General features: G+C 35.1%; 2 protein-coding genes and 1 long non-coding RNA gene across 25 annotated transcripts; 2 read left to right on the top strand and 1 right to left on the bottom strand.

The window, feature by feature from the left end:
* The first annotated feature begins 86859 nt into the window (after positions 1–86859).
* On the top strand, positions 86860–168312 carry ACVR2A (activin A receptor type 2A). Of its 2 annotated transcripts, XM_059166786.1 has the most exons (12): positions 86860–87183; positions 136159–136366; positions 139889–139998; positions 140196–140350; positions 150894–150917; positions 154944–155087; positions 156947–157090; positions 158271–158416; positions 160299–160413; positions 162934–163072; positions 166187–166317; positions 167441–168312. In XM_059166786.1, exons 1-12 carry the CDS (start codon positions 87129–87131, stop codon positions 167633–167635), a joined length of 1566 nt encoding a protein of 521 aa, XP_059022769.1. In that variant the 5' UTR covers positions 86860–87128; the 3' UTR covers positions 167636–168312. The 2 variants fall into 2 exon arrangements, with proteins under 2 accessions (XP_059022769.1, XP_059022770.1); XM_059166787.1 differs by lacking the exon at positions 150894–150917 and having other exon boundaries at positions 86861–87183.
* Positions 151454–259024, bottom strand: ORC4 (origin recognition complex subunit 4). Of its 21 annotated transcripts, none has more exons than XR_009351842.1 (17): positions 258128–258216; positions 223626–223709; positions 215054–215127; positions 212231–212307; positions 211418–211508; positions 201267–201342; positions 200724–200809; positions 197842–197890; positions 196203–196354; positions 193787–193960; positions 186456–186542; positions 177563–177671; positions 176588–176683; positions 176438–176505; positions 174051–174104; positions 172477–172550; positions 151454–151660 (listed from the first exon to the last, which is right to left on the bottom strand). XR_009351842.1 is itself a non-coding variant. In XM_059166792.1 (17 exons), exons 5-17 carry the CDS (start codon positions 215108–215110, stop codon positions 173916–173918), a joined length of 1311 nt encoding a protein of 436 aa, XP_059022775.1. In that variant the 5' UTR covers positions 215111–215127; positions 219932–219987; positions 223626–223709; positions 258246–258286; positions 258898–259024; the 3' UTR covers positions 173653–173915. The 21 variants fall into 21 exon arrangements, 19 of the variants coding, with proteins under 19 accessions (XP_059022784.1, XP_059022775.1, XP_059022776.1 ...); XR_009351841.1 differs by lacking the exon at positions 151454–151660 and adding an exon at positions 164015–166285; XM_059166792.1 differs by lacking the exons at positions 151454–151660; positions 172477–172550; positions 258128–258216 and adding exons at positions 219932–219987; positions 258246–258286; positions 258898–259024 and having other exon boundaries at positions 173653–174104.
* Positions 258981–472219, top strand: LOC131826993 (uncharacterized). 2 transcript variants are annotated; one of them, XR_009351843.1, is made up of 4 exons: positions 258983–259120; positions 378486–378611; positions 436311–436404; positions 472072–472219. It is a non-coding gene; the product is annotated as an uncharacterized LOC131826993 (long non-coding RNA). The 2 variants fall into 2 exon arrangements; XR_009351844.1 differs by lacking the exon at positions 378486–378611 and having other exon boundaries at positions 258981–259120.
* Positions 472220–529752: the final 57533 nt, after the last annotated feature.

A 529752-nucleotide genomic window follows, 5' to 3' on the forward strand; every position in this document is an offset into this window, starting at 1 on the left:
CACATGCCCTTCTAGGAACAGTTTTTTGCTTGGAGTTTTTGTTTGTTTCCAAACATCTGAATCGGAGAAACATCCATTAGCTCTGGGAAGGAGGAAGAGCATTGATGAGGAAAGTGGCAAAGATGATGGTGAAGGCAACCTTGGTGAAGGCAAGCAGAAAAAGTCCTAGGTCGTCAGCAAAAAGGGAGACCTATCAGTGATTCTAGGAGCAGCACCTCTGACTGAGACCATGAAGGGAAAGCCAGAATAACATAAGTGGTTGTACCAACGAATTATTCCTTTCAGCAAGCAATAGCAGGTATTTGAGCAGGTGAGAGGCTCCTGAAAGACCAAAGGAACCACACAATAACATAGAAAGTAGAGTTCGCAAAAGGAAACAATGATGCAAAAACTGACCCTGTAAAGAATATGACTTTCACCATTGACAGGATTGAATGGCTCAACTAACTTTCAAGGAGTTATCCATGTGAGACTGAGACTCACCTGAATGCTTTGTGCATAAACAGAAGGGAACAGGGGACTTTCATTTGTCATGTGCATCAAAATTCCTCAGATATTCATTGCATGACCACTAACACAGGACATTGTTCTAGACATTGGATATAAACAGTAGTAAGCAAAAAAGATAAAATCTCTTGCCATCGTGGAGCTTTCTTTTTATGTGGAGAATAGATCAGTAAGTAAAATAGATAATACACAAGAATAGTGATCATTGCAATGGAACAAATCTATCAGGGAAGGGGGATAAGGAATGTTGGTAAAGCAGAGGTTGCAGTTATAAATAAGGTTTCCAGGGAATGTCTCTGTGAGAAAGTGATGTTTGCAACTAACATTTTTTTAACACGAAAATTTGTTATCTCTAAATGAACACTGAGGACAATCTAGAAAGATAAAAGAAGAGGAAGAGATGTCACATAGAGGTAAGACGCTTCTTGAGAAGCATATGAGGAAATGGGGGAGAAGATGTGTAGAAGCAACCAGCAGCAGGTCAAGAACTAAAGTATTTATAAGGAATCCAGGAGTTCCCTGGAGTTGCTACCTCCTCCTCAGGAAAATGGTGGTGTCTGTCCTGTGGCTGTAATCACAGCCTGATTTTACTACCGTGTCCTCCCCAAGAGCTGCTCCTTCCCTGGTGGCTTCTCTGTGGGATACCCTTCAGTGCTAGACCTCCATCTGCAACACAGAGTAATCTTGAGAAGAAGAAGAGATAAAACGATCTCCCTTCCTTTTGCCACACTAACCTTTCCATGTCCACAAGAATAACTAACGAGGCTGCATAGACTTCAGCAAATTTCCTAAAGAATTAGCAGAATTTAAGAAGGGAATAAAAACAAAGGCAGAACCAATATTAAAATTCCAGCAAACTGGGGTGCTTGTGGGGCTCAGTGAGTTAAGCATCTGCCTTTGGTTCGGGTTATGATCTCAGGGTCCTAGGATAGAGCCCTGCTCCGTGGGGAGCCTGTTTCTCCCTCTCCCTCTGTTCCTTGGCTTGTGCTCTCTCTATCCTAAATAAATAAATAAAGTCTTTTTAAAAAATAAAATAAGACTTCCTCCTTGAGTGTTCAATGCACCTCACAAACACCTTAAGATTAGAACTCTTTCTTCAGCTCTTACCTTGGTTTTCTTACACATGCACACACATACACACACACAAACACACATACACACACACCTTCAGACTCACACACCTTCCTTCCACCATCAACTTCAAACAGATGCCTGTTGGTGCTAGAGAAGAAGGCAAAAGAATAGAAACCAACAATCTCTAGTTTTTTATTGACTCCCAAATATTACCTGGCTGGGGATACAGGGGTTAATTCCTCACTAATGGCTCTTCTGAGTCCTTCTTTATTTCTTTATTTTTTAGTATTAGCAGATAGAACCATCTCCTTATTTATACTGTCTCTAACCCATAACCAGTCATTTAGTTCTTAAAACTCTGGGGGTTCATCTTTTCCCAAATTGACTATATATATTTGAGGAAAAAAAAAAAAAACAACTCCAAGCACAGAAGAAGCATAGAAATCCAGACACATGAAGTAAAATAATTTGAAATAAGAAAATTAACTTAAAATTTCCTCAGTAGTTAGAAAATATAGTTTGAAATTTATCTCTGAAATTCCTTCTTTGAATGGACACCCAGTGAATAAAGAAATTAAAGTTACCAATATATCAGGCGTTGAATAGTTCTTGAATACTCAGAAGAGTGAAGACAGATTGATTTGGTATTTTTTTTTATATTTTATTTATTTATTTGACAGAGAGAGATCACAGTAGGAGAGAGAAAGGGAAGAGATCACAGAGAGAGAGGAAGGGAAGCAGGCCCCCTGCTGAGCAGAGAGCCTGATGTGGGACTCGATCCCAGGACCCTGAGATCATGACCTGAGCCAAAGGCAGCAGCTTAACCCACTGAGCCACCCAGGTGCCCTGATTTGACCCAATAATCTATTACAGAGTAAAAAGGCCAGTTTAAACAGAACTCTCAGTGGACCATGTCTCAGCATGGGAAAACTAATCAGGTGGCCACTCACATTTGTCAAGAATCATTTTAATATTTAGTAGAGGAAAATTTGAAAATCATTCTGACATTTAATGAGAGGAATACCACATCTGAGAGTTCAGGGCACTCATATATTCAGCTCTGATTTGATGAGACTGTCCCTTTTTCTTCCTACAGATTGTTTTCCTATAAGTTTTTTCTGATAAGTTTGCATTTTCATCTAACTAATATTTTCTTTATGCAAATGAATGTCATTTACACATATAAAACTGGTTAAAAAATCAAAATGACATCCAATTGATATTTACAGGCAATTTCATCTGCTTATTTTTCAGTTTCACAGAATTTAAATTTAGCATTTTCTGACTTGGATTCCATTAGATTAGTACACTTAAGAGTTAAGCTGATTTTCTTCATTAAAGTTCAGTTTCTATGGTTTAATCAGTGAACATGTAATTGCTTAAAGTATTCATTTTATAAGATTTTTCAATAAATTATCAAGGATGTTTAAATCTAAAAACTTGTGCTATTTCTGTACTTGTGGTCATAGATACACAGTACAATTTTTACAGCTAGTCAGCTTGCTCTACTTTAATCTAATAAACCAGCTGGAAAAAAGAAATGGTTCTGTTTTCTCCCTGCTGAATTTTTTTCTTTGTTTTTTGTTTTCTATATGAATATGCCCTTTTCGTACCATATCTTTGTGTCTCAAAGGCCACAAGCTTGTTTTTGAATCACTCCTTGATTCATCAGGTAATAGTTAATACTGATTGAGTGCTTACTATGTGCTAGGCATATAGGAATGGATTAATTCACTTAATCTTTATAATTATCCTAAGAGATCCTTACCATTACTATCCTTACGAAGATAAGGAAAGTAATACACAAAGAGGCCAACCTTGGGAAATAACACCCACTTCCAGGTTCACCATATTCTCATGAAGTGAAGAGTATATACATAAAGCATGTATCCACCAAGGTCTGCTTTATTCTTGTTAAATGCAGTGTGATATGTGAAGCATGCTGCACTGTGTCCAGCATATTCTTTGTACTGTCTCCCAATTATTTATTAAACTAAATAGCTTTGAGCAAAGTGCTTAACAGTTAGTAAACAGCTTGGCAGAATTCTTATTCCCAGGCAGTTCTTGCCTAGTGCCCTAGTTCTTAATATAATACACTGCTAGATAAATTATATAGCATTGATAACTTCAAAAAACCACCACATATTCCACCTTATTACACTAGTAAAACACACAAGAGATACTTCTCTTACAACATTGATTTGAGAATATCATCCACAGTCAAATCTAGAGGATAATATAGATAATAAATGTGGAAAGAAGATATGAAATGGAATAAGTGCACACAGGAAAGGGTGTAGGTCTGCAGCAGGCACTCTCATAAAAGCTGGGGACCTAGACTCAAGACTGGTTAGGACCAGTGCATGAATCAGCCACCCCTGGGAAAAAGGGAAAGTACAGAATCAAAGTCCCCAAAAGAGAGAGCGATGATGAAGCATCTTGTTCATAACCTTCATCTTGGTGATGCTTGCAAGTCAAGAAAGAAGCAGCATAGTTGTAATTTATACACCTTTTTAAAGATATAATCATTCTTAACTGCTATCAGTCTGCTCTTTCTGAAAAGCAAATCTGATGTTCTTCTGCCAAAATCTTCCAATGGTTTCTCACCACCCACAAGCTTTAGCCTGATCTGGCCTTCTCTTCTGCAGTTCCCTCTCGTCCACTAACCTTGCACAGACCATTCAATGTGGTGATAAAAACTTGGGTTTTGAAGCCAGAAAAAATGCAGATTCAAATTTCTTTACTCCACTACTACAAACAGTGATCTAGAGGTTTCTGCTTGACCTTTCTGAGTCTTATGCTCCTTCTTTGTAACTTAAGGATAATAATACATACATTTGGGGAAATACCATATAGATTAAATGCAATATTTACAAATTATAGAGCAAAATGCCCAGCATACCCAGACATTGCAGGCATTCCATTGGCTTTAATCACATTGTCTTTTATTTACATATTTTTTCTATAGTAGAATGTGAAATACTTTCAAGTTTCTTAACTTCTATAGGCCCCATATTCTTCCCCTTCAAAATGGGCCTAGGAATAAGTATCTAATAGAGTTTTTATGAGGAATAAAGAAAATAATGAATGCAAGCAACACCGTGGTCACTCAACGAATGTTCTATTTTTCACCGCTGCTTCTATTAGCTCATGGACTCCTTGAGGACAGCAACTCTTCCTTCCTTCCTTTCATTTCTCTATTTCTTTATTTTTAGTAATCTCTACATCCAAAATAAAGCTTGAAGTCATGACCCCAAGATCAGAAGTTGCATGCTCTTCTGGCCTGAGGCTGCCAGGCCCTCTGCCTTCTTTTTTTGTCCCCAGTGTCTCACACAGCATCTGCTTACGCAGTAGGTACACAACAAAATTTCAAAATATGAACAAAGTAGTTGTCTCTGCTGTGCTCTTGAGGAAGGATTTCTTGGGACCCACCAACAGCACTGGACTTAACAGCAGTTCCAAATCTTATATTCTTAATCCTACTAGAGAGTTCAAAACCCAACTTTACTTTTTAAGGTAAATAACTATAATTGCTATAACAGAAAAGCTCCAAACCTCAAGTAGTTCAACACAAAGAGTTCATTTCTTACTCATGGTACAATCTAAAGCATTTTGGATTCCCAATAGTTTGTGATAGGATAAAATTTCCAAAAATGAATAAGTTCCTGTACAGCAGGATCAGTGTTGTATATTTATTTAGGTGTGTGACTTCCTTAATTACCACTACCTCTTTGCCTTCCATAAGAATTGAAAAATTATTTATCATTTACTAATTGAACTACACAAGTTAGGCTTTTATCCATATGTTTTAGGAAAAAAACTTTTATTAAAGAAAAACTGGACATAAAAGACTATATTTGGTAGTACTCTTTAAATTAGTTAACCTTGTAAACAAATTGCTTAAATCATATCCACATTGAAAAAAGTCTTTTTGTACTAATTTCAAGGATTTTAACATTAAAAAAAAAATTCTCAGCCAGCTTACTACGTGTATGACTTTTTAGGCACAGAAGTCTGAATCCTCCTGAATTCAATGTAGAGAGCATATCAGAGTATAATAAATACTGAATGCTTTCTATTTGTAGGCACTGAGCTAAGTGCTTTGCATGTATTGACTCATTTACTCCTGTCAACAAACCCCATGAAAGAAGTGTCATTACTATTCCCTTTTACAGTTGAAAGAACTGAGATACAGAGAGGTTGCAAAACCTGCCCAGGGACTTAAAACTGTGGAGTGAGAGAGCCAAAATATGAATTCAGGGAATCTAACCTAGAGCCTATGTTCACAACTACTTCCTCTCCTATCTCTGTAACAGAACATAGACTGAAGAAAACATATTTTTGGTTTCCAAGTAAAGTTTAATGCCACACAAGCAAATTGTCATTATAAACAATATAGGTACAACTGTCTTTTTTTTTTTTTTATTTTAAAAAAGCTAAAGCTTTAATATAGCCTAAACTGACAGCACTTGAGCTATGAATTAGCTTGTTGCTGCTTTCTTTGATGCCAAAAAGGCATTTGATTTGAGGTGGCAAAATAATACAATCCAGTTTTAAGGGTAACATTTGAGCTGAACTCAAGATTTGCTTTTTAAAAAACAATCTGTAATTTTCAGTTACCAATGGCTGATTTCCAGGTTCTATTTTGAAAGCGATAATTAGGCCTAGAAATTTTTTGCTAACTTTGTTATGTAAATCACACCTTTGGGGGAAAAATTGGGCAAAATAACACAATAGCAATAGAAAACCATTTTACCCTGAATGATTTTTTTTTAAATCTATTCAATCAGATGAGATATGTGCCAGGCTTTTGCCATACTCAATGATTCCTAGACCATTTAAAAATTCAGTGCCAAACGGAAAAAAAAGAATGGTTCTTGCTTTTGTCTATTCCAACCTCAGATAAAATCTTGAGCTCCTCAGATCTTGGGTCCAGACCTCTTGACAAGTTGGAGGCTCATTATAGAATCGTGAACTGCCAGAATTTTCAATACTTTTCTTCATCACAGTCCCCTCATCCCCCATCATTGTCAACAGCTCTTCTCTGGAAAGAATATAAATTAAACTCCAAATAATGCTTTTTAAATCCTATTTCTATACTTTTTCAAAACTTTGGAAGTGATTAAATTACACGGTTCCTGAAGACTTCTTAGTTACGGCAATCCCCAAACAAAATTCGGTTACCTGTATTGCACGACAATTGGAAGCAGCTTCTTTGGGCCAGACAGAAAGAGAAAAACGGTATCAGCCTTTTTCTTTTTTAGATTTTATTTATTTATTTGACAGAAAGACAGAGCACAAGCAGGAGGAGCAGCAGACAGAGGGAGAGGGAGAAACAGACTCCCTGTTGAGCACAGAGCCCCACATGGGGCTCGATCCCAGGACCCTGGGATCATTACCTAAGTCAAAGACAGACCCTTAACCGACTGAGCCACCCAGGTGCTCCCATGTCAGCTCTTTCATTGCCATCCTACTTCACACAGTGAAGGGCAAAATGAAAACGATGCTACCAAATTGCAGAGTACCCTATTCTGGCTCCTCAAGAAGCAGTGTCTGGTTTTGATGGGAAAGTCCAATTCCGATGATAGACTCAAGACATTCACACAACAAAATACATCTCTAACTAAATACAGCACAACTTAAAAAACAGATCAGATCTGATTTCAAAACACTATTTCGTTAATCCTTTTCAAGTTGCAGAATTCCTTGAAATGATTATCCTCAAAGTTAAAGAGAAAAAATATCACAGAAAATCATTTTGTATCCAAATATTTGCTTGTATCTCAACATAAGACATTCGTGCATGGGTGGTGGCATTCTACCTTAAATTACTTACTGTGTGGCATCCAGTGGTTTACAGATTGCTAAAGCCAAGAACAAAAGCAATGGGTATAATTCTCCTATTCATACAACGAGGTCAAAATAGAGGCTGACTCATCACAGAGTCCTTACTTAGCAAGTCAGAGTCCTTTATGCCATGTGTCTGTTCATTTGTTATTAGCTATTCAACTGCTGCTTTTCTTTCTTCATTCAGGACAGAAACATAGGGCTAAGCCAGCAAGAGCAGAGTCCTTAATGGCTCTTTCTCTCTCACTTTCCCTCTTGACAGGATAGCCAGTTGGACACAAATAATGTTGTCATCTCACTGCCTCATGCCTTACCCCTTTACCCACTTGTCAGTGTGCTTTTGTTTCTTGTCTGCTGAGAGGGTAGGCTTCCCGAGCATATATGCCTTCTTTGTTGCTAGCTATGGCATTTATCATGATGCAGTCAGAGTTTAATGTATATTTTCACAATTTACCTACTTTAAGGAAGTCACATTCCCTTTATTCCTATTCTTCCCAATAATGAAGATCCTATAAGAGTAAGGGGGCCCTTTTCAAAGTCCAGATCCCAGCATATCTAGTTTTTGTAAACATGATGACTCAAATAAATCTTCCCTGATTTCGTAATGATATTTCCTTTTTTTTTTTTTTTTTTTTTTTTTTTTTTTGGCCCTTCGCAGTTATTTGGAGTATATATTTAATGCCTGATTCAATTCGTTCTTAGTTCCAGCTTGCCTATCAGTGCTTCCTAAGCCTGCATATCAGAAATGCTTGGGGAAATACTATCCCTGTAGATTGATTCAGTAGTCCCTGGAACACCCAAAAAACTGTACTGTTTTTAAAGTTGCTACAATTTTTTCTTATTCTTATTCCCATCTCCAAAAAGAGATTGTTTGCATTGCACAGTCAATGTAAAACAGATTAAGAGGACCACAATATCTATACGGGTGTCACATGAGAATATAATTTTTTAAGGCTACCTAGTGATTCTGAGGTAGACCATCATTGAGAGTAATTAAGAATCTTTATTAGCTATGCTACAATAAAGACAGACATGCAGAGCAATACAGAGAACATGGATATGGTTGGAAAATTCAAATAAGGACTAAAATGTTAGGTTGGGACAAATGAATAAAGACTCTCAAATGGCAAGTTAAGGAATGTAGATTTATTTTGTAAATAATGAAATGCTACCAGAGCTTCTTAGAAAAGGAGTCATGATTTTTAAAATATAATTCTTAAAGCATTAGAAAGATGGAGTTGATGAGGAAGAGACTAGAGTCAGGTAAAGCCATTAACAAGCCAGAAATAAGATTGGGAGGTCCTGATTACTGAAGGAATGAAAAGAAAGAAAAGATGTATGGGACAGCAAAAGAAAACTATCCAGTGTCAGAGTAGAGATGGAGGGTCAGATGGACGGAGGGGTTGAAAATGACTCACAAACCTCAAGCTGGATTTCAGGAGGACTTGTGATCATTGACTGAAAAGGAGGCCCAGATTTTGAGAAAGACAATGACTATAGTGATATATTTCTTACTTGAAAATCAGATTCAATTTGATTTAGAAAGATGCTCAGTAGCCAGTTGGAAATTTAGGTCTAGAATTCAGAAGAGAAATAAAAATTGGAGAGGTAGCTGTGAGGTCATCTATACAGAGGTACTACTTAAAATAGTACAGGGAATTTGGCTGTATAGAGAGTGAAGGCTTGGGACCAATTGGGCCCTTAAATATGATAGGCTAGCTGAATTTTCTGCCCCTCCATTGTATGTATCAGCTGTGCAAAGACATCATTGTGGGCAACCTGAGAATACACTGGGAAGAAGTAAAAGGATCATCTAGCAACATCAGTGGCTATATCAGTCAGACTATATCAACTGCTGTAACAAATGGCCCTCAAATCTCAGTGGCTTAACACAGTAACAGTGCATCCCTTGCTGAGGTCACAGTTCAATGAGAGTTAATGATGTTCAGAGGAAACGAAGGGTTAGGGTAGGTGAGGGGCTTGAATCTGCTCCCTGTACCCATTCAGGGGCCCCAATTTCTTCATTCTTCAAGTGTGCAGTCAACACCACTCTAGAGTCATCCAACAAGAGAATGAGGAAAGAGAGATTGTGGAGAATTTATAAGACATTTTAGAGGTCAGGACCAGAAAAAGTATATAGTATTTCTATATACATTCTACTGGTCAGATCTCAGTTATATGGCTTCATCTAACTGCAGAAAATACTGTGAAAAGTAATTTTGTTGCAGGACAGTTGGAAAAAAAAAAAGAGAGAGAGAGAGAGAGAGAGAGAGAGAGAATAGATTTGGTGAGAATATGAAAATGTTTCCGTCACACTCTACCCACCTGGTCATCACATATTTATTTCATCCTCTCCTCCCAAACACAGAACAAAATCACCACCTCCCCATAAGAGGTAGTCTAAATTCCCAATCAATCTCTGCATCCAGCCCAAAGACCAGGATCTCTCAACAATGATCAAGGTCTCCATCAATTCCAGGTGGGATTTCTCAAGTTCTTATAAACTATGAACTAAAAAGAAGGCACAAGTTATGTCCCTCTTAACTCACATACTCCCCAAACTCAGTGGTGGAATGGGCACAGAATTACCACCAAAAACAGTCCCATTTGGGAAACAGTAGCTGACTTGAGTTAAAATAATTCTAAAATCCTACTGGTCAAATACTAGGAGGGTCTACTATCATAGGGTGGGGGATAGAGGAAGATTTTCTTGTGAAGGCCCTGAGTCTCCACTTTAGGAGGAGTTCTTTGACCACCTAGGAGCTTCTTCCTTATGCAGCATCTTTGGCCATGTCTAAAATGGGTACTTGGGAGTATTGCCTTCTTACAGACTATACAGTTTTTATAGGCTGTGTCCTGTTATAACAACTTGGGAGTCCAAGAGTGGTCTTACTCCTTAAACAGTGAAGATCTTTTTTGTTTTTAATCCAAGCTTGAAGTCTACAGTTTCTTTGATAATGAAGTTCACTCAAAAGTATAGAATTTTCTAATCTACTTTACTCATCCTATTAGCTAAGTAAGCATCCCAAAATTATCTTCTAGATATAATTCTCAAATGTGTTTTTTTTCTCACTCTGTACCTGTTGTCTCAATTTAATGGCAGTTACCTCAGTGCTCAAGCTCAGTTGGAAAACCACATTTTTAATCTGATCTTTGCCAAACGCTTGGTTATTAGTGGGTTTTTAATTTTTTCAATCTTATTTGATAGGCACTTAGAAATGGTCACCTTTCTCCATCCTTTAGGACTCCAAATTTCTAGACTCTATTTATCTCATTTCTGCTCACTAAGTGGTCAGCTTTTTCCTGACCTTACCTATTTTTGAAATATTTTTCAAAAGTTAGCCAACAATAGTCAATACACATTGATAGTTTGATTCCTTTTACTATTTCCTTTACAGCTATTTCTCAATGTAGGCATATCTGCTGCCTGAAATATAAGAGGTGACAATTCTTATCACTAATCAATTTACCAGTATATTACATGGAGTGCCATTTTTTTAGTTTGTAACACTAGTGTCTTTTGCTTCCTGCACCCCACCCATTGGTAAGCCAATGCAATATATTTTAGGTTTTTATTATATATTACCCAATATCTGTATTAGTCAAGATATCCTACCTTTTACAATAGACCAAATCTCAATAGACCAAACTTTTCTAGCTCATGTCACTATCGGTGCATGTTAGAAACAAGGGGTATCTAGGCTCCCCCTAACTTTGACACTAGCTTCTGTTGCAGCCTTATTTGTATCTCCCCCAAAGTTCATATATTTGAGAACTTGCTTCTCATTATCTAAGAATGTGACCATCTTTGGAGATAGGGTCTCTATGGAGCCAATTAAGTGAAAATGACATTTTAGGGGGCCTTCATCCAATATGACTGGCGTCCTTAGAAGAGGAGGAAACTCAGACACAGACACATACAGAGGAAAAATGTGAACATAAAAGGTTAATATGGCCATCTATACACAGTACAAGCCAAGGAGAGAGTCCTGGGACAGATTCTTCCCTTACACCCTTTAGAAGGAACCAACCCTGCCAATACCTTGGTCTTAGATTTTTAGCCTCCAAAACTGTGTGAAAATAAAATCCATTGTTTGAGTCACCCAATCCATGAGACTTTGTTATGGCAATCCTAGAAAACTAACAAGGCTTTCTAGTTCCCAGGTGTCATCCAACCAGCAGATGAGGAAAGAGAGGATGTCGAGAATCTTGCAGGAGAGTTGAGGGTCAATGCCTGGAGATCTGAGGGGCTATGGTTGTATATCATATCCGTAACATTAGCTATAACTCAGTCACTTTACTGCAGGAAAGGTAAGAAGATGTTGTTGAGCTGTCTGACAGGAATAAAAAGAAAAGGGTTTGGTGAGTCCATGAAACTGTCCTTGCTATGGCTACCTAGCTCAAGTTGGGTAGTCTGAATTTGACGTGGAAATGAATCTCTACTCAGACCAGGAATTAGTAGAATTTTTGGAGAGACCTTGGACAGAAGCAGAAGGAAGAAATTTTTCCTTTATTTATGTATTACTCTGCTGTTTATAAAATACTTTTCTCAGTTAGTACCCAAGTCACTTACTCCTCTAAAAACCACTTCAAGTATCCACTGAACAAATATTTGTTGAGTTGATTATACATGCTAATTACAAAGGAGACTCTCTCTTAAAAATTTCCCAATTTATTAGATGTATGAGTGGACAGGTAGGTACATAGTTGTAGGGATATTATTATCCTTACTTTATATACAAGTAAATAGAGTCACAGAAAAATTGACTTGCATAAGTCATACAGTTAATAACTAATAGTCAGTATCTTTTAATACATATGTAGTGCCTGGCAGGCATATAATAAATGCTAGTCACCTCACTCCACCCTTCACTTTTATAACCAGTGTAGTTTTCATAGATTACACAGGGTAATCAAGTATATTAAAACCGTAAGTGAAAGGTGCATTACGAGAAGAATGATTTTTTTTAAATGACTCTAACTATACATATATCACCTGTTCTGTGGCACCACCATCAAGTGTAGACTCCTCAACTGGGTGATCAGACAGGACTGCTGCACACTGGCCCATCCCACCTGAGCTGCCCAACTGAGAAGACTGTTGTGTTCACCATTCTATCCACAAAACATGCTATGGAAAACCCATCCTCTTGTGTTTGCTCATGCTTTTCTTGCCTTCTGGAATATCAGCTCCTTTCTTCTCTGCTGATCTATTTAAATCCTACCAATTCGTCAGATCTCTTATGTGGCCTCCTCATAACTTCTCCTGCATATTACAGCATACCTCAAGCCTCCACTATCTGATCTCACTATTTATATTATTTTGGCATACCATCCTTAGACTTACCTTATATAACTTTTTTATGCTCAATGAACTCAGAATAAAGCATATATTTATATTTCTAAACTTCTGGGGCTTTCGAAATTCATTTTGTGGTTGGAATAAATTTGCATGAATCATCTGCTCATTTACTTCTTACAAAGTCATAAGTTGGCAGATCTTTTTTCAGTGTGGTGTCTAGATATGGCCTTCTCTGGTCAAAAATGTGAAATAGATAACCTTGTGTACCCTTTCAAATCTCTTTTTCTGCACTTTTTGCCTTTTTTTTTTAAATGAATCATATAGCACCTTCTTCCATTATCAGGGTAGCAGGGCTTCCTAGACCCCATAAGAGAAACCCTGTGGTCACAAACATTCTCATTTTTCCTCCGCTTTTTCCCAACAAAATGCACCTGTCGTCTCTCCAATTTCCACATATCTAAATTTAATCAGAGAAGTTTATAATAAGATATATATGCTGAGTGGTGCCTGGTTGGCTCAGTTGGTTAAGCAACCAACTCTTGGTTTTGGCTCAGGTCATGATCTTAGAGTTGTGAGATCGAACCCAGTGTCAGTCTCAACACTCAGCATAGAGGCTGCTTGAGATTCTTTTCCCTCCCTCTCTCTCCCCTTCTGCTCCTCCCCCTGTACACATTCTTTCTCTCTCTAAAATAAATAAATAAACAAAATCTTAAAAAGGGGGGGGCACCTGGGTGGTTCCGTGGGGTAAAGCCTCTGCCTTCGGCTCAGGTCATAATCTCAGGGTCCTGGGATCGAGGTCCGCATTGGGCTCTCTGCTCAGCAGGGAGCCTGCTTCCCCCTCTGTCTCTGCCTGCCTCTCTGCCTACTTGTGATCTCTGTCAAATAAATAAATAAATAAAATCTTTAAAAAAAAAAGATACACATGCTGAATACAGCAGTTTCATGGTTGCAATTTTATGACATATAGGGTTGTTTGTGCAAATTGTAGTCAGTGAAGTAACACTAGAAGTAAGGAGGCAGGATGTGAAGAACTTTTGATGTCCTTCAAATGATTAAACTATATGAATATAAGCAAAAATCTGTGTCCAATAGAATATCATCAGTGTTGGGGAGGAAAAGCCTCCTTCATATTGATTTGAGTAGTAAAACATCATAAAACATGGAATCTATAGAGATAATTTTAGTTTTGAGGTCTTGTATCCCTATCATAGATTTTCACAGGTCTTTTTTGGTTTTGATTTTTTTATTTTTGTGCTTTTTATGGTTATACAACATAATTATATAGAAGCTGGCCAGCTGCTTGATATAAAAAGTTCATTCTTCCAACAACAACAATAAAAGAAAACTGTTTTTTGACTTAATATTTCACAAGAAAGACAACAACAGGCAAGGCTTTAGAGGATAACTTTCTGCTCAACAGGAATTAAGTCTATTAAAAATTAATGAATAGATTTAAACATGAAGAACATCTACTTTCTCTGCAAGTCTGCTGGCTGGCAGGGCCATAAGCATAGTGGTTGAAACCTTAGAAGTAATTTGGGCAGGCTTGGACCACTTCTAAGAGAAAACTGGAACTGGGCAAGTTGTATTTTTTTACTATGAGCCTCAGGTAGTTGGAGATCATGTCTTGTTGACTCTCTTGGCATACTCTTGAAAGTACCATGTGCATTTTTGATACTCAAATGTCCTTCAATGCTGATATTAGAAACCCTTCCAGATTTGTTCATGAGCCTCAATAATAGAAGACAAAACTTCATCAATACTCAAATATTCCTATTGCTACTTATAGCCCAGACGCTGAGAAGTCTTCTCCAACTTCATCATGAAATATGTTATTATGCCAATTATGCGAAACCCAGTCACCCAAGTAATCCATGGTGAGACGGAACAAAGTACCTGGAGAATCATTGAGAAGAATCATAAAACTGGCCATGGTGGTGAATACAATGACATACATCTCAATAATTGCTTATTACTGAAAATAAAGGAAATTCATCATTCATTTGCCCTTTTAAATACAAATACAGTTATAAAGGCATTTAGAGGAGTTAGTTTATGCATTATAATCACCAACTTTCATCATGGATGAGGCCAACTCAAAGAAAGAGGAAAAGCATTCTAGCATTCTAGTATTCTCTTCATCTCTCTCCCATAGTATAATAATTTACTATAAATAAAAAGTAAACCAAACTTCACAAACTTTTATTTAATTTTTAAATCAAATAACTTATGTGTCCTCATTATGAAATGTTATTAAACATCAAGATGAGAAAGTTGAGTTGAGTAAGTAGAGTAAGCCTATTTATTTATTTATAGAACATGCCTCCCCATTTATAGGTTATTTCAAAGCACATCAAAGGGTAGTTTGTTAAATACAGAACTAAAGCTCACACTGATTACCTGCAAAGTTGCTTAGTTCTATTTTCTTCTATCACACAAAAATGGAGAAAACTCTTCTTTTGGTTATTATTATTCCCTTTGTTTTTCATTTTAACAACTTTACCACCAACTGAATTAATATTAACATTTGTGAGTCTTAGAAACAAACAAAACCTTGTAGTCTGCTTTAAAAAAAAGAAAGTCTGCTTAATACCTTTTTGTTAGAAATTCTTTTCCTCATCTTTGCTGCGTTATAAAAAAGGCAATCTCAAATCTTATTATAAATTACAAAAAATATTTTTTAAAAAGCTCGTTTCAATGATCTCTTTCTAATCTGTTGTGATAAAACTTCTCTGATACAGCAATGGCAATGCACAATTTCTCTGATATACCAATGGGAATGCACAATTTCTTGTCAGCACTTTCATCTTTGCATTATCTAATGGCTAGCTCTCCAGCCCAATATGCTAAAAGATGCAAAATTGCAAAGAAGCACCTGGGCCTTTTAGGACAGGAGGAAAGAAGTTCTGGGGCTCCATCTCTGAATGGGGGGTTAGTTTTGTCTTCCTTGTTTTTTCCCCTCAGCCCTGCGTATGTCCCCAAATGGTGGTGGTAAAACAGGTATGGGGCTGTCACAGGACCATCCACATCTACTCATGGCTGAGTAAATAGGATCTGTTTATGGCTCCATACATGTGTGTGAGGGCAGGAGAAAGAAATACAAAAAAAGGACATCTCTAATCCTGGTTATTTGAACAGTTAGAAATGCCTTAAACTCACCTTTGACAATTTACTTACTGTACATTCCTACAGATCTCTGTGCCAATGAAAACATTAAGTTCCAAAGAATGGCTTTGCTAATGCTTCAAATAGACAACCCACATCCTCACAAGGAAAATAAATTCTCGTTTATTTAAAAAATGTCTTATGTGCTTGGAACCAAAACACTACTCTAAACAATATCATGTAGTGGAAATGAAAGACACAAAGGATGTTTTAGTAACTGGGTCTTGTTGTGTTAAATAAATGCAGCATGAAGTTTACATATCTATGTGGGCGTAATGATGTAATTCAATCTCAGAAAACTCATACATTTACAAGATGATGTTGGGATATATGCATTCTTGAGAACTAAGATTAACCATACATTTATATAAAACTATACATGTCTATAAATAAAAATATTGCCACCTTTTTGGAAAAAATGACAAAGACAATCATTCATGTATTTTGGTCAATTCTCTGTTGGATTAAAATTGAATTACTCCTTTTTTTCTTTCCAGTTTAAGAAAGGCCAAAAAATTCTCTCCAAATCTTATTAACCCAGGTCAAATCTTATTTTCCTATTCTTATTTCTTTTATTTTACCCTAAAATTTCCTCTACTTTTTGTCCTATTGTGTTGTGTACAAGCTATTGCAAATGTTTTTGAACAATGAGCGAAGTATATCCACTCACATCCTTTCCCCAGTCCTAACAAGCAGGTGGACTTGACTCTGCCTTGTTCAAAGGGTCTGTGTCCAAAGCTTACCATCCAGCTGCTTTAGGAAAATTATTCAGTCCTGTGTCAGCACCTTTAGTTTCACATTTGCAGCAAAGGATTTTGGGGTGGTATATGTGTGCATGAGTATCAAAAACCACAGACTTAAAACAATCTTGAAAAAGAAAAACAAAGTTGGAGGTATCACAATTCCAGATTTCAAGTTATACTGCAAAGCTGTAGTAATCAAAACAGTACGGTACTGGCACAAAATTAGACACACAGATCAATGCAACAGGATATAAAGCCAGAAATAAACCCACAATTATATAATCAATTAATCATTGAAAAAAGAAACAAGCATATGCAATGGAAAAAAGATGGTCTCTACAATAAACGGTGTTGGGAAAACTGGACAATCACATGCAAAAGAAAGAAACTGGACCACTTTCTTACACCACACACAAAAATAAACTCAAAATTGATTAATGTGAAACCATAAAAATCCTAGAAGAGAGCAGAGGCAGTAATTTCTCTGACAGTGGCCATAGCAACATTTTTCTAGATATGTTTCTGAAGGCAAGAGAAATAAAAGTATAAATCAACTATTGAGACTACATTAAAATAAAAAGCTTCTGCACAGCAAAGGAAGCAATCAACAAAACTAAAAACAACTGAGAGAGAGAAAAAAAAGACAAGACATAGAGTCTAAACTATTGAGAACAAACTGATGGTTACCAGAGGAGAGATGGGTAGAGGTATGGGTGAAATAGGTGATGGGGTTTAAGGAGTGTACTTGTCAGGATGAGCACTGAGTGCTGTATGGAATTGTTGAATGACTATGTTGTACACCTGAAACTAATATAATACTATATATTAACTATATTGGAATTAAAATTAAATTCAAATAACTAAAAGACAACCTACTGAATAGGAGAAGATATTTGTAAATGACATATCTGATACCCAAAATACATAAAGAACTTATATAACTCAACACCCAAAAAACAAATAACCCAATTTAAAAATGGGCAGAAGACAGGAATAGAAATTTCTCTAAAGAAGACATGCAAGTGGCTAACAAGCACACAGGAAAAGATGCTCAACATCACTTATCATCAGGAAATGCAAATCAAAAGTACCATGAGATATCACCTCACATCTGCCAGAATGGCTAAAATCAAACACGTGAGAAACAAGTGGTGGTGAGGACACGGAGAAAAAGGACACCTCGTACACTGATGAAGGAAATATAAACTGGTGAAGCCACTTTGGAAAATAGTATGGAGGTTCCTCAAAAAATTAAAAATAGGACTACTCTACAACCCAGCTATTGCATTACTGGATATTTACACAAAGAATACAAAAATGCTAATTCAAAAGGATATATGCACCCCATGTTTATTGCAGTGTTATTTACAATAGCTAAATTATGGAATTAGCCCAACTGTCCTTTGATTGATGAATGTATAAAGATATAATACACACACACACACACACACACACACACACACACACACACAGGAATATTATTCAGCCATAAAAAATGAAACCTTGCCATTTACAACAACATAGATGTAGTTAAAGAGTATAATGTTATGCAAATAAGTCAGCTAAAGAAAGACAAATGCTGTATGATTTCACCCATGGGTGGAATTTAAGAAGCAAATGAGCAAATGGAAAAAAGAGAGAGAGAGAAACCGAGAAACAGACTCTTAACTATAGAGCACAAACTGATGGTCACCACAGAAGAGGTGGGAGGGGAGATGGGTGAAATAGGTGATGGGGATTAGAGGGTACATTTATCATGATGAGCACTGAGTAATGTCTAGAATTTCTGAATCACTACATTGTACAACTAAAACTAATAAAGCACTGTATGTTAAGTATCCTGGAATTAAAATAAAACAAAAAAATCACCAGGCTTGAGGTACATACACAAAACCTAATGGAAGTCCATACAGAACCAGAGAGTGGTTAGTGCTACAGTCAAGGATTACCTCAGTTCTGCCCCTTCCTCCAAGTATCTTTTTTTTTTTTTTAAGATTTTATTTTATTTATTTTTTTTTAATTTTTTATTTTTTATAAACATATATTTTTATCCCCAGGGGTACAGGTCTGTGAATCACCAGGTTTACACACTTCACAGCACTCACCAAATCACATACCCTCCCCAATGTCCATAATCCCACCCCCTTCTCCCAAACCCCCTCCCCCCGGCAACCCTCAGTTTGTTTTGTGAGATTAAGAGTCACTTATGGTTTGTCTCCCTCCCAATCCCATCTTGTTTCATTTATTCTTCTTCTACCCACTTAAGCCTCCATGTTGCATCACCACTTCCTCATATCAGGGAGATCATATGATAGTTGTCTTTCTCTGCTTGACTTATTTCACTAAGCATGATACGCTCTAGTTCCATCCATGTTGTTGCAAATGGCAAGATTTCATTTCTTTTGATGGCTGCATAGTACTCCATTGTGTATATATACCACATCTTCTTGATCCATTCATCTGTTGATGGACATCTAGGTTCTTTCCATAGTTTGGCTATTGTGGACATTGCTGCTATAAACATTCGGGTGCATGTGTCCCTTTGGATCACTACATTTGTATCTTTAGGGTAAATACCCAATAGTGCAATTGCTGGGTCATAGGGCAGTTCTATTTTCAACATTTTGAGGAACCTCCATGCTGTTTTCCAGAGTGGCTGCACCAGCTTGCATTCCCACCAACAGTGTAGGAGGGTTCCCCTTTCTCCGCATCCTCGCCAGCATCTGTCATTTCCTGACTTGTTGATTTTAGCCATTCTGACTGGTGTGAGGTGATATCTCATTGTGGTTTTGATTTGTATTTCCCTGATGCCGAGTGATATGGAGCACTTTTTCATGTGTCTGTTCGCCATCTGGATGTCTTCTTTGCAGAAATGTCTGTTCATGTCTTCTGCCCATTTCTTGATTGGATTATTTGTTCTTATGGGAGAAGATATTTGCAAACGACATATCAGATAAAGGACTAGTGTCCAGAATCTATAAAGAACTTAGCAACCTCCAAGTATCTTTAACAAACTGAATTGCCCCCTTCATATTCCTTCCCCCATAGCACTAAACCCCTAAGTGATAGGCTTATAGCCCTAACATTCTTTGTATCCCTCTTTGCATTCCCCGTCATTTCATTCAATGCTATATACATAATGGTTAATATTTATTAATATTTATTAAGTACTTACTATATGCCAGGCACTATTCTATACGTTTAACATACATTATCACATTTAATCATTTTGACAGTGATTTAAAGTAGTGTTATTTTTATCCCCACTTTACAGAGGATAGAACTAAGGCACAGTTCAGTAACTAGCCTAAGTACAAATCCACATTTTTAAGTAGCAGAGCTAGAATTCAAAGCCAGGGTATACACTCCTGACCCCTAAGCAACATTTCCACTAAGCATACCATAGATGCTTAATCAAACTTTGATATAAGAATAGATGATTTCAGTGAATGGTGGTGCACTGAAACAGTGGTGCTCATGAAAATGTGGGAAAGCAGTTGAAAGGCCAGTTGTTCAAGTAAAAAGGGGAATATCTTTGATAACTCAGAAGCTCTGCCTTATGTCATATTTGGCCACTGAACAATGGCATCTCTTGAGTGAGATTGTAGTGTAGACACTGTCCTTGTCTAAATGATAGCAACAACTTCCTCTTTGGCATCTCTGCCTCCAATATCCCCACCTCCAGACCACCGCTTTCCAGATCAATGATATTAAGGGTTTTAATATAGAATGAATTTTAATATAGAATGAATCAGAATGATTCAGTAAAATCATTTGTCTTTCTTGTCTCAAAATTCAAGCTCACTGAGGTAGGGGACTATATCTTACTCATTTTTATTGTGGCTATATTGCCTTTCAAGTACTAGACTCTCAATAAAGGCTGAAATTAGTTCAGTGAGGGCCTTGTCAAGTTTGGCTACTCTTGAGAGCACAGAGTAGGTTGATCCTGATTGACAGAATATTCTGGGAAGATGAAGACATAGACTCAGACCTACGGAAAATTATTCTTACCTAGGCAATTTTCCTTTGATTCTATATTGTTAGCATTGTAGCAATGTTCAGCTAGAAGTAATAGAAAACTCAACTGTCGCAAATCAATAAGGAGTTTCTTTTTCTCGCATAACAAGATCAAGGGTAGTTGTTGCCAGGATTAGTTTGGCTGCTCCAGGATGAACTGAAGTTCAGACTTGTTCTGTTACTCTTTATCATATTCAATGTACTGGTTTTTCTTTGGCATGATTTTTATCTTATATTGAAGGATGGCTTTGAACATCACATCTATACTCAGGGTAGGTAAAAGGGGATGGGACAACACCATGACTTTTTCCAGGAGAGCAATATTTTACCAGAATCCTCCTCCCACCCAGGGCAGACTTTCATTCATGTCTTATGGGTTATCATTTTGTCACGTGGTCACTCCTCTATGAGGAAACCTGAGGAAGTCAATCATTTTCTTTCAACCTCATTAGTGAAAGGAGACAAAAAGGAAGGGGATTGGAGATTGGTGTGGGGCAGCTAACCAACAGTACCTATCACACATAGATTCTTCCCTTCTCATCTTCTCTGCTCCCATGAGAACATTATTTCCAGTAAACTCATTTACATGTGCTCTTCCCACCAGCTCTTACCATTCTGTTCACCAAAACTAGTTCCAAGGAAAGAATATGGCATTTACAATAAGTTCTGAGAGACAATTCTAGTTATCTCTAGAACTTATTCCATAGGGAATATGTTCTTTTTTTTTTTAAAGATTTTATTTATTTATTTGACAGAGAGAAATCACAAGTAGATGGAGAGGCAGGCAGAGAGAGAGAGTGAAGCAGGCTCTCCGCTGAGCAGAGAGCCCGATGCGGGACTCGATCCCAGGACTCTGAGATCATGACCTGAGCCGAAGGCAGCGGCTTAACCCACTGAGCCACCCAGGCGCCCCGGGAATATGTTCTAAGAACCCTAATGGATGCCTGAAACTGCAGATGGTGCTGAACACTACATATACCAGTTTTTCCTGTACATAACATGCCGAAGATAGTTTAATTTATAAATTAGGTATAGTAAAAGATTAACATCAATAATTAATAATAACATGGAACACATAACAATATACAGTACTATAATAAAAGTTATGTGACTGTGGTTTTTCTCAAAATATCTTACTGTACTCTACTCACCTTTCTTCTTGAGATGATGTGAGATGACAAAATGCCTACTTGATGAGATGACATGAGGTGAAAGATGTAGGCATTGTGACATGGCGTTAGGCTACTGATTGACCTTCTGATGATTTATCAAAAGGAGGATTGTCTGCCTCCAGATTACAGGTGATCAGAGGTAACAAAAACCATGGAAAGTAAAACTGCAAATAAGGGGAGATTGCTATATTTACAAGTTAAAAGGAACCAAAGTTTCAAGCTAGACTCCGTCAGTGTCTCTCACTACATGCACTGTTAGCATTTGGGTAGGATGATTTGTTGTTCTATATGACTGAGTGCTCATGAAAGACAATTTATTTTCATCCCTGTCCCCTGCTCCAATGAATTGTAATAATCCAAAAGGTCTCCTCTCAACACCAGACGCCTCATAAGGAACTCCTGGTTGAGAACCATTGAACTAAAGGAATAGAGCTCCCAGATGAAATGGCAGAAACCAACAGCTAGGGACTGGATAAAAAAAAATGAGTTCAGCAAGAGTGTAAAAAGGAAAGTTTTATAGGTTAGCAAGACCTCCTCAGAACTCCTGAAAAGTCAATGCCATCTGATAAAGAGAAAAGCCTAAGTAACTTTTCTTCATTGCTTGCCTTTAGCTCTTAAGAAAGAAGAGATCATCTAGGGTTCTTGTCTGAGCAACATTACTGCATTCCACAATACATCAAAGACCACAAATGAATGAGAACAAGGTCAGTGAAGTAGGCTTGCAATGCAGTTTAGAGATGGTCAAAACGGCAGACATTTATACACATCACACCAACATACTTGCTCATGCGAGTGTTTTTTAAAAAAGTTTTATTGCTATCATCCATATACCATAGAGTTCACCCATTTTTTTTTAAGATTTTATTTATATACTTGAGAGAGAGTAAGAGAGAAAGAGAACAAGTGGGGACAGGAAGGAAGAGAGGGAGAAGCAGACTTCCACTGAGCACAGAGCCCAAGACACGGGGCTCGATCCCAGGACTCCAGGACGGTGAAGGCAGGCATTTAACCAACTGAGTCACCCAAGTGACCCTATAGATTACCCATTTAAGGTGTACAATCACTGTTTGCTGTTCAAAGTGGGTTTCGCTTGTGTCTGTGGAATCGGGAATAAAAACATTGGATTAGGTGGTCTCAAGGCATTTGCAGGTCAGGGATTCTCCCTCTTGCTGTGCTATTCCACCTACTCTCTTGATGAGGTGATAAAAGGCAATGGACAGGAGACTACCTGGTTCTGCAATCAGGGCTGTAGGCAAAGACCCTTCAGCTGCTTCAACACCGTTGCACCAAATACATGATGAATGCAGTGTCACTGAACACTAATCACAACAATGATAAATTGCACTGTCCTGCAAAGAACTCACAGCTAATGGTAGCTGAAGCTTCCAGGAGTCTTTTTTTTCATGTCTGCATTAAGTAGGTAGGGGTTAAGTATGATTATCTTCACTTCAGTAATAATGAAAGTAAAAGACATTGGTTTGGGGTGACTTAGTCAAAGTTCCACCATTATCACTGGGTTAACTGAGCTGAGCTCTTCAGTGGGAGTGCTCTGCTTTTATCTCTTACAAGAATAAACTTTAATGGCAGTTTTGTACAAAGTTGAAAAGCAAAAATTACAATAAAACACAATTCCTTTGTAAAATATGCTTGATGTGTTCTTTCAAATTTGGTCTTTTGTTACTAACAATAAAGATTTAGCACTTATGTAGCAGTTTTAATCCACAAAGCACTTTTCAAATGTTAACTAATTAAACATCAAAAGTACCCTGGGAATGAGAAAGTGATTATATTAGACTTATATCCTTCCTGTAACACGTATATTAAATACTTTGTTTTTTAGTTCCTCAGAATGTTAGTGACATAGATGAAGAAAATACCATTTTCACTAATTGTCTTCTTTCCATAATTCAATAGAAAGTATTATTGAAAGTATCAATTCGATGTTCTTAAATTTCTTTTAAATAGAACAATATAGGGCTTGAGACTCACTGTATATTTGGTGTGACATACTGTGATTTGAAAACATACTAAAGTAATATTAATTGTGTTATTTTAAATAAAACATTTTTATTTATTATTATTTTTTATTTTAAATTAAATAGGAGGGCAAAAAAAAAATCAAAATTGCTAACATTTATTGAACTTCCTCTATACCAGCCACAATTCTAAGTGGTTTATGTTTATCAGCTCATTTAATCCTGGCAACAGCCCTGTAATGAAGTATTATTATGTCCATATCACAGATGAGGAAACTGTGAGAAAGGAGGTTAAATAATATGAACTCAGTTAGATAGCTAGCAGGAAGCTCTGCCAGGCAACCTAGTTCCAGACATCTTGCTCTTACTATGGTATACTATTAAATTCACAACTGAGAATAAATTATTTTTTAAAAGATTTTATGTCAAATGTCCATGGACAATTATTAGAATACAATCTGTTCATGCCTCTTCAAAGTCTTAAACATAATTATGAATATGGAAAATGAGCTAAGGTTCTGGCACCATTTCAGATTTAGGGAAAATAATGATAGATTTCATATTTTCAAGATGGATTTTAATGCTCAATAATTATTTTAAATGCACATATATTAAAAATATTCTCTGATACTAACCAGAGTTAATTTTTTGAATTTTTAATGTGTCAATTTGTTAATAACTTCTAAAACAACTGTTAAACTTAACACTGAGTGGGAAAAAATGCCATATGTAAAATTTTTTCTTTAGATATGCAAAGTAACCTAAAGATTTGTGTGTGTATTTGTTATATAGTATAAGCTAAGAACAAGTAGACTAGAACTCTCACATCAGGAAAGAATGAAATCTAACTAACCTTGGTTAACATTTATGGTTTCAAATTTTACAGTAAATTCAGGGGATATTTGATAAGCCTCCTCCATGCACACAGCATCTTTTGAATTTCTGTTATGAATCTTTGGCAAAGAAGAAGAAAATTGCTTAAAATTTTGCCCATCATCTTATCTAAAATTGAGTATATTACTACAAATATCTTGGTAGAAAAGGAAATGCTCATTTACCACAATTTAATGTGCCAAGATACATGACTTAACATCTAGGCAGAATCAAAGTATAATATCATCCTGCAATGATTTCATTTTACTGTGGATCAGATTTATACTTTAGTTCAAATAATGACCTTGAGTACCTTTCTCATTAAAATGCAGAAAAAACCTGAATGATGAATGTAAATTTTATTTCTGTCACCAATGTGATGAAAGTGGCTCCATTGTATCATCAGTGCTTTAAAAGTCCAACTTTGAGAAAGCTACAGAATTCTCCCTGTTGAACCAAAACGGAGCAAATCCCCAAGGCTCCCTTCTACTTCTCTAGTCTTCTTTCTTTTACCATGTTCCTCCCTCCCTCCCACAACCTCGCCCCCTCAGAGGGCATGAGGGTCTGTCCTAAGAAGCCATGTATAGTCAAAGACATTAGAAAATAACTCACAGTTCAAAAAAAAAAAAAAAAAAAAAAAACACCCTAACAATTCTATCACTCACTAGGAAGGTATATGTCTTACACCCTTTTGTAACTTTCTTCCCTCCTGGTAACAACTCCATCACTTCATCTGTACTCCTAAAAGCATAAACATATTCTCCTGGCAGTTAAAAACAGTAAAATTAGTCATGGAATTTACAAATTTACCATTTCAATGATATTTCAAAATTCTTACTAAACTAATGTCAACTTTATTAGCTCTTGACTTGGAATCACTCATTTCCTTTGCTTTGTCAGAAATGCAACTCTTTTAAAGGTATATGTCAAGGTAGGAACAATAAAATTTAGTAATGATTTGAGAGTATATAGAAAATCATTAAGACATTTTACACTTGCCTTCAAGTGGAAAGTTTTTCCTTCACTTTCTCCTTATTTTTGAACTCACAACTTCAGGAATGAGAAATCTAGTAGCTGATATGTGTGTTATGTAAGGCCAGTGATGATAACGCCATTCTCAGGCTCTTATAAATCTTAAACAAAACTCTCTAACTGAAGATATGGAGCCTAACCATCAAACAAATCTTCTAATTTAAGAGTCAATCATTTTGATAAAAGCACCAAATTTGGTGACGTTAAAAGAAAGTTACAATAAAAAGAGGAAAATGTGACAAAACAGCAGGGCACACTATATTCTAACTTGTCTTACCAGGGAATTAATGTGCTGTAATGTTTGATCACAATCTAGTTGTTAAGGGAAATGATTGTGTGACAAATGAGCATAACATAAGTGTCACAAGGACCACTTAGATAGTGAGGGGGTGTATCATGCCTAAAAAGAAAACATCCTAAATTAATAGTGCCATGGTAGCAAAGAGTACTTTTAATAATTTTTTTGTTGTGAAAGTAATATTTTCCTATGTATGTCCACATAGTTGAGATTATACTATATATAGAATTATACATGTATCATATATGTTTATGTATACATATATAGATAGAATTTTTTGCCCTGCTTTTTTAATCTAACATTGCATCTTATATTCTATTTTCTTTTTTTTTTTAAGATTTAATTTATTTATTTGAGAGAGAGACAGAGATAGCAACAGATAGCATAAGTAGAGGAAGCCTGATGTAGGGCTTGATCCCAGGAACCCAGGATCATGACCTGAGCCAAAGGCATACACTTAACCGACTGAGCCGCTCAGGCTCCCCCACACTATTTTCTTAAGAAAGCATTTTGAAAGTGTAATTAAAGGATCCTTATTCTGGAACACATCCCAAGTCAAAAGGAAGAAATAATAATAATAATAAAGGGGCAGCCAGCTGAATGTCACACAGTGCTAAACAGGACTTTCTTTTATAAAAATTTGTTAAGTTTATCATTATTATTGATCACCTGAGTTCTTGATAGGGCATATAAATAAGGGTGTGGCATGTAGGTACATTACTCTTTATGCTGCAGATAACAGAAAACCAAATTCAAACTGCCTTTAACATTGTTTAAGGTGCTAAAATCCAGAGGCAATTATGACTTCAGGTAAGGCAGAATTTAGCAGCTTCACTGACTTTACAAATGAACCAATTTATCTCTATCTCCAGTGCTTTATCTTCCTCACTGTGGATTTTATTCTCCAGTTCCATATATTTGCCCCTAGTGGTCCTATCCACAGCAGCTACAAATATGGCATTTTCATATCACTCCAGCCAAGAAAAGAAAGACTCCAACAATTAAATACAAACTTTTGTTTCAATTTTCTTGGTCCAGAGTGGACCATATACCTAACTCTGAACCAATCACAAGGGCCACAGCAATGAGATATTGATAAGCCAAACAAGACCCAGTCTAGGGCTAAGAATAGGGCAATGCCACCTACCAAATCATTGACTAAGAATAGAGAAGGTACAATGGTTATGAATGCTGTAAGACAAAACAAATAATAAAATTAAGTACTAAAAGTATGTACTCTATACCCACCTATTATTGTTCCACCCTGGTTGGCTCAAAACCGACTTTCCTTGGTCCATAGTCTTCACAAAATAAAGTGAGAAATATGAAAAATTAATAAGTAATTCATAACTAAACAAAAAAGTTAACAAATGTATTTGGATTCCTTAGCCCAAGGAAAGGAAATCTGAAATCTGATCCAAAAGACTCCATTAAAGTACTTATAAAAAAATTATGATCTGCATGATTTTTCTTTCATAAGAACTAAATGCTACTCTCCTAGATTGTCCTCTTAATGAATTCTTCTTGCTATGAGACTCCCTGTCCAATCATGGAGCCAAGCTGGAATGCTCTATCACTTTGCTGTGTGAGTGGCTTAGAGTGGCAGAATTACCCTGGCAACTTGCCTAAGCATTCTGTCACTCACAATCATAACAATTATAACAGGGGCTAACCTTCTATTGACTGCTTAGTATGTGCCAGCCAATGTGTTAAGAGCTTTGTATGCATGCTTTCATTTCGGTCTCTCAATTCCATAGGATGGCAACTATTATTATGCCACTTTTAAAGATGAGGAAATAAAGTTGAGTTTCTTCTTCTCCAAGGTTGCAGCCCCTAAGTAGTGCAGAATTCTTTCTAAATATTCAAATGATAAGCAACACATGACCCTATACTGAGCCAGTGGCAGAGCTCTGAAATGAGGCATATTTTAAAGAAGATTCACAAGGAGTGGAGCTAGGTGATGGAGGAGTAGGAGACCTAAATTTCATATGGTCCCAGGAATTCAGCTAGATAGTTATCAAACCATTCTGAATACTTGCAAACTCAACAGGAGATCAAAGAGAAGAATAACAGCAATTCTATGAACAGAAAAGTGACCACTTTCTGGAAGTTAGGATGTGCAGAGAAGTGAAACTAAGGTGATGTTCGGAAAGATAGACCACGGCGTGGGGGCGGGGGGGGGGGGGGGGGCTCCTGGCAAGCAGTAGAGCAAGGGAGCACAAAATCAGAACTTTTAGAAATCTGCTTCATGGATGTATGTCGCTCTAGAAGCTAAGTAGGGGGTGGAGCCCTTGCAGGGACAGTGTGGTCTCAGGACCTCTAGGGTGACAGAAAGACCAGAGGTGCCTGAGTGTGGCAGAGCTCCCTGGTATTGGAGCAAGGAAGCTGGCTGCAGAGACAGAGGCAGGAGGTGTCTCAGCTCAGGATTACCTTAAACCGTGATCCACAGTAGAGTTGGGCCACTGCTCTTCAGGCAGGGACCCAACAAGCCGCAGGTCCAGGGAGACGTATCTTCCTCTTCCTGGAGGAGCAGAACAAGAGTGCACTGAGGAATCTGTGAGGTATGGAGACTCCAAATAGGGCTGTGCACCAGAGACAGAAATGCTATGTCACAGGTTGGGTGAGCATGGAGCACAGCCAGAGACCAAGGAGGTGAGACCGATTGACTGCTTTTCTCTGAGGGCATACTGAGGAGTGGGGCCCTGAGCTCTCAGCTCCTGTAGGCCAGATATGGGAAGCTTACCATCTTCATTCCTGTTCTACAAAGTGGTAAGGAAAGCATTCAGGGAAAAAAAGCTCCTGAGACCAAAACCAAGCAGATTACTAAACCTGGCCCCCTGACAAGGGTGGTGCAATCCCGCCTAGGTCAAAGACATTTGAGAATCACTGAAACAGATCCTCCCCAGAAGATCCACAAGAACATCCAGACAGGACCAAGTTTACTGATCAATAAAAAGTGCAGAACTCCAGAGTAGGGACATACAGCTCATAGAATCCATGGCTTTTTCCCCATGATTCTTTAGTCTTTCAAAATTAAATTTTTAAAATTTTCATTATTTTGTTCTTTTTCTATTTTTTGAATGTTTCCTTTTTCCTTTTTTAACCTATTTTAACTATTTTATCAATACCTTTTCAAAAATCTTTTTTAATTTTCATCTTATAGTCATATTCTATCCCTTCATTTTGTGTGTGTGTGTGTGTGTATAGTATATATAAAAGTATTGTGTGTATATATATATATATTTTTTTTTCTTTCCTCAAAATTTTGTTTCTTCTAACAGACCAAAATATACCCATAATCAAGTGTGTGGTATGTTTTATTCACCAATCTAATAAATACACATTTATACTTATCTTTATATAAATAAATATAACATATTTTATTTTATAATATATATGTTTATAAAATACATTTTTAATATATATAAATATAGAGAGAGAGATCTTTTTTTTTTCCTCCCCATTCCTCTCCCCCCAGTTTTGGGTCTCTTCCGATTTGGTTAGTGTATATATTTCTGGGGTCATTGTTACCCTTTTTGTATTTTGTTCTCTCATTCATCCCTTCTTCTCTGGACAAAATGTCGAGGTGAAAAAACTCATCTCAAAAAAAAAAAAAAAAAGAACAAGATGTAGTATCAATTGTTGGGGACCTAATCAATATGGACACTAGTGAGATGTCACAACTAAAGTTCAGAATGATGATTATAAAGATCCTAGCTGGGCTTGAAAAAAGCATAGACAATACTAGACAATCCCTTTCTGGGGAAATAAAAGAACTAAAATCCTACCAAGTTGAAATAAAAAAAGCTATTAATGAGGTAAAATAAAAAATGGGGGCTCTAACTGCTAGGATTAATGAAGCAGAAGAAAGAATTAGTGATATAGAAAACCAAATGCCAGAAAATAAAGAAACTGAGCAAAAAAGAGACAAAAAACTACTGGATCATGAGGGGAGAACTCAAGAGATAAGTGATACCATAAGATAAAAACAATATTAATATTACTTGGAATCCCAGAAGAAGAAAAAAGAGAGAGGGGGGCAGAAGGTATATTGCAGCAAATTATCGTGGAGAACTTCTCTAATTTGGTAAAGGAAACAAGCATCAAAATCAAGGAGACACAAAGAACCCCCTTGCAAAATCAATAAAAATAGATCAACACCCCCTCGTCTAATAGTAAAACTTACAAGTCTCAGGAACAAAAAGAAAATCCTGAGAAGCTCAGGACAAAAGGTCTGTAATATACAATGGTCAAAATATTAGATGGGCAGCAGACATATCCACAGAGACCTGGCAGGCCAGAAAGGACTGACATAATATAGTCAGAGAACATCATGATAAAAATATGCAGCCAAGAATACTATATCCAGCTAGGCTGTCATTGAAAACAGGAGAGATAAAAAGCTTCCAGGAAAAACAAAAATTAACAGAATTTGTAAACACCAAACCAGCCCTACAAGAAATATTGAAAAGGGTCCTCTAAGCAAAAAGAGAGCCTAAAAGTAACAGAGAAGAAAGCAACAGAGACAGTGTACAGTAACAGTAACCTTACAGGCAATACAGTGGCCTTTTCAGTAGTTATCTAGGTATAACTATCTTTCAGTAGTTACCCTGAATGTAAATGGGCTAAATGCCCAAATCAAAAGACCCAGGGTATCAGAATGGATAAAAAAACAAGACTCATCCATATGTTGTCTGCAAGAAACACATTTACAGTGAGCGGGGGGTTGGAAAACAATTTAGCATGCTAATGGACATTAAAAAAACTGGGGTGGCAATCCTTTTATCAGAAAATTAGATTTTAAGCTATGGACAATATAATAAGATATGAGGATGAATACCCAACTTTTGTATTAACATGGACTGGACTGGACGGGATTATGCTGAGTGAAATAACTCAAGCAGAAAGAGTCAATTATCATATGGTTTCACGTACTTGTGGAGTATAAGGAATAACACAGAGGACATAGGATGAAGGGGAGAAGTAATTTAGGTGAAGTCAGAGGGGGAGACAAACCATGAGAGGCTGTGGACTCTGAGAAACAAACTGAGGGTTTTGGAGGGGAGGGGCTGGGGGTTAGAGGGGTCTAGTGGTGGGTATTAAGGAAGGAGCATATTGCATGGAGTACTGGGTGAGGTGCATAAACAATGAATCTTGGAACACTGAAAAAATTAAATTAAAAAGATATGAGGAAGGATACTTTATCACTTAAAGGGCCTGTCCAACAGGAAGATCTAACAATTTTAAATATCTATAGCACTAACATGGGAGGGCCAATTATACAAACCAATTAATAAAAAAATTTTAAAAAACATCAAAACTAATACAATAAGAGTAGGGGACTTTAACACATCCTCACTGAAATGAACAGATCATCTAAGCAAAAGATCAACAAGGAAATTAAGCCTTTAAATGACACTCTGTACCAGACAGACATCACAGATATATTCAAAACAATCCTTCCCAAAGCAGTAGAATACACATTCTTCTCTAGTGCACATGGAAAATTCTCCAGAGCAGATTACATCTTCAGTCATGGATCAGTTATCAACCACTACCAAAAGATTGGTATCATTCCCTGCATATTTTCAGACCACAATGCTCTGAAGCTAGAACTCAATCACTTTCCAATCACCTTCCAGGAAAGTTGGAAATAACTCAAATACAGGGAGGCTAAAGAGCATCCTACTAAAGAATGAATGGGTCAACCAGGAAATTAAGGAAGAATTGAAAGAATTCATAGAAACAAATGGAAATGAACATACTGTTCAAAATCTTTGGGACACAGCAAAGGCAGTCCTGAGAGGAAAGGATATAGCAATACAAGCCTTTCTCAAGAAACAAGGTAGGTCTCAAGCACACAACCTAACCCTACACCTAAGAAGCTGGAGAAAGAACAGCAAAGATAGCCTACAGCCAGCAGGAGAAAAGAAATAATAAAGAGCAGAAATCAATGAAATAGAAAGCAAAAGAACAGTAGAACAGATCAACAAAACTAGCCTATGGCTCTTTGAAAGCATTAATAAGATTCATAAACCCATGCAAGGATTTATCAAAAACAAAAGAGAAAGGACCCAAATTAATAAAATCATGAATGAAAGAAGAGAGATCACAACCAACACCAAAGAAATACAAACAATTATAAAAAACATATTAGAAGCAACTACATGCCAGCAAATTTGACAATCTAGAAAAATGGATGCATTACGAGAGATGCATAAACTACCAAAACTGAACCAGGGAGAAATAGAAAACCTGAACAGACCCATAACCAGAAAGGAGATTGAAGCACTCATCAAAAATCTCCCAACAAACAAGAGCCCAGGGCCAGACGGCTTCCCAGGGGAATTCTACCAAACACATAAAGAAGAATTAATACTTATTCTCCTGAAATTGTTCCAAAAAATAGAAATGGAAGGAAAACTTCCAAGCTCGTTTTATGAAGCCAGCATTACCTTGGTCCCAAAACCAGACAAAGACCCCACCAAAAAGGAGAATTACAAACCAATATCCTTGATGAACACAGAAGCGAAAATTCTCACCAAAATACTAGCCAACAGGACCCAACAGTACACTGAAAGGATTACTCACCACGACCAAGTGGGATTTATTCCTGGGCTGCAAGGTTAGTTCAACATCTACAAATCAATCAATGCGATACAATGCATTAATAAAAGAAAGAACAAGAACCACATGATACTTTCAATAGATGCTGTAAAGTATTTGACAAAGTAGATCATCCTTTCTTGATCAAAAGTCTTCACAATGTTGGGATAGAGGGTACATACCTCAATATCATCAAGGACATTTCTGTAAAGCCCACAGTGAATATCATTCTCAATGGGGAAAATCTGAGAGCTTTTCCGCTGAGGTCAGGAATATGGCAAGGATGTCCACTATCACCACTGCTATTCAACATAGAACGAGACCCCTAGCCTCAGCAATCAGACAACAAAAAGAAATAAAAGCAACCAAATCGGCAAAGAAGAAGCCAAACTCTCACTCTTTGCAGATGATATGGAAAACCCAGGAGACTCCACTCCAAAACTCTTAGAACTCATACAGAAATACAATGAACTGTCAGGATATAAAATCAATGCACAGAAATCAGTTGCATTTCTATATACCAACAGCAAGACAGAACGAAGAGAAACTAAGGAGTCGATCCCATCTACAATTGCACCCAAAATCATAAGATACCTTGGAATAAACCTAGCCAAAGAGGCAAAGAATCTGTACTCACAAAACTATAAGGTACTCGGGAAAGAAATTGAGGAAGACTTGAAGAAATGGAAAAATGTTCCACACTCATGGACTGGAAGAACAAATATTGTGAAAATGTCTATGCTACCTAAAGCAATCTACACATTTAATGGATCTGTATCAAAATACCATCCATTTTTTTCAAAGAAGTGGAACAAATAATCCTAAAACTTATGTGGAACCAGAAAACATTCTGAATAGCCAGAAGAATGTTGACAAAGAAAGCCAAAGTTGGTGGCATCACAATTCCAGATTTCAAGCTCTATTACAAAGCTGCAATCATCAAGACAGTATGGTCCTGGCACAAAAACAGACACATAGATCAATGGAACAGAATGCAGAGGCCAGAAATGGACCCTCAACTCTATTGTCAACTAATCTTTGACAGAGGAGGAAAGAATGTCCAATGGAAAAAAGACAGGCTCTTCAACAAATGGTGCCTGGGAAAATTGGACAGCCATGTGCAGAAGAATGAAACTGGACCATTTCCTTACACCACATGCAACAATAGACTCAAAATGGATGAAAGACCTCAATGTGAGATAGGAATCCATCAAAATCCTTGGGGACAACACAGACAGCAACCTCTTCCACCTCATCCTCAGCAACTTCTTCCTAGAAACATCGCCAAAGGCAAGGGAAGCAAGGGCAAAATTGAACTATTCATCGAGATCAAAAGCTTTTGGACAACAAAGGAAATAGTCAACAAAACCAGAAGAAAACCAACAGAATGGTAGAAGATATTTGCAAATGACATATCAGATAAAGGGCTAGTATGCAAAATCTATAAAGAACTTATCAGACTGAACCCCCAAAGAACAAATAATCCAATGAAAAAAAGGGCAGAAGCCATGAACAGACATTTATGCACAGAAGACATCCAGATGGCCAACAGAAACATGAAAAACTGTCCCACATCACTTGGTATCAGGGAAATACAAATCAAAACCACAATGAGACACCAGCTCACACCAGTCAGAATGGCTAAAATTAATCAGTCAGGAAACTGATTTTTGGTTTTGGTGAGGATGTAGAGAAAAGGGAACCCTCCTACACTGTTGGTGGGAATGCAAGCTGGTGCAGCCATTTGGAAAACAGTATGGAGATTCCTCAAAAAGTTGAAAATAGAACTAGCCTACAACCCAGCAATCATACCACTGGGAATTTACCCTAAAGACACAAACGTAGTGATGTGAAGGGGCACATGCACCCGAATGTTTATAGCAGCAATTTCCACAATAGCCAAACTATTGGAAAGAGCCTAGATGTCCATCAATGGATGAAAGGATAAAGAAGATGCATGATATAGATATAGATATAAATGTAGATAATAATTATATTATTATATATGAATATATATATATATATATATATATATATATATATATATATGTACACACACACAGGAATACTATGCAGCCATCAATAAAACCCGAAATCTTGTCATTTACAATGACATGTTTGGAACTAGAGGATATTATGCTAAGCGAAATAAGTTAATCAGAGAAAGAGAATTATGATATGATCTCACTGATATGAGAAATTTGAGAAATAAAACAGAGGATCAAGGGGAAGGGAGGGAAAAATGATACAAGATGAAACCAGAGAAGGAGACAAACTATAAGAGACTCTTACTCCCAGGAAACAAATGGAGGGCTGCTGGAGGGAAGGATGGTTGGAGGGATTAGGTGGCTGGGTGATGGACTTTGGGAAGGGTATGTGCTATGGTGTGAAATAAATAAATAAATATTCCCACTTTTCATGAGGACATATTTATGTGCTCTTTGAGGATGATTACCAACTCTTGTGCTCTTAAATACATGTTACAACCATGCCAGAACTATCACTAAAATTGTACTCATGGATTATGTAATGGATGCATTAATCCGGCCAAAGACCATTCTAAACTATTGTTCTAATCTGCTTATCTTATTTATAATAGGCACATAAACCCAATTGAGTTGTGACTTTTTTTACATGCTAAGTCTATAAATATTGATTCTATCTTTATAATTAAGGGTGTCTACATCAGTCAGCAATTGTTTAGTAACAAACTACCTGAATACTCAAGTCACAGAATAATAAGCTTTGATTCTTAGTCATGTGTTTATGGGTCAGCCGGAGTGTCTTTGCTTCAGACTAGGCCAGAAATGCTTTGCTTTACTTGTCTCATTCAGAAGCCCAGTCTAAAGGACCAGTGGCTACCTGCTATATATTCTAACAACCCATTGGCCAAGCAAGTCACATGGCCAGGACCAATATTAATGAGATAGGGAAATCTACTTCTCCATAGAAGATTTCTTGGAGGAAAGAAACAAAATATTATCTGAGAGATAATTTACTCCACCATAACTCCTCAAATAAAGAATGAGAAGAGATTAACATGTATTAAGCACATCTTTATACATCAGCTTAGAAAGATTGTGAAGTAGATACAATGTACTGATTTTTCAGCTAAATGCTGAGATTGTAATAATAAATAGTCCAGTGGTTAAAAAAAAATGTTATTTCCTTGTAAGTCATAGTAACAATCCCCTTTGTAGATATACTCTTCCCCATTTGATAGCTAAAGAAACTAAGTCATCAAAAGATCAAACAACTTGTTCAAAATTATATAGATAGCAAGTGGCAAAGATAGAATGTGAAGAGTGAGTATAAAGCCTAAATTCTTTCAACCTCACCAATGTTGATTCCCAATAATAAATAAATTCCCATAATGCTTCAGAAATAAATTAAAAAAAGTAGACCACCCATCAGTTTGAGTTCAACCAGGCAGGCAGAACCAATGAATGAAGAAAACAAGGAATTCACTCACAGGCGTTAGCCCATATGCAGTCCTAGTTGTTTGCTGCCTATAGGTCTGGTACTGAGATTAAGCATCACCAGTAAAAAAGTGAAGGTGGGGGCAAAGTAGGGGCAACCAAGGACAAACCAGGACTCAATAGGAAAAACTGAAAGATCACTTTATCCTGTCTTCTGTCCTGATAATTTGGGCAACTTTTGGGATAAGTCAGCATCTTTTACCACAGAGATGTACATGCCTCTAGCCCAGGATTCTCAGAGGCTGAAGGAGTTTGGTGGGAGCTAGAGGTGCTGTGGGTTCAGCAGTTGCCCCTTGCCAACGGCAGATCCATGACAACATGCAAAAACCCAATAGCACCTGCCCTGCCTCAATACTCAGAACCTAGAAATGAGTGCCCTTTAGTGCCAAATCCTGCAACATTTCTGTCATGGCAAATCCTAACCTGGAACTATTATGGGAAGAGAATTTGGAGAAATTGACATGGTACAAAGCCATCATACCATGTTAGTACTTTTAGCCGTGAGTTAACTAACAATCTGTTATCAGGTGCTTCTTTCTGTCACCGTCATGCTTTCTAGAAAAGGGAAAAGAATAATAGTGGAAACTTCAGCATCTTCCTTAATGAAGACCCTACAATTTGACTTAAGGTACATTTGCGTTAAACATTAGTCATTTTAATTTGGCCAGAATCCCTGTGTTATTTGAGGAGTGGCTTCTCCCTCTTCCTATGGGTTTTGGTGAAAAGGATAGTCTCAGTATTTGAAATATTGCATTTGAAATAAAATGATTTTCTAGAACTTTCAAAAGTCTAGAATGGAAAATATTGGGAGATGTCAGGGAATTCATGTCCAGAAACTTCTTCCCATGCAGTGACAGATCGTGCACACTTTGTATTTATTTAACCCTGACATTTCATACTTAAGGAGCCATAACACTTAGTTTTTCTCAGCATAATGTCACTCTGATATATACTATTTTGGTTGGAAGAATTCAAACCAGCTTAAGCAGAAAAGAAGGAATTCGTTGGCTCATATACCTGGAAATTTAAGGATGACTCTCACTTTAGGAATGGCTAGATAAAAGGGTGCAAATAGTATCATAAGATTTACTTAACATGTCTCAACCATGCTATTCTCTTCTTCCTTTGGTATGTAAGGTACGTGTTTTCCTACTCTGAACAGACTACCTTCGTGTGTCAGAAACCATAAGTGCCAGAATTTCCAAGCATGCATCTTTTTGTAATCTTGAAATGCAAAAAATAAATAAGCCCTTTCTTTCACCACACACACACACACACACACTTTCCAATTTGCCTTGCCTGGGTCATATACCCACCACTTGCATCAAACACTGTAGGCAGAAGGGTGAGATACCACGATTGGAGAAGTTTGGGTCTCCTACCCACTCCTGAAGCAGAAGCTGGCAAGACACGGAGACTGTCCTTTCCACCAAAACCCATAGGAAGAGGGAGATGCCACTCCTCAAATAACACAGGGATTCTGACCTGATTAAAATGACTGATGTTTAATGCAAATGTACCTTAAATCAAATAATTGTAGGGTCTTCATTAAGGAAGATGTTGAAGTTTATGCTATTAACCTTTTCTCTTTTCTATAAAGCATGACAGTGACATAAAGAAGCACCTGATAACAGACGGAGTGTAGAAAAAAAAAAAAAAAGCAGCACATATTGGCAATAGAACCAAATGCAGTTTTCTATAGATAGCACTGGCCTGCTGCTATCTCAATTTAAAATACGTTGAAAAAATTGCCACCAGATGAACTTTATGGCCAGCTTTAGCTTTGAGAGAAATTAAAAAAAAAAAAAAAATCAAATGTCCAATAGATACCCTGTAAGGGTTTGCCTTTCTGGGGATGTTTTATTAACAAATCACTGTGCGTGCAGCTGTTACCCATTGGTCATTCACACCTCACATTTCTTAATACCAAAAAAAAAAAAAAGAAAAGAAAAGAATCCCTAAGAATGAAGAGACTTTCTAATAATGAAGAATGGTTTCTCATTGTAATGGATGTTACTTTAGGTAAATTGACTAAAAGCTAATTTTTATAGCATGACTTTAAATTTTTATTTTTCTTAATGGTTTTGTTTCAGACAAAATGTGGACCATGAATAATAACACTGAAATTGGTTCACAACTAAAAATACTAAAGGATGTATTCATTCCCTCATTCCTTCACTCTGTATTGATGGCACACTGTATTGTCATGCACAGAACTAAGCACTAAGAATACCAAAAAGAATAAGACATGTCCTTGTCCTAGTGAAGCTTTCAATGCAGCAGAGGAAAGCTCAAGAAGCACAGACAGTGCTACAAACCTCTTATGTCCAGACAGCTATGACAGCACAAAGGAGGAAGCAGTGAATTTTGCCTGGGGGTGTCAGAGAAGGCCTTTTAGATCAAGGTTGTGATGGAGAAATAGTCATTTGATAATCAAAGGCCCTAGAAAATGATATTTCAGGAAGCAAAGGCAGTACCTGCTATTAACTGGACTCTGTGGATTAATCGTGTCCCTGGACAGACAGGGCACAGTGGGAAGGAATGCCCAGGAAACTAACAGGGTGAGACCAGACAAAATGGGACAGGAATTATATGTCATGCCAAAGAGTTTGAAAAGGAAACTCTGAAGCAGGGAAGAGGGTGGGTGGCAAAAGAGAGAGACCAATTACCCTGGATCCTTGAAGGGGCTACGCAGAAAGCTGAGATGGGGCTGGCAGTGAGACTGGAAATGACTAGCAATGGAGTGAATGAAGGGGCTAAGGAAGAGGGAGGAATCAAAATACTTCTCCTGTATTTAGTTTAGGAGATTAGCTAGATGGAGAGACCATTAAGGATAATAGGGAAAACAGGGGAAAAAAAAAAAAAAAACAGACATGGGCAGGTGTGGGATGGAGTAGGAGAGAGGAGGAGAGAGAACAGAGCTGTGATCGCCTATGTGCCCAGGCATTAATTGGGTGTCCTAGTACATAGCTATATAAAATTATCTGTTTTGCCCATACCATGTTATTATTTAATAGGTTTTGATTAATGCTTCCCTTTATATGTATTCATCCTGTCAAAACATATGTTACTAAGTAACAGTACAGACCACGTCATCTGTTTCTGTATTTCCAACATTGCATGAGGGGTATAATATTCTGAATAGCAGGACAGAAATCTCATGTTATGGTTAGTATTCCAGTTTTATGAGTATATTGTATATGCTTTGGAGGGAAAATACTGTCTCCATGTCACTGTGTAATATTTTGAGACAAAAAACATTTTCCTATCCTCAAATAGTGATCTCCTCCAAGCCAAGAAATGATCCAGTTCATACTTCCTAACCTTTGCTTTTCATGTGGAGATATTTTCAGCTCCAGGAGTAGAATAATGCTAAACCTTTGCAAATGATGTCTTTTGGTTTGATATGCAAGACTCCAAGAGAACAGATTTTTGACAGATTAGGAGTAAACTATTCATCAGAAACAATAATAGCACTAGTTGTTTCATATACATTGTATTTTTCAATGATGTTCTAAGAAACTTGCTTACTACTATATTATAAAACTTTTGCAGTAATCTTAGTTAAGGCATGAGCATGAATCACAAGAAAGGTAGCTGAGTTTTTTTTCACATCAGATGTCGGGGGTGAGGGGTTTGGGTGTCTAGTCTTATTTCACACTGAGTCTTTTTCATTTACTTTTCTTAATGCATTCAAAAGTTGTTAAAGTTTCTTATATAAAAATATGATTGATTGTTACAGTGACAGTAATTGCATTTTAGCAAAAGTAACCATTATAGTAATTTTCTTCAAGGAAGAGAAATCTAACTAACTAAAGTAGCTAGTTACTTCCTCATACATTAACTTTGAAATTTCTTAACATAAAAATACTTGATAAGGGAAGTACAAATTGAACATAAAATGGCATACAATATTTATAAAACTATTTGCATTAGATGGTTCACAATTTTAGGCAGCTGTTAATCACAAATGAAGTGAAACAAAATAAAGGGAAAAACTACAATTTCTATACGAGTCAGTCAATTAAAGTAAGGCCTCAACTGAAGAAGCCTTTTAAAAATGACTCTCAGATATCTCTTATTTTCATTTCTAAACTACATAAAATAATCATTTATTTGTAACCAAGAAGATTTATTCATTTCATGCCCTTTGAAGATTGAATCAAATGAATACATGAAGATATGATGGTTACAAAGAAAAAAGCAACAATTATACGTGTGCATTGACAGTGTAATGTGCATATAGTAACAACTTGTACATGTTAAATCACAAATGAAACAGCATTAGCATTTAATTTCATGTATTCCACTGCACACCTGAATACTAATTAACAACTAAAATAGGAAATGTGTGGTACCGCATGTATTGATAAAATCTCAGTTCTGTATTCTTCAGACACCAGCGATTTCACATGAATTGCATACTAAGAAAAGCGACTTTAGCATTTTTAGAGTCTCCTTTCTAAACTTTTCTCCCCTTATTATTGAAAGCAATATCCTAATTTCAAAATCAATCGAAGGTAACTGATATGTTGGCTAAATCTAGCATTGCATTTTCTAATAGTTATTGTTAATGATGTATAGACAGTCACTGCCATGAGGTGTATAAAGCAGAAGCCTCAAATTCAGTATGCAAACAGACAAATAGTAATATGAGGTAACCCACGTCAATTGAGGCTCCTCAAATTTTTTATTTTTAGGGGGCCACAGAGGATACTAGTATTTTATTTCTGCCCTTTTTTAGCCCTGTTTTTGAAATGGTCCCTCTAACTGCAAAAGAAAGATTTATTTTGAAGGCTGAGACAGAAGCAAAGGAGTTTAAACTTCATGATTTTTCCCTGGCTGCCTCTGTTCATCTCTCTCTATCGCCATTCCTTTGCTAGCCTTTGTATTTAAATTGGCCTTTGCACTACCATTTGATTTATTGTGGAGCTATTCTTAGAGAAGAGAATTTCATTCACAAAGCCATATTTCTTTGAGTTAATACTTTCCTTTATTTTTTCACTGTCCCCCACAGATTACAGAGCCTCTCCCGTTTGTTTGTACCATTTTGCCCATCAATAACATCTGTAATACAAGTTAGTTTTTATTATGTGTGGCGAGGAATGCAGTGAGGGAAATTGCAGATGGGTGTGTGTGTTTATGTGCATGCGCGTGTGCACACACACACGTGCGTGTGCTTGTGTGTCTGAGTTTAGGTTGTATTCTAAAAGAGGGATTCCGTATAAAATTGATGATAGTAATCTTTCAGCAAAAATCCTATTTCCTTGAAACTTGGCTGATGTTTCATTTACTAACAGAACACAAACATAAAAGGTAATTGCAAAATAATTATACTAGCAGACATCAAAATAAAATGTTTCAGAGGAAAGGACCTAATAAATATCTGCTAAGACAGTCACAGGGACCATATCATTTAGGATGCTGCTAGTTATAAACAAAAGAACCCCCTACCCAAACTTGCATAAACAATAAAAGCACTTGTTGGCTCATGTAACTAATAGTCCAGAGGATGAGAGAGGCTCAGGTGCAAACGGCCAGAGTTCCGGATGATTTGGCTGCAGTTGTCTCAGTTCTTCCCTGATTTGATTGTTGGTTGTGTCCTTGGGCTTACAGGGGCAGGTTACAAAATTTTAGCTCACAGTAACCAGGATTACCTTCTTTCCTATTCCCATCTCCCAAGAGAGGGCTTGTTCTCCCCACCCAGAGAAGGAAAGTCCTGAGCTTCATTGTGACTGACCCAATTTGGATCCCTCTTGAATCATCTGTAATGGCAAGAAGGAAGGATATATTGTATTGGTTTAGACCAACCAAGGCATGCTTTTGGTACATACTGACATAACTCCATAGGTTCTTTAAATACTGAAATGCTTTTAAACCAGATGATAAGTAGCCAAGGTTCTGTGACCCACCCCACATACACATGTTCTTTGCTGCATCAGCAGTCCATCCTGGAATCCTCCTGACATACCACTACCCAGCAACGACAAAGTTAACATCTGCAAAGCGAGGACCCATTTGGTCCCTGCTCCAGCACTGCGGTAGGCATCTCTCCTGTTTGGATGGATCATATCCTGGTTGTGAAACATACTGAATATAACCTCAGCCTACACCTGAGGACATTGCCAACCTCACTGCATTAGTTTTATAGGGCTGCCATAACAAAGTACCACAAACTGGGTGGCTTCAAACAACAAAAATTTATTCTCTTATAATTCTGGGGGCTAGAAATTCGAAATCAAGGTGTTGACTGAGCCTTGTTCCTTCCAGAAGCTCTAGGAAGAATCTCTCCTTGCCTCTTCTAGCTTCTGGTAGTTCCTAGAAGCCCTTGTTGTTCTTGATTTATGATAGCTTAATTCCAATCTTGACCTCTACCTTCACATGATGACTGTCTGTGTGTCCATGTCTAAATTTCCCTTTTCTTATAGGGATACCAGTCACTGGGTTAAGGCCCCCCTTAATCCAGCATGACCTTACCTTAACTTGATTATATGTACAAAGACCCTATTTCCAAATAAGGTCATATTCACATCTTCCAAGTGAACATGAACTTGGGAGGGACATTATTCAACACGGTATACCCCTCCAAGTGGGGTGGTTGCTAAGCGATGGGAAAGTGGCAAAGTGATGTTGGGGAAGTTCCCACATATCCACTAGATCCTAGACCTTCTGGCCCTCAGCTCTCTTTATACCTGTTCTAGTTGCATCACTGACTTGGCATTTCATATTTTCTTTGCATCTTCTGAGCTGGATCCTATTCTGTCTAACCTCATTTTTAACTCGAATGCCTAAGTCCATGGACTTTAAAAAGTAGTTTGGGGAAAGGATCTGACAAAGAGTCCTTAAATCCAATCCACGCATTATCAAGATAGTGACTAAGCAATATATTTCACCTAGGTAAGGACTATTGTTTTTCAAATGTACAGAGCTGGGATTAAATAAATAAAAATCCATTTAAAGTCTTCCTGCATTTATAATAGCTCTTTGTCATTATATATGTTCTCTATCAACAAATAATAAAGGACAACCACTATTGTACTTCAGTACACTGGCCTCTAGTAGAAGGACCATGAGCAAACTGGAATACAAGTCTGCCTGCTGCCACAAAGGCCACAGAAATAATAGATCAAACAAAAAGACATTGATTTCTTTCTCACATAAGAGCTAAGCACAATTAGTCTATGGCACCTCCCCAGACTTGAGACTTAGGCACTTCTACTTTGTTGTTCTTCCATTCTTAAGACATGGCTCTCATCCCCAAAAGATGGCTTTTGCAACTCTCAACAGTGTGGCTGGAATCTTCTCACATACCATTGGCCAAGTGCTAAAATATACGGCCAAACAAGGCAGCAAGAGTAGCTGGGAAATACAGTCTTTGTCTGGGTGGCCAGATGCTCAGCTAAATGTTGAAGATTCCAGTACTAAAGAAATAAGGACAAAATCAATATTAGGGGAGAGTTAGCAGTCCTTAACAAAAGCCACATGCACATGGGAGCGAATAATGGATCTTTGCAAATTATTTGCATATTCTTAACAGATTACGAAATTTGTTCTAAGATAATTTTCAGGATAACTTTACACATCCTTAATATTGTAATTTTGTGATGTTTTCTTTAGTCCCTACCTCATCTTACTAATTCTACTTATGTAGTTGGCTGAATATGTTCATTAGATATCTATGGTAAGGAGATTTTAAAGTCATAAGGAGAATGGTTGCAAATATTAGAGGCAACAAGAAACAGTGTATGGAAGAGGTGAAATTACAATTTGGAGAATGACTATTTTGCTACCATAAGATTTTTAACTCCCTATCTCTAATGACAAGTTATCCAATTACAACTAACAGGAAGAAAAGTTAAGCCAGGCTATCAATATTGAAGACATAAACTATCTGCATAGTGCTGCGGCCAGCCAAGACTTTGTATGGCTTAAAACCTGGTACCCAGTTTAGCAGATTCTTTCTAAATGGGAAGAGGCAAGTCAAGACTCTTTATAAATGTTGAACAACAAATTCAGGGAGAACTTTGCAAAACAAAACAGAAAAAACAAAAAGGGCACCCCTCCCTCCCAAAAAAAGGAAAGGGAAGAAAAAAGGTGAATGATTTTTTTTTTTTAATAAAAGAAATTAACATTGAAGATTGGGGGTATACTATTCAATTCACAATTGTTTAAAGGTCTTCTGGTACTGAAATTGTCACAATCCTTTGACTTTTCACAGAACATTAATATAAACTTTTTTTTAATGGAAACAAGCATAAAGTGAATATAGATAAATTTCCTCAAAACGTATTCCTCTACATTTACACTGTGAGAAACAAATCAGATAGCTCCTCTCATCTCCAACATCTCTTATTGTAAGAGAGATCCAGGACTTAGTTTTTTGTCTATGTATATTCTTTCCCTGGTAGTTCTCATCCATCTCATGACTTTTTGAAAAAATGTATCCATTTATTTATTTATTTATTTATTTATTTGAAAGGAGAAAGACAGAGAGAGAGAAGGATAGAAAGCAAAAGACAGGGGAGGGGCAAGGGAGAGGAAGAAGTAGATGCCCCATTGAGTAGGGAGCCGGGTTCTGAGATCATGATCCCAATCCAAAGCAGATGCTTAACCAACTGAGACACCGAGATGCCCTAGTCTCATGACTTTAGAGGCCTAAGGAACCTTTCTACTTTTAAGTCTAGTAGGTATTTTAATCTCAAAATTAACATATCCAAATCCAAACTTCAGATCTTCCTCTTCACCCCCATTCCAAATATGTTCATATTCTAGTTGTGTTCTCTCAGAAACTCCACTTTCTTGGGCCCAAAACTGGAGCCATTTTAACTCGCCTCATTTTTTTTTTCACACCCTACAAAAATCCTTCAAAAAAATCATGTCGGGGCACCTGGGTGGCTCAGTGGTTTAAGCCTCTGCCTTCAGCTCGGGTCATGATCTCAGGGTCCTGGGATCGAGCCCCACATCGGGCTCTCTGCTCAGCGGGGAGCCTGCTTCCCCCTCTCTCTGCCTGCCTCTCTGCCTACTTGTGATCTCTCCCTGTCTATCAAATAAATAAATAAAAATCTTAAAAAAAAAAAATCATGTCATCCCCACATACAAAATATATCCAGAATCCAGTCACTTCTCATCACTTCCTCTTCTACCTACTGTTCTGGTCCTGGCCACTACATACTACACACTAGCCTCCTCATTGGCCTCCCCTGTCTCTGCCCTCATCCTTCTGATAGTCTTTTCTTAATAGAGCAGCCTAGGTGGTTCATTTTTAAATCTTACCCAGGTCATGTCATTTCTCTGCTTAAACCCCTCTCTTAGCTCCACTTTATTTAGAGGGAAACCCAAGGTTCTTAAACATGGCATACAAGGTTCTATATGATACATCCTCTGCTGTCTCTGTGGGCACATGTCCTACTCCATTGCAGAAACACTGGCCTCCTTTTCTCAGGATACCCACTCTTGCCTTAGGTATCAACATGGCTCACTCTCTCACCTCCTTCAAGTCTCTACTTAAGCATTACCTACCCAGGGTACCACCCTCTCCCACAGTAATTATCATTATTGAATGTATTCTATATTTCACATTTATTTTGTTCATTATCTATCTTCCCCATAAGAATGCAAATCTTGTATAAACTTAGTATTTCTTAAATAATCTCAGTTTTATTCACTATATATTCCCAGCTCTTAAATCTATGCCTGGCATTTAAAAAGAACACAACAAATATTTGATAAATGAATAAAAGTATATATATATTTTAAACATAAAGCCTTTCACAATAATCAATAGGCATTAGAATGCCTCAAATAAATTTAAAAGAAACTCATATATATAGCGTGCTAACAATGTATTAGGTTCTGGGTAGCACCTTACAAGCATGAGCTCAAGGAATTTTCATAGCAGATCTTACATGATTGGTCTTATTATAGGTAACTTGCAGACAATATGTTATATAACTAGCTTAAGAAGTGAAGAAGTCAGCACATGGGGAATATGGGTTCAAATACTGGCATGTCTGATTCCAGAGTCCATTTTCTTTTTGATAAGATGAAAACATGTCTCTTTAAACTTAGAAATATCAACAACAGCAATAAAAAAAATGAAATCAAAACTTCATTTAAAGAGAGGGCAACTGGAGTGCCTGGGTGGCTCAGTGGGTTAAAGCCTCTGCCTTCGGCTCAGGTCATGATCCCGGGGTCCTGGGATGGAGTCCCACATGGGGCTTTCTACTCAGTGGGGAGCCTGCTTTCTCCTCTCTCTCTGCCTGCCTCTCTGCCTACTTGTGATCTGTCAAATAAATAAATTTTTAAAAAAAAGAGGGCTACTAAATGCCTGACAAGGATTCCAAGTGTGTGAAAAGTATAAATCCTAACTTTTAGGAGAAAAAAACCTGAATAGGCCAGGCAAAGGGCTGGGCAGAGATTACAAAGGCAGACTCGCACATTTAAGCAAACCAAGAGACTGGGGGTAGAGAAACTGCTCTGAAAACTCCATCTTCTGTTTGTTGTTGTTGTTGTTTTCTTTTATGACCATTGCTGAAACAGCTGTAGCCAAAATGAAGTTCATTCCTTTTGTGATGTCTGATCAGGGCAAGAAACATGAAAGTCAATTTCAATGCACCTTCCCACCATTTGCAGGAAGATTATCTTTCCCTCTTTCCAAAGAGCTGAAACAGAAGTACAATGTTCTATCCTTGTCCATCTGAAAGGATGATAAAGTTCAGGTTGTATAAGGGCACTACAAAGGTCAGCAAATTGGCAAAGTACCCCAAGTTTACAGAAAGAAATGTGTCCTCTAAGAAGGAGGAAGCAAGATGGCAGAAAAGTAGGAGACTGAAATATCATTAGGTCCCAGGAGTTCAGCTAGATAGTTATCAAACCATTCCCAACACCTACAAACTCAACACATAGAATTCCTGGCTTTTTTCCCATGATCCTTTAGTCTTGCAAAGTTAAATCTTTTAAATTTCATTTTTTTCTTATTCTTTTTTTTTTTAGCTTTTCCTCTTTTAATGTTTTTTTAACAATTTAAAAGTGAAGAAGAGCAGCAATTCTAGGAATAGAAAATTGACCACTTTCTGGAAGGTAGGATGTGCAGAGAGGTGAATCCAAACCAACAGGAATATAGACTCAGGGGAGGGGGGGCTGGCTCCCAGCAAGCAGTGGAGCAACAGAGCACAAAATCAGAACTTTTCAAAGTCTGCTCCACTGAGGGATGTCCTCCAGAAGTTAAGCAGGGCGTGAAGCCCTCGTAGGTTCAGTGTGGTCTCAGGACCCACAGGGTCACAGAAAGACCAGATGTGTCTGAGTGCAACAGAGCTGCCAGGTATTGGAGCAGGGAAGCCAGCAACAGAGACAGAGCCAAGCAGTAGTCTCTCAGCTTAATTGGGGTTACCTTAAACCATGATCCAAAGCATAGTTGAACCACTGCTCTTTGAGCAGGGACCCCACAAATGGTAGATCAAGAGAGACCCCCTCCTTCCTCTTCTGGGAGGACCAGAGCAGGAGCATGCAGTAGGAATCTGCTAGGTTTGGAGAGTCCAAATAGGGCCATACTCTAGAGATAAAAATGCTTGGTCACAGGCCGGATGAGTTCAGAGTGCGGCCAGAGACCAGGGAGATAGGAGGGATTGACTGTTTTGCTCTAAGGGCGCACTAAGGAATGAGCCTCCAAGCTCTTGGCTCCCACCCTCCAAAGCTGTATGGAAAGCATTCAAGGAACAAAGGCTACAGAGAGTGAACCCGAGCAGATTACTTAGCCTGGCCCTTGGCAAGGGTGGTGCAATTCCACCTCAAGCTAGGATGTTTGAGAATTACTGCGACAGGCCCCTACCCCCAGAAGATCAGCAAGAACATCCAGCCAAGACCAAGTTCACCAACAAACAAGAATTGCAGAACTTAAGAGCTAGGGGAAAGCAACACACAGAATTCATGGCTCTTTTCCCATGATCCTTTAGTCTTGCAAAGTTAAATCTTTTAAATTTCATTTTCTTCTTGTTCTATTTTTTAGGTTTTCCTCTTTCGTCTCTTAATGTTTTTTTTTAACTATTTTATCTTATCAATACCTATTTCAAAAAAATCTTCTTAAATTTTCATTGTTATAGTCATATTTTATCCCTTCATTGTATTTAACCTTTTTTTGTATGCATATAGGGTTTTTTTCCCATTAAAATTTTGGAATACAATTTCTCCTATAATAGGCCAAATATACCCTAAATCTAGTGCATGGCTTTGTACTAGTTAGCCTAATCACATCATCTCCTTTTCTTTTTTTTCTTTTTACAGCCAACTTATCTTATCAATGTCCTTTTTAGAACCTTGTTTAATCTTCATATTTACACTCATATTCCACCACTTCATCATATTTACCTTTATATTTGTATATATATCAGTTTTTCTTTGTTAAAGTTTTGTTTTCTTTGTTAAAATTTTGGGAGGTAGTTTCTTCTAAGAGACCAGAATACACCCAAAATCAAGTGCATGGTTCTGTTCTATTCACCAGTCATACACACACACACACACACACACACACAATATCTTTATATACTTTTATATTAAATATATAATTAAATGTAAAATATTATAATATAAAATATATTTTATATATTTTTATGTATCTTACCTATTTTATATAAATAAATTATGCATATATAATTTTTAATTTTATATATGTATATATTTTAATTTTTTTCCCCTTCTTTTCCCCCCAGTATTGGGTCACTTCTGATTTTGTTAGCATATATTTTTCTGGGGTCTTTGACACCCTTTTAATATTTTATTTTCTCATTCATACATTCTTATCTGGATAAAATGACAAGGCAGAAAAACTCACCACAAAAAAAGAACAAGAGACAGTATCGATGGCTAGGAACCTAATCAATACGGACATTGGTAATATGTCAGAAGTAGACTTCAGAATGATGATTATCAAGGTGCTAGTTGGGCTCAAAAAAGGCATGAATAATGTTAGAGCATCCCTTTATGGAGAAATAAAATCCCTTTCTGGAGAAAAAAAGAACTAAAATCTAAACAATCTGAAATCAAAAAAGATACTAATGAGGTACAATAAAAAGTGTAGGTTCTTACTGCTAGGATAACTGAAGCACAAGAGAAAATTAGTGATATAGAATACTAAATGCCAGAGAATAAAGAAGTTGAGCAAAAGAGAGACAACTACTAAACCACGAGGGAAGAATTTGAGAGATAAGAAATTCCGTAAGATGAAAGATTATTAGAATAATTGGTATTCTAGAAGAAGAAGAAAGAGAGAGGGGGGCAGAAGGTATATTGGAGCAAATTATAGTAGAGAATTTCCCTAATATGGGAAAGGGAACAAGCATCAACATCCAGGAGGTACAGAGATCTCCCCTCAAAATCAATAAAAATAGGTCCACAACCTTCCATCTCATAATAAAATTTAAGTCTTAGTGACAAAGAGAAAGTCCTAAAAGCAGCTTGGGATAAGAAGTCTGTAACATACAATGGTATAAATATTAGGTTGGCAGCAGACTTATCCACAGAGACCTGGCAGGTCAGAAACGACAGGCATGATATAGTCAGAGCACTTAACAAGAAAAATATGCAGCCAAGAATACTATATCCAGCTAGGCTCTCATTGAAAATAGATGAAGAGATAAAAAGTTTCCAGGAAAAACAAAAACTAAAGATTTTGCAAACAGCAAGCCAGCCCTATAGGAGATATTGAAAAGGTCCTTTAAGCAAAGAGAGAGCCTAAAAGTAATAGACAAGAAAGAAACAGAGACAATATATAGTAACAGTCACCTTACAGGAAATACAATGGCAGTAAATTCATATCTTTAGTTACCCTAAATGAAAATGGGCTAAATGTCCCAGTCAAAAGACATAGGGTATCAGAATGGATTTAAAAAACAAGACTTATCAATATGCTGTCTATAAGAAACAATTCTAGACCCAAAGACCCCTCCAAATTTAAAGTGAGGAGGTGGAAAACAATTTACCATGCTAATGGACATCAAAAGAAAGTTGGAGTGGCAATCCTTATGTCAGATAAATTAGATTTTAAGCCAAAGACTATAATAAGAGATGAAGAAGAATACTATATCATACTCAAAAGGTCTGTCCAACAAGAAGATCTAACAATTTTAAATATCTATGCCCCTAACAAGGAAGCAACCATTATATAAACCAACTAATAACAAAATCAAAGAAACACATTGAAATTAATATAATAAGAGTAGGGGACTTTAACACATCCTCACTGAAATGGACAGATCATCTAAGCAAAAGATCAACAAGGAAATAAAGCCTTTAAATGACACTCTGGAGCAGATAGACATCACAGATACATTCAGAACATCCCATCCCAAAGCAATAGAATACACATTCTTCTCTAGTGCACATGGAACATTCTCCAGAATAGATTCCATTCTTTTTTTTTTTTTTAAAGATTTTATTTATTTACTTGAGAGAGAGACAGTGAGAGAGAGCATGAATGAAGAGAAGGTCAGAGAGAGAAGCAGACTCCCCATGGAGCTGGGAGTTCGATGCGGGACTCGATCCCGGGACTCCAGGATCATGACCTGAGCCGAAGGCAGTCGTCCAACCAACTGAGCCACCCAGGCAACCCTAGATTCCATTCTTAATCACAAATCAGGTCTCAGCCAGTACCAAAAGATTGGGATCATTCCCTGCATATTTTCAGACCACAATGCTCTGAAGCTAGAACTCAATCACTTTCCAATCACCTTCCAGGAAAGTTGGAAAGAACTCAAATACAGGGAGGCTAAAGAGCATCCTACCAAAGAATGAATGGGTGAACCAGGATATAAAAGACTAAATGAAAAAATTCATGGAAACAAATGAAAATGAACATACAACTGTTCAGAATCTTTGGGACACAGCAAAGGCAGTCCTGAGAGGAAAGGATATAGCAATACAAGCCTTTCTCAAGAAACAAGGTAGGTCTCAAGCACACAGCCTAACCCTACACCTAAGAAGCTGGAGAAAGAACAGCAAAGAAAGCCTACAGCCAGCAGGAGAAAAGAAATAATTAAGAACAGAGCAGAAGTCAATGAAATAGAAAGCAAAAGAACAGTAGAACAGATCAACAAAACTAGCCTATGGCTCTTTGAAAGCATTAATAAGATTCATAAACCCATGCAAGGATTTATCAAAAACAAAAGAGAAAGGACCCAAATTAATAGAATCATGAATGAAAGAGGAGAGATCACAACCAACACCAAAGAAATACAAACAATTATAAGAACATATTAGAAGCAACTACATGCCAGCAAATTTGACAATCTAGAAAAATGGATGCATTACGAGAGATGCATAAACTACCAAAACTGAACCAGGGAGAAATAGAAAACCTGAACAGACCCATAACCAGAAAGGAGATTGAAGCACTCATCAAAAATCTCCCAACAAACAAGAGCCCAGGGCCAGACGACTTCCCAGGGGAATTCTACCGAACACATAAAGAAGAATTAATACTTATTCTCCTGAAATTGTTCCAAAAAGTAGAAATGGAAGTCAAACTTCCAAGCTCGTTTTATGAAGCCAGCATTACCTTGGTCCCAAACCCAGACAAAGACCCCACCAAAAAGGAGAATTACAAACCAATATCTTTGATGAACACAGAAGCGAAAATTCTCACCAAAATACTAGCCAACAGGACCCAACAGTACACTGAAAGGATTACTCACCACGACCAAGTGGGATTTATTCCTGGGCTGCAAGGTTGGTTCAACATCCACAAATCAATCAATGTGATACAATGCATTAATAAAAGAAAGAACAAGAACCACATGATACTCTCAATAGATGCTGAAAAACACTTGACAAAGTAGATCATCCTTTCTTGATCAAAAGTCTTCAGAGTGTTGGGATAGAGGGTACATACCTCAATATCATCAAGGCCATTTCTGTAAAGCCCACAGTGAATATCATTCTCAATGGGGAAAATCTGAGAGCTTTTCCGCTGAGGTCAGGAACACAGCAGGGATGTCCACTATCACCACTGCTATCCAACATAGAACGAGACACCCTAGCCTCAGCAATCAGACAACAAAAAGAAATAAAAGCAACCAAATCGGCAAAGAAGAAGCCAAACTCTCACTCTTTGCAGATGATATGGAAAACCCAGGAGACTCCACTCCAAAACTCTTAGAACTCATACAGAAATACAATGAACTGTCAGGATATAAAATCAATGCACAGAAATCAGTTGCATTTCTATATACCAACAGCAAGACAGAACGAAGAGAAACTAAGGAGTCGATCCCATCTACAATTGCACCCAAAACCATAAGATACCTCGGAATAAACCTAACCAAAGAGGCAAAGAATCTGTACTCAGAAAACTATAAAGTACTTGGGAAAGAAATCGAAGAAGACACAAAGAAATGGAAAAATATTCCATGCTCATGGATTGGAAGAACAAATATTGTGAAAATGTCTATGCTACCTAAAGCAATCTACACATTTAATGCAATCTGTGTCAAAATACCATCCATTTTTTTCAAAGAAGTGGAACAAATAATCCTAAAACTTATGTGGAACCAGAAAACATTCTGAATAGCCAGAAGAATGTTGACAAAGAAAGCCAAAGTTGGTGGCATCACAATTCCAGATTTCAAGCTCTATTACAAAGCTGCAATCATCAAGACAGTATGGTCCTGGCACAAAAACAGACACATAGATCAATGGAACAGAATGCAGAGGCCAGAAATGGACCCTCAACTCTATGGTCCACTGATCTTCGACAGAGGAGGAAAGAATGTCCAATGGAAAAAAGACAGGCTCTTCAACAAATGGTGTTGGGAAAATTGGACAGCCACATGCAGAAGAATGAAATTGGACCATTTCCTTACACCACACCCAACAATAGACTTAAAATGGATGAAGGACCTCAATGTGAAACAGGAATCCTTCAAAATCCTTGAGGACAACACAGACAGCAACCTCTTCGACCTCAACCACAGAAACTTCTTCCTAGAAACATCGCCAAAGACAAGGGAAGCAAGATCAAAAATGAACTATTGGGATTTCACCAAGATCAAAATCTTTTGCACAGCAAAGGAAACAATCAACAAAACCAAAAGAAAACCAAGAGAATGGTAGAAGATATTTGCGAATAACATATCAGATAAAGGGCTAGTATCCAAGATCTATAAAGACCTTATCCAGGACACCTGGGTGGCTCAGTGGGTTAAAGCCTCTGCCTTCGGCTCAGATCATGATCCCAGGGTCCTGGGATCGAGCCCCGCATCAGGCTCTCTGCTCAGCAGGGAGCTGCTTCCTCCTCTCTCTCTGCCTGCCTCTCTGCCTACTTGTGATCTCTGTCAAATAAATAAATAAAATATTTTTTTTTAAAAAAAGACCTTATCCAACTCAACCCCCAAAGAACAAATAATCCAATGAAGAAGTGGGCAGAAGACATGAACAGACATTTATGTAAAGAAGACATCCAGATGGCCAAGAGACACATGAAAAGTGAAAAGCGCCCCACATCACTTGGCATCAGAGAAATACAAATCCAAACCACAATGAGATACCAGCTCACACCAGGCAGAATGGCTAAAATTAACCAGTCAGGAAATGACAGTTGTTGGTAAGGATACAGAGAACGGGGAAAACTCCTATACTGTTGGTGGGAATGTAAGCTGGTGTAGCCACTCTGGAAAATAGTATGGATATTCCTCAAAAAGTTGAAAATAGAGCTACCCTATGATCCAGCAATTGCACTACTGGGTATTTACCATAAAGATACAAATGTAGTAATCCGAAGGGGCACATGCACCTGAATGTTTATAGCACCAATGTCCACAATAGCAAAACTATAGAAATAACCTAGATGTCCATGAACAGACGAATGGATAAAGAAGATGTGGTCTGTATATACAATGGAATACTATGCAGCCGTCAAATGAATGAAATCTTGCCATTTGCAATGATGTGAATGGAACTGGAGGGTATTATGCTGAACGAAATAAGGAAATTAGAGAAATACAATTATTATATGATCTCCAATATGAGGAATTTGAGAGGTGGGGGGATTTGGGGAGTAAGGAAAGAAAAATTGAAACAAGATGGTATCAGAAGGGAGACAAACCATAGGAGACTCTTTTTTTTTTTTTTTTAACTTATCTGACAAACTGAGATCACAAGTAGACAAAGAGGCAGGCAGAGAAAGAGGAAGGGAAGCAGGCTCCCTGCTGAGCAGAAGGCCTGTTGCAGGGCTCAATCCCAGGACCCTGGGATCATGATCTGAGCTGTAGGCAGAGGCTTTAACCCACTGAGCCACCAGGCAGCCCCATAAGAGACTCTTAATTTCAGGAAAGAAACTGAGGGTTGCTGGGGTGTGGGCAGGTAAGGATAGGGTGGTTGGGTTATGAACATTGGGCAGGGTATGTGCTATGGTAATTGCTGTAAAATGTATAAGCCTGATGATTCACACACGCATACTCCTGGGGCAAATAATACATTATATGTTAATAAAAATAATTTTAAAAAATGTGTCCTCTATATTGAACATGTACAACAGGAGAAGCCAATGACACGACTGTCCATGTGGGCACTTAGCCCTGCAAGGTGTTTATCACTAGGGTAAAACTGGACAAACACAGTAAGCATATCTTTGAATGTCTTGCCAGGTAGAAAAGGAAAAGTGCAAATATAAAGAAGTAAAAACTGAGAAGATGAAGGAATAAAGTAATCTTATATACAACCTTCATTACACAAACTGTTAAAAGAAGAAAAAAAAAATCCCTTTCCAACCCTATCCCTGTCATCTACCAGGTACCCCACACTCCCACTGGACACAAGGATAAAAGACAGTTCCAAGTTCTTGCTAATTGATTTGACATCAATTTGTATCAGAAAACTGAGATAATCAAAAAATTTCAGAAATAAAATTAGGGCCCTATTAGGTAAAGAATTCCTCTATGTTGGTCAATTAGCAAATAGTGGAGGGAGCTTTCCTTTGCTCTTCTGCTGGTCATGTGAATAAACCAGGGATTGGTTTTGTCTCTTCTTCTTTTTCTCCTTTCTTTGAAAGATGTGCTATGTTCAAAAAATAATCCAGAAAACAAAAAGAAGGAAGGTAAATGTCAGAGTATACCCCAGACACAAGGAAACATTTTTGGGAAACACGAGTAAGTATCTGAAACTTTTCAAAACCACATCAATACAAAAAAGGTTATGTGAATGACTTTTGAATATTGAAACTTCAAGTGTGTTAGCAAATCAGAAAGTCTATAAAAGAAGACAAGATTCTTTCTAATATCTCTTAAGATCTCTATCATAGAAACAGAGGTTTTAAAGGGACATTTACAAAAGTAATTCACATTTCGAGCCAACAGAAACCTCCTATTGATGAAAATATTCCAATTGCCAGCATCTCTCAACACACACAGAGTAAGTCCCTCAAGATTTCAGTACCTCATGTTATTTGATCTGAAGTTTCACTGGTTTTTATGTCAGAATTAAATCTCAGAGAAAACTGAAGTTTATGTAAAATTTTAGGATTTTAGAAGTATTTTGTATTTTGGCTTTTTAAAAGAGAATTTTGGGGACGCCTGGGTGGCTCAGTTGGTTAAGCAGCTGCCTTCGGCTCAGGTCATGATCCCAGCGTCCTGGGATCGAGTCCCACATCGGGCTCCTTGCTCCGCAGGGAGCCTGCTTCTCCCTCTGACTCTGCCTTCCACTCTATCTGCCTGTGCTTGTTCTCACTCTCTCTCTCTCTCTTACAAATAAATAAATAAAATCTTTAAAAAAAAAAAATAAAAATAAAAGAGAATTTTGTAAAAGAGAAGTAAAATACTGAGATTCAGCCCTACCAGAGGGAGGGCAATAAAGTTGAATTTACTAGGTGAAATCAAGGTTTCCGTACCAAGAGGTACAAATGTACACATTCACAATCTTTGGTTTCTCTCTTTTATGTTCCTTGACATACTGCCCAATATGCATATTTACTTTTTTCTAATAGTTAGAAACACAGCACAACCTGTGATGTATCTCAACTGAGAAGATTCTTCAACACACCAAATTTCATGTTATAGTGGCTAGCTCTGTACTAAGACTTGGGTGACAGCTGCAAGTCTTCAGAAACTAGTACTGGAAGGTGTTAATATCTTAGAAAGTATTAAAGAAGATTTAAAATTTCTCTTTGTAATGTAAGCTTGAGCACTGTAGAAAGAAAAAGGGCTGGCAGAAATTCAGCAACCAGAAGTCTATGTCTCCTAGCAAAAGGCAGCTGGACAAGTCTAAAAGACAGCAAGATAGTACTCATTGGTCAAACATTTGCTTCTCCATTTGCATGGGAAAATTATATTCTCTCATCAAATCCATTATGTGGTGTTTTTTAAAATTGTATGCCTATCACTAAACGGCTGAGTTCCCCTACATATTTGAGCTAACATACCAAACAAAGAAAACATGCTTGGCTGTAAAGTCAATGAAAGTCAAATAAAAGGCCAAAGTAAACAGATGAGACACCATGCCCTGAAGATCAACAAAGAACATCATTGTTAGTTGAGGAGGGTTTAGCAATCAGCAAGGAAGATTTGCTGTGCCCATCATAAACACAAATCAACTCATTTAAGCTACTTAAATACAAATTCCACTTCAAGACTGATGGGTAGTTACTTGCATGCAACTGGATTTTTTTTTTTAACCATAGTGTATTAAACTCCATGAGCCATATATGGATATTAAAGGCATTTTTGAAATGCTTGGTAATAACAAAAGTGATAACAAATGGGTAGCTATGTATTAGTGATTTTTTTTAAAAAAGAGTGCTCTCTATATATTTAAGATGTGATAACAATTATAATGACTAACATTAAGATAAGAATGAATTATTTGTTTTAAAACAATCCTCATTCCAGTATATCCCCTGTAAAATGATACTACAGTTTTCAAACACTGGCATTTATTACCTGGTGTCATCCAGAGCACTCAAGAGTCGAGAATGTATCTTCCTGAGATTTATCAAAAGGAACTTCCATCCACTAAACTGAAAAGCAAAATTTTTTCTCCTCCACAGTGTCCATTAGGAAACTTCCTGCCAGGTATTATAATTATATACCTGGAAAACTCAAGAGACTCAACTGAAAAGCTATTTAGCAAAGTAGTGGTGCACAAAATTAATATACAAAAGAAACACAACAACCAGTATAAATATATAATGGAAAAAATACTCATCTAAGAAGGAAAAGAAGATAAAAGGTGGGGAATAAACTTAATAAGAAGTCTTAAAATCGTACTGGAGAACACATAAGAAATTTTGTATCAAGTGAAGATGTATTTAATTGGTAGAGTTAACAACAAAAAGATGTCAACTCTTTTTGAGTTAATTTATAATTTCAACAGGATCCCAAAAAGAAAAAACACTGATAGTGGGTTTTTGAAGCTAGGCAAAGTGATTATAAAGCTTATATGGAAAAGTTATCAAAAAATGGAAAGGAAAACTAGGGGAGGGTAAGGTCAATGAGGGGGAATTACCCCTATATGTTTTATAAAAACATAAACATAAAAATCTGAAAACTGCAAACAGTGTGGGACTAGTTCATGATCAGACTGACCAATAGACTATTATACGAAGTCTAGAAATAATTCCAAATGCATACAGCAATTCACCAGAGGAAACAGATAGTATTTTAAATCAGTGGGGAAAAGATGAACATTTCAATAAAAGGTGATAGAATGTTTAGAGGAAAGATATTGGACTCATACCCCGTATCATACTCTAGTGATCTAGAAAAACTAGGATAAATTTCACTTGAATCAAAGATATATGTACAAAATAATTAGAGCATGCAAGTATTAGAAGAAAGCACTGGAAGTTCCTTTGTAACATTTCAGTGAAGAAGGTCTTTGTAACTCAAAATCTCGAATGCATGAAATAAAAAAAATAAATTTAACAACATGCGTAACTATAAACAAAGTCAGAAGATAAATGGCAAACTGAGAAACTTATGTCATAGACAAATACTAACTTCTCTAACATGAAAAGCTACTAGATACCAATAAAAGACTGGGGCGCCTGGGTGTCTCAGTGGGTTGAGCCGCTGCCTTCGGCTCCGGTCATGATCTCAGGGTCCTGGGATCGAGTCCCGCATCGGGCTCTCTGCTCAGCAGGGAGCCTGCTTCCCTCTCTCTCTCTCTCTGCCTGCCTCTCCGTCTACTTGTGATTTCTCTCTGTCAAATAAATAAATAAAATCTTAAAAAAAAAAAAAAAAAGACTGACCACATACTAGAAAAATAGCAGAAATATATATATTGAAGTCATGGAAAAAATCAAAATGGCTTGTAAACGTAAGTAGATGATCAAGTTCCCTTGTAATAAGTGAAATATATTGTTAAAGCAACACTGATATATCACTTTCCAGTTGGGTAATGTTCTAAGAGCTTGACAACATATTTTTATTGTTGTAGGAAGACAAGTCTTCTCATACATTAGGGAGAATTGAAATTGGTATAGTCTGATGGGAAGACATTTTGCAAGGTTTATGAAAACTGCTTATACATTGTACTTTTAGGAATTTACCTTGAAGATATACTTGCCCACATGTGAAATGACATTATGTGTAATGTTATCTAGGCCAGTGTTGCTTAAAAAACTGGAAACAACTCATATACCTATCAATAGGAGACTAGTTAAATAGTCAAGGAACATTTACAGAGTGAAGTACGACACAGTGGTTTAAAAAAATAAGGAAGCTCTCTAGTATTAATCATCAGGATGTGTTGTTCAATGCAAAAAAATGTATAAGACAGTGCATACTTTGTGCTTTTTATAAAAAAGAGAAAGAATAAGACTATATATTCATATTTTCTTATCAATGCATAAAGAAATCTGCCAAGAATATGTAAGAATTAATTATGGTTTTCTGTGTGTGTGTGTGTGTGTGTGTGTGTGTGTGTGTGTGTAAAAGGAACTGCATAAACGGTGGACAGGATGAGAGCACAGCTTCTCACAGTATGCCTTTTTACATTTTTGAAAAGTTTGTACTATGTGAATATATGCCATTTTAGGGTGAGGGAGGGAGGTGGGAAGCTGGTGCTTGCCTGGAGGAACTCCTCTATAGCCCTAGTAACCAGCAAATCATTTGCTGCTGGGAAGAGTGGGAAGTCAATGAAGACTATCAGAGAGGGAGACAAACCATGAATGACTCCAGACTTCCATAAACAGACTGAGGGTTACAGAAGAGCGAGGCATGGGGGAATGGGGGTGATGGGTATTATGGATGACACATGTGGTGATGACCACTTAGTGTTACACACTACTTATGAATCATTGAACACTACAACAAAAATTAATGATGTACCATGTGCTGGCTAATTGAACATTTTTTTTTTTTTTAGAATAGAGCAAAGAAGGACCAAAATTGATCCAAAAATAAAATAAAATACTATCTTTTTCATTGCTGAAGAACTCTTACATTAAAAAGTACACCATGAAAGCCACACTTTGGAAGGAGAACCAAAGAAAACACCCTTTTCACTTATTTTTGCTGCCTGATTGAAAGATAAAGGGAATTGGGCCCAAATGCAGTGTGTCCTCCTGTAAAGTTCTTTTTAATCTTTTTTAAGCAAACACACACACACACACACACACACACACACACACACCATTCAGTCTTTTCCTTGTCTTAGTACATTTGGCTGCTTTAACAAAATACTACAGACTGGCTTAACAGCAACAGAAATTTATTTCTCACAGTTCTGGAGACTAGAAGTCTGAGATCAGAGTGCCAAGATGGTTGGGTGAGGACCCTTTTCCGGGTCACAGACTTTTCATTGTATCCTCACATGGTGGAAGGAACTGGGATATCTCTGGAACCTCTTTTATAAGGGCACTAATTTCATTCATGAGGGCTCCACCCTCATGACCTAATCACCTCCCAAAGACTCCACTTCTTAATACCACCATCTTTGCATGGAGGTAGGATTTCAAGACATGAATTTGGGGGGCATACATATATTCAGACCATAACATTCTTCATTATGCACTTCATGCATTTTAAATTTTATTTTGTAAGCTGAATTTTTCTCTACTTTTGTTGATTTTGCCACTAATCTTTGAAACGCCTTAATTTTGTTAACAAAATCTGAAAGTTTTCTGATCCAGATATATGCATTGTTTTAGTACAAGTCTATCAAATGAAAAGTATAGTGGAAGAATTCTCTTTCAACCTGAATTCATGGGATTTCTATGAAATTAAACCTCACCTTGTATTTGTCACCTCTGATTTCACACTTTGTTTTCAGACTAACATTTTATCACCTTTCAAGTCATTTCTCTCTCTGTTCTAATATATGAGCAAACCATCTAATTCAGTTCCTGTGAGTCTCACAATATGCTTTGACTCTTTTATTCAGGATATCAATAAAGATATGAGGAAAACTATCCTCTTAGCATGTTCCCACTTAGCCATTTGATTCACCTCACCCAGAAAAACAACCACTACTCTTACTTGTAATTTTGTCAAGTTATTCAGTTGCCTGGAAGTGGTATAATCTAGACCTCATTAGTTTAGTTCTTTGAAGGTTTATTCTCTTCCTATAGATGCCGCAGATATCCCCAGCCTAGATAAAACCTGCCTACACTGAAACTGACTCAATCTTTGTCCAGAGATTTCACTGAAGAATACAAGGTAGTACCTATGACAACAACAGTGTGGTGAAAGAAAAGTAATTCCAATAAGCTAAAATTCTCTTCAGCCATTGAGAATTTATAAGACATTTCATGTTGCAACTTGTTTTATATGATAAAGATAATATGGAATAGATATTCCTGGAATTAAAAGAACTGTATTCAATTTGTTCCTTTTTCTTTTTCTACCCCTAACTTTTTTTTTTTTTTTTTTTTTTACTGTGTTTAATTTGGTTTCAGGACTGGATTTAGGATAAAGAGCAGATTGGTCATGAGGAAAAATAATTCTTAAGAAAGCAATGTTAATACAATATAGTGACCAAAAATTTTCATTTAAAAATAACATAAACAGACTATGATAATTGGGTGATGGATACCTGAGAGTTCAATATAATATGCCTCTACTTTAGCATATTTTGAACATTTTCCACAACAAAAATTAAAATAAGTAAATATTAAAGTATATTCTCAATCTCTTTTGCTGTGGTGTATCTTTTAAAATATCCTGTAAATTATCTTTAGCCTCATCCCCCAAATTGGATGTGTCCAGAGACAGAGATGAACTTATAATTGAAGTAAAATGTGCTATTATTCTTCTGTATTTAATAATATGATTAGAAAAATAGAGAGATGTTAGTATATTGGTGGTATTCCTGAATGCTGGGAACGGAGCTACTGAGGTAGGTTGGTGATCTTGTTATATAAACAAGGGAGGAAGGAAGAAGGAACAGGGTATGGACTGCACACTGGTATTACAAGTAAGGTTTTAAAGAAACTCTGGGTCCAAATGGTAAAGAACATGAGAAAAGAAGGAAAAAAAAAACCCAGGAAGGGCTGATAATGATATGCAATCTCTGCATATTATTATGTGCCCATAATTAAAGGAAGAAGCTTGATCATGGGCTTTCTGTGGGTTCAATCCTAATGTCCCTGCATAGATTGCATACTCAGATGCCTATAAGAATAGCAGTTTTAAACCTAAACTGATCCAGGCAGAAAAGGACACTACCTTCAAGGATAAAGTTGAAAAAAGGAAAGGAAAGGAAATGAAAGAAAAGAAAAAAAGAGAGAGAGAGAGGAAGGAAGGAAGGAAGATAGGAAGGATTGATTTATCTGTCCTCAGTTTGAGAATAGAAGCAGCCTGAACTAGGATGAAAGGTAGTGACTTCAAGGGTTTGGACTCAAGGAGAGAGTAGCAAATGAAAGTGAGCTAGTGTACAAGAGAAGGGTTACTGTTTTCAGGCTGTACTAAGCTAACAAAGCAATGTACCCCAGTAACTCACATTATCTATCTACAGCTTTTCCTAAAATTGCCCAAGTAGATAGTAGTATAAGTTGTGGGACCAAACAGATTCTGTGTACTGTATTTTGGTGGATATCATGGGAAAGGTGAGCTCCAGGGGGCGAGGGGTAGGGAGACCCTATCGGGTTACAGAGAAATATTTGAAGGAAAAATTGCCACCACCCCCTTACATATTTAAGTGGTTGAGAAGTTAAGTTTTTTGCTCAAGATGAGGGGCAGAGAAAATCCAGCTAAAGTAGCTTTCTGTTTGGGGTCTGGAGTGGCATTTCATCAGCAATTTAGAACTTAATTGCAAAAGCATAAATAAATTCTCCAAGCCCCTTATTCTCTTTATAAATAGCACTTTCTCACTTGTATGCTATTCTTCATTTTCCTGAAAAGCAAATTAAGGCTTTCTAGTAGCTATTCACAAATACATAGCAGCTTTGTGGGTCCTGCTTTATTAATTATTCCATTTGTGATCCCAGTATTTATGTTGAGAGTATACTTATTAAACTAATAAGAGATGCATAAAAAGTTAACTGGCATGCCTATTTCTTAAGAAAACACAATTGAATTCAAAGTTATCTTCACAAATCTATTGACCTTTAATTCAAGGAACAAATGCAGATTAAATCACCTAAATAAAAGAAATCGATGTTAAAAATTTACATAAACATGGCAGAATATTATATATTAATCATATATATCAGAAAAAATAAAAACCTTTACATTAACATTGACCAGGACTTAATCAGAGCACTGTTTTCTAGTATAAAGCTTCATAGCACAGAGGAAATGACAAGACAAGGATCTTTTCTGATAGGAAGAAATTCAACCAATATGCAAATGTTTAGTAAATAATAGGAAGAAAGCCTAAATGAAGTAGGGAAAAGATCACCAATGTGAGGATAGCTTTTAACATTCCTCAGATATTTATAAAGGAATCAGACTATGATCAGTTATTCTGTATTTGAGTAGAAGTCAGGGAAAAAGCAGGCAGCAGAAATAGAAACTTCGCACAGCAATGGGATGAGCTCCTTATCATAAAAAGTAGGTGATATATAATAAGTGAGCATTGTGAAATCTCATCAAAAGATATGTTTGGGGCACTACATGGCTCAGTTGGCTGAGTGTCGGACTCTAGTTTTGGATCAGATGGTGATCTCATGGATCATGGGACCTAGCACCACATTAGGCTTCATGCTCAGCAGGGAGTCTGCTCAAAGATTCTCTCCCTCTCTCCCTCCCCCCAGCTCCTCTCTCTCTCTCTCTCTCAAATAAATAAATAAATCTTTTTAAAAATATGTTTAAATTGTATAATAAATACTCTTGTATCTCACAAAGAGATTTAAAAGAGGAAGTTCAAAATTCTGTCTAGTTCTAGAACTTGTGATTACCTATAAATTTAAGAGTTAATATCATCCTTTAAGAATGCTTTAAGAGGGGTGCCTGGGTGGCCTAGTGGGTTAAGCCTCTGCCTTTCACTCAGGTCATGATCTCAGGGTCCTGGGATCGAGTCCCACATTGGGCTCTCTGCTCAGCAGGAAGCCTGCTTCCTCCTCTCTCTGCCTGCCTCTCTGCCTACTTGTGATCTCTGTCAAATAAATAAATAAAATCTTTTTAAAAAGGAAAGCTTTAAGAGAATTTTAGAGAATTCTAAAACCATGGGCACACATCTAATTTTGATAAGTTGGTGGCTAGCAATATTCTAAAGACTGAGTGATAAAGAAGCATGATAATCTAAGAGTTAGACACATTGAGTATCAATCCTGACTCCTTTATTCACAAATTCTGATTCTACATCTGAGTCTCCTCATTTGGTAAATATAGCACTTGACCTCCAAACTTCAATCGCTTACTACAGATGACAAGATAATGTATGCGAGTAGTTTAAGAATCAGAGATGTAAGATGGTGGAGGAGTAGCAGACTGAGATGACATCAGGTGGCAGTTCAGCTAGATAGTTATCAAACCATTCTGAACACCTACAAACCCAACAGGAGATGGAAGAGAAGAAGAGCAGCAATTCTAGAAACAGGAAATTGACCACTTTCTGAAAGGTAGGAGGGGGTAGAGAAGTGAATCTGAAGTGGCGGAAAGATAGAACATGGGGGGAGGGGCCGGCTTCTGACAAGTGGTGGAGCAATGGAGCACAAAATCCGAACTTTTAGAAGTCTGCTCCACTGAGGAACATTGCTCCAGAGGCTAAGCGGGGGTGCCCTCATGGGGACAGCATAGTCTCGGGACCGACAGGGTCACAGAAATATAGGGGGTGTCTGAGTGTGGCAGAGCTCACAGGTCTCAGAGCAGGGAAGCCACCTACAGAGATGGAGCCAGGGAGTGAGCTTTCAGCTCTGGGTTACCTTAAACTGTGATCCATGGCACAGTTGGACCACTGTTCTTCGAGCAGGGACCCCAGAAGTGGCAGATCCAGGAAACCCACCTTCCTCCACTGGAAGAGCAGGGCAGCAGAAATCTGCTGGTTTTGGAGACTCTAAACAGGGCTGTGTGCCAGAGACAGAAACTCTTGGTCACAGGCCACATGAGCTTGGAGTGTGGCCAGAGACCAGGGAGCCAGGAGTGATTGACCACTTTTCTCCAAGGGCACACTGAGGAGTGGGGCCCCAAGGTCTCTACTCCTCCTGGCCAGAGATTGGGAAGCTACCATTTTCATTCCCATCCTCCAGAGCTCTACAGAAAGCATTCAGGGAACAAAAGCTCCCCAGGGGGGACACAAGCAGATTACTTAGCCCATCCCCTGGCAAGGGTGGAGCAATTCCACTTCAGGAAAAGACATTTGAGAATCACTACACCAGTCCCCTCCTCCAGAAGATCAGTAAGAACATCCACCAAAGACCAAGCTCACTGATTGAGGAAAACAGCAGAATTCCAGAGGAGGAGAAAGCAAAGCATGGAATTCATGGCTTTCTACCCATGATAGTTTAGTCTTGCAAAGTTAATTAAATTCTTTTAATTTTATTTTTTTCTTATTCTAATTTTTTAAACTTTTCCTCTTTCCTCTTTTAACGTTTTTTTAACTAGTTTATCTTAATAATACCTTTCTTTAAAAAAACTTTTTTATTATTATAGTCATATTTTATCCTTCATTGTATCTAAATTATTTTTTATATACATATAAGGTTATTTCTTCTAAAACATTTTGGGATACAATTTCTTCTAGTAGATCAAAATATACCCTAAATCTAGCACAGGGCTTTATTCTTGTCCTTAGCCTGAGCAAATTCTGTCCACTTTCTTTTTCCTTCTTTTTCCAACCAAATTATCTTATCAATTCCTTTTTTAGAATTTTTTAAAATTTTCATCTTTACAATCATATTCCATCCCTTCGTCATGTTTACCCTTATTTTTGTGTATGTATATATTTTTCTTTCTTTAAAATTTTGGGATGTAGTTTCTTTTAAGGGCCCAAAAAACACCCAAAATCAAGTGGGTGGCTCTGTTCTATTCACCAGTCTAATGTATTTATAAATATATATATATATTTTAATTTTTTAAAATTTCTTTTTCCCCTTTCCTCTCCCTCCAATTTGGTGTCCCTTCTGATTTGGTTAGCATACATTTTTCTGGATCTATGCCACTCTTGTAGTATTTTATTCTCTCCCTCTTATATTCTTATCTGGATAAAATGACAAGGCAGAAAAACTCACCACACACACACACACACACACACACACACACGAAAGAAAGACCAAGAGGCAGTACCAATGCTTAGGGACCTAACCATTACGGACATTGGTAATATGTCAGATCTAGAGCTCAGAATGATGAATCTCAAGGTGTTAGCTGGGCTCAAAAAAGTCATGGAAGATATTAGAGCATCTCTTTCTGGAGAAATAAAAGAACTAAAATTTAACCAAACTGAAATGAAAAAAACCTATTAATGAAGTGCAATAAAAAAAAAATGGAGGTTCTTACTGCTAAGATAACTGAGGCAGAAGAGGAAATTAGTGATATAGAAGACCAAATGCCAGATATTAAAGATGCTGAGCAAAAGAGAGACAAACAACTACTGGACCACAAGGGAAGAATTCGAGAGATAAGTGATACCATAAGACAAAACAATGTTAGAATAATTGGGATTCCAGAAGAAGGAGAAAGAGAGAGAGGGACAGAAGGTAAATTGGAGTGAATTATAAGAGTATTTCCCTCATATGGCAAAGAACAAGCATCCAAATCCAGGAGACACAGAGAATCCCCATCAAAATAAATAAAAATAGGTCTAGACCCTATTATCTAATAGTAAAACTTATAAGTTTTAGAGACAAAGAGAAAACCCTGAAAGCAGCTCAGGATAAGAAGTCTGTAACATACAATGGTAGAAATATTAGATTGGCAGCAGACTTATCCACAAAGACCTGGCAGGCCAGAAAGAATTGGCATGATATATACAGAGCACTAAATGAGAAAAATATGCAGCCAAGAATACTATATCCAGCTAGGCTGTCATTGAAAATAGATGGAGAGATAAAATGCTTCCAGGAAAAACAAAAATTAAAGGAATTTGCAAACATCAAACCAGCCCTATAGAAAATATTGAAAGGGGTCCTCTAAGCAAAGAGAGAGACTAAAAGCAGCAGACCAGAAAGGAACAGAGACAATATACAGTAACAGTCACCTTACAGGCAATACAACTGCTTTAAATTCATATTTTTCAATAGTTGCCTTGAATGTAAATGGCCCCAATCGAAAGACATAGGGTATCAGAATGGATAAAAAAACAAAACCCACCAATATGTTTTCCATAAGAAACTCATTTTAGACCCAAAGACACTTCCAGATTTAAAGTGAGGGGTGGAAAACAATTTACCATGCTAATGGGCATCAAAAGAAAGCTGGGGTGGCAATCCTTATATCAAATAAATTGGATTTTAAGCCAAAGACTATAATAAGTGATGAGGAAGGACATTATACCATATTCAAAGGGTCTGTCTAACAAGAAGATCTAACAATTTTAAATACCTATGACCCTAACGTGGGAGCAGCTAACTATATAAAACAGTTAATAACAAAATCAAAGAAACACATCAATAATAATAAAATAGGAGTAGGGGAGTTTAACGCCTCCTCACTGAAATGGACAGATCATCCAAGCAAAAGATCAACAAAGAAATAAAGGCCTTAAATTATAGACTGGACAAGATAGATATCACAGATATATTCAGAACGTTCCATCCCACAGCAACAGAATACACATTCTTCTCTAGTGCACATGGAACATTCTCCAGAATAGATTCCATCCTTAATCACAAATCAGGTCTCAGCCAGTACCAAAAGATTGGGATCATTCCCTGCATATTTTCAGACCACAATGCTCTGAAACTAGAACTCAATCACTTTCCAATCACCTTTCAGGAAAATTGGAAAGAACTCAAATACACAGAGGCTAAAGAGCATCCTACCAAAGAATTAATGGGTGAACCAGGAAATTAAGGAAGAATTGAAAGAACTTATGGAAACAAATGGAAATGAACGTACAACTGTTCAGAATCTTTGGGACACAGCAAAGGCAGCCCTGAGAGGAAAGGATATAGCAATACAAGCCTTTCTCAAGAAACAAGGTAGGTCTCAAGCACACAGCCTAACCCTACACCTAAGAAGCTGGAGAAAGAACAGCAAAGAAAGCCTACAGCCAGCAGGAGAAAAGAAATAATAAAAAGCAAAGCAGAAGTCAATGAAATAGAAAGCAAAAGAACAGAAGAACAGATCAACAAAACTAGCCTATGGCTCTTTGAAAGCATTAATAAGATTCATAAACCCATGCAAGGATTTATCAAAAACAAAAGAGAAAGGACCCAAATTAATAGAATCATGAATGAAAGAGGAGAGATCACAACCAACACCAAAGAAATACAAACAATTATAAGAACATATTAGAAGCAACTACATACCAGCAAATTTGACAATCTGGAAAAATGGATGCATTACAAGAGATGCATAAACTACCAAAACTGAACCAGGGAGAAATAGAAAACCTGAACAGACCCATAACCAGTAAGGAGATTGAAGCACTCATCAAAAATCTCCCAACAAACAAGAGCCCAGGGCCAGACGACTTCCCAGGGGAATTCTACCAAACACATAAGGAAGAATTAATACTTATTCTCCTGAAACTGTTCCAAAAAGTAGAAATGGAAGGAAAACTTCCAAGCTTGTTTTATGAAGCCAGCATTACCTTGGTCCCAAAACCAGACAAAGATCCCACCAAAAAGGAGAATTACAAACCAATATCTTTGATGAGCACAGAAGCGAAAATTCTCACCAAAATACTAGCCAACAGGTCCCAACAGTACACTGAAAGGATTACTCACCACGACCAAGTGGGATTTATTCCTGGGCTGCAAGGTTGGTTCAACATCCACAAATCAATCAATGTGATACAATGCATTAATAAAAGAAAGAACAAGAACCACATGATACTCTCAATAGATGCTGAAAAACACTTGACAAAGTAGATCATCCTTTCTTGATCAAAAGTCTTCAGAGTGTTGGGATAGAGGGTACATACCTCAATATCATCAAGGCCATTTCTGTAAAGCCCACAGTGAATATCATTCTCAAAGGGGAAAATCTGAAAGCTTTTCCGTTGAGGTCAGGAACACGGCAGGGATGTCCACTATCACCACTGCTATCCAACATAGAACGAGACACCCTAGCCTCAGCAATCAGACAACAAAAAGAAATAAAAGCAACCAAATCGGCAAAGAAGAAGCCAAACTCTCACTCTTTGCAGATGATATGGAAAACCCAGGAGACTCCACTCCAAAACTCTTAGAACTCATACAGAAATACAATGAACTGTCAGGATATAAAATCAATGCACAGAAATCAGTTGCATTTCTATATACCAACAGCAAGACAGAACGAAGAGAAACTAAGGAGTCGATCCCATCTACAATTGCACCCAAAACCATAAGATACCTCGGAATAAACCTAACCAAAGAGGCAAAGAATCTGTACTCAGAAAACTATAAAGTACTTGGGAAAGAAATCGAAGAAGACACAAAGAAATGGAAAAATATTCCATGCTCATGGATTGGAAGAACAAATATTGTGAAAATGTCTATGCTACCTAAAGCAATCTACACATTTAATGCAATCTGTGTCAAAATACCATCCATTTTTTTCAAAGAAGTGGAACAAATAATCCTAAAACTTATGTGGAACCAGAAAACATTCTGAATAGCCAGAAGAATGTTGACAAAGAAAGCCAAAGTTGGTGGCATCACAATTCCAGATTTCAAGCTCTATTACAAAGCTGCAATCATCAAGACAGTATGGTCCTGGCACAAAAACAGACACATAGATCAATGGAACAGAATGCAGAGGCCAGAAATGGACCCTCAACTCTATGGTCCACTGATCTTCGACAGAGGAGGAAAGAATGTCCAATGGAAAAAAGACAGGCTCTTCAACAAATGGTGTTGGGAAAATTGGACAGCCACATGCAGAAGAATGAAATTGGACCATTTCCTTACACCACACCCAACAATAGACTTAAAATGGATGAAGGGCCTCAATGTGAAACAGGAACCCTTCAGAATCCTTGAGGACAACACAGACAGCAACCTCTTCGACCTCAACCACAGAAACTTCTTCCTAGAAACATCACCAAAGACAAGGGAAGCAAGATCAAAAATGAACTATTGGGATTTCACCAAGATCAAAATCTTTTGCACAGCAAAGGAAACAATCAACAAAACCAAAAGAAAACCAACAGAATGGTAGAAGATATTTGCAAATGACTTATTAGTAGGCAAAATCTATAAAGAACTTATCAAACTAAACACCCAAAGAACAAAGAATCCAATCAAGAAATGGACAGAAAACATGAACAGACATTTCTACAAAGAAGACATCCTGATGGCCAAGAGACACATGAAAAGTTCCCCATATCATTCAGCATTGGGTAAATACAAATCAAAACCACAATGAGATACCATCTCACACCAGTCAGAATGGCAAAATAAACCAGTCAGGAAATGACAGATGCTGGCGAAGATGTGGAGAAAGGGACCCTCCTACACTGTGGGAGGAGCAAGCTGGCACAACCACTCTGGAAAACAGAATGAAGATTCCTCAAAAAATTGATAATAGAGCTACCCTATGACCCAACAATTACACCACTGGGTATTTACCATAATGATACAAATGTAGTAATCCGAAGGGGTACATGCACCTGAATGTTTATAGAATCAATATTCTTAATAGCCAAACTGTGGAAAGAACCTAGATTTCTATGAACAGATGAATGGATAAAGAAGATGTGGTCTGTATATACAATGGAATACTATGCAGCCATCAAAAGAATGAAATCTTGCCATTTGCAATGACATGGATGGAACTGGAGGGTATTATGCTGAGTGAAATAAGTCAATCAGAGAAAGACAATTATCATATGAGCTCCCTGATATGAGCAATTTCAGAGGCAAAGTGGGGGGTTTAGGGGGTAGGAAAGGAAAAGTGGAACAAGATGAGACCAGGAGGGAGACAAACCATAATTGATTCTTAATCTCACAAAACAAACTGAGAGTTGTGGGGGTAAGGGGGGTATGGAAAAGGTGGTTGGGTTATGGACATCGGGGAGGGCATATACTACGATGAGTGCTGTGAAGTGTGTAAGCCTGACAATTCACAGACCTGTACCCCTGGGGCAAATAGTACATTATATGTTAATTTTAAAAAATCAGAGATGTACAGACATATATGCTTTTGTTATCAGCACTAATAACAATATTAGAAATAAATCATTCCTATAGATAACTCTCTTAACCACAAATATGAGAACTTTTACTCCTTGCATAACATTCTGAAAGGGAATCTATATCCAAGAATTAACGAAGGGCCTGAGGTTAACCATTTACTTTTGTTTTTAAAGTTTTTTTAAATGAGGGCATACATTCATACAATAAAATTCACATAATGTATTCCTCAAAGAATTTTAGTAAATGAATATACCGGGGAACCCCCACCCAGGTCAAGATCTAGAACACTAGCAACATCCTACAATGTTCTTTCATGTCCTATTTCAGTTAACCATCCCAAAGGCAACTAATATTCTCATTTTCATCACTATAAAGACTTGTTTTTAATTGTTTTTGAAAGGTCACATAAGTAAAACCAAACAATATGTACTCTTCATACCTGGCTTCTTTGGCTCAATGTCATTTCTGGGAGATTCATCAATGTGGTTACATGAAACATTATTCATTATATCTTATTCCTTTATACTACTGCACTTCAGCAAAATCTCAAAACAAAAGCACTTCTGGAATGGCAGAATAAGAACCTCTGATTCTCTTCTATAAAAACAATAAGAACAATCCTAAAAATTGTCAAAATTTACTTTTTCAGACCTCTAGAAATAAACCCAAGACTTGCAGCAATCTAAAGAGCATTTATTCAAGAAAAACTACTGAATTTTGGTAAAAACAGTGAGCTTTGTGGCATTTTAACTTGCCCTGTCTGGTTACTCTCTCCTCAGATCGAGGGTAGCCCTGAAAATCAGCAGCCTTACACCATAGTAGCTATGAGAACCACCGTAGTAGACACTAAAGGGGGCAGAATCAGTTTGGAGATCCCCCAAATCCCAAGCCAATTGTCACTATTTTTTTTTTGAAGATTTTATTTATTTATTTGGCAGAGAGAGAGAGAGAGAGAGATCACAAGTAGGTAGAGAGGCAGGCAAAGAGAGAAAGGAGGAAACAGCCTCCCTGTTGAGCAGAGAGCCTGATGTCAGACTCAATCCCAGGACCCTGGGTTCATGACCTGAGCTGAAGGCAGAGGCTTAATCCACTGAGCCACCCAGATGCCCCAACTGTCACTATTTGACCTATCTGGCAACTCCCTGGAAGAGCCCCATTCCTAAGACTTGCCTTTATTTTACCTGAACCAGAATTTTTTAGTGATGAGGTCTCTATCCCCAAGGCATTGTCAAAAACATTCAGTGGTAATTGTTAATATTGTGGCTACATAAAAGAGAAATAGCACTTAACAAAGGAAGGAAGGAAGGAAGGAAGGAAGGAAGGAAGGAAGGAAGGAAGGAAGGAAGGAAGGAGAAAAGTAAAGAGGAGAGAAGAGAAGACTGCTTGACAAATATAAGATACTTGCCGAAAGTTAAAAGGAATATCTGGAGATGAGATACACATAGTGGGTTTTGAAAAGCTCTAAAATAATTCTGGGGATCTAGAAGGCCACATGCTTGTGCAGTTTTGTGTGACTACCTCACAAAAGACAAGACCGATATTTTCTCATGTCTAAGGCCCGAGGCCCTGTGCAAACAGGAAGTGAAGGATAAGACACTTATAAGATGCCAGAGCATTGAAGGCATAACCTAACACAAACACCCACAGAAACTCTTGGCAAAATCTTGTACGTTTATTGTTTCAAGGCTTTTTTAAAAAAAATCATCCTGCAATTGTTATCTGACCACTAATCTCACCAGAGACTTCAAGGGCTATATATAAAAAAATACAAATTTTATAGAATTAATCCAGGAAAGCCACTAAACAAAAAAATAGCAAAGAAATAGCAACTATAATAAATCCTGGGGTACGAAGGTACCACATTGTATTGAATAAAATTCTAGTTTTTGACAACAAAAAATAATTACAAGATTTTCTAAGACACAGGAAGTTATGACCCATACACAGGGGTAAATAGCAGTTAATAGGTCCTACCTCTGAGGACTCTCAGACAAAAAATTAAAATCATCTACTATAAATATGTCCAAATGATTAAACAAAATTAGAGCTAAGGAATTAAGGAGAAAAATGATTCATCAAATAGAGAATATCAACAAAAAGTTTGGGAGATATATATTAATCTCCCAAATATAAATTTGGAATTGAAAAGTACAGTCACCAAAATAAAAAAATTCCATAGAAGGGCTCAAGACTATTTTTGAGCTAGCAAAAGTAGAATTGGCAAACATGAAGATCAGTCAATAGAGAATGTCCAGTTTGAGAAAGAGAATTATTTTTTAAATGAAAAAACAAACAAAAACCAATGAACACATCCTCACAGATCCACAAAACACCATGAAAAGTACCAATATATGCATGATGGGAATCTCAGAAGGAAAACAAGAGGAGACAGAAAGAATATTTGAAAAAACAAAAGACAGACATTTCCCAAGTTTGACGTAAAACATTAATCTATAGATCCAGGGAGCACAACAAATCTGAAATATTGTGAACATAAAGAGATCTATTCTTTTTTTAAAAAATTATGTATTTATTTGAGAGAGTGTATGAGTGGGGCAGAGGAGGAGCAGAGGGAGAGGGACAAGCAAACTCTGCACTGAGTACAGAACCTGGCCCAGGGCTCAATCTCACAACCCTGAGATTGTGATCTGAGCTGAAATCAAGAGTTGGTCACGTAACTGACTGAGCCATCCAGGCATCCTGAGATCTATTCTTTCACATAGATAAATGATAATCATACTGTCAAAAGACAAAGGGTAAAAATGCATTTTAGGTTATAACATTTTTCCTCTTTTATATGAATTAAAAGATATGTGTATAAATTATGAAGCTTTGTTGATGAACTTTAATATATAAAAAAATAACGTGTATGACAATAATAGCACCAAATGGGGAGCAGAAAGGAACTAACTAAATAAATAATTTTGTACATTAATATACACTAAAGGGACTAATAATTTTGTACATTATCATAATTAAGCTGGTATTAATCTGAAGTAGATTGTTTTAAGTTAGCATGCTAATTGTAATTCCCATGGAAACCACTAAGAAAATTAATTCCAATCATATAATAGAAGAAACAACAAGGGAATTAAAATAGTACCCTAGAAAACACCTAACACAAAAGAAGGCAGCGACTGGGAAAGAAAAAGACATATGACATAGAACATAAATAACAAAATGATAAATGTAAATCCTACCTTACCAATAATTATGTTGCATGTGAATGGATTAAGCACTTGAATCAAAAGAGGGAGATTGGCAAGATGTATTTTGAAAAAATGACCCATCTATATGCTGGCTATAAGAGATAAACATTTGACTCAAGAAACAAAGAGGCTGAAAGTAAAAGAATGGGGAAAAAAATCTCTTTGGTTACTGTTATCAGAGACTTAGTAATGAAAAGAGACCTAGAATGGCACTAGTATTAAACAAAATAGACTCTAAGATCAAAATGATGACTAGAATCAAAGAAGGCATTTTATAATAAAAAGTGAGTCAGTTCATAAGGATGGCATATCAATCATAAATAGTCATGCACCTAACACCAGATCTTCAAAGTATGCAAAGTAAAAGCTTACAGAATTGAAAAAATGGACAATTGAAAAATACTAGTTTGAGATTTCCATACCCCACTTTTAATAACGGATATAACAAAAAGGAGAAAACCAAGAAGAAAATAGAAAAATGTAACTACACAACAAGTCAACTATACTACAAGACCTAACAGACATCTATAGAACACTCTACCCCAAAACAGAAGAATTCACATTCTTCTCACGAGCACATGGAATAATTCTCTGGGATTGACCATATGTTAGGCCATAAAACTAGCTGCAATGAATGTAAAATAACTGAAATGATATAATATAATCAATGGATTGATATTAAAAATCAATAACAGGGGCACTTGGATGGCTCAGTTAATTAAGCAGTTGACTCGATTTCAGGTCAGGTCATGATCTCAGAGTCCTTGGAATCTAGTCCCATACTAGGCTCTGTACTCAGTAGGGAGTATGCTCTAGAATTCTTTCTCCCTATCCCTCTGCCCCTTCCTCTGCTCTCTCTCTCTCTAAAATAATCAATAACAGAAGGTAACAATGTATGTCAAGTACTTCAATAAATCAATATCAAAAAAATCAGTAACATGAAAAAATTTAAGAAACTTATAAATATGTGGAAATTAAGCAAAACACTTGGGAGCACCAAATGTTCAAAAAATTTCACAGGGAAAATTAGAATATATTTTATAATAACTTACATATTTTAAGACGATGTTATTAGGTACATTTAAATGTAAGCTTATATTCCTATTGATTCCTTATTATGAAAAACTGTTTTTCTACAGTAATATCTTTTGCCTTAGAGTTTGCTTTGCCTGATATCAGTTTAGCTACAACATCTTCCTTTGGTTATCATTTCCTGTTATATTTTTCATATTATTACTTTCAACCTTTAATAGTTCTTATATTTAAGGTATGTCTTTTATGAGCAGCATATGATTGGTTATTGTCTTACTCTACTTAAATCACAAAGATGGTCAAATTAGACAGAATTGATCCAACTACTTAAGTGTAATTATTCATGTATTTGTATTTAAATGTACCTTCTTACTATATATTTCAGATTGTACCATCTTCGTTTAGATTAATCAAGTGTTTATTATTCCATTTGACCTGTCTATTGGATTGTTAGTGATACACTTATTATTTTGTTGGTTACCCTAAAACAAGAGATTCCAAGGTTCTTTTTTTGTTCATTGCAGTCTATTTTAGGTTTGTACATTTACAATTTCTTGAATATTATTTTTGTGTGTTATATGTGTTAATCCTATAGCTATTTTAAAGCCCATGGTGCGTTACTCACTATTATTTGTATTTAGATTTACTCATTTACTGTTTCCTATGTTAATATTTTTCCTGCAAAGTTTAAAGATGTTATTCCATTGTCTTCTGTATTCCATGGTTTCTATTAAAAAGTCAGCAATCCTATGAAGTCTGCTCCTTTGAAATTTATGTGTATATAATACATATTTATATTTAATACTTTCAAATATATTTTTCTTCTACTTTTTTAAAAATATTTTATTTATTTGACACAGAGAGATCACAAATAGGCAGAGAGGCAGGCAGAGAGAGAGGGAAGCAGTCTCCCTGCTGAGTGGAAAGCCCGATGCGGACCACATGACTTGAGCTGAAGGCAGAGGCTCAACCCACTGAGCCACCCAGGCACCCCTCTTCTACTACTTTCAATATTTTCTTTTAATCATTGTGTTTTAGATGTCTGACTGTGATACTCTAGGTGTAGCTTCCTTATATTTATCCTGCATGTGGTTTATGGAGTCTTTTGAATTCATGACTTGCTGTCTTTCATCAGTTTTGTAAAATTCGTTGCCAATAGATTCAAAATTTGCTTTTCTTCAGTTCATGCTTTCCTAGTCTTCCGGGACTCCAATGATTGGTACATCAAACTTTTAAATGCTGTTCCATATAATTCTTATTTTCTCTTCTGTATTTTTCATCCCTTTTAAACTTTATACTTAAATTTGGATATTTCCTACTTCCCCCTTAGTTCACTATTCTTCTTTCTGATGTGCCTAATATACTATTAAACCATCTTATAATTTGTTTTAGTTCTTTAGTTCTTATAGCTTTTCCTTTTAGTATTTCCATTTGGTCCTGTTTTTTACACAGTTGGTAATTTTTAAATCGGATGCTAAATGTCATGTGTGAAAATTTGCAAAGACTCTATGAAGTTATCCTTTTTCCAGAAAGGATTTAATATGTTCCCGTTATACAAGGTATGGATTTATCACATTACTCAAGTCAATGCTGGGTTTCAGACTCTGTTAGCCTTATTGATTTCCAGTTTGTTCTAACTCTTAAAACATAGTCCTTAATTATTAAGAAGTAGCATTCTTAGATTCTCCTCTAAAATTCTGAAGTATTTACTTAGGCTCTAGCACCTTGGTGGTTTTTAAATTTTCATCTCTCTCAAGTTCTCCAAAGCTGCCAAAATCTCTGCTCTGCTATTTAACATTCAAAGTATTCCTTTATACTTAGTTTCTCTGCATTTTACCCTGCACAGTTTGGGAGTCAGCACTTGCCTTGAAGGGACATTATTCATAAGTTTGAGCTCACTCCTCTGTGGTTTTTCTCAACTCAAGTCCCAATCACCTTGGTAGCCTCAAACTATAGCTCTGTCTCTCTAATCCAGTGAGACTGCCATAAGCCCAGGCTGACACTTTCTTATTGGCCTCTATTGCCCATGCCAGGAATCTGCCAATACAAGTGAAAAGCTGAAGTGAATGTGGCCTCGATTCATTACAATTTTCTCTTCTCTGAGATCTTGGGTCCTCCAGTACTGGCTTCCTTAGTACTCTAGTGACTTCAAATAGTTGTATATATTATTTTATATATTATTTTTCAACAGGAGTTAAAATATTACAAGCTATTCTACCATAGCTAGAAGTGAAAGCTGAATCATTCACTTTTAATTTGCAATTTCCATAATCTCTACTTTCAATATAGTCTTTCATTTGTGGTTTTAAAACTGGAGAGTTAAAACTAAGTCAGAAAAAATATGACCTGGTTGAACTTGGAATAAGAAAAATGAGTCAGGAAAGCATTTATTCAAATATGGAATAAAATTTATGCAATTGTTGTTTATCTTTGGTTAGCCTAAATAACAAAAGGAAATAGATTCCTGAATTATGTAGGTATTAGACTAATATTCATATTCTGTGTATCCCAGGTCTAATGTCAGTACTGAACAACAAAATTAAAACACATTTTTGGTTTTATAAGTATAAAATTTAGTTCCTTTCTATAGCATATATTTTGTATTACTTTTTGAATTTCTAACATATACTACCTCTTTACAGAAAGGTAAGTTTGACAGTTTGGTACGTACTTTTTTTTTTTTTTTTTTAAGTGAAAGAAATAGGTCTCCTTCCTATGTTGTGTAGGTCTTCTGGATAGGACATGCTCCATTTAGAACTCTTGTTTCCTGCTTGGAGGGGCAATTAATATGCTTACTACTTGAGAAGCAGCATGGCTCATTGGACTAAGCTTTGAGTCAGTAGTTTGGAGTTATAATCCTACTTCTGCTCCTGATTCAATTTATGTCCTTGGGCAAAACATTTAACCTTTGCATTTGTTCACCTAAAAAAAAAAATGGGATAAAATTATCACTTACTTGCACAAGTAGCAAGTAATAACTGATTTTGAATATAAAGAAATGCATACAGTATATTGTGACTAGTTAAAATTACTACAAACGTTCCTATGATTCAGTTTCCCCTAAAGCCTCAGTATTGCTTTGATTAAAATTCTTCTGATCTAAGTTAAAATGAAGCACAATAAAGTGCAGTTAAGTGTTTTAATTTGCATGCTTAAACAGATGGGAAAATTCAGTGTAGTTTAGCCAGAGAAAACAAAATTTTTTTTAGAAATAAAGAAAAATATGGGGCACCTGGATGGCTCAGTTAGTTAAGCATCTGCCTTCTGCTGAGGTCATGATCCCAGAATCCTGGGGTCGAACCCCACGTCGGGCTCCTTTCTCAGCTGGGTGTCTGTTTCTCCCTCTCTCTCTGCCTGACACTCCCCCTGCTTGTACTCTCTGTCTCTGTCAAATAAATAAACAAAATCTTTTTTAAAAAGAGAGAGAAAAATAATTTATTTCCCCACTATTTATTAATTATAAAAAATATTATATGCTATACACATGTATTATTTTCTATTGCCTAAGTGCAAAAATTCACATTTACACATAATAATAATAAACTCACATATATTCTTTTCTTATTTATAATTCTTCAGAAATGGAGTTGAATAATAATTATTATTAAATTTTATGATAATTTTATCTCAACAGATTTTTTTTAATGTCCTCACCATATCATAAAGGGAGCAAATATTCAGAGAATTCCTTTGCCTGATACTTTATCTTACTTTGCATAATGCATGTTTCTGAAAAAAAATGTAAAGATTGACTTTTTTTTTAAATACAGAGAAATTTAAAATGTGCTTGTACTTAGGAAAGGTGCCATTGAAAGGAAGCCTTAGAAAGAATGCTTTTAAAAGTTAACAAATCATCTTCAATTTATTTCATAATTTTGAGCTTAATTTAAAATAGAGGCCAATAAATTGACTCTCTTTACCATGTATCTCCTTATAACTATTTTTAAAAAATATTTTATTTATTTATTTGATATAGAGAGCAAGCCAGAGAGAGAGGGAGCATGAGCTGGGGTAGGAGCGGGAGGAGGGCAGAGGGAGAAGGAGAAGCAGGCTCTCCACTGAGCAGGGAGCCCAATGGGGGCTTGATCCTAGTACCTTGGGATTATGACCTGAGCCAAAGGCAGATGCTTAACCTACTGAGTGACCCTAGCACCCCCCCTTCTAACTATCTCTAGTACATTTGCTGTTTCTCTGAGAATCACTTCTTTAAATCTACAAAATGCTAATAATATCATCAAAGTTACCCATTTATCAGAGTTGTGATGAAAATCAACTAAGTATACCTGACAAAACTTTGACAACCATTCGTCTTGTTGAAGGTAACATTGAGGAATGCTATCATCCAACAGACTCCAAGAAACATTTCTGTGTTCTTGAAGTCTTTTTTTTTTTTTAAGATTTTATTTATTTATTTGTCAGAGAGAGAGGGAGCAAGCACAGGTGGACAGAATGGCAGGCAGAGGCAGAGGGAGAAGCAGGCTCCCCGCCGAGCGAGGACTCGATCCCAGGACGCCAGGATCATGACCTGAGCTGAAGGCAGCTGCTTAACCAACTGAGCCACCCAGGCATCTCTTGAAGTCTTAATGTTTTTATTCACTTGCCTGATAACTGTTACCATTCCAGGTAGTTTCAACCTCCTGATCACTGGATCCTTTGACATCCCATTTTTGGATCTCCTCATTGCCAGAAAAAAAAAAATTTTTTTTCTATCACTGCAATGGTAACTCCCTGGCCAGACACAACTGTCCCCCCTCAAAACCTTAAATTCTTATTCTTAGATCTTAGCTCCTATCTTTCTAGTTGCTTAAATATTGACTAGGAAGTAACAAATCCTCTTAATGGTGCCAGCCAGTCTTCTAATCTATGCTCCTATCACTCGTCCACCCACAAAAGCCTCTTCTAGACTATACGTTCTTCCTCCCCAACTCAAATTCCATTATTGAGTGTTTCAATTCAGTTTGTTTTTCTTTTCTTCAAAATCCCTTCTTGTTTTTCTTTTCTTCTAAATCCCTTAACAAACCCAACCATGGTAGAACTCAGTCATCTGCCTGACAACTCTGTGCCTGAAACCCTCTGTGCATTTCAGGAAATAACCACTCACACAGCTGTACAGACTGGAGTAATGACAGACATGAACTCCAACCTCAAACAGGTAATCAGCCCTGAGAATCCTACAATGCATTGCTCTTCAAACTCATTTAGAACTATTTCACAACTTTTCATCACGCCTCTTCTACTTTAAGCTGAAAACTTGCTTTATAATTTGTGGAAATTAGAGCCCTCACTGGAAATACCATCATCCACCCGTGACTAGTTCTACAGACTCACCTGCTTCTGCTTGCAGTTTCTTCTTGCCTTCCCGCCTCAGTCAGGTTTCTGCTGAAATGGCTATCAAGGAGATGGATTCTTTCTCTGTGGTGCCACATCCAATGGTTCCTTATTTTTTGCTCTTCGATTTATTGATGTCTCCATATGACTCAATATTGTTCCTATCTCCATTTTGTAGTAAACTCTCATATATGACATCTTTCTCAGTTTTTATCTCATCTCTTTGGCTGCTACTTTTTCATCGCCTTTCCTGGCTCTTACTCTTCCACTTGCTAAATTTCTTCTCTCTATCCACCCTCTATTTGGATGCTTTCATTCATTTCCGTGGCCTTAAATACCATTTATGTGCTGATAATTCCAAAACTTATATCCGTAGCATTGCCTGTTCCTCCAAACTTTGGTCATACCCAATTGCTTACTTTACATCTCCATTTAGATGTCTTGCAGGCATCTGAAATTTGAAGTTTTCAAAATAGATTATTTCACTATTCATCTCTCTACTCCCTTCTCTATAATATACTCCCTCTAAATCTTTCCCATCTCAACAAATAATACTACTTCTACACATTTGCTCAAGAAAAAAGTAGGAGTCATCCAATTCATCAGCAAATCCTTTTGATTCTTCTCCCAAAGTCTATCTTGAGTCTATCCACTTATTTCCATATTACTTCATGGTATCATAATTTCTTGCTTAACTTACTGCAACACCTTTCTCACTAGTCCCTCTGCTTTCTCTGGTAATTTCTTGCAACGTGTTCTCCATATAAGAATAAGAATAATCTTTAAAGGACCTAAGTAAGAGCACATAACTTCTTAGCTTAAAAACCTCCAATGCCTTGATGCTTCATTTTGAATAAAATCCAACAACCTTACTTTGGCCTATAAGATATTATTGTCTGGGGCTTGTATTCCTTTCTCACCTTATTCATATCACTGTATTCATAACCATGAGAACCTCCTTTCAATCTGGAACACATCATAGGCTTTGTACATACTGTTCCTCCTTAACTAGCTCCATTCATGGCTATCTCCTTTTCATCTTGTGGGTTCAGGTTAATGCCACTTCCTTAGTAAGTCCTTCCTGACTCATTCTCTCTAAATAGTGTCCTTTACCTTTCCAATTCCACCACTCTTCTTTATCTCAGCACCCTGTCTGCTTTTATAAATAATCCTTCCCATTTCATAATTACTGGTTTACTTGCTATTTTTCTGTCTTCCTTATGATACTATAAGTTCAGTGAGGGCAGAGACGATATCCATTTCCTTCATTCCTTTACAACCAATACCTAGGACAATCCTGCAGCTAATAACTATTTGTTTGATAAATGTGTACCACAGTTAAAGATGGGTAATGTGATGGAAATGACTGATTCTTATGCAGTCTTGCATTATAGAAAATTTTAGGACTGGAGTATCAAAGCTTTATTCGAGATATTAAGCATTTGTCAAAAAAGATAGAAAGCACTGTTTTTGAGGGACAGTCTAAGGTATATAGTCTATTTTCTAGTCCAGTGCCTCTCAAGTTATTTATGGTGATTTCCCAATCTATGAGACTTTTTATAAAATGCAATTAAATCTGAATTACCAAAAACATGACATAAAAACAAAATATAAGCCAATTTTTTAAAAAGATTTATTTTTGCTTATTTGACAGACAGACCACAAGTAGGCAGAGAGGCAGGCAGAAGGTAGGGGGGAAGGAGGCTCCCTGTTGAGCAGGGAGCCCTACGCAGGGCTCGATCCCAGGACCCCGAGATCATGACCCGAGACGAAGGCAGAGGCTTAACCCACTGAGCCACCCAGGCACCCTGTTTTTATCAACTTTAACAGACTTAACATTATTCTATTAAGTTTTTAGAATTTTAACTAGAAACTAGGGAGATAGGGGATAGGGAGAGGAAGAGAGAGAATCTTAAGCAGGCTCCATGCCCAGTATGGAGCACGAGCCTAGGCTCTATCTCCTGACCCTAATATCATGACCCTGAAATCATGACCTGAGCCAAATCAAGAGTCAGCCACTTAACTGGCTGAGGCACCCAGGTGCCCTTCTACAGAACTTTTTAATTGGTTGTTGTCAATGTCTATGCTAATCTCATTAAAGATCATCAACAAAGTTTGAGACCAAGATTGGTTTGAGAACTGCTTTTGAGTAGTGTTTTTTGAGTAGTGTTTTTGAGTAGTGTTGCTTTACTCCAACTTGAATGAATGACTGAGGTCACTGGGATTGATTTATGTACTGTATCTCAAAGCTCAATCTATCCTCTGTTACAGAAAGAAGAGTTGAAAACTACTAGAAATAAAACAAAACTAAGAAATAAAGTTATAAAATTTATAAAACAGTTGAAGAGCTTAGAAGTAAAATAGAATACTATTAGAAATTAAAGTTTTAAAATTGTAGAAATTAAACAGAAAACTAAGTCTTTGTGGTCATGAATATAAATTGTGGGGTGGGAATTACCTTCCCCAAATACTTGACTGATTTTGAAGGAGATGAGAGTGGGAGAAAAGTCAAATATCCTTGGTATAATCCAACAGGAAACAATTGGTTGTTATTTTTATTACTAGTTGGGTTAATACAACCTTTTTATCAAAGTGCTGGACATATTTTTTTTAAAGATTTTATTTATTTATTTGACAGAGAGAGATCACAAGCAGGCAGAGAGGCAGGCAGAGAGAGAGAGAAGGAAGCAGGCTCCCTGCTGAGCAGAGATCTCGATGCGGGGCTCAATCCCAGGACACTGAGATCATGACCTGAGCCGAAGGCAGCGGCTTAACCCACTGAGCCACCCAGGTGCCCCCAAAGTGCTGGACATATTATTTCTACCACAGCTAGCTTCTCCTAACTTTCCTAACTCATTTTCCTGCCCTAAAATAGTCTGCCTTAATGGTTTTGTCCCTCATCCATTCCCACATCCTTATTCTTCTCATTATCTGCCTCCCCCTATTCCATCACTGGCATAGTGCAATGCTATGACTAGACCTAAGTAAAAAAAGAGGAATAATAGTAGCAAAAGCTAGGATATAGGGAATTTAATTCCCATGTTGAATATTTAGGGAGAGGAGAATGTTCATGGGAGATATGCTATTATTTGCCTTCCTTTGACTTACCACGTTACCAAATTTTCCCCCATGTATTATGCCTTACAGCATTGGTATATGAGAAATTCATTACTTATGCCACTCCAGGAATATGTTATTTGCAATTTGAGCACAGGAGTAGACTTTTATAGTAACTTTATAGTATACTTTTATATACTTATACAAATGTATATAGTGTATAGAAAGCAGCAGAAATACTTTTAAATCCTTCAACTAAGGGAAATCCAACATCCTTCATGCTCCAAAGGAATTTTGTCACTTTTCTGAAGATGAAGGAAGAGAGATTTGGCATGTCTATGCTTATATGTGGCTGTTGGTATGTCTACAAGCAGGTGAATACCTTTCAGTGAATTTCTTCACAATATATGGCATACCATTCAATCTCAAAGGCAAGTTCAAATCTGGCCTAATTCAATTCCAGCCCTATTTCAGAGTGAAGATTTAAACTTAATCCATACCTTTTTGAGCCAGATGAGTTCCTAGCAAAATAAATCATCCTTTATTTTGGAAGCAGTCTATAACACTTGTATATCTCTGTCTCCTCATCTAGCCAACACACACTTGAATTTCTAGATTAGATCGGCCTCTCAAGATTCTTTCAGCTGGGAAAGACTTAGTTCAATTGAATTTCTTCTCAGAAATCTGGAGCTGAAATTCTAGCAATGGAGTGGCTATAAGCCTGGGTCTCAGGTATGGCGACTGAGTGGTGTTATGTAAAGATGTTTGACATATAATTGTCTAATGCTCTGGAAGACCAAAGTTCCTTTCACGTTTCTTCCTAAACTCAGTTTGTACAGCTTGCAGTGTTAGAGAGATGTCAGATTTGTAGATTAAGAGAAAGTGATTCTAGAAATAGTAAAGAAAGAGGGCCAGTAGGGTTAATTGCTGCTACCTCTGTCTTTTTTTTAAGCTTTGGAATTCCAGTGGGAATTTATTTACATACTCTGTCTTATTGGGTTAAATTATTTTTTAATTCTTAAAAATACACAGAGGATGGGGGATTTTAGGGACAAAATAGGTATCTATTGTTAGTGGATATTAACTTCTCACATGGGGTTAAACTCTTTATAAGAATAAGTGAGGACTTCAACTTGTTGCTCCCCTTTCATACTACTGAAACATGATTTTCTTCTTCTCATATTCTTTTACTGACATATTTAGGTGGTAAAATAAGGAATATATTCTCGCGTTTTAGTCCTACTACTGGTTATTCCAGTTATTCCACTTGCTCTGGTTTCACAATTCAAGAAATATGAAAGTGATGCAGAGATAAGACAATAGTGAGGCCTGATCCAGGGTATAACCGACATCAAATTCCTGAATGATCTAAATACACTCTTCCATTCCTGAAACATTAGTGGCAGCTATTAGTGAAACTAGAAAATGGAAGAAAGTTTATATCTATTCCTCCAACCAGCTTACAAAGTCCAGAGAATTTCATAATATGAGATCATTTAGACACCTTGAAGACCAATTTGGGACTTTTCTTAACTGTTGCACAATTATCAGTCAGATTCTGAGCATCACAACTTGAGAACTGGAAATCTTGGAGAGAGTTTAAAGAGTCACCTAATAACCTTGACAAGTTGTAGAAATGGGCAGATAATTACAGGATGAACTTAATAGACAGAAATATAGAGTAATTTAGAGGAAGAGAAAAATAAAACACTATAAATACTAGAGGGAAGGTTTGGCTTTGTGGGAAAAATGTGGGAATCAGTAAACCACCAGTAAAACACGAGTTAGCCATACGGTACAGTTGCTTTATTATTTTTTATTAATAAAAATTTTAAAAATTGTAGAGTACATGCAAGAATTTTGTGTCTAAGAAAAGGCAGTAATCCCCTAGTCATCTATACAATTATTTAGTAACCACCTAGCACATGCTAGACACTCTGAGTGCTGGCATAAAATGGAGAAGACTTAGGATCCCTACCTTCACAGAGCTCGCTGAAGTGTGGTAAATGAGAAAGCTAGTACCTTTAATACTGTCATTAGTTTGTATTCTATAGCCAACTTCAAGTACAGCAAATACTGTGAGTTCCTTGAGGTAGGGATCCTATTTTTACATTTGGGATCCCATTCCATGCCTAGCACGGCACCTTGTAAACAACTGACCTGGATTAAGAGGTAAAATTTAAGCCTCCAAAAAACTAAAATTTGAAAAAGTAAACACTTGTCTGACCATCCAATGTGTCGATCGAAATGCGCAGGTTTTCTTTGGCACGTAATGTTTGTGAACCTATTACGTGCAGAACAGTCCTCAACACAATGCTTTGTGTATAAAAGGGATGGTAGGAATGGACTCAAATTGCACACCGTGATAATGCCACGGACATCCTGACCGGACTGACAGCCCATCCTCCGCTGGTCTTCCCCCTTCTTTTCTCTTTTAGCCGAAAGACAAAACGCTTAAGCAGTAGGTACAGGGGTGGGACGTGGACCTAAGACTGGGGAGCACAACCACCAGCTCGCGCGCTCACCGAGCTCGCTAAGGCAGCTTCGCGGGCGCGGCAGACCGGCTCACACCCCCGGCTTTCCGGCGCCCCGAGTCTCCGTGCGGACGAGGCGTCCCCCCAGAGGAAAGACAGGGCGCCGCAGACGCCCCTCGGAGTCACCGGCCACCCACCCCGCCTCAGGCTCCGGTTTCTCTTGGGTTCCCATTGATCAGGCTGGTGTACGTTCCAGAGAGGCCAGTGGGGCGCAACTAGAAAACCGGGCGCTCCACGTCCCCGACTGCATCAAGTCACCCACCCACTCGAGCCCCACAGCCCAGGAGGCCAAGCAGGCCGGACGCCGAGGCCTCGCGGTAGCGAGCCTCCATCCGCCCCGCCTCCTCGCCCTCCAGCCGGCCCCGCCCTCGCACTCACCCCTCCCCCGCTCCCGCCTCGCTTCCCCGACAATCTCCTCGCGCTCCCGGCCCGGCACGCGCGCTGCGCCGGGCCGCCGCTGCCGCCGTCGCCGCCGCCGCCGCTGCTGCTGCCCTACTGCCGCCGCCGCCGCGCCGCGGCGGAGCGTTTCTCCGCGGTGCCCGGCTTCCAGCTTCGGACCGGAACCGGAAGTCTGGGGGGCGGGGCCGGCGGAGGCCAGGGGACCGAAAACGCGGCCGAGCCCGGAGCCCGGAGCCGGAGCCAGAGCCTGGACCAGAACTTGGCCGCCGCTAGCACCGCTGCCGCCGCCGCCGCCCGCTGCTCCTTCTCCGCGCCGCAGCTGCCTCGGCCGCCACGGCCGAGAGCTTGGCCGCCAGTGGTCCGCGGACTTTGGGTGTCCGGGTTGAAGGTCGGTCCGGACGTCGGACCCAGCTCGGTTCCCGGACTGTCCGGGCGGCAGCGGACGCCACCGCCGCCGCCGCCTCGTCGCCTCAGCCTGGCGTTTTGTTCGGAGAGACCCGAGAGGCGAGCGGAGCTGACAGTGATTTTGACAGTGATTTAAACGCGCTTTTGTTGTTGTTGGCTTTTCGTTGTTTGGTTTTGTGTGTTGTGCGTGTGTGTGGCGGTTTTTCCCCCGTGGTGCATTTTTTTTTTTTTTTTTTAATTGTTGTGCTCCCCCCCCCCCCTTTTTTTTTCTTTTCTTTTTCTTAACCCCGTGAACGTTTTTTTGGTCGGGGCTTCCGAATATGTTTTATGACGGTTGATTTTACACCAGGAGGTTTGTCTCCGAGGAAGACCCAGGGAACTGGATATCTAGCGAGAACTTCCTACGGATTCCCCGGCGCCTCGGGAAAATGGGAGCTGCTGCAAAGTTGGCGTTTGCCGTCTTTCTTATCTCTTGTTCTTCAGGTAGGTGCATGGAGCGTGGCGCGGCAGGGCTGCTGCTGCTGCTGCCGCCACCGCTGCTGGCGGCCGCGGTTGTTGTTGGCCGCGGTTGTTGTTGGGTCCGCGAGCTCCAGTGGAGCCCGGGGAGGTTTTCCCCGACCTGGAGCCCCTCGGCTCCGACCCCCCAGGTCTGATTGTGATCTGGACATCTCCATGAATGCTTCTCGTTTTGAGTTAGGTTGGCGAACTGATAAGAGTGACTGCTCTGTTGTGGAAGTGAGAAAGTCATGGTTTGTGGCCATAACATTGGATGACAGCGCTGGTTGGGTTGCAGTTAAGCCACAAATACCACAAGTGACATTCTATGCAAAGGTTTGAGACCCGAAAGGCGTTTTCCAAAATGCCATTTAGTGTGGCATTCTCCAAAATAAGGGTGTTTTATTTTAATGGTCTTTTAATTAGTGCTTCACCAGTGACTATCACGACAGAAATCTGGGCAGTTGTTACTTAATTTTGACCGTGAGAAACAATGCATCATATCAGCAATTTCATCTGGGTCCCCCCTTATGTTTTCTTAAACTTCAGTGTCCAGCAGTGTTAAAAATAGTTATAGTTGTTGTTGTTGGAGTATTAACAATAACCCAGTGCAGAAAAGGTATGCTGCTGTGTGGGTAATGTGCTGGCTTTCAACCACCATTTATGTGCTCTTTTCTGGCATAGATTTTGCTTACCTACGGAATACTTATTTTAAACGCGTTGTATTGAAGCATTGTTTTTGGTTTAGAGCAGCCATTTGAGATTGTTCATACTGTCAAATACGCTATAGTCATAAAATAGGTTTTGGCCCAAGGTTGGAAGAATAATTAGGTCCTTTTTTATTTGAAATTTTGATTTTGTGAGAACGTTCTATGCTTGCAACCAGTGGTTGGAAAACTAGTCTTTTATATTTGAAATTCTGTAAATGAATACAACCTAGCTCAAAGGTGTGCAAATGTACATAACAGGGGAGTTTGTTTGATAGATGAAACAATTTTAAAGTCGCAATGGATCTCTTGGCCATAAAATTCAATATATTCAGTTACTAGGTTGTGAGAGAGAATTATGGGGGGGGGGGACGAATTGACAGGTTTCATGGCCATGTCTTTATCTCCTTTGCTAGAGGGAAATTAGAGGGTGTTAGTCTTTTCTTTGTGTACCTCTGTGGTGTGTGTGTGTGTGTCCATCTTCCCAACCCCCTCTTTTAATAGAATCTTTTGTAATGTATAGAATTTTGCTGAATGGTTCATTTCCTTGTGGTTAATAAATGGATAAAGTCTAGTCTTATGTCTGTAGTGGTATTGATCAGTTCCGGGTGGGCTAAATATGTTGTGAAATGGCGATCATTGCCAGAGATTAACCAAAGAATCATGTCTGTTTAAATGGAAGAAGGAACATGCTTAAGGCAGGCTGACAGTTCTTTTTGTGCGCGGTTTGGGGAGGAAGATAAACAATGGTCTCTCTGAAATGAATGAATACCTTGATAACATTAAACCTCTTGCTTTTGTAACATGACTTAACTGTGTAGTTTTTATTTTTCCTGTAGTACTCTCTCTTCTGTGTTTCTGTATGTTCTGGTTGGTGAACTCCTCTTGTTCAAATCCCTTTCTCTGATCTCTTGCCCTTGAGGAGGAGGGGCATCATGGCCACTGACCAAGGAATTGTGGACATTATTCCCTCCCAAACCCACCTGAATCACACTAATTGGTGAAGGGGGTTATTCTTGAGGAGTCTCAAGGTATTACTTCTGAGAAAGCAGGCTGTCGCTGCAGATCTTACAGCTTCCTCTGCTTGGTTTAGAAGTAAAAAGAATAGAGCATTAGTTTTTTGTAGGATTATTTTCCGTGGGCCAGGAGGTTAATACCTAAAATTTTGAAATACAGTAGTTTTCTTGCTGTAGAGCATATATATATATATATATATATAGCACACAGAATTACATAAAACTGGTAATAAATGTTGCTTAGTTTTTTTTCAAATAATTTCTAATTGAACTAAAATATAATTCTATTGAAGATAATTGAAATCATCTTAAAGACTTTAATCCATATTTATGTATGAAGATTTTTAGTACCTAAAATATCTGATTTTTAAAATGCTTTGTTATGAATTAAATACACTTTAAAAGATTATTATGTTTCTTTTTTTAATTGATTTTTCTATGTAATATGTAAGCGGGCATGCTGGAAGCATGAGGATGACTGTTTTCATGAGAATTTAAAAATTTCTTAAGTTGTCAGTTTTTTGTTTCTGGATATTTGATTTTTTTTTAAGCAAATGAAAAATTGTAGTAAAGAACTGTTGTATTTCAGGTTTTTAGGATGAATGTTTACTGTTTTCTTTAGTATTTTGCAGACTTTGATTTTCAGTTTCCATCCCATGGTATATATACTAGAAGACTGATTTTGCATACTAATCCTGTACGATATGACCAAGTATATAATTTCTTAATGTAATTCCAGAGAAAACATTTTTGAGTTATGCTTTCATCTTCAAATGCCTTCAGATTCCTTCTGTATTTGGACTTTTTCATTCTTCTTATCCTTTCTCAGATTCTGTTTCAAAACACAAATGTACTTAGATTTTTTGTTTGTTTTTAAAGCATTGTGGTTAATTTGTATCTTCACCATTTGTTAAACTGTGGGTTTAATTCTTGCTCTAGTACTTAGGTTTATCCTACCTAGAATGATGAGCTACTGTGGTATTTGAGTTGCACTAAGTTGAGAATTTGTTTGAATTTCTGTGCAGACTGGAGCAGTCTGGTCCATATATTCGATGAAATAAGAAATGGAGATAAAGTAATTTTATGCATTTCCTTTACTTCACTTAGGCAATAGAGTGTGTGTGTGTGTGTGTGTGTGTGTGCATGTGCACACACGCACGCCTATGTATGTTTCTGTGAGCAAGTATATGTGCAGTTAGAGGGAGAATTGGCAGTATAGTGAATCTTCTGAGACTCCACTGAACTTTGGCTAACAAGTGTTAGATATTAAATGCTTTCTTTTCTGCAGGCAGAACTGCTTAAATGTAGTCTGTGATCAAATTCAAATACAGTATATTAGAACATCAAAACCAGAAGAGAAACAAAACAAACTCCCTCCCCTACCAATTCTTGTTGATTTTTTTTCTACTTGTAAGCCAGTATTTCTCAAGTTTGGGTGTCTTTTGCTCTCTGCCCCTACACCTCTCCTAGGAGGCATTTGAAGACATATTTGGTTGTCACAACTGTGGGCTACTATATGCTACTAGCATCTAGTGGGTAAAGGGCAGGAATGCTGCTAATTATCCCATAATGCACAGGACAGCCTTACACAATGAAGAGTTACGTGGCTCAAAATGTCAATAACATTGAGGTTGAGAAGCCTTACTCTAAACTCTTCATTTTTAAAAGTATTATTATATTAATAAAAGGGTCCTGCTTTCCATTCCCACAATCATCCAAATTTTATAAGGATATGCTGTTGATCTTGAGGTGATTTTGTATTGAAAGCTTTCATCTTTTCATTGTCTTTTAGAATTAGAATGATTATATTAGAAAAACTGACTATTGGTGTACACGTTATTTCATCTTATGATATTTTAATAAAAATAATTTGCTAAGTTTTGAATAAACTCTCCAGACCCATTGCTTTGCTGTGATGGAAAGCCCATGAAGACTGTATATTCCTGAATAGGATGAATAATTGCTTGAAGTATCAGGTTTAGTTATATTTGCTTTTGATCCAGTAGTTTCTTTGCTGTGATAATTATCTTTAAGGATATTTCCTTTTATCCTTATTAAAATCACTGTTTGAACTGTGTGGTGGCAGCTGGGTTGTGTGTGTGAGAGAGAGAGGGAGAGAGAGACTAACATGGTACAGAAAAGTTTTGTAAGTTTCATATGGAAGAAATATGTTCACTATTACATGTGCCTGAAAGATCTCAAAGTATAAATTCAGGGTGTGATTCTTTTTTTTTTTTTCTTCTGTTCTTTAATTTGAAGAAAGTTTTAAAGTGGTTTCTTAATTACATAGTTTTCTGGAGAATCATTGGCTGGGTTTTGGTTATCATTAGACTCATTTAGGTTATACTAATTAATATTCTATGATCTATCGTAGACCCTTGTCCTTCTTAAGGTTAAAAATTGACCATAATTAATAAATGCTTACTTTGTTTTGAACTCTGGTTTTAAGGAAGTGAACTTAGCCAGGATAAGAATTAAAGTGAAAAAGTGTAAGTAGCATTACACCATTGAAAAGAAAAATTCTGAAATCACTCCCACAAAAAGTATGCAAATAAGCTTCATACTATCTTTGTAACACACCTCCCCATACATATATATCTTTGGTACTACTGACATCTTCACCTTTTGGGTTCACTGTTTCATGAGAAGTAAAGCACAACTAAACCAAATGAGATTTTAATAATCTCTAAATGTTCCTTTATATTCTAAAATTATTTTCTTGCTTTTTTACTTTTTAAGTAGTATGCTCTTATTTCTCATCTTTGGTGTCTCAAAAGCCTGTGGTTTGTATTTGTCTTTTCATGCTGTCTTATGTGGCTATGTGTCCTGCATAGTTTCTCTTAGATAGTAATTTAGGTAAGCTTAGCAATATTTGATATTAGGGTCAGTAGTACTCTTTCACTTTTTATTCTGTTATTCTGTAACTCATACTTTCTTCCATTTCTTTTCCTCTTTATGCCTGCTTTGTTTATATTCTTTTTTTTTCCTTCTGTACTTCCCTGTTCTGTAGGCTGCTTTGCTTGTGGAACCCACTTGTTGCTTAGCATCAGGTGTGGCTCAAGAGGGCTCACACATGATTTAAATGAAAACAGACTCAATTGAGAATGTTTGAGAATTGACCAGATAGTCTTTTCTACTGTTCTTTCATTTGTTGGTTTTCTGAGATATCACACACACACTTGGGAGTAGTGTTACTCTTTTGGAATCCAGTGGTTTCAACTGTAGATTGCTCTTATAACCTTTTTTTGAAGGGGAGAGGGGCAGAGGGAGAGAGGCGCAACACAGGGCTTGATCTCCTTGACAGGAAGTCAAGAGTCCAGCACTTAACCCACTGAGCCACCCTGGTGCCCTACTCTTACTCCTTTTTAAAATATTTGGTTTTCTTTAACTCTTTGCTACTTTCAAAAAGTCTGCCTTTTGTTGTTGTTCATTCCTCATCTCTGTTTAAGCCAAAATTTGACCAGACCAGAGAATATATTTATTGCCACAGCTGGGACCACAGACTTCCTCTGTGGTAGATTTAATTCTGTTAGGTTATAATGCTCATGTCTAGACAGAACATTGATTTCAAATTGACTATTGAACATGAAAGTTCCAGTAATAGTGTATATAGGAAGGAGAAGAAGTCAAGAAGGTAAAGAAACTACTGTAGATAGCAATTGACTTTCTGTCATTCTCCAACTGGATTTCTGTTAGTCACTTTCATATATCTAAATATGATCTAAATATGATATATCTAAATGCATCTAGTATCACATTTTGTTTAATGAAGGGTCTAAAAGAAATGTATTGTCTTTGAGGTTGGATTTTTAAAAACTATTAGAATGGTGGGCTTAAAGGAAAAAATTTGGAGGTTCTTTTGGATACTGGACAAGAATGTGATCACAGTGGTCAGTAGACTCTGGTTCTGGTGTCAGCACTGCCACTGTCCAGCTCATCTATCATTTTTCTTACCTGAATTATTGTAGTACTTTTCTAGTTAAGACTGGGTTCCTATCATTGCGTCCTCTCCCTTTCTGTCCACATATAACTTCCAGTTGACCTCATTAAAAAATAAATCTAAATATGTCACTCCTGCTTTAAACATTTCCCTGTAAGTCATCTTTAGCCTAAAATCTAGTCTTAGAATTGCTTGTACTTCGAATGGTGCTTTGTCATTTGGTTCCTGCTTGTGTTCTTTAAACTCTTGGTATAGTGGCTTGGAGGATGGGCTCTGGAGTTAGACTTCCTATGTTTATATCCTGGCTTCTCAGTTTAACCTTGGGCAAATCACTTTACCTTTTGTGATTCAGTTTTATCATCTACAAAGTGGGGGTATTAATAGTGACTACCTCAGAGAGTGGTTTGAAGATTAAATATCACATAAATACTAGGTATTCTGTTGTCTCTCCTCCTTAGCATAAGTCCTATATTCCAGCTATACAAACTTGACTCGCAGTTTTTTGAATGCGTCATCCTTTATTGTATATCAGTATGGTACCTTTGTATAGGTTAGTTCTTCCTCCTTTACCTGGCTAACTCCTTGTTTTTAAGACCAAGACTAAAACTCCTTGTTTTTTAAGACTAAAACTCCTTATTTTAAGACTAAGAAGTATCACCTGTTTAGAAACAATTTTTATGCCACCCAACCCATATTTAGTTGCTTTCTATTCTAAATGACCTTTATTCCAGTAATTATTGCAAATGTTTATTTATCTCTATACATGTTAGACTGTGAGCTCTTTGAAGACATCTTCTCTTTATCTACAGACCCAGTCCTAGAACCTGGCACATAATAGGTGCTGAAGAAATGTTTAGTTAATGAATGAACTGAATTTTTTTCATTTCTGGGCCTGGGTTTTCCATTTATGTATTAAAGCAGTAAACTTGAATTAGATTGTTTCTGAACTTTTTTCCTTTTCTAAAAGCTTTATGATTCTATAATCTTAAGGTTAGAGTTTAATAGTAATATTTTATTAAGAGAAAATGATTTTGCTGGTTGTTTTTGGGTACCTTAAGTTCTGTTCACTTTTTTAACATGCTGTGTTTCTGATCCTTAGATAAAATCTTTTAATATAATTTGAATCACACAGTTTAGAAGGCATTTTAGAGATCTTCAGGTTCTGTGTCTTTCAGCTTTTTTGACCATAACCCACAGAAAGAAATACACATTGCTTCATAATGCAGTTCCCATTTACATAAATATGTATATATATCAGAAGTAGAAGTTTTGAGAACTAGCTCTTACTGTGTGTAAGGCTTTTATTTTTATATTCTGTTTCACTAATTTTTTTTATTGTAATCCATTAATTAATTCAATGATCAACTAATGGATTCTAAATTCCTAAGAAATAGTGACCTAGTTCAGCAATCCCTTATTCTATCGAATTCTCTGAGAAGGAAACTGCGTAGTAAACATGTGCATTGAAAAGTATGTGTACTGAAAAACGTGCTCATTATTTAATCTACAATAGAGAATGTGTACTTAGGTACAGAATATAGGGAAAACTGGTCCTAAGAGAGAACATGGACCTGCTCTGGCTGAGCTCTTATTTCTTATGGATTCTCTGCATAAATTAAGGATACACAAAGTTTCCAAAACAAAATTAGATTGTAATTTTGAAGAGTTAACATTTTTCTTCATTCAGGGAAGGCTTGCTGGAGGACATAGATCTTAATAATGGGGGAAAAATGTCTTGGCAGGGTTGAGAGGGATGTTTATCTTAATATGAAGGAAAAGGCACAAAATAGAATCCAGGAGCACAGAGAGCATTTGCCAGTAAACTTGACCATGGATAGAAGGCAAGATGAAGGAATTTTGACTAAATCTGAGGAAGAGATTTATGTGATGAGAAGATGTTTATAATTGCTTGAAGAAGTAAAACGATCTCATTTGAGTGGGTAAATCAGAGGAAAAGTAATTAAAACTAAGAGAGATGCAGATCTTGATGGAGGTCCCCAAAATATCATATATTATGTGTATATGTATACACATACATATATATGGAATATAGGATAGAAGAGCAGTTTGAAGATTAAAGTAGGATGGTAGTGCTACTAAGTAAAATTGGTAAAGAAATATCAAACCAGAAGAAAATAGGGAGCATTTTCATAACTAAAGAAATTCTACAGACAGGTATAGATTTAGATTATAAGCATGAATGAAAATACAGACATAGATTTGGAAAAATAGAATACATAGAAAAGATGAGCACATGTAGTGTTCTTTTATGGGGGCAGAGACACTATGATGGTATGTCTTTATTGTAAAGAACTCTGAGCACTCATGATTCAGTATGTTGTTTGTATTTAAATAATGGTCAGATTATAGTAATCACAGTTATTGTTCATACTGGCCATTCAGATTACATTCTTTGAAATCTGCATAAGTCATTTTCCGTAGATTTAGAAACTTTTTTGATTTGGTATTCATTATTTGTTTCTGAATCCTAACCTTTTCAATACCGTTCTTTTACTTTCTTCTTTGGTTGACTATTTTCTTAGTAGCTATAGTCACATTGGGAATCATTTTATTCTCTAATTTGTGGAAGAAAATAAATGTAAAGCAATAAGATAATTATTAGAAGTTCCCATTAGGGAGTGGTTGTTTTTTAAACCATTTAAAAAACGAACCATCTTTACATATTGTAATAAAAGTAAGCCTATCTATATATAAAACTTTGAGGGAGGAGTTTTCCTACCTAGGATTAGCAACTTTATAATATATATTTTATAGAAATGAAAGCTTTATTGGGAAATTCTTGGTCTTCACGTCGTTATCATTATATGTGATCTTCACATCTATATGATTATACATGATAAATCAAATTTTTTCCAAAGCACTATTTTAAGAGAAGTGGGTATGGGTGAATTATGAAATTTTGGCCAGTTTCTAAAGCTCTTAGATTAATTTTTTAAATTTGTGAACAAAGATGTATTTAATGAAATAATATGCCCTATAACACAGTAGCTGGTTCATAGTAGATATTACATACACCCATATTCATTTGTCTTCATTCGTATCTTAAAGTCCCATTATTAAGAATATTGTGTGTAAAACATTTAAAAATATAGATTCAGTTTTTGGGAGGTATTTTTAAGTTTGCTGGTAAATTACTTATCCATTAATATGAAATAATATTCTGACTAACTGATTTAGCCAAAGAATATATCAATACAGAGTGCCAAAAAGGAGTCAGGAAATATCTAGAACATTCAGATAAGATTTTTTTTTTTTAAATAGAGTTCTTTAAGGTCTCATTGTTGTAGAATGCATTAAAGGAAACCTCAAGGTAAATTTTCTTTTCTATTTATTGGAATTGAAAATATTTTCATAATTTCACTTAAAACTTAAGTGTTTTAAAATTTTTCATGTAGAAGTAAAGTCTTGAAAGATTCTCAAGTCTGTTTTTGGGTAACAGCTACAAGCTTCAAAAACATAATCGTTCAAGTTTTGAGATCAGTATTTTGAATGTGATATAATAGTATCTTGAACTAAAACTTAAAAGAGTCTCATTCAGATACCTATTTTGTTACTCACTCTTCTTTCACCTTGGCAATCACTCAGACCTCACTTTACTCATCCTTAAATTAAAGAGAGTGAATTAAGTATTCATTTATTAACAAATGTTGAACTACATGCTAGACATTGCTAAGTGCTTGGGATGCAGCAGTGAACAAGACAGATATGATTATGCGCATATGGAGCTTACAGTCTTAAAGTCAGTAGCCAAATAAATAAAATAATTACAGATTGCCATATGAATTCTGACAGAAGCAAACAGGGTACTCATAGGATAGCTATTTGCCTCACATCCATACCACAAATCTCTAGTTACTTAGCTTATCTACCTATTTATTCTCTGCACTTTCCACTATGGGAGTATAAACTTTTAGAGGGGTGTGTCACTTTTATCATAATACCCTCTGGGGATAGCACAGTTTCTGGCATAAAGTAGAAGCCTGCTTGCCTGCCTGAAGAAGTGAACCCAGGCTCAGGACTAGAGAGAGACAGGGACCTGATCATGCAGGGCTTTGATCTAATGTAGGACGGAGTTAGAATAAAATCCAAAGGGCAAAGAGTTTTGAGGAGGAGCTAGATCTGGGTTATATGTTGAGATCACTTGGGAGCTCTCTGGAGAATATATTGGAGGTATGTAGAAGCGAAGAGGTGAGAGTGGGAGGCCGTTTTATCAATCTAACCTAAACTGTACAGATTCTCTAAGATCCTATCTACCTCTGAACGTTGTATTCTCAAACTTGCCAGTACTTAACCAGTCTTCCTCTTAGATTTTCTTAGTCATCCCATATTTGTCCTACTTATTATTTCTTAAAAATAAATGGATAGGCTTATTGTGCATCTGAAAAATTTGAATACATCATCTCAAAAAAAAAAAAAGCTAAAAAAAAAAGAGGTAATAAAACACAGAGTTTGTTGAATTTTTCTGGAAAGTTCCTATATTTAGATTTTGTGCATTTGCTAATTTATATTCTTATTTACTAAGCATTCCTGTTTCTCTGTGAAACTTTAACTTTACACCTTTTCAATATGCTTATTTTTTCACAAGATCATCTTTTTATTTTAAACATGTAATATATTCTATTGTTGGTGTTGTTGAAAATTCAGAAGTAGAAACAACATATTTTATCTTAATTCTTAGGAATTTGATACTTTACAGGTTATCAAGGTCTTAAAGTCTGAAAGGATAAGTAGTTAATACTGTGGGTTCTTATTTTTACTCTGGGCTATGGCCTCTAACTCTAAGTAGTCAGCTTGAATATTTTTATCTGTGAAAGATTTCAAGTCTGTACTGTTGGTAGGAGGGGGAGGTGGTGCTTGGCACAGGGAAATCAACTCTATATTGGCAGAAGTTCAGCAGCATCATCTCTGACTAGGAAAAACTGTATTATTACATAGAGATAAAGCCAGAAGAGACATTAAACTTTACTGAATTTAAAAATATAATGGTGGCTGACTCTTTTCATTTGGTTTCTCTCATTATGGAAGCAGGTAAAGCTAACTGTCTTTGGTAAGCCACCTTCTATAAAGAAGTGTAGTTTCACTCTGTAAATATTATAGGCCATTTTATTTATTATTACCTTAAGTAAAGTAGTTCTAGAAAAATAACAGGTTGGCTAGATTTTTGTGTTCGTTGGTCCTGGAGTTTCATACTGCATTTTTTTGTGAATAGAATTTGCTAATTGTTTTTATTTAAGCTAAGACTTGGAATTTCTTGTGCAGGTACACTTTAAAATAATATGGGGAGAAATGAAAAGTCAAAGTTAAAAGAGAATGATAAATAATGAATAAGGGCCATTGTGAGATAACTTAAACAAGATGAACAGGGTAATAGTAAAGTTACCTGATTAGTAGGCATTCAGAAGTAGAATAAAACACCTTTCTTTGTGACTGGGAAAATGATTAAATAGCTACTGATCATCCTTTTATTCTGCATAAATGTTAAATAACAAATCTTACCAGCTGACCTTTTTTTATTCTCTTATTTATTTCTTTAGAGGTACATAAACCTTGTTTGGGTGTTGAATCAGGAAATTCACTGCTAATTGTTTGTTGAAATGTAAATAGAGATTGTCTACTAGCTGAGAGAGCTAGAAATAATAGAAATGATTAAATTAGGCTCTAACTGCTGAGAGGGCCTAACAGAGTGTCAGGTACTGTTTTTTCTAGTAACTGCCTTTATCAGAGTGATTTTTATGAGAATAAGCTACTCAAGCTGATCCTCACTTCAGAAAGATGGGATAAAATTAAAAGATTAGGAAAAGAGAAGTGTTGGTTATACTTCTTTCTTTTTGAATCAGTGAAGGGTGGTTTTGATCTTTTATCTGCAGATCTTACCTTTTGCAATATTGTAGCCAGAGCATGGCCCCACTCCAAGAATTGTAATCCTAGTTAGCAACATATATTTAGCAGCTTTGATTAAACAGTATTTTTAAATTAATATCTAGTCTTGTTTCTGTGATAGAGAAAGATAACAGCTCACCAAGCCAAAGAGTAGAAGAAATCAGAAGAGCCTAGTCTGTTACAGATTATAGAATTTTCTACCTTTGGAATCTATTGTTGGCGAGTAAGGGCTAGTTGATAGCAATAAAAGTTAATCTTGTTGGTACAAATGTAGCTGTTATAAGTGAATAGTATTAATTAAGAAGGTCCTTCATCTCAAATTCAGTGAAAGTAATTAATTATGCAGTTCTTGGACTGGTATAGTAGAAAAGAGCAGACATTCTTTAGGGAGAAAACTTGGGTGTTGGGCCTTTTTTTTTTTTTTTTTTTTTTAACCATGGTGTGATAAACCATTTGAACTTGGAAAAATTCCATAACCTTGATTTCTTCATCTGTAAAATGGAGTTCATAATACCTACCTGACAAAAGTAAGGTGAGGATCAAAGGCGACATACATAACCACAAGCACATTCACATATACACTTGAAACTTTGTAAACATTGAGTTATTATTCCAAATATTTGTAATTGGGGCTTCTGGGTGGCTCATTTATTAAGCATCTGCTTTCAATTCAGGTCATGATCCCAGGGTTCTGGAATCCAGCCCTGCATCAGGCTCCCTGCTCCACGGGAAGCCTCCTTCTCCCTCTCTCACTCCCTCTGCTTGTGTTCCCTCTCTCACTTTGTCAAATAAATAAATAAAATCTTACCCCAAAACCCCAAATATTTGTAATTAATGCAGTGATTTTTTTCAAGGAGAGCAATAGAGTGCTAGGTTCAAGTGAACTATAATAACAGTTCTCATTCAGCCTTTGTGATTCTTCATCAGTAGACATTTATTTTTACATTGTGAATAAAGGTTAATTCTATAAACAACTGAATATATGGTATAGTATTAGAGGAATGTCTGATGCTTACAGTGACCTTAAAGGCATTGCTTGATATAGCCCTTCTCCAGGTTCATCTTTTGCCTTAGTGGTTCCTACAACAAACCAAGTGCTTTTTTTTTTTTTTTTTTTTTTTAAAAGATTTTATTTATTGGGCGCCTGGGTGACTCAGTGGGTTAAGCCGCTGCCTTCGGCTCAGGTCTTTTTTTTTTTTTTTAAAAGATTTTATTTATTTATTTGACAGAGAGAGATCACAAATAGGCAGAGAGGCAGGCAGAAAGAGAGGAGGAAGCAGGCTCCCTGCTGAGCAGAGAGCCCGATGCCCATACTGGGGCTCGATCCCAGGACCCTTTTTATTCCTAGGAGCTTTTGTTTTCACTTGCCTTCAGTGAATACTTAGGAGTAGGGGACCGTATCTGACTTACTGTAGTTTCCCCAGCGTCTGACACATAAAAGGTGCTTAACCAATATTTGTGAATGAATATTGAATCAAATACTAAGGAGTTCACAGACTTTTTGTAAAGGGCCAGATAGTAAGTATTTTAGGCAATCTCTTTTGCAACTATCAGCTCTGCCAGTTTTAACACAAAAGCATTATAGACAGTACATAAATGAATCATTCTGACTGTGTTCTAATAAAACTTTATAGATAATGGAATTTGAATTTTATGTAATTTTCATGTGTCATAAAATATTCTTTTGACTTTTTTTCAACAACTTAAAAATGTAAAAATTGTTGTTCAGGGATTGTACAAAACAGGCTCCCGGCTGGATCTGATCCATGGGCAGTAGTTTAGCAACCTCTAACATAAGACACGGTATAAATAGCACCCCTTCTCCCAACATAGAAGTATTTTATGTTTTAAAAACTTTGTTGGGAACCTAGGAGGAATTTTCTTATAGGATCATTGTCACATATTTTGGGTAAGTTCTCTCCCAGACTAATCTACAAGCCTTTTTTACCTCCAGTGTCTTTTATTCCAGCAGTACAACTTTGCCCCTCAGCAGTCACACTGTTTCTGAGAGAAAATGGATATAGTATTCTTTATTGGGCCAGAAGAAAGACAGGCTTTCTCCTCAGCACCTATCAGAATTTCCTTCTTCCAGGATCTCTCTTTTTCTACCTGGAAAGTGTCTGGCTTCCTGGGTCTCCAGTCAGGTGGTATGATGACAAGGCTAAAAAGACATTTGTGTATGTGATTAGGGAGGAGGGCGTGGAGGGAAAAGGGTCACATGGGGACCAGAGAGAAGAAAGAAAATAGAAAATATTAGAGTGATCATACATAGTAAGGGTAGTATTTTGTGAGATAGTATCGTGTGTGTGATTATATGTATATATGTACTGGATCACAATGAAAAATGTGTTTCTTACAGTGGTTTGTGGTCAGAAAGTTTGAAAGCCTGTATTGATCCTGAGATCTCCCCTGTACCAACCCCTATTATATAAGAGAACCAAAAGAAAAATTGAAAGGAAGTCTTTACTGCTTGGTATAGTGTGTGTTTTGGGTTGCTTTATTGAGGTACTTATCTGTTTTGTAGATGAGAAGATGGGGTCTTAAACTAATGAGCGTCACAAATGAGAACAGACACTTAACTTTTTAGAATATGCACTTCTTCCATTATACTGTATTGTTTTTACTGTAGGGAATGAAGCTATGTATGACTTCCATTGTGTTTCAGAGGACAAAAAAAAAAAATCTTAATAGGTGGCAACTCACCAGGTTTCTTGAGACAAAGCATTAGCTTAAGTATTAGGACAGGGCCACTGGAAGAAAATGATTAGGAGCTCTGTGTGAAGAACTATATGATGTATAAGAAAGGAGGAGTCTGTATCATTTTGCCTTAATTTTTTCTTCTTCCCTATGTGTACTGCTAGCCCTGCTCCTTCATACCTCACCAGCAGTGTGGGCTTTTAATTCACACCAGCAACAACAAGGGCTTGAGGATGAGGTTTAGTGAGGAGGAGTAATATAATCTTGTCTTTAGTTGAAAGGAGAATAAGGAGTGAAACCCAAGTAGCAGGGCCACCTGGCCATCTGAATGGGTTGGCTATTCCCAGGTGGCGATTTAGAAGTGGGTATAGGTAAAACAGGGGCCGCTGTTAATCTAGTTACAAGCAGAAGTCTTGGCATTGGAGACTAGTAGCTTTGATATGCTAATTGAGAATAGTTCTTTTCTAGTTATTAAGGAGAAGCTACTCTTAAGCAATACTCAGTCCAGATTTAGTTACCCATTTTAAGTACTTAAAAATTATATTAAATGTCTAAGCCATTTCTCTCTTATATACTTTGTTAGCAAGTATGGTGAAAACTAGTTTATGCTAATTTTGATCTCTAACTTGATTTGGAATTGTCTTGGGAAGAAAAAGATTGATCGGAAGGCTATTATTGTTCTTAGAAAATTAAGGAAACCTAGCAGGCAGGTAGATACCTGGTTAATTGAATGGATAGGTGACAAACCCTATAAAATATGCTAATCTTTCTCAAGCTGGTTTGGAGGTCTTGATTTTACAGTGGGAATTACTAATTTATATAGAGTAAGTTTCAACAGGTAATATCTGAAGACTTGGACTTAATATTTTTATCCTTCTTGGTTACCCTTGTGGTACTCCTTACCATATTCTGTATTAGAATTGCATGTTAATGTGCCCATCTATATCAGTTGACTGTGAGTTCTTTTAGATTCTTTCAGTGTAGTGCTTGGTGTTCAGTGTAGGTTAAGAGCACTGGAGCCAGAGCGCCTGGTTTTGTATTTTGGCTCCATTATTTTCTAGCTGTGTGATCAAGTTATTTTTCCCATCTGGAAAATGGAGATAATGATAGTACTCTTTTATACAGTTGTTATAAAGTGTAGATGAGTTAATATACATTAAGTGCTTTGAATGATATCTGGCATGTAGTAAGCATTGTAAATAACTCAGAAACAATAGTTGAAAGATAAGACTGGTAGAAAATATTTGCAGTGTTTGATAATATCTGATGAAGGACTATTGTCCAAAATAAAGAACTCAATAAGAAGAAAACAAAGAACCAAATTTAGAAATGGAACAAAGACCTTAACAGACACCTGACCAAAGAAGATGTACAGATGGTAAAAAAGCATATGAAATGATGCTTTTACATCATAAGTCATCAGGCAAATACAAATTAAAACAGACAATACTACATACCTATTAAAAAGGTCAAAGTCTGGAATACTGACACCACCAAATTCTGGGAAGGATGTAGAGCAAAATGAGCTCTCATTTATTGGGAATGCAGAATGGCACAGCTGCTTTGAAAGATACTTTGGTCGTTTCTTATATGCTCTTACCATAGGCTTCAGCAGTGATGCTGTTTGGTATTTACCCAAAGGAATTGAAAACTAAAGTCCAAACAAAAACCTGTACATGGATGTTTACAGCTTTATCCATAATTGCCAAAATTTGGAAGAACCAAGATGTCCTTTAGTAGGTGAATGGATAAATAAACCGTGGTACATCTGGACAGTGGAATATTATTTAATACTAAAAAGAAATTATCCTTGAAGCCATGAAAAGACACAGAAGAAGCTTAAATACATGTTATAAAGTGAAAGAGGCCCATCTAGAAGGGCTACATACTATATGACTCCAACTACATGACATTTGGAAAAGGCAAAATTATGGAGACTAAGTAAAAAGATCAGTGGTTACCTGGGGTGGAAAGGATGAATAGGCAAAGCACAGAGGATTTGGGGGATGGTGAAAATACTCTTCTATGATACTGTAATGATGGATGTGTGTCATTATACATTTGTCCAAACCCATAGAATATGCAACACCAAGAGTAAAACCCTAAGGTAAACTACGGGCTTTGGGTGATTCAAATACGTGTCAAGGTTCATCCTTGCTAACAAATAAAGCATTCTAGTGATGTTGATAAGGCAGGAAGCTATGCATGTGTGGGGTCAAGGGGTATATGAGAAATCTCTGTACTTTGATTTTGTTGTGAACTTAAAACTGCTATAAAATTAAGTCTCAAAAAGTTGCAGCTGCTGCTGCTTACTGTTTTCTGTCTAGCACAGTGTCTAGCTTGAACAATTTATTGAACATGAACAAGTACAGTTGTAGTAATTATAAAATTGAGGGAATTCTGATATATTTGGTGAGAAACTACTTTTGCAGATGGCCATCCTGTTCAGGATACAGTAGTGTTTGTTTTATTTATAATAGTTATATATTTATTGGACTCTGGTTAAATGTAGAATATCATTTGGTTTATCAGGGAAGAGTATTAACATTTTCAATTATGTAATTTGGTGGTATTTTATGTACAGGCCTGGGGGGATCTTTTCAGAAAACTATAAAATAGAATGGAGTAGTATGTCATTCAGTAGTATATTCCCAAAGGGTAGTACCTCAAAATCTTTCGAAAATGAGATGAAAACAAAAGGAAAGTGAGTGTGGTTGGGGAAATAAATGAAATTTCCAAAAGTGTATCTTACTTGATTTTTTTCAGTATTTGAGTATCAACATTTCTTGGAAGATAACTTCCATTTATATGTGTTTTCTAATTTTCTAAGTGATTTCATGTATGTTCCTATTTAATCCTATCTGAACCTGTTTGAGATACCTTTCATATTTTGTTTTGTTTTTTAGTTTAAGTCAGACCCTGTAATAACAGAAGTTGCTTGAATTCACTAATCAGTGGAGCTAGTACATAAAGCCTCATTTTAAGTTCAGTGTTCTTTTGTAAAAGTAAAGAATGTTTGATAATTTTTTTCTCATCATCCTCTGCCGTTTCCCATCCTTAGTGGGGGGGAATCTTTATAGTCATTTATAGAAGTAGTTGTTTTGTAAATAATCCTTGTACTACACTTTTGAGAAATCCATGGTTGGTGGGAAAGTGGGGAGCTGGAAGTAGCGATACAGCAGTAAAAAACACCAAAGTGAGCTCTAATTCTAGGGCAGAAGTTGTTTTGCTCTTTGCTTGATAGCTTGCTTGATGGCAGCCACAAATCCACATATGTTAATTGTTGCTGTGGGTAAATCCTGCCTTTGATTGCTGCAGATGTTCTTTTCTCAATCACTTTTACTTTTGATTGAGAATGGTTAAAAATTTTTTCCTAATGGGTTACTAATAGGTGAGTCCCATTACACATGTGCCAGAATTTTACATTATTAAATTCTTTGGTCAAATTGGAACAAGTTATGTCACAGCTCAGTCATTATGCAGAACGATAATATTATTAACGACTAACATTTGTTAAAGCTGCCATTTTTAATAGCCACCACTTATTATGTGCCCTGGGCTAAGTGCTTTTAAGTTTCAGTGATGATGTGTGTGCCTCACCTTACAAGATAGATATTATTCCCATTTTATAGATGAAGAACCTGAGACTCAGTGACTTGCCTAAGGCCACATAACTAAATAAATTGCAGAGCCAAAGTATGTTATGTTGGTCTACAGGGCTTAAATCTATTCTTTCTATTGAGTCAATTTTGAAGTGTATATTAAAATAGAAGTTACCAATTCCGGTGCAGTGTGATTTTCTTTGAACCATGTTCCCACCTTGACAGTAGCTGGTGTTGCTGTTACCCATTAAAACCTGTGGCGTAGGAAACAATGCTGAGTTATCAAATTGAGTTTTTGATGGCTTACTGTGGTTCCTGTAAGTTGATAAAGCAGAGCTTTCTCCACCTCTTAAGTAAAAGTCCACAGCTGTTTAATTAAAGACCGAGGAACAGAAGTTGTTCCTTTTGTCTATACAATGAGCCAGAATCACAACTAGGTCAGAATTCATTTGCTCTGATCACTACTTGAGTAATCAGTGAATGAAAGGATCAAAGTAAATGCATCTTTTAAAAATGATTATACTTTGATTCAGAGAGGTTGAATTAATTGAATTTTCCTTGGGTAGAAGAAAACAAATCCAGATTCTTTTTGACTAATATTTGGAAAATAATTTAATGGTAGTAGCAGTTAATTGCTCACTTGGTGCCTGTTACCTATGCTGGGTGAGTGCGAAAGAACATATTAAGGTAAGTATGAATGGTTCTGGCATTTGGATTGTGGTTCCCTTGCCCACATTCATATTAAGACAGATTGATAAAAAGACAAAACACATACTTTGTTTTGCAAAATCTAAGAACTTAATTTTTCTGTTACTATAAATTCTAAATTATAGGTTAGCCTGCAGAAAACTGAAAGATGATGAAGAGAATAGGAAGAAAAGGAAATCCCTTATTTATTCTGGTTTCTTTTATTAGGAAGAATGAATAAAAGGTGACAAATGAGTAGTCAGAACTAATAAATTCATAAGGATTTGGTTTGAATTGAAGTGACTGAATTTATAGAAAAACGAATATTGTCATATCCTTTATCTGTTTTGCTATAATTGAAATCAGCCAACATTTAAAGGGTACCTGCTGTGTGCTTCTTAGTATGCCAGGTACTATGGAGAAAATGTAAAAGAAATATGAAGTCTTTGTTTAAGGAATAGTCACTTTGGAATGATAAACCTTAATACTCTAAAACACAATACACATTTTGAAACTTAAAATATAATACAAAAACATGTGACACAATTACTAAAATTAGTGATGGTAGGCACTAAGGGGCATTTTTGGAGGGGGACGGGCTTTGGTTATCTTTTAGGACCTTACTAGGTATGTGATGCCATTCAGATTGGTCTAATCTTTTTGAGTCCTTCTTGGCTTTGTTTCCTCCTGAATTTAGTGCTGCTACAGTAAAAACACCATGAGGATAGGAATTATTGCCTTCTGTGTTTATCATTGCATTCCAATGGTCAGTATTTTTTGAGCAAATTAATGTGAAAGGGTCTCTCTTTTTCCTCTCACTGTCCAAATTCTTTAAAGGTTTCTATCCTACTTTGGCCTCATATCTGTACCTTTTGTTTTCTCTTCAACCCATTGTCTTCCTGAAGTAAGTGAAATAATTCCCTTAAAGATTAATGGTTTTCTAATTGGCTAATCTAAAGGATTCTTACCTATATTCAGTTACTACTTGACTTTCTCGTAACCTTGATGTTATTGTCTACCTGTTCTTGAAATTCTTTTGTTCCTTTATTCTCCCAGTTTTTCTGACTAAAGCCCCCTCACTACCTCATCTCAATCTGCTCATCCTTTTAGTTTTGTGTTCCTCAAGAGTTAAATCCTTATAGAATTCTTAATCTACATAACCTCCCCTGCTGAAGTAATCCCATTTCTCATTTTTAAGTAAAGTAGATGTCCTGAATAAATCTCTTACTTTGATCTCCATCTTGAGCTCCAGACTTATTTTTTAGTTATCCAGTAAACGTTAAATATATGTCAGAAGTGGGAGTAGGGGGATGAATAAGACATAGCCTTTACCCTAGAAAACTCACAGTTTTGTTGGGGAATAGAGATTGGTAAAGTAGCAATTATGCAGCACATTCTATCTATATTAGAGTCCCTTGAGACTGCTGAAAAAGGTGGCCTAAATTCATTTTGGAGAGAGTCAGGTAATGTTTTCCCTCAAAGATGCTTAAAGTGTTTTTGAAGGATGATTAGGAGTTCACTAGGGGGACAGAGTGAGAGGAATATTTTATGTTGTCTTTGTCAGATCTGATGGGTATGCATCCTGGTGTTGAGACAGCCTATTATGGAAGCCTCCAAGGTCTGAGAACATACAGCCTCAGAACAGAGAGTGAGCATCTTTCAGTGGAGCCAATGGCATGACCAGCAAAATGGTATTGAGCACTAAATCCAGAGGGAGAGAAGAGATTGTAAGGAGTGGAGAGTTAATAACAAAGCCCATTACTACCCAGTCAAAAGCAGTGTGTGTAAAGGAATAATTTAGATTAAGACTCTGGAAGTAACGTGTTAGATTTATCCTTTTCTGTGTTAACCTGTTGTATATTGTAATAATGGTTTTGATAAAATAAAGCAGTACTTCTCAGGCATTAATATGCATATAAATCATTTGGAGATAATATTAAAAATGCAGATTTTTGATTCAGTGTGTTTGGAGTCAGGCTTGAGGTTCTACATTTCTAACAAATTCCTGTGAACCCGTGCTGCCTGTCCCTGTACTTGGAATAGAAAGGGACTAAGGGAGCCAAGAATGGCCAGATACATGAAGAGGAAATAACTTATACATGGACATAGATCATTATTACATCTTTGAGGAACTGGAATTAGTTCATGAGACCTAGATCACAAGACATGGGGCATGGAGCAGTGATGTGATGGGTTCAGTGATGAGTCTGCAGAGGTGGACAGGGATCAGATCATGAAGGGCTTGTTTTGTGCCAGAGTGTTAACTTCATGCTGAAGGCTGTGAAGGGCCATTTTGAAGGGTCAAAAAGTACTTGTAGCTTATCCTGACAGGAATATCAAATAAGTAGTTGATGATATAGATCTAAGCTGGAGAGAGATTTTAATTTTCAGCTAATAGATGTATAAGCATGAAATCAGGTAGGCAGAAGGAAGAATAAAGTGTTCTAAAGATCAAACTGGGGGATACTAACATTTTCAAGGTAGGGAGAAGAGGATAAGGAAAAGCTTGTAGAGGAGACCAAGATGTGGTCAGGAGGTAGAAGGAAACAAATGCAGTGTCATTGTAAGAAATCTAGATAGAGGGAATATTTAGCAGTACCAGAGAGACCAAATAAGACAGAGCCTTACTTGTCAGTTTGGAGATTATTTGTAACTTTAGCAAGAGACATTTCAGTGGAATGGTGGAGAGACAAGAACCATTGTGGAAGATGAGTGAAATGTATATGAGGAAGTGGGTTCAGCTGTGGTCCATAACTTCTTAAAAAATGTAAGCTGAGAAGAGGTATAAAGAGATGTAAAGAGTTGAGATGTTATGTGCTTAAGGAGTTGGTTCAGGAGAGAGATTATAGAAGGGGGAAGATTAACATTTAAACCTTTTGGAACCAGAAACTTGGGTGCCATCTTCAACACTTCTTAGTGTTTTTCCAAGTACATGAAATTACTAAATCCTGTAAATTTTACCTCCAGAATACTTCTTGAATCTATTCTTGCTTGCCTTTTTCCATTACCAGAGTGTTCTACCCTTACCATCCCTTCCCTGGACCCTTAAATGGGCAGTCCCCCTAACCCCCCACCAAACAAAGCAAACAAAAAAGCACCAAGGAAAAAGAAAACCTGTCTTCCACACAATTTGCTGGGAACCATGGAGACTACAGAAACTAAGAGATCTGTCATGAATGTGCAGTTCTGATCCGACACTCACCTTCTTAAATCCCCTGCACTGACTTATCACCTACACAGGATGAAGGTCAAACTTTTTAACATGACCTACAGTACCCCCTGGGACGGTTTCTCTCCACCTTCATCTCCTGCTACTACTCATTGTCTCCAACCTTGATCCTGTGACACAAAAAAACTTCTGATATCTCCCCTCTCCCCATATACTTTGATTTTGCCTCCAAACTCCCCTCATTTTGTGCTTCCTGCAGTTCCTGTAGGACCTCCCCTAGGAAGTTGTTAGGTACTGCATTCTGTGTTTCCGTACCATCTTACTGATTTAGTTATTGTTATATTTAATGCATTATTGATATTTTCTCCTTTCACATTCAATCTATAAAGGGCTTGTCTAATTCCTTTCTAAATTCTTGGTGCCTGGCTCAGTGCTGCTGGAGTAGGTAGATGGCTGCTCTTCTTATGTTTAATGATTGGACATAAAAAGTGGAAGTAGTGGCCTTTGACCTGCCCTGGGAAGAATGGTAGGATTTCACCAAGTATAATCCCATTGGCCTTTGTTGGGGAGAAAGGTTCTATACAGAGTGGCTAGCATATGCAAGAGCATTGAGGAAGTAGCTATAATATTTATAGTTATGCTGAATACCCCTTTTAAACAGGAGAGAAGAGGTAGAAAATATAAGGGAAGATAGGGTTAGAAAAATAAGGTGGATGAAGATGAAATGGAGTCTTAGGTGTGCTTTAAGATTTTTTTCCCTTTGTAGTAACCCTTGTGGATTGTTAAACTGGGGAGTAACACCAGCTCTTGAATTTTGAGGAAAGGCCCTATATCTTCTTGAAATATTAAATGTAGATAACCTGTCTTTTTATTCAGGGTGTTAGTAATCTCTGTTTTTTTTTAAATTTTTTAATTTTTTATGCCTTTCCTAAAGATTATAAGATACTGCCCTTTGTACTTAGATCAGCACTTTCTGTCATTGTCTTTTAATATCATTAAAAACAAACCTTAATGACTTCTAGATGTTTTTCCCTCAGGGATAATCAGTTATTAAATGGGTAAATTAAAATGGTAGTTTATATTCTTCCTTTAATATTAGAAAATATTCTAGTATTACATTTTTATACCCTTTAAAAAGCTTTGTAAAATTTCTCACTTTTGGCATGGTAGCTTGTTTCCTTGAATTGCTTGTTGAAATCTCTTAAGTCTGAAAGTTCTGCTCTACACATACTTTTCCAGGTTATTTGTAAAAATGTTAAAATTGATTTTGCTTCATTCATAAGGGAGACTGTTCATTCTTGCCTTTTGTCCCTAAGGAGTTGTCCAATTTATGACTGCAAAGATCCTCTTAGTTACATGTTTAAATATGATATTGGGAGGTTGCAGAAGGAAATCCAGGTATTGAATGTATTGGGTGAGCGATTAGACAATCTTAGATTAAAATCCAGAAGGGGTGGGGTGTGTGTGTGTGGTGTGTGTGTGTGTGTGTGCGCGCGCGCGCGCGAACTCTTGCCTCCTATGTCCTGTATTGTGTTTCCTGTAGAGAAAACAGAAAGCTGTGGTCTCTGGTTATGCTCTAGTTGGAGAAATTCTATATATAAATCAACAGTAAATGTTACAATATAGTTTATATTTAAATGCTGAATTGCTTGAGAAACCAGCTGAATACTAGCTGAGTAACTAAGAAATTCAGACCAAGAAAAATCATCAGGAGGCAAAGTAGCCTGGAAAGCTTCGTAAAGAATATGGGACTTCAGTGGACCTTGAAAGATCAACTAAAATTTAGATTGTTGGGAAAGGGGTGTGTGTGTGTGTGTGTGTGTGTGTGTGTGTGTGTGTGTGTTGCTGGCGGGGGTTGAGAGGTTGAGTGTAGGGACATGAACTAAGATACAGATATTGGACATATTTGTGTTGAATGTGGTATGAATGTGCTTGGGAATGTGGGAAAGGGTGAGTGTGGGGGATGTGAGAGCTGTGGGGATGTGGAGGTTGTGGGTTTCTGTGAGAGGAGAAGATGTGAGGGTATATGAGTTATGAAGGTGTGTAAGGGCCTGTAAGAGGAAGGTATGTGTAGGATGTGAGGGTATTACGAGCTGTTCGAGAAGAGGTTAGGTGAGGGATGTGTGTGTGGGAGGGTATGGGTGTGGGTGGAGGGTATGAGAGTAAGAGTGTACTCTTCAAAGCAAAAAAAAGTAGAATGAAAATGTCTCAAGTATAATTATGGAAACCTTTAATATTTAGACCTGTTATTGTGGTACTCTTGTATAGTATAACATCAAATTCAGTGTTGGTCTATTTCTTCCTCCCTTTAATATTCTACTTGTTCATTTCTGCTACTTCTTTAATCAAAAACATTCCTTTCATTTCAAACAAATCTACCTATTTGTGCTTCTTCTGAATATCTCTAAGTATACCTTGCCAGAATGCTGAATTTAATAAGCCATTTCTGATTTTTCTTGTTTGCAACTTGAGAGCAGGTACCATAGTTTATTAAGTTCCTTGGCCTTTCTAGTACCTTGTTGGTTACCTAGGATGGAGTTTTACCCTTTACATCCTCTGACCTAATTTATAAACTGTGACTCTGACTATCATAGGTAATTATCATATCAAGTCTTTTCATTGCAGGAACTGAATACCCTGATTTTTCTCATTTCTTTCTCCACTGACTCCCTTCTTCCTTCTTCCCGTTTAAAGAATGAGTTTTCTTTTTCATTACTTACCAGTACAGACTGCTTTCTGCATATGGATCCTCCTTTTCCCTGACTATCCTTTTCCTCCTTTGATGATCAGATATCTTTACTTTTCTAAATAAATCCATAAACTTTTTCTATGAAACCTTTTCTAATTAATCTTTAAATTCTATGTATCCCTTTAAATCTTCACATTCCTCATGAAATTCTCACATTTCTCATGTATTTGGTTTACAAATAAGCACACAGATTACTTTAAATAACTTCTAATTTTTTTCCATTTTATTTTATTTTATTTATTTTCAGTGTTCCAAAATTCATTGTTTATGCACCACACCCAGTGCTCCATGTAGTATGTACCCTCCATAATACCCACCACGAGGCTCACCCAACCCCCCATTCCCCTCCCTTCCTAAACCCTCAGTTTGTTTCTCAGAGTCCACAATCTCTCATGGTTTGTCTCCCCCTCTGATTTCCCCAACTCAGTTCTCCTCTCCATTTCCCAGTGTCCTCTGTGTTATTCCTTATGCTCCACAAGTAATTTGAAACCATATGATAATTGACTCTCTCTGCTTGACTTATTTCACTCAGCGTAATCTCCTCCAGTCCTGTCCGTGTTGATACAAAAGTTGGGTATTCATCCTTTCTGATGGAGGCATAATACTCCATAGTGTATATGGACCATATCTTCTTTATTCATTTGTCTGTTGAAGGGCATCTTGGTTCTTTCCACAGTTTGGCGACTACAGCCGTTGCTGCTATGAACAGTGGGGTACAGATGGCCCTTCTTTTCACTACATCTGTATCTTTGGAGTAAATACCCAGTAGTGCAATTGCAGGGTCATAGGGTAGCTTTATTTTTAATTTTTTGAGGAATCTCCATACTGTTTTCCAAAGTGGCCACACCATCTTGCATTACACCAACAGTGTAAGAGAATTCCCCTTTTTCCACATCCTGTCCAACATACATTGTTTACTGTCTTATTAATTTTGGCCATTCTAACTGGTATAAGGTGGTATCTCAGTGTGGTTTTGATTTGAATCTCCCTGATGTCTAATGACAATGAACATTTTTTCATATGCCTGTTAGCCATTTGTATGTCTTCTTTGGAGAAGTGTCTGTTCATGTCCTCTGCCCATTTTTTGACAAGATTATCTGTTTTGTGTGTTGAGTTTGAGGAGTTTTTTTTAGATCTTGGATATCAGCCCTTTGTCTATAGTGTCATTTGTGAATATCTTCTCCCATTCTGTGGGTTGCCTCTTTGTTTTGTTAAGTTTCCTTTGCTGTACAGAAGCTTTTGATCTTGATGAAGCCCCAAAAGTTCATTTTCGCTTTTGTTTCCTTTGCCTTTGGAGACATGTCTTGAAAGAAGTTGCTGTGGCCGGTGTCGAAGAGGTTACTGCCTATGTTCTTCTCTAGGATTTTGATAGATTCCTGCCTTGCATTGAGGTCTTTTATCAAGTAACTTATAAGTTTTTGATTGATATGCAGAATGGATAGTAGATTCCACAAGGGGGGAAACAAAAAGACTTGTGGTATATTTCTCATGTTTTGAGTATTCTGAGTCCTTAGATGTGGTTATTGTCTGATGGTTGGTATTCAAAGCTCATCCGTTGAAAGGTGTTTCCCCTGCTATGTCGCAAGTTCTGGTTCTTATACTTGCGAATTTTTATGTTAATAAAAATTTGTTAGGAAGACATTTTTTCCTTGCTTTTGGCTAATATTGAGTAAATGTCAAGTTCAGTACATTATTCCTAATTAAATTAAAGTAATAAGCTTTTTCTTACACTTATTTTCTGCTAATCACTTTTAAATTCTAATTCTTAAATTCTAACGACCTTAAGGAATATCAATAAATAATTTAATTTGGTCAGCTTTTTAAATCAGGGTTTTATTTAAATAAAAATTTTGTATGTTATCCCTCATAGGAAAATTTGCAAATATCTAGCCTGTGTGCATGTATGATAACATATATATGATATGTTTAATTATGAATCAGTTTTACAGATAACATACCAATATTTTGTGGCGGAGATTAAAAGTAAAAAGCTGTGCTGTCTGCTTCAGGTAAGTTCTAATAAGCAAAAGCATGGAATAGCTACTTTTAAGCCTTTAGTGTCAGTGGAATTGAGCAGATATATACAGAAGAACTCATCTTATAAATATTCTGAGGACTAAGTCCCCTACTTAGCCATCTGTTAAGATTTCATTTTAAAGAAAAACTTGCCTCCTGCTTTTTGGGACATCTTAAATTGCTGCTCACATTGCCTTCTTGTTCTTCTTCAAGTTCACATCTTAATTTTTCTGCTCTTTCCCTTATTAACTTCCTCCTGATTACAGATCATACATTACATTACATACATAGTGATAGAAGTTATTATTTGTCTTTCTATAGTTTCTAGAGTTTTCCTTTCTCTTTCGTTAGAGGTAGCATTGCCTTGGCTTCTTGGGAGAGAAGGCAATAAGAAAAGTTTCAAGTATAGGAGAGGACAGGTAGGGTAGTTTATTTGCCTTTGAATAGCTCATTCACTTAACACCTAACTTGCAGTTCCCACTTTGGAGACGTTCATGGTAATGTTATTTCTAGGTGGTGTTCCTTGAAATGCACATGTGTACATTTTATGATGAAATATTGTTTTAGGTTTTTTTTTTTTTTTAATGGGATGAACTAATTGATACAGCTTTGAGGAGATGATTGAACAGAGAGAGTGGGTATATTTTAAAAAGGTGTCATACGGGCATTGGGCCAGTCAGGCTCAGGATTGTGAACTGTATAAAGCAGTACTGCAAAGTAAATATAATGCAAGACATAGCTATGAACTACAAAATACAATTTTAGATTTTCTAGTGACCACCTTAAAAAAGGTACAAAAAGGGGCACCTAGGTGGCTCAATTGGTTAAACGTCCGAATCTCAGTTTCAGCGTGGGTCATCATCTCGGGGACATGAGATCAAGCCACACATTGGACTCTGTGTTGAGTGTGCAGCCTGCTTGAGATCTTTCTCTGCCCCTCCCCCCAACTCATGCTCATGCTCTCTCTAAAAAAAATAAAAAATAATGGAAAAAAGTACAAATCAAAGCAAAACCCTCTAAATGAAATTAATTTTAATAACATACTTTATTTAACTCTGTATATTACAAGTATTATTTCTTTTTTAAAAAATTTATTTATTTATTTTTATTTAACAGACAGAGGTCACAAGTAGGCAGAGAGGCAGAGAGAGAGGAGGAAGCAGGGTCCCTGCTGAGCAGAGAGCCAGATGCAGGGCTCAATCCCAGGACCCTTGGACCATGACCTGAACCAAGGCAGAGGCTTAAACCCATTGAGCCACCCAGGTGCCCCACAAGTATTATTTCAATATGTAATCAATATGAAAATTATTGATGAGTTTTTTTGTTACTAAGTCTTTGAAATCTAGTGTATGTTTTATAGTTACGGCATATCTCCGGTCAGATTAGCTACATTTTTAGTGCTCAGTAAACCATATAGCTAGTGGCTACTATATCAGCTCAGCTGTAGAGTGTTTGGTGAAAGTACGGTAATGCCAGGAAATTGGTGAAGGCATAAGATGAGTGAACATGAATCTCTTAAGATAAACTGAGTTCAGGGAATTCTGTATGAAATGGTATGTAATTTCAGGAGAGAGATTGAAAAACTAGTGTGAAACTTCTTTTGGTAGATGGTGGGGAAATCATCTGGAAGATAAGAGAAAAAGATTCAAAAGAAAAAATGAATATAGGAAGTGGCAGGATGTGGCAGTAGACAGTATTCTATAAGAGGAATAAAATAGTTATTTTAAAGAAAACATCCTTCCCAACTAGGGGCTTTTTAGCCTAAGGTGTGTACTACTGTGAGCAGTTACTCATAATGACATCCAAGAGAAACTGTTGGGATCAGCAGATAAAATGTGGAGAGCAGTGAGACGGGGGAGGATGATTTACTGTAATATAATAGAGAGGAAGGGTCTGAGGTAAAGGATTGATTTTATGAGATAAGAACTGGACAGAGTTCTTGGTGACTTGGGAACAATGAAAGATTATGTGGAATACTAGATCAAAATTTATTGCTTAGGCAGTCATTAAGAGGACTTAGTGATAGGGACATTGGTTGCAGTATGTAAGTATTGTTAAGAGGTCATACTTTTGGGGCACCTGGGTGGCTCAGTCCTTGAGTGTCTGACTTAGGCTCAGGTCATGGTCCCAGGGTCCTGGGATTGAGCCCCACATCAGCCTCCCTCCTCCTTCTCCCTCTCCTACTCCCCCTGCTTGTGTTCCCTCTCTCACTGTCTCTCTCTGTTAAATACATAAATAAAATCTTTAAAGAAAAAAAAAGCTTATACTTTTAACTTTAGTCAGTTTGGCGTGACCATTGAATTTTATATTCCTTGGCAAATTCCAGACACCCAAGTGTCAGTTTCTTCATCCATAGAATGGGCAGAAATAATATCTACTTCATTGACATATATGGATTAAATGAGTATGCACGTAGTGACCTTGATTGGTAGGATCTTCCTGTTATTTCTCTTAGTTTAAAATACCAGATGGAGGAAGAAGAATTACCATAGTGTTTTCTTGGAATACATGTTTATAACACATATTCTAAACTGTGACTCCTTAATGCAGTTTTCAGAGTTCAGCTTTGAAACCTCTTGATTAATAGTTCATGAAAATTTCTTTACACAGAATTCCTATTAAGTGAAGACTTTCTAAGTCTTGTTTTGTGAATGGTGTGCATATTGAAAATGAGCCAAAGTCTGGGATTGAGTCCCAGTCCACCACATAATGACCTCATCACTTCATTTTTGGGACTCAGTTGGGATTGAATTATTTCATGGTTCTCAAACTGTGTGGTTTGAGGTCCTCCCAGCACTAGAATCACCTTGAATACTTGGATAAAAATGCAGATCCTTGAGCTCTGCCGTAGACCCACTGAACTGATCTCTTTGGGTAAAGGAAGTTTTATGTAGCACTCAATTGGAACTGTTCCATACCACATCCAGTTTGAGAAGCACTGGACATGATGCACTGGATGATTCTAAGATATGTTTTGGTTCAAGTATGAATCTTCTGATTGTATTATAAGTCTACAGTTGGAGTTGGTAGGATTGCTGTGAGGATCATGTAAGATATCTTTGTAAAAATCAGTTTAAGTAAAAAGATAATTAATTTTAGAACTCTATAGGTCATAACATAATAATACTTATTAAATATGAATACATTATAATATATAATGTGTATTTTATATGTGTATATAGACAGTGACTCTCAGCTGTAAATCAGTCATGATTTCTGTACAAGGTGAGTCTTGGTAGATGACAGGTCTTATTAAGTATTTGATTCCAGATTTCTTATGTACAAAATAATAAGTTTTTTCATCTCTCCCATCTCTATTTAATATTTTGCTTTTGTAAGTTGCATAGAGGCTAAGCAGGATTATAGATATTCAAACCAAGTGAGTAATAATTTGAAGGAAAAACTAATGTTCATTCTAATTTTTAAATATAGAGGCTTAGGGGTACCTGAGTGGCTCAGTGAGTTAAGCCTCTGCCTTCAGTTTAGGTCATGATCTCAGAGTCCAGGGATCGAGTTCTGCATCATCAGGCTCTCTGATCAGCAGGGAGCCTACTTCCCCCTCTCTCTCTCTGCCTGCCTCTCTGCCTACTTGTGATCTCTCTCCTCTCTATCTGTCAAATAAACAAATAAATAAATAAACTCTTTTAAAAATATAGAGGCTTAAAGTGTTTGATGTTAGTAATATTAACATTAGTAAGAATTAACAGTAAGAATAATTTTTAAAAGTAATTTCTGTGACTCTTCATTGTTTAAATAGAAGTCTTATTTAGGGATTATTTGAAGTCTACCTTTGATACTTTTTGCCATCAACAAACAGAGGATACCAACCTGGAACAAAAAGCTACCCCTACTGCTAGGGTACCTTCTGGGGATGATAAAATATAATTCTGCATTTTCTTATTTCCAGAGGGAGCAGATTATTAGCAAATGTCTATTCTTTGTTGCATACAGTGTTTCAAGCTTTAACAATTGTTATTTTTGTATCTCATACCTACACATAATATATAGAAATGCTTATTAAAAATGCAGTATAACAGATAGCACACTTTTAATCTGATTTAGTAGGTGTGGTTTGAGATCCAAAAATCGGCATTTTATTTCCCCCTTTAGAAACACTGCTGAGTTTCTGGTTGCCTCCAGAGGCATCAGTTGTAGGCACTGGCTGCATGGCATAAATTAGGTATGCTTCCAGCTTGAAAATGAACATAAAAATGTTGCACATCAGAGGGTGTGTGTGTGTGTGTGTGTGTGTGTGTGTGTGTGTGTGTTTTCCCTAGAGACTCAAAATGATGGTAACACAGATGTCAGAGTAGGGGACAAACCCATCCTGCTGGTTAAAGCACAACAAATATTAGTACTACAGAAAACATTAAAAAAAAAAAAAATCAAAGAACATAGGTGGCTCTAAAAGGAGTCTATACTTCTTACCCTTCCTTTTTTAGTTTCAGGGATCCAAAAATGTTATAGTCCATTGGTGAAAACTGTTAAGATTATGTGGCAAAATAAATAGGAAAGCAGAAAATAGGATACAGAGGCAATGTCTTCTACTTCTATACGGAAAAATGGTTGAGAGCTATTCTATCTAGTTCTAGTTGCTCCTACAGGCATCATCTACAACATTAGATCTCACCTCTTGAAAGGGTATAATACCTTCATTCCCATGAAAAATCCTGGTTTTGATCTTTTTACCCCCCTGTTTTTCATTTGAGTGGTCTGCTTGTTATTTCTGTTTTTCTTGTAATGTGTCATTTTTTTGGTCTTCTCCTTTGTTTACCTTTTTACTGAATGGAATAATGATAAAAATGAGTGAGACATTTTGTAAAAAATTTAAAATTTCTAAGTACCAGAGTAAGCAAAAAACTAAAAATTTGAAGTGTTCTTTCCTTACACCAGTGCTGCTGACATTTCTCTTAGATATTTACCCCAAAATGTCTCCTCAAGTGTTAGGAATATGCTGTAAATGCTTATTTATGTTTAAAAATTCTGTTATTAAAGATGAATCTTGGATTGTGTGGCAGCTAGGACATAATTCTCATCAGCCTATTGCTGTCATTCTCTTCATTAGACTTAGAAGGTTTTTAATACCTAAAAATATGTAAGTTCCTGTGGGTTCAAAGTTTCATTGCAGTTGTTCCCATTCTTAATTTGTTTTTAAAAAGCAAAATTGTTCTTCACTGAAAATTGGGGCAGGTGGGTATAAGTGCTAAATAGGAGGAGGGTGTGTGAATTCCACCAGGAATTGGTCTTCAGACTTAGTGGAAGGCCAGGGATTAGAATTGTTGACCCCTGAGTCAGCGGCCAGCCAGCTGCTTAACTGAGAACAACTATGGTGGGTGCAGTTGTTGCTCATGTCCTTTCAACTGCTTTTTGTCTCCATCCTTTTCTTCTGTCTGGTTGCTCCTGTCCTTTCTCAGCCTCCTCAGTGCACAAATACATCACTGAGTATGGAAAGGGGTAACAATAGTAGCATTATTATTAAAGTCTCTATGTCTCTGAATTCCTTTGCTTTTCTGCTACACATCTTGATCTCAGACTTCTGTTCCAAGGGTTGATCTGAACCTAAACACTGGCCAGCTGTGACCTTTGTTTCTGGCTTTGGGAAAGCTTTTAACTTGGGAAAAAAGTGCCGTATATTAGAACATCTTTGAATCTTGTTTTATAGGTATAATTCAGTGGCTCATTAGTAAGTATTTTTGCCTTATGTTTAAATGTTTTACAAATACAGGCTGCGAATAGCCCCAATAATTGTTAGGGTTCTGTAGATCTTTGTTCTTAAGATGGTTATAAACATCTCTAGGAGGGAGAATGTTGAAGAAATGGTAAATTGCCATTCAAGGTGGGCTAACAGAATTCTTTTTCAAGATATTTAACTTACAGAACATAAGCACAGGTCTATCAACGTGTTCGCTCTCTTCCACTGTTGGATTTAAAAGTAAATCATTTGGTGTTTTCCAAGGTTTTCTGTCATACTCCTGAACAGAAAAAGTTCCTTTTACTATTAGCCTAAATGAACAGTTTTTCTGGTTTCATTAATGAGATGTAGGTGATGGCATATTAGAAAATAATCATTAACATAACAAAGACCAATCAGTTATTGGTTATTGTTGAAGTAACCATGGCTTCTTTTCAGTGTAAACATGACATTTCAAGTGAACATTATATTAGGGTGATAAAATATGTGTACTAAATGTAAGTAATAGGCTATACAGATGTTTATGTGAAAGCTTTCTGAAGGAGGTTTATTGTAACTTCTGTTTTGTTTTGCTGTAACTTTGATCCTTGATTAAAACTGTTAGTGATAAATTTATCATGCTCCCTTTTTTTATTCTTTGAAAGCCCTATTTCTTATCACTGACTGGTTAAACAGAGAAATGTGAATACTTACAGTAAAAATTGATGCCTGTAGTATATATACTTTAATGCATTAAGTTGTGGAGGGGAAAACTCTATTGAGATACTATTAAAATAATTATTTTGTGGTAATTAGCATAGAACAAAATTGTTATATTTGGGGCAGTATTAATATAGCAAGACTATTAAAATGTTGAAGAAAAAATTTTTTCCTTCAGTTTAAATGGTAAAGATTTAAGCTACATTTGGGAAGAAATGTTTTAAAATTGTAAATGTGAAGGATTTAGATTAAATATATTTTGTGATATTAAAAATGTGTTTATTAATCTAATTTTATTATCCTTGCTACTCCTCTTTTATAGCATCAGACAAGTCAGTGTCTTAAAACAACTTTGATAATTATTGAAAGATACTGGATAGATGTCTTTATCTTTAAAGGGGACAAATGTGACTTACAAATATAACTCTTCTAGTTTTACTAATAACTAAGAGGCCAGTGACCAAACTAAAGCCAGATACTTATTTGATTTGGTATGTTTATCTGAAATTTTTGCTTAGCTTTCTTTGAGTTTAGGAGGAGGAGTGCATGTTTTGTATTATTGTGACTAGGGATTTTTGGAGAAAGGTTATTAGATTTAAGGGCTTTCCTTTGTCTCTTAGGAATCAAGTAGCAAATAAAGCTTTCTTTTTTAGAGGGATGGAGATGGCTATTAGAAATATCATAGAAAAATAGCTGAGTATTTTTATTTTTGAGATCAGTAGTTTGGTGGGAATGGAAAATTTGATGGTAAATACATATTTTTTTTAAGACTTACTAAATATAATCAAACTGTTCTCAGTGGTTTGAGAACTATTTCCAAATTAGAATTGATATTTTGCCCTGATCTGGTAACTTTTCTTCAAGTTTTTCAAGCATTTTTCAAAACATTTTATTAATGTTTTACTGCACTCCATTATCTCAAACATTTAGGGGTCTGAAATTGGGAGGGAGTAGTAGAAGGAATGTGTCAAGGTCCGAAAGAGTTTGTTCTTTGTCTGGTATGAATTGAGGCTGAAGAGGAGCCAGATTGTGGAAGGCCAGAGAAGAAAGATTTGTTCAAGTTTTATTTTAGGGAATAGGGTGGTGGGAGACCATTGAATAGCATTAAGTTGGGCAAGTGACTTGATTTTATTTGCTTTAAAAAAGTTTCTGACTTCTGGATGAAGAACTCCCTTTGCCGAGATAGAAGTAGAAGCTGAGAAATCAGTTAGGGAAGCCATTGCTCCAGCCTAGGAATAGATATTGGTAACTTGAGGTAATAACCTTGTTCCACCTCTTTTAAAAACTAGCTTAGATTTTCTTAAATTCTTTTGCTTGTAACTTAAATCTCTGACCCGATTTTGTTATTTTCTTTTAAAATTTTAGTTATCCATAAATACTCTTTTGACAAACTGGACAGCATTATTTTATTCTTTTATTCAATTAGGGGTGCTAATATGAATAGATGGTTTCTTTATACTTAGTATGAATGCATTTATAGAGGGTTTATTTACTTTTTAAAATGTCCTTACTACCTAGCACTAAGGGGTTGATGTGGTTGCTTTGTAGTATCAAGCAGTGGTTAGTAGGGAGCACTTCTATATGCAAGTCAGGATATCTCACTTGATTTTTATATTTCCTTTAAAAAAAAAAAAAGATTTATTTATTTTAGAGAGAGCGGTGGGGAGGGGCAGAGAGAGAGAGAGGAAGAGAAGCATACTCCCTGCTGAGCAGAGAGCCCAACATAGGGCTGGATATCAGAACCCTGAGAGCATGACCTGAGGTAAAATCAAGAGTTGGAGGCTTAACCAACTGAGCCACCCAGACACCCTTATATTTCTTTATTCATCATTTTGTCTTGTCAATTCAGTTCCAAGACAAAGTCTACATTTTTAGAGGCATTAACATGATTTTATTCCTTTAAATAAAATATGTTGATAAGGAAGCATACTTGAAGTTCCCTAGTCTTTGTGATCTTCTGATTAGTAATCTGTCCTGCCTTCCTACTTACCTTACTGGGGAAATTAGAATAAGCTTCAGTTGAAGTTTAGAAGTGTCTAAAGATAGGTGTGTTTCTCTCTTATTTTTTACTTTAGTGTCTGGTTTTAAAAATTCAGCCTCTCATTTTTTCTCTTCTTCCTAGGTTGAGATTAAAGACTTCTCAAATTTTGAAAATACTTTATTTTTCACTATTTCTGCTTAGTACCCAAAAGTCAAAGTGCCTGGCACCTATATGTCAGCACTATATATATTCGTTGGATGTAGAAGATGCTCTACCTGTGTGAAAGACATAATACTTAAGATTTCATGTAGCGTGTCTGCAAAATAGAGTTTAAAGTGTCCTTCAAGGGACAGAAGAGGTAAAAGGATTTTAATAAGAATTTTCTTGTCGGTGAAGGGGAAAACACTGGGCTCTTATATTTCCTGTTCCTTTTTTGATGGAAATCTTTCCCCAATAATGGAATAAGAAACCTATTTATATTGTTTAAAATGAGAAGAAAGCAGGTCTTTTCTTTTAAGTATTCCTCTCCTCCCTTTTTAATTAGGACATTGAGGTTTGAAAGTTTGCCAGACTTTCTTGGACTGTCCTGGAGAGGTAAATGTGGTCCCAAGTGCTGGTTAGTTGAATCAGAAATTTGGAGTTTTGTGATTTGCTGTTTTCTTGGTTCCTGTTATTCTGTGTATACTCTATGTATTCAGGAAATTGAAGTTCTTTGGTAATGGATGATAAAATCAATGCTTTATTCTAAATAACCAACGAAATATACCAATTTGAAGATTCTTCTTTTGGGAGAAACCATTGTAATGGGTGGCTTTAATTAGCAGTTTAGTAATCAAGTGCACGTTCGTGTCTCTTATTGAACAGTCCCTTTGTAGAGGATCTTCTATATTTAGAGAAGAGTTTAAGAAATGAGGTCCTCTGAAAGTTTTGCTAGTAAAGAAATGCACCTTTTTATATAGTTAAGTGAATCAAAAAAATGAGAAATTGTTCCGAATTTATTTAAAGAGAGCTGCTTGCTTCTTTCACAAAAGGAAATTCTACCATTACAAATGTGGTGATCTCTTTGGGGCTCTAAAACTTTATTTATATAGAGGCTTTTTAAGAAAGAGGTTTGAGAAATTGAGATTGAGGTTTTTCTTCAAATCTTGGTCTTTTTAAAAAATATATTTATTTAGAAAGAGTGCACACACGTGCAAGCAGGGGGAGGGGCAAAGGGAGAGAGAACATCCATGCTTGGCATGGAGCCTGACCTGAGGCCCAATCTCAGGGCCCTGAGCTCACAATCCTGTGCCAAAATCAAGAGTCAGATGCTTAACCGACTGAGCCATTCAGGTACCCTTGGTCTTTATTAACTATGGAGAACAAACTGATGGTTACCAAAGGGGATGTGGGTGAGGCCATGGGTCAGATAGGTGATGGGGATTAAGGTGCACTTGTTAAGGTGCAGTCGTTAAGTTTGGAATTGTTGAATCGGTACATGGTACACCTGAAATTAATAAAAACTGTTAACTATATTGGAATTAAAATTTAAAAAATATTAAGAAAATCTGGGTCCTTACAAAGTAGGTGTATACTTATTTTGGAAGTATCTATATGGGAAAAATTAGTCACAAGTTAACAATGTTATAATACATTTTAGGTGATTATCTTAGTAATTTGTCAGGAATTAGTATTAGGAGCCCTTAAAAAAACCAGTAGTTAAATGTTGACTTAAAAGTACTTTTTACTCCTTACACACGCATTCACATACTGTGTCTGTCTGTTACCACATACGTTTAGATTTTTAATTTATTCCATAGTAGTTGTGTTTCTAGTTTATATTACTTGAGCAAGATGGACAGAATCTTGTAATATTTTGTCAAACTGATAGTTAGTACTAAGAGAGTATTAACAGGTAAGGCAAAAAAAAAAATCTGGGAAGAATGCTGAAAAGTATTTATGTTTCCCTTTAGAGGTGGTTGGTAGTAAGGAGGTGCTTACTTTTTTTTAACAAAAGATTGATAGGACTTAATATGTTTTTATTATGCAGAAATTTTATTTGAAAATGTATTCTCCTTCCTATTTCTAACCTGTTTATCAGAAGACTTTTTGTGGATTTTTCTTCCTAGTCCTTAAAAACAGCCCAGGGCAACCAAATAGGGAAGGTGACTTGTCTTCCATGATGTGTGTTAATATAGAAAAGAAAGGATGCTGGAAGACCTATGCTGTGTTTATAGTTTCATAGAAACATTATTAAAATGAGTTTTGAAGTGGGACAAATTTTTATAACACACAAAAATAATAAACAAGAATTTTAGATTTTTTTTCTTTTCTAATACTAGGAATCTTGGTTATAAATATGAAAAAAAGCTGTTGATTTAAGGCTAGTTAGGTTGATTCTGTATCCATTGTTATTTAATGTCATAGTTTGTTTTCAGTCTGCATTCTTTTCCTTGAATAAAATTGTATTGCTAGTTAAAGCTACTCTAGTAAGTATTGCTAATTTTCTACACTTGATGATTTTAAACTGCCAGATATTACTTTAATGAAAACTTTGTGATGAGGTGGTTTTTCATTTTTGTTTTGTTTTGTTTTGTTTTCAATTTCTTATTCTTTATACTACCGGCTCCTCAAGGGTGATATTTCACATTACTTTCATAGCAGCTGAAATGAGCCATTTTTAGTCTTTTTTGCATCAGAGTTTGATGATTTACTAAAAAGAAGGCTGCATCTTCACAAGAAAATAAAGCACTAAAAAACCTTAATATACGTAGTGGCTTCTCACTGTAATTGAGATGTGTAGATTGTTTTTAGTAGGAACTGCTCTGTGTGTGTTTCCTTAATCTATTTTAAGAGCTCTGTTCTGATTTTGCGAATCTACCTTTTATCTCTTACTACTCTAAGTTTATGCCCGTTTTGGCTTTTGTACAATTTCTAAAAATAGCCCATTAATTCTGATAGGAGTCCTGGCCTCTAGCTGCAGTCACCGTGATCTCCTCTGCCCTCACAAGATGAACATCTAATATCAGAAATTTATTTTACACAGCCTCGGTAATACTTGTATCTACTTGTACTTGTTTTGATGTAATTCATATTTCGAATGAGTGCCAGAGAACTGGGTAGGACTATTTTAATCTTGCATCCTGGGCATTTATAGATATCCCACACATTTTGTGGCTGTAGGCAAAAACACTTTGCTGTTGTGCTTCATCTTTGAAGATATCTTACTTACCCCTGAAAATATGTATCTTTCATGACAGTAGGAGTGAATATCAGGATGAGAGTTAGCAACAAAGAGAAATAAAGGGTAGATAGTATGAAAGCCAGCTCTGTTTTGTCAGATGCTAGAAGATAAACATTTAGAAACAGCCAACCCTCTACACGCAAATCACTTTTATAAACTAAATCACTTTTATCTTACTTTCTTACATGAAGAGGGACCAAAGAAGGGACTATGGAAAGCAAAAACTTGATCTCTGTCTTCTGATTTGCCAGTCCTTTTGATACTTGTGACTGTCTGGTCAGCACGTGATAGACAATAGACCCTTGGTTTTTATTGGGTAATATTTTATTTATTAGTGTGGCTTACTGAGTTTCTTTCCAATCCAGCACACTTTAATAGTCATTGTATTCAGATTAATCTTAGAAATATCACTTCTGTTCTTTTTCTTAATTCTGATGTCTTGCAGACCTGCCTTGATTATACCCAGTACTAAACAGTATGGAATGTGTACGTCTATTAAGAGCAGTGTTGTCAAACACTCTTGATTATTCACATCCCTCCTTACTTGGTCATTATCTCCCCTGCTTCTGTTCGCCATAGTTTTGTCTCTCCTTAATAATTTGCTTTAGTCCCACTTCCTCTGTAAAGTCTTTTTTCTTTTTTTTTTTTTTTTTTTGTGAATTGATTTTGTATACATTTATTGAGTTCCTGTATTGTTCCAAGCACTGGTGATACAGAAGGGGTAACAGGGCTTATTCTAGAAAGCTCATAGGTTATCATTTCTAATTCCTACAGCATTTAACTGTAGCACTTATCTTGGTGTGTTAATTTATAGTACAAGCATATAGTCAATTTTTTTCATCTGTAAATGCTCAGTATAAAGCATAGTTTTCTCTAAAAGATTATTCCTCAGAAGAAGAGTAATTTTATATTTGAATCCTTACAAAGTTTTTTGTATTTTGAGACTCTCTCAGTTTTATTTTGAATGAAAATAAAATGTTTGGAAAAGGCAGGCGAGCTTGAAATTATGCCGGTCAGTGCTCGATTGAATGTTTATGTCAGTTTCCTAAGGTAGAAGGGAATTAAGAGTTTAAACAAATTAATTACTCTTGGAGAAACTATTTTCAGAGGCTGTAAAAAAAAAACAAACTTAAACTCATTTTTAAAAGCAATATTATAAGTAGTTACTTTTTGAAGATCACAAAATACTCCTTTAGAACAGTGAAAAGAAAATCACTGCCTTAGTATTACGTGAATGGATATTATTGGCTTGGAAAAACATTTCCAGTGATAATATCCTATATGACTTTAAAACGTATTGCTTCTCAAGCAACTTAAATGAAGTGAAGATGATTCATGTTTTGATAGTTTTTGATGACTCAAAAAGAATAATGAGGGTGCCTGGGTGGCTCAGTCACTAAGTGTCTGCCTTTGGCTCAGGTCATGATCCCAGGGTCCTGGGATCGAGCCCTGCCTTGGGCTTCCTGGTCAGTGGGAAACCTGCTTCTCTCTCTCCTCTCCCCCTGGCTTGTGTTCCCTCTCTCACTGCCTCTCTCTGTCAAATACATAAATAAAATCTTTAAAAAAAAATGAGATGATACATGTTGAGAGATGCATGTGAAATTTGAACAAAATTGTTTATAAAATTGTGCTTTGATTTTAAAATATTCATAAAACTTAATTCATTAAATTCATTAAAATAAGTATACATTGGACTATTTCATATAAATATACAAAGGTTTGTATACTTCCAGTTGGCCAAAATTTTAAAAATACCTTATTGGGGAGAATTGAGAAATCCTTCAACTTGAGGGTTGTATGCTACTCATTCAAGTTGCAGATTTCTGGGTAGTTGGATGATTACCTAGCATAGGGAGAGACTGTTAAATAATACCTGCTGAACTAATAAAATGCTGTATATATTTACTTATTTTAGGGTTTTTTGGTGCCATGGGGTTGTACTATACTAGAATTTACCAATTATTTGCTTATCTAAAATCATTCTTTTTTATAATGCTTTTGATACTATTCTGTTGTTTTTAATTTATACTATAAAATGTTTTGGATTAAAAGCATCATCAGTCTAATCTACCTGCTGTTGCTGATTCTCTTTGGATGTGTATTTTATCCCTAGAGTGGCAGGAAGCAATAATATGTGAAAGGGAAACAAGAATTGCTTATCAAGTTTTATCTATTATTTTTGAAACTTCATTAACCCTTCCTAGAGGACTAATTTGCCTATAGGAGGAAGCGTGCCTATTTATACTGTATTCTCAATAATTTATTGATAGTTTCAGACACCATTAGAGAACTTTTTCAGAAGTGAGCCTCAGGCCACCGGGGTGGCTCAGTTTGTTAAGTGTCTGCCTTCGGCTCAGGTCATGATCCTGGAGTGCCAGGACCCAGCCTCTGCCAGGCTCCCTGCTCAGTGAGGAGCCTGCTTCTCCCTCTGACCCTACCCCCTCTCATGCTCTCTCTCTCTCTCTCTCTCAAATAAATAAATCAATCTTAAAAAAAAAGGAGGGGGGAAGATTGGGAGTGGGAGGGGAAGGCAAAAAAAAAAAAAAGGAAATGTCCCTCATATTTGTGAGATATCAAACAATTCTTTCTGTTTAATGTTGTTTGTATACATAGGAAAATTGTGACAGGGTGATACAGGTCACAGGACTGTGAAAAACATTGTCTTCTTAATCAGAAAAGAAATTAATGCAATTCTTAGTTGTTAAAGATGTTTAATTCCAGTTACCTGTTTGAAGCTGGGAAGCTGTAGTAGTTAGTGGGTTTTTTTATTCAGTTCTTATATTGCTTTTTTTACATTTTATCATTCATTAAATACTGATTGTATTTGGAGGGAAATTAAGATGGATAGTTTTAGACCCACAGTCATTCTGACATGTAAGTGAATGTATATAGGCAATGATCAAAAACGGTAAGTAAATGTAAAGGAATACATTGTATGTTGGATTGCAAGTGGTGTACATTTTGGGGAAGGAGTAGTTCTTATTAAAGGACTTCTAGGATTTTGTTATATCTACCTTGAGAAAACATGAAAATTGTCACGTGAGATTTAGCCTAGGAGGCTTTTTTTCAAGAGCTGGACTTTCAGGAACTATTAAAATGATGATAGATATAGATAGCAAAGGGGAGGGCATTTAAGAAATAGTTGCTTTAATCATTTCCCACTGCTCTAGCGCTATTTATTGAAAAGGCTTTCCCGGCTCTATAGAATTGCTTTTGTTCATTTGTCCAGAGTTAATCAGGCTTATCTGTGTAGATCTCTTTCTGGGTTTTCTCTGTGTTCCATTGATCTGTGTCTGTCCCACCTCTATTACCACTTGGTCATACTTCAGCTTTATGGTAAGACTTAACATCAGTAAGCATGAATTCTCCCACTTTATTCTTTTTCAAAAACGTTTAGAATAAGTTCATTTATGTCTACAAGGAAATTTAATAGGATTTTGATATGAATTGGATTAAACCTATACATTATCATGGTATGTCTCTCCAAGAGTTAAAGTCTTTTTCTTTCGTCAACATTTAATTATTTTTACCACGTAGATTTTATACATTTTGTCAGATTATAGCTTAGGTATTTTATAATCTAAGGAGCAATGGTAACTGGTACTACATTTAAAAAAAAAGACTTTATTTATTTGAGAGAGTGCGCTCAAATGCACACAGGTGTGCGTAAGATGGGGGAGGGACAGAGGGGGAAGAAGAGTGGGTAAAGGGAAAGAATCCTAAGCAGACTCTGCACTGATTGGGGAGCCTGATGCCGGGGTCGATCTCAGGACCCCAAGACCATGACCTGAGACAAAATCAAGAGCTAGAAGCTTAACTGACTGAGCTACCCAGGTGCCCCACTGGTATTATATTTTAAATTTCATGTCTACTGCTTTACTGTTAGTATATAGAAATGCAGTTTTTGTGTATTGATCTTATGTGCTGTGACCTTATTGAACTCATTCTGATATTTTGTTTGAAGATTCCTTGGGATTCTCTCCAAAGACAGTCATGCTATCTGCAAATAGAAATAGTTATATATTCTTTTTCATTTCATATGCCTTTAATTTCTTCTTGCCTTATTGCAATAGCTAGAATTTCAGTGGAGTGTTCAGAGTAGTGAACAGATATCATTACCTTGTTTTTGATCTTAGAGGGGAAGAATTTAGTCTTTTGCCATTATGATGTTAGCTGTTGGTGTTTTTGTAGGTGCTTTTTGTGAGTTTGAGGAAGTTCCCATCTATTCTTGGTGTACTCATAGATTGTGTGATTTTTGTTTTAGTTTCTTGATTTGGCAGATTGCATTGAGTTTTGAATATTGAACCAACCTTATATATCTGAAATAAATCCTACTTGGTGTTACTCAACTTTTGTATCAACATGGAAGGGACTGGACGAGATTATGCTGAGAGAAATAAATCAATAGAGAAAGTCAATTATCATACTTACTTGTGGAGCATAAGGAATAACATGGAGGACATTAGGAGAAGGAAAGGAAAAGTAAATTGGGGGAAATTGGAGGGGGAAATGAAGCATTAGAGACTGTGGACTCTGAGAAACAAACTGAGGGTTTGGGAAGGGAATGGGGTAGGGGGTGGATGAGCCTGGAGCACTGCGTGTGGTGTATAAACAATGAATCTTGGAACACTGAGAAAATAAAATTTAAAAAAATATATACTGTTGGATTCTGTTTGCTAAAATTTTGCTGAGGACTTTAACATCTAAGTTGATAAGAAATATTGGTCTGTATTTCTCTTGTGCTTTGTTTTTGTTATCACGGTAATAGTGGCCTCATAAGATCAGTTGAAATAGTCACTTCTTTTCTGTTTCTGGAAGAGAGTGTGTGAAATTAGTGTTGGTGTATCAGGTTAAAATTTACTACTTTAAAAAAATAAAATCCTCATTGTCCTCAGATGTAGTCACTTTAGGTGAAATCAGCTTTTTCATCATAGAAGGGGTACTTTAGATTTAAATAGGATTTTTACAGGGCTATTTTATGATTAGATGTTCTACCAAATTTCAGATCCAGTGTGCTGCCCCCCCCCCACTTTTTTAAAGTGGCAGGAAAAATGGTACTAGTCATTAATGCATAAGTAGTACTTTAGAACTAGAACTATTATCTAAAGACTTAAGTGATTTATTATAACTAGGCTAAATGTGAATTAGGAAATGATGAAATTATTAATAATAATTACAAAATTATTATGGAAATTGATTCAGTTGTGGAAACAGGGTAATGAAAGTTTTGGTGATTTACTGAAGGCCACAGTTTGTGAACTAAATTCCAAATTCAGTTCACAGTCTATTAAGCCAGTGGTACTTAACTAGGGAGGAACATTTGATCACCACTGGGTCTTTGTCAGAAAGAAAAAAACACATGTGTGTGTACTTGCACACACGCATGCACGCACGTGCACACACACTCACTCACTCACTCACTTTTTCTGGATATGTACCCCTCCTGTCGTAGACTTTTCAGTTACTCATTCCCAGTGCTAAAATGTCACTCAAACAGGAATTTGAGAAAACATAGGGGATTTTGTTTTACATAATTAGTTAAGAACCGTCATACTAAACCATGAACACATAACCTTTTATGTCTGTTTATTTCTTTTGAAAATAGTATGAATCTGGAATTACTTTGATAGAATAAACTTATGGGTAGAAATTTTAAGTTTCAGGAAATTTTAAATTGGAAGTTGCTGTTAAAAATTCACACATGTAAGCAACTTTTGCCCTTTTTTTTAGAATTTCACCTTTTAAAAATTTTTTTATTTTTTAATTTTTTTTTAAAGATTTTATTTATTTATTTGAGAGAGAGAATGAGAGGGAGAGAGCATAAGTGAAGAAAGGTCAGCGGGAGAAGCAGACTCCCTGTCAAGCAGGGAGCCCGATGCTGGACTTGATTCCGGGACTCCAGGATCATGACCTGAGCTGAAGACAGTCACCCAACCAACTGAGCCACCCAGGTGCCCCTAGAATTTCACCTTTAAAGTCACAGTGCAAACTTAAGAACATAAAAATACATGTAATTTTTATTTTTATAATTATCATATTATTTAGTGTTCAGTTAGCGATATGATGGAATAGAGACTGATTACAGAATCAGCTTGAAGAGGGGATGATGAGATTGCTACAATTTTCTATATAAGCAGTCTTCTTTCTGTCTCTGGAAAATATCCTTCAAATGACAGTCTAGATCTAGAAAACCATGCTGAAGTCTTGTTTGCCTTTAAAACTTAGTGAAGAAAGTTTTTTTTAAACAAGGAAATGGTCATTTATCTTTTCTCTAGAACGGAGGTGGCAGATACTAATTTCAAGACCCTTTTACTTCAAAATCCTTCTCCATATGCTACTCCAGGCAGCTACTGTTAGTTTATTGGAAGTGACAACAAAGACGAAATCTATTTGGCATTTCTGTTCTAGGCAGTATTTTATTTTTATCAGTTTTGTTTAGTTTAAATGGTATTATGTTGTTCCTGTGTTTCAGTGACATCTTTGGAAATTAAAAATGTTAGTGGGGTGTATTTTTAAAGTTTTTATTTATTTATTTGACAGAGAGAGAAATCACAAGTAGGCAGAGAGAGGCAGGCAGAGAGAGGGGGAAGCAGGCTTCCCGCTGAGCAGAGAGCCTGATGCGGGGCTCAATCCTAGGATCCTAAGATTGTGACCTGAGCTGAAGGCAGAGGCTTATCCCACTGAGCCACCCGGGCTCCCCATTGATAGTGGTTTTTTTGGTTTTTTTGTTTTTTTGTTTTTTTAAAGATTTTATTTATTTGACAGAGGGAGAGAGATCACAAGTAGGCAGAGAGGCAGGCAGAGAGAGAGGAGGAAGCAGGCTCCCTGCTGAGCGGAGAGCCTAATGCGGGGCTTGATCCCAGGACCCTGGGATCATGACCTAAGCTGAAGGCAGAGGCTTAACCCACTGAGCCACCCAGGTGCCCCTTGATAGTAGTTTTTAACACAAATTACACAAGTAGTAATTTACAGAGGCTCCGTCCCCAACAAAACAAATAAAACAAAAGGGAGGTTAGCTAGACTATTGGAATTAGGACATTGTTTTAAGAGATAGTTGACCACATAGCCTGTGAACCAGATTTATAGCCTGTAAACTAAGAATGATCTTTACATGTTTAAATGGTTGAAAAAAAAACAGTATTTTGTGACATGTAACAATTACATGAAATTTCATTTTTAGTGTGTATAAGTAAAGTTTTACTGAAACATAACCATGCTCATTTATATACTGTCCTATGGATGCTTTTACGCTATAATGGCAGAAGGGAGTAGTTGTGACAGAAACCAGGTGGTCTGCAAGGCCGAAAATATTTACCATCTGGCCCTTTATAGAAAAATTTATCATATGGTTTCACTTACTTGTGGAGCATAAGGATAACATGGAAGACATTGGGAGATGGAGAGAAGTGAGTTGGGGGAAATCAGAGGGGGAGACAAACCACGAGAGACTGTGGACTCTGAGAAACAAACTGAGGGTTTTGGAGGAATGAGGGGTTGGGGGTTGGGTGAGCCTGGTGGTGGGTATTAGGGAGGGCACGTATTGCATGGAGCAGTGGGTGTGGTGCATGAACAATGAATTTTAGAACACTGAAAGAAAATTAAATTGAATTAAAAGAGAAAATGTTGGCTATACCTTGTTTTAAGATAATAATGTGACAGTGAATGATTGCTTTGGGGCTGTTTAGTAAAGGAGGGAACTTACTTTGCTGGTATTTTCAACAGGTTTTTGAAAAGGAGTAACTTAGAAAATAGCTATTTTTTTAATACAGGTAAATAGTACAAGCAGCCCCCCCCCCCCTTTTTAATAGAATACAGAGAACATGGAGTTACTAGCCTTAGTTTATAATATGTCTACTCCTGCTTTTATTTCTTCCATAGTTGAGAGGAAGTACATCACACTAATACTGCCACAGATTTTAGCAGCTTATAATTCCATCTGTGTACTAGGACATTGTATAGCAGCAACGATTTCTCACACTTTTTGCTCTCAACTTCTTTAAGACTTTTAAAAATTTAGAACCCCAGAGGTGTTTTTTTTTTTTTTTTTTTTAAATAGGGGTTATATCTATCATCCTTATCACATTAGCAATTGACAGAATTTAAAAATATTTAACAGTAACAGTAATCCATTATATGTTCACAAAAGAACATTTGTGTGAAAAATATTTTCTAAAACAGAAAAATTAGTGAAATTTTTGCAGATCTCTTTTTTTTTTAAATTTTATTTATTTACTGGACAGAGAGATCACAAGGAGGCAGAGAGAGAGGAGGAATCAGGCTCCCCGCTGAGCAGAGAGCCTGATGCGGGGCTCGATCCCAGCACCCTGGGATCATGACCTGAGCCGAAGGCAGCGGCATAACCCACTGAGCCACCCAGGCGCCCCTTGCAGATCTCTTTAATGACTGTATTGTGGAAGACAATTGGATTTTTTTTTTTTAAGATTTTATTTATTTATTTGACAGAGATTACAAGTAGGCAGAGAGGCAGGCAGAGAGAGAGGAGGAAGCAGGCTCCCTGCTGAGCGGAGAGCCCGATGTGGGACTCAATCCCAGGACCCTGGGATCATGACTTGAGCCGGAGGCAGAGGCTTTAACCCACTGAGCCACCCATGCACCCCGACAATTGGATTCTTGTGTCTCTTTCTCCATTAAGTCTCCTGGGATATGTTCTTTTGATATGAAGGAAGTCTGGTCATGCACATATATATCGTTAGAAAAAATGTGTTTTTAGATGATTGTGGATGTTTTCTTTGATACTATACCAAAACTCATCAAGTGGTAGATTTTTTGCTTTTTGAGGGGAGGGGGGTCAGAGTTACTGAAGTATAATTTACATAGAATAAAATGGTTTTTTTATAATATAATTCTGTCACTTTTGATTAACCCATAAGTCATATACCCTCTGACCACAGTTATGTAGAATATTTTGGTCCCTCTGAAAAATTTTCTCATGGCTTTATGTTATCAGTCCTCTCCCCTCACTCCCAGCTTCTGGCAACATCTGATCAGATTTTTGTCTCCATAATTTCACTGTTTCCAGAATATCAGGGAGAAGGAATCCCATATAGCATAATGTGTATCTGATTCATCCATGTTGTACAGCTGTCACTAGTTCATTTCTTTTTATTGTATAGATGTTTGTTTATCCACTTAGCAGTACTGGATACTGAGTTGTTCCCAGTTTTGGGTTGATTGTAAATAAAGCCATTCTAAGCATCATGTACAGATTTTTGCATGAACATATGTTTTTATTTCTTAGGTAAATGCCTAGGCATGCTATTGCTGTGTAGGTAGTATGGTAGGTGTATGTTTAAGTATAAGAAGCTGTCAAACTGGCTTTCCAAAGTGGGTGGACCATTTTGCATTACAGTCACCAAATATGTGAAAGTCCCAGTTGCTTTACATATTTACCAACATTTGAGCTTGGTTTTGTTTTAGCCATTTTAATCAGTATTAGAATTTCAGTTTGTATTTCTCTAATGATTAATGATACTGAGAATCCTTTCATGTTAGTGTTTTCCATTCATATCTTTTCAGCAAAGCATGTTATTTTGAATCTTTTGCCCATATCTTTTTTTTTTTTTTTTTAGAAAATACGTAGACCTAATTATTGGCACGTTTTATTATTCAGTATTTAAAGTTACATGTATTAACATATTCACTGATCTCATGAGAGATTTTTTTTTTTTAAAGAGAGCATGCTCATGCATGCACATGCGAGTGGGAGTAGAATTTAGGGAGGGGCTGAGGGACAGGGGGAGAAAGAATCTTTTTTTTTTTTTTTTTAAGATTTTATTTATTTATTTCACAGATCACAAGTAGGCAGAGAGGCAGGCAGAGAGAGAGGAGAAAGCAGAGAGCCTGATGCGGGGCTTGATCCCAGGACCCTGGGATCATGACGTGAGCTGAAGGCAGAGGCTTTAACCTACTGAGCCACCCAGGCGCCCCAGGAGAAAGAATCTTTTTTTTTTTTTTAAAGATTTATTTATTTGACAGAGAGAAATCACAAGTAGACAGAGAGGCAGCCAGAGAGAGAGAGGGAAGCAGGCTCCCTGCTGAGCAGAGAGCCCGATGCGGGACTCGATCCCAGGATCCTGAGATCATGACCCGAGCCGAAGGCAGCGGCCTAATCCACTGAGCCACCCAGGCGCCCCCCCAGGAGAAAGAATCTTAAGCAGACTCCATGCCCAGAGCAGAGCCCGAAGCAGGGCTTGATCTCATGACCCTGAGCTCATGACCTGACACAAAATCAAGAGTCTGACATTTAACTGACTAAGGCACCCAGGCACCCCTCATGAGAGAATTCTTTAAGTGTTGGGAAAGTATGCAAATTTTCCAAAATTCTTTCTCTTAAAAGATCAAATTTTATCACTGGCATTCCATACTGTCCATTGTTTTTCTTGAAGGTAATGGGTTTGGTTTGTTCATTTTTGAGAACATGTCTGTCAGATACCCAAGTCTGAATAACCATGGTTGGTTTAATTCGCAACTCAGTCATGCAGAGGCTTTTTCTTGAGGCAATCGTTGTACTTCAGTATGCAGTAGAAGTGCTTTTGCTTAGTTCCTATTTTGTCATACAGGATATTGAAAAGAAATCTATCCAGGTCAAGATTTAATTAACAATTTTACTGCTTTTCATCAAGGACATTCTTAAATGAAATGAAACTGTCCTTTTTCAGAGAAATATTGTGATATATTTGATTATTTTCCATTATTATGTTTGTTACACTTCAAGTACAGAGATTGATGAAGAAACAAACCCATGTTACAACACTGGGAAGACAGAAAGTTACTGATGTTTTAGGCACATCTGAGCTTGGTATATGGGAGAGAATCTCTTAAGAGCAAATACAGCTAATATTAAGTTGTTTCATTATTTTATAGGTGCTATACTTGGTAGATCAGAAACTCAGGAGTGTATTTTCTATAATGCTAATTGGGAAAGAGATAAAACCAATCGAACTGGTGTTGAACCCTGTTACGGTGACAAAGATAAAAGGCGACATTGTTTTGCTACCTGGAAGAATATTTCTGGTTCCATTGAAATAGTGAAGCAAGGTTGTTGGCTGGATGATATCAACTGTTATGACAGGTAAGGAAACTTTTTCCTTTTTTATGAGAATGTCGAATAATCCTCCCCACTCCCTTTTTAAAGGGGGAAAGCCCAATGCATGTATTTTCACTTAAAATTTTTTTTAAGATGGGATTATGAAGACCATTATAACATGTTCTAAAGACAAGATACATGTTTTAAAGTAATAAGATAAATATGGCATGTTTATATTTTATCTTTGATACACTTTGAATAATCCACCAAGTATTGAGATAGAACCATTTTTTCCCCTATATTATTAGGATGATAAACTATTTTTAATGTCAATTTTGAGGAAAAGGGATTTTCAAAATTGCTTTAAAAGATAGTATATCTTTTGAAAATCTATCCTGTATCCTCAAAGAAAGTAAGGCTTCATAATAGTATTTAATTTTCTTTTAGTTTCCCTCTTTATGTATCTGGAAGAAATTGATCTTACTGTGTTTATTTTTTCCTTGCAAAGTGGGCCTTTGTTCTATACCTCTGAGAGACATTTTAACTTGATATTTGGAATGACATTAGTACTAACAGAGTCCTTATAGAAAGTTACATTTTATTTAGGAAATTTTGCTTAAATTGTTTTATTCTGTATTGGAAATAAAATACAGTAGGCATGTTATTGACTAACTGTGATCTTTTGTAAGGAGTCCCATAGATGTTTGGCTGATCACTTAAATTGCCTGGGCCACAGGATTCCCACTGTGGGTGGGTGCTAATGACTGGCAGAGGCTGCAAAGTCCTAGATAAATGACATTTTGGAGCCAGAAAATACTGAATATACTCATGGAACACTGGATACTTGCCTATCCACTTTCAGGAGCTTTAACTGATTACCATTAACCTGTGCTTGATTAGCCATATGTAGTTAATAGCAAAATGTGTAGAATAAGCCCATGAAAATTGAATTCTCAATTTTTCATTAGAAATTAAAATCTTAGGTATATATGTAGTATTTAGGATATACTTCTAAATCTCTGAAATTTCCAGGGATTTTTTTTCTCTGTAATTACACATTTTAGCTGGATTTCCGATTCTTAACCTCTCTATTAATAGAGGTGATCATCAAGTGATACCTGTTATTATGTAAAGGAAGTAGGGCCAGTAGGAAAACGGGATGGAGGTTCCTCAAAAAGTTAAAAATAAAACTACTCTCTGATCTGGCAATTCCACTTCTGGCTGTTTATCAAGGAAATGAAAATACTAACTTGTAAAAAGATACACACACCCCTATGTTTATTGCAGCATTATTTACAATAGCCAAGATATGGAAGAACCTGAGTGTCTGTTAATGGATAAAGAAATGTGATGTGTACACACACACAGGAATATTGCTCAGCCTTTAAAAAGAGAAATCTTGACATTTGAGACAAAAATCGATAGACCTCGAGGGTGTTATGCTAAGTGAAGTTAGTCATATAGAGAAAGGCAAATATCGTATGATCTCATTTATAATGTAGTCTAAAAAAAAAAAAAAAAAAGAACTCCTAGATATAGAGGCCAGGGGTTTGGGGGAGTGGATAATTGGGTGAAATGGTTGAAGGTGATCAAAAGGTACAAACTTCCAGTTATAAAACAAGTCCTGGGATTGTGATTTATAACGTGGCAGCTGTAGTTAATAAAACTGTATTGTATGCTTGAGAACTGATGAGAGGAGATATTTTTTTTCTTCTTTTATAGAAGGAGTTGGGGAGGGGCAGAGAGAGTAAGAGAGCTGGGCTCCATCTCACAACCCTGAGATCATGACCTGAGCTGAAATCCAGAGTCAAACGCTTTGCAGACTGAGCAACCCACATGCCCTGATAAGAAAGTAGATCTTAACAGTTCTTATCACAAGAAAAAAAATTTGTAACTGTGTATGATATTTGATGTTAACTAGTTTATTGTGATCATTTCACAGTATGTACAGATATGAAAATACTATGTTGTATACCTGAAATTAATGTGGTATTATTTCAGCTTTATCTACCAAAAAAAAAAAAAATTAAAAAATTAAAAAAGCGGTAGGAAGAAAGTCTTTACCCAAATTACTTCTTATTAATTAGTTGAAACCAGGGATCCTTGTTCTTTTTGTGGTAAAAACTATTTGTCTCACCTGAAGAATAGTTAAAAGATTCAAGAAAGGTCAAAGTACGGAGGAAAAGACAATGATAAAAAGAAGAGTGAAATTGGATGGTGAAAAGTACTTTTTTAAATTAATTAAGCTAGGTACTTAATCATTTTTACTTCCTATAATTTGAGGAATGATTCTAAATATTAAACATTTAAATTTATACATTTTTATGACTTAAGATTTCACTTTCATTTGTTTTTTACTTTCTACTAAATAGATATTGGTATAGATTTAATTTTAATCTTTGATTTTGTTAAAATAGTCTTCTCCCTGAAATTTCTTAAGCTTCCCATTTTAAATTCAACCTTATTATTCTAACAGCCATCACAAAAGTTTGCCGTGTATTTGTAAGATAGATCTTTAAATTCACCTGATGTTTATTAGCAGTGTTTAAAGGTTTGATTTTTTTTTTTTTTTTAATAGGTATAGCTGTGTCTTATTAGCAGCTGACTAGGGTTTGTTCTAGCAACTAAGTCCCTATTTCCTCAGCTCCCCAGTCAACCTAACTCATATCAGGTTTTGAGTTATTAGGTTCTGTATGTTGTTCCATGATGTTCTCTACTTGTTGGTTATCTTAACCCTGTTCATTTTTTTTTAGCGCATTTAAATCTACTGCAAAAAATAACACTCTTCAATTCCCAAACCTAGCTTGGGTCTCTGATGTTGAGATAGGTTCTGCCATGAGAGGAACTTGCATCATTTTGTGTGTGTATATTTATATGTATAGATGTATTTATGTGTACACACACACATAGTTTTATTTATAGTGTTCAGTTTTTGTATTCATGCAATGGGAAAGGTATATTTCCTGTAAAAGAAAGCACTCATAAACCAAATTTCTTCATTGGCTTTATGTTCCTTTTCATGCTTTTCTAATAATTAAAAAAAAAAAAGATGATTGCCTTAGATTGATCGTTAAAAACCAAATTAAAGCAGTGGTCTCATGGAGCTCATATGATTGCTATGGGAACAGCTGGGTTTTTTTGTTTGTTTGTTTTGTTTTGTTTTGTTTTTTATGAAATTTAGTAACAGGATTACTGGAACGTTTTTGGCTTTTTAAAATTTAATTTTTTAAAAAAATTTATTTGACAGAGTGCAAGAGAGCATAAGCAGAACAACAGAGGGTGAGGGAGAAGAAGACTCCCCACTGAGCAGGGAGCCTGATGCAGGGCTTGATCCCAGGACTCTGGGATCATGACCTGAGCCGAAGGGCAGTCCTTTAACCAACTGAGCCACCCAGGCACCCCATTTTTGGCTTTTAAGAATTGATCACTGGTTATTAATAAAAATCTTGAAGTTGACTATGAATAACGTTTTCATTATTTTATCTCTGAGAAGAATTTTAGAAAAACACTCACTACAGATTCAGTTTAATGTTGATTTTAATTATTTCTCTTTTTGTTTGTTTATAGGACTGATTGTATAGAAAAAAAAGACAGCCCTGAAGTGTATTTTTGTTGCTGTGAGGGCAATATGTGTAACGAAAGGTTTTCTTATTTTCCGGAGATGGAAGTCACACAGCGTAAGTTCACAGGGAAAACACATAGGTCTGTTCAACTAGTACACTGAAAACAAAGAATATTTGTGTTGATGTAATAATTTACTCCTACCTTCTCCTACTCTCATTTTTCTCCTCTAAGATTTGATACTATAATAAATACTTATTGTGCAATTTTATAGACCAAATCTTAATTGTTTTTTTCCTTCTATTTTCCACAGCGACTTCAAACCCAGTTACACCTAAGCCACCCTATTACAACATATTGCTGTATTCCTTGGTGCCACTTATGTTAATTGCGGGGATTGTTATTTGTGCATTTTGGGTGTATAGACATCATAAGATGGCCTATCCTCCTGTACTTGTTCCAACTCAAGTAAGTTATTTTCTTGTACTTTGTGCTGTTTTGAGTTGTATATTTTAAAGAAATATTACTGTGGGGAAACCCACTGGGTTATTATGAATAATTTTCTTTGGTGTTACTTTTTGAATGTTTATTGTTATGGCATCTATGGCTAAGTTTCCAAACTTATTAACTTGATATATCCTAAACTTCTCTCACTTAGGAGTTGAGGTAAAGTAGAGTAAAGGGTATTATGTTCTTTGGACAGTTTTATTGTCATTGTAGGACTTTCAGGTGTGAGATTCTCCCTGCTTTGTTTCTTGAGAAGTAATTGATGGTGGAGAAGGGGTGGTTATGATCACTTTCCCTTCCTTTCTTTCACATTCTTTCCCCTCTATTCTTTCTTCCATTCCTTAATTTTTGTGCCATTTTCAGGCTTGCCAGATATCCTTTGTTTATCCTATTTGCCAAATTATCCTTTTAACCATAGGGAGGGATTTAGTACTGTAATCAAGAAAGTGTGGAAAAGAGAGGTTTCACAGAGGCATTAGGAAAGTATATCCAAAAAATGTTTTTGGTAAGAGCTGCAGATGAGTAGTTTTTGTCATCATTTACTTTGGTAGTTCCAAGTGTTGTTTTGTTTTGTTTTTTTGTTTTTGTTTTGGGTTTTTTGGTTTTGTTTTGCTTTGCAGCAGATCAAATGTGTACTGAAGACTAAAAGCTTTTTTTTTTTTTTAAGACCAAAAACTTTTTTAATGCCCCTAATTCTCCCTCTCCTGACTCTGAATATACCTGAAAATGTGGTTGTAGTGGGTAATCAGATTAAATTCATGTTATTTTCCTCATTCTTCCTATCGTGTAGACAGTTGGCACTGGTACAGTGGTTTACAAGCTCTTTTAATATAAGTAGTTAATATTCTGCAGGCTGAGGAGAGGTGAAAACTGTAGTTATACTTTGAGACATCTTTAAACTCTAGTTTTTACCCTGTTTCTTTTAACTCTTAAGATCAGATTACCTTGGCCTTCTGGATCTCTTGGTTTAACTTTGTTTCTCTAATACCACTAGGATTAATGGTTAAAACATGATAGAAGAATGGTAGAGTCCTATAATTTAATGACCAAAACAACTTCTTCTCTGTAAGCTTTATTTACATAACATACTTCTTTCTCAGTACTTGCAGCAATCTGTTAGCATTAGATTAGTGATCCACGTAATCTTTGTAAGATGTGTATATGGAACCCAAAGGTAAAGTATCCTATTCAGTAAAGTAGGGGTAAACACACAGTTTTGTACAGCTGAAATATTTTAACTTTTAAACATTAGTAATTAAATTGTAGATTTATTAAAAATTATCTGTGAAAGTGTTTTAAAAATAAAAATTTTAGTGCCTAATAAATATATGTAGTTTATTCCTAATAGCTGTAGACTCCCCCTTATCTTCTTTTGGTGATAACTATTTTTTCTTTTATTTCTGTATTTAGAAGAGAGAGTGTTTAGTAGTTAGAGTAGTGTCTGAATTTAGTTTGTTTTATGAAAGAAACAAACTGGAAACTAAATTTAAAAACAGATTTGTTGTTTTATAATAGAACTTTAAAAATAATAATGTATTCTTATAGATAATATTGATATTTTTATAATGGCACAGAGATATGATTGGGCTTTTTTAAAAGGGCTCGGTATCCTATATATGAGGCCACTTTATTTAGAAATGCTAATTAATTCAAGGGTTTAGACTTTTAAAATGGGACGATGCAATTATTATTCATAAATAACTGAGAAATAGGAATCTTCAATGAATGTGCCATTTCTGTGGATTTTAGATATTTGCTGCCATGTTAATGTCATTGTACACATTTATTTAGCACTTGAATTGCTCTGTGGTAAATTTGCGTACATTGTATGAATTACTGAAAAATGAAAATTAGATTTAAAGTTTTGTAATGGAATGATCTAGAATGGTCAAGCTTTGTTAGGAAAAATATAAAGAATGCCCAACTAGGCTTTCTTTCTGTGATAAACTGTGTTTTAGAAGAGGGGTTGTCTTCAATTTGAAACTTCATTTATGTCATCACTCACTGTGTCTCAAACAGTATAGTGTCATGTTTTAAGTCTCATTCTTGGTGAGAGGTTTATGCATAGTAATTCTGCAACCGCCAAGTGCCCATCTTGTTACAAAATGCCCAGTTTTATCTCCAATTTCAAAATAATTATTGATAATAACAGCAAGCATTTATTTGAACACTTACAGTGTACTAGGGTACTGGTAAGTTACACATATTAAGTTTATACATATAAGAATATGTAAAAACATAAAATAGATAATTTTTTCCCATGATTTCTCAATTGTGACTGGCATATAAGGCTCATCTTTAGAATTTGTTATAAAATACTTGTGGGCCACAGCCCTGTAAGTATGGAGTATTATGTTTCTGATAGGTTTTAAGGGTGATTGTGGTGACCAGCCAGGAGTGAAAAGCACTGAATTCATTTTACCTCACAGCGTTGTTTATGTAGTTTTAATTTCCATTTTATAGATAAAGAAATTGAGACCTAGAAAAGGTCACAAGTGTCAAAGCTGCAATCTGAATCAAGGACTCCAATACTAAAGCTTTGCTCTTCTTCCTGCTTATGCTGTTCTGCCTCTTTTTTTTTTTTTTTTCCTAGAAAGCTGATGTCTCTGGTGTTTTAGATAATTCGGTAAACATCCCTGCCATTTCAAAATCCTTCTATAGGCCATTTTTTTCCCCCATTTTGGATGTTGAAAAGTTTGACCACCAAAATGAGCAACAATATTTCATTATCTCACCAAGGACAATAAAGGTCATGGATATGTACAAGGACATATTCATGTGTTTTTCATTTAAAAAATTTTTAGCACCTTTTTCAGCATGATTGGGTTGTAGGTAAGGACTCCTGTGCAGCTGAGTTGAGAGTGCCAGTCCCTACTAGTTACTCAAGACTTTTACGAGGGATAGGTTAGTTAAAATGGGATAGATGGTTAAAACAAGATAGTAAGGGAGACATATATTTGAAGTCTTAAGGTGATTTCTGTATTTCACTCCATATTCATGTCCCCATGTTCAAAGCTTAATTCCAAGACTGGATAGAAAAAGATCTTATATTCTTATGGATTTCTGAAACATTTTTCCTCCAAATCTTCAAACACTTAGAGCGATAAGAAATTTTTCCTTCCTTTCTTAGGCAACTTTTCCTTAAAGCTTTGGCAAAGACTGGTTTGTGAATTAACTTCTCTCTTACATGACATTAGTCTCATTGTGATAATATCTCATTGACAGGTCGTTCCTACAATAAGAACTATACTTGAAGAGAATTTATAGTGAATGTCACAGAGCAAGCTGAAGTTAGGTATACTGTGATCATTCTTTGGTCTGATTTCAGTCTTTTATTCTCATTGGGGGATAAAAAATCAGTCTTATGGAATCCTGGAAGACAAGAGATACCCACATATATCTCTTTACTAAGCTGGTTCAGACAGCTAAATTGTGGGATTCTTTCTAAGACCCCAAGATAGAATTTCTTATGGTGTAGTATTTTATTGTGAAGGAATGATTTAAGGATATACATGCTTTAAAATCTGGTCTTATGGTTCTTAGTAACCAGTAAAGAATATTAATTCTCAAATCTAGCATAGTTCGAGGCATGGAAAATAATTTTTTTTCTTTTAAATTGAAGCCATTCTTCTTTCTTTATAACCTATAACTATTACGTCTCTAACAGTATCTTCCCCGTCACCCTCAATGAAAGCCTGGGAGACAGCCGCTGCTTTTTTGGCCCTGTCATTTACCAAGTCCTATTCATTCACTTTTTCATCCTTCTTGATCCTGTTGTAGTTCAGGGCATTATTACATCTGAGGCTGAGATTATTTCTGTAATCTCATAGCTGGTCTTCTCTTTCTCTCTATCTGTACTATTGCTGTAGAATAGCATTTTACATGTCTGATTGTGTTGCTTCTGTTTTTAAAAATATTTGAGGGCTCTCAGTGCTCCACAGCAAAGAATACAAAATTGAGAGTATGACATGGGGCTTCCATACTTCAATACATTTACCTTTTTATTCTTTCCTCCCATATTCTAGAGGCATATCCCTCATATGCCTCTAGAATAATACTAGTTATGTACTGTCCTTGAAAGAATTGAGAAAATAGTAAAGTCAGTTTGTCTTGTGTTAAGTCAGATGAATAACCCCAGTTGAGAGAGGCTCTAGTCATTTGTGTGCATGGTCCAGTCTCCCCCTTGACTGTAAACTCCCTGAAGACCAGCTGCGTATTGTAGTCACTGCTGTATTTACATAGTGTTTGTGCTTAGTATAACAGTTCTATAAGTGATGAATTGCCAAATTTGACTTTGTCGCATTTAGAATTATATTGAGATAATAATGCAACATGTCCAGGGATTCATTTAATAAGGAGCTTTAGAGCTTAGTTTTAAGATAAATCTAGAGGCCATATTTCTTTAGGGTAAAATAAGTTGAAGTATTCCAGGCTTTCATAAGACAAAACCAGTATTCAGTTCTTTCTGGAATCACAAGCTTGAAGCATCTTTTTAATTTACATCCTGTAGGTCCTTTTCTTTTATCTGTGCTGAAACTGTCTTTCCACATGTAGGAATTTGCTCTTGTAACCTGCAGTGAGTAAACTGAACACAAACTGGTTTTTCTAGTGCCGGTGAATCAAGAACAGGAGGGAATGGCTGCATTGACTCTGTGATTAAGAAGTCTTACTGTGGTTAGAGGTAATGTGGTTCCAATAAAAGTGTTTGCATCGCTTTCAAAACCATATGTGAGCTGAAGTTTCCTGTTAATAAGATCTATATTTATGCTGATAAAAGCACTTGATAAGAAAGTGGATTTTAGGGGCTAGAAATTACCTACCTTTAACAAGGTATGAAGTTAACTTCTTGTTCATTTTTAAAGGCTATTTAAGTAGCACTATTACTATTGCAACAGTAATGCCTACTTAAATGACATCAGTCTCTTCAGTTCTTTACGGCAATGACATTTTGTTTAGATTTTGATCTGATAAAGAGTAAAGACTTTCAGATGTTTGGGATACTGATTTGGGCATACAAAATAATCCTGCTGACCTTAATATTAAAGTAATAATAGGTTATTGTTTCATGCTATGTCAAATTACTATCCACTGAGAAACTGAGCCATCTGTGAAAATGCTGTGTAGGATTTCCTGTTGAACTTGAGTCTATATATGTACCCATTTAAAATTAATAACATACTGAAAGGGTAGCATAACATCATCATTCAGGCAACTCAGTTTAGGAAAGGGTACTGTTTATTTGTGGAGGATGCAGGAGAAATTTACTAAAATTAAATGAGTATTAATATGCTAATATTAAGTTATACTTGCAAAATGAGTATCACATCTATAGAAGCACATCTTGAAATAGGTTGATTCACTTTCTCTTTCCTTTTAAATTATTTTTAAGAATTAATTTCACATACTTGCCTGTTATAATAAGACAAATTATACAGAAGGAAGTGTGCAAAAGAAAGGTGATAGAACCATTTATTCTTCCTTTTTTTTTCTTTATCACTTTCCTGAGATAATCAATTTTAACAGGTTGGTATGTATCCTTTGACACCTTTTTCTAATCTAATTTGTTTGAGTATATGTTTTTTTCCCCTTTATATAAACTACAGAATGTTATCTCACAATTGGTTTCTTTTAATTTAACAGTATACTGAGGAGAGCTTTTCAGCTCAATACTTTTCAATCTCATTCTGATTAAGTGTGTGTTCCTAAGTGAAATTTAGTAGAGCTATAATGTATGCTCATGAAATAATCAAAATATGATGTTTTATTAGCTTAGAGTTGGTGTTAGGTTTTTACTAAGACCTGAAACCTGCATTTCACAAATTTTTTTAAGTGCCTTACTTTTATTTTAGCATGTTTCAAGTATGATGATATCATGCTCTTATCTTGCAGTTGAGCATCTTTTTGTTTGTTTATATATGCCTAAGAAATAGTGCAGGGTTCCTACAGAAGAAAGGGAGACTTCCTTTCTTCTCTGTTCTACGTTTGTGTGTGATTATTTTTGTTACAACTTAAAATACAACTTAAGTTTTAGGTATACTTCTAATTGTGGGGATAAGTGTCATAAATTATTTGTAGACTTGCAGCTTGGCAATAAATTACTCTCTTAGGTGTATAAGAGCTGTTTTACTTAACAAATGCATGGACAGGCCCACTTAGAGATCTGCTAAATTCCATGTCCAAAAGGAAAGGGAAGCGGGGGAGGGGGGGACCTTTATCCAAATCTTAAAACAAGTTAAAGCTGTATATTAAAGTTAATAGCGAAGGTACTTCATTTCTAAAGACGACTTCCATTCAGTTTTTAAAATCTTGAGTTCAGTTTTCCTTTAGACTGTGGAGGGCCCTATCTTCCACTTTGCAAATGGGACTGATGCATATAGAGCAGAGTACATAATTTCTCCTTTTTCTTGTCTGGTTAGGAGGTGGAAGATAGGAAGAAGTGACTTGGCTTTTCTCTCAGTTTTTATTTCCTGAACCTCATTGTAGATCTCTTCCTTCATTCCTTGCTACCTCACTGTCAAATTTTTTCTGTTAATTTGAGATAAGAAAAATGAAAGAGCCCATTTGTTAGTGAGAGCTGCTTGTATCACATAGGCAGCGGGTGTTCGGGTTTGCTTGTTTGGTTTCAGTTGACCCACTGACCCAGTGCCTGAGTGCCTGTCGTGTGCCGCACATCATGCTGCTGGGTAGTGGCGAGCAACAGAGGGACAGTTCTTGCTGGCCTTTTTGAAGTCCACAGTTGATATGTAGGTGAACAAAAACTGGGTTGGTTGGTCGTTTGACTTTGCAGCTTGGAAATGAAAGGTGAAGACAATTTTGGTCTGACTTCAGTTCTGTAGTGACTTGGAGCCACACCCAGGGTACCTAATATTAAGTGTTCAAAACATATTAGCTGTTGGGGCACCTGGTGGCTCAATGGGTTAAGCCTCTGCCTTTGGCTCAGGTCATGATCTCAGGGTCCTGTGCTCAAGCCCGGCACCCGCATCGGGCTTTCTGCTCAGCAGGGAGTCTGCTTCCCGCCCCCGCACCCGCCCCACTCTTTGCCTGCCTCTCTGCCTACTTGTGATCTCTCTCTCTCTGTCAGATAAATAAATAAAATTAAAACAAAACAAAACAAAAACATGTTAGCTGTTATTTCCAACAGAATAGCAGCTTCAAAATTGTTGTCAAAAGGTCTATTTATTAAGGCCATTGTAAATATATATTTATATGTAAGTCATTTGAAATTAGTGCAATGAAGGATTTTATTTTGAGTACTCTGTCAAGGACTACACAGAGCACTTTACACTGATTAATATTTCCACACCCCACGATATAGGTTCTGTTTTATTAAGTCCATTTCATAGATAAGAAAAATTAAGGCACAGATAGGTGAAGTGTCTTGGCCTAGTGTCAGTCTGCTGAGTAGTAGAGTCTGGACATTTAGACCCAAGAATTATTATTCATTGAGGTAATTTTAACAGAATGGCTTATTTTAGTTAATAATTAGGGGGGACATAAAAAACTATAGTAGGATAAAGGGAGGGATCGGAGTATATAAATTATATTTAAAATAGTTTTTATTATAAGTACATATAAACATAACCATTTTATCACATCACAATTCCATAATTTCCATAATGTATAGCATGATCCTTTTCCTTTTTTTTCAGCTTTACTTGCAGAATACAAATGTTAAAATAAATAAAAATAAAATTTCTAATAAACCTGGTGCTTCTGAGCAGTGGCCAGAAGGTGAATGGATATCCCTTACATCTAGTTCACACTTTTAAACCCCATTGCTAGCTACGCTGAGGAGCTACCTTCTTTTTAGGGAACTTATTCAGAAACCTCTTTCAAAGGATCTGTCTTTGCCTTGCTTTCAGGAGTTAGATGAGAGAAATCGAGGAAGTAGGAGTTGATAAATCATAATGGAATTTTGAAGATCTAATTGGATAGAATGATGGCTGTGTATTTGGCAATCAATACTATTGAATCTGTTAATGTATAATGTCTTGCTTTCCCTAGCTCAGAAGCATTTGTTTTGATAGATGCCCTATATTATTTCTTTATAGATTCTATTTCAGTCTGCCTGGCAATAATCTTTTTTAAAATCAGCAATTGTAAAATTTCTTAGAGCATGAGATAATTAGATAACTAAGATGAGACAAATTCAGAATTTGTTGGTTTTCAAATACTTTGGATTGGTGGGGGGAGCTTAAATCTTCTTGATAGTCCTAAGAAGATATTTAGTGAGTTATCAAAGAATATATATGTAAATCTTAGGTTTAAATAGTAAGAGAAAAATTTTAGTATATGTCATATATGCTTGTTTATAGTAAATAAATGAACCAAAATCCTATTTCTAGAAAGATTTCTTTCTGTTCCTGTTCTGTACATCTAACTGCCTGCTAAATATTAGCACTTAGGTATCTCCAAGCACTTAACCATTCTGTGGTAATGATCTCTCCAAACTGAGTTCTCAGTAAATAGAACCAGTAACCATTTGGTGGCACAAGTCAGAAATTTTAGGATGTATCTCAGTACCGTTTTCCCACCTAGTGTGTCTCCCTTGAGTACTTACTCCATTTTCCAAGGATTCTCTCCTTAGGAAAATCTCTTATTTAACATGCCTGTAGAAGTCCACTTTCACCTTATAGGTGCTCAAAGTACTGAATTCCTTTTTACTGCTCTTTTATAATTATAGATTCATCAGTGTGGTGTCTTTGATGAGTCTTACTTCCTCCACACTATAGTAAGTACCATGAGAAGCTGGGGTAGTCAGGGCCTGGCACAAGTAGGCACTCAGGGATTTTTTGAGTGAATGGAGAAGTCCTATTTATTCTTTTTTGATGTTTGGCAATACAATTAAATTTCTTTACTTCTTAAGGAATAAGCAACTAGTCTCTTTCTTATCCAGCAGCCTCATTAGTTGACATTAATATGCTGATTTGGTTTTCATGATTATCTCCAGTTATAGCACATGATACTCAGGTTTCCATTTTCTATGTTGTGAATTCAGATGGTTTTATTTGGTTACTTTTTGTCCATGTATTTCAGTGATTTAATTTTTTTGGATTCTGTTTTGACCCTTTTATTTTGGAACATAGTTTACACATTGAGGCCTGTTCTTGTTTAGCTTGATCTTATTGCTTGTTCTTATTTATTTAGCTTGATCATTCTCTGACTTACTCTAGTGTTCATTTATTGATAAGTATATAAAGATGCATGGATAGCACCTACTTGCATAGTGCAATTGAAGTGGCAGTTTATCTCTGTAGTACCTGTAATGAAAACAAAACCTAAGAGATACATAGACCTTGGGAAGTTAAAGTCTAGTTACTCAGTTAGCATGTATATCTTTTAAGGGATGAATTATACTTTGGAGTACTGATAAGATGATTTGATAGTAGGATTAGCTAAGCCTTTTAGATGAATTATAAATAGTCCTGAATCATTATCACAGGAGAAAATCAAGAAGGAAGCAAAACTAGTTAAACTACTGGTACATATGAGTTGTCACATCTTTTTTGTCAGTGCTATTCTCTGTATAAATATTATAGAAATATTGGAAATGGCAGATATACTCAGTGACTGGAGGGATTTGAAGCCTTCTTTTACATTGGTGGCAGTCTTTCTCTTAATTTTAAATTTAGTCCCCAAACTATTTTAGGATGACTGTGAAAATGAAAAATCATGTTCTCCTTCAGTATCTGAGTGTCCTCAGACTGAAAAATATGTATGGATACTTATTCCCAGGGCCACCCCTGATTGACTTCTTCACTCTCTATGTAGCCAGTAAGTCAACAGTGGGCCTGGCCTGTCACTGTATTCTACTTAATTCTCATTTTTTTATTTCTCCCGTCTTATTTTCTTACCCTAGTATATTGTTTATGTTGCACACACTAGAAACATGTTGCACACTAGAAACATTCTTCTATTACGATTCTGCTATATTCCATGACAAGGGAGTGAAGCAGTTCAGGAAATGGGAGATTTTAGAGAGTCTTAAAACAACTGCCAGAGTGTGGGCTGAGGAACTTATTCTAGTTATATAAAAATTCCTTCTGTGCTGCTTCTAGATTTTGTTTAAGGCAGTACTGCCCTCTGCTGTCCAAAGCCAGTTCTAACACATATTTTCTAAAATTGCTCCTTTTATTCTTCCAGTTTAGACTCTAGAACTTCTTAGAAAAACAAGTAACAATTATTTGACTTGCTGTAGTTTATTTGCTAGCTTGAAGTTCATTGGATCAAGTAGTTTGGGCCATACTAGATTTGTCTATACAATAATGCCCCTCATCTGAAAGGTAATATCCAAGTTTTTTGTTTGTTTGATATTACTTTCCTCTCTTTATAAGGAGAGTGTTCCCAATTCTTATTTTAAAAATATGATACATTGGATCATTGACAACTTTTAAAAAGCTAAATCATTATTCTCCTTCCTTTGCTTTTGTAACTGATGTGTCATTTTTCATTTCACTCTGGATATAAATCGTAATTTCTTTTGCCTGTGTTTTTTCTTCACAAGCACGCCTTTCATATAATGATAGAGGTAAGATGCATTGATGTTTGTTTTATGGTTGTGGAACTTTTTGTGGATGCATATTAAACATTTTGTTCTTAGATTTTCATTGTTGTTGTTGCTTTATTGTGCATCCTTTATAAATTTATGTTAAGGAATTTTTTTTTTTTTTACCACTTTTAGTATTAAAAATATAATTGATTTGCCATAGCAATTTTTTTTTGTTTTCAAAGAGTTCTTAACCTCATTTATACTTACCTGAGTTGGAATGTAGAAACAGCTGTTCTAGTTGATGAGATGTTAACACCTAATGACTAGTGTGTCACTAGCTTAAATGTGAGCATATGCTCATTTTTACCAGGAGCTGACTTTCTGGTAAAACCCATTATCCTTTAATGTGAAATCTATATTTTCAAATAGTTTCTTTCTTCTGTAGCCTCCTTAGCAAATGGGCTGGCTAGAGAAGTATAAGTTGATTTTTTGCTCTCTAGAGATTGAAGGCTTTATTTTAGATTAGAATTCACCCTTCCCCCTTGAGAACTCAGAAGAATCAAATGATCACAGACTACTTAGCAGCTCTTCACTTTTGCTAATTTATTTCAGTCTTCAGTATAGTAATTTTATTGGGTAGCGGTGTTGGGATGGGCACACGGCTTTCAGTGATTGCCATTTGTTGTTCCTCAACATGATGTCTTCTGATGCCGTAATTTTCATATACAAATGGGTAAAGAAGTGATGTAAGTGGAGGCACGTTCCACTGCATGTCTTCGTAACTATGCATCATAGTGTGGGGATTGCAAGAGAACAGGAGATCAGAAAAAGTTTACAGGAATTCCCTGGTCCATACAGTTGAATCCCCAAAGCTGGTTTTCTGTGTAGCAGGACCAAGTCATGTTTTATGACAATATTAGAGTGTTGCTGTCATTGTGAAGTACAAGCCCGAATTTGTCTTGCCAGGTGTTGATACATTTTAAAAGTATAAATCTTTATTCCTAGAATCAAGTACAGTTGACCCTTGAACAATGCAGGGTTTAGGGGTGCCAGTGCTGTGCACAGTCACACCTGCGTATAACTTCTTACTCCTCTGAAACTTAACTACTTAACCAGAAAACTAAATTTTGTGACTAATAACACAAAGGTTAACACATATTTTGTATGTTATACGTGTGATATAGTGTATTCTTGCAACAAAGTAACAAACCAAGTAAGCTAGAAAAAGGAAAATGTTATTAAAATCATAATGAAGAGAAGATAAATTTACAGTTCTGACTGTATTGTATTTATTAGAAAAAAATCCACATAGAAGTGGACTCCTGCAGTTCAAGCCCATGTTGTTCAAGGGTGAACTGCATTGAGTTTTTTGTGGGTAAAATAGTATAATGATGCTCATAAACTGCAAATGATTTGTGATACACTCTGATGATAGGATAAGTAAAAGCCAGATATTAGAGATACAGTTAAAGTTTTCTATCCATTTAGTGAAGAGTATGAAAAGTATTATATAGAATAATCTAGTTTTTCATTAAAACAAAAATTTGTATTAGTGTATATATTTTATAGAGTTATGATCTATATTTTAGTTACTCATTTTTGAGTTTTACCTTTTAAGTATTATAGAATATTATTTAAAAACACATACCATTTTCTAAAGTTTGACATTCTGTAGGAATCTACCTTTGTACACCTTTTCCTCACCCTTTAAAAAGTTGTCAGTATTCGTTCTTTTAACAGTAGTCTGTTTTCATGCTATATTAAGGCTGAATAGAATGGTAATAGTATTAGGACAGTGATCTAAGACTTTTTACTCATAATGGTAGCTTAGAAACTTGCCAAACAAAGACTTGGAAACTTAAGGTTTATTTGTGCATTCAGAAAATATTCAGTGATCTTTTCTCTCTAAATAGAGACATTGAAAGTTACTGTATGTGTCCTAAAATTTCTTAAAATACTAAAATTGCATTTTGAACTGCAAACATAGTCTTAATTTGAGATGTGGATTAAGTCCTCTGAATCCTGTTTTATAGACTGAATCATATCCATGTGGTTGGTACACTTTAGAACAGAGAATGGGTAATGTCGTATGTTATTAAGAGACATTATCAATTTACATAAAAGTTCCTAAATCTTAAAGTTAAGAGCTGTTTTCTTCTTTATGTGATTATTTTGCCTCTTCAGCTTTCAGCATTTATCACCATACTTCAGTTTTTGTTATACCTGCTTTGAAAACTTGACATTTCTGATTCAGTTCTAAAAAGGGGGGAATCATTGATTTTAACTTTGTAGTTAGTGACATTTTTTCAGGCTGAACATTTTCTGTTAGCATAATTATTTTATGTAGATATCTAATAATTCTTGGATTTTGAGCATGAGCGGTTTTTTCTGCCTCTACAAGACTAGTTTTCAACCTTTTTCCCTCCCATCTCCACATCCGCAGCCTACTCCTGTCAGGGGCATCTCTTACTACACTTGTAAATAGAGCAATGAGGTAGGCTGGGTTTAAGTTTGATGAAACTTCTCCCTAGATTCTTGTGTCCCTTCCCACTGAGAATAATAAATTCAGGGGCCATACTTGCCCTAAGATTTGTATCTGACTTTTCTGGACTCATCACTCTGTTAAAACTACAACACTCTTTAGCTCTCCTATAACCTTTCATCTTTTGAATGTGTGAAGGCAAAGCAACTTTTTGTAGACATTTAAAAAATAAATATCTAAGGTTGAAATGAGTCACAAGTTTTCTAATTTATCTATTTTAAAAGTAGGAATTCTCAAGCCATTTTATAAAGGATTGCCTCAAAGAAATTGCACCTTCGTCCTCTTTAATACCGTGGAGTGTTTTCTATTTTTGAGAGTCTTTCTAATGTTGATGTAAGCTTTTTAAAATCTTGAGTGACACCATGGGCTGAATAATGCCTAAAGGGGGCACTGACCGTGTTGGGGCTTTTGCAGAGATTTTTTTCTTAAAAGGGGATGAAAAGGAGAGAGATGCATTGATACAGGATGCCATACTATTTCCAAGCGACTTAGATGCCACCCAGTGTCACAGTGTCTGCTGCTGTTGCCACAGAAATTTTAGTTCTTCCTTGTAATACTCATTATGCAGCCCTTCATACATTTTTATTACTTTTCTCTGGAAGCTTTTCAAAAGGCTTCCTACATCTTGTTTTAGTTGCAGATATTGAACTGATACAATGCTTCCAGAGAGGTTGCCATTCTGCTTTGTATAGGAAGGATGCCTTTGTGTTTTGTAAACATTGTGCCCCTATTTATATACTATATTTGCTCCATTTTCAAAATTACCTATAGCAATACACTTCTCTTTCATTTTTCTTCCCATCTACTATGATGAACACTCATTTTCTGGATTATAATTTGTACTTTCTTTGCCAGTCAGACTAATAATTTTTATCTCCAGTCAACTTGGGGAATTATAAGCAAAGGGATTGTTAATAGGTTAAAAAATTAGAATAAGTAGAACACTGTGGCTGTTTGAACACATTTTGCATTTTCTATTTGACACACATATCTGCAATGTATTTGGGAATGACTGTGCATTTCTGAGATTAATGAAGAAAAGATTTAAAGATAAACAGTCATTGGAGAAAGAAAGTAGTAGATTTTGAGGACTGTTTTCCTTTGAGAAATAGCCATAATTTGCTGTTGCTGGCACTTTTAAAATCCTCGTCTAATTAAGTACCAACTGGATGAAACCGTTGAAATACTGTTAGTAATAACCCTAAAGGTCACAAAAGATCTTAGTCCAGAAAATTAGTGAGATGGACTCAAAATGATTTGTGGTCATTTCTCCTGCTGTACTTTTGTAGCAGTAGTGCTGAGTGTTATTATGGAAACATCAATTCAAGTGGTTTACTTTATGATCACTATAAATTATTAGTAATGCTTGAGAACTGTTTTTGCAAGATAGAAGTTAGTGTCATTTGTATGTGTTTCCTGTTTCTGTCAATTGATTCCTCAGTATACTCACTTTCCCCCTCATATTTAGCATTGATCTGTATCAGGTGCTGCTTTCTAAAATGATTGTTATTGTTTATCTGTAGGACCCAGGACCACCCCCACCTTCTCCATTACTAGGTTTGAAGCCACTGCAGTTACTAGAAGTGAAAGCAAGGGGAAGATTTGGTTGTGTGTGGAAAGCCCAGCTGCTCAATGAGTACGTGGCTGTGAAAATATTTCCAATACAGGTATGTTATTGCATCTTTCTCATCTGCATGTATTTTTAAAAGATAAACTGGCTCAATTATCGTAATTCAGAAACAGTCCGAAAACACAGACTACATGTTTCCGGGTGGCTCTTTGTGATATTGAGGAAAGCGGTTAGCTCTGTAGTCTGCCTTCTCATCCAAGGAATGGAACTCATGGTATAGCAGTTGTTACGTTTGTTTGGAGTGATGGAATTCCAGTGAATGAATGTATAGGACATCTTTTGCCATTAAAAATACTATAGAAATGTAAGGTGAAGATGAGGATTCCAGTAATAGAATTTTGTTGGTTAACTTTTAATATCCCATTGACATTATCAGAAAACAAAGAGAAGAATGAAAGAATAGCATACTTGTTTTAGAATTGTTTTGAGGTATATTACCAGACTGATTCATTTTTATCTTACTTTGATTGCTCATGTAATCATTTCAGATTTTGTTTGGAAGTGAATCAAGATTCCAAATAATTGGTTTACTGTTCACTTTTCTTTTAAAGGGGTCTGACCTCATAAAACCCTGGTCTAATGCACATCTGGACTGTTCTTATGTTTTATTTGAGTCCATCAGTGGTATAGATCTATGATGATTTCTTCCTACCTATGTCTTGCTTTTCGCCTCCAGCTAATGCCTTGTGTGCATTGCAGTCCTGGTTGGCTTTGGTGATGCAGGGTCCACCACTGTATCTTCACAGTGGAGCTTCCTCATTCCAGAGTTAGAGAACCAATTTATCTTAATATACCTAGCTTTTATCTTTCTTGCCTCCTCTAAAGTCTCATAGAGTTTGTGAAGAACGCTATTACTTTTTTTTTTTTTTTGTACTGATGCAGATACTTTATAAAAGAATCTAATCTGTTCTGCTAAGATTGATAAATTCCGGGTTCTTCTTTCATTGTGGGAAGAAGCTTAAAAATTAGAGAAAGGTCTTTGGATATTAGCACAAGAGTAACAGTAGCTAATATTTTATTGAATGCTTCTTACTGTCAGGAGAGGTGCTTTACATAGGAGTACTCAGTAATAGGTGTCTATATATTACCCACACATAAAAAAACAATACACAGTATACATATAATACAACAACCCTATGGGTCAGACACTATAGTGTCCCCATTTTGCTAATGAGGAAACTAAATGATTGTCACTTGGCAAAGGTTCTTAAGATAGTTTGGATTCAGAGGGTTCCGAACCATTACGCTATGGTGCCTCCTACTTTCATTATTCTTTCATTGTGAAGAGAAGCTAATCCTTTATAAATAGACATGTAGTAGGCATGGGTCACTTGTAGATGCAAATGAGTATATAATGTTTTAAATTGTATTGCCTATTTATACCCTGTTGTGTGCTCACTGACTTTGCAGGGTATTCTCAGCATTTTGTTAAGAACGTTTGATACAATGTTAGTCTTTGAACAAAAAATTTGTTTTCTATTGAGATGAAGTCATTCTACCTGAAATTCGTATCTCAGGAAATTATTCTGAATAAACAAAAATAACTTCACACGATGATGAAATGACACTATATTACGAAACTGTCAGCAGAATGTGTTGCCATTGATAGATAGAGATATGCAACATTTCCCATGAGGACTCCTGTATTCACAAACAAGAAACATAGAGAAGTATGTTTTAGGGAATGGGGCAGGCACGGCAGGCATTTGTCATAGAGTTCCTACCTTATTCTTGGATTTCTTTTATTAAAAAATAAGACAAAACCAAACCAAAGAATCTTCTCATGCTTAGCTTTATTTTTAAATTTTCCCTTTGAATCTACTTGAGTAATTTCTTAGATATGGTTTATTTGCCCGTGTTCTTTGCATTCTTACTATTCTTTTGTTTTAACTCTAGGACAAACAATCATGGCAAAATGAATATGAAGTTTATAGTTTACCTGGAATGAAGCATGAGAACATATTGCAGTTCATTGGTGCAGAAAAACGAGGCACCAGTGTTGATGTGGATCTTTGGCTAATCACAGCATTTCATGAAAAGGTAAAACTACTTTCTGTTTTAACTCAGGAAAACAGTTTTAACTCAGGGTTGGCTTACCCACCTAATGTTGGCTACAAGTCCCTCAGACTTGTTTTTCTGGAAATAGTATGTTGTTTTAGTTGGTTATGGCTCAGTGGGTTAAAGCCTCTGCCTTCAGCTCGGGTCCTGATTCCAGGGTCCTGGGATCAAGCCCTGAATCTGGCTCTCTGCTCAGCAGGGAGCCTGTTTCCCTCTCTCTCTCTCTCTCTCTCTCTCTGCTTCTCTGCCCACTTGTGATCTCTGTCTGTCAAGTAAATAAATAAAATCTTCAAAAAAAAATTAATTCATTTTAGTAAAAGAGAAAAGGTGGCAACTTTTTCACTTAAGCCTCTACTTACATAAAACCAGTCATCTGTCCCTTATTTCTTGTGCTGCATTTCTCTCTCTTACAGATAATTATTTCAGTGTAGCCGGTGCTTAGTCATTTTCATTTACCATTCGCAATTCATCTTGATTATTTGGACCATTTTTTAGGTTGAATTTTGTTTTTAAAACTCTTCAGTCAGTATAGCGTAGTGACAAAACTAGAGTGAGGAGATTTATCTGATCTTTGATCTGTCATTGATCTATAGAATAATTATCACCAGAACACAGCTGCTGTTTCTCCTCTGAAAGTAGAAAGGTTTTCTGCTTTCAGTTAGTATGAAAATACATGTTAATGAAATAGGCAGTTGTGTTCTCCTTGGCAATTCGTTTCATCATTGTTAGATATAGGTGGCTCTTAAACGTCTCTAAATTGTTGACCAGAAGAATAACAGTAATCTGTAGAGGAAGATTCTGACAGCTGTATGTCTTAATTTTGTGTTAACATTTGTAGTTATCATATTTTAAGTTTTTAAATATTTTCCTGAACTTTAGATTTTCAAATGGTGGGTTGTTCTGTTTTGTAACTCCTGCCTTCAAAATAGGAGGAAACTGACTGTGCCTTGTAGCAAACCTTTAAAGATTAGAGGTATTCTATTCTAGTCAAATGTTTACTAATGTGAAACTTGAATCATTACAGAAATTTTTTTTTTATAATATTGTTCACTAAAAGATATGTTGCCTTCCATAATCTCTTAAAAGTAAAAAGTTCTCCATGTCATACAGCTTTTGTCCAGAGCATAAGTTGTTTTTCCCCCCTTTTCTTTCATTTCTTTAGGGTTCACTGTCAGACTTTCTTAAGGCTAATGTGGTCTCTTGGAATGAATTGTGTCATATTGCAGAAACCATGGCTAGAGGACTGGCATATTTGCATGAGGACATACCTGGCCTAAAAGATGGCCACAAACCCGCCATATCTCACAGGTAGAAATAAATTTATATTGTTTTCCCTAATAATTTAGTATTTAAACTTTAAATTTGTTTTTCCCCCAATTACCTAATCATGCTAGAAGAGGCAGTTGATTTTTATTTGTTTTTCAAACCTTTGAGATTGGCCAGGAAGTATTTTGGGTAATGGATATATTTAATATCATTAGCAAAGTTTAAGTAATGACCTCTGTTTAAGTAATGACCTCTGTTTTAATTTCTCATTTCTGAAAACATGGTTAAGAGTGAAAGTGTATTTTGTCTATCACAAAGGAAAAAAGAAATTTGTTTTGCCTCAAAACATGGATTTACTTTGGTGATAATTTTAAGATGTAATTGAGGAGAGACTCTGAGTATCTTTTATTGTGTTTGTAATGACCATGTGATCATTATCTGAGCTGAGTTGGAGGGAGGCATCATTTGAGTAACTGGGCTTGAACCCAATAGTTGGCATTCCCTTAAAAGGGAAAATGTTCGTTCCTTTAAACATGGAATCAGTTTGCCATTGTGTATTCAATTTAAAGACAGTTGCTTTAGAAAGAGACCCATAAATACAGAGAACAAACTAATGGTTGGCAGAGGAGGGGTTGGGGGTGAGAGTGTGAGTGGGAATATGGACTAAATGGGTGAGGGGTAGTAGGATAAAAGCTTTCATTTATGGAATAAGTAAGTCATGGGGATAAAAGGTACACCATTAGGGAATATAATCAGTGGTTTTGTATGGTAACAGTAACTACACTTGAGTGAGCAGGGCATAATCTATAGACTTGTTGAATCACAACTTCTTACACTTTTAATGTAACATTGTGTGTCCATTATATAGTTTAAAAAAGATGGTTGCTTTAAAAGCTGATTCATTTAACAGATACTTAATTGAGTGCCACCAGTTGCAGTGTTTTAGGTTGTTGGGAGGCACTACTTTTAATTTTGCGAACTCCCTTGAACGAATTCCACCTCAGAAAAAGCTCCCATTTTCTCACCTTCCTGCATACAGTCTATCTCTTCCTGAATTTTTATTCACCTCACTTAGTCCTATAGGGAACTAATTCTTTGGCACCCCCAAAAGTTATTAGCAGTGGGGTTCCTAAAAATCCTTTGAGGCTTTACTGATTGTTTTTTGCAGCATTTGTGGGTGTCTGTGTCTCCTCTGTCCCATTCTTGGTCTCCATGTCTGTGCACATAGATTTAACTACTGCTCATGGCATAGATATATGTAGTAGGAGTGTAGTAATCTCTAGGGTGAATTAGTTGAAGCTAGTATATAAAAGAGGTTATCTGATTGATTTGAAATGGTTACTCTTTTTGGAACCCCAGGATCTAGCTGGAGCTGTTTGTTTATGGTGAAAATTTTCTGATACACATTCCTAGAGATGCTTTTCTACAACAAGGCTGATGAATCTAAGAACCCCTAAAATAAGGGATTGTTTGTTGTAGTATGTAGGCCTTTTCCAGTAGGCAAAAGGCCCCAATTCGTTTTATTTGAATATTCTTTTAGTTTGCTTTCTTAAATCTCAGTTGCAAAGGGTGCTTCTAAGTATAAACTCTGAAATATTCATTTTACCTCAAAAAACCATCAATTTTATGATTGGTAGGTAGGAATGACATAGGTAACATGTAGGCTAGACAGTATTTTTGGAAGAGCAGCTCTTTATGGAGAAATGTCCTTCTTATTGTCCATGCTTTATGGAGAAATGTCCCTCTTATTGTCCATGTTATGAATAGGAGTTTGTCACTCTACTCTTGTTTTTCAAGCCTTTTCTCCCTCCTTTTTTCTGTTTGTCATACTCTAATAGTGTTTTCTCCTCTTTTCCCACTTTCACTGAAAACTTTTAAAAGTAACTTGTTTAAAATTAATTTGAATACTTTGTCTATTTGCAAGGGACATCAAAAGTAAAAATGTGCTGTTGAAAAACAATCTGACAGCTTGCATTGCTGACTTTGGGTTGGCGTTAAAATTTGAAGCTGGCAAGTCTGCAGGTGATACCCATGGACAGGTAAGGATGGTAACTACAAAATGTAAGAAAAATAATCTTGTCCCATATTTTCTTAGAATGGCATATCTAGATTGAATTGATATAAAATTATTGTGATGGTTATTAAATCAGCATATAATATAAAATGACTCTCTTAAAAGTAGTATGTTAAATTTGCTGAGGAAGACATTTTCATGTGTGGTGAAGGACTGTTAGGAACTCAAGTGGTTTAGATCAGTCAGTTCATAAAACAACCTAGATATGTGTCATGGGATACTATTTTTAAAAATAATCAAGTTAATCCATTTAAATGGACCTCATTCTTAGGGAGTTCTTAGTAATAACACAGTAGTTTTAATTCGTTAATTCTTTCATCATCCTAAGAGGAATGGCAGAACAGTTACTAATCATGCTAGTATGTACTAAAGAATATCTATTGTTTGATTTTTCCATGCAACAATTACTTTCTTGCTTCATGGTCTTTAGTGCTTCATTAATTCTTTAACCAACTTTACAGCTTTTCTTTAAATTCTCTCCAGTTCAGAGCACTTACTAAGCCCTGAGCAAAAAGCCTAATTAATTCTATCTAGTCAAGGTCTGTATGAAGAACACTGAACAATGGGAATCTTTAAGAAAGCCAAACAGGAGAAAAACATGATCCATACATTTTATTCTCAGAAACTGTGAGGTGAAGAAAGGTAGTGCTTTTCATGCCTACAAGATCATCTTTTTATTAAGAAAACCAGTTTGACCTGAAAGGTGACATTTCTTACAAAGTTGGCATGATTTATTACTTCATCTTTCAAGTCATGGAAATTATTTGTCATCTAATTCTAAGCTTTCATTTTTCCCAGCATATCCTATTGACCTCCAAGAATAGTTATTAAAGAATCACAGCATAACAAATTTGGCAATACTGACAGAGGATAAGAATTTAGTTTACACCAGTAGTCAGTAGTCCAAGTTCTAGAAAAGTTGACACCATACATGTTTGGGAATGAAGGCAGTCTTGTGGAGTCTGTGATGGAAGTGGGAGATTGTGCAGGAAGCCTAGGGACAAACATCTGAGCTGACTGTGTCATTATTATAAAACTAAAATTGGGGGACAGTTTAATCCTCTGGTATATCATAACACTTCCCCCCTTTTCTTAAGAAAAAAAATTTGAGACTTATTCCTGTCTTTCACTGCCCTCTCAATTAGTTTACATGACGAGGTAAAAATAATTACCTACATCACTGGATCCTTGACTTGAGACTTCATGGACCAGAAAATTTCAAAATTCAAGTTATTGTACACTTTATATATTGCAAATAAAGAACCCTGGAGAAAAATAAGATTTTTATCTTATTATAAAAGAGAGGGCATTTTATACTAAGGAAAGGTAGTTGTCACGTTATAAGAAAAGTACTTTGGAAAGACTACATTTGTCTTTAGGGGAAAAGTAAACTTTTTTTTTCTTTGAAAAGTAAACTTTTGAGAAATGCTTGCCTATAGTACAGTTAAAGGAGCAAAAGAAGCAAAGCTACTTTTTTTTTTTTTTCTATCTTTAGAGTGTTCTCATTATTAAATGAATTTTTGAGCTTTGGAGTCTTAGTGATTGACTCCTTTTTTTTCTAGACATTTCTGCTGTATGTGTGTTCTCAGATAGTTGTCTGACTTCTAATCTAGAGATCACTCAACTAAGGATGGAGCCATTATCTGGCCATTCCCTTGATCTCCAAAAACTGAATGTGTGATCCACCCAGCTATCCTATAAGAATTTTTAAGCTTTCATATATGAATATTGTCAAGCACCAACCAAAGCTAGCTATAGTAGCTTAGTAACCATAGTTACAACACTAAGAAATACCAAACTGTTAGAGACAGAAATAAAGAATGCCAAGACAGAATTCATGAATAAATAAATATGTAGACTTTGAAGAAAAAGAACTTTTAAAAGTTTATCCATTCTTTACTGGGCTAATTCTTTTTAAGTTTTATATTACTATTTTTTGTTAGTACAGAGAAAGAGAAACCCTTAAAAAGGATTATATTTTTTAAAAAGACACGTTTCAAACAGGATGTAAAGGGTACAATTGAGAAATACAGTTCTCTTGTCTTTATCTCTAACAAAACCACCATTGTTTTTAGGATTACTTCCAGAAGGGGGAAAAATTCTAAGCCAACGCCAGCAGTGTCTGCTGGTATATTTATTGAGTATACCCACAAGGGATCTCAATATATATACTGCTTTTGTTCCTTGCTGTACAGTGTTTTTGGAAATTTTTCCGTATAAGTCCAGATTTACCTCATGTTTTTTTAGGAGCTGCATAGTACTCTCTTTAAGAAGTCCCTACTGATGGAAACTTCCCATTTCCAGTGTCTTGGCTGTTATTACGTGAATACAATGCTCCTTGACTCTGTAGTCTGGTGGTCATAATGTATTTACCTTACCTGATAACGACAGCAGAACATACTTGGTTTTGATTCTTTTTATAAAATCTTAAAATGTTAGTTCATAAAGTTAATGAATGAGTATTGTTTGCTTTCATCTTTTTCAGGTTGGTACCCGGAGGTATATGGCTCCAGAGGTATTAGAGGGTGCTATAAACTTCCAAAGGGATGCATTTTTGAGGATAGATATGTACGCCATGGGATTAGTCCTATGGGAACTGGCTTCTCGCTGTACTGCTGCAGATGGTAAGGGAAAAAATATTTTTTTAAAAAAGATAATGCCTATTGCCTACTACACATACATGAAAAGGGATGATTACACTTAAAAGGTAATATTTCAAAGTACAAAAAAATTTTTTTAAGTAGACTCCCAAGAGGTAGTGGTTTAAAGAGAATTCAGGAGGCAAGGGATAGGGGCAGGCTGGAGAGGGAAGGTATGGGCATCTTTACCACTGCCAGGTGTTCTGTGCTAGGCACTTCACATACCTTTAGCTGGTTTCCTAAGACTCCTTTGGAGGTAGTTATTAGTTTTATATAGGTGCAATTTGAAGTTCAAATTTTAAGTAGTAGAAATTAAGCAGATTGCTAATATTAGCTTTAGGGTGGTAAATGGTGAAACCTAGATTTCAAACTCTGATCCAAATGTAGGGATATGGCTGCTACTTTGTGGGTCCTGCAGGTCCTACCTGCCCCCAGGTTGCAAAAGTCAACTCTTTTGGCAACAGGAGGTAAATGAAGGATTGGGGGATTTTCCTTCCCAGGACACTCAAGGCTAAGTCTCTTCATCACTCCCATGATGTCCACATACACTTAACCAGACTGAATGTACAGCCCATCCTCCATGACACAAAATGGAGCATGCCTTTGGATATACCACAGGTTACTTTCTGCCTCCTCAATGCCTTAAAAGTCTGAGCTGATGTATAGAGGCTGTTATGAATGCTAGTTATATTCTCTCACACCTTGGTTCTAAAGGATTCTTACTCTTTGTTTTTGTTATGTAAATCCTTGTTTAAGTCCTGTAAATATTTGCACGGATCGATTGATTATAAGCTTGTATACTGTTCCTGGTGTTAACAAAATTATAGTGTGCTAGGTACACTTCTCCGAAGGTCTCCATTCTCTTCACTTGTGTTACAGCACTTTTTTTTGGACGTGAAAAATATAAAGCAGACATCTCAACAAATGTAAATTAGCTTGATCCTTTTTAAAAAAAATTTATAATTACCTAAAAACTTCCTGCAGATTGTGAAAAGACCTTAAAAGAAATTGTTTAGTATATTTAAGCCAACTTAACATGTATTTATAAGAATACTTTGTTTTCTGAGTACTGTAATGGTGTCTCAGTGTAGGACAGACTACCTCTGTCTGGTACATGAAATTTGATTTGGGGCACTATGGTTTTCAAGGGAATTTAGTAGAGAGTGGTCAGGAATGGACAGCCATTCGTTCTTCTGAGATTGGGAGTTTGGCATGGAGTGGATCCAGACCCAAGAAAGTCTGAAGCAGTTTCACTCAAAGTGGAAGATAAAGTACATTATGTGCATTTATGGAAGCAGAAATCGGTCAGATGGCAGATGTTATAGGAAAATGTATTTTATAAAAACTTTAATAATATGGACTCTCCAGAACCAACCACTGGATATGGTGTCGTGGGGATATATACGAGACCCTGCCCTTAAGCAATGTATAGTTTAATTACAGCGATAAAATACATCCTGGACAATTGACTCTAGATTAAGGTTAGTGTGAATTGTCTAGTTCTGTGTGTAGTATTCATTAGTATTAGATATTCCGTAAGTTATTCTGGACGAATATAATACTTGAAGAATATTGAGAGGGTTATGGGAGTTTAGAGGAGTGAAAAATGCTTTGTTTTGTATTTTTGCATTTGTGGTAGAGCGGTTATCAGGGAAGTTTTTATGAAAAGTGAAAAAGGACAGGTATTGGTATTTCTGAAATGCTTTGCATGTGCTGTGAAATACTTGCAGAGTCGGGAATTTCTGACCCTTAAGGCAGAAACTGGGGCAGGAGGGGACAGTGTGAACATTGCTAAAGTGAGTACTTTAAAATTTGTTGATGGCAAAGTTCAGTGATTCTCACACTTTAAAGTGTACTAAACTCCTGATCAAGTTCATATTCTGACTCAGTAGGCCTGGGTTAGGGCCTGATACTTAAATTTCTTGCAGGCTGGTAGTCAGTGCCATTGCTGCTGAGCAATTTTGAGTAGCAGGAGTTAAACAGATGCTTTAGAATGTCACTGGAAGTGCTAAAGCAGAGATGGACTATCCAGGCCATCAAGGATTCTTCCATTTAGAAAGAGTAGAGTTACATGTCCTCCTTCATGACTCATAATTTATCATTTATATCCCATCCAGGAGTAGGAGTATCTGTGCAAGGTTTAGGTCTGTATACAGGCCCTTTATATGAAATTGGTCTCTAGTGAGTGGTTTCTGTCAAGGGGAGACCGTACAGTGATTGAAAACACAGACTTCAGCGGCAGAGATGGATTCAAATTCCAACTCTACCACTTAACAACTGTTCTGTCCTTGTGCAAATTATGCAACTTTTCTGAGCTTCTTTACTATCTGTAAAATAGAGGTAATGTCACCTTCACTCTGTGGAGGTGTAAAATGGGAGGAAATAGTGTATGTAAAGTTCCTAGTCAGGGTAAGTGCTTATTAAGTATTAGTATTAACTCACAACTGCATTTTCCTATTTGAGTATGCCTAAGAAAAAAGGAACCATTTATTTTGGTGAATAAGTTTTGTCTGTGAAGACCTATTCTGAAGGCTTATTGGGAACCCTGTATGGAGTATGCTTGTGATTTTTTTAAAGGACTATTTTTGGCAGCTTTTGTGAGGGCAAGGAGTTGTAACTCTGAGGTATGTAATTCCTCATGCAGAGCTTGTAGAGGGTAAAGATGTGTCACAGGATAAAGATGGTTCTAAGAGATTAACCCCCAAATTGTCAGATAAAATCACCACTGTTTACAGCCTGATTTGAATTGTGGGAAGTACTTAAAGGGATATTATAGCCTAGATTTGCAAATATTGTTGATTCCCTGTGGTCCTATATATGTATGGAGATAGGCAGTTCTCATAGAGCAGATGAGAAAGCTCCTTACGCAAACTTAGCAGGCTTATGTGCCAAATTGTAGAGTTTTTGATTTCTCTTAAATTAGCATTTGGGTCATACTGTAGTAGAAGTAGTTGAGAGTGTGTTTTTCTCCTGTCATTATATACCATTTAACAGTTGGGAAAAGGTGATACAGAGTATGTTTCAGAAGGGTTGTTCAAGCTTGGAAGTCAGTAAGATTTGAATTAAAATGGTTTTGTTTCCCCCCCTCACCCATTTCAGGACCTGTAGATGAATACATGTTGCCATTCGAGGAGGAAATTGGCCAGCATCCATCTCTTGAAGACATGCAGGAAGTTGTTGTGCATAAAAAAAAGAGGCCTGTTTTAAGAGATTATTGGCAGAAACATGCTGTAAGTTACAGTTAGCTTTTCATTTGAAATTCCAATAAAATGCTTTTCAGAGGAATGATTTCTATCTCTGCACACTTCTCTTCTGGGACGATTTTTCTGGAGAGGTTATCTTCATACAGGATATTCTGTCTAGAGTTCTATAAACAATAGAATTTTAGGGCTAGGGGCGCCTGGGTGGCTCAGTGGGTTAAAGCCTCTGCTTTTGGCTCAGGTCATGATCTCAGGCGCTCTGCTCAGTGGGGAGCCTGCTTCCTCCTCTCTCTTTCTTTGCCTGCCTCTCTCCCTACTTGTGATCTATGTCTGTCAAATAAATAAATAAAATCTTAAAAAAAAAAAAAAAGAATTTTAGGGTTATAAGGGAAGATGGTGAAGTCCTAAAACCTAAGGGGCTGACAGTACTATGGTCTTGTGTTTGTCTCGTTTGGAAATCTTCCCAAGGAAAGGAGTACCTGGCTCTGATCATGTCGATAGGTGGGTGACTTTGATGATCACCAGCTTCCCATAAGATGCTATTTTTAAAGTAAAGCAGTTTTCTGCTTTCCTTGTTTTTGATTTGGGATTGGAATTTGTTGAGGTTCTTAGGAATGCTCTTAAAACTAGAGACTTAGGTAAGTGAAGAATGGAACACTATTGCCCTGGTTATTTTGGTCCAAATATAACCGGAAACATGGATTAAAACCAGGTAAAGAATCTTAAGGATGCTTTTCTAACCCTTTCTTTTTTTTCTTTTCTATTTAACTGCAAGACAGAAATGCTGGTATTAACTAAGAAAACAATAGAAATTGGTTAAAAAACAAATTTAGCTTTGGCTTTGAGTCCAGATCAAGGGTTAGCATTGAACTGACCTGGTTTATATGGGGATTTGGGGAATTAAAAAAATTTTACTATCTCCTATGACAGTCTCAGAAGTTTGGAAGCTATAGGAATTCTGATTTTTCTTAATGCTTTTCTTCCATTTCCTACATACAATAGATATCCATAAGTGAATGCTGACATATAACATCTAACTTGGCTAATCTTGGAACCTGACTCACAGAAATACCAGTTTCTTTATGGACATTTTATTGTTTCCTAATAGAAAACAAAATCGGCTGTGGTGTTTGAGTATGTTTTTCCTTTTTAGGGAATGGCAATGCTCTGTGAAACAATAGAAGAATGTTGGGATCACGATGCAGAAGCCAGGTTATCAGCTGGATGTGTAGGTGAAAGAATCACTCAGATGCAAAGACTAACAAATATCATTACCACAGAGGACATTGTAACAGTGGTCACAATGGTGACAAACGTTGACTTTCCTCCCAAAGAATCTAGTCTATGATGGTTGCACCATGTGTACACAGTGTGAAACAGGACTCTGAGCTGGAGCTGCTAAGCTAACGAAACTGCTTACAGTTAATTTTCTGTGAGAAATGAGTAGGAGGTCTCTTGGACATGTCAAAAAGAAGACCCTCACGTTTAAAAATGTGGCTCTGGGAGACTTACGGCATTGCCTGCAGAAGAGATGTGAAGGACAAGAGACTTGGAAAAGCTGCAGACTCTATAAAGAAACTTTTGAAAAAGTGTACATGAAGAACGTAGCCCTCTCCAAATCAAGGATATTTTGGACCTGGCTAATCAAGTGTTTGAAAACTGACATCAGATTTCTTAATGTCTGTCAGAAGACACTAATTCCTTAAATGAACTACTGCTATTTTTTTTTAAATCAAAAACTTTTCATTTCAGATTTTAAAAAGGGTAACTTGTTTTTATTGCATTTGCTGTTGTGTTTCTATAAATGACTATTGTAATGCCAATATGACACAGCTTGTGAATGTTTAGTGTGCTGCTGTTCTGTGTACATAAACAAAGTCATCAAAGTGGGGTACAGTAAAGAGGCTTCCAAGCATTACTTTAACCTCCCTCAACAAGGTATACCTCAGTTCCACGGTTGCTAAATTATAAAATTGAAAACACTAACAAAATTTGAATAATAAATTGATCCATGTTTTGTAACAAGGTATTACAAATTCACTGTGTTATTTAAGAAAAAAAGGTAAGCTATGCTTAGTGCCAACACTAAGTGGCCATTCATAAAGCAGTGTTTTAGCTTTTTTTGTGCTAGCTTGTAATTTAAGGAAAAAAAGTGCTGTTTTTTGCAATGAAAAAAAGATGTCATTTTCCCCTTCTTCCCATGTTTTAGAGCTTCATCTTCTATCCAGTTCCCAAATTATTGCATACTTATCTAAGGTTTTTTTTTTTTTTCTCTTTTAAAGGTGTGCTGTGTTTGGGGAATATTTGAAAATTTAAAGCATGATTTAAATTTTTTAAAGTGAGCTATGACACTGGAAAGCTCTTCATTTTTATTCTTTTAAAATAGATTTTTTTTCCTATTTATATATGTAAAATTGTAGTGTATTTCTTTTCACCAAACAGTGTGTGGGACATTCTTAATCACTATTTAAGGATCACCTCAGGAAGTGTCATTATCCAGAATTCCTCACTCTCTGCTTTGAGACTTGTAACTTTATCACTATATTTCTGCTTGGTGCCATCTTGTTAGAGTAATATTTGATGTCTGTGATATGTAAAGAATTATCCTAGGATAGAGGTTTTAAATTTTAAGCACAGATTTCAGATGTTACTGCTTTAAAACAAATCAGGGATAACAAGTTAAACTTAAAAACTTAAAATATGCAATGACATTTAGAGGTAACCGATGTTGATATAGGTAATATAGCCTAGCCTCCTCCCGCAAATTGCTTTCAGAAACAACAATGATTTTTAGGATAGTTCATGCCTTATCCTTGATAAGAAAGTGGAATTGATGGTAGGTAGGTGCCAAAGTGCTTTTCAAAACAATATTGCATCAGAATATAATTGGATTGTTCCTCAAATTTATATAGGCCAAAGTAAAACAGTTAATTTCCTGAATTTCTATTTTATTTTATTTCTGACCAATAAATAGCCAGTATTACACTATGTACTTTAGTCAGGTCATTTTAAAATCCATACATTGATTTTATAAAAGAACTTTTTACATGTCACTGTCAGGAGCTCACTGTGAATGTATTATCTTCAAATGGCTATTTAACCACACAGTACACTACATTTTACATATAATGTGCACTTAATCTCTGGGAATAATAAATTATATTATTTATAAATAATGCATAGGTCAACAGACTCTAAAGCAGGGAGGAAAGAAGAGTAACAGCATTGTTGTCTGTGTGCCACACACCATGCAGAACTTTGTGCTCTTGGGTCTCATATGTACCCAAGTTTTCACTGTATTCCTAAGAATTCCCTTTTCAATGTTAAGTTCACCTCTTTATTTCAAAAAGGACCTGACATCTTAATGATTTGGTTTAACTTCCACTTTGAAACTAATCAAGATGGGAAACTGACAATGTTCACACATGGAAATTGTTAATCTCCTAAAGACGAAGTTCTACCTGTTCTAAACATTTAATCTCATTTTTAAAAGCAAGAAAAAAATCAAAACAAAAACAAGAAGTATTATGATGAATGTTTGGCTTATGTGAGCACTAGTGATAAATTTTATAAGATCAGTTATTCAAAAGATAGTTTTCTCTTCATGTTAGAAAAAATTTTTAGAAATCCTGGGTATTGTACTTAACTCTAGCTAACCAACTTTAAGACTTGTATCCTTTTGAAAACTGTATTAATAGAAAAACACTTTTTATAAGCAGTAAAATAAGAATGTTCCAATGACTACCTGTCCTGATACCTAGTCTTGTTAAAACTTTCATTTGCAGGGCATTTTCATGTTTGGTTTACAGTCAGCGTAGAGTGGGCAAGCTTACAAAAAGTTTGAGCTAGGGATACTGAAAAAAGAAAGATCAAAGAATGAGAAAAACGATGACTTCTTTGTTTGGGGGTGAACTGAGACCCCAATAATTTTTTCCTCATGTGTATGGTGCTCCTTATGATTCGTCTTGTATTTTGCCTTTCTGATACCCATCAGAACTGCTGCTCTAACTTCCACTCTTTACCTTGCCCAAATCTCCATGTAAGGAATGCTTTATGATCAACTGCCATAGGACTGATGGATTAACCAGTGTTTGGCTTTATTCGAAGTCTTTGCCCTGCACAGCTCTTGTATGTATTTTAGATGCTAGGAAGTTTTTAGCATGTGAAGTGTGACTCTTGTTTGAATGTTTATTACAGGTACCTTGTGAATTCCAGAACAGAGACTGTGCCTCAAAATTGTTGGTCCCATGAACCTGTACTATCTTTCATGGTGATGTTTTGAAAATATAATCAGGAGAAAAACCCAACAAGTTTGGAATTTAAAAAGAGAATCATCTACATAAAATTTAAAAAGAACCTTTTTCTTCTTCCTTTCCTCAATCCTAAGTAACAGCTACATTTAAGTAAAATGCAGGCAGGTAGGGGAAAAAAATACCCTGACCAGATGATAAGTTTAAGTGGAATTAAACTTACTATTTTAAAAAAAAATGCTTCCCCACAAATATTTTCCAGTTTCTCTTTTTTACCTTTTTAAAAAATTACTTTTTAGAAACATTTGGTATAATGTGCATAAAATTATTTACTGATTTATGGGCAAAATGATACAAGTAGCATCTTGATTGAACATCATTTACCTCAGATATTCAACCAGCAGTACATTTTTTACGCAGTCTCAATCCATATCCTATTTGTTACCTCTCAAAATATTGGTAAGCAATTATTTTAGCTTTACTCTGTAATTCTTGTCAGTGTTTTGGGCACAGGTTGTTGTACTACTGTCAAATTGTACTTGCTATTTTTTTCTGCAAGTATTTAACAAAAAGCTAAAAAAAAAAAAAAAAGCCCCTAAAACTCCACCTTGAATAAGTGATTGTTAAATATTGTACAATAAAATGTATGCTATCCCCATTCCATCCTCGAGTTAAATAAAAAAATGAATATGGTATATGATTTGCTTATGCAGTTTTTCTTCAGCTATACATTTTTCTTCAAGAGTGGAACAGTAGCTTTGTTATTTACGGTGAGGCTCACACATTGCGATATGGAAGAATGGGGATAGTGGTGAAAGTCTGTAAAGGGTTGGCGTTTCCCCCCTTTACTACCCAAGACTGTATTCACAAAGTATGTATGTTAGTCTTGCCAGTTGTAGGAAACCAGAGGCCAACAGGCATTAGTTATCTTCTTTTCATAGGGAACTAGAAAGATGTGGCTTAGGAAATAGTCATCAAAGATACAAACCCCACTTCCTAAGGATGTTAACTAATTTACTAACTCAATGGAAGAATTCTGGTATTTTTCACTTAGGGTGATCAGTAAGAGCAATTGTTAAGGAAGCTAGCTTTCATTTATATTTTTAATGTTGCCAAGGCTTTTGTTTATCCTGTGGCTTTTAAAAGAGGGGACGGAAAGCCCCACGGTGGGAGCTGTGTTACAGTTCACACCAATGGGATTCTCTATATTTTAAGGTAAAGGTGAAGGAAAGAACAACGCTTAACAGTGGTTTAAAAGAACCTGCACTGGCTTCTAAATCACGTGAAAATGAAAGCTGTGGTGGAATATACAATGAATCTATACTGAAAGACTGAAATCTCTTTCCACAGCATGTTCTGCAAAATGGATTCTTTGGGAAGTTAATACATAGTATATACTCAACATACATAGCATTAAGATACTGTATGTTTGGACCAGCAAGTTTTAATTCCTCAGAGCCATTCACATGCATGAGCACATGGACTAGAGAAGAAGATCCTGTTTTGGACAAGGTACTTGGAGGGGTCACATGAGTCAAAACTGCCCTGAAGCCTCTAACACTGTTTTGCTAACCCTTTTTCTAATTTAAGAATTGTTTCAATGAAAATGAAAACCCACCCTGCTACTTATAGTTTTACAATCTCTATATTGGGTGTTGATGGATCTTCTGCAGGTCTTTTATAACCAGGAAGGCAGATGAGAGCTTTCAGCCTCTTAGTGGCAATCTTAGGCTAGTGAATTACAATCCTGAAATCAAGTTCTTTAGATACTTTCACAGTGAGTGCATTTAAAACAGATAATACTTCCTTAAAATGGCTCAGAAATATTTTTTAGAGAGAAAACTTAAGCTCATGTGTAAAATCCTTGCTTCTAAGTATTCTGGCAAAATATCCCCTAAAATCTGTCGACTATTGCATAGAACCAGTATGCAAGCCTTACCTTTACTGAAACACTGCTGAAAAGTAAATGACAGTGATCTGAAGACTTAGAAGGCAGGGAAAGAACAGCTACATCTGCAAAAAAATAGGTTGAACTGAAGAGCTACTTTTTACACACAGAAATGTTATAGTCCATTCTATACCTGACACTTCTTAAAAAACCTGGTAAATAATTTCTTAGAGCATACTTTAAAAAAAAGTATGGCAAGAACCTGTTAAGGAATTTAAACTCTTGACAGTGGGGCTTTGGTGTCAGTCAAACCTGAGTTGAATTCCAGAGTGTGTCAGTCATTCTCTACCTGTGTGATTCTGAACACTGCCACTAGTATGTCAGTTTTTTTCTCAACTGTAAATATCAGTCCCTGAATATCACAGGGCACTTGATAGTTAAAAGGATTATGAAATATACAAGGACAGGGACTGTCTTTTAAAAACAATATACAATCAAATGTTCTTAAATAAATGAAGTCACTAACACTTAGAAAATACTTATTAAATTTCATTTTAAACCTGGACTCCTAAATAGTTCCTGGACTCCTAAATTTATAAGGTGAGCATTTCTATTTCTACATTGCCTTTAGGGATTTACAATTTTTGATACAAGTAAGTTTAGTCAATAGTGCCATACACTTACCATTAATTGCGGGAATGTTTTTCCAGGCATTTCCTAAAGTCCCTGTTAAAAAGACAAATTCTGATCCTTTGGGCCTGTGACAGGCCCAAGAATTTGCCTTTTAAAAAAATAAATAAAAAAATAAACCAGCATTTCACGAAATCTTTAATGAAATGGAAAAAATTTGCCTTTTAAAAAATTCTACAAGGGATTCTTCTATAGGTGATAAGATTAAGTACCACCTTTTGAGAAGCCTGGAAGAAATTCATATTCAAACTTTCACCTTTTTTTTCTGTGTGAACTATCTCCTGGCCAAACTGGTCAGTCTCCTGAACTAAAAGACCTGGGTCTGGGATAGAATCCAGAATCTCCACGGATAGGAAAAAAACAAAACAAATGTGGCACCTCCCAGTGGACCAAAAGACTGCTCAGTACACCTCAACTCTTACCACGGTTTCTTTACCGCTTGAGGATTTGTAAAGACACTAGGTTGCTGTGTTGAAATGAACTCTTCAAATATACTGCATAAATACTTGACAAGTGTTAAATAAGCATATGGTTCACTCCCTAAAACAGTCACATTTATTTCTTTGAACTGCTACTTACAACATAATCTAAAATCACTGAAATTATAAATCATGTAACTGCTCATGATTCAAAGGCATGACACAGCCAAGACACTACATGTGTAACAGTCTCCCATAAATACAAAAATACATGTTTATAAATATAAGAAAATGAAATAACATATCTTGTTAAAGGACAATAGCTTTGACTTCCTTACAGAAGTATGCCTGAAACTTTGTAACTGAAACCACCGGTTATATTCATAACCAGCTTAGTGAGGATGTTGCCCATTGCCTAACATCTGTAGGACAGTTGGGGTATTTCTGCAAAGCATTCATAATTTGAGTATTATCCAAAAGTAGTTTCATCAGCTGGTACTCTCTCTGTGTATTTACCGAAGTCCTTTCCACGGGCCTTATTAATTCTAATTGTTGTAAGTGTTCAAACGCCTGGAAAATGAAAGAAATAGTTTCGGTTGAATAGGGGAAGTAAAACAGTAACATTAATCCAGAGATCAATTAGGGTTGCTGTTAACTGTAAAACAGAGTGCCAGGAAACAAAACTTAACAGAAATCAGTAGGGATCAAAAAGAACTCTCATCAACCTCATAAGAACTTCATCAGTCTATCAGGTTAAGCAGTATCAATATACAGTTATCTGTCCCTGCATTGTTGAATGTGAACAGGGCAAACTCTAATTCAGTCTACTTAATATGGTTTTTCTTCCAATCCTCATTCTGTACCATATCACCTGCTCATACTTAAGGGAAGGGCTCCTAGTTCTCTCTATAAAAACTGAACAACTAGTAAGACCAGTACTTTTAACTAATTATCTAGGTGATTCAAATTTGCCTTTACAATCTCTTTCTAGGTTTTTTTTTTTTCTCTTTCTAGTTTTGTAAGACTTTGCTATACAGAAGTTTAATGCAGCTGCAAAAAAAGCTAGAGGCAGAAAAACCTCTAGGAGTACACCAAGCCTGTTTGGCCAACCCTATAAATAAATGATTCAGCGGAGTGGTATCGGCATGAAGGAAAGAAAACAGGCTCCTTTTTCCCTAAGAAGTCTGCAGAGCATGCCACAACCTGTCAAAAATTCCCACCCCCCTTAAAAAGGGTTGTTTATGGTCTCCTCTCACCTCTAATATTCATGTACTATGTCTTTTCTAACCCTGATTATTGTTTTAGGTATTTTATTAGCGTATCTTTTTGATACCAAGGAAACCATTCAATCATGACATAGTAAGCATTAAAATATTGACACAGTGAAATAGATTCTGGAGCTTTCTATTCTAACAACCACACTGTAAAAAATATCACTGGAATATATTCTTTATGTATCATAAAAAGTCTGATGAAAAGAAATAGACACCATTCATTTCTAAAAATGAGAAAATACTAGAGGAATACTGAAGCTTCAGGTATTATTGGGGCAGAATAGAACTGAAATTTAAAATATTTCTAGGCAGCAAAATATTTTAAAATACAGAATGACCAGGTACAAAATACAAATTACTCAAGAATTTAAATGTTCATGTAAACCTTTGTATTCATACAACCTCCACAAACTATGACTATCAGACAGACATGGACATTAGGAAGGGGAAAAAAAACTTCAGTAGGATAAATACTTTCTCTGTTGTTCTGAAGAAAGGGTAATGCCCTGTACTCACATGTTTTATTTGGTACAAGAAACAGAATTCTGACCTCTAAGGCCTATAAAGGATGATAAAGGACTTCTGGGTCCACAGCTGGAGGGGAGGGAAGGGAAGGAGTAGGAGAATGAAGCGGGGAGGAAGGGAAGGGAAGGGAAAGAGAGAAAGAGAAAAACAGAGGAAGTGGGAGAGGAAGGAAAGGAAAGATGTTTTTCCCTAGCAAGTCCTCCAGAGCTGCGCAGTCCAGTAAGGTAACCACAGAGGGCTACTATTATTCGTGTAACTTGATTTTTAATTTTATTTAAGTTTATCAATTATTAAGTTTAACTTAAAATTTGATACTCGAATCATTTAGAAAATTTTAAGTTAGTGGAACAACTGAGAAGGTACATCTACTTCAGCTACAAATTTTATGAAATCTAAAGAGCAAGTAATTCCAATGAATACTTAGTGAATTAAGTTAAGTATAGACACATGAAATTTCAAAAAATACAAAAGAAAATGAATTATTTCATTGATAATTTTCTGTATCAATTATAGATTAAAATGTTTCTGGTGTATTAGGCCAAATAAAAATTATCATTAAAGTTAACTTTGCCTTTTTAAACTTTTTTGCTGGTACTAGAAAATCCAAAATTATACTATGTGGCTCATATATTTCTAGTGGACAATGGTACACTCTAAAGAAGTTCCTCAAGTTTTAAAACTCATGACTTAACCAACCCCTTATAACACTTTATATGTCCTCACTAGCCCATATTTTATCTTTTAGTTTTTTAATGGTTAATATCTGCATTTTTTTTCTTTTTTACTGCTACGATTATAAAGCCAACCCCTGGGTTGTAAAGGGACAGGATTTTATTGATGAACTGCGATGTATAGTTCTTTGTATAATGCAGTGCTACAAACAGACAGTAGAGGGCAGTATACTTCCACAAACTGGGAAATATCAGGCTGGCTTAGAATTATTCAAACATTTTGAGATTAATTTTTGTCTATCATACAAATAAATTTCTATGATAAATACCTAATGTTTCAAAGTTAGTAAGAGTTCAAATATGACATATACAATCAAACTGGATGTAAAAATCTACCTGTATTCAGAAAAATAACAGTCAACTTAAATCTTACCTTCATGACAACAGGTTTTTCAAAATTATAAACAGAATGGGCTTTCCTTTGAACAAACTTCTGAAACTCTGGACAGAAAGCAGTAACAACATTAACACCTTCAAACAGGCAGTGATGTAGAGGCAGAAAGAAACCAAAGTTTCATCTCACCATTATAGACCATTTGAAAATTAAAGGGCTCCTCTTCATAGATGTCATTTAAATGTTTCATTGCTATAATAAGACAGATTTCCAAGACTGACAGACCTATACAGTAAAAGGAAAACAAATTATGAGCTGTATGTTAACTTACTGATCCATAAGATTGAAATAACTGTCCTCCAAAGAGAATGATAAAGTGAAAGACCATTGTTCTGAGGGGTGGCAGGAGATCAAGACATCCCCCTGGTTCAAATTATCTTTCAGTCACTATTACTTATACAATCCTAAGCAAACTGCTCAACCTTCCTGGGCTTAGCTTTCATATAAGCAAACTAAGAATCTTCTTAAGCTTACAGAGATGTTATAAGGATTAGAGAGAGTATTATCAAGCACTGATCACATGGCTCATAATAAACATAAACTGACACTTCAACTGTGTACTTTATATATTTTTAAAAACTTTATTTATTTGAGAAAGAGAGAGAGAAGACCAGACTCCCCACTGAGCAGAGAGCCCGACCCAGGGCTCTTGAGATCATGACCTGAGCTGAAGGCAAACACTTAAGAGAATGAGTCACCCAGGTGCCCCTGCAATTATGTACTTTAAATCACATGGGGTCCTTGACTATTCATAGAAACCCTGAACACCTGGAGATTGTAATTACATTTTTTTTCTAAAATAAGAAAATTCATTAGATTCTTCAAAGGGAGAGTGAACCTTCAATGCTAAGGATCTCTAGTGGCACCCAATGCAATGTGAACACCTGCAATACAAGTCTTAGCTGGACTTCCAATGTAACAAGGCAGGGAGAGCATCAGTATTCTTCCACTTTAAATGGGAATCATAATACTTTTTGTAGGGCTTAATTAAAGGCTACATGGACTTAAAAGTAGTCTGTATTATACCCAATGTTAAGTATAATTTTGAAAAATTCCATTATGTTAACTTAAATTTATAAAAAACTAATTAAACAGGCATCTCACCATGTACAATATTTGCTTTAGAGTCCATGCTACACAACTGGTTTGCCTCCATCAGATCTGCTGCAGTCATAAATGGGTGTGATGTTGTTACACGATTTAAAGCAAGCATCTAGGGAAATGTGGATCAAAAAAACATTTACATGTTTACTTAGGCATTCTGGAGATATTACTGAACAAAACTTCTTAATTTGGAGTCTATTCTTATGGGAGACTTAATATTAATGCTTGGGAAAGGTATTCTCACACTTGGCTCTAATATAGTGTTCCAGTACATATGTCATATAGGTCTATAAATGTAAAGCATAAAAAAAAAGTTCTTGCTGCTCTACCTCTTCCTACTTGTGTATCTTACTTACAACTCCTCAAAAGAAAACACTTAAAAAGGAGTAGAGCAAGAAGAGATCAAAAATATGTAAGAATGCTGTTCAAAGGTTATTTTGATTTCACAGGAAAATGGAGTAGGGAAGTTACCTGAGCTCATTTTCTCCCACAGACACAAGAATGCAACTACATACAAAGCAACTCTGAGAATGCTCTGAAAACTAGCAGCGTAGGAGTGTGAGAGTGTGTGTGTGTGTGTGTGTGTCTGTACGCGCGCGCGCGCGTGTGTGTATGTATGCAGCTGAAGATATTTTAAAAAGCCACACTGAGAAGGGTAAAAAGAGGCAGAGATATGGTTGGGGTAGGAACCATACACCGAGTGCAGCGATCCACAGCGGAAGGTGTGGAGGTCCTTCCTGAGGAGTGAGGGGTTCAGATCCCACACTGGGCACCCTCTGCCTTGGTTATCTGTACCAGGAAGACAAGTCCCTATAATGCATGGCTTCAAAAAATCAGAGGGGCTTAATTCTGGGAGAGTCAGAGGGACTATAGGAAATGGAGACTCTATTCTCATAGGGCACATACACAATTTCAATTGCTCAGAGGCAAGTTTGAAAAACACCTGGGCCATATGGGAAGGTATACTTGACTAAGGCATACATAGTGCTGGAGGGACAAGTATCTGTAGGGGCTTTCTTTGAAAATGGAAGTGCTGGCAGCACTACTTTTCTTCTTTTCCTTCAGGAAAGTTAGTTAGATGCTTGTAAGAGACAGTTGTGACACTATTCATCTATCTCATTAGGACCACTATTCATGCCAGGGGAAATTCCCCTGTGGAACTGCACTGTATTAATCTAGGTAGGTATTCTTCCAAGTAAGTCCTACCCAAGGGAAGGGGAACCAACCCTACCCACCAGCAAGCACACAAGAGTCTTGGTGGGATCTCACAATGAGCCACAGAGAGGCTACTCCCACCCATCTGCCCTGAGCAGCCACAGCCGGGTCTCTCAGATACCTGGACTGGGACCAGCTCCACACACTGGTGTGCCTCGAATAGTTGTGCTGCCATTTGGGTCAGGAACCAGCCCTGACAAATGTGCCCTCAGCAGTCAGGGCCCAGTGACAAGAGATGTGCAAGCAACCCACATAAAACAGCCCTAAAGCTCCAGATTCTAGTGACCCGAAAGGATTGTACTTCTGGGCTCCAGACGATGCCTTCTACATAAGATCAAGAGATGCAGCTACCTAATATAAACAAACACTACATCAGACAAAATGAGGAGACAGAAGAGTATGTTCCAAATGAAAAAGACAAAACTTCAGAAAAAAAACTAACCAATGGAGTTATGTAAGCAATCTGCCTGATGAAGATGTCAAAATAATGGTCATAAAGATAATCATCAAACTTGGGAGACAAGTGGATGAACTTAGAACAAGCAGATGAATTTAGTAAGAACTTCAATAAAGAGGTAAGAAATATAAAAAAGAATCAGTCACAGCTTAAGAATACAGTAAGTGAAATGAATAAATGATTAAAAGAAGAATGGATGAGCAATCTGGAAGACAAAGTAATGGAAAGGACCCAAGTTGTATGGCAAAGAGGAAAAATAATTTAAAAAATGAGAATATGTTAAGGGACCACTAGGACAACATCAAGCATGCTGACGTTCACATTCCAGAGGTCCCAGAAGAAGAAAGAGAGTAAGGGGAAGAAAACTTATTTGAAGAAATGATAGCTGAAAACTTCCCTAATCTGGGGAAGGAAATAGACATTCAGGTCCAGGAAGTACAGGAAGCCTCAAAGAAGACAAATCCAAGGTCTATATGCATGATACATAATATTCAAAGTGCTGAAAGGAAAAAACCTACAACCAAGAATATTCTATATAGGAAGATTATTATTCAGAATTAGAGAAAAAGTTTCCAAGATAAAGTTTAAGAAATTCGTCACCACTGAACCAGCCTTACAAGAAATGTTAAGAACTTCTTTAAGCAAAAAAGAAAAGGCCCTAAGAGGAAATTTAAAAATTACTAAAGAAAAATTTCATTGGTAAAAGCAAATATACAGTAAAAGGAGGAGAGCAATCAATTATAAAGCTTGTAGGAAGATTAAAAACTAATAAAATCAGCTATATCTTAGTTAAGGTATATCCTAAGTAAAAAGATGTAAAATGTGAGATCAAACACATCAAGTGTGAGAGTGGGAGAAGAGTAAACATTTAGTGCTTTTAAAATGATTTTCGTTTGTTTCTTAGGCTCAATGCCCAGTGTGGAGCCCAATGAAGGGCTTGAACTCATAACCCTAAAATAGAGACCTGCCCCGGGATCTAGAGTTGGACATTTAACCAACTGAGCCACCCAGGTGCCCCTAAAATGCTTTTGATTTTAAGCAACTACCAACTTAAAATAGATTGCTAACATACAGTTGAACCTCATGGTAACCACAAACCAATTTAAAAGAGGTACACAAAAAATAAAGAGAAAGGAATCCAAACATAATACTAAAGAAAGTCATAAAATCATAAGACAAGAGAGCAAGAGAAAAAAGGCACATGAAAGAACTACAAAAACAAACAAATAAAACGCAAGGGCAATAAGTACATACCTATCAATAACCACTTTTAATATCAACAGACTAAGTGCTCCAATCAAAAGGCATAAGGTTGCTGAACAGATTAAAAAAATAAGACCCATCTACATGCTGCCTACACAAGACTCACTTCAGGCCTAAGGATACATACACAATGAAAGTGAAATGATGGAAAAAGCCCATGCAAATGAGGGGGGGAAAAAAGGCCAGGGTAGCAATGCTTATACCAGACAAAAAACCCAAACAAACAAGGACTGTAATAAGACACAAAGAAGAACATCATATAAAGGGATCAATCCACTAAGAGACTACAATGACTGTAAATACATATGCACCCAACACAGAAGCACCTAAATATATAAAGCAAATATTAACAGACACAAAGGGAGAAACTGACCAAATACTATAATTTTATAATTATAATTACAATTACATATTAATTACAATTTAACAGCCCTTACATCAATAGATTATCCAGTCAGAAAATCAGTAAGGAAACGCCAGCCTTAACAGACTTAGCCAGATGGATTCAGCAGATAGCTACAGATCATTCCATCCAAAAACACTACCAAAAGCATTCCTGTCAAGTGTATGTAGAATATTCTCCAGGACAGGTTACACGTTAGGCCAGAAAACAAGTCTCAATAAATTTAGTTAAGAATGAAATTATATAAAACATCTTTTCTGAGTACAATGGTATGAAACAGGAAATCAATCACAAGAAAAAAAAAGGAAAAAACCATGAACATTTGAGACTAACCAACATTTATAGACAAAACAACATTTGGAGACTAAACAACATAATGAGTTAACAAAGAAATCAAAGAGATAACAAAAAACTACATGGTGGCAAATGAGAATGTTAACACAGTGTTCTAAAAATCTTTGGGACAGAAAAAAGCAGTTTGAAGAAGAAAGTTTATAGCAATACAGGTCTACCTCTAGATACAAGAAAAATCTTGAGTTAAGAATTGAATGTTACATTTAAAAGAACCAGAAAAAGAACAAAGCCTAAAAAGCCAGTACAAGGGAGGAAGAAGTAAAGATCAGAATGAAAACAAATGAAAGAGAGATTTAGAAAAAAACAAAAACAAAAACCAACAACAGAAAAGGCATCAATGAAAAGAGCTGGTTGTTTGAAAAGATAAACAAATTTGATAAACCTTTAGAGAGATTCATCAAGATAAAAAGAGGACTCAAATCAGAAATAAAAGAGAAGTTACAACTGACACTAAAGAAATACAAAGGATTATAAGATCTAAGAGACTACTGTGAAAATTTATACACCAACAAACTGGGCAACCCACAAGAAATGGATAAATTCCTAGAAACATACAATCTTCCAAGACTGAATCAGGAAGAAAGAGAAAATATGAACTATGACTAACAAAACTGAAACAGTAACTTAAAAACTCCCATGGGGCGCCCTGGGTGGTACAGTGGATTAAGCTTTCAACTCTTGGTTTCCACTCAGATTGTGATCTTAGGGTCCGGAGATCAAGTCCTTGTTGTGCTCCCTGCTCAGTGTGGTCTGCTTGAGATCCTCTCTCCTCTGCCCCTCTCACTCATGCTTGCACTCTCTCTCAAATAAATAAACCATTAAAAATTTATAAAAAACTCCTAAGAAATAAAATTCTAGGACCAGATGAATCCTCCTAAATATTGAGTTGATTGATACCTTTACATCTCAAACTATTCCAAAAAATGGAAAAGGAAGGAATGGTTATGAGGCCAGCATTAACCTGATACCAAAACCACTACAAAAACAGAAAATTACAGGCCAATATTCCCAATGAACACAGGTACAAATATCTTCAACAAAATATTAGCAAACTGAATACAATACATCAAAAGGTTCACTCATCATGATCAAGTGGGATTTATCCCAGGGAAGCAATGACGGTTCATTATCCACAAATCAATCAGCACGATGCACCACATTAACAAAATGAAGCATAAAAATCATATAATCATCACAACAGATGCAGAAAAGTTTGGCAAAATCCAATATCCATTCATGATAAAAGCACTTAGCTAAGTTATATAGAGGGAACATACCTCAATAAAATAAAGTCCACCCACACAAGAAAATCCACAGGCAGCATCATAAAAGCTGAAAGCTTCTCCTTAAAGGTCAGGAACAAGACAAAGAATGCAGACTCTCACACTTTTAATCAACATGCTACTGGAAGTCCTAACTACAGCAATCAGACAAGAAATAAAAAGCATCCAAAGTAGTTAAGGAAGAGGTAAACTTTCACTATTTGCAGAAGATATAATATTAGGAATAGTATTAGGATGGAAAAAGTCAAAAAGTCATTAGAACTAACAAATACTTAGGTAAAGTTGCAGGATACAAAAGTAACATAGAGAAGCCTGCTGCATTTCTGTACATTAATAAAAAGCTAGCAGAAAGTGAAATTAAGAAAATAGTCCCATTTACAGATGCATCAAAAAGAATAAAATACCTAGAAATAAATTCAGCCAAACAATGAGGTGAAAAATTTTCCCTCTAAAACCAATTAAGACACTGATTAAAGAAATTGAGGATGATAATAATCAATGGAAAAAATATATATGCTCATGGACTGGAAGAACTAACATTGTTTATATTTGTTCTACCCTAAGCAATCTATAGATTCAATGGAACCTCTATCAAAATACCAACAGCATTTTCCACAGAACTAAAACAATCCTAAAATTTGTATAAAACCACAAAGGACCCTGGAAAAGCCAAAGTGATCTTCAGAAAGAACAAAGCTGGAAATCTCACAATCCCAGATTTTAAACTATACTACAAAGCTATAGCAACCAAAACAGTATGGTATTGGCATGGAAATAGACACAAAGATCAATGGAACAAAAGAGTGAAACCAAAAATAGAGCCACACATTTATGGCCAATTCATCCATGACAAAAAAAGGCTAGAATATACAATGGGGAAAAGATAGTCTTCAATAAATGTTGTTGGGAAAATTGTACAGCTACATGCAAAAGAATGAAACTGGACCACTTTCTTACATCATACATAAAAATAAACCCAAAATGGATTAAAGACTTAAATTAAGGCCTGAAACCATAAAACTCTTTAAAAACAAAACACTGATCAGTAAACACTTAGATATCTGTTTTAGCAATATTTTTTTGTTAACTGTCTCTACAAACAAGGACAACAAAAAATAAACAACTGAGACTACCTAAAACTAAAAATACTTTTGAACAGCACAGTACAGTACAGGGAACCATCAACAAAACAAAAAAGTCAATCTAATAACTTCTCCCATACTTGCAAATATATCTGATTAAGAAATTAATGCCCCAAATATAAAAAGAACTCCTAGAACTTAATACCAAACCTGAAACAGTTGGATTTAAAAATGGGAAAGGAGCTGAACAGACACTTCCAAAGACATACAGATGGCCAACAGACACATGAAAAAATGCTCCACATCACTCATTATCAGAGTAACACCAAAAAAAAAATCACAGTGAGATTACCTCACACCTGTCAGAATGGCTAGTATCAAAAAATGTAAGAACAATAAGTGACAAGGAGGATGTGGAGAAAAAGGAACCCTCCTGCTGTTTGTGGGAATATAAATTGGTACAGCCAGTATGAAAAATAGTAGGGAGATTACTCAAAGAAGTAAAAACGGAACTACTATACAATTCAATTCCATTTCTTGATATTTACTAGTAGAAAACAAAAGCACTAACTCAAAAAGACATTTGTACCCCTATTTCATTACAGCATATTTACAAGAGCCAAGATATGAAAGCAACCTACATGTCAATCAACAGATGAATGGAAGAAGATGATACACACACAATGAAATATTACTCAGACATAAAAAAGAAAAATGAAATCCTGCCATATGTGCCAACATGGATGGACTGAGGGTGTATTATGCTAACAAATAAGTTTGACAGAAAATGACAAATACCATATGATTTTACTTACATGTGGAAACTAAAAGCAAAAACAGACTTACAAATACATAGAACAAACTTATGGTTGCCAGAAGGGAGAGGAGTAGAGATGGGTCAAATAGGTGAAGGGGATTGAGAAGTACAGACTTCCAGTTATAAAATAAGTTAAGTCTAAGAGACATAAAGTACAGCATAGGGAATATAGTCAATTACACTGAAATAACTCTGTAAAGTGACATATGGTGACTATACTTACCACGGTGAGCATTTTGTAATATATAAAAATGTCTAATCACTAGGCTTGTATGACTGAAACTAATGTAATGTCAACTGTACTTCAAAAACATTATTATTCAAAGCCCTAGACCAAACCAAAAAGGCAGACCTGTGACTTGTATAAGCTTTTTTTTTTACTAATTGTTACTGAATAATTAACCAGTTCAGGTCAATATTAAGTGACAGAAGTTACCTACTTTATGTTCAACTGTACATAAAAGAAAAAAATTAAAAACCAAAATTATACCTAGAGACAACTTTTCATGTAGCTGTTGCCTTTCCAACAATTTGAAGATTTAAGTGTAATTTTCCTAACATTTAAATGTAGTTCTTAAATAAGGTAAGCAGAGTTAGCGGATGAAAATATATATTTGGTTAAACGTGAATTCCAGTTAAACAATGAGTAATTTCCAAGTGTAATTAAGTACCATGTAATACTGAAGAAATATTTATACTAAAAACTCTCTCTCGTGTTAACCAGGGCCCAGGGTCCTTACTTGAACAGAAGAGTTTGGAAATCCTTGTCCTTCATTCCCCTACTGGGAGAGAACCTGGTTACACAGTAACTCTTTCCCTTATTCTTTCCCTTTACTCTTATCTTTACTATAAAGTATTTTTGACATAAAAAGGCAAAATAATAATGTATTGGATATCTACAACTACTTCCTGAGCTTACAAAATATAATCTTAGAGGATCTATTTCTTTGGATACTCTATTCTTCCTTATACAAAAAAACCATGTTGTTATTTTTCTACTACACATGTATACATTCCTAGACAATGCAGAGTAATTTCCAAATTTTATATAAATACCATATTATACTTCTACAACTCTTGGCTGAACACGTACTCTGAGAATTTATAATGTTGAGGTATTATTTCTAGTTCATTTATTTTTTCTGTTGTATTATATTCCTTAATGTATACTCACAATTTATTAATTCTTTCCCTTATTGATCGATATATGTCATTTCTTTTTGCAATTATAAACAAAGTTGCTGCAAACAATCTTTCCATATCTTCTTGTGCATCAGAGTTTCTTTAGAAAACTAATTTGCCAAACTGTTTTCCAAAGTACCTAGACATACACTACTAGCAGTCATAAATTTTAATAGTCACAGACATTTACTACACCATTACAGATAAACTTACCATTAGACATAAACATATTTCTATATACTAAGAATGAGCACATTGAAAACTTAACTAAAAACAAAATATTGGGGTGCCTGGGTGCCTCAATGGGTTAAAGCCTCTGCCTCCAGCTCAGGTCATGATCCCAGGGTCCTGGGATCGAGCCCCGCATCAGGCTCTCTGCTCAGCGGGGAGCCTGCTTCCTCCTCTCTCTCTGCCTGCCTCTCTGCCTACTTGTGATCTCTGTCTGTCCAATAAATAAATAAAATCTTAAACAACAACAACAACAACAACAGGATATCACTTAAATATGATATTTACAAAATATCAGTTCCACAGAAAATTAAATACTTAGGTATATATTTTAAACATATACCAAAAAACAAAATAAAACAAAAACAAAAAAATAAAAATAAAAAAATAAATATAAACAAAACCTGTATGGCAAAAATTATAAAATGATAATTAAACAAATCAAAGAAAAACTAAATAAAAGGAGAAATGTACCCTATTCTAGACTGGATGATTCAACGTAGTAATCATGTTAATTCTCCCAAAATTTATCTGTAAGTTTAATCAATTCCCAACAAAATACAATTACCTGATGAAATAAAATGAGTATAACAATAAGAAAATACAAACCAACAGCATGTGTAATGACCGCAGGTTTTTGTTGACATTGAAATGCTTTTGTAGTACTTCTCGCACACTTCTATCTTCTGTGAGACCCTAGAGAGAGAGGCAAAAAAAAAAAAATCAAAATAGGTTAAGTAACACGGCGGTTTAAAACCTAACTATAATGTGCCTCACTAGTTGGTGTACCTCATTAACTCTGATATTTATTCATTATTGAATAGGTGTTGGTTTTATTTGTAGAAACAAAAATCAAAACGAAACTTCCAGTCTATTGTTTTCTTTTTATCCCTTTATGTTAATTAAATACACACAGAAACAAAACATAGTACCTGCTACCCAAACTTTCTGGTCTAAAAAGGCAAACCATATAGTCATACCAGTGGGATGATCATAATTCAGCACAAAACACAACAGAGAGTAAAAGTTACCATATTTGGAAACACAAGGTAAAGCAGTAAAAAGAATGCTTAAATTTTATGAGTCATTAAGCTAAAAAGAAAGTGCGTTCCAGTTATAGGGAACAGTATGAGCAACGCTGAAAGATCATGGCATATACTAACAGAAAATGAGTAGTCATGTAACCCTGAGTTTCAGTTATTGGTGAAGTGATTTCATGGAAAGACAATGACAGAAAAATCTAATTGTAGGCCACTGTAACTGTCCATATAAGAGACAATAAGGGTCTGAATTAAAATAGTGTGAACAGAGAATTAAGACATTTATAGAAGACATGGTCTGAAGGAGAGTCAAACGGTGATGTGTGGAGAAGCAAGGGCTTGAGAAAGGGAAGAAAAAAATCAGAAATAATATTCTGGGGACAGAACATTCCAGGAGGAATGAAGAGTGAAATGTGGTCAAGAAGTGAAACTTGGTTATTAATATTAAAGAACAAAATAGAAAAAGAGCAAAGAGACTGAGAAAGGTACTGAAGACTGGAAGAGAATCCAAGAGAGGGCAATTAAACCAAGGGAAGAAAACTTCAGGAAGGAAGTAATGATCAACAATGTAAATTACTTAGTATAATTAAACAAATATATTTGAGAAGAACTAATCACACTGGAAATTTGGAGAATAAGGTCCTTTGAAAAAGCAGTTGTGACTGCAGTGAATCACAATTAATAAAAAATAAAGTACACTTGGTATTACAGAAAAAATTAGATGTACAAAGAGTAAATTCATAGCTGACAGAGCCAAAAACAGAGTGGGGAAGATTGACATAAATTTTCAAAAATCATCTGTAACAAATGAGGATACTTTTTCTTAGAACAAACAAAAAACCTCGAAAATCTTATTTTCCAGAGGTAAAACTGTTATATTTCTACTTCCACTGCAAGAAGATCCAGATTCAGGAATAAGTTCTAGTATAATGAAATAAAGTTTTATGCTTTCATTAAATACATTATCCTAGTTATAGTCCTCATTCCTTTGTCATTATTTTCAGTATTCTCTCTGAACTTAACAGCATGTATTTTTTTTTTTTTGAGAGAGAGAGAGAGATGACAAGTAGGCAGAGAGAGAGGGAAGCAGGCTCTGCTGAGCAGAGAGCCAGATGCGGGGCTCAATCCTAGGACTGGGATCATAACCTGACCTGAAGGCAGAGGCTTAACCCAATGAGCACCCAGGTGCCCTTATACATATCTTTGTATCATAAAAGGATCAGATATTCTCTGAGAGTACACAAGATGAACACAAAATAATAAAGCAAAGTAGTACACATAAAAAACTTTTGGGAATTAATTGCAGTTTTATTAAAACTATAAAAAAATTACCTGGCACAAAAATATTGGTAGAAGAAATTTTCTCCCTAAGAATCAATTATTTTTAATAACAGTTAACTGCTTTTCTTCTACATGATGCTTCAAAAGGCTAACCTATACTCTGCTTGTGTTCTTAAATTTTTAGAGGTCTGAATCCAACTCCCCATCTTTCTTAAAGCTATCACCTTCTTGCTTCCATAATTACTTAATGTGCTTTAAAAATAAAAAGTCTAAAAGATCTATATATGTGAGCCATTAAAAAAAAACCCAAAAAACCTTATTAGACTTTCACCTTGATTCCAATACTATAAACTACTTGGAGATAAGGCTACTATATGATAGTCATTGAACATATTAGATCTTGGGTTTTGAAACACGACTAAATTTCTTATTTTTCTGGACTGAAAGCTCCCTTATAGCTCGCTCAGGAAATGACACAAGAGAAATAAAGACAAAGAATGACTGACTGACATCACCCTTATAGGAACATGGGGAAATTCCCAGAAACAAAACAGATCTCTCCTGTTATTCAAGGAAGCTGAAATACTGAGGTTTCACTGATGAACACATGAGTAGAAGCTGCAGAAGCAAGTTCTTATTGTACCAATGTTACAATTTGCCTGTCTGGTGCCCTCTCCACAGGCAGATTCTAAGCAGAATGTAACAGAGTTTCACTAGTATCTCAGAACTCATGATGCTCCAAGGATAACTCAGTGGCAGCAGGATATGTACTAAACCTCCTAGTCAGTTCCTGGCGAATCTTCTCACCTTCTGTTAACTAAACCGGGAAGATTATGACAATAGGTAAATATTCCTTGAACTTAGTATAGTTATTTGAGGGAATTTGCTTTGAGAAGAATTAGTTACGATCCTTTAAAATGTTCTTTCATACAGGGATTTCTCCTTATACTGTCATGCTGAGATGTTGTTTACTCTGCTTAACTAATTTGTACCACTAAAACATTCAAGTTAGACAGTATGTTCAATGCTATCCCGAAAATATTTCTTGGATGAGATTCCGCAGGACCTGTTATCTATACCATTGTTTCTGTTTTAACCTTGGAATAAGAAAAACTTGCTGGGTAGTCAGTACTGTAGTCAGTACTGAGAGAAAGGATAGCTCCCTCAGGGTAAACCCCCCTTTCCTGGGCAAGGCCTCTGGCCATGGTGCTGACATATATTTCAAGTGAAGCTCACCATTAGCATACCAAAAGGAAGCGGCAAATGAGGGCGGGGACTAAGGGAACAAAATACTAGACCTAAGAGACAAAAACTGCAGTGGTACTAGTTCTACATTATAAAAGAAATGCAAGATGGTAAAACAAAAAAACAAAACAAACAAACAAACAAACAAAAAACCTAAAAAACAAAAGGATAGTGCTCACATTCATTTCTACCATCTGCCCCCAAATTCAGTAATACAGAATCAGCAAAAAAGGATCAGAAACCTAAGGGTTAGCCACCTTCCTGCTACATGGTTACCATTTTCTCAGTCATCCAGAATTATGCTTCACCAGTAATCCTTCTCATCTAATTGCTTTATATACCTACTTGGATTCACAGAATGCAATATTCTGTGAAGGACTGAAAGACAGGTGTCAGCACTGTATCACCTGGGCTAGGTAGTCATTTCAGGAAAAGAAAGGGAGCAGAGACAGAAATAAAAGTTGTGGCAAAGCAAAGATATTTAAATATTATGAAAGACTGCATTTGAATCTCTAAAGCAGTCAGAAAAACATACTGTTGTAACAAGATAATCAATTCAAGTGAAAAGTGAAAGTCTGTGAGGCACTGTAAGGTGGATTCAGAGGTCAAAGATGCAGAGCTCTGCTCCACATCAGGCCTAGGTAAAGAAAGGGACAATGTGGGAGTACCAAATATAAAGGGTTCCTAAAGAATAGAATCTTATAATAAGAGTATCAAAAAAACTTATCTGGGCTAAAAACATCTCAGTCCCAGACAAGATTAATCTGAGGAGAAGAGGAGAAGGAAAAATCTACACCTAATTATATCATAGAACAATATCTGAATTTTAAGGACTAAGATAACCATTTTTACACACAATTCTGTATAGTTATACAACAAAAAAGAATATAAAATTGTCAATCAGAACAAAACAGAAAAGGTAAAACAAAATAATACACAAAGTTCGAACTCCTTCTATAAAAACAACTTTAGTATGCATAATGTTTGAAAGGCTATAAACCAAATAACTACTCTGTAGTATCAGGAAGTAGAATGGGCATATATATAAGGCAAACTTGTACCTTTTAACATATATTCTTATGCCCTGACTAACTTTTAGTAATCTCTACACCCAATGTGAGGCTTGAAACCACACAACCCCAAGATCAAGAGTTGCATGCTCTTCTGACTGAGCCAGTAAGGTGTTCCCTTGTTCAGTGAACTTTTAATTTTAAAAAATGAAAAGTGCTAAATTAATAGTGCTTAGATTAGCAGATTATATTTTATAATCAAACAAGAATCAACTTTAAGTTTTGCAAGATGAGTAAATTTTGGAATATAGTAACCGTAAAAACGTGACTATGGTTTAATACAGTACGGTACACTTGAGGTTTGCTTACAAGACAGCTCGTAAGTATTCTCACCTCTTCCCACAAAGGAAGTAAAAAAGAGAGAAAAAAATAAGAGAAAGAAAATGGTAACTACTGAGGTGATGGATGCCTTGAATAGCTTCACTGTGGTATTTCTTGATGTATATGCATTATGCATATCATAACATCAAGCTGTCTACCTGAAACATATATAATTTATTTTTTCAATGTATTGTCAATTTATTTTGTCAATTGTATCTCAACAAAGCTGGGAAAAATTAAAAAATAAATAATAAAAAAATAAAAAAACAAAATAAATGCAAAATTATTTTTTGGTTGAATTTTTTTTAAATTTTTATCTAGATTTTTAATTTCTTTTCAGCGTTCCAGAATTGTTTCACTTTTAATTTGGTATTGGTATTTAAGATCAAAATCACGTCTGCTTTGCAAATCAGTATTTGTATATCCGTTGGATAAATACCCAGTAGTGCAATTGCTGGATAGTAGGGTACTTCCATTTCTAACTTTTTGAGTAACCTCCAGACTGTTTTCCACAGTGGCTACACTAGTTTCAATTCCCACCAACAGTATGAAAGGGTTCCCCTTTTTAGATGTCCTCACCAACATTTGTTGTTTCCTAGGTTAATGTTAGCCATTCTGACAGGTGTGATGCGATATCTCATTGTCGTGATTTGTATTTCCCTGATGATAAGTGACGTTGAGCACCTTTTCGTGTATCCATTAGCCATCTGTATGTCTTCTTTGGAAAAATGTCTATTCATGTCTTCTGCCCATTTTTAAACTGGATTATTTGTTTTTCTGGGAATGGAGTTTGTTAAGTTCTTTATATATTTTGGATTCTAAGACTTTATTTAGCAGATATGTCATTTGCAAATATCTTCTCCCATTCTGAAGGTTGCCTTTTAGTTTTGTTGACGGTTTCCTTTGCTGTGCAGAACTTTTTTATCTTGATGAAGTCCCAATAGTTAATTTTTGCTTTTGTTTCCCTTGCCTTAGGAGATTTATCTAGTAAGAAGTTGCTATGGTTGGTCAAGGTCAAAAGAGTTGCTGCTTGTGTTCTCTTCTAGGACTTGAATGTTTTCCTGTCTCACATTTAGGTCTTTTAGCCATTTTGAATTTATTTTTGTGTAGCATTACTAACAGTAGCCAAATTATGGAAAGAGCCCAAATGACTATCAGTTGATAAATGGATAAAGTAGTTGTGGTGTGTATATAAAATGGAGTATTATTTAACCATAAAAAAGAATGAAATATTGCCAGTTTCAACGGCATGAATGAAACTAGAGATATTATGCTAAGCAAAATAAAGTCAGCCAGAGAAGGACAAATATCATTTCACTTACATGGAATTTAAGTGTAATAGAAGAAAATAGGAGGGAAAAAAAGAGAGACAAACCAGGAAACAGACTCTTTTTGTTCATTTGTTTTTTTTTTTTTTTTTTTTTTTTTTTTTTTTTTTTTTTTTTTTTTTTTTTTTTTTAGATTTTATTTATTTATTTGTAAGAGAGAGAGAGAGTGAGAGCAAGCACAGGCAGACAGAGTGGAAGGCAGAGTCAGAGGGAGAAGCAGGCTCCCTGCGGAGCAAGGAGCCCGATGTGGGACTCGATCCCAGGACGCTGGGATCATGACCTGAGCCGAAGGCAGCTGCTTAACCAACTGAGCCACCCAGGCGTCCCTGTTCATTTGTTTTTAAGATTTTATTTGAGAAAGAGAAAGAGTGGGAGAAAGAGGGAGAGATAGAGAGAACATGAAACAGACTCTGCACTGAGCACAGAGCCTGATGCAGGCACAGACCTCATGACTGCAAGATCATGACTTAAGCCAAAACCAAGAGTGGGACACTTGAATGACTGAGGCACCCAGGTGCCCCTAGACTCTTAACTATAGAGAACAAACTGAAGATTGCTATAGGGGAGGTGGGTAGGGGTTGGGTTATATGGGTTGTGGGTATTAAGGAAGGCACTTTTTGTGATGAGAACTGTGTGTATATGTTAGTGATGAACTGCTGAATACTACACCTAAAACTATTATTACATTGTACATTAAATAAATGGAATTTAAATAAAAAGTTAAAACTATAATAATAAAATAATTACTGCTCTGACATAAAAATTTTTTTAAGAGTCAGTGAATATACATTTTGCAACTTTAATTATCCAAAGATCTAATCATCCTCATCAATATTTAATATCATAGACCAGTTTTTCCCAATTCATTCAAAACCAAGGATTCTACACTATTTTCTACTTTCAGAAGACCCATATTTTTGGAAGATTCTACCATGTGGATTTATTCTGCAACACTGTTTTTCAATTGTGTTATTAAACACAGTCCCATACATATATTCTTTCCTTTCTCTCTGCCAACTGAAAACTCTTGACAATGTAAGATAAACTTATGCTAGTATGTTGAGTTGATATGACAATGGTCTACATAAGTTAGGCTATTCAATGTAAGTGTAGATAAAATTACAGAGTCCACAAGGTTTAGTAAACCTTTATATCAACATGTGAGTGTGCGTGGGTAGCTAAGACCCTGAGAGCTCCAGAGATAAGATGAGATTCACCAATATATACAATACAACTTAAAAGACCCAATGAAATAAAAGCTGAAATTGTATGAGAATCAGGGGTGGAGGGAAAATCCATACTGGATAATTAGTTAGGTATGAACCACTAAGCTAAAAAACCTGCTAAACTAATAAATAATGAAAATAATATTTTTATAATATTCTAAATATTAATAGAATAATCTAAAATTATAAGACCGAACAAAAAATCTCATTAAAGTTCTTTTGAGAGAAAAAATTTAGGGTATGACAAATGTCTTTTAAAGAAAATAACACAAAGTATATAATTTGTATTAATACAGTTTTATGCTACAATAACATGAGAAACTTTCTGCTAATTTACAAATTTGTTTAAATTTGTAGGTTTTTATAAGCTTTCAATGGTACAGTAAGCACAAAAATTATTAAAACATTATTGCCTCTGTTCCAACTTACCTGAACATTCTCATTCCACCTCTCAGTGAAGATCTTGTCTGGAAATTCTGCAGGTAGAGATAATTGTTCTTTAAATATTTTAAGATACTGTGGAAATCCAAATGAATTCATTAAATGTATCTGCCGGTGAGAAAATCGTGACTTTACTCTTTTTTCTAAGAGTTCCAAAATATCCTTAAAAACAAACAAAAATCCATATAAGGTGCATGTTAAAAAAAAAATACCAATATTAGAGGAATACATATTTGAACTATCACTATAATTAACAATGCTTAACCTGTAATACACAATTAAGCATTTTATTCAAGCCTCCAAAAACTCAGATCATTGCCTTCATTTCCTCACAGTTATGCAAGTCACTTTTAATAATCCCGTTCTAAGCATCTGTAGGCCTGGTGATGTCATGCCTTTTTCCTACTATGCTAGTCTCAGTTAAAATTTAACATTTCAAGCCAATAATAATTGCAAAAAAAATGTGACTATTATTGAATAGTTCTCTGCCACAATAACACTAAAAATTTCAATAAAGAATTTCATATATTCTATGAAAAATTCATATTAAAAAAGAGCAAAGTTCATATTAATTGATGAAAATTTAAACACTGTTTTATATAACAAAATCTCAGGAAGTAGCAAATGTAATGGAGAAGAATTGTTTACTACCTATAAATTCAAGCTGAAGCCATGCTGAACTGATGGAACAAAATACAGGAGAGGAAACTTACAGGAACACAGCATGACACTGTTAAGTTATTCTGTCTTTTGACTTTTTTACAGTGATATTTTAGAAACTACTTGCATTTGTGCTATTTTTCCTTAAGAAGTTAGGAATCAACTTTTTTTTTTTTTTTTTAAAGATTTTTATTTATTTATTTATCAGAAAGCGAGCGAGAGTGAGTGTTTTTATAGGTCAAAGAAAAATACAGTGCCAGCATAATTAAAAGAGAGTGAAGTTTTATGTTCAGAAACAGCTATATTATAAATTTTCTATTAATGAGTAGCTCTAGATCATGCATGTACAAGTGGCTAAAAGCAGTGTAAACAACACTCTATGCCAGCAATAATTAAGAGCTTGAACTTGGGAATGGAAAGAAGGTGGAGGTAAAAGGTACTTTAGTTGTGGACAGTAATGACTGAAGTTTGCAATGTGGAAATAAAGGGAATAGTAAAAAAAAAAAAAGAACTACTTTCACAGAGAAGAGGTTGTTTGCTAGCAAAGTCACTAACCCAACTATCCTTTCAAACACAGACATACAGATAGACCTGAACTGCACAGCTGGAAGAATTATACTATAGAATTTTTAAAGGCCTATGTAACACTGCTAAAGAGCACCTGATTCTTTATTTGGTCCTTCAATGGGTCAGTAACATTTGCCACTGCTACTTCCACCCAAAGGTATATGTTTTTTTTTGGCAAGAAGAAGAAAGATGCTTCCTTAACTCCTGTGGTATAACTGCTGCCTTGACAAGAAGGAATAAAGATAAAACAAAGAGGCAGATGTTTTATGGGGAGGTTTATTATGAAGGCATATATTATAAACTCAAGAGCACTAGGGAAAGAGGACAGAGAAAAACACTCCACAGAAAATCAACACTAAAAGGAAGGCTGTTGAAAGATGACTCAGATTATTTCACTTTTCTAAAAAGGAAACTGCTGCAAGAAAGGAAAAGAAGTCAATGGGCCTGACCACAAACCTGCCAAGAATGAAGGAGGGAAAAGAAAAATGAAAACAAACTCATGGCAGCCATCTATGAGAAGAGAGAGGACTCTTAAATAACAGTTTTACCTGAATTCAGTAAGAAAGTTTATGATGTAAAAGAAGATTAAAAAAAAAAAAAAAAAGGCCTGTGTAACTATCTGAAGTATATAAGATTCACAATGCAGAGAGTTTTCATAATGTGATAGTGACACTGAGAGCTATGGTTAAAATCATTCTAAAATCACCCCCAAGAAGCAAAGAAGCCACTATCTACTGTTGACAGATTGAGAGAAGTAATCCCTTCCATTTCTGGAGATGACTACTTACAAAGATGGGATACTATTATTTTTACTCGATTCTAAGCATTTTCAAAATATAGGAACAATCTTAAATATAGAAGTAAAAACCATGGATGATTTTTATAAAATAGTGATATGATTTTCTCTCTACTTGCTAATGTAGAAATTACACTAGCATAATCTGACTTCACATTTTTTATTCAGTGATTTAACTGGAGTGAGAGAGGTATTAGTTCATGAGCATGTGTCATAAATGTTTTGTTTTCTTCAATCTGAGTTGAAAAGTAGGATCAATGTACCAGGCACTACTAAAACACATCTAAAAAATTTCTGATATAATGACCTACATAACTGATGATATCAGTAAGCTTTAATTTTCTAAATATAATCAATTTTTTAATAGAAAGAAAAACTTACCAATCTACATGTAAGACCAATTACTGCTAGTGGAGTCTGTGCAGACTGTGAAATGTCAAACAGATTATAGAGGAGTGTCTGGTTTTTATGATGAGCAAAAAGATCAAATTCATCTAATATGAAGATCACTGGGCAGCTACTAGACCGGTCACCTAAGATAAAATAGGAGTTTTATATATTAATAAGCAACTACATCAATCTTTCTTAAGTTTCCAAATTATTTACTGTATTTTAGTGGTTAAAACTCAATTCAACAAACATATATTGAAAACCTAGTTTGTGCAGGATACTTACCAATGCTTACACATTTATTCAACAACAAAAACTTATTCAGAGGACAAGACAGTCCTTACTCCCGTCAAGTAGTTCACAGTCTAATTACAAGACTTTAGTAGTTTACTAATAAAAAATTAAGAACATGATTTAAATAACTAGACTGATGTTTTTAAAATTATGCAAATATAATCTTCTATCATCAAAAAATTGACAGGGATCTCTTAACACCCACAGAAACCAAAATACTTTGGGATTTATAATAAAGGGAGTCACTAACTTATGAACAAAGCTTTTGCTTCAAAAGAGATTTGTTTAGTTAGCAGAAATGCAAACTGAATCTTCCCAAGTACTTATAATTTTTATAAATAATCGTTAAACCACAAAATTTGACCAAAGCCTCTTTTAACTCCTAACCAAATTTTTTAAAGCCCCCCCAATCAAGTTTTAATATTTCAGGAACAGGGGAAAGTTCATCATGACTCTGTGAATTTATTTTTCTCATTACAGTGAGGGAAACCATGAGGGCAGACGAATCACTATTACCTTAAGTTAATCACTGTTACCTTAAGGGGAGCCCCAGGCAGAGGGAGAAGCAGGCTCCCTGCTGAGTAGGGAGACTGATACGGGGCTCAAATCCAGGACCCTGAGATTATGGCCTGAGCCAAAGTCAGCAAAAATAACCAACTGAGCTACCCAGGTGACCCTATAATCATTCTTTTAAATCTGGCACTGTTTAATCTGGAACTCTACTCATTAAAATTTACCCTAGGAAATAACTAAATGATCATCTAAGCATTTCTTCCTAATTATATACAAAGTGAGAAATCAAAGTTCATAACTGGTAATTAATAACATAATTTATTATATTTTAAGTATAGCTAACTTATAAAATAGAATATGAGAAACATAAAAATGATGATATAACTCACTATTTACTGACATAAATGAACAAGATATACATTATACAATATGGAAAATCATTCTATCCTTATAAAAAATTTTGTCCATCTGCATCACTGATACACTACAGGTGAATAAAGATATGAAACCGAATGTTAATTGGGATAATCATAGGGTGGCTGGGTGCTCAGTCAGTTAAGTGTCCGACTCTTCATCTCAACTCAGGTCTTGAATTCAGGGCCATGAGTTCAAGTCCCACTTTGGGCTCCACGTTGGGTGTGGTAACTTCTTAAAAAATAGTAATGATTAGGATAGTCACTATAATAGTTGTGGGATTACAGTGATCATTATATTATGACTTTTTACATTATCATTTTTGTAAAAATATGTAATGCCTTTATAATCAGGGGAAAAATAAAGCTAAAAGATAACTTTTAATGTTATTAAATATGCTAATACTTACCTTTTTTTAAAGCTTCCAGAAGAAATGAAAGGTTTTCAGCAAAACTTCCCTAAAAAACAAAAAAAGACACCATAACTAGAAGTTTAATGAAATAAAGAATAAAAGCGAACTATCTGATTCTTAGGCATTACATAGACACTATGTATCTATTGTTTCCTAAATTAGTCAGTGGCCAGATTCTGAGCGGGAGACTTCCATGTGCACCATTAAAGACTCAAATATAAAAGGAGAGGTGGCATTGTACTGAAAATGGCATTACCCTGCCATGCTCAAAATTCTATATTTTCTGGATAAAATGCATAAAAATGTTTAACAATTTAAAGGTAGTTTTTAAGACTTGTATTCCAAATAGAGTCTGAGAACTAGAAATCACTGCACTTTTATTTTCAAACAGATTAAGCTCTTCCAAGTTTCAGATTAATTTGGACCACTAAAAATATGACCATATGATTCCAGTTGTATGTGAAATTTAAGGAAAACAAAACAAAACAAAACAAAAAACCAAATGAACCCAGAGGAAGGGAAAAAGAGGGGAAGGCAAATCATGAGACACTTAACAACAGGGAACAAACTGAGGATTCATGGAGGGGAGGGTGGGCAGGGAATGGGTTAAATGGGTGATGGGTATTAAGGAGCACTGGGTATTGTATGTAAGTGAAGAATCACTAAATTCTACTCCTGAAACTAGTATTACACTATATGTTAACTAACTAAATTTAAGTGCAAACAAATAAAAAAAGCATACTACTAAAAAAATGAGCACAAATTTAAATGAGATCCAAAAGGAAAGGGGAGAAGAAATTTGCCTTAATCATTACATATTATAATAGTTTCTCCCTATTCAAGAGCATATTATAGAATTTGTATATATCATATCAACTTTGACTATGTTTACTTGGAACACAGCCAAAACATTTTTGGATACAGCTTATACATTCTACATGGAAATTAACAGAGAAGCAGATGCATTATCCAGATGTTCCAACTTGCAGATAAGGGCCCTGTTGAAATATTTTTTTTCATAAAAGTCATTAATTTTTACTTCATTCAGATTTTTTCATTTTAAGAAATAGCCAACTTTAAATTTGTGAAGATGTACAGGAGGAAAAAAATCCACTTGTTTGCTTCCCCATTGAGAGAACTGATATAAAATAGCTCAACAGGTTTTTAAGAATTTCCACATATTTTATAATAACTGTCTGTTGTCAAATCAACATTATTTCCAAGGCAGTTAGGGCAAGAGGTATTTATATAATATAAACAAAAGCTCAGAGGCAATCTGTGGATGGGTAATCAGCAGTTGAAGTTATTCAAAGGTAGCTTGTCTTATGCATTTTTTTTAAAAGACAGTTACATTTGACATTACATGTGAGTGTGCAATTATATAAGTACATATGCACATATTATAAGAATATCCTTATATAAAAACACATGCGTATGCATAAGAATATACAAATTTGTTGTAAGTATATCAAAATATAAAGGCTCTGGGTCAAGTAATTCAGGTTCTTAATGTCTTAATATCCATTTTGACTTTAGGGCAAGCTAATTATGGTCTCTGAGCCTCAGGTGACTTACCTATATAATGTAAAAGTTAAACTAATAATCACTATATGTGATGATTACGGTAACAACAGTAATGACTAGGATGATAAACAACTGTCCCTTTTATTATTTTCTATGAATCCAATAAGAACAGGTTCAATTAGGAAAGTCAGAAACCTCAGTCTATATCAGGGGCAAACCAAAAGCCAAACTGAGCCTCTATAATAGTAAATCTCCTTGACCAAGTAGGCCACTGTATTCAACAATACATTCTGCACAGGAGAAAGAACTTCAGACTTACAGAAGGGGCATTTTGAACCTGCAGACAGTGTGAAAGGGTAACACATGATTGGCTTACCTTTTTACAGGTACTTATTAAAGAATGAAATTACTAAATGCTAAGAGGCTTACACAACAATGGCTGTGTCGTTGCAGGAAAAAGGAGTCACTTTAAGAGTGATAACACTGTATGATCACCAGTGAGTGTAAAATGAACTTGGGATGCCACAATCCACTTCAACTGAATAAGCAGTACGAAGTTAAGTCATTTCATTATGAAAATTAAACTAGCTGTAAATTAATTTAATCATGTTACTTTTCAACCTTATAAATCAAGTGATAGGGTAAAAAATTTAATGAACATTTCTAATCAGTTTCGTTTAAGTTACTGATGTTCACTATCTTGAGGTTCCAAGCTGTTACAATGATGAGATATGAATTAAGTTTCTGAAAACGTTTTAGTAAGAGATAATTGACATTTGTATAGAACATTACCAATCCAGCATTTTTAAAATATAAATTATGTTTAATGCTGGTCTTTAGAATAAATCTGTGATGTAATAAGGTTAATGCACATTTAACACAGATGGGAAAATTTGAACTTCAGAAATACTTTAGTCATGATTATCAAGTAGTCAATGGTTTTAAGACAAGACTCAAATCTACCTTTTTTAGCTTTAAATACAGTACATTTTGCATTACTCCCAGCTACCTAAGTCTCAGAAGACTAAAAATAGGATGCTAGAGTGTAGTACTTCAAAAAATACTTTAAACTATCTCTAAAGATAGGGAATCAAACTATTTATCTTACAGATAAAGAAACTCAGATAATATCTACATAAACATGGATTTCTTGGCTCTTTTTTAATTAGTATAATCTACTTCAAAAAAATTTAAACATAAAGCTATGATGAATAAATGCATCCTACTACATTATACTTTTTTATGATAAGAATCTTTCATATTTCAATTTAGAATCCCTGAGCCCACCCAAGCCTTCCAAAAATACGAAAATATCTAACGGCATATAAATATTAAAGACTATTTAGGATACTTACAAAAACTTTATCTCCAACTACATTTTCCAGATTTAACTGCCTTGTGATTTCCTTTAGGGCAATTTTATCATTGATCTGCAGCAGTCCTGAAATAAGCCCATTTAAAAGTATTTAACTAAAATGAAATATTTGAAACAGTGCAGATTATTTTCCAGTCAAATTAAGCTTTCTTAATGGTTCCTAACTTTAACTAGAAAAAAAAAGTCAAATAACTGTGAGTTAACATTAATTTCTTTTTGAAACTCAGCAATGAAGACATTTGTTAGACTCAAAAAAACTATCATCCTTGGGGTTCTTTTATTTTTTTAAAAAAGAGAAAAACAAAATAACAAGAGTCCTTATGTACCTCTTTAATCTTATTTTTTTTTAATTTCTCAAAATATTGTGTATGGTATATTAAAGTGAAAGTTGTTAAACATGGATCAAGTTCTTTAAATTATGACTATTACCCACCTTTAAAACACACAAGTAAATTAGATTTTACATTATAAAAAGCTCACATAGTTTATATCATTTCCAATAGTAAAACGATGACATACTTACCATTTAGGTGCACTTGTAATACATTTTCACTCACTTCTTCTACTTCCATTAGTTCTTTCAAAGCATGGTTTATTAACTAAATGGTATTAAAAAGTTTATGGAATATTTAATAATAAATAAAAATATATGCTCGTGTTCTTTTAAAAATTATGAATGACATAATATAATAAAAAGACTGTCATTTGAAACTAACAAATAAGTTTGCATATTACTCAAAGATAAAATAAAGGTTTAACGAGAACATCTAATGTCCGACTCAAGACGCCAAAGCCAGGACTGATGTCATGCTCTTTCAATCATCTTCCCAAACTAAAAAATGTTTAGAAACAACCCTCAAGTTTTCAAAGACATATTTCTCTATAAGTCACATAAAAATTATAGCCACTTAAGAGCTTCATGTCTGAGTTAGTTCATTATTTATCTCTTAACATTTATTCTACTAAATACTATTGAAATCACTTAAAAGCTATTGAAAAACATGTATTAGAGCAATGTTAAATGACTGTAAAAAGTCTATCCCTGTCACTATATCAATTTCTATGAAATACTGTTAACTAGTCTGTAAGTTATCATGAAATAAAAATGTGGAAAACTAAGAAATACCAAGGGGTAAGTTGAAAAAGATGTTTCCTCTATGAGTTGCTAGGTATAACAGCCACTCCTTATCTGCAGTTTCAATTACCTGTGCTGTGGAAGCAGATGAATCCTCCTTTTGACATTATGGGCAGAAGGTCAAAGTAGCTTAATGTACATAATAATGACTACATCATTCACCTAACTTCATCTTATCATGTAGGCATTTTATCGTTTCACATTATCATAAGAAGGATGAATATAGTACAGTATGTTATTTTGAGAGACAGAGACCACACTCACCTAACTTTTACTATATTTGTTGTAACCATTCTATTTTATTATTATTTTTAATCTCTTACTGTATCTAATTCATACATTAAAGTATACTACAGGTGAAGTTTACCATGTTAAAAAAAAAAAACAGTACATACAGGGTATGGTACTGTGGTTTCAGGCATTCACTGAGGTCTTGGAACGTATGTCCCATGGGTGGGGGGGCCTACTGCATATAGAGAAAGACCTTATTAAAGAAATGTAGAGCTTGCAATGAAAAAAAAATACTACTAATAATATAGTAGCTACTAAAAATATACTCACAAGGTGTTCTACCACCTTAAATTGTTCAATTATAAAGTTTAAGATATTTTTAACTATAGATTCTTATGACACATACTTCCTATTCTCTATTTTTTGACTTGTGACATCTTATTACAACTCTATGGCAATATAATATACATCTCTTCACATTAATATTATGTACAGTTTTTAAAAACTTTAAAAATTAAGAGAACTAAGAAAAGTCAAAAAACTTTTAAAAAGAAGAACAATGATAAAGGACTACTAATACTAAAACTACTCCTATGATTAGAAAATAAATGATCCCTCAAAACAGACTGTGTATACAAAAAAAAAAATTAGTAAAGATGGCATTAGAATTTAGTGAGAACAAAAAGGAAATTCAAATGTCACTGAACAATGGCAAATCATTTTGGAAAACAAAATACTATTTGTATTTGAAATATTGTACTTCAATTTGTCACTACAACATCTTTGTGAAATATGAAGAAGTATTTTAAATTATTAGGTTTCATAACAGGTATCAAACATAATTCTGGTATATCTGTATTTTTGTTTGTTTGGTTGGGTTTTTTGTTTTGTTTTATTTTGTTTTTAGATTTTATTTATTTGTTTGACAGAGATGGAGAAAGCACAAGCAGGAAGAGTGGCAGGAAGAGGGAGAGGAGAAACAGGATCTCCACTGAGCAGGGAGCCCAATGCAGGGATCGATTCCAGGACTCTGAGATCATGACCGGAGCTGAAAGCAGATGCTTAATGACTGAGCCACCCAGGCACTCCTAATCTGTATTGTTTTTAAAACAAATGGAATTCTGGGGTGCCTGGATGATTCAGCTAGTTAAGCATGTGACTCTTGATTTCAGCTCATGTTATGAGCTCAGAGGGGTAAGATCCAGCCCTGTGTCTGGCTCCTTCCTGAACATAGAGCCTGCTTAAGATTCTCTCTCTTGCTCTGCTTCTGCCCCTCCCCCAATGCTTGCTCTCATGTGCATGTATGCTCTCAAAATAAATAAATAACTTTAAAAAAATGGAATTCCACCTTAGATCATAGTGATCTAAGTCCTCTTAAAAAGGGAAATCTCAAAATATCAATTGTCATACCATGTAATAAAATCCAATTAAGAAGTGATATTCTTTGCAGAGAACTATCCAAAAATAAAGTGGTACTTTTTGGCTTTTAGAGCAAGTATGAGTTTATCATAAGACTTCATTCCCAGATGATACTAACGTGGTATGTCAAAATGGGGCTCTGCCATAGCTTCTTGGTAATCTGCAATGTTCCTCCTCCCACCAAATGGTATCTTATTTACATAATATTTCTATTTTTCTGGGTCTGATTGTATGTTCTAAATTATTATATGTTCAGTAAATCATTGAAAACTATTTTAAATTCTTTGCATAATGAAATGGGGAAAATAATAATACCTTCTTTTTTTATATACACATAAAGAGAGTTATTATAACATGGAAGGAGGATGGCAGCAAAGAATGAGGATCCTAAGGCTGCCTCCTCCCACAAATACAAGTAGATCCCAGTCAAATCATCCTAAATACCCCAGAAACCAACCTGAAGACTGGCAGAAAAAACTCCACAACTAAGTGTAGAGAAGAGGACAGAGGACACATCAAAGGTGGTAGGAAATGCAGAGACATGACTTAGGAGAGAAACCAATGCAAATGGGGAGGAAGTCACAGTCTCAGAGGAGTGGGAAAAAGAGACTAACATACAGGGGAACACACAGGAAATGAACCCTTATAGGACTGGTTTGGAAAGCTGGAGGGCCTAAATTTCTTGAGTTCTTACAACCAGGGAGGCTTAAAGCATGGGGTTCTAAAGATCAGCACGTGTGGTTCTGGGAGAACTCGAAGGACACTGGGCTGCTCTTGGAGAGAAGGCAGGGAAAATTGTCTGTGGACATATAGCAATCTGAAGAGCACCCAACAAAACAGATAAAGGAAACCAGGAGCTAGTTCTTTGGGGGGAAATAAAGGGGGGTGGTTTACGGAGAGGGTGGTTGGGTTATGGACACTGGGGAGGGTATGTGATATGGTAAGTGCTATGAAATGTGTAAGCCTGACTATTCACAGACCGATACCACTGGGGCAAATAATGCATTATATTTCAATAAAAATAATTAATAAAAAAATCAATAAAACTGATATACCTCTAGCTAGACTTACCAAGAAAAAAAAAACCAAAAAACAGAAAAGACCCAAATAAACAAAATCACAAATGAGAAAGGAGAAATAACAAACACTAAAAACTACAAGCAATTATAGAAGAATACTACAAAAAATAACATCCCAACACCGGACAACCTAGAATATGGATAAATTCTTAGTAACATATAATCTACCAAAACTAAAATAGGAAGAAATACAAAATTTGAAAAGTCCACTCACCAGCAAAAAACTGAATCTAATCAAAAAACTCTCAAGAAACAAAAGTCCAGGTCCAGATGGCTTCTTAGGTGAATTCTACCCAACATTTAAAGAATAGTTAATACCTATGCTTCCCAAAATATTCCAAAAATAGAAAAGGAAGTAAAACTTCAAATTCATTCTATGAGGGCAGCACTACCCTGATACCAAAACCAGAAAGACACCACAGAAAAAGGGAACTACAGGCCAAGATCTCTGATGAACATATAGTTGCAAAAAACCTCAACAAAATACTAGCAAACTGAATCCAACAATAGATTAAAAGAACCATTCACCATGATCAAGTGGGATTTATTTCTGGGTTGCAAAGGCAGTTCGATACTTGCAAATCAATTAATTGATACAACACATCAATAAGAGAAAGAGTAAGAACCATATGGTCATGTCAGTAGATGCAGAAAAATCATCTGACAGAGCACAACATCCATTCAGGATAAAAACCCTCAACAAAGTAGATTTAGAGGGAGTATACCTGAATATAATAAAGACCAACAGCTAACACCACCCTCAATGGGGGAAAAACTGGAAAGCATTTCCCCCAAGGTGAGGATAAAGATAAGGATGTCCACTCTCACCACTTTTTTTTTTAAAGGTTTTTCCATTTAATTTATTTGAGAGAGAGTGAGAGAGAACACAATCAGGGGGAGCAGCAGAGGGAGAGGGAAAGGCAGGCTTCCCACTCAGCAAGGAGCCCTATGTGGGGCTCCATCCCAAGACCCTGGGATCCTGACCTGAGCAGAAGGCAGATGCTTAACTGACACACCCACCTCCTCCCAACCCACTTTTATTCAACGTAATACTGTAAGTCCTAGCCACAGCAATCAGAAAACTAAAAGAAATAAAAGGCATCCAAACAGGTGAGGAAGCAGTAAAACTTTTCACTTTTTGCAGATGACATGATACGATATATAGAAAACCCAAAACTCTTAAAACTAATAAAGTTGCAGGATACAAAAATCAATGTTACATTTCTATACACCAATAATGAAGCAGTAGAAAGAGAAATTAAGAAAACAATACCATTTACAACTGAACCAAAATAATAAAATAAAATAAAATAAATACAACTAAGGAGGTGAAAGACCTATGCTCAAAAAAAAAAAAAAACTAATGAAAGAAGCTGGAGACAACACAAAGATATGGAAAGAAATTCCATGCTGATGTACTGGAAGAAAAGATTTTGCTAAACTATCCAAAGCAATCTTGAAAAAGAAAAGCAAAGCAAGCTGGAAGCAATCACAATTTGAGACTTCAAGTTATATTACAAAGCTGTATTAATTAAAATACTATGATAATGGTAAAAAAGAGACCATCAGAATAATAGAAATGAACAGAAAAGGATGATTAGACAAGAAGGATTATTAGAACTAAAAAGCAGCATCATTAAAAAGAAGCAAACAATGGAATGGATGGTGAAGAAAATCACACTGATGATATGGCAGAATGCTAGGGAGAGGAATAAAAGAAAGAAACATGGAGAAATAACACAAAGAAATGAGAACAAAGGCTTAACAACTGGATACTTTAATCCTAAGAGAGGACAAGAAGAAATGAAAGAAAGGAAATACTCAAAAATAAAATTAGTCTTTAGGGAAAACAGACCTAAAGTCATATTAAGAGTTTGTAGAATATCAGCTAATGCTCAAACATAGCCTGTGAATAACAAATGCAGTAAGACAACAGAAGGAAATAAAAGTTATAAAAAGAAACAGGAATGGAAGAAATAAAACTTTCTTTTATTTGCAGATGATATGATTGTCTACAGAAAATCCCAAAGAACTGACAAATTTTAAGAACCAATCAATTATAGCAAGATTGCAGGATACAAAATAACACACAAAGGTCATCTGCTTTCCTCTATATCAGCAGTAACACTAGGAATCTGAAATTAAAAACGTATACTATTCACATTAGGGTCAAAAATATTTTTAAAAACTTAGGTATAAACCTAACAAAGTATATATGACTTATATAAGGGAAACCACAAAACTCTAGCGAAAGACCTAAAAAAGATAAATGGAAAGATATTCCATGTTCATGAATGTGGAAACAATTTAATTAAGAAACCAGTTTTTCTAATGTGATCTACAGATTGAAACTACAACTGAACTCAAATATCCCCAGTAGTTGGAAATTAACATATTAATTCTAAAGTTAGTATAAAAAGGCAAAGTACCCAGAATAGCCAAAACAATACGGAAGAAGCACACAAAGTAAAAAGACTGACATGGACTTTAAGACTTACTATAAAGCTACAGTCATCAAGATGGTAAAAATAGACTGATACAAACAGAATTAACTGACCTTTGAAAAAGAAGCAAAGGTAACTCTATGAAGAAAAGATAGCCTTGCCAACAAATGCTAAAACAATTTAAACATTCATATGCAAAAAAAAAGAAGGAAAGAAAAAGAATCCAGACACAGACCCTGTATGTTTCAAAGAAATTAACTCAAACCAAATGTAAAAATACAAAGAACTATAAAACTTCTGGAAGGAAACATAGGTGAAAACCTAGAAGATCTTGGATTTGGTGTTGAAGTTTATTTATTTTTAAGATTTTCTTTGTCGGAGAGAGAGAGTGAGAGAAAGAGCACAAGAAGGGGAAGCTGCAGGCAGGGGAGAAGCAGGCTCCCCACTGAGCAAGAAGCCAGATTAAGGGCTTGATCCCAGGACCCCTAGGATCATGAGAGGAAGGCAGATGCTGAACCAACTGAGCCACCCAGGCATCCCAGTGATGAAGTTTAGATATAACACCGAAGTCACAATTCATGAAAGAAATAGCTGATAAACCGAGCTTTTTGTTTAAATGAAAAAACTGGGGACCTTAATGAAAACTATGGGACTTTAGTTAATAATAACATATTAAAATTGGTTCATCAATTTCAACAAATGTACCATATTTAGGGAAGATGTTAATAATAGGGGAAGTTGCATGTATGTGCATGGGGGGTGGTTATAATAGGGGAACTCTCTTTTATGCTTAATTTTCTTGGTAAAAAATAGATCTACTTTAGCCAATTTACTAATAAAATGGAGTATAGTTTTAATTTGTATTTAAACATCTTTATAAGTGTTTACTATTTCCTTTTTTCTGAGCCTCCTTCCATGCTTTTACGTACAAACTTCCAAGACAAAGTTCAGAATAAATCCAGGCATTAACTGTTCAAGTTATATTTGTAGGCTTGACACTTTGATGTACACTTCATTGAGAGCCAACTTCTCTGTTGTAATGCCATTTTGTTTCAAGAGGCATAGTTTAGGATGGAATAATAGGTCTGAATGTACTGTTTTCCTAGATTTCATTTTCTCAGATTATCACCATGAGCTTCTTGAAGAATTAAAGTACTACTTAAAAGTGTTTTTCAAATATTTGTATGAAGATGTATTTTCCAAAGATAATAAAACAATGAAGACTGAATAAAAATTATCCTATAGTGAAAAAAGATCTAAATTTATATTAAGGGAGTTTACAGAGTATCAGTTTTTATGATCCAAGCTTAGATATTGGTCTGAAATTTTCATACTGCTAAGATAAAGAAATTCTGTAAGTGTCTAGATAGGGAAAAATCACACACACACAAACAAACTCAAAACAAGTTAGCTGTCACGGCTATCAGTGACATTCACTAAGTATTTCTGACTTCTAGTCACCTAGGCGGAATATACTTCTTCACTCTCTTGAAACTAGGTGTAACTATATGACATTTGGCCAGTGAACTGTGAGGAGAGGTGCTCTGTTATCATCTCTGAGGAGGAGCTCTAAAAAGAGTATGTGTCCATGATTCATCATGTTGCCTTTTCCTACATCAACACTTGCTGCTTCACCCTGTACTTTTATGTTTTGGAGGTGGCTACTTTCCTTAAACCTCATGAACCAACTACTGGTAGCTTCAAATTTTTCTTCTGTGGCTTCCTCCCCTCTCAGCCTTCACAGAATTCAACAGAATTAGGGCCTTCCTCCGGATTAGGCTTTGCTATAAGGGAATGTGTAGGCCACTACAACTTTCTCCATATCAGCAGTAAAGGCTGTTTCATTTTCTTATTGGTGGATTCACTGGAAGAGCACTTTGAATTTCCTTCAAGGACTTTTCCTCTACACTCACAGGTTAGCTGCTTGGTGTTAGAGGCCCAGCTTTTGGCTTACCTTGGTTTTTGACCTGTCTTCCTCACTAAACTCAATCATTTCTAGCTTTTGATTTAAAGTGAGAGATGTGTGAATTTTCCTTTCGCTTGAACACCTAGGAACCATTATAGAGTTATTAATAGGTCTAAAGTCAGTATTGTTGTAACTCAGGGAACAGGTAGGCCCGGAGCGGGGGGCGGGGGGGAAGATGGGGGAGTGGCCAGAGAGTGGAACAGTCAGAACCAATACATTTATCCATTAAGTTTGTCATCTTATACAGGCATGGCTCCTGGCACCCCAAAACAATTACAGCAGTAACATTAAAGATCACTGATCACAGATCACCATGACAAATATAATAATGAAAATGTTTGAAATACTGTGAGAATTATAAAAATTTGACATAGAGACAAAATGAGAAATGCTGTTGGAAAAATGATGCCTGCATACTTGCTCAATAAAGGGTTGCCAAAAGCCTTTTAATTTGTAAAAAATGCAATTATCTGCAAAGTGCAACAAAGCAAAGCAAAATGAAGTATGCTAGTACAAACCAACACAAGTATTTTTTTTCCTCTTCCTTTTCTGGACTACAGACAAATGTTTCTTTTCACTGATGCACAATAATTATGTGGATGAATGTACTAGCATTTATTAACCAGTACTCTACTGATGGGCATTTATGTTGTTTCTCATCTTTCACTATTAACAAATGGTGTTGTAGTGAGTAACTGTATATACATCATTTCACAAGTTAAATTCCTAGAAATACTGCTGGTGAGTCAAAGGGCATATGACTTTGGCCTAGTTAGATACTGTCTCTTATTCCAGTTATGTCAATTTATATTACCAGCAGGACACATGTCTATTTCTTTATAAGTTCACAATTTTAGTGTTATCAATTTTACAGGTTTGTCAACCTGGTAGACAAAACTGCTAATGTTTTTGGTTAATTTACTTAATTATAAGTAAAACTGAACACTTTTAAGTTCAAGACAGATCTGTATTTAATTTTATGTGACCTTTCTATGCATCTCCTTTGCATAGTGTTTCTACTATTTAATAGTATTATTGTTAGAAATTTAAAATATTCTAATAGCTCAAAGGCATATCAGTCACATGGTTTTCCTTTCAAAACCATCCGAACAGTACTGAGGTCAAACACAAAAGAAAATCATACTAAGGAACTCAAGAATAAAGAAATATAGGCGCCTGGGTGGCGTAGTCATTAAGCATCTACCTTCAGCTCAGATCATGACCCCAGGGTCCTGGGATCAAGCCCAACATGGGGCTCCCTGCTCAGTAGGAAGGAAGTCTGCTTCTCCCTCTCCCATTCCCCCTACTTGTGTTCCCTCTCTTCCTCTCTCTAAAACCTTTAAAAAAAAAAAAAAAAAAGAGAGAGAGAGAAATAGTGGTTGTATAAAATGACTGAGCAGAAGACTGAATCAAATTAAATATAGTCAAAACTAAAAAATTACTGTAAATAATACAATTAATGTAAAATATTCTTCAAAAATTAAAAAAGAAATTACCTAGATTTATATCCCCACTAGAAATGGGCAATTCAATAAAATTGTAAGGTCCTTATTTCCTCACCTTACCTAATATACAGTCAACATTCATCGCTTTAAAAACAATCTTACTTCTAATTTATGTAACTTTACTTAATACGTAATTTTACTTCTACATGTAATAAAAAAAAGTATGTTAGTGAGAAATCTAAATTCATTGCATGGAGTATAGCAGAAAAGAGCTTTTATATAGCCCAACTACTGAAAATTAATAGTACATATATTCAATGTAACAGTCATAATTTATCTCATATATTGAATAAAGAATGTGAAAAGAGAAAATGAGGAGAAAAATCAAGAGTATCTTTTTGCGGTAGCTAAGAAAATAAAGAGGGAAAGTAGAAAAGAATTCTAGAAGATGTGACTGTACATATGAAAATTACTTGAGTTAGGGTTAAACAATAAACAATAAAACAGCAGGGGAAAAAAGAATGCATGTCATGACAAGTTACCTAATTTATAAACAGAAACAATGTCTACCTTGCAGCGTTAGTGTAAAGAAGAAATGATAATACAGATAAAAAGACCAAGATAAGGTGCAAGAACACAGAGAAAAGGCACAAGGAATATGCTCAATAAATGCTAATCTGTTTTTTCTACTGGCAAGCATAAATTCCTCATGGGCAAAAGGCCATGATGAAAAAAGCAGCAACTGAAAATTTGTTACTGTGGTGAAAAACGATATGCTCAACTCAAATATACCACCCTAATTTTTAAGGCTTTGCACGTCTTCTATGATTTAAAGAAAATGAAAAAAGGGAAATTAATGAGATAATGAAAATAATACAAAGTATTTTCAATACTGTCTATAAGAATCATCACATGCCTACACAAACAAGAAAATACCAGAAATCAATAGTTTTACCGTGGTTTTTCCTGATCCTCGGGGTCCAATAATGAGTACAGAATTACTTTCTCCATGGATAGCAGTTCTTTTTAGCAGCTCAATTAAGTGTCTGGAATGACATATATAAGTCAAAATTTAAAAAGGAAGCTGGAGGGGTGCCTGGGTGGGTTAAAGCCTCTGCCTTTGGCTCAGGTCATGATCCTAGGGTCCTGGGATTGAGCCCCATGTCCGGGCTCTTTGCTCAGCAGGGAGCCTGCTTCCCTTCCTCTCTCTCTGCCTGCCTCTCTGCCTACTTATGATCTCTGTCAAATAAATAATTAAAATCTTAAAAAATAATAAAATAAAAAATAAAAAGGAAGCTAGAATAATATGCTAGGTAATACTATTTAAAAGCTGAATTTGAATATGCACAGAAAACCACTGAAGAGAGGGTAGGTCAATATGGATTCTCTGGAAACCTCAAGAGAAAACCAAGTAAGTTTGAAATGTCTTAGCTTTATGATGTCATGAGACAAGGGACAACAGCGGCATATCTTGGGAGCTTTCATTCCACAACAGGCTGTGGAGTATCAGAGCACAGAATTTTCTCCATATACCAGCTGACAGAAGCAACACAAGATTGAAAGGTAAGGCACATTCTCATTATGACAACAGTTATATCTGCTCTTCCTTTATAATATTTATTGTTTCTATAAAAGAAAAAGAAATTTTTTATCTCTATAAAAATGTTTGTTAGCCGTATTCAAGATAAAATCTGTGTGGATAATTTTTATAAAACCTAATGGCATCTTTAAGTAAGTTCATAGTGGACAAAAGGACAGCTAAACTTACTTGTATTGTACTTGTACCCCAAATAAGTTACTATGTGGGCTCTGATGACAAAATCTTTCCCGTAAAATTCCTTGTACCTGATAAAAAGAAAGTGAATAAATATAAATAAAAATGTTACACATGAAATAAAAATGAATGAGAATATACATTTACAGCAGTCAGAATTAGGTATTAATGAGTCTATTCAACCCTCCCTAAATAACTTGTCTTCACGAGTTCTGGTACTACTTTCATGAGTTGTAAAACTAACGGTTCTTTCAACCTAACTCAAGTCCCGGAGGAAGGAGGAGAATTTACTTGTGAGGTTCAAGAGAAAGAATTAATTGCATTAGCCACGTCAGCAATTTGAGGGTTGTTTTACATTGCATGTGAATAAATGAACACTTCACTATATATGGTACATATCAGCCAAGGAAAAAAGACAGGAGAGAATGTAATAATGTAATCTCACCTAATAATGCTCATGAACCACACCTCAATCTCTAGAGACCAAACAAATCTAAACTGGCTTAGCCCAAGCCCTATCTACCTGCACCTAACATAAAAGTCAGGATTCTGAGAAAACAAAAGTTTAAAAGTTCATATAGTTACTGAGGACCTACTAGAAGCAGAGTAAGATACTCCTAAAAAAGTATGATCCATGCCTAAAGAAATAGTGCAAATAAATTGGAAAGAAATGACACACTGAAAAAAAGTTGTAATTTAGCATATAAGGAATTGCTCAACTACATGGAAGAAATTAGATTCATCTGTATCTATAAAATGAGGAATCACTGGGACGAATTAAGAAAAAAATGTTTTTTTTAAATAGGTGATTCTTTTTTTTTTTTAAAGATTTTATTTACTTATTGGACAGACAGAGGTCACAAGTAGACAGAGAGGCAGGCAGAGACAGAGAGGAAGAAGCAGGCTCCCTGCTGAGCAGAGAGCCTGATGTGGGCTTGATCCCAGGACCCTGAGATCATGATTGAGCCGAAGGCAGAGGCTTAACCCACTGAGCCACCCAGGTGCCCCAAGAAAAAAAATTCTTATTAATTTTGAGTTTGCCTTAGAATAAAGGGCTTAAACTGAGTTGTAAAATATTATGTCAGATAATCTAGCGCATTTTTAAAAAAGACCATTAAAGGCATTTCCTTTTCTGCATCTGCTGCTAATACAGAAACCTTTCAAAGACAAAAACCTTAGGAAGCTATTTGAGATTTGGTCCCACCAATGGAAACAAGAAGCTTCCAAGATAATTTGCTTTTCTCAGACTGACAGCATGGGACTGATTCTTCATGTACCAAAAAGGTAGAATCTGAGTTCTGTTTATACGTAACAGAGGCTAAGCAAAGCAAATTATTCAGAGCAAATTATTCAAAGCAAATTATTATTTAAGAAGGGGAAAGAATTAAGAGGAGTGATGCCAGAAGAACCAATTACGTGGATCTTAAAGTTAGCCTTTCCTAAATCTTAATTTTTTTCATTTATAAAATAGAGACAGTAATAGTTTTCAGGCAGGCCTGTTCTCAAGATTAAATAAGGTAGTCGTCTTTAACATAACTTAAGTATTTGTACAGGTAATAGCTAATACATATAAAACACTTAAATGAGCATATATAATCATAATACTAATTATATGGTGTATTTCTCTACCTAGATAAGATCATTAGAAATCAAAATATAAATCTCTATCCTTTTCTTTTTCAAACTTCAACTTGTCTATCAGAGGCAACAACTATGTATAAAATCTAAGGGATAAAGTGAAGTGAAGCTGTAGTGAACAGTGAACGGTTCAAAAATCTCAAAGTGATCTGAGATGAAGGTTAAACACATATATATGTATACAGAAATTAAGCTGTATGTGGAAGATACTTACTTTACTAGGATATGTAAATCATACTTAAGCTAAATTTCTTTCATGAAATGGAGTTAAACCTTTTCCTTCCAGAAAGAAAAAAAAAGTAAGGGAGGAAGGGATGCCAATAACATACATTTAGTTTTGATTAAAAAAAACTATAGTTCTGGTCAAACCAGATAAATAGAAATACCAGGACAAAGTTATTATACCCATTCCCTATCTTAAGACACAGACACATAGATATAGGCTCAGCACTTTGAATACTGTATGCACTCAAGATAATATTAAATGTTCGTGATAAAAACACTCAACATACTAGGAAAAAAGGGCAACACACCCTCACCCCAATAAAGGACATCTATAAAAACCTCTATCTAACATCACTTCAATGGTAAAAGACTGAATGTGTTTCCCCCAAATCAAAAACAAAACAAGAATGTCTGCTTTTCAGTTGTTACTCAATATTGTACTGAAAGTTCCAGCCAGGGCAATTAGAAAATTAAAACAAAAATAATAAAGTCACCATAATGAGAAGAAAGTTAAACTATGTTTGCCGATGACATGATCTTATATAAAAAAATAAAAACTATGAGAACTAGTAAGTCTGGTCAGGTTGTAGGATACAGATTAATATATAAAAATCAATTGCATTTAGATATGCTAGCAATGAACAAATAAAAAAGTTAAAACAATTCCATTTATAACACAATAATCACAAGAAATAAAATAGGAATAAATTTAACAGAAGTAGTAGAAAACTCTGAAGTAAACTGAAATTAGGACACATTTGGGAAGACAGGAGTGAAGTTGGGATTCCAACTGTCTAAAGCCTTAAAAAGCATGAAAGTAGTGTAGAGTCTCTCCTTGAAAATGTAAAGTGTTTCATAAGTGTTAAGGAAAGAATTCAAATTAAGAAGATAATTATTTCTCTGATCAGTTTTGATTGATAATAGACTTTGAGGTTAATGAAAATATATACTAACCTGTGAAAGGTACTCTGCATGTATTAAGTTGTTACTCTTAGATTTGCGACTGCTCATTTTAACAAACTGAAATCCTTAAAAAAAAAAAAGCATGAATATAAAAACATTACAGGCTTGAAGAGATTAAGAATTTAGTATTACAGAATCAAAATAAACACAACTTTTAAAACATGAAAATTCCAATTTCTCCAACTTCAAAAACTCACCTCAATCTCTTTTGGTAATCATTCACAATATACATAAATCAAACTGTTGTGCTGTATGTAAATTATTTCTCAGTAAAACTGAAAAAAATCTGAACAGTTCTCTAAGTTTGGCTTATTTGACATTCCATACCACATGGTATATGGCTCTTACAGACAACTAACTTCTTTCTACCTTTCGCTTCAATCTACTATTCCCTCCCTTAACTATTTTTCTTTCCTTAAAACTATATGCTTCCTTTATACAGAATGTTTCCCTCTCCATCCATCCCACAGGATCATAACCTTCCAGAAAGCCTTGGCTTTCCTGCTCTACTCATCGTACATACACTGTCTTTAATTGGTAGGTAAAATGCCTCTTCCATGAACTTCTATAATTGCTTTATTTCTCTTCATCCATAATCAAATTATATTAAAAAAGACTGTCCACTTAACTACCAATATCCCCAAACCATTAAAATTCTGAGTATTTTAGCACAATATCCAAAACAAAATTGGCAATTATGATGTGAATGGAAAATATATATACTAATAAAATAAAGAAAAATTTGTAAAAGTCTTTATGGCAATATAGCCACAGATAAATACATTTCGCTAAAAGATCTAATTTTCTTTTCTTTTTTCTGTTTTTTTTTTTTTTAAGATTTTATTTATTTATTTGACAGAAATAGACAGCACAAGTAGGCATAGTAGCAGGCATAGAGAGAGGGAGAAGCAGGCCCACCCCTGAGCACGGATGCAGGGCTGGATCCCTGGATCTTGGGATCATGACCTGAGTGAAGGCAGCCACTTAACCGACTGAGCCACCCAGGCACCCCAAGATCTAATTGTCTTAGCACTGATTTCCAATAGCAATCTTTACTAGTCGGGTAATAAGAACTTAAGCACTGTTTGCTTATATACCAGGAACTGTTACACGTACTTTGTATTTAACTCATTTAATAACTCATTAACTCACATTTATTAATTTTACATACTGACAATTAGATGCCAACCATTGGAATGCTGTTTTATTCTTCTCTGGAAATGCTAACAGGATAGCATCTGAGCAAGGCTTTGACAGATTGAGAGCAAGCATATCTGTCTCCCCCTAACTGTATAAGCCATGTAGCCAGGGCCCAAAGTCCAAAGGACTTCTGGTTCCAAGATCCGAAATTGGAACTTAAGAACAGAGTATTCAACTGGTTTATTCTTTAAGAATATTTTTTCTTAGGAGAAAAGCAGTCTTCTCAGCTGTCTTTGGGCACCTTCTAGGAGCCTAATGTCTATGCAAGCAACTTTAAGAATCTTTATATTAACCATTTTTTAATTTATTATTTTTTTATTATTTCTCCCCTTAAATAAAAGTTGCATGGGGGGGGGGACCCATTTAACAACATGAAATGATATCCTCACTGTGGCTTAAAATACCCTAACTGTGAAAAAAGGTCTATGCTTGCTACCAACACATTAAAAATGATTAGTAATATATTCTCCTTTCTGGAATTAGAGTAGTATATTTCATCTTTTATTTGCTGCCTACAATTAAGGCATGGGGTTTAAGAGGAATATTTCAAATAATATTAAAATTACTAGTCAATATCTACACTTCTACTTCTAACATAATTCTGCCATGATTGGAATAGTCTCCCTACTTACTTCAAACTTGAAATTACCAGAGGCATTTTAGCATGTCTGAAAAAGCTGGCAATACAGACTCTACATCTTTAACTGAATATATGAAAAGGTTTTCGTTTTTTAAATTAAACCAGAAAAAAGTAAAAGCAAAGGAAGTGAAGATAAAGACACCAAAATTTTTCTAGAAAGTTTTAGTTTTTTAGAAAGTCACAAGTGATGAAATTAAAAAAAAAAAAAAAAAAATTCAAATCAGGACTGTAAAAAGCCCAGGAAAAAAAAAACCTGTACATCAAGTTTAAGATAAATGCAAATTCTTAAAGAGTAAGGAAAAGCACAACTAGAGAAATAAGACTGATGGTACTACTATATTTAAGAGCTTTGTTATCAGCAGGGCCCAGATTTGGGTTCTTGTTCTACGGAGTCACCTTCACTTTCCTAAGCTCCAGTTTTCTTCTCTGCAAAATCTGAGATAAAACTATTAACTAATTCATGGGTATTGTGGGGGTTAAATTAAGTGATTTACCTGATATGCAATGCTGTCAAATCCCACGCACAGCAATACTCTTTATCATTTTACATTGGAGAGAAGAACCAAGAGGAGGATGGGGAAGTGGAGGTAGCAAAAGCACAGATTCTTGTAAACAAGTAATTTCTTTGACAGTACTTCTTTGACAATGCAATAAATACCAAGTGTGAATTCAACTGAAGAACTTCAGAATTATGAGAGAATACTTCAATGTTATACATTCATTGAGTTCTCATCAATATAAAAAAATAGTTTCAAATATTGGTAATAAAAAGAAATGATGGGTGGATCAATCTACAGTTACATGGATCTCAAAGACTCCAAATTACTAATGGTAAGAAGCCATTCAACACCTGGAAGAGATGATGATTGCTTGGCAACATACCCCGAGTTTCTGATTTAATAGGTTTAAGGTAGCAATTGACAATTTGCATTTCTGATAAATTCCCAGATGATGCTCCTACTGCCAGTCCCAGAACCATACTACACCAGCTACTGAGAAAATTGTCAATTACTTTTCATTCCACACCAAACCTCATAAAACTGTTAAGATACCACAGAAGATAAAGAAATCCATTGGTATAGATACCATCTCTTCAATCCAAGCTAAACCTAAAGGTAAACAGTATCTAAGGATTATACTGAGGTAAACAGTATGTAAGGATCACCAAAACAGGAGAATTTGGCACAAAAAAGATACCATGAAGCCAAAGGACTTTCATTATGGTAAATAAAATAAGCTAAAAGGCTACCTATTAGAAAACATCATAGAGTGTTAGCCACAAGCGGAATTAAAAAGTCAGAAAAGTTTTTCTTTCTCCAGTTACATAAAAGTAATAAAGGTTTTGTCCTATCATCTGATAATTCGGAGAGCCTTCAGAGGATAGTCATATAAACTCCTTAAACGGGGCGTCTATGTGGATCAGTTGTTTAACTGTCTGCCTTTGGCTCAGGTCATGATCCGGGAGTCCTGGGATGGAGCCTCATATGGGGCTCCCTGCTCAGTGAGGAGCTGCTTCTCCTCTCTCTGCTGCTCCCCCTGCTTGTGTTCTTTCACCCTCTCTAAGAAATAAATAAAATTGTTTAAAAAAAACTCTAAAAAACTTGTAAAACAAAAGAGTGAAATAAAGAAAGAAACACTAGCCTGGATGTTTTATAGTTATATGTCATCCCCTGATCAAAAAACAACAACAACAACAACAACAAAAATCTTCTTTCCTGCAAAGAATTATTAAATTGTTTTGATATATGTGTTTTAACAGCACAGAAAACAATGTTTATATGAACAGATTTTGATTCATCAATATTTCTTGGGAATAATTAAAATCCCTAGACTTAAAAAAAAAATTAAGCAAAAGCAAAAATTAGTACCTAAAATAGTTACCTAAAATAGATAACTTTAGAAAATAGTTATCTCAAAGTGGTATCAAATCACATGAAAGGTGCCTAATATAAAAAGAACAAAAAAGGGACGCCTGGGTGGCTCAGTTGGTTAAGCAGCTGCCTTCGGCTCAGGTCATGATCCCAGAGTCCTGGGATGGAGTCCCACATCGGGCTCCTTGCTCAGCGGGGAGCCTGCTTCTCCCTCTGCCTCTGCCTGCCATTCTGTCTGCCTGTGCTTGCTCTCTCCCACTCTCTCTCTGATAAATAAATAAAATCTTAAAAAAAAAAAAAAAATCCTTAAAAAAAAAAAAAAAAGGAACAAAAAAGATGTGCTTGATTCAGAAGATGAGGACAAACATTTGCTCTGTTAAAGCCAGCTAACTAATGGTGCTAACTGAAGATTAATCTCCCAATTCCAATCCTAAGATGAAAAAAGCACTAATAGCATGGCATTGTTGGACAAGCTGTGTCAGTTACTGTGATGCCAAGTGGGTGGTCAGTGGCAAAGAACAAGTAATATTTAGAAAGACATGAGCAAAATGGATGAACTCACATTAAAAAAAATAATAATTAAATCCCAGGCCAACAGACCTGAATTTAAGGGTACAGAAACTCCTTCTGCTATAAATTATTACTCTAATATGAAAAGTTGGAAAAAAACTGGATTTGTGTCATAAAACATGCCTATAGAGTTCCTGGTAAATGACAAAAGAGTTCTTTTTATAAAACCTGAATAAGGTGCCCCTTAAAAAATTTTTTTAAGTAAAAAAACAAAATGCACAGGCTTGGGTGGCTCAGTTGATTAAGTGTCTCCCTGGGACTTTAAAAATCAGCTGGCTCCGGGCACCTGGGTGGCTCAGTGGGTTAAAGCCTCTGCCTTCAGCTTGGGTCATGGTCCCAAAGTCCTGGGAACAAGCCCCACATTGGGCTCTCTGCTCAGCAGGAAGCCTGCTTCCCCTTCTCTCTCTGCCTGCCTCTCTGCCTACTTGTGATATCTCCCTGTCAAATAAATAAATAAAATCTTTAAATAAAATAAAAAATAAAAAAAATCTAAATGTTAACCATTATTCTCCTAATTACACTGTTAACATTCTTTAGAACTATGCAGTACAGTGGAGTCAAATTTAGGGCAGTTAGATTTCAACTCACCTATGATGAGATTCTGCTGTATAATTTCTTACAACCCACTGCATCCAGTGACATATCTGTAATGTGGTACATCCAATGAAACATGGTAGGCCCAATGAAAGCATTCTTCCTCATAAAGAGTACAAGCTCACAAATCGCTAAACTTTTTATTTTAAAAGGAAAAGGAAAATCTGCCAGCATTGATGAAATTTTGGACACAAGGGTAACATTAAACTATAATTAGAAACACACACAAAGAAACTGTTATTTGCTTTACTCAATGTAAGTTTCCCAAATAACATATTTGCCTGGGAAAATTCTTCTAAAATATTATTTCTGTGTCTTAGTCATAAATCTGTGATCTACAGAATGTTCTCTGATTGACCTGCTGTACTACCAGGTCTCAGGAACCACAGTTCTATACTATTGGCTCAAATGAGTTGCAATACGGTTCTGACGTTTCTGCCTTAGGTCATTCTGCTGAGTTACAAGACACACATAAAGTTAGATACATATATAGGGTGGGAAGATTCTCACTACATCAATTCTAGAGAACTTCCAAATTGTAAAGCAGAAAGGTACTGGCCATTGAAAATTTGTTTCTGTGTTGCAAAAGACTAAAATGACAGGAATTATAGATATATGGCACATGAAGCTGCCTGCTCATACATTTTCAATGAATTCTACAACTCACATTCTTATAATTGAAGAAGAAATGTTAAAAGGGAAATACTAAAATATATTCATTGACCACTACTTAGCATACTTATATTTGGAATTTCAGGCTTCTTAAGAAGATGTTAACCAAAGCAGGATAACTAAGTGAATGAATTTAAGACACAATCGTGTACCTTCAGTTTTCACTTACCAAACGAGGTGGCTTATTTATCACAATAATCACCCATTTGTATGCTTTCTAAAAACTACATGTTGATTAATTCCTAAATTTTATGAAGCAAGTCCTTTACTGCTCCTGAGATTTCAACCACTTACAGCTCCTGTTTTCTCATAGTGACTTCCTAACACCAAACCTCACTCAGAACCACTATCTATATTCTTCACTGTCTCTACATTATATATTTTATTTTTTAATTTATTTATTTGAGAGAGAGACAGAAAGAGAGAGAGAGAGCAAGCACAGAGGAGAGTGAGAGTGAGAGGCAGAGTCCCTGCTGAGCAGGGAGTCCCACATGGGGCTCAATCCCAGGACCCTGGGATCATGACCTGAGTCAAAGGCAGACCCTTAACCTACTGAGGCACCTAGGTGTGCCTATATCATATATTTTAAACTAACTCTAGCCAACAATAAAAGTGATTATTTAGAAAAACCTCTTAAATTGTAAAAATAAATAAATAAATAAATAAATAACTAGAAAAGAAACAAATGACACTAATAATGTATTTCCAAATAGAGCTCAATATCCAACCAGGTGTCAGGTGTTTCCCCACCCTGGGAATGGTAAACAAAAATCTATCTGGTATGTACAGCCAACTTAACCTCTTTACCTGAGGCTGGTTGTAATCACTGTCTTTCAGACTAACAAAACACCAAACCATCCAGGGACAATCAACATGAATAGACTCCCTGGACAGCCCCTCAAATCAGATTTTTTTTTAATTGAACTATAGTTGGTATATTACATTAGTTCCAAGTGTAAAATATAGTAATATTATATTACATTAGTTCCAAGTATAAAACATAGTGATTTAATAAGTTTATATACTACGCTCTGCTCACAAGTGTAGCTACCATCTGTCACCATACACTATTACTATACCACTGACTATACTCTCTACACTATACCTTTCACCTCTGTGACTTACACATTCCACAACTGGAAGCCTATACCTTCTACTCCCCTTCACCCATTTTATCCATCTTCCCACACCCTTCCCCTTGTGGCAACCATCAGTTTTTCTGTATTTCTTGGTCTGTTTCTGTTTGCTGTTGTTGTTTTTATTCATTTATTTTGTTTTGATTCTACATATAAGTGAAACCATTTGGTATTTTTCTTTCTTGGATTTCACTTACTATAAAGCCCTCTAGGTCTATATATGTTGTGGCAAATAACAAGATCTTGTTCTTTTTAGTGGCTGAGTAATATTCCATTTTATATATCTATATCTATATACACACACATATAATGTATATGTATATATTATATACACACACACTTGTATAATGTATAGTGGTATGTGTGTATATAGATGTACGTATATACCACTAACCTGAACAAAAAGTCAGGTACTGTTTTAAGTCTAGACAATTGACAAAGTATCTCTCAGCTTGCTGATTAGCAACAGGAGACAACATCTACATTATAAGATAAAACCTGATTTTGAATATCACTGTCCTAAAGAATCTAGAATTATCAAATCTTACAAAGGCAGAGATTATGACACTGGCTTTGGGTTTTTTGTTTGTTTGTTTTAAGATTTTTACTTATTTATTTGTGAGAGAAAGCACTACAGAAACAGAGAGAGCACAGGCAAGCATGACTAGGGGGCCAGAGGGAGAGGGAGAAGCAGGACCCTGGGATCATGACCCGAGCTGAAGGCAGACACTTAACCAAATAAGCCAACCAGGCACCCTGATACTTGCTTTGGATAACCACCCCCTACACCTGAGAATAAACAGCTCAATAAATTATTGAATTAATAATTGTTTTAAAGTAAAAAAACATACGGCTTCACCAAAATAATACTGTTGTTTCAAATCATTTGTAAGTCCTTTCATGCCACAAATTTTAGGCACTCAACTTGTCGGCTGTGTCAACTAGATATAAATTTTTTGGTGATATTATATGGTGATAATATCTCATGACTAATTTGGCCCAATAAATAAGACAGCTCTACAACAAATATTCCTATTTGGAATATTTTCCAATTTCCATGTGTATATGTGTGAATTTCCATACGTCTATCTGTATGGATGACAATATATGTGTGTGTCTGTGTATACATATAAATGAGTTTATGGCTTCAGTTTCCAGACATTGTTTTTAAAGGAATAGTTTCAGCACATTATACACTAATTGTTACTAGGAATGACATTACAAATAAAAGAGAAGATAAATGCAATCTATAAAAAGATTAAATATTTATTTATATAAAATAAATGTAGAAATGCCTCCTTGTATGATAGTGAGAAAACCAAGGAACACAAAGCTGATAACAAGGATTCTCAATCAATTCAATTAAACAAATTACTATTTTTTTTTTTAAATTTTATTTATTTGAGAGAGAGAGAGCGCAAGAGCATGAGCAGGAGATGGGGAGGGTCAAAGGGAGAAGCAGACTCCCTGCTAAGCAAAGAGCCTGATGCGGCACTCGATCCCAGGACTCTAGGATCATGACCTGAGCTGAAGGCAGTCCCTTAACCAACTAAGTCACCCAGATGCCCAACTAAACAAACTATTTAGTGAATCAGTATTCATTACAAGGCCTTGGGAAAATCACTACGGGAAAGATGAATATTAAAGTTGGCCTCTATCATCAAAAGCTTAAAGTCTGGCTGGAAATAAGATATATAAATATAAAAGAAAGGATATACGAAAGAAAGGATATAAATAGAAAAGACAGTAGAAGTATAAAACAAGGGATAAACTCACAGATTTAGTAAAGAAAAGGGCTTTAAAGAACACATAGGCTACTTTTTATAAGAGCAGAAATTAGGTAGAGATTTTTAAAAACTTGCCAAGATCATACAACTTACATATAAGCAGCAGCTGTTGCCTTCAGTGATACCCAATGCAGTGTTCTTTTAGTCTGAAGTGGTGTGAAAAAACACCAAAACACCCTGTAAACACCAAAGGAGCATCAAAATTATTAGTGGACTTCTCTTTAAGGGAATAAAAATACCAGATGAATGCATTCTGAAAGAAAACTGTCAGTATCCCAGATGTTCCAGACTAACAATCCAAATGTGTACCTGTAAAATTTATGTTAATAAACATCTGTATTTTTAAAATAATAAACTTTTTTTTAACATCAGAAAGCAATACATGTTTATAATATGAACTTTGGAAAGTCAGTAAGGAGACGTGTAGAGAAGAATCACTGAGCAAAAGGAAATCAGATAATCCCTGTCCTTGCAATATCTAGTAAAACAAACAAAAAAGAAATGTCTTAGAGGGATTACAGAAAGATGGATTATGGAAAGTAGGAAGCATCACGAATCTATATCCACCAGAAAGCAATTGTACAGGACAGAATGTGATATAACTATTTCGGAACTCTAGAGTTTCTTTAAGGTTTGTAATATCCAGAGGAAGGCTTGGAAAGCAAACTGCCATTAATTTTGGTTCTTTTCAGCTCTTTGCTCAGTAGCAGCACCCATCCCCCACTACCATGTCCAATGGGAGGCAGCTATCAACCTGTTACTGGAGGATTTTGCACACAGCTTGTGGTGACAGAATGGGTAAAAGGGATCCTACAGGATCCAAATGTCAAGGATTTGTGCTGATTGTGGCTTCTTATCTCAGAGAAACATTAACAGACAGTTGCCATTGTTAGTCCATTTCCTTTTTTTTTTTTTAAGTTAATTTTTTTTTTAATTTCTTTTCAGCCTAACAGTATTCATTGTTTTCATACCACACCCAGTGCTCCATGCAATACGTGCCCACCCCAATATCCACCACCTGGTTCCCCCAATCTCCCACCCCCCCGCCCCTTCAAAACCCTCAGGTTGTTTTTCAGGGTCCATAGTCTCTCATGGTTCACCTCCCCTTCCAATTTCCCTCAGCTCCCTTCTCCTCTCCATCTCCCCATGTCCTCCATGTTACTTGTTATGCTCCACAAATAAGTGAAACTATATGATAATTGACTCTCTCTGCTTGACTTATTTCGCTCAGCATAATCTCTTCCAGTCCCGTCCATGTTGCTACAAAAGTTGGGTATTCATCCTTTCTGATGGAGGCATAATACTCCATAGTGTATATGGACCACATCTTCCTTATCCATTCGTCCGTTGAAGGACATCTTGGTTCTTTCCACAGTTTGGCGACCATGGCCATTGCTGCTATAGGAGTCTATTTCCTCTTACTGTTGAAGTCCCTCTTCCTCCTGAGACATAACTTTCATGGGATTTAAAAGGCCAATGCCCCTTTTCCCTCCCTTCATTTACTCTTCATTTTTTTCCTTTTCTTTTCTTTTTTCTTTTTTTGAGATAATGTGCTTTTGGGCGTGCAGGGGTAGGGGCGGGGAGGTCGGGGGGTGAAGATGTCAGAGGGAGAAAAAATCTTATGAAGGTTCCACAAAGAGCGCTGAACCCAGTGCTGAATCCTACATGGGGCTTGATCTCACAGCCCTGAGATCATTACCTGAGCCTAAGAGTCTGCGAATTAACCGACTGAGCCACCTAGGTGCCATTACTCTTCCTCTTTTTGGGAGCCAGAGATTACAGATTAGGATATTCAAAAGAAACTGCATAAAATGAGAATTAAAAAGTCATGATGCACGCCCAGGGGAAGGTACAGGTTCACATACACCTGAGAGACTTTAATTTTATACCTCAGGCTGATCTTTGGCATAGAAACAGACAACAACAATTTAAAAAGTAAAATAATAAACAAAAACAAAAAAGCAACAAACCCTGCAGAATGGGAAAATGTGACTTCCAGAGCTACTAAATTATTAGTATCAAATGACAGTTTTTAAGTAGAAAATATCAAGACATACACAAAAAAGTATGTCCCAATCCTCATGTTGTTCAAGGACCAATACTTCTATTTCAAGGGAAGAGTCTGCAAGAACTGTAAGAAGAAAAAAAATTAATGAAGCCCATAATAGTAGTATTAACAGAAACTGTAAACCAAAGAAACGAAAAGAAAGCATTTACAAGAGAAAACAGGTGAGAATATGTCTCATTTACTTGAAGTTGTCCAAGTAGGTCAAAGGTACAACAAAGAATTTTTCCTGCCCTACATACAGATGAACAAGCTCCAAACTAGTTGGTGCAAAATAATCCTCTCAGGTAAAACAAGCATTTCAAGGCATTTACTTAAAATATTTACCTAAAAAATTAGAATTACATTAAACTTAGATAATATTTAACATATAAATTGACATTAGTATCTTCATGTGATCTCTCTATTAGCAAGTCAAGTCATGTCACTAATAGCAACCTGAGAGCCCTAAGGTAAAGAGTGGGAGGTAAGTAAACAAAAGGAATTACAAGTGGCACCATCACATGTTTATTCATATTCAGCTTATTACTATATAACACAGGCTTATGGGCCCAGTTGGGTGGAATTAATGAATTTAGCTACCTTGAACTTAAAGGCATTATGACGTTTTAAAAGAAAGTGAAATGATTCAGACATTCCAAAAAATTGTGGATTCTTCCTGGAGTGAAAAGTGGCTGTCTGTCCAAAGCATATTGCTTTAGCAAAGAAAGAAAGAAAGAAGAAAGAACAAAAATTCTCTATGAAGAATTTTAAAATAAAGGTAGGGAAGAAACTAATTTTTGAAAGAAACTTGTGCTAGGGAGAGAGCATTTTGAAAACATTTTTATCTCTAATTTTGTGTTGAAAATGATGTGTTACCTATAAAAAATTCTCATGCGTAGGCACTTAAAACTTACAAAGAGGACTTTATAACATATATTCCTATAAAAAACATAAATAGGCTTTATTATGTCCATTTGTTAAAAATATAAAAACTTTCCAATCAGTTTGGAAAATCAATAATTTACATGAGAAAAGATGAAATTTACTAATAGAATTCCTACAAAATTTGTGTAAAACTGGTGGATGAGATTGAAAATGAAGAACATACAAATTATCACTATTTTTTCAAAAGCCCTCTTTTGGACAAAACCCTAAAGTTCCAGCACAGAGGAGTATGACTTCATGATAAGAACTTTTGGTAAAATAAAAAAAGATCTCCCTCTGATAACTAAAGAAAAGAATATATAGGGGAAGATGAACCATGAGAGGCTATGAACTCTGGGAAACAAACTAAGGGTTTTAGGGGGGGAGGGGGATAGAGGGATGATAGGTTAGCCCAGAGACTGCTATTAAGGAGGGCACGTGTTGCATGGAGTACTGGGTGATACATGCAAACAATAAATCATGGAACACTACATCAAAAACTAATGATGTACTGTACGGTGACTAATATAACATAGTAATAATTAAAAATATATATACTATATATTATATGCCTTTGTTTAAAGTAGGTAAAAGCAAAAATACAAATTCTACTACTGTTTACTTAAGGTCTAACTCAGAATGGCTGACATTTTTCAAAAAACAGTAAGAATGGACAAAACATTAGAACTTTGCCTCTCTTCAGTTACAAAAATGATGATGAGTGGATAAACAGTCAAAATGTAAAACGAAAGATATTTTAGGACAAATCTAAATCTAAACCACCACGTGGGTGGTTTCCACGTTTTGTTATTATTCTTTGAAATGAAACTGAGGTAAAAATATATTTAAGCTGTTTTTCAGTCAGCTAGAATTAGTTTCCACATTTATCTCTCATCAGCTGGAGTGTCTGTAGCAAGAGAAAGATTAAAATGGAATTAAAAGGCTGAAGGTGGGACAAATAAGGGACAAAATAGGTGTAAATTCTGGGTTTATAGCAAACATATTCTTAGTACTTCCTAAAAAGATTAGGTGGGAATGTTGTCTATAAAATTATGTGGCTTTAGTTAAGTCAAGTTGGGGCTGAGTATCTGGTGAGATGCTTCCTTGAGCTCCCCAGAGCTGAACAGTAATCCCAAGTAATTGCTTTTTTTTACATGAGTGCTAGATAAACTTGTCCACAGCGGAGTAACTAGTAACTCCCAACAACTGTATAAAATCTTTTTTTTCTCTCTGTTTGTTCCCAGTGAATATAAAAGGGACACAATTTACTTAGAAACTCACTCAGATCCAATGAATCCAAAGTTTAAGCATCTTTAGTCCAATTATATAATGACACGCTATTTTCTTCATTGTTATTTTATAATATCTAATAGTTTATAAAATTTGTAATGTCTAATACTCAAAACTGACCAAATAATTCATACTAAAAAGTTTGTAATTCTCCAGAAAAGTCATGCTGTCTCTTACATCTTAGTTTTCAATACTACATAGCAATTTGGAAGCACACATATACATGGAGTCATACCCACACACATATGCTTGTATATATACACATATGTACATACATATATGTGCATGGATATATACAAATACACATCTCTTAGTAAATGTATTTACTTGTAAAGTACCTATTAGAATCCCAGCATTAATGAATATGCCCACAGAGTTGTTTTTAGTTAACAGTAGTGGATCAATGTCAACAAAATAAACAATATCAATAGAAAAATCGTTAATGACTCGATTTAGGTAAAAAAAAAAAGGCACTTATTTATAAGTTACTGTAAGATTTCTAACTATCCACCATGAAATATCCCATGATGTAGTCCATAAGTATCAATTTTGTATTAGTGTAAAACAATAAAAAAGATTGAGAGAACTTCTTTAAAATACACATTAAAATATATTCATTTCTCAACACACATTTGCAAATAATCTAGAAATCCTTTTATCTTTTGAAATGTTTTGTTATCTTTTCACTCGCACTGATTTATCTCATAACTACATCTTAAATGTTGTACTAGCCAACAGTACTCTGTTGTCTCTGAGCACATGGAATTTGACTAGAAATATGCTGAACAGGAAGAGGAATGAAGGCTGTGATTCAAAGCTAATGTGTTTACTTGGGTGGACAAACAATATAAAGGCAACAAAGATGTGAATCAATGAAAACAGCATTTTTTTTTTTTTTTTTTTTTTTTGGGTGGAGGAAGGTATCATACATAGGACCCAAGATTTAAGGACTGGGCACTAAAGTCAGTGAGTAAGAAGAGAGCACATATATATATATATATTTTTTTTGAAAAGTATATGAGTGTACTTTATACTCATAAAGTTACTCCAGGGCATATGTTTATTTAAGAATAATAATGAATAGACTCCTTCCCACTATTTAGTTTTTTCCTCTGGACATGCTCACAGTTGAATTCATATAAATATAAATATTATATGCTATAACCCCAATGTATCAATTAGCGAACATTCATTAGACTACTTTTAGAAGGAAAAAAACTGAAAATACTGCCTTAGAAACTGTTCGAGAATTTTTAGAAATTATCCCATGTAAACCTGAAATCTCGTAATTTACCCTAAAAACTTTAAGAACAGTTTGTTGTTTCTAATGAGACTCTTCAACTTATGCAGAAAACACAGGAAGACCAAATCATTATAATCTGAGTACTAGGGCTGAGATTATATTCTCCCATTGTGTCTAATAATACTAATGCATAAATACCCCTTACCTCTCCACCAACATGCTTAGATAACTTTGCCGTGACAGTTGAAAAATCTGTTTGAACATTTATACTGTAATAAGATCTCTACAAATAGTTGGATTTTTTTAAAAGGAAGAGATTGCCGAAAACATATATATAACATATACATATTTATATATTTTGTTTTTGTTTTAAAAAGACAACTTTGAATTTTTTCTTATACAGTATTATACAATACATAGGAAAACTTAATCTTTTTGAGACTCCAAACCAGAATTTTTAGTAACTTACATTATTCCTTGTACTGCAAAATAGCTATTCATCAAGTGTCTTTATTAAAGTTACAGACTCACTTATTTTTAGATCATCAAACTTAACTCCTTCATTTTCACATATGAAAACACTGAGACACAAATTTAGACACAGATCCAGTTACAGTCAGATTCAAGTTAAGTACTCAGGTGCAATACACCTACCCTTCTCTGCAAAACACCCCCATCCAACCAAGGTTAACTTATGATCAATTGTGAACAGACAGGTTCAAATATACTCTTACCTATACTGATGCCATTCTTTATACAGCTCTTATGTAAAAACCATTCTCTTTATACAGCTCTTATGTAAACACCATGCTCTGTTCTGAAAAAATTGCTATTCTCTAACAACTAAAGTAAGGAAAACAACAATAAAACCACCCTCACTGAAACAAAACTCCCCAAAATAAACAAAAGCACCAGTCCTATTAATTGGCTACAGGGAGAACTAACTCATTCTTCTACCTGAAAAAAGTTCAAATATATTTGACCAATTAATTTTCTAATTCTTATAAGAAAGTTGACTGAGCATGTCAGTTTACCTTGACTTCCTTCAAAAATGTCACCAATGTTACAGAAAAAAATAAAAAGAACAAATCTATGCCATCAAGAAAACCAAAAAGATGAGATTACCAAAATGTTGAAAAACTGTAAGATATAAAGCACACTGGCTACACAAAGGACATTATAACCCACTAATTCTAAAAGACTTCTATAACGCCCAAGCTTTCTCAGAACTCCAGAATAACCATAAGATCTAAAGTAGTAGGACAACAATCATAAAAGAGATGAGGAAAATGAATGATAAAGAATTTTACCAATCTCTAATTTGGGATATTCAGCAGCAGTTCCATTTATCCCAACTGAAGGCCACAACTACAGTTCTTTATATAAAGTGGCAGCTTCTTCTGAAGATACTTGGAATAGGCACTGAGACCTGAGAAGGGAAATGGTACCCCAGATAACTTTCTGGCACTAATAAAAAGGGGTCTCATACTCAAAATGCAAGGTTTTCCTTATACCCTGAAAGAAAACTTGGTAATCCCACTTTATTTTAAATAGCTTCCAAAATGGCTCTCAGTGGTTCTTACCTTCTAGTATTCGTATCTTTAAGTAATACTCTTTAAGTAATACTCTACCAGTTATAGAGCTGGCCAGTGTAAACAGAGGACATTGTGAAAGCAATGGAGTGTGACTTCTGAAGAGAGAGGCCTTGATTGCACTTAGACCTCCTGTTCTGAGGGAAGCAACTTACCACGTAATGAGGATAGTCAGGCAACTCTATGAAGAGGTTCATGTGGTAAGGAACTGAGGCCTCTTACCAAGAGCCAGTAGTAACATGCCAACCACATAAGCAAACTAGTTTAGATGCAGATTCTTCAGCTCCTGTAAAGTTTTCAGGTGACTGCAACCCAACTAATGCCTTGCCTGTAACCTTATGAGAGCTGAAGAACCACAAACATTCAAGCTGCTCCTGAATTCATGATCCACAGAAACCCTGTGAGAAAATAAATGCTTGTTGTTTTAAACCACCACTGGGTGCAACTGTTCTGGAATAATTTTCTACATAGCAAGAGATAATGAATACATCCTGCTTTAGAAGGTATATATTAAAAATAAACACTATCAGTACTGATAATCCAATTATTAATGTTGAGAATTGATCATAAATACTGTTAATTTTCTCTAAAGAAAAAAAAAATCACCAAATCTAGAGAATGGGACCAAGAAAAATGTAGATGAAAACTTGGGATATTTATGAGTGAATCAACAATTATATTATTCTTGAGCCCTGGTTCCTGGCACTTATTACTCCTGAAACACTTGTAATTTCCTCAGTGTTAAGAGCACCAGAAGCATTTTTTGTTCAAATATTTGATCTCTCTGATTCTGGTTTCTACACAGGGCTACTGAAACCCTTGTAATTTCCTGGTTGGTAGGAGTGTATTTTGGTCTAAAGAGGAAACTCGTGGATAGGTTCTGGATAAGCGCTGGTTATTGAAAGAGTAAACCAAGATTAGAAGCTTGGACTTTTCAGCCCCAATCTAATTCTCTTGAGAAGGGAGAAGAACTGGACATGGAGTTGATGACAGATCATACCTGTGTTCAAAGCTTCCACAAAAGTCCCAAAAGTACAAATTTCAAAGAATTTCTGGGTTGGTGAACACATGGAATAGCATGCTCAGAGAAGACATTTAATTCTATACCCCTTCCAACATTCTTTGCTCTATGCATCTCTCCCATCTGGCTGTTCCTGAGTTATACCCTTTTTATAACAAACCGATAATCTAGTAAGTAAAAGGATTCTCTGCATTTTGTGAGCCACTCTAAAGGAGGGGATCATTGGAACCTCTGATCTACATCAGGTTGGTAAGAAGAAAAGATGACAACCTTGACCTGTGACTGGCACCTGAAGTGGTTAGGGCAGGGGATAGTTTTGTAGGACTAAACCCTTAACCTACAGAATTGATGCTATCTCCAGATAAACAATGTCAGAATTCATCTGAATGGTAGGACATCTAGCTAGTGTCTGAGAACTGCATGGTGGTGGTGGTGTGGGGAACACTCCCTCCAACACTCTTGCTGGAATTTGGTACAGACCTACATGGTATAAACCAACTTAGAAATTTATTATTAAAGAAACTAAATATGAAATTTGCAACATGTAACTTACAAAGCTAAAAACAGAATTAAAATGAAATCATGTACAATAAAAACTAAAAGCAGAAAAATTACAAAATGATTACTAATAAGACAACCAATAAGAAAAATAAGGCAAAAAACATTAAAAAAAGTGATCATATAAGAAATGGGAAGTGTGCTAATATGCCAAAAAATAACCACAGCACCAAAGAGGTCTGAAATTTAATTTTTAAGAAAACACTCAAAAAAGAAGTTGAAAAGGATTTAAACAATTCCAATATCTAGAAAAAAATATAAGCCTTTGGACGTTTTTCTATGTACCTGATACAACCTTTGTTAATAAAACTAGACGAAGGGCAAAAAAAAAAAAAAAACCAAACCCCAAAATCATTATAGATGTATGGCTCACACAGAACTCATAAACGGAATCAAGGATTCTGGATCAAGTATTCATTAGATAATATCCTAATAAATAAAGAATATTACAGAAAGCTGAAAATCTGGTTCTTTAATTTATAATAGAATAGTATGAAAAACCCATTATAAACAGTGTTACAAATAAAACCATGAACAATATGTCTGTTATTACTACTAATAATGTTATTCTAGAGAAATCAAGTAACAATAAAAAAAAATCCCACTAAAACAATTTCATGTAGTTCCTATATATTAAAGGAGTTTAAACTCTATTTCTCTTTAAAACAGAAAGAGTTAAACTGCAAAGTTCCTTTAATCTGCAATGTTAAAATTTAGTATCCCACTTTAACCACTGAAAATGTGTTTACATGTAATTTGTTAAACTGTATACGCTTATTAATGAAAATATACATCTTTCTTAATCAGAGATTATTGTTTTGTCAGGAATCTGTAACAAGCTCTTATTTCAGTAATTGACTGTAGGATCCTGTAACTGTATTAATATAGTGAGTAACTGAATTAATATAGTGAACTGGGGTGCCTAGGTGGCCCAGTCGTTAAGCATCTGCCTTCCGCTCAGGTCATGATCCCAGGGTTCTGGGATCAAGCCCCACATCAGGCTTCCTGCTCCAAGGAAACCCTGCATCTTCCTCTCCCACTCCTGTTTCTGTTCCCTCTCTCACTGGTGTGTCTATGTCAATTAAATAAAAAAATTCGTTAAAAAAAATAGTGAACTAAAGAGTTCCATTATTTAACATCCCACTACCTTATTAACTATTATAAATGGGAAAATTATTAAGTGATATTCTGAAGTTAATACAAAATCACTTATGTAATGATAAAAGGAAAAATCCAGAGTTTCAGAAGGAGAATTTCAGCTTCCGGATGTGTTTTTTCCATTTTCTCCTCTTCAAGCTAGGGCAGGGGAGGGGAACCCCACAATAACTGATGTGGAAATATCAATCAAGAAAGTACTGCAAAATAAATAATGAAAGGGGGAGAGGAGTCAAGATGGCAGAGAAGTAGCAGGCTGAGACGACATCAGGTACCAGGAGATCAGCTAGATAGCTTATCTAACCATTGCGAACACCTACAAATCCAACGGGAAATCGAAGAGAAGAAGAACAACAATTCTAGCAACAGAAAATCGATCACTTTCTGAAAGGTAGGACCGGGGAAAAGGTGAATCCAAAGCAACGGGAAGATAGACCGCGGGGGAGGGGCCGACTCCTGGCAAGTGGAGGAGCAACCAAGTGCAAAATCAGGACTTTTAAAAGTCAGCTCCACTGAGGGACAGCACTCCAGAGGGGGTGGGGGGGGTAGGGGGTGAGAAGCCCATGCAGGGTCAGTGTAACTCCAGATCCCGCGGGGTCACAGAAGGAACGGGGTGTCTGAGTGCCGCAAGGCTTGCAGGTATTAGAGCGGGGAAGCTGAGTGAGCTCTAAGCTCAGGGTTACCTTGAACCAGGCACAGACTGGGTGAGCTCGGAGCGCAGCCGGAAGCCAGCGAGACAGAGTGGCTGAGCACTTTTCTCCTAGTGCGCTGCTGGAGGCCAAGGAGAGGGAAGCGACTGAGTGCTTTTCCCCAAGCGCAATAGATTGAGCGCTTTTCTACAAGCGTGACCAGAGGCCAGGGAGATGGGAGCAATTCGGCACGTTTCTCTGAGGGCACACTGAGGAGCGGTACCCCGAGCTCTCGGCTCCTCCGGGCCAGAACTGTGAGGCCACCATTTTTATTCCAGTCCTCTGGAACTCTACGGAAAGTATTCAGGGAACAAAAGCTCCCGAAAGCAAACCAAGGGTATGACTTAGCATGGCCCCTGATAAGGGCTAGCCAATTCCGCCTCCAGCAAAGACACTTGAGAATCACTACAACAGGCCTCTCCCCCAGAAGATCAACAAGAAATCCAGCCAAGACCAACTTCACTCACCAAGGAGAACAGTGGAATTCCAGGGTAGGAGAAAGCAAATCTTAACTGAACAAAATGACAAGGCAGAAAAAAATCACCAAAAAAAAAAAAAAAAAAAAAAAAGAACAAGAGGCAGGACTGAAGGCAGGGGACCTAATCAATACAGACATTGGTAATATGACAGATCTAGAGTTCAGAATGACAATTCTCAAGGTTATAGCCAGGCTCGAAAAAGGTATGGAAGATATTAGGGAAACCCTCTCCGGAGAGATAAAAGCCCTTTCTGGAGGAATAAAAGAACTAAAATCTAACCAAGTTGAAATCAAAAAAGCTATTAATGAGGTGCAATCAAAAATGGAAGCTCTTACTGCTAGGATAAATGAGGCAGAAGAAAGAATTAGTGACATAGAAGACCAAATGACTGAGAATAAAGAAGCTGAGCAAAAAAGAGAGACAAACAAATACTGGACCATGAGGAGAGAATTCGAGAGATAAGTGACACCATAAGATGACACAACATTAGAATAATTGGGATTCCAGAAGAAGATGAAAGAGAGAAGGGAGCAAAGGTATATTGGAGAGAATTATTTAGAGAATTTCCCTAATATGGCAAAGGGAACAAGCATCGAAATCCAGGAGATGCAAAGAACGTCCCTTAAAATCAATAAAAATAGGTCCACATCCCATCACCTGATAGTAAAATTTACAAGTATTAGCGACAAAGACAAAATCCTGAAAGCAGTCTGGGAAAAGAACTCTGTAACATACAAGGGTAAAAACATTAGATTGGCAGCAGACTTATCCACAGAGACCTGGCAGGCCAGAAAGAACTGGCATGATATATTCAGAGCACTAAACGAGAAAAACATGCACCGAAGAGTTACTATATCCAGCTAGGCTATCATTGAAAATAGAAGGAGAGATAAAAATTTTCCAGGACAAACAAAAATTGAAAGAATTTGCAAACACCAAACCAGCCCTACAGGAAATACTGAAAGGGGTCCTCTAAGCAAAGAGAGACCCTAAAAGTAGTAGATCAGAAAGAAACAGAGACAATATACAGTAACAGTCACGTTACAGGCAATACAATGACACTAAATTCATATCTCTCAATAGTTACCCTGAATGTTAATGGGCTAAAGACCCCAATCAAATGATACAGAATATCAGAATGGTTTAAAAAACAAAACCCATCAATATGCTGCCTACAAGAAACTCATTTTAGACCTGAAGACACCTCCAGACTTAAAGTGAGGAGGTGGAAAACAATGTACCATGCTAATGGACAGCAGAAGAAAACTGGGGTGGCAATCCTTATATCAGATAAATTAGATTTTAGGCCAAAGACTATAATAAGAGATGAAGAAGGACACTGTATCATACTAAAGAGTCTGTCCAACAAGAAGACCTAACAATTTTAAATATCTATGCCCCTAACATGGGAGCAGCCAACTATATAAACCAATTAATAACAAAATCAAAGAAATACATCAACAATAATACAATAATAGCAGGGGACTTTAACACTCCCCTCACTGAAATGGACAGATCATCTAAGCAAAAGGTAATAAGGTAATAAGGTAATAATAAGGTAATCAGGTAATAAGCAGGAAATAAAGGTCTTAAATGACACAGTGGACCAGATGGACATCACAGATATATTCAGAACATTCGATCTCAAGATAACAGAATACACATTCTTCTCTAGAACACATGGATCATTCTCCACATCCTGGGTCATAAATCAGGTCTCAATTGGTATCAAAAGATTGGGATCATTCCCTGCATATTTTCAGACCACAATGCTCTGAAGCTAGAACTCAATCACAAGAGGAAATTTGGAAAGAACCCAAATACATGGAGACTAAATAGCATCCTTCTAAAAAATGAATGGGTCAACCAGGAAATTAAAGAAGAATTGAAAAAATTCATGGAAACAAATGATAATGAAAATACAATGGTTCAAAATCTGTGGGACACAACAAAGACAGTCCTGAGAGGAAAATATATAGCGGTACAAGCCTTTCTCAAGAAACAAGAAAGGTCTCAAATACACAACCTAACCCTACACCCAAAGAAGCTGGAGAAAGAAAAAGAAAGAAAGCCTAAACCCAGCAGAAGAGAAAACATAAACATCAGAGCAGAAATCAATGAAACAGAAACCAAAACAACATTAGAACAAATCAATGAAACTAGGAGCTGGTTCTTTGGAAGAATTAATGATATTGACAAACCCCTGGCCAGACTTATCAAAAAGAAGAGAAAGGACTCAAATAAATAAAATCATGAATGAAAGAGGAGTGATCACAACCAACAGCAAAGAAATTATAAGAACATACTATGAGCAACTCTACGCCAACAAATTCGACAATCTGGAAGAATCTCTCTCTAGAGACATATAAACTACCACAACTGAACCAGGAAGAAATAGAAAACCTGAACAGACCCATAACCAGTAAGGAGATTGAAACAGTCATCAAAAATCTCCAAACAAACAAAAGTCCAGGGCCAGACGGCTTCCCAGGAATTCTACCAAACATTTAAAAAAGAACTAATTCCTATTCTTCTGAAACTGTTCCAAAAAATAGAAATGTAAGGAAAACTTCCAAACTCATTTTATGAGACCAGCATCACCTTGATCCCCAAACCAGACAAGGATCCGATCCCATCAAAAAAGAGAATTACAGACCAATATCCTTGATGAACACAGATACAAAAATTCTCACCAAAATACTGGCCAACAGGATCCAACAGTACATTAAAAGGATCATTCTCCACAACCAAGAGGGATTTATTCCTGGGCTGCAAGGTTGGTTCGACATCCACAAAGCAATCAATGTGATACAATACATTATTAAAAAAAAAAAAAGAACAAGAAACATATGATACTCTCAATAGATGCTGAAAAAGCATTTGACAAAGTGAAGCATCCTTTCCTGATTAAAACTCTTCAAAGTGTAGTGTATTATCAAAGCCATCTATGAAAATGCTGCAAGGTTGGTTCGACATCCACAAAGCAATCAATGTGATACAACACATTAATAAATAAAAAAAAAAAAGAACAAGAAACATATGATACTCTCAATAGATGCTGAAAAAGCATTTGACAAAGTGAAGCATCCCTTCCTGATTAAAACTCTTCAAAGTGTAGTGTATTATCAAAGCCATCTATGAAAAATCCACCACAAATATCATTCTCAATGGAGATAAAATGAAAGCTTTTCCACTAAGGTCAAGAACACGGGAGGGATGTCCATTATCACCACTGCTATTCAACATAGTACTAGAGGTCCTAGCCTCAGCAATCAGACAACAAAAGGAAATTAAAGGCATTCAAATCGGCAAAGAAGAAGTCAAATTATCACTCTTCGCAGATGATATGATACTATTATGTGGAAACAAAAGGCTCCACTCCAAAACTGCCCAAACTTGTACAGAAATTCAGTAAAGTGTCAGGATATAAAGTCAATGCACAGAAATCAGTCGCATTTCTTTACACTAATAACAAGACAGAAGAAAGAGAAATTAAGGAGTCAATCCCATTTACAATTGCACCCCAAACCATAAGATACCTAGGAATAAACCTAACCAAAGAGGCACAGAATCTATACTCAGAAAACTATAAAGTACTCATGAAAGAAATTGAGGAAGACACAAAGAAATGGAAAAATCTTCCATGCTCATGGACTGGAAGAACAAATATTGTGAGAATGTCTATGTTACCTAAAGCAATCCACACATTTAATGCAATCCCTATCTTTTTTTTTTTTTTTAAAGATTTTATTTATTTATTTGACAGAGAGAGATCAGAAGTAGGCATAGAGGCAGGCAGAGAGAGAGAGGAGGAAGCAGGCTCCCTGCTGAGCAGAGAGCCCCATGCGGGACGTGATCCCAGGACCCTGAGATCATGACCCGAGCCGAAGGCAGCGGCTTAACCCACTGAGCCACTCCCAACCATTTTTTTCAAAGAAATAGAACAAATAATCCTAAAATTTATATGGAACCAGAAAAGACCTCAAATAGCCAAAGGAATATTAAAAAAGAAAGTCAAAGTTGGTGGCATCACAATTTCAGACTCCAAGCTCCATTACAAAGCTGTCAACATCAAGACAGTATGGTAATGGCACAAAAACAGACACATAGATCAATGGAGCAGAATAAAGAGCCCAGAAATAGACTCTCAACTCTATGGTCAACTAATCTTCTACAAAGCAGGAAAGAATGTCCAGTGGAAAAAAGACAGCCTCTTCAATAAATGGTGTTGGCAAAACTGGACAGCGACATGTAGAAAAATGAAATCGGACCATTTCCTTACACCACACATGAAAATAGACTCAAAATGGATGAAGGACCTCAATGTGAGAAAGGAATCCATCAAAATCCTTGAGGAGAAAATAGGCAGCAACCTCTTCAACCCCAACCACAGCAACTTCTTCCTAGGAACATCGCCAAAGGCAACAGAAGCAAGGACAAAATGAACTATTGGGATTTCATCCAGATCAAAAGCTTTTGCACAGCAAAGTTAACAGTCAACAAAACCAAAAGACAACTGACAGAATGGGAGAAGATATTTGCAAACGACATATCAGATAAAGGGCTAGTATCCAAAATCTATAGAGCTTAGCAAACTCAACACCCAAAGAACAAATAATCCAATTAAGAAATGGGCAGAGGACATGAATAGACATTTCTGCAAAGAAGACATCCCGATGGCCGACAGACATACCAAAAAATGCTCCATATCACTTGGCATCAGGGAAATACAAATCAAAACCAATGAGATACCAGCTCACACCAGTCAGAATGGGTAAAATTAACAAGTCAAGAAATGACAGATGCTGGTGAGGATGCAGAAAGAGGGGAACTCTCCCACACTATTGGTGGGAATGCAAGCTGGTGCAACCACTCCGATAAACAGTGTGGAGGTTCCTCAAAAAACTGAAAATAGAGCTACCCTATGACCCAGCAATTGCACTACTGGGTATATATCCTAAACTTACAAACGTGGTGCTCTAAAGGGGCACGTGCACCCGAATGTTTATAGCAGCAATGTCCACAATAGCCAAGCTATGGAAAGAACCTAGATTTCCATTAACAGATGAATGGATAAAGAAGATGTGGTATATATATACAATGGAATACTATTCAGCCATCAAAAGAAATGAAATCTTGCCATTTGCGATGACGTGGATGGAACTAGAGGGTATTCATGCTTAGCGAAATAAGTCAATCAAAGAAAGACAACTATCGTATGATCTCCCTGATATGAGGAAGTGGAGATGTAATGTGGGGGGCTTGGGGGGTAAGAAAAGAAAAAAATGAAACAAGATGGGATCAGGAGGGAGACAAACCATAAAAGACTCAATCTCAAAAAACAAGACTGAGGGCTGCTGCGGGCAGGAGGACAGGAGAGCGTGGAGGGGATATGAACATTGGGGAGGGTATGTGCTATGATGAGTGCTGTGAAATGTGTAAACCTGGAGATTCACAGACCTGTACCCCTGGGGATTAAAGTACATTATATGTTTATTAAAAAATTTAAAAATTAAAAAAAAAAAAGGAACAATCCAAAAAGAAGATATAATAGCTGTAAATATTTGTGCACCCAACATGGGAAGATCTAAATACATAAAGGAATTAATAACACACATGAAAAAGAAATTAATAGGACTAGGACTAGATGCACTTAACAGATATATACAGAACATTCCAATCAAAACCAGCAGAATATACATTATTTTCAAGTGCACAGAGACTTTTCTTCCAGAACAGATCATATGTTAGGCTACCAAACAAGTCTCAATTCAAAAATTAAAATCATATCATGCATCTTTTCCAACCACAATAATATATAAAAGAAATCAATCAGAAGAAAAAATCTTGAGAACACAAATACATGGAGGCAAAATAACATGCTTCTGGGTATAATGTAATATAGTAATATATTTCTGGGTATAATATATTTCTATTTTTATTTTTTTATTATGTAATTATTTCTGAGTATATTAATAATTATAATATAAATATTACATAATAATTATAACATAATAATTACTATAATCATAATTATATAATAATGTAATTATAACTATAATATAATTGCATAATATATATTATGTGATTATATATAATATAATATAATAATAATATAGTATTGTTATTATTATATATAATAATAATATTACATAATATAATAACATGGGTAAACCAAGAAATCAAAGAGAAAAAAATACATGGAGACAAATGAAACTGAAAACACAACATCTATACCTTAGGGATGCAGCAAAAACTATTTAAAGAGTGAAGTTTATAGCAATACAGCCTTATCTCACGAACCAAGAAAAATCTTGAACAATCTAATCTTACACCTAAAGGAGCTAAAGAATGAACAAAGCCCAAAGTCAGTACAAGAAGGCCAGATCAAGGAAACCAGGATGTGTTCTCTGAAAAGATCAACAGTATCAACAAATCTTTAGCCAAACTCATCAAAAAAATGAGAGGACTCAAAATCAGAAATGAAGGAGAAATAACAACTGACATCACAGATGTCCAAAGAATTATGACATTGGGAAAAATCATATGCCAACAAATTGGACTACTTAAAAGAAATGGATAAATTCTTAGAAACATACAATCTACCAAAACTGAATCAGGAAGAAAGACAATCCGAACAGATCGATTACTAGCAATGAAATTGAATTAGTAACCGATAAACTCCCAACAAACCAAAGTCCAAGACCAGGGATGCCAGGATGGCTCTGTCAGTTGGGCACCCAACTCTTGGTTTTGGCTCAGGTCATGACATGGAGCCCTGTGTTGGACTCCCTATTCAGGACACAGTTTGCTTAGGATTCTTTCCCTCCCTCTTCCTCTGCCCCTCCTCCTGGTCGCATGCATGTGTTCTCTCTCTAAAGTAAATAAATAAATTCTTAAAAAAAAAAAAGTCCAAGAGACCACTTCAGAGGTGAATCCTATCAAACACTTAAAAAAGAGTTAATATTTTTCTCAAACTATTTCAAAAAAATAGAAGAGAGTAACCAAATAAAGATATCACAAAAAAAGAAAACTACAAACTGATATCTCTGATGAACACAGAAACAAAAAGCCTCAACAAAATAATAGCAAAAAGAAATACAACAATACATTTTAAAAAAATCACCATGACCAGGTGGGATTTATTTCAGGGATGCAAGGGTGGTTCAGTATTTGCAAGTCAATCAATATAATATTTCACATTAACAAGAGAAAGAAATAAACCATATGATCATCTCAATAGATGCAGAAAGAGCACTTAACAAAGTACCACCTCCAGTCATAACAAAAACTCTCAACTAAATAGGTTCTGATGAAACAAATCTCAATATAATAAAGGTCATATATGAAAAACCCATACCTAACATACTCAATGGGGAAAACCCGAGAGCCCTCCCTTTAAGGTCAGGAACAAGACAAAAATGTCCATTCTCACCAATCTTATTCAACATAGTACTGGAAGTCCTAGTCACAGTACTCAGATGAGGAAAATAAAGAAAAGGTATCCAAATTGGTAAAGAAGAAGTAAAATTTTCACTATTTACATATGAAATATTATATATAGAAAACCCTAAAGACTCCACCAAACTACTAGAACTGATAAATGAATCCAGTCAAGTCTGAAAATACAAAATCAACATTTAAAAATGTGTTGCATTTCTATACCCAACAATGAAGTAGTAGAAAGAGAAATTAGGAGAACAATCCTATTTACAATTACACCAGGATTAATAAAATACCTGGGAATAAAGTTAAGATTAAGTGTGTTATGCTGAAACCATAATACACTGATAAAAGAAATTGAAGACAACACAAATTAAAAGATAGTCCATGCTCACAGACTGGAAGAACTAATATTGTTAAAGTGTGCATACTAACCCAAAATATTCTACAGACTGAATGAAAATCCCTATCAAAATACCAACAGCACTGTTCAGAAAACTAGAACAAATAATACTAAAATTTGTATGGAATCACAAAAAATCCTGAATAGTCATATCAATCTTGAGAAAGAACAAAGCTGAAGACATTACAATCCCAGATTTCAAGGTATACTACAAAGCTGTAGTAATCCATAGAGTATAGTACTGGCACAAACACAGATAAAAGATCAACAGAGAATAGAAAGTCTAAACCCACACTTTTAGAGTGAATTAATATATGACAAAGGAGGTAAGAATACAGAATAAGAAAAAGACAATCTCTTCAACAAATGGTTCTGGGAAAACAGGACAGCTACATGCAAAAGAATGAAACTGGACCACTTTTTTACAACAGGTACAAAAGTAAGATCAAAATGGATTAAAGATCTAAATGGGAGACATGAAACCATAACTTCCTAGGAGGAAACACAGGCAGTAATTTCTTTAACATTGGCCGTAGAAACATTTTTCTAGATAGGTCTCCTCTGGCAAGGGAAACAAAAGCAAAATTGAACTAGTGGAACTAAACCAAAATAAAAAGCTTCTGCACAGCAAATAAATAAATAAATGAATGGGAGAAGATATTTACAAATGATATATCTAATAAAAGATTTATATACATACACACACACACACACACACACAAAATATATAAAGAACATACACAACTCAAACCAAAAAAACATAACCCAATTAAAAAGTAAGCAGAGGACCTGAGTAGTCATTTTTCCAAAGACATACAAATGGTCATAAACATATGAGAAGATGCTCAGTACCACTAATCATAAGGGAAATGCAAATTAAAACCACAATAACCTCTCACTTTACACCTGTCAAATGGCTTAAATCTGAAATATAAGACAACAAGTACTGGAAAACATGTGGAGAAAAAAGACCCTCATGCACTGCTGGTGAGAATGCAAATAGGTGTAGCTACTGTGGAAACAGTATGGAAGTTCTTCAAATATTAAAAATACAATTACCAAATAACTTAGTAATTGCACCAAATATTAAAAATACAATTACCAAATGACTTAGGTAATAACTCAAAAAATATAAAAAATCTAATTTAAAAAAGATATATATACTCCTATATTTATTGCAGCATTATTTACAACAGCTAAGATATGGAAGCAAGCCAACTGTCCATCCACAGATGAATGGATAAAGATGATGTGGTGGACATATATATTGGAATATAATATACTTAATATAACGGAACATCACTCAGCCATGAAGAAAAAGTGAGATCTTGTCATCTGCAACAATGTGAATGAACCTGTAAGATATAACACTAAGTGAGTAAGTCAACCAAAAAAAAAAAATACCATAAGACCTCACTCATAGGTGGAATTTAGGAAACAAAACAAAGAAAAAAAAAAGAGACAAAAAATCAAACTCTTAAGTACAGAGAACAAACTGTTGGTTGCCAGAGAGTAGGTGGGTTGGGAGATGGTTATAATAGGTAAAGGAGATAAAGCTTACACTTATTTTGATGGGCAATAAGGTACAGTATTGAATCATGTTATATACCTTAAATTAGTAACTGTATGTTAACTATACTTGAACAATAACAAAAAAACCTTAGGAAGTGAACAAAGTAAATTTCATCTTTAAAATGTAGTTCTTGGGGTGCCTGGGTGGCGCAGTTCGTTAAGCCACTGCCTTCGACTTAGGTCATGATCCCAGAGTCCCAGAATCGAGTACCGCATTGGGCTCCCTGCTCAGCAGAGCCTACTTCTCCCTCTGACCTTCTCCCCTCTCATAGTTCTCTCCTACTTCCATTCTCTTTCAAATAAATAAAATCTTAAAAAAGTGAATAAAAAATAAAATGCAGTTCTTTCTCATTAAAACTAAATTTTAAAAGATTAAATGATATAATTTTTGGCATATATATTAAAATGTCTGCTCTTGAGTTAAGACAATAGTCTGTATTGGTGAGGGTGTGGATAATGCAAGCAACACAGATGGAAGTACAAACACATATTATTAGAAGATTCAATTTTATACAGACTTCAATCTTCCAATTCCACTTCCAGAAATGTACTCAAAAGAAACAGTTACAGAGGGGTGCCTGAGTGGCTCAGTGGGTTAAGCCTCTGCCTTCGGCTCAGGTCATGGTCTCGGAGTCCTGGGATCAAGCCCCATATAGGGCTCTGTACTCAGCGGGGAGCCTGCTTCCCTTCCTTCTCTCTCTCTCTCTCTGCCTGCCTCTCTGTCTACTTGTGTTCTCTGTCAAATGAAATCTTAAAAAAGAAACAGTAACAGACATACACAAATACCTAGCTATAAAAATGTTTAATATATCTGATTATAAAAAGGAAAATTAAATATCCAGGGGTAGGAAGTTGACTACGCTATGATACACACATAATGAAAGACAATTACTCTTCAACTATAATCTTGACTGATTTGGTTTTAAAATAAACAAACATAAGCACCCCCACAATTGTTTGTTCAAAAAAGACCAATGCTTTCTGTCCAGCATTTAAGGAGCTTGAAGGTTGACACTCCTGTCCTCACAGCAAAAGAAAACCTGAATAAACTGAAAAAACAACTCTAAGATCTGTAAGAATGAGGTCATAGGGCACAACTGTTTCTTCCAATATTAAATATACACAGGCATACAGAATCACAGCTTACTGGAGCAGAAGCCCAGGAACAGATACTGCACTGGAAGCAATTCCAAAGTATGAAAACTTAAAACGCAATGGACAAATTGCTGGAGACTCAATGTTGATTAAGTTTAACAGTTAAAAACTCCAGGAGGGCCCAGTCTTAGGGAAGACTCCAAATTTTTCTGAGTTTTACCTCCAGGAACCCTATTAGATTTGCAGAGAGGATTAGAAAAATATTTCCTCCTGTTTTAACAGGGATAAGAGAAAAAAAACAGGCATACTGAAATACATCTAGAACATTCTATCCCTAAAAGGCTTGCCCACAAAGCAAGCTATTTCACCAGACCCTAATTGACCTGGGGAAGAGAAATACCCAAGTCAAGCCTCTTCTTGCCTACCTGACTCACCTAAAGGGGATAACCTGTGTGTATTTATGCAGCGGGGGGGGGGGGGGGGGGGGGGGCTGAGAAGTACCTGTAAAGGTCATAGCCCAAGGGCAAAGACTCTCACACAGAACAAAATCTGAAATCTAATTATAGGAATATTATAATGCTTCCCCTCCCCTAACATCTTACTACCATATTAAAAGGGCTCCCGTATCGAAAGCAGGGATTTACAAGTGACAGAAGAATGCTCAGAGCCTATTTATGAAATCTCTGGGAATTCCAAAGAAAATGATGTAGACAAAAGCAAAAACACAAGAGCAAATTTCAGTTTCTAACACCTATGGGTACAGCAAACAATAAACACAGCCTACCTTTAAGCTGAATAAATACAAAAACCTCAACACTAAAGACTTATTTACCTCAGTTCTTTATATACAGTACAATTCTGCTTAACATAATATTACAAGGCATACTAAAAGAAAAAAAAGATACAGCTTAAAGAGACAGAATTTTGAAATTCTGTGACAAAAATTTTGATGTAGCGAAGATTTTTGAAATTAACAGACAGGGAGTATAGAACAACTGTGACTAGTATGTTAAGGGCTCTAATGGAAAAAGCAGGTAACCTGCAATTACAGATGGGCATTTTAAGCAAAGATGGAAACTTCTAAGAAAGAATCAAAAATCATAAACATTAAAAGAGAAATAAAGTATGCTGCTATACTGTATGCTTAACAATATACACATGATTATAGCAAAAATATCATAAGGAACTGGAGTACGAAATTACAAATACCCTGTTACATGATACTTGCACTAACCATTAAATGGTGTATTGTTTTTTGAAAATGGGTTTGGATTGCTCACATATGTACATATAAATTGTACCAAGACCACTGAGAGAAATTTTTTTAAAAGTATAATATATCCTGAGAGAGACAGGGAAAAGCCCTGAATAATGTAAAATGCTCAAAATAAGAGAAGGCAGGAAGAGTGGAGGACAAAAAAAAAAAAAAAAAAAAAGAAACAAAGAACAAGGCAACAAAGGGAAAACAGCAATAAATCTGGTAGCTATTAATCCAACTATATCAGTATGGACTTTAAATATCAGTTGTTGAAGTAAATACAACAAATGAAAAAGAGACTGTCAGAATGGGTATAAAAACAAGACCCAATAATATGTGGTCTCCAAGAGACCTACTTTAAATATAATGAAACAGATGAAAGTACAGAAGAAGGAGGCAGACATATTAGGAATAAAGGGTAAAGGATAAAAGTTAATTCTCCAATAAGATATAATAATCCTTGTGTACATGCCTAACAGAGGGTCAAAATACACATAGTAAAAAAGTGATAGAAATGTAAGAAGAAACTAATGAATTACTCTTACATTTGGAGACCTCAATACTATTGGTAACTGATAGAAAATCAGGAAAGACATACCTGAATTGAACATGACCATCAATCAAATGAATTTAATTGATATTTATAAAATATTGCATTCAGCAAGAACAAAATACACATTCCTCTCAAACTCATATGCACGTTCACCAATGAAGACCACATTCTGAACCATATAATACACCTCACATTTGAAAGAACAGAAATTATATAAAGTATGCTCTAACATTATGATGAAATTATACTAAAAACAAATAATAGAGACCAATAAAATATCATAAGAAATTAAACAAGACATTTCTAAAAAACACATGGGCCAAGGAATAAAAAATCAAGAAAAATAAAAATTGGGAAGGAAATGAAAATGCACACAGAACTCAACCAAATAAATATAAGAGATACAGCAAAAGCAGTACTTAGAGGAAAACTTACAGCACTAAATACACATTATCAGAACAGGAAAAAAAAAAAAAAAGACCTAAAATATGAATAATCTAAGTTTCTACCTCAGGAAACTAAAATAAGAAAAGTAAATTCAAACCAAACTATGCAAAAGAAATAATACAGATTAGATCAGAAATCAATTAGGAAAATTAACAAAATAACTGGCTCAGTTTAAATTTAAAATTATTAACATCTTGCCAGGCAAAGAACAAAAGATCTTAAAAATTAAGACAAATGATTAGTATCAGAAATGAGAGCAAGACCATCAGTACTGACCCTATAAACCTTAAGATGATGATAAGAGAAAATTATGAACTATGCCCACAAATTTGTTACCTCGATGAAATGGACCCAATTCTTTGAAAGACACAACCTAATAGAATATATACAAGAAAAAATAAGTAATTGAATAGATTTATATGTATTAAAGAAGGTGAATCAATAAATAACCTTCCAAAACAGAACTCAACATGCCAAGAAAGGTCCACTGGTAAACTCTACCAAACATTTAAGGAAGAAATACCAATTCTTTACAAATGATATCAAATCTCTTCCAGGAAATAAAGGTGAAGGAACACATTCTAACTCATTGTATGAGGTAAGCATTATTCCCTAATAAGAAAACCAGACAACAACATTACAAGAAAGGAAAACTATATTCCATTATCTTCCATAAATACAGATGCAAGAATTCTCAACAAATTAACAAATTCAATCACACGATGTATAAAAATAGTTAGACACTCAAAAAATAAGTGGGATTTATTCCAGGTATGCAAGGCTCATTCATCATTCCTAAAGCAAACGATGTAATCCACAACATCCACAGGATAAAAAAATATTTTATCAAGAGATGCAGAAAAAACATTTCACAAAATTCAACACCCATTGGAAAATACACTAGGAATTGGGGAACCTGGATGGTTCAGTCAGTTAAGTGCCCAACTCTTGATTTCAGCTCAGGTCATGATCTCAGTGCTATAAGATTGAGCCCAGCATCCAGAGGCAAGGCCTGCTAAAGATTCTCTCTCACCCTCTTCCTCTGCCCTTCACCGCAGCACACTTACATACTCTGTCTCTTTCTCTCAAAAAACAAACAAATAAACAAACAAACAAAAACTAAATCAAACGGAAGCCAAAAAAAGAATGATTAGGAATAGAAGGAAACTTTTTCAATGGGGAAAAAAAAATCTAAAAAATGAATAAATACAAAAATAAATCTAGCTAACACATTTCATATTGAGAAACTGCCTGCTTTCCCACTCGGATCAAGAACAAGGATCACCACTGGTGCAAAATGTTACTTGAACCCATAGCTAATGCAGTAAGACAAGAAAAGGAAATAAAAAGTATACAGACAGAGAAAAAAAACAAAAAACACTGTTCACAGATGACAGATCATGTATGTAGAAAATCCAAAAAAATGTATACACACAAACTACTGAAGCAAAGTTCAAGATACAAAGTTAATATACCAGTCTCGACTGCTTTCCTTTTTTTTTAAGATTTTATTTATTTATTTGACAGGCAGAGATCACAAGGAGGCAGAGAGGCAGGCAGAGAGAAAGGAAGGGAAGCAGGCCCCCTGCTGAGCAGAGAGCCCGATGTGGGACTCGATCCCAGGACCCTGGAATCATGACCTGAGCTGAAGGCAGCGGCTTAACCCACTGAGCCACTCAGGCGTCCCTCGACTGCTTTTCTATACACTAATAATGAACTGGAATTTGAAATTAAAAACACAGTACCATTTATATTAGTACCAAAGAAGAAAAATCCCACAATATAGATATAAATCTAACAACATACAGGTTCTACATAAGGAAAACTATAAAACTGATTTAAAAAAAACAAAGAGGACCTAAATAAATGCACAGATACTCCATTTAGATACATAAGAAGACTCAGTATTGTTATTATGTCAATCTTGATCTATAGAGGCAATGAAATCCCAATCAAAATTCTCAAGTTATTCTGTGGATAAATAAACTGATGTTAAAGTTTACATGGAAGGGATAAAGGCACTGAAAAGCCAACACAATACTGCACTAGAACAAAGGCTGAGATTGGAAACTACCCCAATACAAGACTTACTATAAAGCTAGGCTAATATATACAACTGACCTTTGAACAAGAGTTTGAACTACTTGGGTCCATTTACACACGCTTTTTAAAATATACAAATACAGTACAGTACTGAAAGTGTCTTTTTCTTCCCTATGATTTTTTTAATAACACCTTCTTCTCTCTAGATTAAGAATACAGCATATATTATATACTACAAACCAAATACATGTTACAAACTGCTTATGGTATATGTAAAGCTTCCAGTCAACAGTAGGCTCTTAGTAGTTAAGTTTGGGGGTGGGAATTAAAAGTTATACAATCATTTTGAACTGCACAGGGGGATGCAACCTGGGTTGTTCAGGGGTCAACTGCACAGGGTGGCAATGGTGGAAGGATAGAAAAATAAATAAATGGAACATAACAGAAAGTCAGATACAGACTCACATAAATATCTCTGACAAAGAAGATAATTCAACAAATAAAGTCTAATGGTACTGGAACAAGTGAACACATGAGGGAAAAAAACTGAGTTGACAAAGAACTTACACATTTCACAATAATTAACACTAAATGGATAATAAATCCATAAGTTAAGTGTAAAACCATATAACTTCTAAAAAGGAACATAGTAAAAAAATCTGTTACTTTGCATTTGGCAGTGTTTTGTTTGTTTGTTTGGTTTTGGTTTTTTTTTTTTTCTTCTTTTTTAGTAGGCTCCACACTGGACTTTAATGTGGGGCTTGCACTCATGGCCTGGAGATCAAGACCTGAGCTAAGACTGAATCAGACTCTAAACTGACTGAGCCACCCAACCGTCCCCGGCAATGAATTTTCACATACAACATCAAAAGCACAATCCAGGAAAGAAAACACTGGTGGATAGAATTTTATTTAAATTAAAAAACTTTTGTACTGTGAAAGACACTGTTAAGACAAGCCACAGACAGAAAAAATATTTGCAAAATACATATATGATAAAAGACTGGTATCTAAAACATACCAAGAACTTTGAATTTTCCTTAATAATAACATATTAATACTGGTTCATCAACTGCAAAAAACACATCACTCTAGCAAGATGTTAACAATAAGGTAAACTGGGTTAACAGCAGGAAAGCTAGGCCAGTGGGAATATATGGGAATTTGCTGTACTCTCGATCAATTTTTCTGTAAGTCCTAAAACTGCTCTAAAAAAATGAGTCTATTAATTTTAAAAAATCCAAAAAGAAAAAAAGAAAGAAAGAAGGGATTGATCTAAGTCACAACCTTCACTTTTCCCTGCTGTCAAATATGGTAATCCCAAAACACACGGGAAAATACAGACCCAAACTCTACTCTTTTTAATGACAATTTGTGAAAAACCCAGGAGGGAACACAAACTTATGGAATATTTGCGAAAATGAAATGTAAGTACAAAAAAACAGTCACTTTCAAGTAAGTACAACAGGCAACCTATAAAATGAAGTAAAAAATCTCTGTAAAATACAATGTATTGCAACATCTGCCTTGGGAGAATATGACCCTATGGGAATGTTTGCTAAACAATAATGTGAGTCAAAGGAAATATTAACTACTTTAAAAGTATTTTAAAACTAATTCATCTGTTTTTTATTCTTAAATCAGAAGAATAGAATATTTACATATGAAAGTAAGAATATATATGAGAACACGCCCACTGGATATGATTCAAACAACAGAGGTCTTATGGCTACTAGTTGCAACACAGCTTTTAAAGAAAATATTTTTGGGTTTCATCCATTTTAAAATAACAAAGACATACATAAATCTAGACGTGATTATTTTGAGAAAACAATGTAAGGTGACATTTCTAGGACATCTATATAAAAAAAATGTACATTTTTATAATAGTGTCAAGATGAAAGCATATGGGAGAAAGCGAAAATGTACAAGTCCACCAAAAGAAAAGCTAACACATTTGGACCTTTAATCTTGCCAACTCTGACCTCAATCTTTTGGTTAAAACTTAATAGTAATTTCATTGCCATATTAATCAAAGAAGCAGTAAAATATCTAAAATTTTATTGTGTTTTTACTGAAGATGAGAAGGGACACTGGGAGAAGAATGTGATATTAAGGGGAAAAAAGAAATGAAGGAAAACTTTGGTGTCCCAAACAGATGCTTCTTTGAAGATAAGCACCTAGGAAAGAATCTGGAGTGAAAAGGAGGAATAAAACTAAAATAGAAGAAGGGGAAGAACTGTAAATTCCAGGTTTTATCTACATTTTATTTTTAACGTTCAACTTACATTTCACTTTCAAACTTAAACATCCCATAAAACAACTCATTGGTCAATCCTATTGAAACAGAATAAACACGTAACAACAAGAACACTTAATAACCAGTATTTTAATTTGGGCTAGAATTCACCTTCAAAAACCTGAAGTGATAAGACAATTAAAATTAAATGGAGACCTCTATCTCTCTCCTTCAAAAGACAAGGTTCTATACAGTAACAGAAGAAATTTACATTGGGAAATAACCAGGCACAGCAGATCAGAGTATCATTTAAAAAAAAAAAAAAAATCAGGGGTGCCTGGGTGGCTCAGCTGGTTGAGCAGCTGACTCTGGATTTCAGCTCCCTCTCCCTCTGCTCCTCCCCCAGTCCCTGGCCCTGCTTGCTCACTCTATCACTAAATAAAAGATCTTTTAGAACAATATCAAATGTGATTCTTGTGCTGTTTTCACCTGGTTCTCAGGCTTATGCCATGAACAGGGTTTCTCACGATAGGCACTAATGACATTTTTGAACTAATTCTTTGTTGTAGGTGGCTGTCCCATGCATTGTAGGATACTCAACAGCACCTGCAGTCTCTATCCACTGATTTTCAATAGCAATTCACCCTTAACAATCAGATATGTCTCTGGACATTGCCAAATGTCTCCTGGGGGTCATTCTGTCAAAGCTGAGAACCACTGACTTAGAGGCAAGAGACTGGAAAATTCTTCTCATTGGGCTCTTATTAGCCCAAGAGAAAAGGCTTCCAAATAACACCAAAAAAGTGGGTATCAGGATTCCCCCACCAAATATGCTGCAGAGAAATCTTACCAAAGGTTGATCCATTAGCATTTGCAAGGCTCAGCCAAATTCAAAAGCATGAAAAAGCTTCTTAATGCTCTTTATACAAATTTGAACACACAACCAAGGATCACAAGATAGCTGAGGAAAGCCTCTAAGATGAAAGCCTTTAGAGCATCCTAACAGAAAGGATAACTTAGGAGATAAGAAAGTAGGCAGAAATAAACTTTAAAATGTAACTTTAATTAAATTCATAAAGAGAAAAATAATCAGGATGCCATTTAAAAAATGCAGAGATCAAAAAAAGTACTGGAAATTAAAAACAAAACAATAGAAATTAAAGTCTGAATGTTTAAAGAAATCAAATAAGTATTCAAAAAATTGTAAAGCGAAGGACTGGGAGAAGATCAAATACGGGAGAGAAGAAATACATCTAAGAATATAATGTCTAATTGCAATTTCAGAGCCAAAAACACAGGCAAGGAAATCAGAGCAGAAGTATCTGAAACCTTCTCAGAACTAAGAAATACAAGTTGCCAGACAAAAGAACCCATGAAATAAATGCACAGCAAAGTGGATGCCTATAGACTCATAACTCACCTCACATCACCGTGACATTTCAGAACACTAGCTTCAACAAAGAGAACCTTATATAAGCTTCAAACAAAAAGGGTACAGGAGCTTCCACTGGGAATAAAAAAGTGAAATGCAAATTGTTGAAAATACAGCTTCAAATTTTATATCAAACACTAAGGATTACTTTGCAATTCTGAAGAAAAACATTTCCAACTTAGAATCCTACACTCAAACTAAGCTAGGGCAACCTAAAGACATTCAGAGGTACAGAACACCTCAAAACATCTGCCACTTAGCTACTGGAGACTGTGACCAAACAAAATCAATTATTAATCTTAATAGATAACTATTAACCCTTTAATGATGATAACCTAAGTTAAAGAAATTCTAAAAGCCTGTACTCAAACAAAAGAAAAAAGATCTCCAAAGAAAATTCAGAGATGCAAAAATTAACACAAGCAAAGAATTACATGGGATGTAAGAGAGGGTACATCACAGGCTAGAGACAGGTTGCATGAGGGGCAGCCGTATCAAGCAGCCAGCCTAAACTGGAGATCAGAATGTTCTAGGAGAAATTCTCAATGATGGTTGAACTAGTTGAACAACAACAACAAAAACTTCTGAACCTGGAAAGGAGATGCTGATAACATGCAGAGTTTGGGGGGTCGAATTAATCATAAATATTGAGAAACTATACAGACATAAAATGGTTATCTACCAAAAACTAAGGTATCACTGGAATGCTGGGAGAGGGCAAGGGTATTTGTGGGAAAAACCTAAATTTACACCATCCACAGAGGAAGTCAACAGATAATGCCTAAAATGGAAAAATTAAGTGGTAGCATGTGTTACTTGGAAATATGGAGTTAAATACCAAAAAAATCAGACAAAAAAAGTAAAAAACTGTTTTCCCCAGAGATGGGGATATGGGGGCTTTAACAGCCACCCTGTCCAACATCACACCTTCCTGGGGCTTAGGAAGATGTGGGGATAAAGGCCCAACCATTTCTGTCCACCATGGTACATCTCCGGAGGGCCATACTCTGGAGAATTAAACTTGAGATAAAATAAACTTGTGAGAAGTTCAACTTGTTTTTAATAAGCCATGTAGAAGTAGTTAATATTTCAAGAACATGTTCTTTTACAATTTAAACCTTTACATTTTACATATAATAGTTTAAACTATTAACTCAAAAACTACTTGAAACTTTTCTAAATTTTAACTAACTTGGGGGCACCTGGATGACTCAGTCAATTAAGCGTCTGACTCTTGATTTCAGCTCAGGTCATGATATCAGGGTTTAGTTAGAGCCCTGGATGGGCAGACCCCCAGACTGAGAAAACAGAAGGGCTGCGCTGCTGGTAGCTTTCCTGGGCTACGAGGAAAAAAAAAAAATCAAAGCACAGGATCCACCAAAAGTGGGATGCAAATATATCATCACTCAAATTAAGTTGAGATCCTAAGAGCAACATCATCAGGATCAGGGAGAAACTAGATGGAAAACAGAACTCATATGACTCGTGACTTGAAGCCCTGCTGAATAGTGCACGCGTGCATGTGTGAGTGTATGTGTGTGTGTGTATAAAACAAGTAATCTGAAGTCGAACATGAACTAAGTGACTTGGGACTGGTAGCATGCATAAATCAAGTTTCCCAGAAAACATGCCTTCCTAAAGAAGATACCATTATCCTAAGACTTAAATAATCCTGTAATTTTTCATATCCAACAACTCAGACATAGTCATACAAGGAAAAAATCATGAACCAGCAGAAAGAGACCCTTAAAAAAAATTAAGAAACTGAAATTATCAGTTAAAAACAACAAATCACCAATACTGGGCCAACAAAAGCCACAACTGTAATTTTTAGCAAGTAGTTAGAAACAGTAAAAAATTGGGTCATTTACTTCTTAAAAAGACACTGATCAGACTGATTCAAGCATCTCAACCCAAAACAGGAAAAAGAATTCTATCCAAAATATCATAAGGAAATAGCAGAAAACCTAAAGAAAACATTTTTTAGAGATTTCTTTCAAAGCAGCAAGTATTAGATTGGCAGCTGACTTCTCAAATCACTAATGGAAGCTAAATAAATTCAAAAAGCAAAAACCCACAGTGGAACGTTATCTTCAAGATTCTGAAAAACAACGAAAGTCTACAGTTTAAAAGACCCAAAACATTCTTCAAGATTGAAGATGAAGCAAGACACTGTACGGTAAGCAAAAAATTAAGATAACTCGCCTTCAGTACAACTGTATTAAAGATACTCTAAACAGTATTAAAAGCAAAACGAAAAAGATTTTCAAAGAAAATTGAGAAATGCAAAAATTAATGAAGTCTGAAAATGGTAAAAATATAGGAATATGTAACTGAATGTTGATGGTAAGAACAGTACTGTCCAAGAGAAATACAATACCATGCATAAACATAATTTAAAATTTTCTAGTATCCACATTTAAAAAAGGTAAAATTAATTTATTATAATTTCAACATGCAGTCATAATAAAAAGCTAAATTATTCTATTGTTTTCATACTAAGTTTCAGAAATCTGCAATTTGACATTTACAGAACATGACAATTCAGATGCTAAATTGTCATCAGAAATATTTGACCTTTATTTTTAGTTTCCAATTGAAAAGTACATTTACATATCCAAGTTGTTCCAAACATACTTAAAGGCTTTTCAACAACCAAATCAAGTATCAGTTTTCCAAATTTAAATTAACAGTACATAAAACTAAAAATTCAGTTCCTCAGCAACACTAACCACATTTCAAGTTGTCCATGACCAGCCACAAGCAGGCTATGGTATAGAAACCCTTTCTTTGAGTTAAAATTACAAATAAAATTAAAATAATACTAATAGCATGTAAGCCAGTAAAAAAATGAAATGAAGAGAAAATCATCCAGGAAGCAAGAAATGTTCCAAGCACACAGAGAATATTTGCCACACTGGTCAAATCTTTAAGTAAAACATAGACAACCGAACAGAAACATTGTGGTAAAGAAACGACATTTCAAACAAGAAACTGAAATAGCCAATAAATTTTTTACAAAATGCTCAAAGTCATTAATAACCAGAGCACTGTAAATGAAAACAATAATAAGCTACATTCATCATGTGGCAAAAATGAAAAATGTCAACTACTGGTGACACTGTTGAAAAAAGTTATGTATCATATACTGTTGGTAGGAGCATAAATTGATCTATTTTGGGAAAGTTTGGCATAATCTACACTGTGCAAAAATAAATGCTATGTGCATAAAAATACATGCATAAGTACATTCATAGTAGGATTGTTTATAATTGCTAAAAACTAGACACAATCCAAATGTCCATTAAACTTAGACTAATTAAATTGTGGTTTATTAATAAAAGAATTAACTACACACCACTTACTACAAACATTCCTATATAAAAATGAAAAAAACATGTACTACAGCTAAATCCACTAACAGAGTTAAACATTGATGCACGAGAGGAAAGTAATACATAATGGATAATCTTTTCATATAGGTAAAATACAGGCAAAATTCATCTACTTCGTGTAGGAATGCCAACATCGGTGGTTACAAAAACACTTGAAATAAAAATAGGAAATAATTACAATAAAAATTCAGTTAGTGTTAACCTCTGGAAGTGGTGAGCAGAATATTCAGGAATGGATGGGGGCAGGAGTTGGTCTCCAATGCCAAGAATGTTCTAGTTCTTGACTTTGGTAGTGATCACCAAAGTGTTGAATTAGTAATTATTCATTATACTACATACCTATGATTTGTGCATTTTTTGCATATTTAGTATCTTAACATAAAAAATTTAAATTTGTTAAAGAAGGCACTTATATTGCTTTGCTATAATTTTTTTTCTTTTATAAAGTGGTAAATGTTGCAATACGAACAAAATTTTAAGGCACAGAGTCTAGTTTTTAATTCTGTTTCACATACTACACACAAGAAAGAAGCACAAGGCAATAGTGTATAAATAGGGTCCACTGCCAAAACATAAGAAGTAAAATGTAGAAAAGTAGTAACTTTAATTGACAGCGTACTCCTAAAGAACTCATTACAGAAGTAAATAATACCAATGCAACAAAATGAGGAATTTTAGATTACTGGTCTTAGAAGAAAACGATGAAGAGTGATCATCTTTGAAAGTACTTTTACCAAAGAAGATAACTGAAAGACAGCAATGGCTCAGTTAAGATTGTATGAAATGAGTATGAAAAAGAAATGGTGATATTTTACTAAAAAAAAAAAAAAAAAAAAAGGAAAGAAAGAAAGGCTTACTAATGTAAATTCTTGAATTCCTTAGTAGTTTAAATTATTATCTTATGAGGGAAACATTTCCAGCAAAAATAGGTGGCATTTAATTGAGAAACCATCTGAGACTAGTAACCAAAGAAACTTAAAACAAAATGCCCATTTAAAAATCTCTCATCTACACTAGAGAAAAAGAAAATTTCATGTCCCTTCTCTATAAACCGTAACAACCTCGACGACTACATCATCCATATCCCTTTCTCAGAACAAGCAGAAGCGTTGTGCTGCAGCAACAACCCCAAGATACGGGAGGGAAATTCCATTCAAGACTTCCCAGCTTGCTCCCTCCTCCCCAAAACCACTCCAGAATTCCTAGGAGCACAGCGAAGTAAGGAATGATGGTCACAATACCCAATGCAAGTAACGCATCTAATGCCCAAAGTTGTCAAAATTCACACACGGAGCTTTTCTCTCCTCCTGCTCTGAGCTGAAGAAACAGCCAACAGTCCTCTGGAGAAGCTCCACAGATCCCATTTCTCTTTAGCAGCAGGATCAAATTTCCTCACCACCACCGGGGGTAGTCAACACCCCGCCCGAGATCTGCTCTCGTGAGGAATCCCTGCAGGCGTCAGAAATTCGTCAGCAGCCTCACAGGAAGGCCACGAGACAGAGGGGCCTGCCTGGCCTAGACAAGCCTGCCCCTTCCCGCATTCCCAGTCTCCGCAACCTTCCGTCCTCATTCTTTTCGATTTGCCTTTCGCCACTGGCGACCCTGGCTTTCGTTTTCAGGCTAGATTGCCCCGTGTTACCTCTCACAGAGAAGTCTGCCCTTACCAGGGCAGAGCAGGAATCTAGCGACAACGGGAACCGCTTCAGGGTGCACTCACCGCGGAGTCGGCTCGGCTTCACCTGCTACTGCCAACAGTACACCACTACTCCCGGCATTCCCCGCGCACGCACCGCGTCTCCCACCCCGCCCCACTCCCGCCCAAACACGTGACTTACTTGCGTCTCCGTCCACGCCCACTTCCGTTCCTCCGCTTTCCCTTGGGAGAGAGGAGGGGGGCACGGGGTGTTAAAGAGTAGCGACTTCCTCCTACTCCCCGCCCCCGCCCCTCTACCCCCTGCTACAATGTCTTCCGGGTCGTAAGTGCCTCGGAGCCTTCTGGGAAACCATATCATTTCCTCCCCTCCCCCTCCTTCTGCCTTCGACCAACCAGCCTCCCGTCAGGGAGGGACATGCGCAGTGAGTGCCTCCCGTCTCTTCTACCCGAACCCCCCTCCCCCCCCCAGCAGAGAGACCCCAGCAGCAGCAGCAGCTGATGATGAAGAGAGAGGCAGTGGCAGAGGGGGGGCACCTTTTATTTCTATTTTTAAAGGGACAGGACACTAATTTTACCCCACTTCAACCTTGAATTGAGGGGGGTGGGGGGAAGGCGGCTGAGTTCCTTCCCCCACCCTCCAGCCCTGAGACCTGAGAGGGGGATTGAGCCTGAGAAAGAAGAAGAAGGAGTTTCTTCTTCTTCGAAAACCCCCATCCACGACTCCTACCCCCTCACCCCTCCACTAGCCTCCCTCCCGAGCCCCCTCCACCCTCCTCCTCTTTGGCCGTGAGAGCAGGAGAGAAAGAGACCAAAAGCCTCTTAGCAACACAGACCCTTTGCTGCTGCTGCTGCTGCTGCTGCTGCTGCTGCTGCTGCTACTGCTACTGCTGCTGCTGCTTGGCCCTGGCTGGAGACATCTCACTACACCCAGGAGCAGCCACTTCCCCAGCTCTCCTCCTCCTTCGCCTCCTCCTCCTCCACTCCCCCCCCTTTATTACCCTTTGTGTCATCCTCCACAGCTCCAGGGAAGGCACTCAAAAGTGGGGGGCAGGAAAGGTAAGTGTGTCTGTGGGGGCTTCATTGCCTTCCTCTGGCTCTGACTTTAACTCCGGGGCAACAGTAGCACCAAACCACATACGCAGTGGAGCTCCGGGGTGAGGAGGGGGTGGTGCTGGGGGGGGGGGGCGTGAAGGAGGGGTTGGAGTGGGGAGGGGTGTGTGAGGTGGGTGCCCATCCTGTCAGAGGAGGAAGGGCACTTTTATTTTTATTTGCTGTTGTCAAAAGTGGTTTCTCTTCTCCAGCTAACATCTGATTGTGTCTTGCTCCAGTGGGGGAGAATACAAAAACAACCCCCTCCTTCCTCCAATGAGGCGCCAGGGAAAGAGACAGAAAGAGGCACACTTTCTAGATGTCACTTGAAAAAATTCATTTGGAGAGCTTTTCCCCTTTTTCCCCAAGAAAAGCTCCACTGCATTCGTTTCTGAGTGGGAAAATGTCGGGATTTGGATTGTATTGGAACTGCTTATCCATTTGTAGACCTGAGTGTTTTCTCCTTTTTGGTTCTGTATATGGTTTGGAAATTGACTTCAGTGTTGGAACAGACTTGATTGGTTTTTGCTTTCTGGGTTTAATTTTCCTTTTTTTGTTATTGTTGTTGTTGTTGTGTCTGACTTGCAAGGAAGATTTCAAATTTTTAGTTGATAGAGGCCTTTGGTTAGGTTTTGACTTGTATTACTGCTTTTTTTGTTAAATGTTTGTTTCATATATTAGTATGTAAAGTTCAAAGCTTAAAATGCTCAAAGTTTAAATACCTCCGGTATTATCTCTCCCTACATACGTTCTTGATAATTATTTTCCATAAGACGAGAATATTAGCTTTTCCTAATTAATCTGGGTATTTTTCTAATCTTTGTAACTTGTCTGAACAAGTAATCCCCATTGAAAACTTTATGTTGTTCTGGCTTCATGGAAGGCCAAACCTCTCCATCAATAGTTTGCCGGATTGGTACCACTTTCAGTTTTAACTGAATTATTTATCTAGTGTTGTAAATTGAGATGAGTTTTTCATCTCTTGGGGTACCGAACCAAATTGATCACTGTATGTGAAAGAAGACAGATTTCTAAAATATACTTTCATGAGTCAAATAATGAAGTCGTACTTATGATATTCATTGTAGTTAGGCAAAAATTGAAAGATAGATCCAGGTTTCGGTTTATAGAATAACAGCTTCATAAAAATCACTATGGCTTTCAAATTCAGTGCTGTATTTTATTTCACAAATGCTAGAAACTATGTTTCCAGTGTAGGCCTTTTACTAGGGCTTACATTGGAAAGTGGCATTTTGTTTCATACATGCATTTCTTTATCCTTTCCTTGAAGATGGATGCACACATACATATATACACTTTCTCTCTCACGCACACACACTCTGTCTCTCTCACACATACACACCCTTTTTTGTAACTGCATTGGTATCTCTGATCCCATAATTTATGTCAGCAAAAAATATTTTTTTGTAAAGCAGCAATTTTATGATCAGACTGGTAATATGAAAATAGCAATTTGATCAAAAGAAAGGATTGAAGAAAAATAAATCTAGATGGATATTTGACACAATATTATTAAAACGTAATACTTTTTAATTTTTATTTTCTTGGTGGTAAAACCAAAACATAATGATGCTTCTATTTTAGTGGCAGAAATGCATTGCAACTGTAGAAACTTGTTCTGTAAAATTTTCATTAATGTGTGCAAAAGTAGACATTTCAACACGGGGAAAAAGCTGTATAGCAATAAACAATATGTTCTTATTTCCTTCCTTTCTATCATCAATTTAAACAATTTCTTACCTTCCACTGAGGTATAATTGGTATACTTCAGCAGAAACCTGTGTCAAGTTCAAGTTTTTCTCCCAACATCAATACTATTATTTCAGGCCCACCTAGGATTTCTCGTCCTCACCCTACTTCCTCAGCAACCTTAACATAAGAGGGAGAAAGTAGAACTTAGTGAAGAAATCAATTTTAAGTAAAGCAAATTGTGTATATAATTGGAAGATAGTTGCCCCGTCGGCAGCTGAGTGAAAATTTACAGTCTTGACGATAATACCTTTACTTAAGTTGTGTCTGCTTTTCTTTTGAAAATGTTCCTATATCCCACCACTCATGGGGTAATTGTGTGGTTTGAGGTTTCCAGACTTCCTCTAAGTTGGATAATGATTTATATTTAGAAAACCCTTTTTATTATGGCTTATATTTTAAATATTAAGACATTTTAGGATTGTAATGTTCATCTAAGTGATATCTTGGAGATCACTTTATCCAGCTCTTCATTTTTCATATTGCTGAATTTCAGAGAGCTTGAGGAACTTGCCTAGGTTCCAAGGCCTCTAAGTGGGCAGAACATGGACCAGAGAACTGAGGTCTCTTAACAGTCACTGTGCTATACAACCTCATTCTTATGAGGTCGTGAATGAGACTCATTCACAATTTTGTGTATAGCACTTAGGGATTTTATATGGAGGCATATTATTCTAAGAATATTTAGGTATATAGCTTTAAGCTAAAATTTTGTCTATTTATAACTCACTTATTTGTTGTTGATTTAAGAGGTACTGATTTCTCTCATTCTAGATAGTTACTATTATGAGAATTATTTCAGCTTCCTCTGATGCTTATTTTTTCTGTGCACTTCTAATTAATAAATATACGTCTTACTTCTTACTCTTGGATTAAAGACATGTATATAAGAATGATATATAATGTATTATGAATGTTTACCTGTTAGTCTTGCTGTGTGAACCACTTAAAACTAAGGATTCTTGTCTTGTTAACATTTTATATCCCTCACAGCAGTGTCTGATGCACAGTAGGCCCTACTGGTTATTTGTCATAATTGATAATAGAGTTAGGCATATTTGAATTTCTTTACTTCCATATGTGGAATTCATTTCCTTTCTTTCTTTTTCTTTCCTACAATTTTTCCACTACCATGATTTTTTTAATTTGTTTTTACTGTAGCTCTCACTTTTTCTGTCAGCCAAAATAAATCCTGATAACAATATAGTATTTATAGAAAATAAAAACATATTCCCTTTAATCCTTGTACAGGATGCAATTTAACAAAAATCATTTATTTTTAATAAGAGATTTCAAAAAAATTCCAATTAAAAATATACTGGTAAAAGTTCAAGATACACTTAAATTTCATTTCATTGAATGCCTAGTGCAATAGGATATTGGAATGATTAGGCCACTTTTACCAGCTCTATAAAGCAACTGTTACTTAGGTGACATGTTTCCCTGACTTTGTTTTTTTGGTCCTTACCCAGACACTTATCAACTTGCCAGTTTTCTATGGATATGAAGATTTACTCCTAGTCATCACTGGGACCCCATGAAGTCAGCCAGAAAGCCTATGTCCAACTTATGTACCTTTGCAAACTTGTCTGGATTTTGAATGTATGTGCAAAACATATTGTATTTAGGTATTCATTAAACATCCACTGAGCATCTGCTGTCTGTCAGGCACTGTGCTAGGCATCTGAGAAACAGGATGGTCCCTACAGTTTAATATGAAGAGATATTTTATTGTATTCCACAAGTCTATTGGTCATAACTTTATTTTGATGTTTTTTCCTAAATAAATTTTATATTAATTAAATGGATACTGTTAGGTAGAAAAATGCATGTTTAAGAAGGATTTTGCTATATTTTATTAAAATAGAAAAATATAAAGAAAAATTTTCCAGTTAATACTGTATTTTGGGGATTTCTATTCTGTATATAATTCGTTAATTTTAGATCATAAAATTAGTCTATGTGGCTATCATTGCTAGTATTTTATTGGTACATACTTATATTTGAACGTTATCAACATTGTTTTTTGAAGTACCTCATTAAATTATTCCCCCCAAAAAACAAATTTAAACTTTTTTTTTTCTCAAAAGTAACTTTTCTCTTTACATTTCATATAACAGGTTATCTTTCAAGGTTCATTGGAAGACATGGTACATTATCATTTTGATCATTTAAGTTAATTTCTATAATTTAAGCTACCAGTATAATTTAATTATCATGGAATAATTACAGTATATACTATTTTTAGGAGTTTTGGAATTTTCAGTGTGCACTAGATAAATTCCTCCAAGATCCTCATTAGAAGCTTTCCATTTCTAACTCTAAACAGGTTAGTTGCAATTTTTATTCTTGATTATGTGAGACAACTTCAGTAAAATGATTTGGGAGTTTCTTGGTTATGGATGTTTCAAAACCAAAGGATACTATCTTGGTTCCTATCATGGCTTTCACATGTAATTTAAAAATATATTAGAGGGAAATTTCCTGGATTTTCTTTGTCCCCCTTAAACTGTACTTAGAATAATATTGATTCACAGTTTGAAAGGAAGGACTCTCTTGCTGGTACAGTATCTTGTGAAGGTAAATAGACTTCTGAAGGTCAATTCTGATCTTTTTCAAGTTCATTCTTAACTTTTTATTCTAGTAATAATCATAGTTACCATTTATTTAAGTGCCTAACACTATGATAAATATATCAGTACACTGGTCCTGTGAACTTTGAACATTATTGCCATGTTATAGATGGAGAAACCTATTACTGATAAAACAGCATTTTACATATAGCAGCAAAATACTCCATCACAGTAAATTCATAACACTTTTTAAAATTTAAAGCACAGTCACAATAACTTTTATCAGTCAATAAGTACTCTGGTAACCACTAGTAAAATCATGGCCCAAATAGCTTATTGATAGAGTGATGGAAAATTTCTAGAAGTTTACAAGGAGAGAAAAACAATAAACAAACCCAGTTCTTTATAAGGAACATAGATGCAGACCAGTGTGCAACTGGAAATCAAATACACTTGACCCTTGAACAACACAGGTTTGAACTGTGGTCCACTTATAGGCAGAATTCTTACAGTAGTATAAGTATACTTTTTCTACCTTCTGATTTTCTTAACACTTTTTTCCTCTAGCTTTATTTTAAGAATGGAATATGTTATGTAAGACACAAAATATGTTTTAATTGATTTTGTTACTGGTAAGTCTTCTGTTCAACAGTAGGCTTTTAGTAGTGAAGTTTTAGAAGAGTCAGAAGTTATACAGGATTTTCAACTGCACAGAGATCAGCACTCTCATTGTTCAAGGGTTAACTGTATACCTAAAATCAGTTTTCTCTCTGTATGGCAAAGATTACATTTAGGCTTTCTACATACTGAATTTTCTTTCTCTTGCATGGGTTGTATTTAGCATTTTGTTAGGTGAAGTTTGAAGGTTCTAACAATTTGTAATCCAATGAATATTGGATTTACTGCAAACATTTTAATGTAAATGTTTAAATGGAAAATCACTACACAGAAGGGACATATATTGCCTAGTGGTTGGGTGTGTATATATGCAGATCTTCTGGATCCTGTATTTTATAAGATTTTCATAATTACTACATTATACATACAGAATTAAATTTAATGTACTCTTTTTAGTACTACGTAAAGTCAGAAATATTTTTAGTATGAGAATGGACAACTTGGTGGATTCTCTAGATGCCTAAATTATTATATAGTTGTTCTTTAAAGTAGCTACTGAATTAAAATGTGTTTTGACCTAGCTAACCAGATTTACTTTTACATTCTTTGCTCTAGAAGAAAAGAGTAATTTTTAAAAATTCTATGTTGTTAATCAAGTAATTTTCATATGCATCCTAAGTAAATACACATTCATGCTATATGCATAAGATGACTATATTATTCTATAAATAATATGCTGATACATTATGACTTGTAGAATTTGGTTATATTTTTAAATGCTAAAGAACTGTTCTCTATTATATATATATAATATATGTCATATATATTATATATTATATAGTCTGTTATATTTCAGAGAGGAAACTTTATAACAAATTGATTTTATTGCTTTAACAAATAATCTCAGTAATTGGTGGGGTAGAAGAAGTCTATGGTCTCAAATAACATCCTTAGATAACCTAAAGGTAATTCCTAATAGGCAAAGGCAATATCTAAAGATAAGGGTTTAAAGGTAAAGATTCTAACTCATTATTGTTTCTGTTTGAGGTATTTCTGTAATATCATGTGAGATTTTAGAAGTTGGAATGACTCAGTATAATTTTCAGAAAGCCGAAGTGAGAACCAGGCTTAACACAGATTAAGGAATATCTTCTAATGCAGCTGTACATGATGGAAAAGAAAATCACTAATGATACCATACCTGGTGAAAAGCATATACTTCATTCAAAGTTCTATGTGACTGATTCTAATCTGAGTCCTGTTTCAGTTGACCTATATAACCTTTTCTTAGAGAACTTGTAATTAAATTCTGTGTTACTGAGTAATTTATTAGAACATATTGTTTTAAAGGACTAAAATGAGTTATATAAATCAGTCACTGATTTATATAAATCAGTTGTAATGGTGAAAATTTTTGCACATCCATGCTTTACAGAGTTCTTTGCCAACCAACCAAGATTCAGGCAATTAGAGGAAAAATTTCTGTATGGTACTAGTGTTAAAATTTACATTCTTGTGCTCCCCTTTTTTATATTTGTAGTCTGTATCTTGAAAGTTGAATAAACCTTAAATGTTTCTTAAGGTTGACTGAATGCTAAATTATATTAAGATTCATCCTTGTATTTAAAGCTATTGTTTTCTATATACCTTGAGTCCAGAAATGTCTGCCAATCTGTTAGCCATTAATTAACATAATCCATACATTCTTAATATTACTACTATCAAAAAATAATACTCTTGGCTGTATACATATAGCCACTAATGTTGGGGGAGGCAAGTATTCCACATTCAACAAAAGAAAGTATTGATTTCTAAACAGCTTCTTTACTTGGGATATACTGATATAAAAAACAGCTGCTATTTAAGATAAAAAGGATTTTTACTTATTTTGAAAGTTAAATGTAAAGTTTATCATTACCGAATACTAAGCCAATATTTAGAAAGTCAAATACATGTTCCAATAATGACGGAAATATAGAGGCTATTTTTTAGCATTATTCCAAAAAATAATTTTCCTTCTCCCACATTTGTAACACAGGAGTTTGTGCTAAAGGATTTCTTGGCCATTTGAGAGACTGTAATCTAGTTAAAAGGTTTGTTTATACTTCCCATCTCTGTTCTGCTGATGGTATTAGAATGCAGGCCAGAGCCAGACATCTAACTGTTTATAACATTCAAACTTCAATTAAAGCTGCAGTGTTCAGTTCACTATATATCAGAAAGCTTTATACCAGCTACAAATATTACCAGTAATGATGGCAATGATTTTGTGTAGCCATAGGCTTTCCTAAATCATGCCATTCCTTATGAGTACTTTTTTCATTTATGTGGTATTAACATTAATTCTTTCATAGAAGTCTAAAAATGAAGCTTATTTTCTACCAGAAGTAGTATAGCATTTCCTTCAGCAATTTCTTTTGATAATAAAACCTAACAGCTTATATTATTACATATCTTACTTAAATGGCCCAGTTTTTTTTTTAATTAATAAATTCTATATAGTAGATGTGTTTGTTTCCTAATTGATTCAACTCCAGTTTCCAGTTTGAAGAGCATAGCAATATGTTGCCTATTAGAAAACAAAGGTAACAATTACATTACTCCAATGTTATATGTATGGGAGGAGACTAGACCTGCATGATACAGATTTTAATTTAATCTTATGTTGCTTTTCTGGCCTGCTGCTCCTGCTGTTTGTGGTTTCTATGTTCTAAGTATGTTAGTAAACTGCTTTAGAAGTTTTGTTTTCTTCTTGTAGCTTTTAAGAATTCTTTAAAAACATTTCTTTAGCAGCTTCACCGTTTTTGTGCAATCTATCTCATGGATTTAGAAAATTTGTTATATATTTATGTGTTTAATTTTTCTAATGAGTAGGTAAATTTGCTATATTGCTTTCTTTTTTATAAAACTAAATTTTACTTTTTACCAATTTTGGACCTAGATTACTAAATGTGTGTATTCTTTATGTACATGTATATATTTTTTATTAAAATACAAGTTTATAAGAGGTTTAAACATTTAAGAAAAGATGAAAAATCATATTAAATTCAATGATTACTTGCTAAAATGCTTTTAATTAAAATATATTACAATGAAAAAAATCTACATTGTTCAGTTTCCTGGGCACTGAAAGAAATGATTCATTTATTTTGAAATTTTATAAGAAAGTTAGAAAATATTACCTGTGGTCTCTGTGGATAAGAACAACAACCATGCAGAGTTTGGATTTATAAGCCAAAAAATGTGGAAAGATCTCTAAGATAAGCTAAATTGAAAACATGTCACAAAAAATATATATATAGTATGATCCCATTTATGTAAAAAAAATGCACACAGAATAATATGCCTGTACTATATAAGAATATATACTTATATATGTATATGTTATATCATGTGCACATATATTTATAAAATAAAAAAATTATATGACATATGCCTTATGTTTATGTAAATACATTAAGAAAAAGTCTGGAAAATATGTAGCAAATTATACCTTTGGTTTAGAGAAAGTGTGTAAGTGGGATGCTGGAAGACTAAGAACTCTTCAGCATAACTTTGATTTATTTTTAACAATAAGTTTATATTCATGTAGTAATTTTATAATGGAAAAATATACTTATGTATTAAAGGAATGAGAAAAGGAATGATACAGGAAAATTGCAGTCCTATCCCCCAATCATCACATGAATATATTCCTTGAATACCTTGAAAAGAATTGAGTATTGGCTAACAATCATCATAGCTTGATACAGAATAAAGTCTGTTAGACTGATCTAATCTTACCTAACAGGGTGAAAAGCATAGTCAATTGAGGGAGGAACAATGGATATAATCTATTCTGACTTTGAATTACTTTGGTTCTTATTGCAAAATGCATTTCTCACTTACCTGGGAAAATATTGACGAGGGAACTGGTGGTGAAGAATGTCAGTCATAAAGTGGTGACAATAGGTCAGTTTTAGTCTTGAGATAAGATACATGTTGGACCCAAGATAGAGTTTTATTATTTTAGTCAGAGCTCCAAATTATATGCTCATTCAAAATACAAATGACATAGTCACTTAACATTTTTATAATTTTTCTGTATTCAGGTAGTGGTTTGAACAGAAGACAGATAAAGCAAGTTTTTAAGATTAAGTCTTTTTTTAAAGTGTCTGAAACATGTACTTGAAAAACACTTCAGGAGCTTTTGTAAAATAACATCAAACTGAGTATGAAAATATGCAGAGTAAAGAAGCAATTAGAATTCTGTAGAGTTAATCACAGTGGGCTTCTTGGGAGGACATGAGTTAATCAGAATTTAGGTAGAGAAATCGTAGGTTGGCTCTGAAGAGAGTAATTCAAGTTAAGACAAAGCTTTAAATGCAATGAGAGGATGGGGGAGCTTATTTTTAGTAGTTTGAAAGCTACAATTAAAATTCAAAATAACCTGGTAAATTAAGAAAGGGGTTAGAAATAATATACCTTGCATTTATGTTTTTAACATTTTATTTTCAAGAATGAAAATCAAAAAAGAAATAGGGAAAAAATAACTTGCATAAAAAATGAAGGGAATACTTCTTCACAATTATAACTAGAAAATTTGTCAAGAGGCTAAAGCAAGTATATTTTGAATGAGTTAGAAATGAAACACCATGGAGTTAAAACAGGAAAATTTTATCCAAGGATACTAGCTGAGTTTCTTTTTCCTTTTATAATTAAAATTAATACCCAAATTGGTCCCTAGGATCAATAGTAAATAGTATATAATTAAAACTGTGAATCTTATATATGAATTCTAAAAATAGCAAAGTTATAGCTTACGTTTTCTCCATTTACTTAACAAGCTTTATTTGCATCTGGCATAATTTCTTTCTAGCTGGCCCCATCGTGTCAATTACCATTCCACCTATTCCTGCCATCACAAAATGAACTTTTTTCCCCTGAAAAATGTATGTTTTAAAGAGTTGTATCAAATATGGCTCTGTATTGTTTTCTCTTGAAAAATCAGTAATTTGTCTCTTCTGTAGGGGTCATTGACTCAGTATTCTTATCTCTCTCTCTTTTTTCTTTTACCAGTGGCTTGCCAATGTCTTTTCTTTCAACAAATGTGTGTTGAAACCTATTATGTGCTCACTGAATAGTGAACCAAAAATAAATGTGGATCTTGCTCTTCTGGACTTATCCTAGAGATAATGGATATTAATCAAATAATCATATAAATAAGTGCAAAGTTGGAACTATTCCAATTAGTGTTTAATATGAAGGCTTTTAGGAGAATAACCAATCAGTGGGATCAAGAGAAGTTTGTTTTTGTTTTTGTTTTTGTTTTTGTTTTGGAGGAAGTGTTTAGTTAGCTGAAATCTTGATGAATTAGTTAACTTAATCAAGAGGGGGAAAAGTTTTCTAGGAAGGAATAATATGTACAATGGTACTAAGGGGTGGGGGGAGAACATAGTACCAAACATTAAATGATGGTCAGAATGACAGAACTTGTAAGAACTAGGAAATACATGGTAAAAAGTGATGTTAGATTTATGTAGGAATCAAACTCGAAGATGTTGTAGGCCAATGCTTCCTTTATCCTTAGAATTAATTTTTATACTTAGACTAATATTCTTTATGTTCAGTGCAAAAGCTTACTACTACTTATAAAAGGATTGTGTTATAAGAGTTCATTTTTATTTCACTTTAAAACTCACAGTGCTTTTTCCCATGGAATCAGGGTTATAGTGGTCTGGTCGTTTAAAATCCCTTTAACACAGAAAACAATGAAAGTAGTGACCATAACATTGTGCGTTAAACATAAGTAGGTAAAGATTAGAAAAGAAAAGCAAGAAAGGGAATTAAAATGAGTGTATGTATTCAAGAGAATATCCTGGGTGTGATTGACTAAGTTGTAAATAATGAAGAAAAAGAAAAAAGCCTGTAAGTGTGCTAGGCTGGTGTAGGATATCTTAGCAAATGACCTTAAGGGACACATACAGTGAGACAACTTGAAAAGACCTTTAACTGGCACCTTGATATATCATGTTATGATATCTGGAACAAACTAAGACAGAGTAGAAGACAATATTGACAGGTTCTGAATCTAGGGCACATTTGTGTTGATGTTACTAGAATACAAAACAATTTTAAATTGCTTGAAGAAAAGCAGAATTACAAACTAATCACAATACAGTGCTAACTTTATTTTGGTTATTTTTAGATTAATTTATATAGTCAGAATTAATTATAAATTATTAAGTTACATTAACTACTTTGGACCTCAATATTAGCTTTTGAAAATACAGTGTAGCTTTGAAAATATGATGTATCTCAATTGGAATAGTAGTTTTAAAGACGAAGTTGAAGAAATTTAATTTTTAATGGTTATTTTCCATCTAACTTATATTGCTGATAAAATATATTAATGTTGGTCTTTAAATTTTAGGACTCTTTGAACACTAGTTTGTGTCAAGTAATAAGTAATCTAATTAATAATGAAAAGTTCAAAAAATACCTAAATACTAGAGCATTATAAAAAGTGGATTAAGTCACTTGACTCTTACTAAGACCACAATGTCACAGCAATGTGTTAAATTGTAAGGATGACGTAAAAGAAATACAAGCATTCATTGACTAGACGAGGTGCATCACATTACTTTTGATCAGTGAATTCTGCCAGTGCACGATCCATCTGGTGATCTTGAATTTAACTTTCTGGCATTCTCAGAGATGACAGACCATGCTTCTAAAGCAGGTTAACATCTAAAATTAAAAACTACAGAATTGAGTTTAGTGCTTCCCTGTTCACTTGCTTCTTTACTAATTTATAGACATTCTTAATGAGATGATATCACTAGTATTGGTTTATTCTTCATACAGTGTCTAGCAGACCACTTTTGATTTCCTTCATAGGACATAAGTGTTTGGGAAACGTATTAGTGTTGAAAAGATGGCTTACTAAATTTATTTAATAAGTCTAAGTGGTCAGGGTACCTTTTAAATAGAAATGAAGAATCGCTTGGAAATTGTTTAGGGATTGATGTGTTCCTTGTTTTACACCTTCCTATTTGTCTTTCTATCAAAGTGTATTCCAGAGATCCCTAGTTCTATGATAAGCTAATAGGTATGAAACATACCCCACCAAAGTTCCCTTTTCAAATAAAGTTTAGACTGTAACGATTATGATTAAAGAATGTTTGATAGGATTTTTTACTGCAGAGGTAATCACTAACATGTATTGAGTGCTTCCTTTTTGCCAGTCACTTTGCTAAGCATTTTTACATACATTATCTTCTTTAATCCTCTTAACAACTAAAAAAAAAATTTATAAGTATATTCTTAATATAATATCACTGCTTATAAGCACCAATACAAAAAATTCTGTTAAGAATGTAAAAATAAGGGCGCCTGGGTGGCTCAGTGGGTTAAGCCGCTGCCTTCGGCTCAGGTCATGATCTCAGTCCTGGGATCGAGTCCCGCATCGGGCTCTCTGCTCGGCAGAGAGCCTGCTTCCCTCTCTCTCTCTCTGGCTGCCTCTCTGTCTACTTGTGATTTCTCTCTGTCAAATTAATAAATAAAATCTTTAAAAAAAAAAAAAAAAAAAAAAAAAAAAAAAAAAAAAAAAAAAAGAATGTAAAAATAAGACAAATACCATTTTAACCTGTTATAAGCTTTGGAAAAGAAAGATTATGAAATTTATGTTTAAAATTAAATACTGAATTTAATAGTATAATTCTATATATTTTTTTATCTTTGGAATGACCTATTTAATTTTTTATCTGAGTGTAGTTGACACATTATGTTAGTTTCACATATGTAATGTATTGTTTCGGCAACTCTGTATGTATGCTCACTGCAAGTTAGCTACCACCTGTCACCAAGCAATGCTATTATAATACCATTGACTGTATTCCCTATACTTTACCTGTTGTTCTTATGATTTATTCATTCCATATTAGAAATTGGTTGGATTTCTATATGCTAACAATGAAGTAGCAGAAAGAGAAATTTAAAAATAAATAAATAAATAAATAAATAAACAGTTCCATTTATAACTGCACCGGAAAGAGTAAAATACCTAGGGATACACATAAACAAGTAGGTGAAACACCCGTACTCAGAAAACTATAAAATACTGATGAAAGAAACTGAAGATGACACAAACAAATGGAAAGATAACCCATGCTTATGGATGGGAAGAATTAGTATTGTTAAAGTGTTCATATTACCCAAAACAATCTACAGATTCACTTCAATACCCATCAAAATACCAACATTTTTCACAGAACTAGATCCAATATTACTGAAATCTGTATGGTTTCATAAATAAAACAAAACAAACCCGCCCAAATAGCCAAGCAATCTTGAGAAAGATAAACAAAGCTGGAGGTATCACAATTCCAGAATTTGATATATACTACAAAGCTGTAGTACAACTACAGTTTTCACAGATGATCAATGATAACCATACTTTTTCTATTAATAGGGAACAACTTTTAGTGCTTCAGAGACAGTCCTGAGTTTGAACACTGGCTCCATATACTGAGGGTATAGTATAGTATGCAACCTTTGGTGAGCTGGTAATGTTCTGAATTTGAGATTATCTGTAAAATTTGTATAGTGACTCATTTCTCACAGCATTTTGACTATTAAGGAGTGTATATGAAGTCCTACCATGTTGTGGACATTCACTAAAATTTAATTTCCTTTCCTTTTCTTTCCTGCTTCTATTATTAGTAATAACCATGTTTCAGAGTCTTTGTGAAATTATGAATTAGATTTAAAATTTTCCCCTTTTTTAAAAAATAAAATTACCCCATTACTCCTAAAAATATTTTAAAATTTTCTTTTAAATTTTATACATGGACCTCTTATCTTTTTGCTTTCCTGCGTTTAGCTAATAAAATGGACACCTGTAAATATTGTTGAACTCTGATATTAGAGAAATCTAAATAAATTGTCACACTTTGTTAATTTAAATATTCTACTTCTAGCTTACAGCAGTGCGTTTGGTAATTCCTTATTAAGTGTAATAAAAATGTAAATAGGTTACATTTTTTTGTCTAGTTTCCCCAATATTAAATAGGCAGTATTAAAAAAAAGTTAAGAGCCTGGGCAGTAGAGCCTGGCTGTTTGGATTCAAATCCTTTTTCTACCATTCCTATCTTTCTCAATTTCCTCATTAGTAAAATAGGTGTAATAATTGTGCCCACCTCAGGGTTATTTGATAAGAGAGATATATATATGCATATGTATGTGATACATATGTGTGTGTGCATATACATGTCTATATGCCCCTTTAAAAAATGCCTGGCACATACTTTTAAAAGTATTAGCTGTTCTAGCGATTATATGTATTGTCTGTATATTAGTTGTACTATTGAAAAATTGGTGACTTAAATGTCGTGGTGAGTGTCTAACTTGGGTAGTTTCTCATTTGGCAAAATAAAACAAATTCAGTTTAATTTACAGTTCCTTGAAAATTACATCAAACTTTTATTTTCTATTTTCCAGATTCTTTATATTAATTTAAAATTTTTTATTTTATTATTAAATGATAGTGGGGAAAACATCCCCATTGTTTTCCATAAAGAAACAGACATACGGAAAGTTTAGACCTTTAAAGCGTGGCCGTAGAAAAGTCAGTAGAAAGGCTAAGTTAGAATTCAGAATATTTCATGTGCCAGTATGTTGAGTCAAGCTATGTCTACTTCTTATTAAGTATTTAAACAACAAATCTATAAAATAAATGTTAAATTTATATTATTGTGTTCTTCAAAAATTCTATTGGCTTGTGTTTCCTTTGGATTTGTCCTCTTAAGTTTTATTCACTGAAAACTTATATAGAAAAAATTGTTTTAGGGGCACCTGGGTGGCTCAGTCATTAAGTGTCTGCCTTCAGCGCAGTTCATGATCCCAGGGTTCTGGGTTCGAGCCCCACATTATGCTCCCTGCTCGGCAGGAAGCCTGCTTCTCCCTCTCCCACTCCTCCTGCTTGTGTTCCTGCTCTTGCTGTCTCTCTCTGTGTCAAATAAATAAATAAATAAAATCTTTTTAAAAAAGAAAGAAAAATTATTTTAAATAGAATTAAGTTAATTAAAGCTATCTCTTTGGATATTAAGGATCGAGTATTTTTTTAAGTTATCAGAGGTTTCTCACCCCATCATGAACTAGTTCAAAAACTCCTTCCATATTTATCATATTATCAGTGTTTTTGTACTTTATATTATAGGTTCAATGTGCTTTGCCAAGCCATCCTAGAAACTTAACCATCGTTGTTAATATTTTCTATGAAAAACAATTCCAAGTTTCAGAGAATAGATTATTATTTTACAGACAACTTTTGAAAAACCCTGGAGTTATAAGAACAGCATATTTCTATAAAGATACATTAGAGGAACATTAAAAAGTTGTTTTTTCTTGTTTAAAATATTAAGTAGTGTCTATGATTCATCAGTTTAAGAAAGTGATATGGTTTGGTTGGGAGCCAAAAAATAGTAACTGATGATGACCAAAAGACTCAGAACTATCTCTTTGAGAGAGAATTGTAAATGATTTGTTAGACAAGTAATAGAGGAGTATCTAAATTCAAATTTGTAATTATTGTTCATAGTTACTTAGGAGGTAGGGTTATCATGTAAAATAATTTATTAGGATTTTTTTTTAAATAGCAAAACTTAAAATTTAGTATTCCAATCTAATAATTTGCTAACATTTATGGAAATTCTTACATAAATGCCACTTACATTATTTAAAATTAAACAAAGATAATTCCATATGTGTCTAAAATAACAAGATATTAACTCAAAGGCACAATCGCCTTGCTATCTTCCACATGAAATAAGGTTCAAACTTTGTAAACAAGTTTTACAAAATGTTTCTCTCTCATTCTCTCTCTCTCTGGTATTTTGATATGTTCATTCTGCTGATTGGGGGCATAGACTCAGGGATCCTGATAACCTAGTCTGAAAACTCAAATTATTTGTAAATCCTGATGTGATTAAACCACTTTTAAGTTTCTGCTAAAAAGTATCAAGTCATATTTAAAGTCTTTTTTTACGTTCTGGCTTGTGAAAATAATTTTTCTCTTTAAATGAGATTTTTGTGGACATTTTAGGTATTATGGCTAATATCAGCTACTTAAGGACATCAAATCCTGACTCAAGGGAGCAGTAATATTTTTAAAAGCAGGAATTTTTCTGAGAGAAAGCGTACATTGTTGTGCTTATACTTACTGTATATGTAGTTAGGTAAAGAGAGACCTAGGACTCAAAAACGATCTTGGGATTTTCACAGTAGTATAGAGAAGCATAAATATTCATTCATTTACTTGTTTGACACATAATATTTGCTATATGTCAGTTATTCAGCAGTATTTAAGACAGGCAGGGACCAGGGGCGCCTGGGTGGCTCAGTGGGTTAAAGCCTCTGCCTTCTGCTCATCGGGCTCTCTGCTCGACGGGGAGCCTGCTTCCTCCTCTCTCTCTGTTTGCCTCTCTGCCTACCGGTGATCTCTGTCAAATAAATAAATAAAATCCTTAAAAAAAAATTAAAAAAAAAAAAAAAAAAAGACAGGCAGGCACCATAGCACTTAAGAGAGATCAGTATTACAAAGAGTGAACAAGTCTTTCAGGTACTTAGAGAATGGGTATATGACTTGAGTTTTAAGACAGACATTTCTAGGGTGCCTGGGTGGCTCAGTGGGTTAAGCCGCTGCCTTCGACTCAGGTCATGATCTCGGGGTCCTGGGATTGAGTCCTGCATCGGGCTCTCTGCTTGGCAGGGAGCCTGCTTCCCTCTCAATCTTTCTGCCTGCCTCTCCGTCTACTTGTGATTTCTCTCTGTCAAATAAATAAATAAAATCTTTAAAAAAAAAAAAAAGACATTTCTAGATGATAATAATAAAGGCACTTAATTTTCAACCTCTTAGTTTTATTGATGAAGAAACAGAGACCCATGCCAGAAAAGGTAAATGGTTTATCCAAGATCATATAGCGAGTGGTATAGCTAGGACTGAGGTCCCCTGTCTCCTGGTTTATTTATATTTGCCAATTGGATTAAAACAGGAAGGTGAAAGAGAAGAAAGTAAGGCAAGGTGCCTAGAAATTTGGACCAGCCACTTGGTGCTTGAACATAGTTAATGTAATATGAGAAATTATACTTGTTAAACTTATTAACTTCTTTGTGCTTGTTTGTACTTTATTTGAATTTCTTTAAATTTCTGTTGGTTCTTCTTTAACATTTACTAAATAGTTTTTCAGGGTTGTGCTACATCTATGTTTGTACAAAATTTTTAAAAGGGAACTCTGTACCCCTGGAAACCACTTATATTGGTTCTGTGGTTCCTGAAGTTCTGTTCACTGTAACTTTTTAGGGATATGTCTGGGTTTTGTTTTTTGTTTTTTTCCTCAGTAAAGAAAGTTGCTTACTTTAATTACCTTGGATTTGCTAAGGTATAGTAACTTGTTACTAGGGAAAAAAGGAAAACAGGATGTTATAAGATAAAAGACACAATTTTTCCTGGGATGCTTTTGCTCTAACACTGGTTTGAAATTCTGTTCCCATAGACTAATCCTGGATATGTCTGATAAGAAAGGCTTCATAATAAATTACCAAGGGTAGTATAATTACAAATAAAGTTTTGATTAAACTAACAAATAAATTACAAGGATTTGTAAAAATGGTTATATGATTTCATCTTTGTTTCCATTGTAATTTTCTTATCTTGTTCAGTGTTATTGTTTAAATTCCATTAGGTTAACAAAAAGTTTGAATTTTTTCTTAAGGATATTTTTTAAGGATTTTTCTTAAGGATAAAACTAAGTACACATCCTAGTAACTTACTTTGACTTGGGGAAAATAAAGACAATTATAGGATCGTGTTTGAGAAGTAAATAAAGTGAAAGTTGAGTCTGCAAAGCTAGACATAGTAACAACAGGAAGCATCCCACCTACAATGCATATGGTAAAGGATAAAGATGGTATAACAGACTACAGACAAAATAGCTGGGACTTAAAAACACATATTCTCCTTTACAACCTTAGATGTGTCATCTCAGAAATAATAATGCTGTCTTTCGTCCAGATATCATGATGTGAACATATTTTGATTTATAAGAAAACTTTTTTAAAGTATCTACATCATATTTATATGTTATTTATATTTATTTTATAATGTTTCCTCTATGTTTTATATTTTGGGGGGTATATATTTGTGCTTTTGCCTTTTAGGAATACATACTGTAGTCACTTTATTTTGCCAAATTTTAGTAAATTTGTTACATGAAAAATCAAACCTATAAAGCTATAAATGATGAAAAGATTTTACTGAAGAATTCCTTTAAATAGAAAGCTCTTCTGATGTACTTCAGTGTTTTTAAAATTACTTCCTAATATGGACTAAAAGAGATACAAGAAAACTCAATGCTGAAATGTCAGAAGCCACTGCTGCTTGGATAGTAATCAGTAACGAGGGTTAAACATTTCTGAAATTTTTATAATAAAATAATGAAAAAATATTCTGCATACAGAAAGTCCATTTGCATCTCACTTTTGAATATATTCATTTTATTGAGTTACTACAGTATATTCTTTAGTTTTGTTGTCTTTGAAATTTGTTTATTCTATATGAAAATAATACATGGAAAAAGGAGTTTTATATGTAAAAATGACATGTGAATATCAAATGAGCAGAAGAGCACTGGACTATTAGTGATGTTTCAAAATATTTGATAGTTTGGGTATGTGCTATTCTCATTTAATAAAAAAGAATCCAATGGTCGATAATATTCAGCTATTGACAAGTTCAGTATTTAATCAGAGCACCCTACTGATAAGTAATATCATCTTTAATTTTTTAAAATGGTAAGTTCATGTCCATTAAATGTGAGCAGCTGGTGTATGCACAGTTAAGTATCCAGTCCTATGATTCTGTTTCTGTATTTCTGTAATCTAAGTAATTAAAACTAACATGGTTAATTTGTAAATTTAATGGTTTCAAATCATTGTTGAAATTCATAATTAGGCAAATATAATAAATAATTGCTTTAAATGACACTAATAGTGTTTTTTTAATACAGCTGGTTTTTTGTTTGTCCAAACACCATTATCAGTTTATATAACACATTTTAATCTTTATCATATATATACATCCATTATTGATTAATTTCTTATCCCATTCTTAACAGTTTGACCTACGAAAGCAATACTTTTTGTATTTGCACACACTTCTTTCTCCTACATCTAAGACAGTGTTTCTAATTGATGCACATTAAAATTGTTAAAGACCAACCCCTAACATTTAAATCAGAATTTCTGAGAATTGAGGATCCTAGTATTGTTCTTCTTAAAAGTTTCTCAAATGATGCTAAAGTTCAGCAAACATTGAGAATTACTGTTATAGGGCTAAAGTCTGCTGGGTTAACATTCTCATGCCTTTCCTTGAGAGAGCTTTTAACACTAGGTTCATAGGTTGCTCGAGGGCTGATGGCACCACAGAAGCTTCACTCTTAACTTGTTTTTGGACTGACATTAGAATGTAATGAGGAATTCTGTGAGGGTGGCTTCTGGATCCTCGGCTCTAGTAGTTTAGACTACGGCAGGATAGCTGAGAGCACTCATCATGACTCAGCCAGGGAAGAATTAGGAGAGAGGCCTTCTGACTGGGTAGGTGAAATTGAAGTGAGTTTAGAAGTTCAGGAAAGTAATAAAGATAGCCAGTTATATAGTCATTTATGTCATGAAGTACCTTGAAATAGACCTCCAAAAGAGCTACCCCCTCATCTGACCCCCCGCTATAATGAATGGTCTTTCTTAGGGAGAAAGATGAGGACTGGATATTAATAGTATTTAACAGTGTCCCCCTCGTCCCAGGACCCACATGCACACATATGATACACACTGCCACCGTTATTACAAATTAAGTAAGGTCACACATGTTTTGATGCAGGAATTGATTACAGAGGCAAAAGAAAATTCTTTCTTGGCTCCACCGCCTGCCTTCTGTGTTCCCACTCTTTAAAAGCATAAACAAAAAACTTTTAATACCTGTTGGCTTTTAATTGAAATTCCTTAGGGGAACGGAATTTTCTCCTTAAAGAGAGGTGAAGGAAGCATAGCATTGCCCTCTTCTCACAAGATAATGTAGTCTTTTAACAACTTAAATATGTCTTTATCCCTTCCTGTATTTTACTCTGAGAGGGAAAGGATAGAAAAACTCTGGCCACTAAAGGAGATGGCTCACTTCCTGGTTTGCTGCTTTTCTTTCATTGTGAACAGATACATAAAAGGTTTGTACAAAAGTACTGTTAGCCTTCTCAACTTCAAGTGAACAGTTAAGTTGCAGATAAGTGATTAGCATATAGTATTCTTAAAAATGCAGAATTTCTTTTATAGAATCTATGTGGATTAAAAAAAGTAAACATCATAATGAGCTATTAGGTGGATGTTACCATAACTCAGAGAAACATTTTCTTCCTTTTTTCTACATAATAGTCATTTAGAATAACTAAACATCCTGATGAACTGCTACACTAAGAGTTCAGTGATTGTACGTCTCTTATACCCTTTCTTGGCAATTTTTCCTACCATTTATTTTTAGTGCCTGAATAACACTTTAAAGTTAAGTCTTCCTTTATGTGACTGATGAGAAGCATATGCCTCTATGAGGAAGAAAAGGGGGTTATGACTTAGAGATAAAACATGTCTCCCAGCTATGAGTAAGCTATAGGAAACTTCAAGTAAAAAGCCAAAGAACCCCCAGCCTTTTTTTTAATAATGCCATTGGATACCTGAAGTTATTTGGCCTCTCAAAAACAAAGACAATCTTTAAAATTTTACATTATCAAGGTGCATTACTTTGTTTTTTTAAAGATTTTATTTAATTACTTGACAGAGATCACAAATAGGTAGGCAGGCAGAGAGAAAGAGAAAGAAGCAGGCTCCCTGCTGAGCAGAAAGCTGGATGCTGGACTCAATCCCAGGACCCTGAGTTCATGACCTGAGCAGAAGGCAAGAGGCTTAACCCGCTGAGCCACCCAGGCGCCCCTACATTATTTTTTTTTTAAAGCTATACATTTCCTTTAAATTCTACATTAAATAAATAGTAAAATGAAATTCAACAAATCTGGGAAGATGAGGAAGGAGACACACACACAAGAAATTGAAACCCTGCAAATGAGAAAGAAAATCTCTTGGAAAGAAAACAGTGATGTTCAATAAAGTTTCTGTACTAGCATTTAGTAATTTTTATAAAAATTGCATGGTGGTCACTGTCTCTAAAGATAAAAAAGGAAAAGGAGGTAGACTAGTAGTACTAATAGAAACCTTAGCAAGGTGTGGGAATCCTGTTGCTGGTCAGGGATTATTTTACTGGGGCTTCGGGGCTTCTGCAGGCAAGGTGGCTTTTGCCTTCTTGTGGGTGTTGGCTCCCTTTGAAAATCTGATTAAAGTATTGGACTCTGAAAGGAGGGTGTCAATGAAAAACTCTGAATGAGCTTTTTTTTTTTTAATTTAAATTCAATTAGCAAAGATATAGTACATCATTAGTTTTTGACGTAATGTTCAATGATTCATTTGTCGCGTATAACACCCAGTGCTCATCACCACAGGTGCCCTCCTTAATACCCATCACCCAGTTACCTCCTCCTCCCACCCCCCTCCCTTCTGAAACCAGTTTGTTTCAGTTTGTTTCTCTGGGTCCAAGAGTCTCATTATTCATCTTCGTCTCTGATTTCTTCCATTCAGTTTTTCTTTCCTTCCCCTCTAGTACTCTGTATGACCTCTATGTATCAGGAAGTTTATGAATCTGCTGAAGACTAGTTATTAACTCCTAGACCACCTGCTTCAGAAGCACGTGAGTTGCCAATTTAAACTGCAGAGTATACCCCAAACCTACTGTATTGGCATTTCCAGTGACTTGGCTTCTGTAATCTGCATTTTAAGAGGAATTCCCACATGTTTTCTCTGTTCACTGCTAAGCTTAAGAATCACTGCTCTCGCGCTTTATGTATTATGTGAGTTCTGCCCTTGCCCTAGGAACAAGGTTTTCAGTGATACTTATGTTATCTACTAAATTCTTGACTTACCTACAAAAATATCAAATTGGTGCCATTAATGAGTACCAGGATTGTAAAGAAATATAGTTATTTGTGCTGGCTTGATCATTTTAATGAAATAAGTTATGAGTAAAACATTTTAGCCTCTGGACCTGTAGGTATACATAATATACAAATTAATATAAATTTCTTATTCAGACTTTAAGACTTTAGGCTTAGTAAAATACAGCATATTTGCTCTTAAAATATATCTGTGGTTACTCAAGTGTTTAGTAGACATCAGACTAGGATTTGCAGTGATAGCTACTTGAAAGTACTGCTAAATCAGAATAATTGAGGTTGGATCCAGTGACTTTTGCAATTTAAAAATATATGCAGCTTTACTTCAGATGTATATAGTGATATAACTGGTTCCAAGAAGAATCTTATCTATATCTGAATGAATCAGTCTTATTTGTAATGCACATATTAAGTAGTTGGTACGTAAATTAATGCTGCTAAAACAGTTCTAAGACTGCTTGAAAATAGTATGCAAAATTGGACAAACATTTCCTTCTAAATCTTATTATGGTCTTAATTTATTTTTGCTGGTTTCCTTCATAGATAAATTTAGGGTTGAACTTTAGACTAATAGGGACATGCCGTTATCTCATTTCAAATGATTAAATCTGGATTAATGAGCTAGTATGCCTATGTTGCTGAACTATATAGTATTAAGGCATAAACACTTTTGTACTGTGGCACTGAGAGACAGGTTATGAGTCCAGTATCTTGGGATTTTTTTTAATTTAAACACAGAAGAAAAAATTCCCTAATTAAGGATTATAATGTGTATTTTAGTCAGCTTTCTCATCAAACAGGTTTGATGTCAAGAGAGACCAGGTAAAATAATATAAATTGCTCAATGGAAGATCTTTATTGCTATGAGAAAAAATAATAAGGTGATCAGTGATAAGTCAGAAATGCTATTTCTGTGTGGGAAAAATTCTTGTGATACTGTTATATTATTTATTGGTAAAATAAAAAAAAACTGTACATTCTCATTTGTGTATTTCTTAAAACAAGATTAAACTTAGTTGGGTAAATATTATCAATGTAAAATCTGTTATTCCTAAGGTCATTCTTTCTGGAAAATACATGAAAATACTCTATAAAATTTTTTTCATGTCTCCTGTGATCATCCAAATTTACATTAAAATGGAAGTTATATAGTTATACTACAAATAATAAAATTTAGTTGATAATTTTATCACTGCATCTTATTTCTGATAAAAATTCATTTATGTTTTCCTACAATGTACAACTTTTTATGTTTTTTTTGGTGTATTGAATTTAATTTCTTGGTTCCTTTTGATTTCCTCCTCACATGTATGAGGGTATACACACATCCATGTACACACGTATGTTGTATGTTATGTTCTTATTGCAAAATAATGCAATAAGAATTACATATGTTTTTATATTTGACAAAATGGATTACGATAGTTATAGTTATAATGGCTGATGTTTGGATTAGCGCACTAACTGGTACATAATACTACATACTTTATGTACATTATGTCATTTAATTCACAGTTACCTTGAAAGAAAGTATAATTTTTAGTGCCATTTTATAGATGAGAAAGCATACTTAAGTGAACTAACTCCATGAAGGTTGCATGAAAATAAACTTTAAACCACATTTAATATCAGTATTTGACTTCTTAACAAGTATGCTCTACTAACTTTGAAGATGTCCAATTTTGCATACTATTTAAAATAGAATATCCAGAGTCTTACATTAAAAACAATATTTTGTTAAAGATTTTATTTATTTATTTGACAGACAGAGATCACAAGTAGACAGAGAGGCAGGCAGAGTGGGGGGGGGGGGTGGAAGCAGCCTCCCTGCTGAGCAGAGAGTCCCATGCAGTGCTCTGTCTCAGTTCCCTGAGACCATGACCTGAGCTGAAGTTAGAGGCTTAATCCACTGAGCCACCCAGGCGCCCCCAAAAACAGTATTTGGAAAATGTAGAGTCTTCTCTCCACGTATGTATAAAGAACACATTAAGGCAAAATATTAACTTGCCTGCTTATTATACACCAGGAATAGTTACAGACACTTTTATATATAGCATTTAATCCTTAATTATTATTATTATTATTATTATCCTCTTCTACAGTTTTAAAATAAGGGTCTACTTTTTAACTTGCTCTAGGTTATACATGATCTGGCAAAGCCAATATCTGACACCATAGTCCTTGTGACTGACAAAAAAAAAAAGACTGAACTTGGATCGCGACATTTTCTCAAGTAGACTGGCTACTAATTATTCTATGATGAAAAGAAGATAAACCAGGAGTTAGAAGGGAAAATATCCTCTAGCTACTAGTAAATGTAAAGAAATGTCATTTTTCTTTCTTTGCCTTCTTTCTTTGCCTAGTATACAAAAGTACACTAGGGTTCTTTTTATGTACCCGTCTAGAAATTTTGATGACTTTAGCTTCTTAATTCTATAATGGATAATAAAATTATGTCTTGATTTATGTACAGAATCTTGGTCCATACAAATCAAATCAGTTCACTAGGGATTTGTTGTTATTGTTGTTTTAATGAAGCCTTCCTATATGCAGTGATGTTGCAAAGGAAATAAAATACAAGGTCTTCTAGTATTTTAGCATTGGTTGAGAAGTCTACAAAAACACATCAAATTAATTCAAGAACATATGATTAGGTCCTAGACTAAGTGGTTAACATTATGTCCCCCAAATCCTTCAAAATTAGCATTTATGTAATTAAGCTCATTAACATCTCTCACAAACATCTCCTCTGCTTATGTTTACTCTCTTGGATGGTGTCATTCTGTTCCCCCCACCCATTCCCAAGTTAGAAATGTCACAGTTTTCTGCTACCCTTTGTTTTACCTCCATAGTCCCCATAGTTACCAAATTCTGTAGAACTTTTCTCCTTCATAACCCCTAAGTCTATTCAGTTCTGTCTTCATGTTATGCTTATTTCTGTTACATTAGCTCATTCCTTGGCTAGACAATGATAGTAAGTAGCCTCTTTAGCTAATGAATCTGCCTCTGGCCTTTCCTCCTCTACTCCATATTCTATCTTTTGCTGAAGTTGTTTCTAAACATAAATCTAGTTATGCCACTATCCTGATTAAAGACCTTCATCTCAGTTTATATAAGACTGTATTTTCAGTCTGGCACAGAAGTCTTTATTTTACTCCATCTTATACCTCCAGCCTCATCTTCTGTTACTTTTCCCTTTGTCTTGTGGCAGCTTACCTAACTGCTTCCTCTTCAACGTTATGTTGGCTTTTTCAGGTCTCCTTGCCTTTACACATGTACTGCCTTCTGTACAGTGCCTCTTGCCTTACCTATTCCTTGTTCTCCCCCCCATACACCAAATGAACATGTTTTACTATAAAGTCCAATTCAGATGTCAGTTTCTATCAAATCATCTTAACCCTGCTCCAGCAGAATTAATTTGCTTCTTCTTAGTTAAGGGCACAAACGTTTATCTTTTTATCATCAGATAAAATTTTCTCTTTAGGGTCTTCCAACCCCCAGGATTATGAAGTGCTTGCTTTGTTTTTATTTGTGGCTTGAAAGCCAGCCCAAGCCCTAATAGATGAATGCATGTCCTAGATATATTGTAGTCATCAAGGCCATTGCCTTTGCAAAGGACAGACCTGAATTGAAGTAAGGGCTCTGCAACCAAAAAGAATGGAATATATTTTGTGTGGACAAAGGGAAAGTTTTAAGAAGAGGGAACATGGGCATTAGCAAGTCTTAGTGTTTTTCACATACTGCTTGGCCAGAGTTTGGGGCAAGTAATACTGCAAACCTACCCAGAGATCAAGTGGAGACATAGAAATGCAATTAGCCAAGACCTTTACTAAGCATCTCAATGTATGCGTGCTTTTTTTGTTACATAAGCACTACAGGTACAAAAATGAGTAAGAAATGGACTGTGCATTTGGGAAAAAAGTGAATAGTGAAATACAATAGGTAAATAAATACAATGTCTAGAAATGTATGTTAATAAACTAATTCTGAGTTACAGAAACCCCTTATGATGAGAATGTATTCTTTGACAGGAAAACTTCAAAGTGATGCTCTCACAAAGTTTTAAAGTGAGAATTAGAATTCTATGGATGGATAAGATGGTAAGGACTTAAACAAAGAATGGCTCATGCTTTGTCTCTCTCCCCCTCTCTCAAATGAATAAAACCTTTAAGAAAAAAAAAAGTGGGATATTAATTCTACTTACCTATCAGTGTTTTTAGGAAGATTCAGAGAGAGAGAATGCATGCAAAGTTGTTGTTGGCACAGTGCGTGGTCCCTAAGAATGTCTCAGTAGGACTCCTGATAGGCTTTTTTTTTTTTTTAACTCCTATATTTAAGAAGTGATTTATTGAGTGCTTACTATTTATTAGGTACTGGAATTACAAAAATGAGTAAGGCACAACCTCTGCCTTTGAAGAACTTAGTGAGGATACATACTATATTCTACTGTATATTGAGAATCAACAGTTATAACCTGACATGTGCTTTAATGAGGTTAAAGGAAAAGAGCACCTGAAACTTCTGGGGGCATTAGGAAAGTCTTCATCAAGGAAGATTGTGACTTGGAGAATGAAAAACAGCTTGCTGTTTTGGAGTTGGTGGATGGAGAGAAGTGAGGCTTTCCAGGGGGAAGAGAGAACATATTCAAAAGGAAGGTTTAGGTAATATAACTTGTTCAGAGAAAAACAAGCAATATGAAAACCCCTAAAAGAAAAGGATGGTAGTAGAAAACATACAGGGGACTGAATCTTCTCAGGTGGGGCTCACTGGTTGAAAAGTCCATCAGAGTGCCTGCAGTTCCACCTTTGCTCCTCTGAGAAAAGAGAAATGATAAATCCCTTTGGCTGAGAATAAGAGAAACCTCTCTGAAAAATTGCCCTGTCACACCCTGGAATGCTGGCATGGACCACTCGTGGTCCACTCCATAAGGCATGGAGTCTTTCCTGGGTCTAAAACAATACTGGCAGTGCTCTGAACAGGGAACATTGAGCAGTGACTCAGTAGGTGAAACCGGAGGAGCAAAAGAACAGCATTTCATTAGTGATAACACTTTCAGAGAGGTGGTACCAGCAACAGAAATAAAACTGACCATGTAGAGAGATCGTAAGAAAGAAGTCTTTTTTTCTTTATTTGCTGAAAGTTTCTGGTGAGACAGATTGACTGACTAGACTGAGACTTGACTGGATTATGGTATATTCCGTTCTCAGCAGCCCAGTGATTTGTACCCAGAAATTGGACAGACCTTAGCTCTCTAGAAGCTAGAGATCATGTGACATGTGGATGTCAGTTGATATCTCAGGGAGTCAGCTGTTCTGTACCTTTCTTTTGAACCAGGGGAGGAATTTGGATAACTCTAGAAATCCCTGAAGATCTTTGGGTATGCATTAGCCATAGAATAGTCATGCTATGGTTTTATACTCCAGCTCTTTCCAAACTATGAGGCCTGCGGCAATATCTTTTAAACCAGAAAGCAAATAAAAAAACTGAAATTTTTTGAGCATTTTCTCTTGCTTTCTTGGTTGGGGGGTAGGGAGAGGAGGATATATTTTCACTTTTTTTAATTGAGGTAAAATTTACATGATGTGAATGTCACTATTGTAACCATTTTAGAGTGTATTCAGTAGATTGTGGTATATAAATGATACTATGGAACCATCACGACTATCTAATTCCAGAATAGTTCTGTCATTCTATAAAGAAACCTTTTAACAGTCACTTAAAATTTACCCCTCCACCACTACTGGCAGCCTCTACTTTCTGATTCTGTTGATATGCTTATTCTAGACATTTCATATACACGGAATGATATCACTATGTCTGGCTTATTTTATTTAGCACAGTGTTTCATCCATGTGTTTGTATCAATACTTCGGCCCTTTTTATGGTTGAAATATTGTTATTCATCAGATGATAGACATTTGGGTTGCTTTCACTTTTTGGTTATTATAGATAATGCTGCTATAAACATTTATGTACAAGATTTTGTGTAAATACATGTTTTCAGTATTCTGAGGTATATACTTTGGAGTGGAATTGCTGGGTCATATAGTAACTCTGTTTAATATCTGAGGGCCTGCCAGACTGTTTTATAAAGTGGTTGCTCCATTTTACATTCCACCGGTAGTATGTGAGGGTTCTAGTTTCTGCACATGCTTGCCAGCATTTATTATGTATATTTTTTATGATAGCTATCCTGGTTGGTTTGAAGTGGTATCTCATTTGATTTTGATTTGACTTTCCTGATGGCTAATGACAGCATCTTTTCATGTTTTTAATGACCATTTACAGATCTTCTTTGCAAAGTGGTATACTCAATTCTTTTGTCCATTTGCCCAATCTTCTGACTCATTTTTAAAATGAATCGTTTATCTTTTTATTGTCTTTTTTTATTTTTTATTTTTTATAAGCATATTTTTTTATCCCCAGGGGTACAGGTCTGTGAATCACCAGGATTACACACTTCACAGAACTCACCAAAGCACATACCCTCCCCAATGTCCATAATCCCACCACCTTCTCCCAAATCCCCTCCCCCCAGCAACCCTCAGTTTGTTTTGTGAGATTAAGCGTCACTTATGGTTTGTCTCCCTCCCAATCGATCTTGTTTCATTTATTCTTCTCCTACCCACTTAAGCCCTCATGTTGCATCACCACTTAGTCATATCAGGGAGATCATATGATAGTTATCTTTCTCTGCTTGACTTATTTCACTAAGCATGATACGCTCTAGTTCCATCCATGTTGTCGCAAATGGCAAGATTTCTTTTCTTTTGATGGCTGCATAGTATTCCATTGTGTATATATACCACATCTTCTTGATCCATTCATCTGTTGATGGACATCTAGGTTCTTTCCATAGTTTGGCTATTGTGGACATTGCTGCTATAAACATTCTGGTGCACGTGCCCCTTTGGATCACTACGTTTGTATCTTTAGGGTAAATACCCAATAGTGCAATTGCTGGGTCATAGGGCAGTTCTATTTTCAACATTTTGAGGAACCTCCATGCTGTTTTCCAGAGTGGCTGCACCAGCTTGCATTCCCACCAACAGTGTAGGAGGGTTCCCCTTTCTCCGCATCCTCGCCAGCATCTGTCATTTCCTGACTTGTTTATTTTAGCCATTCTGACTGGTGTGAGGTGATATCTCATTGTGGTTTTGATTTGTATTTCCCTGATGCCGAGTGATATGGAGCACTTTTTCATGTGTCTGTTGGCCATCTGGATGTCCTCTTTGCAGAAATGTCTGTTCATGTCCTCTGCCCATTTCTTGATTGGATTATTTGTTCTTTGGGTGTTGAGTTTGCTAAGTTCTTTATAGATTCTGGACACTAGTCCTTTATCTGATATGTCGTTTGCAAATATCTTCTCCCATTCTGTCAGTTGTCTTTTGATTTTGTTAACTGTTTCCTTTGCTGTGCATCAGAAGAAAGCAGGAGTGGCAATCCTTATATCAGATCAATTAGATTTTAAGCCAAAGACTATTATAAGAGATGAGGAAGGACACTATATCATACTCGGAGTCTTTCCAAAAAGAAGATTTAACAATTTTAAATATCTATGCCCCCAACGTGGGAGCAGCCAACTATATAAACCAATTAATAACAAAATCAAAGAAACACATCAACAATAATACAATAATAGTAGGGGACTTTAACACTCCCCTCACTGAAATGGACAGATCATCCAAGCAAAAGATCAGCAAGGAAATAAAGGACTTAAACTACACACTGGACCAGATGGACATCACAGATATATTCAGAACATTTCATCCCAAAGCAACAGAATACACATTCTTCTCTAGTGCACATGGAACATTCTCCAGAATAGATCACGTCCTCAGTCCTAAATCAGGACTCAACCGGTATCAAAAGATTGGGATCATTCCCTGCATATTTTCAGACCACAATACTCTAAAGCTAGAACTCAACCACAAAAGGAAATTTGGAAAGAACCCAAATACATGGAGACTAAACAGCATCCTTTTAAAGAATGAATGGGTCAACTGGGAAATTAAAGAAGAATTGAAAAAAATCATGGAAACAAATGATAATGAAAATACAACGGGTCAAAATCTGTGGGACACAACAAAAGCAGTCCTGAGAGGAAAATATATAGCGGTACAAGCCTTTCTCAAGAAACAAGAAAGGTCTCAGGTACACAACCTCACCCTACACCTAAAGGAGCTGGAGAAAGAACAGGAAAGAAACCCTAAGCCCAGCAGGAGAAGAGAAATCATAAAGATCAGAGCAGAAATCAATGAAATAGAAACCAAAAAAACAATAGAACAAATCAACGAAAGTAGGAGCTGGTTCTTTGAAAGTATTAATAAAATTGATAAACCCCTGGCCCGACTTATCAAAAAGAAAAGAGAAAGGACCCAAATAAATAAAATCATGAATGAAAGAGGAGAGATCACAACTAACACCAAAGAAATACAAACTATTATAAGAACATACTATGAGCAACTCTACGCCAATAAATTTGACAATCTGGAAAAAAATGGATGCATTCCTAGAAACATATAAACTACCACAACTGAACCAGGAAGAAATAGAAAGCCCGAACAGACTCATAACCAGTAAGGAGATTGAAACAGTCATTAAAAATCTCCAAACAAACCAAAGCCCAGGGCCAGACGGCTTCCCGGGGGAATTCTACCAAACATTTAAAGAAGAACTAATTCCTATTCTCCTGAAACTGTTCCAAAAAATAGAAATGGAAGGAAAACTTCCAAACTCATTTTATGAGGCCAGCATCACCTTGATCCCAAAACCAGACGAGGATCCCATCAAAAAAGAGAGCTATAGACCAATATCCTTGATGAACACCGATGCGAAAATACTCAACAAAATACTAGCCAATAGGATTCAACAGTACATTAAAAGGATTATTCACCACGACCAAGTGGGATTTATTCCAGGGCTGCAAGGTTGGTTCAACATCCGCAAATCAGTCAATGTTATTGTCTTTTTTAAAAAAGGATTTTATTATTTATTTGACGGAGATCACAAGTGCTTAGGTTTCAGGGGGGTGGGGGGGATGCATGCTCCCTGCTGAGCAGAGAGCCCTATGTGGGGCTCAATCCCAGGACCATGAGATTATGACCTGAGCCAAAGGCAGAGGCTTAACCCACTGAACAACCCAGGCACCCCCTCTTTTTATTGCCTTTTTATTGTTAAGGTGTAAGAGGATTTTTTGTATATACTTTGGACACTAGACTCTTACCAGATATATATATTTGCAGATATTTCTCCCAGTCTGTGTATTATCATTTCACTTTCTTGATCATAACCTTTGATGCACAGAAGTTCTTAATTAAGCAGTTTAACTATTTTGTTGTTGTTGCTTGAATGTTTAATGTCTTATTTAAAAAAAAAAATACCAAATCCAGTGTAACAAAGATTTGTATCTCTGCTTCTAGGAGTTATATATTTTTTTAGCTCTTGCATATAAGTCTATGATCTATTTTGGGTTAATTCCTGTGTATGATATGAAGTAAAGGTCCAGATTCATTCTTTTGTGTATTCAGTTCTTCGAACACCATTTGAAGAGACTATTCTTCTCCCATTGAATGATCTTGGCACCCTTGTCAAAAATCAGTTGATCATAATCATATGGGTATATTCCAGAGTCTCAGTTCTTTTCCGTTGGTTTATAGGTCTCTCCTTATGTCACTACCACAGTGTTTTGAGCACTATAGGTTTATAGTAAGTTTTAAAATCAGGAAATGTGAATCCTTGAACATTTTTTTTTTTTTTCGAAGACTGCTTTGGCTATTTAGGATCCTTTATATTTCCATATGAATTTTAAAATCAGCTTTTCCATTTCTGAAAAAGAGAAAAGAAGGAAATTAGAAAAGAAAAAGAAAAGGCTGTTGGAATTTTTATAGACGTTGCGTTGAATGTATAGATCAGTTTGGAGACTTTTACAGTCTTAATAATATTTACTTTCCAATCCATGAACATGGGATGTCTTTCCATTTATGTGGGTCTTCTTTAATCTCTTTAAACAATGTTTTATAGGTTTCAGTGTACAAGTCCTAAACTTCTTGGTTAAATTTATTCCTGCCTATTTTATTCCTTTTCATGCTGTTGTAAATGGAATTATTTTCTTAATTTCCTCTTCAGTTTGTTCATTGCTAGTGTTGAAATAACAACTGCTTTTTCTATACTGACCTTACGTTCTATAACTTTGCTGAACTCATTAGCTCTCATAATTTTTTACACACTCCTCTATGTAGATAAAATTATGTTACCTCCAAATAGGGATAGTTCTTTTATTTTTTTTTAACTTCTTCCTTTCTAGTGTAGATGCCTTTTTTTTTTCTTATCTAATTGCTCTCCCTAGAACTTCCCTTATCATTTGAATAGAAGAGATATGTACAGAGATCTTTTCTTGTTCCTGATCTTAGGGTAAAGAGTTTCACTATCTCAAAATTAAGTATGATCTTTTCTTTGGGTTTTATTTGTTTTTTGTTTGTTTTTTAACGATCCTTCAGGTTGAGGAAATTTCTCTTCTATTCCTGATTTGTTGAGTGATTTGTTTTGTTTTGTTTTTTGGTCATGAAAGGTTGTTGGATTTTGTCATAGGCTTTTTTAAAAAATATTTATTGAGTTGATCATATGGTTTTTTACTTTGTTCTATTAATATGGTGTATTACATGCATTGAATTTCAAAGGCTGAACCAACTATGCATTCCTAGAATGATCCTACTTGATTATCATGTATAATGTGTATTAATGCTGCTGGATTTGGTTTTCTATATTTTGTTGATTATTGTATTTATAAGAGGTATTGGTCTGTAGTTTTCTTGTAATTTTTTTTTTTAACTTTGGTACAGGATTTAATGGTCTTACAGGATGATTTAGGGAGTATTCTTTCCTCTTCTATTTTTTGGAAGAGCTTGAGAAAGATTGGTGTTAATTTCTCTTTAAACATTTGGTAGAAGGGCACTTGGGTGGCTCACGCAGTTGCTAAGCATCTACCTTGGGCCCAGGTCATGATCCCCAGATCCTAGGATCAAGCCCCACATCGGACTCGCTAGTGAGCAGCAAGCCTGCTTCTCCCTCTCTCACCCGCCTCCTTATGTTCCCTCTCACTGTCTCTCTCTGTCAAATAAATAAATAAATCCTTAAAAATAAATAAATGAAGAAACAAACATTTGGTAAAATTCACCAGTGAAGCCATCTGGTCCTGGACTTTTATATTAGAAAATTTTTGATAATTGATGTAAATCTTTTAATTTGACATAAGTACATTCAGATTTTCTATTTCTTCTTCAGTCAGTTTTGGAAGTCTTTTTGTTTCTAAGAATTTGTCCTTCAGTAATTTACGGAGTAACACCTGTTGTTCGCCTGCCACTCCTCTTTTTTTTGGACACTGATCTTTGTTTAGGAAAGGAATCACTCATTCCTCTGATCCTCTGAATCTAGACACTAGTCTGGATTCCTGAAGGAACACATACCATATACCCCTTTCCAACATAAACACCTAATGACAATAAGACCCTGCTTTCCTTTTGGAGCCTCCCAAAGACTTTGTCTTCTACTCTCCACATTCTACTTACACTATTCAATAAACTGTTGCCACTTTGTCTGGCTTGTGTTTGATTTCCAGCTTCTTGAAACCAAGGACCCTCTTAGCTGGTCCTGTGAGATGCCTCTCTGGGCTGGCACCAAAAGCATTGTTAAAGGGAAAATTTAAAGCTGTAAAGGCTCACATTAAAAAAGAAGAAAGATCTCAAATCAGTAACATAATTTTCTACCTTAAGAAACTAGAAACAGAGCAAAGTAAATCCAAAGAAAGAGGAAAATATTAATAAAGATTAGAGCAAAGATAAAGAACAGAAAATAGAGGGACACCTGAGTGACCTAGTCAATTAAGTGGCTGACTTCAGCTCAGGTCCTGATTCCAGAGTGCTGGGATGGAGACCTGCATGGTCTCGCTCTGACTGCCAATCCCCCTGCTTGTGTGCTCTTTCTGTCTCTCTCTCTGACAAATAAATAAATAAAATATTTTTTAAAAGAGAATAGAGAATAGAAAAAAAAAAAGAGAAAAATCAACAAAAGCAAAAGTTGGTTCTCCTGAGATCAGTAAAATTGACAAACCTTTAGCTAGATAGACCACATTAAAAAAAGAAGAGATTGATGCTAGCCACAGCTGAGGCTCCTTTGAAGCTAATGTGCTGGTTTGGGATCTGGCGCTTCTTCTGGTCTTAAAGTCAGGTGTTTGGGGCATAGGACAAAACTCAGGGAATGATTCATTTTCTTCCTTTCCCCTTGAAGTGGGAACATGGCCTCTTTGACTCATTCACAGGCAAACTTTGGAACATGAGTAAATGGAGCCTAGCAGAAAAACAGCAGAGATGTTGCCTTTCTAAAATGGAGACCCTTCAGCTTCCGTAGTTCACTCACCATATACCATAAGGTTTTATCTATTGTGCTTTCCTTTTCTTTTGTTTCAAAGTATTTCCTAATTTTTCTGGTGATTTCTTTTTTTGACTTATTGGTTATTTAGAAGTGTGTTGTCTAATTTCCGGATATTTGTGAATTTTTCAAATTTCTTTCTGCTGTTGTCTTCAAATTTCATTCCATTGTGGTCAGAATACACACTTTGATTTCAGTTTCTTAAGCTCAGTTATACAACATTTCTGTTATTAGAGGTTTTCTTGAATAGCATTGCTCTAACATAGTGCTTTTTCAAAATGTGTTTCATGAACCAGTACTGATCCTCAAATTGTCACTGTTTTGTGACAAAATAAGTACAAAAGTTGAAAATGTTTAGAAACTTTAATAGCTGCAGTATCCAAGCACATGACTACTTATCTAGCAATTCATTTTTATTATATTTTACATGAGTATTGATCTGTAACAGACTGGAAATTTTAACAAATACAGTGGGTTGTTCAAATGGATTATTTGAGGAGCACTACTCTAAGGTGGGTTTACACAGAATTGCAGAATCACAGCCTATGCATATATTCAACTTTACAAAATCAGTTCATTCTGTTTTCCAAAATCATTGTATCACTTTATTCTGCCACCAGGGTATGAGAATTGCCATTGCTCTTCTATTTATTTCTCTGACCCTTGGTATTTCCTCTGCTGACCACCTTTTTTTAAAGTTTTGCCATCTGGTAGGTGTGAAATGGCACCTTATAATTTTAATTTCATTTTTTAAATTACTAATGAGGTTAACTGTATTTTCACATGGTACATTTGTGATTCCATTTTCTCAGTTTACGAATTCTTTGTATGTCTAGATAGTAATTTTCTATGCATGTAGCAAATATCTTCTCCCATTTTGTATTTTGTTTTTATGGTGCTTCAAAGAAAAGAAGTTCTAAATTCTTTTTGTTTTGTGTTTAATAGATTTTCCTGTAACATTTTTTTAAGTTTTAAACTATTGTCTTCTACATTTTTTTATACCTACCTGCACTTGAATTGGGTTTCTGTCTAGAATTTGAGATAGGATCTAATTTTATTATTTCCTTCAGTGTTTAAGTGTACGAGCATTGTTTATTGAATGAATTCTCCTGTACCATTAATTTTCAATGCTCCATTTGTTTTAAATTATATTATAATACAAGTACATGCCATTTTCTGGACTCACTATTGGGTTCATTGGTCAGTTTGACTAACCCTTGCCTTAATTATTACACCTTTAAAATAAATCTTGATAGCTGATAGACTAAATCTTGTCACATAGTACTTCCATGGAAATTTGATCAGTGTGTCATAGACTATAAGAAACCTCATGTGGATTTTTATTAGAATTGATGTCATCATGACAACAAGGCTTTAAGTATAAGGCTATAGGATGCTTCTTATATTATACTTTTTAATATTTCACAAAGTTTTGAGATTTTCCCAGTGTAATTCTTCTATATAGTTTTGGTACTTTAAAATACATTGTATCTTATTTTAGTACAGAAATGCAGTTCTCTTTTGTGTATCTGTTATTTATCTAGGAAGCTTACTAATCACTCTTTTTCATTCTAATAATTTCGTTCTCAGAATATTTTTAAAATAGGTATTCTTTCTTAGCAAATGTAAAATTTTGTTTGTTCCTTTCAAAGCCTTATACCTATTATTTCTTCCCTTTGCTTTTATATGGGGGTAGAATCTCTAGTGGCAATGATAAGGGGTATCCTTGTAATCTTGCTTTTTTAAAAAAGTGCTTTCCACGTCACCTTTTAAGTGCGGCCTTTTTTTTTTTTTTTTTTTTGGTGGATTTTTAAAGTCATTTTCTGTTCCTAGTATTAAAAGTTTTTATCATGTACAACTATTGAGTCATATTAAATGCATTATTGAGTTGTTTATATTTTTCTTCTTTAGTCTGTTAATGCACATGTTAAATTAAATTACATTTAAGTAATGTTCAAAATTAAACTGACTTGGTATTCCTGTTATAAACCAACTTAGTCATGTTGTAACACTTTTTTTCTTACATTGCTGGATTAGATTTTAAAATATTTAGTTTGTGCATTTTTCAACTCTTTCCAGGAAGCAAGAGTGCTCTGTATTTGTCCCCCCCCCCTGCTTTTTTTAATTAGTTGATGTTTACCTTTTTTTTTTTTTTTTTTTTTTTTTTGCATTGCCTGGAAGTGTTTTATAAGATTAGAATTTTGTTTGAATGCATTCTGAAAAATACCTATAACCCATCAAAGCTGTTGTTTGTGTGTGTGTATGTGAGAGGTGTTTAGATATAATTACTTAAGTGATGAAAGAATATTTAGAGTCTTAGTTTATTAGATAATAAACTTTTTATTAGATAATAATGTTAAAGTTTTCTAAGAATTCATATATGTCTGTATTTTCTTGTTTATAGGCATAAAGATGTCCGTGATTTCTTACCTGGTTAATATATGCATTATTTGTTATATGCTACTTTTCACATATGACATTTTTATTTATGCTTCTTTCTTATATAAGATTAACACAGTAATGGCATTATCAACGTTATTCATAGCTTTTGGTACTACTAACTTATGGTACTGCTGATACTGCTGTATTCTTACTTTCTATTTATTTCTATACCTATCTTTTAATGTTTTTGTTCTACTTTTTTAATTTTACTTTATTCATTATATAGTGACTTTTTAATTTTAACTTAGATGCTTTCTCATCAATTTTCAGGCTTTTATCTTTTTTAAGATAAGTATTTAAGACCATTAAGTATGCAGTAAATACTGCTTTAACTGTATATCCCAAATTTTAAAATATAGGGTTTTGTTACTCTTTTCTTATAAATATACTTTGATTTCTATTGTGATTTCTTCAGTGCCTTCTCTGTTTTTTAAAAGTATTTTGTTTACCTCAAGCCTTTAAGACTGTCTTTTTTTGTTATTGATCTCTATATGTTAAAGGCATGTGGTCATGGGATATGAACAATATGAAGACCTTGTTACTTAGTAATAAGATCATGAGTCTTAGAATCCCATACTGTACTACTGTTTTCGATTTTTTTTTTTTTTGGAGTTTTAAATCCAATATAGTAAAAATAAAAGAAAAAAAATACATTCAGTGTGCTTTAGGGTTTGTAATTATGTCATAATGCATTTTACTTAGGTTTCACCACTAGAATCTTTGATCCTGGATATTAGCAGCAGCATGAAGGGAATACACACAGAATTATTCCCATGCTTTAAAAAAATTGGATTCTAAAAACTGTATTGAGTTGTGCTGTTGTTTTATTTTTTAATTGGTTTGCTTTGTTTTCTGGACCCTGAAATAAAAACTAGTGTATATCTGGTTCAACTTTATTGATTAAAAAGAATAGACATTACAATCTTCAATGTTACTGATAGGTCATTCTCAGAGACATTATATCAATGATAACCTTTTTTCATCCTGTACATTACATACTTTCAACTTGTTTATTTAAATTAACATATAATGTATTATTTCCTTCAGGGGTACAGATTCCAGTGTCCATAACCCAGCCACCCTATCCCACTCCACTTCCCCAGCACCCCTCAATTTGTTTCCTGAAATAATGAGTCTCTTATGGTTTGTCCCATCTTGTTTTATTTTCTCCCTCCCTACCCCCCCACAACTCCCAGCCCTGGCTCTCAAATTCCTCATATCAGAGAGATCATATGACAGTTCTCTTTCTCTAATTGCCTTTACGTAGCATAATAACCTCTAGTTCCATCCACGTCATTGCAAATGGCAAGATCTTGGTTCTTTGATGGCTGCGTAGGATTCCATTATATATATGTGCGTGTGTATGTGTGTGTTTATATATATATCACATCTTCTCTTTTCCTTCATCTGTTGATGGACATCTAGGTTCTTTCCATAGTTTGGCTATTGTGGACATTGCTGCTATAAACATTTGGGTGCACATGCCACTTCGTTTCACTACATTTGTATCTTTAGAGTAAATACCCCAGTAGTGCGATTGCTAGGTCATACGGTAGCTCTATTATCAACTTTTTGAGGAACTTCCATTCTGTTTTCCAGAGTGGTTGCACCAGCTTGCATTCCCACCAACAGTGTAGATGGGTTCCCCTTTCTCTGCATCCTTGGCAACATCTGTCATTTGCTGAGTGGTTAACTTTACCATTCTGACTGGTGTGAGGTGGTATCTCACTGTGGTTTTGATTTGTATTTCCCTTATGGTAAATGATGTGGAGCACTTTTTCATGTGTTTCTTGGCCATTTTGGTGTCTTGGCAGAAATGTCTATTCAAGTCTTCTGCCCATTTCTTGATTGGATTCATTGTTCTTTGGGTGTTGAGTTTCATAAGTCCTTTATAGATTTTACATACTTGCCCTTTATGTGATATGTCATTTGCAAATATCTTCTATCATTCTGTTGGTTTTCTTTTGGTTTTGTTAACTATTCTCTTTGCTTTGCAAAAGGTTTTGATCTTGACGAAGTCCCAATAGTTTGGTTTTGCCCTTGCTTCCCTTGCCTTTGGCGACGTTCCTAGGAAAAGTCACTGCAGCTGAGGTCGAAGAGGTTGCTGTCTGTGTTGTCCTCAAGGATTTTGGTGGATTCCTATCTCACATTGAGGTCTTTCATCCATTTTTAGTCTATTTTTCTGTGTGATGTAAGGAAGTGGTCCAGTTTCATTCTTCTGCATGTGGCTGTCCAATTTTCCCAATACCATTTGTTGAAGAGACTTTTTTCCACTGGACATTCTTTCCTGCTTTGTCGAAGATTAGTTGACCATAGAGTTGAGGGTCTGTTTCTGGGCTCTCTATTCTGTTCCATTGATCTATGTGTCTGTTTTTGTGCCAGCACCATACTGTCTTGATGATGACAGCTTTGTAATAGAGCTTGAAGTCTGGAATTGTGATGCCACCAACTTTGGTTTTCTTTTTCAACATTCCTCTGGCTATTCGGGGTCTTTATTGGTTCCATATAAATTTTAGGATCTGTTCCATTTTTTTAAAAAATTGATGGTTTTTTGATAGGGATTGCATTAAATGTATGGATTGCTTTAGGTAGCATAGACATTTTCATAATATTTGTTCTTCCAATCCATGAGCATGGAACATTTTTCCATTTCATTGTATCTTCCTCAGTTTCTTTCATGAGTACTTTATAGTTTCCTGAATACAGATTCTTTGCCCCTTTGGTTAGGTTTATTCCTAGGTATCTTATGGTTTGGGGTGCAATTGTAAATGGAATTGACTCCTTAATTTCTCTTTCTTCTGTCTTGCTGTTGGTGTAGAGAAATGCAACTGATTTCTGTGCACTGATTCTATATCCTGTCAGTTTACTGAATTCTATGTATGAGTTCTAGCAGTTTTGGAGTGGAGTCTCCTGGGTTTTCCAAATCATCTGCAAAGAGTGAGAGTTTGACTTCTTTGCCAATTTGGATGTCTTTTATTTCTCTTCTTGTCTGATTGCAGAGGCTGGGACTTCTAGTACTATATTGAATAGCAGTGGTGGTAGTGGACAACCCTGCTGTGTTCCTGACCTTAAGGGAAAAGCTCTGTTTTTTCCCATTCAGAATGATATTTGCTGTGGGTTTTTCATAGATGGCTTTGATGATATTGAGGTTTGTACCCTCTATCCCTACACTTTGAAGAGTTTTGATCAAGAAAGGACACTGTACTTTGTCAAATGCTTTTTCAGCACCTATCGAGAGTATCATATGGTTATTGTTCTTTCCTTTATTAATGTATTGTATCACATTGATTGATTTTCAGATGTTAAACCAACCTTGCAGCCCTGGAATAAATCCTGCTTGTCATGGTGAATAGTCATTTTAATGTACTGTTGGATCCTATTAGCTAATATTTTGGTGAGAACTTTTGCATCTCTGATCATCAAGGATATTAGTCTGTAATTCTCCTTTGATGGGGTCTTTGTCTGGTTTTGGGATCAAGGTAATGCTGGCTTCATAAAATGAGTTTGGAAGTTTTCCTTCCATTTCTGTTTTTTGAAACAGTTTCAGGAGAATAGGAACTAATTATTTTTTAAATGTTTGATAGAATTCCCCTGGGATGCCATCTGGCCCTGGGCGCTTGTTTGTTGAGAGATTTTTGGTGACTGCTTCAATCTCCTTACTGGTGAAAGGTCTGTTCAAGCTTTCTATTTATCCCTGGTTCAGTTTTGGTAGTTTATATGTCTCTAGAAATGCATCCATTTCTTCCAGATTGTCAAATTTGCAGGTATATAGTTGCTCATAATATGTTCTTATAATTTTTTCTATTTCTTTGGTGTTAGTTGTGTTCTCTCCTCTTTCAGTCATGGTTTTATTTATTTGGGTCCTTTCTCTTTTCTATTTGGTAAGTCTGGCCAGGGGGTCAGCCTTACTAATTCTTTCAAAGAACCAGGTCCTAGTTTCTTTGATTTGTTCTATTGCTCTTTTGCTTTCTGTTTCATTGGTTTATTCTCTGATCTTTATTATTTCTCTTCTGCTGCTGGGTTTAGGCTTTCTTTGCTGTTTTGTCTCCAGCTCCATTAGGCATAGGGTTAGGTTGTGTACTTGCAACCTTTCTTGTTTCTTGAGAAAGGCTTGTATTGCTATATATTTTTCTCTCAGGACCACCTTTGCTGCATCCCACAGATTTTGAACAGTTTTGTTTTTGTTTTCATTTGTTTACATGAATTTTAAAAATTCATCTTTAATTTCCTGGTTGACCCATTCATTCTCTAGTAGGATGCTCTTTAACCTCTGTGTATTTGAGTTCTTTACAACTTTCCTCACGTGGTTGAGTTCTAGTTTCAGAACATGGTGGCTTAAAAATATGTAGGGAATTATCCCAATCTTTTGGTACCAGTTGAGACCTGATTTGTGACCCAGGATATGAACTATTCTGGAGAGTGTTCCATGTGTACTAGAGAAGAATGTGTATTCTGTTGTTTTGGGATGGGATTTTCTGAATATATGTATGATGTCTATCTGGTCCAGAGTGTCATTAAAGGCTTTATTTCCTTGTTGATCTTTTGCTTGGATGATCTGTCCATTTCAATGAGGAGGTGTTAAAGTCCCCTACTCTGATTGTGTTAGTTTTGATGTGTTCTTTTGATTTTGTTATTAATTGGTTTATAAAATTGTTTCCTCCCCTCTTAGTGGTGTAGATATTTAAAATTGTTTGATCTTCTTGTTGGAGAGACCCTTTGAGCATGATATAGTGTCCTTCCTCATCTCTTATTATGGTCTTTGGCTTAAAATCTAATTTATCTGATATAAAGATTGCCACCCCAGCTTTCTTTTGATGTCCATTAGCGTGGTAAATTGTTTTCCACCCCCTCTCTTTAAATCTGGACGTGTCTTTGGGTCTAAAATCAGTTTCTTGCAGACAGCATATTGATGGGTTTTGTTTTTTTATCCATTCTGATACTCTGTGTCTTTTGATTGGGGCATTTAGCTCGTTTACATTCAGGGTAAGTATTGAAAGATATGAATTTGGGACGCCTGGGTGGCTCAGTTGGTTAAGCAGCTGCCTTCGGCTCAGGTCATGATCCCAGTGTCCTGGGATCGAGTCCCACATCGGGCTCCTTGCTCGGCAGGGAGCCTGCTTCTCCCTCTGCCTCTGCCTGCCATTCTGTCTGCCTGTGCTCGCTCTCTCCCCCTCTCTCTCTCTGATAAATAAATAAAATCTTAAAAAAAAAAAAAAAGAAAGAAAGAAAGATATGAATTTAGTGCCATTGTATTGCCTGTAAGGTGACTGTTACTGTATATTGTCTCTGTTACTTTCTGGTCTGCTACTTTTAGGCTCTCTCTTTGCTTAGAGAACCCCTTTCAATATTTCCTATAGGGCTGGTTTGGTGTTTACAAATTCTTTTAGTTTTTGTTTGTCCTGGAAACTCTTTATCTCTCCTTCTATTTTCAATGACAGCCTACCTGGATATAGTATTCTTGGCTTCATATTTTTCCCATTTAATGCTCTAAATGTATCATGCCAGTTTTTTCTGGCCTGCCCAATCTCTGTGGATAAGTCTGCTGCCAATCTAATATTTCTGCCATTGTATGTTACAGACTTCTTGTCTCAAGCTGCTTTCAGGATTTTCTCTTTGTCACTAAGATTAGTAAGTTTTACTATTAGATGACAGGGTGTGGACCTATTTTTATTGATTTGGCAGGGGGCAGGGGGGCTCTCTGTGCCTCCGGGGATTTTGATGCTTGTCTCTTTCACCAAATTAGGGAAATTCTTTACTATAATTTCCTCAAATAGACCTTCTTCCCCCCCTCTCTCTTTCTTCGTCTTCTGGGGTCCCACATATTCTAATACTTTTTCATGTTATGGTATCACTTATCTCTCGAATTCTCCCCTCGTGGTCAAATAGTTGTTTTTCTCTTTTTCTCAGCTACTTTATTCCCCATCATTTGGTCTTCTATATCACTAATTCTCTCTTGCCTCATTTTTCCTAGCAGTACAAGCCTCCAGTTTTTACTGCACCTTATTAATAGCTTTTTGGATTTCAACTTGGTTAGATTTTAGTTCTTTTAATCCTCCAGAAAGGGATTTTATTTCTCCAAAAGGTATACTCTAGTATCTTCCATGCTTTTTTTTGAGCCCAGCTAGCACCTCGATAATCATCATTCAGAACTCTAGATCTGACCATCTTACTAATGTCTGTGTTGATTAGGTTCTTAGCCATGGGTACTGCCTCTTGATTTTTATAGGTGAGTTTTTCTTCCTTGTTATTTTATCTAGGTAAGAATAGATAAATGAGAGTATAAAATACTAAAAAGGTAGCAAAAATATATACTAACTAAATTGGAAGAGATGTGGAGGTACGGGGGTGGGCGGTGGGAGAGAAAGGAGGAAAAAAAAATATATATATATACACACACACACACACATATACACATACATGTTTTAGACTGGTGAGTAGAACAGAGCAACCTTCTTGATTTTGGGTGTATTTTCATCAGTTAGAAGAAACTGTGTCCCAATATTCAAAGAAAAATAAACTTACACAACAATAAGGGTAAATATGATAAAGGTATGGAATATGACTATAAAGATGAAATTTTAAAAAGATTCTTAATAAGGATTTGATAAGAATTTGGTTGGAAAAAGAAAAAGAGGGAAAGGAAAGAATGTGATCAGACTGGAGACTAGAACAAAGCCTTGTACTAGTTTTATAGCTGGTATATTTTGATCTGTTAGAGGAAACTGTATCCCAAAATTTTAAAGAAGGAAAAACCTGTATGTATACAAAAAATAAAGCTAAATACAATGAAGGGAAATATGACTATAACAATGAAAATTAAATAAAACTTTTAAAAAGGTATTGACAAGATAAAATAGTTCAAAAAATGTTAAAATAGCAAAGAGGAAAATTTTTTGAAAAATAGAAAAAGAAAAAAATAAAATTTAAAAAATTTAACTTTGAAAGACTGAAGAATCATGGGGGAAAAGCCATGAGTACTATGTGTTGCTTTCCCCTATCTCTGGAGTTCTGCAGTTCTCATTGATTGATGAACTCGGTCTTGGCTGGATGTTCTTGCTGATCTTCTGGGGGGAGGAGCCTCTTGCAGTGATTCTCAAATGCCTTTGCCTGAGATGGAATTGCTTCGCCCTTGTCAGGGACCAGGCTAAGCAATCTTCTCAGGTTTGCGCTTGGTAGCTTTTGTCCCCTGAACTCTTTCTGAACGGCTTTGGAGGTCGGGAATGAAGATGGCAGCCTCCTAAACTCTAGGCCTGTAGGCTCTGAGAGCTCAGGGTCCCATTCCTCAGTGCACCCTCAGAGAAAAGCAGTCAATCACCCCCATCTTCCTGGTCTCTTGCCACACTCCATGCTCACTCAGCCTGTGACCAAGCATTTCTGTCTCTGGCACCCAGCCCCCTTTTGAGTCTCAAAACCCAGCAAATTCCTGCAGCATGCTCCTGCACTGCTGCTCCCAGAGGAAGAATGGGGGGAGTCTCCCCAGATCTTCCACTTGTGGGGTCTCTGCTCGAAGAACAAGTGGCCTGACTGTGCCTCGGATCACAGTTTAAGTTAACCCTGAGCTGAGAGCCCCATCCTCGGCTCCATCTCTGCAGCTTGCTTCCACGCTCCCAGATATCTCTGGGGGCTCTGCCACACTCAGGCACCCCCAGTTTTTTTGTGAGCCGCCATAGGTCCTGAGACCTATGTCTTAGTGAGGACTCCACCCCCCACTTAGCCTCTGGAGCCACATCCCGCATTGGAACAGATTTTTAAAAGTTCTGATTTTGTGGGGCGCCTGGGTGGCTCAGTGGGTTAAAGCCTCTGCCTTCGGCTCAGGTCATGATCCCAGGGTCCTGGGATCGAGCCCCGCGTCGGACTCTCTGCTCAGCGGAGAGTCTGCTTCTCCCTCTCTTTCTCTCTGCCTGCCTCTCTGCCTATTTGTGATCTCTGTCTGTCAAATAAAAAAAATAAAATCTTTAAAAAAAAAAAAAAAGTTCTGATTTTGTGTTCCATGGCTCTACCACTTGCTGAGAGCTGGCCTCTCACCCCCTCTTCCCACAGTCTATCTTCCCAGATATCGCCTCAGATTCTGTTCTCTGAATGCCCTACCTTCTAGAAAGTGGTGGCTTTTCTGTTCCTAGAAATGCTGCTCTTCTTCTCTTCTATCTCTTGTTGAGTTTGCAGGTGTTCAGAATGGTTTGATAACTAGTTGAACTCCTGGGACCGGATGATATTAGGTCTTCTACTTCTCCACCATCTTGCTCCTCCCTCCTAGAGTGCTGTTTTAAAGGAGAGAATGTATAACTCTCATCTCTCTACCTTTTACCTCAGAGTTTGAGTCAGCATTTTTTTCTTTTATTCCCCCCTTACTTCTGTCTTACAATATGTATCATTTATTTATCATTTAACAGTGTCATGAACTGTTTTCCCCAAACTATTTCTTGGGTGCTCACAGATACCCTACAAATTAGGTAGTGTCTGTATATTCCAGATAATGAAACTGGACTGAAATGTTAAATTTGTCAGTGTCCCTTAGCCAGTAAGTGGAAAAGCCACAATTCAAACCCATCTACTCCCAATGTTGTCAGCTCTTACGTTTGTATATGTTTTATTCTGTAGATCTTTTGTAATATCAGTGATCTTATTATGAAACAAGTTTAAATTATGGATGGCTTAACATGTTCCAATATATAAATATTTATTTTGACTTTCTAGATTGCTTTTATTTGCATTGCAAATGCTTTAAAAAATTTTTTTCAGAGGCTCTTACTTGTTTACTACTAAATTTTCTCCACTGTCTTTTATCTTTAGTTTCATTACTTCATTAAGAAAAAAATGAGCAAAGTATAATCACAACATTTTATTCTGTCTCCATACATACTTTGCCATTTATCTCTAACATCTGTATAGTATAAACACAGTGTTTAAAGTTTTCCTCCGGTAGATTTCATTACTTTCTGACCTTAAAAGTTTGTTCAAAGAATATTTGTTAGGCAAAAAGTATGACTGAATTATTAGCTTAAAAACTCCTTCCAGAATGCCTTCTCTCTCTCTCTCTCTCTTTTTTTTTTTTTTTTTTTTTTTTTTACATTGCAGAAGAACATAGTATCCTTATGTGAGGTAGTCAGAATTTATGGCTATTTCAGTATTTAAATTAAATCATTGGAACACAATGAAAGTGTTTTATAGAGTGGATTGGGTGGATGGATGGATAAGCGAGTAAATAGACGAAACATTTGCATATAAGTTTTTATAATATCTAGTGTCCTGTATGTGTACATTTGTGATGTTGCTAATATTATAGACACAACAGAAGACTTCTTAATGAAGAGCCCTGGCAAGAGCTTACAAATCCCTGTTGGTGATATTATTCGGCTGTGTAGAAGTTATACGTAGGGGCATATGTAGAAGTTATACGTAGGGGCACCTGGGTGGCTCAGTTGATTAAGTGTCTGCCTTCAGCTCATGTCATGATCTCAGGGTCCTGGGATCTAGCCCCATGTCTGTCTGTCTCCTTGCTCAGCAAGGAGTCTGATTTTGCCTCTCTCTTAAAAAAAAAAAAAAAAAAGTTATGTATCTATTTCCATAGTTTGCATATTTGCATCTTATCATTTATTAATACAAATAATGTTTGTACATGAATAAAAGCTGGTTCTGACAACTGAAGGAAAATATAATTTATTATTTGCCTTCTATATATACAGTAAGCTACAGCATTTACACATTTAGTAACGGAATACCCAGTAAGCAAATTTTTTACCCTATTGGCATCCCCAGGTCGCTTGGGTGACTCAGTGGGTTAAAGCCTCTGCCTTCAGCTCGGGTCATGATCTCAGGCTCCTGGGATCAAGCCCCACATCGGGCTCTCTGCTCAGCAGGGAGCCTGCTTCCTCCTCTCTCTCTCTCTCTCTGCCTACTTGTGATCTCTGTCTGACAAATAAATAAATAAAATTCTATTGGCATCCCCATGGCCTTTTTTTTTTTTTCCAGCTTCATTGAGGTATAATTGAAAATAAAGTTTAAAGTGTATGATGTGATGTTTTTATATACATATACCCTGGGTAGGATTTCCTCCATTGAGTTAATTAACATACCCATCACCTCAAGTATATGTCTTTTTGGTGACATCATTTAAATTAAGTTCTACTCTCTTAGCAAACTTCTGTTCTAAAATACAAACTGTAGTCATTATGCTGTACATTATGCTGTCACCATACTCTTAGGTTTGCATGCAGGAGTTTGACTTGATATGAGTAGGAATGTAATTAATATTAAGTGAGCTATGTAAATTCACTAATGTAATTAAAATGTTTAATAGTCTAAATATAAATAATATAAAATTATTTTTCAATTAAAAAATAATTAAAGGAAATTCTTCTCATTCCTTAAAGGATTTCTTTAGCACAGGGCCGGAAGGAATCTTTGTTCTTGGTGATTGGTGAGATGCTTTAAGGTATTTAGAGGCCTCAAATACATAGATCAATGCCTTAAAATGCCCACTTTTTAAGTCTTTTTTTTTTTTTAAAGATTTACTTATTTATTTGACAGACAGAGATCACAAGTAGGCAGAGAGGCAGGCAGAGAGAGAGGGAAGCAGGCTCCCTGCTGAGCAGAGAGCCCGATGCAGAGCTCGACCCCAGGACCCTGAGATCATGACCTGAGCCGAAGGCAGAGGCTTAACCCACTGAGCCACCCAGGCACCCCTTATAAGTCTTTTTATTCTATGGTTTATATAGAACCAATTTTTGTCATTCATTCTTGTAGTACTAGATAAATGTTACTATATAAATCCATGTTATGTTCTTTCCACAGTAGTGAGGGTTAATTGAACTAGTCTGTTTTTCTGTTGCATATACTTATAAACTGATTATTCTAGGGTCTAAGTAAGGTATGGACTGCTATCAAATATTTCAAAATTTATTGAAAATTTTTAAGTTAAAAATGTTTATTTTGGAGGCACCTGTGTGCCTCAGTCTGTTAGGCTGCTGGCTTCAGGTCAGGTAATGATCTCAGGGTCCTCAGATTGAGTCCCCTGTTGGGCTCCATGCTCAAGGGGAAATCTGCTTCTCCCTCTACCCCTCCCCGACTCCACTCATGCTCAGTCACTCTTTCCCTCAAATAAATAAATAAAATCTTTTAAAGAAAATCTTTATTTTGTTGTTAGTATCCTTAATAATGCCTAGAATTTTAACATGTTAAATAGAAGACTTTACAGAAGAAATAGAAAAATTACTTTCAAGTTTCTTCTTCTTATGACAGATAATGCTTGATTATTTGTTCTGTAAATATATTTTTTTCATTTCTCCCTAAATGACAAAACCTTCCTAACTTCAGTCAAATCATATGTACCATTTTTGCCTCCTTTTATGTACTTAGATATGATTTTGCTACTACTTATCTTGTTACTTCAGTATTTTCTATTTGTTCATTACATAACCAAAGAGGCTTTCACATTTCCACCAGAATTATAAAAAAGTTAGACAGGACTAGTTTCTGATGCTGATAGTCTTTAACTCTCCCTTTATTCATTGTATTTTACATATTTTCTTATCCATTCCAAAAAGGTTTCCAAATCTCTATTTTGAAATAGTTGGCTGAATTTTTGAAGTAGTTTTTGAGGTTTGATTTCATCAAGGATTTTAAATTAAAAATAATATAAATAATTTCTACTAGTTTTCCAATTTTTGGACATATTTGTAATCCCTTAGAATTATTATTTAGAATATTACTTTTAAAAAATTCTCTTTCCTATATCATAAATTACTATACTTGCTTACTGGTGATGTAGGTCTGCTTGATCTGTAACTGGGGAAATCTACCCCAACATAAATATATTTTCATGTTATTCAAAACTTTTAAATGTACAATTTCTTGTGTGTACATAATAATTTACTTAGCCATTCCCTTAATGTTAGACCTAATATTGTTCCTCATATTTCATTATTATACCATAGGAGTGAATGCTTTATTGCCTAAGACTGTCAACTTCTCAGTGTCCAAAGACTAGAATTCTTGAAAATGAAATTTCCGTGCCAAAGTCTATGAAATACTTTAAAGCTATTATTGACTCATGTTGTCAATTTACTTCTTAAGAACATGAAACTGATATATACATCCCATATGGTAATATATCAGAATGGCTTACTATACAATTGAAAGTTTGTATTTTTTCCACCTAAGATCTTCAGTTTTTATTTATTGGTTCTCAGGATGATAAATATTTCTGTCTTCTTTACCAATGGTACTTCATTTTGTTTTAATAGTATTTATTCATGAAATCCTCTTTGGTCTTTTCATTTATTCTATCAAAGCCTTAATTTTGTAATTTATTAATATGGAAGTGTATTTTATAGTATGTATAGTAACATTTTCCCATGTTGGCTGAAAATACTTTCCTAGTTTGTACAGCTGACCCTTGAACATGTGGAGATGAGGGATGCCAGTCTTCCACATAGTCACATATAACTTTTGACTTCCCAGAAACTTAACTACTAATAGCATTATTTACCAGAGCCTTACCAATAACACAAACAGTTGATAAACATGTATTTTGTATATGTATTATATACAGTATTGCTATAATAAAGTAAGCGAGAGGAAAGAAAATCATAAGGATGGGGCACCTGGGTTTCTCAGTCTGTTGAGCATCTGCCTTTGTCTCAGGTCGTGATCTCAGGGTCCTAGCATTGAACATGGGGTCCCCTGCTCATCGGAGAGTCTGCTTCTTCCTCTTCCTCTCTGATTCATCCCCCTGCTCGTTCTCTCTCTCTCAAGTAAAAAAATAAAATCTTTTAAAAAATCATAAGGAAAATACATTAATAGTACAGTACTTTTTAAACTGTATGTAAGTGGACTTGTGCAGTTTAAACCAATGTTCAAGGGTCAACTGTATATTAGATTGAAATCAGAATTATCATAAAATTGTCCTACAAATTCCCTTTCTTTTGGCAATCTTAACCTTGAGGTGGATAGATATTATGTATATATATAATATATATACACAGATATATGTATGTGTATGTGTATATATATATAATTTTAGCTTTTTTGAGAGAAGAATGTTGCAAGATGCTAAAATTTGACATTATTTCCCAGAATCTTAATTTGCAACAAGTAAAAAATTACATGGTTCCTGCTCTTAAAGCATTCGTAGGCTTTATTCAATATATATGTACCTTTAAACTATACTCTTCAGAGCTTACATGAATCATACAAAGTGTGAGTCACTTAACATGTTTTCAAATGTATATAATTGTATATGTTCTATTAGTAATTTAAACATTTATCACTTAACTGTCTATATCCTGTAAGGTCAGAATAATACATTAACTTTTGCTAAAGTGTTTTTGTTTTTGCTTTGTTTTGTTTTGCTTTAAAGATTATTTATTTATTTATTTGTCAGAGACAAGAGAGAGAGTGAGCGAGCGCACAGGCAGACAGAATGGCAGGCAGAGGCAGAGGGAGAAGCAGGTTCCCTGCTGAGCAAGGAGCCGGATGTGGGACTCAGTCCCAGGATGCTGGGATCATGACCTGAGCCAAAGGCAGCCAGCCGCTTAACCAGCTGAGCCACCCAGGCATCCCAAGTCTTTTTGTTTTAATGTCATGTAAACAGTGTTGTTTTAGAGATGTGTGATTACTGGTTCTAGGCAGAGAAATCTAGTTGAACTTTGGTTTAGGAGTTTTTAATAATTAATGGTATTCAAATTATAAAATCACTCAAGTTTTAACTATGTTGTTATGATTTTTTAATGTCATTTTTCCTTCCTCTACTGACATGCCCTGACAGTGATTTTTCAAATATTACTATTGTATTTACAACTCTACAAGGGAAAAATATTGTGGTAGACTCTTTTCTAGAAAATTTTATATATGTATGTATGTAAAGCAGGTATGAACTCAGTTTCTTATCTCTTACATAGCTGTAATTACCACCCCCCCATTAACGAAATAAAATACAAACAAAAAACAAAATCATACATTTTCTTGGAAAACACAAGAATTTCTCTGAACATATTCACAAGTTCCTTGGAACCTATGACCCAGTTTGAGAAGCAGGTCACTTAGCCTTTCTCTGTCTCAGTATTCATATACAATTTTTGAAAATAATTATCTTGGTCACTAATAGGGAGAAAAACCACAATTGTTTTTAAAGAAATTTGAGGTATACATTACTTTAAGAATTTATTTTAAGGATTATAGATGGATTGAGTACCAGTGTTGCTTTCATTTGTTCAGAATTTGTTATTTAATGTTTTGAATTTGTGTTTTTCCTGAAATTTTAGAATCTTTATACATTTCTTCTCTCTTTTAGTATAAATCTTGCCTTTAAAAAACATCCAGGTTTTAATTTACCTGAGAAATAGAAGTAAAATACATGGCAAGAATGGGAATTGGAGATCCTTTGGATTTATTCTAGGTAGTATTACCCTAATGCACTACTCAACACACTTTTTCTGTAACAGGCTAGATAGTAAAGCCCTTTCTGCTTTCTGCTTTATCAGCCAGATTCAGCATTGCTTAGTGTGAAACCAGCCATTGACAATAAACAAATGAAGAGGGTATACCTGTGTTCCAATACAACGGGTTGTTGGGGAGGAGGGGGGTTGGGTTTTTTTGTTTGTTTGTTGTTTGTTTTATAAAAACAGATAATGTGCCTAATTTGCTCTCCTGTGCTAATGTATATTTTGGGTGATACTGTGTATGTGTGAACAAGGGCTCACTTATTTTTTAAAAAATTGCAGATCTGGTGATAGGGGCCTCTCTAATGGCAGGCTTTGCCACCAGTACAGTTTACACACCCTGAAAAACCCATGAATACACCAATTATAATATTGCTTTCTTATTTATCAATATTCTAGACTTTTTACCTACATCTCTATCCAGCTCAGTTCCTGAGCCAGGATATTAGTGATCTCATTCTCTCATGAGCATTAATCTTTCTGGTTTTAGCTCAGTATCCAGGTGCTAGGTTAATTCCATAAGTGCTCTAATGTCAACAGGCTATATAGCCTTCTCCCACCATTGCCACCCTGATTGCTCAGACTGACTTGATAACTTGTTTAGTACTAGGAAACGTCCTGGTCTTGAGATATGATGGGACGGCAGCCCCTTTTGCCCAGGTAGAGAATCATTATACCTCTGGCTTTGCTTTTATGTAGTATAAGTCTTGAGGAAACTTACTGCTACTACCAGTGGTCTTCAGATGTCACCACTACACAAAGATTCCATTCATACTACTTCTTCTACCAGATGAGATTATTTGGAAATTGGTGCTACCCTGGATCAAACCTACATTCTTTCATGACACCTTGGACACTCTAATTTGGCTGGTATTCACCATTCTCTCGTGATAGCTAGTGCCCCCAGCCCAGCTAATCCCAGCAGTTTTGCACAGGGCTCATCAAGCCTTACAGCTGAACTCACCTTCCTTCTCTTACCTAATCACAAATCTATTAAAGGATCTATAATTTTTAGGTAATACTGCAAACAGTTAGAGGCTGTTTATATTAGCCAGTTTTTCCAGTTTTCTATCCCTTCTTGCTTTTTTCTTCCCCTCTTTTCTTCCTTTATTCCTTTAGTAACTGATATATGAAAAACTGAATACTTAAAATATTGACAGCAATTCATACTTATATATAGCCCACTACTTTCATATTAATGTGTTTCTGATAACCTACTGGACAGCTGAAATTAAACCTTTGTGGTTGGTCACTTCCTGATACCTAAAATTACGGTTCATCTTGTCTTACTTCTTGCATAGCCATCATCTGAGATAATAAGTTTAGGCATCACCACTTTCCAAAAGGAAGATTTGGGGCTAGATAACTCCCAACCTCATCTCCAGTTTTTAACACATATAAGCCCTACCTGCTTGGAGCAGGAATAGGGAAAGGGCAAAACATCTTTGCTCTCCTCTGGAGAAGGGTGTAGAAGGCCTCTTTCCAACCATATAGGCCTCTATCATGAGGCTTTCCTATTTTCATATAGCCTAGTATTTCCCAGTATTATTAAAGTAGGAGAGGGAATAAGGTGAAGTGAGAATAGCTTTAAGATTGAAGGAAGCTGGAACCATTACGCTGTGTGTAGGACCAGACATTCTAGCTATCAGTTGAGAAGGTCAAACCTATGAGTTTGTGAGGTGCTTCTGTGTTTTCCTAGCCTGTTAGCATTCTCTGTCCCATGGTTGAAATCAGATTGTTTTCTGTAACTGTAGCAACTCTGAAGCAGTGTCATGATCATTTGAAATCACCATTCATCAAAAGATATAGGAAAAACCAATCTCAGGAAAAAAAAATTAATATAGGAATATCACAGTATAATGTAGTAAAATATGAATTTTTCAAAGTTGAATGTGTTAAAGCTAATGACTCCCTGTTAGATAAACCAGAGATGACATGGAAAGTGGGAAATAGGAATGTCATAAGATGCTAAATATGAGTTTTTGTGGATTTTTTTCAGTAGAAAACACTGTAAGCTGAGCCTTGTGTTTTCATTTTTCTTAAGAATTTATTTGTATTCTATTTTAATTTCAAGTTTTTATTTAAATTCTAATTAGTTAACACACATGGTAAAATTGGATTTAGGCGTAGAATTTAGTGAGTCATCACTTGCATGTAATACCCAGTGGTCATCTTTTGTGAGTTTTTTTAAAAATATGAAGATTCATATTTTCATAAAAATATGAAGATTCTTAAAAATATGAAGATTTCTTAAAAATATTAAGATCTTCATATTATATATATGCATATATTATATGCATATGTGAGCATATAATATGCTATATATGCTCATTGCCAGGAATATATACAAAGCAAAGATTAAAATGTAAACTTAGCATTTAATTGGTAAGTGGTTACTAAAGCATATCTGTTATTTGTATGTTCCAAAATTAAGCAGGCACTACTGTTTAAGTTTTGTGGGTGGGCAGGGGACAAGAGACATGTGCAACATTATTTTCATTGGGTACATTTATAGACATTTATCACCTTAAATGCCGTGTGTTAATAGGCAGATATTTTATGTTCCTCTCATAATGAAGCCTCATCTCTCACTACCTCCTCCCTTTAGTATTAATATTTCCTTCAGCAACACTAAACTGTTTTTAGGTCTACCACATATATTATATTTTCTCTCACCTCCAGGCCTTTGCTCAAGCTATTCCTTCAATGAAGAATGCACTTTATATGTCTGTACTTGTTTCTTTCTTTCTTAATATTTAAGATTTGGTGTGGCCTGTGAGGCTGGCTTTTGTCCTTTAGCAACCCAATGGCATCATCCAGTTTTGTATTTTTCTGTCATATTGGAATTTTCTGGGAATACCTAGAGAACAAACATGGTGTTTCAAGCAGCTAGCACAGATCATAGCACATAGATACTTGATGATTATTTGTGGAAATGAATATAGATTTAAGAATATCTGTACCAATTCTGGTCAATGTTAAGAAAACACTAGTTAATGTTGATAGAAGTTTTGACTTTTCATAGTAACTTTGTAGAGTGCAAAAGATAAACTCTCTGAATATTCATTAATTTAGTACATTTATTGAGCACTTACTTTGAACCTGCCACTATGATGGACATTGATATGTCTAGGAGCTTTAAATTTATTTATATCAAAGAAGTATTTTGAACTGCCTATTAAGAGTTACTCACGGGGCGCCTGGGTGGCTCAGCTGGTTAAGCGGCCGCCTTCAGCTCGGGTCATGATTCCAGGGTCCTGGGATCGAGCCCCGCCCGCATCAGGCTCTCAGCAGAGAGCCTGCTTCTTTCTCTCCCCTTCTCCCTGCCACTCTGGTTACTTGTGCTCTCTCTCTAGCTGTCAAATAAACAAATAAAATATTTAAAAAAAAAAAGTTACTCAGTAATTGTTAGGCATTTTTGTTATATTTTATTTTCTTTAAAGATTATCATTAGACATAGATCAAGGTACAGTCTTCAGGAATTCAGTAAACATCTTATTTCATTTGCCAAGACATAAATTTTCCTTAAGTTCCAGTATCTCTAAAACTTAAGAAATGAATCTATTGTACAGATTTATTCCAGATGACTTCTTAAGTGAATATAGTTTGAGATCTCATTCTATCTGCTTGTCTACAAAATAAAAACACTGAATTTAGATTCTGTTTTTATTCAAACACTGACTACAATTAATAGAAATAGATGGTGTTCAGGCTTACAGAATAATTTCATTCACTTCTTTTCCCCTATCTTAAACTATTCCCTATTTCTAACTCTTCCTGTCATCCCTATTCCTCTCATCCTCCAAAGCTCACTTTTAAAATCTCATGGTAACTGAGTGGTCATTCTTACTGTCATCTCTTACCAGCGCTACAAGAAAGTATCTTGCCCTATATGGGCAAAGGTTTAACAAGAACATTTTGCCCTTAGGCATGAGTTTGACCTGTTAAGGCTCTAGCTCTGTTTCCATGGTTACATGATAAGGGTAGTTTATCAGCTGTGTCAGTAGACAACATTACTTATGGTAAAATGCCCCCTAATTGATAAGCTTCACTGTTACTCTTGCACTGTATATACTGGCAGGCACCCATATCTTTGGGTTTCTTTGAGTGTGGTGACTCTTACAAATGGATGTGTCCCTTGGAGGAATCCTGGAAGCTATGCCTATGACGTTACATGAGATACTGACTACAGATGGTGCAGGTGGCCTCTAAGTCAGTGCAACTCTCTCATCTGTTTGATGTGGGTCTCATCTTGTACCAAAGTTGTGACGTAGGAAACAAGGAAAGAAAGCTTTCAGATGGCTGTATGAACCACTATGTGGACTGCTGCAAGGACTCCTGCAGAAGAGGAACAGCTAACTCTGCCCTGCTGGCAAGGCGTAGTGCTTATCCTGTAACATTCTTGATAGACTGGTATTCAAAGTAGCCTATAGTTTTCCCGAATCTGTATCTTCCATTGAACCTAAGATTTCTGAGTGAAAATTGATGATCTGACTAGACTTTGTTTCCAGAATTGTACTAAGGACAGATTGTATTGGAAGAATAGAAGCAAAGACCTTGGGTTAGTTATTCACAGTGATGCTGTCTGTGATCATAGTACCCATATCTTCTCGATTCCATGAGCTCCTTCCACAGTCGCTTGTTGAATACTTAAAACAAATAATTTCTGTTATTTTCCCTTTCAGTGATTGATTTCCCTCTTTCTGTGATTTTCCCTCTTTCAGTGACTCTCTGTTGGAGAAAGTCTGATGTAGTGGAACACTGCAATATTTGTTTATCAAATATTCCTACTATAGTGCATTGATAGGTTCTTTTTCGTTGTTGTTTTTATGCTTCAGGAACCATCTTAAAAGGTGAAGAGATGATGGATGATAATTGTAACTAGTTAGCAGTTTGAGGGTACGATATTTCACTTTTCACTATATCATTGCTCTCGATACCATACTTATAGATTCTTCATCTAATTTTACTAATAGGGTTATTCAATTATTTTACTTCAAACTTGATCTTTTTTTTGAAGATGAAATTTGATCTTTGAAGCCATTTGTAAGAAGCTTTTCCATCCTTCATTATAATTTTAAGTGATGTGCTGTTACTAGTAGGTAAAGGAAAAAAACACAAATTTTAAGAAATTGGAAAACCCAATTTTCCAATTGGACTAAACTTTGGACTAAAACCCAAATTTTCTGCTAATGCAGGTTTCACTCATTTAATTTTCTTTTATGGTATAGAAGCCATATATGTTCTCTTTTGAAAATTTGCAATGTCTGGATAAATAAGAGAAAAGTTTCTAAATGTATAATTCCATTGTTCAGAGATATCTACTGATTAGCATATATATTTCTCACTCCAAACCTTTTATATACATAGGGAAAGGAGAGAGAGGGAAGATAGGAAGAAGAAAGAGAGAGAAAGAGAGATGTATCTGTTTCTATTTTAATGGGATCAGAACTGCATACTGTCATACAGCCTGTTTTTACTTGATACATCTTGAATATACTTCCATGTCAGTACATTTTCATCAACATAATTTTAAAATACAGAATAGAGTTCTAAATGGAAGAACCGTAATTTATTTAGCCAGTCCACTATTGTTGATATATTTTTTTTTCCTTAGTGATGGGACTCTCGGTTAACAGCTCATAGTAAATGATCATCCAACCAATGCTTTTTGCTGGATTTAACATTTATATAAATGTCACCGCATAGTATGTTCTTGTGTTTAGCAGCTATGTCGCAGTGCTGGATAATAAGGAGCTCATGGGGAACTAGAGCGGGCATTTCCCATTTATACAAGGTATTGCTAAATGATTTTCCCTCTTTCAGTGACTTCATTAATTACATAATAAAAACCAATAAGGTGAAAGGACAAAAGTATGTGACACTTCCTAAAGACCTCTTTCTACAATAACATAGCACTCAACCTTAGGGGTAAGATTATTAAGCCAGTGGTGTTTCTATATGATGATATATGTAATATCCATTCTAGTAATTTGATATTGATAGTACATTTGCTATATACTATTTAATCCCAAAAGCATTATCCGAAAATACCACAGGTGGCACAGATTGCCACTTACATCATTATAAGACTTTTGGAAAAACAAATAAAAATTCCTCAGGCAAAATGGTCATTCTTTTTTATCATGGTGGAACCATCTTTGATGGTAGGATACAAAGTATGAAAGTTTGAGGACCATATCTCCAGTTCACATTTCACTATTTTGTCCACAAGTATATTTTGGAAAATTTTTGCCCACTGCATTATCAAACTTCAAGCCATTCTTCTGATACTACCTAATGAATTCTGGATTGTTAGAATTATAGAAAAGTCTGACAACTTCACTAGTATAAAAATTGGAAATACAGAAATAACATTAATCAAGATCATAATATTATTTTCCTTATACAACAGACATTTAGAATGTCTAAATGTAAAACTAAACTCTGGTATTACTATAAATTGATAATTCTGAGTAAGGTAGTAATTTAGCAAATTGATAGACATACATGCTAAAATAGAAGCATTTCCATTTAAAGTCAAAATCAATATTAACCTAATATATTATGATTTTTCTCTCTGACAAACCCCAACTGTCTTGTATATATAAATATACATAGATATTTATTTATAATGTATTTATCTCTATGTGTGTGTACATGTAGATGTGGATTTATGTATTTGTGGATGTGAATAGTTAATAGAGGACTGGTTTAGGGAGGCAGACTTTGTGCTAAGTCCCTTTATATTTTCATTTAATCCAGCTAATAACCCAATGAAATAGGCACTATTCTTACCCTCTTTTTTTTGAGATAAGGAAACTGACATGTGGAGAGAAGTACTTTGTCCAAGTTTATACAGTCATCAAATAGTAGACCTTGGGACTCAGATTCAGGTCTCTCAGGACTTTCTCGTATTTTAGCTAACATACGCATATATGCTTACTATGCTCCTCCTTGTTGGGGGATCTATTCATCAAAAATGATCTGAGATATTTTCTCTCTGATAATTTAGCATTGCTAAATTATCTTCTGGTCCTCTCAGGCTGGCCTCTGTCTTTAAAATGCCTTTTGTTTTAAACATTTTCAAAGAAGTTTACTGTTTTTCTCCAAGTTTTATATAAATTTTATGCTGGATTACAGTCTTTTTAGTTGAAAATGGAATAAAATATTAGCATACTCCGTGTTTTGGAATCATTAGGTTTTAAAGTAATGTTCATGGTGAGTTCTAATACTAAATTTGAAAGATTATATGAAGAAAATTTTATAAAAGTTCATTGGACAGTGCATTTTTACGAAATGTCTCACATGATCAGGTGTTTTTATCATCTGGAGTAAATCATAGTGAAATGTACATGTCTGTACTCCATATTTTAATCATTGTATGCCAGTATACATTCACCTAGAGAATTTATGCTAACTGGAAGATAGGTTCTACCTTGCTTATATTCTCCAGTATAATAACATTTATTGTAGTGGATGTAACGTCTTGAAACCTACTGAAAATTCTAATAACAAACACTTCTAAATAATGCAGCTGGGTAAATATATATACTTACCTGAAATCTACATAGTGAAAATGAGTCATCATTTAGTTACAAATAAGTTTACCAAATTATACTATCTTATACAATATCACCCCTCAGGATAATAGATTTTTAGATGCAAAACAGACTTCTATTTTACCAGAAAGCAAACATTTAAAGAATGTATAGGCTTCATGGGTAAAATTCCATTCTTGTTTTTTAGACATGTATTTATTCATTTGAAAGAGAGAGAGTGAGAGCAGAGGAGGGGCAGAGGAAGAGGGAATCTTAAGTAGAGTCCATTGCTGGGCTTAATCTCACAACCCCAAGATCATGACCTCACCAAAACCAAAGTCAGATGTTCAGCCAACTGAGCCACCGAAGCACCCCTAAAAGTTTTATTTTAGAAATTATTAGCATAGTTTTCTCTGTATCAAGAAACAAAACAAAACCTTTTCCAGGTGCCTAGGTGGCCCAGTTAGTTAATTATCCTACTCTTGATTCTGGCTCAGGTCATGATCTCAGGATTGTGAGATTGAGCTGCACCTGGGACGCTGTACTGGATGTGGAGCCTGCTTAGGATTCTCTTCCTCTCCACTCCTTCCCCCTGCAAAAACTACTAAAGTGTGTGTGTGTGTGTGTGTGTGTGTGCACACGCGTGCTATACAACGTAAAGAAAAATACTATCTCCTCTTATTAAAGTGATTTATTTAGATTTAGCATTATATTTTTCTGGAGACATAACTATGTATGTACCAGCTAAGGGTTTGATTGAGTGGTAAGTGGAATACTTAGAGATTTTAACATATCACTTTTATTCTGTAGGGGGTACATGAATTAGTTTTTATTTGAAAACTGAATAAAATGGCATTCAATTACTGCTGACAATAGATCATTACTTTTCATGACAGGTTCTTGTATTATGAATGTATCAGATTTATTTATTACCTCAAAAGTTTTATCATTCCAAAATTTCATATCCCATGAAAGTTAGATCAGTTGGATCTGGCTGGGAGTAGTATTTCCTTTCACCAGTGGTAAATGTTTATGTTCATTTTCTTTAAGCTTTCTAAATGATAGTGATTTGATTGAGATTTAACAGATTTCTGTTTTATTTTGTTCATGTTCTGGGGTACACATAAGCAGCTCTAAAGTTTAGCCTTTTAACAAAAATGGCATAGGAGATGAAATGTTGTGATAGATGGAGTAAATAATCCATCTAGGTTTCTTTGCAAACCCAAGGCCTGAAATTCCTCCCATAGAACTGGCCAAGAATCCTCGCAAAGAAATGTTTTAGTTTCTTAGTACCTGATGTAATCTAAGTATCCTGCACTCCTTAGAAGTGCGATAGTCTCACAGTGATGATTTTCTGTTTCTGTGATAAGAAGATAGGTAAGATTAAGAACCCTACTGGGGTGATGAAGTCAGTTTAGAAGAAAGAAAGGTCTTAATTTTAGACTTACTGAGTTAAGGGTGGTTGGGTGAGGTATAGATAAATTAGACTGCCCTGATATACAAATAAAACTCTTCAGAGTTAAGGGGAGGGCGTGTTGCTATAATTGGTGGATTTGAAGTTAATGTTAAAATTCAGTGTACTAATTGTTTTTGTGAATTAAAATTAAAATTTTATAATTTTAAATTACAAAATTTATAAAACTTAATTAAATTAATTTTAAATTAAATTAAAACTTCGTAAATGACTTTGTTATCCCTCTTACTTCCTTGCTCTTAAATTTAAAAACATTGCTTCAGTGAAAGCAACTTAAATATCCATTAATAGGGCACCTGGGTGGCTCAGTGAGTTAAAGCCTCTGCCTTCGGCTCGGGTCGTGATCCCAGGGTCGTGAGATCCAGCCCCCCATCAGGCTCTCTGCTCAGCAGGGAGCCTGCTTCCCCCCCTCTCTCTGTCTGCCTCTCTGCCTACTTGTGATCTCTCTCTCTCTGTCAAATACATTGCTTCAGTGAAAGCAACTTAAATATCCATTAATAAGGGCATCTGGGTGGCTAAGTGGGTTAAAGCCTCTGCCTTCGGCTCAGGTCATGGTTCCAGGGTCTGGGATCGAGCCCCACATCGGGCTCTCTGCTCAGCGGGGACCCTGCTTCCTCCTCTCTCTCTCCCTGCTTCCCTGCCTACTTGTGATCCCTGTCTATCAAATAAATAAATAAAATCTTTAAAAAATATATCCATTAATAGAGGGTAGTTTGAATGCATATGGTACATTCTTATAATGGCATACTTTATAGCCATTTAAAATGGCAGGTGTAGACTAATACCACAATAGCCAAGACATGGAAACAACTTAAGTGTCTGTTGACAGATGAATTGATAAAGAAAATGTGATTATATATACATACTATCATATTATGTATATACATATTATCACATTATATCACATATATATGGTGTCTACATATATGCTGTAAATATATGTGTATATATTATGTTAAACTATACATTAAAATATGTATATAATATGCTAAAATATATATGTATATACACACACCAAGAAAAATGAAGCATTATTCATCCATTAAGAAGGAAATCCTACCATTTGTGACAACATGGATGGACCCTGAGGGACTCAGACAAAGAAAGCCAAATGCTGTATGATCTCACTTATATTAGAATCCAAAAAAAAAAAACCCAAACTCCTGGATACAGAGAACAGATTTTTGGTTGCCAGATGCAGGGGGTAGAGATGGGACCATGAAATCATTGAAGGTGATCCATTGAAGATGACAAACATAAAGTTAGAAGGTACGTAAATTATGGGGGTGTACTGTAAAGCATGGTGACTATAGTTAATACTGTATTGTATGTTTGGACATTGCTAAGAGAGTAGATCTTAAAACTTCTCCTAAAAAAAAATTACCTATGTGAGGTGATGGATGTTAATTAAACTTATTGTGATAATCACTTTCAGTGTATACATATATAAAATCATTATAATTATTATTAATATGAAAATGACATTTAAAAATAAAAACTAGTTATTGAGCACATATACTTAATGTCTAGGTACTATTCTAAGCAATTAGCTTAGAATATCTCAAATAGCTTAAATATATCTCATCCTCAGAATCCCATGAGATACGTACTATTTTTAACATTATTTTAAAGATGATTTGCCTTAGACAAAAATAAATTGCCAAATATCACCTGACTACTAAGAAGAAAAGCTAGGTTATGGATCCAGAAGTATGATTTCAGAGCAAGTGCTGTTAACTGTATTATATAGACCTTTATTGCTAATATGGAAGTGTGCATAATTTATAAAGCCCTAGGTAAAAATAACATACAAAATATAGTATGATTCTTTTTGCATAAAATTGTTGACCCTGGTTATTTTTGGCTTATAAGATATCAGATAATTTTTTTTCTTCTTTGAATTTTTTGTTAGTATTTATGATTTTTCTAATCAGAAAAAGTAAATAAAGCTTTGTGTTTTGGAAATAAATAAACCACTGCCCAGAGTATTCTCTCTTCCATTTCACCATTTGTGTTTCTTCCCTTCACCACCAGTCTTGGTGCTTTAATTTCTACAAAGCAGCAATAACACTGCTTAGTCTGCTTGCCTTCAAGTCTGTCATTCTTACAAGGCCCTTTTACATTTGTAATTTGTGTATATCTTATTTTTTCCCATTGGATGCTTTCTCTTTCCTTTGTAAAACTGTGTAATTTAGGTTGGTATTTATTGGACTTCTAATAAATATAAAAACACTAATGTGAGCTGTCTGATTAAATAGATTTATAGGTATCCTATTTCCTTTTAAAAAGAGTAGTGGGTATAACTGGAAAATAATAAACCTCAAAGGAATAGAACTTTTTACATGAGGATTTGGCAGTAATGATTTGGAAATGATAATGAGTGGCTTAAGGAATGGTGACCTCTTATTTCCCCCAGACTCTGTTACAGCATTATATGAGGGTGTTGGGAGAATAAAGACTTCTTTTTAGAAAGGTCCACCAGAGAAGGGTGTCCTTTGGGTTTACACTAAGAGCAAATACGTCTCTAGAGGGAGCATTTTGTCAAGAAGAGGAGGCATAGGGGATTGTAAATTGTCAATTAGTAATTATAGTAGCAGGAATAGAGGTACTGTAGAAAAAAACACTATGGGAAGGAATTATTCAAAAGGTGGTTCAGGGAAGAAGCCCAGAGTAGAATGAGGCAACTAAGAAGACTTTGGAAGAGTCTAGAAGAGAGGTTTACGTTTCGGGAGACAACAGAAAGACAACAGTCATAAGATATACTGGGATAAACTAGATTTAGTCAAGTCTGGTTTTTTGGGTTTTTGTTGTTATTTGTCTGTTTGGTAGTGATAGTCAAAAATAAAAACTGATGTACTCTGTTTGAAATCAGAATGGAAGTCTAGAACCCTGCCCACTATACTACTTTTCCTTGTCTGAGCTCTGTCCCACTGCCCTTTATTCCTAAAGCACTAGACTAGGCTAAGAGAAATGGGAATAATTGCCCTGAAAGGGTTATAACATTAGCTATAGGATTTTTTTCATCTATAGGTTTTTTTATGTGTATATCTAAAAGATAACTCAATTTAAAAATAGCCACAATACCATTACCTCACTTTAAAAAATTGGACACAGTCCTAATTATCATTGTACATCAGCTTTCAGATATTTTTCAATTGCATTATATATTTGGTATTTTTGTGATTTTTTTGGTAGCTGTACATTTGAATCAAGGTCTAAATAAGATATCCATATGTTACAGTTGTATGAAGTATTTCTTAAGTGTTTCTGAATCTATAGCTTTTCTTTCTCAGGATTAATAATTGATTAGACTTACTTTCATATGTACAACTTTTCTCATCATGGAAATTTTAGAAAGTAGCAATCTAAATTGTAAGAATTAAATTTATAAGTACTTACTCAGTTTTTATTTTTTAACAGTCTTCATGTAAATGTCTAAATGAAAATAGTTTGTAAGAAATCAGGAGCCACTAGTAATTATCCAACTTATTTAATTGTAAATAATATCTATATAGTTGTTTTCTTAATTTGCCCTACAAGTGAGTTCTTAGAATGTAAATATTACCCTGATTATATATTCTGGTTAGGAAAACAGGTCAATCAAATAATTGATGATTTTTCCCAGATCACCCTAGAAACTAGTTTAAAATTTCAGAGCACTTTTTTTTTGGGGGGGGGGTTTAGTGGAATGATAAAAATGCTTTTGTTCTTCTGCTGTGTACTACAGACAAATGGGAGTTTTTAAATAGTTTGCATGTAGCCTGAACATGAGAGTATGATTATCAGCCAGGCTAGTCTATATTATGAGGTAGTGAGAAATAACCACAAAACCTCAGTGGTTTGGAACAATGGAGGTTTATTTGTTATTCTCCTTGCATGTCCGTCATGGTCAGAGGTATCTATGCTTGTAATAGTCACTTAGGGACCTTATGGAGCAGCCACCATTCAATCATTGCTGATCATCACACTGGAAAAAAAGAAAAAAAAAGAAAAAAAAGAGCCCTGAAAGATCTTGCATCTACAATTAAGGGCTTTAACCCAGAAGTCACAAATCCAATCACAAAGAGGCTGGGAAATTAGTCATCTTTCTGCCTCAGAGAGAAGAAACCAGCTATTGGTGAACAGTGCAGATACTTTACTGTATAAGTAATAATTTTGTTGCTGGACTGCTAATGGATTTATTCAGTCATTTATTTTTTCAATAATCAAATATTTATTGAATGGCTGCTATGTGAAAGTTGTACCAGACAGTAGAAATAAAAAGTGAATAAAATACATTTCATCCCTCCTCTCCAGAATCTGAGAATGTAGTAGAGGCCTCTTAGCAAGTAATTCTATATAAGGAATCAGTAGATTAGCACCCACAGGTTGTATCTAGCCTGCAGTCTGTTTTTATATGGCCCTTAAACTAAAAATAATTTGCTCTCCATCCACGTTGTTGCAAATGACAAGATTTTGTTCTTTTTTATGACTGAATAATATTCTATGATTTATATATACCACATCTTCTTTATCCATTGATCTATCAGTAGACACTTGGGCTGCTTCCATAATTTGGCTATTACAAATAATGCTGCAGTAAACATAACAGTGCATATATACCTTTGAATTAGTGTTTTAGTATTTTGGGGGTAGATACCCAACAGAGCAATTACTGGATCACAGGATACTTCTCTTTTTAATTTGTTGAGGAATCTCCATACTGTTTCCCACAGTGGCTGCACCAACTTGCATTTCCACCAACAGTGTAAGAGGATTCCTTCTTCTACACATCCTTGCTAGCACTTGTTGTTTCTTGTGTTCTTAATTTTAGCCATTCTGACAAGAATGAGGTGGTACCTTATTATGGTTTTGGTTTCCATTTCCCTGATACTGAGTGATATTGAGCATCTTTTCATGTGTCTGTTGGCCATATTTATGTCTTCTTTGGGAAATGTCTGTTCATGTCTTCTGCCTATTTTTAAATCAGATTATTTGTTTTTGGTTGTTGATTTGTATAAGTTCTTTATATGTTTTAGATATTAAACCTTTATCAGATAAAACATTTGAAAATATCTTCTCCCATACAGTAGTTGTTCTTTTTGTTGGTTGTTTCCTTCATTGTGCAGAAGCTTTTTATATTGATATAGTCCCAATAGTTTATTTTTTGTTTTGTTTCCCTTGCCTCGGGAGACATGTATAGAAGGATATTGCAGTGATCAATGTCACAAATTGCTGCTTGTTCTTTCTTCTAGGATTTTTATGGTTTCAGGTCTCACATTTAGGTCTTTAATTTATTATTTATTAATTTATTTCAAGTTTAATTGTGTATGTCATTTTAAGAAAGTGGTCCAGTTTAATTCTTTTGGATGTAACTGTCTGATTTTCCCAACACCATTTCTTGAAGAGACTGCCTTTTTCCCATTGCATATTCTTGCCTCTTTGTCAAAGATTAATTGACCATATAGTTGTGGGTTTATTTCTGGACTTTCTGTTCTGTTCCATTGATCTATATGTCTATTTTTTCTGTATCATAATGTTTGATTATTACAACTGTGTAATATATGAAGTCTGGAATAGTGATACCTCCAGTTCTATTTTGGAATAGATCCCTATTGGAAAAGACCCCTATTGAGGTCTTTTTTGGTTCCATACAAATTTTAGGATTATTCTGATTCTGTGAAAAATCCTCTTGGTTTTTTTTTTTAAGGTTTTATTTATTCATTTGAGAGAGAGAGAGACATAGAGACAGAGACAAGGCACAAGCAAGGGGAGAGGGAGAGGGAGTATCAGACTCCCCGCTGAGCTGGGAGCCCATGGGGCTCGATGCCAAGAGCTGGAGATCATGACCTGAGCCAAGGGCAGACACTTAACCATCTGAGCCACCCAAGCACCCCTCCCTCCTCTTGTTATTGTGATATGGATTGCATTAAATCTGTGGTTTCCTTTGGATAGTATAGACATTTTAACAATATTTGTTCTCCAAACAATGAGCATGAAATGTCTTGCCATTTCTTTGTGTCATCTTCAATTTCTTTCATTAATGTTTTAATGTTTTCAGAGTTCAGATCTTTCACCTCTTTGGTTAAGTTTATTCCTAGGTATTTTATTGTTTTTGCTGAAGTTGCAAATGGGATTGTTTTCTTAATTTCTATTTCTGATGCTTCATTATTAGTGTATAGAAATGGAGCAGATTTCTGTACATTGATTTGTATCCTGCAACTTTACTGACTTCATTTTTCAGTTCTAGTAGTTTTTTGGTGGAGTATTTACAGTTTTCTATTTATAGTATCATGTCATCTGTAAATACTCAAAGTTTTACTTCTTTCTTAGTAATTTTGATGTCTCTTATTTTTTTGTTTTCTGATTACTATGAATAGGACTGCCAGTACTATGTTGAATATAAGTGACGAGAGTGGAATCCTTGTCTTGTTCCTGATCTTAGGGGAAAGCTCTCAGTTTTTACTATTTGAGGATGATGTTAGTTGTGGGTTTTTATATGTGGCCTTTGTTAGGTTGAGGTATGTTCTCTCTAAACCACTTTGTTGAGGGCTTTTTATTATGAATGGAGGTTGTACTTTGTCAAATGCTTTTTCTGCATCTACGAAATGATCATCTGATTTTTATTCGTTCTTACTGATAGAATGTATCATGTTGATTCATTTGCAAATATTGAACTACGCTTGCTGACCTAATATAACATTTCTGTGGAAATATAACTCTTTTCCTGTGTTGTTTGAATGGTGATTTTTATTGGTATCTTGAGTGATCTTGTCACTGGCATTGGAGACGTTCAGTGATGCGTGGTTGACCCCAAGATGGTCAGACTCCTGAAATGTGTATATGCAGATGTTAAGTAATGATTTGTTAGGAACAGGAAGTAAAACAACCATGAATATCTCTGAATATCTCTATGTCTTCAGAGAAATAAGAGAAAATCAAAATCAGTGAATGGAAATACATATAAAAGTAGATTTTCAAAATTTTCTATACTGTGGAATGGACTACTGTATTACAGAATATAATTTTAGGTATTTCTGAAACCAAATAAGAGGCTGTGGTTAAAAGCATATAGAGTTCGAAGAGTATATGTAGATTCCCTGAGATGATTGAGACACCTGAGATACAAGGACAACTGAGAACCACTCCAAATACTCGAGTTTGGAATGAAAAAGAGGGTATTCTGGTTCAGTTTGAGAGGAATAAGATTGTATAAAATAAATCTGGTTTATTCTAAAACAGTTTTGGAAGAAAAGCATCCGCAATATGTAACTTTTATAACATGAGAGAAAAGATGCCTTAACTTATGCTTGATACAGTCTTGTACTCACTATTAGAGCTCGATTCCATTATATCCCCACTTTTTTTTTTTTCTCCCATGTTAGATTATAGACTTCACCAGATTCCACACCAATTTTAGGATCCACTTAAGGTATTTCTGATATGTGGGATATAGATTGTTGGTGCCACAAACACCTAACGACAGTCTGTGGAACTCTAGTCTTGGTCAAGGTCATATTCTTTCCTGTTGAGTTGTTTATAGGAACCAAATTTTTATAGATTTGGAGAAAACCCTCCTTCAGAACTGGTGCTTCAGAGATTGAACCCTTAAATGTTACTCTCAACTATTTTATAAACACTGAAGATAATTTTTGAACAATGGGCAAGCATATTTTTCCAAGTGATTCCTGGGGTTCTTTCTAGTGTTAAGACTGATTATGACTAGATGACAGATGTGGCTCAGATCTGTGGATTTGGGTAACTAATCAGATCCTGAGCTTGTATACTGAATAGCCTGTGGTATCCACTGAGTATTGTTTACTTACATGTCATGTTGGCATAGTATTTTACCAGCTTTCTATTTATTTTAGGGCTGGCAGATTACTCTAAATACACTGAATGCGCTAGTGTTTACTATGGATTTTGTATGATCCATTTCTCATGGCTGTTGATTACTGCTATATATAATTCTGAGATTATCATTTAAAATCATTTTTCCTTATGTAGTCATTTTGTTGTTAATTTCCATAAAGTGAACTGCCCTACAGCTTATCCACTACAAATGTATGATTTTAACAGAGTCATATGACTGACTTCCCTTTCTACTGTAGCTAAAATAATCAAGTTTAAGTATGTATTATCCATTGACACGTCTTTATTTATTTGTTTTTAAAAAGATTTTATATGTTTATTAGAGAGAGAAAGAGAGACAGAGTGAGAACACATGAGAGGGGAGGTCAGAGGGAGAAGCAGACTTCCCATGGAGCTGGGAGCCCAATATGGGACTCAGTCCCAGGATTCTGGGATAATGGCCTGAGCTGAAGGCAGTCGCTTAACCAACTGAGCCACCCAGGTACCCCAATACTTCTTTTAACATAAACATTCCTTGACCCTTTCAGATCTCTGATTTCTACACTATAAGTTTAGCTTTCTTGTTTGCAATTTTGAACTTCTTTTGGTTAATGCTAATTACAAATGTAATTTTCACATAACTGGATATCATAGCTATAATTTGGAATTAGCCAGTAATCCCACCTTTATGTTGGAAATTTAATACCATAAAAGAATAAGTTGTTAATTGTTTTATCATCAAAATATTTTGTTCGTGGGGATGATTGCTACATAGACTGAAGAAAATGACCCTGTAGCTAACCTTCTTAGACATATATATAGAAAAATAATGTTTAATATTCTCTCATCTATTCTTGGTGTATACCTTTTCTGTCTTCATTTTGAGTAATCCACTGAAATATGTTTCCAGATTAATATCATTAAACTTTTTAAAACAAAGTTGAAGTGATCATGTGTCTGAAGTTTTCATTACCACTTATACCACTTCTAATTCATAACATGCTGACTTGGAATCTCAGCAGAATTGTGAATAGTTTGGCTCTATCAACAGTCTCAAAACCACTGCCTTTGTGTCACAAACATTTTGGATATTGGGTTTGACCTAGTCTCGTTCAGCCTGTCTTAAGTCAGAAATTTTTCAGATGTTTTAGAGGGTAATAGTACTGTTGGCAATAACAGCCTCTCAGGAGATTGTTGGAGTTAGAGAAGCACAGTCAGTATGCTAGTATAAACTAGAGAAAATTAAGCTTCATAGAATTTTCTTGGCTAGTGAGTGAGTATGGAAAATACACAATCTTCTATGTGCCTGAAATTCTCAAGTCAGAGTGGCAGTCCCTGCCCATTCATTGCATCCCCATCTCAATTATAGTTGTGACCACTCTCTTCCCTATTAAAAACTTGTCTTATTTTCCTTAGTGTCCAGATCCTGAAGGTAGTTAATTTAATAAACCATGTTGTCATGTTAATAAATACTACTTTGTGTCTAGTGGATCTTTTAGAATTATTAAAATAAAGTAAAAATAGAAAAAAAAATCTCATTGCGTAAAGTTCAGAGTCAAAGTAAAGGTGCAGTCTGCAGTCTGGAGGTGTGGAATTAGGGGCAGGTGATAAATCTATCCCTCCATTAGAGCAGACAGATATCATATGCAGGCATACCCATTTTATTGTGCTGTGCTTTCTTGCACTTTGCAGATACTGAGTTTTTTACAAATTAAAGATTTGTGGCAACCATGAGTTGAGCAATTCTATTGGTGCTATTATTCCAGTAGCATTTTCTCACTTTTCTGCATCTTTATCACATTTTGGTAAATCTTGCAATATTTCAACCTTTGTCATTGTATTCATGATGGTAATCAGTGATCTACAACTCATTGAAAGCTTAGATGATGGCTAGCATTTCTTAGCAATAAGGTTTTTTTTTTTTTAAGATTTTATTTATTTATTTGACACAGAGACAGAGATCACAAGTAGGCAGAGAGGCAGGCAGAGAGAGAGGGAGAAGCAGGCTCCCTGCTGAGCAGGACTCTATCCCAGGATCCTGAGATCATGACCTGAGCCGAAGGGAGAGGCTTAACCCACTGAGCCACCCAGGTGCCCCATAAGATATTTTTTAATTAAGGTATGTACATTGCTTTTTAGACATAATGGATTGCACACTTAATAGACTACAGTGTACTGGAAACATAATTTTTATATGCATTGAGAGACCAAAAAATTCATTTGACTCCCCTTATTGAGATATTTGCTTTATTTCCTTTGTCTGCAACCAAACCTGCAATATATCTGAGGTGGGTCTCTACTAAATTTATGAGTAAGTTGTGGTCCACCTGAGGCATGCCACAGATTTATTAAAATCGTAATTCTTCAATAAAATCAGTATATATGGAAATTCACTGTATTCTGTATTTAGTTTTAAAGATGTCATGCACAGATAACTTCAAAAATGATCCAGGAATGTTGAGTCATGAGAGAAGCAGAAGTTTAATTTGGATAAATAAATATTTTTTTCTTTAAAAAGTGTGATTCCTTAGTTTCCTGAACAAAATTTCAAATCATATGTTTGGAACCTAATATTTTATTAGTGGCTAAATAAATGTTTATTGAAAAATGAACTCATCAATTTTCTCATTAACTTTATTCAATAGCAAACCTAAAGTAGAAATTGTGGTAATGTAAGTATAATATTTTGCCATGTCTGATAATGCTTTAAAAAAAAAATATGTAGCATCAATTTTTTTCTTTTTTTTTAAGATTTTATTTATTTATTTGGCAGAGAGAGAGAGAGACATCACAAGCAGGCAGGCAGATAGAGAGGGGGAAGCAAGGTCCCCGCCGAGCAGAGAGCCCAGTGCAGGGCTGGATCCCAGGACCTTGAGCTTATGACCTGAGCTGAAGGTAGAGGCTTAACCTTCTGAGCCAACCAGGCACCCAAAGTAGCATCAGATTTTGAACCTAGTATTTTCTAGGCTTCAGAACTTTAGTATTGGGCCTCAATTTAAAGACTAATTACACTTAAAATAGACTTTAAAGTTTTTATATGATCTGGCAGAATGGTAAATATATATGCAGTTCTTTTGCTAATTTGTGGCTCTACTAACTTTAAGAAATTATGAAGTACTGAAAAATGTTTAAAATAAAACAAAATCAAAATTATATAACATGATTGCAACTATGTAAATTTACAACTATTTAAACATTAAAAATATTAGAATAAAATGTACCAAATGCTATATCGAGGTGCTAATATTAGGGCTACTTTTTCTTCTAGATTCCAATATTTCTGTAATATTGTTGTTACTTTTATGATGAGAAGAATAAATATGTTTTTATCAAATGCAATATAAGAAGCTAAGATAAATATAGAAAAGCGTTTGCTGCTTCTAATTATGGCAAATGTTTCGAAGTCACTTATATTAACTAAAATGATAATTCATGTACCCAAAGGATTGTACTTTCTTTAGATTATATTTCAGGATAAGAAACAGCTCACAATGTCAGGGTGCTAGGCAATTTTCCATATTAATATCAAATAAGTTTGTTTGTTTGTTTGTTTGTTTTTTAAGATTTTATTTATTTATTTATTCATTTGAGAGAGAGCATGAGAAGAAGGAGGGTCAGAGGGAGAAGCAGACACCCTGGCAAACCGGGAGCCTGATGCGGGACTTGATGCCGGGACTCCAGGATAGTGACCTGAGTCGAAGGCAGTTGCTTAGCCAACTGAGTCACCCAGGTACCCTCAAATAGATTTTAATATAAAAGGTGTTAAATAAATGTTTATTTATTGTCTCCTTCAAACCCCCATTCTTCCAAACACCTTGAATACAAACTACTCTTGTTTGTCACTTCAAATTGTTATATCCCTAGCATTTACAGTAATTTCTGGACATAGTTGGAGCCTAATAAGTGTATGTTGAGTGAGTAAATAAATAACATGAGAAAGACATGCAAGTAACTCTTAATTAATTAATTAATTAATTAGGTACAGATAGTTACCTGTGTTCCGTTCCCTCGCCATTTCACTTGGTTTAAGCTATAAAACCAGAGGAAAATGAAACTTCTGACAAGGATTAAAGATACCTTGAACTATAGAGCATATAGCAACTTTGAACCAAACAAGATCAACCTCTTGTTGATGAAGATATATCTTCAATAAGAAGATATATCCCCATCACTTATAGGAAAAGATGTGGCTCTAAGGAAGAATGAGGTACAGTAGGTAGGACAGAGAAGTGATACGTATATCCCATAATTCTGGTCTGCTTTCCATAAAAGGACCCTGTATTGCAACACAGTCCAAGGTGGCCCCCATTCGCAAGGCTTCCCAAATGGCTCTGTGCATGCTTAGATGACCTACTCTTGAGTCTACCCCAGAATCATAACTTTAATCCTTTTGTTTCTTCTACATAATGCCTGTTGCAATGTAATTCATACTTTTGTGGGTGAATTCCTGGTATGTTAGAACACAAACTATATAAAATATCAGTAGCTGCTCATTTTGAATGTGATTGCATGAATTTAATTGGTAAATCATTAGTCTTGCTCCTGACCAATATACTTATTATTTCCTTCATTCACTTCAGCATGGTTCTGTTAAGTGATTTTTAGACTCCTTCGAATCTTTCTGCTTTAATTTATTCCGTTGTCTCATTCTTGTTTGTTGTGTCCTTCATCCTTTTCCTTTTGAGAAAATATTTCACGCTTCGTATGCAAAAGCAAAGGCTTTTCTTATGAATCCTGTGGGCTCTGAGACCCCCTTAATTTTCTTTCTTTAGTCCTAGACCTTTATAGTCTTAAGCTAAATCTGCTCTCTCCAGAACTATTTGAATGTTTATGTAATCGCATCTCATCTCTTTGAGTTCTGAGTTTTCCAATTCTTGTCATTCAGTGTCTCCTGTGGTATCTTCCTTCTTCTAGAGCATGTATCTATCTCTCTGTCATGCTTTTTTCAATTCTATTCCTTTTGGCTCTGATGGGTTCTGTTAAACTCCCTAGTTCTCTACCATTTGCCCAGGACCACGAGCATTTCATTGTGAATTATTCTTCATTTCAAATGGTTATGTTTCTCATAATTTTTTGACCCTTTTATATCTTCTCTGAGTGACTTTAATGTATCCACTTATTTATTCAGTCATTCAACATGTTTTTTTAAGTTGTTGTTTTTTTTTTTTAATTTATTAGAGATATAGAGAACACAAGTAAGCAGAACAACAGGCAGAGGGACAGGGAAAAGGAGGCTCTCCGCTGAGTGAGGAACCCACTGCTGGGCTCGATGCTGGGATCATGACCTGAGCCGAAGGCAGCCACTTAACCAACTGAGCTACCCAGACACCCCCAACAGATATTCTTTGAGTCACTACTGTGTACCAGAGCTCTTCTAGGTTTAGGATAAATTATAAACAAACATGATCCAAACCCTTGTGGAATTTTCTATCCAGTTGAAGCATAAAACATTAATCTCACACATCTAAAACTGTTACACTTCCATTGAATTTGCATGTGAATTTCAAGGGAAGGGACTTTTTTATTACAAAACTTTCTGTACATTTGCAACCCAAAAAGGAATAAAATAATCTTACCTTTTTGCTGGTAACTTTCGCACAATTTCAAGACCATCTGGCATGTTTCTGACAAAATGAGTCGGTTATCTATAAATATCTTGTTAATAATTAAAACCACTATTTATGAAGCATTGTGCTTCTTGCCCATTATTGACATTATATCCTATGATCCTCATCACAAACATATGAGGAAACAAGCCCAAAGAAGGTAAGACATTTGCCTAAATTTATTAAGATACTAATGAGAAAGTGAGATTTCAAATCCAACTCCATTTGTTCCACAAACTTGAGCTCTCTTATCTCTCCTCTTTGCTCCTCTTTCCATCACTAGTGAAATTAATCAAAAGTCAAACATGTAAAACTTATGTTCCCCTTTCTCTTACTAACCAATATTTCTGCTTTATAAAATGTTTGGGAATCTTGGTTTCAAAAATCAAGATATAACTATATTCACAAAGCCACTTTTGGGTTGCTTGGTTCTGATTATAAAAGAGATTATGACTTTTGGGAGACTGGGAAATATTTACTATTAAATGGAAAATGTTTTTGTGAAAAGATTGATTGTATGCTAGTATTAATATATGATTTTAAATCGTAACCTCTGCTTAATTGAGAGTCAGCAAACATAACTTTCTTTGTTACGAATGAAATTTTTTATTTTTATTTTTTTTAAGATTTTATTTATTTATTTGACAGACAGAGATTACAAGCAAGCAGAGAGGCAGGCAGAGAGAGAGGAGGAAGCAGGCTCCCCGCTGAGCAGAGAGCTTGATGCAGGGCTTGATCCCAGGACCCTGGGATCAAGACCTGGGCCGAAGGCAGAGGCTTTAACCCACTGAGCCACCCAGGCGCCCCTACAAATGAAATTTTTTAAAATGGAAAGATGAGAAGATTAAAAACACCATATCTGAGCTATATTATATATATGTGTGTATATATATAAATACATATATAAAATCTGAGCTATATTATATATTTTTTTCATTTTTTTAACATTTGCTTAACATAATTCATGCAAAAATAAGAAATAGAAGGGCACATGGGTGTCTCAATGGGTTAAAGCCTCTTCTTTCGGCTCAGGTCATGATCCCAGGGTCCTGGGATCGAGCCCCACATCAGGCTGTCTGCTCAGCAGGGATCCTGCTTCCCCCTCTCTCTCTGCCTGTCTCTCTGCCTGCTTGCGATCTCTGTCTGTCAAATAAAGAAATAAAATCTTAAAAAAAAATTTTTTTAAATAAAATAAATAAAGAATAGAGCATCCTAATAAAGGCTCTATATTTCAACCTGCCCCTATTGAAATTTCAAGTTCCCTTTTTATCCATTGTTTGTATCATTTACAAAATATTTTTGTGTCCTTCGCATTTTCACATTTTCACTACCAGGAGACTTTTCCTCCTAGGTAGATTATCCATCACTCCCCTCCCCACCCCTGCCAAAGAAAAACCTAGAATAGAAATACTATTATATAAAATCTCCTATTTTGTTTCTTTACAATTTAATACTTAGTTTTATGTTTTAGAATATAGATTTATGTAATATTTAAAAGCATTGGACTGGAAATTAAACAAGATCTCTACCATGCTGTACCATTAATACTGGGCAAATTACTTAAATCTTTTGAATGCTTTTAGTCTCATGTGGGATGTCACCAATTCACTGTAACATACCTAACTAGGAGCTTTACCTTTTATTTTGGGATTATAAAATTTACCCAACCAGAATTTAATTCCAAGGATAAGAACATATAATACAAAAAAGTAATATATTTTATAATAGCCATTGAAAAAATAAAACAATTTTGACACAGATCTAAGGTAATACCTACCCTTATTTTCTTCCTCATAAAATAGAGTTTAAACATATATAGATATTTCAGTACAATGTTTGCTGACTTCCAAGTCAGTTTTTCAGTATGTATTTTTCATCATTGCTACATTGATCTTTCAGTGGAAATTTGGGCCTATCGAAATCCTTGTCTCACATGAAAAACAATATCTTTAATAGATTTTGCTTTTCCTTTTAGGACGAAGTAATTGAATCTTCGATACGCAAATATCATATACTTTAAGATCAATTCAAGTTAATCCTATATTGGCTCATCTTTTTTTAAAAAAATTGTCTTTGCTTTAAAAAATACATCGCCATGAATTCTTTGGAAGACAGCCATTATATAAATACAGGATGTCTTGTTACTATTTATAAAATATTTTGCCATTTCTTTTAATGGTGGCTGATTTTTCTTCCTGGGGCTATTTTCCCCCATTCTTAAGCAATCCATTCCCCATCCCCTACCTCCATCCCCAACTAATATTTCCTTTTTGCTGTCATTTTTCCTTATTTATTTGGTTGGAATTGATGCTGTTAGTGACAATGGGTTTTCAAAGAGTTGTATTAAGTATTTTTTATTGTCTTTACATTTGCCCCTTACTTTTTTTTCTAATATATTTTTGTCTTTTTTCAAATTATTGGCTTCCATTTTATTTGATTAAGGAGATTGATGGGTCATCCATAAAGAAGAGAAAATACAGAAGGAAGACATATTTTATAACTATAAGCCAATAATTTGAGAAGAGTTACTTTGATCACTACCCATGATATAGAATGAGACAGGTCAAGAAAAACCAAGGATTAAAATTGATTTAGGCTGATAAGAGGTTACATAAAATGAGGGTCTCAGCGAACACAGAGCTTCAGTCAGAACATTAGCTACTCTAGAAAGGAGAATATAAATTCTTAAACAGTAGAAGGTAGAGTTTAATCTGAAGTCAAAGGAGCTCCTGATAGCAGAAGTGAGTAGATTCCAAGTATGGAAATAGAAATTGGCACAAAAGGGGTCAGTAGGAGAGAGAGAAAAGGAAATACTAGTCTGGTTGACCCAGAGATAGCATCTGCTGTGCTATGTAAATGTATTTTGTCTGTGTAAGCAACACAGCAAGTCATGACCACTGAAACAAGGGCAGGGCTGAGCAACACTGCCTGCCTAGGTTTAGGGCAGTCCACTTGAGTGTGAGGAAACAGGGAATGGCAGGTTTTGTTGGCAGGTGCTTTAAAGCTAGGTTTCCCACATCATTATCATTATTATTACAATAATTTTGTTGATCATCCAGAGAGGCAAATCTAAGTCTCATATTTTGGATCACAACATTTTCCAGCATTCAGTTCAAGAGAAACTTTGTTCTCCTCATATTACCTGAGGCCTTCTGAAACCTTTGCAAGAATCCTTGGGCACTAGAACAATTACAAGGGTTTTTTAGAGCTTTTTGTCTATAGTCAATTAGTCTTTACTTAGTTAGGAAGCCCCCGAATTTTATTTTTCAGAGGTGACAGTGGATCATCCATACAGTGATGTTTAGAGAATTTACAAATAATGATATAAGTGTCCCTAGTCCCTTATCTGTAATTCAGAGCTTCAGAAAGTTTGGAGGGAAAACCCCCCACACCTTTTTCAATAAGAAAAAATTAAGTAAAAGTATTTTTACTTAAGGCTTACTTACTTAATCAGGCAGCAAATTCAAACTTGAACTTCGTTTATTTGGTGGTAAATTCAGAGCTGAATTTTGTGAGGCTATTATTAGGCTTTATATTTCCCCTATGTGAATATTCCTGTATTTCACATGTGTTTGATTCTCAGGTGCTGCTCCAGTCCCCTCTGGGAAGATGATATCCTATATAGTATAAATATATAGTATATATGTTTCTTACTTTAAATTTCTAAAATTAAAAAAAAAAATACATGTAAATCAATTCTGAAATGTTGCTGGCCTCAGAGATTGTTTTTTTTTTTTTTAAGATTTTTTATTTTATTTGACAGAGATCACAAGTAGGCAAGGCCTCAGGGATTTTGAGTGACAGATATTGTGACCATTAGTAGCTTTAATCAGGTGACCTTGTAATCACATATTAAGTAACTGTTAACTGTGTTAAGCCCCATCATCTTGAAGAGACTAGTCTTTAATCTGTATATCTGTTTTCTCAGTATCTGTCACAGAAATGCTGTTTTACATGGTGGTTATGCTTGGTGACATTATGTTCCTTTAACCAATCCATAGTGTATGTAAGACATGATATTAACAGTTGTGTGGATCTTATGGCAATGTTTCTATGAAAATACTTTTAGAATGTACCTATTTCCTTTACCCTAGCCTGGCCCATCTGCAAACATGAAAACAGCTGTACTGCAGTATTCACATGATTTCTGAGGCTCATTTATCCCATCATACAATGAAAGTGAGAATTCTAACAGGCTGAGTTCCTGCGAAAGTTGCCTTTAACTGACCTGGATGCAGGCTGAGATGAGTTGTTTGTTTGTTTGTTTTGTTTTGCTTCTTATAGCTTCATGTTGTTTGCTTTCTTTTCTTCTGCAGACTCTAGGAACTGCCCTACCTAAATCCTTTTCATTTATACCATATATAGTTCTTCTATTTATTTGGAAGTAATGGGACTAGGTTCCCTTCTTTCTTATCTACCCCTCACTTTATCTTTAAATTTGAATTACCCACTTAACTCTTCTCCAAGTCTCTCAGTATTCCTTTCATAAGGATGGCTAATAGTTTTTACTCAAAAACACATGATAGATGATGAGAGCTATTAAGTGACTGAGACTGGATAGAAAGAATATTGAAGTACTACTTTTAAGAAGCTGGAAAAGCTGGAAGCATGACTTCTTGTCTATCATGACCTTTTGTTTTCCAGAAGATTATTAGTTTATAGAACATTCAGTTTCCTAAGGGATTCTTTTCCTGTAATGATCTTTAAATTTCACTCTATGCTACCCACATACAAATAATGCACACATTGGTAGATTGCTTTTAAACAAATATCCTAGAAACCATCCATGCAAGCAAATATCTTTTCTTAGAAAGTAATTACATGAGAGGCTATGTAGTTATTTCAGTGCTATTGGTTTGCTTAACTACTTTTGGAACCCCTTAGGTTATCTTCACAGTCTTTGCCATTATTTTGAATGTTATCTGTATTATTAGTCACTTTTTGAGAATTAATTTAGAGTTTACAGACAACTGTCTTTCCGAGTAATGTCTATTGAGGAAGGTTTTATGTTTTGTTTGTTTCATTCTTGGTCAAAAACAAGTGAAAGCTAAAAAGTAGATTTGGGGGGTCTTTTAAGTTGATTCATTCTTACACTAGTTCTAGAACAAGAGTTTCAAAGCTATTTGGAACAAGTGTAGCTCTATAATCCTATACTTGAATGGAGCAACATTTATTTGGTGTTTAGATTACTGTATGTTGATTAAAATGTAATACTCATTATTCTTAGGATTATTGTTTTACAAGTATATTTAAAATTCAGATATAGAGGCACCTGGGTGGCTCAATCATTAAGCATCTGCCTTTGGCTCAGGTCATGATCCCAGCATCCTGGGATCGAGCCCCATATCAGGCTCCCTGTTCAGCAGGGAGCCTGCTTCTCCCTCTCCAGCTCCCCATGCTTGTATTCCCTCTCCCGCTATCTATCTCTGTCATAAATAAATAAAATCTTTAAATAAATTTTATAAATAAATAAATAAATAAAATTGATATATAGACACATATGTGGGATCATTTGGGAAATTGCAGCTATGAGAATTCAGATACAAAAGAAAGATTTCTTGAAAACTTAGCATGTTTCAATCATTCTTTCATTGTTTTGAGCTGATTAATTTATCTGAAAGAGCAGAAGAGACTGATCTGTTATAACATTTCTATAAGTTCTGTTTATGAAGTACCCGCAAAATTATCCGGTATTCATTATCCTGTTTAATATTACTAACAATTCTTAGTGACACTTGTTCTCTTTTAAAGATGGAGGAAAGTGAGGTCCAGAATACTGAAGGCAACCATGCCTTTGATCACCTTGCTGATAAGTAGCTAAGCCTTCTGAGCTTCTAACTTTTTTTTTTTTTTGAAACTGCTCTAAATTTCTTAAACCATGCCTACTGCTATAGGCATGGTCCTTTGACCCACTGGAAGTGTATTCTGCTATTTATATGATACAGCTACAGTGCCAAGAGATTAATTGCCATTTTCGTTGTTTGTATTTTAATGGCAGACTTTTTCAGTATGGTATATTGGAACTCTCCAAATTGCTTACCTTGGCCCAAATGACCCTACATGATTCTTTTTAAATATTTTATTTATTTATTTATTTGATAGAGAGAGACACAGCTAGAGAGGGAACAGAAGCAGGGGGAGTGGGAAAGGGAGAAGAAGGCTTCCCGTGGAGCGGGGAGCCAGAAGCAGGGCTTGATCCCAGGACCCTGGGACCGTGACCAAGCAGAGGCAGATGCTTAAACTGCTGAACCACCCAGGTTCCCCAACCCTACATGACTGATTTGACTTCAATCTCTCCACCCTCATGGGTAATCCAAATTAACCTATCTCTTGACACACCAAATTTATTTCTTATTTAAGACATTTACACAAGTTTTTCTTGTGGTCTGTTTCTTCTGCTTGGAACGTTCTTGCCTTCAGTCTTTCCATGGCTGACTCTTGTTAACAAGTCAGGTCTCAGCTTAAATATTAACTACTCAGGGAAGTCTTCCCCAGCCACCACCAAAGCTAAAGAAATCACTCACGTCACATCACCTTGTGTTAATTCTGTTTATGGCATCTACTACTATCCAGGATTTTCCTCTTTACATGTTTGTTTGTTTTTTTTTAAGATTTTATTTATTTATTTGACAGAGAGAAATCACAAGTAGATGGAGAGGCAGGCAGAGAGAGAGAGGGAAGCAGGCTCTCCGCTGAGCAGAGAGCCTGATGCGGGACTCGATCCCAGGACTCTGAGATCATGACCTGAGCCGAAGGCAGCGGCTTAACCCACTGAGCCACCCAGGCGCCCCCTCTTTACATGTTTATTGTCTCTCTTACCAGTAGATTGTAAGTTCTATGACAGCAGAACCTTGAAACAACCTGGCCAAGAAATTGCTGTAGGAGTAAATGAATAAATTGGGTCAAGAAAATTGCATAACAGATTATTCAGATTAAAGAAGACTAGAAATAATAAATATTTAGGGATATTTGGAACAGTGGTTCTCAAAGCTTGCTAAACTAGCCAGCAGCAGTAGCATCACCAGGAAATATGTTAGAAATGTAATTCCAAGGACTTTCTCATGACCTGTTAAATCAGAAACTATAGAGGTAGGGCCTTGTGGTCTGTTTTAAACTCTCTAGGTAGTGATTCTGATGCAGAACTGCTGAATTAGCCTTTTTTTTTTAACCAATCACATGTCAGAATTATCAATTTTGTTTTGTCTTTAAGCCAGATTGCCTTATTTAAGATGGATTTTTTCTCTGCATGATTTTGTTAGCCATGTTTTTTTAAAAATTTACACACAGGTAGAAATTTCAAAAATGGACAACCCTAATGAGAATCAGTATAGCTAATTCAGTGAATTGAGGACATAATTTAGTCTACTTAAGTATCGTTAAGACTTGATTTCCAAAAGTAATTTTTTTCCAAAAGTGTTTTTTGAATTAATTTTTCCTAGTTTCCAAAGAAGTTTGGAATTTCCTTGAATCTGCTTTGAGACCAACTGCAACAAAGAGTAATTAATTATATTCTTAGTGAGATGTAGACAAATCTTGATCAAAGACGTACATTGGCATTATAATGATTAGTATAGTCTAGTATCTCCTGTAGATTGTTAGAAAGAAAATTCAATACAGAGCCCTATTTGAAGCCCACTGCTGTAAAACGAAGGTTTACTCAGAGACTTTAAAGTATTTTCAAAATTCCACTTGTATTTTATCTCTTGAAATATTAATTTACACCATCATTTTCATATGTACCCTTTTACATAGTATTTAACTCCTTTTAGTGGTATGAGTACATAATAAGTAGTTCAAAAAAAGAATGAGTCCAGAATGGCATCTGAATTAATATTTTACATACTGATATTTTCCCTATCAGGCACAGTGACAAAGCCTTAACTTTTTTGATCTAAAAGAGAACACTGTGAAAATTAGCACATTTAATTTTCTGAAACTCTAAACATTTCTGAGGAAGAAGAAATAAAACTTATGGAATGCTAGCCACAAACCAGTTATACAGGTATTAGAACTAATACTTCAAATAGCTATAGATCCTGCTATTCAGAAAGTAAGATAAGTGACTTGACTCAAGTTTATGGCTACTATGCCACAGAAACAGGATTTAAACCTAGGTGTGTCTGATTCCAAAGCAATGCTTTTCTACCACACAGAGCTGCCTTATAACTCTAGTGTATAAAAAAATGAGGTGAATCATCTTAAATCATTATTGGAAGCTAGCAGGGTATAAATAATAAATAAGTTGGGACGCCTGGGTGGCTCAGTTGTTTGGATGACTGCCTCTGGCTCGGGTCATGATCCCGAGGTCTCGGGATCGAGTCCCGCATGGGGCTCCCAGCTCCACAGGGAGTCTGCTTCTCTCTCTGACCTTCTCCTCACTCAGCTCTCTCTGTCTTTCTCTCAAATAAATAAAATCTTTAAAAATAAATAAATAAATAAATAAATAAATAAAATTATGGCAAGTGATTGCTCTTTACTCATTAAATGTAGTTAAAAGGTTAACGTTACTCCTAGTATATGCCTAATCCCATTCTAACAAAAATGTTAGATCACGATTAAGAAATCCAAGTTCAGCAACTGTTTTTAACAGGTAGAAAAATGTTGTTTGTCATAGAAATATTCATTTTCAAATTCCTAAAAGAACACAGTGAGTATTAAGATAACACTTCAGGGGCACCTGGGTGGCTCAGTAGGTTAAGCCTCTGCCTTTGAGTCAGGTCATGATCTCAGGGCCCTGGGATCCTGTGTCCATCGTCCACCATACACCCCCCCACCCCTGCCTTGGGCTCTCTGCTCAGCAGGGAGCCGGCTTCCTCCACCCCTCACTCTCTGTCTGCCTCTCTGCCTACTTGCGATCTCTCTCTCTCTGTCAAATAAATAAATAAAATCTTTTAAAAAACCCCACAAAAATGATAACACTTTAAATACTTAAAGTGAACAAATTCCCCTTGTTCTATTAGTTTAGAAATTAAATTATTAATTTAATTAATTTAATTATTTCTACATTAGATCTTGAAGGGAATATAAAATTAAATGTAATTACTGGGAAATGATGTATAGTTGACTCCCTGTCATATCATATTTTGTTGGTTGCATAATACCTTTAACACATATACAATCTGTATTTAAGTAAAAGTATGCTTGATTTACTTACCACTAAAGTGCTATAGTAATATAGGGTGTATTTTAAAGAGATACTTTTATTTGAAGACTCATTTTCAGATGCTTAAAATTTATTCCCCTCTTATACAAGATGGGAACATTGAATTATTAGATTTAACATTTATTAAATGTTTTGAGAGTGTGTGGTATAGTATAAATACAAATTACTTCCTATGAGTAATACATGTCTGTATGTATGATAGTCGTTTTTAAATTAATTCCATTACTACGAGTAAGGTTCTTTTTCGAGTATTCTTGCTACCTTCAGCAGACTTGAAAAAAAAAATGTTCTGAATGAAGAAGCAGTTTTAGATACTCTTCAGTGTTTGCAGTGTTAAATGCTAATTGGAATCCCTGAGCTCTAACACCACCTTAAATGGTCTAATTTGTAGAAGAGAGGAAATCGAGGTACTCTTTTCTTCTTAAAAGAGAATAGAGAAAAAAGTAAGTGAAGTACTGCTAAGAGTTAAAAGAGCAATATTATCAATATTTAATTACCCCAGGACAAATCAGTTTAACATTTACACTTCTCCATTTTCTTTGTTTCTTTGATATGCTTTTGACTGTTTAAAAGCAAATTACAAGAAAGCAGAGAAGGAAAAGGAAATTACAGAGAAAGAAAAGGAAATACTGCAGACAGACTATAAACATTTAACCCAGTAATTTGTTAGGAGTTCTGAAAAAATTTGAGGGATAAGTTGCTGAAATAACAAAGCTATAGAATTATAAAGTATTGTACTTATTTTAGAGCAGTAGTTCTCCACTGCGGGTGATTTTGTCCCACAGGGCATATTTGACAGTGTTTGGTGATATTTTTGATTGCCCTCACCTGACAGAATCAGGATGTTGCTACTGGCAGCTAGTGGGTAGAGGTTAGGGAAGTTACTAAACATCAAACAGTGCACAGGAGAGCTCCCAACAACAGTTTTCCAGTTTAAAATGTCTATAATGTTAGGTTGAGAAACCCTGTCTTAGAGAGAGACACACACCCTCATATTTCAAAAACAACTGAAATACAGGGAGATACACAAGGCCACATACCTAGTAAATGAAATAGCCAAAACTTGAACTTGAATATCCTGACCCCAAGCTATTGTGCTTTCTCGTTGTTCTTAAAATCAAAACTTAAGTTAATTTTGGAGAATTGTGGAGAACAAAAAGGAGCAAGAGAATTATCAGTTAAAACTGTGTCTCCGTTTCCATTTCTCTTAAATGTAGTTTAATTGGGTTTATATTTTGTTTGGTTCAGATATCTTGCTTATAAAATATCTAAAGTACCTTTTGTTTTGGAATTGGTAGCTTCAGTTTTTTTCTCCATTCAGAGTTAATCAATATGTATTATCTGTGTTTATTCAGTTCCAAGTATCTAGCAAGGCATACCAAAAGGGCTTAAGAATTTGAAGATGGAATTCTAGTTTTCAGGGAAACTACAAGATAAAAGAAAATGAGAACTTTAAAATGTGGGAGAAATTATTCAAAATGTAAGTTGAACAAGAATAGAAACTGTCTTACATCTAAAATTGTTTGCAGGAAAGCTCCTAAATGTCCAAGAATAAGAAATGTTTGGGTATATGTAGTATTTAGATATAAAGGAATATACTTTAAATAATGTTTCTGATTAATTTGTTATCACAAAGATACATTCTTATATTAAGTGAAAAAAATAAAAGTTGCAAAATAGAAAATACAAGAATCAAAGTTTATATAGCTGTTTTTAATGAAAAGGCATAGAAAAATACTGGCAGATAAAATATCTAGTGTATAGTATTACTTATAAATTCAGAGCAATACTACTATAGCATTCTATTTAATGCTGTAGATTATACTGATCTGGTCATTCATGTAACAGATAATTCTTTAATGTCATCTGTGTTTCAAACACTGGACTAGATTCTAGGGACAAGGCACTGAGCAAGAAAAGCATAAAACTTTTCTTTAAAGTGCTAATAGTCTTATCAGGGAAAACAGATAAGCAATAACCAATTGTGTTAAGTAGTAAAGAGGTCCAGTGGGAGTATATAGCTGAAGCCCTGTGTTGTTTCAGTAAGGGTAAGCTAGCCCAAACTTGCTACCAAATTAAACTAGAAATCTCCATAATTTATCATAAAAGGAATTTTTTTCTACTTAAGTAATGTCCAATTTGTATCAGGTAGTCCTCCACTATCTTGCAAAAATATGTGGCTTTGTACTCTGGAAAACAGTTTGGAGGTTCCTCAGAAGTCAAAAATAGAATTACCCTATGATCCAATAATTGCATTATGAGGTATTTACCCAAAGAATGAAAAAAGACTAATTCGAAGGGATACCTGTACCCTTTTATTTATAGCAGCAGTATCTGCGATAGCCAAAGTCTGAAAACAGCCCAAATGTCCATTGACTGATGAATGGATGGATAAAGAAATTGTGGTGTTATGTATACAGTAGAATATTTTGGCCATTAGAGTGAGTGAAATCTGGCCATTTACAATGACACAGATGGAGCTAGAGAATATTCTGCTAAGTGAAATAAGTCAGACAAAGGCAAATACCGTATGATTTCACTCATGTGTGTTTTAAGAAGCAAAACAAACTAGCTAGCTTAGGGGGAAAAGAGAGAGAGAGAGGGGCAAACCAAGAAACAGACTCTTTTTTCTTTTCTTTTTTTTTTTTTAAGATTTTATTTATTTATTTGACAGAGCGAGAGAGATCACAAGTCGGCAGAGCAGCAGCCAGAGACAGAGGGGAAGCAGGCTCCCTGCTGAGCAGAGAGCCCGATGCAGGGCTCGATTCCAGAACCCTGAGATCATGACCTGAGCCGAAGGCAGAGGCTTTAACCCACTGAGCCACCCAGGTCCCCCAGAAACAAACTCTTAAGTCCTTTTAAGTATAGAGAAAAAACTGATGGTTCCCAGAGGGTAGGTGGATGAGGAGGACGGGTTAAATAGGGAATGGGGACTAAGGAGGACACTTGTTCCAAGCCCCAGCTGTTATATGGAAGTGTTAAATCACAAAATTATACACGTGAAACTAATATTAAAAAAATAAATAAACATGGCTTTTTCAGTTGTCATGAAAGTGAAAGGGAGACCTGGAGAATCCCATTGAACATTTTTAAAGACCAATCCTGAGTAGTTTATATCTTTTTCCTCCACATCTTACTGGCCAGAAATCATCCTCATTCCTCCAGCCTAACTAGAAATGTTAGAAAATGCAGAAGACCTACATTTGACTATTTGTTGAGCCCCAGCTCTGCCTCTGGTCTTTACCACAAATTGGACAAGTCAGGAAAGACTTTCCTAGAAGCTGTGGCATCTAAATTGAGACCTGAAAACTAAGAAGCAGTTAGCTAGACTTGTAAAGAGATAGGTTATTTCAAGTAGACATAATTTTATGCCAATGCCTAGAGTAGAGAGGATGACTCTTCACATACTAGCAATATAGTGTTTGAACATTGAAGGTGGGAAGGTGGGGGGAGGCAAAAAAGGGACATAGTCATGAAGGACTTTATAAGCTGTTTTAAGGTATTTTATTCTAAAGGCAGTGAGAAGCCACTGCAAGGCCTAAAGCATGACAAAATTTAAGTGGAGTAATGTAACCAACTTTGCATTTTAGAAAGATCATTCTGGTTGCAGTGAAGAGTGTGGATTGGAGGAGAGAGCAAAATTATAGGTGGGAGGCCAATTGAGAAACTCATCTCAGTCCAGTTAAGCAATGATGGTGAATTGTATATGGAAGGGGGATACAGAAATAGATTGAGGGAATATTGAAGAGGTATAATTATTGGAGTTTAGTGTTTGTTGGTGGGCAGTAATGAGGAGTGGATTATATAGAGGGGGATGGGGAGTGATTGGTTCAGTTTGGAACATGTTGAGTTTGAGACATACAAGACATCAAAGTGTTTATGTACAAACAAAAGAGTTGAATACATGGGTATGGTGATCAGAAGAGAGATCTGAGCTGAAGATACAGATTTGGAATTTATCAGCATATAGATTGTAACTGAAGCCGTAAGAGTAAGTTTGTATATAGCAAATGCATACTGTGAGAAGGGAAGAGGGCCTGTGGCGGAACCCTGCAGATAAAATTTAAAATAGAGATTCTTACTGTCACAGTACATCTGAAATGATGACCTTTCTGAAACATGGTAGTTGGTTTCCACACTCTGGGGATTGTGATTCAGTTGGTCTCAGTATGTCCTATTGCAAAAGCTTCCCTGGTGATTTTAATGTACAGCCAAGATTGTGAACATGCATATAGAGTTAGCCAGAGAATGAAGAGAACACAAAGGTGGCTAGTAATCCAATGGTTGATTGGATAAAAATTCTCTGTTGTCTCCATGCCAAAGAAAGAAAAATTTTGAAGAATGAGCCGAGTCAGAATTGCTGAGATGCAATGAAAAATAATGATGAAAACGTATCATTGGATTGACTTGAAGTAATGGTAATGGAAGCCTAATTGCTGTAATTAATGAAGGGAGTGGTGGAGAAAAGGAGACTTGATATCAACCTTCTTTCATGGAGTTTGATTATGAAAGGGAAGAGGAAAAAAAGCATAGTAGCTAAAAAGAATTTGAGGTTGGAAGAGGCCGTTTTCTAAAATGGGAAAAACTTAAGCAAGTTTAACTGCTAAGGGCTGTAGAGAGATAAATTAGTATCAGAATGGATAAACAGGTAAAGGGAGTGAGATTAGTAAACCACAGCACAGAAAGAAAAACACCTTTTTGTTTTAAGAGGTGGGGAGAATTGGAAATAGGTCAGTTTTTAACATTGGTAGTAGAAAATTGAGGGAGTTGAAATCTCATCTCATCTAAAGGAAGTTATTTTTTTCTGTTGACCAGCACTTCATCTGCTAGGCATGAGGGAAGACTTGGTAAAGATGGAGTTTTTGAGAAATGATTAATATTTGAGTTGTTCAGGGCGCCTGGGTGGCTCAGTGGGTTAAGCCGCTGCCTTCGGCTCAGGTCATGATCTCAGAGTCCTGGGATCAAGTCCCGCATCGGGCGCTCTGCTCAGCGGAGAGCCTGCTTCCCTCTCTCTCTCTCTCTGGCTGCCTCTCCGTCTACTTGTGATTTCTCTCTGTCAAATTAATAAATAAAATCTTAAAAAAAAAATATTTGAGTTGTTCACTGTGGAGGAATAGAGAGCTAAATAAGGAAAGCGGATAGGATTACCCAGCATCATTGGGGCCCAAAGGATGCTGACCAAGGATTTATGGTGACCACTATCTATAGAGTTTTATATTTTGTCATTGTTCTCTCAAAGCACTCAGGACCCAGGTACAATGGAAGGACAGAGGGGAGGGGAATTGAAAATATTGACAGGCAAGTGGTTGAGGTGATGAACAGTGTGAAAAAAGCAGAGTAGGAAAGGGACTAAAGAGAAAGGATAAAAGGTAGATAGAAAGCCTCTGAAAGTAAGCAGTTTTTTAAAACACACACCACCAATGTATATATGTAATTACAAATTATATGTATTTATCTCTATTCTAATATACTTCATATAAGCTTATATCATCTTGCACATCCTACCTTAGAACTTGCCTCGAGAATCTATATATTGGATTATAATTAGAAGAGACCACTGGCTATTTGGGAGGTCATGGTCAGAGTAAAATGTATTATTTTGAGGGTATAGCACTATGACAGCTGGGCATGTGTATGGAAATGGTTGATTGAATTACCAAGAAAAATCAAGCAATGGAAGATAAGTAAGGGGTCATTGAAGTGATTCTGATTGATTGCAGTATTTGGATAGGAGGGAAAACCTTTGAACCAAGTGCCAGAGAATAAAATATAAAAGATGTTTTTGAAGAGGAAGTTGCCCAATAGGTGACAGTAAGGAAGAGAAGTAAATATGGGAACCTGGAAAAAAGCATGTGTTTGTGCTCCCTGAGAGACTTTTTGTATAAAACACCAGGAGTAGATAATGAATACTGACAGACCTTTCTAACTCAAAAGTAATTATTCACATCTATGGTAGGTCTTACATTTAGGTAAACAAGTCCCTCATCTCTTGTTGATAACCCCAGGGAGGGATAAAGTGATTTGCACTCTAGAGTTAATTGTTAGAATGAAATCAATGCTTGTTTTAAATCAGTATTAAGGAGTAGAAGTAAAAACTTACAAGAATCGGAGAGAGTAATTTTAGAATCATTAGTTAAATGTCCTTATTTTCTTTCCAGAAAATTGGAATTTATCTTCTACTTTTGTTGATTCATGAATGCATTTATGTGATGGTTTTTTTTAAAGTTTTTATTTATTTATTTGAGAAAGAGAGAGAATGAGAGAGCCAGCATGAGAAGGGGAAGGTCAGAGGGAGAAGCATACCTCCTGCTGAGCAGGGAGCCCAATGTGGGCTCCATCCTGGGACTCCAGAATCATGACCTAAGTTGAAGGCAGTTGCTCAACAAACTGAGCCACCCAGGCGCCCTATGTAATGGTTTTTATAATGATATTATTTCATGTAGATTGAGGTTTAATTTAATGGAGAGGAAAAAAAAAAAAAAAAGAATGAAATCAGTATTGTCTTGAATTCTACCAGGTCTGTGATCCCAAGTATAGAGCACTTATAATGACAATTCTAGATAAATTTAGTGATTTTGAATTTCTGGAGGTTATCAAGAGTCTACTAGGGTAACGTGAGGAACGAGGGTAACATGAGGAACTGAGGAGAGTATCAGGAGAGACAGGAACAGAGGGAGAACTGTGTTTGATTTGCAGAATTTTCTGGAACCAGAATGGAGATTGTTTTACCTCTGATATTCATCAGACATGATGCCTTTGGTATATTTTGGGTGCCCTAAATTAGAAAGACTAATTTGGAAGTTTCTAACTTCAGTGTATCTTTGTTCATTTCTATCTAACCTACTGCAGTTTCTCAATATCCACTTCTTCCAATTTTCAAGGTATTCGCTTTCAGCCTATGTACTTTTACAGCAGGGTTGAGATAGAAAAGAGCATTAATTCATTCATTAAACTGATACTGTTGATCATGCAGCACTATTTCATGTTTTGTGTGCAGTAGTAAGAACATATATGCTGTCAAGGAGCTTATAGGCCACTGGGGTGAACAGATAATTAGACAACTGCAGTTATGATAAAATCACTATAATCACACAGAAGACACCCAAACCCATTCCTTAGCAGTTAGATGCACCTTCTGGGAGCAAATGACATTTCATGGGAAACATAGACCTTTAATGAGAGTAGCAAGTTGCCAGGTGAAGATCAGAGTGAGTGTTGGGTCACTGAGGAGCTTAATGTTCAGGTTCAGGGAGTAGTTAGAGTAGATTGTTCTTAAGACAAGAGAAAGCAAACAGCCATATACTATGAAAATTAGATCAGTTGTTAATCTCCCCTTGTTTTACCTGTCTCTAACGTCAGTATAAACAGTACAAACCTCTACATACAGCCCTCAAATGTCAGGGTCTCAAACTTGTGTGTGTAGAAACACCTATTCCAGTTTTCTAATGCTGCATATCAAAATATTCAATGGTACAGAATGACCATTTATTACACTCACAGATTCTGGATCAGGATTTCAGACAGCACAGTGGGGATTGTTTGTCTCAGTCCCATAGTGTTTGGAATCTCAATTTGGGGACTGGCAAGGTGGGAGAGCTAAAATCATCCATATTATTGTTCATTCACCTAATAGTTGGTTCTGGCTATTGGCTGGGGATTTAATTCTTCTCCAAAGGGCCTCTCCATATTGTCTCTCCTCATGGGCTAGTTTGAGCTTCCTCATAGCATAGTGACCAAGATTCAGGAGAAAGTATCTCAAGAAGGAAAACTAGGCAGAAGCTTTATCCTTTTTATGACCTAGCCTCAGAAATTACATAGCATCATCTTTATCATGTATCTACTGCAGTGGTCGGTCATAAGCCCTTACCCATGTTCAAGGGAAGGGACATAGAACCTACCTCTCAGTGAGAGGAGTGTCAGTCAAATTGTAAGAAGAGAATATGGGAAAAGATTGATTAGCATCTTTGGAAAGTACAGTCTCGCACACTCCTCACTTAAGAATGTTCACAAATAAGAATGAATCTATGATCCACTGCTCTAGTAACAGTCACTAATTAATTGCCTTTGGTAGCTTACTGTTGGTTATTGATCCATGATATTTTAACATTATTTTTGAGGTATTTTATAAATGTTAGTAGCTCCTTCTTGTCCACTAGGGGCAAAAGCAAGAAGAAGGCTATAAGTGGTACTAAGAAAAATTATATGATTCCATCGGAAATCAAAGATTTTTAATTAAAACAGTGATAAAACTATACTGCTTATGTGTTGTCACTTTAGATATATAAATAAATGTGATTAAATGAGCATCCTTTCAGAACCTAGAACAATTCTAGGTATTAAAGAACTATAGTCGTGGGGTGCCTGGATGGCTCAGTGGGTTGAGGCCTCTACCTTCGGTCAGGTCATGATCCCGGGGTCCTGGGATCGAGCCCTGCATGGGGATCTCTGCTCGGCAGGGAGCCTGCTTCCTCCCCTCTCTCTCTGCCTGCCTCTCTGCCTACTTGTGATCTCTGTCTGTCAAATAAATAAATAAAATCTTAAAAAAAAATTTTTTTTTAATTAAAAAAAAAAAAACTTTAGTCCTACTTCATCTCTTTTAAAAGTCTGCTAACTAGGTAAGACAGTTCCGAGTTTCTTTTTTTAACCTCATTTCATTGCACTATGCTGTTTACTAACCTCAGTATAATATTAAAAAAAAAAAAAAAACTAAATGTCAAAAAAAATTGTGTTCTTTCACCAAAAATAGGTGTTAAAGTTAAAACTACAACTCATTACATTTGTTTGTTTTTCTTTGGTTGATCCTGATTTTTTCATGCACATAATTGTTTTATATATGTGTTTGTGTGAGATGTGTGTGCTTGCATGTATGCACACATGCATGTGTATATACACAAATACATTGAATAATCTCTGTATACATACATAATAGCCATAAACCCCAAATATCCCCTTTCTTGTTTCACTTGCCTATCTTAGCCACCCACTGCATCCTCTGATTTAAAATGATCCAGGAGGGGCGCCTGCACTGGTCAGTTGATTAAGCATCGGACTCTTGATTTTGGCTCAGGTCATGATCTCAGGATTGTGAAAAGAAGCCCCACTTTAGGCTCTGTGCTTAATACAGAGTCTGCTTGAGATTCTCTCTCTCTCCTTCTCCCCCCTGCTCTCACTCTCACTGTCTCTCAAATAAATAAAGAAAATCTTAAAAATACAATAAATAAATGTGATTAAATGAGCATCCTTTCAGAACCTAGAACAATAAAATGATCCAGAAATGGGTACCTGGGTTGTTCGGTTGGTTAAGCATTCCACTCTTAATCTCAGCTCAAGTATTGATCTCAGGATTGTGAGTTCAAACCCTACACTGGGCTCCACTAAAATAAATAAATAAATAATAAAATAAAATACTTCCAGAAGGTCTGAATTAAATTGGAGGAAAAGATGTAAAAAATCATGTCTCTATTTTTTTTAAGTATTTTATTTATTTATATGACAGAGTAAGACACACAGCGAGAGAGGGAACACAAGCAGTGTGAGTGGGAGAGGGGGAAGCAGGCTTCCCACTGAGCAGGGAACTGGATGCGGGGCTCAATCCCATGACCCTGGGATCATGACCCAAGCCAAAGGCAGACACTCCAACCATCTGAGCCACCCAGGCATCCCAGAAAATCATGTCTCTATTTTTGATGTCAAGTTCGCTGTTTTAATCCATCCCATCCTCCCTCCCACCTCAAAAATATTGTATGAACAAGGTTGAGCTGGTGTCAAGTTAAGCAGGACATCACTTTCACTTACCTAGCCAAATTTTGGACAGTCTGTGCTCTAAAATATACCTTCTGACCAGTCTACTTTGATAGAAAATTGAGTTAAAAAATTGTGGTGTCCACTATTTTTGCCAGAGGCTGTACATTTGTTACCTCATTTAACCCCCAAAACAACTCAAAATAGTATGTATTATTTTCTGTGTTTCTCAGTAAAGAAGGCCAAAGCCTGGAAGAAATTAAATAGCTTTAATTTGTCTGTTACACAGCTGTGACATAGTGGTGACAGTTAAGATTCTAAGCCAGGTCTGAGTCCAAATACTGTGTTCTTTCATTTTGTATCAGTACTTTTAGTCTTTCTACATTTCTCAGGTGAATATTACTTTGATTTTGGTTTAATATTTATGTGAATGATCAGAATTATATTCCTTGTTTTATTCAGTCTTATAGATATATAAATCTGGATTGTTTATATAGGGCTTTTGCAGGAGCAGTTGGAGACTACAAGAGCAAGAACATTGGCCCTATTAGGAGCTGAGTCTGTTCATTGGCAAATCAAATTTTTGAAGTCTTTTTTATGACCAAAATTTACACAAAAAAAGAAACTATAAAATTATACAAAAGCATAATTTAATATGTTGAACAAGACCACAACATTCCAGCTCACCAAGAAAAGATAGATGGAAAAATTTAATCAGAGCATAAAAAGTTGCCTATAAGAAAATACAGCATTCTGTGAGAAATCAAATTGTTGCCTTAGAATAAATTCCTCACATATCCATGTAGGCAGCATGAAGAAAATAAAAAATACATTATCCACTGGTATTATGTTTTTCTTTATTGTGCCAAAGCCAAACACAACCCCAGCTGTGTTGCTACTTACTGCTTTCTATTATTTTTGCTTTCCATCAGTGTCTTTTTTCCTCTTCAGAGTAACACATATCCCTAACAGTGGGGTTACATTTCTTACAGAGATCAAAATTAATGTAATTGAAAACATTTCAGCCTTGGAAATATTTTAGTATTTAATGTAGTGGCTCATGGGTAAATATTACTGGAGTCATAGAAAAATTAAGATAGAAATAGTGGTATTAAAAACATTCCCCAAAGCCAATCACTGCTGGAAGAAGAGCCAGGATAGTGCCCTTAGTTAAGAGAATCTTTTTAGGAAGCTGTATAACCTATTGATGTTATGACACTTGCTACATGCTTAAGTGGCAAGTTAGTAGATGGATTAGTTTGGAAAGTGAGCCCAATTCAATGAAGTGCCCTTTGTTTGTGGACCAGAATTATGACCCACTGTCCCATCCCACCATAGATCCACTGACTTCTTTTTTATAATTTCTAGCTATACCAGTGCTTGGAAAAATGAAACAACTTGAGCATTATTCTTAAAATTTCATTATGTTTTGGTCAAACATGGATCTCTGAAGTTTGATTTCAAAATAAGTTTAAGGTATCTTGTCAGAGTTAGAATAATTTAAATACATTATACAACTCCTATCATTAAAACCCACCATTACTGTGATCCAATAGTAAATTTAAAACCCTGCTCTTTATGAAATAATTTTTGTTGCAGGCACCATGCTTGACCAATGTAGCATAACATATATGTGCATGAGGTTGTAGGAAGGAATATGAGGAGCAATGACAGCAGTGACCTGGGTTTTCTTCTTCTGAAATGGACATCCAACTCCTCCCTTTCCCATGGCTAACTAATATCTTCTTTATTACATGGCTTAGAAGTCAGCCCTTCAGGAAATATTCTCTGATCTCTTCATTTTGCACTAAGTGTACTCCTCTGTGAACATCTATAGTACTCTGCATAGTCAGGTACTTTATCGCTCTCCCCTCTCACTGGACTGTAAAATGGTTATAAGCCTCACTGTTACTCATCGTTTTATCCTCATCAGCTAATCCTGTGCCTGTTACTTGGTAAGCCCTAACATCTTTGAGTGAATGAGTGAATGCACACATGAAAAAGTAGATATGAATAGATTTACAGGTATTTTACAAAGCACACATTCATAGAAGATTGTGTTTCGGGGGGAAAAACATTAACTCATTACCCATGAAAACATTAAACTAGTGTGTTTGTTATCCTGCTGCTTCCCATCCTGCATGATTATTTTTGTGTTTTGGATCTTAAGCCTATTGCACTAAAAAAAAATTGCTATCATTTATATTTTATAACTTAGTAAAATCTTAAGATACAATAGTGACTTTTTGAAAACATGAATTTAAAGTTTTTTTTAGCAGTCTTAATTTGCAGTTGTATTATTTTGTGGCCAGTTTTCCTCCCAAGGAATATGTCCTTAGTTATTTAGTGGATACAGTAGCAAAATAAGATTCATCTTACAGTGAAAACTTGGCTTTTTGGTTGTTCTTTGGAATGTATCTTTTTTTTTTAAGATTTTATTTATTTATTTGACAGGCAGAGATCACAAGGACGCAGAGAGGCAGGCAGAGAGAGAGAGAGAGAGAGAGAGGGAAGCAGGCTCCCTGCTGAGCAGAGAACCCAATGCGGGACTCAATCCCAGGATCCTGAGATCATGACCTGAGCCGAAGGCAGCGGCTTAACCCACTGAGCCACCCAGGCGCCCTGGAATGTATCTTTTTAAAGTTATAGGTTTCCTGATTTAAATTCAAAGTTAGATGAATAATATAATATAGTTTTTATAACACTTTAAAGTTTGGAGACTGCCATCATATACTATTTTTAATTCTCAAATTGTTTGTAAGATAGTATAATAATTATGAAATAATTAACAGTATATTACGATTAAAGAAACTAAGACTCTGAGATTAATAGTTAGATTGTACGGCTGGGCCTGGAATTTAGCTTGTGAAAAGATTTTTACTACTGATTCAACTTCTTTAGTAGTAATGTTCAGATTTTTCTGTTGGAACTTGAATCAATGTCAGTAAAGTATATTTTCCTAGAAATTTGATCATTTCATCTGTTTTCAAATGCATTGGCACAAAGCTGTTTTAATACCTTTTTTCTTAAAGATTTTATTTATTTATTTGATAAAAAGAGATCACAGATAGGCAGATAGGAAGGCAGAGAGAGAGGGAGAAGCAGACTCCCCGCCAAGCAGAGAGCCCGATGTGGGGCTCGATGTGGGGCTCGATCCCAGGACCCTGAGATCATTACCTGAGCCAAAGGCAGAGGCTTAACCCATTGAGCCATCCTTTAATACCTCTTAAGATTTAAATGTCATAAGCATCTATAGTTATGTAGTTTCTGCAAATAGCTATTTCTACATGTGCCTTCCTCCTTTTCTTCCTTTTTATTTTGGGTTTTTACTTCCCCATTTCTTTGTTTCTTTTTCTTCCCTTTAGTGCCTTTTTGTTTACTTCATTATGTCATCCTCTTCACTGTTTTGTTGTTGTTGTGATTGTTCTGCTAGTTTGGAAGTTATACTCTCTACTTTTACTTCATTACCCCCAATATGTTATCAGCTGCCTTTTCAAGTTACGTACAAAAAATTACTCTCTGCTAAACAAAAAAGAAAAAGAAAAATCTTAGAAGAGAACAATTTTAGGGTGCCTGTGTGGCTCAGTTAGTTAAGCGTCCAGCTCTTAGTTTGGCTCAGGTCATGATCTTAGGGTCATGGAATCATGACTTAGTGGGGAGTTTGCTTGAGATTCTCTCTCTCTCTCTCTCTCTCTCTTTCTCTAAAATAATTAAATAAATATTAAGAAAAGAACACTTTAACTCTGTTCACCTTTCCCCAATTTATATATTTTTATTTTATGTACTATGCCATTTTTAATTCTGGAAGAAATAAATATCATTATTTTATAATGTTAATGTTGCTCATAGTTACCACTCCCCACTGCCATCGTTCCTCTGGCATTTCAGATCTTTAACCTGGTATTATTTTCCTTTTGCTTGAAAGTATATTCAGTGAGGATATAAGAGTGACAAAGCCTCTCAGTCTTTATTATTAAATAACCTATTTCATTCTCGTTGTTAAGAATATTTTTGAGGATAGAATTCTAGGTTACTAGAGAATTCCTTTTAGCCTATAGAAGGTATTATTTCACTGTCTACTGGCTTCTACTATTTTTTTCAAAAAATTAATTATCAGTTTGTCAGTCCTTTGAATGTGGTTTATTTTTTCATTGCTTTTGAAATATTTTCTTTTTCTTGTATTTTCTGTAGCTTAGCTCTTCCACTGTAGTCTCCACTTCCTTCTCTTTTTGTTAGAACTCCAGTTCAGATACATGTTAAATCTTTTCACAGTATTTGCCATACCTCTTTACCTCTCAGGACTACATTTGACATGATTTGCATTTCTCTACTCCAGTTTTCTAGTTCTCATTTCAGCTATATTAAAGCTATCGTCTAACTTACTGATTGGTTTTTCCTTTGATTTGATTATCATACTTTGCATTTTTATTTTTATTTTTAAAGATTTATTCTAGAGAGAGAGAGAGCGTGCGTGAGAGTGTGAGAGGAGGGGCAGTGGGCGATCTTCAGACTCCCTACCAAGTGCTGAGTCTGACAATGCAGGGCTCAATCTCAAGTTCCATGAGATCATGACCTAAGCCCAAACCAGAAGTCTGATATCTTACCTACTGAGCCACCCTTATGCCCCTTGCTTTGTATTTTTAAAAATTCTGTTTTCTTTCTTTTTTTCAGAATTTGTGTTCTTCTGCTGTTAAGATTTTTTATTTCTTAAAATAGATCAAGCGTATTTGTATTGTGTGTGTGGTAGTTCTACTACCTTGAAATTTTTTAGTAATGATTGTGGCACATATTTTTGTTTTAAAATATAATGCTTTGTTTTTTATGTATGTAAGTGATTATTTTTAAAATCTTGGACTACCTGTGATGAAAGTGGATTTTCCAATGTTTACCTTTGTTTCCATCAGATGCCTGAGAACAGTATTAGTATAATATCATTAATATAGAACCACTTTAAATTCTTGGCTTGAGTTTTTATGAAGCATAAGAGTAGTGAGTCTTCAGACTGCAGACTTCACTGAGGGTTAGCTTGTGGTTGCAAATTCTCCGAGATGACTTATTGCACTACCCAGTGCCAAAACTTGGTATAGACTATTTCCTTTGCATTTCCTCTGGGTAGGATTGGGGGATTGGTAGGGCATAGTTCTTAAGAGAGCATTGTCTCTGGATCCAGACTGTCTGATGCATTTTGGCTCTACTGCTAACCATGAACAAATTACTTAACTTTTCTGTGCTTCAGCCTTGACCTTTTAGAAAAGGCTATAATGGGGCTTTTTTTTTTTTTTTTAATGGGACCTTTTTAATGTTTTTTGTGAGGATTAGATGAGCTAATATCTTTAAAGCACTTAGAACACAGTAAGTTGTATATGTGATTGCTCTTTTTATCATGATCTAATTTACTCTTACCCTGAATAGTGCTTTATGGTAGCAACACTATAGTGGGTCTGCTGTTGAATGCTCTACCTTTTGAGGCCACAAAAATTAATACTCAGGGGGCACCTGGGTGGCTCAGTGGGTTAAGCCGCTGCCTTCGGCTCAGGTCATGATCTCAGGGTCCTGGGATCGAGTCCCACATCGGGCTCTCTGCTCAGCAAGGGGCCTGCTTCCCTTCCTCTCTCTCTGCCTGCTGCTCTGCCTCCTTGTGATCTCTCTCTGTCAAATAAATAAATAAAATCTTTAAAAAAAAATTAATACTCAGGTTCGGCTACTTCAGTAAATATTCACAAGGTAGAAGACAATTTAAGTTCTTGCTTTGCCACTCTGAATATCAGTCTTCGCTTGATCTTGTCAGAATTCTTTACTTTTGTGTTAGCTCATGGGAATATTTGAGAAATATTTTATATATTATTTTATTTTAGTTGTTTTCCAGTGGTACTCAGGTTATAGGATATAGAAGTCTGTTATACAGCTTGTAAATGGCAAAGCCAAGACTGAAATCCAAAATTGACTCTAAGCATGTGCTTCAGGAAATAACTGAACAAAGGACATAAACAGACATAAATGTTTCATGTGTTCACTATCACTAGTAATTCAAGAGATCCTGATGGAAGTAACCATACAGTGCTACTTTTCTTACCAAGTTAGAAAAGTAAAGAAGAAAAGGAAGGAAAGGAGGGAGGGATGGAGGGAGGTTGGAAGGGAGGAAGGAAGGAAACAGAATTTGAAACCCCAAATTAACAAGCATTCAAGAGTCTAGATTCCTGGGCGCCTGGGTGGCTCAGTGGGTTAAGCCGCTGCCTTCGGCTCAGGTCATGATCTCAGGGTCCTGGGATCGAGTCCCGCATCGGGCTCTCTGCTCGGCAGGGAGTCTGCTTCCTCCTCTTCTCTCTCTCTGCCTGCCTCTCTGCGTCCTTGTGATCTCTCTCTGTCAAATAAATAAATAAAATCTTTAAAAAAAAAAAAGAGTCTAGATTGTTTTATATCTCTTAGTGGCAAGAAGTTAATTGCCACAGCTCCTATGCAGAGCTATTTGTCAGTGTATATCCAAGTTGTTAAAATATTTATATTGGTGTTTATAAATTAAAGTTATGTGCAGAGATTTAGCCACAAAGGTGGTCATTACATCCCTTTATAGAAAATTTAAATATTAGAAACAGGTAATTGCTTCACAAGAGAATGGGTTGAGTTGGGTGTGAGTTATTCTTATAATAAGATGTTAAATAGCAGTTTTTATAAGTGTCTTTGAAATATATTTATGCTGTCAAAAGAAGTTCATGATAATTTGTTGAGAGGAAACTGAGATGTTTGCAAGCTAATATAAGCAATCTGATTTTGTTAAACAATAGATATATATAACCGTTACCAATCTCAACAATTTAAAAGTAATAGCTCTTAGTTTGGTGAGTGCTGTGAAGTGTGTAAACCGGGCGATTCACAGACCTGTACCCCTGGGGATAAAAATATATTATTTGTTTATAAAAAATTAAAAATTTAAAAATTTAAAATATTTTTAAATTCTTGAGAATGAGGTTTTGGATGATTTTAACACATTTTCTTTTTCTTATTTGTATTTTCTATAGTGATCTAAACTTTATTTAAAGTGGATAACATGCCACTAAATAAATTCTTAAATAGGAATGATTTAAAATGCCAGTACTCTGTTTTTGCATATGGACTTTTCAATTCCATAATGTTTAGGCACATGCATTTTTCCTGTAGTTAAAACTATTCTATACATTTATTTTGTGATGTCCATTTTTCTTTGGCATTTTCTAATTTTTTCCATGTTTCTTCATGGCTTTGCAATTATAATTTTAATGACATTATACTGTATTTTATTAATTACTAAAATTTAGTATACTTTCTCCAATTGTTTAAATATTTAGTTTTTTAGCATTTATCTCGATCGTTGGGACATCAACTAAATAATAAAAATGATTATTCTGAAGATAATAATAACACCTGTAATTTGTTAAGTACTTTTTGTTGTTTTGTAGAAGTTATATTTAATTCTTAGGACAACCCTATGAGTTTGACATTATTATTTTTTACTAAGAATGAAACAAGTTTGAAGAAGCTAAGCAACTCATTGATTACAAAGCTAGTGAGAGGTTGACCAAGAATTCAACTCAGATTTGTCTGATTGCTTTTCCAATTTGTCTTGAGTTTTTTCTGGTAGTATTTCTAAGACTATTCTGTAGTTGTTAACAGAAATGAAAATTAGGTTGCATTTCCTGAATACCCTATTTCAGAATTATTAAGATCATTATCTTTTATTTTCCGGTGTTATTAAAAAGGCGAGTAACTTTCAGATTCTCCTCTTGTTCATTATAGCTCCACTTTCATACTCTGGAATCTTTTGGAATCTTCTTTTTTCTCAGTGTTTTATACATCCTTAATGATTCACTTTGTTTTTGTTCTATTTTTATCCTTTTACCTGGGTATTCCATTTGAAACTTCTCATATGTTTTTTGTTTATTTGTTTGTTTGTTTTGATAGTTTCTTTTCTTTAAATTTTGCTGTTGGTAATGTTGTTTCTTCATCCTTCTGGAACTCCTATAATTTGGATATTGGACCTCTTAGATTCTAATTGTCTTATCTTTTGTTTCCTATTTTTCATTTCTCTTATATTCTTCTACCTTGTGGAAGCAACCTTGGATTTTATCTTTGAGCCTTCTTTTTATACATTTATTCTTTTTTTCCATTCTGTTCTTTATTCTCTGAGAGTTTCTTTCATATAGCTTCTGATTATTGTTTCCTGGGTACAATATAGTTTCTTATATCTGAGAGGTTTCTAAATATATTTTTTGAAGTTCCTCCTGTTTCCTGAATTGTATTAATTTCTCTGATTTCTTGGTTTTTCTTTCTGTGGTTTCAATTCTGTCTCTGTTGGCTATAAGCAGAGTTTGTTGACTGAAGAGCTTCCCTGAGTTGAATGAGCACTGAAGTGATCTCTTTGTTGGGAGATCACCACATGTCAGTAACTCAAGGTATTTATTCTTGGGAAGTTCAGATTATACTCAGGAATTTTCTAGTTTCTTGCCTCTGAGGTAAAAGCCTGGATGAACGCATTCTGGGAGGCAATCAAAAGTAAGGGAGTGGTGGTAAAAAAAAAAAAAAGAAAAACAAAAAACAACCTTTACTTAAACCCACTTATTAAACAAGGCGTGTTATTCCACTCTCAGCTCTTCTGGGTATCTCACAATGACACCTCTCTGGTTCAGCCTTCTAGAGAATAAAACTTCAGTCACCTATTCAAGTAGTCACTTGGCTCCAGATTAGGGAAGGAGATTAGTTTATTTGGCATCCTCTTTTAAAAACTTGTGAGCAGATCCTTACACTTAAAGCCTGACTTACTAAACACTTATATCCCGAAGGACAATTCCTAAGCTTTTCTGAGGTTCTGCAATAGAATTGCTTTCTCTCCCTTCCCTTTCCCTTCCTCCCTCTCTCCCTCTTTCTCTCCCTTCCCTTTCCATACCTTTCTTATCCCTGGGGTTATCTTTAATCAATCCAATTTCCAGTTTCCAAATTGGATATATTTGGAAATATATTTATATATTTGATATATTTTATCTGTTTCTTTTTTATAGTATTATAATTTTTCTTAAAATATATTTACTGTTATTTAAATGGTGTTTCAGGAAGAAGTGGAGATGAACACATGTGTAATGTACTATGTTTAACTAAAAAACTAATTTTATAATATTATGGCCACCCATTCAATAAATGACATTTTCTCCATTTAAGAATAATAATTTTAATCTCCTAATTGAATTTAATGGCTGTCTTCATAAAGGTTAAATATAGCTCTCATTACATTCTAAATGTTGCAGCTTTTGTATTTTCTAACTAGTTATTACTTGGTGATATTACTTTAGTATATTTAGCTTATATCTGGAAAATATATTAAACTTATTAGTTCTATAACTTCTGTGCTGTTGATTCTTTTAGATTTCATAGCATATAGTCATTTTATCAAAACAGTATTTTGCCTTTTCTTGTTATATTAATTCATTGTGTTCCTTTTTCTTTTTTGCATTTGTAAAGATATTCAAAACCATTTTAAATAATACTGGTAATAATTCATTCCCTTATTTTATGCCTTGGAGGAATTTTCTAGTTACTTAGTTTGGAGGAAATACTTCTAGTAGGGTTCTACTATTGGATATAATATTGACTTCTGTTTTGAAATGACTCATTATTTTTAAACTTTTTTTTAGGACAGGCTCAAAAACTGAGGAGACATGTCCAAAGGGCATAGAAGCCGGCTTTAAAGGGGCCCCTCTGGAGAAATTTGGGACAGTTGGACTATCAAAATAAATAATGATAGAAATTGATTACGACAAAGTGAATTAAAGATAGTAATGAGTCCACACTGATACGTAAAAGAAATTGGAAGAAGGGTGAATGTAAAGTGCTTCTTTACATACAAGGTATTCATATGGTCTTATGTATCACCTCACAGATTACTTATTAAATAGAAAGGAATAGGTACCTTTAAATTAGAAAAATTTGGTAGATATCATCTTAACTAAATTAAACTTCAGAACACCAATAAAAGATGGTCTAGCATCAGGTGTCTCCTAATAGACACTTAAGAAGAAAAAGCTGCCACTTTTGTTGTAGTCCTGCCAATAATGTTTAAACCTAAATCTAATCATGAGGAATTAACCAGATACATTCAAATTGAAGAAGTCTGAAAAACAATTGACCTAGACTCTTCCAAAATGTCAGTAATGTGAAAAACTAAAATAGACCGGAGAATTTGCTCTAGGTGAAAGCAGAATGAATATTGATTGAATCCTAACTTGGGGAAAAAAAGGCAAAAATAGTAAAAAGGATACTTTAGGAATAAATGACAAAATCCAAGTGTGGATTATAAATTGTATCATATTAAATATCGCTGTTCAATGTCCTGAATGTCATAATTATATTATCCCAATTGTGTAGAGAAGCAGGCTCCCTGCCGAGCAGGGAGTCAGACACCGCGCTCAATCCCAGGATTCTGGGATCATGACCTGGGCCGAAGGCAGATGCTTAATGACTTAGCCACCCAGGTGCCCCAAATTCACAATTTTTAAATGCTTATCGTTAGTCATTATCTATTTTTCTTTGTTTACTTTTCCACCCTATTATACTCATTTTAATTTAAATCTGATTCCTATCATATTCTGTTTATGGCTTGTCAGTCTCATTTGGTCTATTATTATAGTGTTGAACTTGAAGGAAAAAAAAATCTTTCAACCAGACTCCAATCTTGGGAGGTTCCAGTTCTGCCACTGATTGTCTCTCAAACTCCGGCATCTCTTTGGTCATTTGAAGTCTGGGTCTGTCTGTTAGTCTGAAAACTTAATTAGATGAGATAATGTAGGTAAGAATCACCAATGATACTTTTAACTCAGTCAGTCATGCCCTCTTTATTGTGTGGAGTCTGCAGCTGTTCACTCTCAAACCTTACCTAAAACACTTGCTTATTTTACTATATAAATCCTCTCCAACTCTAATGCTTGAGGTGAGGTTGGGCTTGAGAAATAGGTGATATGACCTGCAGCTTCTTACATTTTATAAAAATCCATTCAGTGATCTGGTAATTGGTGCTTCCCTTTTGCACATAAAGTTTAACTCTTAGATAATGGCAAGTATATTGTATTTCATCTGCTGGGAATATTATCTTGTAAAACATTTTTTTTAAACTTTTTTATTTGTAATACCTACTCTCCAACTTGTACTATTGCTATTTTTAGTATTTACTGTTAACAGCTTCTAATCTCTAATGAAAATGTTGTTGACATCACCAGTTTTGTTAGAGGTTTAGAGAAGCCTAAAATGGAACCATTTCACAGCCTTCCCCTGTTGCAGAAGAATGTGAATAGCTTAAATACACCTTATTCTGTTGTAAACGGCCAATTTTCAGCATGGAAAGGGCTGCCAGGAAAAGTAGGACAGGTTGGTGAAACTGTATTAATAAATGATTGCCCATCACTTTGCTTTTGTATTTCAGTTTTCTCTCTATGAATAACCTAAAGATGACTGCATACCATATGTTAAACATATCACAACACATGATTTTGATTTTTTTCTACTTTTAAGCTAATTTTGTTATTACAAAGTAATATTTATTTCTTTTAGAAGATACAGAAGACGAACATAAAGATTTCATATAATTACCCTGTCCAGAGATAATCATTTTGGTTCTTATCCTCTCAGATCTTTCTCTTTAGAGATTCTTACTTTTTAAATGAGTTCATATTGCATATGCCATTTTATTGCTTGAATTTTTTCATTAAGAGTACATAGTAAACATCTATCCTTATTACTTAGTTTTCTTCTGCACTATTATTTTATATGGCTGTATGGTATTGTTTAGTTGTACCATGACTTATTTAAACAACTCCCCATTTTTGGTTTAAATTTTTTATTATACTAGTGCTCTTATGTCATTGATGAAATAAATCTTTAGGCATAATTTCTTTTGAATAAAAAAACACAATAGCTAGATCAAAGAGGATTGAAATTTCAAAATTTTTGGTACAATATTGCTCAACTACTTTTTTAAAGTATTCTGTACTTTTAGATTAATATTTAATATTTTAGCTTAATATTTTTTTAGACAAAATCAATAAGGAAAGTGGCTGGTTTAAATAGTGAGAACTTTAGATAACCCCTTAGCAAGCTGTAAAATGACTGGTTAATGATTTGGAGGTTAGAATAAATTACTACCTGCTATCATTAGGAATAACATATTAGGAGTTTCCAAGATAAAATAAAAGTAATACCTAGGTGACAGCATTGGACATTTTACTAATATATAAAACTATAAGCTTCTCTAGGAAGTGATTTACTTAATGTAGTTTTCCCTTATTTTTTTCCAGGATAGAGGTGTTTTTGTTGCCCCATTATAAATAATAAAATGTCCATATGCTATTTTTTTAAATTTTGTTTTAAGATTTTTATTTTTATTTATTTGACAGAGAGAGATCACAAGTAGACAGAGCAGCAGGGAGAGAGAGGGGGGAAGCAGGCTCCCTGCTGAGCAGAGAGCCCGATGTGGGACTCGATCCCAGGACCCTGAGATCATGACCTGAGCCGAAGGCAGCAGCTTAACCCACTGAGCCACCCAGGCACCCTCCATATGCTATTTTTAAAAATCTAACTTTACAAATAAAAAGCAGCAGAAAGTAAGAACTCCTATCTAGAATTATATTCCTTAGAGATATCTCTAAGTTTATACATATAATGTATACACACATAAATATTTACAATTAAATATATATTTAATTTTTAAAATTATACAAGTGAGATCATACTCTTTTGTGCAAGTTGCTTTTTAAAAAATCCACTGACATATTGCTAAATTAAATATCTTACTGTATTGCTACATGTATGTTTACCTTACTCTTTTTAATTCCTATATGATACTACATGTTATGAATACATTATATTTTAGTAAGTAGATTTCCTTTTCTTCTTATTTATAAATAGAGAGTGCCCCTATTATCTTATACAGATATCTATGTACTTTATTATTAATTCCTTAAAATTAATACCTCTGTGGCAATGCATTGTCTGTTAGTGGTAGAGAGCAATGATATGACTCTGGGCTGGTATTAGAGCTTGAATCCCAGACTCTACTACTAACATGCTGTGTAACATTGGCAAGCTAATTGACCTTACTATAAAATTGATGTGAATCTGGAAACTACTTTAGAGAATTGTTGAGAATTCTATATCCTCTCCTAATGAGGAAATTTATGTAAAGTAGCTACTAGGTACTTGTTAAACTGGCACATAGTAAGAGTTAATATATCTCTATAGTTCTCAATTTCCTTCTTTAGTGAATTTCCTATTCATTTCTCTTGTTTATCTTTCTTTTGGAGAGTTTCCTTTTCACTGATTTTACAGAAGAATTTTTTAATATTAAAAATGTTTACTAGTCTCTTTTGTAAGTATAAATATTTTTTCCCAATTCATCATGTCTTTTGCTTTGTTTTATATATTTTGCTGCATTTAAATTTTACATTTTTGTTTAGTCAAGTGTGTTAGTCGTTTATAATTTCTGGTCTTTATGTTATGGTAAGAAAGGAAATCACTACTGCAAGACTGTAAAATGATCTTCCTATATTCTGTTTCAGAGATTTTTATCATTTCATTTTCTACACATAAATATTAGCTCCATTAAAAAAAAACACGGCTAGTATTCTCTTCTTCTACTCCCTGCCATGGAATAGGAAATGTTAGGGTCCTTTTTAGGTTTTCACCCTGACTGAGAAAGCAAGTACTGTACTGGTGGTATTCATTGATTAGGAGCCAGTGATGTCTGCCAGATTCCTTTAGTGTATTAGACTTCCTTCCCTCAACAAAGAATTCCTTATTTGACTTTGAAATGCCCTACTAGACCTCTGAATCTTATCATTGCTTTCTGCCAACAACAAACCTCTGAAAACTAAACATTTGAGAATTTTAAATAAAAAATAACAATGGATTTAGTCTATTGCTTATCCGATTAACTGAGTTTTAGTAGTAACACCTGAGTATGTGAAGAAATTCTAACTTACATATACCAGGGAAATATGTAGATTAGTATAACAATTTTTTGCTGTTTAACTGTTGATTGCTCTGTTTCCATGATAGTACATTCTTGTTTTATTGGCATAACACCTTTCAAATATAACCGAAAACAAAATTAGAAAATTTCAATCACTTCTCCTGTTTCTTGCATAATTTGTCTTCATTGGGCACCATTTGCACCTTTGGGGCCTTGGTCTTCTCTTTTAAACTGCTGATTCTCCTTTTATATCCAGTCATCCTTATTTTTATAGGTCTCCATTAATAACTGTTGCCTCTGTTGAGCTTCTTTAGCACATAGGTGCATATTGGCTGCAGGGGTTCCCTGTCAGGAATGGGCTGGGAAACAGTGAATTTTTACTACTGAATAGGATAAACTTATAGAATAGAAGTTCAATCCTTTGCATGCATTATAATAGAAAAATTGTTCCTTGTTACTTTTTTATATATAATAGGTAGAGTAATATAGTTTGAGTTTACAGCTGTCTATAGTGGTGAAAGTTTAAGAATAGTACCTAAAAGCATTGGACAAGACATAGCTTATAAATAATTTTCCACAAATATCATTTCTCTCAATTTTTTTCAAGTAGTTACTCAAAGAGAGACTGAAAAATTTTCTAGAATGTGAAAGGATCTTTGGAGGTTATGATGAAAAGGTACATAGTTATTATAGCTTCTACAGAATTTCAGTAACAGTTGCATAAATAGATTTTTTATGACACTTTATTCTTTTCCAGTTAAAAAATGGAGTTTCTGAAAATGGCTAAGATATATAGTCCAAGTTTGTGGCCTTTTGGGAATTGTGTTTTATGCAACCATAGTATTTACAGTACATAGAAGAATGGAAAAAATCATATGACCTCCAGGTAATTTCCTACAAATCAGTTTTTGTTGCTAGACATAGCATAGAGGCTGGATTTAAACCAGTTGGGCATAGTTGCAAGTTCAGGATATATCCATATATTTTTGAAAGTCAGATGAACAAAGGATGAAAATATTGCTTTCGTAAATGAATAGAGAGCTGAACCAGAACACAGACCTGAAGGGAGACAGGATTCACCTCTGTACATAAAGGAACACCTATATGTAAATTACCACTGTGTCACTGCCACCAACATCATCATTATCATCATTATGTTTATTGAGTCTTTACTCAAGTGCATAGGCAATAATCTGTGTACTTTAAATGGATTATCTCATTTAATTCTCATAAGAACCTAATAAGGTAGATTCAATTATCCCCATTTTGTGGATACGGAAATTAAGACCCAGAGAAAAAGTAAAGCCATACAGTCTGAATTAAAATTCGTGTTTAAAGCATGCTGCATCTTTAGTGAAATGTAAAAATACTAAAAAATTTAGAGTTTTGGATCTGCTCTACCACATGGGAAAAAAGTATTGACTGAACCCTGTGAAATCTTCACAACGAAACACCATAAAGCACCTTGTTTTCTGTTAGAGTAGACATTACCACTATTCCACTGTAGCCCTCAAAAAAGGTCACCATCAAATACTCAGCACTTATCACAGTACCAAGCTCATAATCAGTACTCAATAAATGTTCACAGAGAATGTGTGAATCTCTGTGGTAATGTTCTCATGGACTTACTAAAAAATGGGTAGCATAATCACATTCTATCAAATATTTAAGTTAGTTTTTTTGAAGATTTTACTTATTTGTATGTTTGTTTATTTATTTGAAAGAGAGAGAGAGATCACAAGTAGGCAGAGAGGCAGGCAGAGAGAGAGGGTGAAACAGACTCTCTACTGAGCAGAGAGCCCGATGTAGGTCTCTGAGATCATGATCATCTAAGGTATATTTTATTCACAAGTAATTTATACAAGGTAAAAAGATGATATTCAAGTTATTTTAACAGTTTTATTGAGATGTAATCTATATCATGTATTTCAACTATTTGAAGTGTACAATTCCAGGCGCCTGGGTGGCTCAGTGGGTTAGGCCTCTGCCTTCAGCTCAGGTCATGATCTCAGGATCCTGGGATAGAGTCCTGCATCGGGCTCTATGCTCAGCAGGGAACCTGCTTCCCTCTCTCTCTGTCTGCCTCTCTACCTACTTGTAATCTCTGTCTCTCTCTGTCAAATAAAAAAATCTTTTAAAAAAAATGAAGTGTACAGTTCAGTGATTTTTAATATATTCACAGAGTTGTATGACAAAATAATCAGTTTTAGAATGTCTTAAATAACACCCAAAAATCCATGTACCCATTAGTGGTCATTGCCTATCCATCTCCCAAACTTTAAGAAATCACAGACTTACTTTTTCTATAGATTTGCCTTTCCTGAACATTTCATACAAATGGAATCATACAAGATAGTGTCTTTTGTGACTGGCTTCTTTCATTTAGCGTAATGTTTGCAAGTTCGTCCATGTTACAGGATATATCCTAACTTTGTTCCTTTTCATTGACAAATAATATCCCAATATTTTAAATATACCACATTTTGTTTATCCATTCACCAGTTGATGCACATTTGAGTTGTCCCTTATCAGTTACATGATTTATGTTTTTCCCATTCCATAGGTTGTCTTTTCATTTTCTTGATGGTAACCTTTATAGCATGAAAGTTCCTAAGTTTGGTGAAGTCCAAATTTATTAAGTTTTTTTTCTTTTCTTGCTTGTGCTTTTGGTATCATATTTAAAGAAATCTTTTCCTAAGGCAAGATCACAAAAATTTTATTCCTATGTTTTCTGTTAAGAGTCTTACAGTTTTGGGGTGCCTGGGTGGCTCAATGGGTTAAAGCCTCTGCTCTCGGCTCAAGTCATGATCCCAGGGTTCTGGGATTGAGCCCCACTTCGGGCTCTCTGCTCAGTGGGGAGCCTGCTTCCTCCTCCCTCTCTCTCTGCCTGACTCTCTTTCTACCTGTGATCTGTCAAATTAAAAAAAAAAAAGATTCTTATAGTTTTAGCTCTCACATTGAAGTCTATGATCAGTCTTGAGTTAATGTTTGTATATAGTGTAAGGAAGGAGTCCAGTTTCATTATTTTTCATGTGGATCCCCAGTTGAACCCGATTTATCAAAAAGATAATTCTATTCCCATGAATGGTCTTAGTTTCTTTGCCAAAAACCAAATGACCACAAATGTAAGGGTTTATTTCCTGACTTATAGTTCTGTTCTATTAAAACTGCATGTCTGTCTATTCTTATGACAGTACCACATTATTTTGATTATGTGAAGTATGCATTCTCTAACTTTGTTGTTCTTTAGCAAGATTGGTTATTCCTGCATTTCCATGTGAAATCCTAATCAGTATGTCAGTTCTATAAAATTAACAGCTGGAATTTTATACAGATAGTGTTGAATCTATAAATCAATTTCAGGAATATTATCATCTTAATAATGTTCAGCCTTTTGATTCAGAAATGTAGCATATCTTTCAACTTATTTGGGTTTTCTTTAATATCTTACAACAGTGTTATCAAATTTTAAGTCTTACACTCTTAAAAAAGTTTATCTCCAAGTATTTTTTTCATGTTTATTGTTAGTGTATTGACATTCAGTTGACTTATATATTGGTCTTTTATCCTGCTACCTTACTGAACTCTTCTAGTAGTTTCTTAGGATTCTCTCTATGTAAGATGATGTCCTCTGTAAATAAAGATCAATTTACTTTTTCCTTTAAAATTTGGCTATCTTTTCTTTCTTTTTCTTGCCTAATTGCCATAGCTAGAAACTCTGGTACAATATGGAATACAAGCAGTGAAAGTTTTGTTCTCAACCTAAGGGGATAGTATGCAGTCTCTCACTCTTATGTATGATGATAGCTGTGAGTTTTTCATGGATGTCTTTTATTAGGTTGAGGAACTTCCCTTCTATTTCTAGTTGTTTCATGTGGTGTTTAAATTATTGAATTAAAAATGTTTGTTACTCCATTTTTACACTGGATTCAATATTTTGTATTTCAGAATTCACACCACATCGAGACTATACTAAGATATCCTTAAATTATATTAGCAGTTCTTTTATCTATTAAACAGTGCCTCTACTTTCTAGTTGTGGGATCTTGGACAGCTTTAACCTCTGTGCACCTGAATTCCCTCATCTGTGAAATTGGGTTTGACTTTTATAGTACCTAACTTAAAGGGCTTTTAAAAGACTGAACTATTTACAAGTAAAGCATTTAGAATATAGTGGGCCCATTGTAAGCACTAACATATCTGTTGTTATTAATATGCATAATTTATGCACAAAATCACAATACGGTTTTTTACATGCGTAACATACATAAAGACATTTCTTTAGGAAAAAAACATTCAAAGCTTTACTTTAGTCTTTTGGGTTTTTTTGTTTGTTTTTATAATATACACATATTCCTCTTGGTAGATTATTCAAGCAAACTTTCTAAGGCTACATACTTAACACCTACCAAATTAGATAATATAAGATTCAGAAACCCTTGTTCGAGTTTTGGAAAGTTTTTAATTATGTTTGCTTTGTATTTGTGCCTTGCCTGTTATTACAGGTGACTTCAGTTCTTCAGATCATGTTTCTTTTAAAAAGTCATGTACCATGTCTGTAAAAAAGCGGTAGAGGCATCACCGATTTTGATACGTAGTTTAGCTAAGTTACTTCTTTGGAGAACATGAATGAATAGCTGTGGAAAGCAACATATCTTGCCATGAGGGACTAGATTCATTAAGGACATCCTAAAATTTAAAGAACTGTCTAGGCTTTTTATATCAGAGTAAAAAATACTTTGTATTCTGAGAATTCCTTTGGACATAAATTGAAAGAAAGAAGACAGATAAAATGTTTTCTTATTTCCTGCCATTACTAGTTAGACATATAGATTTGACGTTTTAAAATTAATTTCCTTGGATTTCTTTGAAGTCAACTATGAAAGCATCAGTTTCAGCATGTTAATTTCCTTGTGAACAACAATTATGTATGATTTACTCTCATCTTATAAAATTTGAATCCCATTTTGTAATCATTCTTTTAGCTACCTAGGAGGACTCTATGTTTAACTGACCTCCCCACTTTTTATAGGAAGTAAACTTATAGCACAAGCAGCCATTTCAGTACAATTCCTAATACAGAGGTAAAATAACATAATGATTCAGAGCACTGAAAATACTTAACCACAAAGCTCTCATTTGTACTAAACCAACTCCTGGGATGCCTAGGTGGCTCAGTCAGTTAAGCATCTGCCTATAGTTCAGATCCTGTTCTCAGGATTCTGGGTTCGAACCCCATTTCAGGCTCCCTGATTTGTGGGGAGCCTATGTCTCCCTGACCTCCCTGCTTGTGCCTTCTCTCACTATTACTGTTTCTCTCTCTCAAATGAATAAAAACTTTAAAAACAATAAAATAAAAATAAAGCAACCCCTTTTCTCCTTAGACCTTCACCAACTTTATTGACTCCTAACATAGTTTCCTAGTTTTTTAGAACAAAAAAGCTAAGGTGAAATACCTGAATATAGAAATTTGTAAAAGTGTTTGGATAGAAAAGAAATGACCTCAATTTAAAGAAGAATCTGAAATAACTAGAGACACATAATTGTTCTATTATAGGGAATAATTTTAGATGTGCTGAAATTATCACGTAAAGTTAAAAATTTTCTTTGCTTTTCTACTTAGGAAGGCAGGAATGTGTATGGTATACAGGCATACTTTGGAGATAGTATGGGTTCGGTAGTATGGGTTCAGTTCCAGACCACCAAGGTAAAGTGAATATTGCAGTGATTCAAATGAGTTTTTTTTTTTAATTTCCTGGTACATATAAAAGTTATGTTTATACTGTAGTCTATGAAGCATGCAATAACATATCTAAAAGCGTACATACCTTAATTTAAAAATACTGTATTGCTAAAAAATGCTAACTGTTGTCTGAACTTTCAGTGAGTTGTAATCTTTTTGCTGGTGGAGGATCTTGCCTCAAGTTTGAGTGGCTGCTGAGTGATCAGGGTGGTGGTTGCTGAAATTTGAGATAGCTGTGGCATTTTCTTATGAAAAGGCAGTAATGAAGTTTACCGCACCAATTGGCTCTACCTTTTATGAATAATTTCTCTGTAGCGTGAGATGTTGTTTGATACCATTTACCCCCAGTAGAACATCTTTCAAAATTGGAAACAATCCTCTCAAACCCTATAGTGCAATTTTAGCAAATAAATTTACTAAATTTATGTAATATTCGAAATCCTTTGCTGTTGTTTTAGCAATCTTAAAGGCATCTTCAGCAGGAGTAGTTTCTATCTCAAGAAACCATTTTCTTTTCTCATCCATAAGAAACAGTTCGTCCTCTGTTAAAGTTTAATCATGAGATTGTAGCAATCCAGTCACATCTTCAGGTTCCCCTTCTAATTCTAGTTTTATGCTGTTTCCACCACATCTGCTGTTACTTCCTCCATTGAAATCTCGAACCTCTCAAAGTCATACATGAGAGTTGGAGTCAACTGTTTCCAAGCTCCTGTTAATGTTGATATTTTTACCTCTTCCCCATAAATCATGAATGTTCTTAATGGCATTTAGGACAGTGCATCCTTTCCAGAAGGTTTTCAATTTACTTTACACAGATCCATCGAAGGAATCATTGTCTATAGTAGCTATAGCTTTACTAAATATATTTCTTAAATGCTTGAAAATCAAAGACTTGGAAGTCTTTTTTAAAGACTTGAAAATTAGGACACCTGGGTGGCTCAGTGGGTTAAGCCTCTGCCTTCGGCTCAGGTCATGATATCGGGATCCTGGGATCAAGTCCCACATCAGGCTCTCTGCTCAGCAGGGAGCCTGCTTCCTCTTCTCTCTCTCTCTGCCTGCCTCTTTGCCTACTTGTGAGCTCTTCTAAATAAATAAATAAAATCTTAAAAAAATAAAGACTTGAAAATTAAAATCACTCCTTGATCCTTGGGCTGCAGAATGGGTGTTGCATTAGCAGGCATGAAAACAAGATTAATTTCATTGTACATTTCTATTATAACTCTTGGTGACCAGGTGCATTGTTGATGAGGAGTAATAGTTTGAAAGGAATCTTTTTTCCTGAGCAATAAGTCTCCACTATGGGCTTAAAATCAGTAAACCATACTGTAAGCAGATGTGCTATCATACAGGCTTTTTTGTTTCATTTTTTGAGCACAGGCAGAGTGGTTTCGGCATAATTCTTAAGGGCCGTAGGATTCTCTGAATGGTCAGTGAGCCTTGAATTCAGCTTAAAGTCACCAGATGCATTAGCCCCCAACTAGAAAGGTAGCCTATTCTTTGAATCTTTGAAGCCAGGCACTGACTTCTCCTCTCTAGCTGTGAAAATACTACATAGCTACTGCTTTCCGTGGAGGGCTATTTTGTCTACTATTTAGTGTGGTTACCTTCGTTACATACTAGATCTTTTGGAGAACTTGCAGCCTCTGTATCAGAACTTGCTGCTTCACCTTGCACTTTTATGTTAATGGGGAAGACTTTCCTTAAACCTCACAAATCAGCCTCTGCTAGCTTCAGACTTTTCTTCTGCAGCTTCCTTACCTTTCTCAGCCTCGTAGAATTGAAATATTAAGGTCGTCCTCTGTTTTTGGCTTAGGAGAATGAGGTAGTTGGTTTTATCTGTTCAGTTCACTATAAGTTTTGTTATATTGGCAATAAGGCTGTCCACTTATCATTTGTGTGTTCACTGGAGTAACATTTTCATTCCTCAGGGCTTTTCCTTTGCATTCACAATTTGGCTGTTTGGTGCAAAAGGCTTAGCTTTGGCTAAGCCTTTGGGTTTTGACATGCCCTCCTTACTAAGCTTAATCATTTCTAGCTTTTGATTGAAACGACATACATGTGACTCTTCCGTTTACTTGAACACCTAGAAGCCATTGTAGGGCCCAATTGTCAGTATTATTATCTGGCCCAATGTCAGTATTGTTGAATCCTAGGGAATAAAGAGATTGGAGGAGAGAGAGAGAGATAGGGGAGCAGCTGGTAAAGCAATCAGAATACATATCTGTTGATTAAGGTTTCCATGTTGTACGGGCACAGTTTATGGCACCCCACAACAGTACAGTAGTAATATCAAAGATCACTGATCACAGATCACCATAACAAATACAATCATAATGAGAGTAATTGAAATATTGTGAGAATTACCGAAGTATGACACAGAGACTTGAAGGGATCAAATGCTGTTGGAAAAATAACACTGATAGACTTGCTTGATGAATGGTTGCCCCAAACCTTTAATTTGTAAAGAAACACAACATCTGCAAAGAACAATAAGGCAAACTGCAATAAAATGAGGTATGCCTGTATTTTAGAATGCTTCTCTTTAAGAGTGATTAAATGTATTTAAAGTTTGACATTTGAAATGGTAAATATGGGTTACTTAGAAAATTAGTTATGTCAAATACTTTGTTTCCTAAAAACTACATAAATTAGGTATTTTATTTTTTAGCTTTTCGTTAGGTTGACTTGATGAAAATAAGATTTATGCTTACCTATTCATTAGGTTGACTATCTTTTGTCTGTGATCAGTGAACTATGCTATGTTAGACTCTAAATGTCAAGTAAATAAATAGTCAATGATTATGTTAAATGCAGTGAATATGAAAGCAGCCTTTACAAATTGTTAGGTCTCGTAAAGAGTTTATTTTTAGCTGTTTTCATTACCTGTAAAGCTATGTTTTATTCTTCCATGTCCCTTAAAGAAGGACAGGTGAATACAAGAGGCCATATATGAGCCAAATGAGTTGACTTATGGCAGAGAGGACTAAGGATAGAGGACTAAGGATAGATGAATGGTCATGGGCACTGAGGGTTGGGTGGAATGTAGTAGTAGCTAAGAATATGCAATTTTGTGGTCTCATCAAGGGCTGCTCTTCTCCTCAGCTTTTCCTGCCAATCCCAATGTTTTTTTGAAGTCTTTCTCCTATTTGTCATCTATATAGGCACATAATAATTATTTATTAAATATTCGTGGAAATATTAAAAACTGGAGAGTTTGAGTGTTATAGTGTGGGAAGCGTTTTTAAATTTTTAAGTTAGGAGTATCAACTGAGTAGACGTACTATGTTTTAGTAAAATGATTTAATATGAATTGACATGGAAAGATTAGAAAGACAGAACTCAGAAAGCTATTATAATTTAAATGAGAGATGTGTGCAAGTTATAGGACTTTTAAAGGGGAAGACTGTGAGAAACAATATAGATATAAATTCAGCATTGTTGACTGATGAGTACCTAGATTGGGACTTTATTAAAAAGGAGAGGAGTCAGAGGTGATTCTGAAGTTTCTAACATGAAAGTTTATGATTCATTAATCAAGATGAAAAGCAATCATCAAAGTAAGAATGAGAATGAATAAAATGGGTTGTGTTTGAATATGTTCATTGTGTGTTGATTATGGGATATCAACTTAGAAATCCATCAGAAAACTGGTAATAGACCATTTCTAGTTTTATTTATCTACTATTCATGTTGTGAGAGGTGAGGCCTAAGGAATATATAGTTATGAGCTGACATCATTAATATAGATAATGTCTCCAAGGGAGGTATCTGCAGGAAGAAGACTGCTAAAAACTGAAATGTGGGGGAACATGTGAAATTGGACAGTAGAAGGGGACCCAGTGAAGGAAGTTGGATAGAACAGCTTAGGAAAGTAGGAACTCAAAAGTGAAAAATCCAACAAGACAAAGGACGGAATAACTTCAGTGATAGCAATTAACACAAATGTCCCCAGTGATTCTTTTTTTCTCTTACAAACGTCTAATTTTGGGGCGCCTGGGTGGCTCAGTGGGTTGGGCCTCTGCCTTCGGCTCAGGTCATGATGTCAGGGTCCTGGGATCAAGTCCCATGGGCTCTCTGCTCAGCAGGGGGCCTGCTTCCCTTCCTCTCTCTCTGCCTGCCTCTCTGCCTACTTGTGATCTCTCTCTGTCAAATAAATAAATAAAATCTTTAAAAAAAAAAAAAAACAAACCTCTAATTTCATGAGTAATGCATTATGTTATTTTGAAAATTACTGAGTTTTCAAAGGTAGAAAGTGAAAAATAAATGCCTCTCTCCTAACTGCATTCTTCCCTGTACTAGTAAATGTTGTTTCTTTTGCAGCTTTCTAATCATTTTTCTTACTTATGCAAGTATTATTGTATTCCTGCCATTTCAAATGCAAAAGTTTTCATATTTTAATGTTTCTAAAATTAGGATGTCGAACAGTCGATGTATATGTTAAACTTAATGGATTTTTAAATAAGTGAATAAATTTAGTCATTCCCAAAACACTTATATTGATTCGAGTCTTCCCATTGATACGTACAGTTCTTTTTTAGAATTATGTATTAATTATTTTTATTAACATAAAATAGATTCTTTGCCCCAGGGGTACAGGTCTGTGAATCGTCAGGCTTACACACTTCACAGCACTCACCATAGCACATACCCTCCCCAATGTCTGTAACCGAACAACCCTATCCACACAACCCCTCCCCTGAGCAACCCTTACTTTATTTTGTGAGATGAAGAGTCTCTTACGGTTTGTCTCCCTCCCAATCCCATCTTGTTTCATTTATTCCTTCCCTACCCGCCAAACCCCATTCTGCTCTCAAATTCCTCATATCAGGGAGATCATATGATAATTTTCTTTCTCTGATTGACTTATTTTGCTCAGCATAATATCCTCTAGTTCCATCCACGTCATTGCAAATGGCAAGATTTCATTTCTTCTGATGGCTGCATAGTATTCCATTGTATATATATACCACATCTTCTTTATCCGTTCATCTGTTGATGGACATCTAGGTTCTTTCCATAGTTTGGCTATTATGGACTTTGCTGCTATAAACATTTGGGTGCACATACCCCTTCAGATCACTACATTTGTATCTTTAGGGTAAATACCCAGTAGTGTGATTGCTGGGTCATAGGGTAGCTAGCTCTATTTTCAACTTTTTGAGGAAACTCCATGCTGTTTTTCAGAGTGGCTGCACCAGCTTGCATTCCCACCAAGAGTGTAGGAGGGTTTCCATTTCTCCACATCCTCTCTAAAATCTGTCATTTCCTGATTTGTTAATTTTAGCCTGTTTGTTAATTTGTTAATTTTTCTGGCTGGTGTGAGGTGGCATCTCATTGTGGCTTTGATTTGTATTTCCCTGATGCCAAGTGATGTGGAACACCTTTTCATGTGTCTGTTGACCATTTGGGTGTCTTCTTGGCAGAAATGTTTGTTCAAGTCTTCTGCCCATTTCTTGATTGGATTCTTTGTTCTTTGGGTGTTGAGTTTGATAAGTTCTTTATAGATTTTGTATACTAGCCCTTTATCTGATATTTCATTTGCGAATACCTTCTCCCATTCTGTCAGTTGTCTTTTGGTTTTGTTGACTGTTTCCTTTGCTGTGCAAAAGCTTTTGATCTTGATGAAGTCCCAGTAAGTTCATTTTTGCCCTTGCGTCCCTTGCCTTCAGTGATGTTTCTAGGAAGAAGTTACTGCAGCTAAGGTCGAAGAGTTGCTGCCTGCATTGTCCTCAAGGATTTTGATTGATTTCTGTCTCACATTGAGGTCTTTCAATCATTTTGAGTCTATTTTTGTATGTGGTTTAAGGAAATGATCCAGTTTTTATTCTCTGTATGTGCCCATCAAGTTTTCCCAACACCATTTGTTGAAGAGACTTTCTTTTTTCTATTAGACATTCATTCCTGTTTTCTTGAAGATCAGTTGACCATAGAGTTGAGGGTCTGTTTCTGGGCTCTCTATTCTGTTCCATTGATCTATGTGTCTGTTTTTGTGCCAATACCATACTGTCTTGATGATTACAGCTTTGTAATAGAGCTTAAAGTCTGGAAATGTGATGCCATCAAATTTGGCTTTCTTTCTCCTCTGGCTATTTGGGGTCTTTTCTGATTCCATATAAATTTTAGTATTATTTATTCCATTTTTTTGAAAAAAAAAAGATTTTGATAGAGATTGCGTTAAATGTGTAGATTGCTTTAGGTAGCATAGCTATTTTCATAATATTTGTTCTTCCAATCCATGAGCATTCTTTGACTCTTCCTCACTTTCTTTCATGAGTACTTTATAGTTTTCTGAGTACAGATTCTTCCCCCCTTTGGTTAGGTATATTGCTCAGTATCTTATGGTTTTGGGTGCAATTGTAAGTGGGATCGACTCCTTAATTTCTCTTTCTTCTGTCTTGGTGTTGGTCTATAGAAATGCAACTGATTTCTGTGCGTTGATTCTATATCTTGACACTTTACTGAATTCCTGTACAAGTTCTAGCATTTGGGAGTGTAGTCTTGGGTTTTCCATGTAAAATGTCATATCATTTACAAAGAGTGATAATTTGACTTCTTCTTTGCTGATTCAGATGCCTTTAATTTCTTTTTGTTGTCTGATCGTTGAGGCAAGGACTTCTAGTACTATGTTGAATAGCAGTGGTGATAGTGGACATTCTTGCCATGTTCGTGATCGAGTGGAAAAGCTCTCAGTTTTTCCCCATTGAGAATGATATCTGCGCTGGGTTTTTCATAGATGGCTTTGAATGATATTGAGGAATATACCCTCCATCCCTATACTTTGAAGAGTTTTGATCAGAAAGGATGCTATGCTTTGTCAAAAGCTTTCAGCATCGTTTGAGAGTATCATATGGTTCTTGTTCTTTCTTTTATTAATATATTATATCACATTGCTTGATTTGCAGATGTTGAACCAGCCTTGCAGCCCAGGAATAAATCCCACTTGGTCATGGTGAATTATCCTTTTAATGTACTATTGGATCCTATTGGCTAGCATTTTGGTGAGAATTTTCGCATCTGTGTTCATCAAGGTAATTTGTCTGTAATTCTCTTTTTTGATGGGGTCTTTGTCTGGTTTTGGGATCAAGGTAATAGCTGGTCTCATAAAATGAGTTTGGAAGTTTTCCTTCTTTTTCTGTTTTTTGGAACAGTTTCAGGAGAATAAGTATTAATTCTAATTTAAATGTTTGGTAGAATTCCCCTGGGAAGCCGTCTGGTCCTGGGCTCCTGTTTCTTGGCAGATTTTTGATGACTGCTTTGATCTCCTTACTTGTTATGAGTCTCTTCAGGTTTTCTATATCCTCCTGGTTCAGTTTTGGTAGTTTATATGTCTCTGGGAATGTATCCATTTCTTCCAGATTGTCAAATTTGCTAGAGTTGTGATCTCTCCTCTTTCATTAATGATTTTATTTGGGTCATTTCTCTTTTCTTTTTGCTAAGTCTGGCCAGGGTTTTATCAATCTTATTAATTCTTTCAAAGAACCAGCTCCTAGTTTTGTTGATTTCTCCTGCTGTTCTTTTGGTTTCTATTTCATTGATTTCTGCTCTACTCTTTATTATTTCTTTTCTCCTGCTTAGTTTAGGCTTTCTTTGCTGTTCTTTCTCCAGTTCCTTTAGGTGTAGGGTTAGATTGTATGCTTGGGACCTTTCTTATTTCTTGAGAAAGGCTTGTATTGCTATGTACTTTCCTCTCAGGACCACTTTTGCTGGGTCCCAAAGATTTTGAACAGTTGAATTTTCATTTTCATTTGTTTCCATGAATTTTTTCAATTCTTCTTTAATTTCCTGGTTGGCCCATTCATTCTTTAGTAGGATGCTCTTTAACCTCCCTGTCTTTGAGTTCTTTCCAACTTTCCTCTTGTGATTGAGTTCTAGCTTCAGAGCATTGTGGTCTGAAAATATGCAGGGAATACCAGTCTTTTGGTACTTGCTGAGACCTGTTTTGTGCTCCGGGATGTGATCTATTCTGGAGAATGTTCATTTGCACTAGAGAAAAGTGTGTATTCTTTTGCTTCGGGATGGAGTGCTCTGAATATATCTGTGATGTCCATCTGGTCCAGTGTGTTATTTAAGGCCTTTATTTCCTTCTTAGTCTTTTGCTTGGATGATCTGTTCATTTCAGTGAGGGGCATGTTAAAGTCCCCTACTATTATTGTATTATTGTCGATGTGTTTCTTTGATTTTGTTATTAATTGGTTTATATAGTTGGCTGCTCCCATGTTAGGGGCATAGATATTTAAAATTATTAGTACTTCTTGTTGGACAGACCCTTTGAATATGATATAGTGTCCTTCCTCATCTCCTATTATAGTCTTTAGCCTTAAAATCTAATTCATCTGATGTATGGATTGCCACCCCAGCATTCTTTTGATATCCATTAGCATGGTAAATTGGTTTCCACCCCTCACTTTAAATCTGGAGATGTCTTTGGGTCTAAAATGAGTTTTTTACAGACAGCATATCGATGGGTCTTGTCGTTTTATCCATTCTGACACCCTGTGTCTTTTGATTGGGGCATTTAGCCCATTTACATTCAGGGTAACTATTGTAAGATATGAATTTAGTGCCATTGTATTGCCTGTAAGGTGATTGTTACTGTGTATTGTTATAGTATACAGTATACAGTATACTGTTAGTGTATATTGTCTCTGTTCCTTTCTGTTGTACTACTTCTAGTCTCTCTCTTTGCTTATAGGACCCATTCAATATTTTCTGTAGGACTGGTTTGGTGTTTGCAAGTTCTTGTAATTTTTGTTTTTCCTGGAAGCTTCTTATCTTTCCTTCTATTTTTAGTGATAGCCTGGATATAGTATTCTTGGCTGCATATTTTTCCCGTTTAGTGCTCTGAATATATCATGCCAGTTCTTTCTGGCCTGCCAGGTCTCTGTGGATAAGTCTGCTGCCAATCTAATATTTCTGCCATTGTATGTTACAGACTTCTTGTCCCAAGCTGCTTTCAGGATTTTCTCTTTGTCACTAAGACTAGTAAGTTTTACTATTAGATGACAGGGTGTGGACCTGGTTTTGAGAGGGGTTCTTTGTGCCTCCTGGATGTTGATGCTTGTTCCCTTTCCATATTAGGGAAATTCTCATAATTTGCTCCAATATAAATTCTACCCTCTCCCTTTCTTCTTCTCCTGGAATCCCAATTATTCTTATATTTCATCTTATGGTATCACTTATCTCTCGAATTCTCCCCTTATGGTCCCGTAGTTGTTTGTCTCTCTTTTGTTCAGCTTCGTTATTCCCTGTCATTTGGTCTTCTATATCACTAATTTTCTCTTCTTTATCATTTATCCTAGCAGTAAGAGCCTCCATTCTTGATTGCACTTCATTAGTACTTTTTTTGATTTAACTTGGTTAAGTTTTAGTTCTTTTATTTTCTCCAGAAAGGGATTTTATTTGTCCAGACAGGGTTTCTCTAATACCCTCATGCCATTTTTGAGCTCAGCTAACACCTTGACAGTCATCATTCTGAACTCCAGATCTGACATATTACCAATGTCTGTATTGATTAGGTCCCTAGCCGTCAGTACTGCCTCTTGATCTTTTTTTTTTGTGGTGAGTTTTTCCGCCTTGTCATTTTTCCATATAAGAATATATGAATGAGAGAATAAAATGCTAAAAGGGTGTGAGAGACCCCATAAAAATATATGCTAACCAAATCAGAAAAGATGCCAAATGAGGGCAAGAAGAAAGGGGGTAAAAGATAAATATATATTTTTTTCACCAGTCATCATATATATATATATATGAATATATATATGAATAGAACAGAGCCACCCACTTGATTTGGGGTATATTTTGGTCTCTTAGAAGAAACTACCTCCCAAAATTGTAATGAAAGGAAAACATATATATAAAAAAATAAGGGTAAACATGATGAAGTGATGGAATATGACTATAAAGATGAAAACAAAAAAAAAAATTGTAGAAAAGGAATTGATAAGATAAGTTGGTGGGAAAAAGAAAGAAGAAAAAAAATGGGGAGCGAACGTGCTCATGCTGAACACTAGAACAAAGCCCTGTGCTAGATTTAGGGTATATTTTGATCTGTTAGTAGAAATTGTATCTCAAAATTTTTTAGGAAAAAAAAACCCATATGTATACAAAAAATAAGGTTAAATACAATGAGGATAAAATATGACTATTATAATGAAGGTTTAGAAAGTTTTTTTTTAGAAAGGTATTAAGATGAACTAGTTAAAAAACATTAAAAGAGGGAAGAGCAAAAGTTAAAAAAATTAGAATAAGAAAAACATAAAATTAAAAAAATTTAATTTAACTTCGCAGGACTAAAGGATCATGGAGAGAAAGGCATGAATCCCATGCATTGCTTTCCTCTAGCTCTGGAGTTCTGCTGCTCTCCTTGATCCACAAGATTGGTGTTGGCTGGGTGTTCTTGATGGTCTTCTGTGGGGAGGGGCCTGTTGTTGTGATTCTCAAATGTCTTTGCCGGAGGTGGAATTGCACCACCCTTGCCAGGAGCCAGGCTAAGAAATCTACTCAAGATCACTCTTGGGAGTTTTTCTTCCCTGATTGCTTTCTGTAGAGCTCTGGAGGATGGGAATCAAAATGGTGGCCTCCCAGTCTCTGGCCCAGAGGAGCCAAGAGCTCGGGTCCCCACTTCTCAGTGTGCCCTCAAAGAAAAAGCATCAATCGCTCCCGTCTCTCTGGTCTTCAACCACTCTCTGGCCTCACCCGGCCTGACCAAGCCTTTCAGTCTCTGGCACACAGCCCCATTTGGAATCTCCAAACCCAGCAGATTCCTGCCTCCAGTGGAGGAGGGTGAGTCTCCCTGACCCTGCCACTTGTGGGGTCCCTGCTTAAAGAGCAGTGGCCTGCCTGTGCCGCACATCATGGTTTAAGGTAACCCCGAGCTGAGAGCTCACTCCTTGGCTCTGTCTCTGTAGTCGACTTCCCTGCTCCAATACCTGGGAGCACTGCCACACTCAGACACCCCCGATCTTTCTGTGACTCCATAGGTCCTGAGACTATACTGTCTCTCAAGGTCTCTACTCCCGCTTAGCCTCTGGAGCAATGTCCCTCAGTGGAGCAGACTTCTAAAAGTTCTGTTTTTGTGCTCCACTGTTCTTCTGCTTACCAGGAACCATCCCCTCCCCCTGCGGTCTATCTTCCCGTCACTTCAGATTCACTTGTCCTACCTTTCAGAGAGTGGTCAATTTTCTGTTCCTAGAATTGCTGCTCTTCTTCTCTTCGATATCCTGTTGAGTTTGTAGGTGTTCAGAATGGTTTGATAACTATATAGCTGAACTGCTACCTGATATCATTTCAGTCTGCTACTCCTCCGCCATCTTGCCTCTCTCGATACATACAATTCTTATAAATCACAACTCACATGATTCAGTCATGCAATATGATCAAAGTCAAAGAGCAATTCATGAAGCTTAAGTAAATTTTTAAAAATAACATTTTCTTGTCTTTGGTTTCATGAGCAATATTTTAGAAATACTTATTACATTCCCATTATCAGTTTTTATATTCATTCCTCAAATGCTGTGCACATCACAGCTGTCTCTATATTTTCCCCAGATATTTCCATTTTGTATTTACCTACCCTTACCATATGTATCTCTGTTTTCTTCCACCCGAATTATTTTCATCTTAATCACATTACTGGAGGAACTATGTGGCAAAAGAGTATCACCTGTATAAGTTACATGTTCTATGTTTTTTACATATGTATATATTTCTGTATCTTTCTATATATACAAATAAAAATTTCTGGCATGTAATTCCATTAAATTACGGTAAAAAAAACAAAAAACGAAAAACAAAAAAACGGGGCACCAGGGTGGCTCAGTTGTTAAGTGTCTGCCTTTAGCTAAATTACAATAAAAAATAATCTGTAATAATTTCTTTTTTTCTTTTGTATACTTTAAGGGTATATGTGAGTTAGTGTGCACATGCATACACATGCATGTGAGTAGTATATAACTGGAAAGATTTGTAACATTATATATATACTGTTAGAACATGCTTTTTAGTGGGGCCTGGGTGGCTCAGTTGGTTACATGTCTGCCTTCAGCTCAGGTCATGCTCCCAGGGTCCTATCTTCCTCTCCCACTCCCCCTGCTTGTGTTCTCTCTCTCACTGTGTCTCTGTCAAATAAATAAGTAAATAAATCTTAAAAAGAAAAACATGCTTTTTAAATTTAAGATGCTATTGAAATAAAAAAATTTATATATGTATGTATATATAAAATTAGTATCTTTCATCAATATGAAGCACTTTTTAAAAATTTTGATATCTCTGAATACATACTTGTTTTACCATTTCTAGCATCTTAGACTCTATGAAAAAATAGCAATTAATTCTTTCTCTTAGTTGCATTTCATAATTTTTTTAACCATTCTCTTATTTATATGCTAGGATTTTTGTTGTTGTTTTTTATGTGTTGGGGGAGGATTTTTTTTTGTTTAGCTTTTTACTATTACCAGAAATGGCTTAATGAACATTCTTTTTCTACCTTAAATGTTGTTTATTCACTGTATGTAAGTCTTATAAGCTATATTGTGAATTTGCATACATTATGAAAAGGAATAGTGGTTAATATATGGTTTTTGCTGTTTTTGAAACTGTTCTCTGTATTGCAGTTACAGTCATCTTTCTAAAAGGTAAATGTGATCATAACAAATAAGTAATATCAGATGTAAATTCTTATGATACTCCCTCTGCTTAAAAAAATTTTACTTTCCCACCTAGACTTCAGGACTCAATGCTGGTGTCATCTTGAAAGACATTCTTCAACCTCCAGGATGTCTCCAGCATAGCTAAATAACCCCATATGCTTAGCTCCTTTCAACATCTATTATATTTTTTACCACAGATGCCTTATTAATTTTTCTATCTCTTGTACTAGGCTTCTTTAAGGTCTGGGACTCTATAGGTAGTAGAAGTAGTAGCTTTCACTTAATAGGTCAGTAAATATTGAAGGAATGAATCATACTGTGAAATCTCTTTAAAATATTTCCAAATATTTTTAAAGATTGACTATGGAATTTCTTTTTGCTATACTGAAAAAGAAAGTAAAAGGAAGTTTAACAAGCAATATGACCAGCTTAAAAGAAAATGAAAAATGTGTTGGCATTATGTGTACATTCTTTCTTCCCTTTTTACCATCCTAAGAGGAAGCAGTAACTAAAATAAAAATCTGTTAAAGGAATTTGTAGTCTACTTAACCTGGGTATTGAGATTTATAGGTTAAGAATTAGGTACCTTTGAAATGAAAAATGACTAAAAGTTCTGAATGGAGAAATATAATTTTAGTTATTAGATGGCTAAATATTACTTTCCATACTGATAACCAGAGTGTTTATGATATCTTTCACTATACGAAGTCAGTGCTTTATCCCAGGTATTTCCTTCCCGTGTTCCACATGCGCCAAAAAGAATAAAACAGACAAAGCAGTCCTTTGTACTTACATTTCAGTGAAGTTATGAATTATATTGCATGAATTGTATGAATTATAGCCTTAAGAGGAGACCTCTAACCTGGGCTATTTTAATAATAGGGACAATGATAATATTATTTTTCCCCCTAGCTGATTATACTTAAATAGCAGTTGACAATCTCTTATCCAACATGAGTGTGTGATGGATGGCAGTCACATATACAACACATTCCTTACTTAAAAAAGTATGTCAGAATGTACTTACTTGAAAGGGAGTGAGAAAGGGAATACGACTTACAGTATAAGGGTATTTGAATGCTTCTTACGTTAAGAATAAATAAAATTATTTTGCAAACTTTGGTACCTATTAGTTAAAACTTATTGTGAAATCTTAGTTGAAAAACCATACTTTAAAAAGCATGTCTAGGGATGCCTGGGTGGCTCAGTTGGTTAAGCGACTGCCTTCGGCTCAGGTCATGATCCCAGCATCCTGGGATCGAGTCCCACATCAGGCTCCTTGCTCTGCGGGAAGCCTGCTTCTCCCTCTGCCTCTGCCGCCACTCTGCCTGCCTGTGCTTGCTCGCTCTCTCTCTCTCTCTGACAAATAAATAAATAAAATCTTTTTTAAAAAGTCTATATATATATTACTTTACATAAATATAACATATACAATACATATATTATGAATCCTTACAGTAACCTTGTATTTTTGGTAGAAAAAGTCCTGACATCCTGAAGTTCAATGACAGTTGTCTAAGTAGGCTTGGAGCAGAAACTAAATCCCATTTCTTGCTTCTTGGGTTTGCCCTTTTTCCTTTATACCACCTTGCTATGCAATGGACTGAAAATGACAATCAGCACAAAAAAGTAATTCATAACTTTTCATATACATAGAATCAGTTATATACATACATGCTTGTATTGTCAAGTCACTTTAAATATCTAAAAAATCTTCTACCGCCAGCAAATATGTAAAATTACACTTCCACCTCTGTCTTACATAAACCTTACTTAAAATTAATGGATTTTGTGTTTGTAAAATGTTTGCACTTATCCTTATTCATTATACCAACACAGTTCATGTTTCTTTAAGAAATAAGTCTGGCATCAGATTGAAAGTTTCCTATCAGCACAATTTAAGATTTCACACAAAGTTCTCATAAAAGTTGAATCTTTAGCTCTATTTCTTTAGCTAGCAATTTCATATTGCTTTTTGTCAGTTTGATTTCCAAAATGCCTTTACTCATCCAGCCCCAATTTTAAAGATCTTCCACTCCAGAAGAATTAAAAGCAGCAAAGAACTATTAATAGTCCTTAACAGAAAAGTGGAATACAAACTATGGCTGAAGGAAACTTAAGGAACTTCTTAACCAAAATAGTGACTCAACTCATAGTCTTATGTCTAAAAAGATAGGCTCAGTGTAAATATAGCTGATACATTGTATAAAGAAGGTTGTTAGGGCACGCTTATGTGGCTTAGTCAGTTGGATGTTCCGCTCTTGATTTCAGCTCAGGTCATGAGGTTCTATGCTCAATGTGGAGTCTGCTCGAGATTCCCTCTGTCTCTCTCTCTCTCTGCCATCCCAACTCCTCTCTCTAAAATAAATAGAATTTTTTTAAAAGAAGGTTGTCAGTATATTTAAATATCACTGAGCATTAGCAAAAAGGAACATTTCATTGTTTGTTTGTTTTAAACATATGGCAATTGATGAAAATGTTGAAATTTAGGGAAGGAACTCATTAGTTCTACGTCCACGTTTTTGTGACTGTATATTACAAAAATTGAGAAGTCGGACGTTATAAATATATTTTACTGGATAATTGAATAGGTAAATGCAGAATATGGTATCCATATATAATTTATTATTCAACAATATGAGACTTTAAATTCTTTTTACTTTCTGTATTAACTTCTCTCATTATTTTATGCCATTTTGAAATTTGGACTACCTCTCTAATTGACACTTTCAAAAATTTTAAGTTAATAATATTTTTTTCATTATTGAAATATTTGTGATTCAAATATAGTTTTCAAATTTAAGTAATTTTGTGGCATTGCAGACATTTTAGTGGATTCTGTAGGCTTTGAAACAACTTTGTTATAGAACCATGGATCTGGAAACAAAGTCTTGAAACGTATAGGAAAAAAATATTTTTAAATAACATGCATTTATTTATATTTTATTTTTATTTGTGTACCTATTTATTTGAGAAAGAGAGAGTACATGCACACTTCTGAGTGTGGAGCTAATCATGGGGCTCAATCCCAGGACCCTGAGATCATGATTTGAGCCAAAGGTCGACACTTAACCAACTGAGCCACCCAGGAGCCCTGCATTTTTTGTTTATTTTTCATTGAAGTTTAGTTAATACACAAAGTAACATTAGTTATAGGTATACAATAGAGTGATTCAACAAGTCTCTACATTATGCTATGCTAAGCACAAGTGTAGCTACTATCACCATACAACACTATTATAATATCATTGACTGTATTCCTTACACTATACCTTTTATCTTCATGACTCATTCATTCCATACCTGGAAGCCTGTATCTCCCTATTGTCCTTCACCCATTCTGCACATACCCTACCCATCCCTCTGGCAGCATCAGTTCTCTGTACTTATGGGTCTGTTTCTGCTCTTTCTTTATTTGTTTTTTTACATTCCCTATATAAGTGAAATTATATAATATTTGTTATAGTTGGACTTACTTCACTTAGCATTATACCCTCTATGTCCACTCCTATTGTCGCCAATGGCAAGATCTCATTTTTGCTATGGCTGAGTAATATTCCATTACACAAACACACACACACACACACGCACACACACATACACACACATCTTTATTCATTCATTTATCAATAGACCCGTGGGTTGCTTCCTTATTTTGACTATTATAAATAATGCTGCAATAAACAGGAATGCATATGTCTTTTCAAATTAGTATTTTCATTTTCTTTGGGTAAAAATACCCAGTAGTGGAATCACTGGGTCATATGATATTTCTATTTTTAATTTTTTGAAAAACTTCCATGCTGTTTTCTACAGTTGCTGCACCAATTTGTGTTTCCACCAACAATGCACAAGGGTTCCTTTTTCTCCACGGCTTTGCCAACACTTGTATTTCTTGTCTTTTTTATTCTCACCATTCTGACAGGTGTGAGGTGATACCTTATTGTGGTTTTAGTTTGTATTTCTTTGTATAGTGATGCTGAGCATCTTTTTATGTATCTGTTGGCCATGAGTATTTCTTTTTTTGGAAAATGTCTGTTGTGGGTCCTCTGCCCTTTTTAAAATCAGATTGGCTTTTTTGGTATTGAGTTATTTAAATCCCTTCTTTATTTTGGAGATTACCCCTCTTGGATATATTGCAAAAACCTCCCATTCAGTAGATTGCCTTTTTGTTTTGTTTCCTTTGCAGCTCAAAAGCTTTTTATTTTGGTGCAGTCCCAATAGTTTATTTTTGCTTTTGTTTCCCTTGCCTTAGGAGATATATCTAGAAAAATGTTGTGATGACTGATATCAAAGAAATGACTGCCTGTGTCTTCTATGAGTTTTGTGGTTTTGGGTCTCCCATTTAGGTCTTTAGTCCATTTTGAGTTTATTATTGTGTGTCTACAGTGTAAGAAACTGGTCCTGTTTATTCTTCTGCAAGTAGATGTCTGGTTTTCTGAGCACCATTTGTTGAAGAAACTGTCTTCTCCCCATTGTATATTCTTGCCTCTTTGGTTGTAAATTAGTTGACCATGTAAGCATGGGTTTATTGCTGGGCAAAACCCATGCTTTTTGGCCTAAAAGAGAGGACTATAACCATTATTACTATTTTAAAAATGTTAATATACAATTTTGGTAAAATGCTAATATAATTTTTAGCCAAGTTGATTAAATAAACGTTGTCTTTTGGTTTCTTCTGACAGCTCAATTTCTATATGATATATTATCAGCACTGTACTTCTTGATGTTGACACAATATAGCAATGACCCTTTATACCCCAAATGCCTCTAGAGTATCATTTTTTTATGGAATGGTACAGTAAGTGATAAACAAGGTCAATGAAACCATGCAAAGTTGTTTTTGATATATTGCTTAGTATGACAGGAATATTTCTGTTTGTTACCATATAAATATCTTTAAAAAGCATGAAAAATTTTTCAACAATTTTAAAATGTTTGTTTGAGATTGTCCAACTGAAAACATGAGATATGTAATATAAACAAAATCAGTCCTGATCTGGAGAGATAAGCATGTGTCTTAAGCCAGAAAAATAGTGGTGTTAAATCTGAATCTCCGATCAAAAGCTCCAAGGATGGACCTGCTAGATTGCAGACTTTTATTTGTTGTCTAGCTCTTTCTCATGTAGCATGCTGCAGGGTGAATAGCAGCAGGAATTTACTCACTAAATGTTGGTTAATGATTGGCCTGGGAAAGGTTGGGGAGACCAGATAATATGTCTTAAATTTTAGACCAAATGATTAGAGTCCAAATAGTTTGTGTACTTTTTTAAGTGAACTTCACTACCTAAAAACTGCATTCATCCATAACATAAGAGATGAATGAGAAGTTCTTTGTCCTAAAATGCAATGTACAGGTCATTCAAAAGGACTTATTTTGTTGCCGTTTTCTTAAAGAGAATTTATGAGTCAAGTTATATTAACTAATTGCAGTGGTCACTTTTGTTCATATTCTGTAATAGAAATTAATTAGAACTAATTTGGTGAAAAGACTGTTGATTTTACTATTCTTACAAACATTAGACTGAGACTTTTGAGTTCAGGGACTGTCTCTTGGTCATCTTTGTATTACCAACATCTAGACGCACTGTGTGACATGTAATGAGTATTCCATAAATTATCAGTGAATGAACAAAAGAATGGCCCCTTTGTAGATAAGATAGAAAATCTATTTTAACTTGTAAGAGTATTTTATTTCTAATGTAGCTTCTGATTATACCTGTTTATTATAGAAGATGATTTTTATTCTTAGAATGGAATTTCTTAAAAATGAAAATTCTTGGGCTTAGGCCCCAGTTTCTCTAATTCACTAGATCTGGGATAAGGTGGAGGAATCCATGTGTTATTATTAATAAGCACTGTAGGTGATTATTTTACAGATATTAAGTGAAGCATACTGAGAAATACTGTACCCAAACCTGTGCCTGGGTCATACCAGAACTACCACAGCCATTTTCTTTTCCCAATTTACAGAAAACCTAACGTTTATTTTTCAAGTGTAATATTGGTATTATTTTACCCCCGTGTCAGATAAATGTGGTGTTTAACAAAACATGGATCCTGGACCACCAGCACAGCATCAGCTGAGTGATTTAATAAAGCATTCTGATGCAAAATCGAACACCAGATGAAGGCTATGGGGATGGGGCCCTGTAGTCCAGTGATCTAACAGACGAATGCAAGTCGCTTCTGACTTACCTCTAGATTATATTAGGAGTCTACGATTATATAGGATACAATCATAATCATAGGCCTCAAAGGTTTCTCTTTTTTCCTCTCTCTCTCTTTGCTTTTGTTTACATAGATGCCTTTATCTTACTTGTATTTGTACTTGTACTTGTTGTACTTGTACTTTTGGGGGGGCTTCTCTGCTTATAAGCCTTCATGTGCACCTTTTACGTTATCACAATGTCATTCTTTCTACCTAGGAGATAGTATCTTCTTTACACTTGGGATGTGTGAGGCCTAAGTGGAGACCTTAGAGACTTACCCTGCCTGGTTAGCTGCTCTCTCACTATATAGGGTACTCTATATATTGTTGAGCTATATGTCCCAAAGGCAAAGGAGTTAATATTATAGAGGAATTCTCGGTCATTTTCAGGGTTATTATAACATAAAATTTAATTTTAACCAGCATCTAACACAGTGCTTGGCACCTAATATCTGTTGAATGAATAGACAGAAAAGAGATCGGAAGTTGGGAGGGTTGAAAGATTAACTAGTTTTTCTATTTCCCAACCTACAATTGTTTCAGGGGTTATTTTTTGTTTTTGCTTTTTTAATGAACTGAAGGGCATACCGGGCATTGGTAGTCATGCTTATAGTAACCAACTAATAAGAGAAGATAAGAAAATATTAGAAAAGATTTAAAAAATCAAAAAAGCAACCCAGGTCTTCTTACAATAAGGGCAAATAGCACTACATACATTGACAGCTAAGGTCATCGTTATAATTACAGGACATTCACTGAATTTGTTAACCAGAAGAGATCCTAATTTTCATAAGAATAAGCTTGCATTATCAAGAAAAGTTCTGTTGTTCTTCAAAGTTCATTCTCTTAAGAATATAAGAAAATATATTATTTGTATTTCAAAAAATTTAATTAAATGTTTTAAACATTAAGAATGCTATGTTTTAATTATCTGGAAAAAATCTCTTTTACTTAAAATTTCTAATTCCTTGATAGTTCTAGATGAATGAGATATTATTGTATCTTTTCAGCATGCTGGCCTCTACACCTAAGAAGTGTGTGTGTGTGTGTGTGTGTGTGTGTGCACATGCAAGTGCTCGTGCACACACACGCGTGCACGTGTATGTGTACGCACGCATGGGTGCATGTGTTCTTCTTTGGGTACTATTCACTAATCATTACTTTGCACATTGTCATCTTAGAGTTAAATATCTTTGATAATAACCTTTACATTGTTTTAGATAAAAAAGCTTTGAAGTCAGACTTGAGCTAAGATTCTGCCCATGTGATCTTTCCAACTTTGTTACCTTACTTAGTAAAGTGGGAATAATTATGCTTGCCACATAGTTATATTAGGAGAATTAAATGAGATATTCCACAGGACAATGTCTGCCACATGGAAAATAATAAATAGTCAAAACGGTTATTAGTGGATTACAAAAAGAGAATTTTATGTGCACTGTGGTGGTGTTTTAGGATCTGCTCATCCATGTTTTTATTTTTCTAGAGACCAAGTCTACATAGTCTGCTGTTCCAAGCCTACTGTTTAAAAACTGGCATGGAAATAAAATATACATAGACAATGTATAAATTATCCACTGTTGCTCTACCTCTTATTGTAAACAGAAGTTTGCCAGGCTTTCAATAGGAATGGATCTCCAGTGAAATATATCCATATGGCAATTCTAAAATGTAAAAGTGAACCGCTTTTTTAATATTGAATAAGCATAAAAATCAAATTATGTTGCTTAAAAAGGAATACTCATATATCTTTTCCCATCTTGCATAACACAAAAATAGCTAACTGCTTTTGCTCATAAAAATCATATTTGGAGGGTGACTAAGCATGAGACAGTTCCCAAACAAATCTTGGAGAAAGTTATGCAGAAGTGAAAGTGAGATTTCAGCTGTAATCAGTCTCTTCATCTAGGTTAGTTCAGTGAGGGTAGACTGGTAAATTTTTAAATCTTCAATTAGTCATACATCATTTTTCAAGATATTTTGGAATTCACTGGAATATTAAAATCTAATATGGTTTCCTTTTAACCAGAACTTGTTTTTGTTGGGTAAAACTACTATGAACTTTATTTTACAAAAACATGCACATATTTACATGAAAATATTTGTTCATTTACATAAAATGCATGAAGCAGTGAAATCTTATCTGAAGGATAACTTTGTAATGTAATATATCTAAGGTATTCCTATACTGTCCTTGCTACCGAAAAAGAATTGGGTGGTCCATGCTTGACTGCATAGTTTTAATTGGAAAGTTGGGATAGAACTATACCAGAATGTTACTTTAAAAAAAAAAAAAAGAAAATTGACAGTGTCTCAGAATACATATTTTGAAGAGATTATATAATCCTAAAAAAAGGAAACCAAAAAGTTTACTTCTGCCATTTCTGAGATCCAGTAATAGTTCAATTTCTGTTTCTCCATCTCTTAAAGGAGCATATCCATAATATTGTTAGAACAATCTTTGTATACATATTACTTGGGGTAATTAAAATCACTTAGGGTAGAGTGTATTTTTTTCATATTTCAAGAGATTTGGTATTGCTGTTTACCTTATAAGCCTCAGATTTACAAATTAAACTATTTTAAGTAAGTTATTCTCAGAATATTGAGATATGAATATACCCTTATTTACCACCAAGTTTTTATATCCATTTGGATAAGTTTTCCTTGTCTGATATTTCTGCCTTCATTTTGTTTTCTTCTTTGTTTTTCTTGTTATTCTTGTTGTCAAGTGTAGAAAATAGCATGTTTAAATAAAACCCCATACCATTTTCAGGGGGGAAAAAAGCAAGTTAAACATACTATTTTTAAGTTATTTTGAAAGAAAATTATTGTTCCCAAATTCACATTACACTAAGGAAAATTTATTTGTAGAGCAAATAAATAGTCAAAACGGTAATGAAGGTACGTATCCAAATTGCTGTGATATCATGAAGAAAATATTCCTTTAGAGTATTCTGTAATATTAAAAAAAGAAATGTGTTTCTGCTAAATGTCTAAGTGTCAATCTATCTTTGTACTGAATTTGGTTTTACTTAGTACTTACCATGCATACCTCTTATTTTTATTTTGATTAGATGAATAGATAGATGATAGATAGATATACATATATATGTTTACATGTATATTTTGACATTCTTAGCACCAAAGCAAGATATTTAGTAATTTCTTTTAAATGCTTTTTTTTTGTAAAATGCCATATAGCTAGGTTTTGCTTTAAACCGAGTCTGAAACTCCTTATTTAAGAGGGTTACTGTTATCATTATGTAGAGTGACAACTTACATACCTCATTATATTTCTTTCATGTTACTCTGTGTTCATTATTTATTTTGTTGTTTGCTCTTTTCCCTTTATTTTTTCTGATCTCTTAGTTATTATTAATTTCATTTCCAGTGCATTATTATTTTTCTTTGTGCCCTGTTAAGCCAGAAATAATGTGCTTTTTTATTGATACTTCTGATACTCATTACCTAACACATATTTCTCCACAATTATATAATATTATATGAAAACCCAAAACCAAATAAATTCTCTCCCAGTCTACTCTGTTCCCTTCTCCTAGATGAATGCTTTAGAATGTTTTAATCCCCCATTCTATTGCCCTTGGCCTTTAGGGTGCTTTTACTTTCCTGAACCCCTTCCAACTCCTTGATTTTGCTGACAGAGTTCAATATATTTGGTTCCAGATTGATTAGATTTTTCCCTTGCCATACGTCTCTTCTATTTTAAGAATCCTTACTTGGCAGTTACATTATCAATTCCCAGTCAGACAATCATTATCCATTTAGTTTTAACACGTATTTTGCAAGGCTTATTACACTGTTTTCTATTCATCATCTTCCATATTGAGATTTCTATTCTGGTTCTTAGGTTTTTTGTCTCAGGTGTTTTTCTTGAGTATTTTCATCAGATTGGATGAAGAGTCGTCTTCTAGCTCATCTTTGCGTATGCAGAATTCTTTCCTTCAGCCTGCAAAATGAATGATAACTTGAATGGGCATAGAATTGTTTGTTGGCAGTCTTTTCTCTCTTTCCTCAGTATTGCAGTATCTTCCAACTTCAAGTATTACACATAGAAAGATGTCATTCTGATTGTTTTTCTTTGCTAAATAACTTGTTCTTTCTGGAAATTTTTAATGTTTTCTTTTAATCATAATAATGGAATTTTACCAAAATGTATCTACTTGTATGTCTTACTCTGATTAATCTACCAATAACTTAGCCCTTTCATTTTCAAACCAGGGAATTTTAATTCTGTCATTTCCTTATTCCTAACCTTCTGTTTTGGTTTTTTTGTTTTGTTTTGTTTTTCATTTTCTTTTATAACTATTATCTTCCTTACCAGAAATTTCTCTTGGAGTTATTTTCCAAGTCTGTTCTCCCTGAAGATTTTGCTCTCTTTCTATATTTTCATATATAGAAATATTTTTATATTTTGAGGTGTTTCATCTGGTTCTAGGTAGTTTCACCATAAGCATCTTTGCCCCAAGAATTTTTGCTGTAAGCATTTTCATCGCAAACAATTTTACTACATAAGTAATTGGCCATAAGGCAATTTTGCCATAAAAGGTAGAAAAATAATTGGTTGACAGTTTGGTTTGACAGTTAGTTAGTTTCATCAACTGGTTGACAGGTTGGATTGTTTTCTACATTGATGCAGTATTTCCATTTTTATATTATATAAATCTAAGACCTCATACTGGTCTATACACTGGTCCAGTTTTGAACCCACTTTACCATGGACCTTTGGAATGTCTGTCAACTGACCTGTAGCAATATGCCAAACACAAACAGTTCAGAGGATTTTCATAATGCAATAAAAATCTCAGTTACAAATATGCATCCTTATATTTGGAAACTGATATCTCTCTTAATGAAGGGAGAAATCTTAGTTTAAAAAAAAGAAAACACTTTGCTGACAAGCAGGTGAATCAACAAGCTAAGGTAAAAAAAAGAAAAAAAGTGTAATACTATGAACAAAAGAATTTGAAGACAAGTGCTTAGATATAATCCACAAAATAAAATCAATTATTTGCGCAATATTACCATGGAATTATACATTTTTAATGTATTCAAATATTTTTATTTTACAGGAAACCCTTTTTGTTATTAATTTTTCATGTTTCATTGTGTCAGTGAATGTCCCTCTTTTGTTTTTCATCATTTTCTCTTTTATGGCAAAACTGCCTTACAGCTGATTAGTTATGCAACAAAAATGTCTATGGCAAAGATGCTCACAGTGAAAATACCAGACACAATTTCTTTCACTTGGCCTTATATGCTAGTAATTCTGGGTTCAACAGGAACACACCTTTTTTCAATTATTTTATTTTTGAATTTAAAAATCAGATTTCTGGGGCACCTGGGTGGCTCAGTCAGCTAAGTATCAGACTTTTGATTTTGGCTCAGATCATGATGTTAGGGTCATGGGATCGAGCCCTACATTCCTCCACATGGAGCCTGCTACAGGTTCTCTCTCTTTCCCTCTGCCCCTGCCCCTCCCCACCCCCACTCATGCCCATGTTCTCTCTCTCTCTAAAAAAAAAAAAAATATATATATATATATGTATATATATATGCACATATATATTTTTCCCTTTATTTTTAATTCCCTTTATTTTATGTATATATATATACACATATATATTTTTCCCTTTATTTTTACTGATCTCTTAGTTATTATTAATTTCATTTTCAGTGCATTATTTTTCTTTGTGCCCTGTTAAGCCAGAAATAATGTGCTTTTTCTATATACACATATATATATATATATATATATATATATATATATGGTGACTTTGAGGCAGTAGGAATGCAAAAGAGAATTTGAATGTTTGAGATACAGAAGTTGATTATATATATCTTGACATTTGAATGGATGTGAAAGGCAAGAAAGAGTACTTAATTCAAATCCTCAAATTTTTTGTCTGCTGAGTGCCACAAGATAAATAAACCCTTTTAGGGAAAATTGCTTAATAGCATCAGCTTTGAAATTTCAAAAAAAAAAAAATTTACCTTGGAAGAATTATTAAACAATTTACTTGGGTTTCAGTTTGAGGCAACAGTTCAAATTCAGTTTCTAATGTTTTGTTTCATTTTAAAAACTAAATTAATACTTTGCAACTTCATTAATACCTTATTTGAAAGATACTTTTATATGGTATTTTAGAGAAACTTTCTCATTTTTGAGTTATAATTTTTAGCAAATTTGAGACTAGCCATACTCCCCATGGATTATCTCTAATTTATAAAATTAGAGTATGCATCGGTAGAGGGGAAATGGTTGATTTTATGAGCATTGTGTCCCAAAATGTTTTCTTTCAATTTTGTTTTAAAGACTTTATCTATTTATTTTAAAGAGAGAGAGGAAAAAAACATGTGAACAGGGTTGGCTGGGCAGCAGAGGAAGCAGAACAGGCTGACTCCATTCTGAGTGCAGAGTCCAGCACAGGGGCTCCATCCCATGATCCTGACATCATGTCCTGAACCAAAACCAAGAGTTAAACATCTAACCAACTAAGCCATCCAGGTGCCCCGACTTCAGTTTTGTTTTTTTTTTTTTAAGACAATATGTAGATGCCATGATTGTTGAGTCTCTGATGTGAGAATATTAGAAAAAATTAGTGTGACATCTAGGCCTTGGTATATACAGAGAAAATAACCATAGATAGTGTCTTTTTCATGTCCACTCTCCTGAGAAAACCTGAAGTGCAGACTCAGTCATTCTTGTGCCCTTCCCCCAGGATGGCTTTTTTCTCCAGTAGACTCTTATCACCCTTCTCCTCTCATTGTCTCTTGATATGTTCATTGGACATGTGTGGATATATTCACCTCTGAACTTTGGTTCCTGCTCTTTCCTGGCTTGCTGGGCCCCAACACACCCTGTTTTTTCTAACCAGAATGAGTAATTAGACAGAACTTAAACATCAGAATTATAAAACTAAGTCCATCACTCAGGTTATCAATTAGTAAATAATATTATTGCTGTGAAAATGATTCTATTGAAGTAATGAAACTTTTCAGTGATAGGTCCTAAGAGAGATTATCTAGTCAAACACTTTTATACTTGAACTTGAGGCCCAGAGAGGTTAAGTGATTTGCCCATATTGAAAATGCTAGTAGTGAACTAGAACCCAGATTCCTTTATTCCCATTTCAATGCTCTTTTACCATATCATACTGGACTTGTGATTTAAATATCATCCCAAGTACATTTCATTTCTCCATGTATATAACAAGAATAAATTTTTGCTTCAAATTTTAGAAAAAGAGGGGCACCTGGATGGCTCAGTCAGTTGAGCATCTGCCTTTGGCTCAGGTCATGATCTTGGGGTCCTGAGACCAAGCCCCGTGTCAAACTTCCTGCTTTGGTGGGCAGTCTGTTTCTCCCTCTGCCTCTGCTTCCCCCACCCTCTTGTGCGAGTTCTCTGTGTGTGTGTGTGTCTCGAATAAATTAATAAAATCTTTTTTAAAATTTTATAAAAAGATTCTATTTTTTACAAAACTAAATCAAAAGCACTCAACACCACTAGAAAATTTTGGTATTGACCAAATTTTGTAAGTACCTATATAGTTTTAGACCAAAGCTGGTAAAAGAATGTTGCACTGTTTATAACTTTAACTATATAACTACTTTTTTTAAAGTTTATTTACATTTTGGCATCTCATATAAAGATAGTTAACTAGTCATGATTCTCCATTTTAGTTAATTGCCTGAAGGAAGGATCCAAATGCTGTTTCCTATTCTAAAAAATAAGAGTTTATTTGGAATGATAGCTCAAAATCCTTTCTAGTTCTGTACTTCCCTAAGTCACATTATCCAAAACTTAAATTTTACAATGCTGTGTCATCCTTTTTTCCTAATGCATTTAGAGGTAAGAAGGATGTATAGAACATGTCTAACATATTGTGAAAATCTGTGAAGATGTCTTAAATAATTTGAACTTTATTTTAGCTAAAGCATTTTAAACTGACAAATTACTTAAGATTGTATTCAGAATTAATTATAAAGTAATTTTTATAATGCCAGATTACATTAATATGTTTATGAAATATCTTTGAGATTGCTATAGATTTTAGAAAGCTTGCTCCAAGTAGAATTTCAACCTATGTAGTAAAACAAAATAAGAAAATAATACTTTACTATTGGATAGCACTTTAATATTCCCAGAGCAAAAGATTTTCAGATCCTGACATTTGGAGATTCTTCTACAAATAGGACACTTCACCTTATTAACCTGATTAACTTGCAGTGAAAGTCACCAATTGACAGGTCCTACCCACACACTTCTTTCAGTGCTTCATTCTTTATATGAGTGATTGTCCAACAGTTCACTCCAACAATTGTCCATTAATTTAAGGAAAGTTTCCAACATGAAAAACATGATAATCGGAATCAAACAGTATTATGTGATCCAGAAGAAACTGACAATGAAGGTAGCTAGAAGATTAAAAGCAAAAGCAAAAAGAAAAAGAAACATATATAAGTTAGAGACGAACTATATTTTCAAAGAATCAGTGGAACTATTGAGTTCATTAAATAAGAATAAGGTGCTATTTAAATTTTTCAAAGTAGAAAAAGCAGAACTTTGAAATTAAAAATATAAATAAAATTTAATTATAAACACAAATAGACTGGAAGAGAAAGTTATGAAGAGCCCCTAGAAAACAGAACAGGAAGCAAAGAGGTTAAGAGAAACAGAAGGGGAAGGAAGAGAAAAAGGTGGGGGAGAGTCAAACCATAAAAGACTCTTAACTATAGAAAACAAACCGAGGGTTGCCAGAGCGGAAGTGGGTGAGGGGTGGACAAAATTGGTGATGGATATTAAGGAAGGTACTTGTAATTGGTATCATGTATTATATGTAAGTGATGAATCACTAAATTCTACTCCTGAAACGAGTATTACCCTATCTGTTAACCAACTAATTTAAATAAAAACCTGGAAAAAAAAAAAAAGGCAGAAAAAACTTGAGATTCAAGGCTTAACCCAGGAGGCCCATCATATTGCAAGTAAGACTCCAATAAAGGAAGAATAGGAAAAGTAAAGTGAGCAAGAATTTATTAAAGAACTAATAAGTTTATTTTTTCTCAGAACTGATGGAAATGAGTCTCCACATTGAAAAAGCCCACTGAATATCCAGCACAATAAATGAAAAATACTCTTACCAAAGAAAAAGTCCCAAATTGCAGCATATCAAGGATATTATTTTCCCCCAAAAATACTTTCCATGGACTGTTGCCTATGAAATTTTTAAAGGATGTGATTTGTCCAGATGATTAAATAAGAAAGAGAAAGATATAGATGACCTGGGCAGGGGGATCCCACTCAGGAGAGGGATAAGAAAGTGTCAGCATGGCTGCTATTCAACAAGCCATCAGGTCAGTCAGTTCTATATTGTACTCTCTAAAAGAGAACCTTGGGAAGGAGCTCTCCAGGAAACAAAGGAACATAACATGTTTGAGCATACAGAAAAAATACTAATTGCATGTAGCAGTGATTTGGAAGAGTATATAATAATTGTATTAAGTACATAGAAAACTAGAGGGTAAAAAACTTAGTAGTTATGAACTCCAGGAGAAATAATAGGCATGGTCCTAGTTCACCTCTTTGCTTAAAATATTTGCAACTCATAATAATGTAGACATTAGCTATTTATATTTATATTGGTGATTTATATAGTCCCACATTATAACATTATTTTGATATCAGAGATGGGTAGAAATGTGGGATAAGAATATAAAAGAGTGAAGTCTTCATATGATTGGGAGTTAACCAATAATGTTTTAAATTGATAAATGAAGAAATAAATATAAGGATATCATCTAGACCCACACTTATACTAATCTGTGGCAAAGGAGGCAAGAGTATACAATGGGAGAAAAGACAGTCTTCAACAAATTTTGCTTGAAAAACTGGACAGCTACATGCAAAAGAATGAAATTGAACCACTTTCTTATACTGTACATACACAATAATAAATCAAAATGGACTAAAGACCTAAGTGGGAGACCTGAAAACACAAAACTCCTAGAAGAAGACATAAGCAGCCATTTCTTTGACATCTGCCATCACAACGTTTTTCTAGATAAGTTTCCTGAGGCAAGGGAAACAAAAGCAAAAATAAACTGTTGGGACTACACCAAAATAAAAAGCTTTTGTGCAGCAGAGGAAACCATCACCAAAACTAAAAGGCAACCTGCTAATTAGGAGAAGGTATTTGCAAATGATATATCCAATAGGGATTAATATCCAAAATACATAAAGCATTTATACAAGTCAGTACCCCCCCCAAAAAAAAACAAACAGATAATCTGATTTTAAAAAGGGCAGAGGACCTGAATAGACATTTTTCCAAAGAAGAAATACTCATGGCCAACAGATACATGAAAAGATGCTCAACATCATTATACAATGAAATGCAAATCAAAACCACAATGAGATATCATTTTATACCTGTCAGAATGGCAAAATCAAAAAGACAAGAAATAACAACAGTTGGAGAGGACGTGGAGAAAAAGGAACCCTTGTGCACTGTTGGTAGGAATGCAAATTGGTACAACCACTGTGGAAAATAGTATAAACCTTTCTCAAAAAATTAAAAATAGAAATTTAAAAAAGAAGCTCTGGCACATTGTTGGTGGGAATGCAAATTGATGCAGCAACTGTAGAAAACAGCATGAAGGTTCTACAAAAAATTAAAAATAGAAATAAAACACTAATTTACCCAAAGAAAATAAAACACTAATTCGAAAAAACATATGCACTCCTATGTTTACTGCAGCATTATTTACAATAGCCAAAATATGGAAGCAACCCAAGTGTCCATTAATGACTGGATAAAGAAGATATGATTGATATATAGATATATATAAATAGATTAGGTAAATTAGATAAATAGATATATCTAAAGAAGATGTGATATATATATACACTTACATTTAAGTGTATATATATTTATATTATATATAATATATATAATATATACAATATACGTATATTATATATTATATAAATATACATATATATATAAATGGAATATTGCTCATCCATAAAAAGAATGAGTTCTTGCCATTTGTGACAACATGGATGGATATAGAGGTTATATTGCTAAATGAAATAAGTGAGAAAAAGACATACTATATGATTTTCCTCCTATGTGGAATTTAAGAAGTAAAACAAAGAAAAAGAAACCCAGACTCTTTAAGTACAGAGAACAAATGGGTGTTTGCTAGAGGAGTGGTAGGAGGGGGGGACAGATAAAATACATAAGGGGGTTTAAGAGTATACTTAATCATGATGAACACTGAGTAATGTATAGAATTGTTAAATCATTATATTTTACACCTGAAACCAATGTAATACTTATATTTATTTATATATATATACACTCATATATATGTATATGTGTATATATATATGTATATGTGTATACATATACATGTATATGTGTATATTACATATACATACACATATATATGAGACAGTATAGAGGGGTGTGGCAGAAGGATGTAATTTTTTACTATAAGACAATATAATTTTACTTAATAAACTATATACATGTATTACCTTGATTAAAAATAAAATCAATTTTAAAAATACAATATCTCAACTTATGTGAAGGCAGGAGTTAATTGTGTGTTGATGTGACACTTTGCAGAACTTAAGATACACAAACATTTAAAACAACAGCAAAAACACTTTAATAAATATGCGTCTTATCTAGGTTTTCTAATTTCTTGAAATATAATCATTGTTAGTATGCCCTTATAATCCTTTTTATTTCTATGTGATTGGTAGTGTTATTCCTCCTTTGTTCCTGATTTGACTTGAGATTTTCTTCTTTTGTTAATATGGGCATTTATAGCTGTACGTTTCCCTCTACGCACTACTTTAATTAAATCCCATCAGTTTGGGTATATTTTGTTTATGTTTTTATTCATTAAAATATTTTCTGATTTCTCTTGGGATATTTTGTTTGTTGATTATTTAGAAGTGTGCCATTTAACTTCCTAACATCTGTGAATTTCCATGCGCATTTGAGAAGAAAGATATTCTACTGTTGTTGGGTAGAGTATTCTATAAATCTCTTACGTCTAGTTGATTTTTAGTACTATTTCAGTCTTCTATTTCCCTGTTGACTTTCTGGCTAATCTATCCATTATTGAAAATGGGATACCGGGGCGCCTGGGTGGCTCAGTGGGTTAAGCCGCTGCCTTCGGCTCAGGTCATGATCTCAGGGTCCTGGGATCGAGTCCCGCATCGGGCTCTTTGCTCAGCGGGAAGCCTGCTTCCTCCTCTCTCTCTCTCTCTCTGCCTGCCTTTCTGCCTACTTGTGACCTCTCTCTGTCAAATAAATAAATAAAATCTTTAAAAAAAAATTAAAAAAAATAAAATAAAATAAGAAAATGGGATACTGAAGTCTCCAGCTATTATTGTTTAAGTGTGTATTTTTCTCTTCTGTTCTGTAAATTCTTCCTTCAGGTTTATCAGGGCTTTTTTGTTGCATATATTTATAATAGTTATTACTTTCTGATAGGTTGATCCTTTTATTATTGTAAAGTGTTCTTCATCTCTAGGGAAAATTTTTGTCTTCAAGTTTCTTCTGATATTAGTACACACACTTCAACTATCTTTTGATTATTGTTTGTATGGCATAATCTTTTCATAGTTTTCCTTTTTAACCAATTTCTGTCTTTGAATCTAAAGTATATATTTTACAAAGAGTGAGAGTGTAGTTGTATCATGTTTTTTAATCCATTTTAGATTATTACATTTACATATAATGTAATTACTGTAAAATTAAGAATTACATCTGCCATTTTCCTGGTTGCTGTGTTTTTTATGTCTTCACCCATTGTTCCCATTCCTTCATTATTGCCTTCCTCTGTATTTGATAGATTTTTTTTTTTTAGTATACCATTTTAATTTCTTTGTTTCTTTTACTATATGCTTTAGAATTGTTTTCTTAATGTTTGTCCTGGTGATCATTATTAGCATGTTTACATAAAACAATCTAGTTTAGATTAATACCAATTTAATTTCATTGCAGAAACTTTGCTCCAGTATAGTTCCATTCACTTCCTTTACTTTGTGCTATTATTATCATATAGATTACATTTTTATACATTGTAAACCCATCAACACAGTTTTAAAATTGTACAGCTGTGTTTTAAATCATATAGGAGAAGAAGAGAATTGCAATGAAAAATATCTATTTATACTTTTATATTTACCTATATACTTTTATAGTAAATACTGGTGCTTTTTGTTTCACTATGTAAAACAAAGGTATGTCTAGTTTTAGACTGAAATACTCTCCTCATTTCTTGGACACAACTACTAGCAACATATTCTCTTAGTTTTTGTTTTTTAGAAATATCTTGATTTCTCTTTCATTTTTAAAAATGGTTTTGCAGATGTAAGATTCTTTGTTAATAGTTGTTTTTTGCTTCGTTCTTTGTTTTCTTTCAGCACCTTGGATAATGTCATCTCAGTGCCATTTGGCCTCTATTGTTTCTAGTGAGAAGTCAGTCTTTACTTTTATTGAGGATCATATTTTCTATTGCAGTTTTCAAGATTGTCTCTTGTCCTTTTCTTTTGACATTTTGACTATGAAATGTTTGAGCGTAGATCTTGATTTATCGTACTCGAGGTTATTGAGTTTCTTGAATTCTAAGATTAATTCTTTTTGTTGTTGTATCTGGAGAGTTTCTAGTCATTATTTCTTAAGATATTCCTTCTACTCCTTCCTCTCTCTCTTCTCTCTCTCTTTCTCCCACCTTTTCCAGCCACCCCCTCCTTCTCTCTTTTTCTGGGACTCCCATTTTACATGTTGGGGATGTTGGATGGTGTCCCTCAGGTGTCTGAGGCTCTGTTAATTTCTCCTTATTCCTTTTGCTGTTTCCTTCTCATGCTGGATAGTTTCAGTTGACCTGTATTCAGTTCATTGTCTTCAAGTTAAGTGATTCTTTCTTCTGTGAGTTTAAATATATTATTCAGACTAGGGAAGTTTTTCATTTTAGTTATACTTTTCAACATCAGAATTTCTCTTTGATTTAAAATAATAGGGGTGCCTGGCTGGCTCAGTCAGTACAGCATGTGACTCTAGATCTCTGGGTTGTGAGTTTGAGCCCCGCACTGGGTGTAGACATTACTTAAAAATAAAATCTTTTATAAATAAAAGGAATAATAATTTATATCTCTTTATTGTTATTCTCTATTTGATGAGACATCATTTGCATACTTTCTCATAGTTCTTAGACATGATTTCTTTTAGTTCTTTCAACTTATTTATTATAGGTGATTTAAAATCTTTGTCTAATAAATCCAACTTTTGATTTTCCTCAGGGACAGTTTCTGTTAACTGCTATTTTTCCTGTTTATAGGCTATGCTTTTTTGTTTGATTATAATCTCTTTTTTTTGTCAAAACTGGATATTTATGATAATTTGTCTATTCTAGAAACCAGATGCCCTTCTCACCAGGATTTGTTATTGTTATTTGGGTTGTTGTTGTTGTTGCTATCTGTGTTTTAAGTGATTTTTCTATAAAGTCTGTTCTTTGTTGTGTGGGCACTGAAGTCTCTGTTCTGTTGCCTTAGCAGTCAGTAAATGATTGATGGGAGATTGAACTAAAAAGTCTCTCAATCTTTGCTGAGGGGCTCTGTATATTTGTTGGGGCATTCCCTTAGTGCTCCACCAGGCAGTTTAAAGCCCTCCCTTAGCCTTAGCCTTCACTTTCTGCTTGCATGGAGTCTCAAAGTCAGCCAGAAATGAGAGCTCAGAGCCTTCTCAAGTCTTTCATGGTCATGCACTAAGCTCTTTGCATGTACATGAGCCTCTAGAATCCCAGGAATATGTTGAAGTTTTTCAGGGTTCCATGTGGACATCTTAATTCTTCAATTTTCCCTTTAATTTTTGTTTGTTTGATCAGCCTCTCATTAGCCCCAAGCGTTGAAGTTCCCTCCAACAGCTTCAGTGTTAACTAATTGCCACTGATTTTCTTTAGTAAGTGCTCAAAAGTAACACTGTTTGCACAGAGGCAGCTCTTGAGTCATGAAATAAAATGCCTTGTAAATGGAATCGTTTGGTGAGATGCTAGATAGGCAAATATTGACAGTTCTTTAGGTATGGACATTTCAGGGAATTCTAAGCCTACCCTAATCCTATATGTATTGATAGGCTGCTAATTTATCCAGCTTCCAGAGTGATGAGGCTCTTTGTTTTCATGGCTACTCTAGAACCTGAGAGGGGAATGGGATTAAGAGAAAAATGAGCTAACTGAAGTTAATTTGCAGAGTTTGGAAAAAAGATGATTTTGACAGTTTTGCCATTGTTACTATTGCTTTTACTCCACATTCCAAACATTAAGCTATACTTTTTAAAAGACAAATACCATATGATTCCACTTATATGTAGAATTTAAAAAACAAAATGAATAAACAAAAAGCAGAATCAGACTTATAAATACAGAAAACAAACTGATGGTGGCCAGAAGGGAAGGGCTGGGGGTGGGGCGGGATGAACAAACCATGAAGGAGCATGGGAAATACAGGCTTCCAGTTATGGAATGAATAAGTCATGGGAATAAAAGGTACAGTGTAGGGAATATAATCAATGATATTGTAATAGCAATGTATGGGGACAGATAGTAGCTATACTTGTGGTATGGAAAACATAATGTATACAGTTGTTGAATTACTATACTATTTTCACCTGAAACTAATATAATGTGTATCCACTATAGTGAAATTAAAAAAATTAAAAGTAATTCAAATAGTAGAAATAGAAGAAAAGAGTGTTGTAAATAAGGTTTCTACCCTAAACACCTCGACCCTGGATCCCAAACAGAATATTTTTTTAAAGATTGTGTATTTATTTATTGAAGAGAGACAGCAAGAGAGTTAACACAAGCAGGGGGAATGAGAGAGAGAGAAGCAGAGAAGCAGGCTTCCTGCTGAGCAGGGAGCCCAATGCAGGGTTTGATCCCAGGACCCCGGTATCATGACCTAAGCCGAAGGCAGATGCTTAACGACTGAGCCACCCAGGTACTCCCAGAATATTAACTAGTGTTAACAGTTACTGTGTGTCTTTCATAAATACATGCCTAGAGAAGCATGTATATATATAGACAAAAGATCTGTATTTCCTTTTATACATATAGAAATATACTGTACTCTCTATTATTCACCATTTTTTAAAACTTGGTAATTTACCTTAGATGTTGCTACATAGCGCTATTTCAGTTTGTTGTGGTGGTTGTTTGGTATTCTAAGATGAATAGTCCATTATTTACACATTTTCTAGTAACAGATACTTGGATTGGTCCACTATTTTGTTATTTCAAACAATGATGGGATGAACACCATTGCATTTACATCTCTTTGACCATGTGTGCTATTACTGAAGGATAAGTTCCTAACTATTAAATGTAAGGTGTGTTTGTTTTCAGATATTGATGGATGTTGGAAAATTGCCTCCAATGATGTTTCATCAGTTTATAATTCTGTTTGTGGTAAAGGAGAATGCTGTTTCTCCTCATTGCCACATTGGATTATCAAGTATATTTTGCCAATTTCAAAGATGAAAAATTTCTCCTTATTGTTTTACTTTTCTTCTCTTATAATACCTTTTCATATATTTCATATATTCATATATTTGTGAGTCTTCTTCGCTTCACACACAGCATCTCTTTTCATGTCCTTCTCTCATTTTTTTATTGAGTTTTAATTTGTAATAGTCTTTGTGAGTAAGAGTCGTTGGATTTTTGGTCTGTTTTACATAATACAAATATTCTTTTCTCTAGCTGATTATCGGTCACATGGTGTGGTTTACAGTACTTTTTTCTCTGTTAATTTTTTTTTTTAAGTAGTCAGATTTTCCAGTCTTCTTCCTATCTGTATGTCTTGCTTAGAAGGGCATTTGTTTCTTCTTAGTTTATAAAAATTTCATCTCTTATTGCTTCCAGGAACTTATTGTTCCATTTAGTTATTTATTTGGGTGGCTCATTGTTTGTGAGTGCTAACCAGTTGTCTCTGTATCATTCCTCTCTGATTTAAAATGCCACTCTTCTTAGGTAATAAATTCCTTTATGTAGAGAGAATATTTCTGTACTCTCTATTCTTTTCCATTGATTTCTTTGCCAATTTGTCCTTTCTGTAGTGCCAACATTATAATGGGTATTTTTCCATATGACCTTTAGAATCAGCTTGTCTATTTCTATTTCCCTCTTGAGGAAAAATTTACGTTGTTACTTTTTGTTAAAATTACATTAAAACGGGTGCCTGGGTGGCTCAGTGGTTTAAAGCCTCTGCCTTCGGCTCAGGTCATGATCCCAGAGTCCTGGGATTAAGCCCCACATCCAGCTCTCTGCTCAGCCAGGAGCCTGCTTCACTTCCTCTTTCTCTGCTTCTCTGCCTAATCGTGATCTCTGTCAAATAAATAAATAAATAAATAAATAAATAAATAAATAAATCGATCTTTTTAAAAAATTACATTAAAACAAGAATCTCAGATTTTTGCACCTATCAGTCAGAATCTTGCAGAAAGCTTGCTAAAACATAGTTTGTGGGGCCTCACCTTCAGAGTTTCTAATTCACTGAGTCTGAGTTGAGGCTTGGAATTTATGTATCTAAAAATTCAAAGGTGATGTTGATGCTCCTGGTCTGGGACACTCTACTTTTGTGAAGTAAAAATGTATTCATTTTCAGATAGTTGTTATCCTTCCAATATTCATTCTAACAGCAAGGTATATTATTCCATTTATGTTCTATTTTCTTAGTAGAGTTTCAGTGTTTTCTTTATATTGATACAACTTATTGTTTTAAATTTATCCCTCTGCAGTTTCTTTTTTGTTGCATTGTAATAAAGTTTAGTTTAGGGGCACCTGGGTGGCTCAGTGGGTTAAAGCCTCTGCCTTTGGCTGAGGTCATGATCCCAGGGTCCTGGGATCAAGCCTGGCATCTGGCTCTCTGCTCAGCGGGGAGCCTGCATCACTTCCTCTCTTCTCTGCCTGCCTCTCTGCCTACTTGTGATGTCTGTCAAATAAATAAATAAAATCTTTAAAAAAAAAAAAAGAGTACTAAAAACATAAAGTTAAAAAAAATAAAGGTTAGTATATAATTATTATTTAATAATTATTTGGCAATTTGTGAATTATTATTTTAAATATTTATGGTTAGCAAGTCTTCCTTGTTCAACTTATTACAATGGAAGTGGGAATAATATTAGGTTACTTTCTGAGAATTTGGAGGAAATATTAGGGAAAGAGAGGAAGATGAGCTTTTTTTTTTTAAAGATTTTATTTATTTATTTGACAGAAATCACCAATAGGCAGAGAGGCAGGCAAAGAGAGAGGGGGAAGTAGGCTCCCCACTGAGCAGAGAGCCCAATGTGGGGCTCGATCCCAGGACCCTGGGATTGTGACCTGAGCCGAAGGCAGAGGCTTTAACCCACTGAGCCACCCAGGTGTCCCGAGGAAGGTGAGCTTTGATAAGAAAATGTTACTAAAACTTTTTCCACTCATGGCTTAAAAAATGTTTCCTTTATGTGATTCTAGGGCTGGAAAAATTAGTTGGAATAATTATTTTTTCTAAAGTATAGAAAAACCTCTGAAAACTTGCAGGCTTCACTAACATGTATGAGGAATTACTAATATCTGAATGGGTTACATTCAGATAGCTTGAATTTTGGTTATATATGTAAATTTAGAGGCCAAAGGACATTCCTAGGAAGGGTGAAAGTGTAAATTGCAAGGGCAAAGGGTGAAGGGATGAATGAAGACTAACGAAAAGATACTCTAACTTTTATAGAAAGTAAGCACCTTTCCGGACCATAGCATATGCTCCTATGTTTTATTGCCTAGACTGAGGATATCTGAAGACTACTTTTAAGATCTGCAAGATAAATTTTAAAAATTCAGCCTAAATATTTCTGCAAATAGTATAATCTAAATTAGTATTTCCCAATCAGGCCAGTATCTTTTTCCCTCTCCTGTTGGTAAAAAAAAAAAAAATAAAAAGAAATGGAGAACACATGTTCTCCATCCTGTTCTCCAATAGTAGGAACATACTATGCTATAGGTGATAATTTTCTTATTTACTGTGGTATGCAGAATACAAGTTCCCCAAAGATGCCTATGTTCTGATCTCCAGAACCTGTGAGTTCTGTTACCTTACACAGCAAAGGGGAATTAAGGTTACAGATAGGGTCAAAGTTGCTAATCAGCTAACCTTAAAACAGGGAGGGTATTCTAGATTATACAGGTGGGCCCAGTGTAATTACAGGGGTTCTTTAAGATTTTATTTATTTATTTGACAGAAATCACAAGTAGGCAGAGAGGCAGGCAGAGAGAGAGGAGGAAGCAGGCTCCCTGCTGATCAGAGAGCCCAATGCGGGCCTTGATCCCAGGACCCTGAGATCATGACCTGAGCCGAAGGCAGAGGCTTCAAACCACTGAGCCACCCAGGCGCCCAATTACAGGGGTTCTTAAAAGAGCAAGAGGAGTGCAGGAAAGAAGGTGAAATATATTTCATGTGATAAAGACTCATTCTGCTCTTGTGGCTTTAAAAATGGAGGAAAGGAACCATAAGCAAAGGAAGATGTGCCATCTCAAGAATCTGGAAAGGGAAGGTTCCCCCAAAGAGCCCATAGAAAGGAATGCAGCTGTGCCCAGCCTTAACTCAGTGAGACCTATACAAGGTTACTTGACCCTATACAACAACAAGGTAATAAAAAGCGTCATTTTAAACTATAAATTTATGGTAATTCGGTAACAAATAGGAAATTAATGCAATTATTAAACTATTATGATGCTTCCTCTTTTTTTCTTAAATTGTTAGCATTTGTCCAAATATCTGAAAAGTTAACTTTTTTTTCCCCAATTAACAGAAAAATTTTTGGAAGTTGAATATCTCAGAGTTCATTTAGGGCAATACTTATCCGGAAATCTGGTCTATCTGCAAAGTGACTAAGGACCTCATTGGCATATCACCCTGGAAAACAGCTGAGTCAGAATTAAGATTAAGAGCTTTGGAGTTGGAGGCTCAGAGACCTAAAACCTCTGCTAGGACTGAATATGTAACATTGGATAAGTTATTTACTCTCTCCTCTTTTTCCTTATACTAGAACTTAAATCGCAAGGTTATGGTGAGGATTACCTGAGAGGATATATGTATAGCACTTAGCATGGTTCTAGCCCATAGGCAAAAAAAATCATAAAATGAAGACACAGATTCTCAAAAAAAAAAAAAAAAAAATTCATAGAGCCTTTCATCATAAAAGCAAAAAAACTAAATAACTCAGCTGTTCCCAAAGGCATAAATACAGCAATTGACATTCATAATGGCATTCATAAATTATCAAGTATAAGGTTTTTTAACAATTTTTTTAAAGATCTTTAAAATATGTGAGTGTTGGTGTTTAAAGTGGCAAGATTTTTGTACCTCAAAAATTTATTCATGTGGAATTTACATTAAGAGTGTCATATGAACAAAACATTTATAAGGTATATTTTTACTAGGACTCAAACCTTAGCTCCTCCACTTTTTGTTCATCTATAACATATGAGACACTTCGTCTTACTTAGCCTAAGTCTTCTTCTATAAAATTTGGATAATAGAAGAGCTACTTGGTAATGTGGTTGGGAAGATTATCGATAGTACATTTGAAGCACCCCCTTGAATATACCTATAAGTGATTGTTCAATAAGTGGTGGTTATTCGTCATTGTTATTTTGTGCTCCTCTAAAACTGCATTGACTAAAGTCAGTAGTAACCTAATTATGAAATACTCTGGGTCTTTCTCTTCCTTTATTATAGTTTGTCTTACACTGGATACTACTGAACCTCTTAAAATTCTCTCCTTTCTCCTTTTTCTGGTGGTGTTCTTACCTTTTTGTTTTTTTTCCAGGTTTTTTTTTTTTATTTTATTTATTTATTTGACAGACAGAGATCACAACTAGGCAGAGAGGCAGGCAGAGAGAGAGGAAGGGAAGCAGGCTCCCTGCTGAGCAGAGAGCCCAATGCGAGGCTCGATCCCAGGGTCCTGGGATCATGACCTGAGCTGAAGGCAGAGGCTTTAACCCACTGAGCCACCCAGGCGCCCCTTTTGCTTACTCTTCTTCCTTTGCCCAAACCTTAAATATTGGTGTTTCCCAATTTCTATAGCTTTTTAAAATTTTCTTTTTCCCACACACATTGTTTATGAGTATGATAATGCTTCTTATACTAGCTGAAACCTTTTCCCTGAGCACCAGTTGTATTGCTCAGAGACCTCTTTCTTTTTTAAAGTGAGAGAAAGGAATGCATTTTATTTACCAGTTTGCTTCATTTATAGCCTTAAGTATTTATATGGTATGTGGGTATGCATTTGTATTGTGACTTTAACCCAAAAACATTAATTAGGTGGGTCTTTTCCAAATCTTTAATCTCTACTAATCTATTGGTTGAAAAATGGTACATGTAACTGTGATGGGCATGTCTTTAGAATTAGTTAAACGCATTTGCAAGTTTCTTAACCATTTACTTATTTTTCTGTGCACTACTTTATATCCTTTGTTCCTTTGCTTCTTTCTTTACTCCATCCTTCCTTCCTCCCTCCCTTCTTCCCTCCGTCCCGCCCTTCCTCCCTTTCTTTCCTCTTTTCTTTCTTTTTTTAAATTTCAAGTTAGGTAACATAGAGTGTGGCTCTGCTTTCAAGAACAGAATCCAGTTATTCATCAGCTGCATACAACACCCAGTTCACATTCAAACAAGTGTCCTCCATAATGTCCATCACCCATCTTGCCCATTTTCCCACCCACCTCCCCTTCAGCAACTGTCAGCTTCTTCTCTACATTTAAGAGTCTCTTGTGGTTTGCCTCCCTCTCTGTTTTTATCTTATTTTATTTTTCCTTCCCTTCCTCTTTATCTGTTTTTCTTAAATTGCAGGTATGAGTGAAATCACATAGTATTTGTCATTCTCTGACTGACTTATTTCACATAATGCCCTCTAGTTCCATCCATATCATTGCAAGTGGCAAGATTTCATTCATTCTGATACCAAGTAGTATTCCATTGTACATATACCACATCTTCTTTATCCATTCATCTGTTAATGGACATCTGGGCTCTTTCCATAATTTGGCTATTGTTGATAGTACTGCTATAAACTTGGGGTGCATGTGCCCCTTCAAATCAGAATTTTTGTATCCTTTGGATAAATAACTAATAATATAATTGCTGGGTCATAGGATAGCTCTCATTTTAACTTTCTGTGGAAAATCCATACTGTTTTCCAGAGTGGATGCACCAATTTGCCTTTTTACTAACAGTACAAGAAGGTTCCCCTTTCTCTGCACCCTCACAAACACCTGTTGTTTCTGAGTTGTTAATTTTAACCAATCTGACAGGTATGAAGTAGTATCTCATTTTGGTTTTGATTTGTATTTCCCTAATGATGCGAGATGTTGAGCCTCTTTTCATGTGTCGGTTAGCCATCTGAATGTCTTTTTTGGACAAGGTTCTATTCAAGTCTTCTGCCCATTTCTTAACTGGATTATTTGTTTTTTGGGGTGTTGTGTTGGGTAAGTTCTTTATAGATTTTGGATACTAGCCCATTATCTGATATGTCATTTGCAAAAACCTTCTCCCATTCCATCGGTTGCCTTTTGGTTTTGTTGATTGTTTCCTTCAGTGTGCAAAAGCTTTTTATCTTGATGAGGTCCTGATAGTTCATCTTTGTTTTTGTTTCCCTTGCCTCCAGTGATATGTCTAGTAAGAAATTTCTATGGCCGAGGTCAAAGAGGTTGCTGCCTGTGTTCTTCTCTAGAATATTGATGGTTTCCTGTGTCACAGTTAGGTCTTTCATCCATTTTTAATTTATTTTTGTGTGTGGTGTAAGAAAGTAGTCTGGTGCCATTCTTCTGCATGTCACTGTCCAGTTTTTTCCAACACCATTTTTTGAAGACAGTGTCTTATTTCCATTGGATATTTTTTCCTGCTTTGTCGAAGATTAGTTGACCTTACACTTGTGGGTCAATTTCTGGTTTCTCTGTTCTGTTCCTTTGATCTATATGTCTGTTCTGTGCCAATACCATACTGTCTTAATGACTGCAGATTTGTAATAGAGCTTGAAGTCCGGAATTGTGATTCCTCCAGTGTTTCTTTTCTTTTTCTACATCACTTTAGTTATTTAGAGTTTTGTCTGGTTCCATACAAATTTTATAGTTGTTCATTCTAGTTCTATGAAAAATGCTGGTGTTATTTTTGATAGGGATTGCATTGAATATGTAAATTGCTTTGGGTGGAATAGACCATTTAACAATATTATTTTTTCTTCCAATCCATGACATGGAATGTTTTTCCATTCCTTTGTGCCTTCTTCAGTTTCTTTTATATGTGTTCTATAGCTTTCAGAGTATAGAACTTTTATTTCTTTGGTTAGGTTTATTTCTAGGTATCTTGTGGTCTTTGATGTAATTGTAAATGGGATTGATTCTTTGATCTCTCTTTCTGCTGTTTTATTATAATTGGTGTATAGAAATGCAACAGATTTCTGAATGTCCATTTTATATCCTGTGACTTTGCTGAATTCATATATCAGTTCTAGCAATTTGTTGGTGGAATCTTTCAGGTTTTCTACCTAAAGTATCATGTTGTCTGAGAAGAGTGAAAGTTTGACTTCTTCTGTGCTAATTTGGATGTTTTTTATTTCTTTTTGTTGTCTGATTGCTGAGGCTAGGATTTTCAGGACCGTGTTGAACAGTAAGAGTGGACATCCCTATCATGTTCCTGACTTTAGGGGTAAAGCTCTCAGTTTTCCCCATTGAAGATCATATTAGCTCTTAGTCTTTTGTATACAGGCTTTATGATGTTGAGGTATGTTCTTCTATCCCTACATTCTTGAGGGTTTTTTTCGAGGAGGATGCTGTATTTTTTTCAAATGCTTTTCTGCATCTGTTGAGAGGATCATATGATTCTTATCCTTTTATTAATGTGGTGTATCATGTTGATTGACCTGCGGAAATTTAATCACCCCTGTAGCCCAGGAATAAATTGCACTTGATCTTGGTGAATAATCCTTTTAATTTACTGTTGAAATTGATTGGCTAGAATCTTGTTGAGAATTTTTGCACATGATCATTGGTGATATTGGTCTATAATTCTTTTTAATGAGGTGTTTGTCTGGTTTTGCAATCAAGGTGATGCTGGCCTCATAGAATGAGTTTGGAAGTTTTCCTTCCTTTTCTACTTTTTTAAACAGCTTCAGAGGAATAGGTATTAATTCTTCTTTAAATGTTTGGTAGAATTCCACTGGAAGTCATCCAGCCCTGGACCTTGTGTTTTGGGTTATTTTTGATGATTGATTTAATTTCTTTGCTGGTTATGGGTCTGTTCAGATTTTCTATTCCTTCCTATTTCAGTTTTGGTAGTTTATATATTTCCAGGAACTTACCCTTTTCTTCCAGATTTTTGGCATATAATTGCTTATAAGATTCTCCTATAATTATTTGAATTTCTTCATTGATGGTTGTGGTCTCTCCTGTTTCATTTGTGATTTTATTTATTAGTGTCCTTTTTCTTTTCGTTTTGGTAAGTCTGGCCTAGGGATTTAACAGTTGTGTTAATTCTTTCAAAGAACCAGCTCCTAATTTCATTGATGTGTCCTACTTTTTTTTTTTTTTTACTTGTATATCATTTATTTCTGCTCTAATCATAGTTATTTTCCTTCTTCTGCTGATTCTGGGCTTTATTTGCTGTTCTTTTTCCTGCTTCTTTAGGTGTAAGTTAAGGTTGTGTATTTGAGACTTTTCTTCTTGAGAAAGGCTTATATTGCTATAAAATTCCTTATAACTGCATTTGCAGCATCCCAAAAGTTTTGGACTGTTGTGTTTTCATTTTCTTTTGCTTCCAATTTTTTTTTTATTTCTTTAATTTCCTGCTTAACCCATTCATTCTTTAGTAGGATGTCCTTTTATCTCCATGTATTTGTGGTCCTTCTAAATTTTTTCTTGTGGTTGACTTCAGGTTTCATAGCACTGTAGTCTGAAAATATGTACAGTGTGATCTCAGTCTTCTTGTGCTTGTTGAGACCTGATTTGCGATCCAATATGTGATCTCTTCTGGAGAATGTTCCATGTGTACTCAAAAAGAATATGTATTCTGCTGCTTTAGGATGAAATGCTCTGAATATGTCCCTTAAGTCCATCTGGTCCTGTGTGTCATTCAGTCATTATTTCCTTGTTGATCTCCTTAAGATGATCTGTCCATTGGTGTGAGTGAGGTGTCAAAGGCCCCTCCTACTATCATATTATTATCAATGAGTTTCTTTAAGATTGTTACTAATTGATTTATGTATTTGGCTGCTCCCAAGTTGGAGGTATAAATATTTGTTAACTGTTAGAGCTTGTTGGATAGACCCCTTTATTATAATACAGTACTCTTCTTCATCTCTTATTACAGTATTTGGTTTAAAATCTAGTTTTTCTGATGAAAGTATGGCTATTCCAGCTTTCTTTTGATGTCCACTAGCATGATTCATTAGCATGATGTCCATTAACCTGTTCCTCCACTCCCTCACTTTCAGTCTGGAGTTGTCATTTGGTCTATAATGAGTCTCTTGTAAGCAGCATCTTGATTGGTTTTGGTTTTTTTTCTTTTTTAATCCATTCTGAAGCCGTGTGTATTTTGATTAGAGCATTGAGCCTATTTACATTCAGAGTAATTATTGATAGATATGAATTTAGTGCTATTGTATTACTTGTGAAATTGCTGTTCCTGTAGATTGTCTCTGTTTCTTTTAAAAATGGTTAAAAAAAGTTCCTGTCACTTTTGGTATCTATTTCCTGCTCTAAGAATCCCTTTTAGTATTACTTGCAGAGCTGGTTTAGTGTTCATGAACTCCTTTAGTTTTTGCTTATCTTGAAAACTCTTTATCTTTCCCTCCATTCTTAATGACAGCTTTGCTGCTTGGCTGTGTTATTTTTCCCATTCAGCGTGTTGAATATATCATGCTGCTTATTTCTGGCTTGCTACATTTTTGTGGACAGGTCTGCCGCTAACCTTATGTGTCCACCCTTGTAGGTTAAGGACCTTTTGCCCCTAGCTACTTTCAGAATTCTCACTTTATCTTTTTTGTTTTGTGAATTTCACTCTAATATATCTTGGTGTTGACCTGTTCTTTTTGGGTTTTGAGGGGAGTTCTCTGTGACTCTTGGACATAAATGCCTGTTTCCTTCCCCAGATTAGGGAAATTGTCAGCTATAATTTGTTCAAATAAACTTTCTGCCCCATTTTCACACTTTTATTCTTCTGAGACTCCTGTGATACAGATAATATTGCACATTGTTGAATCACTAAATTCCCTAAGTTTGTATTCATGATGTTTTCTTTCCCTCTTCTTTTCAGCTTCATTATTTTCCATAATTTTAACTCTCTATCACCTATTTGATTCTCTGCTTCTTCCATCCTCATTGTGATTACATCCACTTGGTTCTGCATCTCAGTTATAGCATTTTTATTTCAGCATGACTAGTTTTATCTCTGCAGTGAGGATTTTTCTGGTGTCTTCTATGCTTCTTTCAAGCGCAGCTAGTATTCTTATGACTGTCATTCTAAATTCTTGTTCAGGTATATTGCTTATATCTGTTTTGATAAATCCCTGGCTGTGATTTCTTCTGCTATTTCTTTTAGGGAGAATCTCTCTGTCTAGGTTTCTGTCTTTTGAAAGAATGTTATGTTTCCTGCTCCTGAGAGTAATACTATATTAAGAAGGGGTCACACACTGTCCAGGGTCTTGCACTTCAGGAAGTGTTTCTGTTGTATGCTGTGTGCACTCTGATGTTGTGTTTTGGCTGCCCTTTTCCACAGGTCAGTTTGCTCAGAGTTCCTCCTTGCTTGCAGTGGGAGGTGGTTGAACCTTTCACTAGGTGTGCTTTGATTTGTTTGTTAAGATAAGCCTAATTAAAAAAAAAAACAACTAAAAAAAAATAAGGACTGATCTAAGAAAAGAGAAAAGGAAAAGGAAGAAAAAACAGACAGACAAACAACTATAACCCTGATTCCAAATAATAAGAAAGAAGGAAGGAAAAAGGGGGGAAACAAAAAAAGGCTGATTCTACAAAGGAAAAAAAAGAAACAAACCAACAAATGAACAAAAAACTGTAAGCCTAATGCTAAAGGAAGAAGAAAATAAAGAATAAAGAAATAAAAGAATTCTTTTTTTTTTTAAAGATTTTATTTTATTTATTTGACAGAGAGAGATCACAAGTAGGCAGAGAGGCAGAGAGAAGGAAGCAGGCTCCCTGCTGAGCACAGAGCCCGATGCGGGACTCGATCCCAGGACGCTAAGATCATGACCCGAGCCGAAGGCAGCGGCTTAACCCACTGAGCCACCCAGGCGCCCCAGAAATAAAAGAATTCTTAAGAAAAGAAAACCTGGTCCTATTTCCACAAGAACTGAAGCTGATGCTTTAGAGCACTCTGTGATTAGTAGACCTGGTACATGTGGGGCAGCCTATGTTGTTCTGAGGGAGAGGCCCCCTGTGCTGGTTCACAGTCAGACCTGCCTTAGGAAACATGCCCCTGCTGGGTACACAAGGGCAAGGTTTGATGTAAGGGGCTCCAGCCTCCCCTGGAGGTTCTGTTTCTCTCTTAAGTCCAACCATGGTGGTTGGGGGAAGGGAATGTGTGGAAGATCATATCACCCCACCCTCTCAACCTGGGGGAAAACTCACAGCTGCTACTGTTTAGGAGGCCCTGATAAAAAAGTGAACAACTTCTTCTCCTGTATTCCAGGCTTTCATCATATCACTGCACCTCAACTTCCCTGTGCCTGGCCATCAGCACACCCTATGCCACAGTTATGTGTTTTATCTTTGTCCCATGGCTGGTATTGAAAACTCCAAATCTTAAAGGACCCAGCAAGGTGTGGACCTGCTTCTCTCCGTAGGAGGAGAGGCTTGCAGCTTGCCCAGCACCATTCTGTCCCATAAAAGCAGTCACACAGAGTGGAGTCTGTTGTGCCCCACAGTGGAAAGCTGTGACCAGCATATCTGCCCTCTACACATGCTTCTGTCCTCTGCTGCTAAACAGCCACTCAGTGGCTCCTAGGGGGCCTTTTGTCCTCAGAAAAGCAAAATCCCTCTTCCACATGTACTCCAGGAGGGGGAATGATTTCTCTCATTGCCATTCAGGGGATCCCCTCACCCCAGCATATTGTGGGAACCCTATATGCTGTTCTTTCTCCTGCCCTCTCCCTCTCTCCCTGGCTTCTAAAAAAATGGCTCCCTCCCTTTCCCAGCACCACAGCTTTTCTCTCCCCTAGTTCATAGCTCCAAACCTCACATCTGCCACCTTCTCTCCCTCCAGTTATGCAGATTATTTTCTTAATCCTCAAATCTATTTCCTAGTTGTTCCAAATGATTTGATGTTGAGCTACTCTGTTTGAGGGATAAAGCAAACCCAGGGTCCCCCTGCTGCTCTTCCAACTTTATCTTTCTTCTCAGTGACCTCTTCTAATTGAGCATATTTAAAAGTGCACATAATCATTTTCTGCATACTTTTTCCCCACTCTGTACTGATGTTGATGCTACTGTTAATTCACTTGTTCAATCATTAATTAAACATATATTGAATGCCTACTATGTTCTAGGCCCTGAGGGTACAGTAGTGAAGTAGACAAATTAACAAATATTTACCCCTCAGGGAACATATCTGTAGTGGAAAAGACAAAGCAAATAAATATGTTGTGTGTCTGATATAAATTTTGTGGGGAAAAATAGAGGAGGGAAGAGAACTAAGGAGAGCCAAGATGTGGATAGGGTTATAATTCTAAGTGGGATGCTTAGGGAAGTCATCACTGTAAAGTTACCATTTGAGCAAAGACCTGAGGAGGTAAGGGAGCAAGCCATGGGGACATTTGGGGAGTATTTTTCCAGGATGAAGGAACAGCAGTTGCACATTGTGAAGCAAGAGTATGTCTGGCATTTTGGGAAAACTGAGGTAGGAGCAATAGGAGAGAAGTCAGAGAGAGAGAGTTTATAGGCAACCATGGTTGTGTTGTCCTATTTTCTTAAAAATTGGTAACTATCCTTCACTACTTAATCTTTTTCCTTTTTTTCTTCCCTCTTTAACTCTGGTAAGTCACCAAGTTTTAACCCTCTTCAGTTCAGACCTTTATCATTGGTCACCCAATTGATCTACTGCTAGCTGCACACTTCATATTCAGCACCCATTCAAGAGCTATTTTTCAAACATAAACAGTTGTGCATTTTTAAACATACAAATGTATTCACCATATTTTTTATTGAAAATTGGTCTTTTTATCAAGGGGATCCAGACTAGTTTATCATCCTCCACATGTTGGCCTTTATTCTGAGCTAGCATTTCGAAGACTGAAACTTCTGTCAGTCTGTTCCATGTCCACACCAAAATATTCTGTACCCAGAGGACTTGTTAATGAAGTAGTATTACATTGTTGCCTAAAAACTTTGTATGGATTGATGAAGAACTTTTCTCATATTATTTATATGTAGTTTTGGGGAAAGATGAAAAACAATAAAAACGGTGGAAGGGTAAAAGACTTTCAATTAGAGTGCTGGGTAATTTTCAAAAAGATTTATGTTCACTTCCCCACTTTCATAATTTGCTTGATTTTAGAAGGTATGACTTTTAGAAAATAGGTCTATCTTTGAGATTGATGGTTGCTGTAAATTTTTAAAATTGTAGTAATTCAGATGTATTTCATGTTAATGAAATCGGTAAGAATAGTCTAAGGCAGCATTCTTAATATATACCTATATACAAACATCTTTTCTTAACTGTTCTTAGTAAAAAAATGAATTAAAAGTAGAGATGTACAGATTTGAAATATGTTCATGTTGGGATATGGTGCAATGCTTATAATATTTCCTACAAATATTATTTATGTGAAAATGTGTTGTGGAGCTCAAATGAAAAGCTCTGCAAATTGGAAAAGTTAATATTTCAAAATTATTTGTGTTAAGGACATCTGAGAGGAAATGATGAGACCTGGATCCTAGCCTTTTTATCACTGACTATGACCTCTGGCAAGTCAACCTTTTAGCTCTGTTTTCTCTTCTTAAAAATGAAGGCAAGGTCTAGGAGAGTACTGTTTCCTTCCAGCTGTAAATTTCTATTATGGTTACTAAATCTTGATATGAGAAATTAGTCATGCTATACATAAAATTGTTTTACTCAAGAATTATTAACAACATGAAATTTAATATTATAAATTGGTCTTTTAAAAAATAAAAATTTGGGTTTTTTTCCTAAATATTTGCTGCTTTAGACATTATATTTCTTTACCAGACTTACTCTTTCTGAGAAAAAAAATATTCAAATATTCTTCTTCTTCTTTTTTTTTTTTTTTTTTTTGAAAATATTCTTCTTAGGTAAATCTCTTACTCTTCATATTTCCTGTTGCCTCTCCCTCTGCCTACCTCCCACCCACCGCAAGCACCTTTCCCACGCATACACACTGAAAGTAATCCTGACAACCACACAACCCACAGAGTAATAGCAGAGGTACCCTGACAAATTCCAGGCACTACTCTCTGCAGTAGAAATAGACCAATACTTGGCGACTGTGTTGTGAAAATAGAATTCAGAGGAAGTAAATACATGCATAATTATCTCAAATAGTATGATTTATAGCCTTGCACAGTTTAGGGAAGAAATGGCATTTCTTCACTTACACACACACACATTTTACACCTTTTTTCTCTATTCTCTGTAAAAAATAATGAACAAATTAGTTTCACATCTACAAATATTAGTTTTGGGTACAGATACATAGTTTACATACACTTAGCTTTTTCACCATGTTTAGCTTTCAGAAGATTATCACTCTTGAATAAACCCACTTTAGTGGGCAGTAAGTGACCAAAAGAGCCCTTAGGCACTTAGCCCATAGGGCTCAGGGCTCAAGTCTTAGCCCTCTAGTCTGTTTTAGCAGGCCAGTGACTGCAAGTGCTAATCCAGTTTACAGAGTCAAGATCCAGAAATAATAATCCATCAGACTTGCATTTCATTAACCAAAGGAGTTTTGGAATTATGGTGAAGCCAGGACCTGGACCTGAGCTCCTCTACTTGGCACCTATCACCTGACCTTGAGAAACATAATTGCTGTGGCACACTCCAAAGAAAAGACCTTGAGAGTCAAGTCAGACAAATACTGAGAGGAACCAGAAAAGCTTTAAAGATGAGAAAGAATTAAATCAGAAAAATTATACTTAGGTTGGAGAAGCATTTCTTGGAAAAAGTGCTTGTGGATTCTCCAAATGACTTTAATCCATAGTTCATTTATTTTATAGCATGTACCTTCAAGTTGCAATAGGAATGTACCCATTTATTAGTAAATAGTTTGATTATTTGAGATGATGTTTCACATCTCTTGTTCTGGTGGGTGTTTGTTCTTGCTGTGGTTTGGTACATTATAGGGATCATGAGGATACTTTCATTTTTTTCTTTAATTTCTGGTTTATTAATTCTCTCATCAAAAATCTGCACAATCACCACAGATAAAGTCACTGCCAAGTGTTTCTCCTTCAGTTGTTGAATCTCCAGTTCACTTTTTGCCAGCACCAACATTGGCTTTGTAGTCCCCCTGACTTTCTTCATTCTGTTCTAGCATTACTTTCACTGTTTTCGTGAGGTCTTTTTCTTCTCATACATCCTCTGTCTTGCAACTCAATTTTTGGGTTCATTTTTCTTTGCATTATCCAAGTAATCCTAAGTCATACCAAAGTCAGTTGTCTTGGCACCACTGAAATGGGTTTTGAATCCAAATACAAAGATGACATCTCTTGTGGTCTTATACATTTTGGCTAGTTTTTCCCAAACTTTTGTCTCCTGTACTGCTGCCTTTCTGGAGTTAAGAACATCAATGACCATTTGTTTCCACTGAGATAATCTGATGGTGTGAACTTCCTGGTCCAGATAGTTATTGTGTCATTCATGATAGTTAACCAATCTTCAAGAGCCAAGGAGGAAACAAAGATTATTTCTTAAAAGAATTAAATCATGGGCTGATATTATTCCTTGAGCTTGTTTCCTAGTGTCTCAGTACCCAGCCTCCTGTTTTGTTAACATTTTGAGTTGAGAAGTTATACACTATCTTATCATTTGTAATACTTAAATACTGTTAGCATACTTTGTGCTTCCAGGTAAAACTGGTTTGCCAAAATTTTACCAACATTCAGGGCTAAACTTACTTTGTCAGAATGATTCTTGGGGCTCCTGGGTGGCTCAGTTGGTTAAGCATCAGACTCTTGATCTCAGCTCAGGTCTGGATCTCAGGGTCATGAGTTCAAGCCCCACAAAAAACAAACAAACAAAAAAATACTGTGGTGATTGAGGGGTGCCTAATAGTTTTGTTAATGTAATAGTTAATGTGGTACTCCATCCATAAACTCACCCTTGTAGGTCCTTACCATTTTGTATATATCAGCCTTCCAAAGGCCAGCATCTCCCTCTTAACCCTATGATGGCCTTTGAGCTACCAGAAGCCACTGGGGTTAGACCATAAACAATGACTGACAGATTACAGCTTCTTTGGCCCTGGCTTAGACAGTTCTGAAACCTGTATCTTAAATTATTTACCAGTTTCGCCCATGAAACTAAGTTTCAGTTGGCTTTTGTTTTAGCTAGCTTAGTAATGTACCCTGTATTAGCTGCCTGCCCTTCTCTTAGCACCTTCCCATTTCCCTGCAAGTTACTCCGAACCTTCCAAATAAATTATGTATACTCAGTCTTAGTCTCCGAGTCTGCTTCCTTAGAAACCCCACTAAGACAACTACCTAACCCAAAGATAAGCATTCTTCCCATTTAGGCTGGTATTATTTATTTTATACTATTACAATATATTGTTTAGAGTAAATGGACAGTTATAAAGATGATCCATGTGAATTTGTTTGGGACTGAAAATATATAGTATGGTATATCCCTTTTCATCTTTTTGTAACCCCACACTATTAAAATGTTTTATTAGTCACCAAATACGAGTAAAACTTAATAAATTACATAAATAAAATGATATTGCATAGTCACCATCTTATTGAAATTCTAAGCATCACTGTAAAATATTAAGTCAATGTATACAGTAAGGTCTTAATAATGGAGGTAGGAAAAAATGTGTTTTAACCAAAAAAATTGAATGCAATTCCAACAAAAAATTTAGTGAGACCTACAGTCTAAACTAAAATCTTAATACCCTTAAAATGCTCAAATATGAATACTTAGGGATACCTAAGATGCTTAAGAATTAAAAATGACATAGTAAAGTAACATTCTAAAATACTGGAAAGCAGCATTCAGAGCATTTAATACACCAAATAAGTCTGAAGAAGAGGGGAGCCAGGCAGTAACCGCCTAATCTCCTTGGAGCAAATGCTACCATTCTGTTGATCTTTGGGGAAGGTACCAGACAAGAGCCTGGTCATTGTTGATAATCCAGACTTGGGAGCCCAGGTCAATACTGATTGGCCTTGGGCCTATCTGCAAACTGTCTTTAAAAAAGACACTTACCCTGAAAGAAAGATAAGCAAATAAGAAAAGGAAAGGTAACTCAGGAGCTTTAGCTGTGATGAAGAAACAATGATAGTATTTAAGCCTTTGACAATAGACAGCCTTTATCTCCATAAATCTTATCTTCCCAGGCTACTTTCCTTCAAGCCACCAGAATGCAAGATAAATTCAGAATACTTTTTTCTTTTGCTCAGTTTGATTTCTATCACAAGTTGAGAAACTGCTATGTAGTTTTTCTCAATGTTTTTGATTTTTATAAATGTTTATATGTTTTATAATTCAAATAACTCCAAAGGCAGTATAGTATAATGGTTTAAGGCTCTTGAGCCTGGTTGTTTAGGATGAATCCTGGCTCTGCCTCTTACTAGCAAATACAGCCTCGAGCATGTTACTTCACCTCTCTGTCTTGATTTCCTCATTTGGTAAGTGGGCATGATAAGAGCATACTATTCCTTAAGGTTGTTTTGAGGATTAAATACCTTAAATGTAAAATTCTTAGAATAGTGCCTAGTATATATGAATACTCAATAAGGTTTTTTTCCCCCATGTATCAAAACAGTATATTATAGGTGAAATTGGAATTTATAAAATTGTGAGATATATTACTACTTTTTTTTTTTTAAAGATTTTATTTGTTTATTTGACAGACAGAGATCACAAGTAGGCAGAGAGGCGGGCAGAGAGAGAGAGGAGGAAGCAGGCTCCCTGCTGAGCAGAGAGCCTGATGCAGGACTCTATCCCAGGACCCTGAGATCATGACCTGAGCTGAAGGCAGCAGCTTAACCCACTGAGCCTCCCAGGCGCCCTATTACTACTTTTATATAATGATCACTATGAGGAAAATACATTCTAATTATTAGACTACCGACTTCCAAAATGAGTATTTGAAACATAACCCACTTGTGAATAAAAGACTGCAGTTTTTTTTTTTTTTTTAAAGATTTTCTTTATTTATTTGACAGACAGAGGTCACAAGTAGGCAGAGAGGCAGGCAGAGAGAGAGGAAGGGAAGAAGACTCCCTGTTGATCAGAGAGCCAGATGTGGGGCTCGATCCCAGGACCCTGGGATCATGACCTGGGCCGAAGGCAGAGGCTTTAACCCACTGAGCCACCCAGGTGCCCCAAGACTGTAGTTTTTGCTTATTTTCCCATGTAGTATTTATTTACAGTTGACCTTGGAACAACCCAGGTTTGAACTGTGTGGGTCCACTTACATACATGTAGGGTTTTTTTCAGATAAATAAAATACAGTACTATAAATGCATCTTAAGTCTTTATTAACATTTTCTTTTCTCTAACTTACTTAATTATAAAAATACAGTATATAATACATACAAAGTATATGTGAATCAACTGTTCATGGTATCGCTAAGGCTTCTGGTCAATGGTAGGCTATTTGTAGTTAAGTTTTTGGGGACTCAAGTGTTATACGTGGATTTTTGACTGCATACAGGGTTGGCATTCCTTACCCCTTTGTTCAAGGATCAACTGTGCTGTATTACTGGTAAAGTGAGGGGAGAGTAAGTAGTATGCCTACCATTGCTCATAGACACGTCATGCCATTTCACACTATCTATAATCAGTTCTATTAAGTAGTTAGTAATAACTATTTCAAAAAAGGAAGTTAGAATTTCAAAACGGTTGATTGACTTACCCAGATAGTAGAGCTACTAAAACGTTGTCTGACTCTACATACACAGCTTCTGCAACTATCCTTATTAACAGAGGAGAGATTTGAGACATATAACAACTGGTAGGACATAGGCACCAACTAATTTGGGTGAATCCCAGAGGCTTATAGGCCGCCTGTTCTGCCAGGTGTTTCTTCCTAAGGTGTTAGAATGTGGAAGTCTTCTTGGTGGGGATGAGGTCCCCTAGAGAAGGTGGCATGTGCAGAAGAGAGGAGAGCAGTGACTATTTTCTAACAAGTATGGAAGCCTTTTACTATTTAGTATTTTAACAACTGGTACAGCCACACTCTTCATTCTGACCAAACATTAGACGTACCAACATATATAATTTTGGTACATCTAATGTTATAATTAGGTATATAAGAATTTAAATACTGTATTAATTTTTTATTTTTGTTTGTTTGTTTTAAGATACATTTTTAGGATCAGGCAAAATTGAGAATTCATTCCTTAAAGTTTCTGCTAAACTATTACATAAATATAAAATCCTTTTTCGATTACATTAATTAATCAATTGCCCGTTAACATAGATTGCCTTTTACTCTTAGTAAACCATTTTTTTACATTATGAACTTGCAATAATGTGGTGGAAGAAGTTCTCACTTTATAGTACTTGGCCAAAAAAATTTATTAAGCTATTGTAAATATAAAGGACTTCGTTGGTTTCCTTCTCTTTTAAATATTGAATTTGCTCTCATTTATAACCTTCCTCTTACTACATCTTCTTTCCACATCTAAGAAGAATAAAACAGCGATAATGATTTTTTGTACCTAAAATCTACATAGTATATGCTCAAATTTGTTAAAGACCTAATCTCTTAATTTAATAATCTGGGAGCAGCAGAAATCACTTACAGTGTTTACTCCCTTTTCACCTTTTTTGTGTGATAGTAAAATTAGTTGAAATACATATTTTAGTCAATGAATTGATATTGTTTCTTGATTTGTTTTACAATATTTCATAGGATTAAATGAGCTAAATATGTTAACTCTAGTGCTTTTAGTTTAAACAGTATGAAATTTCCTATGTTCAGTCATTTTTGAGCAATAAAATAATTTCACTGGTTGAATCCAAAAGAGAGGCGTCCCAACATATTGAGATAATTTGTTTTTATTATTTTCCATATGAATCAACTGAATATTTCATTTTATTATTTGCTTCAGTTGCTCTCTGTTGCAACCAGCTCATCAGTAGGTATTTTAAAATGTTTTAAATTTGATTTTTACTGAACATAAAAAATTTTACTTCGTGTACTGTTTTGTAGTTCATTGTACCAAGTTAAAGTTCTATATTATATATATTTACAAAGGGTGCATTTTTTATATCAGTATCTACAGATTCTCAGTGCTAAGGAAGGAATCATCAGAAAAATCACAGCATTATAAATGCCAGCAATATAAGGAACATTTAATATTTGATTAATTTTAAATAGCATTTGAAACTTTATGAGAGAGATAGTATTAAGACTCCAATCACTCTTATAGAGTACAATGACCTATAATGTTGTGCTTTAAATGTTTAAGTACTTCTTTTTTTGCATAGTCATTTCAGTTCATTATAAACTGAGAAGATGAAGCAAATGTCTGGAAATTCTTCACATTTTATATGTGTAGTTTTTGATTTATTATCTTTGGAGGATCTAAAATGATATTCCATTTATCTTTTGTATATCTCAGAAAGGAAACTTGACAAGGCAATCCTTTGAACATGAAAAATCTCTAATAAACAGGAGTGACTCAAGCTCTTTTTGGCTGCACTTACTCCTATTTAGATTTCATTTTTTGATTTCTCAATTATCTCTCACTCAGTCAGTAATGACCCTGTCATTGTTTACTCCTGGAGGTAATTTGTGTAATCTAGACATCTTTTTCCATTTATAAGGATTTTATTCTTGTGTCAGTATGTTATTTTCTCTAATAAAACTCTTCATTATTTGGCAGGTTGGCATAATACTGAAATGATCTTGGTAGGATTTGAAATATTGTTCTCTTTTGGTAAAAGCTGTTTCCAGACATCATAAAATCAGGCATTACTACAGGCTCATAAAATTTCTCATGTAATATGGTTTCTTTTAATGTTATGAGTGCCTGCACAAAAAAAAAAAAAAAAAAAAAATGCGGAAAGTCAGAGTCTGATGTTTCCCCCAAACACTCACTGGTGACTTTGATTTTCCAATCTTATTAGCCTCCTTTTCAGACGTCACTAAGTATGATACTCTTACTCTTCAGTGCATTTATTTACATTTTCATGCTTGTCATTTTATAATTTCAGTGTGTTGACATGAGAGGATTTCATCAACTTTCACAAGATTCTAACATCTCTCTGATATCTTTTTATTGTTTTTATTCATGATAGAATTTGATTTTCCCAAGGTGCAACTACTTACTGTTATTTTGTCAGTTATTCTGGCTAACATCTCTTCTCTTAGAATATCGTAGGATTTATTTCTATTAATGAGAACCCTTCATTTTGGAGAGTGATTTTACTTTGTTTTGTTGATAATTTGAAAAGTCACTTTGGCTATTGTATGCATTATATAAAAAGATTATGCTTTATATTATCAATACCATAAATACTTAAAAAAAAGGGTATTTCCATATTCTAGAACATTTAAAAGGCCTTATAGCATAAGTTTGATGTTTTCTATAGCAGTTTCTATGCTTATTTTAATAATCTGTAGCTAAATTTTGAAGCTACTTATATTGAAAATCTTATGAGAACAGTTTCAGTTTCTGTGCACATACTTTAAAATTACATTTAGAATTTTTATAAGTTAATTTAAATATAACTTTCCTTTAATTAATTTTCTTTTAAATTAGTCTTAATTAACAAGTACTAATTAATAATTCTACCATATTCATTTTTTTAGCTAACATGATTTTTTTTTATTTTTATACAGAGAACACCTAAAAAGATTTTATCTGAGTTCTGATTCTGGATTTTCTAGTTAAGCTCCTAAAACACTCCAGTAGTTTGATTAGTCAGTACAGGGGAATCACTTTTGGGCTTGTTATTATCTTCTTTACCACCACGTAAATAAAGCATTATGGTTTATATTCAGATCTGGATTTCTTTTTAGGCATTAAAGTAGATTTATGATCGTTTCAAGAAATCTTATCTTTATAATAGGGTTTTTGTTTGGGATTATAGTGTCTTTTATATCAAATGCCCCAAAATGTTATATCATAGCACCATTAAAATACTTGAAGATACGTGAAACTTCTTTAAAGACTCCTAATTTTTGTACACAGGAGCAGTAGTGTCTCTATCACACACACATGCACATACACCCAGGATTATGGACCCATTTTCTGTTTCAATATCAACAGAAACATCACTTTTTCTTGGGCTAAATTCTAGTTCTTTTGGAATTTTTTATTTGGTAGCCTGAATTTCAGTATCACTTCCAGGGTTTTTGTTTTATTCTTCATGTTGGCCCCCAATGAATTTATATTATTTTGGTCGTTTAAACACTGGGTTTAGTTAAATATATTAAAAAATAAATTGCTGACTGGTACAACTAATTCCTATATTTTACCATACTGCTTTAGAAACTAAAATGTTAATTGTTATCCTGTTAAATGTTTATGAATTTCCGTAGTCAGCCAGCAAAAGGGGGCAGTACAACTTTGGTTTTGACTTGTGAATGCTTCCCCCGCCCAAAACATTTTCTTGTTTGTTCATAAAATTGCTTATGATTCTCAATCATAGATTCATAGAATCATGGGTTTGGAAGGGTCCTTCAAGTTCACCATGTTTCAGAAGGAATTTAATCATACCTCCTGATGTTGAAATTCCTCCTTTGATATCCCTGTCTCTTTGATATCCCTTGTCCAGTAATTCCATCTACACCCTTACCTCATTTATTGCACTTCACGAATATTACTTTTTTTTTTTTTTTTTTTGCACACATTGAAGGTTTGTGGCAACCCTGTGTTGGGCAAGTCTCTCAGTGCCGTTTTCCCAATAGCATTTACTCACTGTCTCTCTGTTACATTTTTGTGATTCTTGCAATATTTCAAACCTCTTTATTATTATTACATTTGTTTGGTGATCAGTGATTATGACTTGTCAAAAGCTCAGATGATAGCATTTTTTAGCAATAAAGTGTCTTTTAATTAAGGTATGTACATTGTTTAGACATGACTGTATTGCACACTGAGTAGACTATATATAACATATAGTAGACTATATATAACATTTATATGCACTGGGAAACCAAAAAGTTCATTTGACTGATGTTATTGTAATATTTGCTTTATTGTGGTGATTTGGAACCAAATGTACAATATTTCCAAGATATGCTTATATGCTTTTAGCATAATCCTGAACAATGAAATCAACGTATCACTGTTGCTTCTCTTCTCTTTTCTCTCTCTTTTTTTTTTTTCCTCTATAGACCTTTTTAGTATTAAAAAAATATTTTATTTCCAGCATTCTGGAAATGTAGGCAACTCCTGTTATTGATAATAATGAGAAAAGGAGGAACATGATGTTTTTAAAAAGAAAATGGAGGTGATGTTCGTGGTAATAGTTTCTAAAGATACTGTGAGAAAGATAACAGGTAGAAAATACAGCTAGAAATGTATAATAGAGACTACTGATTCAGGAGTCAGAGAGGCAAGAGGCAGAACCTGAGAAAATACGATGATAGTATCAATATCATCCTAGTCATAAATTTTAACAGTGCCAACACTTAGAGCTAGGTAGAAAGCAAGGTTACCAGTATATTTATAATTTCCAAAAGTAAAAGAGCTTTAAAAAATATAATAAAGCTATATTATATGGAATAGTTTTATAGGTTATTTCTGTAACACTGCCATAGAGAAAATCCTTAAAAAGTTTTGGTGCTTGAAAAAATAAATGGAAATGATTTCTTTAAAATGTCTTTGTTTTATTGAATGTAAGCCTATTAATTGAGACCTTCATATTCACATGATTTCCATCTCCAAATCCTACAACATACTTATTTTCTCAGCCTTGAGTTCTCAATCCATAGTGGTCTTCAAGAACCTTATTTTTGAATTTGGGAGAAACTACCTAGAATTAGAGTAATAAATGAGCTGCCAACCCACTAACTAGGTCCAAACCCTATTAGTTCATTAATACTCTTTCAACCAGCCCAATAGGATAACAAGCTCAATGAATTTGTTATTTCCATAATATTAACATGCTGTTCTTGGTATTATATTTGGCAAAATGTTGTACATAATTCTTTCTGCCCAAAAACGTTAGCTCTCATTAGCACATTAGTAGTCAAAAATCACTCACTGGTATTTCCCAAATAACAGATGTAATTAAGGTGGTCTGTAGAACCAAATTGATTATTTATTCCAGTGGAAGAGATATACTGTCCAGATCAGATAAACAGTTTTAGAGAATGCTGGTGGGAAAAGAAAGTAAGAAGAAGTAAAGATTGCTTCTTTCTTTTCTCTAATGAAAAATAAATGTCATTTACTATTTTACCTTGAAAGCCTGGTTATTATCAACTTTTATAGAAAGAACTTTAGTTTCTTTGGACTTTAAATATAGCTTCTTAACTGAAGCCAGATCATCTGGGCAAGTTACAAGAGGGCTAAAGACAAGGCCTAATTTGGTGGACAGGATTTAGAATTACCCGTGGTTCTTTGTTTTTGACAATGACTGGGGCGTATCCAATGAGGGAATTTTATACTGTTCAACGTAAATAGAACAGTTGCGCTAAAACCATAAATAAGAGTTATGCAAGTTGCACTAAATGAGTGATCTGGAATAAACTTAATAACGGACTTAACTGGTACTAAGCAATGGCTTGAATACAGTCAGGCTAAGATTAATCTCCAAACTAAAAACAGTTGAGAAAAAAAAACTTCCATTCACTGCATGATTAGAACTTTTGTCATACTGAACAAATTTGGAAACATTTAAAAAGCAAACAAGGCAAGGGGCGCCTGGGTGGCTCAGTGGGTTAAAGCCTCTGCCTTCGGCTCAGGTCATGATTTCAGGGTCCTGGGATGGAGCCCCCTGTCTGGCTCTCTGCTCAGCCAGGAGCCTGCTTCCTCCTCTCTCTCTGCCTGCCTCTCTGCCTACTTGTGATCTGTGTCTGTCAAATGAATAAATAAAATCTTAAAAAAAAAAAAAAAAAAGGCAAACAAGGCAAATAAGCAAGCAGGCAAGGGTTAAATATATTTTTAATTCTTTGAATGTTTGGTTTTTATTGAAATAAAAGACTGAAAGATTTTATTTTATTCATTAATGCTTTGCTGTATTCTGTTTCCATTCAGCCACATCTGAAATTTGTGCATTAGATTTTTTTTAAGTCACCTACTAGAATAAATGGAATCTTGAGGTCTACAAAATTGCATTCTACTAATAGTATGAGAGCAATTACCTATAAAAATTTAGGTTTTGAGCGGTGCCTTGGGGACTCGGTCGGTTGAGCATCCAACTCTTGATTTCGGCTGAGGTTATGATCTCAGGGTCAGGGGACTAAGCCCTGCGTGGAGCTCTATGCTGGGCATTGGCGCCTGCTTAAGAGTTTCTCTCTTGCCTCCTCCCTCTAACCCCTCACCCCACACTCACACTTTCTCTCGCTTCCAAAAAAAAAAAAAAAGAAGAAGAAGAAGAAGAAAAAGAAGCAGTATTTTAAGTTTTGATATAGTCCTATAGCTCAGGGAAGCAGAAAGCATGTTTTCTTACTGTAAAAACTTCCATATTTCAAGATTATAGAGAAGGTATAATTTTTCTATAAAAGGTATAATTTTTGTAAAATTTTTTTTAATGAGTTAAAACTGTAAATAAAATATCCAGCATGGATCTATACTTAATGTTATTAGGCTTGGAAGACATCATATTCGAAGCAAGAATGAGGTTTTTAGGATAAATCTTTAGTATTTATTATGTTTTATTATGTAAATTATACAGTGAATTTATTCTTTAAATTGTACAGAAATAATAGAATGTATGTAGCACTAAATGAGGGCTTAGAAATCAGAGAGGGAGATTACCATGAGAGACTGTGGACCCCTGGAAGCAAACTGAAGGTTTCAGAGGGGAGGGGGCTGAAGGAGGGGTTAACAGGGTGATGGGTATTAAGGAGGGCATGTGCTAGAATGAGCACTAGGTGTTATACGTAACTAATGAATCATTGAACACTACATCAAAAACTAATGTATTATGCAGTGGCTAACTGAACATAATTTAAAAAAAAAAAAGAAAAAGAAATCATCTCTTTGTGAGAAGAGTTGGAAATGGACCCCCATGGCATTCTCCTTTGAGTGGGAAACCTGATAAAGCTTGCAAAAGGGTGGAAGGTGGAAGGCAGAAATTTATATGAAGATACATTCAGTAAGGCTTCCAGAGCTACTGGAGTTTTAGTTTAATGGACAGTGGCTTCAGAAAATATTGTAGATAATTACAGACTGTCTGAGTTTGAAATCTAGCTCTGACAGTTACTGACTATAGAATCTTGGATGAGTCAATCTCTCTGTTCCTCAATTTCATTATCTGTGCAATGGAGATGATAATAGTATTTCTTAGGATTGTTGTAAAAATTTAATTAATTATGGTTAGATTTAAAAATCAATAAATGTTAGCTCTCATTACTGTATCTCAAAGCAAGGAAGAAGTGTTAGCTTTAAAAAAATATTGCAGACACTTATCTATAAATTTGTATTTTTAGTTATTAAAAAATAATATGTATACTTTGAGTTGTTTTGTGATATATGCTGTTATTTACTGAGTTATTGGTTCTTATTAAAGTATGTAGTTTTTCTAAGGAAACACTAAATCTTTTTCCTAGGACTTCTATGTTAAGTATAATTAAATAGAGTCTAATTTATTCTTTAAAGTGTGCATTCTTTAAAAATAAAATAAAATAAAATGTGCATTCTTGTTAATTCATTGTTATTATTAAGAGCAGTTATTACACCATTACCCTCCTTTGACTAAAATTACCTGGATTATGAGATATTAAGAGAGTTGGGTGTTGTAGCCTCAAAAGAGATGGACAAATTCTTGCAGGATAGGGAGACCACAATTACAATTTTTAAATCATTAATAGTTGTAAGGCATACTAAAGAGAAAAGCTGGATGCCTCACTCAATCACTGTCAAATGCTATACTCAGTTACTGGGAAGACTAACAAATAAAATCATCACATATTTATTAAATGCTTTCAGGCTTGCTGGGAAATATAATTTAGTTGAGGGAATAAAACAAACATGCCAAATCTTAATAATAAAAGATAGAAATAAAGGACCATAAGTGAGTACCTGATTAATTACCTAAGTAATTTGCAATAATTAGTGCTGGAAATCAGAAGAGAAAGAAAGCTTTTAGTGTCAGATTGATGGAAATTTCCTTCAAGGAGGAAGCAATATTTGAGCCAAGTTTTGGTTGATGAAGAGATGAGAGGTAAACAACAAAAGGCAGCTGAGGTCAAATAGTAAAAGATCATGAATCTTGCCAAAAGACGTTGGGACCTGATTGCGTAGCTATAAACCAGAGCCACACTTGCATCTGATCCTGCAGATTTGAGAGGTGGAGTAGATCCATGTTCATGAAAGACATTTGAGAAGTCCGTGATTGTATTTCTGGACCTGTTTATAAGAAGTTTCAAATCTAAAATGTTAACAGCCTATTTCATGTTATTTTTAGTAAGTTATGTTAGTGTGTGTGTTGAAGGAAATGACTCAAGACTTTTTCTTTAAAAAAAATTTTAGCTTTGCTCTTAGAGCAAATGATGCTAGAAGAGCTTTCCCCTCCTGCTAAGTTAGGGCCAACAAAATTTTTAATTCTGATCATTGAGGGCATGTTTGTAGTTAAATATATAGTGTTAGGTTTAATTCCCATTACAGAATATAATCTAGTTTTCTCTTTTTTGCCACAGTATTGTGTTAATTACTTACATAGTTTACTTAGGAGAGTAGCACAACTTAAAAAATATATTATCCATAAACATTATTTTAACTTATCTACATTGATTTATTGCTAAAGTCTTATTTGCATTTTAAAGTTATTTCCTATCCTGAGTGTTTTAAGATTATCTTTTAAGATTAGAAATATTACCTTAAAATAAAACTCAAGGATTTTTATAAATGCTAATAATGAAGGTCATAGTAATAGTATTCATAAATTCTTTTTTTTTTTTTAAATTCTTATAGCACTCTTTTATAGGGACTATAGACCTTTTGCATTATAATCACCAGAGATGTCTGTAAAAATAGACAATCCATGGCCTTAGCCTAGTTTCTCTGAATCAGAATCTCCAGCATAACACCTAGCAGGATTCTACATTTTAAAGGAGTACCTTTGGTCCTTAAGTGCATTGTACTTTGAAATTCCCTGCAACCACCATTTATGTCACACTTGTTAGTAGTCAGATTAGCAAGTATTCAGTATTTTTCATATTTTTCATAGGTTTTCATAGTAGTTTTTGTAGGTTTCATAGATATCTGTAGACTGTATTTTTTTAAGCTAATCTTATTGATCTGTAGAAATTAAATCAGATACTTGGAAGGAGATTGTTTCTATACCTGAAGAACAGATATCCTTCCTTCCTACACCCTGACCCCACATCATGCCATTTAAATCAGAGTATCTAAGAAGTATACTGAGTCTCAAAATAGTTAAAAGTGTCCCAAGTATTTTTAATATGCAGCTGCGACTGAAAAACTACACTAATGAGAGATCTACATTAATGTCCAAAAAGAATAATCATGTTGCTTAATCCAAAACTTTTTGACATATGGCTTGGGAGTCCATAGTACTCAAAACCATGTACTAAAGGTATGGCACACTAGCCTCTGAATCCTGTTTCCCTAACTGCTTGTCTTAGGCTTCTTGAAAAAAATCAAGGAGAGTCAGAATAAAAATCCTTTAGCAAAGAACATTTCCTCTGGATGATCCTAATTCTCTATTAGTGGCAATTTCTCTTAAAAGACTCTGTAGAGTTTCCCTAGGTTGGTGTAAAGAACTGATTGGGTGATTAAAGTGACATTGACCTTTTTTATGAGGACAATAACTAGTTGATCTCTATGATATTGGCATTTGTAAGCAATTTAGATGTAATCAAGAATATATTTTTGTAATAAGGAAAATATTTTCTAGGGTAGGGCTATATTCATGTAGGACATCAGAATCAATGTATTTAAGATTTTTTTTTTAACAATGTTTTATTTATTTATTTACTTACTTACTTAGAGTGAGCACAGAGGGGTTTGAGGGGAGAGGCAGAGGAAGAGAAAGAGAGAGACAGACAGACAGACATGGAGCCCAAGTCGGGGCTCAATCCCCCAACCCTGAGATCATGACCAGAGCTGAAATCAAGAGTAGGTAGCCCAACCAAGTCACGCAGGCATATCTAAAATTATATTTTTTAAGAATGCTCATAGAAACAAAGTAACCAGGTAAAATCAGTACTATAGAAAGTATAAAATTTTATGACCTGAATCAAAATATGTGTTCCATAGAAATTTCTGGTTCTTCTAAATGGAAAGATCTCATTATTACTACTGTTTTATTTATATAAAATATGTCCTATGAGATACACCTCCCCTTGTCCAAACTTACTAAACTCATAAAGAATAATTTTGAATAATCTGCTTTTATATTTAAAATAAATGAAATAATATTTATTTCCTCCAATTTGTGATATTTTCTTCTTTTTTAGATGCTTTTTGAGGAAATCAGTTTCTGCATGTGGGAAGTAGATATTGAAGGTTATATGGTTTACAGACAAGATCTTTAAAATATAGATACTCAAGGTAAGTAATAAATACAACCATATAAATAATCTCATTTAAATGACAAGGATTTCCAGACTGTACTTTGACTTGGCAAACTGGCTTTACCACTGGCCCTACCTAAGAAACCTCAACACCACATTCATTCATATTCAGGCACAAATATGTATGCCCTAACACTATTTTGACAAGAAGTATTGTATTTCATTTATAACAAGCAATTGATAAAATTGATGTATTATCATGGAAGTGTGCAAACCAAGTAAGAAGAATAGAGAAGAAATGAAGTAGCTTCCATTAAAACTGTAAGCAGAACTCAATAATGTTTAACTTGAAAGAATACTTAAAAATTTCTATCCAGGGGCGCCTGGGTGGCTCAGTTGGTTGAGTGACTGTCTTCAGCTCAGGTCATGATCCTGGAGTCCTGGGATTGAGTCCCGCATTGGGCTCCCAGCTCAACGGGAAGTCTGCTTCTCCCTCTGACCTTCTCACTCGTGCTGTCTCTCACTGTCTCTCTCTCAAATAAATATATAAAATATTAAAAAAAATTTTCTATCCACTGCACTTTCTTCTTAATGTAGTGTATTCATTCATCGGTTAATCGGTTAACTACATTAGAAACTTGTTCTTTAACCACTCCAAAAACCCTGTCATAGTTTCATATATTCACGGTATTACCTCCGAATACCAAACCTCTTTTTACTATTTCTTGAGTCTCCAGAGATTTCTCTTGACCCATCATATCCTTTCATTTAGCATGTTCTGCTCATGCCTCCCATGACTGCTTATATGATTACATTACTAAGTAAATTTTTTAATATATTTTGGTAAAATTTTGAGTGAGAGATGAGGAGTACTATGTGCAAAGAAAAGGTATTTTAAATAACATTGTGTGTTAGGCAGGTACAATGTAACTTTGGAGAATATGTGACCAATAAATGAGGCACTATTGTTCAGCTCTATAATCCTCCCGAGGAAGAAATAAGAGATTGTTAAATCTGATTTTACAATTTTTTGTGAGAAACAAATATGGATTTTGAAGAGTCCTAATTTTTTAACATCAGCACAGAATTTTGCCTGTGAAAAAACCTACTTTTGCCAACTGTGTGAATGAAATAAAACAGTTTACAGCCTCTGGTGCGGAAATTTTTTCCTTTTGTTCTGTTTTTCTTTATTCTCTTAGAGTGCTAGTACTTTAGAGTCTATTTTTTCTCCTTAATTTGTGGGTAGCAGCTTATTGATTTTGCTAGTTTTTTGTGATGAATATTGTCAGAAATGACTTATCTTGAAAATAAAAATGACATTGCTTATTTCTAATTCATTTCTATAGTTACATATGGTGAGTTGGTTACTTGGAACAGCTATTCAATTGTTTTCTGAATTATAATAATTAGGCAATTATTTTTGTAGTTCCTTCATCTTCACTAGCTAAAACCAGATCCCTCCAATTAAAAAAAAAAATAGCCATAAGGAATTTTTTTTTAAAGGACCTTTGCATAGAGAATAAAGCTAAATGTGCTCCTTAGTTCATTGCATGCTGTCATCGTTGGTCCGTGTAAAGTACTGATATTATTTATTTATACATCTTATTTTTGTTTCTAGTCCCATGCTCCTGACCTTGACCCATAGGGAACCATTCTAATATGATAGTCATTATAGTAACTACTGAAATGCTCTCTTTGGTTTATTCTATGTATTTTCATAATGTATTTTTTTCTATACATATTTTTAAATATTTTAAACAGAAAATTTCAAATAAATAAGAGAATATATTATGAACCTTCATGGGTCTCTTGGTTGGGCTTGTGTCAATTATCTCTCCACCCTGCCCCCTCCCCTTTTTTATGTGTATTAAATTTTATTATGTATATATGATATTGTGCTGTGTATCTTGTTTTGTTCCTTACTGCTTAATTTTACTTAACATTATGTGCTTATCATTTACTTATGTTGTCATGTGTACATTGCTTCTTACTGCTGCATAATATTCCATAGTTTGTAGCTATCGTGTTTGAACAACCTATATTTCCCAGTGATTGCTACCCAGATTTTCTGTTGCAACAAACACTGCTATGATGAGCATCCTCATACTTATTTAATCATGGAATTTTGCAAGGACTTCTTTGGGATATATATCAAGGAGCACAATTGCTGGTAGTAGGACACATGTTTATGCTTAATTTGACCAAGTCCTGCCAGTTGCTTGATCAAATACTTTGGTCCACACCAACAGTAACCCTCTCACTCCCGTCAATCCTTGACATTATTGAGCTTGCTATTTTCCATCTCATATGCATAATTTTTGTAGTTTTTCATTTTAATTTTAATTCCTCTTATCAGTAATACATTTGAATATATTTTCATATTTTTATTGGCCTTTTGACTTCCCTTTTCTGAAATTGCTGTTCATACACTTTATTTTTCATATGGGTTCTTGTCTTTTGATAAATGCTCTGTAAGAGTTTGTTGTATATTCTAAATATTCATTTCCTGTTAGTTTTAGATACTAAAAAAAATCTGCTTCCATTATTTCAACTTTTTAATTTTGTGCATGATGCTCTTTGAGTAGACATCAATATTTTAAATTTTATTAAAATATTTTCTTGATGTCTATTGTTTGTGTAGAGAAATAATACTGATTTTTTGAAACTTGATCTTGGTTTTAACAACAATGCTGAACTCTCTAATGCTTAAAAGATTGTTTTTTCTAGATAGGTGATCATATATCAATTCCAAATAATCAAAGTTTTCTTTCTACCTCTCCCATCCTCTTACTTTTCTTCTTTCTAATACCTTTAATCAGTTCCTCTGGAAGTATGTTAAACAAGTACTAGTGGCAATGGGCATCCTTATCTTATGCCTAGTCTTAAAGAGGATGCATCTAGTATCTTACTTCTCACTTAAGTATAATGCTTGCTGAAGGTTTGTTTTTTTGTTTTGTTTTTAAAGATTTTATTTATTTATTTGACAGAGAGGGAGAGATCACAAGTAGGCAGAGAGGCAGGCAGAGAGAGAAGAGGAAGCAGGCTCCCTGCTGAGCAGAGAGCCTGATACTGGACTCCATCCCAGGACCCTGGGATCATGACCTGAGCCAAAGGCAGAGGCTTTAACCCACTGAGCCACCCAGGCGCCCCATTGCTAAAGGTTTTTAATATACAACCTTTACTAAGTTAAGGAAGTTCTTTTATTTCTAGCTTGGTATGCATAAATAGCTATTGAACCCTATAAAATGGCTTTTATGCATCTTTGAGGTAATCACATGACATTTATCCTGTGGTATATTAATGCTGTGAATTATATGGATAGAATTTCTAATATGAAACCATCACTGCATTTCTAGTTTATATCCTACTTGATCATGGTGTATTATTTTTAACACGTTATTTTTTGGTTAGCAAATATTTTATTGAGAATTTTAGAATCTGCATTTTTAAGTGAAATGTGCTGTAGTTGTTTTCTCTTCATTTTCCTTGTCTCATTTTGGAATTAAGATTACATTGACCTAATAAAATAAGATGGGCAGCTTTTACTCTTCTAATTTCTGGAAAAGCTTTACAAGATATGAATTTACTATTTCTTTAATGTGTGTTAAAACTCATGTAAAACTATCTGGTTCTGAGCATCTTTTTGAGATTTCTTTGAATGCTATTGATCTCTTTAAGTGCTTTTTGATTTTTTTCCTCCATTTCTTCCAGTATCCTCCCATAAGTACTGATGACACCTGATGGTCTCCCATTTACATGTATAGGTCAGACCCAGTTTTCTTTGACTCAGGAAATGCCTAGACAGTATCAGTGTACACGTCCAACTGAGCCATGGAATGGTCACCCTCCACCTTTTGAAGTGACCAGGGATTCAGTGTTTTAACCCTGACCAGTGGGCTCTCACGTTGCTTCACTTAACTTCTCAGTGCCACATACCTAAATTAATTCTGTGCTCCATTAGTTCTCTACTATTCCACAAACAGAAACTTTGATTTACATTATTTAACATTGTTTGATTCACTTGTTTGTATCTCCTAAAACTGTTGCCATACTTCTGGTTGCATGTGTTAAGCTTCTATAAAAGGTAAATATTTTGACAAAAGAATAACCAAGATATAAAAGTTCAGGGAAGATAAGTGTTGGTAAAAGATAGTCATCTGGTCTAATGTCCTTTACAATATATACCAAATTGTGGTAAACTCTAGATGATTTTCATTTTATCTCCAGAATTTGAAACTTTAGAGTAACAACATATTATTAAAAGAAAAATTAAAGGTATTCCAGCTTACAAAAAGAAAAAGGAGTAGAGATTATAAGCACGAATTTTATAGACCTACTAACAAGAAACTGTCAATAAACATATAATAGTTATAATTTTTGATAGAGTTGAATGTTTTCTACCATTTTATTTCAGCTTTTTCATACACTTTGTATATCTTCTTTTTAATCCTTTTTTACTTAAAAATAACAACTTAGCATTTATATATCTTCCCTAAAGGGATTCTTATACATTCTGACATCCTGTTTTCTCTTTCTCCTTCCCCAATTCCATCTTGTTGCAACTATCTACTTTAAATAACAAACTATTGCAGTCAATTTTTCTTTTTCTTTGCTGCTAGCTATTTTTAAAGACAACAGACTTTGCCAAGATATTCTGTCAGCATTATTCTGTATACTATTGTTTAAATAAGTGTAGTAATTTTTCTTTTTCCTTTTTAAAAAATTATTTTTTAATTCTAGTACAGTTAACATAGAGTATTAAATTAGTTTCAGGTGTACAAAATAGTAATTCAACAATTCTATACATTTTCAGTGCTCATCACTTAGATACTCTTAATCTTAATATACTCTTAAAATAAAAAAAGTATACTCTTAATCCTCTACACCTACTTTACCCATTCCCCTACCCACCTCCCCTCTGGTAACCATCAGTTTCTTCTCTTTAGTTAAGTCCGTTTTTCAGTTTGTCTCTTTTTTTCTTTGTTTTGTTTATTAAATTACACATGTGAGTGAAATTCTGTGGTACTTGTCCTTCTCTGATTTATTTCATCTGGCATTATGCCCGTAGATCCTCCATCAATGTCTTTGCAAATGCCAAGATCTCATTGTTTTTATAGCTGAGTGTATATATACCATATAGTCATCTGGTCTATATATATATGTGTATATATGTGTATATATACCATATCTTCTTTATCCATTCATCTATAGCTGGACACTTCCACCCACTTATTACAGCATTATTTACTGTAATAAACAGAGGGGGGCACATATCTTTTCAAAATAGTGTTTTTGTATTCTTTGGGTAAACACCCAGTAGTGGAATTACTGGATCATGGCAATTCTATCTTCAACTTTTTGAGGATCCTTCATACTGTTTTCCACAGTGACTGCACCAGTTTGCATTCCCATCAGAAGCATAAGATGGTTCCTTTTTCTCCACATCCTTGTCAACACTTGCTGTTTCTTGTGTTTTTATTTTAGCCATTCTGGGAAGTATAAGGTGATATCTCATGTAGGTTTGATTTGCACTTCCCTGATGATTAAGGACATTGAACATCTTTTCTTGTGGATGTTGGCCATCTGTATGTCTTCTTTGGGAAATGTCTGTCTGTTCATGTCTTCTGCCCATTTTTATTTGGATTATTTGATTTTTATTCATTTATTTATTTATTTTGTATTTAATTGTATCAATTCTTTATATATTTTGTGTTCCAACTCTTCATTAGATATGTCACTTGCAGATATCTTCTCCTCTTCAATAGGTTACCTTTTAGTTTTATTGACTATTTCCTTCATTGAACAGAAGCTTTTTATTTTAATGTAATCCCAATAGTTTATTTTTGCTTTTTGTTTCCCTCGCCTCTAGTGATATGTCTAGCAGGAAGTTGCTATGGCCAAGGCCAAATAGGTTGCTGCCTGTGTTCTCCTCTAGGACTTTTATGGTTTCAGGTCTCACGTTTAGGCATTTAGCTGATTTCAAATTTAATTTTGTATATAGTGTAAGAAAGTGATCCAATTTCAGTCTTTTGCATATTCCTCTCCTATATTCCTAGCACCATTTGTTGAAGAGACTATCTTTTTCCCATTACATATCCTTGCCTCCTTTGTCAAAGATTAATTGACCATAGAATAATTGTGTTTTTATTTCTGGGCTCTCTGTTCTTTTTTTTCATTGATCTATGTGTCTGTTTTTGTGCCAGAACTGTGCTGTTTTGATTACTACAGCTTTGTTGTGTATCTTAAAATCTGGGATTGTGATTCTTCCAATTTTGTTCTTTTTTAAGATTGCTCTGGCTATCTGGAGTCTTTTGAGGTCCTGTAGAAATTTTAGGATTGTTTGTTCTAGTTCTTCAAAAAATGCCTTTGATATTTTGATAAAGATTACATAAAATTTGTGGATTGTATTGGGTAATATGGACCTCTTAATAATATTTGTTCTTCTAATTCAAGAGCATAGAATATCTTTCCCTTTGTGTTGACTTCATTTTCTTTCATCGGCATTTTAGAGTTCTCAGAGTACCAGAAGGTCTTGTACCTTCTTGGTAAATATCCTAGGTATTTTACTATTGTTGGTGTAGTTATAAATGGGACTGTTTTCTTAATTTCTCTTTCTGGTACTTCATTATTAGTGTATAGAAATGCAACGGATTTCAGAGGATGGCAGGTAGATAGAAAATCCTCAGGCCACCAAGAAATCACAATAATTTATAGTCAGGAAAGTGATACCTCAGATCTGAGTCTCACCATTTCCCCTCACTCCCCCATCCCATCAGAAGCAGCAGCATCCATAGATGATGATTCAAAATCACCAGCTCTGTGATTTGGTAGGAAAGGGTAGGGGTATGACTGCCTAAGGTTAGTTAGTCCTCCCACCCCATGTTTTTCTCAGCTCTTTATTTTTTTTTTTATTTAAATTAGATGTAGAGTTCAGTAATTCATAGGTTGCATTAACACCTAATGCTCATTTGCTCAGTATATCATGGTCCCTCAACACCCATCACCCATTACCTACCTCATCCTCCTACCCACCTCCCTTCTAGCAATTCTGTTTGTTCCTGTAGTTCAGAGTCTCTTGTGGTTGTCTCCCTCTCAGGGAGTTTTCAGTTTTCCCTCCCTTCTCCTGTGATCTTATGTGCTGTTTCTTATATTCCACATATGAGTGAAACCATATGATAATTGTCTTTCTCTGATTGACTTATTTCGCTCAGCATAATACCCTCCAGTTCCATCCACATTAATGTAAATGGTTAGTATTTACCCTTTCTCATGGCTGTTTCTCAGCTCAAAAATTTTTAAGTACTCTTTACTCCTGAGGGCATTTGTATAGTAGTGTGAGTCCCTGAAGATATGGGGGCAGTCAATTTTTGTTTCAAGGCAATGACAGAAAAGAATCAAAAGCAGAACTCTAACAGTTCATTTCCAATTTTGTCCTCCCATAGTCAATAGGCTGCCTCTTGTCCTAGAGCCCTGGGTTCCAAGGCACAAGGACATTTACCAGTTCACAACAGTCTTCTATACCACCCTGCCCTCCAGAGGAGTTTTTAAGTTTTCGTATTCTTGGCTTTTTCTGTCTATAATTTCTGTTGTAGTTGATACTTAGAGATCCAGCAGTTGTTCTAGTCCAACATCTTGGTGTTATCTTCCTGGGAGAAACTCTAACAAAAAAAATAACTCTGGAGGAAACTCTAACAAAAGCTTTACATGTGTGTACTGATTTACTCAGGGATCACATTTCTAAAAACTACGCCTAAGTGTATTATCAAGAATTATTTGGTGTGCCTGGATCACTCATTTGGTTAAGCATCTGATTCTTGGTTTGAGCTCAGATCATGGTCTCAGGGTCCTGGGATAGAATCCCACACTCAGTGGGTTGTGTGCTTGAGATTCTCTCTGTCGCTTTCCCTCTATCCCTCCCCTGCTGGCTCTCTCTTTTTCTTTCTCTCTCTCTCTAAGATAAGTAAACACATTAAAAAAAAAAAAGAATTATTTTATCATGATGTTTGAAAACAACTAAAATGGCCAACAAATGTCCAACTAAACTGTCCACATATGTTGGTAGAATAAACTATTCTAAGATAACTAACTTTTCACTACTCATTTTTGTTTTAAAAAAAAAGTGAATGTCTACATGCATACTCCAAAATGTAACAGAGATTATCTTTTAGTATAAAATGATGGGTGAATTTATTTTTCCTGTCCTTTTTTATGCTTTCCTAAATTGCTGTAATAAGTATATGTTGCTTTTGTACTCCAAATTACTGGATATGTGTGTGTGTATGCACACATACATACATATAAATATATGTATATTTATATATATATAAATATATATATATTTTTTAATAAAGCAGAAGCAAGCAACTGGGATGTGGGAGGCTTCATATGCCAAGCATTTAGTTTGCATTTTTCTTATCTATTTGTTCACTTGATTTTTTTCCTTAAAGTTCAAAATTGATGGAAAGAAGTAAAAAAATATTAATTTATATAATTTTCATTGCCTTATTAAAATAAGGAAACTTTCATTTGAATAATCAGATATTTTTCTTCAGAGATGTAAAGAACAGAGGACATCACATGACTTATACTATTTATTTAGAAGGTTTATTTGACCTTTGTGGACTTGCATAATAGCCCTTATTTGTGGATATTTATCATTAATTATGTATCCCTATTAAAATGCTTTTTAAACTATTTTACTTCCTTTCTCCAACTCTCACATTCTTGTGAAGAAGGTATTGTGCTTACTTGATCATGGAGCCTCATGCATATGGTACATATGTACTCTAAGCTCACTGAGAAAGACATGGACTGATGCTGGCCTCTCCCCATATGTAAAGCCAGATACAGTAGCCAGTCCAGGGAAAACAGACCAAGAATTGACAGGGATGATGTAATTAGCAAAGACTTTAAAACAGCTGATCGTTTACATACTGAAGATTGAAATATTAAAATAATGAGAACAGTCATGGAAAATGTTTTGTAGCTCTAGAAATTCCCACAGATGAAATGAAATATCTACTGGGTGCATTAAGCAATGCATTAATGCCGGTAAAAATGTAAGTGAACTTTTTTTTTTTTATTTAATTTTAAAGTGAACTTTTTTTTTTTATTTAATTTTATTTTTTCAGTGTTCCAAGATTCATTGTTTATGCACCACACCCAATGCTCCATGCAATACATGCCCTCCTTATACCCACCACCAGGCTCACCTAACCACCCCCCTTCAAACCCTCAATTTGTTTCTCAGAGTCTACAGTCTCTCATGGTTCGTCTCCCCCTCCAATTTCCCCCAATTCACTTTTCCTTTCATTTTCCTAATGTCCTCCATGTTGTTCCTCATGCTCCACAAGTAAGTGAAACCATATGATAATTGACTCTCTCTGCTTGACTTATTTCACAAAGCATGATCTCCAATCCCATCCATGTTGATACAAAAGTTGGGTATTCATCCTTTCTAATGGAGGCATAATATTCCATTGTATGTACAGGCCATATCTTCTTTATCCATTTGTCTGTTGAAGGACATCTTGGCTCTTTCCACAGTTTGGCGATGGTGGCCATTGCTGCTAAAATTTTCCAAACAGAAGCAGAGAGTAAGACAACTTAAATAAATAAATAAATAAATAAATGATATCAGTGTCCTGATACTATTTGGTCTTAAAAAAAAAAAAAATGTGTAATTGGAGTTCTAGGAGGAAGAAGTATTTGAGAAATAATGACCAGACTTTTTCCACATTTCATAAAAAATATAAACTCACAAAACCAAGAAGTTCAACTAATTTCAAACAGGAAAGAATACCACACCAAGACATCATTTCTGAAAGCTAGTAATAAAAAGAAAAGTCATAAAAGCCCAGAAAAAAGACACATTGCATACAAAGCACAGAGGCAAAAAATTTACTGACTTCTCTATGGAAACAATGAAAATCAGAAAACACTGGAATAAACAACGCACTGAAAGAAAACTATGAACTTAAAATTATATATCCAGTAAAAAATCCAAAATAATGGCATTTTCAGATAAGACAGCTAAGTAATTGAGGGAATTTATTGCTAGCAGACGTTTGTTACAAAAAGTATTAAATGAAGTCTTAAGGCAGAAGAAAAATGGTATTCAATGGAGCATAATTCACACAAAGGAAGAAAAGCCTCAGAAATAGTAAATAAATAGGTAAAAATAAAAGACTTTTTCCCATTAAAATTTTGTGAAAGATAACTCAAAGCCAAAAATAGAAATACCATATGATCAAATAATTCTACTACAGATATTTACCCAAAAGTCAATGGAAACATTAATTTGAAAAAAATACGTGCACCCCTGTATTTATTGCAGCATTAGTTACAATAACCAAGATACAGAAGCAACCTAAATGTACATCTATAAATGAATGGATAAAAAAGATGCAGCATATATATATACATATATATATGTATATATATACATATATATATGGCAATATTACTCAGTCATAATAAAGAATGAGATCTTGCCATGTGCAACCTGGATGGACCTAGAGCGTATAATGCTGAGTGAAATGAGTCAGACAGAGAAAGTCAAATAAAATATTTCACTCATATGTGCAATTTAAGAAACAAATGAACAAACAAAGAAAAGAGACAAATAAAAAAACAAGACTCTTAAATACAGAGAACAAACCAGTGGTTGACAGAGGGGAGGTGGGTGGAGGGATGGGTGAAATAGATAAAGGAAATTAAGAATACATTTCTTTTGTTGAGCACTGAGTAATGTATAGAGCTATTGAATTATTATATTATACACCTGAAATGAATATAACAGTTATACTGAAATAAAATATATTTTAATTAAAAAATAATTGTTTGTCAAAAAAGTAAAACAATATGAAATATTGTGAGTTTTTTGATGTATGTAGTAGTAAAATGTATGATGATGGGGCAAAAAATCAGAGGGAGAATTGGAGATAAAATGTCACAAGATTTTTATGTTATTTAGGAAGTGATATATTATTTAAATCTATGCTAAGTTAAATTTGCATACCTAAGCCCAAGAATAACTACTAAAGGTATACAGAGAGATGGCTAATAAGTTAGTAGAGGAGTATAGTGGGATACTAAAAAATTGAATTTGTTCAAAATAAGGCAGGAAGAGAGGATGAAAGAAGAGATGGTTCAGATAGAAAATAGCAAGAAGATTTGTATCTTAACTATATAATAATTATATTAAATGTAAATTGTCTAAACACGCCAGTGAATTGTTTTATTTTGTTAGACTAATAAAAATTTAGTAAAACAATTCTATACCACAATGGTTGGCAAACATTTCATCAAAGTGTAGATAGTAAATATTTTAGGTTTGAGGACTATACAGTTTCAGTTACAATTACCCAATTCTGCTGTTGTTGCCTCCCAAAACACCCATAGACAAAATGTAAACAAGTGGTTGTATCTGTGTTTCAGTAAAACTTTATTTACCAAAAAAAGTATCTCTCCCATGGGCCATAATTTGCCAACCCTTAGTGTACTGGATGGAGGAAGTACATTTTAAATATAGACACAGGTAGATGTTAAAAGTAAAATGAACCATGCTAACAAAAATCATCAAGTTGAGGTGGCTAAATTAATATTAGACAAAATAGACATCTAGAGAAGAAGAAAGACATCTTTTTCATAAATAAAGGGGAAATTTTATACTGCTAAAAGACATCCAAGACATCGAAAGTACATACCGTCATGTGTAGATATAGAGCCTAAAAATACATAAAAGAAAATCTGATAAGTGTTGAAAGGAGAAATACACTAATCCACAGTTATGGTTGGGTGTTTCAACTATGCTCTTTCAACAGTTCTTAGAACAAGTAGACAAACCAGTAAGTAAATAGAGAACTTGAACAACAGTAAAAACCAACTGGGCCTAATTGACATTTGTAGAACGTATACTGAGTAACACCAGACTATGAATTCTTTGGTGCTCTGCATGGAACATTCATTGATAGATTATATGCTGGACCATGAACAAGTCTCAGTAAATTTTAAAAGATTTAAAATCATCCAGAATATGTTCTCTGTGGGGGAGGAAAAAATAGGATTAAGTTACAGACCAATAATAAAAAAGTATGAATAATTCCCAAATATTTGGAAATTAAGCATCATACTTCTAAATAATCTATGAATCAATAAGAAATCATAAGGAAAGTTAGGAAATAGGAACTATGTATGAACTTAATGATAATAAAAACACAGAAAATTTGTAGAATATAGTTAAGTGCTTAAAGAGAAATTTATAATTTTAAAGAAAAGCATAGTATATTAAACCCAAAGTAACTAGAAACAGGAAAATAATATAAAATCAGAAATCAATAAATTAAGGAATACCAAAAATAGAAAGATAGTGAAAGCAAAAGGTGGTTCTTTGGAAATATTAATAAAACTGATAAACTTCTTGCTAGACTGATCTGGAAATAAAAGAAGAGAAATAGGAAAAGCCATTACAAAAGCTGGTGGGGAATCTTGATGAAAACCCTCAACTTGAGTCACATTGCAGTCTGGTTTGGCTGCTATCCCTAATGGCACAGGTATCGTTCTGGGATATCTCTAACCTTGTTTGTGAGATTTCCTTCTTCTCTTTCCTGCGTAAAACTCCTGTTCCTTAAACCTTTTTTTTCTCTTGTTTTCTCATTTTCTGTGGAATACATTTTCCAGAGGTTTCTTGAGAAAGGATGTATAGGAGATAATTTTAAGTCTAAGGTTTTTCCATGGTTGTTTTTTGTTTGTTTGTTTGTTTGTTTTTTGATTCCTGTATTTTTTAAAAAGTTAAAGTATACTTAACATGTATCATTAGTTTTAGGTATACAACATAGCGATTCAACAATCACATACATTAAAAAGTGCTCACCACGGTAAGTGTAGTTCATATCATCATATCTGTCATCAAACAGAGTTATTACAGTATTATTGACTAAATACTCTATGCTGTACTTTTCATTCCCAACATTCTCACCAAGTTTTAAATTTCCATAGACATCAAATTTTTCCAGTTTGGTTTCATTTATATTGCTTTAACGTGTCACATTTGTAAGGGTAATTAACAGGAGCTGTTTAAAGATGTTTTCTCACCACCATAAAAAAATAGTTTCTATTTGGTAGCTGTAACTACACAAAGGAAGTACTTTGAAAAACTCTGTTAAAAAAGAAAATGCCTACTTGTGATCTCTCTCTCTGTCAAATAAATAAAATTTTTTTTAAAAAAAAAGATTTTTTTTCTTCACTAATGTAAGACTTAGTATCTTGAAAACTTGTCTCTTGTGAAATACAAGAAGGTAGACAATACAATAATCCAAGTGGTCAATGGAAAACTGAGCTGGTCGATGGGAAAACTAATTTCTGTTATTGTTCATATAAATTTGGATGGAAATTTCTTAATTCATTTCACAACGATTGGGACTATTTTACTGTGTCAAATACAGGGAATTTTCCTCTAGGCCAAATAGTGTGTGGATATGAGTATATGTATAAGTATATATATGAAAAGATAGATAATATGTATGTAATATATACATTATATAGCTTTTTTTGTTATACATCCATCAACATTTACCAAACTTGGGAAATTGGTACTTATTACTTTAAAAATATGTGGCAAATTGTACTTGCCAAAAATCACAACAGAAATATTTCTGATCCCACATGTTCTTCCAGAACCTTTCTACTCTCTCATTAAGAAGTGAAATGTTTCCCTCTTCCCTGAAATTTGGCTGCCTGGATGAGTAGATGTAGTGGAATTGACACTAGGCAACTGCAAAAGCTTAGTCATTATAGATAATACAGCTCTGCCTCTCTCTTTCTCTTGGAGTGTTCACCCTTCGGACCCTAGCCCCTGTATTGTGAGGAAGCCCAGGTAACATGAGAGGTCATATCCGGCACATGATCAAGCAAATTTCAGATGATTCCACTCCCAGGCCTTCAAGTTGCCCCATCTGGCACTGAGTTGAGCAGAAACAAGTTGTTATTACTGAACTCTGCCTAAATTTGTAAACAATATACATTCTTTATTTTGTTTTCAGATAAGTTTGGAAAATACTTAATTGAACACCAAAGGAAATTTCTTTTCTATAGGAAAACCTTCATGTGCTAATATGTGTGATGCTCTCCAAGAAGATCATAGAATACTTTGTATAAAGGATCTCATATGTTATCATTGGAAAATGCTTCTCTAGTCTTCAATTTAATGATTATGTATTCTGTTGATAAACCATCTTGCTTCTTCATTTATCTTTGCTTGAACATTTAGGTTATTTACAACATTTTACTGTTAACATGTGATTTAGGAAAAATCTGGTTTTCCTTTTTGTCATCTGCAGAGAGTTTATTCTTTGTAGTAGAATTATTATGCCATAGCATCTAAAATTGATAATGACTGGCTACACTAACTTCTAAAAAATTAAAAATACTTGCCATTACCAGAATCAATACAGATTGCATCATTTTCTCCGAAGCCTTGATAGTTTTTAACACTATCCTTCTTTTTAACTGCAAAAAGTGTAAAGTTGTACTGCAGAGTTCTTGTAGTTTGAATTTCTTTAACTTTTACCAACATCGAAAAAGACTAAACTTAGAAGACTTTTTGTTTTGTTTCGCACTCCAGTTAGTTGCATGGGTTCTCATGGTCTCATGACAACTCAATCTCTAAATACCTAGTTTTGTTTCTCAGTGTCTATGCATTGGCTTCCTCATCCATAAAATGGGCATATGAGTAATACCTGTCTCATGTTCTTTATTATTATTATTATTATGTTATGTTAGTCACCATATAGTACATCATTAGTTTTTGATGTAGTGTTCCATGATTCATTGTTTGTGTGTAATACCTAGTGCTCCGTGTACCTCATGTTCTTGTAAGGAGTAAATGAAATACTGCTTGTAAAGCAATTAATTTTTTTATATTATGATATTATTTTAAACACTCAAAGAAAGTTCAGTAAGCTTACATTTTCTCATGCAGTGAATTTATAATGATTTTATGTTTCTGTGGATTATGTGGATTGAAGATGTTAATGAAAATAAAATAATGTGTAAAATATCTCCACAGCAATACCTAGATTAGTGTTTAACTGAATAACTGCATTCTAGTCTATCCAAACTGATGCAAAAAACTATTAGAAAGGCAAATAATGTGTCAGGCTTTTGATGGTGAGTTTAATATTACTACATTTCAGCATTTCAGTATTAATTCATACCGTCAACTGTGGCTTTTAAAAGAAAAACAAATAATAAATGCCCTGTGTTAAAGGGAAAAACATTTGTTATCATTATAGAGTCTGTGAATCTTTATATTTCCTATGAGTGTCAACTCTACAAAGATATCATGTATAGTATACTATCATTTAAAATATGACTAAAATGATTTGACTTTTAAAAAAATATACCATCCCATGCAAATGAATGTTAAGTCTTCTAAAATAATCATCTCAAGGGGCGCCTGAGTGGCTCAGTGGGTTAAAGCCTCTGCCTTCAGCTCAAGTCATGATCTCAGGGTCCTGGGATCGAGCCCCGCATCGGGCTCTTTGCTCCGCAGGGAGCCTGCTTCCCTTCCTCTCTCTGCCTGCTTCTCTGCCTACTTGTGATCTCTCTCTGTCAAATAAATAAAAATAAAATATTAAAAAAAAATAAAAAATAAATAAAATAAAATAAAATAATCATCTCGAGAAATAATTGTACATTTATCTCATGCTAATATTACTTAAAAATTTGAAACTGCTCTTCTAGAATTTTTTCTGAGCCTGAAATGCATTTGTTTGATTATCTTGAGAAGTCCGCTCATCTTCTTCAAACAATTGCTTAAATTTCACCTCCCCAACAGGACTTATCTGACCATTCTATTTCTTTTTTTTTCTGATCTACTCTTTTAGCAACTGAAAATGGAATACAGTATTTTTTTTGTTTATTTTTATTTTTATTTATTTATTTGACAGAGAGAGAGAGATCACAAGTAGACAGAGAGGCAGGCAGAGAGAAGGGAGAAGCAGGCCCCCTGCCAAGCAGAGAACCTGATGTGGGGCTCCATCCCAGGACCCTGAGATCATGATCTGAGCTGAAGGCAGAGGCTTAACCCACTGAGCCACCCAGGCACCCCGGAATACAGTATTTTTAACTATAGTCACTATGCTGTGTATTACAGTGCCAGGACTTACTTATCTTATAATTAGAAATTTGTTCCTTTGACCCCTTTCACCCATTTTGCCCACGCCCACCCCCACCTCTGGCAACCGTCAATCTATTGTCTCTCTGTGAGCTCATGATTTTGGGAGTCTTTTGTTGTTTTATTCCACATATATGTGAGATCATATGGTATTAGGGTTTTTGGTATTTGTCTCTCTGTATCCAACTTGTTTCATTTAGGATAATGCCCTCAGTATCCACCCACGTTGTCTCAAATGGCAAGATTTTATTACTTATGGCTGAATAATAGTACTCCATTATACGTACACCACATTCCACAATTCCTTTCTAATGGTTCCTTAATATACCATTATATATGCATTTTCTTCCTTTAACCATGTTCTTTTTGTTGAAGTATAATTAACATACAGTGTTATATTAGTTACAGGTATACAACATACTGAGTCAACAATTGTGTACATTACTCAGTACTCATCACAACAAGTACAGTCACCATCTATCACCAAACACATCATTATCATATTATTGCCTGTATTCCCTCTGATATAATTTTTATCTCTATGACTTATTTTATAACTGGAAGTTTATACTTCTTAATCCCCTTTATCTATTTCACCTATCCCTCACCCAGCCATCTCTGCTCTAGCAACCATTATTTTGTTCTCTATATTTAAGAATCTGTTTTTGTTTTCTTTCATGCATTCATTTCTTGGATTTCACATATAAGTGAAATATACATACATTTTCTTTCTTTATTCATCCATTGATGGTCACTTAGTTGTTTCCATGTCTCAGCTATTGTAAATAATGCTGCAGTGAACATGAGGGTGCATATATATTTTCAAGTGAATGGTTTTTTAATTTTCTTTAGAAAATTACCCAGAAGTGGACCTGCTGGATAATAGTTCTATTTTTAATTTTTTTGAGGAACCTCCATATTGTTTCCCATAGTGGCTGCTTCAGTTTACATTCCTACCAACAGTGCATATATTTTCTCCACATGATCTCCAGCACCTGTTGCTTGTCTTTTTAAGAAGAGCCATTCTGACAGGTATGCGGTGATATCCCGTTGTGGTTTCGATTTGCATTTACTTGGTGATGAGTGATGTTGAGCATCTTTTCCTGTGCCTGTTGGCCATCTATTTGTCTTCTTTGGAAAAGTATTTATTTATTTATTTATTTATTTATTTATTTATCTGCTTTTGAGTTTACAAGTTCTTTATGCATTTTGGATATTAACCCCTTATCAAATATGTGATTTGTAAATATTTTCTCTAAGTCCGTAGTTTGCTTTTCATTTTGAGAGTTTGAGAGGGTAGAGCTTTTTCATTTGATGTAGTCCCACTTAATTTATTTTTTCCCTTTCTTGCCTTTGCTTTTGTTATCAAATCCAAAATATTATCAGTCAGACCAATATTAAGGAGCTTACCACATGTTTTAAGAGTTTTACAGCTTCAGGTCTATACTCAAGTCTAATCCATTTTAAATTAATCTTTGTGGATGGTATAAGATAATGGTCCAGTTTCATTCTTTTGCATGTGGCTGTCCAGTTTTCCTAACACCTTTTATTGAAAATACTGTCCTTTCCTCATCATATATTCTTGGGTTCTTTATCATAAATTAATTGACCATATATGCATGGGTTTATTTCTGGGATCCCTGTTCTGGCCCATTGATCTATGTTTGTGTTTTTGTGCCAGTACCATGCTGTTGTTGTAAGGTAGTTTGAAATTTGGAGGCAGGGTGCCGCCAAATTCTGTTCTTTCTCAAGATCTGTTTGGCTAGTCAGGGTCTTTTAAGTGGTTTCATATACATTTTAGGGTTGTTTTTTCTATTTTTGTGGGATTACATTGAATCTATAAATGGCTTATAGTAATATGGCCATTTTTACAATATTAATTCTTCCAATCTATGAGCATAGAATATCTATCCATTTATTTGTATCTTCTCCAATTTCTTTAACTAATGTCCTGTAGTTTTCAGTGTACAGGTCTTTCACCTCCTTGGTTAAATTTATTCCTAGGTATTTTTTATTCTTTTGAAGCAATTGCAAATGGGATTATTTTCTTAATTTCTTGTTCTGATAATTTGTTATTTGTGTATAGAAATGCAGTAGACTTTTGCATTTTGCTCTTGTGTCCTGTAACTTTACTTAATTAATTCTAACATCTTTTGGTACATTTTACAGGGAATTTTAAATAAAATATGTCATCTGCAACTAATAACAATTTTACCTTTTCCTTTTCAGTTTGGATGCCTTTATTTCTTTTTCTTGCCTAATCGCTCACACCAGGACTCCATTTACATACTATGTTGAATAAAAGTGATGAGAGTTGGCACCTTTGTCTTGTTCCTGATCTTAAAGGAAAGTACTCAATTTTTTACAACTGAGATAATCATTACCTTTAGGCTTGTCACATATGGCCTTAATTATGTTGAGGTGCATTCCCTCTACACCCAGAAAAACTTTGTTGAGAGTTTTTCTTATGAAAAGATGTTGAATTTTGTCATGTTTTTCCTGATTCTGTTGAGATAATCATATGATTTTGACTTCTGTTTTGTTAATGTGGTGTATCACACTGATTGATTTGTAGATGTAGAAACATTCTTGTGTTCTTGGAGTAGATCCTACTTGATCATTATGTGTGATCCTCTTGATGTATTGTTGATTTGACGTGCTATTTTGTTGAGGATTTTGCATCTATGTTCATCAGGGATATTGACCTACAATTTTCTTGTGGCATCCTTGTCTGGTTTTGGTATTAGGGTGATGCTGACTTTGTACAATGATTGGGAAACATTCCTTCCTCTTAATTTTTTGAAGAATTTAAGAAGGACTGGTGGTATTAATTCATCTTCAAATGTTTGGTAGAATTCATCCAGTGAAACCATCTGATCCTGGAGTTTTGTTTGTTGGTATGTTTTGATTATTGATTCAGTCTCTCTTCTAGGAATCAGTCTGTTCAGATATTTGATTTTTCATGACTCACTTTTGGTAGGTTGGATATTTCTAGGAATTTATGCATTTCTTCTACATTGTCAAATTTATTGGTATAGAATTCTTCATAGTTACCATTCTTTGCATTTCTGTGGTATCATAAGGTGTCCTCTTTCATTTCTGGTTTTATTTATTCAAGTCTTCTCTTTTTTGGTGAGTGTATCTAAAGACCATCTATCTTGTCAATTTTATCTTTTCAAAGAACCAGGTCTTAGTTTAATTTTTGTTCTCTATTTTTAGTCTCTATTCCATTTATCTCTGCTCTGATTTTTGTTATTTCCTTTTTCCACTAACTCTGGGCTTTGTTACTCTTTTTCTTTTTCTTTAAGGTATAAAGCTATGCTCTGTCTTTGAAATTTTTCTTGTTTTTTGATGCAGACCTTTATTTCTATCATCTTCCATCTTAGAATTGTCTTTGTTACAGCTCATAAGTTTTGATACATTGTATTTCCAGTTTCATTTGTCTCAAGCTATTTTTTACTTTCTCCTTTGATTTCTTGATTCATTGATTGTTTAGTAGTATGTTGTTTAATTTCCACATACTTTTGAATTTTCTGGTTTTCTTCTTATAAGACCATTCTACTTTAAACTGCCACCCTTTCTCATCTTATCTTTTCTTTTCTTTTTTTTAGCTTAAATTTTCTAATGCATTATGTAATGTAATATTTATTGTGTGCCCACACTAGTAGCTAAATGCACTCAGGCAAGGATTTTGCAATTTACTACACTTACTTTCTCAAAAAGGTTATAAACAAAAAACATCTCAGTTTTTATAAAAATGTAACATGTAGGTAGGGGGGCCTGGGTGGTTCATTGGGTTAAGCCTCTGCCTTCAGCTCTGGTTGTGATCTCAGGGTCCTGGGATCAAACCCCTCATCAGGCTTTCTGCTCAGCAGGGAGCCTGCCTCCCCCCCTCTCTCTGCCTCTCTCTCTGCCTGCTTCTCTGCCTACTTGTGATTTCTGTCTGTCAAATAAATAAATAATTTTTTTTTAATGTAGCAAATGTAAATCAAGGCTACATTGTTTCCAAATACACATGTGATCTGGTGTCGCCACAGAAGAAATTATATGTTATACATGTACTGATGGGTTTTAAAAACACAGAACATCATAAAGGCAAAATTTAAAAACAAGAACTTCTAAAGAAGTGCTTTAGATCTAAATAGTTTGTCTTCATATGCTCTTTATTAACTAATGTGGGCAATTCTTCAAAAGTGCTTTAAAACATTTTTTAAGGTTAAGCATTGGAAACATCATTTATTTATTCATTCACTCATTTAAAAAAATATTTGTTCTCCAATTATTTACTGGGGATTATTATAGAAGCTCATATATACGATGAAGGAGCCAAAGTCCCTGCCCTCATGAAGCTCACTACCTATTTTTAGAGATAGACTCTAAGCCATTTTATAGTTATAGAATGTAATTTCAGAAAGTGACATGTTTTAGAAAGAAAAATAAAATATGATAAGCAGTTAGTGGATGATGAAGAGCTGGTAGTGTTATTTTAGTTTAGATATGGTGGTCAGGAAAGACTGTAGGAAAATGATATTGAAGCAGAAACCACCCAGATGATGGAAGTGAAAGCCATGAATTGGGGAAGAGTGGCCAGAGTAAAAGAATGGAACAGCACATAGAAAGGCTGGTTGGTCAGCAAGAACTAATGTGTCTGAGGAATAGCAAGAAATCCCATGTGCTGGTATGGAGAAAGTAACAGAAAGAGTGGTTTGAAATGAGACTGAAGAGATTGAAGGGGCCAAACACGTAAGGACCTTAGAGTTAATGTGAAGGAATACTATATTAAGGTTTTATTTTAACCATGACAGAAGTCATTTATGGGTTTTAAGTATGGTATTGATGGATTTGTGGAATTTAAGACATTTTTGAAAAACATTGAGTGATAACTTTAGTGTTTTATTTAAAAAGCAACTCTTAAAAGCCATAAAATAATAGACTGTTTTTTTTAACTATGAAAATTTCTAAGTAATTAGAAAAAATCCAAAAATTAAGTTAAAAGTTACTTGAAAACCTACAAATTAATATTTGGTAGCTATAATAAGGAAGATGCTGATTTTCTTAATATGGGAAGAGTGCAATAATTCAATATAGAAAAGAAAATGCATTTGTATAAAAGACACATGAACATGCAGTTTATCAAAGAATTGCAAATGGTTAATAAACAAATGAAAGTATTCAATTTACCATTTTCTAGCGATTGATGCTGCCTATTACTATGTTTTTGCTATTCTTATCATCTTCTTTTTTTAGAGTATTATTTTAACAGTACTGTAGTAGTTCCTTTTTGTTTGCATATGGCTGATTATAATGGTTTTAGCTGGGTAGGCATTTTTAAGAGGGATGTGTGTATTGGTAGGAGAGTCCAGAGTACTGTTTCACATTTGCTAATCTTCCCAAGGGAGTAGGCTTGTCTGTGTATTCTTTGTGTAGCTCCTACCCTCTCTGGTTCTTTAAACCTGAGGATTCTGTTGACAGCTCCGCTCACCTCTGTTCCCATACCTGTGATTGCAAACAAGACAACTTAATTATGTTTTTTTACCTTCAGGTCATTTTTGCTCTCATTTTTTAGGGGTCCTTTACAGTATAGTCTTTTCACTACAAGGGTCGTTTACCACTACATTTCTCCAAGACTGTTTCTCCTCACCTACTCTTATATGTTTTCTGCTAGTCTCAGCTACTTTTTTGCCTTTTTTAGGGTTTGGGGATTATATCTGAATCTTAATATTGATGAAAACCTATTGTATGGGCTTCTCCATGAAAAAAGGAAAGGAAAAAAGAAGGCAAGGAGGAAGGGTGGGAGGGATGGATGGATGGTAACAGAGGCAGAGAGGGAAGAGAGAAAATAAAGCAATTACCTCAGAATGAAACTCATGGTCTAGAAAGTCAGTCAGGGAAAATGTTTTAAAAACATTAAGAGATGAATTATGAGTTGGCAAAACTTACGAAAGAAGTATTTATTTCAAAGATTAAATTGGAAAGACCACAAGGGAGACGAAGCATTATAGAAAGTACATTAAGGACATGTTAGTGAGGATGCAGAGAATGGGGAACCCTCTTCACTGTTGGTGGAAATGATAGGTCAGTTAAAGCTGCCAATAATAAAAGTATGAGCAGAATTGAAGAGTACAAAGAAAAACACTGAAAAATACTAACAAATAGGACAAGTGAATGAAAATAAGGACAAAGCAATGGAAAATATGTTAATATCATAATTGCTTATGGGAGTAAACAAATAGATATGCAAGTAAAAAACAAAGTTATAAAAAAGTTGCATAAAGTTCTAACTACTGGAACAGAGATAGAGAGGAACTAAACATGAATAAAAATGAGATAACAATGATAAAAATTTGTTTTATTTCCAGAAAATATATTGAAATAATAATAAAATGAAGATCATTTCTATTTACCAGATGCCCACCGTTACACTAATTATTTAATGTTATACTGAGGGGAATCAGCCAAGAGAATTTATGTAAATGGACTTAATTCATGTTGGGTTTTTTCGTGTGTTTTTTGGTTTTTTTTTTTAAGATTTTATTTATTTATTTGACAGACAGAAATCACAAGTAGGCAGAGAGGCAGGCAGAGAGAGAGGAGGAAGCAGGCTCCCTGCTGAGCAGAGAGCCCGATGCAGGGCTCAATCCCAGGACCCTGGGATCATGACCTGAGCCGAAGGCAGAGGCTTTAACCCACTGAGCCACCCAGGTGCCCCTCATGTTAGTTTTTTAAAAAGTGGATTTCTAGCTAAAGCACAGAGCAAAATGTTATTCTCTGATATATGCAAGAAACACAAGTAAATTAAAGAACTTTAGGAATGTTGAAAACTAAAGATAAAAATTAAGCCAAATAAAAGCCAATACTTACAGAGGAATCAGTCCACATTAACATCTTGTGAGATGAATGAAGTTATTTTTTAACGTAAAGAGTATAATTGATTGATAATGTAGCAGTTATGAATATCTGCAAACCAGATAACATGACACCAACCATTATAAAACAAAAACAGTGCAGGTACAAGAAAATAGTCAAAACACACCAGATGTGGGAAGCTTACTCATTGTCCTTACAGTTCATGACAGATGAAGCAGGTAGGTGTTGGGGGCAAAGGAGGAAAGAGGAAGCACTGCAAATTCATTTGTACAAGTCAGGAATGTTGTAAAGATGCCCACTGCCATGGCTGTCATTTAACATTATGGTGAAGGAAATCAGCCAAGAGAAAGGTATTAGAAGTTTTTAAAATCAGTAAAGTGAAGTTAAACCCCTGCATGCAGATGATATGATTATATACCTGGAATTATCACCTGAAATGAAATGAACTGAGTAACTACTATAAATAATAAGATATATTGTGGTACACTTTCGTAGCAATATGGACGGGACTGGAAGAGATTAATGCTGAGTGAAATAAGTCAAGCAGAGAGAGTCAATTATCATATGGTTTCACTTATTTGTGGCGCATAACAAATAACATGGAGGACATGGGGAGGTGGAGAGGAGAAGGGAGTTGAGGGAAATTGGAAGGGGAGGTAAACCATGAGAGACTATGGACTCTGAAAAACAACCTGAGGGTTTTGAAGGGGTGGAGGGGGTGGGAGGTTGGGGGAGCCAGGTGGTGGGTATTAAGGAGGGCACGTATTGCCTGGAGCACTGGGTGTGGTGCAAAAACAATGAATACTGTCATGCTGAAAATAAATAAATAAATAAATAAATAAATAAGGATATATTCTGGTACAAGATGAATAATGTATCCATATGAGTAACTTTCATGTATACTAAAATAACTTTAAGACTTACTGCCATATTGTACCTAGGCATATTGTTTGGGTATTTATAACAAGCTTAGGTACATTGTTTGTGTATTAATTTCTTATGGCTTCTGTGAAAATTACCATAAATTTAGTAGCTTAATTCAACGGATAATGATTTCCTCACTTTTCTAGATACCAGAAATCTGAAATATGTGTCACTGGGCAAAATCAAGATGTTGGCAGGACTTTCTCTAAAGATTCTAAGTGAGCAATCCTCTTCTTGCCTCTTCCAGCTTCTAGTGGCTGCCAGCATGCTTTGAGTTGTGGCCACATCTCTTCAATCTTGGGCTCTATGGCCACATTGCTTCCTGGTCTTCTATATATATCTGCTTTCCTCTCATAAGGACCTTTATGATTGTGTTTAGGGCCCATCTGGATAATTCAAGATAATCTGCTTGTTTCAAAATCCTTTAATCACATCTGAAAATACCCCTTCTCTTTGTAAAATAATGTTTACTGGTTCCAGGCATTAAGACGTGGTATTTTTGGGTGGCTTTTATTCCATGTATGTATATTATGAATTAATTTCCTTGCTATGGAATGTAAAATGGTACTAGCTATGTACCATCTTTGGGAGAATCAGTAAAAGTTTCTTTTTCCCTCAGCACGTTTGGACAAAACCTAACTGACCTGGGAACATTACAGGCCTACTTAAATTCATCATGAATTTAAAAGCTATACATGACCATATAATAGACAAGGAGTTAATATCCAAAACATAAGGAACTCTTACAACTCAGTAGCCAAAAACAATCTGATTAAAAATGGGCAGAAGGACCCAAACAGATACTTTTCCAAAGAAGACGTACAGGTGGCCAACAGGTACATGCAAAGATGCTTAGCATCACTAATCATCAGGAAAATGCCAATCAAAACCACAATGTGATGTCACTTCATACCTGTAAGAATGGCTGTTATCAAGAGAGAGAAGTTTACAAGTCCTGGTAAGGATGTGGAAAAAAGGAAACTTATGCACTATTAGTGGGAATATAAATTGGTACGTTATAGAGAAGAGTATGGAGGTCCCTCAAAAAATTAAAAATAAACCTGCTGTATGGTTTCACTTCTGGGTATATATCTGAAGGGAAAAAAAAAATGATAGTCTCAAAGAGATATCTGCACCCCTGTTCTCATTGTAATATTATTCACAATAGCCAAAACGTAGAAACAACCTAAGTGTCCATCAGTGGATGAATGAATGGATAAAGAAAACATAGAGAAATAAAATTCAGCCATAGAAAAAGAAGGAAATTCTAGCATTTGTGACAACATGCGTGGATCTTGAGAGCATTATGGTTAAGTGAAATAAGTCAACCTGATTTTTATATAATCACACTTATGTGTAGAATCTTTAAAAAAAATAAAATTATGATGAGCACCATTTGAATCACTCAATTCCATACCTGACACTGATATTGTGTTGAATCACTTAATTCTATACCTGACACTAATATTACACTATATGTTAACTAATTGGAATTTAAATAAAAACTTGGGGGAAAAAAAACCCCAAGTCATAGAAACCGAGCATAGAATGATGGTTGTTGCCAGGGGTTGGCAAGTGGAAGAAATGGGGAAATGATTTTGTTCCAAGGGCACAATCTTCCAGTTATAAAATAATGAAGTTTCTGGAATTTAATATTCAGCATGGTGCCTATAGTTAACAATAACTGTATTATATAGTTGGAAGTTGCTGAGAGAGTAAATCTTAAATGTTCTCACCACACACACACACAAGTAATTAAGTGAACCGATGAAATTGTTAATTAACCATATTGTGTAATCATTTTGTAATACAATCATGTATCAAATCATGTTATACACCCTGGAGTTACTAGTCTTATATGTCAGCTATACCTCTGTGAAGTTGGAGGAAAAGTGACATATCCTCTGAGGAAAAAAAAAGTAAAGATACTTGTGACTATGTGAAATTATTTAGGTTCTATATTTATATCAAAGTATGAATATTCACTTCAGAAATATTGTATATTATTGTGAGATTCTGCCTAGATACCACTGGTTGGTGTTAGGTAAAATGCAGTAAATGCATCAGATTACCTTTCAAAATCTGAAAAACTCCAGATTCCTAAATAATTTATCTCTAAGAGTTTCTAAGAGGTATATAAAATTTGTAAAATGAGACATGCAAGAAATTATTACTGGTGTTATCTGTGGCAAGAAAATTGGGGCTTTTTTTTTTCACCTCATATACTTCTATGCACTTTGAATTACATTAATCATAAATTACTTGAAAAAGTTACTTTAAAATGAATTATGGTATATCTCTGTATTGGGAAAAACTGTCAGTCTATGTCATGATTTTTAAGTGGGTGGTACTTTTAACCAAGAATCTAGAGAAAGTTGAGATAACTATGAGCTGGAGTATAGGATGGACTTTATGGAAAGTTAGTTTAGCTATCTTTATAGATTCTTTTTGCATGTTTGTCACTTATATGAGCTCTTCATTCCCTGACGTTTAATTACTTATTTTTCTTTGAAACCCTTAAACTAAGCTTTTAATGACCAAGCAAATATTTGCATGAATTATAAAATTAATGGAAATAGTGTCACTACATGCCTCTATTTTATTAATTAATAGTAAAAGAATTTATTTGAAGCAAATTGAATTTCAGTGAAGTGTCTCCAGTTATGTTTCTTGATGGGATTTTTTAAACATCTTTATATTTAATACAAAATTTTCCAAAATCAAATGTGATTTTAACCCTTAATATTACTTCCATCTTTTAATTGGTATTAGCATAATATACTGTAACTTCATTTGATTTTACCATGAATGCATAATTTTTTCTATCACCTTCTAAAACTGATTGTGTTGACATAGTAGTCCATAACTGCCTTTGTTACACGTGACCATTCAATTATATTATTCTTATGCTATTTAAGATTTTTAATTTCACGTAATACTTAATAATAAAAATATAGGGGCACATGGGTGGCTCAGCGGGTTTAGCAACCAACTCTTGATTTCAGCTGGGGTCATGATCTCAGGGTCATGAGATTGAACCCTGTGTTAAGATCGGTGCTGGGTATGGAATCTCTTGAGATTCTCTCTCTCTCTCTCTCTCCCCCCTCTCTTTCCCTCCCTCCCTCTGCCCATTCCCAGTCCCACCTCCCTCTGTATGTACATGTGCACGTGTTCTTTCTCCCTCTCTTAAAAAAAAAAATATGTGTGTGTGTGTGGCATATAAAATAAAACTACCTATTGAAGGAAGGCATTCATGTTTTATTGCTTTTTCAATTCCAACTAAAATCCTAATGTGGACTTTAAGAAGTTAATAAATATGATTTGATCACAGTATCTTTATGTTATATAATAGATCTTAGTATCATTTTCATTTCAAAAAAAGAAAAGTCATGAAACTACTTATTTCCAGCTGCAAGCATTAGCTGAATTTCCTCATCCTAAATAAGACCTATAGACTAATTTTCCTACAAATCAGTTGCTACTGCTACATTATCTTAACATGTATGTACCCTTTGCATTATTCCTTTCTACCTCCAATGTTGAGTATACAGTTTATGAAAGACTGCAGAATTATTTTTTTCTAGTACTTCAAACATGCTTTACACAGACTATTAAAGAAATAGCAGGTTCTATAAAATCGGAAGCTCACATTTTGCTTAATTACCTAGATACAATTATATTTTATACTTTATATCATTAAATATTCTCATAATATTAAACATATTGTGATGTTAAAGGATAAAACAACAAAAAAGAATTTTTAATGTTGTGATTTACCACATACTGGAGTAAATATTGGGAGCAGCTTGAATTTAGGTCATGGTTATGTAACAGAATCTAGTAATCATGTTATCATGTTTTACTTATAAATTGAAACTTTTCCATTTTACTTATATTATTCAATTGAATAAACACAAATTATAGAAAATAATTTAGATGACTAAATAAACATTGGTAATTTGGTAAGAATTTTATCCTGTTACAATTTATTTTCTAGGAGTATCAAAAAAAGTGTGTTGGTTTCTTGCTACATATATTCAAACTTATTTGTTTTCAGTTGTACCTATGTTTTGTTATTTATATTCTAAAAAATGTTTTTGGTTATTTCCTTTTACATATATAAGTGTATACATGTATACATATAAGTGTATATATATATGAGAGAAAACTATGCTGTATAAAATCAATGTAGCTTTTCCTAATCTACTGAAGAAAATGTCTCATTTTACTCTTTGTTAACTAGCTGTGATCTACTTTTGGAAGTGGCCATTTAGCAGATCTTAATACCCTAGGCATCAAGCCAGTTTATGTGTTCGAGTGAGTAACATCTTCAGTGCAAGATGAACATCAAGTTCAGGAACCCGAATAAATGAACATAGATTTTGGTGGATTTTGCTTACTCTTTGCTTTCTTCTTCTTTTTTCTTCTATAATTCATCTTTTATAAGTTAAGACTTAAGATTGTTCAAATGCAGACAGATTCTAGTTTCTTCATTCTTTAACTTTTCTGGTTAAATACTCAATTTTAAATTTTCTCCCGTTTCCAGAAGCCATTATTCATCAATATATAGCTTTATATTGGTTTATAAACATTCTCTAACTTAAATTGGAATTAAAAGAAATTGGACATCAGATTTAAGAAGAAATTGCCAGATTAACTTTCTGTAACTGTTTTCAGCATTTGACAGAAATTTTTTCTTTTTTTGGTCCCAGCTGGTGTACTTATTAACATTAAACACAAGACCGTTCTCTTCCCTGACCCCAGGAAACCATGGCCACAAAGTCACAGGCTCCTAAAGCAGGGTCCTTCTGCCCCTTTCCTGAAACAAGCTCTCAGGCTTTGACAGTAGTCTGAGTTGCCCCAAGGCTATGAGTTACTGAATCTTTTTGTTCATTATCTTCATAACAGCCTGTTTCATGGCATGCTTCTGCTGCAAAATTGGCTGGATTTTCTCCATTTGCTTGTTGAGGAAGTCTGTCTTCTTCCTGAAAAAAAGAGCATCTTCAGCTATGTAGAAAACATAGTAGCCTGTTCCCACATCAATGAGTACATGTGCTACGTCATGTAGTTTCCCAGGGACATATGTAGAACTTGTCAGTGAGATGATTAATTCTTTCCCCTTGGTGTTCTTATTGACTATGTTCGGACATTCCTTGGCTTCTACATACTTGGTCTGTACCACCCTGGGCTGGGTGATGGATGTGGACAAGAACTTCACTTCCTAGTCCAGCTGGTTCTTGATTATTTCTAGCTATAGCAACCCTGTAAACTAGTATTTATTATACATAGTAAAGATATCCAAGTGCTGTCTCTGCTAGTAAGTGGCCTGTTTGCTATTTATCTTCAATTATGTGGAGAAAAATGATTTGACAATAGTAAATTAAAATTATAACAATATTTTTAATAATACTTGACTTTGTGGCCAAATGAGTATTTACATATATACTGAAAAGTAACTCTAAGTTACAACATCAAAAGTAGGTGACAGACTGCTTTTATGATCTCATCTTTTGGAGTTCTTCATCTTCTGTGCTTTTGACATCAGCTGGTTTTAATTTCTAAAGAAAATTCTGCTCAAGAAAATTGGGGATAAGACCATATTCTTTTTAATTATGACTTTTTAAAAGTATTTGAGACTTTAAGGCGTTCCTTTTGATTAGATATGTGCAATTTACAGATTTGGTGATGGTTGTCCTAATGCAAATTCACAGGCTTCATAGTAATTGTATGCTTCTCCTTAATTATATGCCACCAGAAGTTCTTTGTGCTTCCTATCTTTAACCAACAATCTATGAGACAATAAGTTTCAAAAGGTAGGACTAAGAGCTAAACAATTTAAACTTCTGTAATAATCACAGACACCATGTGTTAACCTCATGAATAGCTAGTGGCTTAGAAACAAGCATGCTTCTAAGGTCCCTATGATAGTCATTCACTCAAATGCTTTGGATGCTCTTAAGGTGAAGAAATATTCAACTATGCCATTATTAATTTTTTTTAATTACAGATTTAAATAGATGTCATTACTGCTGTTTACATTACGAACTCCTTGGAAAACTGTGATCTTCTAGATTGGGGTCAAAATCTTTTCTGTAAAGGGTCAATAATAAATATTTTAGGCTTCACAGGCCAGCATGTCTCTTGCACTACTCATGTGCTGCTAAGGTGTGAATGTAGCCATAGCAATACATAAACAAATGAGTATGGCTGTAGTTATGGGCACTGAAATTTAAATTTTATTTAATTTTCAGATGTCATAGAACTTTTTTCCTTTGATGCTTTGAGCCATTTAAAAATGTAAATACCATTGTTGGCTCATAGGTCATACAAAAACAGGTGTCAGACCAGATTTGTTTTACAGGCTGAGGTTTGCCAGCTCCTGCGCTAAATGGTTAAATCCACCAGTTGAGAAAATGAACTCATAAACTTCTCCACTACCAAGTCTATCACACCATTCCAAAGTTCTTACTAATTTGAGCATATGCCTGATGACAGAAGATATTCAATTTGTCACCAGCAGCTTCTGTGTGATTCCAATAATGTTGCTTCTCAGTCCCACTCCATAAGTATCTCATAGAAGTAAAAAAAAAATCCTCACCCCTGCCTTTTGTGAAACTAATTGTCTTTTGTAAAGATGATGTATTGTGATATAACAGAAATAAAACTAGGAGGCTTGAAAAACAGACAGTAGCCCTTGTTCTGCCACTACTCAAAGTGGTCAAGTTTCTCAAACTTCTGAGGCTCCATTTTCTCACTTGTTCATCTCAATGAAGTATTAAGAGGTCATATTGTAATATATGAAATCACTGAGATATGAAAATCACTGGCAAAGTAAAAAGTGTGACGTAAATATGCCACTGTGGTGGTGATTGCGCTTTTTATTTATTCTTACATATGATTTCTGACAGAGCTCCCTATGCTGATGTATCCCTCTTCAGTCTAGGAATAGATTAAGGATTGCACATAAATATTCTTCAGGCATTTTGCCACCATACTCTCACACATTTAAGCTACTTTTATCGCTTTACTGTATAGATTTATCAGGTTCATTACTAATCGTACTACAAAATTTTCAAATTATATTCCACATACTCTTTCCTATCACTACTCTATGAGAGCAAAGACCATTTTATCCTTGCTATATCCGCAGGACCCAAAACAATGTCTAGAATATATTTGGGTCTCATATATAGTTTCTGAGTTGAATTAGTGATGAAGATAATCCCATATGTTTACTTGCTTTTTGTATCAAAAGGAATATATAAAGCTCATCATAAACAAAACATTTTTAAATGCATAAAATAAATAGGATTGCAAAGAAAAACTGACTTTATTCAACTTTACTGAAATGTAATTCTATTCACAGACAGTCCATGGATGCTGGCTCTCAAAATATAGAAGGATTTCTAGCTAGTTTTCAGGAAATATACAATCCATAACTATAAATTACAAAATTACTTTGATAGAATGTAAAACAAATGCAGGCTTTATCAGGTCTCTTCTTTATGAAATCTTTGCACTTTTAAATTATAATAAAAACACTGGATTTTTTAAATCTACTTTGTTAAATTTCTTTTGGTTACAACAAGAAAAATAGGTTTTAGTAAGCTTACTCAAAAAGTACATTTGTCTGGGAAGATACCATCATAGAATTGACAGGTGGGAAAGAATGTAACAGGAGCAGCTCTGGAGATTTCAGCTTTTTCCAGTGGAGGGCCATTGATGGTGGCTCCCCGTGATGGGTCCAAATTTCAAAATTCCAGGAGAGAAACCTAAGTGATCGAGCTTGACTCATAGATACGTGCCTGAATTAGTCAGCCAAGGTCAAAGAGTGGAATTGAATTGTGTTGTGGAGATATCAGCACTGAAGGTTACTGTATGGTAGCAGGATGAACTGGAAAGCCACCTCAAGATATATAAAATCTTATTAATCTGCTTCTAGGAAATAGTACATTTATTTTATACTTACTAATTTTTTCAGAAGAAACATTTCACTGCAAGACAACTTTGTCTATTGATAGCTAGACTACCTTTATAATTATGAATTTTAATGTATGCCAAACCACCTGCTACTATGTTAATAAATGGATTAATAACATATAATACAGGCAATATAATGTAGTGACACTATAGCATAGGTGTTAAGAGAGTGGCCCTTGAGCCAGACTTGGTTGGCTTCATAACCCATATCACTTAACTAACTGTGAAAGATTAGATAAGTTACTCAGTTTCTGCCCTTCATTTTTATTGTCTGTAAAATTTATCAGTGAGCTTTTGCTGATGGTTTATAATACAAACCATAAAATCTCACTGGCATACCAAAAAAAGCTTTTCGTTTTTGCTCAGGAGTCTGTGGGTAGGTTGAAGTAGGTGGACATGGATCCAAGTGGAGAATGCGTCTAAGTCTGAGCCAGATATCTCTCCTTTGCCATGGAGCTAACTAAAGCATTTTTTTTTCCTCAGAGTAAAAAACAAGAGGGCACCTGGGAGGCTCAGTCAGTAAGCGTCAGACTCTTCATCTCACCTGATAGTGTTGATGTCAAGGCTGTGAGTTCAAGCCCAACATTAGGCTCTGCACAGGGCATGGAGCCTACTTAAAGAAAAGAAAAGAAAAACTAGATAACAAGGGAAGAAGTGCAATTGCACAAGCATATTTCTTGTCCCTTGCACAAGCGTATTTCATGTGGCTGTCTGCATGATGTCTTATGTTACCCCATTGGTCAAAGCAAGCCCAGGCCCAAAGTCTCAGAGCAGAGCTATATACATATACCTTCAATGGAGGTGTGCTAGGGAAAGAGGATGTGGTTCAATCTACTACTTTACCACTACTACCCATTAATGGGTAAAATTAATTCTTATCTAATAGAATTATTCTAAGTTCAATATATGTAAAGACCTTAGAATAGTGCCTGGTACAGAGTAAATGGTCAATAAATATTTGTATTATTGGGCATATTCTTATGCAGAAACACAAAAGTTCAGTGTCGTGTGTGTGTATATGCATATATATATATCTATATAGATATGTATAAAACTACATGTTTGGGACATGTGTCATTTCCTTGGCATTGGACACACATGCTAAATTTAATTTAAAACTAGTCTGTATTTCTGTTGCTGTGATTAGATGAGCAAGTTTATGTGTCTTTCCGACTGGTCAGCCAATTCTGGGATAATCAGTGATTACTACCTCAATTATTTAACTGTTAGTAGAATCATAGAACTGCTAACGACCATTGAGTTCAATCGTCTAGACTTACAGATAATGCATTGGGCAAAGAAAGGTGAGATACCGGGGCGCCTGGGTGGCTCAGTGGGTTAAGCGGCTGCCTTCGGCTCGGGTCATGATCTCAGGGTCCCCGGATCGAGTCCCACGTCAGGCTCTCTGCTCAGCAGGGAGCCTGCTTCCCTTCCTCTTTCTCTCTGCCTACTTGTGATCTCACTCTCTCTCTGTGTCAAATAAATAAATAAATAAATCTTTAAAAAAAAAAAAAAAAAGAATGGTGAGATACCCAAATGAAAGAGAAAGAGCTAAATAGATAAAGATGGATGGATGAATGATAGGTAAGGAATTAAATAGAAAATAGGAATGCAAAGAAGGGCAAACCTGGATCTGTGGACTTCTAGCTAAAAACTCTTACTGTATCACATACTCTACGTGTTGTTTCCGTAGTTTTCTTGAAATGCCATTTGTCCTATTTTTTTCTTTTAGTGAACCTTAAAAGAAGAAATAATTTTAAGCTTTTAAAATGCTTTCATGCTATTCCTTCAGTTGAAAAGAACTATATTACAGGATAGGGTTTACTTACAATGTAAAAAACAAAAATAGCTGGTCCTTATAGAAGCCTTCATTTATCCACTTAACTAATATTGATCAATACTTATCTATTAGGCACTGCGCATACAGCAGAAAAAAAGATCCTTGATCTGATGAGCATACTAGGTAATCATTCCTTTCTGTGTAATGGAGAGACAGGCAGTCTCCTTGTGCGTACAGGAGAGACAGGCAATCAACAAACTGATTTGTAGAATATTCCACAAATAATGGATAGGATATTCAGTAATCTCTTCTGTGCAATTCCAAAATCAAAAAGCTCTGAAGTTGAAAGTGTTTATAATTCATATTGTAGTAAAACCTGACCTAATCTTAATTTGTTTAGTAGTAAAAGTGATATGAGACTATTTATTGCCTTTTTTAAAAAATCTCACTTAGAATGAATACATGTTTTCCTGTAGACGTGTTAACCAACTAGACCTCTCAGATACAGAGGGAAGAGGAATGTGTTACATAATTACACTACATGTACCATATTATCTTTAAAAATGCAAGTATTTCCAAACACATCTGGTTTCTATAAGGATTGTGTTGGACTCTATAACATTTAGAAATTATAAATACCATGAATGAAAATAAAGCCAGTATGTGTATAAATAAAGGGGCCATTGAGAAGGAGGTTTGAGTGTGGAAGTTGCATGGCTAGATAGTAAGAGAAAGACTCTCTGGGAAGTGACTTTAGAGCAGATTCTTGAAACAGGCTATGGAGCTCTCAAGGGAAAAGAAAGAGAGTTTGGTTATTGGGAATAAACATGTGGCTCTCTGGGGAAAAGAGTTTCAGTCTGAGGGAAGACCAAGGTCAAGGACATAAACCATAACTGTGCTTAGCATATTCAAGGAAGAACAAGAAGGCACTAAGGCTATAGAATACCAAACAAGGGGAGAGTGGTGAGATAAACTGACAGGTAAACAGCGGTCCAATCATGTAACATAGGGTAAGACTTTAACCTAACAGTTATGGGAAAACTTTGGAGAATTTTGAGCAAAGCAGTCTATAACCTAGTTTTCTTTTTAAAAATGACACTGTGTTACTCTAATAAAAATAACACTTTTGCTATGTGGATGATAGATTGTTGTAGTAATAAGAATTTGGAAAAATAAATGATCATTGCTCTGGGTAAAATTCAGAAATTTAATGGTAAAATTTTAGTTTATTAATAAAACTATATCTTAGTCATACTTTAAGAAAATATTTATTTGAACAAGTCCTGTGCTATGAATTAATCTAAATATTATTAAACTATTGTGGTTTTTGTTGTTTCTAGAATTTTCCCTAAAGATTGAGGCTGGGAAGTTAGCTTTTCCCAGTCTCCCTTCCTCTTCCAAAGATTCTTCTCTTGGGGCTCCTGGGTGGTTCAGTTGGTTAAACGTACAACTCTTGGTTTTTGACTTGGGTCCTGAACTCATTGGTTGTAGGATTCAGCCCTGTGTCAATCTCCTCAGTTGGCAGGAAGTTGGCATGAAAGATTCTCTCCCACTGCCCCTTCCTCCGTTCATTCTCTCTTTCTCTCTCTCAAAAGACTTAAGTTTTAAAAAAAAGATTCTTCTCTTGTACCTGCTGAGATACAATCAGAAGAAAAAGCCCTGAACTGGGAGTAGTAAGAACTGTTTTCTCATGCTAGCTCTGCCACTAATTGTAGCTTTGGTTGAGTTGTTTAACCTCTCTAGATTTCAGTTTCCTATACTGTGAAGTGTGGGGATTGAATCCTCTGATTGACATAGCTTTTTCTTACTTGCATTCATGAATGTAGCAAGTCTTTTGTGTAAGACTAAAATTCTATGATTCTTAATGAGAACTCGTAAAAATCTCAAAATGTCCTTAAATGTGACTCTAAAGAAATACAGAATAACTGGCTATCTGTTCAGAATTGGTAAGTTCACTTTTCTTTCCTTTTTAACAGGACCAAGGAAATAAATACCAGAAGCCAAGAGCACAGAATATTTTCTGTCATCAATCCACAGAACCTTGATACTTCTTTAATTCCATCACACACAAAGGAATGACCACCTTGGCAGATGGCCACAGAGGATGTCAACAATTTCTTGGAGGCAAGCAATGAAATATTTATATTATGAGTTTTCTGTTGTTTAGTATGTAGAAACAGGTAGTATTATCTTGCATTTTAATGAAGAAAAACAGTGTTCTTTAGTATAAAAACTTTATATATTATGCATAGCCAATATAGATATTTCTCTATAGCTAAGCTATTTCTTTCTTTCTTTGCTTTTTCCTGAGCATTTTTGCCTGTCAAAAACTACACTAAGCTCTCTGCATATTGTATTTCATAGTATAGAGCTGCATTAAATCCCTAAATATAAAATAAAAATTTAAATAACAGAAATTAAGTAGCCATGTTTGAAAACACTGCCATTTGTATCATCTTGGACACATAATCATCTAACTACAATACTGAATAGTTTCAAAGGTTAGAATTCTTTTCTGTTTATATCCACACCATTTATGAAATTTTTTTGTTTAATTCCAGCATTTGTTTTTCACTTATTTTTAACAACTGTTCTGAAGTGTTCCAAAATCTTGGGAAGTAATCCCTTTACATTCCTCACAGCTTTATATTTTGTAAGAATCCTGCATCAAAAGAACTCATGGAACTTTTAGTTCCTTTCTCAGCAGCTCTTATTGCTCTTGGAAGAAGAGTCAGCCAAGGATTGTGGACCACAGTGCCCTCTTCAAAATTGAAATTAATTATATTACCAGTTAAAGGGAAAGTTTGCCTGGAAAGAAATTCACTGTATTTTTTTGTATTTTTTTTTTTAAGAAATGATCATTTTCTTTCTTTCTTTCTTTCTTTTTTTTTTTTAAGATTTTATTTATTTATTTGACACAGAGAGAGATCACAAGTAGGCAGAGAGGCAGGCAGAGAGAGAGGAAGCAGGCTCCCTGCCAAGCAGAGAGCCCGATGCAGGGCTCAATCCCAGGACCCTGGGATCATGACCTGAGCCCACTGAGCCACCCAGCCACCCCGAAATTCACTGTATTTTAAAGAAAAAATTTTAACTATAAGGAATCTGCCTTCTCCATCTTCATGAAATATAAAGACTTAAGTAGATGAATATAAAATGAAATAAAAATAAACTCATAAAAATTTAAGTAGAATGCATTAAAATTGAATTTTTCAAAAGATTTTATACAAACTGTAGATAAGCTCAGAGTTTTTTATTTAGTAATTCAACTCGTAAGCCTAAGGTCATCTCGCAGACAAGTCTGTTTTTAAGTTGTACATAGAGGAATACTTTCTAAGTAAAGGAGGACATAAATGTTTAAAAAGCCCAGTGTACAGCTTCTGAGTTTTCTTTCAGTAACTAGAGTCAAAATTAATTCTTGCTTTTCTGTTGGGGAAAATTTCATCTAATTACATTCAAATTATTCTTCAACCTTTTGGACAGCAAATCCTGATCACCAAAGAAAGGAAAAAGCAGCTGTGTTGCCCTTGCCTCACAGTTATAAGAATAGCATTATTATGCAGTCACTGGGCTTTGTAGAACGAAGAGTGGTTATCCACCGGCTGCCTTCTGCAGAGACACACCTAACCCTTTCTGAGCTGCTAGTAATGTATGCCTTCTGTTCCTAAGGATCTTTAAAAAACTAGTTTCCACTGCTTCCTTCAGCAAACTGATCTAGTGTAACAGCTCTCAGGAGTAGGAAGTTGTTTCTAATAACCCTTTGCGCAGTTTTAGTAATCCTCTCTAAAACAGGCTTTCTTGTACTTTAATCATGATTTAAATCTTTTCTTAGTTTGATATGATCAACTTAACTCTTTTAAGTAAATTTTTAATGGGGCACCTGGGTGGCTCCATCAGTTGAGTGTCCAGCTCTTGATTTCTCAGGTCATAATCTTTGGATTGTGGCGTTGAGCCCCGTGGGGGGCTTTGCACTCAGTGGGGAGTCTGTTAGAGATTCTCTCTCTCCCTCTTCCTCTGCCTTTCCTCCCACTATTGTGCTCTCTTTCCATTTAAAATGCTTTTAAAGCATTTAAAAATGCTTTAAATTGACCACTGCTAAATTAGTAGAAATAGTTTCTATATGTACTGCTTCTCCATATGCAACCAATTTTATCACATTTTTTCTCTAATATTTTTTAACTCATTCCCATTTCATATTCTATTTTGATCTTAAGTTATTCTTTAGCCACAGCAATACGTCTTATATCAGATAGCTCTAATTTGTATTTCTTCCACATTATATTAAGAACCAGCCCTTTGTTCTCTTTGAATTCCATTCTGCTTATGACCATGTCATTAATAAGCCACAGATATTTATAATTTTCATCAAAAGTGCTATTTCACTTATTTCCCATATTTTAAGGCTAATTGGAATATTATAGTCATAAAAACTTTTTGTACTTTGAAAGGCAAGTAGAACATACCAAGTATGGCTTATAAGTCTGCTGTATAAGAACACAAATTCAAAGAGCATATTAAGACTGACTAATCAACCACAAAACTGCCACACCTTCCAACTATGTGACCTTAGACAAATTACTGATTCCCTTTGACCACCATTTTGTACATCTTTAAAATTAAGGTGCTAATAATAATATAATATCAAGAATTAAATGGGATAGATGATATAAGTATATCCTAGCTATTTAGCACTTACATAGTTTATAATTCAATAAATAGGTGATATAGTTATTCTACTTTTTGCAAAATTATTGAAAACAGGTTCTCTTATGACAGGCTCAACTCTGTCTAAAGAAATAATGAATGTGTCTGTTATACTTATGCCAGATTTCTTTTACATCATCATGTTGTCATATTGCTACTAAATTTTATTCATTGCATTTTCCCAACAGGCAGTTTATGTTTAAACATATGAAAAAGCAATTTATAAAAAAAAAATCACTGTTTAGATTCAAAGGGGAATATGCACACTGATGTTGATAGCAGCATTATCAATAGTAGCCAAACTATGGAGATAGCCCAAATGTCCATCAACTGAATGGATGAAGAAGTTGTGGTATATATATATTTACATACATCACAGTGGAATATTATTCAGCTATCAGAAAAAACGAAATCTTCCCATTTGCAATGATGTGGTAGAGCTAGAGTATATTATGCTAATTGGAATAAGTCAGTCAGAGAAAGAAAAATACCATATGATCTCACTCATATGTGGAGTTAAAGAAAGAAAACAAGTGGGAGCACCTGGTTGGCTCAGTCAGTTAAGTGTGTGACTTTGGTACAGGTCATGATCCCGGAATTCTAGGATCAAGCCTAATGTCAGGCTCCCTGCTCCACAGGGAGTCTGCTTTTCCCTCTCCCAATGCCCCTCCCCTCCCCCTACTCCTGCTCTCTCTATCTCAAGTAAATAAAATCTTTCTTTAAAGATTTTATTTATTTATTTGACAGATCACAAGTAGGCAGAGAGACAGGCGGTGGGGCAGGTTGGGGCGGGGGGGAAGCAGGCTCCCCGCTGAGCAGAGAACCCGATGTGGGGCTCGATCCCAGGACCCTGGGATCATGACCCGAGCCGAAGACAGAGGCTTTAACCCACTGAGCCACCCAGGCGCCCCAAGTAAATAAAATCTTAAAAAAAAAAAAAAAGTCACTTGTGGTTCGTTCCCTCTTTTTTTCCTTTACCCTTTTCCATATGTCCATCTGTTTTCTTTCCTTTTTTAAAGAGGGCATCTCTTATGTGTAAGTGATGAATCACCGAATTCTACTCCAGAAACCAATATTGCACTATATGTTAGCTAACAAAATTTAAATAAATTAAAAAAACAAAGACCCTAAAAAATATTTCACTATTTAAAAATGTAGTTGTTAAAAAAAAATGATTGTTGACCTTTGCGTATTTGAATGTACATTACAAATTTTGCAAGTAATTTTACTTGGGTGTTCATGGACTCACTGCCTGTTCTAAAATTTTAACTTTGTATCAGCCACTATTATTTGGAGAAATAATCCATGTGCAAGGTAGAGTGACTTGAAGAATTTTCTTCTTCAAAAAAAAAAATATTTTTAGTATCTTTTATGTATGCGCTGATGCTTAGTCTGAGAAACTGATAATCACACTAGAAAAATAGAAGTAAACAGTAGTTTGGGTCTTTATATTACTTTTCTAGGTGTGCTGTAACAAGTTACCACAAACTGAATGGCTCAAATTTTAAGGAATTACTCTTTCACAAATCTTGAAGGTGAAAGTCCAAAAGCTCTTTTGAGGGCTTTAGCGAAGATTCTGTTTTATTCCTTTCTCTTTGCTTCTGTTGTTTCCTTGCAGTCCTTAGCATTCCTTGGTTTATAAACTCATTATTTCAGTCTCTGCCTCCCTCATTACCTGGTTTTCTCCCTAGGTTGCTATGTTTTTTCTGTTCTTCTTTATAAGGACACAGTCAGATTAGAGCCCACCGTAATTCAGTATGACCTTAACTTGATTACATCTATAAAAACCCTATTTGCAAACAAGTTAACAAGCAAGTGTCAAGAATTAGTTTTTAAACATATTTTGGGAAGTGACACAATTTAAGCAATAACACTCTCTAATCTATGTTTTTGAACTGAGAATAAAATTAGGGCAGAAAAATTAATTTCTAAAAACAAGAAAATTTTATTTTCCTGGGAAAGAAGTTGTTTCACTTGTGACAAGATATGGTCTATGAGTAGATGTACATATTTTGTTTATAATGATTTAGCAATAAGTTTCTTGAACATAGCTTCTCTATAATAATTTTGCCCATATACTCTATAACTATTTTTTAAATTATGAAACAATATCTACCATTTTGTTTGTTTACTTGAGCTCAGAGTTCAAATAATAGGGTTACTATTTTATGATGAAAACTTGTATCCATATTATATGTATCAACAAATAAGATTCTCTAAAGACTTTAGAGATAGTTTTGTGTTTACATTTTTAATTTTATTGATAGTTACACTTTGTAAATGAACTTGAGTTAGTTTTTCCTTTGCCAGTTTTTTTTTCTAAAGATTTTATTTATTTATTTGGCAGACAGAGATCACAAGTAGGCAGAGAAGCAGGCAGAGAGAGAGAGAGAGAGGAGGAAGCAGGCTCCTTGCTGAGCAGAGAGCCTGATGTGGGGCTCGATCCCGGAACCTTGGGATCATGACCTGAGCTGAAGGCAGAGGCCTTAACCAACTGAGCCACCCAGGCGCCCCCCTTTGCCAGTTTTGATTCAAACCAGAGCCACTTTTTATTTTCATGAGTAAGAAATTCACTTTAAATTCAAATTTAAAAATATTCTTAATCTTTCAAAATGAATGTAACCACTATATATTTTTAACACTAATTCTACAGCTCATTCTAGTAAAGATAATTCTAATGAAATCTTTCTAATATATAATTTGGCATGTGGTAAAGATTATCAGTATATTTTTATGTTCTTTATGATCATCTCCCATATATTTAGATAATTGTCATAAATTTTTCATGTTATAAAACTTACATAGGATGTATACTCTTATTTCACAAGTTCAGTGAGAGTGTTTTATGTATATTTTCTTGTGTTTGAACTTCTGACAAGGAAGGAAGGTAAAGCATTATAAACTCCTGTTTGGGGAGTGAAGAAAGATGGAGTTGAAGGATCCCCAGCTCACCTTATCTTGTGGCTACAACTAGGTAACATCCACATCAGTATAAATAACCCAGAAAATGACTCAAAGACCGGTAGAACAGATTCTCTGTAGATAAATGTAGAGAAGAGGACACATCAAACAGGGTAAGAGATGTGGGCAGGAGTCAGACTGACCCACAGGACTGTCTGCAGGAGGGAAAGATGCTGAGGACATGGATAGAGGAAATAAACAGGCCCTCACACCAGGCACCCCAAACACAGGAACCTATATAAGGAAGACAAATCTCCATAACATGTGGCTTTGAAAACCAAGGAGCATAGTTCTGTGGGTTCTTATAATTAGTGGGACTTAACACCTAGAACTTTAAAAACCAGCAAGCTCAGCTCTGGCAGGGCCAGGAGGGTAAGAGGAAACTGAGTCCCCACCCTTAAAGAGACAGCAGAACAAACAGCCCTAATGAAATACAGCTTAGAAGCAGCAGTTGAAAAATGCATAGGGTATAAGGAAGAGAGATTTATTTACTAATCTCAGAGTATGTGCTGGAGGGGCAGGGATCTGTTGGAGACTTGTCCAGTAATAAAAGAGCTAGTGGGCACCACTTCCCTCGCCTAACCCCAGCCTAGGCAAATGGACACGTGTAGGAACCAGTGCAATGTAAACACTGTCTTGCTAATAGCACATCCCACCCCCACTCTTGTCTACAGATTTACCACCTCTATCCTAGTTGGGACAAGTGCTTTCCCAGGCAGCTACAGGTCTCCTCCTGCAGCAGACCCCCAAGTACCTTCCTAACAGCATGTCACCTTCCCCCAAACCCCCTTCCTCTCCTATAGATTCACCCCCTCCAGCCCAAGGGCAGGAGCTTTCTCAAGTAGCGACAGATCCCTTTCCATGGCACACCAGTGCAAACCTTGCTGGCCCTACATGCCTTGCCCATGCATTCTCCTGCAGACCTGCCCTCAGGAGGAGTCAATCCAAAGCAGTGCAACAAGTGTCACATTGTACAACATGGGCAAGCACCACTTCAAACAGACTCTTGTCTTCGGGGGAGAGGGAAAAATAACCACACACACCAATCCCACTATGACCCCCAGTGGTAGACTTCTGATCTGACTACAGGCCCCACTCATCAATATAAGCTTCTCAGAGGACAACACAGGGAGAGCACACTGCAGTTTGCTGTTACCACAGTTCTGGCAAATGCCTGCTCTGATTCATCTCAAGCCCAAGGTGGCCCCACACTGGCCCACTAATAACATAGGGACCAAACCATGCCTCTAACACACAAAGAGAGCCATTGCAGACAGCTGAACTGAAGACAAATGCAGCTGAGCCACAACAGCAGGGTACAGGCAACACACACAGGAAGTACCCCTGAAACACCAGGTTCTGGTGAACATGGAACATTACATTGCAGGGAACAAGATCTCTTCTTTACAATGCCACTACTTTCAAGAGCAGGTGATAGAGCTGGCATTTCCTATCACATAGAAATGCTTACAGAGAGTTAGACAAAATGAGATAGAGGAATATGCCCTAATTGAAAGAATAGGACAAAATCACAGCAAGAGACCTAAGTGGAACCTAAGTAAGTAATATACCTAAAAGAGAATTTAAAATAATGATCGTAAGATACTCACTGGACTTGAGAAAAGAGTGGAAGGCCTCAAAGAGACCCTTAAGAAAGAATAAAATGCCTAATAAAGAACCCATAAGAGATGAAGAACTCAATAAGTAAAATTAAAAATCACTAGAGGGAATAAGTAGTAGACTAGAGGAAGCAGAAGAATGGATCAGTGTGACCTGGTGGACAGAGTAATAGCAATAAAACTGAAAAAGAAAGAGGAAAAATATTTTTTAAATGAAAATAGATTAAGGGAACTCAACAACATCATCATGCATAATAACATTCACTTTATAGGGATCCTAGAAGAAGAAAAGGGGGAAGAGTGGTCAGAAAATCTATTTGAAGGAATTATAGCTGAAAATTTACCAAATCTAGAGAAAGAGAGAATTTTAAAAGCAGCAAAAGAAAAGAAAACAGTTACATCCTACGAAACTGGAAATAAACCACAAGAAAAAAAAGATCTGGTAAGACCAAAAACTCATGGAGGTTAAATAACATGCTACTAAACAATGAATGGGTCAACAAAGAAATCAAAGGGTGACAAAGGGGACACCTGGGTGACTCACTCAGTTAAGTGTCTGCCTTTGACTCAGGTCATGATCCCAGTATTCGGGGATCAAGTCCTTCATCTGGTCCTTCATCTGGCTCCTTCCTTGTGGGGAGCCTGCTTCTCCCTCTCCTCCCTGCTCATACTCTCTCTTACTGTTTCTTTCTCTCAAATAGATAAATGAAATCTTAAACAAAAAAAAAAAAAAAAGGAGACAAAGGAAAATGAAAACACAATGGTCCAAAATTTTCAAAATGCAGCAGAATCTGTTCTAAGGGGGAAGTTTGTAGGCATATAGGCATACCTCAAGCAAGAAAAATCTCAAATTAACAACCTAACCTTACAACTAAAGCACTGGAAAAAGAACAAACAATACCCAACACCAGTAGAAGGGAAGAAATAATAAAGGTTAGAGCAGAAATATACAAAATAGGAACTAAAAAAAAAAAATAGAACATATCAATGAAACCCATAGCTGGTTCTTTAGAAAGATAAACCAAATTGATAAATCTTTAGCCACTCTCATCAAAAACTGGAGAGGACTCAAATAAACAAAATTAGAAATGAAGAAGGACAAAAAACAACCACCACCACAGATTTACGAAGAAATATAAGAGAATTTTATGCAAAATTATATGCCAACAAATTGGACAACCTAGAAGAAACGGATAAATTCCTAGAAACATATAATCTCCCAAAACTGAATCAGGAAGAAATAGAAAATTTTCACAGACTGATTACCAACTATGAAATTGGATCAGTAATCAAAAACCTCCCAACAAGCAAAAATTAAGAACCAGATGGCTTCCTGGGTGAATTCTACTGAACACTTAAAGAAGAATTAATACCTATTCCTCTCAAACTATTCCAAAAAATAGAAGAGTAGGGAAAGCTTCCAGATTCATTCTATGAAGCCAGCATTACCCTGATAGCAAAAATGTATAAAGACACTACAACAAAAGAGAACTATGGGCTAATATCTCTGATGGACATAGATGCAAAAATCCTCAACAAAATATTAGCAAACTAAGTTTTCATCAATACATTTTTAAAAATTGTTCACCACAGGTGGGATTTATTCTTGGGATACAAGGCTAGCTCAATATTCACAAATCAATTAATGTCACATGTCACATCAACAAGAGAAAGGATAAAAATCGTATGATCATTTAAATAGATACAGAAAAAGCATTGGACAAAGTACAACATTATTCATCATAAAAACTCTCAATGAAAGAGGTTTAGAGTGAATATAGCTCATAATAAAGGCTCTTTATGGAAAAAAAATACAGCTAACATCGTACTCAATGGTGAAATACTGAGAATTTTTCTTTCTCAGGTCAGGAACAAGACAAGAATGTCCACTCTTACCATGTTTAATCAACATAGTACTGTAAGTCCTAGCCACAGCATTCAGAGAAGAAAAATAAATAAAAGCATCCAAATTGCTAAAGAAGAAATGAAACTTTCACTCTTTCACTCACTTGAAACCTTTCACTCTTTGCAAATGACATGATACAATATATTGAAAACCCTAAAGACTCCACCAAAAACCTACTAGAACTGACAAATGAATTCAATAAGATTGTGGGATACACAGTCAACATACACAAATATGTTGTCTTTCTGTACATTAATAGTGTAGAGAAAGAGAAATTAAGAAAACAGTCCTATTTACAAGTTCACCAAGAATAATAAAATGCATAGGGATAGGTGAAAGACTTGCACTCTGAAAACTATAAAACATTAATGAGGGACACCTGAGTGGCTCAGTTGATTAAGCATCTCCTTTGAGTCCCACATTGGGCTCCTTGCTTGGCAGAGAACCTGCTTCTCCCTTTGCTTGCCACTTCTCCTGCTTTTGCTCACCCTTCCCTCTTTTTCTGACAAATAAATAAAATCTTTAAAAACATAAAAAGATAAAACATTGAGGAAAGAATTTGAAGATGACACAAACAAAAGGAAAGATATTCCATGCTCATGGATTGAAGAACAAATATTGCAAAAATGCCCAATAGTACCACATGCAAGGTACAGATTTAGTGCAATCCCTATCAAAATACCAAAAACATGTTTCACAGAATTAGAACAAATAATTAGAATTTGTAGAGAACCACAAAAGACCTTGAATAGCCAAAAGAATCTTGAAAAAGAACAAAACTGGAGGTATCAAAATCCCAGATTTCAAGATACACCATAGAGTTGTAGTAGTCAAAACAGCATGGTTCTGGGATAAAAATAGACACATAGATCAATAAAACAGAATAAAGAGCCTAGTAATAAACCCACAGCTATATGGTTAATTAAACTTTGACAAAGGAGGCATGAACATCCAATGGGAAAAAGAGTCTCTTCAACAAATGGTGTTTGGAAAACTGGACCACTTTGTTACACCATACACAAATATAAACTCAAAATCAATTAAAGACCACAATGTAATATATGAAACCATAAAATCCTAGAAGACAGCGTAGGCAGTAATTTCTCTGACATCAGCTATAGCAACATTTTTCTAGATATGTCTCCCTTGGCAAGGGTAACAAAAGGAAAAATAAACTATTGGAAGTACATCAAAATAAAAAGCTTCTGCACAGTGAATGAAATAACTAACAAAACTGAAAGGTAACCTATTGAATGGGAGAAGGTATTTGCATGTGACATATCCAATAATTGGTTAGTATCCAAAATATGTAAAGATCTGATACAACTCAACACCCCAAAACCAAATAATCCAGTTGAAAAATGGGCCAAAGACATGAACAGACATTTCTCCAAAGAAGATATGCAGATGGCCAACAGAAACATGAATAGATGCTCAAATCACTCAGCATAAGGGAAATGCATATCAAAACCCCAAGGAGATACTACCTCACACTTGTCAGAATGGTTAAAATAAAAAATACAACAAGTTTTGGCAAGGATGCAGAGAAAAAGGAACGCTTGTGCACTCTTGGTTAAAATGCAAAATGGTATAGCCATAGTGGAACTCAGTATAGAGGTTCCTCAAAAAATTAAAATTGAATTTTATATGATCCAGTCATTCTGCTACATATTTTCCCATATGCACCCCTATGTTTACTGCAACATTATTTACAATAGCCAAATTATGGAAACAACCTAAGTTTCCATGCATAGATGAATGGATAATGAAGATGTGGTATAGATATGGAATGAAATATTACTTGTTCAGAACAAAAAATGCCATCCTGCTGTTTGCAACAACATGAATGGGACTAGAATATAATGCTAAGTGAAATAAGTTGGTTAGAAAAAGACAAATACCAGATGATTTCACTCATGTGGAATATAAGAAACAAAAGCAAACAAAAATGAGCCAATGAAACGACTCTTAACTATAGAGAACAAACTGATGGGGAGGGGAGGGAGGTGAGAGAATGGATGAAATAGGTGAAGGGAATTAAGAGTACATACATCATGGTGAGCACTGAGTAATGCATAGAATTTTTAAATTTCTATATTGCACACCTGAAATTAATATAATACTTTATTTTAATTATACTGGAACTGTTATTTTTTTTTAAATAATAAGATAAAAAACAAAAAGAAAAAACATCCTGTTTTCAGGCCCTTGTGCTTTTTTATTGCATGAAACACATAAAATTTCCAAAACATACTCTTCTTGCAGGTAAAACCTTCAAATTATTCTTTGCATAGAAGAGGTACTTAATAGATGTTTATGAAGTGAATGAAGAACATTGTTATTAGCCCCTTCCATATAGACAGCATCCAGAAGGAGTGATATTGAAAGCAAGTTGACTCTGAAGCTAATTCAGTTAAATATTTTTTTTAATTGGTATAAGAGATAAACAGACATTGGAACTAGAGAATTTGAAATGCTGCAAAGTGGAGAAATGTTATTTCCTGGAATTTTTCAGTAAACTGAAGGGCTTGTGGCTTTGGTTTATATTTTTATCTCTTTTTCCAAATGAATTCTGAAACTTTGAGAAAAGAAAACATAAAGTGCAAGGTTAAATGAATAGTTGACGGTTTAAAGAGTAAGTTTTGATTTTCTAAACTATGGATCACATTACTAGAGCAGTGGTTCTCCACTCTGACTATACTTCTGCAAAACCTGGAAAGCTTTTTAAAAACTGTAAATGTTTTGGTCCTGTCTCTACTGTTTAATCTCAGTTCTGCTAATTACTACTTGTGTGCCTGAGTATTTTTTTATTCCATAAAATTGGATTCTCTAGAAGTGGAGATGATACAAAAGTACTGGACTTTTGAATAAGAATGTGCCTCACAGAAATTGGGAACAATATCTACTTAGAGTTGTGCTGATCTACTTAGGAAAACTTGAACTGAAAAATAAGGACAATATAGTTTGATAGACAAGTAACAGTAAAGCAAATACCCCATATTACTGGTAAAAACAAACAAACAAACAAACAAACAAACCTAGGGAAAATACAAGGGTATTGTACTTTTGCCCTCTAGTGTTTATATTCCAAGGCCTAGGATATGTCTGAAACTGGAATGGACTGATTTCTTAGATGGAGGATTTAACATCAATAGTGTGTTCACAGTGAGAGTGAATGCACATATTTGTTGGGAGTATGACATTGGTAGTTATGGTGGCGAGTAAGGATAGAGTAGGAGCGGCTTACGGAATTCTTACGGATTGCAAAACCTCTAAGCCCTTTCTAACTCTAATATGCTATGTTTGTAAATAAATGACAGTCCTGTCTTTACTTGTATTTATCAATCTATACATTTTGAAAACTTTTATGTGCCAGATATCATACCAAAACATAAAATCTGTGGACATGAAGAAAAATAGAATATACTAGGTTTCATAATCACTACAATAAAGTATCACGGAAACAGTTAAATACTTCTATTTCATATATACATGTGTTGGTTATTTCTCTTACCATTTAGGTGTTACATGAGCTAGGAATTCCAACGTACTTAAATGTTCAGAAAGAAATTGCATTATGATAATTAGAAAAAGTGTCATCTCGATCCAGGATGTTTGAGGAGAAACTTGAAAAGTCTGTACAAGGTGCAACATACTGTATCTCATTCAGATTACTAAAGGTTAAGACTCAGATCCTAACGTTAATTACTGTCATTGTTCCTCGTCTGCACGATTCTTTACTGAGTATGTAACTGATCAAGTTGCTTTTGATGCATCTATTGCTTGTTAATAGCTAGAATCTTGGGGAGAGAGGCCAATTTCCTGGAATAAAAACTGCTGAGGATAGAGAATCAGCATCCATAAGAGAAAAAGTTCTGATCGTAATGGGCTTTGGAGGACAGGACTCAATTGATTCCAGAGTCCCAGTGGGAGTGAAGGGAAAGGAATTTCTAGAGAAAACTCTAGTTCTGACTTGAAAGAAGCAAAATGAAAACAGCAATAATTATTTCCTTTTTTCTGGCATGTATTTCAAAAACAGTTTGAGAGGAAAAAAAAGTCCACAAGGAAAATTAAGTTTACACTTATATTTAGATAACTTCCCTTATTCCAGAGTTTTATGCCTTTTGCTATACAGGATTTTAGTAAGTCACTCCCTTTTTTGAAATGTTTTAACTTCATAATAGAATTCAGTATGTAATACTGTCAACGAGTAAAGAGAGGGACATATTTACTCAAATAGCGTATTACTGGTGAGTTTCTTCAGAAGGAATATGTTAGGTTTTGCTTTTGAATTGTTAAAACAATACTCATGGTTTTTAAAATAAATAATATGGAAAAGCATAAAATAAAAAGTAAAATTTGGAACCATCATGTTTCTACTTTCCATAAGTAACTTATATTGGCTTGTATTACGTATCATTTCAGAAATCTTCTATTGACATACAAGTTTATGTGTGTACATACATGAAACATACACATGCATATGCTGTATATGCTTTTTTTAAACATAAATACAGAATACCCATTGTTCTTTACTAATGGACTTTCCCTCATCTCTTTATTATTGATTTCTAGGAGCTCTTAGTATTCTAATAAAATGTGTCTTTTCTTAGGTATTTCAAACATTTTTCTGCTATTTAATTTGCACTCAACTTGATTTATGGTAGTTTCTTTTTTCCCATGCTGGAATTTTAAGTTTTAGTCAAATAATCAGTCTTTCCTTTTATGGCTTCTGTTTATTTCCAATATTATAAAATATATAACACCATTACATCTTTCCCACCCTTACAGATTAATTTTTGTTAAGAGATTTTATTATAGCAGTTTTAGGTTTAGAGCAAAACTAAGAGAAACATGTAGAGATTTCCCATAGACCCTCTGCCCCCAAACATTCATAGTCTCCCCCATTACCAATTTCCCCACCACAGTTGTACATTTGTTACAATTGATAAAACTACATAGACACATCATTATCACCTAAAGTCTACAGTTTACCTTAGGGTTCACTATTGGTATCGTACATTTTGTGGGTTTGGACAAATTTGTAAAGGCATGTACCCACTCTCACAGTATCATGTGCAGTAGTTTAACTACCGTAAAAATCCTCTATACTATGCAAATTCATCCCTCCCTCCAAATTTTTTTAAATAAAATACTTTATATTTAAATCTTTAAATTATCTGGAATCTTGTTAGTGTACCAGCAGCTTTTACTGATTAATCTTTTAATTTTAATTTTTGGCATTGATTTTTTTAAGTCACCTTTATCATATATAAAAATCTTACATGTTTTGAAGTATATTTCAGGATTCTCCAGTATATATTTTCTATCTGTCTATTTCTTCTCTAGTATATAACTCCTAAATGGCTGTATCTTTCCAGTGTTCTGGAAGGACTGGTCTCCTCTGTACTACCCTTTTTTTTTTCCAAAATATTTGTAGATAATGACATATTTTTAACCAGATGAACTTTGGTATCATCTCTCAAGTTTTGAAAATAAAAAATCCTATTGCTATTTAGGGGCACCTTGGTGGCTCAATTGGTTAAGCAGCTGCCTTCAGCTCAGGTCATGATCCTAGAGTCCCAGGATCCAGTCCCACATCAGGCTCCCTGCTGAGCAGGCAGTCAGCTTCTCCCACTGACCTCTCTCCTCTCATGCTCTCTCTCTCTCATTCTCTCCTCAAATAAATAAATAAAATCTTTAATAAAATATCCTATTGCTATTTTAATAGGAACCTTACTAAAATAATAGATTAATTTACTTGGAATAATAAGTCTTTGAATATTAATTATGTCTGTCCTGGAAACAGATTACATGTCTTATAGATATCTGGATTTGTTTATTCTACGTTATTTATTTATATTGTGTTTTTCATATTAAATGGGTGTGTTTCTAGTTTTTATTTTCTAATTGGGCATGGCTTACATATATATAGGAGAATCATTGATTTTCATATATTATGTAACTAGCTACCTTTCTAAACTCTTTGGGTGTAGGGGATTATCCATTGATTTTCTTGGTTTCTCAAGTATACATGAATGTCATCATGGAAATAAGGACAGAATTACCTCTTCCCTCTGACCAAGCTTATTGAGTAGTAATTGACATGTAAGTTTAAGGTGTATAATGTGATGATTTGATATAAATGTATATTACAGATTATTACCATAATAATGTTAATTAACATATCCATCTCTTTCTCATATTATTACACTGGGGAAGGGTACTATGTGTGTGGTGTGTGAGATCTGCTCTCTTAGCAACTTTCAGATATAAAATATAGTATTGTTAACTGTAGTCACTATCATGTGCATTAGATCCCCAAGACTTACTCATCTTGTAACTGGAAGTTTGTACCCTTTGACCACCTTCACCCATTTCTCCCACCTTATCTCCCACCCCACCTCAGCAACTACCAGTCTACTTTCTGTTTCTCTGAGTTCAGTCTTTTTTAGAGTCCACAAGTAAGTGAGATCATACAGTATTTGTTTTTCTCTGTTGGATTTATTTCACTTACCATAATGCCCTTAAGGTTCATCCATGTAGTCACAAATGGCAGGATTTCCTTCTTTTTATGGATAATATTTCATATTATAAGCACACACACATAAATACACATCACTTTTTCTTTATGCATTCATCCAATTATAGACACAGGTTGTTCCATGTCTTGGCTATTGTAAACAGTGCTGTAATGAACCTGGAAGTACAGATATCTCTTTGAGATATTGATTTTATTTTCTTCAGATATATTCCAAAAGTGGGTCTACTAGATCATATGGTAGTTCTATTTTTAATATTTTGAAGAACCCTCCCATAGTGTTTTCCATAGTGTCTGTACCAATTTATTTTCCTACCAACAGTGCCCAAGGGTTTTTCCTCTCCCCATCCTTACCAGAACTTGCAGTCTCTTGTATTTTTGATAATAGCCCTTCTAGCAGGTGTGAACTGATATCTCTTTGTGGTTTTGATTTGCATTTTCCTGATGAGTAGTGATGTTGGGAAATTTTTTGTACCTTTGGCCATTTGTGTGTCTTCTTTGGGGAAATGTCTGTTTATTTTCTTTGCCATTTTTCAAATCAGATTATTTGGTTTTTTGCTGCTCGGTTGTAGGAGTTCCTTATGTGTTTTGGATATTAACCCCTTATCAATTACAAGATTTGCAAATACTTCTTCCATTCCATAGGTTGCTTTTTCTTTTCTTTCTTTTCTTTTTTTTTTCTTTCTTTCTTTCTTTCTTTTCTTTTCTTTTTTTTTTTTTTGCAGTATAGAATTGTGTTTAATGTAGTCTCACTGATTTTTTTTTTTTGCTTTTGTTGCTTGTACTTTTTTTTTTTTAAGGATTTTACTTATTTATTTGACAGAGAGAGACAGTGAGAGAGGGAACACAAGCAGAGGGAGTGGGAGAGGGAGAAGCAGGCTTCCCGTTGAACAGGGAGCCCAGTATGGGGCTTGATCCCAGGACTCTGGGATCATGACCTGAGCTGAAGGTAGATGCTTAATAGCTAAGCCACTGAGGCTCCCCAGTTGCTTGTACTTTTGATGTCATATCAAAAAAAAATCATTGCCAAGACCAATGTTAAGAAGCTTCTTCCCTGTTTCTAGGAGTTTTATGGTTTCCAGTGTTACATTTAAGCATTAAATTAAAATCAAGTTAATTTTCGTGAGTGGTATAAGATAAGGGTGCCATTTTATTATTTTGCATGTGGATATCCAGTCATTCCAACACCATTTATTGAAAAGACTATCTTTTCTCACTGAATTTTCTTGGCTTCTTCAGGGTGGGCTCTTATTGACAGTATGTATTGGTTTATTTCTGGATACTTCATTTGATTCCATTGGTCTTTGTCTCTGGTTTTATGCCAATACCATACTATTTCAGTTACTTTGACTTTGGAGTAAAGTTTGAAATCAGGAAGTATGGTGCCTCTAGCTCTGTTCTTTCTCAAGACTGATGTGACTATTAGGGGTCTTCAATGGCTCCATATGAATTTTAAGATTATTTGTTATATCTGTAAAAAAAAAAAAAAAAAAACGTGCCACTGAAATTTTGATAGGGATTTCACTGTATCTATAGATGGCTTCTGGTAGTATGGACATTTTAACAATATGAATTCTTCTAATCCATAACATGAAACATCTTTACACTTATTTGTATCTTCTTCAATTTCTTTCGTCAGTGTCTTATAATGTTCATTGTATAAGTCTTTCACCTCCTTCATTAAATTTATTTGTAAGTAGTTTATTATTTTTGATGCTACTGTGAATGAGATTGTTTTTTTAAATTTCTTTTTCAGATTGCTCATTGTTATTGTATTGAATTGCAACTAACTTTTGCATACGGATTTTTTTCCTGAAACTTTACTGAATTCATCTTTTAGTTCTAATACTTTTTTGATGTAAAACTTGGCTTTTCTCTATATATTGTCTACAAACAGGAATAATTTTACTTCTTCCTTTCTGATTTGGATGCCTTTTATTTCTTTCTTTTGCCTGATTGCTTTCAGTAAGATTTCCAGCATTTTATTTAATATGAGTTGTGAGATTGGACATTCTTATCTTGCTCCTGACCTTACAAGAGAAGGTTTCAATGTAAGCTTGTTGTATATCAGTTTTATTATGTTGAGATTTTTGTTGAGGGTTTTTATCATGAAACGATGTTGGAATTTGTCAGATGCTTCTTTTGCATCTATTGAGATCATATGATATTGATCTAGTTCTGTTAAATGTGATGTGTCACATTTATTGACTTGCATCTGTTGGATTATTCTTGCATCCGAGGGATGAGTCCCTCTTGATCATAGTGTATGACCCTTTTAATACACTGTTGAATTCAATTTGCTAATATTTTGTTGAGAATTTTTGTAAATATATTCATTAGATATATTGACCTGTAGTTTTCTTTTCTTAGAGCATTCTTACCTGCTCTTGTAGTAGGGTAATGCTGGCTTTGTAAAAATGAATTTAGAAGCCTTCCCTTCTCTTAAATTTTTTAGAAATTTTTGAGAAGGATTGGTATTAATTCTTCTTTAAATGTTGGTAGAATTCACCAGTGAAACCATCTAATACTGAGCTTTTGTTTGTTATAAGGTTTTTCATTGCCAATTCAGTCTTCTTATTAATTGGCCTGTTTGGGATTTCTGTTTCTTCATGCTTTAGTTCTGGTAGATTGTATGTTTCTAGGAATGTATTCATTTTTCTAGATTGTCCAATTTATTGGCATTTTATTATTCATTGTAGTCAAATTATTTTCCTTTGTATTTCTGTAGTTTCTGTTGCAATGTCTTTTTTCTTAAGATTTTATTTGAGAGAGAGTGAAAGAGAGAGAGATTATGAGATGGGGGAGGGTCAGAGGGAGAAGCAGACTCCCTATTGATCCAGGAGCCAGATGGAGGGCTTGATTCTGGGACTCTGGGATCATGACCTGAGCCAAAGGCATACACTTAACCGACTGAGTCACCCAGGGCGCCTCTGCTCTTTCCTTTATAATTTTATTTATGAGTCTTTTCTTTTGCTTAGTCTAGCTAAATGTTTGTCAATTTTGTCTACCTTTTCAAAGAACCAATTCTTAGTTTTGTTAATCCTTTCTCTTTTTTTTAATATTTTTATTCATTTGACAGAGATCACAAGTAGGCAGAGAGGGAGGCAGAGAGAGAGGAGAAAGCAGGCTCCCTGCTAAGCAGAGATCCTGATGTGGGACTTGATCCCAGCTCCCTGGGATCATGACTTGAGCCGAAAGCAGAGGCTTTAACCCACTGAGCCATCCAGGCGCCCCTTGTTTTTTGGTTTTTGTTTGTTTGTTTTGTTTTACTTCTTCTTTTTTTTTATTTTAATTTCTTTTCAGTGTAACAGTATTCATTGTTTTCGCACCACACCCAGTGCTCCATGCAATTCGTGCCCTCCTCAATACCCACCACCTGGTTCCCCCAACCTCCCACCCCCCACCCCTTCAAAACCCTCAGGTTGTTTTTCTGGGTCCATAGTCTCTCATGGTTCACCTCCCCTTCCAATTTCCCTCAACTCCCTTCTCCTCTCCACCTCCCCATGTCCTCCATGTTATTTGTTATGCTCCACAAATAAGTGAAACCATATGATAATTGACTCTCTCTGCTTGAGTTATTTCACTCAGCATAATCTCTTCCAGTCCCATCCATGTTGCTACAAAAGTTGGGTATTCATCCTTTCTGATAGAGGCATAATACTCCATAGTGTATACAGACCCCATCTTCCTTACCCATTTGTCCGTTGAAGGGCATCTTGGTTCTTTCATGAATTCTTTTGTTCTTGATAATATTTATTTATTTATTTATTTATTTATTTATAAAATTTTATTTTTTAGTAATGTCTCCACCCAACATGGGCTCAAACTCACAACCCCAAGATCAAGAGTCACATACTTGACTGACTGAGCCAGGCAGGTGCCCTGTGTTCTTGATAATAAAGTACTTTCTGAATCATTACAGAATCTGTTCTATTGCTGTTTTTTCTATGAAACTTAGGTTACATATTCCTGTTTATCCATTTGTCGAACTTTTTTATTCTATCCTGGGTATATTATATACTTTAGAGACTCTGGATTCTGTTATCTTCCTCTGAAGAATATGACTTATTTTTACCTAACAGTTAAATTACTGGCTGCTTATCTTTGTCTAGGAAAGGCTTGGTTCTACGTTTTATTACAGTGGATCTCTTCTGGTTTTCCTTAAATCCTAGGGTAACTCTTTTAATACAGGGATAAAATCTTTACTCCTGAAATGTGGCCCTTAGGAGATTTCTATGGAAAGCCTAAGTTTTTCACCAAGCTGCATCAGTCTTATGGGATTCAAACTCCAAATTCTTTGTCTCATGCAGTGGGCAACAGCAAAAATCCCTTTCAGCCTTTCAGCTATTACTCTCCAGTACCTTCTTTGGAGTCTTCCTTGTGTGTATATATAGTTCAGGAGTGGGAATGTATATGCAAATTTTTAGCTCTCCCCCTCTGCCTCCCCACTTCCCAGAATCTACCTCTCAGCCTCTTTCTGTTTTTGCGTTCTCTTGGTCGATTACCAAATAGTTGTTTTTATTTATTGCTTTTAGTATTTTTTCACAGTTTATAATTGTTATCATGGGATAACAAGTCTGTTTCAAATTACTTCACCATTATTGGAATTGCAGTTCCTGGTACGTTTTTACTTTTATAGTTACCTATTCACTTCATTATTTGTTATTCATATGTATTATTTCACTTCATGATTAGTTTAGTCACTCAGACTTGGGTTTACTTCCTGGTTTTGCCATTTATGATGGTGTTAATTCAGATTTCTGGTTTTTAGTGACCTTATATATAAAATGGAAATGATTATATTTACCTTGTAAAGGTTAGTTGATTTTGAATATTAAATGTGACAGTATATATAAAACATGTGGCACAGAGCTTAGAACTTCATTGGTATTTGTAAATGCTGCTACCCTTTATTACCATAATTATTCTATAAGGTTGGAATGTGGATGACTTACCTAAGATCTTATTACTAAATAATTAGAGTAGGGATTAATTAAATCAATTCTGCAAGATAAGTTTATGTCTCCCAGGGGTTTCAGTTTCAGTATTATGCCCTGTAAGAAGGAGAAACTGCCTGACTGTAATTAAAAGGTTATAGTATATGAAAAGCAAATAAAGTCTATCTACATACTAAATGAGATTTATCAGAATAGATTTTATATTTGTTTCCATAAGGAGGAACAACAAAACAAAGATTACTAACAGTAAGGCTACATGGTCAGTATACTGCGTGATGTCCTTTTCTCTTCTATGAGCCTTTAGGAGCCAGCCAATTGACTGATAACCATAAGATACCCACAGTAGTATTTTTTTTCCATATGAGAGTAGCATGAGTTTATGTAAGTTTTCAATTTTAGAGCCAGACAGAATATTCAGTGAGAATACTCAGGCCTAGTAAAATAAATAGTGTTTGTATGTATGGTCATTAAAGAAAATAGTATAAAACATACCACTATATAATGAATTATTTTGTCCTCTAGGTTTACTTGTAACTCACAAATGAATGATTTGTACCCCGGGCAAGCGTGTAGTTTTAGAAATTGGTTATTGAATGAGGTTTTCTATGAATAGTTAACATCATTGTTTGTCTACTGAAAGCATGGTATGGATATGGATATGTGTTATTATGTATTATATTTTAAGTAATACATAGGATTTTGTTAGTGCTTCTCAAAAATATTTTGCTGTAGAGGACGCTATTTAATGCTAAAAATAAAAAGGGAGACTTTTATGCTTGAGGTCACATCCACTCTCTCTGGTAAGCATTATTACAGTTACGATTCACATTTATGCCTGTTCAGATAGAAACCCATCAATCATGTAAACTTAAGGCCAGATTCTGATCTCTAATGCATAATATGAATTGCCACATATCTTTTTTATTTTCCACCAAAAATAAATAAATAAATAAATAAATGCTCTGTATCATCTCAGATTAAAATCTGTCCTTTCAAATTGATTTTATTTTTATCAAGACTAAGAAGCAAAATGCACTGTCAGAAGTGGAAATAAAATAATTCCTGCCAGGATGTGGTTTCTTTTTTTATATATGTCTTACAGAATCAAGTAATCATATAGTTCTCTAATCATAATAATGGCTCTGAGAAAAAATAGAAAAATTATTATTTATCCTTTTTAAAATGGAATCTTTTTATCCTTGTGCAATCATATGTAGGGGAAGGCCACATTATAAAAAGAACATTACCTAAGGTTATAATATATGAAAAGCAAATAAAGTCCATTTACATACTAAATGAGATTTATCAGAATAGATTTTATATTTGTTTACATGAAAATTTAACAATTTTATTAAAGCTTATGAATAGAATATTTAAAATAATAAAACTGTCTTGTTTTTGGAATTTATGGTTTTTTTAAGTGTAGGATAATTGCACAGAAGATTAGAAGATAAAATCTTCATTTACATTTTATCTCAGCCAAGGAAATTTAGTTCAGTTTACACATAGTGTTATTTTTGAACAGTGTTTATTAAGAACTTTTTATGAGCAAAGCACTGTGCTAGGCATTTTTCAGGAATATAAAAATAAACCTGGTACCACCCTGCCTAAAAGAAGTGTGTAGCTTAGTAAGACAAACAAAAGCACACATGTCACACATCCATATGAACAGAGTGTGTAACCTTTCAGAGTATGGGTCTCAACAGTATGGTTCCAGGGAGCAATGTTGGTATGTGTCATTTTTTATTGTGTTTCAGAATTACAAGTGATCATTAGGAGAGCCTAGCGTAGCACCAGGAGCATAATTGGTGTACAATAGATGTTGAATGAATAGGTAAATTATTCTCTCATGGTTGGGGTTGGATAGCAGGCTAGATATGGTATGACTCTTGTGTGGGTTAACCCTGTGGTTAAACCAGTTATTTTAGAATTAGACTTTTTTGTTTTTTTTAATCTGGATTTTACCATCTTTGCGACCTTGCACAAATTACCTCTTTAAACTCCATTTTCTTCATCTGTCAGATGTGGTGATAATATCGTTTCATAAGTTTGTTGTGTAGTGTGAATGAAATCAAGTATGTCAGGCCTATAGTATAGTGACTATAGTATTTTAGATTAGAAAATACTGTTACGTTTACTATGATTGTTTGCATTATGTTTGCTCTTAAGGGATGGGTAAAAGTACATTATAAAAACAGAAGTAGTGAAGCTATAACATTGACTTTACATGTATGCAAGTGGCAGAATTTTTACTCCAAAAAATAACACTTCACTTAATCTACATTATTTTATTTTTTTAATTAAGGAAAAATAATTACTGAGTTATGAATAAAATAAATTTATTATTAATTTTGTACTCAGTCCTTTTATCTTTGCAAAATGAAAATTCAAATAATCACTTAAGAATTATTATTAACTCTTTCATATACTTATTCATCCACTTCACAAATACTGACTGAGCACCTATTGTTTACCCAGCATTGTGGTAAACACTGGTGATACAGTGGGAAATAAGGCTGACCAACATCCCTGTCATCGAAGTTTAAAATTTAGTTAGAATTCTAGTTCATTGTTCACAGTCCTGGATTTGCAAGTCCAGCCCTTCAAAGGTGGTTCATAGGTGGTTAACAGTGTCAGAGACACTGTGCTTGAGATTTAGGGAGTAGATGCCATATGAATGAAGTTTTCTTTGATTCTGTGAATTATAACAAGGCAAGACAGCATCAGACTTAAAAAGTTATATTACAGCCCACCTTCCTGAAAGTCTGTCCATTTTAAAGGAATGATAAATTTTTGAGCATGCTTTACAAAATTATGAGGGCTTAGGTACAAATGAATAACAACGTTAGTCAGGAAGTACATGATCACATTTGAATCTAACTCTACTATTAGAGTTCTGTTAGTTCTATTATATAGGCTACTTTCACTAAAAATAATTAGCGTTCTTTCTATCTTTTGAGTATCAGGTAACCTTGGGCCTGGAACTGATAGCTAGATTCACAGCTATTTTCTCTTTGAAACTTTTCTTATATCTTCCCCACCATTAATCACCCTATTGCTAGCTCTAATGAAAAAGTTTTGTTGTTTAAAGTATTCTACTCAGAAAAGGCCTTTTCTGCTTTCCTATTTATTGTTTGAATGAGAATTATTTTTGAGAGAGATTGAGTATTTGCAATTTTGTTTCAAGTTTAAGTTCCTACTAATAGATTTGGGCAAGTATGCTTATCCTTTTTGCTCAACTATAAAATGCAGATAATAAAACTCACCTGATAGTTATATGATTCAGATTTCAATATAAGATTGTAGCTTTGGATATTAAAAACTTCAGGGGCACCTGGGTGGCTCAGGGGGTTAAGCCTCTGCCTTCAGCTCAGGTTATAGTCTCAGGGTCCTGAGATGGAGCCCCACATCGGGCTCTCTGCTCAGTGGGGAGCCTGCTTCCCCCTCTTTCTCTGCTTGCCTCTCTGCCTACTTGTGATCTCTCTCTGTCGAATAAATAAATAAAATTCTTAAAAGAAAAAAAATGAAATTGAAAACTTCAGGGTGCCTGGTGGCTCAGTCAGTTAATGCCTGCCTTCAGTTCAGGTCATGATCCCAAGGTCCTGGCGTAGAGTCCCACATTGGGTTTACTGCTCAGTGGGGAATCTGCTTCTCCCTCTCTCTCTCCCTCTGCCTGCTGCTCCCCCTGCTTGTGCTATCTCTTTCTCTGTCAAATAAATAAATACAGATCTTTGGGAAAAAAAGAAATTGTAAACTTTGATAGTTTGCTGTTGTTTTCATTAGTAAAAGATAATGATTAATTATAGCAACTACTATTATTGTTTTCTACATGCCATATGCTCCACATAGATTATTGATAGTCCCTACAGTATCTCTGCATGCTAAAAATCATTTTGCCTAATTATATACAAAAACAATATGCTCTCAAAAATACTAACTGACGTTCTGACAGACATTTGAATCAGTCACTTATAGATCCAGAATTCAAATCCATATTCCTATGGATCCAAATCCAACCCCCATCGCACCATGTTGCCTCTCCATTTGTTACTAAAGTGCAGAAATGGAGTGAGAATGTATGTACAGCCTTAGATTCCCTGTTAAGACCTTATTCTTTTCCCTTTAAAAAAGATAATGTAGAATGCTACCTATAGCAATCTACACATTTAATGCAATCCCTATCAAAATACCATCAACTTTTTTCAAAGAAATTGAACAAATAACCCTGAAATCTATATAGAACCAGAAAAGACCCTGAACAACCAGAGGAATGTTGAAAAAGAAAACCAAAGCTGGTGGCTTTACAATTCCAGACTTCAAGCTCTGTTACAAAGCTGTCATCATCAAGACACTATGGTACTGGCACAAAAACAGTCACATAGATCAGTGCAACAGAATAGAGAGCCCAGAAATGGACCCTCAACTCTATGGTCAACTAATCTTAGACAAAGCAGGAAAAAAATGTCCAGTAGAAAAAAAGACAGTCTCTTTAATAAATGGTGTTGGGAAAATTGGACAGCCACAGGCAGAAAAATGAAACTGGACCATTTCCTTACACCACACACAATAATAGACTCAAAATGGATGAAAGACATTAACATGAGACAGGAATCCATCAAAATCCTGGAGGAGAATACAGGCAGCAACTCTTCAAACTCAGCTGCAGCAACTTCTTTGTAAAAACATTGCCAAAGGCAAGGGAAGCAAGGGCAAAAATGAACTATTGGGACTTCATCAAGATCAAAAGCTTTTGCACAGCAAAGGAAACAGTCAACAAAACCAAAAGACAGCTGACAGAATCGGGGAAGATATTTGCAAATGACGTATCAGATAAAGGGCTAGTATCCAAAATCTATAAAGAACTTATCAAACTCCACACCCAAAGAACAAAGAATCCAATCAAGAAATGGGCAGAGGACATGAACAGACATTTCTGCAAAGAAGACATCCAGAAGGCCAACAGACACATGAAAAAGTGCTCCACATCACTCGGCACCACCTCGCACCAGTCAGGATGGCTAAAATTAACCAGTCAGAAAAGACAGATGTTGACGAGGATGCAGAGAAAGGGGAACCTTTCTACATTGTTGGTGGGCATGCAAGCTGATGCAACCATTCTGGAAAACAGTATGGAGGTTCCTCAAAAAGTTGAAAATAGAGCTACCTTATGACCCAGCAGTCACACTACTGGGTATTTACCCTAAAGATACAAATGTAGTGAAACTAAGTGGCACGTGCACCTGAATGTTTATAGCAGCACTGTCTACAATAGCCAAACTATGGAAGGAGGCTAGATGTCCATCAACAGATGAATGGATAAAGAAGTTGTTATGTGTGTGTATACACACACACACACACACACACACACACACACACAAAATGGAATACTATGCAGCCATTAAAAAACCTAAAGTCTTGGCATTTGCAATGACAGGGATGGAACTAAAGGGTATTATGCTAAGTGAAATATGTCAATCAGAGAAAGACAATTATCATATGATCTCTCTGATATGAGGAATTTGAGAGACAGGGTGAGGATTTATAGGAGAAAGGGAGGGAAAAATGAAACATGATGGGATCAGGGAGGGCGACAAAACATAAGAGACTCTTAATCGCAGGAAACAAACTGAGAGTTGCTAGAGGGGAGAGCGATAGAAGGAATAGAGTGGCTGGGTGATGGACATTGGGGAGAGTATGTGCTATGTTGACTGCTATGAATTGTTTAAGACTGATGATTCACAGACCTGTACCTCTAAAACAAATAATACATTAAATGTTAATTTTAAAAAGAGAAAAAAGATAACATATTATATGAACATGTTAAGTCAAATAATATTGAGTGTCCCCTCCCTAGGAGTCCACCTAACCTAGAGATAACTGCTTTTAATATTTAACTGCTTTAATATTTACTTGCTTTTAATTCCCAGAGTAATTTGGTTACCTATTTTTAAATAATGTGGGGTTTTTTGCTGCTATATCCAGGTTTACTGTTATGGGACATTATAAATAAATTATTATTATTATAAATTCTACAAATAGAAATTATAGATAGGAATTATAGATATTATAAATATGATGTATCTATTATCATTAGATGATGACTTACCTCACTTGTAGCTCTCTGTGCCCCCATCTTGCCAATATAGTTTCAAAAATAAATGATGAGCTTATTAATGTTATAGAAATACTGTTCATTGGAAAACCTAGTATACCCTAATTACATTAACTTTCTTGCAGAGCACTTTTTATGGCCTAGAGTTTTTCTCTCATTCTGTCATGAACTTTTTATAATTAAAAAGAATTTTTCTTTCCACCTGTTTTTTTTCCTGTCACTGTTTCTTGAAACCATGGTTGGTATAAATATGAATTTTTATCCAGTTACTTCCTTTTCTTTTTTTAAAGATTTTATTTACTTATTTGAAAGAGAGAGAGAGAGAGAGAGAGCATAGGAGAGGGAGAAGCAGACTCCCCACTAATCAGGTATCCTAACAGGGGACTTGATCCGAGGACCCTATGACATGATCGTGTCATGAACCAAAGGCAGACATTTAACCAATTGAACCACCCAGTTGTTATCCAGTTGTTTTCTTTGTTAAATTTTGTAGCAGGTTTTGGTGCAGCCTCTGCAACCTATCCCTGCCAGAAATGAGTTTTAATTCTTAAAGAGCTTTTTCCTTTGTTTCCAAAAGTTTTCCAAAAAGCCCGTTTAAAGCCTCTTTGGATTAAATAGACAAAATTTGAAACAAAGATCTTTGATCTTTTTCCTATAATAAATAACTTCTATAGTAAGGGGACTATTTTATTTTATTTTAATTAGTAAGTACTTTAAATAAATTATTATGGGTTTTCAGCGCATCTTAAAAATATGTGTAACATCTACCTTCTTGAATAGTGGACATTCGAAATATTCAAGATGGCAAATATCAATAATTGTTCATTTGATCTCTCAGAAGAGCTACTCTTTCATAGCATAGGAGAATAGCCAGAGAAGATGATAGCCCAAAACCAGTTAAAATATTGAATCCCTTTCAGTTAGAATATTAAATCTGCTTAGAGTCATTTGAAATAACACTTACTTAGCATGTTGAGAATATTTTGTAATCCCACTGTACCTAATGAATTATAAAATTCTAAATCCATTGAAGTTAATAACTTCCTGATGATGCAGTTTTATCAAGAGAGATGAGAATATTGAACTTTGAAAATATGTCATGGTGAATCTGTTTACTGATAAATAACATAGTTATAAGTGAAATGTGGATCTGTCATAGAATATTGCATATTTAATAAAACAAGTTAAAATATACTTTCAGAATGTCTTTCAGAAAATAGGATTTTAAATTGAAGAAAAGAGAAAGAAATTCAATATTTGCTAGACAATGTTTTCTTTTGAAAATATTCATGAAGTAGATCTATAATTAATGACATGTTAAATTCTACCTGATATATGTTTATTTTTTAAACCATGTTATGGACAAGAGGGGAATATATGTAGGCATAATACTATTTTTTTAAGACTTTTATTTACTTATTTGACAGACAGAGATCACAAGTAGGCAGAGAGGCAGGCATAGAGGTTGGGGGCAAGCAGGCTCTGAGCAGAGCAGAGAGCTAGATGCGGGGCTCAATCCCAGGACCCTGAGATCATGACCTGAGCTGAAGGCAGAGGCTTAACCCACTGAGCCACCCAGGAACCCTGGCATAATACTATTTTTGTAAAAATAAAAATATATATTATATGAGAGCAAACTGTAACAGTGTCTTTTCCTTAGGATTATAGGGAGGTGGATTAGGGGGCTGAGACTTTTGGCTTTCCTAATTCATATTAAATATCACTTCATGTTTTTTTCAAACTGAGTATCTGGTTTTTTAAACCAGGAAAAAAAAAAAAAGCAAACAAACAGAATAGAGACATTTTAAAAGAAATAAGGTAAATAGATGAAGGTAAGGGGGAAATAAAATGCAAGCTTTGTGTCTTGTTATTATGGTGAACTAGATACCCTACATCTCATGGTAAACAACTAAAAACAATATGATATAAAAGTAGTATTGCATGCATCTATGACCTGGAAAGATGGTGTGAAAAATGGTGATGATTTGTTTATCCCAAAAGGTTAAAATAAAGCAACAGGGGCACCTGGGTGGCTCAGCTGGTTAAGCGTCTGCCTTCAGCTCAGATCATGAGACCAGGGTCCTGGCATCTAGCCCTGCATCAGGCTCCCTGCTCATCGGGGAGTCTGCTTCTCTCTCTCTCTCTCTCTCTCTTCCTCTCTCTCTCTCCCAAATAAATAAATAAAATATTTTTAAAAATAAAACAAAACAACAAAACAATAAACAAATATAAGTGCCATCCAGAGCAGTAAGCTTTATAGTATTTGTTGAACCTGGTAAACCCTGGGCTAAGGTTTTCACAGACTTTTCCCTCATTGAAAGAGGAACAAGAAAGAGTCAAAACCCAAGGTGATTGTTTTTTTTAAAACATGAGGGGCCTCAGCATAGACTTAGAAATCTCTGCACCTTCATTGTGAGAGTGCGTAATAAAATCAGCCTATCACCTCCCACAGCACTTCAAGAATAACTAATTGCTTCACATCTTGGCACTAAGCATAGTAAAATTTCTCCGTGATCATTTGTAACCACAAGCTGGTCTTGTGGGTTTGCTACTGAACTTCACACTACACAGATGATATGAAAAAGAAAATCTAAGCCAAGAATCTAATGTGGTCCCAAGTTTAAAATCTTCCAAGTAGCTAGTAGAACACAAATTCTCTCCAAAGGAATCTACTTTGAATATAGGACTCAAAAAATTCCCACAGGTAAAGTTAAAAAAATAAAAAACGAGATTACAATAAAAATTACCAAATATCAGGAAAAAGTATCAGAAATAATAGAAGAATAAGATTTCAAACATCTCACATATTAAAATTACTGAACAATATAAAACACATCTGTTTAATAAATAAAAGATATGATTAAGGACTATAATAATAGTCCTGAAGAAGAGTAAAGTGAGGGTGCCTGGGTGGCTCAGTGGGTTAAGCCGCTACCTTCGGCTCAGGTAATGATCTCAGGGTCCTGGGATCGAGGCCCGCATGGGACTCTCTGCTCAGTAGGGAGCCTGCTTCCCTTCCTCTCTCTCTACTTCCTCTCTCTCTACTGCCTCTCTGTCTACTTGTGATCTCTCTCTGTCAAATAAATAAATAAAATCTTTAAAAAAAAAAAAGAAGAAGAAAAAGAAGAAGAAGAAGAGTAAAGTGAGGAGACTTGATCTGCCAGAGATGAAAATTTGGTATAAAGCCTTAGTAATTAATACAGTATTATAATTGTGCAAAGATAGATGGATTGGCCCATGGAGTGAAAAAAGACAGCCCAGAGACATCTATGTGGTTGGAAACTTATATAACAGAGCTGGTATTTGTGATAAGGGTTGACTTTTCAATAAATGGTATTGGGTTCATTGATTATTTATTCAGAATAGGGAAAAATTTAAGATACAAAATTTAAAAAGTTATTAAGGAAAAGATTACTGTTATTGCATTATAATTGTGATGTTTCTTCTTTCAAAAGTCACCTTAAAAGAATGAAAGAACAAGTTGCAAACTGGAGAAGACATTTCAACATTTATAATTGAAAAGAAATGATCACAAATCAATACCCCCTCAAAAAAAAAAAAGAAAAATGGACAAAAGACTTTTAATGTTTAATCTGACTATGATTTCAAGTAACCATTCCTAATCCTTTTATTTTCTTCCAAGATTTTATTTAAATTTAAGTTGGGTAATGTATAGTGCAGTATTGATTTCAGGAATAGAATTTAGTTCTTCCTCATTTACATATAACATGCAGTGCTCATCCCCATAAGTGCCCTCCTTAATACATATCACCTATTTAGACCATCCGCCCACCTTCTCTCCATCAACCCTCAGTTTGTTCTCTATAGTTAAGAGTATCTCATGTTTTGACTCCCTCTCTCAGCTTGATTGCGTTGAATGTGTAGATTGCTTTGGATAGTGTACACATTTTAACAATATTTGTTCTTCCATGGTTTCCTGTCTCGCATTTAGGTCTTTCATCCATTTTTAATTTAGTTTTGTATATGATGTAAGAAAGTGGTCCAGTTTCATTCCTCTGCATGTCACTGTCCATTTTTCCCAACACCATTTGTTGAACAGACTGTATTTTTTTTTCCATTTCTTTGTGTCTTCTTCAGTTTCTTTCATAAGTGTTCTATAGTTTTCAGACGTTGAACATCTTTTACCTCTTTGGTTATAGGTATCTAATGTTTCCCTTGATTTCTCTTTCTGCTGCTTCATTATTTGTGTATAGAAATGGAACAGACAGGCGCCTGAATGGCTCAGTGGGTTGAGCCTCTGCCTTCAGCTTGGGTTGTGGTCTCAGGGTCCTGGGATCAAACCCTGCATCGGGCTCTCTGCTCAGCAGGGAGCCTCCTTCCCCACCCCCACCCCCTACCTACTTGTGATCTCTCTCTCTCTGTCAAATAAATAAATAAAATCTTTAAAAAAAAAAAAAAGAAATGGAAGAGATTTGTGTACATTAATTTTATATCCTGTAAGTTTGCTGAATGCATGTGTCAGTTCTAGCAATTTTTTTGGTGGAGTCTTTCAGGTTTTCTGCATAAAGTATCATGTTGTCTGTGATGAATAACTTCTTCCTTGCTCATTTGGATACCTCTTATTTTTTTTGTTGTTGTTGTCTGAATACTGAGGCTAGGACTTCCAGTACTATGCTAAGTAGCAGTGGTGAGACTGGACATCCCTGTTGTATTCCTTACCTTAGAGGAAAAGCTTTCCATTTTTCCCATTGAGGATGATAATTGCTATGTTTTTCATGTATGGCCTTTATGATGTTAAGGTATGTTCCTTCTATCCCTACTTTCTTAAGGGTTTTTTATCAAGAAAGGATGCTGTATTTTGTCAGATGCCTATTATTAAGTGTCTCAAGTAAAGAAAGGCAATAACTGGCACCGAGGCGGCTCAGTCAGTTAAACATCTGCCTTCAGCTCAGGTCATGATCCCAGGTCCTGCGACTGGTGCACCTCAGAATCTGCTCAGCAGCAAGTCTGCTTGTCCCTCTCCCTTTGCTCCTCCTCCTCCTTGCTCATGCTCTGTCTCTCTCTGTCAAATGAATAAAATCTTTTTTTAAAAAATCAGTCTCAATTCCTAACAATCAGGAAACCCAATAAAGATTTAAGAAAGAAAAGAAAGGCAAGAACCATGCATTTTGTACTTCTTTATCATTTTCATTTTTTTTTTTTTTAAGATTTTATTTATTTGACAGACAGAGATCCCAAGTAGGCAGAGAGGCAGGCAGAGAGGCAGGGGGAAGCAGGCTCCCCATGGAGCAGAGAGCCTGATGCGGGGCTCGATCCCAGGACCCTGGGATCATGACCTGAGCCGAAGGCAGAGGCTTTAACCCACTGAGCCACCCAGGCGCCCCTCATTTTCATTTTTTTAAGATTTTATTTATTTGTCAAAGAGAGCACAAGCAGGGGAAACAGCAGGCAGAGGGAGAAGCAGGCTCCCTGCTGAACAAGGAGCCCCCTTGTGGGACTGGATCCCAAGACCCTGAGATCATGACCTGAGCCAAAGGCAGATGCTTAACCAACTGAGCCACCCAGGTGTCCCAACTTCTTTATCATTCTTATTATCAAAATAAAAAAATGATTGGTTTTTATTTTTATAATATTTTTAGTGTGTATGACCATTTTGATGAAAGTGACAGAAAGGTGCTTGAAAATATTCAGTGATTCTCAACTAAGTGTGATCATTTTTGTTCCCCTGACTCTCACTCCCTAGACAGAATTTGGAAATGTCTAGAGGCATTGTGGGCTGTCACAGTGGTGGCAAAGAGTTACTGCCATTGGAGAGTGCTACTAAAAGGCTCCAGAAGTCTCACATTTCTTGCAGAGCATGGAACAGTTGCATCTAACCAAGATTAGATGGTGCCTGCCACTCCCCTGCTTGTGCTCTCTCTTTCTTTATCACTGACAAATAAATAAATAAAAATCTTTAAAAAAATAAAAGAAAGTACTCTGACACTAACATTGTTAGACATTTTCTTCACTGTTGGCCCGTCAGAAAAAGGCCCAGATATGGAAATAGTGACTTAATTTCTTATGAGATTATTGAGGTTGGGATACTGAAACTCAGCAGTGACAGCTGGCTTGGATCCAGGTAAAAGAACTCATCATCACCAAATGGCCTGGTACTTTGAGAGAGGTTAAAACTGAAAGAAAAGAGAGCTCTAGTAGGCTACCGTCCTACCACCATCCCACCACAGACTGAGAAAATTGATAAAGAAAATTGACATATATTGACTGCCTACTATTTGCTAGACATTGGGAAAGACTATATATAGATATCTATATCTATATCTGTATATATATCTATATATGTAAATATATAGGTATATATATTCAGTCATTTGCATAATAAGATTTTGCTGTGATGTACAATAGAAAAACCACTGGGCAATGCATACCTCCTGCAATCCAAGAACATCCAGTTTGGGGAGGGAGACAGAGAAGCAGTCAGTTGTAACTACCTATGTTCAGTGCTATGATATAGAGTATATACTGGTGCAGTGAGGTCATGTACATTTATTCCTACCTTGGGAAATTGGAAAATCAGAGGATGTTTTAACAGAGGTTCTGACTTCTAATTGAGTCCCATTATGTCACCTAATATCAAAAAACCTGTTATAACATACTATTCCTATTTATAGATAGGACGACTGAAGTACTGAAAGGCTGTATAATCTACGTAAGGTCATATAATAATGATAGCAAACATTTACATGGCTCTGTCAGAGCTTTTGATTTAATGTAATCCTTACAACTTCTCTGTAATATAGGTTCTTTTGTTATTTCAGTTTTATAATTAAGAAAACTAGGTTCTACAAACTTAATTGTTCCAAAGTATTAATAAAGTCAATGTTGACATTTGAACCAAGGAAAGTAGATTGTAGTGTCTGTGTGCTTAACCACTATAGCATGCACTTTCTCTCCTCCCTAGTTGATCTTTAAATCTGGTTCAAAACTTAGCAGTCAGACTCCATAACCCATGTAGTTAAGTGACAGAATGAGACTGACATCTTAGAAAGACTGTTTTAACAGTAGTAAAAACAGTGAACTGAAATAAGACAGACCAGGAGACAGGAAGACCAGATAGAAGAAAACATGGGTGTTAGTCTAATCTAGGGTAGTGGCAACTAATGTGTATAAGAGTATACAAATGCAAGAGATTAAAATAATTACAGAGATCAGGACTTGGTGATTAATGAATGTGGAGTATAAAGGAAGCAGAAAAGTCAGGGATCACAGTTAGGGTTTTTGTTTGACCAAGTGAAAGTTGATGTTGGGTTGGAGAATATAGGAGAAAAAAAGATTGAGGAAGAAAGTTGCTGAGTGTTTCATTCGCTTTAAATTTTGTGTTTGAAATGCCCATGCCCTTAAGGCATCCAAATGAAGATGTCCAGAAGGTAGAGACATTTGTGTTTCTGGAGCTCAGGAGAAAGATCAGAGCTGAGAAATAGAGGAAAAAGACCAAGCAGGAAAGTGTGGGATTGCCAAGTATGTGTAAAGACATACTTGTGGTCTCAGATCAAAATATATCATGGCTCAAATCTATATAGTTATGGTAGCAGGGAGGAGAACGGGAGGGAGGGAAAGGAAGAGAGACAGGAGAAGAGCAAAAGAGAAGAAGAGAAAAAAGAAATATTGGAAGGCATCAGGGAGGATAAAATATTGTGAATAATTAAAAGTTAATAAATCTTTCCCTGGTTGCTCAGCTTCAGGGCCTTGTGTGTGTGTGTGTGTTATTTATATGGGAAGGGAGAATTGAAAGAAGCTGAGAAAGCTTGATTTATTTACATTAGGAAGTTAGAGGGAGAAAATAATCAATCCAGAAAGACTGGAGGAGGAGATGTGTTGAAAGAAAAAGTTATATTGGGTGGAGCTTAGATAGATGACTTGAGGAAGATTTAGGGGTCTGAGGTAAGGTTCTGGGGCAGCTGACAAGGAGATGACAAGAGAGAGTTTTTAGATTTTTTACTATGAATTAGCTATGGAATCTTACATTAGTTCTTCTTCATTAGAGTTCAGGAAAGATTTAGATTCTTTTTTCACTTTTCAGTGCTTTTTTGGATATATGCTGTCATTTTGTTTGTTTTTATCTGAGTATAGCATTGTGAGTCTGGCCAAAAGGCAGTTTGACTTTATATAGGTCATTATAATTTCTCTACCAGACTGCAGTAACCAACGCATAGTATTGAAGAAAGCAAAAATTTAGATTTATGCATAGTTTTCATATTCTGATGAAATAGAAAAAGAGTTGATCATAATGGTAAGTGGTGTTTATGGTAGAAGTATACATGAATTAAAAGTGTAGATATAATGTGATTCATGAAATAAGGGAGCAGAGTTAAGAATTTAAGATAAATACTGGATATGTGAAATTTTAACATGATCTTATTGAATCCTCAGAGTAATTTATACATGAGGAGATTAAGGACTATAGAGATTAGATCTATTGTCCAAGTTCAAACAAATAATGAATATCATGGCTGGTATTCATATCTGATCTCTCTGGTATTTATGCCCATGTCATCTCTAGTTACCTTTTGACCTACCTAGAAAAATAGTGGCAATTTCTGAAATGCAAGAGCGTTAATTGGAGATAATTGGTAGGCTGCTATACCAGTTGCCAGTTGTACCAATTGAGAATTATACCAGGATTCTTCATTCTAAACAATAGAAACTAACCTGTCTGAAACAGAAAAGGACTTTTTTGGAAAAATACCATAGTAGAGCTCTATAGGATCTGTAAGGACTTTGGAGAACCAGGCTTAAGAACATAGTACAAACCAAAAAAGGCAAAGCCTAGCCAATGTCATACCACAAAAAAAGTCTGCTTTAGGAGTTATTTACCACTTTCTTTGTCATGCTACTGTGCTCTGTTGCCCTTGGACACTCTTGGAGTTTAGTGTCTCAGTTTGGCCACCAGTTCAATGAGTAATCTCTAATGATTTTCTGTGTATCTGCATTGCTCTCACAGAATTCAGAGTTCTGGGTGGAAATGTTAGTTTCCCTGAACCTAGGTCACATGACTGCTCCTTAGTAATTAGTTTCAAGATTGCCCAAAGAAGTGTGTTTCAAATACCGGGCAACCTTCATTTATACACACACACACACACACACACACACACACACACACACACATACACACACATGCATGAATATTTGATATTACTTCTCAGTGCCAAAGATTTTTCATTAAATTGGTAACAACATGATATTATAATTATTTTCTTTTTAAATTTATGCTTTGATAGAAGTGTTCATGATAGAAATGTAGAAAAATATAGGTAGAGGAAAAGAAAAGAAGCTTTGTAAATAACAGCAATATTTTGTGTATAAACTTGTAGGCTTTGTTCAATGCATAGAAGTAAACTTTTTTACCAAAACAGAATGATAATACACATTATATTACCATCTTTTTAAAGTTTACAGTTTGTCCAAAACATCTTTCTGTGACAATTTTAGAAGTACATACTGTTACACTGTATGGATGTATCTAATTTATTTAAAAATCACTACCATTGAACAATACCTTATTTGCCATTTTTCCTGATGAACAATGTTTTGATTAAAAATGTTTTCACATTATTAGATTACATCAGAAAAATAAAATGCTAGCAATGCACCTTCTTGGTCAAAGATATCATGTTTTAAAGGCTTTTGGCTACTATCTTCAAATTACTTTTTAGGATATATGCATATAAATATGTGTTCATTTTTCCCCCAAGTGTCAATATGGATCTTTCAAGTTTTTTGTCTTTGCCAGTCTGATAGGTGAAAAGTAGGATTTTATTTCTTTTATTTATTCAACACATATTTTGTTACAGGCTTGACAGAGGCCAAATTTCTGGGGAGAGGCAAGCTCCTTGCTCTTGGAACTTACATTTTAGAACATGTGTGATGTGGTAGGGTGTGAGAGAAAAAGAGGGCAAGGAAGAGAAAAAATAAATTTGAAAAGAAGGGAGAATTAGAGGATAATTCAGGTGGCGGCTTGGATTAGAGTGGAAAACGAAAGAAATGTTTCAGGAAAAATAGAAAAGCATCATTCTTTTGATTTTAATATCAAATCAGGCAAAGAAATAAAGAAAACTTATGGACCAGTTTCACATGGAAACTTTGATACAAGAATTGTAAATAAAACATTAGCAAATTGAAATGAATAATGTTTATGTGCGTGAAAGTTATCTCCTGACCATGTAGGTTTTATCCAAGGAATTCAAGAATGGTTCAATCTTTTGTTTTATTTTTTTAAAACCTGCCAAGATAATCTAGTACCTTGAATATTAAAGGAGAAAAACCATGTGTTCATTTTACTGGATATATAAAAAACATTTACTAAAACTCAACAGTAATTAAAATAAATACTTAGCAAATTAGGAGTGTGAGGAAAATTTCTTAATCTGGTAAAAAGGTATCTATGAAAATCTAAAAATAAAATTTATAAAATAGCAAGCATTCCATTGAAAATATGAAAAAAAAAAGGTACCTATTGTCATTCTAGCTTCTTAACATCCTAGAAGTTCTACCTAAACCAATAAGAAAGGGAAAATAAGAGAAATATACAGATTGGCTAGCAAAACACAAAATGTCATTATTTGCAGATGTTACTATTATCTATAAAAGGATTAAAAGAAGATAGCCAGCTTGCTGGATTAAAAAACTCCCAAAATCAGTTACTCCCCTACTAGCTAATAATCAATTTTAAAAATAAAGGAAAAGGATATTAATCATAACAAAAATTATATAAGGATAAGCATAAGAGGAATTTCATGTATAATTTAACTGAAGAAAATTATAAAACTTTACTGAGATATATAGTATTTTAAAGATTATATTTATTTATTTGATGGAGAGAGAGATCACAAGTAGGCAGAGAGGCAGGCAAGGAGTGGGGGGAAAGGCTCCTTGCTAAGCAGAGAGCCCAATGCAGGGGCTCGATCCCAGGACCCCAAGACCACAACCCGAGACCATGACCCAAGCCGAAGGCAGAGGCCCAACCCACTAAGCCACCCAGGTGACCTTTCTGAGAAATATTTAAATACATAAATGTTGGTTTGACTAAGCAAAATCTCCTCCACATTAGTCTATAAATATAATGTAATCCTAGCTTTTCAGGGTTTTTTTGTTTGGTTTGTTTTGGTTTTTTTAATGAATGAATTCACTGAACAAATATTCAGAGACTACTGTTTGCCAAACTCTGTGGAAACTGTTGGGATACAGCAAAGAATAAAATGGAAATCCCTATCTTTATGGAGCTGACATAAAGGATTCCAAGCTTCGTCAGGAGTTATTCCTAACATTTATTTTGAATGCTATGAGGAACAATAAACACTAAGGAGGTACCAGGCAAATGATGATTTGGGAAACGTGGAGAAGAGAAGTAATGCAGGTGTGACCATTTATTCATTTTTAAACTTGTAAAAGTTTTAATAGCTAAAATGGTGGTACTGAGGCCAAAATAGATTAAGAAAAAAAAAAGAACAAGATAAAAAAGACAAATAAGCTCATGTATAGAAAAATTTACAATAAGATACAGGCATTTCACTTGATCTTAACCAAAAGGCCGCAAAGCAATGATACAGGCATTTCAAATTAAAACAGGGAAAGCATGTATTATTCAACAGTGTGACAATTAGAATAAGTCCACTAACCTCGCAATTTTCTCCAAAGTAAAGATTAAATGGATTATAGATGCTACAAATTTTCTGTTCTTCATTATGAAATATTTCAAACATACTGAAGAAATACAGAAAGTAATTAAGTAACTCAGTCAAATCAAACTAAACACTTAATCCTGATTTATCTCCCACTTATTTTTTTTTTAAAGAATGATATATACGGACACTTGGGTGGCATATTTAGTTAAGCAACTGAGTCTTGGTTTTAGCTTAGGTTGTTATCTCAGGTTCAAGATTGAGTCTCATATAGGGCTCTGTGCTCAGCAGAGAGTTGACTTGAGTCCCCTCCCTTTCCCTCTGCACCCCCCCTTCTATTTCTTTCTCTAAAATAAATAAATAAATCTTTAAAAAAATACTCAAAGTAATGATATATTATGACAAAGCTAAAGCCCACTTCTAGGCCTTCTCCTGCCCTCTGTCTCCAAAGGTAACCAGTGCTCTGAAATTAATGGGCTCATATGCATGGATAATTTAATATTTTTACAAAATATATGCATTGTTAATAAATAATGTATAATGTTCTTTAATTTTTAAAAATCTTGTATTTAAATTTTCTGTTCATGTGTTGGTCTTTAATCCACCCAGAATTTGTCTTAGGTATGAATTTGAGATAGGAATCTAATTTTATTTTTCCATGTAAATCACGTGTTGTCTAGAAAAGCTCTTCCTATTCCCACTGATTTTAACAGTGCAGCTTCTGTGAGATTTATTACCATTACTTAGTTTGTGTACTTTTTGTTGCTGTTATGAACTCTTTCTTCCTGTTACATGTTCTACTATGTTTCTGTTTATATAAAACCCTTATTCTTATTTTTTTTTACTGTACATTTATTTTTTAAAAGGCCATGAACTGTTTACTCCATGAACTATCTTATTAATTTAGTTAATACACTTGGGTTTTTTCATGTAGGTAATTTTATCATTAGCAAATGATAATTCCAAATCCTTTCCAATGTTTGCATCTCATATAATTTTATCTGGTTGCATTAACTAATTCTTGTAGAATAATGTAAATTAGTGTATCCTTTACAGTTTCTAATTTAAAGTATTTTAAATAGAAATTGATATTGGACTTTATCAAATAATTTTAATCATTTATGATACTAATCATGTGGGGTTTTTTGACCTAATAATAATTTATTTTATTAAATTTCCCAACATACATATCTCATATTCCTCTTATAAACTATACTTGATCATGGGGTGCCTGGGTGGCTCAGTGGGTTAGAGCCTCTACCTTCAGCTCGGGCCGTGATACCAGGGTCCTGGGATTGAGCCTCGCATCAGGCTTTCTGCTCAGCAGGGAGCCTGCTTCCTCCTCTCTCTCTGCCTGTCTTCCTGCCTTCTTGTGATCTCTGTCTGTCAAATAAATAAATAAAATCTTAAAAAAAAAAAACTATACTTGGTCATGTACGGATTTGCTTATTTTCAAAATCTAATCTCCATACTGCTTTATGTGTATTGCCTGGTATAGTACCTACAGTAGACTGTCAATATGTACTGAATGAAAGAGTAAGAGATTAGTTTTCAGTTTTTATTTTTGCTTTGTCATTGTCATCTTTTATAGCAAAGTGCATCAGTTTCATAGAATGAATTTAAGGCTTTTATTCTTTCTCTTTCTCTAAGATCATTTGAAATAACAAAATAGCACCAGAACTATGTTTTACTGGGCTGCAGAAAGGGTCAGCTTTTGTTGTGTCAAAGTCTACCATCGTGGGTTTTTTCTTTTGTTTCTATTTTTACCATTGCCTCTTTATTCTCTTTTCTTTGGGTATATTTTGTTTTTCTTTTCTGGATCCATGAATTAAATGCTTGGTTCGTATGTTTCGAACGAGGTCTTTTTTAATGTATAGACTTAAAGCTGTAGGTTTTCTTTTGACATCAGTTATTTCTCAATAGTCTGTAATGTATTTTTTTATTTCCTTTTAGTAAAGGCATTATTAGGAAAATACTCTTTTTTTAGTTCTAAGAGGATACGGGCTTAGATATTCCCTTTTTGTGGATTTATAGTGTTATTTCATTTTTTAGATGATGTGGTCTTCATAATTTCTGCTTGAGAAACTTATTGAAATTGTCTTTATAAGCTAATACATAATCATTCTTTATGGGCATTTAAAAACAATACAAACAATATTTTCTGTTGATGAAACTTGGTATATCTGTCATTTATTTTTGACTACTCGATTATTAATTTATTAGAGGATTCTTTAATTTTCTACTGTGGTTGTTAATGACTATTTCCCCTTATATTATTAAGTAATATCTGTGTGTATACATACACAGATATATACGCTGAATAGTATATATAGTATTATATATTATACCATATACTATTATATACTAATATATACCATATATATACCATATACTACATATTATATAATATACACCAAACTATATATAATAGTATATAATGTATACTATTACCTATATATACTATTGGTAGTATATATATGTGTTAATATATGTGCATATTAGTATGTATACTATTAATATATATTAATAAAAATATAGAAGAATAAGAAGAGTTTTATATAAACAGAAACATAATAAGAATAAGCAAATATGAATTTTATATCAACAGAAACATATATTAATAATATTCGTGTGTGTGTATATATATATATACACACATATATATAACAATTTTCTAAATGTGACCACGGTGTCAAGATTATTATGTAATAATTTTTTTGGAATTGGACTTTTGTCAATTTAATATCCTTGTTCCAGTTAAAGGATTTTATCTTCAGTTAAAAAGTTTTCTTCTGATATCTGCTTTCTTTAGTTAGCAATTTTATGGCTTATCTTTTTACCTTTCATCTTTCGATTTTCAACATTTCTCCATCATATTGATTTAAGTGTTCCTTTTTAAACTAATTTGTCACTGGATTTTCTACCTTCTTTCCTTCTTTTCTTCCTTCATTCCATCCACATTCCTCCCTTCCTTTTCTTCTTTCTTTTTAGCCAGTCTTTGTCTTTTTTTTTTTTTTAAGATTTAATTCATTTATTTCACAGACAGAGATCACAAGTAGGCAGAGAGGCAGGCAGAGAGAGAGGAGGAAGCAGGCTCCCCGCCGAGCAGAGATCCCGATGCGGGGCTCTATCCCAGGACCCTGGGATCATGACCTGAGCCGAAGGCAGAGGCTTTAACCCACTGAGCCACCCAAATGCCCGGAGTCTTTGTCTTTTAATGGAAGAATAAAATTTGCTAGGATGCATTATACTGTTGATATATTTTAACTATTTCCTGCCCTGTAGTTTTTTTTTTTTTACTTATTACTTTCTTGCATATTTGTTCATCTTATTTATTTTCCTGCTTTCTGTTGAACTGATCTAATTTTCTTTTTTTATTATTATTTTTTAAGATTTTATTTATTTATTTGACAGAGATGACAAGCCGGCAGAGAGGCAGGCAGAGAGGGGGGGTGGGAGCAGGCTCCCTGCTGAGCAGAGAGCCCAACGGGGGGCTCGATCCCAGGACCCTGGGATCATGACCTGAGCTGAAGGCAGAGGCTTTAACCCACTGAGCCACCCAGGTGCCCCCTAATTTTCCTTTTTATCCTAGTTTTCTTTTGACAGTTTGGAAATTTTGCTTCCTGTTCTAATTTTTGTCCACATCTTTATATATGGACTTTTATTCTCTAATAAAATATAAAGGTAATCAGGACATCCTAACAAAACAAAAACATTAAGGTGCTTGAAATTTCTCTCACATTTTGGTACACCCACAGCCATGATAGATTGTTACAAAATTTTCCTTTGCCAACATACATCAACAATTTGACTTAACTATAAAAGTTTGCATGTGTTTTGCTTAATATTCTTCCTTAAATTATTCTTCCTTAGTTCAGATACTTCATTTTTTTTTTTGCCTTTGCTAGGCTATATTTTAGTCCAATAGTTAAACATGTGTCTAATCAAGTGTCCTGAATAAGAGTTATTTCTTTGATCCCCAGGTTATCTTCCTTCTTGATTTTCTTTCCTCTTTTGCCAGATTAGATGCAAAAGCTCAAGTAATCATTCAAGAAAAGATGTGTAGGAGATTAACTTTTTAAGTCCTTGTATACTTGTATACCTGTCTTTATTCTACTTACATATTTGAATAATGCTTTTGCTAGATACTTAAATTTAAAATCATTCCTCACAACTTTTAAGACATTGCTCAATTTTTTCCAGTATTGCTGACCAGATGATTGATATGTGACTTGTTTCTTCTTACCGGAAGCCTTTAAGGTCTCCTTGCCTAGTAGTCCAGAATTTCATAAAGATATGAAAAGATATAATAAAAATTTAAAAACTCTATGTCTGGTCATGGAGTTTTTAAATCTCCTGTACTTGGCATAAAGGGATCCTTTAATCTTAAATTTTATATCCTTTTTTATATCTGAACCTACCTTTTATTATTTCTATGATTATTTTCCCCTGTATATGTCTCTATTTTTTTCCATTCTGAGACTTCTGTTCGTTGAATACTAACCCTTTAGAATCAGTCCTCTGTAACTCTTAAATCTTTCTCATACCCTATCTTGTGCTTTTTATTCCATTTTTTGAAGTTTTTTCTTAACTTTATTTTCCAAACTCCCTATTGAATTTGGTAATCATGTATTTAATTTCCAAGGGCTCATTCTTTTTTTCTTTTAACTGCATTTGAGGGTAAAGTTTCAAACAATGTTGAATTTTAATAACAAGTCACCCCAAAGCTGTTAAATATGACAAAGATATATTTAAGATATATATAAATAAGACAAAGACATATTAATAAAGATATATTTAAGGTAAAGATTTGACAGTTGGAAGCCACCATGAGAACAAATTAAACTGTTTAATGTGTATACCTCTTGAGTTGCGATTCCTCAATAAAGTGTGAAATAGACAGATTGGCTTTGACTCTTACTTCGGATATATGCAATACTGTACTCCAGAGTAAGAGAAAGCGGAGGGGGGAACCATTATGGCCTCTGGCCAAGGACTCATTCTTATTCTTTCTTAAAGATATCCTGTTCTTGTTTTATGGATGTACTGAAAGTTTTTCGGTTACTTTATATTCTGTAAACATTCTCCACTTTCTCATAGTCTTTTGTTCCCCCTTTTTTTGTCTTTATTTTTCTTTTCACTATGGTAGATATACCTCAAGTATTTGGTGATCTTTGGCTTCGGTTTACATTTTAAATAGAGTAACAGAAGAGCTCTGAGTTTTGTGTAGACTAGTTTATTGGTTGGCTTCACTATGGATGAATATTCTTGAAAATAATCATTATGTGTTTTAGAAATCCTAAGTGTAAAATGATGATGTCTCTGATAGGGAGCACTGCCTCTCATTCTAGCCACCCTGATTCATACCAGATGGTGTGTGAAATTTCTTTGGAGAAGAAAACTCATTTTCTTTTTAATTGAAATAGGGTTGGAAGTTGAATGCTGAGTATCCCACAGTGACAAGTGGTTGGAAAATCCACAGCCTTGTCTTCTGATTTTCAGTTATTTCCTGCTTTCAGCCCTGTGTCACTCTACTAAAGTCAATCAAACTTTGTGTTTTCTGCCTTTCCGGGCTTCCTACAGTGGGTTGGCGCCCTTCTCTACTCCTCTGCTTTACCATTTAGAACTCCTACTTTCCTTCTCTCTGTTGTTAAACTCCCTTTTCCATTGATAGGTAGCCTCTCATCCCTTTTACTTACTGTTTTTCCCTTTAAAAATTATTTCTTTACTAGTATTTCAGTGAAATCTCAAGAGAGAGGAGATAGAAATATGAGTTCAACCTATCATTTCATAACAGAAACCTATCTTAAGAGCATTTGACTGCCTTTACTGTTATTTTTTAAATATGTAATCTCTAATTTATGGCTTTATTTCTTCTTTGGAGAATGATTTTTAGTCTCTAGATAGTGTTACTTATTCTTTTTATCTTTAGTCAGTAGTATCTAGTTTTACTGTCCTGTGATTAGTTGCTGGCCAATAAATTTTTTAATTTTTTAAGTTCGGTGAAGTCATTGTGACACCAAATATAATCAGTTTTGATAAACATTACATGGACATTTGAAGAAAATTATGTTCTCTGTTATAGACAAAATAATACACATTCATTGTGTTGCTTGATTCTTTAATTTACTTCTGTATGCTTGATTCGTAAAAATGACTGTTTTGGGGGAAAAGTTATTTTCCCAGAACAATTATTTTCCATGTTTTCATGTTCTTCTTCGTTTTCAAGTAGTCTTTGTTTTATATTTCAATTATTTGTTATTTGTAGTACAAGGTTCATAAAATAAAATATGTATTCTTACTGTTGATCTATACTTTTTAATCAAAAAAGTAACTCACTCTGTATCTTACACTTTGCTTTGATTTCTACAAGTATGCAATTAATGTTGCTACTCTTGCTTTTTGATTTGTTTCATCTGATTTATCTTTCTCTGTTTTTTTTTTTTTAAAGATTTTATTTATTTATTTGACAGACAGAGATCATAAGCAGGCAGAGAGGCAGGCAGAGAGAGAGGAGAAAGCAGGCTCCCTGCTGAGCAGAGAGCCCCATGTGGGACTCGATCCCAGGACCCTGAGATCATGACCCGAGCCGAAGGCAGCGGCTCAACCCACTGAGCCACCCAGGCGCCCCTCTTTCCCTGTTTTTTAATTTTAACCTTTACTTATAAATTTTTAAGATGTCATATAGCATAGAATTGCTTATGTAAACTAGAATTGCTTTCTTATAACATAAGACTGAAGAATTGGATTTTGCTTTTTAAATAAGCCTGATAAGAATCTTATTTTTTAGACAAAGAACCAAGTGATTTCACTGTTAGTATGGAAAAAAATATATTTGTTCTTATAGTATGCTACTTTTTATACTTCTTTTTAGAAAAAAAAAATTATCTTCTCTTTCTTTATCTCATCTTTTATATGCCCTGGAAAGTGAAAGTACTTAAATTTGCCTATATTCCTTATGGATATAGTAAGTTCATGATTCACTTTCAGCGTGTATATTTAGTGCTGGACTTTGTTTTTAATACTTTTCTTTATTCTTTCCTATTCTTTTTCTCTTCCTGTATTTTGCTGCACCTGCCAAGTTTCTCTTGCTCTTTATTCTCACTCACATTTGGAAGTTTTATATTATATTTTTATTCTACAAGTGCTATATTCTTCTTTCAGTGTTATGAATAAAATTATGTTAATAGTTCCCTGTATGTTCAATAAGATACTCACCATAATTTTATTTACTCCCATTCTTACCCTTGTCCCCCAACACACACAGACACATGCATGCACTCCACACACCACTTTTTTGAAATAATTTTGACTTTTACCTTTATATTGCTATTTTTCATATTATTTCAATTTTGTTAAATGATTATTTTCACATGTGTATTATCTTAGAATCATATTAACTTAGGGATAGAACCTAAAGTTTTAATGGTTTTATTGCTGATGCTTTCTCATAATTAAAATATTTTGCATTTTGTAAGTTTTTTTTTTTTTCCCACAGAATGAACAGTTAAGTTTCTGGGTCCTTCCAAGACTAGGAATTACATTTGTGTCTTTAGAAGTGGGTGATAGAGCTAGGCTACCTTTAAATTCTTGGGTAGGAACTTTTACTTCTAAAAATAAGTTGAGCATGCTTCGTTGTCTACTATTACATATAATTGTATGAGAGAAGTCTGATGTCAACCTGGTTTTTTTCATTTTAAATGACATTTCTTACAGCATAGAAAAGCGACAATAAATTAATTGTTGAACTCAGAAAATTTAACATTGATACAATACTGTCATCTAATATACAGTCTTATAGTCAAATGTTGCCAATTATTTTGATACTATCCTTTTATAAAATTTATTTATTCTAATTTAAGTTTCAGTCAAGAATTATACATTGCCTATATCATATAAGAGATTTTTTTGAAGTAGTCTGCTCTTTCTTGACATATATCTGTTTCATACTGAAATATTTGATATGCTTCCTCAGCAGGAACCCCTTCTATTTTCTCATTATAATGAATAGTTCTATAAGTATCCAGTATCAGGAATTCAGAATTTTGGTTAAGATTGTATTGGTTCTTTAAAAATTTAAGCCCAGCAAAGAGGAAAGGGAAAGGTTTTTTTCCCTCTAGGTTTTTTTTTTTTTTTTTTTGGTTTGTTTTTTTTTTTTGGTTTTTTTTTTTCCCTCTAGTTTTAATATATTCAATTAAAGTACTCTCGGCTGTATAACTTCAAAAAACAATTGTGTCTCCCTTTCTTCAGTATTATTCAGTATTAAGAAACGATTTTCATTTGTCATTTGCAGTATTTATAGAGCATTGTGCTAAATTCAGTTGAGAATAAATACAAAGAAATGTAAGCTGTGGTTGAATGGACAATAATCATATAGGTAAGGCAATTAGGGAACAGTTGTGAGAAGTGACAAAAGCTTATGGAAAGCTCAAAGCATTAGGACTAAAAAGATGGATAATAGTTGAATCATAAGGAAAATATTCCTAGTGAGAGTTTAAGACAAATACAAATCATTGAAATTTGGTTATAGTATGACACTATGAAGCATTTTATAAAACCCATTCCTTTACTTAAAATCTACCAGTAATTACCCAGACATATATATGTATAAGTTGTTTGTTTAATACCAAGTATGTCCTAAAGTTGTTAGTAATAGACTGGGTTTATACATATACTGTATTTTAATCATGTTCCCTTTTCACCCATAATGTTTTTTTGTTTGTTTTGTTCATCAGTCTGGCTAGATATTGGTTTACATTATTATCTTCATCATTATTCTCCTTGTTTCCTATATTTACTCTTTTTCTCACTTCTTTGATTAAAACATTTGATCGATTTTTAATCATTTTTCTAATTTAATGAATACATTTGAGGCAATGCATTTATCACTATTTTAAGTAATTAAGCAGAGTGTTTGTAATCAGGTCAATTAAGATGCAGTTTACATAAAATAAAATCATCCTTTTAGTGTGCTGTTTTGAGTTTTGGCAAATTTACCTATATATTCAACCACCACAATAGTCAATTTATAGAATTTCCAACACCCATAAAAATTTTCCTTTGCCCTTTGTAGTCAACCCCTCTCCTTTAGTCCTTGACAAGCACTTTGTTTTTTGTCTTTATAGTTTTGCCTTTTCCAGAGTACAGTTTATATTATTAATGATGATTAAAATATAATTATACCATGTGTAGCCTTTTGATTTTATCTTCCTTCACTTAATATAATACATTCAAGATTCATCTATATCATTATGTACATCATGAACTCATTACGATCAGAGGTCTCTTCCATATAATTCTGAATCTTTGACTCTTGAGCCTTATTTTGAGGTTTAGGATGTCATCATTTTGCATGATCGTTTCATGTATGCTTATAAATGAGACTGGGAACAGGCTTGATACAAGGAACAGCAGGCTGAAAGAAGTAGAGGAATGAATTAGTGACGTAGAAGACAAAATAATGGAAAATCATGAAGCTGAGCAAATAAGAGAAAGAAGAATTATGCAATACAAGAAGAGACTTACAGAAGTGACTCCATCAAACATAATAACATTCATATTATTGGAGTCCCAGAAGAAGAATAGAAAGAAAGGGGTGCTGAAATTTTATTTCAAGAAGTAATAATGGAAAACTTTCCTACTCTGGGAATGGGAAATAGATACTCCAGATCCAGGAGGCACAGAGAGCGCCCATCAAAATCAACAAAAGCAGGCCAACACCAACACTTACTGTAATTAAATTTGCAAACTACAGCAACAAAGAAAAAATCTTAAAAACAGCAACATAAAAGAAGTCCTTAACTTAAAAGGGAAAGTCCATAAAGCTAACTGGAGATTCCTCAACAGAAATTGGCAAGCAAGAAAGCAGTGGTATGATATGATCAAAATGCTGAATGGGAAAAATCTGGGCCAAGCATTCTCTATCCAGCAATGCTATCATTCAGAATATAGGAAGTAAAGAGTTTCCCAGACAAACAAAAGCTAACAGAATTTATGACCACTAAACCAGCCCTGCAAGATATATTAAAAGGGACTCTTTGAAAGCAAAGGAGAGACTAAGAGTGACAAAGAGAAGGGATAAAAGAAAATCTTCAGAAATAATGACAAAACAAGTAATAAAATGGCAATAATACTTATCTATAATAATTACTTTAAATGTAAATAGATCAAGTGCCCCAATCATAACTTATAGGGTGTGAGAATGGATAAAAAATAAAAAATCATCTATATGCTACCTATAGGAGACTCATTTTAGATCTAAAGATACTTACAGATTGAAAATGAGGGGATGGAGAAACATTTATCATGCTAATGGATGTCAAAAGAAATTCAGAGTAGCAACTTATACCAGACAAATAGACTTCAAAACAAAGACTGTTGGGGCACAGGGTGGCTTGGTCAGCTAAATATCTACCTTTGGCTCAGATCATGATCCCAGGGTCCTGGAACTGAGCCCCACATCGGGCCCTTGCTCAGCCAGGAGTCTGCTTCTCCCTCTGTCCTCCCCCTTCTTGTGCTCTCTCACACTCCCTCTCGTGCTCTCTCTCTCTCAAATGAATAAGTAAAATCTTTTAAAAAGTATATAATAATGAAATAAAGGCTGTGAAAAACAAGAAGAAGAAGAAGAAGGGCATCATATAATCATAAAGGGAATAATCCAACAAGAAGATACGACAATTGTAAATATTTATGCACCCAACATGGGAGTACCCAAATATATAGAACAATTCATAACAAACATAAAGAAACTAATTGATAATAACACAATAATACTAGGGGACTTTAACATCCCGCCTACATCAGTGGACAGATCATCTGAACAAAAAACCAACAAGGAAACAATGGCTTTGAGTGACATACTGAACCAGATAGACTTAGTAGAATATTCCATCTAGAGGCACTTGCGTGGCTCAGTCAGGTAAGCATCTGACTTTGGCTCAGGTCCTAATCTTGGGATCCTGAGATTGAGCCCCGAATTGGGCTTCATGCCCAGCAGAAGTCTGCTTATCCATTTCCCTCTTCTTTTGTTCTCCCCACCCTAGCTCTCTTACTCTCTCTCTCTCTCAAATAATTAAACACCATTTAATAATTGGTCTTTACAAGTATTCTTTCTCTCTCTGTCTGTGATGGTATTGAGATTTTCTTATTAACCTTGACTTTTGCACTTGCTCTTATGAAAGTTTGGGGTGTGGATTTATTTTCATGTATCTTTCTATAGGCTTACTGATTATGATGCTTTTTATCATAGCTATCATATTGACCTTTAGTACTGGAAATATCTCAAATATTATACATTCAAACATTGCTTATGTGCTGTGCCTTCTGTCTTCTATTTCTGGAATTTTTGTTTGGATATATGTTAAAGCATCTATCCCCCATGACCGTTAACTACTTTTTCCCAGTTTTCATCTCTTTGTATCTCAGTATCTTATCCTTTTTTTAAAAAGATTTTTTAAAAGTTTTATTTATTTTAGAGAGAGAGAGCACAAGTGGGAGGGGCCAGAGGGAGAGAGATAGAGAATCTGAGGCTGACTCCTTGCTGAGGGCAGAGCCCAACACAGGGCTCAATCCCACAATGCTGAGATCACAACCTGAGCCAAAACCAGGAGTCAGACAGTTAACCAACCATCCACCCAGGCACCCCTAAAGATTTTATTTTTATGTAATCTCTGCACCCAACATGGGACTCAAACTCACAACCCCAAGATCAAGAGTCACAAGTTCTACTTACTGAGCCTGCCAGGTGTCCCTCTGAGTATCTTAATCTTTGTGAATTTTTGATCCTCATTTCCAGCTTACTGTCTTTTCTACTATATCCAGTTTAGAATTTCTGGTGTTTACTAGGGTTTTCTTTTCCAGTAATATATTTTCATTTTCAAAAAATTTTATTGTATATTTTCATAAACATTTATTCTTTTCTTTTGATTTTATTTCATAATTTCTTATTATTTTTATAGGTGTCCTCCTTTTATTTCTTTGAGAATTTTAAAGCCTTAATTTTAAGATGCTTTCTGATTGCTCTGTGTATGTATTTGTTTTGCAGTTTACACTTAACTACTGATTATTAAGGTTTTGTCTTTCATGGCTTTAAGTTTTCCTCATGTTCTTTGGAAATTAGTTTGCAGGCTTATCTTGAGGGGAAACTTTTTTCTCTTATTTCATCTTTTCCTGCTTATTCTAATCACTGACCCAGAGAGGGGGAATGGGGGGAAGGTTGACCTGCGTTTTAAGAGGTAGGCTTTGTCTTCATCCTCTGGCTCCCTGGGTTTGTAGAAACTTTAGCTGAGTTTTTTTTTTACAACCTCTTTTTCAGAGTTGGGGGAATCACACCTCAGTGCAGATTTTATGTAAAGAGACAGGCTGAACTCTTTTGTCAGGTGATTCTTTTAATCTCCACTACCATGTACTGTCAACCACTGGTGCCTCTGACTGCTACCAAACCTGGAACCTAACGAGACTGCACTGTCAGCTTGCTTACTACTTTGTGTTCTGTTACATGGGATTTTTATTTTTTAGTGCACATATATCTCTTAATTTTTTTCTCTCTGTACTTTATAATATGAAGAATATGAAATAGATAAGTCTCTAAAATGTTACTCACAGTGCCATCTTGACCAGAAGTCCTATTGGCATGGTTTGGAATTTGGAAATTAGGTTTTGAATCTTTGTCAAACTTCTCTTTATATATATGTCATCTTTCATATAAATATCATATATATATATATATATGTGCATATATATATATATATATATATATAAGATTCTTTCTCCTGCTTTGTTTAATGCATAGTTTTGTGCATCCAAATAAGAATATGAATACCAATTCATATTCTAAGAGTCTGACTTTTAGACTCAAAATGAGATTTAAATGATTTAAAATTATTTAAATCATGGCATTGAGATTTACTTCCTATGTGACTCAAACTTTCAAAGACTTTCATTTCCTCATCTGTTTTTATGAGTTTTGATCTACCTCATAGACATCTATAAAGGATTAAATATGGTAATCTATAAAACATTAGCATAATATGCAACTCACAGTAAGTTCTCAGTGAATGTTAGCTATTATTTGTACAATAGAGTTGCATGATATTTACATTTAGTTTTAGAAATTCACCTTTTCACACAATACAACCTAACCCTACACCTAAAGGAGCTGGAGAAAGAACAACAAAGAAATCCTAAACCCAGCAGGAGAAGAGAAATAATAAAGATCAGAGCAGAAATCAATGAAATAGAAACCAAAAAACAATAGAACAAATCAACAAAACTAGGAGCTTGTTCTTTGAAAGAATTAATAATATTGATAAACCCCTGGCCAGACTTATCAAAAAGAAAGAGAAAGGACCCAAATAAATAAAATCATGAATGAAAGAGGAGTGATCACAACCAACATCAAAGAAATACAAACAATTATAAGAACATAGTATGAGCAACTCTACCCAACAAATTCGACAATCTGGAAGAAATGGATACATTTCTAGAGATATATAAACTACCACAACTGAACCAGGAAGAAATAGAAAGTCTGAACAGACCCATAACCAGTAAGGAGATTGAAACAGTCATCAAAAATCTCCAAACAAACAAACAAAAATCTCCAAACACACACTTTGGAAAGTGTTCCAAAAAATAGAAATGGAAGGAAGACTTCCAAACTCATTTTATGAGACCAAACTCATTTTATGAGATCGCAAAACCAGACGAGGATCCCATCAAAAAAGACAATTACAGACCAATATCCTTGATGAACACAGATACGAAAATTCTCACCAAAACACTGGCCAATAGGATCCAACAGTACATTAAAAGGATCATTCACCACGACCAAGTGGGATTTATTCCAGGGCTGCAAGGTTGGTTCAACATCCGCAAAGCAATCACTGTGATACAATACATTAATAAAAGAAAGAACAAGAACCGTATGATACTCTCAATAGATGCTGAAAAAGCATTTGACAAAGTACAGCATCCCTTCCTGATCAAAAGTCTTCAAAGTGTAAGGATAGAGGGTACATACCTCAATATCATCAAAGCCATCTATAAAAAACTCACTGCAAATATCATTTTGAAGGGAGAAAAACTGAGAGCTTTTCCGCTAAGGTCAGGAACACGACAGGGATTATCACCACTGGTGATAATCCATCACCACAGATATTATTACCACCACCACCATTATCACCACTGCTATTCAACATAGTACTAGAAGTCCTAGCCTCAGCAATCAGACAACAAAAATAAATTAAAGGCATCCAAATCAGCAAAGAAGAAGTCAAACTATCACGCTTTGCAGATGATATGATGCTATATGTGGAAAACCCAAAAGACTCCCTTCCAAAACTGCTAGAACTTATACAGGAATTCAGTAAAGTGTCAGGATATAAAATCAATGCACAGAAATCAGTTGCATTTCTCTACACCAACAACAAGACAGAAGAAAGAGAAATTAAGGAGTCAGTCCCATTTACAATTGCACCCCAAACCATAAGATACCTAGGAATAAACCTAACCAAAGAATCTATACTCAGAAAACTATAAAATACTCATGAAAGAAATTGAGGAAGAAACAAGGAAATGGAACAATGTTCCATTAGAAAAACAAATATTGTGAGAATGTCTATGTTACCTAAAGCAGTTTACACATTTAATGCAATCCCTATCAAAATCCCATCCATTTTTTTCAAAGAAATGGAACAAATAATCCTAAAATTTATATGGAACCAGAAAAGACCTCAAATAGCCAGAGGAATATTGAAAAAGAAAGCCTAAGTTGGTGGCATCACAATTTCAGACTTCAAGCTCTATTACAAAGCTGTCATCATCAAGACAGTATGGTACTGCCACAAAAACAGACACATAGATCAATGGAACAGAATGCAGAGGCCAGAAATGGACCCTCAACTCTATGGCCAACTAATCTTCGACAAAGCAGGAAAGAATGTCCATTGGAAAAAAGACAGTCTGTTCAACAAATGGTGTTGGAGAAGTTGGACAGCCACATGCAGAAAAATGAAACTGGACCATTTCCTTATACCACACACGAAAATAGACTCAAAATGGATGAAGGACCTCAATGTGAGAAAGCAATCCATCAAAATCCTTGAGGAGAACATAGACAATAACCTCTTCAACCTCAGCCGCAGCAACTTCTTCCTAGGAATGTTGCCAAAGGCAAGGGAAGCAAAGGCAAAAATGAATTATTGGACTTCATCAAGATCAAAAGCTTTTGCACAGCAAAGGAAACAGTTAACAAAATCAAAAGACAACTGACAGAATGGGAGAAGATATTTGCAAACGACATATCAGATAAAGGGCTAGTATCCAAAATCTATAAAGAACTAATCAAACTCCACACCCAAAGAACAAAAAAATCCAATCAAGAAATGGGCAGAGGACATGAACAGATGTTTCTGCAAAGAAGACATCCAGATGGCCAGCAGACACATGAAAAAGTGCTCCACATCACTCGGCATCAGGGAAATACAAATCAAAACCACAATGAGATATCACCTCACACTAGTCAGAATGGCTAAAATTAACAAATCAGGAAATGACAGATGCTGGCCAGGATGGAGGGAAAGGGGAGCCCTCCTTGATGGGAATGCAAGCTGCTGCAACCACTCCAGAAAACAACATGGAGGTTCTTCAAAAAGTTGAAAATAGAGCTACCCTATGACCCAGCAATCGCAGTACCGGGTATTTACCCTAAAGATAGAAATGTAGTGATCTGAAGGAGCACATGCACCCGAATGTTTATAGCAGCACTGTCCACAATAGCCAAACTATGGAAGGAGGCTAGATGTCCATGAACAGATGAATGGATAAAGAAGATGTGGTATACACACACACACACACACACACACACACACACACAATGGAATACTATGCAGCCATCAAAAGAAATGAAATCTTGCCATTTGCAATGACGTGAATGGAACTAGAGGGTATTATGCTTAGCAAAATAAGTCCACCAGAGAAAGACAACTATCATATGATCTCCCTGATACAAGAAAGCAGAGATGCAACATGGGGGGTTTAGGGGGTGGGGAAAGAATAAATGGAACAAGATGGGATCAGGAGGGAGACAAACCATAAGAGACTCTTAATGTCACAGAACAAACTGAGGGTTGTGAGGGGGCGGTAGGGAGAGGGGGGTGGGGTTATGGACATTGGGGAAGGTATGTGCTATAGTGAGTGCTGTGAAGTGTGTAAACTTGGCAATTCACAGACCTGTACCCCTGGGGCTAATAATACATTTTATGTTTTATGTTAATTACAAAAAAAAAAGAAATTCACCTCTTTACCTATTATAATTCTCTTTTGTAAGGTAATATTTAGGTATGTACCCTAATGTATGTGATATATTAATTTTTACTATGAAATTTAATATAACCAGGGTTTTTAAACATCCACACTATATGTCTTTTACTTAGTGGGTAATTTAAATTATCTCCAAAGGTGTTTTTAACTACTGGGTACTTTTTCCTTACAGACCAACTTTAAGACTTAACTTTCTCAACAGATGTAACTATTATTAGTTTTCTCTAAACTTGTCATATGTGTATTTATGGCAGGCATTGATAATTACATATGTATGTATACATAAATATTTATAACTTTGTGAAAATAGACTATCAGTTGGTCTCAGGATCAGATCTGGGTTCCAGTCTGGCCTCTGCCAATCTCTGGACGTTGATCTTTTTTTTTTTAAGATTTTATTTTTTTATTCTAGAGATAGAAAGAGAGAGGGGAAAAGAGAGCACAAATAGGGGAAAGAAGCAGAGGGAGAGGCACAGTGAGATATTCTGCGCTGAGCACAGAGCTAGCTGGACATGGGGCTGAATCCCAAAACCTGAGATCATGACCTGAGCTGAAATCAAAAGTCATATGCTCAATCACCTGAGCCACCCAGGTGCCCCTGCAGGTAGGACCTTATCCAATCACCTTACTTCTCTGAACTTCAATTTCTTAATTTATAAAACAGAGCTAATAATACCCACATATCAGAGTGTAAAGATGAAATGAAATAAGATATAAGAATTCAGTCTGTATACTGCAAATCACTCCAGAAATACAAGCTATTATTGTTTATCATCATTTACAGCAGCTTTACAGAGCTCCAATGGAAAGCAGGTAACCCTGAGCCTGGAAAGTTTTTTTCACTTGCAAATCATTCTGTACTTTTTACAATAAGGAGAAATTCTCAGTGAGGGTTCTGTGAAGAATGATTCTTAGGGGATGGCAGTGAAATAGATATAGATTATCTGGTATTTGTATTTGACAGTTTAACTGCTGAGACCAAGGTTTTAGAATCCTTTGCTTTTTCAAACACAGCATACAATATTTAGTTCTTAGCAATTTGTAACAGAAATAAAGAAATCCTAATTTTAGTTCTGCAGTTCAGATAAAATTAATAATACCTTTAGTGGACTATGGTGAACAAATCTAGGAACTAAGCTGCTTATCCTTAGTTGATGGCTCTTTTTAAATCACAATAAATGTATTCTCCACCTAAGTCTCCAATACAGATTTTTCCTTCCTTCTTCAGGTTCACCTGAAGCGAAAACTAAATAGAGCGTGCTTTGTTCTTGCTAGAGCCAGGAGAAAGGTTAAAGTAAAAATGCTGCTTCTAGGAGCAAAGTAAAAGGTTAGCACATAAACTTAAAGCTCCACTCACCTGTCTATAATCCCTTTCTTTCTTAATTGTCTTTTTAACTTTTCACATATGGTTCAAAACTCAGATCAATATTAAAAAGAACTCACACAAAATCTTACTTCCACCTGTGTCCCTGTCTTCTCTGCCACCAACTCATTCTGGTCAGAGCTATTACTAGTTTCTTGTGTACCCTTTTGTGTTTGTTTGGACAAACATCATACTAACACAGGTGGATACAAATACAGATATATTCTCCCCTTTCTTACACGAGTGGTAGCATACAATATATTTTATTATAGTTTGCTTTTTTTTTCTTTGCTGAACAATTTTTCTTGGTGTTCTAGGAGGTTTTTTATTTGTTTTGTTTTGTTTTTGTTTTAATATTCTTTACTTCTGTTCAGAGCCTCATGGTTCTCCATTGGAAGTATGTCATAGTTATTTAATCAGCCCCTTGTGGAGGAGCATTTGAGTTACTTTCAATATTTGGTGATATAAACACTACTACAGTGGAAGAAATAGAGTATTATTGTTTTGTGCATGTTTAGGATATCTGTAGGTTAAATTTCCGAAGCAGGATTACTAGGTCAAAGAGTGGATGCATTTAAAAAAAAAACTTTATTGTTTCAACCATCTCAGAGCCACAGAGAATGGGGGCATTGGGGATGGAACTTGTTTCAAATTGTGCAGACAGGCCTGGATTCAGTCTGGGCTTCATTACTCCATTGCCACGTGGCTTTTTAGGTAAGTCACTCCCCCTCTCATGGAGGCTTGGTGTGTGCTCTTCTGCAAAAATTGGAGATTACTCTCTATGTTAACTGGATAATTATAAAATCAGATGAGATAATGGATGGGAACTGCCAGCATTGCCCACCCTTAAGGTGCTGTCATTATTAACCTGAAAGTGGCCACAACCCTGGTAGTAGGCTATGGTAGTATAGTATGCTCACTTGCTCTTTTTAAAAAATTATCATACAGTAAAACTGATTTCTTTGTTTTGATGTACCATCCTACAAATTTTAACACGTTCATAGATTTGCATAACCAGCACCATAACCAGAATACAAAATAATAAGTGCATTTTTAATTTTAGTAAGTATTGGCTATACTCTCCTTAAAGATTGTACACCCACACTGCACTCACCCCAACAATATATGAATGACTTTTTCTCACTGCTTTGGCAGAAGATAGAGTCAATTGTCTATTTGCTGTGATTGTTTATTAGAGCATTTCCCATGTAGAGACATAAGCATTGAACTAGGGCTACGGCAGCTGTCTGGTCCTTCTTCCCTTGGTTAAAGTTGCTTAAGCTTAAAATCAGAAGCTTAAAAAGAAAAGTAAATCCTGAACAGAGGCCCCGTAGTTTTAATAACATTTTAAAGCAGCTACTTTTCCCATCTGCTCCTGAAACAAACAGACAACTAAGTCTACAGGACTCTGTCATTCTGAATAACTAAGGGATAACTGAAAGAAAATTTTAAAAAGGAGTCTAGATTGTAGTTGTGTATCTTTGAGATTGTAATTGTTCTTCACTAAATGTTCACAAGTCTGGATACATACTTAACT

The sequence above is a fragment of the Mustela lutreola genome, chromosome 3 (assembly GCF_030435805.1).
Source record: "Mustela lutreola isolate mMusLut2 chromosome 3, mMusLut2.pri, whole genome shotgun sequence".
NCBI lineage: Eukaryota > Metazoa > Chordata > Mammalia > Carnivora > Mustelidae > Mustela > Mustela lutreola.

Coding starts and splice junctions, on each gene's coding strand:
- ACVR2A (XM_059166786.1), top strand. CDS start 87,129: ATGGGAGCTGCTGCAAAGTTGGCGTTTGCCGTCTTTCTTATCTCTTGT. Junction 150,918..154,943: donor CCTTTCATATAATGATAGAG/GTAAGATGCATT, acceptor GTTTATCTGTAG/GACCCAGGACCACCCCCACC. Junction 155,088..156,946: donor TGAAAATATTTCCAATACAG/GTATGTTATTGC, acceptor TTTTAACTCTAG/GACAAACAATCATGGCAAAA.
- ORC4 (XM_059166794.1), bottom strand. CDS start 215,110: ATGAGCAGTCGCAAATCTAAGAGTAACAACTTAATACATGCAGAGTAC. Junction 193,961..196,202: donor TTGGTCTTACATGTAGATTG/GTAAGTTTTTCT, acceptor TTTGTTTTTAAG/GATATTTTGGAACTCTTAGA. Junction 176,684..177,562: donor TAAAGCAAATATTGTACATG/GTGAGATGCCTG, acceptor TTTACTGTATAG/GTCTGTCAGTCTTGGAAATC.